Source organism: Canis lupus, chromosome 17, assembly GCF_003254725.2.
Source record: "Canis lupus dingo isolate Sandy chromosome 17, ASM325472v2, whole genome shotgun sequence".
In the NCBI taxonomy this organism is placed as follows: domain Eukaryota; kingdom Metazoa; phylum Chordata; class Mammalia; order Carnivora; family Canidae; genus Canis; species Canis lupus.
The window spans coordinates 26,158,492-26,702,731 of record NC_064259.1 but is presented as its reverse complement, the minus strand read 5'-3'; the positions used below and the strand labels follow the sequence as shown (position 1 = coordinate 26,702,731).

General features: G+C 39.9%; 2 protein-coding genes and 1 long non-coding RNA gene across 27 annotated transcripts; all 3 read right to left on the bottom strand.

Moving 5' to 3' along the window:
* Positions 1 to 13,335: 13,335 nt before the first annotated feature.
* On the bottom strand, positions 13,336 to 112,233 carry RASGRP3 (RAS guanyl releasing protein 3). 11 transcript variants are annotated; one of them, XM_025454199.3, is made up of 20 exons: positions 111,903 to 112,233; positions 103,573 to 103,639; positions 103,188 to 103,317; positions 52,767 to 52,899; positions 49,364 to 49,558; positions 48,089 to 48,191; positions 46,807 to 46,869; positions 46,101 to 46,232; positions 44,642 to 44,789; positions 43,007 to 43,180; positions 42,519 to 42,635; positions 40,044 to 40,319; positions 33,246 to 33,323; positions 29,589 to 29,702; positions 26,340 to 26,455; positions 23,685 to 23,832; positions 20,075 to 20,111; positions 17,570 to 17,695; positions 16,873 to 17,237; positions 13,336 to 15,258 (listed from the first exon to the last, which is right to left on the bottom strand). In XM_025454199.3, exons 5-20 carry the CDS (start codon positions 49,431 to 49,433, stop codon positions 15,250 to 15,252), a joined length of 2,076 nt encoding a protein of 691 aa, XP_025309984.1. In that variant the 5' UTR covers positions 49,434 to 49,558; positions 52,767 to 52,899; positions 103,188 to 103,317; positions 103,573 to 103,639; positions 111,903 to 112,233; the 3' UTR covers positions 13,336 to 15,249. The 11 variants fall into 11 exon arrangements, with proteins under 11 accessions (XP_025309984.1, XP_025309987.1, XP_025309986.1 ...); XM_025454202.3 differs by lacking the exon at positions 103,573 to 103,639 and having other exon boundaries at positions 103,188 to 103,340; XM_025454201.3 differs by lacking the exon at positions 103,573 to 103,639.
* Positions 112,234 to 151,284: 39,051 nt separating this feature from the next.
* On the bottom strand, positions 151,285 to 543,063 carry LTBP1 (latent transforming growth factor beta binding protein 1). Of its 15 annotated transcripts, none has more exons than XM_025454206.3 (34): positions 542,454 to 543,057; positions 541,297 to 541,367; positions 495,857 to 496,154; positions 403,601 to 403,770; positions 378,753 to 378,920; positions 337,175 to 337,399; positions 335,704 to 335,978; positions 315,383 to 315,485; positions 309,821 to 309,892; positions 289,665 to 289,787; positions 282,683 to 282,850; positions 279,747 to 279,974; positions 277,615 to 277,637; positions 274,854 to 274,953; positions 274,088 to 274,186; positions 264,358 to 264,483; positions 262,990 to 263,115; positions 262,469 to 262,591; positions 258,846 to 258,965; positions 247,486 to 247,608; positions 242,291 to 242,413; positions 239,539 to 239,661; positions 231,708 to 231,830; positions 226,713 to 226,838; positions 198,101 to 198,226; positions 194,585 to 194,728; positions 182,213 to 182,389; positions 181,390 to 181,476; positions 179,128 to 179,256; positions 178,321 to 178,461; positions 177,151 to 177,321; positions 157,622 to 157,744; positions 153,483 to 153,632; positions 151,285 to 152,300 (listed from the first exon to the last, which is right to left on the bottom strand). In XM_025454206.3, exons 1-34 carry the CDS (start codon positions 542,948 to 542,950, stop codon positions 152,119 to 152,121), a joined length of 5,163 nt encoding a protein of 1,720 aa, XP_025309991.1. In that variant the 5' UTR covers positions 542,951 to 543,057; the 3' UTR covers positions 151,285 to 152,118. The 15 variants fall into 15 exon arrangements, with proteins under 15 accessions (XP_025309991.1, XP_025309994.1, XP_048951945.1 ...); XM_025454209.3 differs by having other exon boundaries at positions 279,747 to 279,815; positions 542,454 to 543,056; XM_049095988.1 differs by having other exon boundaries at positions 542,754 to 543,053.
* Positions 531,450 to 538,752, bottom strand: LOC125752829 (uncharacterized). The gene is made up of 2 exons (XR_007403246.1): positions 535,462 to 538,752; positions 531,450 to 534,593 (listed from the first exon to the last, which is right to left on the bottom strand). It is a non-coding gene; the product is annotated as an uncharacterized LOC125752829 (long non-coding RNA).
* Positions 543,064 to 544,240: the final 1,177 nt, after the last annotated feature.

Genomic DNA, 544,240 nt, shown 5'->3' with positions numbered 1-544,240 from the left:
ACTTACTGGAGTAGGGAATGTGGGGATTTCTTGGAGAAACAGGAGAATAAAATTCTTACGGAATTTTTGATACGTGAAATTTTAAAATGCCATTACTTAAACAGATTGAGAAAGTTTCCTCTCTAAACCAGGATCTAAAACAATGTCAACATTCTCTGTGAAAATTATCAGAGATATGCCATTATCATTTTCATTTCTTGCTCTCAATCCAAACTGAGCTAGTGTCCAACTATGCTGGGCATAGAAAAGTTAAATTCTTGCTAAGGGAAAGCATTTTAAATAATTTCTATATACACTTACCTATTTTCCCACTGCCCAAATCACTTATATTCTTACACTTAGATTTTTTTAGGTTGTGCCCATTCTACCTTTCTGGTAGGTAAAATATTAAAGTATATTTACCTGTATTATATACTTTTGAAAATAGGTTTTAAATGCATGAATATCATTTGACTATCTTTTAAGTATTTTGAATGGTATTTGATTTTTTTTTAATTTTTTGATAGGGCCATTGGGTTTACTTAAAAAATACATCACAGGGTTATCAAATGTTATATATAAGAAGCCTTTTTTTCCCCTGCTAGTCTTGTTTCTCTCATTCCTCACTAACAATTATAATATTAGAAGTGCTCTTTCTGTTCAGTGTTCCATTTCCACATTTGGCTATGTTAATGTTTCCCCACAGTTCAAACCACTGATAGAAACAAGTATGCATGTCAGTGTTTGAACTGACTTTTTTACCTTGGGTACTTCTACTCACCCGTGGAAGTGTGTTGGTAAAGATGTTGCATAAACAGAACCATTGGCATGAGAACCTCCCCAATATATCATTTACTTCCCACTAAATGTAAATGAAGCTTGGGGTGGAACTAAAAACATTTTTTTAACATGTTCCCTGGGGATTTCAGGGAAAACCTTGAAAAAAATACAAAGGTCAATTAGAAAGTCCTGCCTTAGAAAATGTCCAGGGGAGACCCTGAAACATAATTAGAGCATAAAATAGTAAAAAATGAAAATTATGCCAGCGACCTAGGATAGCAGATTTAGTATTGCTCATACGAGATGGAAATTGACAGAAGTTGGAAAGGTGAGTAGAGGCCAATTAATAGAGGCTCTGTATATCTTCTTAACCTGGATCCTGTTTATGTCCCTTAGTATACTAGAGCAGGCAACATGGTCAGATTTGGATTCTATATAAATCACTGGCTAGAGTAGAGAATAGATTTAAGGAGGGGCAAGTAAGAATCAGAAGCATAGAGCTTACACTAGTGTATATAATAATAGGGATGGGCGGATTATTTCAATCTGAAACTTCGGAAAATGTCTAGAGGCAGATTGGGGAATGATCAGCATCCAGTGATTTTGCATTGGCATAGAATATTGATACTATATTAAGTCAGCCAAGAAAGCATTAGACCAAGGATAGAATCTTGGGGAATCACTTAAGGCTGATGCAGCATGGTCACAGAAGCAAGAGGAAAATGAGCAGTGTGGGAATCTAGGTTTAGTAGTAAGGGCATTAGTCTATTTCTCTTTATCAAGAGCATTGTGTTAACCCAGTTTCACATATAGAATGAAGCCCAGGATGGTTGAGTAGACTGTCCATATCCATGTAGCTAGTAAGTAGGGAGCTGAAATCAAACCTAGGTCATCTGGCTCCAGAGCTCAGTAACCAACAGTTCCAATTCCAGATGCTACAGAGATTCAGAGAACCAGAGCTTAAAATATCCATTACATGTTATGACCTTTACAGTAGAACTTTCAGAGTAAATAACTGAAGCCAGCTTACTGCAGTTTAAGAAAGACATGAAAGCAAGTTTAGACTTTCTAGAAGCTTCACAGAAGAGAAGGACAGAGTAAAATAATAATGTAAAACTTAATGGGGTGAAGTGTTATACTCAGAGGTTATAAAAAGTCAAGGAAATTTTCAACAATATATAAATGAATACAAGAAATCAAGAGGGCCAACTGCAGAATTCTCTAGGAATTCAAAGCAAACTGACTGTATCTTAATGCCATCTTTTTTGAATGAGGCATTTACAAGATGGCTGAGATAAATCAGGTTTTCTTGGGGAAAGGTGTGAAAAGTACAATTTCTTAGAACAGAGAGGCTTACTCCCAGTTACACATAGATTTCAGCACTTAACCACAGCCTCAGCCAGCACTGGAATCCTTTCTCTCTCAATGGAGACCAGTTGTGGGATATAGAAGACCAATCAGAAGTCAACCACATTCAGTGAAACTGTATAGAAATTTGTTCATTCTAACTATAATCTTCAATTACCAGAAATCAGTGAAAAATATTCTCATGAAACAAGTGGTAAGTAAATCCCAACCTAAAGGGATGAGGGAGGACTATTTGGTAATCTTACAATGATGATGAAATACAATAGTTTTAAATCTTGTAGTGCTGCTCACTACCTTCTTAGCCCTGCTATGTAAGTGCTTACCATGGAAAAACAAAAGTAATAGAAAGCATGTATCCCCTAAAGTCACTTATCTGTAACAAACTAGGACAATGAAATGTGTACCCGTATTAAATTAAAAAGCAATGTATAGATACAACAAATAACTTGCCTAACAATCCATTTAGAGCACCAAGAGACAGGTGATCTGGATCCAGATCAGAACTCTAGCACACGAGCCATTATCTCCCAATCTGTAAAATGAGGACAGTAATTCCCACCGTCTTAGAATAGCTGTGCAGATTGATCATCTGTATAAAATGCCCTCCGTGGTGTATGGTACATAATATGCACTCAGTGTTTTGTTACTATCAAAACTATCATAATTACTATGCAGGAACACCTGAAACAGAAACTAAGGGAGAATCTCTTCCCTTCCTGCTTCAAGTTTGTAATAAATGTTGCAAAGCAGTTCACAGCATTCAGTTCTCCTTATTATAACTTCAAAACAGCCTAAAATATCTTGATATCCCACATACAGAACCTATGATGGACAATCTTCAATGCATCCTTCTTGATTCTAGTTTTTGTCTAATAGAACTTTTCCAGTGCATTTGGGTGTGTGTGTGTGTGTGTGTGTGTGTGTGTGTGTAACAGCAGCTTTGCAACAGCATCATTAAAGACAACAAAGGAAAGATGTGAAGATTAGGAGATTTGTTTCTTTTAGATCACTGTCAAATAGTCCCTCTGGTTGGGCTCTTTTTTAAAAACAAAAGCAGGTAAAATAAGAATGTAGGATGATGCTTCCAATATAGCATAGAGTTTTCCAAAATTGAATTATCAAAGATATGCAGTCATTGCAAGGGGGTATGCTGCTTGAATGGATTGCTCTAAGCAAGGCAATAAATTCCCAATCCTTGTCTTCCAAAAATACTCTTTTCCAAAACTAGCTGAGAAAATCACTTTTCCCACTTTGCCAAAAAACAGACAAGCAAACACAAAACGTCCACAATACATCTCTGACATCTTCCTCTTGTGAATTATGCCAGGTGTAAAACCCTCTGGATACCAAACAGACCGTAAAAAAATACTGGTTGAAGGAAGCCTCCTTTAATATCTATACAAAGCATTCTAGCCCTTTAAATCTTTTACATTTATTTCCCTTAAGGATCAAATTGGCCTGTCTAGGGATATTCTGAATTCAGGGCAACCAAAACAGTATTGGTTAATTATATGGATTTTTAAAAATATAACCGGACCATTTTATAAAAACCAAATCTATTAAGATACATTGGATAAAACTTAAAGAAAAAAATGTTAAATGATTTCTTTCAGACTGAAAGATAAGATAGAACCTATTTTCTCAAATCATGTCATGAGCTCTTTATTCCCATCACAGTCAATGCTAATTTCATTTTACAGCAAACAGTAGACATTTATGATAAAACATTTTGAATATAAACTTAAAAATGTGCAGGTGAGCAGAAAGGCTTAAGGACCACTAACAGATAAATGTCTTCATATATGTATGAGGACTACTTCATTAATAATTCATTGTCCTAGACCAGGAATAGATGTCTGTATATTGTAACACTAGACAAGCCTCTTCTTGAGAATATAATCTCTACTATCATTTCATTCCAATCTTCTGAGGTTGTCTTAGCTATAGAAACAGTAAGAGTGATGGCATGTGGTACTGGAAAGAATGCTAAATTTGGGATTTTTCAAAAATGGTTTCTATTTTTTGAATAGCTGACACATGGCTCAATCAAAATGTAGAAAGAAGTTAATCAGTGAAGGCTCTTCAGTTTTGTCCCTGTGCCACACAGTCCTCCCCACCCCAAAACCTTAACAGACATCTCATTTGTTAGGAGTGTGTACGTATGTGTTCCTCTTTCAGACATTTTTTAAACATATAAAGAGAATAAATATATTCATTTTTGCCTTCCACTTGTACACAAATGATGGTATGCATTACATCCATACATAGTGTTTTTCACCTTGATTTTTACTTACAATTCATTTTGGAGAACTTTCCGTATCAGTTCATGAAGAGTGTTTGTTTTTTTTAATATCCAAAAGGTATTACATTGTATGGTTGTAACCATTTATTTATTTAACCAGGGCTTTATTAATGGATACTGGATTATTTCCAGTTGTTTCCTATCCTGAACGATAATACTGTTGTGAAAAACCAAGTTCACTTTTTACTTCTCTTGTGTCCAAATATATCTTGAGAGGCCACAAGCAACAGCCTGGATTCTAGACACATATGGCTGGGGTTTGAACCCTCCTTTCACCATTTACTGTGTCCTTGGGCCTGTTAAGTTCTCTGTACAAGTTTCTCATTGGTAAGAACTCAGGTTACTGCAGAGATTAGTGAATGGCTCTATATGGAAAGTTCGTAGAAGGATGCCTGGCATACAGTAAATGCTGGATTAGCTGTAGCTATGACTGCTACTGTTACTATCATCATCGTCTTTAGGACACATTCCCAGACACAGAATTACTAGGTCAAAAAGGAAATACACGTCAGATTTTGACAGATATTACCAAAGTGATTTTTTTTTTTTACCAAAGTGATCTTCATTAAGGTTCTACAAATTTACATTCCCAACAGTGATGTGTGAATTGAATGTCTACTTCCTCACATGCATGCCAAGAAAGTATTTAAACTTTTTGAGTCTGATGAATGAACTGTTACTACGGTGTAGTTTTAAGTTATATTTCTTTTTAGTGAGGAAGGTATTCTGTTCTCTGGATTTCTTTTGGTGTAAATTATCTGTTCAATTCCTTTGTCCATTTTATTTGAAACCTGGAACTTGAATTCGTCTGAATAAATTTGTAGCTCTGTGTACTGTGTCATACTTAGGCTTTCCCTATATAAGAGTTCAAAATATTTTATCTCATAGCTTATAATATGGTTTGATTTTTTTGTCCATTTAAATCATTCATTTGGAAATTATCATGGTGTAAGTTTTGAGCTATAAATCAATGGCTGCTACCCAGTTGTCTCAAATTATTTTACTGAATAATATCTATTTTCTGAAGTGATATGAGATGCCCAGTTCATCATATACTTAATTACCATATTGCCTCTTCTATTTCTGGAGTTGCTATTCTACATCTCTCAATTCGTACCCTTGTAATATTGTTTTACTTTATATTTCAGTATCTGATGGAGCTAATTTGTACTTACTCATTAGTCTTTTTCAGATATTGCCTAGTTGTTCATGTTTGGTTTAAAATGAACTTTAAAATTGATTTGATAATGTAAAAAAATGTTTTCCTCTTAGCATTTTTTTATGGATTGCAATAAGAAATTCAAAGGCTCACTGGAAGACCACTGAAATCTTCATGATGTTTTCTTCTTATCCAAAAATTTAGTGTCTTCTCATTCATTTCAATCTTATTTTGTGTCTCTCAGGAGCATTTTAAAGTTGAATTCTCTTGTTCCCTTTTTTTTATTATTAAAGATTTTATTTAGAGATGGGGTGAGTACACAGGGGAAGGGAGGGGCAGAGAGAGAGAGGAAAAGAGAGAATCTCAAGAAGATCCCAAATAGACTCTACACTGAGTGAGAGCCTGACTTGAGGCTCAGTCCCAGGACTCTGAGATCATGACCTGAGCCAAAATCAACAGTCAGATGCTTAACCAAGTGAGCCACCCAAGCACCCCTGCTTGTCTCTTATTCAGTTTATTCCTTGAAATCTTAACTTCTTTCTGTCACTCTTAGATGAGGTCTTTTCTTTTGTCTTTATATTGCAGTATTTATGAAAACTATTTGTCTTTAATAACCAACTACCTTATTGACTTTTCTATTTGTAATAAGTTTTCAGTTGATTCTCTTGGGATTCCAAAAATAGAGTCATATCATAGTAATTATTTTACCTACTTTTAAATATTGATACCCTTGCAGTGGCTGGGTGGCTCAGTGGGTTAAGCATCTACTTTCGGCTCAAGTCTTGATCCCAGCCACTTGTCAGGCTCCCTGCCTGCTTCTCCCTCTCCCTCTGCCTTTCCACCTGCTTGTACTCTCTCACTCTCTCTCTGTCAACTAAATAAATAAAATCTTTTTTAAAAAAGGCAAGTTTATTAAAAAGTAATAATAAAAAAAATATTGATACTCCTATCTTCTTTTATCTATTTGTTTTACATAATACTTCTCAAGGCAATGTTAGATAATAGTGAGGATAGGCCTTCTTCTTATCTTAGATAAGATTTTAGCATAAATGCTTGCAGTGTTTCCTCATTAGGAATCATGCTGGTTTGGGGGTTGAGACAGATGAATTTTAATCACATTCAGAAATTTGCATCTATTTTTATCTTTAATACTATTTGCATCAAAATGTGTGTTGAATTTTGTCAAATGTTTATTTAGCATGTATTAAGATGATCATATATTTTCATTCTTTAGATTTATTAACAGAATCACATATTCATAAATAAATGAATATGAGCCTTCTTTAAAACTCTAATATGAACCTTCATATGAAATTATTTTAGTTTTCTTATTTGGGGCAATTCTTACTGAGTTTGGTACTAGTACTATATTTCCTTTATTTAAAGGAGTTTAGAAATTTTTTTCTTCTGTTCTAGAACAATGTAAGTTATACTGAAACTGTCTATACTTTAAAAGTCTGATAAAATTTTCTAGTAGAACCATCTGATAACTTTGAACAGTAACTTCAACAATGCCGCTTTCTCATTGTCAGTTTTTGCAGATTATATTTTCCTAGAAAATTATCCATTTTAACTAGGTTTTTTCTTCTTTTTTTAGTCTAGATTTGCAAAGTAGCCATTTACTTTACACCTTTTTTTGTCTATTCATGCATTTAAGACTTTAACTTTCCCTCTGAATACTGCCTATGCTGAATCAAATAGGTAGTATGTACAATGTTTTTGTGATGTGTTATACATTCAACATGTTCAATTTCCTCTCTGAGTCAAGAATTGTTGGAATGATTTAAAGAGGTGGGCTTTGTTTACTTCTGTTTTGATTTTTGGATTTTAGAGACTCAATATTTTTGGTTTTGCCATTAAGTTCAAATTTTATAGTATTATGATACAGTTTTATCTGTATTTCCAAATTTTTGAAATTTACTGATATTTTTTTCCTTGTGACCTAACATATGGTCAATTTTTGTGAATGTTTCTGAAGAAGAAAGAGCAGGAAATAGATCTGTGTTTTCCAACTACAACCTTAGTATGTTAATGTATCAATTTTCAACATCATGACTTAAAGTACAGACTCTGAAGTCAGACTGTTAGGATCCAAGTCCCAGATTCACTATTGGGATCTTATGCAAATTACTTAATTTCTATGTTTCTTAATTTTCTCATCTGTAAAATGGCTGTAATGGGAACATCTACCTCTTGGGATAGCTGTTAGGCTAATATGTGCAAAGCATTTATTTCATTGTCTGGAATGAAATCACTATAAGTGTATTAGCTGTTACAATTATTTAGATTTACCTTGTTAATTATCTAGTTCATCTAGAGCATCACTGTCCAAATGAAATCTAACACAAATCATGTATGCTATTTATTTTTAAGATTTTAAGTTATCTCTACACCCAATGTGGAGCTCAAACGTACAACCCTGAGACCAAGAATCAAATGTTCTGCTGACTGAGCCAGCCAGGTGCCCTCATGTATGCACTTTTAAATCTTATGGTAGCCATGGTAAGAAAGTGGAAAAGGTAAAATTATTTTTAATGGTATATTTTATTCAACTCATTATATCAAAAATCTTATCACTGCAGCATGTAATCAATATTCAAAATTTCTTAAGTAACTTATTTTACCTTCTTTTTTGTGTACTGTCTTTGAAGTCTGGCATGTTTTATACCTATACCACATTTTAATTTAGACTAGCTACATTTCAAGTGCTTGACAGCCACACTGGGTAGTGCTTGGTGTTTTGGATACATAGGTCTAGAATTTATTTTTTGTGTACTCGGTACTTAGTATATCATAAGCTGAGAACATGAAAATAAATGTCATATATTATTAATATATTTCTGTGTTTTTCTTGCTGAATCTCCTATGCCTTTTGTTCTATAAATGTTTATGTTCTGTAATTTGATGAAAAAACAGTGGTAATTATTATATTTTCATTTTGAGCTTTTTTTTTTTTTAGCATTAAAATGGGCCTATCTCTCTTTGTGCCTTTTGCCTTGAATTTAATTTTGTGCAATACTATATTTATGAGTAATGTTATCTTTGTTTTCATTTACCTGCAATATCTTTGCCTGCTTTTTTAACTTCTCAAGCATCTGACTCACTTATGACAATCTCTCATACACAGCCTATAACTGGATTTTTCTTTACTAGTCTGTAGTTCAGTTTAGCCCATTTACACAAATATGACAGGTATATTTGAACTCAGTTCTGATTATTTTAGGATTTATTTTCCATTTTTATGACTTTTATGTATTTATTTTTAAGTATTTTATTTATTTATTCATGAGAGACACACAGAGAGAGGCAGAGACAGAAGCAGGTTCCTTGAGGGAAACCTGATGCAGGACTTGATCCCAGGACCCCGGGTTCAACTCTGAACCAAAGGCAGAGGCTCAACCGCTGAGCCACCCAGGCATCCCCATTTTTATGACTTTTAAATGTTATAAACTCTCTTTGCTTTGGTTTTTGAATTCTGGTATTTAGAAAGATTTAGAGTTTTATTCCAATGTTTACCTTTATAACTATGTGAAGTTGCCTTCACCATATGTTTCTCCAGAATTACTAAGAAAAGTCATTGGAAACCTGGAAATAAGGCCAAAGATGGCTTCACAGCCTTTGGGTCTCATTCTAAAGTACTAACAGTGTAACTAAGAGCCATCTGACTTTCTAGAGCAGTGATTTTCAAATGCAGTATCCAACTAGTAGCATCAGCACCAACATTATCTAAGCACTTGTTAGAAATGCAAGTTCTCAGGCCCTACTCCAGACCAGTAAAATCAAACTGTGGATAGAGCCCAGCTATGTGTTTGAGCAAGACCTGCAGAAAATTCTGATACATGAGTAGTGTTTCTCAAACAAGAGCAATTTTGCCCCATAGGGAACACTTTTGACTGTCAGAATTTAAGGGAGAAGAGAATGTGCTACTGGCATCTAGTGGCATACTCTGCAATGTACAGGAGAGCCCTCACCTCTTCCCAGCAAAAAATTATCTGGAAACAAATGTCAGTCAAGCAGAGTTTGAGAAACTCTCTTCTAGGGGAATATAACTTTATTTGCTACACTACTTATTATGGATTAGGATCCAGACGTTAACTTATAGAAAACTTCAAAAGATGCAAATGATTTTTGTCTGGTAGAGATTCAACTTATTTCTGTGCAGTAGAGAAGATCATCTAAATCTTAGGGTTGAATTGCCCTGCAGGATATTGTGTTAGCTCTCTATTATTATGTGACAAAATGCAGTAAAACTTAGTAGCTTAAAACAACACTAAGCATTTATTGTTATGGTTTCTGTGGATTGGGAATTTACTAAGTGGCTTTGATATGCAGAGAAACAATTTTCAGATGCTCTGTAACACTGTGGCTTGTTTTCATGTGAGAGGTCTTCTGACATCTGTTTATCCTTTTTTTCCCCTCTACTATGCGCCTGGGTTTTTGTTTTGTCTTAATTGTTTTTAATTTTGAGGTTTTATCCAAAATTTGTGGGAAGTTAATTTAGGGAAGGAACCAGAATAATGTTCAGGCCAGGTGAAATTTGTCATGATCCTGGGTTTTGCATGTAAGTTCAATTAGCAAAAGCTAATTGGCAGAGATTGGCAACTGTGGGGTTTTTTTGTTGTTTGTTTTGTTTTGGTTTTTTTGTTTTTTTTTTAACCCCAAGACTGAAGCACTCTGCTATGGTAAAGACAGATGGTTTTCTTGCAAATATTCCCTGTGTGCTCTGCTTCTTCGGCTTCTCAGAACCAAACCAGGTCCAGGAAGCTCCTGCCACTGGCTGGTACATGCATTCCTTTTGTTGTGAACAAAGGATTGAGGATACACACTTCAGAATGTACCTGTGTGTTGAGAGGGATACTTATATGGCCTGATGTTTGTTTATAATCTCTTTACTACAGCAACCTCTCCCCAGGTCCTCCTGCAACCTCTGATCAATCCCTCTGTTGCTTTGGGCATCTTTCCTGTTGGCCTAGGATTTCAGATCTCTCCTGGTTGCTCTGCATATGGAACTTGTTTCTTGTTTTTATTCTGGTTGTTGTTTTTTAGTGATTTTCAGTAAGATTAGATAATTTCTTTTTCCCAACTTTTTAAACTACAAAACTTCAGAAAAGCATAAGAAATAGCACCATGAGGGGATCCCTGGGTGGCTCAGCAGTTTGGCGCCTGCCTTCAGCCCAGGGCGTGATCCTGGAACCTGCTTGGAGCCTGCTTCTCCCTCTGCCTGTGTCTCTGCCTCTCTCTCAGTCTGTGTCTCTCATGAATAAATAAAAACTTAAAAAAAAAAGAAAAGAAATAGCACCATGAATATCTATAGACCCTTTAATAAGTTAACATATACAGTATTCCCTATCAGCGGGGAACGTGTTCCAAAACCCCCAGTGGATGCCTGAAACCGCAGATAGTACTGAACATGTGTTTTCTCTTCTCCAAATGTACCTCTGATAAATTTTAATTTATAAATTAGGCACAGTAAGACATTAACAACAAATAATAAGAGAACATAAAATACTATAATGAAAGTTATATAAAAGTGGTCTCTCTTCTCTCAAAATATCTTATTGTGCTGTACTCACCCTTAGTCATCTTGTGAGGATGTGATGATAAACTGCCTGCGTGTTGAGACAAAATGAGGTGAGTGAAGCCCACAATACTGAATCTTGTGGCGTCTGACATACCATTAGGCTACTACTGATCTTTGACCTTCTGACAATGGGTCAGAAGAAGCGCCTGCTTCCAATGGCTTTGACTCCAGGTAACTGGAACTGTGGAAATCTGAACTACAGAGAAGGGGACTGCTATCCATATTTAAATTTCCCTAATTGCTGCCTCCAAAGTGTCTGCTTTATTTGTTGATCCAGAATCCCATCAAGGTATACAATATTGTATGTGGCTGTTGTGTTTCATTTGGTTAATGCATTTCATTTGATCCAGAACTACTCAGTCTCTTATTTATTTACTTACTTACTTATTTATTTATGAGAGTGAGCACAAGCAGGGGGAGCAGCAAATGGAGAGGGAGAAGCAGACTCCCCGCTGAGCATGGAGCCTGACGTGGGGCTCAATCCCAGGACCCCGAGATCATGACCTGAGCTGAAGACAGACGCTTAACCAGCTGAGCCACCCAGGTGCCCCAGCCCTTCTATTTTTTTTAATGACGTTTTATTTTTGAAGTGTTCAGGCCACCTGCCTTAGAGAATGTCCCCAAGCAATGTTTTCCTTATGCTGTTTTGCATAAACCACAAGTCACTTAGTTTCTGAATAGATATGAATTCCAAGTGCTTGTTTTTAACATTTTAAAAAGAAAATAAAGTAGATACTTTTGTTTGAGGTCTGAGTACACTCTAGACTTCAGCAAGTTTTGGATGCAACTTGGAGGAAATGATTTCCTGATGAGCCTTAAATCCCAAGTAGTTTCCTATCATTACCACCTTCGCTAGATGTAAAATATATTCTGGTTATCAAATGAATGGTGTACTTTTTATTTTAAAAATAATTGTTTTCCTCTTGTATGTCTCTATTAAACTAAATTCCTTCAAGAGTCAACCTCTTAAACCTAAGCTAGACGTTGACCTATATTTCTCTTAACTCATTTGCATTTTACCCATTTGGTTTCTTAGTCTTGCCTACCTCTATTCAAACAGAGAGAGAATAGCCAATGTTAGGAAACTGACCAGAATTAACCCTACACACACATAATGCCAGAAATAAGAAAAACCCCTTAAATATTTTTCATTTATATTTCTCATTTAAATAATTGTTTTTGATACAGAAGTTAGTTAAATGTTGGATATAGAGCTTCCAAAGTACACAGCCGTGTAGACATAGAGTCTGGGATCCTGTAGACAATTTTAGAAAAGAACCCTGCTTAACTGCAAAGTATTATTGACTGACTTACTATGTCTTTCCAAAGTACTTTTACATATATGATTCGACTTGATCCTTACAAGAGCTCTGTGAGGTAGTTGAGGAAGGGGTGAAATCTCTCGTTTTGAAATGAGGAAACTGAGGTTCAAACAGAGTACATGACTTGCCCAGGGTCTCATAACTACAACTGGCAGAGATGGGATTTAAATCTGATTGCGGATTACATGCCAGAGCCATATGGCCATATGTTCTTTGAATTTATGTCCTCAAAAATCAATATGTTTATTTTAGGTATGCTAAGGTTTCTATCATCAAGAACAGTTTGGTGCTCCCTTCTGTAGGAGTCCTGCCTTCGTTGTGAAACAGCAAGCCCTTTGGACCTTTGGAGGGACTCTGTTACCATGGATATTTGGGAACGTTATTGCTTCAGGAGGCTGCCACTAATACCAATTAGGGCCACCCTCTAGCTAGGCAAATCTAAAGATCAATCCAATCAGTACATCCTTCAAGGAAGACTCAGTTGCAGCGCCTAAACTATTCTCTCCTGGGACTTGATAATAGTCACTGTTAAGAGTCTGATTTTGCTTTTGCCTTTCACCAAAAAGGTGGTGGTGACCATTAAACCTACAAAAGGGAGGCCTGGAGGGACCAAACATAACAGTTCTTTTTGCTTCACCATGGGTTTGCCTAATTTACTTATCTTACTGATAATGGGAAACTGACAGATTAGAACCATCAGAGTTACCACTTGTTGTGAGTAAATAATATAATCAAAATTATAAAGCAGCTTCATTATGGACACAGAGTCCTCTTCAAGAAAATTGTAATACTAGTGTGTGTGTGCATGTGTGTGTATGTATACCCATATACACACATATACATGTTTTGTTTTCTTTGTTTGTATTTATTTGTTTTTTATTTGAGGTACATTTCTTATCTTCATCATAGGAAGGCTGACAATATAAAATTCTTAGATATGAAAACTCAAAAATAACCCAAACTAAGTGATGAGTGAAATAATTGCTTTGAGAGGAAAAAGAACAATCCAAATTTTCTTCTTGAATTTTCTTAAAATTAAAAAAACACACATGTTTAAGGTACTTAAATGGTCATTTTCTATTTTTAATTTTGTTAACACATATTTCATTGCATTTGGGAAGAGGAATAGATACTATATATACATAAAGCCAACACTTGGGGATGGCTGCTTGCTTTCTGAGGTTCTTTGCAAATGGTGAGCAAGTTCTCTTATTACATAGCTTGTTCAAAGCACCCTCAACTAATAACTTCATTTAATTCGCAATATTTCTGCAAATCAATTTCTCAATCTGTTTGGCACAATGAAGTCTGTCCTAGCAAATCTGGAATTGTACTTTAAGGAACCATCTCTCCTTAAAGGGTAGATATTAAATATTGCTTGTCTTTGTGCATTTTAGCACAGGACCTGCCTAAAGCAGGTGGTCAAGTGTTTGCTGAGTAGAACTGTCCTTAATTTTATCTAATGGAAAAAGAGAAGAAAGGCATTTATTTACTGAAGTGACTGCCCCAAATATAAATAAATTCAATCTTGTATGGTTTATACATTTAAACTTCCAATGAAGACCAGTGCACTTCTGTGGGGCCATAATTTCACACTGGCCACATGGCAGCAGGTCACTCCCCTCGTCCACTGGCTCAATTCAATCTCTATTTGAACACCTTGAACTAAGTTCTCTCTCCTCTAATCATGTAAAAAACAGACCCACCTGTAGCTCTGTAGGTCAAAGGGAGACATTGAAAAATACTGATACCTTAAAAGCTAAATAAAATATTAATCAAAGGTTTCTGAGGATTTGATTTCTATGACTACTCTTTAATTATGGATGGCAATATCTTCGGAAGAGGACAAAAGTTCTCTTTTATAATCAAAACTTTTCTTTTTTTAACAAACAAAGTTCTTAAAACTGTTTTGAATTTTTAAAGATTGCTGGTTGTTTTTCATTTCACTAAGTGGTTTGCTTGTTGGTTTGCTTCTCTCCTAAATTTTATCCGCCCAAACTTTAATTGATTTTGTAATCACTATCCACATTTCTTACTGGCAGTCTTAACAGGAGTCTTAAGAAAAATGGCTAAACATAGTCAGCTGAGACAAGTATACTTAATTTTCCCCCACAGCAATTATAAATATCAGGAGATTTTCATGGCTGTGTCATAGCTTCCTTAGGATGCAGAATTGGTAAGACTTATATGAACATAAATGTATGACCTGTTACACATTGTGACAGCGACTGTAGGGTAAGAACAATGTAAACATCTCTTTACGTTAGAAGAACCACCTCATTCCAGGATCTGAAGAGCTTTCTTTGTCCCCTCAAGAAAATAAGTCCTGGTCCCATCCAAAAAGCACACAAAAAAAGACCTCTAAATTGACTCCTCCCCCACCAAAAGTTTATAAAAATACTGAAATAATATTCTCACAAAAAAGTAGAGTTCAGAGAATGAGTATCAAGTACATGCAGAAAAGCTTTCACTTCACTCATATATAAATGGCTCTAGAGAAAGATACAGGAGAAATCTACTAGCTACATCACCCAGTCTTGGTAGCACCTGACTAGGGCCTGGGAAGGAGGAAATAAATAGTTCATAGGGTAAATCCTCTGTCCCATAGTCCAATCAGGGAGACCCCATGGTGTCACCAAGCAGTAAAAGTCCCAGATATCTTTTCAGATAACTTCCTGAGTTGGAGTGTTCTTCAGAGTTTCTCATCTTGCTCCTTCCAAATGCTGACATCATTGCCTCCAGTGTCCTCAGCCTGAAGTCAGCCATCCTGCAACATGAATCAGAACCTGTTGTATGGCTGGGTCACACTTAATAAAACAAGAATATTCTTAGAAAGCAGTTTATCAGTTACATTTGAGGGAACATCTGAAATGATCACTTTGATCAAATGATCAAGCACTTTGTACTCTTAAGATTTAGAGGGAATTAAAAGATCATGTATTCTACACAGCACATGAAATCTTAAATCTTATTCAACAAGTTTGCTTACATTAATGTTTCCTAAGAGGGGCTCCACAAAACACTGGTCTATGAAATATTTCTTGTTGAGGTTTCTCTCTTAGAAAAACACAATGTAAACTTGGGTAAGAGCACTGAGAAAATTTGTATGAGAGAAAAGATACATATCTATATAGGTATATGTAGAGATATGCAGAGAGAGCTATACATAAACATATCAAAACTTACAATAAACTGCATAAGACTTAAGATAATTTCTGGCCTCCTTATTAATTGTCTTCAATGAGGAAAAAACTAGAGGAATTTGGGTTAAAGGTCACTGGAGTTTTTCTCATCACAGGAAACCAAGGGGACTGTGTATTTAGGTCTCCCTAAAGAACGGAATGTGAAGGACTACCCATAAGAATAAAGAGCACTGGCTTGATTCAATAGGTTCTCTGCCTAACCCAATAATTCTGTTTATGAGAACGACTCCATAGGGAGGCTATGGCTGCCCTCCATGGCATGGCTTGAAAGGTTAGGAATATGACACTGATTTCCCCAAATCTTTTTTCTTAATACACTACGGACTGTTGACTAATAAATTTATCTAAGTCTAACTTGAATCAATTTATATTTTCAGCTTATTCTAACAAATTCCACATGCTTCCAATCTGCTTTGGATGATGTGAATGTCATTTTTATGTGGAGCCAGGGCCTGGCTTATAGAACCTTCAGGCTCCTATGTCTCTGATTCTCACCACCCCTGCTTCTCCATGATGCTGTCAAAAGACTTTTTTTTGCAGGTGTTGGGGGTGGTAAGGGCAAAAGTTTCCAACTCTTCTTCTCTATCTGCAAGTCTTTTGCTTCCACTGCCCATCACCCTCCCTCCCCTACCCTGATTCTAGCTTGGAAAACTAAACTGATACAGGTACTGGCCTATTGGATACACACAGTGAGTCATGGATCCCTGGGACATCATATCAGTCCACAGAAATGACAGCCTCACTAAGCTTTGGAATCCATCTGGTTCAATTTTATATATTAGGGAATTGAGGTGCAAAGAGAAGAAATCATTTGCCTGGGATCATATAACAAGCCAAGAGTAAGATGAAAAGTGGTATGTGTTAATGTGCAACCACTCAGCTCTCAAAACTAGTAGGCTAGGGGTACCTGGGTGGCTCAGTGGATTGGGCGTCTGCTTTCAGTTTAGGTCATGATCGCAAGGTCTGGGGATCAAGCCGCATGTTGGACTCCCTGTTCAGTGAGAAGCCTGCTTCTCCCTCTCTCTCTCTTTCATTCTCTCTCAAATAAATAAATAAAATCTTAAAAAAAAAAAAAAAAGAAACCTACTAGGCTGTCTCCTGGACTCACTATAATGGTTGTCTCAGCCCCTTTTAGCCTCCTTCTTGTGATTTTACTTGTGCTTTGACCCAGAACTGACCTCACCATCCTGTCTGGTCTCACCCACGTCTGCTTCATCCTGGTCAGGCTCAAACTCGGTACCCCGGTCCACAACATCCACACCAGCCTGCACCCTGGGCTTCTCATTTTCCCACTTGGCAAAACCTTTGTCCTTTGCTGCTTTGTCATGGAACTTGGATTTCATTTTGGGGAAGGTATGCGACCCTGAGTCCCCCCAGCCAGCCTCTGACCATACAGGCTCGGTCTGAGTGGCCTGGCTGGTGGTAGCCCTCTGCAGCCTCACAGAGATCTTGCGAGAAGAGCCTGTAACCAGTGTGATGGCTCTGCTGTCCAGGTCTCGGTGTCCTGCAGCCACGCCTGGGAACTCGAACACCTCATCCTGCACTGGAAGAGGAGAGACTGTTGTGATTATTTGACATCTGATTGCTTTAGAGCAAACTGTCAAAGCTGGTGCAAATCACAGGAGTCTGATGAGCAAGGCCCTAGAAGGACAGACCAGAGGTGGACCCAAACTGCCTGCAGGTGAAATGCATAGATGTGAGACCTGAGAGCAGAGAGAAGCAGGTGGGAGTCAAGGGTATAGCCATAGCTACTCACCCTGAAGTAGGGTGTTTATAATGACTCTGACCAGGTTCAGATCCAGAACCCAATGAAAGGCCAATATGGAAAGATGAGCAGAAGGAAATTGAGGTAGAAAAGAAAGCAGAGGATCTTACCTGGGGGCAATGAGGGGCTTCCAGGCAGTGACCCATGACTACTGCCCAAGGAGGGAGCACGAGCAAATCTCCTACAGGCCAGAACCAGGAGGTCTTTGCACTGTTTGTGACAATTGGCTCCACAGTCTGAAAAATCACCAAGTATCACAAACGATTAGTGGCAACCATGTGCACCTGGTGCTGACTGGGCTGCCAGGGTGCCCCTGAGCTGTTGGCTGTGCCCTCCCCCTCCTCTGCTCCATGTTGACTCAGAGTCCAACTCAGGCCTGCAGAGTGTGTCTAGGGACCAGAGAAAGGCCAGTGGGACTTACTTGCCTCCCCGGGGTTCCTCTCACACTTGCTTAACTTCTTCCTCTACACAATTCATTGAGGCGCTGGGGAGCAAACCAGCAGGGCATAGACCTAGCAGGGAGTTGCCTTTGCCCCAAACTAAATGCCAATTCCATGGGACTGGGGTTGCCTCCCAGGCTCCACCAAGAGGCTCCTTGAGCCAGAATGAGGGAAAGAAACCCCAACTTCTAGTGTCTTCTAGGCCCAACAGCTGCCTCCGCTCATTTACAGTCAGGTATCCCTTTATTCGGTATCTGCCTGCATTTTATTATTCTTCTTCATTCCTCCAATTTTTTAAAAATATTTTTTTATTTATTCACGAGAGACACGGAGAGAGGCAGAGACAAAGGCAGAGGGAGAAGCAGGTTCCCTGCAGGGAGCCTGATGCAGGACTGGATCCCAGGACTCCAGGATCACGACCTGAGCCGAAGGCAGATGCTCAACCACCGAGCCACCAGGCATCCCCCTCTAAATCTTTTCTAGAACAAGGGATCTTATCTCCTGCTTCCTGTCTTTGCATAGAAACAGAAAACAAGATGGGCTTATGCCCAATAACATATTCTAGATTTGATTATGGCTTTGAAATGGCAGCAGACTCTGTAAAACTCCCATTAGAATGCTTTAGTTAAGAAAGTAGACTATAAATTGCTACTTAGAGTAGAAAACTTGGGCTGCTTTGCAAAAGAGAAACACAGTTATTTCCCATAGAGGGTTCTACATTTCTCTTAGAAATGAACAGATAGGATCATTTTAAAGAGCGTATTTCTCCCTATCAAAGAAGATCTTTCTAATTCTTTCCAATACTCGCTTTCCCCTCAAATGATCTTATTTCAAATACTCTTGTAATGACAGCATGGAAAGACTAAATTATAATGAAATGTTGTCTATTTTAATTAATTTTAACATTCTTTTGCCTTTAAGAGAAAATACTGTATATACACAGATGATCCAAGGGTTTAATTGATTTTCATCTTCATAAAAGTGTGTTTATATGTGTGTGTGTGTCTGTCTTTAGAGGATAAGGGTCAGAAACCAGAATAAAACTATAGCTAGGTGGTAAGATATCTTTGCTGTATCTTTGCTGCTTGAAAGTACAAATCCAAGTTACACTCAGACAACTAATACCAAGAACTAAAGGGAAGGTTTTTGAGATGAAAAGGTGGCTCCTATTGAGCTTCAGGAAACTCTGTTCATACAACACGAGGACCAAATCCTAAAAGATAGCTAGGGAAAAAAGGCACCAAAAGGCAATAGTATTAATCTGAAAGCATTCTGTAATGAAAATGTTTTCTTTTGTAGTGATATCTTTCAAGAGCATTGTCAGATTCTTAAAACCATCAGTAAACTATCCAGTAATTTCTTTATTTAAACACCAATAATATATGGCGGGTGGGGAGATGGGGTCACTGGGTGATAGGCATTAAGGAGGGCACATGATGTAATGAGCACTGGGTGTTATATGCAACTGATGAATCACTAAACTCTATCCCTGAAACTAATAAAAGAGTATATGCTAATTAATTGACTTTAAATAAAATTTAAAAATAAACATCAATAATATATAATGATCATATAGGCACTAGTGTCAAGAGTCCTAAGTGCCTATTAATATGCATGTATATTGCATTTATCAAGTTATATTTCTTTATTTGTTAATAAACTTCAATTAATTGGGGAACCATATGAACAAATTCATTGAAAGGGACAAAAATAAGTTTTAAGGAGAAACTTTAAATCTGTTTTTCATCCATCATCTGTGATTTAGTGGCAAAAGGAATAGCTAGCTGTATGTGAGAGCAGAAAGAAAGGCATATGTATTACAGGAATGAGTATGTGCTTATTCCCATGAAGGACAAAGTTCTTTTATATGGTATTTTAGTTAGGCCTTTTCCACTCCAAAATTCTCACCCTAACTGTGTGATGTTTCACAAGACATCCTAGTGAAGAGGCCACATGTCTGTGGGTTGATAAGGGTGGTTTGCTTGCTCTTGCAAGCAAGAATTGTGAAATTCTGATTGAGGCTATCCAGAACTGCAGGGATTTTTTCCCCTAGACACATTACCTTCTTCAGTTGCCAGTGGCCCAAAGACCTGAGTTCTCCAAGATGCCAAGAGTTTCTGTAGTTTTGTCAGACACACGGACATTTTAACATTTTACAACATAACATTTATTTACCTTTGCATTTGTATCCTTGCTTGATTATGCCCCAGAGCTGTAACAAAAGACAAAAGAATGTCAGAGAATCTGAATTAAAATCTGGAAAAAACAAAACAAGGCCAGAGAGAAGGAAGTCCTGGGAAGCATGATGGCTGGTAGAGCACAAACAGGATGTAACTGATCCTGACACCCTTCCTGTCAGATAGAAGAATGGTCTCCTAGCTCACTCCAGCTGGGGTGATAACAGTTGTGCTTCCCTTTTCTATCTGAAAGCCAAATGGGAGCCGGGATGGGAGACTGATATTGGTACATTTATTGGACCTTGGTATAATGCGTTCTCAGCAAAATTTACTGGGGAGACTGTCACTGTTCTTGGAAGCCCCCAGCTCCCTCTGCCTTCTTTTTAATCACTCCAGCTGCTCTTGGCGCCCCCTAACGAAATAAAGCAAACATGGTGCATATCCCACTAACGCGCTCGCGTGGTACTAGGCTCTTTTCTGAGTAGCATTTGTACCCTGAAAGAATACAGAGAAGGAAAAGATCTATTTGTTCACGTAGTCATTCTCTGATTGCTCAGTGTTTGGCCTGTGCCAGGGCTCAGGGAGATGCAGAAAGCTTTCAGATTGTGCCAACCCCAGAGGAAGTAGGATGTAGGAAGTGACAAGTGCCTCTGGAGAGATGTGAGGGCCTACAGTTTAAGGAGGGGTGTTTCCTTAGGGGGTTCAGGGGATCATCCTGGTGGTGGTGTGTTCTTCCCCATGCCTCCCACAGCATTGCTCATGGATCCCAGGGAAACAGAAACATAAATATTAATGAATTCAGTGGGCTTAGCTTTAAGCTGGAAAAACTCCATTTGTAACCTTTTAGTGGTTATGTTAGGTGACTGATACCTGGTTAATACAATGATTCTAAAAGAAACAGGACCGGTGGTATATGGGGACTGATGGGAGTGTCATTTACCTCTATGATAGGGGAACAATGCCCTGAGAGTGGTCATTATGACCCTCTCTATAAGAAGAATAAATAAATAAATAAATAAATGCCAGTAAATAAAATAAATGCCAATGTCAAGTGATTCGAGGGTGTCAGGAAGACCGATCCTTACCCTCTTTCTGACAAGGAAATTCCACCAGTGGTAAGTGATTCTTTTGAGTCTTAAAAGTTATCATGTCCTCCCAAGTACATTATTAAGTTGCAAATGTATGCTGGGAAGGTAGGATTATTAAGACAACTGATTGGAAGCAAGGCCTCAGTTACCTTGGATGACTGGAAGAGGATAAGGAACAGTCTATCCAGAAAGGGGAAGGGGCATCAGGGTAATCACATCATGCCAGAGCTACAGGGATCTTCAAGATAATCTAGTTTTCTTCTCTCCTATAACAAGTGAGTGGGATGACCCAGAAAATTAAATAATCTGCAAGGTCGCACATCTGGGAAACTTTGCAATGGTAAGAAATCCTTTGCTCACAGAGCCCTTGGTGACAGCAATAACAATAATAATGACAGCTAACATTTATTGAACTTTTGTTGTGTGAGAGGCACTGTTTTAAGCTTTTCTAGTTAATGTATGTTAACTCATTGCATGCTATGTATATTTAGACTGAGCTATAAACAGGTGATGTCACTTGGCAAGGTCTGTCTCATTGCTAGTGAGTAAGAAAAGAAGAATGTGTCACAGGAGGGAAAGACAGGAAGCCACTGCTCCTGGGTGTTTTGTGTGTGACCAAAAGCAACTGATCTAGGACAAGAGAAGTTAAGATTTGAGAAGAAGCATTCTAATATCCAGATATGGCACATTATCAGCATAGCTGCAGGAACTGCTAGAAAAGATAGAGTGAAGCCTGAGTCCTATCAGGAGGGAAACTCAGGGCATTGCTTGTTAACGTTCCTTAATAATGAAGAGACAACACAAGACAGGAAGAGGCTCTGGGTCACTGTCACTGCCAGCCAAGGACAGGAGATAGTGACCTCATGTGGATGGGTGTATAAGACTTATTTCCCCAGGCTTTGATGTGAGACTTCAGGTTGCTTTAAGATTTGAAGGGACTACAATGTAAGGAGCACTGGGAGTGCATATGAGTCATGGGCCTGCTGCTAATGCTCCCTGTGATCTTACAGAAATCACTAATCTTCTCCAGACCTCAAAACAAGGGAATTAGCAAAATTCTTTCAGTTCGGGAATTCTGAGATAAATGGATTTCAAATACTGTTTGTTTTGCTTACCCCTAAAATGGAATTTATTTCAAAGGCAGGTGGTCCAGGCACCAAAAAATAGTTCCTTGCTTTCCCCTACAATTCCTTTCAATGACACATCTAAACTTATAAATCCCTCTGAAAACCAATGGACTTTAAAAAAAAAAAATGTGTGTGAATAAAGATCAAATCAAATCTCATCCATTGAAATTAAATATATTTTGAAGAATAAAAAGGGCTATTAAAACATTAAATGACTTAATTTCAATTAACCTCGAAAATATTAAGGAGCACTTAAGAGGAGAAGTATTTATTCTGAGCTACATGACGTGCAACACGTCTGATGTCATTTAAGTATTGCAACAACATGGCAGGATGTGTGCTTGAACACAAACTCCTGTCCTTGGGGCCCCCTAAAGCCAATGCTTCAAGCTTGGGATGAGAAAAGTGTAATTTTTGCAGCAGTACATAATATCAGCTGTGAATTCAAAGGAGTCACCAGTGGACACAATGGCTGAATAAAGCTAACATAACTGAGCTCTGGCATTTGGACAAAGGAGCAGTAGCCATGCTGGCTGCTGGGCCATCCTCACCTACAGGATCACATTTTCATCTTCTACAATTTGGGTAACAACTAGAGTTTCAGGGCCCATGAGTCTTTGTTCAATATCAGGGCCAAAGCTGCTCTTAGTTGCAAAGAATTATCAAATGTGGGGAAACAAAGTGTAGGTAGCTGTGTAGGTAGAGTGCAGGATTTAGAGTCAGAACACCTGTGTTTGAGTCCCGGCTCTGGTGATTACTGACTGTATGATCCTGGAAACCTGACTTATCCTCTCTGGACCTCGCTGTCTTACTAGGCAGATGGGGAGAATAAAATGTCCACTTCATGAGTGAGTGATGAGGATTAATTACACTAACGTCTATGGAAGCACTTCATTACTGTCAAGTGCCAAGTAAATGTTATTTATTATTATAACCATCTTCCCTCCAAAAAGATTTTTTCCTTTTTGGGTTATGAATTATTGAGCCATGCCATGATGGATTTCTAGTGACTGACGTCACATGAAACAAGAACTGGGAAGAACTGGCTAAGATAAATACTCCCCTTAATTGCACCTGCTATGAGTATTAGCACTGAATGCCAAGGCTCATTGGGCAGAAACTTGCCTTGGCAGGGATTAACAGACAAACTGCTCTCTTGAGTTAACAAGCCTCACCCTCCTTCTCTGTCATCAGCCCTGCATTCCTAGAAAGAACATAGTGAAACCTGCAGATCTTGCTTTTGTTTTTAACTTAATTTTTAATTTCAGGGAGCCATCATATTTTACTTCTGATCTAAAGCAGACAATACCCTGTTGGTGTATCATTTTCCTACCTTCTCAGAATGAGGCACGGATAACTACCCACAAGAGAAAACAATAGAAAACAGACTTACAAATCCTGCACAGTGTTCACAGAAGGTTGGCTTGAGATAGGTCATCTCCTGAAAATTATGGACAAATCCTGGTCCCATCTTACAGTGTAATTGGGATTTCGCTCGTAGGAAGTAAGCCATCATTTCGTCTTTACTAATTAGGCCATCCCTGTGAAGAGAATCAGAAAAAGGAGGGGTCTTTGAAGATCATGTTGCTAAGTGGCTGACACACTTTAATCACCCAATGCTCCAAACCTTTGTGGCCAAAAGTGGGCGGGGAGTGATGTTCTTTCTGAAAGGAGAGAACCTCAAAGACAGCATTTAGTGTCAAAGGCTTTCTTAGTAAGGAGGAGATATGTACGTGTATCCTAGGCACTGTACTAAGGAAAGTCTCCTTCATTTCCAAATGGTAGTTTCCAGAAGGAAAACTCCTTTCTAGCCCGTACCTAGCAATAGGGTGTGTAAGAATCGGGTTGCTGGAGAAAGGCAGCAAACTGTAATAACTGGGTCACCATGCTCAAGTTCATTCAGCCTGATGTCATCCAGGCCACTATTATTAGTAATCTCTCATTCATATGTTACTGGCTTATAGACCATTTGCCAGCACAATTCCCCCAGATCTTTTTCACAAAGAACCCTCCAGACTTCTAGTTTACCAAGAGATCAAATCCACCTGAAGTAGGTGATCTTCACACGGCTTCTCTCCACATCAGAATGTACTGGAGGCCACACCCTTCTGTGCCAATTCAGAATCCCTTTTTATCTTCTTGGGTCCTCCCATCTCTGAGGAAATCAGGCTCCCATCTCCTACCCTGCAGCCTCCCAGGATGCGGCTCCTTCCAGGTTCTGCTCAGTTTCTTCACCCACTCCTTCCTCTGTATACAAATATGCTCACAACTCCCTTGCCTGGAAAATGTCTTTCCTCAGCCTTGCTTCCATCCCATGTACCTGTTTTTTCCCTTTCCCTTTTCTTACTCCCAAAGTATTAAAAAAGAATATTCATTAGAGATTATTCCCCCCTTCGTTTACTTTTCACTCCAAATAACCAGGCTTCTAGCCCTACGATTCTATTGAAACTGTCACAATGACATCCTCAGTGGCCTTCTCACCCCTTGAAGTTGTTGGCCTCCTGGGCTGCATGTGGCATGCGGACAAGCTTCTTCTTTGGTGATCCTCTCCTCCATGTAACCCTGTGATTCCACACAGCCCAGTTTCTCTCCTGCCTCCCATGCTCCTCTTTCTCTGGCTCTCTTATAGGATCAACTTATTCCTTTTAGCTTCATGGTATGGGGTAGAGGGTAAGAGTCCCCAAAGCTGCCCTCCTCAGGCCCCAAGCTCATGTTCTTCTCAACTTTCCCATCAGAATTTGCTCACATGCCTGGGACTCCAGCTTGCCTGGCTGGGCTGAAGACCCAGCAATGTATACCTCTGCAACTGTTCTGCTGAACCTTGGTATCATATCTACACCTTACTAGAATCTCCTGGATGTTCTACTTGCCTCTCAAAATTGACATATCTCAGCTTGTCTGACAAAAATCATGTAAGCTATGAATATTTCAAACCTTCATTTTTAGTAAAAAAAACATTTTTATATATCTTTGCTGGGACAGTGTTTGGTCCATCTAAAGAACTGGCAGAAAAAAAAGAGATGAAGAGTAGGAAGTGATTTTAAGTTCATGTCCTACCTACATGTTCCTGACAGAAACAAACTAAGGGAAGTAGATAGTAAGCAGGTAACTTAAATTTTACTTTGTAAAAGAAGTTTATATTTCTAACAATTTATTTCAAATTATTCTTTGTTCTAGATATGCAATGAAGATGAATTAAGGTTTTAAGGTGTTTGTGATAAAATACCAAGGCTTTCCTTGGTGTATTGAATTACTTACAGATTTAGTTTTTAAAAAATTCTCACACCAACAAAAATATTACAGGATGTTAAAGTGATATAATTTGGACATTTCACCAATATAAAATCTAGCATCTCATTACAGATGCTTTTGAAACAAGGAACTAATCTCACACAATTAAAAATTAAGCAATCAAATTACTAATGCCAGTGTTTCTCTGCAATATATATTTTTTATCATTATTTTCTAATGAGCTGGCTTTTAGCCTCTAAAGTCATCTAATTTTCAGGAATCATTTGAAGCTAAAGAGAAATATATTTTTACTTCATTTATCAGAACAACCTTTGTGCTAGCAAAGAGAAAAAGCAAGGACACTTCCTGGCTACCTATAGATATCATCTGCTCTTCTGCATACTATAAGTAATTTAAAATAATTTTACCTATTTGTGTGTTTTAGGATTGCCCTCAAGTCCTTTGATGCTGAGGACTTGACGAGCCTAGGTGTAACTATATTTCTCATCTACTCTTGTTCGATGGAGGTTTTGGGGTTGATGAAATAGCTAAGCAGAAGTAATGTGGAGAAAGGAAATTTGGGCTCATTTGCAAATGGGCACTCAGATTTAACACGGATGGTGTAGTCTGACCTGTGACTTTATCCAGTCATGTTTGTGGACACCAAGAAAAAAATCAGTGAAACATTGGACTTCTCTCATCAATGTGCTAGGATTAAAGCTGTCAGGATGTAAATTAAAGATATCCCTGTTCTCCTCTGACACTAATTTTCTACTTCAGTATAGTTGCATTACAATATAACAAAATTAAAACTTACTGATCTTTGTCCAGCACACAGAAGGAATCCAAAAAGGGAAAATTGGCAGCTATACTTTCAAAGTCCTCTTGGGAGATGTACCCATCATGGTCATGGTCATAGTTTCTAAACACAGACTGAAAAGGAAAGACAAATATTTATTGAATAGCTATATGAGTCAGGCTCTGAACTGATTATTGGGAAAGCAGTGATAATCAGAATATTGTTCTATCAAGGATCTTGGAACCCAGTGGGAGATAATGAAATCCAGAAGTCTTTATGGTATAACAAGATAAGTGTAATGCTGAGGATAAAAATAGTCTGTTAAGTGGGGAGAGTGGAACAGAAAATGAAGCTTTAAAATGTTAAATTATCTAAAAAATTCAAGTATGCTCTAAATGCAATTTCAATCAGAATTCCAGTGGGAATTTGTTTGAAATGAACACATTGATTCTAAAGTTCAAATAGAAGTGAACATGTTGAGAATAGCCTAAAATTGTTTAAGATGAAAAATAATGAGGGAGAATGTGTCCTATCAGAAATCAAATAATCTACAAAGTTATGTGAATCAAACAACATGGTACTGTAACTTACTACAGGGAGCAGAGTCTGGAAATAGACCTATGTATATACAGGAAATTAGAATATCAAAAACTATCTTTTCAAATCCACAGGGAAATTAAAGATCATCCAATGACTGCTTTGAGTTAAAATGCTAATACTCTTACAAAATCAATTGCCCCAAACTAAATTCTAGATGCATTAAATATTCTAATGTAAAAACTAAAGCTATAAAAATATGAAAGGTAAGTAGATAAAAATATTTTTTTGTTTTGTGTTGAGTGGGAAAGGCCTTTCTTACCATGACAGTGAAGTCAACAGCTATAAACGAAAACATTTTATTACATAAAATGCAAAATATCTGAATCAAAAAAGCTCAGCTGATAAATTTAAAGATAACTGACAGAGAAGATTATTTGCAAATATACATGAGAGCAAAGACACAAAAGGAAAATGGGAAATCACCAAAGTAAAAATACAAATGGCCAATACATTCATGGAAAATGATCGATTCTGCTAATAATTACAGAAACACAGAGAAAAAAAAATTTTTAACCTCTCAGATTGGAAAACATTAAGATAATTGGCAATTTCCTAGGGTGTGAGAAAATAGGCACTCTCCTATTAGTTGATAAAGTAAATAGCTACAATTTTTCTGGAGGATAGTCAGTGCTTACTCTCTGACCCAGCAGTTCCACTTAGGGGAATCTGTTCCAGGAAAACAGTTGAACAGTGTTACTTAGGGGCATACATGGGTGTATGTGTTTATGGGGAGCATAAAGTCATACAAGATAATTTACAAATTATCAGTGTTTATCCCTAGAGAGCAGAATCCCCAAGGCATAAAAGTAAGGCTTGTATTCTCTATATTTTATGACAAATTGCATATTTACAATGATTCTGACTTTCTTTATAACCAGAGAAAAATAAAAGTTTTCCATTGCCCTCTGCTAAATTGAATTTTCAAAAAGGTTTGTTAAGTTCTCCTCAAAAACACAATGTGATCTGATATATGCAAACAGATCATAATGAGTCTTTCTCCCTTTTCCCCATGGTTTCTGTTTATTCTCTTTTATCCATATTGCCCTATGTTGTAAGCTGCTTCAGGAGTATTTTGGAAGATGACAAAGGCATAAATGAACAAATTACTTAATTAAAAATTGACTGTTTAGCACTGTAAGTTTATTTTTAGATAGCTGAATTGTGCAAAATCATAAAGCATTACATTTTTTGCAAGTCTCAATATCAATATTTATCTACAAAGTTGCTTGAAATGAACTATTCTACAGTACCTACTATTTATAGTCTAATATCCATATTCATGTCAAAATACAATCTTTTTTGTAGAATAAAATTTAGTAGAAAAATTCATAATAAAGCCCAGTCTTTCCTTTGATTGAACCAAAAGTAGGCAACATATTCAAACTGAGCCACCCTTCCCCCATGAAATCGGAGAGAAAATAAGAGAGATGTCATAAGGGAAGAGAGAGACTCCCCATGTGGAGCAAAGAAAGTCCGTTTGCAGATAATGGAATGAGCACACAGCGAAAAGCAGAGAAGAGAGTAGGAGAATCATTCTGTCTTTTATTTCCTGGTTACAGACCTTCCTGAGCTGTAACTCCATCCTGCTTGGATCCCTTACCCCCCCTTCCTTGGCTCCAAGTTGGATCTGCTACCACAGCACCAACACATGGCTTCCACTGGAGCTTATGCTTCTCAGTGCCTTCCCTCATCCTTTCTGACCTTTCCTTGCTGCCTCATAGGCTCCACAGAACTTTCCTTTCAATGCATCACAGTTCCCTGAACGATCCAAGATGTAGAATGTTCTTTTTCTTTAAACATCCAACCTCAGCAAAAAGTTCATTTTATCCCAAAGATAAAAGATATGATCCTATTGCATCATATCCAGCCATGAAAGCAGATGTTTAATCAGGGATCACAGTTTTGTTTTGTTCTAAGATTTTATTTATTTATTCATGAGAGACACACATACACAGAAGGAGAGGGAGAGAGAGAGAGAGAGAGAGGCAGAGACACAGGTAGAGGGAGAAGCAGGCTCGACATGGGACTGACGCGGGACTCGATCCCGGGTCTCCAGGATCAGGCCCTGGGTCAAAGGTGGTGCTAAACTGCTGAGCCACCTGGGCTGCACAGGATCACAGTTTTTAGGGCCAGGTATGTTTCCATTTGCCCCACATTGGCACTTCTACTCTTCTTTCTCCATGGAAAACTCTGATAGAGATCTGTCCATCATTTAGTGATGTTTCAGACCTAAATGGCATTGTGCTGCTGTGTCACAGACTCCCAGTACATACAGCAAGAGAAACTATGCAACATACAGGATTTTTTCCTACCCTCAGGTTATTAATTTATTGGGCATTTTATTGTGATCCACATAGGTTTTCTAATGAGTAGATTCTAATTCCCAAAGAGTCCCTCAAGTTGCAAGGGCAACAGTGGCATCAAATGCTACAGAAAGAGAGTTGGAAGTAGCTGAGGGTATTTGGGCAAATGAGAACAGAAGGCCAGAAGGGGGAGGGGTCCTTTCTGGGAGTCTCCCCCAGAGGCCAATGCCAGTAGACCTAAGTATCTGCTAAATTGTTCCTACCTGCCAGAGGGCTGTTTCATTGACTTCAGCTGACTCTTGGGCAACTATAGAATATTCTGGAAAGAGAAAGGGGCCTTCTACTCTCTCCCTCAATCACTCACCTCAACTAATTTCCTTATGTGCTTGTTGATGACTGTGGGGTCTGGCTTTGGCATCACTCCTGATGCCCACTCCAGGGGCACCACAGGCTTGGTGGGCGTCGTAGGGGAGGTAGGCTGTGACAGAAAAAAACACATTTTTCAACTTTATCTGAGACCTTGAGCAATTAGGGGACAAAGAGAAAGACATATACATTTTATATATTAATAATACCAGGAAAAACTTATATATTAGCTCTTAAATGTTGTAAAAAACGAGCATCTTTTGTCAATGGGATCTACTCTGTGGCTAAATACACATTTGGATAGTGCATTTTCTGTAGCAGTAGCCTGGATTCCATTATTTTAAGTGGAAAAAGAGGTATTGCTCTTCCAACACACCAAAAAATCCTATCTTGTCTCCCCAAACATTACTAAAACATTCTCAAAACCTATATAATACTCCATACAGATTTTTGTATAATGTAAAATATACAAAACACCAGTTGTCTAATTCTTTAATATTTGGTGTTGGGGATAAATTAGTAGATGTGGGCAGTAAGTGAGCCCATGAGAATGGTCAAGTTTATGTCCTCAAACCAGTTTCCCTCTCAGTATGCTTAGTCACTTCTCACTGGCTCAATGGGTCTCCCTAGCCTCTTTGGTGAATTTACTTTATACGTTTTTCCACATTCTTGCAAGACATTTTCACTAAATGATGTGGAGAAGACGGTGGTGGTAACATATAACATGTTCACACAACACAAGGGAAAACACAATCCTGCCAGGAGACCAGCCAAGAGTGGTGTGTGCTTTATTCTTCTCCTTTGGACCCATATAATGTAAATATTTTTGCTAGTGCATGCATGCAAACCTGTACTGGCAGGTTTTTAGTTGATACTGAATTGGGAATAAACATGTTTGCAAGAGGAATCGAGAAGTAACTGTGCTAAATTTAAGCCTCTGGCAATGTTATGAGGTGGGTGTTGCTGATACCCTGCAGGCTACCAACTGAACCAAAAATTATCTGCTATCTGAATAGGATCATCGAGACATAGACTCACTCATACACACATCATATATATCACGGATCTTTTTTCCCTTTATTTAAATTCAATTTGCCAACATATAGTATAACACCCAGTGTTCATCCCATCATGTGCCCTCCTTAATGCCCATCACCCAGTTACCCCATCCTCCCACCCACCTCCCCTTCCTCAACCCTCAGTTTGTTTCCTAGAGTTGAGTCTCTCATGATTTGTCTTCCTCTCTATTTTTTTCCCCATTCAGTTTTCCCTCCTTCCCTTATGGTATCTTGCACTATTTCTTACATTCCACATATGAGTGAAACCATATCATGACTCTTTCTATCAAGCTTTTCATTTTGTTCATCTGATGAAGGATAAACCCATGGTTCCCAAACTGTATAACAAGGTACCCCATCCAGAACACTGCAGTGGACTTCAAACGTTTACTCAAAGATATTTCAAACTTCCAAGGGAAATACAGCAGTATTTGTCAGACATCATGTGAACTACCAGCTTGAAGTAGTTCACAGTTCACCCATTAGATAGATCATGCTACATTTTTTCAATGATATCATATCTTTCCAAAGCAAAAAAAAAATCAATGTGGGACAAGAAAAAAGGTAGCAGTATTCACTCTGATTCCAAGATTTAAGAAATTGTTCCATGCCCAACAGGCACACACATCCATTAGTAAGGAATTTTGGTTAGGAATGAAATTACAATATTATTTTTATTTCAACATGTATTATTTTCTCAAGTGGGTTCTAAGTCATTAGAACATTGATATATATTAAGTTGTTTGGACCTAACTATTTTATACATGGAATTGAACGGTATTTCTTTTGACCTAGAGGTGGTGTGAAAAAAACAAGATGCAAAGTAAGACACAAACTGGCAAGACACGAAGGGTGCACTGTGAGGAGCAAAGGTTCGCAGTGGGACTACGGTGAGGCCCACCAGCACCAACCATCAGCACACTGAGTGTCCTGACAGGAGCTTGTTCTCCAGTGTTAGCATATGTCACACCTAAGCACAAAACAGGATGATATTCCACTTAGACAAGAGACAGAAAGGGAATGGAGAAATGCATTTTCATAGGTTCATAGGATTTTAGCCCTTGGAAGGAGCCTTGAAAGCTTCTGCTTTTACAAAAGATAAAAAGACTTTTCTACATTGTTGGAAATGTCTTCTAAAATTGGCAAAATGTACCCTGAAAAGAAACTAAAACAAATCTAAAGAGTGCAAATCAGTCAAGTGTGCTAACACGGTCATTCCTAGCCTGTTCCTGATACAAGGGCAGGAAAAAGATGAGCAGCATCACGTGGTAGAAAAAGCACAGGCATTAAAGACAGGCCTGATGCATCCCATTTCTCCACCATACTGGCTATGTGCTCCGTGTGAGACATCTGTCCTCACCAGACTCCATTTCCTTAAAAGTTCATGAGATACTGTTGCCCCACCAGGTACCTAACAACCAACCGGTAACAATTCAGGTACCTAGTCACAGGTAAATAAGGTGTGGGGAGGTGGAAATGCATATATACAGCTTGCCACTCCACAATCAACTTCTTCACACCAAAACTAAGGAATGAGAGAAGAGTTCATAAATTCTTTTTTCTAATAACTTTACTGTTCTCTCCAGCTGTTTGTCATGCTAACTTTGCAGAATCTAACCCTCACTCATTCCTTTGACCTTCCCATGTGGGTCTGTTCTTCAGTGTCTCCAGGAGATGGTCCTCTGAGGGCTGGTGGTGAGGTGAACATAGTGATGGAACCACCACACTCACCATTCTGAGAACAGGTGCTTCTACTCAACTGACTCAGACTCAAATGCATGACCTCCGAGCACCAGAGAATGACCTTACTGTCATTCTGCCTCTTTGGGGCTGATGCTTCAGAAACAGAATAGATGGTCAGACCTAGGGTCCATGTCTCTGACAATATGCCACTGAATTCAACTGGTAAGGAGGTAGGGCATGAGGCCTTTATCATAAACCTGATCTCATCTAAGAAGCAAACATAGACAGTTTTTCCTTCAACATGCAAACCTCATCCTCACTGTAAATTTCAAATTCACTGAGGTATTTTTATTAGCATAAAACATATCTAAGATACAATCTACTCACTAAAACTAATGACCAGTGTACATTCAGTAATGCAATTTGCTCAATTGCAGCAGATAATGTTTCTTTACTAAGAGTCAGCTGTTAATTGAGACATGATCCAATGTGATACTGAAACTCTGAGCTGAGTTATTAGCAGAGAAATTTGTGCATTATGATTAGGGCATTCAAAATTTATTAAACCAAATTTTATGCTGAATGGGATTTTATATTGAAGAGTCTAGATGCTCTGTAACATTGAGTTCTTCTTTTGTTGGGAAGAGGGCCTATATGTATAACAAATTCTCACAGGACACAACACATAGAAGATAAACAATAAAACAGTAATTAGGAATATGTTCTTCTTTATTAGACTCTGCTGTGAAGAAATAATCCTCAAACTGTCAGGGCTCAGCTGTTCCATTGGCAAAATGGAAGATTTTTTAAATTCTTCAATCTTCAGATCACAAAGCATCACTGTAACAGGCACTTACTATAAATGACAAACAACAGTATTTGGCACTGATCCTTAGAGAGAAAACACCACCTACCGATTTAGAATTTCTAGGCTCTAGCACCAGTGACAGTTTATAGATATCATCTTCTGTGTGATATAGGTCCAGAGAAAGCTGCAAGAAATTAGAAGAGATAAATGATGATGTTGGCTCACATTTACTTATTTACACTGCTGAAATATTTTCCAAATTCAATGCTTAATGTCTAATAATTTGAGAGAATGCAGAACATTAATAAGATAGCATGTAGAGGTACAACATGAACTTTTAAAGAAACAGTTAAACCTAGTATGGTCATCATTATCCTATGATGTGTTTACAGCAGCAAAAGGCAACACTCTCAATGCTATAGGGATTGTTCAGGGAGATGGTTGTCTAGAGTCTGGTAGGCCTGAGTTCAAGTGCTGAATCTACCACTGGTTAGTCCTGTCACCCTGGGCCAGTTATATTAGAGAAGTCTGATACTCAGTTTCCACATCTGTAAAATGGAAAATTACCATAAAAGTCCCTAATGAATTGCATTTTGATCAGGATCAAATGGAATACTTCATGTGAAATACTACCCGTGAGCCCTGGTACACAGTAGAATGTCAAGAAAGGTTATTTGGTGTTGCTACTGTTACTATTGGTATTTCGTGTGGATGTCACCAAAGACAGAAATGATCAGGATGGAGTCACAGAAGAACTTGTGAAGTAGGACTTACCTGGGAGGTCTTGGGGAAAGAAAGAGGGAAAGATCAGGGCAGGCAAGGACAACAACTTGGATAAAAGATTGGAGAGGATGGATAAAATCAGTAAAACTTAAAATGCACAGTCTCATTCACCTAAAATAGAAGTCATGAGACTTCAAATAAGCCTGGATGAGTCCCACCCACACCCTTCAATGCTAAGCTACCTGATGAACCACATCACGTCATCAGTAGTGACTGTAATCAGGTGCCCTGTCCTTTCTTTGGCCATTTAGACATGAAAAGTTTCTTTTAACACATTTGAGTCTAAAGACTTGGTGTGTGTTGATATGGAATGAGGGAAAAGAGCAAGAAGGAGGAAGTGGGAGAAAACTCAAGCAAAGGATGTCTTTCAAGGATTTATCTTTTTGTTCTCATTTTTTTTAAAAAAGTTGACATTATACAATGTCATTTTTTAATTAATCCTTCATTCATTCAACAAATATTTATTGATCATCTAATATGAGCCCAGGACCATTTTAGTCACTACTCTAGCTCCTAAATTCAACATTTAAATTAAGGATTTTATATATCAGGTCATACGTGGCTTTGCCTAGATTTTGTCACCTAGAGACTTTTCTAAACATAATAAAATCGACTTTATTATAAAGTGGCTCCAGCATCACTTCAGATCTTGAAAATCTTGCTCACAAAGAATGTATCTACCTTTCCCTCAACAGCAGGCACTCCTGCCTCCAGGGGCTCTGCCTTTTTGTTGGCGTCCATCATGTATCACAAATGAATGCCTTTAAGGCCAGTCCATTATACAAAAGAATGAAGTGGGATGCAGGAAAGAGATCTTTTGATAGGAACATTGGTATAACAGTGTTTTATTTAGGAAAAAAAAATCTTTAGAAATGTAATTACCGGGATCCCTGGGTGGCGCAGCGGTTTGGCGCCTGCCTTTGGCCCAGGGCGCGATCCTGGAGACCCGGGATCGAATCCCACATCGGGCTCCCGGTGCATGGAGCCTGCTTCTCCCTTGGCCTATGTCTCTGCCTCTCTCTCTCTCTCTCTCTCTCTCTGTGACTATCATAAATAAATAAAAATTGAAAAAAAAATTAAAAGAAATGTAATTACCCTGGGGACCTTTCCTCTCAGCTGAATAATAAAAACTTGTGATAAGTGGAATCTGACACTGGATCTCCAGGTTAGGGAAGCAACAGGGAGAGCAGTGGTCCCTGACGAATGAGAGACAACCACTGCTCAGCTAAGGCAAATTGTTGTGAGCCTGACAAGTGCCATATCTTTTCATTTGTCAAAAGAAGCCAGAAATCTGGATATTTTATTAAATATCTCACTTTTTTTTTTACTATATGTGCTGCCAAAGTAACCACTCTCAATTTTTTTTTAAGATTTTATTTATTTATTCATGAGAGACACACAGAGAGAGGCAGAGACATAGGCAGAGGGAGAAGCAGACTCTCTGCTGGGAGCATGATGTGGGACTCGATCCTAGGACCCTGGGATCTTGCCCTGAGCCAAAGGCAGATGTTCAGCCATTGAGCCACCCAGGTGTCTCAAAATATCTCAATTTTTAAATACTGGCAACTAATAAAATCTTTATGATTCCATGTGGGCCAAAAAAAAACCTATCTGCCATGGGGAGTTGCCTGCCATTTTGTAAATTCCACAATGGAAAACTCTACTGGCTTCTAAGCTTCAAGAAAGCAGGCAGTGCATCCATCTTTTCTACCTCTATAATCCCAGCCACAGCTTGCAGCCTTACATTGTGAATACTACACAAATAGAAAATCAAATGACTTCTTCTAAATTCCTTGTTATAGGAGTTAATCTGGACTTTGACGAGTCTGTTCCTGTCCTCCTGATTAGGCCTCTAATGACTGGCATTGGCATCTGTTGGAGAAGGGATGACAACAGTGGTAGAACATCTCACCAGAAATCCAAGTAATCACACACTAAGTAGGGGAGATGTTCTTTTAAAAGACACAGAATATCTTTGGCTATTTTCATACATCACATGGACAAATACCAGATCCTTTGATGGAAATATCTTCTCCAAATGTTTGCTATCTATTAGCGGTGGTGTGAACTTAGGCAAGTCATTAACCTTGGGTCTGAGTCTGCTGGTCTATAAAATGGGAGGCATAAATAATAGCTCCCTCCCAGGACTGCTGTGAAGACTAGATGAACTGATGTGTATCCAGCAGGGGTTTGTTTACTGGACCACAGAGATGGGCGCTGTAGAGTATGGCTTCCAGTCAAATGCCACCATGTTCATTAGTGAATGTAAAGCTGCCCCTGCGTTACTCTTGCCATTGCTCTACTTTCCCAGCCATGACCTACCTACAAGCATTCTCTCATACCCTCTAGGTTTTATAGCCCTGTGTGGAGTAACCTGTTTTACTTCCTATATACCTATATTTTATAATTATAGGCAGTTTGTCAGTGGAATTTCAGGAATGTTTGCTTGTGTCTAACATATTTTGAGTTTGATTGTTTTTGAAAAAATATTCTTAGTCACTGTCTCAGGTTGCTGCATTTACATCCAAGCCTATCAGCAAAGATGGTTGTTTTGATTTACTCTGTACATTAAGACCACACTGCCATGACTGGAAAATTATAAAATAAAACACACTTGGTCATCAAACTATCTCCATTCACCATTTTTGCAATTCTTCTTCTTCTTCTTTTTTTTTTTTTTGAAACTGTAAAAATACAGGGGGCTTTCCAGTTATTTGCATATACTCAGAATGGTAAAAGTAACTGATAGATCTAAAAATACTATGAAAAGAATCAGACAATTTCGTATACCATGAAGCAAGAAGCATCAGCTTTCAAAGCTTCTGGTTCCAGGATTGGGATCACAATGGAAAATGCCTTCTCTAGATCTTCCCCGAAAAGGGGAACAACCCAAATCCCAACAGTTTAGTGCTGGGGTCCTCCTTCCTTTACAGCCCAGTGCTGTTCAGGGGGTAAGTTTACAATGATAAAAATGGCACAGAGTCCCTGATTCACAGATTTTGTTCTGTAATTAACTCCTTCTTTAGACATCCATGAAGAAAGAGAGATTTAGTTTTTACAGATGCAAAATAAAATAAATGTCAGCAATGTTCCCACATTACAGAGTAAATGTCCATCATTGAGAGAGAGAGGGAGGAAAATCTGAATCCCTCATCCCTCCAAACTGGGATTTAGATTTTTCGCCATTTGCAAGCCTGTTGTCCTATAGAAATTTGTTTCTTCCTTTGTAAAATACAGAGGAGCAGTGGTGATGTTACATGCTCTGCCCTGTCCAGGCTACCTCCTAGGGTGTCTGTGAGGATCTATCAAGAAAATACATGTGAAAGTTCTGTGAAAATGCAATCAATTATTACAGAAAGTTCAAACATTGCTATGCAGCTCACTGCATGGAGCAGACACTCAGTAGTTGTGGATTCATTTAAGAGTTCTTATTTTTACCTTCCAGGGCTCTCTATTGTGAATTGGCTGCCTTACCTGAGGCCATGTTTAGAAGCGAAAAATCACTTTGGGCAAAAACTTGACCTAGAGTCTTGGGGCAAAAGAATGGCCCCTTCAAATACTGCACTTATGGATGCCTTCACATACATTTGGGCAGCTTCTGTCAATCAAATGGTTCTAATCCCAATCCATATGTGCTCTGTGAAATGCCCATTGGGCTCTGGTGAACACCTGATGGGAGTCACCTCTACCTGCATTGAAGAGATGAATCCACCTGTGACCAGGAAGAATGAATGTATATTCCTGTGCACTGAACCTCTTCCTTGGTTGTGGGGAGGAAGGAGGGATGTTGTCTTTAAATAGAAACTGGCTTGATGATAGATGCTCATACGTGGGGCTATGCTATCCTGAGGAGCCACTGGGCTGGAACCACAGAATCAGATTGACACCAGGTTCCTCATTCTCAAGGCTCCACCAATCTTTCTATTTAGAATCATAGAAGTTTAGAGCTGGAAGAGATCTCACAAATGAGCACAAAACCCTTCATAAAAAGTCCAAAGTCCAAGCCCAGTTAGCAAGGAGACAAAACTAAGTAACTGCACACACAGGTAAAGGCTAGATCTCCCACCTAGGATTTCTGCTACTGCACTACACTAGATAACACTGCTGTTCCTAAATATGGTATTTGGTGGCTTCTATATTCTCCTTTATTACCAAAAGGAGGAGGAGAAGGAGGAGGAGAGAGGGAGAGAGAGAGAGAGAGAGAGAGAGAGAGACTGAGTGGGTATCCTCTTTTTTTTTTTCCCCAGAGCGAGAGATTGAGTTGATATCATCTTTTTTCTTTCCAGCAAAAAAAAAAAAAAAAAAAAAAAAAAATTTTCTTAGTCCTTATTTCTAGAGTTTAGAACTTCCATTTGCACCCAAAAAAATTTCCTTCAAAATCCTTTGATACTTCTCTAAATATCTGTCATTCTGTTGCTTGCTGCATTCACAACTCAAAATTAATTCCCCTACTCCACCATTATCTTTTGTCTGGATGAGAAAATGCCCGAGTACGGTGACCTGCTCTGTGATGTTCTCCCCCACATGGTGAAGCTGGCCTGGATGCAGGCTGTCTTAGGCTGGTCTGCAGACATCACCTGTGCCTGTGGCTTTGCAGTCTCATCAGGGCTGCAACTCTGGTCACTTATTCATGGAAACAGATTTACATGGCAAATGATCAATAAATGCAGGTGCCTAGATTGTTGTGAGGTTTTTTTCCCCCCCCCCAATAGAGAATGTCTGTGTGTTTACTGTTGTCAGACAAACTCAACCCCAAGAGATTCATGTTTCTGTGTTTTGGCCACTTCTGCTTTATACTAAGGTACAGCTAGCATTATTGCATGCACTTTAGGGGTTCTGTTCTTTCGTAAACAATTATGTGCTCTAGGAACAGTTTGTGAAAAAGTCTAGGAACCAACACTCTTATTCCAGTGTAGAGTCTTAGGGGGATTTAGGCTCTCAGAGCTTCAGAATGGTTATTCTTTTCATTTTCTATGGCCATTAAAGGAAAATAGTCAATTCAGTATTGCAGCCAAGTGTCAGATGCTTCAGTGTTATAAACCCAAACAGGGAAGTTGCTTCTCCATTTGTTAAACAAGGGTTAGAGAATTTGGTTATGCCTCTTCCTCCTGACAAAGCAGCCGCCAATGGGGAAGGTTCTCTTCTTACACCTGTGGAGTCTAAAAGCACTAGAGCAGCCTAAAAGCACTGGAGACCAGCCACAAATGACAAAAAAAAAAAAAAAATACATGAATGTTAAGTAGATGTCTTCTGTCCAACCCATTTCATTCCTAAATACAGCATTCAAGTCATCTGTTGAGCTCTAAACATGCCAGGTACCATGCTGGGGATATGGAATGTGTAAAGCAGGTAAACAGAAAAAAAAATTGAATACAAATGATGCCTCCTATGGTTATAAAAGAACAAAGGGCAAGAGCCACACATGTGACATATGTATTACTGCTCTGGAGAGGAACAGAGAATGATCCAGAAAGACAGAGGCTTTTGAATTGAGCTAGTCACAGGGGTGGGTAGGGAAGGGATTTTCCAAGAAAGTGCAAAGGTCAGGAAGCAGAAGGCAACTATTCATGGTGGAAAGTCCAATGTTTCTCAGAGGCAAGTGTGATGTGGGATCAGGTGATAACAAAACAGTTTGGATAGACAATGAGTCTGGAAGGGCCTCGAATGCCAGGTGGGTTTGCAGAGGTTGGTGGGGGGTGGGGCAGGGAGATTACAGAAGAGGTCTGGACATTACCCCAAGCTTCAGCTACAACTGCACAGGGAGGGCAAAGGGAAGGGGATGAGGTGAGGCCATGTAGAAAGAGGTGTGATGAAGGAGAGTGAGAAGGGCTGAGTGCAGGAGGGCCTAAGAGCTCTGGATGCAGGCAGAACTATAGGGGTGGTGACTAGGCTTCCCCAGACAACAGGAAATTTCTTTGCCCCAAGATTATAGTCTCAATTCATGCTGCTTATGGGAGTGGGTTCCCCTGCCCTCACCCACCCTTTCCGATTTCTTCCCACCTACCAGCCCTGCATGCAACCTGGTGAATGACTGGCCCAGATCATCCTGCACCCTCCTCCTGTCATGCAGTGAAGCCCAGAGGGAAGAGCCTTAGTGCAAACTCCTGTCCCTTGAACTCACTGTTAGCAGGTTGATCAGATCCATGTTGGGTTCTAAGTGGTGGGAGGCGTTCTGGAGGGACACCAGTTCACTCAGGGTCACGGAGAGCTGGTGCATTTTTACAATGTTCACTTTGTTGTCCTCTGTCCAGTCTGGGAAAATAACATGGACTGCTATCAAGTCCTTCAAGTGCACGCCAAGGATGGGGATCTTGAAGCCCTCACAGTCGGCGAAGGCTCTGCGGTAGCTGCAGTAATTGCCATTGGAGGAGACCAGCTCTGTCATTTCATGCCAGTTCTGGGAATGGATGGAAAAGGAGAAGTTTCAATCTTCCTTTCTGCCCACCCCCAGGCTCTGCTGCATGTGGCTAGGACATTCCTTGGCAGCTGAGAGAAGTATCAATTGCACCTACCCTGATGTAGGGGAAGTATTCACCTGGAAAAGGAAAATTAGAAAAGGTACTGGTTCTGGCTGTGAGTGGGAAAGACTGTCCTATTTGACTACAGAACAGAAATTGCCCTCACCTCTGCCTGCCTGCTAGGGATGTTGGCATGTTAAACAGCATCAAACACCTGCAAGAATGTCACACTTCATGGAGATATTATGATCCACAAATATAAGCATTATCATATTAAAATATATAGTATATGACAGTGTCCTCATTGTTCTAAGAAAGTTGTAGTCATGAGATTACTTGAAGGTTAATCTGGGACAGAATAGGGTAGGAAAAGCCACACTGGGGTGTGAGATAGCTACGGTTTGGGACTCTGTCATTAACTAGAAGGGTGACCTTGAAAAATTAACTTCAGGTCAAGAGGGCCTCAGTTTCCTTTTCTGTAAGAAAAAGGAGTTCAGATAATTTTCAAACAGACACTAGTGATTCCAAGCCTGTAAGAGCCTCTACTGAATACTTACTCTTCACAACATGTAAAATAGGTTTTGCTCTTTACTTGAAATTCAGTACAAAGCTAAAGGAAAATAAGACACTTGTATAGCAACCCCCCTTATACATAGAATGTGTGCCATGTTTTAGGTCAGACAGCAGCATATCTTGGCTTACATCCTGCTGTTTATTGTTAGTTGCCCAACAGCAACTAGATCTTCCAAATAGACCTCATTTTCTATCAGTCTGCACTTTCTCCAAGCAGCCCATGTGACTCAGATGGAGCTGCATCCATTCCCAGGTCCAAAGATGGGTTCTGATTTACCATCATCCTAATTCCATCACTCTGGTTTGTGATTAATTCAGGAACACAGAGGTAAGCCAATCAGCACATTATATTCCTATAGCAACTGTTATGGTCCAGGAGTGAGCATATGACTTGAGGTAGTTCAATCTGCCTAAAAAGAAGGTTTTTCATTCCAAGGGGGCAGAGCTGAAGAGAGTTTTCCCTATCTCCAACTTTCATGAGCAAGAAAGTATCATTTTCTTGCTGCTGCAGACAGTCCAACCAGGAGGGAAACCAGTCTAATGAAACAAACAAAAACCTAATCCTCCAAAAAAGAGAGAGCTACTGAGCCAGAGTTCTGATCAGACCACGCTTGGAGCTGGCCCTGTCTCTGGACTTCCAGGTATAGGAGATGGCTCATTCCCTTACTGTTTCAGCAATTTCAAGATTTTTAAAAAACTTATAGCTGAAAGTTTCCTTACTGATTACAGCATACTACATGGTTACAAGGAAATCTTTTCATAAGGATGAAATGTTCCTTTTTACTCAATAAGGGAAAATATTATTATTGTGATCTGGAAATAACTATGACAGAAAAAGCTGGGTTTAGGACAGGGTTATTATTATTATTTTTTTTATTATTATTTTTTAAAAAATATATTTTTGTTCCTGAAAACTCAGCTATAAGTCTGCAGGATTTCTAGATAATGTCGGCATCTCCCTTCACCTTTGTATTGTTCACTGCCCTGAACACAGTACTATGTGTTCAGTGACTTCATTTGAGGAGGGTAGGGTAGGAATGATTGGTCTTATTCTCCTTGTACCCCTGTGTGTGTCACAGTGCCTATCACATAGTAAGCACCAAACGCATATTTGGGGAGTACTCACAACTGCAATATGTTAATGGTTTTCAAGGCCTTCTTACTGGGACACTTGACACCACTTCCAACCTATTTTTCTAGGCAGTGTGGTTACTCTCTTCCTATTTAATTCCCCAAGTGTAACCAATCATTGCCTAAAAGGAAAACTTTCCCCCTGAGTGACATTTATTAGGAGCATCCTATCTCTCTTTTTTTTCCCCCCAAAGATTTTATTTATTTATTCATGAGAGACATAGAGAGAGGCAGAGACATAAGCAAAGGGAGGAGAAGCATGCTCCATGCAGGAGCCCAATGCGGGACTCGATCCTAGAACTCCAGGATCACATTCTGAGCCAAAGGACAGATGCTCAGCCATTAAGCCACCCAGGTGTCCCTAGGAGTATTCTATCCCTAAACAATTTATAAATGACTTTTTTTCCTTGGGATTAGGATCTAATCCACTGTACCTTTGTAACTTCTGAAGAAAGATGAGAATGAGTCTCCTTGAGGCGTGAAATGGAACTATGGCTAAGGCCTCCCACCACTGCCATCAGGGTGTTAAAATTTTTGAGCTGAAGGAGCTTCTGCAATGAAAAATGTTAACATCAATACTTTGTAACAATTTTTAAATTATTCTGGCCTTTCTGAATTACAGGTGAATGCATGCACAATTTCAACAAGGATCTAGGAAAAATATTATCAATTTAAAATGAAGTACAAATGCAATCAACCAGAGAAACATTATTTTATAGAAAAAATAGTTGTAATAAATGCTTCTAAGTATTGCCGATTAAAAGCAATCTTCTTTCATGACAGCATTATGAGTTGTTCAGTAGATATGAATACTTTTACTGTCCTTTATATTGTGAACCCCAAATTTCTTCAACTTTTCTCTAGAGTGAGTGAACATCTAGATTCGTTTAAGAATCCCATCTAATTCCCAAACATACCATACCTTGGCAACATTGATAAACTTTGTAATGACTTCTGCCCTTTGCTGGGGGGTTGGTTTGCTAAGGACCATCAACTGGACCCACTTAGAGATTCCATTAAATAAAGCAATAGATCTCTCCAAGGTTGGATTATTCTCCAGGCATCCATGGATGACATAGCTTTGGTAATCAGTGAACTAGTAAAGGAAGATCAGAGACTCTGAATTATAATGGAGTATTTGCAAAACCAAAAATTAGAATGCTGTATGGAAGATGTGAGCTACTATTTCATAACAACATGATTTATTTAACATTCATAATGGCATCTTACACATTTGAATATACATGTACCCTTAACATTATTTTGCTGTGTTTCACTTCCCCCATACACAGACACATACTTCCACATCACAGTGTTGGGGGTGTGGGTGGGAGTGGGGAAGGACAAGATTTGAAGTCACATTCCAATGAGTCCTAAATTTGCTGGTTCATAAGATCCACCTGGGGCATTTGTGTTATACGTAATGGTTTCTGGGAATACTCCAGACCGAAAGGATCAGTACCTCCAGAGGAAGAACCTAAGAATCTCCATTTTTCAGTCACTACTGATGATTCCAATGGTCAGGCAAGTTTGAAATATAGTGGCATACATTAAAGAAAAGGAAATGAATATAAACATAATGATTTCAAGTCAGGATAATTTTGTAACTTTTTTTTTTTCAAGAAAAAATAGAAAAAAACACTAGTTGAAGTAAGGTAGCTCCTAAGCAAAAAGAGACACCATTTCAGGAAGTCAGGATGGATGTCATCAGATACATATGAGCCTTCCATCATATAAAGAGTGCAGGGGGTTCCCTCTCATGGCCTGCTGATGGAGAACCATTAAGGTCCTCTCCAGGTAGGATTATTTATTGAAAAGAATCAGCCTTTCAGAAATCCATACTTTCAACTTCATGTTCTTCTTTGCAAGTAATAATGTAATTAACTCACTGGCATCTTAGAAAAGAAGGAGGAAGAATAACTACCCCAGAGTTTGCTAAGACAAAGGCTGATTGTGAGCCATTGTAAAAATATTATCCTAACAAGTGGATAGTGAGTAGGTGGCTAGGAAGAAACCGTAGCAGGAGGAAGAGAAAAGAGGTAGAGAAGGAATGCTATCAAGACAGAGTAGGAAAGAAAAGTATAATTCAGGATCTCCATTCCTGGGAAAGAAACAACCTGATAGGAGATTTTCATCAAAGCCTACAAGTCTTATTTTCAACCTACACCCATAATTAGGCATTTATACAAATCCTTACCTAAATAAAGATTTCTTCCCTCAAATGAAGGGGCTTGCAAAACATGTTCACTTGGGAGAAGTCAGTGGAGCTACATAAACCTTGAATGGTTAAATCTCCACTGAGTATTTAGAAAATCATGCTTTAATCCTATGAAAGGAGACATTGAAAATAGCGACAGATATATAGCTCCTAAGCCAGAAAATAAAGACAGGATAATATTTATCTTTGGTTAAAAGGGATTGTTCCTGTGAATTAAGGGCACTTTTCCAGTGGAGCACAATGACAGAGCTGCCAATACTTCAGAGTATGAAAATGCAGCTCTTGGGAAAGTTGGCATGGGGGTTGTTATCCTTGGAAGAATAAATGTCAGTTTCTTACTGAGATCCTTCTAAAAGATTTATGCTCCAGAAAAGTGAGGTGCTCAGCCAATTCAATGGGCTCCAGATGGTCAAACAGCAGACAGGCTTTTCCCTTCTTGGATACTTTTTTCCTCTGTGTGACTCTTCTCATCCAGTCATAGGAAGGACTATAAAAGAAACAGTGAGTCTGGTCAATGTGCTGAAAGGCCATTTCACTCAATGGAAGTTATTAACCTACTGACTCTGTAACTCTTGGCCTGCTTCCAGGAGCTTGTGCAAAATACACGCCCTGTCCTTCATATTTGAAGAGAAAGCCACTGACCCATTGCCAATAGAACATAAACTTTGAGCTGTTTTTCCAGACAGGGTGGGTTTGCACTGATCTATCCAGAATCTCTTGGCCGCTCTTTCTTGTGACCAGTTAGGTTGGGATCATAGGAGAGAGGTCAGGGTTAGGTATATAAATTTGGCAGATTATCAGTATATAGGATGGTGATTTAAGGCACCTGAAAACCACCAAAAGGTGGTTCTCACACTCCAGCAACATATGCATTATCTGAAAAGCTCGTTATAAAGACAGAAGTCAAAAAAAAAAAAAAAGTCAAAAAAAAAGTCAAAAAAAAAGTCAAAAAATAAAGACAGAAGTCTGACCTCACTGCCAAAGATTCTGATTTGCTAGGAATGAACTGAATAATCTGTTAACAACATCCCTAATGATTCCTAGATCACACACTGTTGATCAGGACTCTTGAAGAAGTATTCTAGGAAAATGGACTAGAATATGAATGCCGAGGACACAAAGGCATATCTTTGCAAGATGCATTAACCATATGTAAGGTCATTAAATAGTTTTCTAAGGTAACTAACGAAGCTAACTAGTAGATATAAAATGCTGGTCTAAGAAGTACTGAGTTCCTAATAACTGAGCTAACCAGTTCATGGCAAAATTATAGTCAATATTTGTACAGCCTCAGACTAACCTCAGAAGCACATGGTACAGGGCTTCTCAAACTTGAATGAGCATATGAATCACCTAGGGCTTTTACTAAAATGCACTTTCCAATTCAGCAGGTTTAGGGTGAGGCCTAAGAGTCTGCATTTCTATTGAGCTCCCAGGTGATGCCAATGTTACTCATCTACAGACCACACTGTGAGTGGCCAGGACATAGGAGACAGGAACTAGATTTAGTAACTAAATATTGAGCATTTATTATGTGCCAAATGCTATGTTACTATGTATTTGTTGGATGCTCATAATAGCTCCATGAGAAAGGTACTATCACCATTTTACAAACAAAGAAACTGAAGGTTGGAAAGAAGCATATCCAGTGGGGCTGTGCTTATTGCAGCAAGGTTTTCCTCAAAGCAGTACACCTTGATTCCGAAACAGTATGTACTGAGCTTAAGTGGAGTCATCACCACTCCCTCCCCCAAACAGTGGACTCATCATGTTTGAAAGAAGCTTGTGCCACTCTTACATGCTGGATATGTCGATGAGGCTGATGTGCTTTTCATACCCTAGTTGACTAGCTACTTCCCGGAACTCTTCGGTCATACGGATCAAACCAAGATCCAAATTAAACTCTGCAGGAAATTTGAGAATCCAGTACCTGAAAGGCATCAAGTATTTTTGACGATGAGATTTCAAGCTAGACCTTTATGGAAACTATTGTATCCTTTTACAGATTATATTTAACAATGAACCCAAAACCATATCCCAAATTAGCAATCTCCTATTCCCCACCCGTGACACGGGGTCTCACTCTTCCCTCCTTCGATCAAGGACTCTAGTCTATCACATCCACTCTGAGTCTCTCTCTCTGACCCTAAGTTCTGAGCAACTGCGCTCACATCTAAGTGTTGAACCACAGCTGAGAGGAAACACTTCTCCCGACTCATGACAAACTAGATAGGAAAGCATGTGTGTGGTGGGGGAATAGAGAAAAAATGAATTTAGTCTTTCCAAGAGCTAGTTTCATTCCCTAACCACATCTGCTACTGCTTGATCTCTAAGAGAAAGATAAATTCTACTCCCAGGAACAGAGAAAGGCCAACTTAAACAAAATGAGTATAAGGAGGAATCTGAGTCAATTCTATTGCCAAACCAGGTCTGCTGCCTGGGGCAAAAGAAATTGTCAACCATTCCAGAACCATATATTACAAGACAATTACATGTATATTTACCTCATGAAGTAGCAGATCTTTAACCGAACTTCATCACAGCTTTCTCCACTGGCATCTCGATACGTATACTAGTTAAAGAAAAAAAAACCTCTGCACGCTGTTTCCTTTGCCCACACCTTCAGCTGTTTGACCAGTTTAGATGAATTCCTAATAAGAAGGCCATACTGGGGACATGTGGGTTATGTGGATGTTCAGATAGGGGAGAGAATGGGCTCTGACGATGTCAGCACTGAATAGTTATAACCTACACACTACTCCTTAATATTGAGACCTGGGGACCCTCAGACCACTGGGGACTAGGATCTTGCTCCCTTTTAGGGACCTCTGCTCAGGGTGAATGTCCTCTTACCCCCTGACGTCCCCTTCTACCCTGTGACTGTGGGAAGGATGGAAAGAAGAAGTAGGAAGTGGAGGAAGCTTGCAATGAGTAGATGGATGCCCATGTGGCCCTAATAAATACTTGACAGACCTTTGGCCTTTCAGACTCCTCCTACCCTGTGAGGATTCCCAGTCATCTGCAAGCTGGGCTTGAAGCAGTGGGAGACTGTAGGAACCAACATTAGTGATGACATAATAAATATTAGATCTCCGGGAATAAAACCTCCCTGTAAATGTGAGACTGTTTTGTCATTTTGGGTCATTTGGCTTTCATCCACCTTTCAGGACTGTGTACAAAAGTGGTAGACTGCTAAAAGCCCTTATTATAGAATGAGGTTTCTGTATTTTGTTCTGTTTTTACTTTTATACCCAGAAGGAAATCTGAAATTAAGGTCAGCCAACAAATTGCAATAAACTTGCTAGAATGTTCTTTGTGTCTTGTCAGCAAGGGAAGATGTGAAAACTCAGGTGGTGTTTATGCCTGAGCCAGATCCCATTATTTTGGCTGGCATTTCCATATGTCTAAACTGTATCCTCCAAAATGTCCATCATTTTGCCATCCTAAAAAGAATAAATTAGTCCTGGGATCAGTGTTGGCTATTCTTTCATTGTACTGACAGCAGAAATGTTTAAGTCAAGTTAAAAGCCTTCAGCCTACAGCTTCTGTTTCATTTTATATCTAGTAATTATTTTCAAGTAGAGCCAAAACATCCAGATGGATAGTCAACTGTTTGGTCCATCATCCAGATGTCTTGTCTAGACATCTATATATATCCACAAAACAGCTGGATAACTGACTAAAGACTGTTTATTCATCTTAATTTACCGGCTTTTGTTAGATGCTCTATCTAAATACAGAACTTGATTTATGATGGTAAAAATTACACAGTAGTTGAAAAGATATATGCAGAGAAGTTTTTCTGCCAATTCAGTGGAAGATAAATACCATCGGTGCATCAGTAGAACTATTCTTGGCAAATAACTGTTATTCAGCTCTCCATTGTCATCTGTTAAAAAATAAAATAAAATGAGTGAGAAGACAACAGTACTACTCTTCTCTTTTTCTAATAACAGTAGAGAAACATTAGTGTCAAAAATTTTCTCATAGGCCCAATTATTGTTTTCCTCCTCCTTCCATTGGTACTTCCTTGCAAGTGGATAGGAAGGTTTCACCCTCCCTCTGGTGTTGGATAGCCAGATTTAGCAATTAGCACTATAAGACACTTAATAATCTGAATTAAGGTAAACCACAAATAATTTTTAGTATATGTATATCCTATGCATTACTTAGGACATGCTTACATGAAAAATATACTTTATCTGAAATTTAAATTTAACTGATCCTCCTGTATTTTATCTGGCCACCCTACTCTGGTCTAACTCTTCCTATAAAAATCAATTTTAAAAAATTAAAAAAAAAACCCACATGACTTTGTTTGTGCAAAGAATAATCTGAAACACTGAAGTAGATATGTAAACAACGTTAAAAAAGCGTATGGCTGGGCAGCCCCGGTGGCTCAGTGGTTTAGTGCCGCCTTTGGCCCGGGGTATGATCCTAGAGACCCAGGATTGAGTTCCATGTCAGGCTCCCTGCATGGAGCCTGCTTCTCCTTCTGCCTGTGTCCCTGCCTCTCTCTCTCTCTGTGTCTGTCATAAATAAATAAAATATTAAAAAAAAAAGCATATGGCTGTAAAGTCTGTAACCTAGTAGGAGATCTAAGACATATATGCAAATGTAGAATGGAGCAGATTGTGCTACTCACACTTGTCTGAGCCAAAAGATGGAGAGAGGATCACAGCACCCTAAGAAAGTCACAAAGGGCTGTGGAAGGAAGCAGTTAGCATTCCTGACAGGGGATTAGGAATGGTATTGTCAACATCTGAGACAGTATCTGAGATGAGCCCTGAAGCAGAATTTCAGTGAAGGCACAGAGGTAGAAAGATGCAGGGAATGTTCCAGAAACATTAAGTAGACAGAGTGGCTGGCATTTTAGCTATGGGCAGTAGAGGGAAGAAGGAAATGCAGAGGGCAGTGTTATTAGGGAGATAGATTGAGGTAAATGAAAAAGGACTGAAATACCAAAGATGGAGACTGAATTCTGTTCCACAGCAACACTTGCATCTGAAAAAAGGGGAAGTGAGAGTATCAAGGTATATCAAAGGGAGAAAAGGCTCATACCAAACATCTCAATGCAAGTGCTCAGCAGTTCATCTAACGTTGCTGCTTTTCCAAGTCCACTTGACCCCATGGTTATTTAGCCGTTGTCAAAAAACTAGACACATTTTCAACATCAGATAGACCATCTCCATAATCCTGTAACTTGGTAATGTTTGTGTTGGTACCAGTGTCTATTCTTAGTTATACTTCAAGATTCTAAAGAAACAAGAAAAGAAAGTTATCAGACCAGAGTGCAGACCACATTAGAGTATTACTTCCCTACCTAAAAAGATAAGGACTTCCAATGACTGTATCCTTTTACAAGGATCAGAGTGACAGAGATTATGTCAACCACGAGGGTGGCAAAATGCCTACAAAACTGTTCCTTGGTATGCAGGGTGCTCCAGGACCACAGAAATGTTCTGTTAGATACCATTCCATTTTGTAGCTGACATTTTTTTGATACAAGATCTTACACTTTCTTCATATTCTTAAGTGATAAGAGATACTTAAGAATATTACAAATGTTACATGGTTTAATATTATTACAAGTATATAGAAGGAGATAAATTTTAAAGTTCAAATATACTGATGAGCATCATCCACAATGATCATATATACATTCAACAATTGATTTAAAAAATCTTACTTGCCTATTTTTAATAGTAATAGTAACATTAGTAGAGTAGTAGTGGTAGTAGTAATAGTGAAAGTATTAACGATAAGCTATTGAACACTCACATTATATACCAGGTACCATACCAAATGCTTTATATATATTATCCAACTTGACCTTCATAATAATACCATTATGACCCACACAGTGATGCTTCATAGCAATGCTTCCTAACAATAGTAATTATTATTCCCAGTTTACAGATGAGATCATGAGATTTGCAGAGATTCTGCAACTGGTCTCAAACCAGACAATTTATTTAATAAGGCCTAGAATCAGGACTCTGTTGTAAAATAAAACTTTTAGTTTCCTGTTCCATCTTTCATTGCTCTCTCAAGTATGGATATCATAAACTGTTACAATTTGACCCCGTAATCTAGTAAAGAATATCACTCCTCCATACCGTATCAGAAGCTGGTCATAGCCCAATGATCTGTTGCATAGGTAGAAGAAAAATATGGATATAACAGAGGTCCCATTTTACAGCATCGTCATGGGAAGCATGGGATTAGAAATAACCTGTTAGAGTTCCTTACACTGGAAGTACTGCTGTTGGAAACACCATCATTTTACTTTACAGAATCCTTATGACAGCTTCCCTCTTAGAGAAGGTCAGAGATCATGATGTAAGACAGTTATCCACTTTGGTCAGTTTAATAGGCAAATGTGGCCACTGGGCATTAATCTCTTAAACTGTTTGAAGTCAGTGTCTATTTTACTTTCAAAATATATTTATTCAACTAGTAATCATTGACTACCCAACAAATGCCAGGCACTGAGCTAAGTACTGAGGCTGCCAAGATGAACAAATCATTGTCCCATCCTTGCCTTCAGTAGGCTCAAAGTCAACTTCAGAAGACAAACACATGAATGAATAGAAAAAGAAGCTAATGTGTTTGGTTGTGTTAGTTCAATCAGACCACCAAAGAGTGACATTTGAGTGGGTCTGTGCACTAGGCACATAAATCCAAAGAGAATTTTTTACCATGTATTATTTCTGTGTGAAAACCATATTCTTATACTGGAGGTGCCATGCTCAAAGAATAAAAAATAGAATTATTTCCCATGTGCTGTAAAAATAACAGAAACACTGGATCAGTGCTCTCCCACTTCTGCTGCTCAAATGATTTGTCAAAGGGAAATATTAAAGATGTCTGGAACCAACTCTTTTTATATCTCTTGACCAAGTTACCTTATCGGTGAGACCTTTCCTGACCACCCTATGTAGAACAACAAGACCTTTCTCCCCAAACTCACCTCCTATTTGGCATGTCTTTCCTCACCTCCTGAATTCTTTTTCTTCCTAACGATTAACCCCACATGACATATTATATATTTTACCTGTTTATTTGTTTTGAAATCTCTCTAGCACTATAAGCATAAGCTCTATGAATAAAGGGATTTTTGTGTTTTGCTCTCTTTTGGTGTGCTCAACTCCAAAAATTTTTGTCCCTCACAGAGAAGATAACAAGAAAAGCATTTGATGAATTAATGAATAAGTGGATGGATGAATAAACGAATAAAATAAAAAACTTGTTAAAGCCTTGTCTTTGAATATGTATATATTTGTATGAATGTGTACTACACCTTTGTTAGTTTTAGTAATTTAAATCAGCTTTTAGTAAACATCCTGGGACAGAAGTTCCTGCCAGCTTTCTAGACTTAATAGTATCTGTCTGTATTCATAACAAGAACTTTTTACCTCTTCCAGAACATTCTGGGGGCAACCCTTTTCTTATTTCCCTAATGTAAATTCTGTCAATCCCATTAAAGTCAAGATTGGACAAGTGACAAGTTTGATTACCCCTCTCATATATGTAGACATTTTTTATCTTGTTAACTTTTACTGAATAATAAAAATAAATTTAGATCCAAACAGCCTAGATTAACTAATAATCTAGTTAACTAGATTAACTAAATAATAAATAATAAATTTAGATCCAAACAGCCTAGATTAACTAAACTAGATTCTCAGATCAAAAGAAAAATTATTCAGTGGATCTACTTGAGGAATCCGGGGTTTCCCGATTCCTCTCTATAAGGAATACCTTATGGAGGGGTTTCCTGATACCTTTCCCTAAGGGGTTAGAAATAACCTTGTACCAAAGACCTGTCACCATGTTTGGAGTTATATTTATGATCTGCAATGAAGCCAGCACCTGAGAGCCAGGGGGGCTGGACTATCCAGTTACAATCTCTTTCTGAAATCAATAGTTATATCTATGTCCCTGCTTAGCATTCTGTCACCTGAATGTGTACCTGAGATTTCATTTTTATATGTGTGGATATTACTATGTCTACAACTGCTTCTCCAAAAGTAAAGCTTTTCTATTATAGAAGCAATATAGGGGCAGCCTGGGTGGCTCAGCGGTTTAGCGCCACCTTCGGCCCAGGGTATGATCTTGGGGACCCGGGATTGAGTCCCACATTGGGCTCCCTGCATGGAGCCTGCTTCTCCCTCTGTCTCTGCCTCTCTCTCTCTCTCCCTCTCTCTGTGTCTCAAATAAATAAATAAATAAATAAATAAATAAATAAATAAATAAATAAATATTTTTTAAAAAGCAGCAATATATATTCATCCTTCAATATAGGACAGTAAGGAAAAGGGAAGGAAAAATGTTATCCATAATCTCATCATCCAAAGATAACACTCATTAGTATCATAGCAATTTTCTTTTGTTTTTTTCTAGGCATATTTGTCTTGTCAAGTTTCTTACATAATCTACAGTAGTTTAAAGAAATACTTACTCACTGGTTTCATACTGAAAGATATCCAGGTCTGAACGAATTTTAAGGGCAGTTATCATCATTGGAAAATGCACAGGGGATGCAGTCTGCAGGACCAGCTTATCCACCTTGAATAATAAGTACTTTGGAGAACCTGATAGCAGAACATAAAGAAATCCCCAGGCAGAGTTAATTAATAAAAGCCCAAAAGAATCTGCATTGTTATAGTATTCCCAAAACCCTATAGGTAGTTTTGAAATTTTGTCTAAATTTCATCTACAAAGTCAATTAAAAAAAAAAGAAAATTATTCAAAATAGTTATTTGATGACTTTTTTAAAAATAAAGTAATTTAAAAAATCAGCCTATAAAAGCCCTGCAAATGTGGCAAAATCAAATTTATATCCATTGTGTAAACTACTATTTTGATCCAAATATACTTCTATCATTGGAGTACTCCTTAAGAATTTCCAAACACTGACTTTGGAATGTTAGTAAATCTCTAAAACAGTTTGTTGTGGTGATCATCAAACTAACTCTAAATCACTCCTGACTGTCACAACCTGAATGTCAATGTTATTTTAGTCCAGGTTGTTTAGTCTCCAAATGATTTGAGACTTGCTTTATAGTGTTGATAGGTACTCTTTGGCTGCAATGCAAATTACTGCTCTCCAGCATCCACATTTTCTCACAAGTTTGAAAAGGACATAATAAGCCAAAAATTTCCCCAGGGTTTGAATTACTTCTAAGAGAGAAGTTCTCACTTCAAAAGGGCAATAGAGTTCTGTTGGGTGTGATTTCCAAAGGCCATGATGTATTCATGCAGCAAAAAGGCTTTCATTAACATGAAAGCCTCTATCTTCAAAAAATCCTCATGAAATTTCCTAGGACAATAAGAACTATGCTCCCAATTTTAGAAATAGTAAAAAGGAGCCAATTCTACACAGCTGTCCATTAACAGACATAAATTAGCACCCAAGCCTCTTGACTCATAATCTTGGACTGGATTTCAACATTAGATAAGCAAATGGGGAAAGTTTTACTTACCTCTGAGTAAAATGCCATTAATGCTGCTTACTTTACTAAACTGTTGAAGGAGTTACAGAGGTAAAATCTACCCACTGCAGGTCCCATAGAACACTGGTTGCCCACACTACCTCTTCCCTTCCAATATATTTTTAAAGATTTTATTTATTTATTCATGAAAGACAGAGGTAGGAGAGGCAGTTTCCCTGTGGAGCAGGAGCCCAAAGCATGACTCGATCCCAGGACCCTGGGATCATGACCTGAGCTGAAGGCAGACACTTAGCCACCCAGGCGCCCAATCCTTCCAAAATGTAAGGGTTTCTAAAATGAGGCCTTAGGTGAAATAAAGGACCAATATGATTGAAGTGACAGGAAGAGAGGTGTTACATTAGAGAAGGAAAAAGGAAATCAGAGAAAAAATATTGTGACACTAGAGCTGCCAGGGGTAGGGCAGGTGGCCTCATCAGCAATGGAATTCCATTCCCAAAAGTTCTCCAGCCAAAGTAAAGTAATGACTGTCAGAGATGTTGTAGGCTTAATTCCCAGATGGTGTCTAGGAAGCATGCCAGAATGACAGCAAAGTTTGCTCCTGGTTCCAGGATTGTAGGATTTATAAGGTGAAATATTATATCTAGTAAGTATTCAACAAATAGTTTTGAAATGATGTTGGCCATATTAGAACTTCCAAAGATAGTCTCGTCTATAGCATTATCTCCATTGCAATAAAAAAAAAAATAACAAAAGCCTTTAAAGACTCTTCCCTCCTGATGGCAGATATTGTCTTTATTTATAAATGACCATAAATATGTCTTTGCTTTTATATGACCTTTGTATGGAGGTAAGGGGATTTCTCTAAATGCCTAAATCCTTAGTGAGAATGAATGCTAATTATTACAAACCTTTAAGCCTTAAGGATTAACAACTAATGTGTCATAGCATTTGTTGTTCTGGCCACATTCAAGCTTAATCTACTTTTCTCACCACAGACATAAGATTTGAAAGATGCTGTGATTATATTCTCTGAGACTCCATTGGAAAAACCAAGGCTATTAAGCTCAGTAAGAGAAATGATAACAAAACCCTAAAAACTAATGAATTTATTTGACAGATACTGAGGATCTGTTAGACACCAGATACTAAACAAGATACTAGAGTGGCTGGTAGAAGAGATTGGGTACAAACAGAGAAAAGGATAAATTGGTGAGCAAGAAAGACATAATTCTTATACTCTAGTAAAGAATTAAACAAGTAATTACAATAAAGAATCCCAGGAAGGGGAGGAACTCTAATTTTATTCCAGGAGCCAAAGGAGTTTTAGCTAGGCAAAGAGTGGATGGGAAGATGGCAATTATGAAAAGCTGAAAGACATTTAGAATGACTCAAGTATTGAATGTGGCAAGACATGAGACTAAAAAAATCCATAGGCGTAGCTCATGATCAGTATTGTAAGCTATATGAAGGAGTGTGGGCTTTATCTGAAAGGCAGTGGGAAACCATTGTTTTAAAGGGGAGTAAGAATGTGGCATGATCCTATGTAGGTTTTTTTAAAGATCCCTTCAGCTGCAGTATGGAAAAGAGATGTACCCTGATGCAGAAACCAGTTAGTAGTCGATTATAACAATCTAGGCAAGAGACAGATTGTTATCTAAACCAGCGTGTGGCAGTAGAGATGATAAGGAAGGCTGGCTACAGAATATAATTTGAAAATAGATGCAACAAGATTTGCTGATCCTATGGCTTTGGAGAATGAACAGAAAGGTTTCTGCTAATAACTTCCAAGTTTCTAGCTAGACATTTGGTTGGGTTATAGAGCCAATCCCTTGAGATTGAGAAACTGAGGGGAAGAGGAAGGAGAAGGAAGTTCATGGTAGACAATGATGAGTCCAGTTTTAGATGGGTTAAGTTAGAGATGTCTGAGACATCCAAAGGGAAATGTTGACTTAGCTTCTGGATACCTATTAAATTTCTGAATTGACCCTTGAGCATATTTAAGTGCTAAGAATCAGTGGAAAGGAAAATTTAAGGAACAGGACAAAAAGAATTTAATCTATATAACAAAGTCCCTGAGAGGATAGAAGTGATGGCCCCATGCCTAGGTGGAGGGATTTACCTTGGATATGGTAACAGGTCACCTTTTTCAATTCAACAGCAGGAAAAAGGGGGAAAATGAGTAGAGGTATAGATAGATTTGTCCTTTTGATAGCAGGAAGTCAAGGAAGTTTCTAATGAGTCATTAACTCTAAAAAGGAGATAAGGTCATCTGCTGGAAGATCCAAGGTTTATCAAGAGGAAAAAATATGCAACAGATGTAAAGCACAGAAGAAAGAAACCAGAATTACTGGGCTATTTTCCATTATTTCCATTGCAAGGGCTGATGTTTCTCTTTTGGAGTTTGTTTTGAGAGAAGTTTAGTGTTCCCTTTTCCCTGGGTGACATCACTCACTTGTGCCACGTTTCTGAAATTATTGAACTTTTCTGGAACAACTTATATGGCAAGTTTCTTCTTTATGGAACAGGCAATTCTGAGTTAATGCTATTATATAGTCCAGTCACATGTGGTTTCCATAATTCAGAGCTAAAGCATGGCTGCCATTTGCTAGGCAGTTCCCTCACAAGAGCATGCATCCCTCCCATTTCACCTAGCTTTGCTTCAAATGGTGCAGAAGACAGACCCTACTGGAAGTGAAATAATAAAGAAATCATTTGTCTCATTTGTCTTGATCCAGGATATTGCATTCAGGTATCTACAGCCTCAGCCACCATTGCCATGTCCTCTACAATCCCTGCTGGGATTCCTGTATCTCTGCTCCCTCACACACATTTATGAATAATGGAGCAATATCCCCAAATTGTTATTTAACAATGACATATGGAGTAGCTGCAGAAAATACTTTCTCAACTCTGAAAGTAATTTTTTTCATTCTTGTCTTGGATGGATTTATTTAACGTGATAATGAAGTTTTCCTGGGTTTTAAACTTTTGTTGTTGTTTGTTTTTCTCCTACAATGAGCTTTTCCTAAATCAATAGGGCATTAGTAATCAACATTGTTGTGGATTTAAGAAAACAAAGTAATATTAGCTCTCTCAAATACTACTTGCTGGTGGCATGTAATGTGATACACATAATGTTGGGAATATTATATTTAAATCTTGTAATATCCTGAGATCGAAATATTATTCTATTTCATAGATGATGAAATTGAGGCATATGGAGATTAAGTTATTTGTCCATATTATGTTACTAGTTTAGTGGCAAAGCCAGGTCTGTCTAAACCTGAAAATTTATATTTTATTTATATTTTTTCTACTACCCACACAAGTGTTAACTGTTCTTAAGACTTGCCTATTAGATCAATTTCTGGGCATTGTCTAGAACAAATGTGGACTATGCCCTCTGCTTAGATTCTAAGTATTCTATCACTGGCCCTATTGTCTGAAGATGAATAACCATCATTATTACAGCAAGCGTGGCATTTCAGGGACTCACTGGTACCAAATACTGAATGGAAGTCAAATAAGCAGCTCAAAGCTCATTCCAAAGGCCCCCTTGTTGTTTGGGTTAACAATTAAGTAACAAGGTTAAGCTGCATTATATTTATTTTCTTGGTTACTGATATTTATTATCGGCAACCAAGCAAACATATTTATAGCTATCTGACATGAGTTGAATGAGAAATGAGAATCTTAAAGAAACTATAGTAATAAATATGAAATTCCAAAGTCCAACCAAAGAGATATTTTCCTAGCATTTGGCTGAAGCCAAACACAGAAGAGAACCAATATATGCACATATTGGACATTTGCAATCAGATGGTTTCCAGATGGACACATTCAACTCCATGGAAAGGTTATGACCTCCTATGGCAACTCTAGTGTTCCGATTGTAAATAATATCCCAAAATAAGATTCAGAACTAGAAAACATTTAGCTTAGAAGTTACCATTTTAAGCTTTGGGAAAACAGTTTTTATGAAGATCGGATGTTTTCTTCAGCATTATATTTCTAAAAATTTTGTCTGTGGCACTAATGCTGGAGAAGGACCTGGTTCCAAATCCCCTGAAATGAAGTCACGTCCCCTTACCCTTTGATTGTTCATTTACTCAAGAGTGAACTAGATGATGATGATGCTGGTGGAGGAGAAGGAGGAAGAAGTCATCATTTTGAATGCTGTCAGTACCAACATGGTGCTGGAGTGCTTTACCCATTGCACTCTGGGAGGCCAGTATTCTCCCCAGAAATCTAGCAATAAATAAAACTCAGTTAAACCTTGTTAATTAATCCTTACAAAAAATTCAAGGAGACCATGTGGGATGAGCTCTGAGCTCAGCTTATTGACTTCTGTTCAGTACTCGGTACCAGCACTAACATGGTGATGCCTATGTGCCCACCAGGAGCAAGAAGACATTTTCAGCAACTGGCATGAGTGAATAAAACTCTTAGAGATCCACCCACTGGAGCCAAAGGACAATCTTAGGGGTTAGAATCTACATAAAGGGGATCTAAGAGAATGAAGATAAACAAAAGAATGTGAACAGAAAGCACAGCCTGCAGTATCATCTCTCTCTCTAACCTACCATCATTCTGTGCTGGGGTGGAAGCTGCCCATCTCTGAAAATCTTGGAAAGCATTTTAAAACCTGAGTTCTAAGTTCTTTCATAGGAATACAGCAAGAAGCACCAGACTTCAAAAGTATCACCATGCTCACAGAAAGACATTTGTTTGGTTGAACCAAAAAAAAGGGCCAATGATTATTAAATGTCTTTTAAACACTAGGTGCTATCATATGGCCTGGAGATGTAAAGAACCACTTAAAGGGCCTATATCCCCTTGTAGGATACAGATTATAAACCAATAATTATAAAACAATGAGTCTAGTAAGTCCAGTGTCACTGAAACATGCTCTGAGTGTTTATGAGAGCACAAAAGTGGGATCAAATTTAACCAAAAAGATATGGAAAGGCTTCCTGAAAGAGGAGACATCTGAGAATATTTATGGGTCACAGAACTAGAATAGGAAATACCAAACTCAGTGGTATCAGACAGCAAAACAGCCAGAAATATCTGAGCTTGATTCTGGAATTGGGCAGATTGATATCATCAATTTGTTATCAAGAAACTTTTACCCTCACAGAAAAAAAAGAACACATATGAGACAATACTTAGAATAAGAGCTGATGACAATAAAATGATTGGGATGCACTGAGTTCTGAACTGACATTGGATTTTTAAAAAAGCATAAGTAAATGGATGCACTGTGAAAAGCACTGGGATTATATAATGCTGCTTTATTAGTAGTATTAAATTTATTATCCAATTTTACTATTAACGGTGATGACTTTTTTTTTAAGATTTTACTTATTTATTCATGATAGACATAGAGAGAGAGAGAGAGGCAGAGACACAGGCAGAGGGAGAAGCAGGCTCCATGCAGGGAGCCTGACACGGGACTTGATTCCGGGACTCTAGGATCGCGCCCTGGACCAAAGGCAGGTGCCAAACCGCTGAGCCACCCAGGGATCCCCAACAGTGATGACCTTTAAAAGTTAAATTTCTTGCACTATTCTAATGCTACCTTTGGATACATATACAGACCCATTCAAGGATGTAATATTAATTTCTCCTTTTTAAGTAAAGCTGTGCTATCATCCAAATGAAAACTTTTGCTCCTATTTAGAAACCAGTATGTTCAGAGTATTCTTTGGTGGGATGGTAAAGTCTCAGTTTGCAAATACTTCTGAATCGAGGATTTGGGGCTAGACCTTTATTTTTTAAAAAGATTTTATTAATTTATTTGAGAGAGCGAGAGAGAGAGAGAGAGAACCATAAGCAGTGGGGAGAGGGAAAAGAAGGCTCCCTGCTGAGCTGGAAGCCTGATGTGGGAGCTCAATGTGGGACTCAATCCCAGGACCCCAGGATCATGACCTGAGCCAAAGGCAGACATCAAAGGCTTATTCAACTAAGCCACTCAGGCGCCCCCGGAGCTAGATCTTTTACTGAAACCAATTAAAAATAAAATATAGGAACCAAAAAAAGTGTTTTTAAAATTATTTCTGTATTCTCAATTAAATGTATACAGCCCAAAGGCCATAATTAGAAGACTCCAGTTAATGACTTTGTCATCTTTTCTGATTTCAGGTGTTTTTCCTACAGCAAATGTTTTTTCCTTTCTCTAAAAGGAAAACACATCTCAAGAGGTAGTGGTATCTTTTTTCTTCTCATTTACAGCATTAACTAATTTCACCTTATTCCTGAAAAGAAATCCCTGTACATACCAACATGAGAGAAAATATTAGTGACTAATATATGTCAGCAAAAGAGAAAATATTAGTGACTAATATATAAGTTAAGTGTCTTAGGTCCCACCTAACTTCTCTAATGCTTGCTTTCATCATCCCTAACACAGAGAAACAATATTACTCTGTCTTCCTCATTAGAGCAAAAAAAGTCCACTTAAAAAAGGTTTTAAGAGCCTAAAACACAATGAAAAAAAAGGAAGTCCTAAAATTATGAAATGTTCCCAACTATATTTGTAAAGTGGTTATTTAGAATTTAGAAGATATTTCCCCGCTAGAACAATATTATAAATGGGTTAATAGCATATTACAGACAGAGGATGAGGAAGTCAGTGGGCATCCATCACAATGCTGAAAAGAACTTTGGAATTCTCACAGAATTTAGAGGTTGACAGTACTAGTTTGTTAATATGCCAAATTACCCTTTGGAGATTGTGTAACAGCTAGAAACATGAATCAGATGGATATTTTTTTTCTCATTAGAGGATCTAGAGAGACACAGGAAGAAGAAAAACAGAGGGAGAGGAAGATTCCTTCTAAAAAGTAACTATTAAAGAGTTGGAGGAGACAAAGGACTGGAAATATGGCTTTGTTGATACAATTATAAAAAGGGAGAATGATTGGAGTGAAATTGTTAGCAGTTCAAGTAACCATGAGGTGTCTTTTCTGGCCAAACCTAGAAACAAACAAAAGACACCAGCTCCCTACTGGCCACCTTCCCTATCTCTCTCATCCTTTTACAACCATGTAGAATTTGCCGGATTGGTTGCATCTTCTCTTTAGTCCACCCAAATCAAACTCTGTCCAGTCCTCCCCTTTCTTCCCACCCCCACACTTCACTGAAACTACTCTGGTGAAGACACCACGTATATGCTAAGGCTCAGCAGCCTTGTGTTACCTCTTGACCACCCTCCCCCTGAAATTCTTCCCTCGGATGGTTTTCCTCCTGTGCCCTGGTCACACCTCCATCACACACAGACTTCTCCTATGGCTGGGGGTCTAAAGGTATTCGTGCCTGGACTTTTCTTGTCACCTCAGACTCTCCGTGATAAACTCATCCACAGCCACAGCTTCCACTACCACCTCCATGTCAGTGACTCCAAATCAAACTGAGGCCAGCTACATGCTGTACTCTATTGGAGCAGGAGTGGGGGCTGCAGACAGGCAGACCTGGGGTAGTGTCTCAGCTCTGTCACTTAATAGTGGGTACCTTTGAGAAAGTTTCACTTGTAGGTAGGCTTTCATGCCTTACCATCATACATTGCTACTAGAGATATGAAATGGTGCAGCCACTTGGGAAAACAATTTGGAAGTTTTTCAAAAACTTAAACGTAGAGTTACCATAACACTTCAGCAAATTCACTCCTAGGTAGATAGATACCTAAAAAAATTGAAAACTTACGTCCACATAAGTTCAGTAGTACTATTCATACAGCCCCAAAGTTGAAACAACCCAAATGTCCATGAACTGATAAGCAGATGGACAAAATGGTATATGTGTATAATGGAATTTGATTCAGCCATAAAAAAGAATATAGTACTGGTACATGCTGCAGGATGGGTACACCTTGAAAACATAATGCTAAGTTAAAAAGGCCAGACCAAAAAAAAAAAAAAGGCCACATATTGTATAATTCCATTTAAATGAAATGCTCAGAATAGCCAAAGACTCTACTCATGACTCTATACTCATAGAGACAGAAAGTAAATTAGTGGCTTCTAGGGGCTGAGGGAAGGGAGGCATAAGGAGTGACTACGAGTTCAGGGTTTCTTTTGGGAGTGATGAAAATGTTCTGAAGATTGATAGTGGCAGCTGGTGAACAACCGAGTGAAACGACTAAAATATCGCAAAGCTGTACACTCGAAAAGGACAGATTTTAATAGCATACAAATTATATTTCCACTACAATTGTTTATTTAAAAAATGTCCCCTTCACCCTCCTAAACTGCTGTACCTATATAGCCTTCCTTGATGCATGGTTCAGTCTGCCTCCCAGTATTCCATGCCAGAAATTTGGGACTCATCCTAGACTTCCCAGCATTTTCTTTAACCATCCTTCTATGCCCAAGTCTGAGCATCTACCTTCCAAATACTTCTCCCATGTGTCCACCCCTCTTTCTCTCCACTGCCACTCCTAAGTATTATGAGATGGAGCCTTTGGGAGATAATGAGGTTATGAAGTGGTTTGTTGCTTAAGTCACCCAGTCTATGGTATTTTTGTTGCAGCAGCCCCTAATGACCAGGACATCATGCTTTGTGCATACTGTTTCTTTTTTAGAATGTTTCCTTTCCCCTCAATATGTCTGTTTGGCAATCACATGCTTACTTCTTAAATGCTTACTTGAATTCTTTTCCCCCCTCCCAGCTCCTCCAGGCAGACTTGGCACTCAATGTCCTGACTTGTGTTAGGCTTTGTATGATTTATGTTGCCAATGGCTCTGTCTCCCCAGCAGTTTCTTAAGAATCAGACTGTGGGGCAGCCCGGGTGGCTCAGTGGCTTAGCGCTGCCTTCAGCCCAGGATGTGATCCTGGAGACCCGGGATCAAGTCCCATGTCGGGCTCCCTGTGTGGAGCCTGCTTCTCCCTCTGCCTGTATCTCTGCCTGCCTCTCTCTCTCTCTCTCTCTGTCTCTCATGCATAAATAAATAAAATCTTAAAAAAAAAAAAGAATCAGACTGTGTCTTTTGTCTTTCAAGCTCTCAACCCAGAAGTGTGTCTGATATCTGTATATGGCTATCTTGCTCTGCCATCTTATTCTTCCAACATCATCTGCAGACTTCAAAATTGTTTCTTTTCTACTTTTTTCCTCTCATCTTATTTTTGTCTTGAATATTTTCCTTTTATTGAATGAATTTACTCATCTTATATTAACATGCCCCTGATGGAATTTCAAGACATGCTTCCAGATTTTTATTACAGATTTATGTTACAGAGAATAAAATTACACTGAATATTTCTTCCAGTCATTTTATCATTTATTTAATAAACACTTATTTCTGTGCCAGGCGCTGTGATTAACACCATGGCAGAGGTACAAGATTATATCAGCCACAGATTGTGATCTCAGAGGCCTTAGAATCTAAAGAGAGGGGCACAAAATAAACAGAAATGATGATACAAGGCATTAGGAAAGAGTCACGAGAGAAGTAAAAATTTCTGACTAATAGAGTTGAGCTGGGCTTTAAAGCATGAGTGGGGTTGCTCTGAGTAGAGAAAAGAAGAAACCACATGCAAAGAAAATGACACTGAAAAAGGCAGAGAACTATGGAGAAGCAGGAATGCTAACAGAGTGGGGAGCTCTTACAACTGCAATTAAAGTATCTATGTGTTCATTCTTTCAGTCAACAAACATCGAGTGGGAGGAAAGGAACTACCACTCTATGCATTGGAACCAAAAGCCACTGTGAAGGCCCAGGCAATATAATCCAAATGCAGCAGCCCTTTCCTATGGGTTTGGGCAGGCTTCACACATTTAGTCATGTCATGAGTTCTGGGTACAGCTTAACTGATGGATAAGAGTCTGGACTCTAGAGCCAGACCAAATTTGACTCTTGTGCTTTCCAGTATGTGGTCTTGGGCAAGTTATGTAATCTTCCTATGTCTCTGTACCTTTACCTATATAGTTGGATAGTAAAAGGATCTATGTTGTAGGGTTGTTATGAGAATTAAATGAGTTAATATAAGCTAAGTGCTTATTAACTGGAACATAGTATATTCTTAGTAAGTGTTAGCTACTATTCTTTTCTTCCTAATAAATGAGTAAAAAGTACCCTCTACCTTTTGGAATAAAATGATTCCTATTTATAACATTTCTCTCAAAGTTATAAGCCCCATATATTTTATCTACATATACTCATTTTGTAAAAGAAAGAAGAGACAGAAACAAAGAAACCAGGGGGAAAGGCAGCATAGGCCAGAAATTTGAGTTATGAAGGGAGAACTAGTTTAAATCCCATTTTTTTATTATTATTTATTTATTTATTCACGAGGGACAAGGAGGGAGAGAGAGAGAGAGAGAGAGAGAGGCAGAGACATAGGCAGAGGGAGAAGCAGGCTCCCTCTGGGGAGCCCGATGTGAGACTTGATCCCAAGACCGTGGGATCACAACCTGAACCAAAGGCAAACACGCAGCCAATGAGCTACCCAGGTGCCTCTTAATCCCATTTCTACTAACTGTGCCTCATGCCTATATTTCCCTAAATAAAGATGCCATGATCAGCTTCTTACTATGTAGTATTCACTATTTTGGGAGGACAAAGTAACTGCCTTTAGACATACAGCCCAGCCTATTCATATTCACTTATTTATACTTAGGTTAATATTTGTAAATATTAACTTATTTTTAAAGAAATGTCTATCAAACATATAAATACTTAAGGGGATACAAAGACACATACATGGCCCCAAAGAAGTTAAAGAGCAGGAGATTTTAGTAGATTCATATAGAAATCCCAGTAATATTTCAGGTGTATCAAAGAGTCTTGAATAGGATTCAAGTCTTGACATTCCAATCATTCTTCTCCAGCATGGGAATAAATGCGTATCAGATTATTAATATCCATTAAAAGCAATTCTTTAAAGTAGAAATCACACAAAAACATTTCCACCTAAAGTTCTGCTGATGGATCCACTAGTCACAATAAGGATGTTGAAGAATTGAAATAGTAAGCGAAACCGAGCTGGGCACTAAAATTAGAATGAGAACCTCATCAGCTTCTGTGGTAATTTGTGGGGATTTCACAAGTTCCCATGTTCACACAGTTTTAAACCCTCACCAATCTTTATCTCACCACAATATCTCATTTTTAGTGACTTTTTTCAATACCTCTAATTTCTAGTCCAGGAGCCAGGGCATGTATTTATTTATTTAGCTATATTAGCACTAAAAGATTTACCAAGCATTGAGGTAAAAAGATACTTCCTCACTACTAAAAACAATGCCAATTATTTGTTGCATTCTTTAAAAAAAAAAAATTTATTCATGGGAAACAGAGAGAGAGAGAGGCAGAGACATAAGCAGAGGGAGAGGCAGGTTCCATGCAGGGAGCCTGGTGTGAGACTCAATCCTGGGACTCCAGGATCACACCCTGAGCCGAAGGCAAACGCTCAACTGCTGAGTCACCCAGGTGTCCCTATTCATTGCATTCTTAAAACAGAAAAATACAAATGAAAATGTTTAAACCTCTCATTAATTTATTACTATGCAGTAATACTTGGTTTGAGAGATAAAGGGGGGAAAAGCTATCATAAAACCATCAATGACTGCAGGGAAAAATACTGGACTATCTCAATAGGTGTTTATAATGAAAATGAAGGAAAACTCAAGACCCAAAATGTGTTTCCTTCAGGTATCTAAAGCAATGTGAATAGAGCCCAAGTTTTATAAAAGTGTTTTTGGTTCTTAGGCATACTAGTTTTTTTCCCCCCAAAAAATTTAATTTTGTTTTTTTGTTTGTTTGTTTTGTTTTGTTTTGTTTTTGTTTTTTTGTTTTTTTAGTTTTGTTTTGGATAAGGGAGTCTTGACTTCAATAATGCACTGTCTACAAGGTGCCAAAACAATTTTCTTAAAACTAAAAAATTGTTCATGTCATTTAGATATCTCCAAATCTCCACATTTTTGTTGTAAAATGGAGCGATCTGAATCATCCCAGTGAGTTTTTTATTGAGAACTGTGTTAACAGCAAGATGACTGAATAGATGTCATATGCTTGACATCAGCAACATCTTGCATAGGTATTCTTGTGGGTCTTAATACAAAATTCATACTTTCATACATATTTTTTGTTATTGTTGTTGTTGTTGTTGTTAGGCTCACACAGGATTGGCTCTCACAAAGTTTCAAAAATTCTGCATCATTTGCAACATGTACAAATCCAGACTTTCACTTTTTCACAAATCCAGTTTTCCAGATTCTTATGGTAAAATCAGATCTGCCTCATGAAGCAACATCCGGCTGAAGCTGAGTTGCAACTGCCTTCTAGTTCCTCAAAGTTCCCGCTGCTCTCTATTGTTTCTCCAGCTGAGGTCAAGGGTCATTGCCATTTATCATCCTACTATATGCCTTTTCTTTTTAGTAGATTTAGAAGGACAGTGAAATATCACTTGTCCCAAAAAGAGAATTTTTCTTACCCCGAATCTATCTCACTCATTATATTCCTCGTCCTGGAGACATTTGCATTTGTGAGCCCCTACCCCAGACACATCACACTGTCTATTGACATCACAGATGCTAAGTGAAAGCTAAAGAGGACTCTTCACTGGGCAGATCTTCAAATGTTACTATTTGTGGATTAAGCAAAGAAGAATCACAGCTACTATGCCTTCTGGCATATTTTCATTCACAAAGTAGGTTCAAATTGCAAGACAAACTATACCTCATGCCCAAGAAAGAATGTTTGAGGATTTCTATAGCATTTGTCAAGCTTGCTTTGGATAATAAATTATTATTTATTTCCATTTATAACATGTTTAAAATGTCTACATTATCTCCAAGTTTTGCAATTCCCTCAGATTTCTGTGCTTTCCTTTTGCAGAAAAGTTCTCATAACAAAATAGATGTCCACTAATGGTTCCCAAGGAGCATGTGACTTGGTACGAACTCCCTCTCAACACTTTACTTTGTAGATTCTGGTAATATTAAGGGAATATAGAATGTATACTGGGAAATTTATATAAAAAACATGTACCATTCCTGCTTAGAGGCAAATACATCTTTAGATTCCTCACATTATAGTGAGTATCTAGTTTCATTCTCTTCCACTTCCTCTCTACATTACTTTGGATCTGTTTACTACAGCTAGTAACAGCTGATCCTCCAGGTCAGATTTGAGTAACACACAGGTACTCATCACTGTGAGCTTTTCAGGCTAGCTTCCTGTGGATAATTCCCAGCACTTAGATCATGAGTCACTCAGGTAACTAGTGACTATACAAGTTGAGCTGGTATTCTTCCTTTGTTGTTGTTTATTGCTCTAAAAGGAGAAACCAGAAACCAGAGAAGGGTTATTTACTGGACAGTGCAGCTGCAAGGACTGGTCTCCAAACACCTGATTTCATCAGCTTGCTCATTCAAGTCTTCTGACAATACTTTGTTTTGTCTACTCAGAGAAACTCTGTAGTTCAATAGAGAAAGAGATTGTGGTACAGGAGGCACAGAGAACATTTGTACTTTTCAAGGGGACCCTTTTTTGGCCAGGTAAACTACCTCACTTTATAAAGGATGAGCCCCAGAACCAAAAGGATAACAATTCGTCCAAGTTTAAACAGTGAATTTAGGCAAGAAAGGGAAATACACCATCACAGTGAGTGTCCAGAGAATCCAGCCTCACAGTGAGGTCTCTGGACATAAAAAGTGCATGTATCAGAAAGCTGATTTTGAACTTAGACTTGGAGAAATAGAGCTGCTATATGCTATCTGTCACAGAATTTCTGCTCATCAGTCTAATTTTAAGGAAGTTTGGCTCTTTGACTTTGCAAATATGATTCCTATCCTATCATCTCCCTTTGTCAAAATATTTTTTGTATTCAGGGGTCTAAAATGGTAATGGAGGTTTGAGTAAGAGGGTTAAATCCCTGGTTGGTGGGTACTGAGCATCTGAAGCAGTTCTGGGTAATTTTGAGCTGGGCAAGGATGTGTTTGTTGGGAACAGTGAGCTTGAGAAGGTAGAACCTTGGAACTTAAAATGGTCCTGGCACCAATGACTGGTCTCTGGCTCTGACGCTTCCACACTAAACCCTGTCTTGTCATTTACTTCTGTCACATGAACCCCACATATTTTGTTGGTTAACTTTGGCCACTCAAACTTTGGCTTCTCATTTTAAGTCTTCCAGAAAAGACTTGCACATGCTCCCTTCCCCCAGTGTAAACTCACTCCTATGGCATCACTAGGCTTTGAGAATCTGCCTTTGCTCTCCCAGGTGTGAGACCAAAATGGTCTATAAATTACAGTTCCTATTGTCCTCACCTTCAACTTCTACCCACGCCAGTAGTGACAGCCTTTTCAAGAGGGATAAAGCTATATTTTTAAGGAGCAAAACACTTCCCACGTTCTCAGCTATTTGTCTCTCGAGTAGGTAGCTCTAATCTTAGTTGGAGAGAGACCTCTCTACTTTGCAAAGTGAGATTATTGTGTTCTGGAAGATACCTGCCTCTTACTAAATTCTTGGAAGAAATTCAAGGAGGCCCTGGGTTCAGAGGGACAACCTTGCCAGTGAAATGAAGGGGGTCTACAAAAGAGGTCCACATCCAGCTTGAGAACACATCATCCTACTGCATGACCTTCATACTTTGATCTGTCAGTGTAGACTCATGAAGCCTGGGGCAGAAAGAGAGAGCCAGGCATGGTGTTGCCAGCTGGGCCTGTCCCTGTTCTCCCAGGCTTCCATATACTCTCTCCCCCAAGGTGGTTCTTCCACATGTAGGAAAGTTGTTCAGTTGGGAGTGCCCCTTTCCCATACCCACGACTTCAAAGCACAACTACTTTAGGGGGCACAGCAGTTTCTAGTCTGCTCTGGCTGCTATAATAAGATATCACTGACTGGGTAGCATAAACAACAGAAATTTTTTAGAGTTGTAGAAGCTAGGAAGCTCAAGATCAAGGTGCTGGCCAATTTTGTTCCTGGTGAGACTCTTCCTGACTTGCACTCTTCTTGCTGTGTCCTCACATGGTGGAGAGATAAAGAGTGAACAAGTACTCTTTTGTCTTTTCCTCTTCTTTTTTTTTTATGATAGTCATACAGAGAGAGAGAGAGAGGCAGAGACACAGGCAGAGGGAGAAGCAGGCTCCATGCATCGGGAGCCCGACGTGGGATTTGATCCCGGGTCTCCAGGATCGCGCCCTGGGCCAAAGGCAGGCGCCAAATCGCTGCGCCACCCAGGGATCCCTGTCTTTTCCTCTTCTTAAATGGTTCCCAGCCCTATTGGATTAGAGTCTTACCTTTATGACCTCATATAACCTTAATTACTTCTGTATAGACCCTACTTCTAAATTCAGTTACATCGAGAGTTAGAGCTATGACTTATGAATTTGAGGAGGGACACAATTTAGCCCCACAGCATGACTCTTAACCAAAATCAGATTTGTAAGATCCCCAGCCCCCAATACCATATGTGGAATTGTGTTTGTGCCCACAATCTTCTTTCTGGGGGGAGGGCCCATAGCCTTCCTCATGGTCTCAAAGGGGTCTGTGATCAATAAAAGTTTAGAAACCACTATTTAAACCCACAAAGACTTATTGCCTCAGAGGATTTCAGAAGAAGACAAAAGAAAGTCAATATTCCTTGAGGTTCTACCATCTGATGTCATTTTTTAATGTCTTAGAATAGATGGACTTGCCCAATGCAAAGGACAGAAAAAACACATCATTCCCTGATTCCTACCAACAGCTGTTTAGAGTTACAAAAATCTGAGATACTGAAATGTTTACCCCCTCAAGAGTCCATGTACAACCTTAGATTGAATATCCCATTTAAGAACAACTTAAGTACAATGTAAGATTTCTCTCTCTCTCTCTCTCTCTCTCTCTCTTCAGAGATATCTATGATGCTGTCAAGGTCTAGAGAGACTACCCTCCTCCTCCTAGGAAAGTTGCTTTCTTCACCACTTCGTTCAGCACCTTGGCCAGACACCCTCAGGTGAGGCAGGGTGGACACTGTGTTGTGTGGTACACCGGCTTCTATGTCAGTTCCCACAGGGCAGAACAGCCAAGAGGAGGGCTCTAAGGGCACATAGACAATGATAGAAGACCAGCCACTTCATAAAAAACACTGTCAAATGGTGTCCTTTCAAATAGGGCTTATAACAAGCCCAATGACATTTTGTTGACCCATAAACCACAAGAGTTCAGACATTAGTGCAGTGCAGTTCTCAGACTAAGGAAATTGATAATACATGTAATCTCTGCATGATCTCAAATGGAGCTTTGTGCCTCTCTAATGTCTTTCTTCAAAAGACATTATAGGGCCATGATCTAACTTCACTCTACAAAACAATTCTGAAAAAGAGAGTTAATAGTATTATTTTTATGCTATAAATAAACAGGAATATAAAAAAATTAAGAGAATTTTCATTTAGCTACTCAACCAATTCATCAACCAACAAGCATTTATCAAAGATTAACTTTTTTCTTTTTTTGGGGGGGGGAGAAGAGCAGAGAGAGAGGAAGAAAAAGGATCTTAAGCAGACTCTACACCCACCATAGAGCCCAATGTGGGGCTCAGTCTCACAATTCTGAGATCATGACCTGAGCTGAAATCAAGAGTCAGATGCTTAACCAAAAAAGCCACCCAGGCACCCCTTTTCTCTTTTCTGAATGATGTTTAACTACTATCTTTTAATCTACTTAAGAGTATGATTCAAATAGCAAAATGATCTGATTCTTATCTCATCAGGAGAAAAAAAAAACTATCTCTTTAAGGCTTACAATCCAAATAGTCCTTTATTGGCTAAACAACTACTGACTGAACACAATACCTCTACCTTCCAGACAGTATGCCAAGGCCTGGGTACCCAGCAGTGAACAAAAAAGGCCAGAACCCTGCCTTGGACTGTACAATTAGTGAGGAAAACCAACATCAGACAAGTAGACAAGCTAATATACAATTACAAGTTGTTATAAGAGCAATGAATGAAAACCTTCACAGGATGTTAAGATAGAGAATGACAAGAGAGATTATTTTAGGTGAGTAGCAAGGAAAGAACTCTTTGAAGTGTTAAAATTTGGAGATTAATTTAGTGAAAGATGTGAGAGAATGAAAGGTCTGAAAAACTGTCGGGAATACAATTCTATTTACTAAGTTGGAGAAGGCTGACAGGACAGAAGGAGAGGTACAATGGAAGAAATCTAGAGCTGTACTTAAGATGTGCTAAGTTTGAGTTGCCTGCAAATTTCCGGTACAGGTCTCAAGAGGCAGTTATTTATCCAAACGTGGAAATATCTGAGATAGAATTTAATAGCAGCTAAAGCTACAAAAATGATACAGATCGCTTGGAAAGAAAGCCTAAAGAGAAAGGACAAGAGAGCCCACTCTTATGCCTTGGGCATTCCAACATCTAGAGGGCAGAGAAAGGAGGCAAAGCAGCAGAGTATTGTGAGGAGTTGTCAGAGAGGCAGAAGAAAAATGTCAAGCATAAGGCCAAGACAAGAACATGCTCATGGAAGCTGAAACTGTGTGTTGAATGCTACTGAGAGGTCAAACAAGAGAAGGATGGGAAGCTATCTGCTTTTTAAATTTTTTCTACAAGGAGGTCAATGGCAACCTTATAAGAGCAGCTTTAGTGGAGCTGTGGACTGAAGCCAAGTTGGTGTGAACTAAAGAATAAATGGGAGATAAAGAAACAGAGACAGCAAGTTTAATGACTTTGTCTAGAACTGAAGAGAAATTGGCAGAGGATGTGGGGATCAGGGGATATTTTTATAAGATGAGAGATGCTGAAACATCCCTTTATTCTGATGGGGATGATCTTGTAGGGAGGAAGAAGTTAAAGAAGGAGCAGGAAGGGGTAATAGAGGGGATGAGCACCTCTTGTAGCATGAATGAAGAAAGGAGAACATGGTTGCAAACACAGAGCATGTATAATTAGCAAGGGGAAGATTAAGGAGAACAGAAGTCAGAGATATAATCATCAGGTTGGCAGCAGGAGTTTATCTAATCCACCTGCTTCCGATACTCTCAGTTCTTCTTCCTGAGATTTTGAAGAGGAAAGAAGCAAGCAAATTAATGAGCTTCCCACGTCCTAAAGGAAGAAGTTCTAGAATGAACTGTCCTAGGACTTAGGATCTAATGATCCCTTCCCTTGCTCGGTATGGCGCGAATTCCCTTAAATATGTTCAAAGTAATTAAATATCTGTATTCTTGCCTCTGCCAACATTTGGTGCTCTCAGATACCAAATAATGCGGTCAACTTGTGCTGTAAAACACTCAGCTCTGCTTTCTGTGGACTTTATTCTGAAAGACTTGTCACTTTACATCTCGTTTTGGCCTGATGCCCATACAGTAGTGTTTCAGTAAGGGTATTGGCTCTTCAGTAGCAGCCATGAGGCGAAATGCACATGTAAATCAGCTAGTGTTTCTAAGGCACACTAGTGTAAGATTTGTGACTGACACATATTGATCAGGATTTCTCAACCTCAGTAGTGTAGATACTTGAGCTGGATAATTTTTCCTTGTGGGGGTCCATCCCATGTACTGCAGGATGTTTAGCAGCATCCTTGGCCTCTATCCACTAGGTGCTGGTAGTTCGCCATCTCCAACCCCAGAAGGAACAGCCAAAACTGTCACCAGACATTGCCAAATGTCCCCAGAGGGTAAAATTGCCCCTGGGTGAAAACCATTGAAATAGACTGATGTCCTAACATCAAAATGGAAACTGAAAAAGTCCATCAAACACCTAAATTTCTTTCTAGTATTAGAATGTCTGCTTTTTCATGTAAGCAAATGCCTGGCTATCTGACTGAATTTTTCAAATGAATCCTAGATATCTTCATCAGCAACAAGCATTTGAACAAATGCATCATCTAGACATCCTCTCAACTTGATTTTTTAATTCTTGAGCCAGTTTGTGGGTTTTAACATGGCAGAATTTTATTTCACTTACAACACTTCAAAGCTTTCTAAGTCTAAGCTTGTTCATCACTCCCCTAACTGACATACTTTGGCCTTTGTTTTATTCCTGTGCTAATCATTTTCTGTTTTAGTTTATTTTTTCTGTTTATCACAACCTGCATTTATTTATTATTTTTAAAATATTTTTATTAAGACTTATTTTATTTTAAAGACTTTATTTATTCATGCGAGACACACACACACACAGAGAGAGAGAGAGAGAGAGCGCAAGCAGAAGCAGGCTCCATGCAGGGAGCCCGATGTGGGACTCAATCCTGGGACTCCAGGATCACGCCCTGGGCCAAAGGCAGGCTCTAACCTGCTGAGCCATCCAGGGATCCCTCACAAGCTGCATTTAATCTTTCTGGAGAATGTCAGAGGATGTATGAACACAGGCATTTTTTTTCTTCATTTGTGGATAAAAAGTTCTCTTTTGTGAAAATAGTTTACCTTCTTTCCTCTTGCCCACATACTGGCTCCTCTTGACTAACCTCAGGATGACTTTGTATGGAATACATTGCCTGTACTACAGTTTTTACTTATAAACCATCCACTCTGTCACACTATTCTACAGAGTAGTTACAGGAGGGGACTGAAGCTCAGTGTGAAACTACTGGAGGAGATCTGTTCTCATACCTGCTCAATCACTTACTGGCAGAGAGCTTATGCTTTCTGGGTGCCAGTTTCTTCACATTCAAATTCAATTAACATTTACTAAGAAGCATTAGTTTTGCCAAGTCAATACTTGACATTGCCTCAGAGGCTGTTTTGCAGTAAGGTTATGGTTGCTCCATATGATAACTTTTGAGGATCAGGAAGTTCTCAAACGCTTCTCATTTTCATAAATAACCTAGCAGGAATCAGCCATGAATTGTGTTAATCCTTCTTGAATCACAGCCTTTCCTTATGGCAAAATAAATGTGTAAGTTTAATCTCTCTCTTGTAAAATACAAATTTTGCATAAACAAATATTGAACCCCCCAGTTACTAATATGTATGATGAAGTCTTTATAAATGAAGTGTAATGCTGTCTGCAACTTATTTTGGGAAAAAAAATGGATGAACCAGTGGATGGATAGAAGAATGGATAAGCAAATAGGTGTGAAAATGCAAACATGGTAAACTGTTAATGATAAAACTGAATTGGTGGTATATGGATATTCAATATACAAGTTTTTTTGTTTGAACATTTTCATCATAAAGTATGAAAAATTCCATTCCTTATTTTAAATTTACATCATTCAAACCTTTAGTGTTTTGCGGCCTTTGATGAATAAGTCATGTTCATTAGCCTTTATGATTTTATAGCTATTATCAGATGTAAACTAAAGAAGTCTCAGTCATCAGTCTGTCCAAGTGGCTCCTCTAACCCCTTGAAAATTTTAGATGTTACTTTGGATGTTTTCTAATTTTTGTTAATGACACTCTTAAGATGGAACAATCAAAATTACTTCAAATGTTCCAAGTCTGAAAGCTTTGAGGGTAATAGGAAGATATATTTTGGATTTGTTTCCAAATGCCTCTCATGTTAAAAACCTCTAAATTTTCCTTAACTCCCTTATCTCCTTTACCCCCATATCTAATTGCTCTCAAGAATTACCAATTTACTTTTTAAGTATTCTAAAAATTCTTCCATTTTCTCCATCACTACTGGCTTGATTCAAACCCACCTCTGGAGTCTTCTATCAGTTTGGTGTTGTTATATTCCCATCGTTGCCTCCAGAGTTTTCTTTCCAGATTACAAATATATTCATATCACTTATTTGAAAAGCTATAACAATAGTTATGAATTATTAATTATTTTAGATATGTTAATGATATTATAGATTTTTCAAAAGAGAGTACATCTTTTAGAAATACATACCAAAATATTTACAGGTGGAATGATTAAATGCCTGACATTTGTGTCAAAACTAATATTGGGGCAAGAGAACATTTGTGGGGATAGAAAGGAAACACAAGATTGGCCACTGAAAATTGTTAAAGTCAGGTAATGAATACATAGGGGCTCACTATATTATTCTGTCTACTTTTGTATATGTTGGAAATTTTCTAAAATAAAAAGACTTTCTAAACACTTTAAATGGTCCTCAAAAATATCTAAATGCTTCAGAAGGGCAAACACTACCCTTAGCCATCAGAACAAGTGATCTTTAGCCTTTTATACAATTCTTCCTCTAATGCATACTCTCTGATTCATCTCTACCAGATTACATGCTCCTCATGGAAAGAAGACCTTCAAAATATAGTTTTTTCTTCTTGAACAAGGACTAGTTCCTTGTCACCTTTTATACCTAGTTCAAGTGTCACCAACTCTAAGGAACCTTCCTTGACTCACTCAGATAGTTATCTCCTTTTTCCCAACTACCATAAAACTCCATACAAACCTCTTTTATAGGCAAAATATTGTATGTCATGATTATAATAATTTTTAAAAATATTGATATGCTTAAATAAGTGGTAATATCCTATAGGTTAAAGTCTGTGCCATGATTCATGTTAGTGTAATATGCAACACAAAGCATGTTTAAAAATACTTGCAAAATGAATTGTATGAAAATATATTTTGGGCTTTTTCCTTTTTTTTTTAAGATTTTATTTATTTATTCATGAGAGACAGAGAGAGAGGCAGAGACACAGGCAGAGGGAGAAGCAGGCTCCATGCAGGGAGCCTGATGTGGGACTCGATCCTGGGTCTCCAGGATCATGGCCTGAGCTAAAGGCAGATGCTCAACCACTGAGTCATTCAGGTGTCCCAGACTTTTTTTCCTTTTACTTTTATTATCTAAACATAAATTCTGGCTTCCACATAAGAAGTCCCATAAGCTAGACTGTACTTATTGAAGTTGATAACTTTGGTTGAATAAAATTTCCATATCTGAAGATTAAAACTCAAAATAATTTTTCAAGCATATTAGCCTCTCTTCCTCTGAAAACACTTTGTTTTCAGCTTGATATGAGAGAATATTCCAAATAGTTACAGAGTTTTATGTATACACATTTCTCAGTCATCCTTATAGCTAAAAAGATAAATCCTCAATTCTTACCCAATAAAACTACCATCACTGGCTTAAGTCAACCAAAGCTCCTGCAGCTTCCAAGAGATGGTAAAGAAGGTATTCTAAAACAGAATTAAAATAGCATGAGATATGTTCCACTGGTCCTGCTTCAAGGTCTGCTTCACCCTTTTATCTATTTGTAATCACGGCCCCAAGGAAAAAATGTATTAAGTGAGTACAATTGCCTCTTTCAATGCCAATATTATGTCACTTCTTATAAAAAACAAATATAATTTAAAGTAAACTGTCACTGCTGGTCAATCAGCCAGGTCCTCCAGTCATGATCTTTTTTATACCTGTCATCATCTGAGATAGTGTAATGATTTTTGAGTGTAGCCAGAGGCTTGCCTCTGCAAGACAACCCTGCCCAAGGTGCAGAGCACTACGGTTGAGAGAACACCTCAACGATAGGAACAGGATGAGTGCATTATGGGTAGAGGCTAAGAGGAGACTGCAGGATGCACTCATGCATCCACAGAGTCCTAGGAAGTTTTGTCCTATAGCGTCCCTCTAATGGAAATGGCTATGATGTAATGTTGGTTGCATGGCAAAGCAGGCAGATTCCAGACTCCACAGAATGGCTGCTTTTTCCACAGTGAGCAGTTTTTAGCATGAACACAGTGAGAGACAAGTGAAGTTCAACACAAAAGGCACACACTTTGTTTTCCTGACAGACTAGAACCAGAACCCTGGATTCATTACTTGCTGGCTTGTGACCTTACAGAGGATACTCAGCCTCTCTGAAACTTAGTTTTCTCTTCTGTAAGAGTGTCAGTGATAATATCTACATCTGGGAGTTGTGAAAATAAAGTCTCTTTTCTCTCCTAGTAGCAAATTATGTTTAAATGCCAACTACAGAAGGAAAAGAGACAGACTCATCTTAGAATTGAATGAGTGGGGAAAGAGACAACAGAGAAGTCCACAGCACTGCCATTCAGATGGAGCACTGTCCTTGCCATAAACAAACAATAATCTGCAAAACATCCTGTCAACTCATATGATTTTGAATGGCAGGCATTCCATGCATACATGAAATACTTTCTACTTTTAAAAAGCAGAACTGAAAGTAAAGCAGAATCTGAAGTTCAGTCAAATTGAAGCCAAGGTAGGATTTTTCCAGAGCCAAGTATGGAAATTATACTCAGCTCTTCTATTTTAAAATGGTTTTAAATTCTTGAGTAGTTTTTGAGCTTCAGAATTCTATGTTGAGAACATTCCTCCTTGATAGTCATAGGCAGGTTGATAGAGTATGGCTGAAGAAGGCATTTGTCCTTCCTAGCTCCTTGATTCTAGATCCAGAGAGTTTGGTCAAAACAGTGTGTGTCAATTCCTAAAAAGGAACCCCTTAGTGGTATCTTCCTAGAGTGAACGTAGGTAAATGTCTCTAAGGAAAACTGGTCAGCTCATTTTAAATTGTTAGATGAAAATAAAAATATTACTTTCTCAAAACAGGCAAGTGACTAAACAGCTTTTTTTTCATTTTTCTCTTTCTTTCTCTCCTTTTTTAAAAAAAAATTGATTCCATGGCAGATTGATGGCCCCTGCCTGAATTCCTCTTCAGCCCCTTGACTTCCTTTTGGCCAATTCATCAATTGCTAAGATCTCAACCACACTACAAAGACCTCAGAGGGGAAAAAGAGAAGCAATTAAAATCACACACATTCAAATGTAGTTAGTTGTCTGTGATTTTTGAAACAATGAAGCAGTGGCAAAGTAGTGACTAAAATGAAATTCTGGAATTAATGACGAAGTTTTTTCCATGTTACTTTCCCCATCACAAGTTCTCTGTCAAAGACTGTACCCCAGACACATTCATTTCTAACATTTACAATACAAAAGCAAATTAATGACAATGATCTAGGCAAGGGTCTTCGAATATTTTGTGGGCTATGCACAGGTTCTCCTAAAGCAGCACTAAGTTAAGCATAAAGATAGTGTAAAGGGCAGCAGTTGGAATACATGAGCCTTCAAAAACCAAAATGACTGATTTGATCACAGGGAAACTGATCAGATGTTGGGAAATCTGCAGCCATATAAATTATTCATATATTGAGTTGAATTCTCCACTTACAATAGCGGCATTTGAGTTTATATTACTTTCTATTCTACAGACTGGAATCCAAGGCACTAAGCTTTTATATATATATATATATATATATATATATATATATATATATATATATATATAATAGAGAAGGAGGGGGGAGGGGGAGGGGGAGAGGGAGAAACTCGAGCTAACTCTGCACTGAGCATAGGCTCCACTTCGGGCTCGATCCCATGACCCTGAGATCATGACCTGAGCTGAAACCAAGAGTTGGATGCTTAACCAACAGAGCCACCCAAGCATCCACAGAACACTAAGCCTTTAACCTATTTCATTTTCTTTCTTCTTTTTAAAAAATTTTCTATCCACTTTTATCCTCTTGAGAGGTACAAAATGTTCTGATTATTACAGTAGTTACTAAGAAAAACACTCTGAGTCAATTCATGAATCAAATGTTTTTCAGAATTTTTTAAATTCGAAAAGGCTACCTTTAACATACATACTAAAAAAAAGTGACTTTAGAAAGAAACACTGTCATATAGCTATTATTGTCAAAGAGCTGTTCCCTTGCTTCCCCCAACTCCACCTCTAAGTCATAGCCATTAAAATGTGCAGCTGCACTGTAAAATCATCAGGCATCGGGCACTGTCATTTTTATGACATCGCCAACACAAAGATAACTCTGTTATACAATGAATCTGGTGACCATAACAGAAAACTGACTAGTAGTGAAGATTCTCAACTATTCTAGTGAGCTAGGACTCTTGTAGATAACTTTGCAAAGGGAAATGGTCACAGTGGACTCTGTTCCTAGTAGTCAGAATAAACTATTTCCCATGAGAATAAGGGTATTGTAACCAGGCGGAGCTTCCAAGAATGCTGATGGTTTTGTGGGATAATGGAAGCGCATGCTGAACAACAGGCTACATTTTTTTCTAATACCTAAAACAAACAAACGAATGACCCAGATGCCTTATAAAAGTTGAACATTACATCATGCCACAGTTAGTAGGATGGCAGGGGAAGAAAAAGACCACTAAGTTCGTTTAGAAATACTACACAAATACTCTTGTGTCTGTCACTAAGGCTGATCCTGTTTCTAAAGACAAATATCCACAGGTTGTGGAAATAGCCTCACGGACAGGCACGAGATGGTACATCCTGAATCAGTCTCCCATTTACCTTTTGTTCATCAGAAGATAATGCAAATGACAGCACTTTTGATCACAGAGGACAATTCTCCAGGTATTCAGAATCAGAAGATGGAGGATTTAGCTGAGCTCTGCCAGTTACTGGTTCCATGACTCACTTTCCCTCATTCTCAGTTTCCTCACTAAACAGCAGTGATGATGTTCTCCTTTCACAGGATTGTGGCAAAGTGCAAGAAAGTGCCTTACACCAGAAAATACCAGTATAAATGCAGGACTTTATACTACAAATGGGCTCAAGATCAAACACTGTGAACCTATAGACTCCAGAGATGCCTCTGTGATCATTTGCAACTACAAAAACAACCCACCTGCTCCCCCCAACCCCTCAACTTTCAAATCCATAAAACAAAGGAAATGTGATTTGCAAGTAGCAGAACAACTCTAGGGATTGTAAATGAGCCATCAATACAAAGGGAAAGTGGGACCCAAGGGAGTTAACTCTTTGGGAATAGGTTCTTTGGAACACACAAGATAGAAAAAACAAAGGAACAAAGCCAGCCAACATGGGCATCACAAATTTTGTTTCCTCATCCTAAAAGGTCCCAAGAAGATAATCAAACACTTTATTTTGCTTTAAACCACCTCTGGAGGGGCACCTGGGTGGTTCAGTGATTGAGTGTCTGCCTTTGGCTCAGGATGTGATCCCAGGATTCTGGGATCGAGCCCGAATCGGGCTCCCCACAGGGAAAGCCTGCTTCTCCCTCGGTCTAGGTCTCTGCCTCAGTCTCTCTGTGTCTCTCATGAATAAATAAATAAATAAACAAATTACCCAACCAACCAGCTCTGGAGTATAACTTACGGACTCTGGTGATTTTGAATCTGTCTCATGTGTTTCTGCATAACCCACTGGACTGCACTGACTGCCATGGAAGGAAGCCATTTCCAGCAAGAACTGAAGGTCATTTCCAGTGGTTCTGGTTTAGCAAGACTGTCTTGCTGACTTCCCTGGAGTTGGACTTAGTTTTAGAAGCATCAGTAGGTGATGGGGAGATTAAAAATTCCTCTTTCTTCCCATAAATAGCTTGATCTTCAGAATAGTATAATCTTGCTATATAACAGCCTCGGAAAAACATTAATAACTTCCTCAAAGATATCCATGACTGGTCTCCATACTTAATTGTTCTCCTGATTAAGCAAAAGACCCCTCTGCTGTGTATCATGTATTAGACCCTATGTATTACTCAGTGTTCCTTCTCATCACCCACCTTAATTTTGACATTTAACTACATGGAAGAACCAAATGAAATTTTTAGAAGGTTCAAGAATGAAGTTTCTTTAAGGGCCTAGTCTCTGGCTGACAACCCAGAGAAGCTTAAGGTTCATGGCTCACAAGGAAGACAGCCAGTCTTTAGGTATGCGGCAGGTGCAGGAAGAAGTATGTACCTGGGCAAAGACTGGACCAGGCAGCAACCCAGTCAGCAGAGAAAAGCTCTCCTCTCTCACCTCAGTCTCCTGGCCTATAACCTCCCCCTCACAGCTCAGAACAAAGGACTGCATTGTTTCTCTTCGTGAAGAGCCACCACCTACTTGGACAACCAGCCTTCCAGGTTGAACAACAGTGAACAGGTCTGGTAATAGTTTTATCACCACCAAGTGAGCTCTTTGGGGTGGGGCAGGGGTGGAGTGGCTGTCCTCCAAAGGAAAGGAGGGACAGGAAAAGCTGAGGAAAGGGCCAGAAAGGGCAGTGACAGTGGTGTGCTCCACGGTAACGATAAAACTCAAACTTGCTGTTCTTACCAATGTGAGAGCCATCACTGAACCACTCTCAATGAGAAAAACATGCTGCAGGTCAGTGATCCTGTGCAACTTGGGCTTGGACTGTCACCAGGGGAAACCTCACCCTTCCTGCTGGGGAGCGTGCTAAAGAGCCCGAACACACATTGTGTATCTGTGTTGCACACAAAATATGCTCATTTGCATTCCATTGAGCATTCCATTAAGCACTCAGCTTTTAAGTTTAAATGTGTGGGATTAGCATAGGTGTTCCACGTTTATTATTTAACGTGTGCAGGTTCTGGAATCAGATCCAGGAGCCACTTCTGTGTGTGCCATATATTGCTCAGCAGATAAAGGGGTTTCTGAGCTTCAGTTTCTCCACCTATCAAATTGGTATAATGATATGTAGTACATAGACATATTGTGAAGATTATGTGAAAATAAATACACTTGCTTAGCACATCAATTGGCAGAGTAAGTGCACAATAAATTTAAGTTATAATTAGTAGTGCTAATGTTGTAACAATAACATAATAATAGTAGCAGAAGCCCAGGGCCCTCTCTTGTGGATCTGCAACTAACTAGCACTTTGACCTGAAAAAGAGGTCACAATTTTCTCAACTTTGAAATGAATGCACTAAATTGCACATTCTAGACTTCCTATCGAGACATGAAAGTCTGACTCTGTGAGTGTACTATCTGCATGTAAAATAACTATTTATTATTCTGTTGATATTTTGAAAGTCAAGATATCATTGGGTTTTTCAAAATCATCTGTGGGCCTCAAACATTCAGCACTTGAGTAATTCAAGAATACTACTACCGATGAGATTACCCCCCCCCCCCATTTTATTGTGGTTGTCTCTATTCTTTTGGAGACATAATGGCACCTCATAGTCCTTTTCCACTATGCCTGCAGTAAAAGTGAAACTATACCGTAAGCAAACTCCCTTAAAAAGTGGCCCCGTGGGCAGCTGGTGCCCTGTAGTCAAACAGGGAAGTCACTGAGCCATGTGGCCCTGGGCTATATCAAGGACTTCACACAAATGGTATAAAAACGAATGCAGGAATTAGAAATATTTTTTTTCCTCATTGAATATTCCAGGTCTTGTAGATTCTTCTATGTTTTAAGGAAAAGAAGGGGAGAAATTTCTCAGTGCCAGACTAGCCACTTTTTCAGATAGGCATCAGAGAGTGCTTCCAGCCCCGATCTTTGACTAGTGTGGTCCTCAGGACCAACCACTGAGGGGAGCTGCAGCAGGACCAGCGTGCTCTGGGTCATTTTCAGACCATCCTCTACATTCAAGGGGGGGGTGTGGTGTGGGGAGAGCAGAGCTCCCTCCAGGCAGGGGGCAGAAATTGCAAGGCAAACCCAGCAACCTGAGCATATCTGACAATCCCCTGGTCACCCCGGGGAAACACACTTCAGAATGCCCTGTGCTTGTCTCAAGCCAAATAACTGTTCGTTAAGAATTCAAGTCAAAACAACCTGTGCCCCCACCCTCGCTTCCTAATGTCCAGGCAATCCAGAAAAAGGAACTTGTTTGGTTATCTCCCCCAGGCTCTGATTCAGAGGCCTGTCACTTGCAGAGGGTTACCTCATCAATTCCGGTTCTGTCCTCTCCCTATCCCCTTTTCCTTTCTTAAACATTCTGGCTGGTGGCCTCTACAGGACAGATGTCCCTGACCAACAGCCCCATTCCAGCAGGGTGCCTGCACTGTTGCTCTCCTGAGAGCAAGCTCCAGGATGGCCGAGTGAGCCTGAGAAAGAACAGGTCTGTTCCTTGGAAGCCAGTTGTCAAGCCCCCAGAGTGGATAACCAGCTGCAGGCAACCCTTTTATATATAATTCAGGTCATCGACAAGGAAGGAGGACACCCAGCATCATCCAAACGCTAACTTCCTCTTATCTAAAGTAAGAAAGACCAAAGGCGACTAAAAACTTTAGCTTTAAAGTAATGAAGCTGAATTAGCTTGTTAAAGAAAAGAGCTACCAAATATATCTTCAAGGAGTTAGAAAGCTGACCCAAAATCTAGAAACACTTTCTCATCTAAACCTCAATATGACTTTGTTCGTTGTCTATATTGCAGGTTGTCACACACAGAAGGGATCGTTTCCAGAACTGGTCAAATCAGACATGCACGTTTCTCAAAACACTATTTTTCAAATTTCAATGGTAAAAATCGATTAAAAATCACATCTAGTCCATCAGTTCACGTTCACCGGCTCTTTACTTCGTAACCCGAATCTTGCCTTTAAGCCTCAACACCACAGATCATAGAAACCCCAGACACCAGGGAATCAACTTGCTGCTTCCTAGGTCGGAATGGAAAAATATGCCTCATTCACCCTTAAAGTTAGGACGTTGCTGCAAATGACAGAGTCCAAAAAAAATAAACAAATAAATAGGCAGGTTCAGTAAAAATACAAAAGGCTCTTAACAGATAACACAAATAAAATACCTCCTTGAGTGCCGTTGGAAACCAAAATCAAAGTTAAAAGTTGTCAGTGCCTTGCACACACACACACACACACACACACGCACACTCTGTCTCCCCCTCTCTCCAAAGCTCTGCAGTTGCTTACCGGGCGCTTCTGAGGCCGACCCCACATCAGCACCCTGCCTGTCCAGCTGCCAAGTGCCGGAGCACGCCGCGAGCAGCTGTTTCCTTCAAACCAGGGCGCTGTGTCTTAAGCAGTCACATGCGCCTCCTGATAAATACTGCTGCCGTGCCAGGAGGTCAGCACTGAAGATCATTATTCTCCTAATTCGCAAACCTCATAACCCCTGAGCTGGCTCAGCCGTTTCACTAGCACGCAGAGCAGTACCTTCCACAATTTGTTTTCTTTCAGCGGCAAACCCCAAACAGCTGATAAGTCACCCTGAAGGGCAGGTCACTGCAAGTGGAAAGTTGACGTGTGGTGGGGGTGGAGGGGAAAGGGGCTGGCAGGCCCTGTGCTCTCTGATCTCCCTCAGGTTTTCACTGGGGCTCTTGAACAGAGAGAAGAAGGAACCACAGGTCGGCGGCAGGTGGAAGCTGCTCTGCGTCCCAGGTGTGCAATCCACCCCCCCCCCCCCCAGTATATCAAAGTGCCGCCCCATCTCGGTTTCGTTTTCTCAGCATCCCAGGCTCCCATTTGTTGGAAGGGCCGTAAGATGGGGCAGCCTGTTCTGGGGAAGGTGGACTAGCAGTCTAAGGTTTAGGTTTAATTTCAAAGGCCGGGGCTGCTGTGCCAGGCAATGCTGAGGGGCAAATGTGTGAAGGGTTAATGAAGACCAAAACCCCTCAGATGCAACTTCGCCTAGAGAGCTCATGGAAATGACTCTCAGGTAGCTTAAGACCAAATTTAGGCAAACTGTAGTTATCTGTTGGATTGTATCAACATTTGGGGTGGGGAGGTGGGCACAGCAGAGCCACTGGGACTATCAGCTAGGGAATCAGAGTGGAAACAGAAATTATCACAAGATTTACAAGCCACTTTACAGATGTGCTGCTGCCTGCTTTGCTGCTAGGAAGTTGAACGAACCTGCTGTTTCCTGTGCTGCTCACAAAGGTGGCGGACCATCTGGGTGCATTGTTGGATTCAAACTTCTCACCTTAGCTGATTTTCTCACCCCATCCTCTTCATTCCCCTCTCCAAGGAGAGCCTGTGGATGCTCTGACTTTGGATAGCACCTGACTTCTTGGTATAGTAAGAGTGACACTTTCTAAAAGCAGAGCCCAAGCAGGGTAGAATGGAGATATGAGAGGCAGTCAGCTCATTTGGCAAACTGAACATCCAAAAAAGATTTTAAGAGGTTAAAATGCCCCAGGGGATTTCTGCACCAGCATGAGCCTGTTAAACTGTCAACCTTGATTTTTAATAAGTGAGATCTTACTCAACAGAGGAGCTTGTGTGGGCAATCTTTCATATCTGCGTTTTTGCCTCATAATTATTTACAGAATTAATCAAACCAGAAGTTTCCCTCCATACAGAGGAGAGAGTATTTTTCCAGAATAACAAAAAAAGAAAGAAAGAAAGAAAGAAAGAAAGAAAGAAAGAAAGAAAGAAGAAAGAAAGAAAGAAAATTAAAAAAAACAAAACCCCTTGGTCTTGCCATTCTTTCAAGGCACTAAATTTGTTACCAACATGTAAGTGCCCAAAACATAAATAGAAAATTGTTTTGCAAGCTTCAAAACATATCCCTTTTTAAGAGGTCAAAGTTAGTAATAGAAACTACAGATATCAAAATACAATGTGCTAAGATATGTCACCTTCATAAACCTTTTTTGTCGTGTGACAATCATTAATCAGAAACAGAAAAGGAGGTCCACTAAAGATCTGAAAAGTTATTTTGATTTATTTATACTTTACACTTACAGTAATGGAAACTTTTGTGATCTTATGGCATCCATTAATCACTTTATTTGTAACTGGTGGTGTTAATTATTCTGATGATTCCATTGCATGCCACATAGTTAGTGAGGCAGAGACTCCCAGAAACCCTTCACGACCAATTAAAAAAGCAGCCTCAGGAAAGACAAGCATAGAAATTCTTTGATTCTGTTGGGAGAGAGGAATCATACATCCCAAATCATACATATGGAGTGAACTGTCAACCCAGACCAAGACCCTGGACCCTTCTGACAGTGTCCAGGAGTGTCACTGAGGTTCCACAGAGACACTTTTCTAGCCTTGCAAGTAAATGGGGAGATCCCCCCTCTCTGGCCCAAACACCTATAGTTTCCAATCTCCTCCTTCAACTCAAAAAGAAGTGGCCTCCTCCTCCCGAAGGCCATTGACTCCCCCCGCCCCCCGGGGTTCTGTCTCACCCTGGGACCCCTACCTGTTCAGGACTCTTTGCCAACAATCATGCCTTCTCTCCCTGTCCACTCACCCTCCTCTTCATCTAAGTATGCTCACATTATTTTTACATCTTACAATCATTTTTTATCCTTTGCTCCTTTAATTCCTGTCCTAACAGGTCACAGGTCAGTTTAGGTGAGCTTCTAGAGATATAGCTCATTCCCTTCACAGGTCAGCTTCTAGAGATATAGCTCCTGTGTCCATCATCTTCACATCCTATTTAAGCTGAGGCCTGCTTCCAGTTTGGCTCTTCCCCTACTTCACTGAAATTGCTTTCCCCAAGTCACCAAAGACCAACGCTATTGGACACGTTTTTGCTTTTATCTTACTTAACCTCTTAGCTGCACTTGACCTAACTGACCAAGCATTAATGTGTTCTCTTTTGGCTTCCGTGAAATTCAATTCCTACCTCATTCAGCCTCCTATGTGGACTTTTCTAATACCTGCTGCTCTCACACGTGAAAATCCCCTCTGTTCTTCCTGTTTTCTAACAGCTCTCCTATGTCTTCTTTTATTACTGAATGACTGCAGTGGTTTCCTCATTAGTCGTCCTGCCTCCAAAAGTCTGTCTCTGATCTCAATTTCTTTTATTTTATTCTTACACTTATGTACTGAAAGCCTCTCAAAAACTGTGATAGAATCTTAGCATTTTTGTATTCCCAGAACCTAGGACAAGGCTTAAATCCCTTTTTTGTACATTCTGTTACTGTTTCATTTCTTACTCTGTGTTCTAATTAGGTCTTAATGTGTCTATGTCCCATCCAAACTTTGACAACCTTAAAGAAATCCTGTGACTTACTCATTTTATATCCTGAAATGCCTAATACGATGCCTGAAGTGTAAGAGACCTACAGCTGAAACAATGCTGAATGACTAAATGAATGATTAAAGAGAAAGATCTTCTGCTTATTCCTCCCAGAAAAGATATAATAAAGCTTTACAAAAACTGATTTTATATTAGGCCACCAAAAAGTCTTATGTCCCCCTCCCCCAAAGAAATTATTTTCAGCATATTCTACAACCACATTGTAATACAACTATAAAATAATTGCAAAAGTGTTAAGTCAAAAGAGAACTCTTTTTTGAGCTCTTGGAAAATTATTAGGACTCTTCTTTAAGAAAATCATTGATTGGAAAGAAATCAAGAAGGCAATTGCAGAATGCTTAGAAAGTCTTAGTAATGAGAATACCACATATCAAATACTGTAGGTAGAGCCAAAAGAGTTAATTAGAAGCAAACTGACCCAAGATGTTGAAAAATAACAGATCAATAATCATGGAAAAATGTAAAAGTTATTGAGAAATTGTTTCCAAGAAAGGTTTCTAGTCCAAATTACTTACACAATCAAGTTCTCCCTGAGTTTCAAACCACAGATAATTCCCAGGCTGTATAAAATGTTCAAATGGACAGAAGTAACAGAAAACTAGCATAATAGTCCTGGCATAAAAACAAACAAAAGCAGAATAATGGAAACCACAGACTAATCTCACATATAGTTTACCCGAGAAATGTAAAAAAAAAAAAAAAATTCCCAATATTAAGGAATACATTTGCATGATGATATGATGGGAAAAAAACCTTTGAATTAGCACAATAGGTACCCTTGAAAGTCTTTTGATAAAATTCAGTATCAATTTTTTAAAATTAATAAAATGGAGCTAAAGAATTTTTATTGGAATGATAAAGATTATCCTCAAACACAAGCATCATACCTAATGGTGTAGTAGTAGAGGTATTAACATTAAAATCAGAAACAGGGAAAGGGTGCTCATTGTCATTGCCATCACATAGCACCGTTCTGGACATTTGAGCCCTTGCAACCAGACAAGAGAAAAAGAAAAAGAAAAAACAACTGAAGAATGATAAGAAAGCAAGAGACAAAATTATCCAACTTGCCTATGTTATAATCATTTACTCAGTAGAATCAACTTTCAAAAATATTTTAATTAGAGATGTCAGTAAACAGCCACAAAATAAAATTAATTGGGTTTCCCACATCACAGCTTAAAACTGTTTAGAAAAATATAATGGAAAAATAAATCTCATTCAGAATGGCAACAGTAATAAAATTTCTGGGAAAAACAAGTAAAGTGAAGAAAATATAAAGAAATTTATAAAACTTGACTGAGAAAATAGGAAATATTTCAATAAATGGAATATTCTATGATTTTCCAGGACCAAAAGATTCAACATTGTCACGATGTTGACTCTCCTCTATTTAATTTTTAAATATAATTAAATTTTGATTAAAATGCTGGAGATTTAAAAAAATAGGTCAGAAAAGAAAACCTGAAGCTTATGTGAAAGAACAAAAAACTGAGAATGGTAAAGAAAATTTTAGAAAACAACAAGGTGGGTGGGGAGTACTAGGTGTTAAGTAGGCTGCAAACATCAAGAATTAAAAGTTTGAATCTGGTACCAAAAGAGGCAGAGCAATGGAGGAGAACAGAAAGCCAGAAATATAAATACAAGTACTATATTAAAATGTTTATTTGTTAAATATGATATTTAAACCTAATGGGAAAAGAATGGATTATTTAATAATTGGTTTAATAGTTAAGTATTAGGAAAAATTAAATAAATTATTACCAATTATTAAAATAAAATAAAAATCAATTATTACCTCACAAAAATAAATTATCTCACACCATACACAAAATAAATGCCTGTGGACAAAAGAGCTAAGTGTGAAAATAAGACAACACATGAACTTGAAGACAATAATGTGATTATTTTCATAAACTTAAAATTATTTTAATTTTAATTATTTTAATCATGATTAAATACTTTATCATAGAAATTACTTTGATTATGATCACAAAAGCAGAAATCATTTAAGAATGTCTTAAATATTTAAATAAATAAAATGTAGAATTTATGTATGTCTAAAATAACCCCACCATAAACAAAATTAAATCACAAATGACAGAATGAGATAAAAAAATGAAATCTATAAGATAAAGGGTTAACGGCCTTAATATATAGTCTCTATCATTAACAACTAGGCAAAGAATATATAAAGACTTTACAGAGAAAGAAATAGAAGTGACCCGAATACATACACATGAAAAAAAAAATCCAGCTTCTTAAAAAGGGAGTACAAATTAAATAATGATAAGATACCATTTATTATTTCTAAACTTGACAAAGATTAAAAAGTTGATAATCCCCAATGTTGATAGGAGGTTTCAGAAAATGGCACCTTTATATCTTGCTGGCAAGAATCTAGATTGGTACCACATGTAAGAAAGATAATTTTGTGATACATAGCAAAACCTTTTTAAAATATGTATACCCTTTAATTCATCAGATCCTGTCTTAGAAATGTATCCCAAGGAAATAATGTGGATTTTCATACGTGCAGGACTGTTTCTCACAGCACTGTTTATACTAGTGAAAAATTAAAAACAGTCTACGTACCAAAAGTTGAATAAATTATTATATATTCATAAGATTTAGCACTACACAATCATTATAATGTTGAAGTATATTAACATGGAAAAATATTCAGCATAGATTAAGTGGATAACTCAAGTTATAAAAGTTTATTCAGTATGATCTCATTTTTCTAAAAAGACGTGAACATGTGAAAAAGACAGAAACATGATGTAGTTGACACTTGAACCACACCAGGGTTAGGGGCTCTGACCTTCCACATATTGAAAATCCTCGTATAACTTTTGACTCCCCAAAACCTTAACTACTAATAGCCTACTCTTGGTCAGAATCCTTCCCAGTAACATAAACAGCTGGTTAACTCATATTTGTATGTTATATGTATTATATACTGTATTCTTAAAGTAAGCTACAGAAAAGAAAATGTTAAGAAAATAATAAAGGAAGTACATTTACAGTGCTGTATTTATTTAAAAAAAAATCCACATGTGAGTGGCCCTGTGCAGTTGAAACCCATGTTGATCAAGAGTCAACTGTGTATCAAATTTTTAATAGCAGTTATCTTTAGGAGTTGGGGTCAGTGTTCTACCCCCCTTTATACTTATTGCTTTTTTCCTACTGTTTTTATTACAAATATGTATCAGTTGTTCATTTGTAAATGAGATCTTTCTTATAATAAAGAGACATACCAGCATACTAGAGTGGTTTCATCATCTACACAAAGAGGAGAAAGCCATTGACAAGAAATGTGTTCAAGAAAAAGGACCCAAAGCAGCAAACCTCCCCGTCCATTAATAAGACCTGACACTTCTTCCCGAGTAAGTCTCGATTCTCTATCCTTCTGTATCCTTCTGTTCCTGGACCCCATACTGGATAGCAAGTCCCTGGAAGTATTGGAACGACCATGTTCAAAGGATGCAGGAAGAGGAGAGAAGTATGGTCTTGCTTGAGCACCTTGGATTCAGTTTCCCAGAGATGCCCTGATAGGCCTTTATGACTATCTGAAGTATTCCCTTAAAGTGGAAATTCCCAAATGGTTTCCATCCTGTGCACACTTGGTCAGAGAGCAGGAACCTCCTCTGCCAACTGCCCCCCCCCCCCCGTGAAGCCACCCATCTCTCATTCCACCTTGTGCCAAATTCCTGCTCCAAATTGGTGATACACCATCTGCTGGTCAATTTGAGGTACTAACGCCATACCGTACCCCGACCCCCACCTCCCTTTCCTTTCAGAGGACCTTTTACACATTACTATATTTCTACCAGGTCATCTCTTCCTCAGATACATATACTTTTTAGATTCCTTGTCTCCTCTTTTTCCTCCCAACATTTGTCTAAGTATTATGGAGAATTTTCTCTCTCACTCTTGTTCTTCCCCTTGAACCAAAATAAACACCTAGACAATCAGTGATCATAAGAGTTGTGCTAGCTACATGCCTTAAACCAACAGAAAAAAATTGTGAAAAAATCAGAGAGTGGAGTTTTTAATCTCTAAAGCCCTTGAACAGAGCAAACCATTGTCGACTAATGAAAAAATACACTGTCTGTGTTCAAAGTGCATTGCATTTGAGGATTCACCAAAGCGTGTGACATAAATCTTTGTTCTCAAAGCTTACAATCTCTCTTGGAGAAAATGGAACATGCAGAAAGCCATACAAAAGGAATTATAATTATCATATATCATAAAAATTAGTGTCTATTAATATTATAACATATTATACTAATACAGTATTAATAATATATAACAAGCTAACATCTGGGCAAAATACTCATTTAATTCTCACAACAATGCTCTAAGGAGATACTATTATTACTCTGATGATGACCCTTAATGAGATTAACTAGTCTGCCCATAGCTAGTAAGCAGCAGAGAAAGAAAGAGAGAAATATGGATTCAAACAAACCCAGGTCTCTCTGACTCTAAACCTTCCACATTTACAGTCCCCACCCAACCAAATGATTTAGTATCCATAAAAGTTTTCATAGACTTTCTCGTCCATTTTTAATTAAACCTGCTCACTCTCATGCACAACCAAGACAATTGCATTGCGCTTTGGGATCTAATAATTGGAGATGAGCTGTACAAAAACAAAAGGGGGACTGAATCAGGAGGATGGCCTTTATAAGAGGAAGCCTCTGCAGAAGTTGCTCCCACACCCTGTCTGGGTGCCCTGCCTCCTTTCAGCAGTATCTCTGGAGAAATCCTCAAATTGCTTGACAAATTGGTCCTGTTTAAAAATGGATTTCCTCTTTCGTTCTCTTTCTTTTTCCTATATTTTATTTTTTCTTTCTTCCTTTTTGTAAAATTTCATTTTTTAAAAAACCACGTTACATATTAGTATAGCTGCATTTACTTAATCTAATTCATTGAAATTTACCTTTATGGCAGATTTTTTTCCCTCCATCTAATCAGCTTCTTAGACTAGGCTGGCTTTCTAGCTGAAGCTGGGATCAGTAAACATGAGAAGGAGAAGTTAGCATCCACGACACAAATTACCTCACTTAGCATAACTACTTACATAATAAAATTTCCAGTAGTTTTACTACTAAACCCTGATTTGACAGCAATTTGCATTAATCTTTGAAGATCTTAACCCTATAAATCACCTTTTTAATCAACTAGTAGTCAATTTAATCTGAATCTAAATCTTCTAACATACCATTGTTCCTTCCAGAATTTAGTTCTTTTTTTATTTATTCATTTGAGAGAGATAGAGAGAGCACGTTAGGGGAGAGGCAAAGGGAGAGGGAGAGGGAGAATCTTAAGCAGACTCCCCCACTGAGCAGAGAGCCTGATGGTCTTGAGATCCCAAGATCCTGAGATCATGACCTGAGTTGAAATCAAGAGTTGGCTGCTCAACCCACTGAGCTACTCAGGCACGTCCCCACAAACACAGAATGATTTTAGTTCTTGAAGAAGTTGCTTAGAGGAAAAAAAATTTCCTAAGGCTGCCTCTGTGCATTTTTCTGAGAAATCATTTAGTGTGCAGAATATTAATAGAAGGGCAATTTCAGATTTATAATTTCCTTTCTAGTCAAGTTTCCGCATCATTGCTATTTCAAAGGAGAAAATACAAAGCTGATTCACAGCAAATAAAGCAAAGAAATATATTTTAAAATTTTGTTTTAAAATGTGTAATAGCTAAATACATGAAATGGGCATAGTTTGATCTTTGTAAGAATCATAGGCAAAGCACCGTTAGAAGCTGCAAGTCTTATTTTTCTCTTATGAGAACTCAAGGGCCCCCCTCCTCCTGCCTTCCTCTCTCACCTTCCCACTAGGGCTGCACTCACTGAGTCTGCTAAACTATACTATATGGTTCATATTATAGCCCACTAGGCTGAAGATGATGCTCAGTGTACACCTTCCGAAGGAAGGAAGGAATTTTTATACCATGGTTGTAATCATAAAATAGCCATATTATTTTGATACTAAATCCATCTGCTAAAACTGTGTCAAAAAGGTATGCCCCCACTTTTTGAAAGTTCAAGTTATGCTACTTCAAGTTATGCTAACCTGTTTATGCTACTTCACTTTTACAGTAAAAGAGCTACATTAGCACCTGTTTTTGCTAATAGAAATTTTAAAAAGGTGAAAAGCAAAAACAGTGTTCAGCATTTGGCCTTACAGAGACAAGGCACACCCCGGAGCCATGAGTGTGGCACCCCCGGGGCCAAGAGTATGGCTCCACCAAGCTCCTCCCCAGGAATTACACTCACCATCCATGTCTGTGAGCATCTGTGCTTTTTGTCGATTTATTTTGCGCTTCCATTAATAAGATGTGATATCAGAAAAGCCTAAGAGAGGTTATTTTTGGAGTGTGGGCACACTCAAAAACTTTTCCATATAAATTAGTGGCAATTGCTTCATTGCTTTACACAATTTTGGCTTACAAAAGGTATCACAGAAATGCTTTTTTTTTTAAGATTTAAAAATTTTTTTTATTTATTTGACAGAGAGAACATGCACACCCAAGGAGAGGGAGGGGCAGAGGGAGAAGGAGGGGCAGACTCCCCGCTGAGCAGGGAGCCATCACAGGGCTCTATCCCAGGACTCCCGGGACCATCACCTGACCCCAAAGCAGCCGCTTAACTCACTGAGGCTCACCCAGGAACCCAGGAATGCTCTACTTTTGAATAGCTGGGGGAAATGTGTCATTCTGAACAATGTCCATTAATTCTACATAATCACTTCCCCCCTTCACTCTATTACATTATCCAAAACCAGCTAGCTGCCTGCAAGTCCTGCTTTCCAGTCCTTTGTGCCAAACTACTTGCTCATGTTTTAATCCAACCATCACCACCTCTAGGTTATAAATCTGTGAGGATTGAGCTTCTAACTTTATTTCCATATCCTTAAAGTATCATTAACTTTATCACACACTTCAGTAAACATTGCCGTGATTTACCTTCACTGTTTGCTCAAACTTTTGGCTGCAATTTTGGGATTACTTACAGCCTTTGTGTACAGAAAGCCTTTGGATAAGATATTCTTCACCACGACTGGCAGGGAGAACACAAAGGCAACCACAGACAGAGCAGGAGCCCACTGAGTACTAAGGACCTAGTATTACTGCAACCGGATTTTCTGATTTGTAGGTCAGAGGGGGGTCAACTAAGAAAGCACTTATAAAAGCACATTAAAAAAAAGTGGTAGAAAATTTTCCAGTTTTCCTTCACGTTTTAATTAAACAGGAAGTTTTTGTTCTCAGGGCTCATCTTTGTGATTGCCATTCTTATTAGTGAAAAGCGGTGGAGTTTAATGTATGCTGTGCTCAAATTCTCAAATTGAGGGGCAAGTGGAGGGGAAGAGTCAGAACTGAGAGGTGGGTGTTGTTTCTTTAATATAACCATAGGAAGTAAGAACTCTGCAAAGCTTCTTGCTGCTGGAGATAAACACATGGAAGTGAGAAATCACTGCAGGGGAGCACAGGCTAAAACATCTGCAAAATACCAGCCTCCATGGTGAGGCTTTGATAGGGATTTTAATGCCTATAAATTCTTTTAAAATTTATATTCTAGTGGTCAGAATAACTACATTTTCACATGAAAGAATAGTCTTGTCTCCTTTTGCAAAATAGGAAAAGCAGGACTCCTATGTTTTTTACTTTATAAAATATTTAAGTTTAAAAAGCAATAATGTTCTGTAGCTAATCAAATGACACAGAGATACACACAAAGAAAAATGTAGTAACCTCTCTGTCCTATCCATTCGCATCTTGCCAAGACAATATACACCTGTGAAAAATGTACGGGGTTCTATTTTTTCATTAAAAAAATCTGTATTTGATTTTTCCCCTTGATGTATCATGGTCATGTATATTGGCTCCAAGGTCAATAATAGAGATTTAACTTCTACTTTTTAATAGCTGCATACTTCTCCTCAGTGTAGTTATAGCATACTTAATTCACCCTATTAATGAATATTCAAGATGCTCCCAGTTTTGTGCTTGTGTAAACAGTGTTGCACTAAACATACTTGTACATGTATCTCTAGCTTCCAGTGCTTTTAATTCCATAGTATAGATATCCAAAACTGGGATTATTGGGTCTGCAAAATTATTCATGTTACTATACATGCTCAGTTACTTCCCCAAAACTAGCTTAAAATCAATGCAAATGTCCATGGCCTTAAAAAGATTGATAAATATCAACGTAGAGGATCAAGAGTTTAATATGAGAAGCACTAAAAATTCCTTCTAGAATTCTGTACCATCAGGTATATTAACTAAACCATTTATATTGAAGATATTTGCTTGCTTTTCGCAAATAATAATGGTTTTTAAAACCAAAATGTTTTAATCCAATCAACTAAAATGTGTCAAAGTTAAAAGCTGGAGCCTATTTCCCTCCGGCTAGTCCTTGTGATCTTCCCACACCAAGAATTCCATAAACTCTAAAGGCCATTCCAGTTGTAGAATCAATTGCTGATTAATTTTTTTAAATTATGAGTGGATGTGAACTGATACATTATGAAGAACTAAAATGTTAATGTTGGACAAAAAATGTTTCACTGTATTTTCACAGAACTCAAAGAATGCAGTGGTGCTTGTAGGAAAAAGGGTCAGTCAAAAATTCACTTGTTTTGGTTTTATTCTCTGGACTGTGGCCTTAGTACCTGAAGAGCCAGCTCTTGCCCATGCCATCTCCGTGAGACAGGAATGGGGCTCACAATCCAAACACAAGGATAGGAATACCCAAGGTCGATAGCTCAACCAGGTTGCTGCCTGGTAAGGGTTGGTTTTCTAAAATCACCTCTTCAAAACTATATGGTTTTGCCATGTCATCTCATTTGGGACTTTGGAGTGAGAAGTTGGACTACATTTTTCTATACTTTTAACAATATATATATATTCCACATTATCATTAACTGACATGGCTATACCAGGCAACGCACTCTACGACACAAGCCACCATGCATAGGGTTCCCTGCCTTAAGAAATGTTAGATTCAACATAAATTTAGGAAATTTGTTCACATTACCAAAGCATTCTTTGTTTTAGAAAGCCAGTCATCAAAGGATTACAAGAAATGTGTGCACCCCTGGTGCATTAAAAATGGCATTCAACCACCCACCCAAAATTCAATTCATATTATTCAAGAACACATTTATTAAGTAACATAAACATGAGCCCGATTTTAGATCCAACTTACTGGCCCAGCTGGTCTGTGTCCTTTCCTTCGGCACAAAAAAGTGGGCAAGCAGTTCTTCACTGCCTGTGATGGACAGGCTATTTCACAACTACCCCGCCCCCCACCCCAACTCTGGGCTTAAAGTAACCTGCTAAAAATAGCCCCTCAGCACTCACATTAGTGTCCTTAGCTGCAGGGCCAGGTGAAAACATAAACTGCTTGAAATATGTCCTGCATTCTAATTCCACAGGACTACCATTAGCTGATGGTAATCCCCGCTAATCCTCCTGACAATTCCAACATTAATAAGCATTTTTCTTTTTTAACTGTTTTTCCAAACTAGTAGGAGAGGCAGTGTGTTGAGCATTGAGGATGTTGACACATTGGAACATTGGGAAGTTAGGATTCTCATTCCCTCATCAGCCACTCAGAAGCTGAGTAAGCCTAACCCTTTACATATAAAATTCCTCAATTGTAAACAAGAAATAATAATACCCAACTCAAAAGGTGGCTATATGGGCTGAGAATAATATGCTGTATTTCAGGATTTTATCCTATAAAAATATTCAATGAGTGCACAAAGATAAATGTTAAGACAAACTCAGTGAGACACATACATGTAATCACAACAAAAAAGGGAAAATAACCTAAAAAGAAAGGGAGGTTGATCAAAATAATCACAGTGCATTAATTCAGTGCTATATATGTCATGCAGCCAGGAAAAGGATGAAATGGGAAGATGGCTTTGTTGTAAGAAGTGAAAAAAGCAAATTGCAAAAATCACTGTATATAAATGATTATTGGAGAAAAAATGAGTGGGAAATATCAGAAAGGGAGACAGAACATGAGAGACTCCTAACTCTGGGAAACAAACAAGGGGTGGTAGAAAGGGAGGTGGGTGGGGGGTGGGGGTGACTGGGTGACAGGCACTGAGGGGGGGCACTTGATGGGATGAGCACTGGGTGTTATTCTATATGTTGGCAAATTGAACACCAATAAAGTTTTCCTTATTGAAAAAAATAAATGATTATTGTTTTAAGCCCAAAAAACCCCTCCCTTATATATTAAGGTCCATTTCTATCACAATCATGTATGCTTTCAAATGCATAGAAAATATCAATGATATTTTCAATGATAATGGGCAATAGACATATATCCACTCTGAAGAAAATAAGACTTGCAAGTGTTGCAAGTCTTTCTTTTTTCACACTATTAATTTTTTATATTGAATACATTTATTTATAATAAACCTCTGCTGTTTTTATAATTAAAAATTAAAGAGAATAAAGACTGCAACGAGAACTAATTTACTATAAAGCAGTTGGCACATGGCTAGTGGGCTTTGATGAATGATTATTATAGTTAATTCTGTCCAGAAACCACAGAACTTCTTAAGTAAAAAGGGGTAACAGAAAGCAGGCCTTGGTCACATGTTGCCAGTTACGCTTGAGTGTGAACCTGATCCGTTTTATTTTTTAAGTGACCGTTTATGATCTTGATTGTGGTGATGGATTCCTGGGTGTCTACATATATCAAGACATCAAACTATATACTTACAATATGCACCTTTTATTATATGTCAATTATACCTCAACAAAATTGTTTACAAGAGAAAAAAAGTAGAGCTAAAACTTTCAGCAGTGATAAGATGACAGATGGGAGAATGAGATTAGAATGAAAGGTTTCTAGGGCCTTTGTGTTATTCAGAAAAAGATGTCAAGATGAAGACATTAGCATTAGACTTTAGTTTTCTGTTTGTTTTTTTAGCATTAGACTTTGTTACATCAAAAAATGTCTTTTATGTGCAACCACTTACAAGAAAAGAAATAGAAGACGTAACTTCCAAAACACTAGAGGGGAGAAACTAGAATAAGGAAAATTTGAAAAGTCCAAAAGAATGAGGAGAAGAAAGGAAAAGAATATTAAATAGAAAATAATGCTATTAACTATTCATAGCATTATGGACTGCCTGAACTCACCAACAAAATGCAAAGACTATTATTAAATAACAAGCAAAAGGATGGATCCATTTTTAATCAGTTCAGCTCCACAGGTGTAGGGTGTGTGTGTGTGTGTGTGTGTGTGTACACAGAAAAGAGGATCAGGTGTCTTTCCTCAACTCAACCTTCTTTAACTGCTTTTCTGAAGCCTTGAAATTAATGGAAGGAAAGTTCTTTATACCAAAAATAACAAAGGGAACTGACTTGGTTGGGAGGGCTGAGGGTGGGGAAATGTAAGGGAGGCAAGGACAACTGGCAAATAGAAAGCATGTTTAGCTGCCAGAACCTTAGCAAAAGGTGAATGAAAAGTCCAGGGAGTTGTCTAGTGGATACCAAATGAGGCCACCCTTCCTACCTGTAGTGAGGCCCTCTGGCCAGCCTGGGGCTCACATCTGGGACCTCTAGCTCCTCTTCTCAGAAGGAGGTCTGAAGGTAAAGAGGCTTCCGCTGTCTGGCGGAGCCAGCACTCTTCTGAGAAATGTGAACTAAACATAGCCATGCCAGACGGGACAATTCATCCATTCTTTCATGGAATCTGCAAAACTGGGTAGATGGTTCTAATCAATCTTATCTGGAAAACAGATGAGAAATTCTTCCCAGAAGTTAATTCTTTAGTACTATTCCAAAAAGAGGCCACGTGGCTCCTCTGGCTGTGTGTGCTTGGCAGCGCTCTCCCAGCCTCTACTGATCTGACACATGTTGGGGTTGCTGCGTGGGCAGTGGTGGAGGAGACCCTAGGTGACTGGGAATGGTCAGTCCTACAGTCCACTGCCCATGAAAGGCACCTCTACATGCCCTTCCCTGCCCAGTTATCTAGGAATCTGATCACTGGGGTGCTAACATGGAAACTGAACCAGACTAGGAATCAAAAGACAGAAAAACCGTAAAAGACTATGACAGAGGGACACCTGGGTGGCTCAGCAGTTGAGCGTCTGCCTTCGACTCAGGGCATGATCCTGGGGTGCTGGAATCAAGTTCCACGTCGCACTCCCTGCGAGAAGCCCGCTTCTCCTTCTGCCTTGGTCTCTGCCTCTGTGTGTGTGTGTGTGTGTGTGTGTGTGTGTGTCTTGTGAATAAATAAATAAAATCCTTAAAAAGGAAAAAAAAAGACGATGACAGGGAACAAACAGGGTTGCATTTCTTACATTAGTAAAGCAGCTTTAAGCCTTCATAGTACCTCTGCCTACATAACACCATTGCCTACAGAGGAGGTTAAGGAGTTTCAGCTGACATCTCTGACACCACCTAACATGCCCACTCTTAGTGACAACCTCATCTGTCCCTCCTACCTTTGGAACTTCTTTGGTATTTTGGGCAAAGTTCATTGGTCCAGCGATGGGCACGGGCATGTGACCCAAAGTGGAGTAGTCCTAGTTCTTGTCTTACTTTGGCCACATTTGAGTGTTTCAGGGATGAACAACTGATTTGATTCAGGCAGATGATTCTCTACCCTATGAGTCACTGCCCCATGCTTTTCAGACACGGAGCCAGAACATTCTTCTTCTGTGGTCAAGGCTTAAGATACAAAACCTAGAACCTATTAGCAGTTACATTTTCTGCTTTGCCTACACCATTCTAGGAGGTGAGTGGGAGTAGAGGGCTGGTGTTCACTTTCAATTAAATCTCTAGTTTTAAGTATATAATGCCTGCCTTAGCTGGGTTCCATCCAAGGATCAGAGTCTCCAGTCTACACACCCCATGTTTTAACTTCTTGAGAGAATAAACCACCAGAATCCAGCAAAACAGTGAGAGAGGGGCAGTATCCCAACTGTGTGAAGTAGGGCAGGGATCTGGAAAGCTAACTGCTTTTTAAGATTTTGAACCACTCCTCCTCGTATTGGCCTCATCTTCACCTGCAGTTTCAGGGTGTCTGGGCTACTAATTCCTGGGTCTTTGAAGGGTTTGTCAGTGTAAATCGGATTCATTTTCTGATTTCTATTGTTGAATTAGTAGCCAAATGTCTGTTTTCCAGCTCTCAAAATATTGTCACTGTGTATTTGTGACTTTAAAAAAACACAGCAGGGTGCCTGAGTGGCTCAGTCCATTAAATGTCTGCCTTTGGCTCAGGTCATGATCCCAGAGTCCTGGGATAGAGTTCCACATCGGACTCCCTGCTTAGCAAGGAGCCTGCTTCTCCCTCTGCCCTTTCCACCTGCTTATGATTGCTCTCTCTCTCTCTCTCTCTCACTCTCTCTCTCAAATAAATAAAATAAAACCTTCAAAACAAAAACCAAACCCGAAATCTTTGACCTCATTTGAATGGGATCTCAGAAAGAAGAAGAGGAATTAAAGGTTTGTGTTACACCCTTCTTTAGCTGAACACTCAAGGTCTGTACAATATACTCATCACTCTTTATAATACTCAATCCTCTTTGGCAGTCCCTGTGGGCCAGGCCTATCCCAAGGCTCTCTACTTTGGCCACCCTTCCCAGTCTTGTGCTCCAGATTTCAAAACTATCTCTCTTCCCATACCACCATCCTAAGTCACAAGATTATTTAGAAAAGCTCAGCTAACCAAACTTTATGTCAAGGTATCAGGGATCCGCTCGTTCCTATTTGGAATGGTTATGGTTTCTGAAAAGTGAGTTGTGTTTCTTTGTATGCGTGTGATTTCAAAATTCATGTATGTTCACCACAAATGATCTGAAAAGTACAGAAAAGCACAAAGAAAAAAAAATCAACTCTAATCACACCATTCTTAAAATTTTATTTTCTTATGAATGTATGTGTGATAACCTGCAGATAGATGGTTCCAGTGATCCTCATATGGCTTATATCTCAGGGAATTTATAGCTAAGTTGATGAGAAACGAAAGTCCTGGAAAATGAACCATGCAGGCATCTAATGACTTGATAAGTGAAAGTAGTATCACCAAACATAATGTGATTAAATGTATTAGATAGATGGCGTGTTATAGTGTGTCTGAAGCGGGCAATGTCCTTGAAGACTGATGGTGTCTTCATCAAACAGGGCAGATATGTACAGGGTCTAGAAGCCTATAGGATTTAGACTGAGAGAAAGAAAGGGGAGTGGCGGAACCCCAGTCACCTAGATCAGCACAGGGAAATCCACATAGAGAGTGACATTTCAGGCAAAGTTAGGAGACCTGTTGGCTAGGGTCTGGTAGAGAGAAGTAAAAAAATAAAATAAAATGCTCTATTACACTGACGGCCAGGTGTGTAAGACATAGCTTTTATACAAGCACAAGGTTCTTTTCTAAAAACTGCCACCATCCTCAGGATGAGCACTGTGACTCTTCTGCCAAGCTCATAAATGACTAGGCAGGAAATTGACACCTGAGGCAAGTTTAAGCTGTTCTGATAGTGAGATTCTTTCTCGAGACTTTGGAATTGAAAGCAAGACATTTATCCATTTCTACCAGTACTTGAAAAAAATAAGACCATACTGAGGAGCTGATGGACATCCTCTGTCCTGCACTTGGTGAGGTAGAGGTAGGAAAGGCAACAGGGAAAGCAGGGGAGGTGAGCAGAGCCTCTGAAGAATGGAGGTAGAAACCATCATGGTCCAGCATTGATGGCTTCAGGCTCTGATCCCCTAGATTCTGGACGGAGGCCCTTGCAGTTCTCAGCTTTACTTCTTGTGCTTTCATGACAAACACTTTTTCTTATAACCGATATAACTACTTTGAATATATTTCCATTCACTGAAACTTGGCTAAGATCCCAGGTAGTGTGCAGCCTTGCATCATGGTGTTGCTGCCTCAGCATCCATTAGCCACTAGCCCCACTAGCCTCACACAAGGGCTTGCCTTAGATAACACCACAGCGTGACAGGTTAACGTGAGTTCCTTACAGGACTTCCCTAAAGCCTCCCCAGCCTCCCAGGGCCTTTCCTTATGCTACCCTTAGGTAAGACCCAGTGGAGCTTACCAAAAGCCATACTTTGTGGTTTGAATCAACTAATCTGGCCTGAGCCCAGGAACCCCAAAGCATTCCACCCACAGCCTCTAATAAAGGCATGTACCCGGGTCCATGCCTGTACCCTGTCTTGACCTCCCTGTGTAGCCCCTAAGGTGTGCAGTGAGCTTCATCCGGGACCTGTGAGTAGTAAATCTCTCTATTGTAGTGTCTGTTGTGGTCTTTTGTTTCGCTCGCCATCCAGCAACCCAGGGCTCTACTTAACAAATGTTAACAAAGTCATAACACCCTCCAAGACCGGATTATTCTCTCAAGAGTGTGGGGAGGTGAGTGTGAAGGGAGCAGAGAGCCTGCACGAGAGCCAGCCATCAGCTGGATGGCTTCTGACAGAGTCCTGGATTTAGGTAAAAATTTAGGATTAGGACTGAGAGTGGAAATACTAGTGACAGGAAGGGAGGAATGGAATGTGAGACACATTTAACAAGAAGGATGATCTACTGGGTTACCAGGAGGTGAAGAACAAGATGGAGGAAAGATGGCTCCAACCCAGATGGGATGATGTCATCATAAAAGGAAAGAACACAGGGAGGCTGAGTAGATAAGGGAAGAAGGGTAGGATTTTTATTTTGGACGGGCTAAGTTTGAAGTGATGATGGAACATCGAGTAGAAACATACGGACAGATGCTTGGTCCTAGAATGCAGGCTACAATTCCCTCAGCGCTAGATAAGCAAGCACAGGGTTCTTTACATATGGAAGCCATGAACAGACTCTCTGAGGGAGAAAGGATTTTTTTTTAAGATTTTATTTATTTATTCATGAAAGACACAGAGAGAGAGGCAGAGACACAGGCAGACGAGAAGCAGGCTCCTCACAGGGAGCCCGACATGGGACTCGATCCCGGGACTCCCTGAGGATCACGCCCTGAGACAAAGGCAGATGCTCAACCGCTGGGCCACCCAGGCGTCCTGGGAAAAAGGATTTAGAGAGAAATGGAAGACAAGGATGTCTGGTAAATGGCTGCAACTGAGGACAGAGGAAAAAAAAAAAAAAAACCACTTATCAAGACTGAAAGAAAACAGGAACAATGTGACACCTCAGATTTCAATAGAGGATGATTTTAGTTTATTAAGTGGTGCAGGGATCAAGAGGAATAAAAGTGGAAAGAGGTTATTTCCCGCATCATTTAGAAAGTTTCTGACATTGTATTTTCAGTGGGGTTGAGGACAGAGCAGCTGATTTCATGTGTTTAGAATCTTGAAAGAGAAATGAGAAAACAAATGTGTGAGGTTTCCAGAAGACACACTGAGAATTTCAGCAGTGGAATTAGAGAATTCAAATGGGTAACTAGTATGGGCAGCAGATTTTTTAGGCAGTCTGGGTTGTAGTTCCCACGGTGAAGGTTTTAAAGAAAATGTCCTAGAAGTAAAAGAAATTGAGAGAGAGGACCCTGAAGAAGGATGGGTTCATCGTGGGGGTGGGGGGGTAGAGGTTGTTTCAGATGCAGGAAACACAGACGTGCATGCTCCAGGTGCGGCACACCTCTTGGAGCAGCATGCGGCACCGCCGCCACCCTTGGCCTTGGTTGGTGGACCTCCATAACCAGAGAGACAGCCTCCCCGTTCCCAGCCAGAAGGAATTACAGGAAGGGCTTCCAGAAGAGGGAAGTCACGGGAACACATTATTCTCCCGGTCTAGACTCTTGTCCTTGAGCCACACACATAATTTCCACTCACCTAAATGTCCTTCAGTTCTCTTGCTGACGTGTGGAACCACCCAGTGCTCCTCGTGCCTGAAGGCTAGCCAGTGCCTAACTTGGCCACCTGCTCTTCATTTACTAGTGGTTACAAAAAGCCGTGGTCATACCTGCAAGATCCAAGAGCTCACAGCTCACAAAGATACAAAAAACTGAGTCAGAAAGTACCCTCTACATGCAGAGACCAGCTGCGCATGCCTGCCTCCTCGCCTTCCACCCCCCACTCCCATCCCCCCCTCCACCCCCCTGCCCCTGGAGGCTGCAGGGAATAACACAGACCTATAGCCAAGTCCCCGCCACTCTGCTTTTCTTCCCCCACTGGAGACCTGAGCAATTGTGCACAAACCTCTGCCTCATGTACTCACATATACTCCACCGCAACCTTTCTCTCCACCTTCCTCTCTGCCTACTGTTACTTAGGAAACACTCACCCTATTTGGGAACAAAAAAAGATCCTAATTATGGTTACACAGTAAGAGCAGTGTCAGATGTACTTCATCCTTAAGGAAAAGGCAAATCCAAAGTTCAGACATACAGATGCAAAGGTCTTCTCCACCGACCAGTCATGTAGGCAAGGGAGCCTCCTTAGAAAAGAATTCCATCTGTTTCCTCACTCTTTGGTGAATTTGCTTTCTTACCAATATTCAGGGACAAACTAGTATCTTTTATACTAGTTCCCATGCACAGTGCAACATCTGATGCTCGCTTAGCTCCTCTATCAGTGCTTGTTGCTTTGGACATAAGGTGATTTGTGCGTTGTGCATGTTCTTTTTTGTTTTAATTATTCATATATAATCAATGTGATTATTAACATATTATTAACGTAGGATATAATATGCTAATGGAGAAGTGATACATTAATAATTATACTTCATGATGACTGCATTGCAATAATGTAATCCATGTTCATGGATTAATAATTTAATCCATGTTCATAAAAAATAATCCTGATTTTTATATAAAGAATAACAATTTAATGTAATATACTGTGAATATAAATATATTGTAATAATTTCACTGGAAGTACACGGCACTTTAGGTGTGCATATCCAGTCACTTTGTGATTTTGTTTCTATGGGAGAAATGGAAAGTGAATTCAGAGGGCTGAGAAAATTCTTACAAGCAAGCTTTTGGTGCACTACCAATTTGCCACTCATGTGATGGGTGGTCATTACTTACATTGTGAATGTCTTTAACTTTTATTTTGATTTTAGAGTTTTCTGACTGCTTTAAATCTAGCTCTCATAAACAAACCCTTATGGAATAAGAAATGAACCCAAACTATGATCAGTCCAGGGGGCTGGGACTTATTGCCAGGACTTCGGGGCCCTTGTCTCCAGGACTCTGCCATTGGCGGAGCCACAAGAACCTACAGAGTCTTTTAGGTTTATCCACTTCCACCAGTTCTATTTTTGTATCCCCATATTTAGCACACAGAGCTATCTTTATCGCTCCAGCTGACTGGCATGAGAGTCCCCAGGGCATAGTAGTTATACAGGATTATTGAAGCATACTTCCTATTCTTCAAATAAGACAATGCAGAATGCAGAAAAGACATCAGCAAGGGATCACAATGTTAGAAAGTGTGTGTGTGTGTGTGTGTGTGTGTGTGTGTATGAATTACTAAAGATTTCTTTCTTTGTACTAAGTTTTATGCATTATTAGAAACAACGTTCATAATGCTTTCTGGAAGTTCGTTTTAGGCTATGTAATGAAATCCACTCTTATGCCTAAGTTCATGTGAAAACATCATTATGAAATAAAGTTTCTTACAACCCAGATTTCAAAAATTGGGAGTTTTTAAAAACTTCTATTACCCTATTCTCAAGTGAGGCATCCATTAGTTACACAGTCTAAATGAACAGTTGAACTGTTCTCATAGGCCAACACGGCCAATCTTTTGCTTGCTTTTCAGTTATTCAGTTTTCGTCGATACTTATAAGAGTGGCCGGCTGAATATATCACAGAGGAGAGGATTGAGTCCTGAATAGGTAGTAGGATCTCACAGCCCAAACTTCTGATGCTATTTATGTAACGATAGCTCTTCTGGTTTAGATTTGTCTAGTACAGGAGCCACCAGGCACCTGAATCCATTCAGCACATAAAATGAACCTTGTCAGAACTGAGATGTGTGCTAAGAGTAAAATACACACTGGATGTCAAAGACCTCTCCTTCCTCCAAAAGAAACGTAGACTATCTCACTAATTACATGTCAAAATGATAATGCTTTTATATACTGAGTTAAATAATTATACTTTAAAGACTAATTCTATGGGGGTGCTTGGGTGGCCCAGTCAACTAAGTGGCTTTCTTTTTATTTATTTCTTAATGTGGCAACTAGAAAATATAAAATGCCATTTGTGGCTCACATTTTGTTTCTCTTGGACAGCATTGGTCTAGAGGACTCCACAAAAATAGCATGACCTGTAAGAGTTCTTTAAGATTGGAAGCAAGAGCTGCTGCAGAATTTTACTCCAAATCAGGCTAATCAGAGGAGAATATGACTTGCAGTAAAGGTTAAAGCATGCCCTGCATGTTTAGTTCCCCCACCCAAAGAATTTTAATGGTACCCAACCTGACAATGGAGTGATGCTTATGAACACAAGCCACTAAGGGAAGAGAAATCCTAGTATGGTGTATTTACTACCTGCCTCACCTAGCTCTTTCCTAATTGATAACACAGCCTACATTTCAGCTCAGTGGTTGCTAATTGTGCTCATTCCACTGGAGAATGAACCATGAGTTTGAGTTTTTGTTGTTTGTCCCCCCAACCACATGCTGCTAAAATGAAGACCAAGGATCATTTCATGGAAAATAGAAATATGAATTTGATATTTTTACCTCAAATAGAAAATAAAACTACTAGGATTTTATGTATGGGCAGCCAATGGCTAGTTCATTATTCAAGGAGCATTAGTAGTGGACACACATGCACAAGGAGAAGTTCACACTGACCCTGAGTATTAATATACATAAAAAATTGAGCACCAAATCCTTGAATGTGCGATTACCAGATAACCGAACCAAAAACATATTGGGGAATCACTGCTGCCAGCAAAGAATTGTGTAACTGCTGGTAAAAACAACAGCAATTTCAGGAGTGGATTGAAAACAAAACAATACTATCTTTGTAATGTTCTGAAATCGTTGCATGAATAAAACTGAGACTGGCTCCTTTGCATTTCCCAGTCTGATCTGCTGACCATCTTGTCTGCCCATAATTGTTTTCTGCCATTCATTTCCTCCAATTGTCAATTATTACTAAAACAATTATGAAAAAAAATGTGTGTGTCTTTGTTTCCTGTTGCTGATGAATATAGTGAAGTCACAGACCAGGCTAGTGCATCATAATCTTTTCCATTACAATGAATTATGCTGTCATAAACAGGATACAGCTCTTTACTGGGCAAAGAGGCCGTAAATGGGGCTGAATTAGCACAGACATTATTGTCAGCCGTGACAGCCATGACAGCAAGAAATTAGAACACTGGGACTTAGCTCTCTGCTTCTTAAAGACATGCTGTTTTTGGCTCCCGACTATAAGGGTGGTACATGCTTGTCTTGGGGAACATGTTTATCCCAGAGACAAAGCAGAAAATAAAAATCCTTATTATCCCCCTAACTAAAGACTCCTATTGTTAATATATTTTTTAGGATTTTATGTATTTATTCATGAGAGACACAGAGACAGAGGCAGAGACACAGGCAGAAGGAGAAGCAGGCTCCCTGTGGGCAGCCTAATGCAGGACTTGATCCCAGAACCACAGGATCAAGACCTGAACTATTCAACTACTGAGCCACCCAGGTGCTCCCTATTGTTAATATTTTGATATGTAAATTTTAGTTAACTATTTTTCATTAAACATATATAATTTTTAAGAAAAGGAGATCACACCCTATATATAATTTTTTTTGCCTTCTCTTTTTCATTTAACATTCACTATAAACATTAAATATTTTAATGCAGTTTAATAGCTATATAAAATTCCACATTGTGGAACACTATTTGACAATTTCCTAATTCTGTATATTTGTGCAAAGTTTATCCGTTACAAATAGATAAACATTCTTTTACATACGTGTTGGTCTCAATCTATGAATATTTCCTCAGGATATATTCCTGAAAGTTAGATTATTTAACTTTTGACTAAAAACTATACTGTGTATCTTGCAGTAAATATTTAGAAGAAAAGGCCTAGGAAACATTCTTAACAATAAAAGCCCATATGCTCATTAAAAGCTTAATAAGCAAACTTGGTAATATGTGCCCCCTAACAAAATAAAGAAGGGCCATAGGACGCCTGGGTGGCTCAGTGGTTGATTGTCTGCTTTCGGCCCAGGGCGTAATCCTGGAGACCCGGGATCAAGTCCCACATTGGGCTTCCTGCATGGACCCTGCTTCTCTCTCTGCCTGTGTCTCTGCCTCTCTCTCTCTCTCTCTTTCATGAATAAATAAATAAATCTTTAAAAAAAAGGGGGGGGGACATATTTTTCATGGTTACAAAGTTTAAGAGAAATCTGAAACTGGCCTACTCAAACTGCCCTTCAGACCAACCAACCGTAAGGGGAGGGGTATGTAATTCCATGAAGTCATTTTCCAGAATCTCCTAGCACAGCAGCCCACACATGGTTCTGCAGTGGTTCTGTGAACTGGTTTCCTAAAGAGCTTGCTTCTAGCTGCTCCTGTACGGTCCCTGCCTGGCCGGGGCATCGTTACCTGGCACGGCCACGAGAGGGCAGCCAGGGACAAAGAAAGGGGTTTAACCTTCTAGACCCTGCTTTCAGCATACCCTTGAATTCACCAGATAAGCAAGGAAAAGTAACAAATGAGGCATTGAAGGGAGAACCAATTTCGGAAATAAATAAGCACGCAAATACATAAATGCAAGTACAAACTCGTCCCTTTGCCTCGGGGAGATGCACCAAAAGCTGCAGAATTCTGAGAGCTACCAGTTAGAAAAAATTAAAGACCAGGAATCCAGGTAAAAATCGGGTGACAGCTTGAAAGACTGGTGCCTTTTGACTTTTGCAGATGCAGAAAGGAAATTCAGAGCAGGTCCCTGACCTTCTCTCGGGGAATTAGCAGGGAACAGGGGGCCTGTCCCCCTCCCTACACACCTGCATTCCAATCTCTGCCCCCCTAGCTAGGGAGTCCTGGACAGATTGCTTAACCTCTCCTCTGTTTTCCCTTTTTTATAAAATGTGGCTAGCCATGCAGCCTGCCCACGGGCGGTTGTGAGCATGAAACAGGAGACTGGACATAGAAGGCTTGGCATGTAGGAAATGCCCCATCTGTGCTGGCTTCTGCAATCTCTTTTGCTTCTCATCTCCCTCCTAAGCTGTTCCCATTTCCAGCTGTTTGCTTGGGATTTCTACCTGACTGTCCCATCAGGGTATCAAAGTTAAAATGTCTAAAACCAAAATCCTCATCTCCCTAACTCCCTGACTGCTGCTACCTCTCGGATTGGCTATTCCTTAGAATAGACTATAAAACATAACATCCTCTCTAAGGCTTCCTCTCCTGCTGTAACCCTAGCCAATTAGTTTACAAAGCGTGTCGGTTTTTTCTCTCATGTGTCTCCATCTAGTTTCCTTCTTTCTCTTGTCACCAGAACCCAGGCCTTGGCAACCTGTTCTCTTTGCCCCACCAGGTCCTGCCTTGAATGGGCAAATTTTATTGATGTCATTTCCCTTTTCAAAGCCCCTCAGTGGCTTCCCAGTGGCTTTAAATTAGATTCTAGACTCCTCTGTCTGGCATTAAAGTCCCACCACACTCTGACCCCAACCCCCTCCAGACGCTTCTCTTGTCCCATGTGCTCACGGCCTCTGCCCCTGTCAAGCTGCTGACGCACAGCTCCGTGCTATGGTGGCCAGATTTAGGAAATTAAAACACAGGACATTCGGTTACATGTGAATTTCAGGCAAATAACAAATAATATTTTTGAATCGAATGTGTCCCGTGCAGTTGGCTTCATATACACCTGTGCAATAGGACATAGTTACATGAGAAAAAGTTCATTGTTTATCTGAAATCCACCTTTCACTGGGAATCCTGGTTTTCATCTGACATCCCTAATCCTAAGCACACCAAGAATATTCCTATCTCACAGGAATGTGCAGAGGCCCACATATACAGCTCCAGTCTTGTTTTGGATACCCTTATCTCCTGCTATCCCCATCAGATTTCTGCCCTGCAAAGTCAGCTCACCTTCATAACTCCATGGAGCCTGCCTGAATCAGGACTTCCTTATCTGGTACCCACTATCTACATCATTCATTTGGTTAATATTAATAATTAATTTCCTGTGGGATGCTTTGTGTCTTACAGAATTCCCTTTCTCTGAGTAAATGCTGAGTTATCAAAGGTAAAGACTGCGGGAAAACTTAATAAATATGCTTTGGTGGTGGGGTGCCTCTGTTAACCGGTTATATAGGGTGTAAGGGGATCAGGGCATTGGAGAAAGAAAACCTTCAGATGCCACTTATGTGGATTTAAGGTGCTCATAGAGACACTAAAACCAATATGCAATGCCTCCTGCCCCCATGATACCAGGCCAGGTGGGCACAGCTGCCTGACCTTGGCATGCTTCTCTCCACACTCCACTTCAACACATCCTACAGGTTGTGGTGACATTTCAATTTCTCACCACTTCATACCATCTCTTCAGTAATTTGATCTCACTGATATTTAAATGTGAGGGACAGAGGTGGGTCTATAATGTAACCTCTAAATACACAGCAATTACAAGAGTCATGCTGGAAACCCAGCAATAAATTTCTATTTAATTAATAGAAAAGTTTTAAAAATGACAATTTCTTTCCCTCATAATTAGCTAACTCTAACATAAAATGCTCTCAGGAGCTTAAAAGTACATCAAGAAACTTGCAAAGCTATTCAACAAACCCCCCAAAATCTATTTTAAATAACTGGTGTTTCATGAATACATTTATAAGCATCTGTGGGGCATCCAGAAAGCAGTGTCCAACCATAAGACTTCTAAAAGTGAAAAACAATACATTCTTAGAATAAAATGCCTAACTCCTAATTCTTTCTATTATTTAAACATTCAGTAGTATTTAAAACATTTTTATTCTCATAATGTAAATACACAAATGTGTCAAATGAGAAAGTTGTGTTGAAATCAGGATCACTGTCAACACCAAACCCACGTAGGGTGGGCAATTAATTAGGTTACCTTGGATTTCACTTTGTGTTAATAATAAGGCAGACTCAGAATTGACTTTGTAGCACTGGAATGTCTTGGAAATAAGTGGGAAGAGTTTATCTGTTTCTTCAGATCCATCATATTTATCCAACATAATTTTCTTTCCTTCTTCATGTGGATGGTTTAAGTTCAACTAAGAAACGTATTTTCTCTCTTCAAGCAATACTACATTTTACTACGGTTTCCAAGGAATGAATTATAATTTTTTAATCAGAAAAAATAACCCTTAAATCCTCCTAGGAAAGACAATGGCCAATGAACTCCACATGGAGACAAAACCAAGGCTTGGCCTCCTTGCACCAGCTGCAATCTGGCTGGCTCAGCTTTTCTGGCTTCCAGCTTTGCTATCTCCTTGCAACAGATTCTAAACATACCAATCTCAAACTGGGATAAGCCAAAATAACAGCAACACGTTTCCTTCTGCTCTTTCTTTTCAGTAGACCACTAGAAACTTACTCCTTTGTTGTCATTGTGACATCAATTGAGTGACTCCAGGATACAAATGTAGGTATTTTCAGGGGTGGATGCAAATATGGTGCATCATTTAAACAAACCTTGTTGTTTGATGGCAAGGAATGTTAAAAGAATTTGGAATGTCCCTAGAAGCTTTCCAAGTTTTTGTGGGCAGCATCAACTGTTCTTGGATTTAACCCATTCTATTTAGACCTTTCCACTTCCAAAGCCAGGGGCAATTTTCAGGTCACTCAGAAAACGTATACTACACGAATGTTTTGAAATCATAATTTAAATGTAAATAACTATTGTGAACAGTTTCTATCACTGGAGCTGTTCAAGGCTGTTTTGGGTGCTTCTGGAAGGTTCTCCTTTGTCTGAAAATGAATGTCCAGGAAAAGAAGCTTTGTATCAACAACAACTTTATCTTCACTTACTTTTCTACAAAATACTAACTTTTAGCTAAACAACAACTTTATCTTCACTTACTTTTCTACAAAATACTAACTTTTAGCTAAAGTAACTTTTCCAAAGTTGATGTTTTTTGCTTGAGAGCTGATTTCAATGGACTCTAAACCAGAAGTGACAAAAAAAAAATCAAAACAAAAATATAAATAAATAAGCCAGAAGTGATCAAAGAAACGGTACATGGATTATTTATCAGCAATTCGAGAGGATTGGACAGAAAAACTCAAATTATTTTCAAAAATGATCTTCAGTAAAGTTATTGATACTACTTAATCCCTTGGTGATGACAAAACAGAAGAAAACATACTGGGTAAAAAGCTATCTTAAGGAAACAATTACTATTTCCAAAAAAAAAAAATTATCATTGTTAAAAACTGAAGAAGTCAATGGCCAAGACTGACTTCTACATTTCTTCAGAAATAGAAACGAGCCTACGAGCTTTTCCTGAGGACCTGCCCTCACAGCACACACGCGTCCCTGGCGAACGCCCATTGCTCGCCATGTGCGTGTAGACACAACAATGGACAGTCTTAAAAATGACACTTACCTTAAGTCGCAGACGTGCAATCATTTCCAGCTCATCCCTCTGTTCAAATGTCTCTTTCTGCTTCGTCAACCCCTCACAAGTTTCTCCTCCACGTGTGCAACTACCTAGAGATTCCTGTCCTGTCTCCTAAAATGCTGCCATCACCTCCACTGCCCTGATGCCGGCCAAAGGGGGAAAGCATGAAAAAAATGTCAAATTTGCAAGCTGTTTACGCCTAAGGACGACAGTGAAGCTGCTAAGCTTTGAGCTCAATGAATTAAAGGTTGTTTGGCTAAATGGCAGGCACACTTCCTCCTATTCTTTCTGAACTTAGTTTTCCTGCCTCCAGTGGAGCTTTTTCCTTTCCCGGGCTATAAATAGGCTGGTCGTAAGAGCACTGAGGAAAGAAGAAGGCAGGAAATGTATTTGATTTCAAAAAGCAGTCAGAGGTGTGTGTGTGTGTGTGTTTGTGTGTGTGTGTGTGTGTGTGTTTCTTTCAAGTGAACACCGATAAACAAGCTAAGGGAAATTCAGCTTTGGTAATGGTACCAGAGTCAAAGTTTAATTTCCTATTATCTTGGTTTCACTAAAGTGACATTTCCCACAAGCAAAGCTTGGGCTTGGCGATGTACCATCTTCTGTATAAAATACCGTCAACAAACCTACATCATCTCCTTCATTTCCCACAGGAATGAGCCAGAAGGAGAATTTCCTGGGGGAAGTGAGGGAAGGGGGCAGGCCACGGGGGTCAGTCACTACTCTGATTTCTTTTCATTCAAAAGAAGCTGAAGTACTTTTGAGGCAAGGTTCAACAACAGGAAGATATTAACAGGTGAACGAGAAAAGCAGATACTTTGGCTTAAAAGAAATTACGAAGCTAAGTTTATAAACTGGTCGTCCATCTGCATTAAACTAAAGATTGTCCACAGTTTTGCTACTCAAAGATATTTAACTTCTCTCATAATTACAACAACAGAAAATAAAAATTAGACCTCATTTTTCACATATCAGATGGACAGATCCAAATGTTGACGTTGTCAGATATCATTCAAGTGTGGAGGAGTAAGAATTCTCAAAACAGTCCATGGGAGTACAAATTGGCATCAACTATGTTGAGAGTGATTCTCAATTTCTTGCAAAATATGAAGTTTACATACTCTAACAAAACACTTAAACATGGTTGATTTGGCAAAATGGGAGTACAGATCTTGAATGTGGGGACAGTCTGGTTTGTGATATACACATTTAGTGCTCTTCTATTTTTTTATACTGTGCATCCCATGCTTTAAAACTTACTAATTTGGGGGACGCCTGGGTGACTCAGCGGTTGAGCGTCTGCCTTTAACTCAGGGCATGATCCTGGTCCCAGGATCGAGTCCCACCTTGGGCTCCCTGCAAGGAGCCTGCTTCTCTCTGCCTGTGTCTTTGCCTCTCTCTCTGTAACTCTCATGAATAAATAAATAAAATCTTTATAAAAAAAAGAAACCTTACTAATTTTGAAGACACATTTTAGAAACTGTTATTACTTAAGGTCCTTCTTACGATTCTATTAGTTATCTATTGATTATCTATCATTTTCTGTTGGTCATTTGACACCTACCTCTGTCAACAGGCTGCTCTTTATATTGGGGGAACACTTTGAGAAGCAACACAGGGGAAGTCAGAGAATTCCCTTGATGGAGGGGCTGCTTGGTATGCTGTCTGCTGTCCTGGACCAGTAGCCTCAGTACCTCTTGGATCAGAATCTCAGAGTGGGGGAGGGGAGGAGCAATCTGTGTGATCTCCAGGTGACGCTGATGCTCCTTACAGTATGAAAAACAGTGGTCTACAAAATTATTTTGTTTATTAATATCCCACTTTAGAAAAAAGATTTGGGGACTATCATAAATAACACTGTAATGTGGGGCAGCCCCGGTGGCCCAGCGGTTTAGCGCTGCCTTCAGCCCGGTGTGACCCTGGAGACCCACGATCGAGTCCCACGTGAGGCTCCCTGCATGGAGCCTGCTTCTCCCTCTGCCTGTCTCTCTCTCTGTCTCTCTCTGTCTCTCTGTCTCTCTCATGAATAAATAAATAAAATCTTTAAAAAAATAACACTGTAATGTATATTTGAAAGTTGTTAAAGGAGTGGAACTTAGAAGTCCTTATCACAAGAAAAAAATGCTTGGTGGCAGATGTTGACTTACTGTGGTGATCATTTCATAATATATAGAAATATCAAATGATGATGTTGTATACCTGAAAGTTTACAATATTATATGTCCATTATACCTCAATTTAAAAAAATAAAATTGAACAAGATTTAAGGCAGTTGATTTTGTTTTATAGAAGAATAATGAAAATTTCTAAATGCTTTTTATGCTGGTGACTCCTATTTAGAAGACTAGAAGAGTCTATATATATATATATATAATATTAGGAAGACACACTAATCTCCCTGTTACTGTGAAGAAGTCACCTGGAGCAAAGCAATAGCAGCAGAAAGAACAAGCTGATGGTCTATAAGGGAGAGACAAAAGTTCTCTCTCATTTGGGGTAGTCATGATAAAAAGGGATAAAGTCAAAGCCAACTTTACTTATATGTATATCTGAAAATTATACATTGCCTAAAATTAGATGAAACCAAAGAAAACAAGAAGAAATTAAGTCTCTAGTTGGAAACAAAATGTCCTATTTCCCTACTTTTGTTTAGTGATTTGATTATTGTTTTCAGATCCAGCCATTTCTCATCATCCATTTGTAGCCTTCATGTAAAGACCTGATAATAGATAGAATAGGTCAAACAATGAGCTCAGCCAGAGCTGGTGAGGGAAAAGCAAGAGTATGTACATTCCCAGGCACAGATGGGGAGGAAAAGATTTCTTTAAAAGAGAGAGAGGGAGAGAAAGGAATGAATGACACTGTTGTAATAGCAGAAAGGAAAAAGGAAATCCATGGTGGTCAGGATATAACAGCTGCAGTGTACTGAAGTGGCTAAAAGGGACACGAGTTGACATTGGCAAGAAAATGGCCAGCCACAGGGTAGTATGTTTCTGGGGGCAAACCATGCTCCCATGTGTGAAGCATGAACTCTCCAAAGAAACTCCAAGTACATTAACCAGGCTTTCATTGTTCATTGGAAACGTTCCTTCTCCTTTCTTGAGGAAGTATTTTACTTCTCACAAAGAACAGTTTCACAGAGCTCCCCATATAGCCCATCTCTAGAAATGAAGCATTAAAACATTTATGGGAACAGAAAGGCTCTGTGCTCTTAATCTAAAATTAATGATAGACTCTCTCAAAAGGCATTAGGGGAAAAAGTCGAAAGGCCTCGTGGGGAAAGGTAATGTGCAACTTTCTTCCACTATTTTGGTTTTGCTAGTGGAGGAAAATACCTTTTTTTTATTGTAGTCACCTACAGTGAATTTCAATGTATACAATAGAAAGGAAATCCAAGCAAAAGTTGTTAGGGAAAACTACAAAAATAAAATTTGCATATTTTTGCTCAAGCTGAATGCACTGTACCTGAATGTCTTATAGATGCTTTTAATAAAATTCAATCTTTGTTCACAACATGCAGAAGTGCTAGGTGATTACACGTTGTAGGGAACTGTGTTCTTTTTCTTGAATTATATCATACTAATGAAAAGAAATCAGAACTCCTGAAAATTGAAACCATGCAGGCAGGTAAAGAATGGACCTCTAAATTGCAGTAGGAACGCTGAAAAGATAGTTGAATGTTAGGAAGGAGTTCTACCTTATAAAAATAAAATATAAATATGAAAAAATAAAATATGAAAGCTGACTCTTTGAAGGAATGAGAATACTTATTAGGGTAGTAATAAAACTTCTCCATTAATTTTATTAAAATTCAATTGTGTTCATCAGTAGTTTAGTTTTACTTAGTCTAATTGTCAGTAAACAACAATGTTAAAGTTACCTTGCAAAATTGCAATAATCCTGGCACATATGAAATAGATCAGAATATCTCACAGGGGAAGCCCAGCCTTGGTAAAGTTCAGTGGGAAAATCTAAACCAGACTGCCGGCCTTCACTGGATTTGGCTTTGGCCTCTATTGGTATTCCCCCACTGCCAAGCATCTAAAATAAAACAGCGCTAGTTTCCATGTAATGAAGAAGAAAAAAAAAGGATTCTGAGACTCTCCAATAATAGATGCCTAGAGCATTATCAATTTTGTCAAGACTAAAATCTGATGTCATAATAACTAAAGAGATTATAATTGGTGTGATGGTAAAAGTTTTTCAGGGACTTTCTTTTTGCTGTTTCTGCCAGTTGTGTGTCTCTTTGGGAAAAGCCTTTGGACTCTACCGTAAGGTAGTTTGTGAACTAATCACTGTTGGAAGCAGGGAGAAGCAAAGCTATCACTGGGAAGAAATATGCAGAAAAGAAAGCAGATCATTATAGGGACAGGGCATAACACATTTCTGAAGGCAGAGGGAGATTACCATCGGCTCCAAGAGCATTGGTGCCCAAATATTACCTTATCTTTGTTCAACATTTGGAAGGAAGACAGGAAGGAAGGAGGGGAAAGAACATGGCAGTGAAATTGATTTGCCGAGCAAAAATTAAAATTTATTGCTCTGAAAGTCACTCTGGTCTAGTAAAGGCCAAGTGGTAGGTTGGTTGCTAATTTAATAGTGTGTACAGTTTCCTTGCTTAAAAAATAGTACATTTGTTTGAATTCATAATAGAGTCAATATGCCCCATAATCCCCTGAACCATATAATTATAAACTAATGAAAAAAGTTCAAAATGGATTTAAGTTGATATTGTCAAGGTGAACATAATCACAAATTTTAGAACCTACATAACTTATGGGGTACAGGATCACCCCAAATAGATGCAGCAAGTTAAAATAAATGAGTCTTCTGATCATATCTCATATGACCAAGAGATAGATTCTCTCTTCCTTGTCGGCTTTGAAGGAGCAAGCTGCCATGTTGTGAACTGCCTCTGGAGACCACTACATGGCAAGGACCTGGGGGTAGCCTCCTTCCAACAGCCAGCAAGTAACTGAAGCCCTCAATCCAAAAGCATGCAAGGAACAGATGCTGCCAACAATCACATGAGCTTGGAAGCAGCTCCTTCCTCAGTTGAGCTTCGGATAAAAGCAAAGCTCTAACCAATGCCTTGATTGAAGTTTTATAAGACTCTTAAGAAGTGGACCCAGATAAGCCATCTGGCGAGGCAGGCTATAGAAGAGTCTCCCATCAAGATGGTTTACAGTCTTATACAAGGTAGTCACACACATATAACCATGTATTTCCCATCACCTTTGTGGCATTTTATTGGTTAAAAGCAAGTTACAGGTCCTGCCCATGCTGTGGGGAAGGAATCAAAGGGCACTGACTACCAAGAGGCAGGGGTCATGGTAGCTGCCCTAGAGTCTATCTGCCTCTATGGTAAAAGACTCAGAAAGGAGCAGCCCCGGTGGTGCAGTGGTTTGGTGCCGCCTGCAGCCTGGGGTGTGATCCTGGAGACCCGGGATCGAGTCCCACATCGGGCTCCCTGCGTGGAGCCTGCTTCTCCCTCTGCCTCTCTCTCTCTGTGTGTCTCTCATGAATAAATAAATAAAATCTTTAAAAAATAAATAAATAAATAAATAAATAAATAAATAAATAAATAAATAAAATCTTAAAAAAAAAAAAAGACTCAGAAAGAAGCAATGAATACATGTAACACCTAGTGGATGACTGAAGACTATTTAGGATGATGTTACCCAAAGACAGAATAGACAAACATTTCTTAATTGTTCCTCCTTCAAAGCAGAGGAAAATCCACTGCCTTGAGACAGAAATAGGACATCTCTTTACCACCATGCACTTTTAAGTAACTCTGTGACCTGAATGTCCTCAGGCTCCATTTCTGAGGTCCTTTCAGTTCTAAGCTTCTGTGACTTTGGACCTGACCTTCCAAGCCTCCGAAGATGTTTCAGAATGCCACAAATCCTGATTGTATTCATACCAAGCATTTGGTGACCTCTGGGTTACTGTCGATATCTTAATAAAACAATACTGGGGAGAAAAGAATATATAACACATTAGTCCCTTAGAAAAGTTAAGCCAAATCGACTGGCGTGTTACTATCTGATCCAACTTTTGATTTTCCATTTGAATGTTTATATTTCTACAGTATGATGTCATCTAAAAATACACGGAGATAAAACTATTATGAAATTCACTTTGCATAGGCAAATTTTGAGCTAAAAATTTTTGTTCTCTGGAGGGAACAAATTGCATTTCAAATTACATCCAAGTAATATTGAGTGCACCAAGAAATTATTCTGGCAGTGTAAATTTACAGACTCAGGGTTAGAAAGCCTTCACAGACCACCGCCCATCTGATGGGCAAAATTCCTCCAGAGCATGAAGAACAAATTATCTTATTAATTTCTAAGTAAAAAGCTGCCATTGTACATTTTTGTGATATCATAAATGCAAGTGATTCTAATAGAAACTAAATTATGAATAATCTAAATAAGGCAACTCCAAATTGCTTTGTTCACTAGATAAATGAACTTTTCTTTTTCTTCATGCAAAAAAATAAATTCTAAAGTACGTGGAACTTTAAACATATATTCACAGCTATTCTTGTGTGGACAGACTACACAATGAAATACGTCATAATACTGTCTAATATTTCATTAAGAACACAGGTTAAAAGTTATAAGATTGAAACTAGGAATGCTTCATTTCCATTTAAAGGTTGAAAAGGGATAAAAAGTTCAAGAAGGAAATGACTTTTTAGAGTTGTATGAGATCAGAGGATCTGAGAGCCTGGATTTCAAAACACTAAACACTAAAGCCACATATTTGGAGCTTGCATCACATTATAGCTCCTTATTATAGGGCTTGCTCAAATACCAAGTATTAATGCACAATTAATTCTGAAAGAAACCACATGCTACAGATTATATTTTATTTGGACAAGTCTAGCAAAATACTTTTTATACTGTATTCTTTTCAACCACATGTAAGTCCCTACTAAGGACAAAGCTCTGTGCTTGAGCCATGGAAGAAAAAATAAAATTAAACATTTGGCCTTTGCCCTAAAAGCAGTACACCTTCTAAAGCAGAATGTCTCAAATCATGGTTTAAAGACAGCCTTTATCAGTATAACATAGAGTTTACTGAACATGCAGATTGCTGGTCCTCAGCCTCAGATAACTTCTTTTTCAGTTAAGTCCAGGGTAAGCCTTGGAATATGCATTTATAAAAAAAAATAATAAAAATAAATTAAAAAAATTTAAAAAAGGAATATGCATTTATAGTAAGCCTGTGATTGTTATTATGCACTGAAGTTTGAGAACCAGTGATCCAGGGGTCAAATACATATTTTTTAAAAAAGATTTTATTTATTTATTTGAGAGAGAGAGTGAGAGAGAGAGCACAAGTGATGGGAGAGAAGGGACAGAAGGAATGGGAGAAGCAGATTCCCTGCTGAGCAGGGAGTCCAACGCAGGAACCCTGAGGAGGGGCTCTATCCCAGGACCCTGGGATCATGACCTGAGCCAAAAGCAAACTCTCCACTGACTGAGCCACCCAGGTGCCCTCTCAAAACATACATTTTTAATTAGTACAAGAGAGTGACCTAAGGGGAATAGGTTTTGCAAGTACTGAGTGAATTCTGATTGTAGCTATAGCCAACTGTTGGAACACATGTTAACATGTAAACTTCCTTTAAAGTCAGTTCTAATTTTGCGTAATGGTAGCATTACAGCATCAGTTTGTGGATCTTAGGAAAGATCTGGAGGGAGGGAACATTTTCCCCTGCGTACTAAAAAAATTTTTTGGTATTTTTTTTATTATGGTAAAAATACCTAACATAAAATTTATTATCTTCACAATTTTTAAGTGTACAGTGCAGTAATGTTAACTATATTCACATTGTTGTGAATCAGATCTTCAGAACTTTTTCTTACAAAACTGAAACTCTATACCCCTAAAACAGCAACTCTCCCTGTTCACCCTCCCCCAAACCCTTGGTAACCACCATTCTGCTTTCTGTTTCTATGCTAGGAAGACCATCTTAAAAACCTAATCCAAAAACAAAGTACCAGATCTGAATAAGGAGAATTGAGTCTAAGCATAAAATTCAAGGATTAGATTTAAGAAATGAGATCATAAAGCAGAAGGAAGGAGCAAAGCAAAGACAGTTTGACGTGGAAGCAGAGGCATTATCCAGAACTCAGTTGATCCAGTTTGGCCATCTGGCTATGGGTGTTGGGTGCCATGGAGACATGCTCTTTGAAGCCAGAATGTGAACTCTAAGTCACTGTCAGCTCTCAGATAACTCCCCATACATTTGGTGAATAAATGCCTATGACTAACGTAGATGGGAGGGAGGTCAGGGGATGAATTTTGGCGATTATAAGGAATATTTTCCACTCTCAAAATTTGCTGCAGACTTGGGAGATGAGTAGGTCTATGATAAAATCCATTGTAATGGTTTGCTAGGATTGGAGTGGTTGAGGTACTCCTTGGAGCATGTGTGTCTCTCTGATCCAGCACAGTTGTCATAAATATTATGTGTCAAAAGGCACCATTCCAAATGTAGAGCCACCAGAAGTTCTGGAGGGTTAATGCTTTGAATAGGCCATGAAGATCTAACACAGATGGAGAGATGGCCTGAGAGAAGTTAAGGATGGATTTATTTATTTATTTATTTATTTATTTATTTATTTATTTATTTATGATTTTATTTATTTGAGAGAGAGAGATAGCAAGAGAGAGCATGAGCAGTGAGGAGGAGCAGAGGCAGAGGGAGAAGCAGGCTCCCCACTGAGCAGAGAGCCCAATGCAGGGCTTTGGGCAGCTTGATCCCAGGACCCTGGAATTATGATCTGAGCCAAAGGCAGATGTTTAATCAGCCACCCAGGGACTCTGAGTCCAAGGATTTAGATGAAGGTGTCCCCCAAGGCATTAATCTGGGTGAATAGATTCACCAGATGGGTGCTGGGTGGTTCTAAATCTCATCCAAGTCCTACTATAGGAAAGGAAGCGTGGAAAAAGTAGAGAGAACCTATTCTTTAGAGTCAGATACACCTGGTTTTGAATTTGACTGCTTCTTCATATATGGATGACCTTTAAACTGTGTAATTATCAATTTCCTCACCTATACCTCAAATTGGAACAATACCTTTTAGGATTAAGGGTAATTATGCAACATATAGCAGAATACCTGGCCCAAGAGCAGACAATAAATGGTTGTAATGGTTATTGCTACTTAAAATAGTGACAAGTGGTGTCCTTGCTTTTGTTATCAGAAGAGCCTGCAACATGGTCCCTGCCACACCTTGTTATTCAAATGCGCAGGACAGGAGATTTTTCTTACCTCTTTTGGCTGTCTGGCCCATAATGTATATGGATTCAAATAAGAAAGAAAGGTGCAGCAGGCGTGCATTCAGGTGGTTCAGTCCATGAAGTATCTGCCTTCAGCTTGGGTCAAGATCCCAGGGTCTTGGGATCAAATGCCCTGCTCAGCAGGGAGCCTGTTTCTCCCTCTCTCTCTGCTGCTCTTTCTGCTTGTGCTCTCTCGCTCTGTCAAATAAATAAATAAATAAAATCTTAAAAAAAAAAAGAATGAATGAAAAGGAAGAAAGAGGGGGTAGAGTTAAGGAGGGAGAGGAAGAGGGAGAGATAGAAGGAAGGGAGGCAGGCTCATTTTTGCTTTGTCTTGAATGATGCAGACGCCAATGATCAGATTTATCATCACAGGGAGTATGGTCCTTTATGGTGACATATTCATACCTTAAACATAGTTTTTAAAGTATTAGAATATTGTATTAAACCTATTTTGTTATCTTTTGTGCCCTTGCAAAAGGGAAAAACAATCCAGGTGTGGCTTGGTATAGTGAGTCCAGTGATGAAATGCCTGGGGCCACCATCTGTGCCGAGGCGAGCCCTCACAGACATTTCCCATTTTGCAGCCAGTTTTGTACCCAGACTGGCCCATGTAGTTCTTATTATGATTACAAGGTACACCTTAGCAACGACCATTAGAGAACTCTGAAAAAGCAACGATGAGGTTTATTACCCACAAGTTCTGGAGGGTGAATGTCATACTTTGGGCCACAGAGAAAGGTTGTGGATAGAGAGCACACAAAGACCTGGGGTTCTGCTTTTTTGAGGATGAAGGCTCTAAAAAAAAGAAAACTTCACGGAGCGGGGTGGCCTGTCTCTTTATCCAGTTGCGTTGCTGGCAGTGTTTACTAGAGATGGCTCTTTGAAGTAGGTGCTTCTGCAATGAAAAGCCTAATAATGTCAGGCATGTATATTACATCAAAATTGTCAGACATCTACAATTCAAAGGGCCTTAGGATGCCTGGAAACCAACACTGGAATATCATCATGGCTTTTTCTCTGGCTAAAATCTACTTCAAACTCTCAGACTAGATTCTCCTTGAGACTAGAAATGTAGGACTCTGACACTCCAGGCTTGTATCTCCACAGTGACTAGAGAGCAAAGGGACTCCCTTCTCCCTCCTCCGTAAGAAAACTCCTGTGGCTGGACTCTGATCGGCTTGGGCAACATGTCCACTTCTTGTAAAAATCACTGTAGCCACAGATGAGGTCTGTGGACTGGCCCAGGCTGAGTCTCATGCCCAGGCTCAGAGTCAGAGAGGCTGACTGCTGGAGAGGAGGGTAGAACAATGGGGATCTAGAGCATGCCTCCCATTCCCACTCAGTACCAAGGGCACTGGCCCCAAGAATTAAGAAAATTCTAGATCAAGATAAGCCAAAATAAAGATGAAGAATTTGCAGTTCTCAGAATTCAGGCCTAGTGGCTGATATCTAAGCAAAGATAACTCTTCTTCTTGTGTTGGTTAACAGGACATGAAGAGTGGGAAAACTTAGGAATGAAGTTCTGGGCCTCAAAAAATCTCTGGGAATTAGCTGATGGTATGAACAGGGAGCTTCCACCAAGGCTAGAATCATAAACTGCATTAGCTGCCCAGAAATTAACTCAGGAATCCCATTTCTGATCTACTGAAATTCTAAGTCTTAGAATTAATTCTAAGTCTAGAGACTACTGCAGACTGGCTAGAGGGCACCAATACCCAGAGTTTGTATAATTCAGGATCAAACATTAGTATTTTCAAAAATGGAGTCTATGTGTAGATATCTACATTCTCTATAAAAATTATTTGATTTTTTTAAATTTTTTTATTTATTTATGATAGTCACACAGAGAGAGAGGGAGAGGCAGAGACACAGGCAGAGGGAGAAGCAGGCTCCAGGCACCGGGAGCCCGACATGGGATTCGATCCTGGGTCTCCAGGATCACGCCCTGGGCCAAAGGCAGGCGCCAAACCGCTGTGCCACCCAGGGATCCCAAATTATTTGATTTTAGTGTTAAATGATGCTAATCTTTAAAGAATATACAAATATTTTAAATCAACTGACACCACCTTTTATCTAAGTATTGCAGGGTGATATCAAAGAATTTACATAAATAAACAAGTAAAGGATACATTTGTACATAGAGAATAAATCAGAGGAGAGCTGTATGAACCAAAATTCATGATTGTTAGAAGAGAGAAAGGTGATGAAAGAAATAACTGGTAATACTGCCCAGACTTCGAAGCCAGACTTCAAAGAATGTACACCACAGCAGACAGTATAACTCCTATGAGTGAAAGACAATTTAATCTTAGAAAATGTCATTTGTCATATTAAATCAATACTATTAATTTTAAATATATTCATTTTACTGTTTTGTTGGCTTATAATTGGAAAATTTGTTTTGACTTTGTACTTGCAAAGGAGCTATAAGCACAGGGCGTCTATGTATTATATTTGAATATGTAAATAACATGATAAAAAGGAATTATTCAACATTGGGAAAGCTGTACATTCCATGAAGGAATTTGTAGGCTGTACATTTGAATTGAATCCATGTTCACCCAGAACTTCAGAATGAAAACTTATTTAGAAATAGGATCTTTGCAGATGTGCTTTTTGGTGATTTCAAGACAAAATCATCCTGGATTTAAGAATGGACCTAAATCCAATGATTTAGTGGTGTTCTTATATGAAGAGGAGAGGACGCATGAGACAAAGTCCCTATGAACACAAAGGGAGAGATTGGTGTGATGTGGCAACAAGTCAATGAACACCGAGGAAAGTCTGGAGAAGGTAGGAAGAGATAAAGGATTCTCCCATAGAAACTTCAGAGGGAGCATGCCCTCCTGGCACCTTGATTTCAGACATCTAGCCTCCAGAACTGAGAGAAGAAGCTTCTGTTGCATTCAGGTACCTCGGGTTTGTATGAGTTTGTTACCACTGGCCCAGCCCTTTGCCAGTTCCTACCAAGGGCACCAAGGACATCTTGTAGGCTATGAAGCAAGAGATGCCCTCGGCCCTCTGGACATCAGGACTGGGTGTGGTGCTGTTCATGCTAGGCCTCTTACACAATGTGATGTGCCCCAGCATGCATATCTGTGTGCCTACCTGGAGGTGCCAGCAGAGAATGCTGGCCATAACCAGCTGCCCCAGCTTGTACTCAGCCCCTGGAGCTATATGAGCTCCACAAGGAAATGGACTCTGCAGGCAGCCATTTTCAAAGCCCTTCCTGGGACCAGGCAGGAAGCACCGAGGATTCCACATCTGGTCCTAGGAGACTCTCCAGTGTCCAGACTGAATGCCTGTCCCTTCAATCCTTGCTTTATTCCGGTACAGGCAATGAAACACAGTATGGCCCACACAGTATGGTCAGAAATCTTACAGTTCACAAGATCTATTTCTAGATATGAGAAAAATAACTGTTTAACATTTCCCCTAAATCCCAAGATGGAAGTGCCTATTGAGGTTTTAGAAATAGTTGCAAATTCTTTGACATTCCTTCCACCAAATGGTAGAGTTTATGTTCCCTTCCCTTGAACCTGTGTGGGCTTTTAGGATTGCCTTTAGGAAACAAAACATGGCAGAAATGATAACGCATGACTTCCAAGGTGAAATTAGAAAAAGAAGACTTTCTGCTGGCTTCTTTTGGGGACATTTGCTCTGGGAACCATGAGCTACTACATAACAAATCTAGACATCCTGAGATCATCATGTGGAAGAAACCATGGAAACAGAGAGAAGGAGAGACAAAGAGACCTAAACAGCTCCAGGTGTTCCTGTCCCCAACTATTTGAATCTCTCCAGACCAGGTGCCAGAACCTTTCAAGATAATACCGGCCTCAGCCACCACCTGATGACAGTGTCATAAGAGATCTCAATCCAGAATGTTCAGCCAAGCTGCTTCCTATTTCCTAACCTACTAAAACCATAAAGGGCAATAAGTCCTTGTTATTTTTTCTTTTTTTCCTTTTTTTAAGAGACACAGGGGAAGAGAGAGACAAGGAGAGAAAGAGAGAGAGTGTGTGTGCACGTGAGGCGGTGGAGGGCGAGAGGAAGAGAGAGAATCCCAAGCAGACCCCATGCTTAGCACAGAGCTGGACACAAGGCTCCATCCTACAACCTGCTCAATTAATTGAGCCACCCAGGCTCCCCACAAGTGCTTGTGATTTTAAGCCTCTAAGTTTTGAGGTCATTTATTATACAGCATTTAATAACCAGACTAGAGCCTGAGAATAACAAACTGCTTTAAAAAACCCGAGTCTCCCTCTGCCTATGTCTCTGCCTCTGTGTGTGTGTGTATCTCTCATGAAAAGATAAATAAAATCTTAAAAAAAAAAAAAAGTCGAAGGAACTATATTGGGATCCCTGGTGGCTCAGTGCTTTAGCACCTGCCTTCGACCCAGGGCATGATCCTGGAGTCCCAGAATCGAGTCCCACATCGGGCTCCCTGCTTTGAGCCTGCTTCTCCCTCTGCCTGTGTCTCTGCCTCTCTCTCTCTCTCTCTCTCTGTCTCTCATGAATAAATAAATAAAATCTTAAAAAAAAAAAAAGAAACAGAGATCCCTGGAATAACCAAATTTCTCCAAAGAAAGGAGTGGAGGTGGGTAAAGGATCCAATAGCAGCCTGAGCCAGTGTCATCTGCGCTCGTAAAGCAGCTGGTCTGCCCCCATCATGCTGAAATGAGCAAGCCTGCTCCTACCTGGAGCCCGGAGCTACTCATGCAGCATCATGGAACCAGAGATGGGGGTGATGATGACAACTTGCTCATGACTGCCAGAGCAAGGGCAAGTGTCTCTGAGAACTGAGGCGGAAAATGTTCAAAAGGTCATTGTCACTGATGGGAGTGGTGGGGAGCGGTTAGTGGAGGAGGACCTGGCCAAGGGATCAGGGTCAGGATTAGGGCTGCAGTAAGAGTGAGACGGTGCCATTTGAAATTATTATCTTCCTATACCCTGCTTCGGGCTGCTGGTACCGAAACTGCACGAGGCATGGTCTTTCCAGCTGGATCTCTTTGAGGGTCTGTAGGGGGCGCTAAAGGGAGCCTGCAAACCTAGAAGTGATGACTTGCTTCTTCCTGCCCCTAGTCCTGTGATGTCACCTCAGCAAAGCTTCTCACCTCACCAGAGGTACCACCTTCCACAGCACTGAATCCACTTTTCAATTATGTGCCACTTACCTAACCAGTTCCTCGTACCCCTTCAGAGACACCAGCCAGCCAGTACCACCTCCTGAGACTATTACCGCTCTATAGGCTATTCTTTTTCTATTTTCTATTTTGAGTTTTTATTTTAATTTCAGTTACTTAACATAGTGTAATATTAGTAAGGTGTGCAGTATAGTGACTGACTACTTCCATACATCACCAGGTGCTGCTCACAACAAGTGCCTTCCTTAAACCCCATCACCTATGTCACCCATACCGCCTCCCCCAACAACCTCCCCTCTGGTGACCATCAGTTTGTTCTCCATAGTTAAGAATCTGTTTCTTAATTTCTCTCTCTCAATTTTTTCTTCTTTCCTCGTTTGTTTTCTTAAATTCCACATGAGTGAAATCATATGGTATTTGTCTTCCTCTGACTTATTTTTAAGTTACATTACAAAGCTGTAGTAATCAAAATAGCATGGTACAGGCTCAAAAACAGACAAATAGGGATTCCTGGGTAACTCAGTGGTTGAGCGTCTGCCTTTGGATCCGGGTGCGATCCCAGAATCCTGGGACAGAGTCCGGTATTGGGTTCCTAGGAGGAAGCCTGTTTCTCTCTCTGCCTGTCTCTGCTCCTCTCTGTGTGTCTTTCATAAATAAACTTAAAAATATTATAAAAAAAAAACAAATAAATCAACAGAACCGAATAGAAAGCCCAGAAATAAACCCACAACTATATGGTCAATTAATCTTCGATAAAGCAGGAGAGAATATCCAATGGGAAAAGACAGTCTCTTCAACAAATGGTGTTGGGAAAACTGGACAGCCACGTGCAGAAGAATGAAACTGGACCATTTTCTTACGCCATATACAAAAATAAATTCAAAGTGAATTAAAGACCTAAATGTGAGACTTGAAACCATAAATATCCTAGAAGAAAACACAGGCAGTAACATCTTTGACATCAGCCGCAGCAGCTTTATTCTAGATATGTTTCCTGAGGCAAGGGACACAAAAGCAAAAATAAACTTGGGACTACATCAAAATTAAAAACTTCAGCAAAGGAAATAAACAAAAATAAAAGGCAGCCTACAGAATAGGAGATGTTTGTAAATGTCATATCTGATAAAAGGCTAGCAACCAAAATATATAAAGAATTTATAAAACTCAACACCCAAAAAACAAATAATCCAATTAAAAATGGGCAGAAGACACGAACAGACATTTCTCCAAAGAAGGCATACAGATGGCTAACAGACACATGAAAAGATGTTCATCATCACTCATCATCAGGGAAATGAAAATCAAAGCCACAATGAGATATCACTTCACACCTGTCAGAATGCCTAAAATCAAAAACACAATAAACAACAGATGTTGGTAAGAATGTGGGGGAAAAAAAGAAACCTGTGCAATGTTGGTGGTACTACAAACTGGTATAGCCATTGTGGGAAACAGTATGGAGGCTTTTCAAGAAGTTAAAAATAGAACTATCCTACAATCCAGCAATTGCACTACTGGGTATTTGCCCACAGAATCTGAAAACACTAATTCAAAGGGATACATACACCTATATGGTTTTAGCAGGATCCTTCCCAATAGCCAAAGTATGGAAGCAGACAATTCTTTATATTAAAATTCCCTTTTTCATGTATCTGGTGTGGTTCCTCAATGGATCCTGATTGATACAAAACTGTTTCTTTCAAAAATAATCTGTAGTAGTACTATAACCGAGGTTTAAATACCAGGGAGACCAAGATCAAATACCAAATACCAGAGACAGGATTTGAAGGAGCAATCACAAAAATCAGAAGGTTGAAGCTGGGCAGAGACAAAATAAAAATAACAGTAGGGCAGGAACAAGGTAGAAGGTTTAGGGCAACTGCTATGAAGATGATTCATTACCAACTCACTCCACCCCCAAAGGGCAGGTGGAGTGGGTTGATAATGAACCCCTGCCCCTGCGTGATTCAGCACCCTGGGCTGGCTTAAAAATCCCAAGCAAAGTGGACATAAATTGTATAGATTTGGGATTGGTGACTTCCAAGGCAGCTTGCCAAATGGTTCTTATTGCGCAGCTGTCTATGGTCATAGCATCAGACAGAAATGGAAAATAGGCCTTTTTGCCTTACGGCTTTTCTGGTCCGTCATTTCTACTCCAAGGACCAAAACTGCCTTGAGACCAAAGTTGTGAGAGCACTTGCTCAATGTGTACTCAAAATTACTATCTGAACATTGTTGGCAATGTTCTTGTGATTCCCAGAGGCTTATAATTAGTTCTTATAATCCCAGAGGCTTCTCAGCTCCAGACTGGTCCAAACTATGGACATTCAGCATCTCCATGTGAACATCTCCAAGGCTTCTTAAACTTACCATGTTCAAGATCAGATTCAATATCTTTTTCATTCAATCTTCCCCATGGTAAGTAGGTATGAAGCAGTAGCTTCCCTCAATGTAGCCACCAAAACCAGAAATCCAGCATCCTCCTAGAACTTTCCTTCTTCCTTTTCTTTTACTGATTTCAGATCATTTGCCTACTTTGTTTGGCATTATCAGTGAAAAAGATGAAGTCTTTTTGCCTAGTTGGGGAAACAAAGAAAATCAGTAAAGGGTAAATGTGAGCAAGACCTTTTATTCAAATGTCTCTTATAAAAGGGAATCATGAGAAATTGACAAAATGGGGGCAGTGCTGGTGAGAAGGAACATGGGGAGGGAATTCTGAAGATCTGTAGCCCTGATCTGCAGGAGATATATGAGAACAAAGTGCTCTATGAGCTTTGACTCTAGCCTGATTTCTGAAATGCAGAAGTCCCCTGGCAGGAAAAACTGTGGAGACTACAGACTAACCCATCCTGCCATTGTCAGCCCCACTGGAGGGGCTGAGCAACTGGAGCAAAAGGAAGTTGTTTTATTGTTTTGTTTTGTTTTGTTTTTGTCTTAAAGAGATATCCTTCTTAAAATTTGTGTTAATGTCTTGAGTAAAGATGTAGGGGGTATGCAAACTTGAAAGAGACAGCAACCATATTGGATGACTGAATCAGAATCTCAAAAGATCCTGACAGGCTAAAGTAAAGGGACAAATGACAGTGGTGAAATTAATTAGAGCAAATGTAAAATTCTGCATCAGTTTCCAAAATAACCACTTGCACAAGTTCAGAATGGAACTTAACAGGAACTCATACTCTGGGGCACCTGGGTGGCCAGTGGTTGAGTGTCTGCCTTTGGTGCAGGTCGTGATCCTGGGACCCTGGGATCGAGTCCCACATCAGGCTCCCCACAAGGAGCATGCTTTTCCCTCTGCCTATGTCTCTGCCTCTCTCTGTGTGTCTCTCATGAATAAATAATAAAATCTTAAAAAAAAAAAAAAAGGAACTCCTACCCATCAAACTTGTTATTGATGTATGTCAGTCTGGATAAGCTAATTGCTATCATTACAATTCCTAACCCTCAGTGTTCTTAAAATATTCTATAGGGAAAAATTGCCAAAGGGATGTCCATGCTGGCTCAGCCGATTGATTACTTCTAGCACATCTTCAGACATTTCCATTAATGTATGCCCAGTAAGGGGATTTTAGATATTATCTCATTTTACCTAAGTTAAATTCAGATTAGGAAAAATGGTTTAAAAAGATTTCTGAAAAAAAAAAAAAAAGAAGCATGTGAAAGAAAGATAACAGCAAAATAAATGAAAAGAAAATGGCACAGCAAACCTTATTTGGAGTACAAACTCTTCATCAGCTGCATTATGGTTAACTAACTCCTCCAAATCTAAAATTATCAAGAAGACAATTTGAAATGTGGATCTACATCCACTGTCATTAATGGTAAAACTCTCCATTAACTGACTAGCATATTATGTCTTTAGATATTGAATAATAGTACAAAGTTCAGTAATTAGCAAGACATTTAAAAATGAAGCATCCAGAACAGGAAGATGAACTAATTTTTCAGAGATATTGAAAGTAATGCAGAATTCCAATTTATACAAATTTGCATATGTAGGCAGAGAAATCACTAAAGCATTTCACAGAATTGCAAAAGTAAAAAAGTGAAAAATAAATAGTGGAGCAAACCCAGGTCTTGACAAAGCTTAGGACACTTACAGATAATTGGTTAGAAGCATCTTTTGAGATTTTTCACTTTATAATGAAGGAACAAAAGCCACAAACCCTCAGGGGCTCTGGTTTATCACACCATTAGAAAAAAAGGGGGGGTGAACCAGCCTTGCATCCAGGGGATAAATCCCACTTGGTCGTGGTGAATAATCCTCTTAATGTACTCTTGGATCCTATTGGCTAGTATCTTGGTGAGAATTTTTGCATCCATATTCATCAGGGATATTGGACTATAATTCTTCTTTTTGGTGGGGTCTTTGGTTTGGGAATCAAGGCAATACTGGCATTGTAAAACAAGTTTGGAAGTATTCCCTCCCTTTCTATCTTTTGAAATAGCTTTAGTAGAATAGATATTATTTCTTCTTTAAACGTTTGATAATTCCCCTGGGAAGCCATCCGGCCCTGGACTTTTGTGTCTTGGGAAGTTTAAGACACCTTGGAATAAACCTAACCAAAGAAGTAAAGGATCTATACCCAAAAAACTACAGAACTTTTCTGAAAGAAACTGAGGAAGACACAAAGAGATGGAAAAACATTCCATGCTCATGGATTGGAAGGGTAAATATTGTGAAAATGTCTATGCTACCCAGGGCAATTTACATGTTCAATGCAATCCCTATCAAAATACCAAGACTTTCTTCACAGAGTTGGAACAAATAATCTTAATATTTGTATGGAATCAGAAAAGATCCCGAAGAGCCAGAGGAATATTGAAAAAGAAAACCGATGCCGGGGACATCACAATGCCGGATTTTAAGCTGTACTACAAAGCTGTGATCATCAACACAGTATGGTACTGGCACAAAAACAGACACATAGATCAATGGAACAGAATAGAGAACCCAGAAATGGGCCCTCAATTCTATGGTCAACTAATATTCGACAAAGCAGGAAAGACTATCCATTGGACAAAGGACAGTCTATTCAATAAGTGGTGCTGGGACAATTGGACAGCCACGTGCAGAAGAATGAAACTGGACCATTCTCTTACACCATACACAAAAGTTAACTCAAAATGGATGAAAGATCTAAATGTGAGACAAGAATCCATCAAAATACTAAAGGAGAACACAGGCAACGACCTTTTTGAACTTGGCCGCAGTAATTTCTTGCAAGATACATCTATGAAGGCAAAGGAAACAAAATCAAAAATGAATTATTGGGACTTAATCAGGATAAAAAGCTTCTACACAGCAAAAGAAACAGTCAACAAAACTAAAAGACAACCTACAGAATGGGAGAAGATATTTGCAAATGATCTATCAGATAAAGGGCTAGTATCCAAGATCTATAAGGAACTTATTAAGCTCAACACCCAAAAAAACAAACACTCCAATCATGAAATGGGCAAAAGACATGAACAGAAATCTCACAGAGGAAGACATAGACAAGGCCAACAAGCACATGAGAAAATGTTCCGCATCACTTGCTATCAGGGAAATACAAATCACAACCATAATAAGATACCACCTCACACCAGTGAGAATGGTGAAAATTAACAAGACAGGAAACAAATGTTGGAGAGGATGCGGAGAAGGGGAACCCTCTTGCACTGTTGGTGGGAACTGGTGCAGCCACTCAGAAAACAGTGTGGAGGTTCCTCAAAGAGTTAAAAATAGAGCTATCTTACGACCCAGCAATTGCACTACATTTACCCCAAAGATACTGAAGTAGTGAAACACCGGGACACCTGCACCCCAATATTCATAGCAGCAATATCCACAATAACCAAACTGTGGAAGGAGCCACAATGTCCTTTGACAGATGAATGGATAAAGAAGATGTGGTATATATATAAACAATGGAATATTACTCAGCCATCAGAAAGGACAAATACCCACCATTTGCTTTGATGTGGATGGAACTGGAGCATAATTCTGAGTGAAATAATCAGAGAAGGACAGTCATCATATGGTTTCACTCATATAGGGAATATAAGAAATAATAAAAGGGATTTTAAGGGAAAAGAGGGGAACCAAGTAGGGAAAATTAGAGAGGGAGACAAACCATGAGATATTCTTAACTCTGAGAAACAAAGGGTTACGGAAGGGGAGGTGGGCGGAAGGTTGGGGTAGCTGAGTGACAGGCACTGAGGAAGGCCTTGATGGGATGAGCACTGGGTGTTATATGTTGGCAAATCGAACTTAAATAAAAACAAATTAAAAAAAGAAAAAAAGGTGGAATAATTGTAAAACAAAAGACCAACAAACTAAAAGGCATTCCTTTGTCAGCAAAATTTTTGGAAAGTCGCATAGGAAACATTGCTGAAGATATGAAGAAACATATTAGAACAGATTACTCAGTATTGGCCACACATTTGGGTGAAAGTACAAATGTCTGTAACATGTCTCAGCTTATGGTATTTGTTAGCTTCTATTTCGATTGTTACATTCCTGAAGAACTGCTTTTTCCTGAGGCATTTTAAAGAAAAATCCTACTGAAGACTATCCCAATGATAAATGATCTCATAAATAAAAACAATATTTTCTGGGAAAACTGTTGAAGTGTAACCACTGAATTCAGAGGAATGAAAGGTATTCCTGGAGAGGAAATAAAGGAAGATTTCGGGAAACCTTGACAGGGATTCTTGTCTTCGTGGTGTTCATCAGATGCTTTCTTCTCCAGGAAGGCAGGGCAGCAAAGAAACCCATGTGGCAAGTATACATGAGGCCACCTGATGTCACTGATGTTAGCTTTAATGAAAACCTTTAAAAGCAGAACTTGACAAGATCATAATGACATAGTGAGTCTGTTGAAATTGCATCATGACTCTCTTCTTCGGCCCAGTACTGCTTCCTTCTCTTCCCTTCTACAGGCACTTTTCCTAAAAGCACTCCCCGATACAGTTTCTGTCTGCTGATCTCCATCTTGGAGTTGGCTTCCTGGGAAATTCAACTTGCAACATTGGCAGGTCCGAGAAGAGACACTCACACGTGATTCTGAATCCATCATCCATAGGCCAGCTCTCAGTAAGGATTCTGATCATCAGAAGGATGAGGGCTGTTGCTACGTGATGGGACAGAAAAGAATGTGATGTCATCCTGGTTTTCCACTGGGTTACCTATTGATATTTCCTTGCTCATCTTGATGATAAATGGACAACACAGCAGTCGTGCCTAAGAAGGGCACAAAGATCAGGAGCTCAGAGGCCTTAGCAACGAGGATCTGAATTAAGTCAACAGGTAAGCAAGCCATCTACTCAGCAAATATGGTGGCTGAGAATGAAGCGATCTACAATGGGTGGTAAATGATGAATATCAATTGTGGCCCCCAACAGCTTGGGTTCCCAACACTTGTATCTGGGGCTGCAATTTTCCCTGCTAACCTTATCTGTTTCTTTTAGGAAAAGACGCCCCACAGGATCCTGGAGGAAGTCTTTCCAGAATTGAAAGGGAGAGCTGGATCAGGGTAGCACAAACGGAAGATCACAGCAAAAGCTGTGATGTGCCACTCTGACTCCTTTATGACTGAAATACAGGGCTTATTTTTTTACATACTGAGGGTGTTATTGGCTGATGGTCCTCAGAAATTACCCTAGGTTGGAGAGCTCTGCCTTGAACAAAGACTTGCCTCCTTCCCTAGAGCAGCCTGGCTCCAGTAACAGGTCAATGTATGATATAAAGGGTCCCACCCCTCATCTTATCTCAGGACAACATTGAAAGCTCATCACAGCTTCAGGGTTCCACAAGAGTTGGCCTAGTCTTTTTTGAGAGTGCATCAATTTCTTCTTCTGTCCAATACTGACCGCCAGTCTCGATCATCAGAGCACAACTTGTAAAATTCCTGCACACTAATCTCCATCGCAGAGTCTGCTTCCTAGGCGTCCCATCATCCTTCAACAAGAATATTATTGGGGCATCTGATGAAATCTGAATATGAACTCTTGGTTAGGTTATAGGATTGTATCAAAGTTATATTTCCTGATCTTGGATTACATTATGTGTTTATATAAAATAATGTCCTTGCTGTTTGGAAACACGCTGAAGTAAGTAGGGGGTGAAGGCACAAGATGTCTGCAACTTAATTTGAAACTATCTAGAAAAAAGTGTACATGAAGAGGTGGAAGGTCAGAGAGAGAAAGATAACAGAAAATAGGGTAAAATGCAAACATTGGTAAATCTGGGTAGAAAAACAGGTTATGGGAAAGTCCCAAAGGAAGAAAGAGGGAGTTACCATCATGGAGTTAAAAGATGTTAAGGAGGGGTAACTGCCACCTGGAGATGGCATGAGATGAGCCTGAGGAGGTCAGCAGAGGACACATAGAAATTTAGCAGCAAGACCACAAGACCATGCCAGTCCACTGAATGGTTTTAGCAAGGGACTGACTTGATCAGGTTTATATATGTGATGCCTCTCTCTGGTGACTAGGTGAAGAATGATTGCAGAGTGGCAAGAGTAGTAGGCAGACCAGTTAGGATGGACTCTAGCAACAGGAAGATGGCTTAGGCCATCTTAAGACCAAGTTGGTCTTAGGCCGACTCCAAGATGGAATACAGCATATGAGAAAGATGCGATGTGGATGGAATCCAGACAGATGTAGGATGTAGAATCAATAATAATGGCTAATGGTTGGCTGTGGAAGATGGGGTGCGGGGAGGGAAGGGTGACTTTCAGATTATGGGTTGGGCAGCTGGAAAAGGCAGTGAACATCTAAGCTCTGTGGGAGCAGGGGCCTTGTCTATATTGGGTACTGTTACATTTCCAACACAGCCCTACTCTGAAGGTATTTAATAAATATTTGTTGAATAAATAAATAATTTTGAAAGTGAAGAAAATGAGTTCACTTTTGAAAACAGAATTTTGATACCTCTTTTGAGTAGTGAGTCCTCTTTTGATAGTAGACTTTGGGGACTATAAAACCTTTCATCTAATTCTGGAGGTAACCAGTGGAAAGATAATTCCTGTGTCCTTACGTTGAGACCAACATTCTCCCTGGTTTTAGAAGTCAGAAGTTCCCATGAGACTTTGTATAATCAATATCTCATCACTTTGGACCTAATTTGATTTTAAAATGACAGTTAACTAAATATTGACCTTAACTAATAGGGGAAATTGCCTGACTTTGTGGTCATTCAAATTTCTTTATCCTGTTTTGACCACAATACACACAATTGTTTTTCCCTTTTTTTTTTCTTCACTTTTGGAACATGAGCACAACATGTCATAGGCATTTCACATTAAGGTGTTCTTATAAAAATTAACTCTAAAAGCATGGCATTTTTAAATGGAAAAGCAGGACTAGGTAAATGACTGAAAGAAAAAAAAGGAAGAAAGAAAGAGAGAAGAAAGAAGAGAGAAAGAAAGAAAGAAAGAAAGAAAGAAAGAAAGAAAGAAAGAAAGAAAAGAGAAAGAAAGAAAGAAAGAAAAAGAAAGAAAGAAAGAAAGAAAGAAAGAAAGAAAGAAAGAAAGAAAGAAAGGGGGGCAATCCAAGGATTTTTACTGCCATCCAGTGGTGGTACTTTCAGACAAATATGGTACTAAACCCATGGTTAATCTCTTTTCCACAGTAAAATCCCAAATGCCATTCATTCAAGCATAGGGATTAACCTGTAGTGCTAACTTGCTATGAGAATTGTATTATGTTTTCCTGATTTTAAAGCATTAACTTCAGTTGGTCCTTTTGTAGTCTTGAAGGAGATCATAGGCTTTCTAACAACCTGTTTACTTTGAGAATACACTCAATGGGGGAGAATCCGGCTCATTAAAGTCCTTGTCTTGATGATACACCAAACCCCGGCTCTGTTCTCCCTAACCCACCCATATGCAGACCCTTAGGGAGAGTGATCATCACTGATTCACCTTTTAGTCCCTCCTGGATATGTCCAAGTCATTTTTAATCCTATGCTCTTGTAACTGTGATTGACTGAGTATTTAGAGCCCATGGAAACAAAAGAAGGTATTGGCCAAACTCCAACTCATTGATTTTAACTAAGCAAAAGCTTTTGCCAACCCACTGAGGAAAAAAAAGAATACTGTTATCATAAGATTTAGAATAGAAGAAAAAATTGGCTCTAACACATCATGTAAATTTTATATGAAACACACTTTTTGGCCTTGATACACACTACCCAGTTTACATGAAGCTCATAAAAGTGTTAATATTTCCTACTTTTATAACGTACATATAGTGTTCTCTGTGTGCTAATGATGTGGCCTGTTAACCAGAGTTTGACCTTTCTCTGCTGTAAATCCAAGCCCACCCACCAGCTTGTCCAATAATCTTGTCATAATCTCTGGCAGTGATGTCATTCCCTGACACTGAAAACAAACACTACCCAGATTTCTGTTTCCTTGCCTCTGCAGGTTTATTGTCCATTGTGGAGGTGCTGAAAGACCACAGGGTTTGGTTGTGCCCACTGGCTTGAGCAACTGGTTTCCAAGGACTGGCCGAACTAAAAAAAAAAAAAAAAAACAACTTCCAGAGAATGCTGTACAAGCTCTACTTATATAATTCATAAGGGTGTGAAGACCAAAGCACACAGTTGGTCTCCAATGAACTAAATCTCAATATATATGTTGTATTCATTCACTGGTAAATAGGATGCCAGTTTTACAAGGAAATTTGGGGGGCAGGATATGGAGGGAAAGAGAGAGGCAGAGACACAGGCAGAGGGAGAAGCAGGCTCCACGCAGGAGCCTGATGTGGGACTCGATCCCAGGACTCCAGGATCACGCTGTGGGCCAAAGGCAGGCACTAAACCACTGAGTCACCCAGGGATCCCCTCATCTCACTTGTTTTAAAGATATTTTTAAGTAGTTCTGTAAATAAAATATACTATATATAGCAGTCCAGGTGAATATCATTAGTTATGGTTATATAATAATATTCAACTACCTCTGAAAAAAAAACCAAAGTCATATTGTTAGAAAGATATATATTGATGACTTTTGGTACTGAAAAGGCTATAAAATAAAATAAATTTACTGGTAAATAAAATCCCACACCCCACATGGAATACTATATAAATAAGTATCAATACAATCTTCCAATGAATACTGGAAGCCAAAAGTAAATCACAATATGATATCATGCTGAAAAAGTCTCACAAAAATTAATGCAAGTCAACCAGCAAAACAAAATATGTAAGAACAATTTCCTATAGAGTAGCCAAAGGAGTCAGTAAAAACTTGGTACAGAACACAGCAAGAAAATAAATGTGAAAGAGTATGTACTTTACAGTCATACATACAGTAAAGTAACTATTTCACTGAATTTAGCATGCAGTAAACAACAGAAAGAAAATGCATGGATTCTTTTTTAAAAGTTTTATTTAAATTCAGTTAATTAAAATGTAATATATTATTGGTTTCAGAGGTAGGGATCAGTGATTCATTGGTCTTATACAATATCCAGTGTTCATTCCATCACGTGCCCTCCTTAATGCCCATCACCCAGTTACCCTGTCCTCCACATCATTGCAGATGGCAAGATTTCATTTTAAGTGCATGGATTCCAACATAAACAAGATGACCTTAGGATTATAGCGATGTCTCCACTGGCTCACAAATAGATAACATTCACTTTGCTCTGGTGTTTGGGGACACTGTGCTCTGCCACTAGGGGATCTCATTAATGCTACTGTCTTCCTGTATTCTATTCCTTCCTCACTCTCCACATTGTTGGTCTCTGTGTCTAATATGGGTATCCTAGTGGGTAGGAAAGGAGGGATATATGCTACCAGAGCAGACAAAATAACTGTGCTTCCTAGATTTGAGGGCACTGCATTTGGCTGTTCTATGCCTTTGAATTGAATATTTCCTAGACAAACCCCCTGCAAATACAATATACCTATGGTTTTAATTTTGTACCATGGTATGCACTTGATGTTGTATACTGTTAAGAGAAGTCAAGTTATGATTTCTAGGCATTGGCTAACATAATTGCCTTAATGCCTAAAGGGTGGAAAATAAAAGATTTTATCTCAATCAGTGAACTTTTATATTATTTACATATATAAAACCCAGGATTATATTATATAATATATTACATAATTAATATAATCATATTAAAATTATATTAAAATTATATTATATTATATTATATTATATTATATATTATATTATACAATCCTAAGTGACTTGGGTTTCTTGGGTGATGCACTGAATATTCCTCCCCACCAGAGGCCAGTTCAGGCATGTTTCAGCTTAGAGGTTATTCTTGAGTTGCATAAGGTTTCTATAAGCAACAAAACTAAGAGGAAACTTCTCTTTAGCTACAAATAATTCAATAACATGCAATATTTATTTTCATATTAAGTCAACTTGCAAATTAGGAATAGGAAGGAATATTCTTCACCAGAAAACAGCATACATAAAAACACTTAAGCATCATAAGTGTCATATTTAATAGGGCAATAAAAGTGAAGAGATTTTCCTTAAAATCAGGACAGCTGTTATCACTATTCAACAATTTGATACTTTTCTGGAAGTCTTCACTAGATCAGAAGACAAGAAAATTAAAAATATAAGGACTGGAAAGGCAGAAACAAAATTGTTGTTATTCATATAAGATTCAATAAAATCCCCAGATTATCTAAGTACCAATTATTTGAATTAAAAGACAGTTTAGCAAGCTTATGCTCAATATATAAAAGTCAATTGTATTTCTAGATATCAGAAACAATTTTATTTCTAGATATCAGAAACTTGATCTATGACAGAGCTGTCCCTGTAGATCAGTAGGGGAAAGGATGACTATCAAATAAAATAACCAGTTCCACCCAGAAGGATATACCCTGAAATAATACTTCCCAGTATTTTTTCAAATGATGGCAAAAAGCCAGTTTCACAGGATATTCATTTGGCATACTGGAGTAAAAGGGAGGGGATTTGAAACTTCTAGGTAGAGCTTGATGGAAAAAAATTGACCAAAATTTTTTCACATTATATAATCATAAGAAAAAGAAAATATGGGGACATCTGAGTGACTCAGTTGGTTAAGCAACTGACTCTGGATTTTTGGCTTGGGTCATGATGTCAGGGACCAAACCCCATGTCAGCTCCACACTCAGCTTGAGTCGGCTTGAAGATTTTCTCCTTCTGCCCCTCCCCCTACTCACACATATGCGTGCTCTCCCTCTCAAATAAGTAAATCTTTAAAAGGAAAAGAAAATATGAAGTAGCAGGAATATATTAAATATTGAAGAATTTTCCCAACACTTCCTAATAAAATATTTTTTAAAGTTTTACTAAGAAACCTGAGCTTGTAGCTGCAAACATTTTTATGTTGTAAGTGACCACTTGCAGTTCCTGATCAAGACTTTTAATTGGGGGGCACCCGGGTGGCCCAGTGGTTGAGCATCTGCCTTTGGCTTATTAGGTCATGATCCTGTGGTCCTGGGATGGAGTCTCGCATCAGGCTTCCTGCAGGGAGCCTGCTTCTCCCTCTGCCTATGTCTCTGCCTCTCTCTGTAACTCATGAATAAATAAAATATTTTTTTAAAAAAAGACTTTTAATTGGACCTCTCAGATTCTTACGTTACCATATGTGAAAAATTTGCACAAAAGATGTTAAAACTTTAAATCTTCTAAAAATCATCCAGAAATTTAGACATTTAAAAATTACATTACAAGCAGCTCTTCCTTCTTCACACTGGCAAATGTAATTGGAAATGTCTTGTCATAAACACCAATGTATTTAGGAACGCGTGGGTGGCTCAGCAGTTGACCCTCTGCCTTTGGTTCAGAGTGTGATCCTGGAGTCCCAGGATCGAGTCCCACACTGGGCTCCCTGCATGGAGCCTGCTTCTCCCTCTGCCTGTGTCTCTGCCCCTCTCTCTGTGTGTGTCTCACATGAATAAATAAAATATTTTTAAAAAATAAAAGATTTGTTTATTTTAGAGTGAGAGTGTGCATGAATGAGCAGGGGGAGGGACAGAGGGAGAAGGAAAGAATCCTCAGACTCCCTAAGTGCAGAGCCTTGCTGGGCTCTGATCCCAGAACCCTGAGATCATGACCTGAGCCAAAATCAAGAGTTGGATGCCTTATGGACTAAGCCACCCAGGTATCCTGAAAAATTAGACAATTTTGAGATAGTAGGGACCTCAGAGTTCACTTTACTGATGACAAAACAAAGTTACAGGAGAAAAAGATTGGCCATGGAAAAGCCAGGAATTAGGACCCAGGTAGGTGTTCTAAGACGCCAAGTCTAGGGCTCTTTCTGTAAGATCAGATGCAGGTTTTGTGACAAACAGGAGGGTCAAGTGAAGTGGTTGAGTTGTGGCTTTCTTTTCTGTTTCCTAGTAAAATATAAGACCCATAAAATTCTGTTTATCCCATCTTCTCTGGAAGGTTTCTATCTTAGCTTTTCTTCCACCTGCCACACACTCCAGCCAGGCAGAGTTAACTGGTTCCTCCTTGTTCCCATCACGCTGAGTCCTAGCTTCCTCTGCACTACTTACCTGATTGGAATTGGGTTGAGTGGGCTCATACCCATCTTCTGAGCTTGCTGTGACATCAAACACTGCCAGTGATTCTTCATATTCCCAGAGTCAAGAACAAGGCCTGGTACAGAATCAGCATTTAGCATTTAGCAAATAATCACTGAATAAACAAAATAACTCCCTTTGGCCATTAAAACCTTAGTGCAGGCTAATTAGTACCTATCCAGTTTTCTGAGGTGGGAAAGTGCTGAACAAACCATTTCCCCTTTCCAACAACTTTCCCTCTGCTCTCTGCCTACCCTTGGGAGCAGGTGCACTCTGATGAGGACACGGTGCCCCCAGGATTCCACCTACTAGAAACTTCTCCGTTTTCTAGAAAAGGAGCCAGAATGGGCATTTCTCAATGCCTGCCTCCACACTGTTTCTGTAGTAGGGTCTCATTATTCTTCTTGCTCTGGCTCTTTGGGCTTCCAAGTGGTGAGAGGAGAGAAGTGTTTCTCTTCCAGGAGCAGGACATTCCACCTGGGGCTGCAGAGCAACATACATCCTGTTTTGTCTGTGTCCAGGAGGCTCTGGGATTGTCAGAGTTCTGAATAACCGAGAGGGAACGATCAAAGCTGCCAGGGAAGGAAGCAGGGAGGATAATCCCTATGGAGAGGAAGAGAGAAGTTTGCTTACACACAGATTACTCGTCATTCAAGGACATTTGAGTCTGGGAATGGACTGAAAAGTTGAGATGCTTATGGGTTCAAAGAAAATTTTTCAACAATCTCAGGAGGTAGAAAAACTTTCTTACTCTGGCCAATAATCCTCACAGGATAGGGCTTCCCTTTGACTCTCTGAAGGCATCACGTATTCTCTCCCAGGTGTTGCATTCACTGCAGCCACACTGGTCTTCCTGGTCCTAAAAGTCAGATGCTCCCACCTCAGGGTCTTGGTACTTCCTCTACAACAGAGGAGCCCCTTCCCCAGATATCTGCAGGTCTTTCATACCCTCACTTTGCTTAGGCCTTTGCTCAAATACAATCCCCAAAGACGCCTTCCCTATGTCACATATGATAGCCTCCTTCCATCACCCTCCATCTATCTAAGGGTTTTATTAAAGTAACACTAGAGTTGCTATTATTGTCTCCTTCATTAGAATGGAAGGTCCATGAGGACAGGAAAGTTTATTTTATTTTATTTTATTTTATTTTAATATTTTATTTATTTATTGGAGACACAGAGAGAGAGAGAGAGAGAGAGGCAGAGACAGAGGCAGAGGGAGAAGCAGGCTCCATGCAGGGGAGCCCGACGTGGGACTCAATCCTGGGTCTCCAGAATCACGTCCTGGGCCGAAGGCAGTGCTAAACCGCTGAGCCACCAGGGCTGCCCAGGAATGTTGTTTATAGATCACTGCTGGGTCCTAGCATGGAGTGTGCTGTCTTCATTAAGTGAGCTGGGGAATGAAAGGGATAGGGTTCAGCACCTGAGCCTGACATTCTGCTCCAGCCTCTGTGACCTGGGACTCACTAACACTAACCAGGAGCCTGATAAAGCTTTTGCCCTAAGAGACTCTGCAGGAGAATCTCCTCTATACTCATTTTTATTTTCTTTTGTAAACGGAGAAGTGTGTGTGTTTTCTTCCTGAGAAATGGGAAATTCGGGCATAGTGGGTAGAAGTATGGGCTGGGAAATCAGTTGAAGCTCTGGGTACTACTTCTTGCAGAACCAAGAACAAGGTCCTTAACCTCCCAACCTCTGGAACACAAAGTGCAGTTCTTATGAGCTTGCCGCAGAAGTCCTCAATGAGTAGCAGCTTTAATGTTTGGAAAAGAAGACCAGAAAGAGATGGCACAGAAAGGAGTCGTTAATGTGGATGTGGTTGAAAGTACCCGGCTGGAGGCAGGGCCATGCAAATCCTAGTCCCAATACTGTGGGGCTCTGGCTAGGGTAGGTGATCAGCATTTTGTGGGAAAAGTTCTCACCTGTAAAATGAGGCCAGATCTCCAGGGCCTCTTACAAACACGTACATGCACCTAGCATTTCCCATAAACATGCCAGGAGAGCAAGGGGATGAAAGCTAAAGGGAAAGCTTACAATGGAGGAGGTGAATCAGCTTTCAGAATGGACAATGAGAGTGGGGAAAACAAGACAGTCTTCCAAGAGAATGCAGTGCTGTGTAGGTTGGCCTGGAGAAAACCATCTGGTATTGTTGAGTGGACAAAGTCCAAGAGGACAATGCAGGCCAGGTAATTAGGGTGATTCCAATGGGATTCCCAGGGGGAGACAGACAAGAGGAGAACTGAGGTGAGGCTGCATCTCTGGGTGCCCATCAGGGAAGAACTGAAGGGCAAAAAGCTCCAGAACCAAGTCACCTTGTGTAAGTGCCCAAAGGAAGTCCGGTCCACTGTCAGTTATAGTTGAGAGTGGGGGACTAAGAGACCTAGCAGGTGCCTTTGAGGCCTTGCCTGGTCCTTCCCAGGTCTCAGCTCTTGCCCTGGCTCCTGAGGACACTAGTGATGAGTGAGATTTGGCTGTTGGGATTGTACATCTAAGGTGAGTACATACCAACAAGAGAAAAGGTCTTAAAAAAAAATAAAAAAAATAAAAAGCTGGATGGACCTATAACACGTAAAGAGACTGAATTAATTATTAAAAGCTTTTCCTCAGAGAAAAGCCCATGACCAATTTCATGAATTCTGTCAAACATTTAAGGAAGAATTAAAAAACAATTCTTCACAAACTCTTAAAAATAAAAAAGGAAATACTTCCCAACTTATTCTGAAGTCCTGAAGCCAGGCCTCCTCTAATACCCAGAGCAGAGAAAGACATCAAAAGAAAACCACAGATCAGTATTTCTCATGAACACAGACACAAAAATCCTCAACAAAATACTAGCAAATTGTATCCAGCAAGATATAAAACAGGATTATATACTGTGATCAAGAGGAATTTATCTTAGGAATACAAGATTGGTTTAACATCTGAGAATCAATTAATGTAATAGTCCACATTAATGAAGACAAAAATCACACGATCATCTCAATAGATACAAAAGAAGCATTTCACAAAATTCAACAGGCCTTTATAATGAAAACCTTAACAAACTAGGAATAGAAGAGAACTTCTGCAACCTGATAAAAGACATCTATGAAAACCTTCCATTAAATCAGACTTAATGTTAAAAGACTGAATCCTTTTCCCCTGAGAATAAGGGATAGCACAAAGATGTCTGCTCTTAGCACTTCTACTTAACATTATAAAGGAGGTCCTAACCAGGGCAATCAAGGAAGAAAATGAAACACAAAATATTCAGATTGGAAAGGAAGAAGTAAAACTATTTTTGTAGATGGCATAATCTTGCATATACAAAATCCTGGGGTACCTGGCTGGCTTTGTTGATTGGGCAGCCAGTCTTGATTTCGGCTCAGGTCATGATTTCAGGGTCCTGGAATTGAGCCTCACACTGGGCTCAGTGCTCATCGGGAAGTCTGTTTGAGAATCCCTTCTCTCCTTCTCCCCTCACCCACTAAAATAAATAAATAAAATAAATCTTAAAAAAAAATTAAAAATGAAAAGAAATGCAGTTACATTGTTTTAAAAGAAAATTGTAAGGAATTGACTAAAAATTATTAGAACTTCTGAATTCAGCTAGATTGCACAAGATCAACATACAAAACACAATTGTATTTTTATACCTTAGCAACAAGTAAAGTGAAATTGAAATTAAGAAAACACTTCCATTTATAGTAGCATCAAAAAGAAGAAAATACTGATGAATAGTCATATCAAAGTAATGTAACATTTTTTTTTAATTTTTATTTATTTATGATAGTCACACAGAGAGAGAGAGAGAGAGAGAGAGAGAGGCAGAGACATAGGCAGAGGGAGAAGCAGGCTCCATGCACCGGGAGCCCGACGTGGGACTCGATCCTGGGTCTCCAGGATCACGCCCCGGGCCAAAGGCAGGCGCCAAACCGCTGCGCCACCCAGGGATCCCATAATGTAACATTTATATTCTGAAAACTATACTACATTGTTGAAAGAAATTGAAGGCCTAAAAAAAGGTAAAGACATCTCACATTCATGGGGTTAGTATTGTTAAAATGACATTGTTCTCTAAATTGATCTACATGTTCAACGCAATTCCTAAAAAAATCTCTGTCTGCACCTCAAGATCCTGGTCAGGGTGGGAGAGTAAATCCCCAGTTCAATTTGAGATATAAACTTGTGGGCCAGTGTGGCCAATTTTTCCAAGAAAGGAGCCAAGAGAACCTTAAACATGAAAGACTTTCTTAAAGAGGAATGATGTGAGAAATTGTTGAGCCTGTCCTGGAAGGTGTGGTTTTGTTATGAGAGATTAATACATCTCTCCTCATAGGGATTCCACCTAATCCTACCTGTTTGAAACTATAAAGTCTTCTCTGTTCTTTGAAGCCTGATGCCTTCTAGGCATGGCCTTTGTTTCTCCTGTTTAGATTCTGGATGCCTTCAGTTAACTCAAGGATTTCCAGGAGAGCCCTGTAACAAAAGCAGGCGGGAATTTACACGATCTGGGTCAAAATTCATACATATGCAATCTTGGCTAACTCAGCTTTCATTGATCCTGTTTCCTTCCCTTTATAAGAAAGGATGATTCAGTGGTACACTGGTAAATGTTTAATCATCACCCGTTTGCCAATTTCTGTGGTATAAATACTCTTACCATGGCAAATTTCCAGCCACCAAAGTGGCTGGGAGTAGATATGTACAGTTAGCTCTCGTGAGCTGGTAACAGCCAGCTCCAGCAATACTTCTCAATACTTAGGTTAAAGGTTGTTGGTTAAATGTGTGATGTACAAAAAATAATTAGTGTTGTGCTTTAGTAGACCTTCAGTTAATAGAAACACCTATTGGATAAGATGCTCAAGAAGTCAGTATTTATTTGGGGCCTACTAGAGGCATGAAACCTGGGTGGGCTAACTGAGGCTGGAGTAACAGGGGAAGGAATTAGAAAAAAGAGAATTAAACTGAGATCTTACATAAATACCTCTGTCTAGGAGGGCTCTGCGGAGATTGGGCATCCCTCAAAAAAGTATCGTGATTCCTGGAGCCCAGTGAGCACCTGTTGCCTAATGAATAGATGGTTATCTAGGGCAGCAAGCTCCAACTTTCTCATGTTAACAGGATCTTCTGGGGGGCTTACTAAACACAGATTGCTGTATGGCACCCACAGAGTTTCTAACCTGGTGGGTCTGGGGTAGAAGTGAGAATCTGTATTGCTAACAAGTTTCCAGGAGATGATGTTCCTGGTTGGTGACTGCACTTGGAGAAAACTGGAGTTACAGTAAAGAAGGCCAGAGGTGCCAAAGAGTTCTGTCTTGGTATCCATCTCTGGCCCTTTCTCAGAGTTCAGAGCTCCACGATCTTCCTCATGCCATTCTCTGCTACTGTGGCAAAACTCATATTTTGCAAAAAATCAAGTGTGTGGGCTATCTCTGAAGATGACACAAGATGAGTCATGTGATTTCATTTCTTGCTTTCCTTAAACACCGAGTGTGCATTTGCTTTGGAGGGCACTTGCAGCAATAAAGACATTGTTTTCTCTGCCACAAACAGCTTTCTGCCTAGTAATGCACTAGGGACCATAGGTTGGGAGAAGGGATTGGGAGAGAATGGGTCCTGGTAAAGGGCCAGTGAGAGGTCAAATCCCCAGGCTGTGCTGACCAATATGGTAGTCACCGGCCATACATGGCTATTTAAAGAAAAGTGAAATTAAAAACTCAGGTTCTTAGTTACATTAGCTACATTTCAAGTGCTCAGTATCTGCATGTGGCTACTGGCTATCACATTGGACAGTTCAGATACGGAACCTTTCCATCACCACGGAAAGTTGTATTGGACAGTGCTGATCCAGAATGCTAATGGAGGGAAGGCAGAGAAGGCTTTGATGTTAAGGGAAGCAGTGATATCCTGCAGGAAGTGAGTTTCAGCCCTATCCATATGAGGCTGGGGAGACTTTGGAGAATATTTAATTATTCTCCAATTTGTCGAAACCATAACATTTTTGACTCAATGTCCATAGATGCAAAGAGTCTGCAAGTTCCTATCACAGTCCCCAGCCCTTGCTTCCAGCCAAGTCATTTTGAAACTAGACACTGAAAATCATAAAGAGCGGTTGGACAGAAGGATTTGGCTGCTTTTATGGTCAATTCCTTACTTACCCTACAGTTAATTCATCTTCAAGTTAAATGTCATGGACTTTGCTAGGAAAAGCAGGTTGGGTGCTCCCAGACTGAGGCTACCACTCTGTCTAGGAACAGCCTGCCCGCCAGCTGATGGCCAGAGGGTGGTGGACAGGGTTCTGGCCTCTTCCCATTGAGTCATCAAGGTCAAACTACCCTGATGTCAGGGCCTCCTTTCTAGGTCTATCTGTGCCTCAGGATCCTGTTCGAGGTTGGAGAATAAAATCTCAGGTACGTTCCAGATTATGTGGGTCAGTGTGGCCATTTTTTTCTCCACAAATGAAAGGATCCAAGAAAACCTGGAGCATTGAAGGCTTAAACCGTGAATCTTGAGTGACACTACCTGGTGTAGGTGAGATCATTTTGTTCTCAGACCAATCTTCTCTCCCACCTACCTTCTATCGCATCTTACTCTGATTTTGTCTCCAAAATCCCCTGCCTTATTTTTCCCCACAAGGTTTAGATGACTCCTGAATTTACATACATATTTCCTAGACTGTCCCTCCAAAATCTTTTGTTTCTGATGCTCCATTGCAGCAACTTCCTCCAGAAAATTATTTCCACACACGGGCAAGAGTTGAGTCTCCAGATTGTGGGGATATAAAGAGTTTAAATCAAAGTGTATCCAAGGAAGCCTCAGGTTTGGAGGAAAGCAGCTGGGAAGGGAATCAAAAAGGAGTCCAGACTAATTCTTCATCGTGGCCAAAGGAGTATGTACAGGAGTCAAGGTTTTAAAGTGTGGTTAGTGGCACAGAGGAGTGAATAATCATTCCTCCTGTGTACACAATGAATCCTGGCTTTTAAATATGATCTTATTTTGATCCCTTCTACATTCCTCTGAGGTAGTAGGGGCAGGTGTCACTGTCCTATCTTAGGATAGATAAGGAACATTGCACAGAATGTAACAATTCACTAAGAATTTCTCTGCACCCTGAAAATTAAATCAGAATTTCTGGGGATAGGGTCATCAGTTTTTCAAGCTCCTCAAATAATATGCAGCCATATGAACCAATCTGCTTGTTTAGAAAAGTGTGTCTGGAAATTTAATAGGCACAGAAACCATCTGGAAAGTCTTGGTATGCTGGCCTGAGATTCTGCATTTTTTAATCTCTCTCAGGAAACATAACTGGTCTAAGGACCACACTCTGAGTGTGTCTGACTCCAGATTTTCTCCAGAAAAATCCAGATACTCAGGCTTCAGTGAATTCTTATGCATGTGTTGAGGGTGGAGCACATCAAGATTGATTATCAGTGTGCTATTAAATATTCTGTGTCTGGTCACAATATAGCAAAGCCTGCTCTAGTTATACTCAGAGTCATGATAAAAAGAAAAATCCTCTTCATAAATGACTTGGAAGAGAACTTCTTCCTCCAGTGATGGCCATCCTGCACTCTCAAAGAGAAGGGAAGGTTGGTTAGAAGAATCTCATATTCCTGTGATGATTATGAACGTTTTATCCAAAATCAAGGAACTCTTTTTCCTGAGAGGGCTTTTGTCTTATCAGACTGTGGTTTATTCCTGCACTTCGCAGATGATACCGCTCTTTATAGTCCTTAGTTTTGGGTCCCCATCCCTGTGACACTGATCAATGCTGCCATTGTTCTCTTCCTCTTACCAAAGATTTGAGCAGTACATCACAGATGCACAAATACGTCACCTTCTTAAGTCATTCCTTTGAAAATGTGAAGAGAGCGTTAGAATCAGTTATTTTAATGCTGATATTAGAACAATTGCTAAATCCATTGCTATGGTTTGTCTCCGCAAGGAGGGACATGGAACCCTGACATGCATGTTGTTTCCTCGCATAGTTGACTCAGATGAAATGTTCATGAAGCTCATTTTTAAGCATAATCAGATTTGTCATTTCTGCCAATACAAAGATGTTTAGATCTCCCAGGAAAATTCAAGTACATTTTAGAGTACTTTAGAAAGTCGTTCATGTGTGAAAATACTAAAGCTAAATTATGGTATTCTTTCAAATGTATAAGCATTTTTTAAAGAGGAAGGTGGATGAAAGTGTATAAAACACCTTTGATATGTTTAAAGGTTTGGTTTGCTAGGTTTGTATTTAGTGCTTATTGTGACTAACGTGGCAGATTTCAAGACTATAACTTTACATTACATAAGTTTAAATCAGATAGCCAGGTCTACTTTTCCTGGAGGAGAGTTTGATTTTTATGACAACAGAAGAGAATGTTTTTGTTGGTATTTTAAGGTATGCAGACTCATTTTGTGGATGGACTTCTGCTCAGGCAGCTGGAAAATACATGTATTAGCATAACAGATTATATAACCGATTTAATGATCAGAATGCACTGCACTACATGTCTGTCTCTTTATGGCCAACGAATTAGAACTATTGCCACAGAATCCCAAACCTGTGGTTTAGAGGACAATAGGCATTGAAAGTAAAATTGCAGTAACTACTGAAAGGAGCTAAAAGAATTTTTACATTATTACAAAAAAATGAAATGTTTCTTGGAGGATGTGTGCAAAACTAGGTAAAAATAAAGGGTAAACAGACATGGAAAGCTTTGTGGAAATGCATTCAAAACGAGCATGCCAGCTGGCTAGCAACATCCCAGCACACATCCACTTCGTTGATAGTCTGTGTGATTTTCAAACACCTGTGATGATTCCAACTATGCTAATATTTGAAATATAATTCAAGACTTGTGCCAGCAAGTCATTTTATTTATAATGCTTCTGCTGAGTTTGGGGGATATAAATTAAGTTTCTCCTATCTGGAAAAATTAGTTGAAAATGTTGAGGCGTCCATTTTATGATGCTTGGGTGTTGTTTTAGATTTCTGTCACTGCTGCAACAAATTATCGCAAGTTTAATTGCAGCAACACATATTTGTTATCTTACAGTTCCACAGGTTAGAAGTGGATCTGTGTTACTGGCTTGCAGTCGACTCAAGAGAGTTGCGCTTTCTGGAGGCTCTAGGGAAGAATGGCACCTTCCCTTTTCCAGCTACTAGAAGCTAGCCTTGGCTCATGCTTCCTCCCTGCCTCTTCTTCTGCCTTTAAAGCTGGCATGGCAGGGGAGTCTTTCTCACCTGCATCTCACATCGCCCCCAGACTCCCCTTTTCTATCTGCTTCCCCGCCCACCTCCTCCCCTCCACTCCCCAGTTCCTGTGATGACACTGGGCCTACTGGATCACCCTATTGAGGCTGATTAGCAACTGTAATTCCATCTGTAATCTTGATTTCCATTTGCCACACACAGTAACATATTCACAGGCTCCAGGGATGAGGATACAGACATCTTTGACATCCCATTACTCTTCTTATGATGGGTATTAAAAACCTAAATCCTGTATTTCAGGAAAAATTTTTAAAAAAATATTTTATTTATTCATGAGAGACACAGAGAGAGAGAGGCAGGGACACAGTCAAGAGAGAGAAGCAGGCCCCATGCAGAGAGCCCGAAGTGGGACTCGATCCCAGGTCTCCAGGATAATGCCCTGAGCTGAAGGCGGTGCTAAACCACTGAGCCACCCGAGTTACCCTCAGGAAAATGTTAAATGAGATTTTGCTGGGTATCCCTATACAAAGTTTCATTGTTTTTCTTTAAACTCAGATGTTTTACGCAGTAAAAAAATGGATTCTGAAACTCATTTTAACAATTGCTTAACTATAGCTGGGCATTAAACAGTGACTAGAACCCCGAAAGCTGTTTTCACTGTTCCTGTGATATCTGTGATCTGTATCTGTATCCTGTTTGCCAGGGCTGCTATAACAAAGTACCACAGATTGGGTGGCTTAAACAACAAATTCATTTTCTCTTAATTCTGGAGGTAAGAAGTTTGAGATCAAGGTACTGCAGGGTTGATTTCTTCTGAGGCCTCTTTCCTTGGCTTGGAGATGGTGATTTTCTCCCTGAATCTTCAAATGGCCTTTCTTCTGTGTTTGTCCCCATCCCATCTCCTCTTCTTAGAAGGACATCAGTCATATGGGGTTAGGGCCCACCCAAAGACCCCATTTAATCTTAATTACCTCTTTAAAGACCCAGTCTACAACTACAGTCACATTTGTAGGATGTCAACATAAGATTTTTGGGGGCGGACATGATTCAGTCCCTAACACTACCTAATAAATTTAATAATTCACCTGCAAAAGACTTTACTAGAGAACCATTTGCAAAACTAAACGGGGGAGGCATACAACGTGTACACAGATACTCATTGACAGTTACTCTCAGGTAGAATTTTTTTTCTAAAAAAATGGTGATTTATTTTGCTTTAACATACAATGGTAAATACGTTGGGATCATCAAGTTTTCAAAAAATTTTGCTGGGCTTCCTTTACACATTACAATACTAATTAATGTAAGCTCATTAATTCTTCCATTTCAACATAGGAAAGGATCCAATTGATGCCTACTAGCAGCTTGGCTAAGAATGGACATTAAAATCAGACAACACACTGTAAATAGAAAGTACTTTCCTCCAAATGCGTATAAAAGTTTTGAAACAAAAATCACTGCCTGCTCCACAGGACAGACAGTTTGGATTTTAAAAATGCTCCAGACCAGGAAAACATAACCCTGTGTAACAATACTTATAATACAGTTTAACAATATTTTATCAAAGACTTGTGCACTTGAGAATGAAAGAACAAATCTGAAGAAAAACAGTAGCCAAGGAACTGCACAACCAAAAAATGAAAATTATATAAAATATTTCCACCACTATTTAAATGCCAAATTTAATCAAGCAATAGTAAAAAAACAAAAACAAAACAAAAACATCATAATACAACCTTCTGTTTAAAATAACAGCACTGTTCCACCTCTTTTCCACTGAATTTTACATATGAACAGACTATATATACTGGTTTTTCAGAGAAATGTCCATTTGGTCTGTCACACCAGGCAGGCTCACACCGGATCCTCTCGTCTTCCTTCCGAGGACACACAGCTCCGTGATGTTTCCGTATTTCTGACATTCTAGGCTAGGTGCAATGTCTCAAGTATAATACATTTCTCTCTTTTCCTTTACACAGTGCAGAGTATATGGGCTTAGGTTATGTAGATTCTCTTTTACTCCAGGTCACCGTCTTTTTCTAAATTCAAGGCGGTATTCAATGGAGTGCAGTAGTTGGGCTTGTCAGAAGGTACATAGCCAGGCAGACATACACACTTGTAGGAGCCTTCGGTATTGATGCACTTGGCATTCTTGCAGAGAGACATCCGATTGTTCAACTCATCACATTCGTTTACATCTGCAATAAGCCAAACCACGCAGGTAAACAAGGTCTCGTATCACTCCAAGAGGAAATGTAACCTACAGCTTACCTAAGGCATCAAGGCATCATCTGGCTGGAACATACCTTGGCAGTTCTCTGCTCTCCCCCCAGAAAACTGGAGAGTCTTTCTCATTATTATTTGTCGCAATTACTTGCAAGATAAATACGACTCTGTAGACCTGAGAGGTTCCAGAATTTTCTTCCCTGTTATTTAACACACCATGAACATTTGGCCAGCTTGACGTTTTAGAGTCAAAACTCAAGAAAGCTGGAACAATTTTCCTACTTCTAAATTCCCTTCTGCAGGTACAGAAAAACTATTAAGATTTGTAGACAGGAATACACTGTAGTAAGAACCAAACAAGTGAGCAGAGCCCTCGAGGCAGCCTCTGTAAAGGCTCAAGTTACCTTCTTAGATTTCTTTCCACAGGAAAGAAATACACTCGAAACACCTGTAATAACCCAGGTTTACCTATTTTCCAGACCCACCACCGATGGAGACAAACAAAACTCAAGTGGGGAAGGGGGTTGCTGCTGGAGGGGGGAGGAGAGCCATAGAGAAAGGGAAGACCTATAATTCAAGGGTCAGGCTCTAGAAGGTGGCATGGATCACATGAGGAAGAATAAATGTACACTTATCAGTCTTTCAAAAACAGAAGGGATGGCAATATGAGAGACAGAGAGGGAGAGGGAATTTTAGGAAGAATGTTGTCTAAAATGATTACCATGACAGTTACATTTTTTCCAGACGTCTACACTCCCTTATGCTGGTGTCAGGTATTGGGAGAAAATATTACTTGCTGCAGAGTCAAAAGCTGAAGTTAGAAGAGTCAAACTAATTATCTAGAACATTCTGACATTTTTTCCCAATATACCACTGTATGAATTCTTCAATGAGGTATCAGTGTTATTTTAAATTGTGGTAAAATATACAAAACATAAAACTGGCCATTTTAACCACTTTTAAGTGGATAGTGCAGTGGCATTAAGTATATTCACACTGTTGTGCAACCATCACCATCGTCCACCTCCAGAACTTGTCTCATCTTCCCAAACCAAAACTGCAGACCTATCTTAAATGCACTCGATTATATGAGATCTGGCCACAGGGGATCTTAGGACAAGAATAATTTGCCATGGAACCCACATCATCCTTACCAACACAGGTCATCTTGGCCATGTCCAAGTGATAGCCATCGAAGCAGTCACAGGTGTAGCCTTCCTGCACCCTCACACAGCGCCCATTCTCACACCCATTCAGGATGCCACATTCTTCAGCCTGCAACTCCTCAAAACTATTTAAAAAACCTGAAAAGGAAACACCAGGAGCCAGGTTAGAAATCTGCAGTCTCTGGGCACTTGGGTGACCTCATCAGTGGGGTGGCCAGCTCTTGATTTTAGCTCAGGTCATGATCACAGGGTCAAGGAATCCAACCCTGCCTCGGGTTCCATGCTCGGCAGGGAGTCTGCTTGAAGATTCTCTCCCTCCCTCTTCCCCTCTCCCTGCTTGCCCTCTCTCTCTCAAATAAAATAAATAAATCTCTTTTTTTAAGAAAGGAATTTGCAGCTTCTTACACCATCTTTTAAAACTATATTTTTATTAAGGTTATGGTTCATCATATATATCTATTTTAGACACCTGTTTCAGATGCCTTAAAGTTAGCAGTAATATTTCATGCTGAATAGATCTGTATACAACATTAAGCATAAGATATTAAAAACTTTATACGTGTTCTACATTAATAGCCACACATCTTGAATTCTGATGTCCTATATTAAAATCACACACACACACACACAAAATAAAAATAAAATCACACACACAAAAAATGATGAAGTATTAAAAAAAATGATGAAGTATGGTTTTTGGTCTTGCCCTTATTAATAGAAGTGCTTATCTAAAATCACAAATTTCCTGAGTTCTCAGTAGGGCAAATGGCAGCACAACTTTCAGGATGGAACCAATGAAAGTCACAATCACAGTTCAGCAGACATTTGTTCAGAAGATCCATGAGAACTTCAGGCGGTGGTTTTTCACTTGGAGTTCCCCAAAAAGCAGTGAAAAGTCAAGCTGGCCTTGCCTTGTAAAGTCTGTTTGTTTGCCTAGCTTTGGAATGAGTCTTACAAAAGGGCTGTCAGGAGATCAAAGGATAAAGACAGTAAAAGGGACTCTGAAACATCCTGATAAATGAGAAAAGTACATCATACTTTTGTTGAGAAAGCCAAAAATCTTTTTTTTTTTTTTTTTTTTTTTTAGGGAAACAAAGAATTTTTTGTTTGGCTCTTTTTATAGCTTAGATATCTTTAAACGGATTTAGAGATACAGTGTAGTAATATAAAAACAGGCATCAAGAGCATTTTGGCTCTCTTTCTGGAGAGAGAAGTTGTAAATATAAACCCAGGGTGACACAAACACAGTGTTAATGTGGACTCTCACCTCCCCTCATCCCCATTTCTGAATCTCATCGTGTTTCAGCCTTAAAAAAGTTTTTTTTTTTTCCAAAATATGGCCTTAACTCTCTATCTGGCCTCTGAAGTAATTCTCCAGTGGAACTGCAGGGGGCAGCAAAATATCATTGCTTATGCAGGGCTATAAGGTGTAATTCAAGTGATTTTAAAAATTAACACATCCATGACAGGCCCTTTTAAAAATTTTGAAGGGGAGAAAAAAAAAATACCAGCCATCAAGAATATGTCATCAGGTCCCCAAAGCCAGTTTGAGAAATACTTAAGAAAATAAAGTCTTAATCTATGAAAATATTTTCAAATTCCAGGTACTCTGGCAAAATCATTTGGACTTTATAACTACTAAAATTTTTTATTATTAGAGAAATTAAAACATGAAACTAAATTTTGAAAACTCCTATACACACGCATCAAGGAGACTCTCAAAAATACTTCTAGAGGAGTAGGCAAAGTATAGCCTCTGCTCCAAAGGTGGCTGGCTGCCTTTGGTAAATAAAGTTTTCCTGAAACACAGATATACGCATTCATTGACATGCTGTCCATGGCTGCTTTCCTGATATCCTAGTAGAAGAGTAGATGCAACAGAGACCACGCCTGCAAAGCCTAAAAATTTTACTCTCTAGTCCTTAAGAGATAAAGCTGATTTCTGCTCTCGGAGGTTCTATTTTATTATTATTATTATTATTATTGATTGATTGATTCATGAGAGACACAGAGAGGCAGAAGGAGCAACAGGCTTCCTGTTGGGAGCCTGATGCGGGACTCAATTCCAGCACCCTGGGATCAGGACTTGAACCAAAGACAGACATGCTCAACCACTGAGCCACCTAGGCACCCTGGAGATTCTACTTTAAATTACTGCCTTGCCTTAACTGATACCCTCAGCTATCAGTTCAACTTTCTTAAATAACCAGAAGTCAGGAGATAAGAAGTGTCAGCCTTCCCTTTATGTTAACTCTCTACCCAATACGGTCATTTCTTTAGCAGGGCCAGAAAGTCCTTACTCCTTTCTGGGAAGGAGGAGCTATTTCTCAGAACTTGTAGTAAGTTTAAAGGCCACTGACACAGTCAAAGCTCAAGGTCTAAGAACTGCATCTCAGCTTTCTATGTTGCTAAATAGGAAATGGATGTGGCACCAACATGTTTATTTCTTAACATTTGTAGTGAATTCAAAGAGTTTTAAAGCAACGTCAGCATTAAAAAAAAGTACACAAGCCAGAACATTTCACTATGAAAATTCCTGGAATCTGGACTCTGTCTAAATGATAGAGGCTGCACATAGAAGCTACAGGATGGTGTCATAATTGCATATAGATTTAACCTGTTATTTCAGATTTATGGGACAGGCAAGCTGGGCTTTCTTTCAACCTTAATATTCCTCCTTCCTTTTCATTTTTTTAAAGGTAAATTGTTCTTTGACCTGTAATATATTCATAGGTCAGTACAGAAATTCTAAGTGCACAGTCTTATACCTGTCAGTGTATTTATTTAGTGTACCTGTCATTTATTTGTCATGAAGTAGTGCGTGGCTGTATGTTGTTGATTAAAATAAATAATCCAAGTTATTAGAAGTCAAGATAGTTGTTACCCTTGGGTCAGGGGCCTGGCTGGGAAAGGGCTTTCGGGGCCTTCTGGATGCTGGTAATGTTCTACACCTGTGTGTAGGTGTGTGTTAATCAACTTGGCTGGATGGATACCATGCTGTTTTCATGTAGAACTTGAAGCGCTCTTAATTCTGAATAATCGATATATGCATCCATCAAAAAACAAAAGGAAGGCAGGGGAAAGAAAGAGAAGGGAAGGGAAAAAGGAAACACTCTTTGACTCAGAATTGAAGTAGCTCCAAGTGTGGCCACAACGCTTGGGTTGCTCCTTGGGAACCATGCCGTGGTAGTTTGCTTTGTTCATGTATAACAGGAGCCAAAGAAAGAAGAGTTTCAGCGTAGTCTGTCATTCAGCATGTCTCCAAAGTCCTAATTCCAGCTCCCTGGCTTCAAGGGATTCCCTGCCTTGAAAATCTGGTGCAGCTTTGCACACTTCCAGAAAGGCCCATTGGGAAGATGCAGAGGAGGCAGCTGGAATCCGCATTTCCCCATCCCCACTCATGAAATGAGGCAACCTGTGCTTTACCAATACTGCATTTTGAATTTGAAAAGCTATGGCTTCCCCCCAGAGAAACCTTTAGCTCCTATGGCTTCCTTATTGAGGACACTCCCGTTAACCGTCAGACATTTTTTTCCTAAATGGGATCCGGGTTCACACGGCCACGCTCTACTTCTACAGAAGAAATTCTGCCCACAAATCCAGGAGGAGTCAGCCTGCCATCCTTTCTTAATAAATCCCCTCACCAGGATTCTAACAATTTCTGATCAGAAGAGCAATTTTTTGACCTTCCATCTAAAATACCTGTAAAGATCAACTTGGCACAGTTCACATGTCATTTCTTGTGTGAAAAAAGATGGCAATTATAATCAGGCTTTCAAGAAAACCTTGACCCTTAAGACTACCATGTAATGAGTCAAGAAATGATTTCGTAAAGGTTATTAGAAGATAATTTTTTTTCCTTTAAAGAAAGTAAACATAAGAGCATCCCCACCAGCTTGCCAATAATTTGATCCAATATTTCCCAAACTCAAGCATGCACAAGGCTTATGCAGCAGGTGAGTAACACTGACTGTTGGGTCTTACCCCAGAGTTTCCAATTTAGCAGGTCTAGAGTGAGCCCCAAAAGCTGAGGTTTCTGACAAATTCCCAGGAGCTACTTTTTTGCGAATCATTGACTAACCTTTAACCATAATTTATTTTCAACATAATTGAAAAATGGTGCTTACGGTCCTGAATAAAGTAGGGATCAGCTTCTGGAGCATACTGTTCGCTGAAGTCGACCAAAGCATCCCGTCCATATGGCCGCCGGTGTCCCGTGACAGGGATATTACACAGCTGGGCATAGTCGTCTAAGAAGGAAAGGACAACAACGTGAGACATCATCGCTGTTTGCTGGCACCCACATGCACCCACTCACCACTTGGTGCACCGTGAACGGGCCTGGGCCCTGTCCACCACATGCCCCCGACTCCTCCACACACGCACCAATGATCCTAGAACTCATCTCCATATTCTTTGTGGGAGCTGTGTTCAACCCCACACAATGAAATGCTATCTAGCGTAACTAAGATTCTACACTGAACATAAAAAATAGTAGCTGAGCGGTGGGGAGAATGTATTCCAAGAGAGTAAGGAACTGGAAAAAAAAAAAAAAAAAAAAGAGCCAGCATTGAGTGCTGCAGGCCTTCTGGAAGAACGATTTTACCTGAAACCAGCAGGTGGTATCATTTTAAGGGTATAGTCATTCTTACAGAGGTACATCTTCACTCAAGAGAGACAGAAAAGATGTTATCTCTGGTGATCCAGAAATGACACAACCAAGCAACGATGCCAGCAGGTACCCTTCTAACAGCAACTATTACAATTCTATATGCAAGGCCTGGTCTGTATGAATAGGGTATATTACGGTAACGACGAGGATGGTCATAAAGGGGTAGTAACAGCAGTAGTAATAATAGTAGCTAACAGTCGTATGATGCTTGCTCTATGCCAAGTACTGTTCGAAGCACTTACTACATATTAATGCCCTAAAACGCCCACAACACCCTATGAAGAAATACTATTATCAATCAACTCTGTTTTACCGATGAGGAAGCAGGAACAGTGGTTAAGTGACAGTTGGCATATGGTGTTGGCAAATTCGAACTCAGTAATGAAGGTCCAGTGAGCACACTGAATATTCTCTTACAACTATTTCAGCTCCTTTGAAATCCCTGCCTTTACCTCCTCCACACCCTAGATTGTTCTTCTGCAGTTACCACTTTCCAGAGGGCCTATTCTAAGCTGGGTCAGCCCCACAGCCACCTTTGTCTAAACTCTCCTGTAGTCCCCCTTCATGACCCGGCCAGCACAGCAGATCTTGGTTTTCCATATGTCCCAGGGCTACTGAGCTTTCAAGGCAGTTCCTGGTCCTAGGGTCTTGCTTGAGTTTCAGAGCAGAGTTATGTAGCAGGTCTAGAGAAGCAAGCTTTAGAAGGGGGGGATTCGCATTCTGAATACATGCTGTAGGAAATATGGTGCCCAAGGGTTTATCTAGCAGATGGTGAAAATCCTGGGGCTCCTTCCAGAACCGGGGATGCCAGTCTGGAGGCCCTAGGACCAGCTGGACACACTCAGGACAGCCGCCCAAGGCAACAGCCACACTTGGCTGGATTGCAGTTTATGGGGGTTTCCCTCTATTCTGTTTCCTCCTGTGACACATGAAACTAAAGCAAAGCACTAGGGCAAGAGTGTGACACTTACAAGAGTCAAAGGAGTAAGTGGGTGTGTGCAGAGCACATGTGTACGCCCATACACTCACACAATGCCTTCCTAGAATTGCAAAAAGGAAGCATAAGGCCAGAAAAGACCCTGAGTAGGTAGGATGATGGCTGCCCCTTCCTCAACTTCTCCTTGTGTGGAAGCATTTCAGGAACAACATACAGACCTCAGATACCCCAACACTTGTGCACAAAACCATTTCATAAGAAATATTAATTTCATTAAGGAAACAGCTGAACCTACCTCGACTCCTGCCCCCTACCCCCGCCAAAAAAATCCACACATAATTGAAAGCAAAGAGAATGCAAATGGTTGTCAATTCTGCTTCAAGTTTGAAAAAGAATTAAGGATTTCCCTGTGAGAGCAAGATTGCTGACATGTTTACAAGTTTCAAGAGCTGAGGTCATTTTCTCTCCTTTTTTCTATATATTCATTGTACATCTGAAAGGGAGACTGTTCAATATTTTATATCCAAGCAACGGTTGTGAACAAGAGGTAGATATTAAAAATAAAGTCATGCTCTTATTTTGGAAAACAAAATCCAGAGATAGCTAAGCATGGTCCTACCCAACATCTGCCCAGTGGGGAAGCCTCGATGAGACTCTAGGTCCTGGGGTTGTGGACTGACACAGGGCCGATCGGGGCTGTCTGGCCCTTGGGCTTGGTCTTCCCCTAGATCATCACCCCTTCCACCATGAAATGAGCTGGTCCCTACCCTCCAAGTTCTCATCACCTAGCACTGCAAAAGAAATGGTTCAAATGTGAGAGGAAGAGGAGAACAGCTTCTGAGAAAAGGTGGCATGTGGCCTGAAATGAAGATGAGTAGGATTTACTTTGCTGGAAAAGGTCTTTTGGATTTAAAGAGCTTGCTCAGGGGAGCCCCAGTGGCTCAGCGGTTTAGCGCCACCTGCAGCCCAGGGCGTGATCCTGGAGACCCTGGATCGAGTCCCACATCAGGCTCCCTGCATGGAGCCTGCTTCTCCCTCTGCCTGTGTCTCTGCCTCTCTCTCTCTCTCTCTCTCTCTGTGTCTCTATGAATAAATAAATAAAATCTTTAAAAAAAAAAAAAAGAGCTTGCCCAAAGGCAACAGGAAAGCTAGCTATAAGTTGTGTTTGGGGATCACCCAGTGGTTCCTAAGGAAGGCTTCTAAATTGGACCCAAGCTGATAAAAGGGAACAGAGGAGAGAAATGCAGGTGGCGCCCCAGGGACCTGCTGTATTTTCTTTCCCCTCCTTTCCTCCTCAGCCATGCATTTTTTAGATTCTAGAACTTACTGTCTTTTGCTGCTTTACCTTCTCTTACATATTAAACATTCAAAATTTCAAAACAATTTTGGTCCATTATCAAAGCATGATTTCTGCATTAAATGTACACTTCTTGTATTTCTGGATGTGTTACATTTCCATCATCACTGGGACATGCATTTTGAGTTATTTTTCTGGGAGCACGGATGGGCCTCCTCTAATCCATCCATGCTGCCCCTCCTGTCATGCACATCTGCTCTCATTCTTGGCCAGGGTCAAGGGTAAAGTGAGCCTGGGGTAATGGAAGGAACACGGGCTCTTCTGGAGGCTGAAGCTGGGCTCATGTCCTGATTGGACCACTCTACTTTCCAGCTTAGCAGTTTGGGGCAGGCCTCAGTTTCCATCTCTCTCACATGCGGGTTATCTCATTTGCCTACCTCTGCGTTACTGATGTATGAAAAAGAGATACGGTTATGGAACTGTTCATAAATTTTTAATCACCAAGAAAATGGAGGTGCCAATTTATCTCATAGGTAAAAATCACTAAGACGCTATTGAACATGTGCAAATAAGGATTTTCAAAGACAGTCAAAGAATAAGTTTCAGTGTTAGCAAAACATAAAGGTGATTGTCCGTGGGCAAAGAAGTATATAGTAAATGAAGAGCAATGAAGCATACTCTCTAGATGTTTTTAAATATTCTTTCAAGGTTATTTGGAATTTTATATATATGGAGGGAAACTCTTGCTCAGTAAACACAGGAAGATGTCTTCATAGACCCTGCCTCAAACAACCAGGGACAAAATCATTTACTGCCTTGATGAATTTAATTACTTGGTGAGGCAGTGAGAGTAACAGCACATTTTAACACTAGATCAACAAAACTCAAAGTAGAAGCAGGACTGACATTCACCAACTCTTAGTATATGCCTGAATTCTTTAGAGATGTCTCAGGTACACAGGCTTCTCATCACCTTCCAGGGGAGCAACTGGGATATCACAGAATTTTCTGAGTCCTCAGCAAGGCATCCTCTTCAGGAACTGGGCATGTGCATATTTCTAGCACCTGCTGGGCCTTTGTGCACCCCAAGCCACAACTAGAGCCCATTTTAGCTCAGAGGTGCATGACCTTGGTTATCCTTCCCTCCAGCTTGGGGACACAGTGAATTGTGGTCGGCAGAGGGTGCAGAACTCAGGAAAACCAGATCCCTGAACTATTTCCACAATTTCCCATGTGAGCACATGAGACTCCATTCCATGTAGCTCAACACGTGGGGATGAACACATACCGTCCCTTCTCCAAAACAACCTTTACTTAATCACATCAACAATGACTAAGTGCCTAGTTGCCTGGGGACTGCTGCAAAGGAATAGTTTTGCTTAGCAAAGCCTATACTTTATGAGGCAAATACCATTTCTGAGCCACCATACAATGTGTTCATCCAGGATCTCGCCCCACACGAATGTGAAATGAACAGGAAATGGAAATATTCACACCTCAAAGCCTCCCCCCTCAACACATTCTCCACTTCCCCAAGGACAAATGCTAAGCTCTTGATCAAAGCTATGAAAGACACACATGGGATGGTGTGGGACACCGTCACTAAGTGGTCTAAACAAGATCCAGGCCATTGATCACACTCCTTTCCCTGGCATGTCAGATTCATATGACAGATGGGCCTGCTTTGATTTTAATTTTAAATTGAAAAAATAAAACCTTAAAAATTACCCCCTGGAGCCACTGGGTCTGGGGCCTCTGCTGTCAGCAGCAGTGGGAAGCACATTACTACATCCTGGCAGGAAATCTCCCTTCCTGATGACAGACACATCTGCAGGGCTGGTCTGGACAGTCACATGTCACTATGCCACTCTGGCATGTGAGGAAACTGGGAGGTGAAGTTTTAGTCCTGCGACAGATTAAATTCAGCTGCTTTGAGAAATGAAGATGAGGCTGCATTTCACTGTTCTCACATCGAGGCTGAAAACTCACGGCTCTAAAGTTTGAAGCGCATTATTTTCAAATGCAGGAGACACAAGGACCAATTCTTAGGCATTAAGAAAAATGGGCCTCATTTTGCTCACATTTCTAGACCAGGTGTTTTTCTTAGAGTCTTCTACACACATGATTGATTGGTGATGGTATTTGGAAAACACATACCACCAGCAGGAAATGGAGGAAGACGACAGGGAGAATGGAATGACTGTTTGCCTCAGTGCAGGTGGAGCCAGCAGTAGAAATAGGTAGTTTTGACCAAAATTAGCAAAAACTCTGAGATTAGATAAAGAGTAACCACTGACAAAATATGCCCCCCAGCGCTGGTGATGAAGGTGAGAGGGCGTTCTAATGGCAATGCTGCACCCTGTGGAACCAGACACCTGTTTGGGTGGGTGTCTCTCTACTTACCCTCTTCTCAGAAAAAAAGCTTTAACCCGCAGTGCCTAAAGCCTGCTTCCAGGATATTAAAACTTACTGAGCTCTGAGAGAAAACAGGGGAGTCAAAGGTCTTGGGTCCTCATGCTGCTTCTCTGCTTTCCAGTTCCTTGGACTGGACCCTTTTCTTTTTTCTTTTTTTTTTTGGGGGGGGGGTTCACCTACTCAATGGATGAGGGGAACTGCCTTTGTGATACTAAAGGCAAGTCAGTGTTTCATTCAGTGACTGACTCATTCACTTATCCAACCAGACGCGGATAATCACTATGGGCAGGGTGGGATCTGGGAGAGAGGGACGGTTATCATGACACTGTGACATGTGCAACAGTTTACCGGGACCACAGAGAAGGTCATGACCAGAGCCAGCCGGGAAGAGTTGGGCAAGGCTTCACCTTGGAGGTGAGTGTCTCTCAGTCTCTATGAAGGAGCCAACTAGGTGAAGAGGAGGATGACTCAGAGTCACATATGTAATGGATAAGAAAGTTTTATAGAGAACCCAAAAAAGTACCATGTAAACACTGGCTACCATAGAGCCGTGCTAAAGAACAGTGGAAATAAAAGGAAAGTGAGCTAACACGTACCATTAAGTTCCCACATGTCAGGTGCTCTGGGCTTTTGCATGCACTTTTTCATTTAAATCTCAGAACACCCTATGAAATCATTGCAATTGACCCTTTTGTTTCTGATTTATAGTAGAACTTGTCCTAGTTTAGGCGAGAGATGCAAATCCAAGTTGGTCTATCTGCAAAATCATGTTCTATTCCACAGCTGCCCTTCGGAAACCCTACAGAAGAAAATTATTAAATACGCTCCCCAGACTGTAAGCACCAGGTAAGTACTTAGTTCAGCAATAAGCATTTGTGACTGAAATTCCAGGGAGAGTAATAACCATGAATGCTGATGAGCTCAGCCCCACCAGGGTCAGCTCTATCATTAGCAGGATTTATGTTTATTGAATTTGCTCGATTTATTAGGTGAAAGAGATCAAATTGCTTAATGTTCAATTAAATTGTACTTGTCGAGGACAGGGAAGTAATGAAGTCGAAAGTCTTGGCAGGGTTTATGTTCTGCGGGACTCCTGTAAATGTTAATGCTCTAAGGAAACTCGTGGACCACAGACCAATGGAGCTCCCCCACCCCAGCAGTCACCTAATGCTGCCCTTCCAAGTTAAGTCATTCCCTGCGTTTCCAACAGATTGCTGTTTATTTAGCCAGACTCTACTGGAGAGACAGATTTGTTGGGTATGAATGCCAAAAATATGGAGGCTCCCTCTGCTTTCTAAAACCTGGATCCAAAATTTATACACTTGTAATGGTATTAAATCATGCCACACACGAAAACTCTGAAATAATGACTGATAGCTTATGAATTTCTTATGAAGGACTGCATGAAAAGTTTTCCCCATTTCTAAGTATCCAGGGCTTTGGAAATACATCATTCAAGTCTTACATTCAGGCAATCGCAAGGGAAATGGGAATGAGGTAACCTCTAATGTGTGATAAGAGAAGACTGAACAGTACAATAAACAGGCAAACAAGAGGAAAGTTCAACATGTTGGTTTTCTCAATCCATCTACTTCATATCTTCTAACTGCAAGACATCTACACCATTTTGTTTTCTTCCTTCCTGCTCTTTAAATATTGCTCTGAAGTGACAACCCGAGAAGTCACAAGTAGGAAAAATCAGTAAGTATTATTTATCAGGAATACACTGGTTTCTCTTCTAAGTTTTTGCATTGACCAAGTAAGAATGACTTTAAAAAAGGAGCTAAGTGTGTGCTTAAGAATAAGGGGGAGATTGTACAACATGGTGAGTGTATTAAATGCCATTGAATCAGTCACTTGAAAATGCATAATTTTATGGGGTGCGTCCAACTCTTGATATGAGCTCAAGTCTTGATCTTAAAGTCACGAGTTCAAGACCCATGATGGGCTCCACACGGGGAGTGGAGCCTAATTAAAAAAAAAAAAACAACTGAAAATGCTTAATTTTAGGTTACATGAATCTCACCTCAAAAAAAGTCAAGAATAAAACAATGAAGGAGAAAATGTTTTTATATATTAAGTCTGGAGTTCATCTAATCTTTCTATTTTTAACTGGTAAAATGAGGAAACTAGTTGATCTCTGAGGTCCTTTCAAGTTTACATCTTCTATGATCCTGAACAGAAAATTTTTACTATTAGGCTGCAGAATCTAGGGAAGACAATTCGTCATGGAAATTTGTGGCTGGGATAGGAGGTAATAACCACTAGATGCCGCTATTGCTTCCAGCAAAGCTCATCTGGATGTTTTCAGAAGGATGGATAATCATGGAATTTAACACACTGTAAGCAGCCAGTGTAACCTATAAGGTTAGTCTCTCATTCACTTTTCTGCTGAGGAAACGGAGGCCAGAGAAATTTAATGATATTCCAAAGCCCATGTGACGACAAATTCTCAAAATATAACATTTTCTTTTACTAAAAACAAATTATTAAAATATAAGGGTAAAGGTAATTGGGTTCTAAAGTATATTTTTTTAACCTTGCTTACTTAAGCTTGGAAGCAAAGAAAGTTGTATTAATATTTGTTCAAAACTAGCTTGAGGGGAACTTGGGTGGCTCAGTCAGTTAAGCAGCTGCCTTGGACTCGGGTCGGGTTATGATCCTGGGGTCCTGCTCAACAGAGGCTTGCTTCTCTCTCCCTCTCCTTCTCCCCACCCTGCTTATTCTCAAATAAATAAAATCTTAAAAAAAAACCTAATTTAATATTCCGAAGTACAGATCCCAAGGTTATGGGATACTGTTAAATCTGTTATTTGAAGAGCAAATTCTAGATAGTTTATATAATATCAAAGTAACACTAAACATAATCAATATTACTATTATTCCATTCACTTATTACAAAGCAAAACTGAGCTTTTTTAAGATCCGTCAATTTCACGATTTTTCTATATATTGCCATTTATCTTAATCTGAAATGAGTCTCTTTTACCTTCCCCTCTGGATCTATTCAGAATTAGATATAGTCTTAGTAGCTCTTCTTCCTGGCAGTGATTTCTTCAGCTACATTTTGTAGGTGCTCACAGATTGGTATCCTCTAGGGTTGAGCAGTGTACAACTGGCACAACTGTTCACAACAGCTCTGCCTGCCACTGAAACTTGAATCTCAGAAGGAAGCATAAAGAAGGCAAGCTGTGTCCTAAGCTCCCCAGTGAGCTAATCTTTTGAAATTGCTTCTTTCTTAAGATACTGGCTAATAATATGGAGCAAAAACATGGCCCTCCCTAGCGTCTTCTCCTTGCAGATTTGTGTCAGCACAAAGACAAGAACATGATAGTTTTCTAATCACTTTCTAGATGCTTTTCTCCCAAACATCCAGAGGCACAATCTGTGTGCTGCATGAAGGGAAACCAGAGAAATTTTCCCTCACCTTCCCTCTGCCAGGCTTGCCTATTCCGGCCATGAGATCAGCATTTAAAGGCACCAGCGGCCAGCAGCTTTGTTCTAACCACAGCTGTCTCATAAGCCTAATTAAGAAAAGGTCCGAATAAGCACAATATTATTTGAATTCAAAACCTCAAACATAAAACTTGGCTTTAAATAATTACGTGCTGGGATTTTTGTCACAGCCTCACTCATCATAGTTCATTCTGCTCAGAGTACATTAAAACTCTTCTTATCACCAAAGAGGAAAAAAACTGTAACAGCAGCAAAGTGTCTTTAAAATATGTGAAAGTAAAATTTCCACTAAAGAGCAAATCACCTAATAAAAAATAACACTGAAAGGTGTTCCTAGAAACCGAATGCCTATTTGTAATCTCTAATTTCAAGGGAGAAAGTTGAAACTGCTAACCACTGTATTTTTGAGACAAATTAAAAACGTTTGTTAATTAAAAATAAAAGTGTTGCTTTTTGTCATCAGATTGCTCATTTTACATGTATGTCTCAATGTTCTACTTTGGCTCTAAATGAGAAAGATTCTAATAGGACATCGATGTGATTGCAATCATTATCAAATGAACGCTCTGTCCAGAATATTTTATATAAGAATGGAGCCAAATACTCTCTTAGCACTTGAGTGCAGTACAGCTTTTAAGAAAATAAGCACTGAATACAACTGACATCCCAAAGTCCAAGCTGTACACAAACTAAAGTATCAGAAGTCCTTGGGACACCACCTGGCAATCCTGTTCTCAAAGGCTGCTCACATTTAACTATTCTCGAGTTGTTCTGGGGCCCCTGCAACAATAGCTTCCACCAGTTCTCCCAAGAGTTAATACTCAGGTTTGCAGTCCAGCAAGGTCTCTGCAGCTGGCGTTCCAGACACTCACTGGCTCCCAACCCCAGGGAACTGGGTTTGGGAACTGCATCTCATTCCAAGACCAGCCTCCAGAGTGTGGTCTCCAGGAGTAGAGCAGGAAATGGAGTTAAGTTCTCCCATCAATTAGGGGTGGGCGGTTGTTATTGTTTTCTTTTTCCTTTTTAACCGTCCTTACTCTGAAACCATACCAGGTTTACTTTTCTCATAAAATGTCTTTAATCAGTGACTACAAAATATGATCCTAACCTGAATGGGACTGACTTGTCTGGTGCTTTCTCTTTGTCTAATGCACCCGCCAAAGGCAAGGTTTTTTGTTTTGTTTTGTTTTAGCTTTTTAGCTTCATCTCTAGTTTTCTTCCTCTGATGCGCTGATCCTCCTTTTTGGAATGGGCCTCTCTGTCCCTCACCCCTGCTTGCTTCTTTCCTCTCTTAAGTCCTGGATCTCCTGCACAGCTTGGTTACAAAGAGCCCCTGACCTGCCGTCTGTCTAGTTGGGGACCCCTGGCTAAGTGTTCAGTATCCTACCTTCTCCAGCATCTATCTGGGGAGGGGAAAGAACCGAAAATTAAGGTCCTTCCCTAAGTGTAATTTTAGTGGGCAGTGCAGAAGGCCCACAAAATGCAAATACTTCACTTTTTTTTTCAGTCCCACTCATGATAGCTAATTTCATGCGCCAACTTAGGGGTGGCCTGATGTAGTTGGTTAAATGTTCTTTTGGCATTTCTGTGAGAGTGTTTTGGGATGATACTAACATTTAAATTGGTGGACCTGTGTAAAGCAAACTGCCCTCCATCATATCATGTAGGTGGGCCTCACTCAGTTCTGAACTGCTGAATTGCTGAAAAGAACAGAGAATGACCTTCAAGTCAGAGAAAATCCTCCAGCCTCCAGGTACAAGGGAAGTTTATCTTCAGTCTGAGTCACTAGTGTGGTACGGAATCTCTCTGCAGAGTGAGCACATCCCTTTAGGAGCAGGTATCTGATTCTTAAGGGTGAGTCATATGTTGTTGGACAAAAGCTTTTATTAATTTTATCTACCCTATTATTCCCTTGAGAGTCCTTTTCAGTGGAAGATACTGATTATAAAAATAATACAGGAGAAACATTTGTGGTTCCCTGCTCACATGAAGTAATGAAATGTGCTCGGCATATCATGCATGGATGCTCAGACTCACACATGAGCATACACATTCCACACTCTAGTCTTAATTCTTTAATAATTGACAATCACAGTGGTATATTTTTTCACCCAGTAACCTGGGCTGACTTGAGGTGGAAATTCTGCTAGTAGTGATGTACATTAAATATAGAATAGTAATATTTTTCTGTTAGACATATTTTAGAATGAAATTTTTGTTATTTTCTATGTTTTTAATGTTTAGGAGTACCCTATAATACAGAATCGGACGGGTAGACTTTGTGATTTTAGTTTGAAATAAAGCTGACTTTAGATTAGGATTTGTGTTGAATGAAAATTAAGAGGATCTGATTAGATTGGCAAATAGTATTTATATTTATTAGAAAATTCAACTTATCATTTCAAGTTTGACTTATTAGATTTATAAGAGCTGCTTATGCACTTAAGAAGAAAATGCTTATTAGGATTGCGGGCTGCCCTTTTGGGTATATGAAGTGCTGAGGAGAAAATCAAATACATAAAGTTTATAAATGGAGACCAAAGTGTTAAGAGATTTAATTCACATAGTTTCGATATAGAAGTCAATCTTGAGGGAAGTTTTATTTCTTCCTTGATATACTTAAATATTCATCATGAAATAAAACTTGATATTATAAAAATATTGGACTTATAGAAGCAGCATGGCAAAATGTGTAAGTTGAACTTAAATTTTCAGGAAAATCTAGGTTTTAACATTTGTAAATAATACTATTTGTAAACATATTATTTTGCTTTTTTAATTAAAAAGTAAAAAAAAAAATTGAATTCACTGAATGTTCATTGCAAGGCAACATGAAGTGGTCCTTTTTAGCCATAAAGTCTCCCCTAGCTTAAACACTCAGAGCTTTGGAGCCTGGAGGGGAGTGGACAGAGTAGCTTCTCTCAGGGGTCACAGGGCTGTCTCTTAGTCCCCAAACACTCTTCCAAATTCTTCATTGTCTTTAATTCTTCCCTCCTTTCAAAGAGGACTCGTAGCACCAAATGACAAAGTAGCAGTCGGGAATAATCATTAGCTCAAACTCATTTCCTGGAACAGGATTTGATTTGCTAACACCTACAAAGCATTTACTGTAATCCAAGCATCTCACATGCATTTATATCACACTTAAGTCTCAAATGACTGCTTGTTGCTACTGTCATTTTACAAGCAAGGAAACTAATGTAATGATTACATCACAAAGCTGTATGTACAAAATTCATGACTAAACTTTATTTTGCACTAGTCCTTCTATAGTAAGAAAAGTATTTCTGCTCCTTTCTGGGAGGGGTAGGAAGAAGGAAACAAATTTTTTCAGTAAGAAACAACACAGGTTGCTTACTCGCCATTCCCTGTGGTATCCAATCCAATCTAGTTCTACGGATACCAAGAATTACGTCCCAAAGAACTGGATCACTTACTGCTCTGCATGCATACAGCATACATAATGTATGCATGGTAGCCAGACGATTCAGGAGGCCTTTTATATCTTTCCAGTGGGATTTTAATGTCCCACTATAATTTATTAACAGCTATACTTCCTTTAATCATACTATTCAGGCTCACTGATCAAAATGATAAATGCTTTCACACTCCGAGAGTATTAATTACCATATACCTTCACAAGAGTTCTCAACTTTGGATAAAGGAAACTAAAGGAACTTGTCCAGTGCAATCGACAGAAGCAGTGCCAGGAAGAGAATGAGATCCCTGGACTGCCTAACCCGAAGGCAGTGACCACTCACTGTGCCTCACATGGAGGATGTTCCAAAGTTATTATTAACATTCTTTGGAAACATATTTCTTGGAAAAGGCCTTAAACCATGACTGCTGAAAGGACTTTTGCAACCACTGCCCAGTTACAATATTGTTTCAAGTTCAGTCCATGAGTCAAATCCCTGTCTTCCTTCACACCTCCAAGGGTATTATGAAACTTCTTACATGGAGATATTTGGGAACATGTAAGAGCTCTGGATGGATATGGAAGAAATCACCAGCTCAGTTGTTCAAAAACAGATTCCACAGTCTTTCACTTTTGCAAAACCATACGAAAAAATTGGCAGTTGATCAGCTATTAGGAAGTATTAAAAAATCTGGTGTTGCAGCAGAGGGTGAATTTATTAATTAAGGGTATCACGTGTACATTCTGATGAGACAACATTTAGGAGAAAACTACTCTAATTTAGTAACATAATTGTATACTATGTTAGTTTTACAGAATTGAAATTTATACTTCATGTAAATACCAACTATACATCTGTTCCAAAATTTGTTGGCTAGTGCATAGCAGGTGTGCAGTAAATAATGAAATGATGGAAGGAGTATGTAAGTAATTTAATGAAAACTGAAAACAGGTAAACTATAAATAACTTGAGATTGCTTTTCAACCATGGTTCTTATTTCTAATTGCACCTTGCATAGAATAGTTTACAAATTCCCTAATGGCAGAATTGATTTCAAATTTTTGTAATGCTGGAATGATTACATTTTCCCCTCTGGCACTCAAGTACAAGCATGATCTGTATCCCCAGAACTAGAATTTCTGCATCAAGTGTGTGTGTGTGTGTGTGTGTGTGTGTGTGTGTGTGTGTGTGTGTGTATCTTCCAACTGTTCTCTAAGCAAAACTGAGAGGACAATTCCTCTGCATTTCGATTAATATTAGTGTTTTACAAAAATTGTTTTAACATTTGCCAATGTCTTTTGTGGCACAAGTTTCCTTAGAGGTTTTTTATTTTTTTTTAACAACTCTCACCTTTCTACACCTGACTTTCATTAAGAGTACTTCAGAGGGTCCAACATCTGTGGTGCAATACACTATACCACCCATAGGTGGCACTCTCCCAACACACTAAGGGTCCCATCAAATTTCTTCAAAGTTTTAGATCAAAGACTTTAAGTCTTTATGTTCAATTTACTTACAATATGTCTAATTACTTTAATAATTTACTTGATAGAAGTCTAATTATTTTAACAAGATAGCCACAGACACTGGGAACCCTGGGTATTTTATTATTATTACTATTACAAGATTTATTTATTAGAGAGAGAGCATGCATGTGCATGAACACACAGCATGAACAGGGGGAGGAGCTGAGGAAGAAGATTCTCAGACTCCCCGCTAGGCATGGAGAGCCTCTACAGGTCTCTATCCAAGGACCCTGAAATCATGACCTGAGTTAAAATCAAGATTCAGGGGATCCCTGGGTGGCGCAGCGGTTTAGCGCCTGCCTTTGGCCCAGGGCGCAATCCTGGAGACCCGGGATCGAATCCCGTATCGGGCTCCCGGTGCATGGAGCCTGCTTCTCCCTCTGCCTGTGTCTCTGCCTCTCTCTCTCTCTCTCTCTCTCTCTCTCTCACTGTGTGCCTATCATTAATAAGTAAAATTAAAAAAAAATTAAAAATCAAGATTCAGATGCTTAACCAACTGAGCCACTCAGGTGCCCCAACTCTGGGTAGTTTAGATTCCAGTACTGAAGTGTGCCTAATTTTCTTTCACATGCAGGTTAAGGGTTTTTATTTACAAGAGATAATGGCATCCCAAATATCTTGTAATTCATAGGTACTTTCTCCAGAAAATTGAAGTTGATACTTTTAAGAGTAGCAATAAAAACATTAAAAATTCATTTTGTATAAATGCAAGGCATTTTACATTTTACTTTTCAAGAATTACTGCCTTGCTGTAGTCCCTTAATTCATCAAACATAGATCATTCTGCCCACCAGTGTGCTAGACTCTGGTGCACAGCTGATGAGACACCACCTCCTGTTTTGCTCATTTTGGTACCTTATCACCTAGCTCTAAAGCTGTAGTTTCCCTAAGTCTTGCTTATGATATGGATAAAATGGCTTGTTTTCTCTGACTTGGTTTTCCAAACAGCTTTTCTCTCCCAGAGTCTGGAATGATATATTGATAATGAGCTCAAATCTCAGGATCCTCCCAAAGCAGTTCAGTCCCTCTCCCTCAAACATTTTTAAAGCAGGCAGCATCCAAGGGTACAGAGAGGGCAAGGAGAGGAGGAGGTGGGAGTGGGAATAAGGGAACTAAGGCCTCTAGGGTAGGCTGAGGATGGGAAGACTGTCAGCACACATGATGCCTTCAACAAACTGTGCACTGTCCCACCTGCTAGGTCTCCCTCAATTGTCTGGAACCTCTGCTAATGCGTGAGGTCTGGCCTCCATGACTTTCGCAGAGGATGAAGATGGGATCCTAAGCAGTCCCAGAAATGCACTGAATTATACATCTATATAATTCTCATGTAAAGTTGCCCTGCTATATCTGTCCCCCTCTACTCATTTCCCTAGCATGTGGTACCAATCCGCACGATGCCATCCAACTACAGAGAACACTACTGAACAAGCCACTCCCACCTCCTCCAACTACCAGGATTCTCAGATGTAGTTGCTGCCTTAGCAAGAATTAGTGCCCATGACCTATTGGACCAGAAGTGTGAAAGCCTGCTCCAGAGCCAAAGCTTTACTTTACACTGCACTTTAATGCTCAAAGCTGATGACAAGTGCTGCGATTTATTCCTCAAATTCCTCCAGCACTGTTTCCATCAGTAACTAATTGTTCCCCAAAGCAGCGCTGAGCTCTAGGGAAACTGGACGGTTCAGTGCCTGAGAGGCTGGGATTAATCCAGTGCTTATACTAACAGACAATGTGGTCCTTTTCAACTCTCAAGATATCCATGAACAGCATATTTAAAAGGTAAAATGACAGAAATTATGAATAAACACGTTTAAAGCTCACGTTCTTTGTTTCCTCTTAGCTACAGCATTAAAGTTGGTTTTTAACAAAATCACAGTGGATGCTCTTAGATGTCTTGAGGACAGCTTGCGAGTGTGGTCTGAGGACCAGCAGCATCCTCATCATCTTGAGACTTGCTAGGAACACAGAGTCCTGCCCACCCCTCTGCACCTAGAAACCAGAATCTGTTTTTGGTAAGATCTCCAGGTACAGGTAACGGACATGCCCACTGATATTTATGAAGCAGCAGTCTCGAAAAGCAAGTCTTAAAATTGAGTCACACAGAGACAAAGTAACAAGGTTGCATAGATAAGATGCCAGGGCAGGATTCACACTCAGGCGACCTGCTTCCAGAGCCCCTGTGTTGACATCCATGCTCTGGTTCCCCTCAGTGACCATATTCCAGCAGAAAATCTCAATGGGAGATGGTCTGCTGTAGGTACAACTAGAATGTCAGCTGCTGATCAAGGAGCATGGTCGGAGGAACTCTGGAAAACCTGCTTAACTGTGCTGTGGATCCTCTCTGTGGAGAATAAATGAGTCATTTATTCTGAATCCACAGAGTGTAGTGCAGGCCCATAATCTTAGGAGTATAACAGAAATACTCCTTCTGGGCTGCTTAACTGATTCCTATCCTCTGACGAAAACATTTAGAACAACAGTTTTCAACATGTGTTCTTTGGAGCCCTCGTGTCCTTCACAGATATCTCAAGAGCCTAAGTACTTCCTCCCCCAGGCAGCTCCTGCAGCATCTTTGAGATTAATCAATTTATATGTTGGAGGTTAAAATTACAATTCAGTTGACATAATGTTTAAAAAAAATAAAAGATCGAAAACCAATGAGTATCATTTCCTGATAATCGATATCCCCCTAAAAATATTATACACAGGATGTATTTGTTCACATATATTTCCTCAAATTTACATTTTAAAAATGTGTTAAGTCTCAGCTAAACATAATTGAGGCAATATTCTAAAATTAATTTCTAACAGCAATATGCTGGACTATTCTTCCAAAAACTAGGTCAATTAAATTTGATTTTCAAAGGAACTGGCTTGTCAGATTTACATGCAGTAAATACTTAATATCATAGGATCAGAACAGGGACAGAATAAAATGCAAATATGTGCAGAATCTCCATAAAGGAGTTTCCATAAAGACAAGCATATATACCATAAACCCAAATATTCGGGCTGTCAACAGAATATGTACAAAGCTCCTACAAATTAATAAGAAAAAGACATAAAGTCCAACAAAAAACGACCAAAGGATATGATAAACTCACTGACAAAGAAATACATATCACTTATAAACAGAGAAAAGATACTCTAATTCCCTAGAAATAAGGGAGATAACATGTTAAGATACCCTTCTCACTCACCTGATAAATGAACTTTTAAAGAAACTGAAAATAGCCAATGGTAGAAGGGTATGAAGAAAGAGTCATTTCCTATGCTGCTGAGTGCAAATTTGCACAATATGTTCAGAGTAATATAGTAAATGTAAAGTACAGGTACTTCCCAACTCAGCATTTTCAGCTGTAGGCATTTTGCAGGTATGTGTAGGATACAAACATGAAAGTACACTGCAGCAATGGTCATAGTAGGAAAATCAAGATCGAGCCAAGACATGGGAGGCACAAGCAACCCAAATGTCTAGGGCCAGAGGTGACTAAAGAAAACCTGGAACATCCATCAAGCAGTCTGTGCAGCCATTTAAAACTTACCATCTTTCATCAATTCTAAGATACCACAGATTGTAAAAAGCATTTTGACGTAATAGACACTATTAAAATGTGAAACAAAGGCTTGTGGCTGTTGTTTGATGCCATCAATTATAAGATACCCCCAATTTCAGAGATGCTGAAGAGTAAGACAAAAAAACAAAGTGTGTTTTATGGATGATAGGGAATTCAGTTTTAAATAATGCTCTTAAATATATGGGCGCTTAGCTGGCTCAGTGGGTTAAGCATCCAACTCCTCAGATCATGATCTCAGGGTCATGATCTAACGGGTGGTGAACTCTAGCTCCACATTGAGCCTCAGCAGGGAGTCTGCTTGAAGATTCCCTCTGTCCCTCTCCACTCTCTCCTCTCTCTCTCTCAAATAAATGTTTAAAAAATATAAATATATAACAATAACTAATACAAATGTAGCTATATAACAACATTTAATGTGTAGGAAAAAGGTTTGGATGATGTAAAAAAAAAACCACAGTTGTTAAGAATGAACATCTTTAAGGAGGAGGGGCGTGCAACTGTGATGCAGTAGGTAGAGACAGACAGAACATCTTGGATTCATTCTTTAGAAGGGGTATGTGTTATTTGAAAAAAATTAAACAACAAAAACCACTGGCTAAGTAAAATGATCTGAGGGATTAGAGCCCTGTGAGATGTCTCAAGCCCCAGGGTGCTCACTTCCTGTGGATTTCACTCCTGCCTTCCTGTGGCATCTGCCTCCTGGAACAGAGGCCACAGAAATGCTAATAATTATACCATTCCCTGTGTTCTGCTCTACCTACACCCTCCCTGTCCTCAACAACTCAACAAGATAGATATAAATGCCTCTGTTTTCCAAAGAGCTGTACTGGGTGAGGTTATTTTTCCCAATGAACATTTCTGGATTCCCAACCCAGCCTGTCTGACCCCAGAACGCATCCTCTTTCCACTTCCGGGCTGCTAACATCACCATCTATTTCTTTATGTATTTGCTCTTTATCCTTTGCAAATCCTTTTTCTTTTATGGCATTTCAAATCATTTTATTTTTTTATGCTACATTGGTTTTAAGTTATTGCTAATCTGAAAAAACTATAAAATAGCTTGAAAGTTGCATTCTAGTTAACTGGAAATAAATGCATTTGCTCTTTTTTGAGAAATTCTTCCCCTTGTGGCCATTCTGAGAATTTTTAAATTATAAACTCCTTTATTTTATACCCACCAGTATCTTTCTAGCTTTAGCAAATAGATTTCATAGCTTAAGACTAAATGGTACACCAAACCTTTCCAGGGCTTTCTTTTTTTTATGTATTTTTTTTATTGGATTTCGATTTGCCAACATATAGTATAACACCCAGTGCTCATCCCATCAAGTGCCTCCTCAGAGCCCGTCACCTAGTCACCCCATCCCCCTGCCCACCTCCTCCTCCACTACCCCTTGTTCGTTTCCCAGAGTTAGGAGTCTCTCATGTTTTGTCACTCTCTCTGGTTTTTCCCACTCAGTTCCCCTCCTTTCTCCTACAATCTCCAGGGCTTTCCTTTATTTATTTATTTATTTTTTCTTTTTTTTTTTTTTTCCACCCCCCGAAGCCCGGGACCCGTGCCCGCCCCCGCCCCCCCCCCCCCCGGGCACCCCCAGCCCCGGCTCCAGCAGGGCCACACCCCCTCCCCCCTCCAGGGCTTTCCTTTAAAGAGCAGTAAGTGGCTGCCGAGGTAAGAAGAGAAGCAGTCAAGGCACAAACCAGCAGTCACCCAACAGCCCAGAGTTAGCACCTTCCAGTCAGTCAGTCCTCCCCCACACAAGGAGAGGGGATAGATCCAAAGCCTAGCAGTTGCATTTGCAATTTGACCAAAGATTTATCCTCAGATCTAACCCTTAAAATGAAAGGACATTTGTTCAAATACATTTTCACTCACTTCCACCTCTCTTCCTTTATTGTCCTAACCCCTTTTTGATCTCTCTCACCAAGAGGCTGACACAAAAATCGGGGCTTTGACCTACAAAGATTTTCTACAGTCTCTAATACTTTTTGCTCTAAGTAGACACTGTTAGAAATGAGGAAGACTGTAGGAAAAAAGGAAGTATCAGGAAATATAAATTCTAAAGATCTTTGCCACCAATTGCAAAGTTGCATTATGTTTCTTTGTGTCATTTATCTTTTTTTTTTTTTTTTTTTGGTGAAATAGAATGAGGATTTCAAAAGTTAATGACAGGGTCTGGACTGGAGGTAAACCAAGAGCCAGATGTTTATGCGACCCTGCTCTTACACACACACACACACACACACCTCTGATGAAAGGAATCAGGAGTGAAGATGAAGACACACAGAAGGCTCCAAAGGAGGGGAGATGAACTGGTTCCCAAAGGCCTCCAGCAGAAGGAGCTGGATCAGGGCTCACCTGAATCCTTCATGGGGCACAGGGCACACTGCATACCCCAGGCCTCTCCATACAAACAACAGCACTCAGTGTAGGTTGTCTGCTTGCCAACAAGAGGCCGGCTACACACATACTCATCACTCAGATGTTCCCAGCACAGATCTTGGTAGACATCAGTTTCTTCTATTTGTTCTGAAAGGGAAAACATGGTTCCATGACAATCACACTGTTATTCCTATTTCATAAACAGTGTGGTAGAAGCCAATGAGTCTCAAAGTTTCCATCTCTATTTCTAAGACTGACTTCCAAGTACAAGTTTGAAGCCAGCCTGGTCTTTCCATGGATCAAACCTGTCATCTCCAACTGGGTGTCATTCCATCAGCTGAAATTCAACCTGCCCATCATGTTTCAATTAAATCCCTCCCTCTGCAGCTTCATTATAGACAGCACTGCATTGTCTTCCTTCTATACTCCATAATCCTAAAGCACTTCTGATTTCCCAATCTTTCCTTTTTTACATTTACTCTTCTGTCAAATCCTACCATTTCTTTCTACATAACACTTTGCAGATTCATGTTTTCTCACCCAATTCATCCACCAAAGCCCCAGACTAGTGGCACTCCATGCTAGATTTGATTCCAAACTTCTGCCTTTCAACTGACTCCATCCAAAGCAGTTCCTTACAGTGATGATGGATAGATTAATTATGCCAATTATGAGTAGCACATCATCTGATTGGGGATGAACAAGGATTCCAATCAATGGACACCAGGGGTCTCTATCACCTTGCTGGATTCCCCTGTCTGCTCTGCCCCGTCTCATCTGTATTCTCCAGTCCAGTCAAACAAGCCTGATTATCTTTCTCTCAACTCAGGTCCTCCTCAGTTGCCTTTGAGGGTGAAATGTGGCAAATGCTGGCCAGAGAAGAGCCCCGCTATCCGCTCAGCCAGTCCATATTTTGTTATCTGTTAAATAAGCACATGCAGGGTATGGATTCTCCTACATACTGAAGATATGCAGCTTATTGTTTCTCTTACAATTATTCTCTTTTATTATTCTTAGTATCTCCTTTTAATTACTCCAAAATACCCGAGGAGTCATTTTTCTATTTCCCAGTAGCTCATATTTCAGTCAAAAGGAAAACCTTGCCATTTCTTTAGACACAGACTTGCACCTCACATCCGAACATACCATGTGATTCAGTTGGCCGTATACATCTTTTCTCTGAAGCATCCAGGACCATGGGATGGGTACAGAAGCAGTTGTAAGAGCCTTCTGTATTAACGCACTGGCCATCAATACAACTGTTGGGGTCCTGACATTCATCCATATCTTAAGAGAAAAAAAATTATTAAAGAAAACCAGCAATCAGTTGTACCTCCTACACTTCCCACACTGCTAAATTTAGTCCAGATTCCAGGGGCTGCCACATTTTAATTAACTACACATCATCATCCAAGAAAGAACAGCTCTGACTCTAAAAATATTAAATTGTATTGATTGGAAAAAATAATAGTGTCCTGCTGCTGCTGACATTAAAGAAAGAAAACATTTAGGAACAGGATATGCTTAGAAATTGAAGATAAAATGCCTCTTTATGATAGTTTTAAAATTATTTCCTTTTGCTATGTTTTTCTGCCTAGTGTATATGGTTTTCTGCTTAAGCCTTAAAGTCTGGGTCAGTATTTAAAAATGACTCTCACTTGCATGGTATGAGTGATGAAACAGGAGGCTCCCCAGACCAAAAGAACACTTCAGTTAAACCAGTGACCTGAATTATAATTCCACATTGAATATTAACTCTTTGCTTGAAATCTGTTCAAATACTATGGAGGTTTTTTATTTTCTTAAATCTTACTCAAGAAAAGGATCCATAAAACATTTAAAGATCTTTTCGACACGTAACGTAGATGCAAAGGAATTGTTTTTACTACACAGTATTACTTATTTTTTCCATCTGTGTATTTTCACAGCACCATGTATCCTCTTAATACTTACCAAAGCACTGCAATTTGACGGGATCATAGTATGTCCCCTGCTTACAGTAGCATTCATAACCAGGCTGAGTGTTCAGACAGAAACCATTTTTGCAGATTTCTTGCCCAAAGAGCATGCATTCGTCTGCATCTATGGGGGAAAAATGGAGAAAGAGAACAGTTAGCTTTGGTCGTTCAGTTAAAAAGAAGAGTCTAACCAATATGGGGCTTCAAGTTAAATATTATAATATTCATATTATATTTCATTCCAAAGAATCTTCAGATACAACATCAGAAAATTCTTCAAGTTAGGCCTAACTCACAGATGTGGAAACAGAATCTGTGATATTTGGGGACTATGTTCAAAACATTATTGGAGAAGGTCTTTTTGTAAATATGATTTCTGGGTTGCTACCTCCTATTTAATGAAATACTCGATGGATTTCACAATACAACTGACAATATTTTTTTAAATTTTATTTGATCTAAATTCAACTGGTTAACATATAAACAAGATTGGCTTAATAGCATACCTTTTAAGAAACGTGCCTTTCTATAAATGTGTATTCTGGCCCATTAACTAGTTGAGATGAAAGAACACTTCCAAGAAGAGTTTGATGGAATTTGATGAATCTTCCTTTTTGGTGATAATGACCAGCTAATAAAAGCACAAATTTCTAAGGGTGTTGGCAGACCTATTCCTTCACAGAATTTAGAATGCTCACCATCTGCAAACCTCAGTTTACTCATTGGTAAGTTGGGGCAAGAGGAACACCTGTCTGATACAATTAAATGATATAAATCCATGTAGAAGATTCCATAGATGTTCAAAAACTTTTATCCCCTTTCTTTCATTGCTATTGCTATTGTTATATTTATTTATTTATTTATTTATTTTTTAAAATTTATGATAGTCACACAGAGAGAGAGAGAGAGGCAGAGACATAGGCAGAGGGAGAAGCAGGCTCCATGCACCGGGAACCCGACGTGGGATTCGATCCCGGGTCTCCAGGATCGCGCCCTGGGCCAAAGGCAGGCGCTAAACCGCTGTACCACCCAGGGATCCCGATTGCTATTGTTATTATCATTGGTTCTAGCATTTTAGAACAAATACCATGTCATTAAAAAAAAAAAAAATCACATGCTCCATAGATGAATCACTCAAAGTTACATAGCAAGTGGTAAAGTCAAATCCATAATACATAGCTGTTTGGATCTGCAACTAATATTCCAATCATTTACAGCACTGCTAAGACAGGGTGAAGAGGAACTTATTTTTATATGAAAAAGAAGGTCACTTTGTGGTGAAATTAAGGCTCTGTTCCATAACATGAAGTGAGATTCAACTATATCCCTTCAAAAACAAAGCAGAATATTTGTGAACTTAAAAACCATTAAACATATATTGCAAACCAAGTCTTGTTATTAATTGTACTAAATCACTGATATAAAATAAAAAACACGTATGGAATTTCTTATTCGGCTACTATCATTAAAACAGTAGTTCTGAAAAACGGATGGAAGATAAAAATGTTTAGTCTGTTTTCTAGGCAACTTAGCAGTTTTCAATTATTAAACCGTAAAGGAAAAAAAGCCACACATTGTCTATAAGAGGTCATAATATCTTCATCATGGAAATGTCAAAAGTGAGTGATTAACAAAGAAATATTCATACATGTGGTTTAAATTTCGTCAAAATAAAAAAGCTGCCCATTTATTTTAGAATTACGGACTAATAGCATTAAATATATAAAACACATCTACTTTAGTTTTCTTTTCCATTCCTTTTGAGGAATCTGCAGCCATTGGTAAAAGTATCTTAGCAACAGTAGAATGACTTCTAAAGAAGGCAAAATCTTAGCTTCATTGATGGTCATAAAGACCCACATAATGATGGTCAAAATTATACGGTCTTAATTTATATTATTTCTAATATACCTCCCGAATAAAAGAATTTATAAAGACAGAATTTTATGTTAAGTATTTTTAGTATGTTACCTTATTTAATTCTCATGATAACCTCTGAGACATTATTCCTATCTCAGAGATGAAGAGCTGGAAACTTGGGAGGTTAACATGATATCCCAAGACCACGCAGTCTTAAGTGTTCTAAGTCCCAAGATACAGCTCTGCCCAGAGTCCACAGGGGCCTTCCAATAGAAGAATTAAAGGCTTTCTAATCAGTTTCCATGATTAGAAGAACTCTAATTCTGTTGAACCCCAACCATGCTTAAACTGGAACACTGGTATGCGCACGTCTCAAATTCATTTGTTTGGTTCTGACCTTTATAGTTCTCACCACTCGTGTCGTAAGAAGATTCTCCAGTGGGGACAAAACCCTTCCCTCTAGGACACATTTCGGTGAATTCAGCTGAGTTCAGGGGAAACCAAAAAAAAAAGAAAGAAAGAAAAGAAAAAAGTTGAAGAAAGGGAAAAAAAGAACATCCTCTATTAACCTGTGTTTTAAATTCAGTTCTTCTTTCTCAGACTCAGTAACTTTAAGGCAAATCTTGTCATCTAATTTGGGCAAATAAATTCAGTAAATCTCCAAAATTACAGATTAGATACAAATAAATCTAATGACTTTCTAAGTTTACTTGTAATTTTTAAAAACTTTCCTAGTTCATGCACCTTTTATTTACCCATGTTTTAACTGATGTGATGACTTACTTCTCCATTACTGTGCTTTCTAGCATTTTAAAGGTTTGGTAAGACTCCATTCAAGCAAGATCTTAGCCTAAATATGCAAGTTCTCATAATGGATAATGTGGTGTCAGTTTTAGCAAAAGAGACTGATTTCAACTTAAAAATGGAATAAAACTGAATCATCTTTCTGCCAAAATTCATATGGAACCTCACTGTAACAGGCTATTCTGTGATAGACTGAAATTAACTTTAAATACATTTGGAGGTGGGATGAAGGGGATGCTTCTAGCCTACAGTGAAACATACCGTAAGGTATTCTCATCTTGATTCCACTACGGTAGGTCCCAGGCAATGCTATCATTATAAGGCTTCAATGCAGCGACCAAAATGAGGACATTTCAAGGCCCTGGACACCACAGGACCAAACCCAAGTATGCACACACCACTCCACTGGTCCTTACCAGTCCCCACGACAGGGCACGGGAAGATCTCACAGTTGTCTCCCCACCCGGCACCAGATGTACAGCAGCATTCTTGTTTGGTGACGTTGGGGGCCAGCACATTATCACAGAGGCTGGCGTCGTTTAGATTATAGTAGCATTCTTTCTTTTCTTCTTTGGGTTGATCTTCATCTAAATCTAAATAGAGTGGAGAAAGTCAAAAGAGGACCACCAGGACCAATGAGATCAGTATCACACCAGAGCAGAAGACACAGTGGTAAAAAGACGTGTGTGTGGGTGTGTGTGTGTGTGGGTGTGTCAGTGACATTTCACTTCCACAAAGCTGTCTTTTCCTTTTGGTGGTGGATTCTTCCACTGTGAGATAAAAAAAAAAATGCCCTGGAATCCTGAATTTTGATGGATTTCTAACACACCCCAAGAGTGTAAATCTGTCAAAATCATTTCCTTTTACGTTAACCAATTACTTTATTCTTGTACATTTGGCCGTGACAAGAGTTTCCATATCTGCTTTCTTGCCAAACGTAGAGCCGTCCTATATGAGCTATAACACCTACTTAAATCAATGAAAATTTTCCCCAACATTTGACCAGAAATGTGGGGCCGCACAAAGTATTTAACTCTTAGGTGGTTATTGGAATCAACCATGCCCCAATCTTTTCTGAATAGTACAAGGCAGCATAAGATAACCAGAAAAACACTGCAATAATCTAACGTCTATAAAAAAACCTTTTGTTACTGAAAGTCTACTCCAATTGCTGCAAAATAGGGCTTTGAATGAAATAATGAATGCCAGCTAAGCCTCGGGGTAGAATTTCAAGGCTAGGTTCTACTCCTGGCTCATGTGTGTTCTAGAGGAATATGTTTTCCAACAGACTCAGTTTAACCCTCTATGATAAAAGACAAAGGGACATGATAGTATACAGTGAGAACACAATCACCTAGCTTTCAGATAATACTACAAATAATTTAATCCCATCAGATCTGTAGTCTATGAACAAGTTTATACTTTTAAAAAATGGTCAATATTTTGAGACTAGGCTTGTAGTCTAATCTCTTCCCTACCATATGCCGTAGAGTTCAAATTACTGCCTCTGATCCAGTTAGAATTTATTAATAAGCTGACTACAGCCATTGCAATTACTGAGATTAATTTGAATGACATATTTTCATTAGAATGCTATTTCCTGATTCTTGGACACAAAGAAACTAGAGGGATAAAGGGAAAACATTTGCCAGTGAGGATAAGACTTTAATGTCAACACCAACCTTTGTTTTGCAGTTGGTAGATGATTGTATTATTAGGAAAGTTTAATGAGTTATTTTCACAATAATTTCCTATGTATTTATTTTGGCAGGGTCAGGTTGACTGTGAAAACTAGATTAATATGCCATATAGAAAGTCTTCTTAAAATATAAGTTCATAGACTTGTATCAGAAAAGCTACCACCTTTTCTTTCTTCCTGTGGCAGGGAAAACCAGCAAAATGGCAAACAAAACTAGTGTATACATATCTCTCAAAAAATAGAACATCAATGAGAATGTAAAAGATCCCTTTCACCCTTGATTCTGGTTACTTCTTAGATCATTCTGCCTTTGACATAATTCAGTCTGGACTCTCAGTGTTAATAGCTGATGACAAATTCCAACCTAGAATAAGTGTCCAGGAAAAAGCAGAAATGCTGATTTCTACAGCAGTTTATGAAGCGGTTTTAAATCATTTCCTTGTGTGTGAAATCAGATAGAACCTGCCAAAGCCCTCGTCCTTTTTAGCTTTCAAGTGTGCAGAAGACAGAAATGTGTCTTGTCCACATGGATGGAGAAGACCATCACTTCATTCTATGAACTCTTATCCACAGAATTCTTTGGGAAAAGTCAGGGCATTTTAAGTTATTAAAATCCATCATGAGCCCTGTACAACATTTTATAAATTTTCCCCCAACACTTGTGAATAAATTGACAGCCTATTACTAATTATTCTGCTCATTTTAATCACTTGATCTAAAAGTGCACCTAGCTATTAACGAACGCATTTAGAAATACAAGTCAAATCAGCAACACAAGCAATTTGTCAATGAAGATAAAAGAGGACTGAATAACTGTCTTCTTGTCTTCAAAGTTGTAAGTATGTCATGGTGTTTGTTATAAAATGGAATACTATATAGTAGGACACCATGAAGATTGCTATACTCATAGGTAATCAGACACCACAAGCTTCTACACTAGTCAGAAACTTTACATATATATAAAAATATAGACATATATGGTCTGTTTTCTACACTGTTTTACTTACAGCACAGAAACTGAGAAATAAAATTATCTTTGTTTTCCTTTTTCTTTGGAAGGAAACTCACAAGTTATTGCATAAGGGAGATAATCAATAAAATCATTGTATTATTCAGGTTTTACATTGGTTGTTACAAGTTTTATTTTTTTCTCCAAGCAGACTGAAAGTTCAATGTTTACACAGCTGAAATTGGGGGTCAGTCAGGCCCTCATTCGTGTTTGGAAAGAGATGCAAATTCTTTTAAAAAAAACTGGTCCACAAAGGTTGTTCTGTGAAAAACAGGCAATTTCTCTATCTTTCTAACCTTTAAACAATTAACTTCCTAGAGCATTTTTCCACTGGGGGAAAACACAATGCAATGTGATTTCTTTAGAGAATCTCTGTAGGAGTTTAAGTCATTGCTGCCTCAGGAAGAATGGTTCTATCACAAAATAGCTTTAAGAGATCTAATCAATAGACATAAAAGTGCCAAGCATGAAAAAGAATGAGTTTTATTTTTCTTAAAGATGTTATGAGTCAGATTAGCCACATCACATACCTCAGGTCACAGACTTTTTTTTTTTTTTTTTTTTTTAAACCACAGACTTCTAAGAAACTACCTCTCCTCTGGTATTTTCAGATGTTATTTGTCAATTTTATTAAGAGGCTGGCATAACATCTGTGTACAAACAGCAATTTGTGTAGCTTAATTCCAGGGTGTGGATGGTGATAAATGAGTTTTGGGATCTTTTATACATGTTTCTGAAGCAATTTTTACAAAGGCCCTTTCTTGTGATCCACAGAGTAACTCCATGAAGCAGATGGTGCAGGTTATAAGCCTCTAGAAGAAACCATTTAGGTTGGATCCAATGTGCCATGCCTACTGCTTTTCCCAAACCTCTTCTTTGGGGCTCAGCTTCTTAGCATTTGAACTGGCACAAATTTGCTTTGCTTTGCCTTTTTTTCATTTCTTTCTCCTCTTTGAGACAAATGGACAGTAGATAATCCCTGCTGGTGTAGAGTGTAGATTTAAAGTCACAGACGTGGCCATCATGGTTCCTTGCTCTCAATAGCAAGTTGTGGGTTCAATCATATGTGCTACTTATGAAGAGCATTTTCTAGAAACTTCTCTCTTGGTTTGTCAGAAAGAAGAGGATGTGGTGTTTATTTATAGGACTGTTTCCTTCTTTGGTCTTATCTTAGGTTTGCTGTTAGGCTGAGGAAATCTGGGACATTTTTCTAATTAAAGTGGACATGAGCATTTTAAATGGGCCCTTGCCTTTGCTTTCAATTTCCATTTGCAGTGTATTCTGAAGGTCTTTATGAGCTAATCCTCTTCATACCCTTCTGGGATGGACAAGATTATGACAATGACAAAAAGAGTAACATCACAAATACTCGTGAGTATACAATGCCCCCAAATAAAACACCTGCCATAGTCCTGATGTCCAGAAAAAGACATCAATGTATAAAACTCTAACTATGGTAATGTTCAGTCAATTACATTTTTAAATGACTTTATTCATGAGAGAGAGAGAGAGAGAGAGAGAGAGAGAGGCATAGGCAGAGGGAAAAGCAGACTTCCTGCAAGGAGCCCAATGCAAGAATTGATCCAGGATCCCAGGATCATGCCCTGAGCCAAAGGCAGACACTCAACTGCTGAGCCACCCAGGCGTCCCCAGTAAATTACTTTTAACACAATCATTCACGAAGCTTTAGTCCCTTTTATATATTTTAAAATCACCACAGGCATTAATGTTTTATACCAACTTGTATTTTTATAAGAAAACAATTTCTAGTGTAATATTCCAAAGAGAAATAAAAGAAAACTTGGAAATTCCTATCTTTTTTTCCTAGTTTTCTCAAAGACTGGCAGGACAAGAACTGTGTGTGTGTGTTTAAAGATTTTTTTAAAATTTTATTTATTTATTCATGAGAGACACAGAGAGAGAGGCAGAGACAGGCAGAGGGAGAAGCAGGCTTCCTGCAGGGGAGCCCAATGCCGGACTTGATCCCAGGACCCCAGGATCATGCTCTGAGCCAAAGGCAGACACTCAACCACTGAGCCACCCAAGCACCCCTAAGAAGTATGTGTGTTTTAAGTGGAGTTCAGGAGAGAACCATTGGTGAGTTTCAGAAAATAAGCACTGACAATAGGAAAGGGCTGGAAAGGAAGGGACGCAAGTGAAAAGGAAGACTGGAAATACGTGCTAATAACTTCGATGGTGAAGATGTGAAAGAAGTGAAAAAGAAGAAGAGAAAGCCAAGCGCAAGAGAATAAATATGTGCGAGAGGATTCCTCTACACAGTTTCTGTCCTGAAAGAAGTCAGGTAAATGGGGAGCCAGGACTTGACAGCGCTGGGAAGGTAGCTGCATAGGGCCAGGGCAGGCAAGGCTGCCACAGAAGACTTCCTGGAGGAGGTGACATTTGAGCCAACTTCTTTAAAAATAATTTCTGAAAAATAGGACAGGAAATAAGGAGAGACAGGGGTGAGGAGGTAAAAGGCACAACAGTACTGAAGGGTGAGGGGCTACGGGGCCTACAGAAGGAGTCAGGGAAGGTGACTTTGAGAGTCTGAGGACAGGGCAGGGATGCACTGTCATGGGAACATGGGAAAGCTATGTTCCTGACTTAGGTGTTGGGTAGAGGACAACACAACTGTCCGCTGGAAGAGGGTCACCTCGGGGCCTCAGGTTAGCAGGCAGGCAACAAATACTGGCCAGGGCGAGTGAAGGTTCTTTGTCTTTGTTTCTTTCTCTGGTGAAGGACTAGAAGAGAATGAGAGAAGCGAGCCTGAGACAGGAACAGGCTGGGGTGGGCAGGGTGGAGGGAAAGTGTATGATTCACGGGGCCAGGACTCGAAACCGGAAAAATCAGGGCAAGAAGACTCCCAGAAGCAGGATGAAGTCCCAAGGGAAAGAATAACGGGTGTGACTCACTGAAGCAGGTGAGTAGGTAGTAGGTGGAGAACAGAACAGACGGCTCAGCAGCAAAAGCCCGGTCCCCACATGGGCACGGGTGCATCGGGAGGACTTGTGAACATGATCGGGACAGTGAAGCCACATCTGACATGACAGGGTAACTACCTGGAAATATTTCAAAGGACATGCACAAACCCTTCCTCTTCAGACCATATTCATAGCAAATGCTAGGATCCCACATCATGATCTCTAGTGCAACACCGTGGGTGTCCCCTGTAGTGTCAAGAACGTGAAATGGCTCATTCACAGTCTGAGTCTGTCACTTGGACCAACTGCTATCAGTTCATTCAAACACAGACCAGTCTCTCTACTAAACACTCAGATATTATTTTGGAGACTAGAGAGAGAGCAAGTAAAGAAATTTCATAAAAATAAAAGCATGGTTTGGTAAATTATTCAATCCTCTCTGAATGTGGGAAGAAACTTGACCCAACCTTTCCCCCCCACAAACAAATGAGCATATTTTCCTTAGACTTACCTACATTTATGGTAGAGATCCATCACCAATACACAATAAGACCACAGGAGTTTCATGGCATTTTACAATGTTTGCATTTTACATATTGTGCTCTGTCTTTAATTTTTTTTTCCTACTGAAGGTCTTTTTTTCTAATCAGAAATTATTTTCAAAAAATTCTTTCAATGTTAATTTATTCTACAGGTTAACTAAACACATTAAAAAAAACCCCTACTCTGCCAAATATAACAGTTGAATGATAATATTTGTGGTTTCCTGCCTTTAAAAAAATATGTACATACGTAAAACCTATAGCGGACCTCTCTAGAAAGAGAACAGGAATGCTGTCTGAGTTCCTCTGTCAGAACCATGAGATTGATTTGCACAGCAGGGAGACTCTTTTTCTTCTGTTCTACTTGTTATTTAAGGGGGAACCATCGCCCCCTACAGAGAGGTATAAATAGATAATTCCTCATTCAAGTGTGGCCTCCACTGTTGTCTGACCAAATGGATAATTATTTTGATTCTACAGTACTAGCTGGGAATGAGACAGTGAGAGACTGAGGGGATATGCTCTTGAATGCCAAGAGGCAATTTGATTCAAGAGTTAGCGTCTGCCACAGGTCAGGCAGGCACTGGGTGTGCTAAGCAGTGAGCAAGGTTACAGGGGATGCAAAGAGGACTAAGACAGACTATCGGGGTCCTGCTGCCCTGCTAATGGATTTGGACTTCATGCTTAGGCAGTAGTAAGGAGTTGAAGCTTGCTGTGATAAGCACCGGGGGTTGTATGTGAGTGATGAATCACTAAATTCTATACCTGAAACTAGCGCTGCATCATATATTAACTAACTGGAATTTAAATAAAAACTTGGAAGGAAAAAAAATAAAGTCAGGCTCATGTTTTGCAAACATCAACTGTGGCAACTGCAAGGAGCAGGAAATTGATGGGAGAGGTTGGAGAGAAGTCAGGAGGGTACTGCCATGGTCCAGGTAAGAGATGCTGAAGGACTGGCCCAGAGTAGAGGTAACAGAGGAGCAAGGACAGCTCCGAAGGACACTGTGGAGGGAGAATTGGCAGGACATTACGATGGCTTGGATGAATGGTGAGTGAAATAAGATATGATGTCAGGATTTCCAGTGCTGATGTTTGGCAATTAATGAGTGAACACAGGTTGGAAAAGGAATGGTAATGAATTTGGTTTTGGATAATTTCGGGCAGACTTACAAGACAACCTGAGAGAAAGGCCTAAGAAGCAGCTGGAAACAGGAGTGCGGCCCTAAGGATGGAGGTGGAGGGACAAAAAGATATTTACTTGGCAGGGCATAGCATGTAAGTAATAGTTGACTCAGAGAAGAGGATTAAATATCCCCAGAGAAGAAGGGAGAGTAAAAAGAAGCCTGAACATGCAACTTCCTGGGTCATTATTATTTCAGGAATGGGCAACAGAAAAAGAGTCTGGGAATGAGAAAAAAAAAGACCAGAGCAAAAGGAAGGAGGATGCAGGGGAGAGGACTGTCCTGAAATCAATCAAAAGGAAAAGAAGGGGGAAGAAGAGGAGAGCTGACCTCTGACCCAAGGGGAAGGTGCTTTACAGACTAATGAGACTGAGGGCCCTGGACCAAATGGGAGACAGTCCTGCAGAGGCAGGTGGAGCATGGATGTCCTCTCCCAAGAATCTGGAGATTATCGCCACATGGTGCCACTGCAGGGGATTTTCATTTTTGATCTATTTTTGTATTTACCAATTTTCTGAGAAGAATGTGCATTATCTTAATAATGAAAACAAAACAAAGAAATAAAGTGAAAAGGAAGCCAACTTTTAGAAGAGTTTGCTATCATGGGGTCCTCAGCCCTGAGAAGTGGAATGGTGAATTGGAAAAGATCTCGGAGTTGGGTTTCCTGCACAGCATGAGCCATCGGACCCAAAGGAGAACATTTAGAACTTCTCTCTGGGTCTTGGCTTCCTTACACTCAAGTACAGGAGCTGGGCTGGGAAACCACGAAGGAGCTTCCTAGTTGTAGAAGCCTATGCCCCAGCTCATGATGTAAGAACAAGCTCTCAAATCCGTTAAAGAAAAATGGGTATTTAAGGCAACCCTGAAATACATTGTGTAAAGGAAAATTATTTTCTAATGCAAATTATCACTCCAATTTGTTTCATAATTTCTGATCTTATTTATTTGCTTTTCTTAAAGTGAGGAACACCTGCCTCGATGATAACATACCTTTTTGTGTTCTTTTCCTTATGCCTTCTGTTTTAAAAATAAAACTCAGTTTCTACCCCAGAGTCTCCTCTGTGCATCAATCAAGCAAGAGCAGCATTTTGTGGGTAAGGCTTGAAGGCTGAAGTTGCCAAGACTACTTATTTACTGCTTCCTTTAGAGTGCCCAAGGACATAAAGTTTTTATTGAGCAATTATCACAGGCACTGAGGAAATAAAAGCATCAGGCTATATTTTATATCCATACCCTCTTACATGTGATGAGTGGCGTGGATATTTTCTAGTTATTTCTGTTGCAGGTGCTTTTAGGCGATGTACAGCAATATAAATTAGTGGCCAAAGGCCCAGGCAGTGAAAACCATTACGCCAGACCTAAAAAAAAAAATCAAGTGGGAGCCAAGAAGTAGTCTAGAAACAAAAATCTTAGGACATTAAAATCCGAAAGTACCTTAAAGGTGACCTGGCACAATGTCCTGCTGGAAGTGGGTGCCTTTCTGCCAGCAGGTATCCCAGCTGTTCCAGGATACCTCTAGAGAAACACCCACATTTCATGAGTTACCTGCTATCTCTCTAGTTATCGGGAAAATCTGCAGAGTGATCTGAAATCTGCTTTCCTGACATCTGCCCCTTAGCTTCAGTTCTGTCCTCAGAACGATACCACTGGAGATTATTCTGCTATTGCTCACTGTTGGAATACCCTTTGTCCTGGGGAAATTTTACAGTTGAGTAAAAATGTTATAGCCTCTTTGCAAATTCATCTTTCCTTTCTGAATTACTTTTCAGGGAGGATGAGATCTGAGCTGTTGGTCTATCATATATATAAGTGGTATTAATCTGAATCCTTGTTAAAAACTTTCACTTGGTAAGCCAAGTTTGGTCCTATGTAACTGCAGATCCTTTGACTGAAGTAGGATACAAATGCTTTTAAGTGGCCTCCATTAAGCAACCTGTTGTATGAACCAGTGTTCTCTTGCCCTCTGAGAAGCACCCTGGCCAATGTCCACAGCAGGTGCTCACAGCCAGCAGGCTTCTCCCAGATAGGAGCACACCTTCTGCTCTTTCACGTTGAGCAGTAGGCTGACCAGGACTCAGTTGTGTTTATTCCCAAACATTCTGGCCAGTTTATTAATTACTGTAATTATATAACTAAACAGTATGGAAATCAGTAAAGTATGAGTTAAAAGGAGCTGTTTATAGAACAAGTTCAAGGTTTGGAAAGACTGAAGTTGATTCAGTAAAAACAACGCCATCAAATTAAGTGTGGATAAGACAACTATAAAAACCTAGAGGGATTTTACACTCATTAACTTTACAAAGGCCTTTAAAATCTTACTCAGTTTAAAGTAGGTGGTGTATGATGAGCACTGGGTGTTATACACAACTGACAAATTATTGAACACTACATATGAAACTAATTATGTTGGCTAATTGAACTTAACTAAAATTTTTTTTTAAAAAAAGTGGTGGCATAGGGATGCCTGGGTGGCTCAGTGGTTGAGCATCTGCCTTTGGCTCAGGGCATGATCCTGGGGTCCTGGGATCAAGTCCCGCATCAGGCCTGAGGAGCCTGTTTCTCCCTCTACCTGTTTCTCTGCCTCTCTCCCTGTGCGTCTCTCATGAATAAATAAATATATAATACCTTTTTTTAAAAAAAAGTGGGTGGCACAGATCATGCATAATACAGTATATGCAAGACAAGCCATGCAGGACTCTAAGAGTAGACTTCTACTTGAAGAAAGACCTTGGCCCTCCTTCAAAGTTTGGTGAATGAATGTACCTTTATGTGCTTTAAGTTAAAGTTTAAATATTTAAAAACTATATCATCTTCTTTAGGATTTCCAGCTTCAATTCTCTTTTTAAACAGCAGATCAATTCCTGGCCCTGATGAAGTCAGGGAGAGAAATCTCCTCCTGCAGTTTATAGTCAGCCTGTCTCTCAGGGTCCTGACAGAGAATTGCTCAGATGAAGATGTCATCATAGACAATCTTAAGACTGCATATAATCAGTTAAAGTTTGCCAAGAACTATGCAAATTGAGGTATGGTTGTCAGAGTTGCCAGGAACTATATAAATTAGTCAGATTATACTAACATGGACCAATAAAAACAACAGGGTATGTACAATATTTAGCAGAAGCCAGAGAACTATGAGGAAAATATGTATGAAACCATCATGGAAAGATTAGATACAAAGTTAAGAGGAAAAGAAACTATGCATCCACTGGCAGACAAGATTTATGAAGACGAGTATTCAAAATGAAGTTCTTTTATAAAGGCAGGATAGTACTTAGTGAACTCTGATTAGGACGCATTCCAGAACTTTTCAGAAAGTCAGTCACTGGGAGAGCCAAGGACACTAAGGGAGGAAAAAAGTAAAGCAAGTGTTTGGAACTTTGTTATAGAAAAACTTTATTTTTTTAAAATATTCTATTTATTTATTCATGAGAGACACAGAGAGAGGCAGAGACACAGGCAGAGGGAGAAGCAGGCTCCTCGCAGGGAGCCTGATGCAGGACTCAATTCCCAGACCCTGTACAGAAAAACTTTAAAATAGGAGATGAGGAACAACACTTACAAAAAAGGAATCACTGTTAAGTTTTAAGAGGCAGTTTATAATGAACTACTCCAGTTCCCCCAAAATGGTTCAGATGGTATTACAGTCCTATTATGGGGCCATTAATCTCTAAAAAAAGAAATGAGCAAGCTTTAGGATCTCAGACATGTACCTCATTTGAATCTATGTGAAGTGAATGAACTATTTTTTGATGTTGCTAAAACATTCTAGCAAAAAAAATCAAGAAAAAAAATAATTAAAAGGTCCACCATTTCAGAACAAATCCTAAAAAGATGAGAAATAGGTATCACTTAAGTGTTTGGATTATAGCTTACTTTGCCATTAACAAATGGCTTTTACATATAGGATTTAAAAAAAACTTCATAAAATGAGGTAAATATAACCTTTCTATTTTATAAGTGAGAAAATCAAAACTCATAAAAGGTAAATGATATGCCCAAGCTTGCACAGCTGGAAAATAGCAGACCACCATGGCCATTTCAATTTAAATATTACAAGAAGTTTGGAAAATAAAGGAAAAAGCTAAAATTTCCATTAATTCTAAGAATTATCTTTTTAAATGTGTTCTCGTCTTCCTTCCCCACCACTGGCATCTGTAATCACTGGAAGACCATGTTTTGTCACTTCACATTGTACCACTTATCTTGACTACCTAACCTTTGCATGACTCATTTAATACAATAGAACGATATGTGAATTATTTCAGTAAAAATAATACTGTGGGCGAGGTGCTACTCTATAGAAACAAAGACAAAGAAGAAAGAGATAGTTACCTAACCAATCCTAGTATGGGCCAGCCAGGTTTTTTAATTTTGTGTATGTCTTTGCTGTTACAGGAACCATTAAGATGAGAAGTCTTTTCTCTATGGCTCATGTGTCACAGTGGTAGTCACAAGAATGAAGAGCAACCCCTCCCTCTGACAATACTTCATCTCATCCCCTTCACATATTTTGGAATTACTGTGTTTTTGTGTAATTCTGCACCCCTCCTTTCTATATTTAATAATTAAGAAGGATATGTGTTGGTGAAAATATTTTTAATTTTTATTCCCTATCACTTCCAAAGACCGTTATTTCACACAGAACAAGTGTACCCTGTTGAGAAGTAGGGAGAGCTCTCATAGAAGCATGGATAAAATCAACTGAGATTGAGTAAGAAAGTCAAATGGCCAATGTTTCATTTTATTTGGCTCTCAAATGACCATTTTGGTCTTTTGCTTTCCTTAAAATACAACCAAACTATAGCTACATGGCACAAACTAAAAGACCGATCTGGAAGTTGATTAATTTATCTGGAAAACCATCAGCTCTCCATTTCAATTCGTGCCATGACGACACAGACTAAATCAAATTTTAAACGAATGCAAACACAGCCACTCTCTGGGCCAATTTCTGGAAAAAAAAATAATAACCCCAAAAAAACCAACAACAAAAAAACCACCATAACAATTCCAAGTGGAAGTCTTTGTAGATCCTGAGAGGCCTATATGTTGCTTTTAATTTAGAGAAGTGTCAAGATACGTTTCTCCTAGGGCCAAGAAAGAAAGATTATGCAACCTAATGAGATGATGCCATATTAAACCCTGAGCTGATGGCTGAGTTGTGAGCGATTCCCAGTGAATGTTCTCATCATTTTGGATTCTTTGCCCTACACATGGCGTCTCGGGGTCGGAAAGCACGACAGAGGCCATCTAGCTCAAATAGTCATCACTGACCACATCCTAATTCACTGATAAGGCAGGCTCAGAAAGAGCAGGGATGCTTCCAGAGACAGCAGTGTGCCAGAACATTTGGTTATTCCTTACCTCACTCCCAGACTGTTTGGCCCAAACCTGTGTAGGTACAAGTCTCCAAGAGGAGCCACTGTGACTTACCTCCCGAGGCCCGGGAGCGGCACTGCCCAGTCATGGGGCTGTACTCCTGGTTTTCATCAGCACACACACATAGGAAGGACCCTTCCACATTTTCACAGAAGGCTTCACCACACACCCCACTGAGCAGCTCACATTCGTTCACATCTGGAAAAGGGAGCACAGATCAAGTCAGATGTGTGCCTCATTCCTGACAGCTCTCTATTTTACCAGGTGTACCAGGGCTCATGGTGCCTGCTGGTCACAAATGCTCCCTAGTGAGCAATCAAACCCTTCTACTATTCTGGGGGAATAGTAGAAGCCTAAGCTTAAAGGCTGGGCTGCATAATTTGGTTTGTGTAAAAGGACCATGAAAACACCAAGCAGAGTTTCCAAATTCCAATTCCACTTTAAGGAGGGCCCTGGAACTGTACTGCAAGGATCATATGTATACTCTGACCATTTAATTTTCTCTTCCTTGACTTTTTAACATAATGAGGTCTTAAATAACATGACAATGCACTCTCACTTTTGAATTCAAGGAAAATTAGTAAAACTGACACTTCAGAAACAATAACATTTCTTAACATTCATTTAAAAAGTTGTTTTCAACCTGTTCACGTATCTGAAAATACAGTTCTCTAGTAGCCAAAATGCCCATACTTCAACAACCAGAAATCAGGGTGTGTATCCCTTTGGGAGATAAAGGAAAGACCCTTGTAAATACTCACCAGGTTACACTAATCATTCACAAGAAAAAAAAAATATTCCAGTAACATATAGTGATATGACTGGCTGTTCCTTGAAAAATTCTGTGGATGTTCCAGAGTGTCATTTCTATTTTGCTAAGTGTTTTTCATCTGTACTTTAGACTTAATTAAAACACAGTCCAGGAATCTACTAATGAGTAAATTTTATTTGATATTATGCAAGCACATAGCCCTAAAAAAGGTTAATCCTAATGTTCGGACTTGCCCAATACTACCTTTTACCTTGTCTCATCCACAGAAATTTCATTAACGAATGCCCAGTCCAACAAAGCACCTGACTTGACATCTGAAATGCTCATGTATTTTATGCATTAAACGTGTACAAACATCAACTCTCATGAGCACACTCTGAGACAGTTTATACAAAGTTAAATATTTGAGCAATTATCCAAATCATTCAGGGGAAAAAAAAATCTTATTTTCACCTGCTATACCCAGTTAATTGGACAAAAAGTTTATGTATCTTGACTTATTTGGATAATTACTTCAGTTTTCCGTTTCACTTTGTATATAAACAGATATAAACCTAATGAGCTGAGTTTTGCTTATGAAAAGGTATTATAACATGAAGGAAAGCAAAGAGTTGGCATATTTAATCAACTCAGACAGTCATAATTTAGACCAGAAAAATTGACTTTAGAAATTTGCCAGTTCACATTTATCAATTTGGTAAATGTCAAATGGAACTTTCTACTTTCTAACTTGCATTATTTACATGACTATTGGTATCTCTCCCATGAGAATGAATTCACTCAATCAAAAAAATACTTTCTAGTTTACTCCTGTGGGCCAGGCACTGGCAGAACAATGACGCAGGCAGGCCCAACTCCTGCCTTCACAGAGCTTATGGTCAAGCCAGGGAAATCAGCCAGATGATCTCACAGGCCATGCTAAGTGCTAAGAATGAAAAGTGCAAGGAAAGCATGGAGCAGTGGACCTTAAGTGGAGGGGTGGGTCACAGAAATGATACTGGAGCCAAGAAGTTGCATCTGAAGGATGAGTAGTAATATGAAACAGAGTTGCCAGAGAATAGGCAAGGGGTGAGGGGTGGGGAGGCACTGGCAGGGTCCAAGCAGAGGAGACAGCATGGTCTTAGTTTGGTCTCAGGGCTGTCTCAACCCTTAAATTCTATAAAACACCTCGCATGAAGTGCCCATAGTAGATGCTCAGTTAATATCTTTGAAAGAGTCAATGAACAGATAAAATGACACCTGTTGAGTTTGGCAAAATGATAAATATCCTTCCCCTAAGGGTGGTGTTTTGTGGGCTAAAAGAGAATGTCAAGATGGGTTCAGCGTGCTCATCTGCCTGGTTAGAAGTAAACATCACCAATTGGGACTCAGGAGTTGATGTGGAATCAGTGGCTTAACATCTGATATCTCAACAGGTAACAGTTAAAATTTACTGTGCATCTACAAATAGGCCAACCATTAGTCCCAACTAGGGCAGGGAGAGACGATGTTCTCAACCACAGGATCTGGAGGCCTCGGAGAAGGCAGCTGCAGGCAGTATGCCCAAATGACACCCCCCAAAGCGTGTAAGTACTGTAACTGAATCCGCTGAAGGTACTATGGAAGCAGGAGAGGGGTCAGCACTGAGCTGGAGAGAGAAAAATGGAGCAGGGACAGCATCTGGGAAGACAGAGACAGTATCCTGAGGAGTCAGTGCCACTCAGGCAAGGGGAAGCTGGGAAGATATCCCCAGCAGGAGGGGCACACGACAGCCAAATCACTGCACAGCTCTGTGAGAAACCACATGCAGTTGTATGTCACTGGGGTGCAGAAGGTGAAGAAGGAGGTGTGGAGGCTGAGAAGTGGGAGCCAGTCACGTAAGCTGTTTAGTCCAAATATTTAGACAATTTTTATTGCCTTTTAGTGCAAAGGAGACTAAAGCGGGATTTGGAACCAGCACTTATGACAGTGTTAGTTTAAAAGTGGTGACTGTTCAAGGGGGTGGGTTCATCATTAAACTTCCAAATCAATTTTGCTTTCCTTGTCTAATCTGGATATGAATTAATGCTTTGAATTGCATATGTTCAAACTCAGAAGTTACACAGCTGCCTCCTGAGACGTTGTCTGCTACAAAATGAACAGAGTCAGAGTAAAGAAAAAGCCTTGTTACCTGGGATGTTCTTAATTTAATAACCTTTCTTCTTTCTCATTTCATGGCTCTAATTGCAAATGTTCCATAATGAATTTGATTTAAAGAAATCACAGCTGATCAGAAAATGAAATATCAGATATATGGACTATGGGAGCATTTCCTGGACCCCTGTTCTAGGACATCTAATGATATTCAGGATGTCTTCCAGCTCCGTCAAGCCCAGACAGACTGAAGAAATACAGTTGCACAATTCAAAGCATCATTTTACAGGTGTCATTCCTGGAAAATGAAACTCTTGCCAACACTCTTCCTTAAGTGCACTGCCTAGGGAGGTACATCCTGAAGACAGACAAGCCATGCCACCCACCAGACTGTTTCCTGGGCAGGAGGGACTCTGCGCAAGGGCTCCATATGCACAGCTAGAGTTTAAACAGATGTTCTTTCTTAATATACATGAAATTCAAAGTTCTCCTTCTCTGTTTCTTAGGGCCCTTACAATTTCAGAAGCCATCTTTCTGTACACCCCCAAATTGTGTGACAAAATCAAATAAGGATAAAAGTCTATCCGAATTACCTTGCTTACAATCTCTCCTGCTGTTGATGATTTTGATGGCATTTCAGTAGGGGGAACGTGAAACATGTTGTGGAAAGAAATCTAAACACTCACCCACACACCCTTGCCCATCCTGTGGGGCCTGAAAGCCCTGATAACAGAGGCAGCGGAAGGAGCCAGCCGTATTGTCACAAAACCCGTGACTGTCACAAATAGTGTTGTTTACACATTCATCAATATCTGTAAAAAAGACATGTAACATCAGACACAAAACACAGACTGACAAACACCAGATATTAATGGATAGACAGAGGTGCTCAGCACACCTCGGTTAGCATGAGATGATCATGTTTACACAGAATGAACCTCTAAAACATTTTACATATAAATAAAATGTTTTGATGAAAAGGTCTTCATAGACAAATGCTAGGCTTTGTGAGAAAACATTTACTTTTCCTTAGGAAATGTTTTCAAACAGATATAGCTGCTATAATTGCCACGGTCCGTGTTTTCTGCTTGCTTCCAACCCTTTATGTCCAAGGAGGGTATATTCTCCTACAGGGGAAACACGTGAAAAGTATTGTCACCTTTCTGGATTGCTGTCAATGCTCACAGTTCTATCTGCAGAGGTGGGGGCTGCAAAAAGCCTTGGCCTCCTGGCAGTGGCTCACTCAACCCTATAGATAACCTTGGGCAAGTCTCAACAGCATTCCCAGGAAGGAAGGAGAGGAGGGGAGGAGGAAGAGGAGAGAGACAGAGAATCTCATGAGTTCAGCAGCGTAGCCAGTCAGTCTGACTGATTCACAAGATTTCCTGTCACCAAGTTATAGCCACTCAAGGTCTTAAATATCAATGCTCCCACTGATCAGCCAGTGGCTGATTTGTAAATTCATTGTGTTCTCTATAAACTTGATGACAGTGGTCCTATGCCTTTGTTTCCAAATTAAAAAAAAAAATGTTCTCATAAAAGTGATGTCTCAATTACAAAGTTGCAAACAGACCTTTAGATACACTTCTTTATCCTCACAGTGACTAATTTCCTTTGGGTTTTTGGTGCCCTTTTCCTTGCTTACTGCCACACCACACACTCCCATCTGTCAGGTTCTGCCTCTCTGTCTCTGGATCACATAGTCCCAAAACACAGGCTTTTTGAGATACAGTTAAGAAAATGCAGTTACTGTATCCAAATACATGGGAAGATAACAAATGATTTAAAAAAATGGTAAGTTGAGAAGCCCTTGACAGAATTTAGTTTGGAGGAGTCAATAGAACTGAGTTTTCCTCTTCCTCAATTTTTAAAAAAAGTTCTATTTATTTAAGCAATCCCTACACCCAACATGGGGCTCAAACTCAAAACCCCAAGGATCAATAGTTACATGCTCTTTCAAATGAGCCAGCCAGGAGTCCCTGCTCTTCCTAAGATTTTTTTTTAAAGATTTTGTTTATTCATTCATGAGAGACAAAGAGAAAGGGGCAGAGGCAGAGGGAGAAGCAGGCTCCATGCAGGGAGCCTGACGTGGGACTTGATCCCCGGTCTCCAGGATCACGCCCTGGGCTGAAGGCGACACCAAACCGCTGAGCCACCCAGGCTGCCCTCCTCCTAAATTTTTTAATGTCAAGAAACTTTCCAGTAGAAAAATAAGATGAATACAATGATTACTTGGTAGCTGTCTCCATTTCCCTTCCTAATGTTCCAACATAACCGAGCTTAAGTTCGGAGACTGTCTCACTGCTGAATTGGAAACTACGAAGGACTACCCACTTTTCTTAATTTTCTCAACTCAAACACAACTGTCCCTTCTCCTTTCGAGGCTGGGCTCTTTCTTTCCTCCCTATCAGTTTCTCCTCCCCCTACTGATACCTGCTCACCTTTTTCTAGCATCCTCAGCCACTCACCACCACCCCCTTCACTGACTTCAAACATATTAAAAATCTCAAAAAAAAGAAAAAAGGTTAAAATCTCCTGGAAAACCGTTCACTTCACTATGTCACCTACTGTCCTCTTCCACTCATTCTACTGCTACAGAACGTCTCAGAAGAACTATCTACTATCTACTGCCTTTGTTCCTCACGTACCTCATCAGTTAAAAGAAAATACTAGCAACCTCACGACTAGTAACATTGGTAGATTCCTAAATTTTAGATTCCTAAAATTACAGTGAACACTCACCAAAATAACATGTTATTAATTATTACTAGTATTCCTCTCCCTGTTCCTTCATGACCTACAAACTCACTCTCTCTTTACTCTACAAAGCTCCTCTGAGAAAGGCCACCAACGGCTGACCTGTGCGTAAATTTGATGATCATGTTCCAGTCAGCCATCATCATCCTTAACCTCCAAGGCTGCCAACACCCTCCTTGAACTCTCTCTCTCTATCCCACGATGGAGTATTATTCTTGTTTGACTTTTAACCGTGTTGGCTGGCCCTCGTCCTTTTGCAGCCTGAAGATGGGGTCTGCCAAGGCTCGGGCCTCCCTGGGACCTACGGCTTCCTTAGAGCTGCCCTGTTCCACCCTTTCCAGACAATCTGGATTTCAATTACCACGGTCATCAGAATGAATCCCAAAGCTTCATCTCCAGCCAGGATACTTCTGATTCTTAATCATTCCCATTTCATCTTCTGCTCCAATCTCAAGCTTATCGGGCCTGAAATCAAATTCACTGTATTCTTCCTAAACCACACTTCCTGAGCTTACTGACAAACCTCTCTTATTTTTGTCCTTTTTTGCCTCTCTCTCTTACCTCAACTTGAACCAAAAACTCAATGACATTATTTCACATCTAAATAACTGAATCTCCTCTGCAACAACTAACACAAAGATGACACACAGTGACTCTATTCTGATGGATTTCCAATGTTAGCCTAAGGCCACAATTTATTTACCGGTCACAACTGTGAGAGCAGTAACTATATACTATTATCAAATCACTTACCATGGGCTCCTACTAATTTTAGACTTCTGGAAATGGGTATTTGTCTAAGAGACTATTCATTGAGCCACAGGATTTAATGGCTGGAAAGAAACTCAGAAATGCTTCAAATTACCAATTATTATACTGATGATTTCCCAGTGTCTCTCAAAGGTTGATCTTTGTCCTTTGAAACCATTTATCTGATACTATGGGACATGTTCATGATAAATGAACTTACTATCACCCTCCTCCTCACCTCACTTACAGTTCTCCTATATTCTCTTCATCAGGGATTTCAACCAGCCCCCTTAGCTAGAAATCTTGGGGCATGCTTCTCTCTCTCCTCTGTCTTGTCCCTCCCTATCATACCCTCTTTTCTGTCTTCCCCACACTCCTCACACTCCTTTATCCCCAATCTGGCCACCCTCCCTCTAATCCATTGTCTACCAACTACAAATCTGTCAGTGACACTCCCTTGTTCAGAATATTCAGTATCTCTTCTTGGCTGGAGGACACCAACCACTCTCCTTGGCAGAGCAGAGAGCATCCTTCCTCCTTAGGCTCCTGGCTAAACAGTCCAGCCAGAGTTTTTAGCCAACATTTATTTCCCAATTTACATCCTAGCCCTCTCAGTATACCAGTTTCTTGAAAACCCTATAGTCTTTGATTTCTCACTGACTTGGAACCTTCCACAAACTCTTCCTGGCCCATCAGGAGTCAGCCCAAGGGACACATCCCAAGTATCAAACTTTAGGGTCCCTCCTCTCTGCTCCCAGGGCATTTTGTGCCATTGCCGTACCCATCAGGGCCACTTTTTGGGGTGGAGAACACCCAACTGAGTCTCACCAGCAACTTAGATCCCTACTAAAACAAGACGGCAAAGACGGAGGAAGGAAAACCAGTGCCGAAAATCTGGCGGCTTTTCAGTCCAGACTCTTATAGTAACATCTCTTTGCTTTCTTTTTTATTAATTCTGTGCGGTCACAGCTGATGATGACTTTGTGTTAATGACCACCAGCTCAGGAACTGAGAAACTGACCTTAAGGTGAACAAGTCCTGAGACGGTTATGAATTACTGGGCGTCTTGCAGTCTCAGACTTAATGTACCAGTGATTAACACAGAGAGTTTAGATGAGCAATATTTTGGATTTAAATGAATAGGAAAAAATAACGTGGAATGCCTGCTGGAGACTAGCTCTTCAACAACTCATATTTTATGAAAATGATATACTGTAACTCTCAGCAGTTTCATGTTTTCAACAATGAGGTAAAGTAATAGCTTAACAAAAGGACATTCGCTTTATTTCTCTAATGACCTGTATAAAACAACATTATTTCATTAGAATTGTCTTTGATGATGTGAGTGCTGAGATATTTTCCCATTGTTAGTCCTGTCTATAAAGTCCTAAGACCTGCTATAATTAAGATCAACTCTATAAAAATAAGACTAAATGCAAGAACATTTATTATTATTTGAGAATAAAAGCCCTTCCAAGATGCAAGTTTCATTAAATGGATAAGTGAAAGCCATCTTGTTTTGCTGAAGTTGATTTTGAATATGAAACTCAATTCTGAATGATGCTAATACAGCAGGATTTCTCTTTAATGAAGGGGTCACTCTACTAAATACTAAAACCAATTTTGTTTAGACATCTGGAAGAGCCACGCATGATATTATCACCAGTCATACTGTCTACTAGATGAGTGATGAAGAAATGAGTTCCCAGAGATCTCCAGAGTTGGCAACCCAGATGAATTAGTTATGCTCCGATAATACTGTTGATTTCTCAGGCAAGTTTTCTCTATTCATATTTCATAGAGTAAGGCAGATATAAATATTATAGGTATGTGAATATGAATTCAAGGAGGAATTACACAGATCAAGAACGGTAGATCGCTGATATGAATTCTCTAATAACAAGATTAATATAAATGTAAGAAAGAGAAACAGAGCATCCTTTTGGATAGCTGGAATTACCAGCGGCTCATTTTTAAAGTAGCAATGCTGTCAGTGACTAGATAGGTCCACATTTTGAAGGTCTTAACTTCTGACCCATTTGGTAGATCTTTTTTCCTTGCCTATATATGCTTTTTGCCTGGTACATTTTCTCAACAGACCAAGCTTTTCAAAACCTATTAATTAGTATCAGGGATTTTATATATAAGAGCAGAACTCCAACCACATTCCTAAAATTCTCAAATAAAGGCATAAGGCCAGATCCTTGGTGTCATCTCACTTAGGTAAAGTGAACTATGAAATGAGGTTAAAGTATGGAAAAGAGGCAGGATTTTCTAAAAGAGATTGGGGTCTAGGATAAGGCTTATTACTCACCAGAAAATTACAGCTATGTTCAAAGACCACAACAGTGAAATTCCTAATAAGATTCCTAATGATTCCATTAGGTATTCTGTACTATATACCAAAAAGTATGGGTATGGGGAGAAAAGACTATTTGTAAATACTTTGTCAATGAAATGAGCTGGTTTTCTTCCTCTTAGATACACCACTCAGTTCCTTGTTCTGCACTAAGAAAAAAGTGCTTCTTTTTCTTTCTTAACATGTCCTACCTTTGTGTTGATTTTCTTTTTACTTATTCTGAGTAAGATACATCTACCTGCTGGAAGAAAAAGCTCGCTTATGAGCCTTCTGCGGCCACCAGCTCACTCTAGGGAGCTGGATGGCAGAAACTGAGTCCCATTTTTGGTAATGGATCATTCTCAGGAAAATCTCCACAGCTGCATGGTTGAGAAGAAGACGACTTCCTGTCATCAAAACATTTTTTATATGAATGATAGGGTTCGTCTCAACTTGAAGGAACTTTGAAGATTATCCAGTTCAACCCTTTCATTCTAGGAATCAGAAAGCTGAGGCCTGGGGATGCAAAGTAACTTGCCTCAAAGTTACCCAACCAAAGCTGGCAAAGGAACAGAGGCTAGCAAAAGAGCAACCTTCTGAATCTAAGTTTGCGGCTCTACCTATCACAACCTCTTGCCTCCCATCATGGTGATGGTTCTAGAAGGCCAGTGCCAGAGGATGAATAGAAACAAATGTCTGTGAATCCAACAAGCATATTGGAGTGTTCTCACTACAAAGATGTACGTCAGAACACACACTGTTCAACTTATACTGACTTAAGAGTTTAATCAACTACCTTACTCTTATCCTTAAACAAGTCTTGAACATCAAGTATTATCATACTTGAAACCTAAATACCCAAGGTGCTGGACGTCCTTCAGAGGCTCTTTTTGGGGGACACCCTGGAAGAAAGGCCCAGCAAGCACCGAGGGTGTTCCAGCCACGGAAAATCCCAGCACCATGTATAGTACTGGTGCTCTCGGAATTTCTTCATATAAAGGAACGACCCACTATTTCAGCCCAGGGCTTCATGACCAACTTCAACTGGTTAAATATTTGGTGCCAGAATCTTAGGAAAATAAAGCCAAAAAAGTAGGGGTGGAGGAGGCTTACACTGGAAGGGATGTAGGGTTCCTGCTTCAGGGGAAATGCAGCCCTCATACTTCTTATTGAAAGGAACGGAAGCCGAGCAGGAGACAGTAAATCCCAGCCAAGAAGTGGGACTGAACAATGTTAAACCAGCTGAATAGCTGCCCAAAGGAATTTTAAAATGGCATGGCGGCTGGCCCAAAAGAGATTAAGGTCTCTCTCACAGCAGAGGAGAGAAGCCAGGATTAAACGGAAGAGGAGTGCAAGGCCTAAAGAAAAAAAATAAAATTTAGCCAATAGGAAATTAAAAACTGGATTTGGAGATGGTCCAGACAATACAATAGGATATGGAAAGAGCCTTGAAAAGAAAAAGGTCCACTGAGGTCTGGCAATATCAACAGGCTGAAGAATATGGGCCTTATGTGTTATGGAAAATAACTTTGTTCTGAGAAATGGGGATGAGCCAGAAAACAGCAAAACTACGTCCTTGTAAGGAGTTGACTGCCACGCCGTTGCCTGACAGAGAAGGATGGCGGGAAAACCTGGGGATCTTGACGGTCATAAGTATGTTCTGAAAGCTAGTAGCCTAAAATAAGTAAGCATCAAAAAGTGATAGAGGTAGCAAATTATATTTCAAATCCAACTTCCTAGTACATAAATTCTAGAAAACAAGGCTAGTCAATGAGAGATCGCTCATTTTCTTCCTCATCTTGAAACCCATTGCTTCAGAAAAGATTTACTTAAAATATTCTTCAAAAATTACCCAGAGCAGCCTACCATTTGATTTCTGGAAATAGCTAGAAGTTCCAGAGAAGGTAAACCAAATTTTTGCCCTGATTTTCATCAATCATTATGTGGATGATGTACATTCACCATCCATAGTTAAAGACATCCTAATGAAAACCACCCTAAAAACAAAAATATCATCTCAAGTCCCAAAGCATGGGACTAATCCTTGATTACCTCCCTACATCCAATCATTGCACTCTTCTGATTTTCTCCCTTGACTCTATCTTCATGCTCATGCTCTCCCCATCTCTCGACCTTATAGGGAGCTTTACTATCTCTAATCTGAATTCCCACAGTGGAATTCTAATGGGTTTTGTGCTTTCAGCCACTCCAAATCCATCTTCTAATGAGAAAATGATTAACCTACTGAAACAGTCCAACCAAGTAATTCTCTGCTTAGACCTCTTTGGGTTTTCTCATGGATCACAGTATAAAGGCCATTGACACATGTCCTCTGGAGCTCATCCACAGTTGGCTTCTCAAGATCTGTGCTTTTCTAACTGACTCTCTGCCCCTGCATCTTCTACTTCCCTTTTTCCCTCCCTACTGGTCATTTTCTATCAGGATCACAGAAGATGAAAAATCTCCAGCTATCATCTTAAAAATAACCTAGAGGCTCCTTGCATATGAGCCCTTTAGCTAGAATCATATTTTTCAGTCTAAATTCTAACAGCCAATGTTCTGCTGTGTCCACTCCACCAGTTTTTGTATGATCTTAGATGGTTCTCATATATACTAATCCACTGAAATGGCTGTTGATAAGGTCACCATTTTGTAAAATCCAAAGGACTCTTCTTGACTGGTATCTTTACAGATTGTTCAGTGGTATTTAATATAGCAGACTACTCTTTTTCTTAAAGTACCCTCTAACTTTTGATTCTATGGTCTTGTATGCTCCTGGGTTTCCTCTTAATCCTGTGGCCACTTCTACACAACCTTTTACTTTATTCCTAAATGTTGGTGTTTCTCAGGGCTTAGTCCTAGATCTTCTTTTCTTCTCATTCTATGATCTCTCTTGATGGCCCTACCCATTCTAATACCATCTGTATCTGACAAGTCCCAGGTTATATCTCCAGGCTAGACTCCTCTTCCAAGTACTAGATCTAAATTGATCCATCCAATTGCCTGCCTGATACACCCACATGAATATTTATTTCATGGTCAGCTCTAATCCCAAATCATAAATGTGATCTTTAAAAAAACCTGATTCATTTTTTTCCCCTGTGAGCAAATAATGCCAGCAAATATCTATTGCTAAATCCAGAACCAGAGATCTATTCTCAATATTCCTTCTCCTTCTTACCCTACATCCAACTCAACACTATATTCTAACCCAATACCAGGTTCCATTTTCAAAAGATTTCCTGAGTCATTCATTTTTTTTCATCACACTGTTACTACTCTAGCCTGAGTACCAATATGTCTGCCCTGAACAACATCCTGCAAGACTTCCCCTGACATTTTTCTTGCCCCTTTAATCCCATTTCTTTTTTTTTTTTTTCTAATCCCATTTCTAAACAGCATTCTGGGTGATGTGCATTTTAAAAATATACAGCACTGAGTAAAATCAAATATTAAGAGTAAAAACACTGGGATCCCTGGGTGGCGCAGCGGTTTGGCGCCTGCCTTTGGCCCAGGGCGCGATCCTGGAGACTCCGGATCGAATCCCACGTCAGGCTCCCGGTGCATGGAGCCTGCTTCTCCCTCTGCCTGTGTCTCTGCCTCTCTCTCTCTCTGTGACTATCATGAATAAATAAATAAAAAAAAAAAAAAAAAAAAGAGTAAAAACACTGAAAAGGACACAAATATTTTATGTGCCTCTAAGAAAGGGGGAAAAATTCTACAAGCTATTTTGTACTGCTTAAAAAAAACCCATCAACTATAAGAAGCATCCAACTATTAGAGTGTGAAAAAATATATATTTTCAAAATGATGACATACAGTATATCATGGTCCTTAAAATTAATCAATCTGTTTCTTTTACACTTAGAATGATATCCAAACCCATGGTGTTTTCTGGGAAGCTTTGCATCTTCCGCTCCTGACTCTCCAGCCCATGACTCACTGCCTCAAGTACTGAACATAGGTCTTTTTCATTTTCACTTCCCTGAATGCTACTACTTTCCCTGCCTCAGAGTCTCTGCCCTCACTAAAACTCTACCTGGGAATGCTCTATCCCACCTGCCATCCCCATCCCACTCTTCTAGCAGCTAACTCACTCTTTAGAGCTCAGCTCAAATGCCATTTCATAAGATAGTTTTCCCTCCTCCTCCTTCTCACTGACTCTTCTCTTTCCTTCATAGCAGCTGTAAAGGCTTGTGGTCACATGCTGTTTGGAAAGCTTATTTGTGTATTTACTGCTTGCCCTGTGTACACAGATATTTGTTTTGCTAATTACCACATGCCCACATGGAAACAAGCCTGGTGCATAGCAGGTGTGCAAAGGCAATATTCAGCATATTACTTGCTTAATACCAAAGCTAGCATAACTTCCACAATCCAGCCTTTGCCTACTTCTTTATCTATATCCTATATATCCCTTTTTCCTCTTTTACATGTTCAACTGAAACTAATTTACTTATGTTCCTAAACTTATCCAATCTTTCATGTCTCCAAATCTTAGCTTATGGCATTTATTCCAAGCCCATCCTCCAAGTCTCCATGCCCACCAATTCTTAACCGGAGCCTCTTGAAAGCTTTTCTGACCCAATTTTGCATTGAAAAAAATGTATCTAAACACACAGCCTCTTCCTGCCCCTCCCTAGCCACTTATGAGGACCTTAAAAAGATGGCACATCACATTATCACCAAAATCCAAGGCTGAGCACTCACAGTCATAGCAGGGGACAAAGAACCACTGAAGCAGTGGTGCTAGGCTAGAAGAACATCTGGTGACACAGCCTTTTTCCATCTGATCAAAAGCAAAGTACATTAAAGTTGCAATGGAGTTTAAAAAGTTGAATTTGTAACGCAGGAACTTGTATCTGAAATTTTCAAAGGCAACTTGAAAAAGAAAACTGAATGGAGGAAAATATTCACTTTTATACCCCAGAGTACAAAAAAAGTTAAATACAAAAACAACAGCACAGAGATAAAATACTCTAAGAAATAAAAGTATAAAATTGATCACAACAGAATACATAAAATGGCAAAGTAAAAAGATAGGAAAGAAAAAAACAGCATAATAAACTTAAAAGGCAAATTAAAGAATTAGAAGAAATATCTATAAAATATTGATAAATCATTATCCTTAATATACATAAATTGGTCAGAAAAACACAAACTCCACCTCATATAGGCAAAAAAATGTCACATAAGAAATAACTATAAAAGTTTATTGATAATAAAGCACATTAAAATGAGATATTACTTCTTATCAAATTAACACAAAAATGGAGCATTAGCTTCTTGAGAGTGTCAAGAGCTAGGTCTCATCGGGTGGTGGTAGAAACAGAAAGCAGCACATATTTCTGGCAAGCAATGTGGTCCCAGGTGTTGTTAAGCCAGTAAGGTTGCCAACATTCTTTGATCTTGTATTAAGTACCTTACAATCTAGTCTAGGGACATGATCACTGATGAAAATAAACGTGTACATACCAGTATATTCATAGAGGACTAAATAGCAACAATCACAAAGGAAACAGTCTGATCTCCATAACTCACAAGACACTTTTACAAATATATGGTATGATCATGTTATGGAATTATGTGGTCATCAAAAATTTATTTTCAAAGATCAGCAAAATACAAATAATATAATGCAAAGTGAAAAAGTAAAGATAAAAGGAATAAGATCTTATTGTAATAAATTAATGAAGACTCTAAAAAAAAAACACCAATCTATCTGGCTGATAGATAAATGACTTTATACTTGAGAGGATTTTCTAAGTTTATTTTTTTAAGATTATTTATTTATTCATGAGAGACACAGACTGAGAGAGGCAGAGACATAGGCAGAGGGAGAAGCAGGCTCCTCGCAGGGAGGCTGATGTGGGACTCGATCCTGGATCCCAAGATCACGACCTGAGCCAAAGGCAGGCGCCTAACTGCTGAGCCACCCAGGCGTCCCTGGATTTTTCTAAGTTTTCTACAATGAGCACACGTTACTCTTAAAATTAGAAAATTTATATATTTGTTAGAGGAGAACACAGGCAACACCCTTTTTGATCTCAGCCACAGTAACTTCTTGCAAGATACATCCACGAAGGCAAAAGAAACAAAAGCAAAAATGAACTATTGGGACCTCATCAAGATAAGAAGCTTCTGCACAGCAAAGGATACAGTCAACAAAACTCAAAGACAACCTACAGAATGGGAGAGGATATTTGCAAATGACCTATCAGATAAAGGGCTAGTTTCCAAGATCTATAAAGAACTTATTAAACTCAACACCAAAGAAACAAACAATCCAATCATGAAATGGGCAAAAGACATGAAGAGAAATCTCACAGAGGAAGACATAGACATGGCCAACACGCACATGAGAAAATGCTCCGCATCACTTGCCATCAGGGAAATACAAATCAAAACCACAATGAGATACCACCTCACACCAGTGAGAATGGGGAAAATTAACAAGGCAGGAAACCACAAATATTGGAGAGGATGCGGAGAAAAGGGAACCCTCCTGCACTGTTGGTGGGAATGTGAACTGGTGCAGCCACTCTGGAAAACTGTGTGGAGGTTCCTCAAAGAGTTAAAAATAGACCTGCCCTACGACCCAGCAATTGCACTGCTGGGGATTTACCCCAAAGATTCAGATGCAGTGAAACCCCGGGACACCTGCACCCCGATGTTTATAGCAGCAATGGCCACAATAGCCAAACTGTGGAAGGAGCCTCAGTGTCCTTCAAAAGATGAATGGATAAAGAAGATGTGGTCTATGTATACAATGGAATATTCCTCAGCCATTAGAAATGACAAATACCCACCATTTGCTTCGACGTGGATGGAACTGGAGGGTATTATGCTGAGTGAAGTAAGTCAATCAGAGAAGGACAAACAGTGTATGTTCTCATTCATTTGGGGAATATAAATAATAGTGAAAGGGAATATAAGGGAAGGGAGAAGAAATGTGGGGGAAATATCAGAAAGGGAGACAGAACATGAAGACTCCTAACTCTGGGAAACGAACTAGGGGTGGTGGAAGGGGAGGAGGGCGGGGGGTGGGGGTGAATGGGTGACGGGCACTGAGGGGGACACTTGACGGGATGAGCACTGGGTGTTATTCTGTATGTTGGTAAATTGAACACCAATAAAAATAAATTTATTAAAAAAAAAGGAAAATTTATATACTTGAAAACAATTATTTGAAGATATTGAAAGGAGAAAATTCTTTGACTTGAGTGTATACCAAGTATAGATGGCACCCTAACCAGAAAAAGCAAATGAGTAAAATAAAACTATATAAACAAAAGTAGAATATTCATAAATATTCTGAAAACAATTTAAAAACTGAACATATTTATTTTTTTAAGATTTATTTATTTATTTATTCATGATAGACACACACACAGAGAGAGAGAGAGGCAGAGACACAGGCAGAGGGAGAAGCAGGCTCCATGACAGGAGCCTGACACGGGACTCAATCCCGGGTCTCCAGGATCGCGCCCTGGGCCAAAGGCAAGCGCTAAACCGCTGAGCCACCCAGGGATCCCCTAAAAACTGAACATATTTAAATATGTCTTTCAACTAACAAAAAGGCATAGAATGTCTTTTAAATAAATGTATATTTAAACACTTAGCTTGAAGTGATAAAAAGTTACATGACGGGTGTGTGGGTGGCTCAGTCAGTTAAGTGTCTGACTTTGGCTCAGATACTTCTCTGGGTCATGATTTCTGAGTCCTGGGATCAAGCCCTTTGTCAAGCTTCCCACTTAGAGGGAATCTGCTTGCCACTCTCCCTCTGTACCTCCCCCTACTTGTGTTCAGCCCCCCCCCCATATAAATAAAATCTTTAAAAAATTACATGAGAAAAATGCTATTATTAATAGTACACATATACTTATAAAAAAAACACAGCAGTTCTCAATAATTACAACTAAAATTGAAAGCAAGCAAACAAAAAAAAATCTTAATGCTTTTTAATCTAGCCAAGTTTTTTTTTGTTTGTTGCATACAAAGCTGTATTTGTTTAGTTTCAAAACCTCTGGAGACTCTGCCCAAAAATAAAATCTTCTGGAACTTTAATTCAGAGAATGTTGAATGAAAAGTAAAAACACTTTAGACCTAATCTCTTCCTCTAATATAAATGGTAAATTCCCAGTTATATAGGTTTTCTACTGAAGAATTACCTTCCTACAGTATACGGTTAAGTACTGTATACAAATTTACTTTTTACTATGTGAAAATAGATCTTGGGCCAGTATGATCCCAAAGTTATTTTCCTTTTGCACAATGTTTCATTAAATATCATAGGGAAATGTTCTTCAAAAAATATGTATAAAGAAGCAGGGTAGGAAGGGATCAATATAATAATAAATACTCCAATAGGCAGCCAAAAAAAAAAAAGTCAAGGAAACAGATAAGACAAATAGAAAACAGAGTATAGATTTGAACCCCCTAATACCAGTATGTTAAATGTATATGACCTAAATTCTCCAATTAAAAGATGAAGACTGGCAATCTGGATTAGGAAAAAACTACTATATCCTCCTTACAAGAAAATGACACTTTCAAAATAAGAACATGGAGAACTGGGAAAAGAGAAACCATGCAAAATCTAATTGAAAGAGCCATATGTAATTATTCTGATAAACGACAGTAGATACATAGGTAGAGACAAAGTGGGACATTTCAAAGGGATAAAAGGGTCAAAACATGAAGATGACACAAAAAATTCAGTATTTAATTCCACGATCAGACAATATATAAAACAAAGCCCAGGAAACAAAAATTAGAAACAGATAAATTTCCATAATAATGGAAGATTATAAAACACCCCTTCAGTAAATTATATAATAAGCAGACAAAAACACAATGGGGATATATATGATTTAAACAATCTACACACTGGGCACTAATTAACATATATAGATCCAATGCAAAATATGTTGTTTTCAAGTATACAAGGAATATTTACCAAAATGGACTGTACTCTGCACCACAACAAATTCCAAAGATTGAAATCATTGAAATTTTGTTCTCTGGTTAGAGAGGTATTAAGATATAAATAACAAAAAGAAGGGTGCTTGGCTGGCTCAGTCTGTTAAGCATCTGCATTAGCTTGTCATGATCCCAGGGTCCTGTGATCAAGGCCCCACCTAGGCTCTCTACTCAGCAGGGAGTCTACTTCTTCTCTCACTGCCTCCCTCTCCCCCTGCCTGCCACTCCACCTACATATGCTCTCTGTCAAATAAATAAAATCTTAAAAAAAAAAAAAAGATAAAAATTCCCAACGTCTGTTTATTAAGCAAAACACCCTTAAATAATTCACTGGGTGAAGAAAAAAAACGACAATGCATTTGTATTACTTTAGTTTGAATAGCAAAAAACATATCAAAATTTGTGGTGCAGATAAAGCCATTCTTAGAAATATATAGCTATAAATATATATTAGAAAAGGATATATATATTATAGAAAAGAAGGTTGAAAACCCAATGATCTAAGGATCTATCTCAAGAAGTTATAAAGACAAATAAAGCCCAAAGAATACAAAAGCAGAAATTAACATAATGAAAACAAAGAGAAAAATCACCAAAATTGTTTCTTTGCAAGACTAACACCTGTGAAAGACTGATGATGAACAAAGCAAGCACAAATAAAAACAGAAAACCATCACTGACACATTCTACAGACACTAAGGATATAAGAAAAAGTATTATCAACAACTTGCTGGCAATGAATTGGAAATTTACCTAAAATTTTTACCTAAAATGGGTAAGTTCCTCGAAAAACAAAGTTACCAAAACTGTCACGAAAAGTCAAAGAACTGAGACCATTACTTTATCTTTTAAAGAAATCTTAACTGCAAATTTAAAACTTTCATAACACCCCCCCACCCCCAAAAGACACACAAAACAAAACAAAAAACTTCAGGTCCAAATGATTCTACTTGTGAATTCTTCAAGGAATTTGAGAAAGACTAACACCAATCTTACATATACTTTTCGAAAAAAAATTTTCGAAAAAAATACTTTCAAATTCAGTTTATGAAACCAGAGCAACTTTGAGTCTACAACTTCACAAAACATTAAAAGAAAGGAGGATTAAAGGTTAATCTCTCTAATAAACACAGATGCACATACTCTCAACAAAATGTTAGTCATCTGACTCCAGGGATATACTGTGTAAGAAGGATACTATATCATGACTGTTAGGTTTATTTTAAGAATGCAAAGGTTATTTTTCACTAAAAAGAAATCAATATGCCTTGAATGTGTATGTGATGGTAGACAGTGGAGCTACCACCTCCGACCATGATTTAGAACCACATGTCAAAGATAGCACAAGATAGGTGTCACCTGGGGTTCAGCACTATAAACCTAAATTCTTGGCCCTGGATTACTTATGCTCAAACAGAGAGAAACAAACTTTTATCTTGTTTAAAATAAGTAAATGGGAAAAAAAAACAGTCAATGTAATTCACTACAGTAACAGAATAAAGGAGAAAATACAATTAAAAAAAAAGAAAATAATACAATGATTTCAATAGATGCAGGAAAAGCCTCTGTAATAATTCAAGACCATTCATAATAAAGACTGTCATCAATCCATAGAGGGGAATTCCCCCTTATCTGATAGAGTGCATCCTATGGCAAACATCAAAGGTAAAGAAATTTTTTTTTAGTATTATTTATATTTATTGTTTTTGTAATTACAGCTAAAAGAAAGAATAAAAACCCACATACACATTTACAACATGCAATCAACTGTGTATATATATATATATATATATATACACACACACACATATTTTCTTTTGCTCTGGAGATATATATATATATATATATATATTGCTCTGGATAATTGAGGTATTTCTGTAGTTTTAATTTAATATATATATATTGCTCTGGATAATTGAGGTATTTCTGTAGTTTTAATTTTATCTTGTTAATTTTTTTCCTTTGGATCAAAATAAGAATTTTATTTTTAAAATATATATTTATATATTATATATTTTATTTATTTATATTTTATTATATATTTTATTTTATCATTTTGGTAAAGAAATATTTAATGCTTTTCCTGCTGAGATCAGCAATGGGGCAAGTAAGCTAGCTACCACCATTTCTATTGAAGTGGTGGTCCTAGATAATGTAATAAAAAAAAGTATAATAATTATTGAAAGAAAACAAAGAAACCTAGTACTACATTATTTGTAGACAACATAACTGTAGATTCAAAAGCATCTGCAGATAAACTAAGAGAAATAAATTTAGCAAGTTCATAGGTACAAGGTCAATGCACAAAAATCAAATTGTTACAAGGGGAGAATACACTTTACCCTCTACAACAATATAAAAACACTGAAAACCTCCGAATAATCCTAAAAATTCTGTTCAAGACTACACAAAAAACTACAACAAAACACCAAAACACATGAAAGAAACCTAAATAGAAGGATGTGTATTTGTGTATTGGAAGACTCAATATTGTAAGATATTACATTGATTGATCTGTTGATTCAATGCAATTCCAATCAAAATCCTGGGAGATTTTTTTTCCAGTATAAATTAATAAGCTGATTATAAAATTTATATAGAAATGCAAAGGGCCATGAATAACCCTGACAACCTTAAGAACTGCACAATTTAGAATTTAGAGCACATATATTAACGTTTATTATAAAGCCACTATGGTTAAGATAATATGCCACTGGTGCAAGGATAAACCAACCTGTGGATGGAATGAAAAAAGATTTAAAAAATCTTTTTTAAAAGATTTTATTTGATAGAGAGAGGATGTGCATAAGCAGAGGGAGTAGCAGGCAGAGGGAGAAGGAGAAGCAGGCTCCTCGCTGAGCAGGGAGCCAGATGCAGGGCTCGATCCCAGGGTCCTGGGATCGTCATGACCAGAATGGAAGGCAGACACTTAACCAATTGAGCCACCCAGGCACCCCAGCAAGGCTAACCATTAAAAGAAATGACAACATCAATGGTTGACAAAGATGTGGAATTAAAACATCAAAAGTAGTTCATCAGATTCTGAAAACTGGCTATCTCTATGAAACTGAGACATTCATATATTTTAGGACCTGGAGATTATACTTCCAAGTAATATCCAACAAGAAATTAGTGATTATGTCCACTAAAACCATGCTCAAGAATATTCGTAAAAGCTATATTCTCAATAGTCCCAAACTGGAAGTAACCCAAATGCCCATCACCAGTAGAATGGATACATAATTATAGTATATTTATACAATGAAATACCATACAGTAATGAAGATGAAATACTGCTATAAAGAACATAGATGAAGCTTGCAAATCTAAATGTTGGATGAAATAAGTCAGACACAAATGAATACTTCCTATACACCACCAAAAAAATATTCAAAAACAGGTAAAACAAAGCCACAGAAATGAAGACAAAGTAGTGATTACTGCTCTGTGTGGGTAATAGGGAGGAGAGTGGGTTAAAAATTAGGAAGAAGCTTAAGGGAGGGCTCAGAGGCTCATTACCAAATTCGCTCACTCTGTAAAAGTCCATCAAGCTGTACTCTTATGATTCATGTATTCCTTTTTATGCATTTTAAGCAATTAGAAAGTTCACCTAAAAAGAAAAGCCAATCCACACTACTGTATTTCCTGGTTAAAGACCACTTTAACCATTTCAAAAGTTCATTTTGTTTCCCTCTCTTTTTCCTATTGGTAAGATGTATATATCAAACTAAAATATTAAGGGACTCTGAATAGTAATCCTGATCACCATTTCCTATCTGTCCATAATAAGCCAATCAAAAACTGTGAAATTTAATTTCCTCCAAGTACAAAATAAAATCAAGCTATTTTTGTTTTTTGTTTTTTGTTTTTTTGTTTTTACATAGGAATACAGGTGGAAATAAGAGAGCACATGTGACATAATAATCCTCCTTAAAAATATAACTACATGGGATCCCTGGGTGGCGCAGCGGTTTGGCGCCTGCCTTTGGCCCAGGGCGCGATCCTGGAGACCCAGGATCGAATCCCACATCGGGCTCCCGGTGCCTGGAGCCTGCTTCTCCCTCTGCCTATGTCTCTGCCTCTGTGTGTGTGTGTGTGTGTGACTATCATAAATAAATTAAAAAATTAAAAAAAAAATAACTACAGTGTAGTCCCAGTGGCTCAGCGGTTTGGCGCCACCTTTGGCCCAGGGGCGGATCCTGGAGATGGGGGGATCAAGTCCCACATCGGGCTCCCTGCATGGAGCCTGCTTCTCCCTCTGCCTGTGTCTCTGCCTCTCTCTGTGTGTCTCTCATGAATAAATAAATAAATAAAATCTTTTTAAAAAATGTAACTACACTTTTATGTGACCTACTGCAAGTCAGGGGAGTTACCTGATTCTCTGTTCCAAATATGCTACTATTTTTTTGTCTCATAGAAGGTTATTTGTCTCATAGAAGGAGATTATTATGGGGTGAATTTTTAAATCATTTACTTAAGATTATAACAGCATTTCTATGTATTCAGAGCAGACTAGAATTCTAGTCTATCTAACTTAGGAATTATGAGCATTTACACATATAATAGAAAATGGAAGACACATCTAATGCTCAAAGGGGAGGTCATATTTGATTGTTAAGTATTCATGATGAGACATTAGATCTGGATCAGAGCCCCTGTCAGTTCTGCTCCCTTCCCAGAGTCCATCTGAACTGTTAAGCGTGGCTCCCAGTTCCCGTTTCTTTCCTCACTCCACATTGCCCTTGCATGCATACGTTTACAGATAAATACAGCTAGTAAAACATTCTTTTTACATGAGGGTAAAATATAAAATTAGTAAGTTTTAAGTTTTCTAATTCTGTTTGAGCACCCAAAAGAGTCCTAAGAATTTTTCAAGTATTTAAATTATGTCCTTAACTCTCATTCACATTAGGTTTTCAAAGACAATGCAATAGGGCAAATGGACAGAAGATGATTTATCATCTAAAATGAGGTCAAGAATGGAAATCCTCATGAATGAAGTCATTTTAGATTAACTGCTTTAAAAAAAATCCAAGAAGAGAATTTAACTGTTTATATTTCAAATTGCATTAACAAATTGATGCACTAAGACCAAGAAGATGGGGCAAAATGCACCGTGTCTCAGTGTTCCTCATGGAGGGAGCTTGCAAGGCTCAACTTCTGTAGCTGGAGAGGGCACATGTCACAAAACAGGTTCAAAAGCCTGCAGTTTGCCCTGGGCACCTATCCTCCCATTCAGTGAACCAGGACACAGGGTAGAGGCAAGGTGCTGTGTGGGAAAGCCACTGCATGTGCCAGATGTTTGTTCAATTACAATAAAAAAAAAAAAATCCCAGTATTATCAGTTAAAATCTAAAACTAAGTATCTGTGACACTTACAGGAAAAAATCTGAATCAAGTTGAAAAGCAGTATATTTTCAGTGAGACATAAAACATTTTTTCTTTTGACAGAAGCAAAACCTATAGACACAAGTTATTTATGCTTCTTTTGAGAAAAAGAGGATTGCAGTCTATTTCAGAATTTAAAAAACCATTTTTTTCCCATTACAGACCAACAGAATATTATATAAAAACTGGAAAAGTGAATAAGAAGGATTTAAATTGCTATAGAAAAGAAACATCTCTAAAAACGTGGAGGAAAGAAAAGGGAAGAAAGCTTTTTTTTTTTTTTTTTTAAAGGAAACCTCCTCTATTCCTGAAGATAAGAATAATCCTAATTTACTATTATATAATGGACTACCACAGTCCATTGTGAAGTGAAGTATTTGAATAAATTCTCCACAGTGAATAAATTCTATGCCATTCCGAAAAATTTCTTTAAATACTTAAGGAAAATAGCCTGAACTTAAGTTGCATATTTCTAACACAATTACTTGCAAAAGCTAATGTGTGAAATAGATTTTGTGTTTTTTTACACTCTCTAAAATTTCTAAAATGCACTATTTTCTCTGAATATATTTATTTCTAACCACTGGATTATCTTTGCATTAATTTAATAGTGTATATTTCTACAACCAAGATTTTCCAAGAAATAAACATCTTCTTCTAACTTTAGAGTCACACTGTACATTTTCTCTTTTCATATAGTCTTTCTTACACTAAGAGGTGCTGCCAACGAGGACCGGGAGAAAACTCTAAGCACAAGCCAAGCATATCAAACCCCAGATTCATCTTTTTGACACTTAGGCCCCAAAAGCAACATAAGATCAGCCAAAAAAAATTCCCATTTTTTTCACTATTCTAATTTTTCTCTTTCTATATTCAAATAGGAGGCCAAGAAAGATCAGTTATGAAGCCACAGAAAATAGACAGTGTATCTCTAGAAATAACATCTCCAATGTTTAAATGCAAATAAGTATCAGAATTAGCCATCAGTTTATTGGCAATTGATTCATGAAACATTTTAAACTTAGGGGGTGAAAAGGGAAAGTCAGTCATCTGGAACTCTTAGGGAAAACAAAGAGTGAGGAATTAGAGCAAATTATGTTTAAATAGGTATCCTATCCTATATTTTATATGATTTATAAATTATAATTTATATTAAATAAGATTGGGGTTTAAAAGTAGATAGACTATAATGCAGTACTTCATTTATATCCAGACCTGGACTTCAAACCAACAATTTAATTCACAAATACTTATGTAATCTGACTATATGTTGTCTATTTTGTAAGTACTGATCCAATACAAATTACTAGGTGTCACATGCTCCCTCCTTTCAGATGTCTATGTATTAAGAAAACAAATATGGCAAAATAACCAGGGTATCAAGTTAAAAAGTGCTAGCATACTCAACATAATTCACATTCATGGACCATGTTCTATGGGGGCAGTTTCCATTCTAAGCTGATACTTGCCAACACGCATCAACATGTTTAATTCTTACAATGACTCCATGACTTCATTATGCACATGGGGAACTGAGGCACGGAAGCCTTATGCAACTTTCTCCAGTTCACACAGCTTGGAAGTAGAGTAAGAGTTCAAGCCCACACACTTGGAATCCACACAGCCTAACTTCTTAACCACTTCTATACCCAATAATTATGCAGGGTGTGCTTTAGAGAATTTTTTCAAAAAACAGGAAAGGCTTCCCAAAAATACACAATGTACTCATTTTGGAATAATCTTATTGGATGTTTCATGATATTCCAGGATGTACACATCCGCTCTTCACCTTTTCATTCACTCACCATTTATTGTGCCCTAATTATTCTCAAAGCCATTGCTATCAGAACAAGATTGATAGCAATGTCTTATCAGCCTTATTATCTAGGAGTGGGATCTGACGATAAGCAACGAGAAAGAAGTAGAATAAGGTGGTTAAACAAAGCAAGGGGGCAAAAAGGAAATGTTAGGGGGCGAATGTGAGAAAGGGTGGCCAGAAAGGGTTCCCTGAGAAAGAGACACTTGAATAAAGCTTTATACTAGAGAAGAGGTGACCATCTTCTAAGCTTCTCAGTATAATAAATTTCCTTGTTTTAAGCTGTTCATTGCAGCCAAAAGCATTCCAACTAATACTCACCCTACCCATAGAGTTGTCATGAAGATTAAATGAAAAAATCAGTACAATGCACTTCACACAGTGAATGGCTCACAAGAAGAATTCAACAAATGCTTGCTATTATTATCATCGCTATTATTATAATAAAGTCCTGAAATCACCTATAGGAAGAATCTCCAGCCCACTCAGGTTGCCCACTCAAGACAACCATGTAACATTCCATCAGCTAGATGACTAACAAATAACCAATTCTGGAATCGATACATTAAACATTATAATTTAACCCTAAAATACAAAGATACTATTTACGATGACCTTCATGACCTGTTAGGTACTCTGGTGGCAGATGACATCAAAAGACTCACCAAAATAGATGCAGGAAGCCTGGCGCCCTGGACGTGCACTGGGTGGCAGAAGAAGGTGTGAGGAGCAGCTCACTACCTACAGACTTCACTTTCTGGCAGTCCCATATCTATCTTTTGGCTGCAAGGAAAGTGTTTACTTCTCTGTCTACGAACAGATGATTTTCCATAGCTCTGGGGTTTTAAAAGGTCAGCAGTGATAAAAGGCTTAGGAAGAGCTCTTGAATTTCTTTGCTACTATTATGAATTTCTTTATAAAAATGTTGATATACGGAAGACAATCAAGCAATGCATGGAAAATATGTATTCCAGATCCAAAAGCAGCTTATTCCAGCAAAATTTCCTCAGCTCTCTCCCTAATGATTTAAACATCCATTTTCACTCACTTCTGCAGAAGTAGATTCGCAGGAGGAGTGAGCATGAAGAACAGTAGCCTTTACAACAGGAAGCCATTTCCCTTCTTTACCTGGAATGTTGTATGATCCTTTTCCGTCTTACATGTGGGAGAAAAAGGATCTTATTGTTAATCTAAATTCCCATTCTTTAGAAGAGAAACACTAAGGTTGTATTCTCTTAGATTTTTTTTATTTCTGACCCTAAAGCTACTAAAACAAACTCCAAAACGTAAAACAAACAAAAAGCCATAAAAACTAAACAAACAAGCAAACAAACACCTTAAAAATCTTTGAGCCAAGGAGCCAGATGTAATACATTACTATGTGTTAGGGCACCTCAATGTCCTATTTGGCTAAATCATTTTAAAAAATATTTTCTCCTTGGTGACAGATAAAAAGTTCTATCTCCATGCCACAAAGCCACCAATTGCCTTGGCACACTGTCAACAATAGTTTTATACTCTCTTTCTATACTCTTCATAGAAAATGTACCTAAAAGTTTGAAAACAAAATCATGCTTGCTCCTGATTAATTTGATTTGGCAAAAGTTGCCTTTACCATATTTTCTGGTTCCAAAGAACACAACATTAGCCTCAGAGTATGAACCTAACTTCTTTCAAGTTTTCTTTCTTTTTTATTTTTATTTTATTTTATTTTTTAAAGTAATCTCTACATCCAACATGAGGCTTGAATTCACAACACTGAAATCAAGAGTCCCATGCTTTTCTGACTGAGCCAGCCAGGCACCCCTTTTAGTCTTTCTGATATCAAGTTCTCAGAAAAGTTTAAGAAGCTAGCCATCCTGACCACTTGGCCTTTGATTACATTCTCCCTTTCAAATGAATGCGTTAGCAAGAAGCAGTTTGTAGAAGATACCCTAAAAAGTTCCAGGATTAGAATCTCTAGAGCTACTTAACAACAGCACTGAATTCTTTGAATACTCTGGGATTCAAAGTTCAGGCTACATGTTGTAAGAAGTCTTCTTTCGGAGCACTTGGGTGTGGCTTATTAAGCGTCTGCCTTTGGCTCAAGTCATGATCCTAGGGTCCTGGGATCGAGCTCTGCATTGGCTCCCTGCTCCGAGGAGGAGAGCCTGCTTCTTCGCCTGCTTGTGCTCTCTGTCAAATAAATAAAATCTTTAAAAAAAAAAAAAAAAAAAAGAGTCCTCTTCCAATCTTTTCAGTTGTTAAATTCTGAATCAGTATTAGAATGGTTCTGAAAGTGGGAGCAGAAACTTCTGGTCACACAGTCCGTTTGAGGTATTATTTTGAAAAGTAAGAAATAACATTCAGGGGAGGAAAATATAGGATAATACAGGATGAAAATGAAAGGTTTTGATTTTTTCTTCCTGATGAAAAACAGGTAATTCCAGAAATGCCTGGCTTTCAAAAACAGAGGTTATTATTAAGAGCTGTTTTAGATTCACAGTAAAATTTCATGGCAAGTTCCCATATTTCCCTGTCTTCCCAACCCCCTGTCCTCTTCCCCAGGCTCCATCACTATGAACATCCCTGAACATTTGTTAGGACTGATGAACATACACTCGTACATCATTGTCAACCCAGGTCCATAGTTTACATGTAGGTTTGCTCTAGGTGATGAACTCTGATATTTACTCCACTGTCTAAACAGAATTCATGTTGGCAAGAGGTTAACGGCCCTCAGCAGACCATCTCATACCCTCTTGTCTATTTATTGACAAGCTATTGTCCCTCAGCCAGTGGATGATCAGTGTGAAAAAGGGCACCTAATATGGCTTCATTTGTTACCCAGACATAAAATTCCTACTATTTCTCTCAATACAGAGACAGAATGGCCAACTCAGACCATGCAAGTTAGTATGGTACCAGCTTTCCATTCTCTGCTCCAACCCTCAGATCTCCCTTATTCTCCTCTACTCGTTTTTCCCACAGGGTTTATGTCTCTGTCTAGCCTATCATGTATTTTACAAGAAAGCAGGAATTTTTGTTGTCGTTCACTGATACAGCCCTAGTGTTTAGAACAGTGGCTGGCCCATAGCATACACTTAATATTTGTCAAATGAATGAATAAAGATGCTTTCTAAAAGACAAGGCTTCAGGGAGTGATTCTGGTCATGGTATGGAGGCCTAGTAAGCCATGACTAACCAGGTTCTGTAAGCCATTGTTGCTGTGTTGCTGGGCTCCTCCAAGGTCCCTACTAGCTCAGTGTGGCCATTCTAAGGTATAAACAGGGCTGGAAAGCACAAGGGGCTCTAGACATGTCTGATGTCCCCAGCTCCACTTGTTGTATAAATTCTCATCCAACCTGGATGCCCAACTGGGAGAGCACCATAGCTCCTGGCCAAGAGCAATATGCAGAGAGACCCATGAATGGCATGATGCAAAGTAAGAGGTCAGGGACACCTCTTCACAGGGGTCAGGAGACAGGTGACAGGAATCTGTCACAAGTTTCCCCCATTTTCCCACTCTCACACATTCTGTTGTCAATGATGAAACCAAACCCTAGGTCAGCTTATAAATGGGATGATACATATTTTTTATGAGTTAAAGCTCTACAACAACAAAATGAAAAAAAAAAAAACCTAAAAAACCAAAATAATTGTAATTTTTTAAGACACATGAATAAGAAAGACTGGGATATAAAAAAAGTGACTTAGTGAAAGAGGTAAAAAAGTTTCTTTTGTAGTAAAGTTTCCTTTTCTTTTCTACACAAGATAAACATTCTGGCTAGAGGATGCAAAAGGTGATGGCAGGAGGAGATGAACCACACTTCTAAGAAGAAACAGAAATGGAGCAGAAAGTCCACAGAAGAGTCCAGGTACCCTGCACTTTTTTTTTTTTTCCTTAAAGATTTATTTATTTATTCATGAGAGACAGAGAGAGAGAGAATGACAGAGACTTAGGCAGAGGGAGAAGCAGTCTCCATGCGGGGAGCCCGATGCAGGACTCAATCCCAGAAATTGGGATCACGCCCTGCGCTGAAGGCAGACATTCAACCGCTGAGCCACTCAGGCATCCCTACCCTGCACTTTTCTGACCCCCATGTGTGGGATGGGAGGAAAACGAACTGCATAATATATACAGCATGTTGCAACCTGTACTTATTAATTTATTCTGGGGGGAAGTGGGAGGGAGAGAGAGAGAAAGAGTCTTAAGTAGGCTCCACATCCAGCACAGAGTCCAACATGTGGGGCTTAATCTCACAACCCTGAGATCATGACCTAAGCAGAAATCAAGAGTTGGACACTTAACTGACTGTGCCTCCCAGGCACCCCAACAACCTGTATTTACTTATATCCTGGCTATCTTATATTGTTTAAAGACAAGCACATAATTTTTTGTATCTACTGTTTACCCATTTATCCCAGATTCCCCTCCTGGAAGGTAGGCTCCAAGTGGACATGAACTGTGTGTTTTGCCCTCAGAACAGTAACAGTGCCTGGCACATGATAGCCACTCTGTAAGTGAATAAATGAATGAACAGATCACTCACTACATACTTCCCACTCCACTCCAGTGGAATTTCAAAGAACACTGCTGTTCTTCATGTCATGCAGGAGAATCAAGGTGTTCCTCCTTCTCTATCAGGTACATGCTCCCCAAACACCGCACACAGAGTGGAAAGGAAGGATCCAGTGATGCTGTTCCTATTTCTGTACAACCCGCCATGCTACCTGAGACTTGAGATAGTTTATGTTTACGGAGTATAGCTCTTCACTGTGGTACAGTAACTGGGACCAGATAGCAACTATGCCATGGGAAATCAAGTAAGGACGCTTCCCCTCCCTCAGCCGGGTGGGATTTGATTAGCCCAGCTTAGAGCAAGCTATGCCAGCCCTGTGTCCACAAGTCTCTGGCTACTTAACCCAGAAGTTCAGAAATAAGTTGGTGGATGGAGATGAAGTAAGAGAGCCAGCTTCTCAGTGTTAACTCAAGTACTATGCACATCAGTTCCACAGCTAAACCCGGATCACATGGGCTGGCTTCAGCCTACACCACAGCCAGGGGTAGAATCAGGACATTCTGCTACTGCCACAAGTTTCAGGCTAAGTCCAACAAAAGAAAATTTGGACCAGTTTAATGTAGTGGAGTAAGCCCATAAAAAAATGAAAGCTTTGCAAAGCTTATTCTAGAAAGAGAAATAACATGCCTAATAATTAGGGAGATTTCTAGCTGTACTGCCATATATCAGCACAGTATTCTAAATTACCTATTTTATTACTTATAAAATTGTCCAGTTTCTAGAATAAAAAAACATGGACCAAGCGTCAAAGAAAGTATACGCAAGTATAGTCATTTACAAAGTACTAGAAGTTTTCTAAAAACACATTTTAAAATTCAGGTCTTTGCCAAGTAAATGCCTAAGAAAATTAGAACTGCAAGTAAATTAGAGTGATTATATAACTCCAGAGTTGCAGAAATCAGTGTTTAAAAAGACAGAATTAAAAGAGAGTCGTTGAGTACAAAAGACAAAATGGATGTGAATGTATTCATATTGGTATATTCTTCTGGAACAATAACTTTGGCAAGTGAACATGTGAAAAAAACCTATGTTTTTTTTCCTGAACATAGTTTTTGCATGGCACAACCATCAGCGGTTATCATGTGGATCATTTTTCAGTGAAAGAAGCCCTTATGATCCAGGTTTCAGACCCAAATGAAGAACCAAGTCCGCATCTTTTTGGAATGCTAGGAAATGTGCATTCTGCACACCGGTGTCATCTGTGACTCCCAGAGGCTAGCACCATGACCCTCTGCCAGGGAGTGCCATGGTCTCTGCAGAACACGTGTATTCATGCAGGGTCTTTTGTAAGAACTCTAGGCCCAAGGTCTAAATATAAAATTAAGGTAACACTCAAATCACTGTTCCACGGAGTCCTTGCAAACCTCTCGTGGCCACCTTTAATGATGTTTTTCCCTGTTTCCCAACTTTTGATGGCTTCCAAACCCCTCAAAATCTGCTTGCTCAAACCGCACCCCGCACTATCTCTCTTTGACTTGAAGCCAAATCTGGCATCAATGTTTTGTCTACTCAGCAGGAGAGCAATTTCAACAATCTCCTGCTTTTTATAAGATCAGTTTATTCTTCCCAATAGAATAATTAGTTTCAGATGAACCTGGTCGCTGTTTCTCGGCTTGATTCCACTGTGGTACGAGCAAGGAGAGGAGGCACTTCCTGCTGCGCTATTTTTTAAACCAAAGCATTCGGGTACTATCACAGGCCCGAGACAAAAACTCTACAATTTACTTCTCTGAAACTTTTGATAAGCTAGATGAACAAAGAGATGGACTGAAATTATGATGATGGGATATTCCCATCAGTTTACTTTTTAAAAGGTTCGGCTGATTTATTTGGGCAGCCCGGGTGGCTCAGCAGTTTAGTGCTGTCTTCAGCCCAGGGCCTGATCTTGGAAACGACGCGGGATCAAGTCCCGCGTCGGGCTCCCTGCATGGAGCCTGCTTCTCCCTCTGCCTGTGTCTCTGCCTCTCTCTCTCTCTCTCTGTCTCTCATTAATAAATAAGTAAAATCTTTTAAATAAATAAGTAGTAGGTAGGTAGGTTCGGATGGATTATTCCTCAATTTATCAAACTACAATACATCATTAAGAACATAAATCTTATGAATATAAACAGTGCTGTATCCCTGCAAAATACACACGGGTTGCACAGAGAAAGCCAACGTTGTTCTCTTAATGCCTTACAACACAACGAACAACTTTTAAAGAGATTATAAATACCAATGGGCAAGAAAACAGACTAACCTACAGCTAAGGATGTTAGAGAAATAACTGGAAGATCTCTGCTGACAGCACAAAGAAGAATCACACGAGACACGTTAACAGTGATGACGATGATCTGTATGACCCCTCATCACAACTGGCAGAGCCTTGAGTTACATCAGGGAGGGAGCTACAGGTTTCCTCCGGGCCTCCCATGTGTACCTGAAATCATCATGTCCTGCAGGTTTCCAGTAATTAATTCAGTACCAGCAGTGGAATCACCTGTGAGTATTTTCATCCACATAACCTGAGGTTATCCTATTTGTAAATCCCAGCAATTCCTGAGCTGTGATTGCTGGCAGGAGTCGCCTTGATACATACACGCTTTGAGGCTTTAAATCATGAGTATCTCGGAGTGTCTTCCAGGCTTTGCCTGCTTAAACAGAAAGCAATCTCCTCTCTGCTTTATCATGAAATTAATTACAGGACTCCCGACGGTTTATCTTACCTTCACATGTATGGCCATCTGCAGAAATGGAGAAACCCTGTTCACAGACACAGTGAAAAGAACCATCTGTGTTTAGACACTCTCCGTGAGGACCACAGCGTCCGGGCCGTTCACATTCATTAATATCTGGAATTGAAAAGAGTTCCAAGTATGTGAATTTTTTTTTCCTTTGGTTTCATATGATAGCAGACATACAGCAAGCAAATCTATTACAAAATGGTTGGACACATATTTTGTGGCACAACTGTACTCTTTGTACATATACTAGACCACAACTTGGACTGTTTAAAGAGAGAAACTATTTCAGTTGAATCATATGAATTAGCCAATGTTCAACCATTTTCAGTCTACCAAAAAAGTATTTTCATTTTCATAGGTTCGACCTGAATATATATATATATATTTTTTTAAAGACACACTGGAAGCTTGAAGAACACGCTAACAACTCCTCTGAGAAACAGTCTTCATCTGTGAGTGTGCTATCTTCTTCTCTCCCACTGCCATGCACACAATTCTTGTAGCCCCTCAGCACCTCACTTTCATGTTGATCCACCCCTATGATGTGAACTTCTTAAGGGCCCAACTGGACAGGTCTTACCAATAGTGTTTGGTCCCTCAAGTGGCACTTCACAAATATCTGCTGAATATGTAAATAAAATAGCTTCCAAACACATCTCTTGCAGACCAGAGACGTCTATTATTTGCACAGCTTTGTGATGATGAAGTTAATGAATGAGGGTCAAGGGCTTAATGCAGCACCTATCACCCAACTAAGGGTCAGAGAGTAGTAGCTATGACTATTCACTCATGAACAAGTAACACTGGAAATTCGTGCTGACCATCTTAGGACAAATCTCGTGCTGACTTGTTTTCAATGAAGAGTGATTACACTCCCCACGGCCAGGGTCACGATGCACTCCTAAACACTTTGAATGCCTGAAGTGAAATGTTCTATCAAACCAGTCCTAATTATTGTGGTTACAGGTGCCCACACTGACAACATAAGGGATCCTGGAGAATGGTCACCTACTCACACCGATACTGACAAATGCAACCACCTATCTGCATTGTGTTTTAATCAATGTTCTACTCAGCTGTGTTCCTTATTACACTGATTGCTCCTTGAAGAGGGTAACATATTTGAATGGAGTCCCCAACTCCTAGTGCAGCACATTAATGGTGCATTAGGGATGTCTGCCCATCACAAAACCTGTTATATGCTCATTCTCTCTCAATTAAACCATGACTGTTCAAGGCACTCTTAGTTAGCTGGGGCCATGAAAACTATCACAGGTTCCTAGCACCATGCAGGTAGGAGCCCTACGAAGGCCATTTTCCTACCTTCCTGAAGTTTCCTTTACATCTTAGTAAACAGGACCTTGGTACATCTTAGAAGTCTATCTTTAATTCAGTTAAAAAACATTTACTAAATGCTTCCTATGAGAAGGCTGAACAGGCCGGGGCCCTTGCCATTATGAAGCTCATGGTACAACAGTGGAGGCAGGAGCCAACATGAATAGTTGCTATGCTGAGTGGGCACAGGGAAAAATGTATGGATTATGAGTCCTTCCCAGAGACCTCTAAAACATGCTTAGCCATCAACCTGCAGTTCTCTTCCATAAAGTCATCCCTTTCTCTGCACCCAGGATCTCCTGGTGCTCTTTTTGACCTGTTCACCTCATGATGTGATAGAAATTCTGGGAATATCATTGATTTATTCATCTGTGTCAATCCTTAACTCATTACCATTCTATCTGCCATATAATTTGGACTAAGTTGGCCTATCTACTGCTGAATCAAAGTAAGAAACCAAGCCGGAATTACTCCTATTTCTTAACAATCCCCCCACTCTTGCTATTGTCGTTAATTTAAGAGTATTTCAGGGAAGAGCAATGAATCATTTTCTACTTAACTACTTCTCAATGTGACTTCACTCTGAAATCCTTCAATTCTTGGACTGGTCATCTTTTTTCAACTCTGACCTTCTCCTGGCTTTTAGTTTCATTTTTTCTTTCCAGCCTGCTGCCCTGAGTTATCTCCATCTGGACTACAAGGTTCAATAAAGTTCCAATGGTGTGGGGGGTAAGTCCAAAGTCCATATCCACCTTGTGGAGCCCAATAGGTTATCAAAGAACTCATTTCATCCTATGCCTCACTGTGGCCCTTTAAAAGCTGCCAGCTTGCAATTTTGCATAGGGAATAATGTGCATGAAGTTCTTGCTTCAAGAGAAGCCACTGATTAACAAATAATTGTCTAAAAAGTTTGATGACAGGAACTGAAGACGAATTCCCAGACTTTTTTCCAGGAAACCGCTAAGAAAGAACAACATGAATATCTGGAACTAGAGAAACATATGCATTCAATTTGGGTTGTACTTACTGAGGCATTTCTAAACTATGCTGCTAGTAACTCAGCTGAAAGCCAGACTATATTTAAGTTGGGTTTCTTTCATGGGTCCGAGATTCCACAGAAATTCACAATTTGGCATGTGTAAGTCAAAACGCAAAACTGAAGTGTGTTCTAAATCTCAAATGTACGCTGTCACATTCCTAAAGAGACTATTAACATGGAATTTCCATGCTGTCTATATATCAGCCTTAATTTTGCTGAGGAAAGAGACTCCTATACTTTCAGTTGAAAATCCCTTACTGAAAAAGGAACTATCTTCAGATTATTAGGTAAACTTTAAAGCTTACATCTATCACACACTGTCATTCAAATATGTCCCATGGTTATTAGCAACGGCATCAATCACATTTTTAGCATTAAAATAGTCTATGCCTATGTACAGAATGTGAACTGGCTATGAGATTAGACAGAAGTAGGCTAGTAACTTCAGGCAGAGAGATCACCAGGCTGCCTCCAGTGACACAAAGGGGAGGATTTAAAACTAGATGAGTGTACATGCCATTATAAACAGCCTCTAATCAGAGAAGGTGGGTGATGGAGCAGATTCCTAGAGGATGCTCTTTAAACAGTACTAAAAGCTTTTTCAGGAATATTATTCATTTGTTTCATTTTTCAAGAAGACAATTTATTCTGGAAAACAGGAATCACCAATGTGACAGAGCATGAAGTCAATTTAATAAGTATTTACAGTCAATAAAATATGTTTGGAGCAGTGACATATTTGAGTTGATATCAAATCACAAATTTAACATCCTGAGAGAACACAGTAGTATAATTAATTAATCAGATGACTAAATTACTTCCTTATGATTTAACTCTGGAAGTTTATGAAATCTGCAATATGAAATCACTGTCCATTTATAGAAGACTTAGTTTGCCTCTATTTGGTCAAAAACTGGGAGGAGAGGAATGAGAAAAGAAAGTATTGCTTTTAAACTGAAATGTCTGTAATAAAAACAGGACACTCGGGCAACTCTTGGCATTTTTATATAAATCAAGATTAATTTTAAGATGTAAAAGTTCCAAAGTGGAAATATTCACACAGTACTTTTATAATTTGAGTATTTCTTCTCTATTGCATTAAATCCAAGTGCATTTACTTTCTGCATTGGAAATACTGAAAAATTTAAATTCACCTTACTGCATCACGATGGCAAATGAATATAGGACAACAAATGAAGTACATCACAGTACAGTTAAATCTCGGGATAAGTTAATTAATTTTAAAAGATCTTGAGACAAAGACCCATGTCTTTTGTCTACAGTGACATAGAGATAACAGTACGGACAGTGGGTATAGTATTATTCCAGTGCTATGTCTTAGAGAGTACACACCATCCTCCCTTTCACATACTATACATCTGGGATATGTGAGAGAAGACGCAAATGATGACAACCCAGAATTAAAAAGTTATTCATGTTCAGTAGCAGTGGATAAAAAAAAAAAAAAAGAACTCCAACAATCCTTACTTATATGTACTTTGTGATACACTTCAGTGTTCGTAATGGAAGGGGAGAACAATTAGAAAAAAAATTTATCCAAGTGGCAGAAATAAGGATAAAGGTAAATATAAGTGATAGTCTTCAGTGGAAAAAACCAGCATGCACCTATGAAGACCTATATGCACCTATAAAAAGGAAAAGTTGGAGGGCAGCCAGGTAGAACTAAAAATGTTGAGATGAAAGATCTAGACAATCTGATTTTTCAGTTCCAGCGTCACCAACAACTCAGTGTGCCACATGGGGAAAAACACTAAATCTCACAGTCTTCTTTCTTGTGGCTATAAATGTAGTAATAATTGGTAGGACAACATAGGAAAGAATAGCAGGAAAAGATCTTGGGTTCAAATCTCAGCTCTACTTACTAGGGAGGAGCATACTAATTAACTTTTCTGAGTCTCAGTTACTCATGCACAAAATGGATATAAGAAAAGCTGTCTCTTAAACTCTCCACAAATCTATGAGGTTTGTGGAGAGCAATTAGCAATTAGCACATACTAGGTTATTCAGTTAAAGCTCTTATGATTGGTGCTGTGTTCTTATTAGTACCTTGTATCCTCTTTATGTTTGCTTGGGAGATGTAATGTGATAATACTTTGAAGCAATAATAAAATCCTGTCCTCTATACCTGTATAATTTTGACCAAATTATTAAAGAGGTTCTTTTTTTTTTGGAAAAGGAAAAGCTAGATGTTGGATTAAAAAAACAGGGATCAAGGAAAGGATGGATAAATACCAGCTATGAAACAAAATGAAATATACCCACAAAGGACATCAAAAAGCCAGAAGATAGTTTATAATCTAGCACCAAGATTGGCCCATGGGAGGAACAGCACAGCACAGGTGATCTCAGTTACCACAGAAGCTTGCAAAGCCAGGACAGTTCCACAATGCATGAGTTTCAGTTGACATGGTGCAGTGCAGTGAGAACTTCCCACACTTGACACAGACCCAAGAAAGAGATTTTAAAACTACAAATTGGTGCAGTTCATTTACATATAGATGGATGAAGACACAGACTACTGTCAGGAAGCATTATAGAACTGAGCAACCACGTAAATTAGGACCTAAAAAGCAGAGAAGTACCTTGACATGCTTTATTGTCATTTAGCTGGAATCCATCTGGACAAGTACAATCATATGACCCTTCAGTGTTAATGCAGTCTCCTCCTTGGCAAACACTGTTGTCCTCCAAGCATTCATTGATATCTGTAAGTCAATTTTAAAAAATTTAAGAGATGGAATAAAGTATATTAAAAAATCAGGCATTAGTCTTACAAAAATCACATAAATGAACATTATATTACGTCTTTCACAATAACATAATTTTTAATGGAAGACAGCTTTTTAATGTTTAGAGTTTTTAAAAATGAAACATTTTGGAAGGATTTTGGCTTTGAACAATAAGTAAATTAACATTTTAACATCAAATGAAATTTGGAAGAGGAAACATCAAAGTCTTGTACTAACCAAGTTACTTGGCTACGTTCTTGCTGACAAGAGGAGATAAAAATATTCTTTAAATATGTATTAAGGGAGGTGCCTGAGTAGTTTAGTTAAGTATCTACCTTCAAATCAGGTGATGATCCTGGGGTCCTGGGATTGAGCCCCACTGAGCAGGGAGCCTGCTTAAGGGTACCTCGGTGGCTAAGTCGGGTAAGTATCCCACTCTTGATTTCAGCTCAGGTCATGATCTCAGGATCTGGAGACTGAACCCTGAGTCAGGCTCTGCACTGGGTGTGAAGCCTGCTTAAGACTCCTCCTCTCCCTCTGCTCCTCTGCAATCCCCTCCCCCCACTCCTTCTCTAAAAAATAAGTAATAAAGTGAGTGAGGGCTCCTGGGTGGCTCAGTTAAGTGTCAGTTAAGTCAGTTAAGTGACTCTTGATTTTGGCTCAGGTTATGATCTCAGGGTCATGATATCAGTCCTGCATGGGGCTCCACACCAGACATGGAACCTGCTTAAGATTCTCTCTCTCCTTCTCCCTTTGTCCTTCCCTCACCTCTCAAAAAAGGAAAAAAAAAATAAAAAAATACCTTGAGCATCTAGTTACATAAGATCCTGTCCTATGCATTACAAGAAAAATCTTAAAATATTTAGCATGATTCCTGCTCCCAGAGATGATTTAAATTATATTAATAAAAACACAAAATATTATATTGCTTTGTAGTCCCAAAGAAATTTAACCTAGGAGTTGTCAAAATATATAATTATTTGTCAAGAGAATAGTGCCAATTTCATGTGTCACATGGATTTAGAAAAGAGATATCATAAAGACCAAAGGTGGCTTCATGTACCAGAAGGGATTTACTTACAGCCCGGACAGGAAGGTACAAAGTGGAGGAGGGCAAGTAGGGGACTTGTGGCAGGAAAGGGAATCAGCAAGATCAAAAGCTTCATTGAAGTCCCTTACTCAGCAGCTATCACTGATAGGTTTGAGGTCGACTGGATTTTTAAATGCATATATTTATAGCATATGTGCAACTAAACATGGTTTACATAACCAGTAATGAGTTCTGACTGTGAGCATGTGAGACAATTAATGACCCCCCTCACTGCGTGAATGCTAGGCAGATCTCTCACAAGGGCTGTTTATTACCACATTTACTTCCAGTCAGAGCTCATTATTTCTAACATAGTCCATGACTCCCTCTTCTGTTGTCTGTGCAGGATTTCAATTATTAGCACTGAAGAAAGTAAGGAACAAAACCTTCTTTGTTTTCTCAGAATTTGGCATATGATGGCATTTCTTGCCAATAATTATGATTGCTGTGAAAATGCATGAGAAGTTCCAGGAAGTAGTGAACATGGAGACAGTTGCAGTCTCAGTCTCCTCACTGTCTCGTTCAAAACGCTGGCACACCAGATTAAATTTTCCTCATAGAACCCAATCCACTTATTAACTGGCTTCTGTACCGTTTATACGGAAAATAAAAGAGAAACAAGCAAGCACCTTATAATTTCATTCCACTAAAAAGAACAGAAGTCATGCTGTCCTCCTAGGTTAAAATGTTTCTGAATAATGATGCTAGTTCATAAAACATAGCTGATGTGACTTTGTCACAACTGAAGAGGGTTATCCCTTCTTCTCCAGTGTGTTTTTCCAACTTCACTCAAGTGTAATTCACATACAATACATGGATTTAATTTTAAGAGTCCAGTTCAATGAGTTTGAACAAATGTAGATACATTCTGGTAACTGCCATCACAATCAAGATACAGGCATTTCTTTATCCATTTACATCTGTTGGGATCACTGTTGGATTCTTCAATCATGGTAAATGCAATCATTTTTTGAAGGAATTAAGAGATATCTCTGTAAGAATGTTATTCTGTAGTTACAAACATAAAGCTTGGTGGTATTTCCCTTTGACTCTTTTTCCAGTCTGCCCTTAAATTTCCATTCCCAATTAATCTTATGCCACGAAAGAGACACTAAAGGAAAATTATGCACAAGACAGAGAAGACCATGCAGGAATGAGTGTCTCCCGTGAAGTGTGAAACCTTCAGGGTTCATTCCCATGCCAAAGAATGTTTTATTCACCAGCTAACTGACTCTTGGTACAGCAATATTTTTGAAAGTAGAAACACAGGTAATTGAGAATAGGCTTTTAGATATAAATTCCATGAAAATAATCCATCAGTTCCAACTCTGATTTATTTTCAGTAATGATTTGCCAAATGGGGATAAACGCTAGTCTACTGTGTATGAATCTCTGCCATAAGACATGTATTAAGTGAAAAAATTAGACCAACCATTAAAAAAAGGGCGTAGGCATGTCCATCACCCTAAAAGTTTCCTTGGGCTCTTTTTCTGTTTGGCTTCTTCTGATCAGCATAGTGTTTTCGAGATTGAACTAAGTTATTGTGTATACCAACACCTCTCTCCTCTTTATTGCCTAGTATAATTCTACCATATGAATGTGCCACAATTTGTTGCCCCATTCACCTTTGAGTATCTGGATTGTTTATAGTTTGGCTATTATGAATAGGGTTTTGATAAACATTCATGTGTAAGTCTTTGTGTAATCACAAGCTTCATTTTCCTTGAGTCAATTTCTAGGGGTGGAGTGGCTGGGTCACAAAGTAGGTTTAAACTGTGATAGAAGAGGCCCCTAAAGTGGCTACACCATTTTCTATTCCCAGAGGCCAGCATGAGCGCTCCAACGTTCCATATTTATGCTAAGAGCTCCACCGCTTTTCTGATGGGTGTTATGTAGGGTAGTCAGTTTTAGATTCACCTTTCTTTGTTCTCTGGAAACTGAGATAACAAGGAAAGGCGTATCTGATTGTTAGCGTTATGTGAAAAATCTCAATTCAAAAAAGATGAAGGAGGGATCCTTGGATGGCTCAGCAGTTTAGTGCCTGCCTTTCACCCTAGGGTGTGATCCTGGGGCCCCGGGATCGAGTCCCACATCAGGCTCCCTGCATGGAGCCTGCTTCTCCCTCTGCCTGTGTCTCTGCCTTTCTTTCTCTCTCTCTCTCTCTTTCTCTCTCCCTCCCTTCCTCTGTGTGTGTGACTCTCATGAATAAATAAATAAAATCTTAAAAAAAAAAAAACGATGAAGGAGAGTCCTGAGAAAATGAATTTCATTAACAAGAGAAATACTACATTACCTAGATGTTTGCCTTAGCATAATGGAAGCACACTGGCTTTGCACTACTTTAAAATCATTTGATTTTCATTTCTTTTTCAAAATCTAAAAGAACATATGTGAGGAAATGAAACACTATTCTGTTTATAAATAATTGTATAGATTTGAGAACTCAGTGCAATGTATTAGAGCTTGATTTATTCTAAATGCTTTTTGAAAGACCTCTATCTTCAAAAGCAAAAAAAAAAAAAAAATAGTAGATTGAACATTAAGTGAGCCCAACATGGGACTGTCTGCACCCCCACCTAGGGTGGTGTGAAAGATAGAGCCCTTCTAGGATTTGGACAATAGGCTTTAAAGAAACAATGTAAATCTTGGTAACCTCATCACTAAGAATGCACTGGCCAAAGTCATTCTTTTTAAATGACTTTTTAAAGTCATGCTTTTTAGTCACCCTATCTTGTTCAATCCCATGGTCAATTCTGGGCCTTATCTTCCTTGGCAGCAATGTTTGACATAGTTCATGACTCTCTCCTCTCTTGAATGTTTTCTTCTCTTGGATTTTGACTTTCTTCCTTCCTCTCTTGCCACCTGTTCTCAATCTGCTTTGCTTATTCCTATCCTCCTCCTCACTTATAAATGAGAGGCCAGGACTCCATCTTTTGACTCCCTTCTCTCAAGCTATACTCACTCCCATGGCGATGTCTTCCAATTTCACAGCTTAAACACCATCTACATGTTAATGACCCAGAGTCCGGGTCTCACTCCTGAATTCCATACACAAAGGTCCAACTACTTTTCAGATTTCTTCATTTGGATACTCATTACAGGCATCCTAAATTTAAAGTGCCCAAGTCAAACTCCTAATCTCTTCCACAAAGCCTATTTCTTGGCACCTTTGCACCTGCTATTCCTTTGAATGAATGGTCTTCCTATAAATAATCAAATGCCATGAACTCAAGGCAGCTTCTGTCTGCCTCTGTAATATCTGCTCCCTCCCCTCTCTCCTGTCCCCACATGCCCCCCTTTTATTTTCCTCCATAGCATTTACTGTCACTTAACAAACTTTATATTTTACTTATTTATCATGTATATCTCCCTCACTAGAATGTTAGCTCCACAAAAGGAGGAATTTTTGTCTGTTTGCTTTATTGCTGTGTATCTTATGCCTAGGACAATACCTGGTACATCCCTGGCACTCAAATATTTATTGAATAATGCATACATGAAAAGAACTAATGATTTTGACTTGGAAAGGAATATCCTAATTCCTTTAGGATATATGGTTTTATGTGCTAATAGAAAATACTAGCACTTCTTCTCACCTTTTTTTCATTTGGTCCACAAAGAAATGACCAAGAGAGAGGGGCCACAGAAAGGCAGGGTAAATAATAAATCTTCTTTTTCAAGCTTTGCAAGGGACTAGCATGGAGCAATCACAGTGAGGGGCTGGGAAGGTGGGAAGGTGGGAAGGTGGGCATGGAAGCAGAGACTGTATCTAGAAGGGGAATAAGTCAGAGGCAGAACCTCTGAACGTTGAGATGCCAAGGCCTCTAACAACCAAGACAACTGAGGCCACCCTTCACAGGCTGAGTGGCTACTGAGCATGCTGGAGCAAGTAACACACAGAAATTAGCACAATACTTGGGATTCTGACTCTGATTCTGACTCCCAGCAGGATTGTAGGATAACACTGCAAGAAAACAAGGCCTTTGCCAGAGTTGTTAGAGGAAAGTTACACATGTAAATATAAAAGCCAACAAGAAAGATGGTTCTTCCTCCCACAGCTGTGAGAGGCATGTGAACAGTAACAGTTCAGTTAATTTACGGCTAAATACCATTGGGGAGAGTCGGAAATACTACTAGTTGGGAATTAGCAGGCTGAAGTGCTATTATAGTTTCAAAGGGAGCACTGAGTTAGTTGAATGGACTCCAATTCTATTTATAACCTAGAACACTAGGGAAATTATCCCTGACTTTAAGAGAAAAAAGACCAATTATATACTCCAAAAGAAACCTTATTGAAAAAAAAATATAAACACTGATGAGCAAATTGGCTAAAAAGTTTTTGTTTGGCTTTTTATGTGGTTGATGTTGATAGAATAAAAATCCTGGGCTTCTGATGAGATGGGCAACACATTAAAACAGGCAAAACAGAGCAACATGTCCTCTACTGAGAAGCAGTCAATGGCCTGGTGACCCTCTGGGTCAGTCAGGGGTTAGGGCAGAAGAGATTTTGGTGATCAGGTTAGGTTTTCAGAGCCTTCGCAGGTGTCCTGTCACCTATTTGTTCCTAAAGAGGTTCTTCTGTGGCTGGCCCCCAGCTACATGCCTACCTCTTCCATTGGAAAGCCACTATGTTGAATCGTTAACAGTTACCCATGTGTGAAATACAAATCAAACCCACAATGAAATACCACCTCACACCAGTGAGAATGGGGAAAATTAACAAGGCAGGAAACCACAAATGTTGGAGAGGATGCGGAGAAAAGGGAACCCTCTTGCACTGTTGGTGGGAATGTGAACTGGTGCAGCCACTCTGGAAAACTGTGTGGAGGTTCCTCAAAGAGTTTAAAAATTGAGCTGCCCTACGACCAGCAATTGCACTGCTGGGGATTTACCCCAAAGATACAGATGCAATGAAACGCCGGGACACCTGTACCCCAATGTGTATAGAAGCAATGTCCACAATAGCCAAACTGTGGAAGGAGCCTCGGTGTCCATCGAGAGATGAATGGATAAAGAAGATGTGGTCTATGTATACAATGGAATATTACTCAGCCATTAGAATTGACAAATACCCACCATTTGCTTGGACATGGATGGAACTGGAGGGTATTAAACTGAGTGAAATAAGTCAATCAGAGAAGGACAAACATTATATGGTCTCATTCATTTGGGGAATATAAAAAATAGTGAAAGGGAATAAAGGGGAAAGGAGAAAAAATGAGTGGGAAATATCAGAAAGGGAGACAGAAGATGAGAGACTCCTAACTCTGGGAAACGAACAAGGGGTGGTGGAAAGGGAGGTGGGTGGGGGGTAGGGGTGACTGGGTGACGGGCACTGAGTGGGGCACTTGATGGGATGAGCACTGGGTGTTATTTTATATGTTGGCAGATTGAACTCCAATAAAAAAATTTTAAAAATAAAAACAAAACAAACAAAACAAAACAAAACAAAAAAAGTTACCCATGTGTTATAGAGTTCCCAATACACAATTTTTGAGTATTGGGAATATACAAAATAATGAAATCGAATTTCATTATTTTGATTCATCACTTCTTTGCCTATTTTTCAATAAAGGTATGTTGACTACAACTTTTCACTGGAGTCATTAGCCCTTGAAGAACATCATTACCTCAGGATCAAATCCTAGATGATCTACTTATCCATCGATAACGTACATTTTAAGGCCTCTGAAACTGCCCCAACTGCTATCTGGAAAGGCTGTCCCTCGTTGTGCCAAGTTCTTTGGTCAGTAAAGTAGGATGCTACAAAGTATAATGGATCTTTCCTGACCAAGAAGGCCTGACAAGTGAGAAAGTGTCATGGCCATTTTTTAATGTGTGCCACACTGTGGCACAAATGTGTCACAAAAACCACTCACTGAAAAGCTCATGTGCTTCTGTCCAAGGTAGGGTTCAGCCCCTCACTCACAGACTCTGACTCTCCATGTGAGGCACAATCCTGCCCTCCTCACATTTCTAGTTTCACAACTGACAGTTTATATACAGTATGCCAAGGGATGAACCAGAAAAACAAACAAACACAAAAAAACGGCGAGCTGGGTAGACAATGTGTACAAAGCATTCGCATGTGACCAGCTCAGGAGCCCTAACCACCCCAGAGGTGCTGAGGCACAGCAGGTAGTTGGGTGGTGGCTGGTTGACAATTACACCATGCTGTACACCTGGAGTATCTTTTAGAAATGCTTAGGCGAAAAGCTCAAAGCTGAATTGAGGTTTAGCTCTTAAAATTTTTCCAGTTATCTGGAAAATTAACTTGCTTTTACCTACTTGGATGCTAGTCCTACATAAATAAGGTGTTACCATTCAGAACTATATATCCAGGATAAACCATCCAAAGCTGAGAAAAGTGAAACTGATTTTTACTTGTTTAGATGGCATAATTCTAAAACACAGCTTTGAGCAGTGCAAAGAAAACCTGGATTCCATTGGCTTCTTTTCATTGTGTGATCATGGGGAAAATGTTTTTGCAGGAACCTCATGTCCTGACTGTGAAGTCAAAAGGTTGGACTCAAGGAAAGAAGCCAGGGTGATGTCCAGATTTCTCTGGGATTCCACAATCAAGACAATTCTCACCTTCACAGTGGTCCCCAAGGGCAGATGCTCTGTAACCTCGGTCACAGACACAGAGAAAAGAGCCCTCTGTGTTCCTGCATTGTCCATTACTGCAGAGATGGTGGTGCTGACATTCATCAATATCTACGAGCAAGAGAGTAAAAAGAAACTGTATAGGTTATACTTTAAGAATTTTTTTAACCGTATGTGTAAAGAAGTCTATAAACTATCTGGTTTATAATTAATGTAGACTCTTTGTTAGGTGAATTAAACCAATCTCTAGTAAAAGGTCATGAATCCAGGGCACCTGGATGGTTCAGTGGTTGAGCATCTGCCTTTGGCTCAGGACATGATCCTGGGGTCCCAGGATTGAGTCCCGCATCTGACTCCCCACAGGGAGCCTGCTTCTCCGTCTATATCTCTGCCTCTCTCTATGTGTCTCTCATGAATAAAGAAATTTTTTTAAAAAGGTCATGAATCCCCCAGTAGGAAAATCCAGATGAACTTAAAATCTTAACCAGTAAGCTAAGGATCTCTATATATTAATCCCAATATTCACTGTTGAGTGGCAAATACTGTGCTGTCACCTGTAAACCTCAACTTAGCTTCTTATATCTCTTTTGTAGGTTCAAAGACAACACTGAACAAAAGCATTAAGGCCTGTAACAAACTAAAGGAGAGGTTGGCAAACTACAGCCCATTGCCTACTACTGTAAACTAAGTTTTATTGGCAAATAGCACCAAAAATTCATGTACCATCTGGGCCTTTACAGGAGAAGTTTGCTGACCCTTGATTTAAAGTGTCAATGGCATAAACATCTTCATTTCCTTTTTGCGGATAAACCTCTCAAGCCTGCTAGCAATCAGGCTTCCATTTTTTTTTTTCCCTCTCTCCCAATGATTTTCCAGCCAAATCTAATGGCCTTTCCCTCCTCTCAGCCAATTTGCTATCTACTTTGTCACTGAATCTCTCTCTACCTTACCCACGTGTCCTCATCTTAGCGATGTTTTGTTTTGTAACCTCAGCCCTGAGCTCAGGCTCAAGCACACACACGTCATATCCGCACAACAGAAGGCACACTGATGTCTCGCATGTACTCAATTATTTCACGTTTACCATTAGATTTTAAGTTTCCTGAGGGCCGGACTATGTCTACTACATCCTTTATTACTTAGATGATCTAGTATTTTACAGTGAGCAGGCATTAATTCATGCTGTTTGTTGACAAACTTTGTTCTTCACATCTGAGTACATTGACCTACTTCTGGCAACATGTCTCTAGAAGAGTTAACACAAACGTCAGTTTCCACAGGGACCCTGCACAACTCTGCTCTCCCTCACTCTGCTGACAGCATCATTTTGATTATCATGGCATTTGGCACTTAAAATCAGTTTGCCCCTACTGATAATCTGTGGATGATTCTGCATGTATCTGACTTATTTTTGGTAGTGACATCACAGGCTCTTCAGAAGAAAGGATTATGAATATGATAGCCTTATTATATTACCTGTAGTCTTCTTCTATTATACATGCATTTGTAGTTGTCTAGGCCTGGTGGGCATTTAATAAATGCTTAGCTAATTAAGGTCAAGAGTTATAAAATAAAGTAAAAAACTTTGAGACAGACTTGTAGACTCTAGAACAAATTACTTAATTTACTTGTATATTATGAACATGCTTGCATGTGTTCTCAACTTCTGGATAAGGAATTGTAATGTCTTTCCACATTTAAGAAAGGGGAAACGGGGGCAAGTTATGATGACATTGGCAGATCTCTCTGTAGTGCCATCACTTACAATAGCATCTCAGAAGGCATCTGCACTCATTAAATATTCAAAGTTTACATAGAGACGTGGTTATGATTTGTTTCCTTACTGATCTTGTAGAGTGTGTATTCTGTTCTTAACTAAATGGCATTTAAATGACTTTTATTTTCAAGAACTCTAGATACTTGTACTGGTTGCCAGTGATACTGTGATATCTTCAAGCTCAGGAAGCACATATTTAGTGAGAAGTGAAGGAATTCTGTGTGAGGTTCGATGACATTTATTTTTCAAGTCTAAGGTCAACCCCAGCAAGCTCCAAAATACTATCATGTGTAGAACAGGACATATTTCACAAGCTTTATCTGTGACATGAGGGGGATGCTGTTTAATTCAGTCTTGATGAAAAGTCTTCTTCAGTAAAAATTTTTTAAAAAAGAAAAATTTTTGGATGCCTGGGGGGCTCAACAGTTGAATGTCTGGCTTTGGCTCAGGTCATGATCCTGGGGTCCTGGGATTGAGTCCAGCATCAGGCTCCCCACAGGGAACCTGCTTCTCCCTCTACCTATGTCTCTGCCTCTCTCTGTGTATCTCTCATCAATAAATAAAATCTTTAAAAAAGAAAAAAATTTTAAAGGGGAATATTACCCAATAACTAAGGTCATTAGCATTCCATAGCATAACGCTGGCCTGTTATAATAACCTTCCAACTGCTGAAATATGAGTAGGTAAAACTTTCAGATGAATTTAATTGAACTGAGAGAGCAGTACTTTTTCTTCCTAAGAAGAACACTCAGCCACTGATCACAAATACTGTATTTTTCCAATTTAACCCTAGTCCATCCTGTGTTATTGACTTTTCTGCCTTAGGCTGAGGTCCCTTGCTTTCTGGCACTATCATGCAACCATTCAGTTAGTTTCTGACAGACACTCCCTTTATCAAGGACAGTTTCTCAGGCCACGTGCCATAAATGCAAACCACAGTAGCTCACATAGCTACACTCCTACCTTCACACTGGTCTTTCGCTGCTGACAGCTGGTATCCCTGCCCACAGGTACACCTGAAGGAGCCCTCAGTGTTTTTGCATTGTCCATTTATGCACAGGTTCCCTTGCTGACACTCATCAATATCTGTAAAGAGAAACAAATGACACTTATTTTAAAATAGGCCTCTATCTAGAACATACCATCACCTCAATGCTAAGCCTATGAATCAAGCTATGAAACCATGTCCTAAAGATGAATGTCTAACAACTTTTTTCTTCTGAAAATGTATTGCTTGAAATGCATCTGAAACATTTTGCCCAGAGAACTTCATTTGTGGCACAGTCCTTCCCCACAAGTAACCTGACAATTATCCATTTCCTGAGCAAAGCTGTAATTCTTAGTCTCTCATGTAGCATTAAAATTTTGAATTTTATCCTGATATAAGCAAGGTGTCACATGATCCCATGTTTCCTGAAATGGTTCACATAAACTATTAATGTCACGGGAGCTCATGAATTCGTTTTTAAATTAAGTTTTCAGAGAAATTAATTTGGCTGATGAGAAACTTTTGTCTCACTGATTTGTAAATAAAACAAATCAATCACATAGTAAATTCTGGCTGCCAACTACTGACTGCCAATGGAGAAACTAAACAAGCGAGCTGTCATTTTAAGAACGATTTTACACCTTTCCAAGTGCTCTAAGTCTATTAGCTTTAGGAGTGGTCGACAGCAAAGAACAGCCTACACCATATTTTCTTTCAGCACATTCTATTAAATACTTGAGACGTCGCTTCAAGAACTTAAGACCAACAGCAGCTCATGGAGCTGGTTGGATCTCACGTAATGTCTGACAACATTTTTAGTGCCTTGGACTCTTTTTGACTTTCTCAAAGAAGATGACAAATTAAGCATTCCCATGTGAAGATGTCTGCAGCAAGAATATACCCTCTATTCCAAGTACTGTCAGGGTATGCCAGACAACTTACATAAGTTACTCATTTATGTCGGGAGTACTGTCAGAAGTAATTCATTATAAGTAATGACACACACATTTGGAACAACTTGAGGCAACCCAGTTATCTCGAATAGGTGATCTTTGGGTCTTTGAAATGATCAAGGGGACAGAGGCAGTGTAATTCTACAGATTAAAAAAGCCTTTTTCTTTTTGTGATGAGGGACAAAATTCCTATGACAAAAGAACACATTCTAATAAAACAGGCATGCGGGACACATGTCTTCTCTCTTTTGTGCCAGGATATACACAGAAAAAAATCATTATCCCTGAAAAGTATTTCTTTAAGGGACTTTCACATGTATCACTATGACAAACCCAGCTCAGAGTTAAAATAGAGACTATCTCTAGGTATCTATAAATTTTGGACATATAATGCTAAAATATACAAAGAGATACAAAATCATAGATACAGGGATCTCTGGGTGGCTCAGCGGTTTAGCGCCTGCCTTCGGTGTGATCCTGGAGTCCCAGGATTGAGTCTCACATCAGGCTCCCTGCGTGGAGCCTGCTTCTCCCTCTGCCTGTGTCTCTGCCTCTCTCTCTCTGTCTCCCATGAATAAATAAAATCTTTTTAAAAGGATACAAAAAAGATACAAAGAAACAAGTACTGAATTCATTTTTTGAACAAAAGCTGTCAATACATTTAGTGAGGTGGAAACAAAGTCAATATTTAGCACTAAAGTGAAATGGGCAGTTGCTGGAATATTGGAAAGGGGACAGATTTAAGATCTGGGAAAAATGTGACATCTGTGAGCTGATATTGTTGGGAAATATTATGAAATAATTAAAGAAAAAGGATGTTATATAATTTATGATTGTAAAAAGGGTGGGCTTTGATTGGGGAGTAAGGAAAAGAATCAGCAGAAATGTAGGTTTCTAGAGCAGAAGATGGGGACCTTGCCTAACCCTATCCCACACTGTAATGCAGACACCAGGAAAATCAGAGTAGGGGCCCAGGTTAACTGGCAAGTGGTCGTAACTGCCCTTTCCCGCCTCCAACCTTTGATGTGTGTTGCTTTTTCTGCCTCCTAAATTTTCCCCCCTCCGCATTCAAAATTTTAAGACCAAGGTCGAACAGCAGACCTTCTGGGAAACTCTCCCAGAAGCACACAAGCAGGATTAGCCACACTTCTTGGCTTTAACAGACCTTTGTATATGCCTATAATGTGGTGAAAAACAACATCAACCACGTGTCAGACCCTGTCCCTGCATTATCCCATCTTCTGCAATATTATCTCTGTTTTTGTATTTTTTCACACAATCCTCACATCGAGAGTAGGCACCATTACTGTTGCCTTCTCACAGATGAGCAAATAAGGCTTAGCAAAGGAAGAAAACTTATCCAAGCTTACACTTCTGAGTGTCCAAGCTAGGTTCTAATACACTACACTCCTTTTTAAACTAAATTCCAGACTTAATTTGGATTTCACCAGTGTTTTCATCCATGCACTTTTCTGTTCCAGGACCCAATCCAGGGTACCACATTGTATTTAGGGGTCTTGTCTCCACAGTCTTTCCTTGACCTTCACAACCTTAACAGTCTTGAGAATATGGGCCAGACACCTGTAGAATGTCTCCAATCTGGATTTGTCTGATATTTCCTCATGATTAGATGGGGGTTATGGGGTTTTGGAAGGAATAACACAGAGGTGAAATGCTCTGGCTCTCACATAACGTCAGGGGTACATGACATGCCCATGACATCACTGATACTGTTAACCTTTATTACTTGGTACTTTATTATCTATAATTATCTGCAGTAGGTTTCTATTTTTCCAACCAATTAAAGTTCTGTGAGAGATTAAAACCTCTCAGTAGCACCTGCATTTGAACACAGTGCCTGGAACATGTGGGTTTCTTGATACACCCAAAAGGAAGGGAAGTTATGAAGGGAAGTTTCTACTGTAGCTCAAAAGAGTGTCACATAGAGGGGGAAAAAGAGTATTCCTAAGGCTGGCATCAAATGATGGTGTGAATCTGGGGAGGCTGGGGAGCATTCTTAGAGAGGAGCAGGCTCAGCTGGGATGGCTGAGTAAGAAAGAGGTTATAAGTCATTCATCCAACATGTGTTTACTCAGAGCATTATCCCTCTAAAGAGTCTAATCCCTGGATTTTAGAGACGGCATGAGACCTGGAACTCTGAGTTTATTTATCCAAGGTTGCATGGCAAACCACTAGACGAGCTGGGTAGGAAGGTTGTGGATGTGGGCTGGCAGAAAAAGGACTCAGAGGGAAAGGAGATGCTCACTTTACCTGCTGAGCTGGGAGTGGCTGGCGTTCCACTGTACACAAGGAGTTGGGCCCCCCAGGCTGAGGTTAGTGAATTTGCTACTACTAGTGGGAGATGCTATAATTCTTAAAGACAGTAAGATATCTGCTTACTACTTATCTACTGTGGTGAGAAACTAATCTCCACCCTAAGGCCTTCACTTTCATTGAGACACTTCAGAAAGAAGACAAACTTCACTTATTTCCTCTCCTCCTCCCCTGCAAAGACCATGGTTTTAGGTATAAAGCATGAGGAGCAGAAAGGAAGCCATCCAGAGATTGGACCACAGAAAAATCTAAATTTAAAGAATTATGCAAAGAAAAATTAGAGAAGCCTTGGACAAATTACAATATACCTCCAAAAAATGTATTGTAATATACAGACACATGTACATAGGTTTACACATTATATAGAAAGCGTTCATATAGACTGATTAAAAAACCTGATAGGTGGTAACAGATATTAACATAACTTTTAGAAGGAAAAAAATACAAATGTTTAACAACCATACAAAATAAATGTAATAATTAGAAGTGCCCAGGGAATTAATATAAATAAGCATGAATAATAAATAATCTTTTAGAATTAAAAGAAACACATTTAAAAAATTATAAATTAGTGTTCTGTCAAAATAATAAAAAACATTACAAACATTTTACCCAATTATTCTACTTTCATAAATAAGGAAATGATCCTAGAATTCAGACCAAGTTTTATTTTATTTATTTATTTTTAATAAAGATTTTATTTATTTATTCATGACAGACGCACAGAGAGAGAGAGAGGCAGAGACATAGGCAGAGGGAGAAGCAGGCCCCATGCAGGGAGCCTGATGTGGGACTCGATCCCGGGTCTCCAGAATCATGCCCTGGATCCTGGGCTGAATGCAGGTACTAAACCGCTGAGCCACCTGGGGATCCCTAAGTTTTATTTATTTATTTTTTTTAAAAAAAAGCTTGTTAGGTTTGTTTTTTTCCTTTTTTTTTTTAACATAATAAGTTGGAAGAAAAATACGGTTGTTCAACACATGAACAGCAAGAAAATGCTGAAATAGTAATATTTTGGACTATACAACCTTTAAATGCATAGTAAAAGTAATATGGAGCTTTTAAAAATAATACTTGAGAAGAGTTATTCATGATGTGTATAATGCACGTGATATACTGTCAAGTGACTAAAAGCAAGATACAAAATTATACATATATTATCTTAGTGATAGAAAACATCCATGAGAAAGGAGTATTGAATGAGATTAAGAAATTATTTTTCTTACTTTTTTGTGTTTGCTAGATTTTCTACAATAATTTTTTTTTTTTTTTTTTTTACAAATTTTTATTTGAGAGAGAGCGAGAGCACTCGTGCGTACACACACACACTCACATACACAGGAGCAGGGGTGGGGCAGAGAGGCAGAGAGAGAAGCAGACACCCCACTAAGCAGGGAGCCCAACTCAGGGCTTTATCCCACGGCTCTGGAATCAAGCAGATGCTTAGCCAACTAAGCCACCCAGGCACTCCTACAATAAATGTTTTTTAATAGCAATTTTATTGAGATATAATTCACTACCACAATTCACCTAAAGTGTACAATTCAATGGTTTTTAGCATAGTCACAGAGTTGTGGAATTGGTGTATTGTTTTTATAAAGAGAAGAAATGAAATAAATAGATCTGTGGTTTACAGATGTTCTCTAAAAATATGCTGTTTTCCTTTTATGTAAACAGATACGGTCTGTATGTTACCACAGGGAGGAGTGACTTTCAAAGATGCCAACAAAAATATGCTCCAAGTAACTCAGTCAAAATAAATGACAGGTAGCAGGGTTCTTTTTTTTTTTTTTTCTTTTTGGTTCCCTTTTCTAAGCTAATTACTCTAACATATTCTTAAATGCAGTTCAAATAAAAATGAGAAATCTGATCACAGTATTTACCTTTGCAGTGCTTGTGGTCTGGTGTTGGGCTATAGCCCTTGTGGCAGGAGCACATGTAGGAACCTTCAAGGTTGGAGCAAGTACCATTTGTGCAGACCTGTGGTTCTAGGCATTCATCCACATCTTGAAGAGTATTGCATAAGGGGGGAAAAACCCATGAAGAGAGAAAAAATAAATAAAACATGAATAAAGTTGCATTTGGCTAAAAATAGAAATAGCACTTCTTCAAACAGGGACAGGTTTCTTTAAGATAAACTTTCAAATTAGCCCAAAGGAGAAACAGACGCTCTGGTGTGAACTGCATGTATGACAGTTCTATACCTTGATTTATTTTATGCAAAGTAACTCAAAAAAAGGAACCAAACATACTCTGTGGATAAATTCAATGGAAAGTTCATTGTAGAGGGGAGGGCAGAAGAGAGGGCAGTTTCAGAGCAGCACCCCTTACAAAATGAAGTATTCCAGAGAATCAAAGATACCTAAGTTAGGGAACTGACAAGTTTAGCAGGAAGAGATGGTTTGCCAAAGAAAAAGATAGGACTCAGGATCTGAAGAAACCCCCACCAGAGTTCTTAACAGAAATGTAAAAACAAAACAAAAAAAAAAAAACAAAACTCGGATCAAATGTTCAAAGATGACATTGAATCAGTAATAAGCCACTGGGCAGTTTGAAGGTAAAGAACAGGCTGCAGAGAGAGAGAAAACAATACTCATCTTCACCAAGCACTTACTGCATGGAAACTCTAAAGGCTGTACGTGTATTAGCTTATGTAATCCTAACAGAAGCCATATGTGCCAACCATTGTATAGAAAAAGGAACCAAGATTCGAAGAAGACAGATTACCCAAGGCCATATGGTTTGAAACTGGTGGCTCATAGGTGAATCTAGTCAGCCTAACTCCAAAGATCATCCTTTAGACCCGTTACTACTAACACAAGTCAGGTCTAGTGATAGGAACCACTGAAGAGAGAATTAAGAATGTTTGTTTTTATTATTTGCTAACATAGCATTAATAAATAAACAATCATCAAAATATTTATTGATTTCATTCAGGAATCATTAAGCTCTCACTAGAATATTGTTAATTCAGGGGTGCCTGGGTGGCTTAGTTGATTAAGCATCCAACTCTTGGTTTTGGCTCAAGTCATGATCCCAGAGTTGGGAGATCAAGCCCATCATTGAGCTCCAGTGGGGAGTCTGGCTGAGATTCTTTTCCTCGCCCTCGGCCCCTCCCCTGCTCACCCTTTTTCTCCCTCTTTCTTTCTAAAATAAATACATCTTTAAAAAAATAAATTGTAAAAAAGAAAAAAGAAAAAGGAGAAAAAATGAGTGGGAAATATCAGAAAGGGAGACAGAACATGAGAGACTCCTAACTCTGGGAAACAAACAAGGGGTAGTGGAAAGGGAGGTGGGCAGGGGTTGGGGGTGACTGGGTGACAGGCACTGAGGGGGGCACTTGATGGGATGAGCACTGGGTGTTATGCTAGATGTTGGCAAATTGAACTCCAATAAAAAATTTAAAAAAAGAAACAGGAAAAAGAATATATTGTTGATTGAAAAAGAAACATTTGCGTTCTATGCCCCATCTGAGTCCCTCTGGTAAGTCCACTATATGTTGCAGTGAAAAGGCAGACAGTGTAACATGAACAACCAAACCCTTAAGAGGAAAAATTTAAACCCCTACGTGTTAAACCTACACATAGCATCATGATTTAGGCTTAACTTTACAGCAGTCTGTGACTTAATCCAAGTATCTTAATCAGAACGCAGACAAACAATAAGGAGGAAAATGCTCTTGACTACATCCATTTCATTTTGCAATGCTCATCATGAAAGCAATAAAGCTTTCCACCCTCCTAATATTAACAGGCAGAGAGTCACGAACATATTAACATCAGAGATCTAGTTCTAACTCAGCCTTCCAGAGGTCAGACTGTACTCGTTTGCATGACATTTCATGAAAACTGTACGCTAGCTTTCTTACAATGCTATCTAGAAATAGAGGATTACCCAAATAGGGCAAAGGTGTGTGAGCACGCAAGTACACAGGCGCACGCTTCACATGCTAATTGAAAACAGCTAAGTCACTGGCATTGCCTGCGTGTTCTACTTTGCTTTCACAAAATCACTTGTTATGGTGAACTGACCCTACTCTACGACGGCAAAAATAGCACTTCCAGACTGACTCATTGTCCATCCTTTCTCTGGTTGTGGGAGTCCACTTTTATAAACACTGAACACAAACAACTTGAAAGAAGCAGCCAAACACTGAAGCCAAAGTAAATAATGGGACAAAATGAGCCTAGACTCCTGGCATGTAAATTCCAGACAGCAACATTAAAATGTCATGTCTAGTATGCGGATTGGTTTCAAAAATGTAAAAAAGTCAAAAAACGTATGGATTGTTCTCTTTAATTATTCACGTACCATGAAATGTGATTTATTGGGCTACAGAAAATAGCAACAAAATCAACTTCTAAGACCATATTTTCTCTAGCGAAAGCAAATTAACAGGCAGTACAGATTATCATTCATGAAATATTTTAAAAATACTAGATATTAGGGCGCCTAGGTGGCTCAGTCAGTTAAGTGTCCAACTCTTGGTTTTGGCTCAGGTCATGATCTCAGGGTTGTGGAACAGAACTCCACATTGGGCTCTGCACTCAGCATGGAGTCTGCTTGTCCCTTCTCCTCTACATCTCCCCCTGCTTGCACACTCTCTCTCTCTTTCAAATAAATAAATAAAATCTTTTAAAAAAAAACCACTTGATACTACAAGATACTTGAGTTAAGAGTACCACACTGCACACTGAAGAGTTGCTAAGAGAGTTCATCTTACAAGTCCTCATCATAAGGAAAAAAAAATTTAATTCTCTAACTATGGTAATAGACTTTCACTAGACTTACTGTGATCATTTTGTAACATATACAAGTATCAAATTATTGTGTTGTAAATCTGAAACTAATATAATGTTATAGATCCATTATACCTCAAAAAGAATATATAGTAGGAAGGTGCCTGGACTATGGGGCCTCACTTGATGGAGGTAAAAGGAGTGAAATAAACTCAGTTTTATCTTTCACCCAGACCTGTCTCTTAAGCTGCAGACCCCTACAACCTAGTTGGTCAGTGTACTGGACATCTCCAGTTGATATTCCATAGGCACCTCCAAGTCTTCACAGCCAAAACTGATCTTTCTTCCTCTACTTTATTCATGCTGACTTCCAGGTCAATATGCGATACCACTATCCACCTAGATGCCCAAGTCAGAAACTGGGAGATTCTTTATTCTCCCTCTTAACCCCCATTCATTTTATAATAGATCAATTCTAGATTCTTTATTCTCCCTCTTTCTAGATTCTTTATTCTCCCTCTTAACCCCCATTCAATTTATAATAGATCAATTCTATCTTCCCAGTATTTCTCAAATATACCTGCTTCATTTCATTCTTACTACCACCATTCTGTCTCACATGGATTACTGCCATAGTTTCTCTATTTCAAGTGTTGCTCTCTCTAATCCACTATCCAGCCAGTAGCCAGACTAATCTAAAATATAAACAAAATTGATGGTGTTGCTCTTTTAAAAACCGTCAATGGTTTCCAGTGTTCCTCCATTCAGTCAAAGATACAAACCTGTGGAGCTCTGAGTGTTATCAACAGAAAATGTATCCTCTCCTCCCAGTTCTTCAAACCCTTGGGAGGATCAAGGCTTTGGAAAACAAGATAGTCCCTATCTACCCCACCAGCCAACACCCATAGCCTCTTATCCTTCCTGCAGAGGGAAATGGCTAGGTCTTTGGTTTTCTATATTGGAGCTCAAATCGCATCTTACTCTAGAGTTATAGTCTTGTACAAGAGTCAGATTATCCAAATTCTTGTGTTACATACACATAATGAGTTCAAAAGCGAAACACCATAAAAAACACTGTGTTCACAGAAAAATGTGCTCCAAACTCCCAAAATACAATTTACCAATGGGCTTTTGGGACATAATTTGGCATCTGCTATCCAATGAATTAATTAAACCTCCCACAGTAAGGAAACTGCCAGGAGTTTATGAGGTCAGCACTTTGAGGATATAATCATTTAAAAGCTTATGAATCACCCTGGTATACTATTACCCAATCCAAATTGATCAATCTACAACACCCCGAGAGACTCTAACAGAGGCCTGTGGAAAACCAGATATGCCATGTCTATAGAATTTCATGATGTGCTCCTCTGAGAAGTCTATTAGAAGTCTATTAGAAGGGGCATTCTGGATAGTGGGCATGATTTGTCCTTAGTAAGCCCTGGCTGATTCTTATGATCGTCTTTTTCTTTTAAAATGTTTCACCTTGGGGCACCTGGGTGGCACAGTTGGTTAAGTGTCAGACTCTTGGGTTTCAGGCTCAGGTCCTGATCTCAGAGTTCTAAGATGGAGCCCTGCATCAGGCTCTGTGCTTGGCGAGGAGTCTGCTTAAGACACACACACTCTCTCTCTCTGTCTCTCTCAAATAAATAAATAAGTCTTAAAAATTTTTTTCACCTCATCATTTGAACCCTGCAGCCTACAGCTGTCAACATGAACATGAAATTCATGGTCATTAGTTCCTAAACTCCACCTTCTTTTTCCTTTGGGGAGAAAGGAGGACATTAATCTCTATCCAGCTCTCTGGCAACCTTCCATTCTCCATAATTTTTACAAAGATGGCTTTCGTCTGGCCACCAAATCCACTTGCAAATATTCTCATTGTCTTGGGATGGAATTCCTCTGGGTCAGGAACCCTTTTGAAATTTCCCTTCCTAATGTCCTGGGAACATATGAGACAGCCTGAAAGCCCCTCTCTGGTATGCATGACATCTGAGGTACAGAGGGTGTTCACTGGCTGACCTCACGCAAGTCAGACCCAGGCTATGCTGCCTGCTTCCACTTCACCTATCACTTCCTTGAGGTTGGTTAGAGTTGGATCCAGAGTGACAGCTTACCTACTTCCTGTACTTTCAAGGAAATGACTCTCCCAACACTTCAAATTAGAAATATTTCATAGGCCATCCCAACTCATTTAATTCCTTAGTGACCACCACAGACTTCGATGAGCAAGCACCATTTGATATTGCACAGTAAACATCTTATTCTGTCATTCTGTCTACATGAAAATACAGGACTACTCCCCACCCTCAACATGGCATTACTTCAGTTATCCCTCTTCTGTGTACATAGTCTTTGATGGTACAGATAATGGCAGAATGTATTTGACAGAAAAACAAGCATGGTAAGGTTAAGACACGAAAACTGGTTAGGCCAGAGTGATGAACAACCCGAATCCAAGGTGCAGTATATCCGCAGGATCTCAGGCACCCTCCATCAAGCCTGGCCGAGTTAAGCTGTGCAGTAGCAGTGCAGCCTACAAAAATATGTTACACATCCCTCAAAGACTCATCACTGTTTTTCAAAACTGGAAAACAGCCAATGCTATGTACATCCCAGTTAAAGAGCCAAAGATGATCTCAGAAAATCAATCCATTACTCCTACCAAATCACAGGCTTCCTACCTCCCCTATTCCAAAAGAACATTTTGTCTTTCAGCAAAACTCAACTGGGGCTATCTGTGGTGTAGGCTGCCATCTGCCATCTGAGAGTTCAAGAACCCCTCAGCCATTCTTATTGCTGCCTGCAAAGGATGATTCCCACACACAGATCTTCTATGAACTTCTCTTTCCCCATTATCTTAATCATATTACTTTGTTCTCTTATTTTCTTGGGTGTACAGGACAGATAGATGAGTTAGTGTAAAGGGCAGAACACGAGTTTTGGAGATAAGAGACCTGAGATCACGTCCTAGCTCTGCCATTTATTACCTATGACTTTAAGCAAGCATATCTGGGAATCAATTTCTACACCTGTACTACAGGGACTATTGCCCTGATAGCAAATGAAACAACAAAGACAAAGCCCTTTGTAGCAATGTAAGAGAAGTTTTTTGTTATAATAGTCTTCTCACACACGTACGTTTCCTGCTTTAAAAAGTAGTTTTTCTTTGCTTTTCTTATTGAGATATAATTGCAAATGACATTGGGTAAGTTCAAGTGATAATCGGATATGCTTATATATTGCAAAAATTATTAACACAGTTAGCTAACACCTCTCTTATGTCACATAATTATTTCCCTTTTTTGTGAACCTAATTATCATCTAGCCTCTTAGCAGCTTTGAAGTATATAACACAGCACCGTTGACTGTAATCAGTGTAATACAGCACAGTTGACTATAATCACTAATCTGTGCAAAAGATCTCCAGGGCTTATCTACCTGCCAGTTGCAAGTTCATACCCATAAACAACATCTCTCCAGTTCCCCCAGCTCCCAGCCCCTGATAACTACAATTCTATTTTGTTTTGCTTATTTACAACTTCAAGTCTTCTCTGGAATTAAGCATGTAATTAGGTATTTAATAATAACATAATGACTAGTGAAAAGACTTCTTTAGCTGTAGTGATTTAGGGATTAGACTGGTGTTTGCACATTTAATAATAACTGCAAAAGGTAGAGATGTTCAGTTCTGTTGCCATCTTGTATAAAGTAAGTAAATGTAGAATGAAGGTCTTTGATTTCAGGTTAAGTCTAAGAGTATCCATCTATTCCATAAAGGTTAACAATTCTTAAAATCTGAAGTAAATCCTAGTGTGAGAAGAACTAGAACAAGGAGCTTTCCATGTTTCCATGCAAGTTCTACGCACCTGGTTTTGGTTAAGACTGGCTAACCAGTTGTCAAGTGGATCAAATGACACTAAGTTCTTCAAATGCCTAAGACCCATTACATTTAGAAAACGTAAATCGGAGTCACAAAGTCACCATTAACTTAATTACGGTTTGACAGAGAAGGATTACTATGGTAAAAATTTCAGAAATTTGTGTTCCCAGGTCACATGGTCTTTCATAGACTCAATTATAAAGCAAGAAAATAAAGTAACTAATAAAGGGGTAGCTGCATACATCCACCAGGTGACAGATACTGTGTCTTATGCAGGTGAGCAAAGAATGAAGTTAAAGGATGGAGATGGCCAAGCTGCAGAAGGTAGAACATTTGTTAGAGATGATTGATGACCCTAAAGAAAAGCATTATGATTCTCAAGAAACAGATCCCAGCTAAACAAAATTGCTGAGAAGTTGAAAGGTAACTATAAAATTAAGATTACTTAGATTCATAAAAAGAAAACTCCTGTGATAGAGGGAGAGCTAAGAACTACAGGAAATGAACTTCTTAAAGAAAGTCAAAGACGGTTATAGATAGAAACTCGACATATAATTTACTTAAACAGGTACCAGTTATTACCACACTTCTTGTATTTCAGGTTTAGGGAGGTAAAAGAGAGGATAACAGAGTTGGGAGAAGAAGCATTATAATAACGTTCATTGGATCCTACCTTGTGTCACACACCTTACAGGTGCTTTATATTGCTTATTTAATCCTGACAGTAAATCCCATCAAGATTTCGTCTCCCATTTTAAAGATATTGAAACCAAGCTTCAGAGAAATCATATATAACCCCAAATCTGTCTAAATTCAGGGAAACAGGATCTTTATATCAGAGTTACTGAATGTACTTTCAGTACAAATTTAATATTTGAGAATCTCGTTTGGAGGATGGCTCCAGTAGGGTCTGAACCACGCTTGCTCATGAGTGAAGAGAAACCTGTTAATTGAGTACCTGACAGGCTAGCTTCCCTCAAGAAAGGTTCTAGTTGAAGCAGCCAGTTGGAACTGGCCAGAACCCAGGGTGATGAAATAGTCATTAGAGGCGGGGATCAAGAGGGCAGCAGCTCCAGGCTGAATGTGAGATCCAAGGATTACAATGGTGAATGATGAAAGCAGCTTTCAAGAGAGGACTGAAATCCACAACTTGAAAGAAGAAGCTACATTAACAGAGGAGCCAACAAGAGTTGCCAAAAGGCATCAAGGGATAGATATTTTGAAAGTGGACAATAAACTACTGAGAATGAAGGATCATATGCCCTGAACTCAACACTAGAAAACCAGCATGGTCTCCCAGACAACACCTGCTGACATCTGACCTGTTTCTGCTCCAAACAATTTCTGTTCTAATTCATAAATCAAGGAGAAGCATCAATCAGTGAGATCCAGCGTACATGGCATGAATACAAGGAGGCCATTAATGGTTTCACCAAGTTCACCTTTGAGTCAGTAAAAGAAGCATAAAGTATAACTGGCATCAAATCTCTGCAGAATATGAGGGTCAAAACAGCAATTCTCAACTTCTAATGAATCCATTTAACAGAAAAAAAAAAAAAAGAGCAACATATGGATCAATGGACTTTAGGAAAAACCATGAGCATAATGCCACACATTACATATAACACTGTACAACTTTAATTATAATAATTTAAAAATATTCATTCAGTGAGAGCAGAGTGATAGAAAAAGGAAGGTACCAAGACTTATGGAACAGAATCCCCTGTGATGTAGGGATTATCTTTTTCTACAGAAAATCTACAGAAGATAACAAATACCAAATCCAAGACTTTCTTCAAATGGTGAGCTTTGGAAAAATTTTAAGTCTAATATTCTCATATATTTAAAATTGGGGGGAAAATCTTATCAATGTACTCTAAATGATCTGGACTAAAAGGATATTAAAAAGCCACAAACTAGTCCCAAATAACCATTAGAGACAAAAACAAATAGAAAGGAACACCATATAAATAGCTTATCATTTGATGCTTTCTCTGATCCCCCACTGACTCTCTGATACCATCTCCCTTAAGCTGCTTCTTTTTTTCCTTTGTGGCACTTAACACACATCTGACATACCATATACTTCTACTGGTGAACTGTTTATTTGCAAGTACAATGTGAGTTCTAGAGCATAAGCGCAATGAGGAGAAGGCTTTTATTTTGTTCACTCTCTACTCCGGGGTCTTGAAAAAGGCCTAGCTCTTGGTAGACAACTGTTTAATAACTGAATGAATAAATATTTAATCAAGTTGTTGTCAATTAGCTCAACTCAGTGATGAGCTTAAGTAATGACTACACCTTCTGGAAGGTATTTTGGAGTACCAGAAGTATAAAGGTGAGAACTAAAACATAATATGGCTGGGTATTCAGTAGCCTTGTCGGAGTTTGTAGAAAAATCTTATTTGTTCATTGGTTCAATAAGAACAGAAAAGCATGTTGCAAAATCTACTTTTTGTCACACTCAACTTTTTAACATGGGAAAGCTCAACTACTGTAAAAAACTAAGATGGATCCATTTTGGTATAATCTGCAAAAGCCCCCCTGATAATTTTAGAGGAGCTGCATGTCCTGTATGAACAATGAATGGAAGTGAAAGTATTTCAGAGAGGAACTTCATCTGCAGATGATAGAGCCTAAAATTTCACCCAACACAGAAGGAAAAAAAAAAAAAACAAAACATGGCCTATTTTTCACAGGAAATGCGTGATCTTAGCAATGCAAAAACGAAAACTAGTGCTTGGAATAAGTGGCTAAATGTGTGACTTTGTTTGACTTCCACAGTGAACTAATATTTCTGCTTATGATTCTATTAATCTGTTGACAAACGGAAGTTACTTTTAACAGAGGTGGTGTGTTTCTGTCACTAATCTGGAGCAAAGTGGCTGTGCTTAGACTGGTTGCATACATATACGTATGATAACTCATTTAGTATTATTGCCCAGGCTAGATAAATCCATTTAAACAGCAATCATTTGCCTGTTTGGTCATATTTTATGAGTAAGTTTGTGAAACAAGGCTGTGTTTATACCACTATAACAGATTTTAGTTATTTAAGGTAAAACTCAGACTCTACTCTTGGATTATAATATGCATCAGTATGTAAAAATGAGAACAAGAATGGAATCTTGATAGGCAACCGCAAAATGTATGCCAAACAGGAAAATTAAAACCAAATGTATGTTCTGACCAGCGCTGATCACATAAACTAATGCATATCAAATAAGTAATTGATAAACAAAAATCTTCTCTTCTCCCAAAGATCAATATCTCACAATTCCAGTGGCAGACATGCATGGAGATGGGCATGAGGTCCAGGGCAGAGGTCCACCTGTACCATGTACAGAACCGAGCATATGCAACCTGGTGTTGAGTCCAAAGCTTTGAAATTGGTACTGTTTCTGCCAAGCCTACTTATCTCACCTGCTCTGCAACACCTAAACATCTTTCCCAGAGATGTAGGAGTGAAGGTGAATGTTTTAAACAGAACTGAGAGGGTCTAGCACCATCTGCCCCCTCATCCTGCAGCAAATCTCTTGTTCTCTGTCCTTTGGCTACACTTGCCTTTCAGCTTCTAGAACATAACTGCTTCCGCCTTCCCAAGCCTCCTGCATACACTGTTTCCTCTGCCCAAAACTGTCTCCCTCCCCACCCTTTCCCCAATTAAAACCTCAGGTAAACTTCAATCAAGAATTTCCCTGGAGGCAATTCGTTCTATCACACACTCTCACAGCATCATAGGACCCTCCTTCCCAGCACTGTCTCATTTGGGTTTTTCCATTTATTTATGAGATGCCTGGGTATCAGTTTCCCTCACCAGACAGTTCCATGAGGAAGGCCCTTTCTCTTCCCTCAACGTATCTCAGCAGTCAGCACAACTCTGGTATATGACAGTAAGTTCTTCAGCGTTTATGGATGAAAAGAAAGAATGTATGAATAAATGAGAAGTTTAACTCATGTCGTCAGAGTCTGGCGTTGAGTGTAAAAGATCTCAGCTACTAATGAAAAGATCACACAGAGACAGAAACACTGAAGAAAATCATTAAGGGGGAAAGCTAATTAGTGCACAGCTAATTGGAACTAAAGCAAATTTGTCATGTACTTTCCTCAGAGTCTAATGTCGGTATGCAGTTTCTTAAACACTTAAATGAATAAAATAAGAGGCTCGGCAGTCCATCAAGACTTCTCTTTCTACTTCTGCTGCATATTTGTGTTTGTATGTTCCTAATTCTACTAGTCTACGGTAGCTTCTTCTTAAGCTTTTTCTCTCTTTTTTAGCCTTTTGCTCTCCACCACTCTCCCCACTGTGGTGATTAGGATTTTACTCAGTCGTGGTTATTCATCACCTCAAGGAAAATTTGCTTTGATCAGAATTATTTCCCCTAGGTATAAATCTCACATTCTTCATGCCAATTTGCTTTCTTATTTTCTCCCTGGTTAAAAGTAACTTACAGCTTTTCTTAGAAACTTTCTCAGGAGGACACAAGTTTGCTATATTCCATTTTTTTTTCTTTTTCTTTTTTTAATTTTGAAAGAGGGCTCACTTGGCATTACACCACTCTGACAGAAAATGGATAAAACAGAAGAAACAAAACTATGATGAAGACACTTGAGCACCTACCAAGACATTGCCCATTCCAACCTCGGAACCCTTCTGTGCAGGGAACACACTGATAAGATCCAGGAGAATTCACACACTGCTCATCTGGACAAGTGCTTGGAGTCAAGCATTCATCAATATCTGAAAAATCAAAAAACTAGGTCACAAACATGTTATCACAATACTAAAGGAAAAAACTTACTTTCCTGATGAAGTTGGTGGGTGGGGAAGGTGTGTTACATCTACATTTTGGTGGAGAAAACTTTAAGTCAAACAGTAGGCCCACACTTACACACCACAGTGATAAAGCATGGCCAGGTATACCTGGATTAAAATAGTTACACACATTCAAAAGAACTTGGCCCCAAACAGTCCAACTGCCAGGATCAGACCTTTCCACCCCGGGAGCTGGCAGGTCCTTGGGGGCCACTTCCTGGACATCAAACCTTTGAAGTAATAGTGCAGCTTGCCAGAAGGAAATATAACGAAGAGGCATGAGAGTGACGAAGCCACATAGCCACCTGGCCAGACATGGATGGCCAGAGAGCTGCAGACAATGGATGCTCTAGGGAAATCCTTGCTTTGACTTCGTGGGCCCAAAAATATCCTAGGTTTGGATAATTTAGAACCTTTCATAGGATAGGAATTCCTTGGAGGTGGAAAAAAACATTAGGAGAGAATGAACTCATCAAATACTTCCAAGAGTTTCCAGAAAACATGGTGATATGATCATATGGTAATATTTTCTAATAAAAATATACCTTATTGTTCACATTCACAGTTAACTGAAGTTCTTCATTATTATTCTTTTCCATGTGAATTGAAAAAAAAAAACACCTTCAGTACAGTTGGGGCTATGACACAGGTTAGTACTACAACAGCTTTAGGCACTTTTAAGAATGGTAGAACAACAGAATGGGGGAGAAGCAGGGTACAGGAAATGGTTCAAGAATTTATCATGGGTGATAATACCATGGGTATCAGCCCCATTCAAAATGATCATTTTTCTGGAGTTGGATTCTGAATTCAAGTGAGTGGATTTAATGTCTACGTTCTCATTTAAACTGTATATAGGTCTTCTCATGCTTAAAATATAAACAGAATTTTCAGGACATAAGCTAAAAAGTGAAAGAAATATATAATGGGTACAGTCATTCATTCTGGTAAATTCTAAACAATTATCTCCGCTTATCACTAGACAAGTGTGAAAAGATGCTTAAAGCAAAAAAAAAAAAAAAAAAAAGATGCTCAAAGTAAAAAAGTTGAAGATGATATTAATAGAATAAGCACCAGGTCAGTGTGGTAATTTTTTTTCCTATCAGTGAAAAATCCTTGCCAATAGACAATGACACACAGTGTTGTTTTTTTTGTTTTTTTTTTTTAAGGTCAGATGTTCTGGGACTTCTTGTTCTACAAAAAGATGAGGCTTGCCAGTTTCATTTTCCAAACAGCATTACATTCTTCTTTGGAAGGAATTTTTTTTTTTTTTAATAGAACTACAACTGCTAAGTCAGAGAAGGTCATTGAGAAAGGCTGGTCCAATAGATAAGGTGCAATGCTGAGTAATATAAGACCACATCCCTGAATTCCCCACTGGTCTCACCTCTGCTTGCTTGTCCCCTCATTTAAAGACTAGGGACTACCTGCCTAGGAATACCTTAAGCGAACAAAGTAAGGATGCATGAGATAATGTCTGTGAACTACAAGAGACTCCTTGGAGACTGGCGCTGTTTGAAAGCAACTTTGTTAGTGGCAGCTGAGAAAATCTTCGGTGAGCCAGAAGCCTGGGGACCTTTGGTTCTGGTCCATGACGAAATTAGGAAACAGCCATGTTATTTAGCTCCTTTTTCTTTTCAAGCCATTTCATGGGGGTAGAATTATAGATCATCTACTCAGGGAACCCTGGTAGTATTTCTGTTAATTTCCATACACTGAATATTCCTGAACAGTCTCCTAACTGCTTCCCACTCGCTTACAGAACTTTCACATTTCTTTTCTATTCCTTCCTACTTTCTATACTTATGCTACTGTTCCTACTTAAGCATTTTTATTTTCCCATCCTGAAACTATATGCAGAACCTAACAATCAGCATTTGACGTTTTTGGGGGAGTGTTGCTGTGCACATAAATGCTTGTCAGGTAGACAAACCCATGCAATTTTTTTTAAAGAACACTTCCACAAATACAGATGGGTCTATGCAAAAACAAAGTCATCGGGGAAAATGGGGAGGTTCTTGAGAACTAGCAAGGTGATAGGCACCACACAAGATATCGCAACAGGCATTTATTCCTATGACAACCCAGAAAGTTAACTTTGCAGCTCCTGTTTCACAGCTTTCAGAAGGGCTCAGTCATTGGCTCCAAGCCAGAGAGTTACTAAACGTGGGAGTCAGGAGCCAATGCCATGGTCCTGCCCTCTCCCAGGGCCATGCTGCCTCTCAAGGGTGGAAGGAGGGTCCCCTGTAAGAGGAGAGGGGGATGCTTCACCCCTTGCTGACCCACGGCCCTCAGCTGCCAGGAGAGCCCCCTTAGAGCTCTGTTCTGATCTGAGTTGGTTAAAGATTCAGTCATGTAAAATGCTCCCACTTCTCTCCAGATCAGAATGCAAGGGGCTAAACAAGGGGCAAGGGGGAGCGGCAGGTGCAGGCTGCCAAAAAATATCTAATTAGCTTTCCCTTCAGGCCTGGGTCATTAGATCCATGAAGAAAACCAACACGGAGGAGCCAGGGACAGCTGAGAGCAGCCTGCACCAACTTGTCCATTCCTCCCTCAGCCTGGAAGCCCAGCCGTATTAGAAAACAGGCTGATCTCCAGGCAGCCAGGCAAAGAGCCCCATGGAACTGGCACCATCCACACAGCCTGGCTCCTCAGAAACGTGCTCAGAGACCCCTGCTCCTCTGCCGGCACACATCCATGGCAGCATCTAAGCAATGTATTTCTTCGTGAAAAGAATTGTTTAAAAAGTATCATGGGTGGTTTCAGATAGAACCATAACTGGGACACAAACATGAGCAGAAAAATTAAGTGGTTAATCATTCTGACCATGCTCCAAAAGCTTTTCAGAACTTTTTTTTTTTTTTTTTTAAATAACACTAGCAAACTCATTGCTGTGGTCACTAATAAAGAAATTTTATCTAGCATGGTTGGAATTTGACCTGGAGTTAGTCAAGCAGTGCTTCTGTGGAGGGTTTGTAAGCAAATCCCAGAATACAGATAAAAGAAAGAAGCTGATAGAGAAAGGAATGTAATAAGGCCAAAAGGTGGGAAACTAAAAATCAACAGTGGGTGAACCTGCACCATGTTCCCAGATGAATGATCCAGATGCTGTAATTAAGTCGGGTTTATGCTAAAATAATTTGCAACTAACTGTTCTATAGTAATTCACTACAAATTCCAGGGAAGGGCAGGTGTTGAAGTGGACAAGGAGAACATGAAGACGAAAAATAATCCAGACAAAGCCACTGAAACGAGGCAAAGAGGCTGTGACTCCAGAAGGCAGGAAGAGCTTGGATGAGCTGGTGTCAGTATACACATCGGCAGAGGAGAGAAAGTACCGGGCCAGGAGCTGAGTGGCCCCGGCTGTGGACTCAGCCCTGCATTTCAGGATCATGTGTATTCCACACTTGGAGGTGGTACAGACTCACCCTCGCAACGGCCTCCCCGGGTCATGCGGTACCCGCTGTCACAGTATTCGCACCGGAAGGCGCCCACGGTATTGATACAGTGCCCTTCCCCACACACATCTGGCCTCAGGCACTCGTCAACATCTACACGAAGCAGAAAGCAGAATTGTTGAGTTTTATTTCCCACAATATCATTTCAAACCTGTTCCATCTCCCAGGTCAGTTTGAAGTCAAGAATAAAATAACCGATTCCTGCCACCATCTCTTCGATTCATGTGACGTGTTTCAAAATTGAGTGGTTTTGATTTATGTGAGACCCAAAACATTTAACACCTCGGGCTCTGCACACATCTGACACTCTTCATCTTTTGGAGAAAAGATTCCATTTTGATATCCTCCAGTATCAAGCAGATGACTATGTCATAAAAGGTTCTCAATAATAAATTCTGGGTTGCCTGAATAAGCAGTAAGATTGATGGGATCTTAGGGAGCTAATAACCCAGATGGGGAAATTTATGCATCGGGAAGAACCCGGACATTACCTATGCAGTTAGTACCCTCCTCGCTGGCCATAAATCCTGCTGGGCAAATACACAAGAAACTTCCCTCAGTGTTTTCACAGCGTCCCTGGGAGCAGAGTTGTTGGACCTGAGTGCATTCATCAATATCTGTTAACAAAAATACAGATAAAAGGATTAGTGCAGTGTAGCATGAAATTCTGTCTCCTTGTTCATTAAATACTAGCATACTATTCCCTGTGCACCAAACCTTTATAACCGAGGAAAACAATAAAAGGAGACATGATCATACTTCCCAGATACCTGAAGGATGGTTATTGCAAACAGGAAATATGCTTAGGGTGTATTGTTTGAAAAGCTGAAACTACAACTATGATGTTGGTGTTTCTGAGAGACAGATTTGGGTCAACGCAGAAGGACCCACCAGATACATGGAGTCCTTAAAGCAATGAAATTCGCTGTGTGACTCCCAGGCCAGCTCAGCAGAGATGGCCAGAAATATTGTGAAAGGGACTCTTTCACTTACTGCACACATGGTTGAAGCTGGACCAGATAATCAACTGCCCCTTTCACCTTTTATATTCTAGGGTTCCAAATAGAATACATTACAGTGTACACGAATTCAAGACAAATAGCTATGGGATAGAGAGGTGGATACTCCTCTTGACCAACCCCACATATATGTACAAAACCAGAAAGCACAATTCACACATCTTGCATAATGGTTAAGGCATATTAAAGTTGTATTAATTGGAATATGCCTTTGTTGCTTTACATTTGCCTTATAACTCTTAGTGCTGAATCTCCTTTTTCTAAAAAAAAGAGAAGTTAAATATAATGTTAATGTAATTGCACTGAAATGATTTCCATAATGCTATCCATCACTGAGATACATTCTTTCCAAAGAACCATGTATGAGATTCTGTGTTTGTAAATTCATTAATAGCTTTGTGCCAGCTTATTTTCAGTTTAGAAGTTGCTTTTAGAAATCAAATTTTATGCACTTACATGAATATAAGCCTTTATTGCTACATATAAATATTATTTTGCTAAATATATGTTAGTAGGTAGCTATTTCTATTATTCTATTATTTTATTCTATGTTTTATTATAATATTTTATTATACATAGAAATCTTTGAAAATTGTTTCATCCTTTTTTTTTTTCACCTTTATCTAACTGTATTACATTTGGCCAGGTAGGTAGCATTGGACCAGGAGATAAGAGCATCTCAGGAGATTAGCTAACCTCTTTTTGGGCTCCCTTAGTTCAGGGACACAAATTTTTAAAAATTAAGCACAATAACAATTCCCATGATAATTACATAAAACATGTTCTTAATGTGTAAACAGTTGATATTTAATAATTTCACCTATCACAAGTATCTCTTACCAACACATTTCCTCTGTTGCTCACTGAACTTGTAGCCCTCGTAGCATATACAGGTATACCTCACAGGCAGGTTAATGCAGTGTCCGGCTCCACAGATATCAGGGTTCACAGTACATTCATTGATTTCTTAAAAATAAACAACAGAGGAAAAAACAGACGTCAACAAAGATTTCATCGCTTTCAAACCATTCCTGTGGATTTCCTGACTAGTGCATTGTCAGGTATGCAATCAGAAGACAAAAGTCATCTCTAATTTATCCAAAGAAAATAAAAACATTAATTCAAAAAGATACACATGGACAGCCTGGGTGGCTCAGCAGTTTGGCGCTGCCTTTGGCCCAGGGCATGATCCTGGAGACCTGGGATCGAGTCCACGTCGGGCTCCCTGCATGGAGCCTGCTTCTCCCTCTGCCTGTGTCTCTGCCTCTCTCTCTGTGTCTCTCATGAATAAATAAATAAAATCTTAAAAAAAAAAAAAGATACACGTACCCTTTTGTTTAGTGCAGCATCACTTACAAAAGCCAATTTCCAACAATTATGTCCAACCTCTTCCAAAATTTCTCATTAATTTTCAAGAAAGATTCACTTATAATCAAAGCCAAACTTCTCAGTGTAACTAACTCACTCTTAATCAGCCAATTTCAACATCACCATATTTATACTGATAGAGTAGAATCTTCTTCCCAATCTTCTCTGCTAAATTCCTCCCTTGTGCTCCTATTGATTCCTGCTTGAGACTTGCTTCTTCTATAAGGCCTGAGCAGATTGGCCCTGAGTCCTCACTTCATTCAGGTACACACCATGGTAGAGGCAGGGTCATAGGAGTCCATGATGGGTGAAGGACCTCAAAATGAGCTTAATTATCAAAAAGATGTAAGATGGCCTTAATTTCCTGAGGATTCAAAAATGGCCTTCTAAGAGGACTTACTCTACTTAGTCTGTTTTCTTTTTTTTTAAAGATTTATTTATTTATTTACCATAGACAGAGAGAGAGAGAGAGAGAGAGAGAGAGAGAGGCAGAGACACAGGCGGAGGGAGAAGCAGGCTTCATGCAGGGAGCCCGACATGGGACTCGATCCCGGGACTCCAGGATCGAGCCCGACATGGGACTCGATCCCGGGACTCCAGGATCGAGCCCTGGGCCAAAGGCAGGCACTAAACCACTGAGCCACCCAGGGATCCCCTACTTAGTCTGTTTTCAATGACTTTTGTAAGGAGTTATAAAGGCATCATGGTGGTAGGGCAGTCCTGCTGGTAGAAGCCCAGGTTTGCAGACAGTGCAAACACAAATCTTGCTGCCTTTTCTTAGCTCAAATATTCAATGTCTCATTTTTTCTGCATGTGAGATAAATGGGAATAATCAGAGCACCAACTTGAGTGTCAGGTTCAAAAAAGATAAACAACGTACACAGCTCAATGTCTAGCACACTATACACGCTCAATAAAAGTTAGCCATTAAAAACTTAAATGTGAGAGCTGAAATCCTGAAAACCCTAAAGGAGAGCACAAGCAATAATTACTCGGACATTAGGCATAGTAACATTTTTCTAGATATGTCCCATGAGGTAAGGAAAATAAAAGCACAAATAAACTATTGGGACTTTATCAAAATAAAAAGCTCCTGCACAGCAAAGGAAACAATCAACAAAACTAAAATACAACCTACTGAATAGTAGAAAATATTTGCAAATAATATACCTCAATAAGGGTTTAGTTTCCAAAATATATAAAGTGCTTATGTACCTCAACACCAAAAAAACAAATAATCTGCTTAAAAATGGGCAGAAGACACGAAAAGACATTGCTCCAAAGACCTACAGATGCCAACAGACACATGAAAAGATGTTTAACATCACTCCTTATTAGGGAAAATGCAAACCAAAACCACAATTAGATGTCACCTCATACCTACCAGAATGGATAAAATCAACAACACAAGAAACAAGTAGTTGGTGACGATATGGAGAAAAAGGAACCCTTGTGCACTAATGGTGGGAATGCAAACTGGTGCAGCCACTGGTAGAAAATAGTAAGGAGGTTCCTCAAAAAACTAAAAACAGAACTACCATATGATCTACTTATTCCACTACTTGTTATTCACCCAAAGAATCTAAAAACACAAATTCAAAGGGATATATGCACCCCTGTGTTTACTGCAGCATTATTTAAAACAGCCAAACTATGGAAGCAGCCCAAGTGTCGACCTACAGATGAATGGACAAAGAATACACACACACACACACACACACAGAAGAATATTATTCAGCTATAAAAAGAACAAAATCTTGCACCTAAAACAACATGGATGGATTCTAGAGAGTATAACACTAAGCAAAATAAGTCTATCAGAGAAAGACAAATATCATTTGATTTCACTTATGTGCAGAATTAAGGGAACAAATGAACAAAGGAAAAAAGGGACCAAGAAAGAGACTTAACTATAGAAAACTGATGGTTACCAAAGGGAAGTTGGATCAGGGGATGAGTAAAATAGGTCGAAAAGGATTGAACGTACACTTGTGATGAGCACTGAGTAATATACAGAATTGTTGAATCACTATAGTGTACACGTGAAACTAATATAATATGGTACAGGTTAATTATACTGGAATTTAAAAATTAAAGAAATTTTAAAAAGGAACTAATTCATCCATATGTTTTAATTTTTTTAATTTACTGATTTAACGGTGAATTATAAATAAATACAATGCCTTTCTGTGTGTACAAAACACCAGCTAGCCATTAACATCATGATTGTAAATGCTGTTCCTTTTGAAGTCATTTATTGCACATTTGTAACAGTGTTACCTTGGACTATTATCCCATGGCCATCACAAAATAAAGAATGTTTAAAAGGCGTGCTGCCATGGGTGAGCCCAAATGCCCAAAGACTGGAGCCTCAAGTACAACCAGTTACAGCAACAGCTTTGTTGGAGGGGTCTGTGGTTTGAGTGAGAAGAAAAACAGGTGTGCTACCATCACCAATAACCTACTATGCATTCTGCAGAAGGATGTGAAAAACAGTGCTTTATTAACAAAGACTCACTATGGAAATGACCTAAATTCGGGCTGAGGTTGTTTTCCAAAACCCAAACCACATTCTTCATCAAGTGTTATTCACTGTGCTGTGACTTTAAGACAACTGGTTCAAGTGATTTGCAAAGTCACTAGACTTTAAAAGCAAGCATAGGAATACAGAGCTGCAGTATCTACTTGAATTCACACATTTACAAACTGCTTATACCGTTAGGGAACCTACTTATGCAAATTTATTATCAGAAAAAGAAATTGGTTTAGTCTGTATAACGTAAAATCCTGGAAAAAATAAAATAACTCAAAAGAGTAAAAACATGGGTAATTAACATAACCGCTTAAACTTAAGTGACTGGCAGTAATGCAAAAAAATGAATTATGAAGCATATACAGCATAATTATATAATCATTGACAGGATAGGAAAATGCTTATTTGTTAAAAAATATAGCTGGTTACAAATACAGAATATAACCTAAATTACAATATACACAGAAAAAAAGACAAGAAAGAAAGCTCAATGTTATGATTATGGGAATTGGTATTTTCTGCTCTATATTTTTCTGCACTCTTTAGTGGAATAGTGTGAAAATCGTATCTCTAACCCTCTATTCCATATTGTAGGTAGATGCCTTCTCTGCAAATTATTGGTATTTACTTTTCTCAATTTTCTTTGTAATTACTGATCTTACTTTAAGAGTTTTCTCTGCCATTTTCTTACAACACAAGAGACATAATGATCAGATTTGCAAAAAGGGAAATTAGAAGATGAATTAATATAGTAGGGACAAGGATTCAAAACAACTTCAAAGGCTATAAGTCTGGAGTTTTCATGCAATGCTTGAGCAGGACTCACTGCCCCAATGCCAGTACATACCAATTTGTTGATTACCAAATATCTGTAACTTCTCAGGCATAGCTTTAGAATGGAAATTTTACATGTGTGAATAAAAACCTTCAAAAATATGTGATGTTTAATTCAAATATAATACATTCTGAGACCACAGTCTGCCAATATATTTAAATAGTTTCTTCTTACATCAGCTCTAAGACAGGAAAAATACTTAAGAATTGTACTCCTTTGTCTTGGGAAATGAAAAGAATATAATGCCCTTTCCTTCCATCCTAGAATCTTAAATAGAAGCTATGAGGGAATAAATATTTATGAGGTAAGTTTGAGGATCTTTAGCTGATTACCTCACAGATAAAGTACATGGAGATACAGCTTAAAAAATGTTGATCACAGTTGGCAGAACATTAACATATGTAAGAAAATGTTACTCTGACACCACTAGAGGGTACTAAGAGATACATCTGAGGAGTGGATTTTGCTAAAATATACTTGATTCCTACCTTGTTTGTCCCATTTTTTATACAAGTAATTAATTAAACTCATCAGTTTAGCCTCAGAGCTCCCACCCATCCCTGAGGTAGGACTCCACCCTTCTAAGTGGAAAGAAGAGTTGTAACACCTTCAAAACCCCCTTAGAATTTTTAAAACCAGTCTCCTAACCACCTCTTCCTGTGCTTTCCCCTCCTCTTCTATTAGATTTTCATTCGCTAGGAGGGTTTATTACACAGAAAGGTGAGTCCTGAGGGTATTGTCTTGAAGAAGAATTCAAAAAATTCTCTCATTTTTCCCTTTTTTTTAGGGAAAAAATATTGTATTTTTTATTTTTCTAAGAGGTCACTCATACATAGGGATGTTAACCTGCTCCCACATAATGGATCAATTTATGTTGAAACATTCATTTCCTTGAGCACTGTGTGGATATAAGCACAAAAATTATGGCAAAGCCTCACACAGGAAGCCTTAATTACTGGTCTCCAGGGGACTCTAGTTAATGAAAATGTCTTGTCTTCTTTAGCATGTTTGGTTTCCCAAAGAGATCATGAAGAGACTCTTCCCACCAGACTCACCCCTAATACCCATTACATGTCTCCCGGTCCTCAGGACCACCTGATCTTCTATTCTACATGCCCCTGAAACAATTTCACCTTCACCAGGTCAAGGACTATATTCTGTTTCTTTCACTAGAGTTCCATTTAAAACTTGGAAAAAGAGCCATGACCAAAAGCCAGTGGAAAACCAAATACTCTATTTATCCCAGCAACAAGGCCAACAGTGGATTTAAGAGTTTGGTATCTTTATTATATTTTTAAAAATGAAAAAGCTTTTGGCAAAATACAAAAATGAGTATGCTGACCTTTTGCTTTTTTCATCGGATGATTACTCAAAGTAAATAAATAAGTAAATAAATAAATAAAACCTGGAAATATTAAAGCTTGATAATTTTACATGTAGCAAGGAGCTCATTTTCCATCAGCATACATAGTTCACTGAAGCTGTAATGATGCCGGCAATATGCTTTAGAGACAAACTTTTTAAAGGGAAAAGCTCTGATGAGCAAATGGTTTTTATAATGTTTGGGCTATGATAACTACAAAGGTTTCCACAAGGTAGTCATGGAAGTCAAAGAATACTTTCTGGCTGGTATGCAAGGGCCATTGAGGAAGTTTGGGAAAAGGAGGAGGAAGGCATCAAATGTTAACTCATGGAAAGGTTTACAAACATACCCTGGCTTCCTAACTGCCCTACAATGAGCATAAATTGTCCCACAACAATTGAAGCAGATGTTTCCAGTTTGTAAATATTTGCCAGAGGTTTGATTTTCCAACCTATCCTTGAGCTATTAAGACACTATGCTAAATCAATTTATATGCTGAAATGTATAATCTATTTGGAAACAGTATGCCAATAATGTTGCAAGCCACCAAATCAGCTGCTAAGAGTGAAAAAAATCACACTTATTTCCTGCAAATATGTGGCTCACTTTATAATTAATACATGTCAAAGCGTATATGAAGAAATCTGAAAAGGTTGTATTTCCAACCTCACTACCATAAAGATATCATCCTTAAGCAATGTGGAGCTGATTTTATTTATTTTAGATAAGATTCCTATGTATTATTCTGCTCCTCTCTTCAATTTAGGAGACAAAGTAATAGTGACAAGTAAGATTTATCTCCTCTGTGTTTTAGGGAAAAAAACATTGTATAACATTCCTGACAGAGCCAATCAGATTGCTCCTTCAGTCTATATGTTTGGCTTTCATATCAAACCAATGGGAACATTTATAGCTTGATTTAGATTAACTTTGATACAAAACAGTCTTCTTGTTCTAGTGTAGATTACTGATTATTGTGTAGCTCTAAAGCTGCAACCATTCTAATTCAAAGACTATAATATTCTCCCCATGGATTGCTTCAGATTCTTCTACTATAAGAAGCAGGAACACCTACAAACGTTGGATAAAATTTTAATGTCACTTTGTTCCTGGAAGGAAATATTTGTGCTTCAAACATGTGATAGCAGATGTTAACCCTATATCTCTGCCAAACTCCAATTAAGCTGTCTTCTAACAACTTCATAGAGCACAGCTACCTTTTAAAAAAAAAAATCAGCTCTGTAGTTCAGTTGAAGCTAGGTAATTTCAATTTGCTATTCCTCACACAGCTGCATTTAAGTAGCAAAACTGCATTTATCTAGCCAAACTTAATTAACCTCTACAAAGCTAGTTTGCAAAACGTCTACCCACTGAAGTCAGCCATTATTAAAAAGGCACAAAACTGTATTTATACACTGGAAAGGAGAAATATAGAAATACAGTATTTAGACCTAGTAAATTACAATGTCATGCTGCTATTTTTCTTTTTAATAATGAGGTCAACAGTGAGAAGATCCTTGCCATCCAAGATGGTTTATTACATCTTTGTATATCATGTTGCAGCGCATAGCAAAGTCTCTTATAGAGACTTATAGAGTTCTCTCTATAAGAGGCTCTGCTTAATAAAGTGAGCAGATGCATAAATCACTCATAGGGAAGAACTGTTTTAGCCATGGTTATATAGAAAAAAAAAATTGTTTCATTGTATCACTCTAGAGGTACTCAGAAGATCTGATATTTCTCTATCACTTAACTCAGTGTTAAGAGTAAAACCAAAGAGCAATTGCCATGCAATTACTGGGGAAGGCTGTGGCTCTGGGTACAGGTGCCCTGAACTGAGTAAAAATGCATTGTGGTCCATGATGTGACTCAGCACTCGTTTGCAAGTTCATTTCATCTTGGAACATACAGATGCTTTTTTAAAAAAAAAAAAAAAAAAAAAGATTCTTTACTTATTTATTTGAGAGAGACAGCACAAGTAGGGTGGAAGGGTAGAGGAAGAGGGAAAAGCAGACACCCCGATGAGCAGGGAACCGGAAGCAGGACTACATCCCAGGACCCTGGGATTATGACTTGAGCCAAAAACAGAAGCTTAACCAACTGAGCCACTCAGGCACCCCAGGTGCTTTATAAACACTTTCCAGGGAACCTGGGTGGCTCAGGTGGTTAGACAGTCAACTCTTAATTTTGGCTCAAGTCATGGTCTTAGGGTCTTGAGATCAAGGCCCCCAACAGGCTCTGCACTGGTCATGGAGCCAGCCTGGGAGTCTCTCTCCCCCTCTCCCTCCCCACCCCACCACCAGCAAGCACCATACCACCCCCACCCCATCTGGCTTGCACATGCACTCTGTCTCTTTCTCTCTCAAAAAAAAAAAAACAAACACAAAAACAAAAAAAAAAACCAAAACAAAACACTTTCCAGTCTGACATCTCAATTCAAATATCTAAGAGAATTTACATCCACATTTTGGAGAAAATTGCAAAAGTTTTTAACATATAAAAATTATATATTTTAAAATATTTTATATTTTTATGTAATTTATGTAATTGTACTGTTTTATAACATAAAACATATATACATATTTAAGGTGTACAATTTGATGTTTCGATATATACACACGTTGTGAAATGATCACTATAATTCATCTAACTTACTAAGCACATTTTTATTTGAATAATTATACATATCATGTTTCTGAGGAAGGAATATTTTAAGAAAGGCTGCAAACTCCTCTATTAGCTCCTCTTGTTATATACTGCCAATCTCATCCTGACCTTAAGTTGGCATGATGCATCTTAGTGATCTTTTTCTGGCCATAAAAATATTTGTCCACTATACAGTATATGGAAAATAATCTACAAGATCCCCAAACCTCTTAGATCCTACTATAAAAAATAATCACTGCTAACATCTGGCATATTTTCTTCCAGTATTTTCTTAATGCATAAGTCTCTTTTATATAACTGGTATAGTTATAGTACAGTACAATCTACATTACAGTAATGTACAGTCTACATTCCTTCATTTTCATATGTTTCATCTTGTGTTCAACAGTATTTTCTGCTAGATTTAAAAAAAATTCTTCTAAAATACTGTATTTGATGGCAGTGTAATGTTTCAATGTATAGATGTAGCATAATGATCTACTTCCCTATAGTTAAATGTTTAGATTATTTCTACTTTTTCTCTATTACACCTGATGCCGTTGTAAGTATCCATTTATATAAATCATTATCTTAGTCTTCAAGGACATTATTTCCTCACACTAGATATTTTAATATAGGATCACTGAGTCAAAATTCTCAACATTTTTAAAACTCTTGATACATTATGCCAATTTGTGCTTCCCAGAAATGTTGAACCAGTTTACATTCTTTCACAGCAATGTGTTTGACCTCAATTTTACTCAAGTAAAAATTAAATGTTAATTTGATAATAATTTTTTAATCTGCATTTCTCTGATTACTGTTAGACATTTCCTATTATGTTTTTTCTATAAATTATCTGTTATATTATTTTAGTATTTCCTCATTTTTAAAAAAGGTTTTATTTATTTATTTGATAGAGCAAGAGAGCACAAGCAGGGGGAGTGGCAGGCAGAGGGAGAGGGAGAAGCAGGCTCCTCGCTGAGCCGGGAGTCCAATTCAGGGTTTCCTCCCAGGACCCTGGGACCATGACCTGAGCCAAAGGTAGACGCTCAACCAAATGAGTCACCCAGGTGCCCCTTCCCACTTTTCTGTTAGTATTTTTATTGCTAATTTATAAGAGCTCACTATATTTTAAGGATAGTAATTTTTATGCTGATTTGTTTCACATTATCATAAATGTTCATGTGTCACTGATTAAAATTATTATAAAGAATTTTGAAAATATATAAAAATACATCAAAGAACAAAGATTATGACCCTATTAACTGGTGATAGTTGAACACTTTGATGCACTGTATCTTTTTCTGTTTGTAAACATTAAAAAAAAAAAGTTGAAATCATATTGTGTTCTGCATCGCTTATTGTTTTCTTTTTTTAATATTTTATTTATTTACTCATCAGAGACACACAGAGAGAGAGGAAGAGACACGGACAGAGGGAGAAGCAGGCTCCATGCGGGGAGCCTGATGTGAGACTCAATCCCAGGACTCCAGGATCATGCCCTGGGCCAAAGGCGGTGCTAAACCACTGAGCCACCCAGGATACCCCGCATTGCTTATTGTGCCATAAGTATCTCCTCAAGATAGTAAATATTTTTTTACAACATTAATAGCTATGTGATATTTCACTGTATATGTACCATAATTTATTTAAACATTCCTCCTTTTTAACAGTATTTAGATTATTTCCAAATATTTGCTTTTATCACTAACCCTGCCATGAGCGCTATCTTATACATCTGATACAATTTTGATAGTCCATTCAAAAGGAAGCTCTCCCTCATGTCTCCTGCACAGGCTGTATAACATAATACCACACCCACCTGTTACTTGCGTAGGTGCAATCACTTGGCTGGCACTCGATGTAGAAGCTTCAGGAGCTATTTCTACAGGCACAGGAGGTGACGTTTTTTCAATAACTACTGTATGAGGAAGGAAAGGATGGAAAAATTAAAGTCTGTTAGATGTTTTAAGATCCCATCCCAAAATGCAAGCATAATTTAAGTCTAATAGCATATCACAATTGTACTCGGATAATTAAGGACTCTTATAGATCCCTGAAGCTCGTGGTATTCAACATTAGCAAGAATATATGAGAACAATTCAGAAGCCAAGAAAAATGACCCTTCATCAAATGATGACCCTCAAAAACATTCTAATAATATGTACCTACTCCTGGCCATAGAAAATGGTGAGAATCTTATCTTCCTTTTACCATTCTAAAACTTACATGACCAACCCCACACTAACATTATAAGTATATTAAGATACTTAAGTATATGTTTCATATGGCACTTCACTTACGCATTCTAATGATTTATTGAATTTTTTTTAAAAGATTTTTCTTTATTTATTTGGCACAGAGAGAAAGCACAAGCAGGGGGAGGGAGAAGCAGGCTCCCTGCAGAGGACTCGATCCCAGGACCCGGGAATCATGACCTAAACTGAAGGCAGACAGACGTTTAACCAACTGGGCCACCCAGGTGCTCCAATTTATCAAACTTTAAAATCAAAGACAAAAGAATCCTTATCTTAGTCTTTTATTTGTTCATAATACACTTGTGAATAGCACAGATCAAGAGAGGTTACCTGGAAACTGTGGATGTAGATGAATAGTTGAGATGCCTGGAGAGAGCTGAGGTTGACCAGGCTCAAGTTTGGTTTTCTCTTGATCCAATGAAGGTATTTCCTGGATTGGTTGTATTAATAAGAAAAAAGAGAGAGAGAGAACTGAAAGTAGGAATTATTTTTAGTTTTCACATTATTACTATCTTATTTAATTCTACTCTTAAGACGGCACCAACCATCACAGGACACTGAACAACAACCTGCGCAATCCTGTGCGAAAAAATACCTATTTGCAGTGTTGTTGTGCCACTGCTGTAGCAAGCCTTTGATTTCCACAGCAGTGCTGACCCATGTACACACCCTTATCCATTTCCCAGGGGCCCACAGGAAAAGGTCCTATCAGACACTTTAAACAAATGTGTTGGCTCAGGGGCCCACATCTGGTCTCAAATAAGGTAACATCAACCCCAAAGGAGAACTAGACTGTCATCTCCTTGACATGTGGCTCTGCCCTAGGAAGATGACCAGCCACAGTACGCATAGTAAATAATGGGTATAGCACATGTGTCATAACCAAAAACACATAGTACATTAAAATATTTTAAGCTAGGCAGTCATTAAGGCCTTTCTGAACCTCCCATCTAGTAACTTTGCACCTCCAGCTCTCAGCAGAGTGGTAGTCAAGCAGAGCGACAAAAAAAAAAAAAAAAAAAAGGGTGGGGGTGGGGGGACTCCAAGAATGCACCAGCGGCCTCCTCATGCATCCTGTTGCCCAATCCTGTCCTCGAGACCAGAGGTGAAGAAAGAGACTGGCACCTGTGGCTCAGCTTCCAGTTCCAGCCACCCAGGACTCCTGTAGGCTCTTTCATTTTTCCTTCCAAGCCCTACCCATCTGCACTGCTCTTTACATCTGTTGACCTTTCCATACCCACAGCCCCAGTCTGGACTCTCTCTCTTTCTCTCTCCTATTTATTCTAATCATCTAACTGGTCTCTTAAACTCCCTCTGCTCGCTGGTTCAGTTAATCCTGCTGTGATTTATCTTCCAGAAATACTGAGCACTTAACTACTTTTTCCCCTTCTTAAGAATACAGACTAGTCTTTTACTACCTATTAAAGTGATTTCAGTCTCAACTGCAGCCCATGGTCAAGGCCAGCAAGGAGCAGACCGTCATTAGATGTTTATGCACTCCTGGAACTCAGACAGAATTTCCCCCATCAGCATGGGGCAGCAGACTTTCCAATCAATGGGAAGTCTTCTCCACTTGACAAGTAGAGTCCAAGAGAGGAGCACAGTATTCCGCCACCGATGAAAACAGCAGTTTGGATCCCAACCCTTCCAAAGCAGGCCCAAGTTCTTTTCTAATCAAGCCTCTCATGCCCCTCTAAAGGACCTCTTGCTGTCTTCTCTGCTGCACCTATAATTTCCCACCCACGGGCTACCCTGCTTTCTCTTCATCAATATTTGTATCATGAGATCTTTGCAAGGAGTCAAGCCTGCAAAGACTATGAGTACATTCCTCCCGCTGCCTCATCTCCAAAAAATTTACAGTGTGAGTATACAAGAAAACGTTCAAGCCTTCTTTCAGATCCTAATGAGAGTTACCATAAACTCAATCATCGGCAGCGAAGAAGACAGAGGTTATTAAACAAGATGAGGTTATCAGGGACCTGGCAGGCCTGCTCATGCACTAATGATTCCTTCCACAGATCAAACAGAACTGAATTCAAAAATCGACAAAACTGCAAACTACTGCATACCACTGACCTTTAGAAACAGTATCCAGGAGCTGCACACGTGCATATAAAATATGCATATGTGCTGTACTTCTTTTGGGGTCAACATAACAACAGTCTTCTTTGTTGGGTGCTGTTACTCTAAAATCCTACTTCTTTGTTGTCTGGATTCTTTTCAGCACTTATGTTAGAACTCTGAAGTTATTCTAGCCTGTATTCATAAGCTAAATATTTTAAAAACTATTTATAATAATCTATATGTGTTCATGACATCTAAATTCTAACAATTATTCTTGTCTACTGAGTGACACATAAATGTATGAAGATTTAATGATCTAATTTTCATGCTATTAAAGAATCAAAGACTCAGATGGGGAACAATATTACACAAATAGGACTTAAATCCAGCCAATTTCTATCTTTCCTGTGAATAAATCTCACAACTCATGGTCCCATTTTATGCCCAAAAACCCAAGAGGCTGATTAAATTTCTCTCCGAAATTTCTAAGAACCAATATTCTAGTATTGGATTATAACTTCCAAGGGTAAGCTCTGTTCTTATTTTAATGTAATCAAACATGCATGTTAAATTTTAGTTGAATTAAGAAGTACTTTGCTCAATATATATGCACCCTAAGAATTTACAAGTGCAAACATACATCAGAACCTTTCTTTCCACCCACAATCAAGGCCATGAACTGACTCAAATTCTGTTTAAGCCCTGATTCTATTGGTCCCACCTTTTTCTCTTTCTAGAATTTAAGTTCCATGAGAACCAGGAGTTTGGTCTCATTTGATCACTATTATTTTCCTAGCACTCAGGATAGTGCCAGTTACATAGCAGGTGCTCAATAAATATCTCTTGAATGAATGCTGTATTTCCTCAAACCAAATAATGAATAATAGGCATGTTGCTGTACTTAAGTCTAAAAAATAAAATCCACATGTACTCTAAAAGAAAATCATTTTGACAGTAAAAAAAATTTTAAAAATTTTTAAAAAAGAGAGAGAGAGAGAGAGAGACTTGCAAATAATGAATAAATTACCTTTTCAGGGGGTGCAGTCGCCACTAAAGCCAAAAAAGAAAGGAGGACATTAGTACAATTTAGGTCAATCCACCACATAGTTAAATTTTTAAAAAGCAATAAAAGTCCACTATTACTCCAAAAGAATTAAGAGTCAAACAAAATCAAAGGCAGAATTATGGTCATCTACCATTTTGGAGAATTTTACACATGACCAACAGAAAACCTATCCATGCTGTATCATTCCTTAACTACAAAAGTTCAGTTAGATGTGATGAAATTCTTTCCAACTCCCTTATTAACTGAAAAGGTTAAAGGAAACAATACTTTCTGGTACATTATTTTATGCCTAATCTCAATTTCACAGAACTTTCCACATCAAAAAATTTTCATTAATTGGCCACGTACTTATTCTTAGCATAATATATAATGTTTGAAATACTTTCTGAGGATGTTAATATTAAAAAAGCAAGCCACTTATTTCAATAAAAGATCGAAGAATGGGTACTGTACTCCTAATCTTTATTGAAGCCCTGTGAGTATTGTCAGTAAGATAAGCTAACTAAATTAGAGGGAAAGAAATCACAAGCCCATAAAATTTAATTAGAGATTAGCATCAATATGATGAACAAATTACAAATTACACAATCATAATACTATTGTGAGGCAGTGGTAGTGGTTCTGCTTTTGTATTTAGGAAGACTTGCTTCTCATTCATCAGTCCTTAATGTTAGTCCTCAAGCCTATGGTGAACAATTAGTAGGATTTTCCTCATTAATCATTGTCTCCATAAACATGAGTGTACAGTTCTGGTAGGTGCTTAACTCCCAAAAACAATCAGAGCACAGATAGCTTATCACTGCTGCTATATTCTTGTGGTTGGAAAACCCAACTAAATCATCTGTCCTGCCTAACCCACCAAGAAAGTCTTGAGGCAGAACCTGGACCAAAGCCCATTTCCTCCTGCCTGTGCAGAGGATGAGTAGTTGCAAACATCTGGCCATTATAACCAAGTGTATAGGAACAAACTGGTCAATACCATCAATTCTACTTGAGGTCCTACTGGCTCTGCCTAACAGGAAGTGCAACAAGTGGGAGAGTGAAATAAAACAGGCTAGAACACAGAAAGATTCAGAGCCCTGAAAAAAGACCTCTCCAGAAGACAGCTTTGCCAAGCTCCTGCCTCTCCAGTAACCTAGATACTTTCTCTCCTCACAAAATCCATAAATGGGAACCCTCAATTCTGACCTAATAAACTGTGAGAAGCCAACAGGAGCTTCATTAAAGAAAATATATATTCCACACAAATCTAAAATTTTTATTCCTCCTATCTGGGGCAAAAACTTTTGTGATAATAATGATATTCAAGGAATTGAACATACTGGCTTATATAAAGACACAGTCAAGGTCAGTTCTTGGAATTGGCATAGCCACTTTCTTGGAAAAAATGTGCTCCTTGGCCCCAATACATACTCTTTATAAGACATCTGGCAAGCCATATCCCCTCTATAGGTCTCAGGTTTCTCAGAAAGTCAATGAAAGGACTGCATGAAGTGATTTCCAAGATCCTTTTGATGGACTCTCCTATTCTCCTTCATTTGCCACCCCCCACCCCCATTACCCCTGTCTGTTGTCCTCTATTTTATGGAAGCTCAATCAGTGCTTTAACTTAAGTCTCTGGATTCCACTTTGTAAAATACATAAATATTTATTAAATGATTCTCTAGGCAAAAAAATGAATTAAGGCTATTCCCTAAAGGATCTAAATTAACTCTTCAAGAATAAACAGCAAGAAAAAGTAGCCCCAAGCATGTCCTGAGATCACCATGGAATATCGTTACCTGCTGCAAACACATTACTCTACAGCAGTGGTTGCCAATCAGAGGTCATTTTGCCCCACGGGGACATTTGGCAGGGCTGGACACCTTTCTGGTTGTAACAACTGGGGGGTGGGGGCACTACTTGCATTTAAAAGTCAGAGGCCAAGGAGGTTACTAAACATCCTACCACATAGAAAGAAGCCCCTCACTAAGAATTATCCTGAAATATCAGTAGTGCTGAAATTAAAAATCTTATTCTAGAAAGATTATGAACAGGGAAACTAAAGACACATAAGACAGAGGGCTGGGGCCATGATCTATTTCCACTCTCACCTTCTGGCTCCGCCACTCCTGGCCCGTGTTCCCGGGAGAAGGTCAGGGCCTCCACTGGCTCTTCCTTGGCTGGGAGAGGTGGAGGATGAGTACTTTTAGCAACAGGTTGAGTGTTCTTTGGCTTGACAAATACAGGTCCTTTACCTACATGGTGATGGATTGGCCTGCGTCTATGAACGCCAGAAACCGTATAACCCATTCCACCAGGACAGATTTCCTTAAAAGCAGCTAGATTTGGGATGGGAAAATATTCCTTTTAAAAATCTAAAAGTGCAAACTTATACAGAGGAAAATATCATGATGAGTATTTCTTAATAAATCATCATTAATATAGTTACATTTGAAAACTTCAAAAACAGATGCATAATGCTTGAATTTGTTAAACTTGCACATTTACAGAAAAAAACAATTCTTTTTTTTACTCAACATTTCTCCATCTGTTAATTCCTTATCAGCATTATATATATAGCATATATAGCATAGAGAGAGCATATATTTATATAGATTATATATATTAGCAACCAATTAGGAAATATTATATATACATATTTTATATTTAATTTTCTCTATCATATATATCACATATATGAAATATATGTAATATATATTAGGAGGTTTTTATGTACAGAAGATACTATATATATTATATATATCTCATAGGGTGTAAGATCAGCAAACTCCAGACTTTCTTATTTTCCTCCTGCTTTGATGTAATTTTATTAGTTATTAACAAGGAACTCAGTAACATCTCTCTAAGCTAGATGACTAGCATGAAGGTTAAAAAAGAAAAATCCATCACTAGTCAGGGAAATGAGATGCCGAAATCTCCATAATTTGTTTCTAGTTGAGGAATCCAAAGGACTCAGCCAGAATGGAGTGTATCAGCTGATATGCTGAAGTTGGTTAAGAAAAGGAAGTGTTTTTCAAGACAGTCTCAGGATAGTGAGAACAAATCCAGCAAAGACATACTAAAGAGATGATGGATAAAAGTCAAGCACAACAGGACATGCCAAGTCAGGATGGAGTTATTTTCAAAAAACGGGATGAGTAGGCAACAGCCTGATCTTGACCAGCTGGCTTAATTATCCAGAGGACAAGGAGATGTTCTGTGCCCTGGGACTGTGATCCTCGCCAGGAAAGTGGTCTTGCCTGGGGTTTTTTTTTTTTTTTTTTTTTTTTTCCTTTTTAAAAAAAAGGTAGACTGGGCACATGGGATTTGCTAACCTCCACTGCATCATCTCCAGGAATAAGTCAAGGAGAAAGACAGGGGTGGCAAGGCAGTGTGTGGCCTAAGGAGGAAAATCCACCTAATGCCTTTGGTGTTGGTGTTGGAGGCAAGTTACCAAAAGCAGACACTAAGGAGCTTATGGTCAACTTTTTTATTTCTACTTTTCAAATTGAAAGTAAAATAAGTCATTTCTTACTCCTACTAAACAAGAGCTCTCCTATTGAATGTTCTGGACCTAAAATTAGTTCTCAATTGAAAGGAAACTAAAGTCCTCCTTGAAGCATGCTAAAATATTGTTTTTCTAAGGATCACACATTAAATGGTGGAACCTCATTCTTAAATTTAACTATGACATACAATTCTTACTGGAAAGAACAGATGTTTCCAGAATAAAACATGTTTTCCTATCAAATATTTGCAGTATTAATGAATTAAATGCTATGAAAATCACATATAACAAAAAATTGGTTAAGTACAAAAAGTCTGTCTTCAAAATTATTTTCAAATTTAGTTACTGTATGTTATGGAGAAGTAGCCCTCTGCTGGATTCACCATCTTGATTAATGCTTCATCTAAGAGTTTCAAAGCTATTAAAATTGAACTTGAAGAGGAATGGGCCTATCAATTATGAAGATCACTTATTTCATGGATTATTATCTTTTAATAACCAGTAGTTTAGATCTCACAGATGGATAGTAGGCCCTTTTTGAGGTGTCTAAAATTATCCAGTCTACCAAAATACTGTCAACATTAAACTATCCTCTACCTTACCAATTCTTTTCGATCCTCAGTACCAACAAAGGTGGATTGTGAGATTTAAGTTTATATTTAAGCCTTGTCTGCTGCCATGTAAGCTATAGCTTTGAGACATTCAGTAGTCCTGTGAGAGTTTGTGCACTTCCCTAAGTGGGAAGCATCTTATCAAATAAGCACCTGACTAGACTTTTTTTATGGCCACCACATGTTCATGAAATAGGGATCACTTCTCCTTTGATTATTATCAAAGTATTCATAGGGTGTGTTTCTTTCTCTTCCATTTGATTCTGTTTGATCTTGCTTGAGAAGTTGAGGATTTCTTGGGAGAAGTAAGGTACTGAGAGAAATATATTGACCCTTTTAGGGCATTAGGTAAATATGTACACCAAACTAAAGTATAAAGAATTGTCAACTTCCACAGAGATTCTGACTTGAAGTTTTTCAGTGCACTGGCAGGATCTGCCTGAGTTAGTAATCTTCATAGCACAAATTCAATCATGAAGATAATTCCCTCCATTTCCAAGTGGAAAAAGTGACAAGCTCATGTTCAACCAGTGAGTGAATGAGTCAACCCACGTAGGGGCTTGTTACCATGCACCTGACATGTGACCAGTATTTAGGACAGAGCCTGGCTCAGCAAGGGCCTCTGGTCTCTTTACACCTTTAAACACTAGACTTAGGGTCCTAGAAGATGAGGATACAAAGTAATGGCTTTTCATAACATTCAAGAGGAAGTCAATGTTACACAGAAACAGAAAAATCTCTGTATGTAGTATTTTCCATTGATTCAACCTTCCATGGTCACGTTTGTACAAAACTGTTAAAAAATACACTGTATTATCAACACAGAAATTAAAAGTTGGAAACTAAAAATAACGCATGCTGCCAAAGTCCTCCTGTGTCCTTATGTGGCTTAGGAAGGAATATGAGCATACAGCTGGTCATGTCTTACCTGTGCCTGGAAGGGGACATTTCTCACAGTGTGGGCCCCAGGCCTTCCCCACACTACAACAGCAGAGCTGCTTGGTGAGGTGAACAGACAGAGGGTGCATACACTGCCTTCCAGAACTGACAAGACGGTAACAGGGCCCCTTCTCTTCAGAGATCACGGGGGTATCCGCTGAAGCAGAGAGATAAGGCCTGATGTCACCCAAGAAACAACAAAAGGCTAGATCGACTTTTCCTGTTATAGTAAAACGAACCTTAAAATCTGGATGAGACACCATACTTTGGAATAACTTTGTATAGATTTAGGGCATCACCTTTCCTGATTCAGTCAGTTTACCAAATTAGTTTTAGAATCAGGGCCCCAAATGTCTCTTCCCTGTCTGGTCCCTTCTTCCATTCTAGCAAGCATTAGATCAGGTATGGGTGCATGAAATTAAAAAAAAAAAAAAAAATTTCAACCAAAATCAGCTGCCTGACTAAACCTAGGTACCTATTATCAAAATCATGATCTCATTTTCTTGTATTTAGCCATAATAGAGGTATTTCTAGGGCAGAGTTTAGTGAATAATCAGGCATGGTGAAAATCAGGAACTCAACATAGTTGATGCTGAAAGCCAGCTGTTGCCCTTCTCACTTTAAGGACAATGAGAGGTTGCAGGGCATTGCTGTAGGCCCATCAACAGTGGATGAGACGCAGGGAACAGCTTCTGACCTGCCATGCCACATAAGACAGTACACCAGAAAGGCAATGGTATGTTCAGTCCCTTAGAAAACATGCAAAAGCACACCAGTCCATAAGCATCCAATACCTAAATCCTATTCCTGATTTTTCCAAGTATAGTAGATAAGACTTTGTTAATCTAACAGCCAGACACTCTACTGAGCACATAAAGCAAATAGGATAAGACACAATCCTGCTTGTGAGAAGTTCATTTTCTAATGTAAATGAGGGTGGAGTATATTCTTCAGGGCCGACTCTAGGCCAAGCCAAAATGCTGGATAGACCAGGCTTGATGGGCCCCTCTACGTCTCTTCTCCCATTCCAACCAAAATTCTTCTCTACTCTATCACTATTCAGATGAGAGTTTTCCAATTTGCCTTTCCCTTAACTAATTATTCTAGCTCCTGCTGCTTCCAAAATCACCTTCCCTTCCTGTTCAGATCTCAATTTTAATCATACTAACTGACATCTTAATTAGACACTATAAGAAAAAAACTGATAAAATTATAATATGCTCTGAATTATGAAGTTGAGTTTTTTTTACCCACAGATTGGAAGGCTATTCATAAGGGGTAATTCATTACACACTACATTGATTATTTTAAAATATGGCACACATCATCATATAGTCTCTTGAGTCCTAAGGTTTTATGCTACACTAAAAGAAACCAGTATTGCCAAAAGATTTATAAAGAATAAGTAGAAATGGGTATGGGATAGAGTACTGAGGAGCAATAACAAAGGTACTGACAAGTTCCTATATGTAGACACATTGAAAGAGTGGTTTTTGCAGATTCTATTTTTGCAAGATGCAAAGCTAAGATTTAGGTGGAAAGATTCAGGCACTCTCCATAGATGGAAACACATTTCGGGAGTGTAAAACCTACTGGAAATGCCACATAAGGCAGTCAGGAACATAAATCTTTCTTTTCTTAGCTAGAGGTATAGAAATCCTCCAACATAATAAACATAAAGCTCCCTACTCTCGTCTTGAATCATCACTATATAGCCACTGTTGATGGTGCCCCCACTTACAAAACCACTGTATGAAGGAAAGATGCTATGGTTCTCTTATTTGGGCTCCCCAGTGGTGTATCAAGGAACTTAATTATAGGGCTATACTATAAATCCAGATCATGCCTTCAAAGACATGCTTCCACACACAAATGATAAATATCAATAAGCAGATACAAATTAATCTGGCACTTAGAGGAAGATGAAAGATATAAGATTTGAGAAGATGGCATATAGCTAGCCTGTTTTCAGCTCCCCTGCCCCGATACCCCCAATATCCTCACTCATCTTTTGGATGAATTCCATATCAGAGTTTCATCCCTTTAGGCTTAATATCCCTATGGGAGGAGTGTTGGGAAGGCAGGTGAAGTGTTATAAGGAGTCTGAGAGATGAATTTACTGAAAGAAGAGTCACCAGGCACTCTTTCTGGGAAACGGGCTATTAAATTCTGGGAGAACCAAAATAAAAGAAACCATGACTCTAGAGCCAGGACAGCACTACACCACCTACTCTATTGTGTGGTGAGTATAACTAAATAATAGCTCTCCTTAAGTAAAGGACTCGCTCCCATCAAACCAGACTAGTTCCTTCTTCCTAAGTCAAGGCTCAGCTTGTGGAGTCAGATCCAGCTTTAAACATGGGCTCTACCACGTAAAGTCTGTGTAACTTTGGGCAAGATCCTTACTAACCCCTCCAAGCCTCCATTTCTTTATTTCTAAAATAGAAAGAGAGAAACATAAACCTCATGGACGTCTTAGAAGTATTTTATCTGAAAAAAAAAAAAAAAGAAAGAAAAAAAAAAGTATTTTATCTGGTAATGCATACCAAGTGCTTAGCACATTGCCTGGCACTTATCAAGTGCACAACAAAGATGCTGACATCACTGCCCTGGTTTCTGCTGTTACTGTTATAGGGGGCAACCACTTTGCACAGACGTGTCTGTCTAATCCCCTGGCCACGATGCTACAAGACTAGTGAGCGAGGGAAGTGAAAGACCTAAGTTAGATGGCCATGGGGGAGGTGGAAAGACAAGAGAATGGGTAAGGCAGATTACAAGATTTAACCAGTTTCTTGGAGACCAAAGGAGAGGACAGAGTCAAAAAGGGGAAGAGGAGTTCCCAGCCTGACTGCCTAGAAAATGCTGTCACATGCAGAGAACCACTAAGTCAGGAAGGAAAACCCATTTTGGGGGGAAGGGAGGAGGCCACGCAGTCGTTTACCCCATCAGTTTGTGTAAAATGATGATCTAGAACTGTGCTGTCCAACACAGTAATGCCTAGCCAGGTGTTGCTACTTCGACAAAATTTCAGGGAAATACAATTGAGGAAACTCAAATTCCTCAGTCACAGTCCCCACATGTGACTAGCTTCTGCTACATCACACAGCACAGACACAGAAGATACAGACGGTGATTCCCGTCACCATAGAGAGCTCTACTGGACAGTGCTGATGCAGCTCAAGATTAAGCAAACTCTTTCTGCAAAAGGCAAAATAATAAATAGCTATTTTGGACCTTGTGGCCTTACAGTCTCTGCTACAACTTCCCAACTCTGCCATTGTGGCATTAAAGCAACATTAGAATATGTAAAGGAAGGGACATGGCTGTGTTCCAATAAAACTTTATTTACCAAAATAGACAGTGGAACAGATTTGGCCCATAGCTTGCCCACCCCTGATCTAAGACCCTAAACATGGAGGCACAAAACCCAGTTTTAAATGTCAAGAGTCCGTGGGGTGCCTGGGTGGAGTAGTCAGTTAAGCTTCTGACTCTTGGTTTTGGCTCAGGTTCTGATCTCAGGGTCACTGGGATGGAGCCCCCTGTCGGGCTCCACCCTCAGCACAGAGTCTGCTTGAGAGTCTGTCCCTCTCTCCTTCTGCCCCTTCCCAGTTGTGCTTGTGCGCGCGCTCTCTCTCAAAAATAAATATTTAAATCTCAATAGTCCCTTTACTAGTTGTCTGATTTTAAGAAGAGGTGTAAAAAAAAATAATAATAATAAGATGTGTAAACTCTCCAGGCTCCAGTTACCTAATGTATAAACTGAAAGTAAAATATATCTCATTAAGATGTTAGGGAGATAAAAAGATATGATGGGCCTACCAGGACTAGCTTTTAGAAGAAACATGTCCTTCATCTGATGATTTCTAGGTTCTCAGCAGAAACTGCTGAGCACATCTCTCCAATCCTCTTTCTAAATTAGCATCAAGGCCATGGGGCAAAAAAGCTATCACACAGCAAACATCCAGACTCAGAGTTTTTCCACCTGGGCATTTTTCTACTAAATCTATGGACACACCCACTCCAGCTCTCATCCTGGTGCTCCTAAATACTGCAGCTCAGAAAGTCAGAAAATTTCCCTATTCCAACTGCAAAGGTTATTATACTCTCCTTGGACATGCTCTGACAAATCCTAAAATTTGACAAATCCCCCGAGAGCGGGGGAGGAGGTCTGAAGAACTCAGCCGCAGCACCCAAAGGCAGAGACACAGAGGTCCTGGGCAGCTGATGCCGGAGCCCTCCGAGCTTCCCTTCCTATAGCTCTGCTCAGTCAAGGACAGAGAGCGCACAAGGAGAGAAAGCGAAATGGCTGCAACCTTTGGCCAGAGTCAAGGAATTCGGAGGGTGTTCACTTCAGTGCATTTGAGAACAGGGAGAGCTTCCCGTTGCTCCTCGGCCATTGCCAAGTGGCTTTCTTTGCGTTCGCAGAGTCAGCCACACCTTTTATGGCCTGGATATGCCCTCAATTCATGCTGCCTGAATAAATGTGGTCAACCTCTTCCAATTGCTTGCATGCTCTACTGTGGTTGTGTTTAAACCTCTCAAAAATAGATACTCCAAGCATTACCAAGCACCAACTCTCCTCTGTGCCTCTGTGTGTCTGGGTGCGTGGGTCTATGTGTGGGCGTGCATGCATGTGTATGTGTGACCCTCAGTCTCCTTCTGCTACTTCTATTAAGGATACCACCATCTTGCCAATATTTTTTTCCCTGACTGTAAGCATCACCTTCTTGCCTGATTTCTTCCCAACTGTCTTCAGACTTCCACACCTCTTCCACCCCCAATATTGATTTCTTCAAAATATAGTTCACAAACAAATCAGGCTGGACTGAACCAAGTCACAAATCCTGAAGGAACTCCACATATCTGTGATGTTACATGTGGTAAATTCACGGAAAGAGAAATAAATCTGCCACTTAACGCTGGTAAAGAGCCCAGGTTTTAACTCAAAGTCTAAACTGGAACATTTAACTAGCAACAAACCTCTCTTAATACTTATCATTTCAGCTGTTGTAGCTGAACCATAAAATTGAATTATTTATTTTTCAAATAAGAACGGATGGTTGTTTAATAAGTTCAGTATTATTTGAGTAATGACAGGGAAAATAAATGCTAAGGAAATGTGTGTTTCAAAAATCTTATTGGCAGATTTCTACAATCTTATTAAAACCTGGATGTCTGCCCTTAACTCTAGACATCAGATCTAGTCAAAGTTCAATAAAACATTTTGTGACCAGTCCTCCAACTTTACCTAATCTTCAATCTTCAATGTGGTAATTCTAACCAGACTACAAGTCAAATTAAGAGAAGAAAAACCAAATAAATATTCAAAGCAAATTCTATATCCAAACGTTATAAAATCTTTTACACTTAGAATTAAGAAACTATTTAGAATATTTACTCGTGTAATTCTAATCAGCCAGAAACAACTCCTGAATTATCTGGATATTGTCAACAATGTGATTTTTGGCCTGAACTTTCCAAATCCTTGCATTAGTTTTCAAACGTACCTTGTATGCAAACATCATTTCACAGTCTAATTTTACCACGTGTCAAAAAACAAAACAAAACAAAACAAAAAAACCTATAACTAGTTGCCTGTCTGCTTCTGATCAGAACTGTGAAAGAACATGAATAAAAGGAACTTACGTGCAAAAATTCCTAATCTGCATTTGACAGTTTTTAAAAGAAAACAATAATAATTAGTAACAATTTTCCAGAAGACTCAGTGTACTCTTAGAATTTTAAAAGTAATGAATGAGACTGTAATTTTTATTTTACTACATTTGCCCATACTTCATTGTGTCTATGCATCTCAGGGAGAGTTGCACAATTAAAAATAGATTATCATCCATCAAGAACGTGTCTTGACCAAATACCAAATTTAAAAATGGAGGCCAAAAGGATACAGCTTAACATATACCACATTAAAAAATAGGTAATAATAACAAAAACCTATCAGGATAGAAATACAGAATTGCTTTTAAAATTAGCCCAACAACAAGAAATAAATAAATAAAAAATAAATAAATAAAATTAGCCCAACAGTTTTCTGCCATACATTAATTTTCAATGTTTAAACTTTAATTGTATATGGCTTTTAATAACCTGCAGTGTTTACTTGCTTTGTAATTATGAACACAATTTCTTTAAAAAGGAGGGTAACCTTATAAAAAATATCTGCATGTGAGAACTTTATATCTAAATGCATCTTTCTCTGGTCTTTGAGTGATCTTTAGTGATTACAGTGGGTTAGGTTTTGTGACTAGAGAGTTTCTTTGGAGAGACTATATTTTCTGTATCAATATTAGAACATGGGGTTTAATGAAGGATTTTTACCCTTACCAGGTACAAGAGAAAAACTTAGAGACAACATTTGTAAGGCAAAACAGCCTAACTCTGGGGACACATTTTGGTGGTTTTTGAGGACAACAGAGAAGAATCTTAGAAATTAGACCTGAATAGAAAATCTGAAATGCAGGGCATTTATAACTATTTCCCAGACTCTACCAACTAAGCAAGTACAGTGAAACCTCTTAAATCAGACACCAGTGACTCAGATTTTGGACTAATTAAAGACAGAGGCTAGGACAAGTTTAACTCCGCCTAAATAATGTTAAAATGCTCATGAGGGAAAAAACGGTTTTCATTTTTCAGGTGTGAAAATTTTAAATAACTCTTCATGGGAGTTTATTTTCTCGGTGTGCTTCTTCCCTACCTTGAGTTACAGCTATTATGTTATTCTGATTGTAATAAAAATTTATTTTGGAGAAAGATCCCAAACAGATTTTAGTATATCGCAGGTCTGCCTCCTCCCAGTTGTCCTTTTAATGAGATTTCCCTGAACATTTACAAGATTCAGTTGACCACACTGAGTATTTATCTTCTTTTGGATATAAAAAAATAAATAAATAAACTGATCAAATAAAAAAAAAACTGATCCAAAATAGGAATAAAAAGTAATCATTACTTACGAACACAACTTGAAAAGGTGGGATCCGGCCCAAATCCCATTTTGCAGGTACATCTATAGCTGCCCATGGTATTCAAACACTCACCATTAGGGCACACGCCTTGTAGCTGGCATTCATTAATGTCTGCAGGAAAACACAATCCTTTTAGAAGTAGTCAAGCCCAGTTGAACACATTCTGGCTGTAAACAGCATTCATTTTCTTTTTCATTACAATAATCTCTTAGTAAATAAGAAATGTTAGCTTTTAATGCAGCAGATACAAGTGACCTGAAAATCAAACCAAGCATTCACTGAACATCCACAATTTACATAACAACCATTTATTATGCACCTATGATGTACCTGGTTCTGTTCTAGATACTAGAACTTTACTAGCAAGCAAAACTGAGAAGATTCCAGCCCTCACGGTGCTTACATGTTACTAGGTGTTAGGTTTTCGAGATCATATGGATAAGGCAGAGACTTTCACCCTGAAGACAATGGCAACCTAGCTGGACATACACCTACTTACAAACTAAAGAAGTGAAAAGAAAATAAACTTAGCACAATTAGAAGAAAGGTCATCAACTTGAAAAAGTCAAATTATGAAACTGCCCATATAGACAGGAAGAGCTGGACGAATTGGGTGAAGGTAGGGGACTCTAGAGCCCTGAGGTGGTGTTAAGATTTCATCAGCATTGAAGTGAGGGAGAAGGTGGATAGATGGATGGATGCATGGGAAGAAAGGGGTCGGTGACCTACAGGACTGACCCCAGAACATGGGCATAGAGGTTGCAGAAGGGAGATCAGGAAACCCTGAGTTAAACTGTTGGCTGGAAAAGTAGTTTCAGGAAGGTAAATAGTTGGAAAAAGAGCCAGTTAGAGCCAGGCTGGGTTTGGGTTCACTTTTACTGAGGACAGGGAGCAATCCTAAAGGTTTCTGAGTGCAAGGAAGATATAACCAAAGGCAGACTTCAGGGTTATTCATCTGGCCAACACATGGCTTAGTGAAAAGAGACCAGAAGTTGATGACTGAAGGAGTAATGCAAGTAGGAGACGGGACAAGCCAGGTTGGGATGGTGAGAATAATCTGGAAGGAATTTTTCTTTTGAGAAGAACAATGGGCAATGCAGAGTGTTTGACTGGCCAGCACAACAGTGGAAAGAAACAGAAAGAAAGGAGTAGAAGATGCCTGGAAGGCATCTAATCTGGGAAATGAGGAGAAGACATTGTTGGTTTTGTGGAAAGGTCTGAGGAAAAAAAGAGGCAAATGAAGAGATGAGTTTTACACTTGAAGGTCACATAAGGATACCCAAGAATAAAATCCAGCAGCAATGGCAGATTTAGGAATAAAGAGTTAGAATGGCTAAAAATAGAGATTTGAGGTCACCCACAGAGGGTGATTGCTATGGTCTAAACATTGGTGTCCTCCCAAAATTCAAGTGTTGAAATTGTAACCCCCAAAAGGTAATGGTAATAGTAGGGGTGCCTTTGGAAAGTGCGTATGCCATGAGGAAGATCCCTAGTACCTTCCATCATTTGAGGACACGACAGAGAAACCTGCAACCAGAAGAGGGCCCTCACTAAAAGGCGATCGTGCTGGCACCTGGATCTTGGACTTCCCAGCCTTCAGAAATGGAAGCAACAAACATCTGCTGTTTATGAGCTACCCAGTCTGCGGCATTCTATTATGGCAGCTAGGACAGTGATCCAAAGGGAAATCAAAATGATTTGGAAGAGGAGAGATAAACATATGTGCTTTTAAAAAAGATTAGAGAGTCTTTTGTAAAGGTAATTAATTAAAAATGAAAAAGAATAGGACAAGTTAAAAGTGAAAACTTAATAGTAATTTTTATTTTTATTCAGGGTGGCTTATGAAGCTTAACGGTTAACAGACATGGTTATTAGCATTTCTGTTTCCAATAATGTTTGCTTCCTTCAATCATCAGTTCTAATAAACCTCTTACTAATGATTTTAAAATTAGTTTTCTAAGTTAAAATTGAACACAACTGGTAACAAAATATTACTAGCAAATTTATCACGTAAAAAGGCAAATACAGCCCCCAATACATCATTATTTGCTTGTATTTCATATTCTAAGTTGCTATGGATTTCTATAATGGATCTATTTTATCAAACACATGCAGTTTTTACTTTCAATGATACAACTCACTCTCGATGACATCTAAACAAATTAACACATCTATTTGTTGTATAAATTTTATAGCATTCTAACTTGGATCCAGCTGAAAGCTGGCACCACTCGATTATACCTGGCACAACATATGGTCCAGCACCTGATCATCTTATTCCTTCTCAGAGTGTACACTGTGCTGTAATATGCAAATAACATTTATGCACAGCATGTAAGTAAAAATATCCCCCTATCACTCACTTTTCTTATGAAAACCACCATGAAGAACCAGGAAGAATGCCAAGTCCAGTTGGGGCTACACGGTGCAAGTAAAGCCCTTATCATATGTCCCAACTTAAACCCCAAATTTGGGGAACCAGCCAGTTGTGGTCAAAAAGGCTGGACAAAGTCTGTAGTCTTCTGTTTTCCCTCATGTCCCTGCTTGGGTGTGACTTATTCACTTTCTTTTTCCTGTGAGTGGCCTGTACTCTTGCTCATCGATTACACCACTATATATTCCATGCTCACCTCTTGGGATGCAAATTGTCCCTAGACTAGAGTTTTCCATGAAGTAGTGTAGCAGCCTTGCGGCTGGCTGTCAGGTTAAAATGGAGGCTTTCTCCTCCAATGCATAAGCATCTGATGTACAACCACTTGCTTTTGCCCTCTTGCAATGTCCCCTCTTTGACTCTCCTCAACATGGCCCACTGCTTCAACCATGATGCCATGGGAATGGAGGATAGGAATTAAGACTTACCAAAAAACCCACTATGGCTAGAGACAGGAATAGGAAAATTCAAGAGGAAAGGAAATCATGCATTTCCTACTAACTCTATCCTGATCAGCTTGCCCTATCAGCATTAGCAACTCTACCTCCCCTAATTTTGGTCCCAGAAGCATGCAACTTTCTACATTACCCACTTTCTTGGCTTCCAGAAAAATTTCTACTTCCATTAACTGCCTCAATTTATTTTTTACCTTTTCTCCAAAATATCATAAATCAGAGATTAAATTTCCAAGTTCCTTCTTAATTTTTTTTTTTAAGATTTTTATTGAGGCAGAAACACAGGCAGAGGGAGAAGCAGGCTCCATGCAGGGAGCCTGACATGGGACTTGATCCCTAATTCTCCAGGATCATGCCCTGGGCTGAAGGTGGCGCTAAACCGCTGAGCCACCCGAGCTGCCCAGTTCCTTCTTAATTTATATACAGCAAAGTATATCAATCTTAAATATACAGTTACATGAATTTTTATACATACATATGTATATGTATATCCATGTGTGCACATGTATGTAACTGCGTAACCACCATCCAGACTGTGATTTAGAACATTTCCACTGCCTCAGAAGCCTCCTTAACTCTCCTTTTCCAGGTAACACCTCTGCCCCTATAGGTAACTATTATCATCCATTAGTCTGGCCTGTTCTTCTACTTCATATAAAGGGAATCCGATTGTATATGCTCTTTTGTCTGATTTTTATTCATTATTATGCCTGTGAGATTCATCACTGTTGCATGCAGCAATCTACTCTATTACTGCTGTTATATTTTATTGTGTGAGGATATCAAAATTAATTTACCCATTCAACTGTTGACTGACATTTGGGTTAAGTCCAACTTTTTGGCTATCAGTAACAATGCGTCCGTGAACATTCTTAAATAGATGTCTTTTGGTAGGCCCAGTTCTCATTACTCTCCTGTATGTATCTAGGAGTATTTCTGACTCACTAGTGAAGACTCATGATTACTTTAAATAAATAATCTCATAGTTGTCTAAGGTGGTTACGCCAATTTCCATCCTGGTACCAACTGTTTCACATCCTCACCAAATTATTGTCAGTCTTTTTCATTTTAGCCATTCTGGCGGGAGTGTAGTGTTGTTTCACTGTGGTTTTATTTTTTTTATTAAAGATTTATTTATTCGTGAGAGATTCCTTCCTTCCTTCCTTCCTTCCTTCCTTCCTTCCTTCCTTCCTTCCTTCCTTCCTCCCTCCCTCCCTCCCTCCCTCCCTCCCTCCCTCCCTTCCTTCCTTCCTTGTAGCCAGGGAGATTAGCTGAGGAGTCTCAAAGGGGTAAGGGTGTGTACTTACCTACAGGACATTTTGGGTTGTCCCAAGGACTGGAGAACACAGAGGGCAGATAGTAGAGAGTTCAGCATTCTACAAGTGTGGGTAGTCCCCCTTGATAAAGAATTGCTCAGCCAAAACTGTCCACAATGTCCTCGTGGAGAAATTTACACAGAGATGATGAAACCATGAGTTTGTAAGTACAGAAGGGATTATTTTGAAGTGAGGCTCTCTAAGGAATGATGGGGTGAAAGTGGGTGCTAGCTACATGAGAGGACTTGACAGGTTTTATCCGCTTGACTCAGCATCTATATGTTGTCCATCTGACAATCTCCTGTTGTCACTGAGAATATGCTATGGTCTTAGCTAAAGGCACAAGAGACTGGGGTCCCTCAAATCCCTAAGTTTTGGCCTGTGTGGTTTGTGACCTACAAGGCTACAATCCTAGCACTACCAAGTCTGATCAGGTCTCTAACATGATTCATCAGACTTTACTGTCACCTACTAAGCTGTCCCTACAGCTTAGGGTACCTGGTACAGCTGTTTTAAGCAAGGCAGTTCTCTTGCATTTGCTTCAAATATTGAGCATTTATAATAAGACAACACCTCTCAAAATTTTTAAAAGTTTTGAATCCTGACTTATTTCTGTGACAAATCATATTGCAGGTTTCAAGAACTCACCCACTAATAAAACCTCCAAAAGCATTCCTATCATAAATTAATTCCTATTATATAAAATTTTACATCTAAAACCTAGATATAGGGGATCCCTGGGTGGCTCAGATGTTTAGCGCCTGCCATTCGCCCAGAACGCGATCCTGGAGTCCCGGGATCGAGTCCCACATCGGGCTTCCGGCATGGAGCCTGCTTCTCCCTCCTCCTGTGTCTCTGCCTCTCTCTCTCTCTCTATCATAAATAAATAATAATCAATCAATCAATCAATCAATCAATCAAATAATAAAGCCTAGATATAAAAGAGGTTTTTTGTTGTTGTTTTCTGGGTGGTTTTTTGGGGTTTTTTTGCACTTCCTTCTTCAATCCCCTACTTCACTCCTGAGAAGACTGTAGGTGGTTAGGTAGTTATATGTTCTGTGTTTAAAAAAAACAAAAACAAAAACAAAAAAACAAGAGGTGCCTGGGTGGCTCAGTCGGTTAAGCATCTGCCTTTGGTTCAAGTCATGATCCCAGGGTCCTAGGATCAGCAAGGTGGGGGGAGGGGGGCACCCCTGCTCAGAGGGGAGTCTGCTTAGACCTCTGCCCCTTTCACTCATGCTTTCTCTCTAATATAAATAAAATATTTAAAAACAAAATAAGACAAAACCAAAATAAAGAGGTAAAAAACAGATTTCCCATGGTTTTTAATTTAGAACCTTAGAAATTAATAAGAAACATGAATAGTTATCCAAATGACTTTCTCATGTAGCCAAACTCTTTAAGATCTTTCTAAATAAACTGAAGGAAACTAGAGATTCAATATGCTTTAAGAACAAAACATGTATTAACATGTTATATCTGGACATGAGAGGATTAAGAAGTACACTAACAGATGTTATCAGGCAAGAGTTTAACAATTACATGAAACATGATGGGCAAATCATGAATTATAATTCTATTTAGACTTCAACTCCTACGGCTATTTTTAAAATCAAATAAAAGCTTCTAACTGGATTATCATTTTTTCTAAATAACTTATATTTGACTGATATAACTGTGTTTCAGAAGTCTCATATTTTAGAAGATCAGCCAATCTCCTTTAGTGTACTCTGATTAAACTGGAAATAGTTCAGTGTTTCACACAAATAGATAAACAAATGAACTTGGTCATTGTTCTCCCTCTGCCGAGTCCCAGATTTTTCTGGCCAACTGTGGAAATCTATCTTTCCAAGGAATGGTATAACCTCATAGTTTATGGAGTTCAAGAATAAAGATCCAAGTGAATGGCTGGAGGTGCTGGCTCTCTTGAATAAGCCAATCCCTACACCTCCCAACCCGAGCTGCTCTGTTAAGTCTAGAAATTGACAGAAGCAGGGGCACCTGGGTAGCTCAGTGGTTGAGCGTCTGCCTTCAGCTCATGGCATGATCCTGGGATGGAGTTCTACATCAGGCTCCCTGTAGGGAACCTGCTTCTCTCTCTGTGTCTCTCATGAATAAATAAATAAAATCTTTAAAAAAAAATAAAAGAAATTGAGAGAAGCCGAAAGAAGGAAAGAAACTCATATAGCCCCATGTGCTCCTTTCCAGTAGGTAAAAATCTATAAGGCTATGGGGGAAAATGAAGGAGACTAACATACTTCTCAACTCCCTTAAAACATTTATAGAGTTTCTCTGCCCACAAGAGCCCACCACGTGCTTCTGGCCATAACAAGTTTAATAATACAAAGCTGCTCTTCCTGTTAAGTCTACAATGGTTGAATATTAGCAGCATCACATGGCTCAACCTATTATCATCAAAATTGAAGGGTGGGCATCTATTGCCCAGATTGCAAAAAAATACAGAGTAGCTGGACAATATGCTTAACAAGAGACTCTCTAACCTCTTTAAACTCTTTAAACAACCTAATGTAACAAAGCTTTAGTATTTCAATGGTAGGGAATGGTACAACAATCTAGTAGAGACAAGGTCTCTACTAGATTAGGTCATTCTTTGGTCACTCTTTCTTTACGTCTGTATGGCATACCTCCTCTTACTGGAACTTCGTAACAATTCTGGATGGTGAGCACACAATGGTTATTCTCATTTTATAAGCTTTGTCCAAGTTTTTTTTTAAGATTTTATTTATTTATTTCAGAGAGAGCCAGAGAGAACATGCCCATGCACATGTGAGCTGAAGGGAGGGGCAGAAAGGGAAGGAGAGGAAGAAGGGAAGAATTTCAAGTGGACTTCACACTAAGCGCCAAGCCCTATGCAGAGCTCAATCTCAGAACTCTGAGATCACAACCGGAGCCAGATGCTTAACCTATTGAGCCACCCAGGAACTCAAGACGTTATCTTTAAAAAGGGTTAAGGAGGGCTGTGAAAATCTAAAGAGAAGTATATCCCATTAAGACCTATTTTTGGTGTAACTAAGATGCTAACTTATGTTACCTAGGGAAGTCACTTAGTTTCTCTTGCTCTCGCTTCCTTTCCTGTAACACAAAGGGGCTGAGTCAGATAATTCCAAAAGTTACTTCCAGCTTAAATATTCAGACTTCACAACAACCTGCCAGGGTTGAAAATGCCAAGGAATAAAGTATGACAGTTAATGCATAATCTATTATGAATAGCTTAAATGTTCTTATGGGAAATAAACACATTTTTATGTATCCATTCTCCTAAAGGAAACTATGTATGTTTAACAAAGTAATAATTTACTGCCTTTTTAGTGACGCAAGTTTATACAGGAAATGAGGCATGTCCAGTAACTGAAAGGAATTAAGTACAAGGTGAGAAGAGTACATGAAGATCTTGGTACTGTGTGAAAACATGAAGCATTCTACACATTGTGCTATGTATATTCAGTTTTTGCTGATGGATAGAAATTCTAGCATATAATTTAGCAAAATGATTTCCACTTGAAAGCAGGAAAAAAATACCTTTGAGGGAAATATTTTCCTAGCCAGACAGATAATTTGTCTACTTATTAGAGATCTCTTGTTTTTTTTTTTTTTTTTTTTTTTTTAGAGATCTCTTGTTTTAGACAGAATGCATTCTCTCAGAGGACATATGTATCCCTTAAACTCTCACAGAAGCAGATGTGTGCTGGGCACATCTATCCCTACAGGCATATGACAATATGTCCCAGGGTACACACAGGCTTGGATATTTTTATTTTAGGGTATCAATTTCTAGATCTTAGCCTTCATGTGTTTCCTTCTCTAAAGGAATCTAAGAACACATGTGTCAATCTTCCTTTCCTGTCCCTCCTTCCCTCGGTGTCTTTGTTCCTCTTTACAAAGTCAAGGCACACCTTTTGCTCATCCAGAACATTTCCTTTGCTAAGTACCCTGCCCTACACAATATAAATTCTCAAAGGCACCAAACATATGAACATTTCATAAATATATGCCTCCTGAGGATGAGTCATAGGAAAAGTGTTAAGTCTGGTTTGTTCAAGAAGGTCCAGCTTTTGCCAGTTAGGTTAGATGGTAACATTATTCATAAACTGAATGAGCCATCTCTGAAGCTCTAAGATTTTGATGAAAATATGTTTAAAGTACAAATCTAACACAACTGTTCCAGAAATTACTCTACCGCATCCACTTAATTTTAATGAGAAAAAATGTAGATGTCAGCTTAAATATGCGTGAACTCACAGTTTTTCCAAATTATTTTAAGAGATAAGTGAACCAAAAAAAAAAAGTTTGGAGGTCAATGTTCTAGAGCAACTTCACCCAAGTTATGTTATGTAAAACAAGCTTTATGAGCTTATAAAGGGGTTCTATGGCCAAATATGTTCAAGAAACACCGCATGTTCTACAAACATGAGCACATTACAGACCTCGAGAAGTCCTTTGGCAAGGACTCTTGGTTTTCTTTAACTTGGTGTTTTTCACACCTTCGCCATGGGGCCCTTTTGCACACACGGTCTATTAATATCCTTCTGAACTGGTGGTCTGTAGAACACATTTTATGAAATGCTCTCTGGGGATGGCTCCGAAAAATATTGTACTGTAGGTCTCTTTGCAGTCATCTTTGTTTCAACCTAGAGCTCACCACTGCTGTAGCCTCCTCTCCTGACCTGTAAGTGTCTCACCTTTGTAAATTGATAATATAGCACAAGATAGATTTGATCACTAGACTCACTGAGAGAAGGCAAACCACTGTGCGAGCAACTCTCTTCCTTCCAATTCTTCTGTCTTCAGGGTAACATGATAAAAGATTATCAGAGCCCTGAGAACAGCTTGTATTTATTTCTTGATACATGTGTGCTACACATGGAAGATGCTAATAACATGCACATACATCTCTGTCGGTCTTGGATTTCTAACTCTAGTCTACAGACGCAACATTAATTTCTCCTTGAAACATTCACAGTCACATGAATCCATCACGGGCTTTCCTCATCCCTTGTGATACAACAGGCATCTTCCCACTTGATTTTATAGCCCCAAAGATTAAGGTCAAAGAGCTATTGAAAAATACAATGTGCTAATGACTCACTTCACCACTGTCTTTCCGAAGAAAAGTGAATAAAATAAACAGACATTTCCTTTTTGAATCTTATCCCAGTGATATAAGCATAGCAAGAAGACACACTAGAAAAAGACTCAAATGGATCAGAATGGGTCCCAAATTGATTTTTAAATGCTGAAATATGATGTCCAGGTTCAGACTAAAAACTATTTAAATTCTTAAAGAAAATTTTGTGCCTATTTAAACTAGAAACTGCAGTTAGAGATCCAGGACAGTAAAATCACCTCTTCAGATCAGTAACACATCAATTCCCTCTTAGTCATTGACCATCGTAAAACTTGATTCACAATCACACTAAGTACCCCATAGTTTATGAGATTAAATCACTAGATAGAGCAGAGCATTGTGATGAATTTCTGGCAGGCTAAATAAAAAGAATTTTAAACATCCTTCAGTGTTTTGAAGAGCTGATTTATCAAATCTGGTGGATTCCAGCCTTAACCTCTACCTACTGATTTTTCTCCTGTAACTTTCCAAATACATGGTAAGAACAATGGATTCTAAATTTCATATCTATACCCATGTTACTCTCATATACATATTCCCTACCTCTAAACATCACAACAATCAATTCCCTTCTGATAACGGAACTGAAACCAACTTTAGAGAATACTGCATAGATGGAGACATCACAGAAGAAAATGTCAAAGGAAGGGAAAGAAGTATTGAAAAGACTTTAAAAAGAAAACATCGATGGATATTATCACTTCACTAGCCAGAATTCTGAATATTAGGAAGTGGTACTGGCCACATGCTGTTGAGTGAAAGAAGTCAGACACAAAAGAACACAAATTGGGTAATTTGAAAGTCATCAAAAACCAAAACTGACCTATTCTTGTAAGAGTCAGGCCAGTGATTACTTCCAAAAGAGAGTACACTCTACACATAGGTCATACATAGATACAAAGTTTATTTAAAAATATACAAACTGCAGTTTCTATATAATCACCAGAATAGTGTTTTTTCACCAATACTTTGTCAATATGGCTCTATATGTAGATGTAAAGTGACCTCCCACTAATACAAGTAAATATCTTCATTTCCTTTTTTCCTAGGCAAACACACTTATACATGCAGAATCAGGATAAACCATCAGGGTGTTATGGATTAACTTTCAAAATGACCCCAATTCTCCATCTCTCCACCTATCCATGCCTTTCACTATGTGATTTCAAAGCTCCTCCCATGAAGAAGTGGAGTCTAGTCGTCCCCCCCACCCTCTCGCGTGGGCTGGTCTTATGACTTCTGACTTGCAGCCATCAGGATACATTTGAAGTGACAATGTGTCAATTCCAAGAGTAGGCCTGAAAAGCTTTGTGTGCTTTCACTCTCTCTTGGAACCCTGCCGTCATGATGAGAACAGCCCATGTCAGCTGCCCAGAAGATGAGAGGCTATGGAAGGCGGTGAAGTCATCCCGGCCAAGACCATCTAAGAGCCCTGGCACTCAGCAGCAGATCACAGATGCATGACCAAGCCTGGTTGAGATCATCCACACCTGGTGTGGGTCAGCAAAACTACTCCATTGCACTGAGAAGTGAGAGAAATACCCAACTGTTTTATTAAGGCATAGGGAAGGGGGAAAGAAAGGATACCAGAAAAGGAGTGCCTCAGAATCCAAAAAGAATCCAAATAAAAACAAAAGCATTTAGAAGCATAAATATTCTGCTTATTAAAGACTTCTTGATAAAACTGAGGAGGTACAATAACTTACTAATAATATGATTCAAAAAAATTTTTTTTTTACTGCACAGCAGACACATTTACAAGGCAACTTGCTATAAAAACAAATGGTGAGGTTTGGAGAACTTTTAGTATCTAAATCAAACCAGTAAAGGAGCTTAAGAGTTAAACAGAGACTGTGAAAGTATCAGTGAGCATTTAATATCACTTTCAGAGTTGCCATTCATTGAGCAAGGTTTTATGTCATGGTTTCCCCCTATAACAAGTAGACGTGGTCACTGTTGAGAATTAAGAGAAGAAAAATGTGTTAAAAGTACTTTTTAGGGCACCAGGGTAGCTCAGTCGGTTGACCATCTGACTCTTGATTTTGGCTCAGGTCATGATCTCAGGGTCATGAAATCCAGTCCTGAGTCAAGCTCTACGTTGGGCTCTGTACTGGGCATGGAGTCTGCTTGGGATTCTCTCTCTCCTTGTCCCTCTGCGCCTCCTCTACACCCTGCCACTCTCTCTAAAATATATAAATGTATTTTTTAAAGTACTTTTATAAGCTATAAACTGCTATATAAATGCTAGTAGAATGCGGGGGGAGCTCAGGCTGCAGAAGTATGTGACTTTCTATCACTTAATTTCTTTGAGCCTCACGACTCAGTTTCATCATCAGTTAAAAAAAATAAAACTACTTATTTTACAGGGTTGTTCATGATATACCTGAAGCATCCAACACAATGGCTCCACTAAATAGGCACTCAATAAATGATAGCAAGATATATAAATGGGCAGACAAAAATACATAAACAATAATGACCAAAAAGGAAATTGACTATATTAGAAAAAAAAGAGAACTATCAAGTTATTCTTATGCCAATAATACAATGAGAAAAGCCTCACATCAATAAAATCAACAGTAAACAGAAATGGAGCAGCAGGGGCACCTGGGTGGCTCAGTCCATTAAGCACCCAACTCATGATAGCGGCTCAGGTCATAATATTGTGAGTGTGAGAAGGAGCCCTGCGACAGGTTCCCTCTGCTTGAAGATTCTCCCCCTCAGCCCCATAAATAAACAAACCTTAAAAGAGAGAGAGAGAGAAGAAATGGAGCAGCAACTGGTGTTGCTAACTGCAAAAAGTTCAGTCAGAACAAAAGCGTATTAGAGGAAGAACTTAGATTTTGTACAAAAGGATCATTACACGGGGCCTGCATGCTGGAGAACATGGGAACACAGACCATCAAGTCACCTGCTGTGTTACAATTACTGTCACTGATAACATCTTTATGTCTATCAATTGTCATTATCTCCCTCGCACCTTGTTTCCATCACTGCAAGAAGGCACCCTGAGCAGGGTGGTGGGTGTACCGGGAGAGAGAGAGAGGGAGTGCACAAAGCGCTCACTACTGAGTTAAAGACATTTATTTCTATTCTATGCAAACTTGCACATAGCTTTTGAGGAAAACCGGAAATGTCAATGGCATAACATAATGAACAAGATACATCAATGCTCCATCCATTTAAACATAAACTTAAAAGAAGCTTACAGTCATTAGCCACTATGCCAAACAAATTTTGCATTCAGCGTACACTTCCTCCATCCCTTAAAAATTGACTCATCCACCTTCACTTCCACCTGTGGGATTCAGCAGGCACAAGCATGACACACGCTCTCCTATGCCCGCATCTTCATTTCTTCCACTCCTCATAACTTTCCCAACTCCATCACAGCTTTCCTAGATTACAACTACTTGTAGGTAAAATCATTCCTATGTAGAAAACTCAGAAGAAATTAATAAAACTGACAAGCATTCCAGTAAAACAATAAATAATAAATTACAATCCTGCTCACAGCCATATTCAATATAAAATATCTGGGATGGTGCACTTGGGCGGCTCAGTCGATTGAGTGACCAGTTCTTGGTTTCAGCTCAGGTCATCATCTCCAGGTTCTGTGATCAAGCCCCTTGTTGCATTGGGCTCTGTGCTCAGCAGGGAGTCAGCCTGAGGATTTTCTCCCTCTACTCCTCCTTCCCTCTAAAATAAATAAGTAAATCTTAAAAAAAAAAAGAAAAAAAAAACCTGGGGAGGGCCTAAATAGAAATGTACAGGGCCTATGTGAAGAAAAAGATAGTATTTCACTGCCCTTTGTATGTTTTCAAATTTATAAAAGAAAGAAGTAGGAGAGGAGGGGAGCAACATGGTGAATGAACTCTCTATCGCGAATGAGAAGGGAAAATGTACATCCTCTTTGAGATGTAATGTGCACAGGATGAATCACAGCTTGGAACCAGTAATTTCTCTTGTCAATATAACCAGGATTCAAGTTTTATGTTCAAGTATGCTGGTAACAATACATATATTAAAAAAAAAATAAAAATTAATCTGAAAATAGAACTTCAGGGGGATGGCTAAATGAATTATCATATATCCATTAACTGGGATACCTAGGTCAGCATTAAAATAATCTTTACAAGATTTAATAACATCAGAAAGTATTATCTATTAAGTGAAAAACGGTTTCACACTCACTTATCCACGAAATATTTTCTCAAAATATACATGATTGGTAAGAACTCTAACAAAATCCATCAGTTTGGAAGGAGATTAAGGTAATTTATATTTTTTATACATTTCTTAGTTTCTAAATTTTGAACAGTAAGTATGAATTATTTTATAAACAGCAAAGACAATGTGCTTATTTTAAAGAACAGGTTTTTAAATGGGAACTTTCTTTTTTCTTTTTCTTAAAGATTTTATTTATTTATTCATGAGAGACACACAGAGAGAGGCAGAGCCAGAGGCAGAAGGAGCAGCAGGCTCCCTGTGGGGAGCCTGATGCAAGACTCATCCTAGGACCCCAGATCATGCCCTGGGCTGAAGGCAGGCACTCAACCACTGAACCACCCAAGTGTCCCGGGAACTTTCTTCTGAAACTGCAGTATTTGGTTCATCTCTTGAGCGTGCAACCTTGATGTTTTAATTATGCGTGAGAACAGGGATCCTCATAAGGGCAGTAATTGAGTCTTACTCTAATATTTCTCAGAGTACCCCCATTTAAATCATCTGTAAAATGGATGAGTTAATGAATAGCAGATGGTCAATATATTGATATTGTGGCTGCTCAATTACAAGAAGAAAATGACTATCTTTGAATAACATTTAATTTATATAATCTGAAGTTTGTCAGTGCTTTTCAACATCCTCAAAGAAAATGTATAATATATATATTAAATACCACATTTGAATATTGGTATTTTAAATTTTTAAAAGCTCAATCCTGATATTGATAAATGTTAAAGAAATGTAACACAGTAAGTTCGTGCTTTGGCATTCTCTCCTGTTCCAAAGACATAGCAATTGTAGATAAATTATAAAAGAAGATTAAAAAAAAAAAGCAAGACAAATATCCTAGTAAATCTGAAATGGCATAGAAATACATGGTAGTGGATGAAGCCCCTGAATTTCTGGGCCTACTCTCTAGGAAGAAACACGAGCCAAGGATCCAGCAACTGAAGGTAAGAATCTGAAAGTATCTGTGCAGAATTGTTCTTCCTCACAACTGAAATCCAGCTAAAAAATTATTAAAAACCTTTGAAATGTAAAAGTCTTAAAATTAAAAGTAATCAATAGAGCTCAGATGGGAATAAAGCAAGAATTAGAAAACTCTAAGATGGAACTGAAGTATTCATTCAAAATGCAGCCTCCCCCCACCAAAAAAGACAAAAGAATACAAGCATGAAAAAGACTTGTTCAGGGGCATAAATATTAGAGAAAACCCCTAAGTAGGCAATAAGAGTTTCAGCTGAGAAGAAGCATGGTGGAAAAACAATATTTGAAGAGTGCATAGCTGATCATTTTTCAAATTTGAGGAGAGACATGACTGGATGGATGGACAATACAAAAAAAGAAAAAATACAGAATACAGAAAAAAGAAAAAATCCAAAGAGGATCTCAAAAAGAGAGAGAGAGAGAGAGAGATTATTTACAAAGGAGAAAAAGCACCAAAAAGAAGTCAGAAGACATCAGTATAATGTGGTCAAATGGGTTGCTAGTAAACAACCTAGAATTGTACGCCTGACCAGTCTCCTTATAGAATGAGCTCAATAGAAAAATATTCTCAGACATATAAAGTATATCCTTCTCAGTGACCCTCATTGAAAGAACTGTTAAAGAATATCATCTTAAAATGCAGGTTGGCAAATAAAAATATAGGACACACAGTTAAATCTGAATTTCAGATAAACAAATACTTTTTAGTATATATGTCCCAACCGAATTATTTATTGTTTATCTGAGATTCAAATTTAACTGAGTGTCCTGTATTTTAGCCGGCAAACCTACCAAAACAAAAACAACAAACCCAGAAAGTAAGCACAGAATCCAAGAAGCAATGCTAAATGCAAAACCTGACAAAATAGTTTCAATTCATTTAACTATTAACTGTATGGAAAAAAACCTTCTCAATTTCTATTAACTATACCTTTGCAAATAACTGTAAAATGATGACTCTTCTTCTGAGTGAACCAAGCACTATGCCACAGGCCACATTCTTTTCTCCAGCCAAGCAGGTTTTCTTAAAACCTGCCCTTTTTAGATTTCTCAAAGCAACCAAAGGCCATCTTCTTCTAGATGCTACCACCACCACAATTTTTTGTAATGATTAAGAGATCTAAAATAGAAGCTATAGTCTAGCCAAGCTCTTCATAACCCCCAAATCCCATGTATGGCTCACTGATGTGCAGTGAGTTGGGAGTTTCATTTAGTAACAGCTGTGCCCCTGAAAAAAAAAAATGTCCACTATCCTTTCTATGTTCCAAACAAAATTTGGTTTCGAATGCACTTTGGGGCACCATCTTAAAGGAGTTCTATGGTGAAAGTTTGGTATGGGTATGATGATGCCCTAATGTATCTGTTTTGTAAATTTATTTTATTAAAGCAGAAAAACTAGTGTCATAAAATGACGCCAAAAGAAAGTTATGTGGACAGCTCTTTCATATTTGCTTTTTAACGGGCTCCTCTGGAGTCAGCTAAAATTTAGCTAGTTGGGAGAGTGAACAAAGCAAATTGTGTCCTGCTGATTCCAACTGATTTAATTACACTAAGTCCAAGGTCAAGAAGGATGTCTTATTCATCATTTATCCTCAGTCCATAGCTCAGGAGAGCCCTGCCAATTAATGTTTGTGGATCATTGAATATTTTTTTAATGCTTTCAAGATTATCTATGAAAAAGGAAAATATATATACACTGGATTATGAAAGTGTAGATGTCTCTATCCCATATATTTTGGGATTGCCCTCAGCACCGCAGGACATGCTAAAAAAATGTACAAAGTAATACTAGGTTGATTTTATACCTTATAAGCTCATGAAATGGTTGATTTCAGTGTATCAAAGAGGGTATTTGCTTTTAATAAAAGATTTCACTAAATAGATTGGTCCCCAGGTAATTTCAGAACCCAATGCATTTTTAAAACTTGGATTTATGCCTAATTTTTAAGAGCTCATTTATCTCATGACAAAGTTACGGGCAAGTGAGAGTACTCAATGCCAGAAAGAACTGAGCTCTAGAGTCAAGTAGTATGAGAGCAGACATCCCTATTATCATATTCATGAGGTATCACTCCATTTAATTCTAGCTCTCCATCAAACTTTCACACAATAACCAAATGATGAATGCAGCTCTAGATCCACCAGGAAATATGCTTGTATTGTTTGTTATGATAAATGAAGCAAATTATAACAATTCCATAATGTTAAGGGAAGTGAGGGCAGGTTTTAGAGCTCCGTGTGTGTATATGTAATAAATCATTCCTTTGAAAAGATAATTGCAAGACCACTAGAGAGGAGGAAAAACCCAACTTTGAGGGCAATTACTTGAAAGCTCCTCGAATTAACTTGTGCACAGTTGGCTCTTTGTTACTGAGCCCACATTACTAAACGTTGTTTCAGGACATTAGTTCGCTTAGGTGAAGGAACTAATGTAATTCTAGTTATTAATCACTTTAATTTTAAATGTGCTTTGTAAACCGAGAAGACATTAAACTCTAAGAACAATGCGGAACGCACAAGTAATTAGTGGTTAAAGGGCTCTTTTTGAAAAACTCTAGGATAACAAAATCAAAGGCTTCAAGGCTCTAGGAAAAAGGAGTGTATGTATGTAATGTGAGAAAGTTCTATTTAATTTTGCTGACCAATAGTGTCACAAAGGGAGTGAAATTAAGCCCTTCTCTCAAAGGTAATTTTAATAGATTATGATGAATGAAATCATATTATTTTATGAGTCAATCTTCTCTGTAGTGTAATTTAGCAGTGCCTTTTTGAGGCACCATGAAATAGAATTTTCTGTGATACTTCACTCCAGAATCCATGCCAAAAAGTATAGAGCTGTTTTGCAAATATCCTCCCGAGACAAATGTAAGCCAGGATTTGGTGTTAACTGACCATCAGTGCAAAGAAGGAGGTGCAACCATTAGATATGTTTACTATGAACAAAATTTGCAAAAGGTCACTCCATACCAGCCATACCAGAAGAGGAAAATATGAAAATAACAACAACAAACATCTAGCAATTATTTAAAGGATTCTTCATTCTATTTTGCTAAGTGAGATAGCAAGTCCAATAGTTGACATTTTTGCTTTCACTTCCACCATGGTATTTTTAAAAATACTGGCAGAACCTTAAGCCAGCTAGAAGAAGGAATATATTAGATAACCATCTTTTCTTATTACACAAAACCAGATTAATATTAATTGCTTTGACTTCTATTGGCCTATCTTCTGTTCTAATGAGCTAGTATCTACATTAGTAATACTTCACAGATGTATATAAAATCAGTAAAGGAGGCCATGTAGCACACAGAAACAGAGGTGGTTTGGGAGGTTAAGCCTGGATGGGCCTCTTATTATCTGTGTGATCTTGGTAAAGTTACTTTCTGTGTCGCAGTTTTAACTCGGATTAATAATGTCCAAATCCCACCCACCCCCAATCCCAACCACAGAAACATGTTCATTCCTCATCATTTGATGTTAGGACATGATGACATTCTGGAGAGTCACACAGGCTTACAATGGGGAAAGATAAATAAGGCTCTGCCTCTGTCAATAGTCTAAGGAGCAAGCAGATACACAGGGCACACCTCAGAAACCTTCCTACCTAGGGGTTAGAATATGGGGGAAAGACCAAGATGTCATTTCTTTCTTCTCATCCACAACCTCTATCCCAGGCAACAGAGCAATGATAATATCAGACAACTGGAACATGCCTACAAAGTCACTCAACTTCATGTACTGCACAGGACAGAAACTCCCCATGGCATCCCTGCCTAGCTGTTACCATTGGATCGCCTCGGTGCACAGGAAACTCAGTACTTCCAAAGGCATTTCAGTACAATGTTGGGGAACGCTATTCCACACACAAAGTTTGGTTGTAGTTGTAAATATGCTTCCTTCTAACCCCAACCTATTGATAGGTTTTTGAAGCAATTCATCAAAGACTTGTTTTGTAAGACAGTTTATCAAACATTTAAAAGCGTGTTGTTAAAAACATTCTATTTCTCTTTAGTCTGCACTTCTCCAGGGCTAAACGCTCAGGTTTCCAGGCCCTTTCCAAGCTTTGTTGACCTTATCAGCCTAGAGACAATGAACACCCAAACCTCAAATCCAGTCTGACTGGCAGAGGACGAGATTATTCCTTCCAACACCCTGCTCATTCTGCTTCTACCAGTACATTCTAAAAATGGGCTAGGGCTTGTCATACAGATTGTTATCCAACCCTGTGAAGCAATCACTTCATTTACTCTGTAGAATACACATTCATTCATTTGATATATTTATTCTTCCATCCATTTAACTCACTCTTCCATCCATTTAATAGGACCTTTTAAGGATGTCTTAAATTCTACTGATTCCTACATAATACTGATTAACCCATTACTCCCATGTAACATGAACATGTACAGAGGTTTCTCAAAAAGTGTCTTAAGTGTCCACTCCTTGAGCTCCTTGAGAAAGTTAAACCTAACTTTCCCAATACTCTTTCACATGAGGGCTTATCATATTTTAAGACAAAACTTTTTTAAACACATGGTACACCTAAGTGCATTTCAGAAGGAAATTCTTTATTTGCTAAAGCTCTATACATCATAAAAGTTAGATAGATACAATATGGAACAACTTGAGAAAATTCTCAGGGAATTAAGACAGTCCAGTGAAATGAGCCCTTTTAATAGGAATTGATCGATATTTTCTAACATTACCTTAATCTACTCTGTCCTATAAACACGTACTGGTCAAATATACAGAGCCCCAGACAAGTTGGAACACATGTGCTGTGTTCTTGACATGGATTTTGGTTCACTAAGACTCTTTCAATGTACACATATTTCCAAATTAATAATAACACCTTTATCCTGTAGATGTAAAAGGAAATTAGGAGCATTCATTGGACATTCCACAAAGTTAAGTGACACAAAATTTGATATCATATAAGGGTAGTAAACTAAACCACTAGTAAATGTGAGTTCTAACCTCTGCTCCAGTTAGCCTAAGAAAAGTCACTTAGCCAGGCTGGGTTTGAATGACCTCATTATTAAGGTACAAACACTGGGCTAAATGATCTCTGAAGATCCCCCTGCTTGTTCGACTGCTACGTGGTTCAAAATAAACTGAGCAAAAGTACTCATGACATTTCATATTTAGTTACACAGCTTGAACTATCGCCTAAGAAATGTTTATTTACCCTGATATTTAATACTCTAATACTTCAAGGTGGCTAGCAATATTCTGATGAGAGGAAAAAAAGGGACTTCACTACCCAATCATGTGTCAGCAAGGAAGCAATACTGCTCGGTACACATGTGTACTCATCTGCACACATGCATCCATCCATGCAAACATAGGTAGTGACTTACAAATTAAAATAAGGGGAAAAAAAGTTCCGTGAAGTTTAACTGTTACTAATTCTGGTAACCAGACACTAGAACTCTTTCTTTCTTTCTTAAACTGAGTGTGCAGGCAGTTGGTCACTACTGTGACCTTTGCACACCGGGCTAATGAGCAAAACGTGGTCAAACAACTCACATTCCTAAAAAGCCCAAACAATGAAGTCTACACCAAAGAATAGTTAACCTTACCTTGACAAAAGGTGTTGTTAACCCGTTTGTAACCTTGTAGACATTCCATCATTTGGTTATATCCATGATAAGCTGTAAGGAAGAAATAATTCTGTTACATGCTTAAATTTATACAGTCCCAAACTACCATATGTGATAACCTAAACCAATGAAGTCATCAGTGGTCTATCTTATTTATTTCTAAGATACCCAACTCAATATGTGGCAGTTTTTTTTCCACATTATCCCTGTTTTTTCAGTATGCTTCCTATTCTGCAATAGATGCAGTCCCACATAGTTGTCATCTAGATTATGTTAATCCAAAGAATCGTAAGACTATTTTATATTTTCTTCCATTTAATGATTATTTTTATCACAAAGGATCCATTCCTCCCCAATGATGTGCTACAGGCATTTGAATTTTCTTATAAGTAAGGTGAACATACATCCTGGCCTACCTGGGACAGCCCTGGGTTAAGCCAGTTGTTCTAGCAAAGTTCATTAATAACAGCACTCCATTTCACTCTCAGAAGTGTCCCAGTTTTGACAATAAACTATGTGCTAACTTAAATACTGGTTCACACATGCTAATAAAGAGAGACTCTTATTGCTATGAACCCAAGAAGAATGGGAGATGACAAGAGGAAGTCAGGAGATGAGAAGGACTACCAGGATCATTGGTATTGTTCATCACCCAGAATTTTCATCAACAATACAATGTTGTCACTACCAAATTATCAACAAAACCCTATTCACTACGAAATTATCAACAAAACCCTATTCACTGATTCTGACACTCTTAAGTGAGACCCAAGAGATTTCTTGGCATAATGGATACAGCATAAGTTCAGGCACCAAGCAGACCTAAGTTCAAATCATGGCTCTGCCTATCAATAGCTCTGTGACTTTGGGACACAAGCTTTCTGGGTTTCGAACGAGGATTCCATACAATGGGAGTATTCACATCTCCTGAGCAGGTCAGGACTGTTGTGGATTTTAGATATAATTTATGCAAAATGCCTACCGCAGTGCCTCACAAAACCACTCATGAGATGACAGATGTCATTATTTCCTGCCATAAGGTATTCTTTCATTAAGAAGATCATGAGCAATAGAAAATGGGCAATAATCAAAACAGGATGGATGGTTAGACCACTACAAAGACTTAAACAAGGAGTAAAGAGGGAAAATTCAAAATAAAAAAGGAAATTTTCTTTTGGAAAATAAAATTATTTTGCCCCTAACACATGCTCTTTATTCTCACCACTAATGGAACAGGATGAATATGTACTAGTGGTATTTCTCTCTCCTCCTTCACTTCCTTTCTTTGCCATATGTCCCATCTCTTCAGATCCTTCTGAATTAGAAGTGGTTAGAGTGAGGAGTCCTGGAATAGTGACTTTTAAGGAGGGAGCAACTGGCATGTGGAGAGTTTCATTCAAGCTCCATTTAAGCTCCTTGGCCACATAACTAGTCTTCCATAGAATGAAGACCCTGTGGAGCAGGGTGCTTGCAGAGATTTGGGGATCTCTCTCTGTGAACCACTCAAAGGCAAAAGAAATGCTATCTTGTTTAAAAAGGAGAAAAAATGAGTGGGAAATGTCAGAGAGGGAGACAGAACATGAGAGACTCCTAACTCTGGGAAACAAACTAGGGGTAGTGGAAGGGAAGGTGGGTGGGGGTTGGGGGTGACTGACGGGCACTGAGGGGGGCACTTGATGGGATGAGCACTTGATGGGTGTTATTCTATATGTTGGCAAATTGAACACCAATAAAAAATAAATTTATAAAATTTATAAATTTATATATTATATAAATTTATATATATTTATATTTATATAAATTTATATATATAAATATATAATTTATATATAATATATATAAATTATATATATTATATAAATTTATAAATTATATAAAATTTATAAAAGAAAAAAAAAGTGGGAAAAAAAAAAAGTTTCAACAGGGCAGCCTGGGTGGCTCAGTGGTTTAGTGCCACCTTCACTCCAGGGTGTGATCCTGGAGACCCGGGATCGAGTCCTACATCAGACTACCTGTATGGAGCCTGCTTCTTCCTCTACCTGTGTCTCTGTCTCTCTCTCTGTCCCTCATGAATAAATAATTTTTAAAAAAATACATAAATAAAAAATAAAAAGTTTCAACAGTCATCTACCTCAAAGCAAAGAGCCAGACCAGCTGATCTCTTCAGATCCTCCTCAGCTTAGGATTCCATGTTCATTTTCTTCTACAAACTTTTAAAGGACAAGTGACTTGTTCAAGCTAAGTACATTTTTATTAGATTACAGAGTATTTAACGAAATCATTTGCAGATTTAAAATTAAGTTTTCACAGTAAAAACTGATCAACAGTGAAAGGTCTTTCTGTACGTGGCTAAACAAAAACTTCAAACATTAAATAAAAGTCATTTGAAACTGCAGTTTGAACTCCTTTAAGTGAAAAAAAAAATTTTTTTAAAGGCATGGAACACAAAACCAGAGCACATAAAGCCAAGGAAAGTCTGCTCTCTTCCAAAATGAATATGATTTAGAGAGTAGTACCAACCAAGGAAAGGAAAGTTTCTAAATGACACAGGAAGAATGTGACCCTGCGTGTGTTTCTTGGGAGTGAGTCACTTAGGACAGCACAAACAAAGTAAATGTCAAGATGTTAATAGTTTATTTCAGTCATAATCCACATTGCCCTTCCTGAAATGAAATCAATCTCTTCAATTTTATACATTGCATGAGACAACATGAATTTATTTTCATCAGCACTTGGTCAGAAGTGATAGAAGCTTTATACTTTAACTTCCTCCTTAAATTATTACTAGCACTAAAATAGAGAATTAACAAAAAAAAAACATTTAAAGCAGTGGATTTATTTATGCTCACACAATTCGAAATAAAAACAAGAGAAGGTCAGGAGTAGAGATGACGCATTAAAAAACAATCAGGAGAATCTAAGATTCTCTGTATCCCTAACTTCTGTCCCTTTCTTGTTATTCTGAGATTGAGACGATGGAGCAAAGGGAAGCGGTTCAGCAAAAGAGAGAGAAAAAGAGGGATAAGAAAAAGGCATGAAGATAATGGAGAAGATGGAACAAGTATTAGAGAACATGAACTTGGCCCCAGAATAAAGTTGGAAGAATTGGACTTCTCCTTCTTCAGGCCTTAGACCTAGAGGCGGGAAATCCATCGCTCACTCTACAATATTCCTACAGACAAACTTACATAGTATATGAGGGATAGGCTGAGAAAAGAAAAAAAAGAAAGAAAGAAAGAAAGAAGGAAGGAAGGAAGGAAGGAAGGAAGGAAGGAAGGAAGGAAGGAAGGAAGGAAGGAAGGAAGGGGAAAGAAAGAAAAGAAACGAAAGACAGAAAAAGAAAGAAAAGAAAAGAAAGAAAGAAAAGAAAGAAAAGAAAAGAACGAACGAAGAAATAAGAAAGAAGATAAAAAGAAAGAAAGAAAGAAGAGAAGAGAATAGATGAAAGAGAAGAAGAGAAAGAAGAGAGAAGAGAAGAGAAGCGCAGAGAAAAGAAAAGAAAAGAAAAGAAAAAAAAGAAAAAGAAAAGAAAAGTAAAGAAAAGAAAAGAAAAGAAGCCAATGCTTTTCAACATTTTAGATACAGACTCTTGTTTCATGATCCATAAGACTCAATAGCAAATTACCAAGCTGAGAGTCAAACTCGAGTCTACTTAGCTCCAAATCCCTTGCTCTTTAAATCATACCAAATCTCCCTTAGATCTCGCTTTGGTCAGGCTGCCAGAATAGTTTTAGGCACACAAATCTCTCAGTGAGGAGGGACAAGCATACTCAACCCACTTACTGGAAATCCACACTACCAGTCATTATTGAATCACCATAAAAAGTCCACAGGGGACATCCTCAGTAATGAAGGTCTTCATTTACGTGACTCTCTCTCTAAATGAAGAATTCACTAGTTACTGGAAACTTCAGTGGGTGTTTTCACAAATTAGACCTCTAAAAAAAATAGAAGCAGTACCAACAAAATAAATGAAATTTGGGGCATCAAAAGATTTAGAGAACAAGGAAGTTTGAGAGACAAGGAGGTCCAAATGAGAGGCAATAAGAAATTATTAATAACAAGTCACTATGATGACTGAGCAAGAGTACAGAAGACAGAGCTCTGGAGCACTGATCCCAAGATGGCAGTTCTAGGCTGAACAGTGGCGTGAAAGGCAATTAAAAATATCAAATCGATAAGTGCATAAGAATAATAATTAAAAATTATCCAACTGAAGCAAATGAGAAATTCCTTGTAACACCAAGTGTAAAAACCTCCTACAAAAATCTTCAGTTATACAAAGCAAAGAAAGATGATTGAGGGAAATATCACTTGCTTTCTTGGGAAAAATGTGATGAATGAATGTAAAAAAAAAAAAAATCAAGTTACCCCTGTCTTTCTAAAAAATCTCTATTAGGAATCAGCCAGAGTTAATGCTGCATTCAAAAACTAAAAATAGTAACTATAATTGGGGAAAAAGGGAACAGAGAGACCTAAATCTGGATTTATTCAAATCAATAGGTTCTAAAACCCAGAATTTATAGACCAAACAAAACATGTGGGTATCAATACAGATTCATGTCACTGAGAACTGTGATGGTATCACAAAAGTGGTGCCTGGGGTGCCCGGGTGGCTCAGTCAGTTGAGCCTCCGACTCTTGTTGATGTTTTTTTTTTTAAAGATCTATTTATTTACTCATGAGAGACAGAGAGAGAGGCAGAGACATAGGGGAAGAAGCAGGCTCCCTGCGGGGAGCCCGATGCGGGGACTCTAGCCCCAGACCCCCAGGAACATGACCTGAGCCAGACAGACACTCAACCGCTGAGCTACCCAGGCGTCCCCCAACTCTTGGTTTTAGCTCAGGTCATGAGCTCAGGTCATGAGATCAGCCCCACGCTAAATGGGGTGGGGGGGGTCTGCTTCTCTGCCTCTTCCTCTGTCCCTCCCCCAACACAAGCGCATTGTGTTTGTGCACACTCTCTAATAAATAAATAAATCTTTTAAAAAAATAAAAGTGGTAACTAAGAAGAGAAAAGTACTGTGTCCTAGTAACTGTACCTTTATCTTTTACAGATTAGCAACCAAGCATTTCTCCATTTTTGCCTTTTTTTAGTGACATCTGAAAATTGACAGTACAACTTCTGTTGTGGCTATTAATAAAAATGTCATTTAAGCAACTGAAACTAAGAAATAACAGCTTCGCTGACATTTTATCGGTTTTTGAAACATTTACAATTTTTAAAGACCTCTTATTTTCTCTTCACCTGAGGGGGATAAAAACCACTCTAGTTTGGCTTACTGCCTTCTTAAAAGACTTTTTAAAATTAAGTAATCTAGCTGGAGAAGGCAACTGAAAACCGCTTATTCAAACACGGAATCAACAGGAAAGCTTTCTTACACCTGCAGCAATGTTTCTGGAAATCCACATTACACCAATATATTCTAGAATTCAGTAAGATTTCTTTCAAAGTCTAATGCTGTCTCACCCCCCAAACAGTAATCGTAAGGAAACAGATATGCTACATTAAGATTCAAAGGAATGATGAAACGTCACTTACACGGCTTCTTGGGGCATTTCTGGCATTTGTTAAAGCCCCAGGAGGTACCCACAGTTCCACAGCAGTCCTCCTGCTTTGAAAGGCCAGGGAGCGCCTTGCCACACTGCAGTGATGAGATGGGAAATATGAAGGTTAATTGAGTGCAAGATGCCCAGCTCTAGAGCACTGCTGTGCTTCCCAGTCACATTATAAAACAGTTCCCTTGTTATCGACACAATTAGAGGGGGGGAAAAAACCCTCAAACTTTGAAATGAAACATCAGAATAAAATCAATACAACACTAATGAACAAGCATATTTCTAAGAGCTTCCTGGCATTTTGAGAGTCTTAAGAAAATCTGTCACTGCTCAGAGCACTTCATAAAACGTATGTTTCCAATGCCCGCCTTCCTTTTATTTTTTTTTTCCTTAAGAACCGCAACTCAAAAGTTCAACATAAACTTTTAAAATTTAGTTTAACTGTCTGTTGGAATCTCTGCTGTGGATCATCAGAGAACAGAGCTGTAAGGGTGTAGGGCATGTGTGTAAACCTTGAGAATGTGGCACAGGTCCCATCTGCAAGAGGCTTTGGTTTTCCTACAACACCAAGGCCTTGGCAGGAACAGGGCAGCATAGGACGGTACAAGAAATGATCACGGACTGTGCCAGATCAGCTCTGGCAGAGATGAAAGCTCCACACAACCGAGTGGCCTGACCCAGGGAGGTCAGCCAAGTTAGGAAGGTGCTGGCAGGTTTAAGCGAGGCTCGCAGGCAGAAGAGCAGAGCTGACAGTTGTCAAATATAAAGACCCATCTCATCTCCCCTGGTAAAATCACAGGAGGTCTGATGAGGCTGAGAGGAAGGGGCCTTAAATCAGACTAACCCAGTGGGGTCAGGCAAACAGATTCTTCTCTGTGTACCCATCCCGAGGCCACTTGTGCAAAAAAGGCCACATGGCTTTCCACTGACACTCAGCAGACTAAGCCCAGACCCCACATCCGAGGGGTCACTCTGCCTTCCTCTGCCTCAACCTCTAAAAAGTTCTCCAAACAGCTGCCAGTGTCATCCACAGTCTGAAGACTGCAAACTCCGTGGGATGATACACAAGATCCTCGCTACCCTGCCGTAGAGCGTATCATTTTTTTTCTAGCCCCTCCACCTGTATACATCTAGCCTTTGGGCACTCTAAAAAGCTGTTTATTTTCTAAACAAATGTCTTTCCAAGAGGTGTCTCCTTTGGTATACCCTATGCCCTTCCTTTTCCCTTTGTCTAGAGACACTTTACCCCAGGAATCCCAGCTCTGAAGAAGTGTCACTATGAAGCCTCCTATCTCCTCAGCATCAGTGAGCTCCTTTCTCTTTACCCCACAGCACACTCCACATAGCTCCACCGCCTCTGCTGTGCTAATTAAATGCAGATGTATCTTATGTATCTTTATATCCCAAGACACAGTGCACATGCTCAATGAATTCTGAATGGAAGAAGGAGCAAAGAATATAAGCAACTAAGAAATGACCCAGGTACAGTCCATCCAGGCAAGCAGTGGCTCTGTGAAAACCAGGAAAAGGTAGCAAGTGCTATCCAGGCTAGTAAGCGCAACGTGGTGACAGATGACAGAGAGTCTGGACAGGTGGTGACCCTTAGAAGGGCAGCAGACACCAATCACCTGGTGGGCCTCTCCATTCGGATGGAGGCTCTAAGTAACCACATGTTCAAATTGTAAAATAAAACCAGGGAAGACCCGCACAGTTCATGAAGGTTTAGTGCCATCATAGTTTTGAGGTCCTTAGGTGTTTGTGGTTTTTAATGGTTTCGACAGGATGTTGTTGTGTGCTCTAAAAACCAGTCAATGATGAGGTTTGCTGGGGATGCGGAGGGCAGAAAGGCAGGAAGGAAAGTGAACACGCCAACAAATGAGAACCTGACAGAAGCAAAGCATACAGTGGCTGGAGGCAGGTGGTTCCCAAATTCCTTCAGCACAGTCACAGAAGTCTGAAACAGGAAGCTCATGAGGAAGGAAGAGGCAACTGACTACAGGCATCAGACTGGGAGCCAGTGATGATGTGGAGAACATGGAGGTCTGTCTCCACCATCGGTTCTGCTGCCAGTGTGCCTCATGTTTCCAGGTTTATCAAGCAGGTTGATGTGAGACACCAGTATACCTCAGACGTACATCATTCGTGTACCAGATTCTTCAGGTTCTTCTCTTAATCAAGCAAAACTTTCAACACTTGCTGATTTTATATGCTCAAAATTTTAGTAGCAGTTAAAATCCAATTTTCACCTCAGATTCCTAGAATGTTTTATTTGGTAGGGTAAAAATAAATCATTTCTCTCTACCAGGCCTCAGAAAAGGTACAAGGTTTTCATTACAGGATCCGGGCTGCTTTATCCCATGGCTTTGTTTTTGCAGGTCCACAGCCAAGAGCAGCACAAACCATCCAAATCGATTAAATAAATGACGGTGTAGGTGGTACCACCAAACTGTGTGTTCTTCTCAAACTTGGGCCTGCACAAGATAATAATAGGCTGCAAAGGATGAAGTCAGGCTTATAACAAGGCACAGTCTCACACATGCCCCCTGAGGTAGTTAATTATGAAGAGGCTTCAGTGTGAGCCAGAAAAGGCCTGAGAGATCTGTGGCCATAGGCAGGGCTCTCACACAAGAGACTACCCACCACTATGAGGTCTTACTTGGACGTAGGACATATCCAGAAGAAAAGGCGGAAGAGGATCTTCTCTCCTCCACACTAAAGGTCACACTGGAGAGATTCAAGAAGAATAGGAGGAGTTGGCATTCAGATTGCCCTTCTCTCAGAGTAGTGGATTTCACTTCTTCGTGGGACATCATCACAAGGCCCCATGACTGGCTCTAACTGCATTTTTATGCCCAGATTGGGGTGACTTTTTACAAGTTAAAAACACAAATGGAATTTCTCCTATGTGATTCATTCACCGCATTTTCAGAGAAAGCCTGTCTCTCGCTTCAAGAAATATCTTATGCATAAGTGATTCAGAAGAAATGTGCTAAAAAATTTACAACCGATATTTTGCTATTTCAAGCCAGAAAGAAAAATCTATCCCATCAAATGAGCATTGTGCTGTAGCTCCTCAAAAAGCTCACCCAACCTTAGGCTGCACACCAGGGACACTGTCATTCCACACATCTGTGCTCTAGGGTTTGCAGATGCACAACCCACCTAGAGCAGAAAGCAGAACAGGGCTGACTCTGGCAACCAGGTCCTGTGAGCGTCAAGTGAAGAAAGGAGAGGGGGCAGTGTGTGTGACCAAGATGACAGAGTTCAGACACGTGAAACAAGCTTGTGGCCTGCAGCCAGCTGCGTGAGAACATATTAGCAGGACTAAAGGTCATAAGTCACAAGAAGACAGGATTTATGTCATCCAGCAGGCAGCCTTTTCCACAGCGAATGCTCCTCAATGATGGAAGGTGCGGACTTCTTCACTGGGAGTGGACGCTGGAGGACCACCTGTCAGGAATGTCCAGGGCATGAAGCAGATTGACTTCTAGGTTCCCTGCCAGGTCTGAGGTTCTGTGTTCAATACCTCCTGCCAGGTCACATTACTCGGTGTAGGAAAGGTGGATTACCAGAGGTTCCATCGCTCTCGTGTCTGCATTCAGGACTGTGCATGTCTAGATGCATCCTAACCACCTTCTCTAAAGTCTTCCTTCCTTCCTCACACCAGCCTCTCCAGGGCTGCTCACCCCAGGCTGAGCTTCCCCCTACGGGACTTACGTAAACTAGACAGGAGAAAAACAAACAGAGCTAGTCCCAGCCCCAATTCACCAATGCCCTGGCCATGCATGATTCTTGGAAGACTGAGCACAAAAAAATAATTCAGTGACCTTTCTTCCCTTCCCATGTTGGCACCATGCCTCAGAAGGTAAAGCTATTCAAGGGTTATCACAATTGCTCCATGAAGAGCTGTGTTTTAACTTCTACAATGCAAAATTATCGCGCGTGCACAATGGTGTAAAAACCTTTCGTTTTTAAAGCAGCTGTCAAGAATAAACAGATTGTAGGATAACATACTTTTCTAAATCTTGACTTAGTTGGGAACACTTCACACTTCAACCTCAGTTTTGAGGTACTACCTACCAGGGAGCATTCCTGATCCTCAAAGGTAAGGTGTGATTGCATTTGTTTTTAGATCTCCCTATAAATGTATGAGTAGGAATGACAGTTCAAAACTTACCATTTGGCAACCAAGGCCTGTCATTTTTGTCAATTAAAAACTCACCACTGGAGATGTTTCAGAGATGAGCAGTAATTTGAGGAAGCTGTAATAAATATTGGAGCATGGTTTCATAAGATTTAATTTTCATACCTTAAAATTACTAGTACTTACAGTATCCTCATTTTAAGAGTGTTTGCTGTATTGTGCCAGGTGCTGGGGAAGGAAGATCTAGTTGTGGGTAAAAGAAGAGGGTGCTGGATTGCAATTAGTAAACCTGGATCTAAATTCCCACTCTTTCTCATGAGCAATGAGATATTCACCACACTGTCCAGCCTCTCCCAGCTAAGAATGGGACAATGGGACAATAATCCCAACGGTAAAGAACTGTAGTGAGATTAAATGAAGCATATCCAGGAAGGGCTGCCCTATCCCTTCAGCACCTGTGCAAGGACTAAAAAGAAGTGACCCGTAAGCTGTATTCAGCATCAGAACACAGCATTCAGGAAACAGAGCATGGGCTGGATCCCTGTCTGCCCTCTCAGCTGGTGTCCCATGTGAGTACAACCTATAAAATGTTCAAGTGCTGGCCATCTGTTAGCCTCCTAGCATCCTTTTCTGAAAACAGCTCAAATATTTCACTAGTAAAAGGGCTGCTCGATAGTGACAGCCACCATGTCAAGGACATACTACTTAGTTTTCCTACTAAAGACATTTAAAAACAATAATACCAAAATACTCTTACAAATCACCTTTATCACCCATACAGAACTCATTTTACTCTGTGATCAGGAACCATTCAGCAATGAGGCATAAAATACTGAGTTTAAATAAAGAAGGTTTTCTCAAAGAGAGTAAGGCACTGGAGCCAAAGAAACAAATACGACTGAAAATGGAAAAGTAGCACAGATTTTTTTAAATGCACTAAAGTAAAACATGAAAGAACAGAGAAGGCTGACTCACTGCAACTCTTGCAAGAGTGTGCAGGACTGTGTTTAGGCAAGAGCTGAAACAAGGCAGTGACTCAACTGCTGGACTGGAGAGAAAGATTCCAAAGAGATGGAGCAGCTCGAGCTAAGCCCAAGGCTGACCACCAACTGGGAGAGGACCCAGGGGCAGGTGGGTGGGAGGGGAAGGGCAGAGGAAGGCAGGCCAAAGACAGAGGAACAGAGAGAGTGGGTGGGAGAAAGGCAGAGAATGAGCTAGAACTAAGCCATAGAGAATTTTCCAAATTTGGGATTCAGTTTGTTTAAGTACCAAAATTAATCAGGAGATAGTTCCTTTTCCCAAATCAAGAAGTTTGGGATTGCTTCCAGTGAGGTATCTGGCATCTTTGAAGTAATGGCAAACACAGAAATATTGATAAAAAGGAGGAGGGGAAAATTTTTTCATATGACTATAGTTTTGTACATCTGATACTTCCCCTCAAGAGTAAAAAAGAATTATCAGCACAGAGTATATCATTCATGGGGGGGAGGGAGGGCAGGGCGGTGGTCAACAGAGGGGAAGAAATGACATTGAAGGTCAACATGAACAGTTATGAGAGAACAAAAAAAACACCCAAAATCGGATAATTATTAAATTGGCGATACTTTTCCTCAAAGAAAAAAGCACAAGGGAAGTTTTACATTCAGCCCAAAATGAGCTTTTTTCCCCCAACAAATGCTTTCCCCAATAAGAGATGTCCTATCACAAAGCAAACCCCCAGACACCTCTGTGTGCATTAGAATTGGTGCTCTCTGAAGGTGAAATAGACCTTTCCACACCTTCACAGTCCCTGTGGACCAAAGGAGAAGTAGTGTAAAGATTACCCATAACAGAGTAAATGCTAAGAGCTTAGCTTTTGAGGTTGGACCAAGATGGGTCCAATTTCTCACTTCACCAACTACCACATATATTACCACCATGGGCAAAACCCTCAACCTCTCACTGCCTATATCCTCCTCTGCAAAACATAACTAAAAATGCCCATTTTCACAGAGCTCTCAAGAGACCAAGATAATACATATGAGATAGTCAGATGGCCACCATGCAGTAGGCTCACAACCAATGTTAGATCCCTTTCCCCAGGCTCCTCGCCTAGAAACCAGGGTTTATTTAACAAAGAACTAAGTAACCTAACAGTTACTCAGTATACAATGTCCCAGATTCAATTTATCAAGAAAGGAGATGCAAAAAATAATATAGAAATATGAAAATAAAAAGATTATGATTATGATTTTGCTACAAATGTTTAGGTTTTCACAAAAGTGTTCTGGCTAGTGAAAAAATGTTTGGAGAATAAATGCTGTGGAATATTTATAATTGTATGGACTTCATTTTAATTCTCCTCAAGAAACACAACATGATGTCATTGAATTTCAGTAATTCAACCAGTTAATGTCAATGTTCAAGCAGTAAGTTTCACTTTGGGGACATCCAGATCCTTCTGGTCACGTACCATGTCTTGGTGCCAAAAGATCAAGACCACGAAGCCAAAATAGCAGAGCCCACTCACACCTCTTGCCCACAATCATCCATGGTTTAGTCATAAACCACTGCAGAATGTGGAACTCACTAAGACAGGTCCCAGAAAATATATGTCCTTTTAGGTTCAACTAGTGTTATAGACTGAATGTGTGTCTCATCCCCTAAAACCCTATGTTGAAGCCCTGACCTCTAATGTGACAGCATAGGCAGGTGGGGCTTTTGGGAAGTAATTAGGTTTATTTTTTTCCATATTCACATAGCTTTTATTACAGTCTGTTATTATAATTGTTCTACTTTATTATTGTTGTTGTTAATCTCTTACTATGCCTAATTTATTTATTTTTAATTTTTTTCAAATTTTTATTTAAATTCTTAGTTTAGTAAGAATTAAGTATTGCACTATATGTTAACTAACATAGGTTAGTTTCAGGAGTAGAATTTAGTGATTCATCACTTACATACAATACCCATTGCTCATCAAACAAGTGCCCTCCTTAATAACCATCACCCACATAGACCATCCCCTGCCCATCTCCCCTCTATCAACCTTCAGTTTGTTCTCTATAGGTGAAGTAATTAGGTTTAGATGAAATCATGAGAATAGGGCTGCCATGATGGGGTTAGTGTCCTTGCAAGGCGGGGAATAAAGACCAGGGCACAGCCTGCCCCCCTTTCCCCCATCTCTGCCATGTGAGCACATCAACAAGGTTGGTGTCTACAAACTAGGAAAACAGCCCCACCAGGCACTGAAGCTGCAAGCATCTCAATATCAGTCTCCAATCTCCCAAACTTGTTGTTTAAGCTACCCAAACTATGGTATTTTGTTACGACAGCCAAGCTGACTTATATAGATAGCAATGGTTTCTTGTGAATACTCCACGTCCAAAAGAGATGGCCTAAGAGCCAGGGTGGTATAGGACAAAGAACTCTGGAACAGGAACCAAAGAGCCTCAGTTCTAGTCCTCACCAACTGCAAAGTCAATACAAGATGCAAAGCAAATTAACTTACTTCTATGGGCTTCAGCTTCCTCAACAATAAGTTCTGGGTATAGACTAATTACTAATACTCATTGATGTGCTTAAGTTCTGTGATTTCATAAAGGCTCCAGTGCAGGGGTAGAGAATAACAGGGAGCTATAAGTGGAATGCTTTGCTGTGCCAGGGAAATCCTATGAAGGTCAGTGCTCAAATGTTTCCTACCTGCCAGACTGATACAGTACATTTCATGATGCCATGTGTTTGCTAGTCCTAACATCACACCCTGTCGTAGACCAGGGTGACCAGTGATAACCAGGATGGGCCTCCACTTCTTGACATTACTTTATGCTCACCCTTTTCCTGCTAGCCAGTACTCACAAAAAAGGCAGCTATGTCTTCCTGAAAACAGTCATGGCTTTTACATAGCTATTTTCTTTCTTTTTTTTCTTTTAAATATTTTTTATTTATTCATTTGAGACAGGGGAAATAGAGAGAAAGAGAGAGAGAGAGAATGAGCAGAGGGACAGGCAGAGAGGCAGAAGGAGCAGCAGACTCCTCGCTGAGCAAGGAGCCCAATCGGGGCTGGATCCCAGGCCCGGAGATCATGACCTGAGCTGAAGGCAGACGCTTAATCAACTGTGCCACCCAAATGCCCCTAAACAACTATTTTCTAGAGTATAGTAATTATAATGAATTGTATTATGATTATCAATAGGCAAAATATCAGAAATTATTCAAGATGGTCATGGAGATGCAGATTTTGCATCTCTTGAGCTGTGACCTACTATAAAGTCACATTGTGATTGATCAACCCACCCTGAATGGGTGTCCCATAAATTAGTCCACCTGTGCAGTTGAGATATTCATCTCACCACCCCACCTCCCAACAACCGAGCTAGAAAATCTTATTCCAACATTCTGGCACAAAACCGAGGTTTTCTGGCAAACAGAAGCTATACCCTCAGTACTCTAAATTTGGTTGAGGAATGTAAATCCCTTTTTTGGAAATCTTGGGCTTCTTTTCATAAGAACCAGGATGAGGTCCCTTATGGGAAAAGTTCTAACTGTATATAATGGGGTGGATGAATCCAAACTTCTGTCACAGCTCTTCTTTATTCCTATCATCAATCTTTTCACTATGATATAAACACATCCCCACTCCGGCAAAGTGACTTCTGCGCATCCTCTGAGCAAAATGGTGCTCTTATAGCCTCTGGGCCAACCATGGCTCCAAACTAAACTGGAAAATCTCAGGAGAGCTCTTCAATGTCCATGCACTAGACCATTAAATATGTTTATTTCTATGTGCCAGTAAGAAAGAAGGTCCAAATATTTAAGTCTATCATTAATGCAACTAGAGCAACATACTTGATCAACTTGTCCTAAAGGCCTGTTGTCATAAAGGAGAATACTGTATGGTAGAGCACTGGCGGGGTAACAGGCATTGTCTCATAAGAAGAGGAAAACGCTTAAATACTTCCAGATTTTCTAAAAGAACTTGTAAAAAATTTGCTTTGGCTTGAGTAGAACATTCTTTATAGGCAAGGTTTTTTTCTTTTTTTTTTTAAATCCACCCAGCTTTCTTTTATTAGAGTAATTAAAACAATGTTAGGCATTTGGGGTATCTGATATAACCATAATCCTCTGATATTTCAGGCTATTGATTTTACAAAATATCTACTGTGACTAGGGCATTAACTGCTGGAAATGTATCCACATTGATTTCTGACAGTGTATTTGTTTAAAGCCTGCCGAAGCCAAACCATGGGCTTCAAGGAATTCCAGACAACTACTTTAGTTTATAAAACGGTATTTTAAAAGTTACACTAAGGCAAAAATGGTTTTAAAAAGTAACATACAAAGGGGAAAAAAATTCTTAAGCATGAAACTTGTGATTCTGCTTGACATCTCTTCTAAAGAAACAATTAAACTTGGGCTATTTTCTCCATCTCTACAACAATTTAAGCATTTCAACAGTTGTGATATATGTGTCTTGCTATTCTTACATTGTGAAAAGAATAAGTATTGTCATGATTATATTCTGACATCATAATTCCCATTAGCCTATCCTTGCAACAAAACAACACAAATCACACCATAAATCCTAACATTAGATGGTGAGAACATGAAATTTATTCAAAGTTCCATTACCAAGAATGTGGCTAAAAAGACAGACTCGTGTTGAGGAGGAAATAAAGATAGGCAGACAGACATGGTTGTTACTATGCAACCAGATCACTCCCAAAATGATGAGCATCAAGTCCTCCTTTCCCCAGTGCTTATTTCTACAACTGCATTGAAGGAAATTTTCTATATTAAGCTTCAGTGCTTCTCGGGTTCTTTTTGTCTATGTGGAGATACTGAAAGAAATGAAAATCATTTTGGGTCTCATATCACTGTGTAAATTTTAACACGTGCCTCATCTGGTTAAGTTCTGTTTTTCTGTGTCTTATCCAAGTACACAGAACTCAAAACTAATAATTACCTGTGGTTTGGTTGCAAATAGTGTAGAAAAACTGAATGCCACAAATCATATTAATAGGTTTCTTTAGTTCCCTGGGAGCAGGAAACCAGGTCTGTCTTGACCACACTCTGCCACTTGTGGCAGGATGTTCTCTGTTCACCAAAGAACCACTTGTCCCAGCTTCCCGGTGTGTGCCGCTTCCTAACTACCATGGGTTAGCTAGACTACTCTAACAAAATATCATAGACTGGGGGATTTAAGTGACAGACATCCATTTTCTCACAGCTCTGCAGGCTTAAGGTGCAAGATGTAAGAGCATGGTCAACTCTGGTGAGGTCTTTCTTTCTGGCTTGTAGGAGCTGCCATCCTGCCGTGTCCAGATATGGCAAAGGGAGTGAGTTCTCAGGTATCACTTCTTAAAAGGACACTGATTCTATCATATCAAGGCCCTACTCTTACAATCTCATTTAATCTTAATTACCCCTTATTGACTCTATCTCCAAATATAGTCATGTTGGAGGTTAAGATTTCAACATATGTTTTGGGAGGGCCACAAGTGAGTCCACAGTCCTGACAGGCAGGGCCAAGTGACTCACTGTGAACAAGAACTGTAGGAAAAGTAGTGTCCCTTGCAGCATCTCTCTCTCACTCCATTGTAGGAATTAAGGAAGCCACATATTCCAGAGAGTACGGCGTTAATATAGTGGAAGCCCATCAGCCTGACACTCAGAGATATAGCACAGAGCTCTCTGCTCACCCCTTACACATCTAGCACTAGCAAAATGCAAGCTTCTGTCATGTTGATTTATGATCACAGCACAACCTAGCTGAACCTAATAATCCATTTTCTGACTATTCCTCTGCACCCAGCACTGAGCTGAATTCCTAAATGGCCATGCCCTCATGGAAAGGACAATCTCATGGGGCAAAGAGGATCAAAATCAACAATTTTTAGATAATTCAAAATGGCCTGATTGGATTCCAAACCCAGTGAGAGTTCAGGGAGGAGAGAGCAGATGTGGTCTGAAGGACTGGAAGGCTTTCTGGAAGCGCCAAGACTGGAGAGGAGGCTCTCGGGTCAGCCTAGATTTCTGAGACCACAGTAGGTCTTGATGTAGTTGATGTTTGGGCAGTTTGCTCTGTCCACAGATCCTGTGCATATGTCACTATCAGTGGCACATAAGACGGTGGGAAAGATGATGTCAAAATTATCACAGTCACAGGACTGCAGGGCTGAAAGAGACTGTGTTGGTTTTCTCAGCCAAAGCAGTTATTTGAAAAATGAAAAAACTAAGGGCCAGAGACATGGCAAGTTTGCAAAAATGGAGAAAGATCTATGGACATGGAAACACCAACAGGGCTAGTCCCCACTTCTGAACCTCGGGTTTCACATAAGTAAATGGGAGACAAAAATACCAATTTTCCTTGTGTTTTAAAGGTCAAGTAAGGTCATACATGTCAAAGTTCTCTATCAGCCATCAATTCTATAAAAATGCATTGTCTTACTAAGATGCCTGTCCCTAAGCCACAGAATGTTCATACCATTTTCTTAACAACTCCATTAAAGCCTGCACATTCTAAACCAGACCTCTTCAAAGTGTCATCTTGAAAGCTTTGCTGTTTGTGTTCAAAATATTTAGAGCTCCTCTGTCTGGATTTCAGAATTCTCTTCAGGGCTGAAGACATACTATTTTAAATATCCTCAATGGTACAAATCCTCGCTTGCTGAAGGCTGAATCGACGTTGAAAGCCTTCGATCCATTGAGACTACAGAAAATGAGTGAGCAGCAGATCAAAGACATACTAATTTTCTTATGAGCTCATAAACCGATTCTGAAACAATTGCTTCAAAAAAACAAGTTGCAAGTCTATTTGCACAACATCACTAGAATAAAGGCACAGCCTTGTAAACAGATCTCAATGAAAGAGAATACTCTATTTTATACACAAATTCTCTGATACATAAAAGGAGACAATAGGAGAAAAAAACGGAAGGATAGGAAAGAAAAAGAAATCTGTACTATAACTGTCGTGGGAGAAGGGGCAGGGCAGCATGGGGGAGTCACTCTGTCAGCTCTCAACACAGGGCAATGTTGCTTTTTTTTCCTCCACAAATCTATGGGTCAGATTCCGGACGACTGGGGTTTATTTTGATTTTTTTTTAAAGTAAACAGATGATTCCACTTTGTGTTAGCAAATCTCAATTCTAAGGGATCATGTAGACAAAGCCAAGAAACAACAACAGACCCTAGAATACCAGCTGCGACTCTTTAAACATTTTTGTCATGGACAGAGTTCATTTTGTCATGAGGATCAACCGTTGACTCAAGCCTTGGTCCCTTAAAACTACTCCCAACGTACTCAGAATTATCATCTTCAAATTTAATAATCACAAAACCGTGCCACTTTGCCAGCATCCGAAGTGACATAACATGCTTTCACTCTCAAGTGCCCCATAATTAATTTCAATGCCTGTTCCTCAACAAAAACAGGAGTCTAATTATTAATAGGTGTATTATTTTAGTGAGCCCTAGAGATATAGCACATGGAAATTTGATATTGCATGTCATGATAAAGGAATTTTCATTGCCAATTAAATGAAAAACATCTGAGAGGAGGGGTTTGAGGAGGACCAAGGAAGCATAAACTTGTCTATGAAACAGGTCAGGGTGAGTGAGCACTCAAAGCAGATACTCACAGGTGCCCAGAAGACACTGGTCTGGGGAAAGACTGGTATTAGGGGGTAGAAAGGGTAATGTATGGGTCATCGTCCAGTCTCCGAAGTACTCTACCTCAGTTCTAAGAATCTATGTTTTGATTATCCTAATGTCTCAGTGCCACATTCAATCCAAGTAAAACCAGCAGTTCTCCCTGCCAGTGGCAGAAGCCCAATGACATGCAGACATGTTCTCTTTCACATGCAGTTCTTTCTCCCTTTGGATCTTATCCCTGTCTTTACTGATCTTTTCAGCTCAGAGGGAGAGGGGACCTGCAGGAAGTATGTCTAGTAAATCTGCTGGAGCAAGACCAGCCTACATTGTAGAGCCTTGGGCATTCATCACTGACATATGTGTGACACCGTCAGTGCTACCTCTGCTGTTGACACAGGTAAGATCTAGCAAGGGTGGCCATTTGGGAGCCACTGGAGACAACCAGACTCATCAACATTTGATTACATATTTCTTAGATTATGCTAAAGGAGTATTTGAGTGGGACACTGAAGAAAAACCCTGATGTCCTACGAAATGCCTGGTGTTAATGACTTACTTCAACTGAAGGAGGCCAAACTTCAGTAAATGCAATTGGCACACCTCAGTGGGGCTCTCTGCTCACAGAAAGGGCAGAGGGCTGGTAGCCCTGACTTAGCCTTTCCCAGTCACTGCCCAGCAGTACACCTGCAAGAAGATGAAGGCCAAGTTCACCTGGGATGGCCCTGCCTCTAAAAGCACATGGCTGGGGAAATGGGGAAGGGGTGAGGACCACAGGCACGCCTGTACCCACTGCTGGCCCAGCCTGACTGTCTCCATTCCCCTTCCCACCAAAGGGATAATACATCAGTGAGAGGCCAAGCATCTTCACTAAAATGTCGTTTACTTACTCCTTCTTTAGAAGGCTCAGCTACTTATGCCGCTTGGGGACTTAGTTTAGGGAAATAACCAACATGAAAAGTGTTACAATGGGCAGCCCAGGTGGCTCAGCAGTTTAGTGCCGCCTTCAGCCCAGGGCATGATCCTGGAGACCCGGGATCGAGTCCCACGTCGGGCTCCCTGCATGAAGCCTGCTTCTCCCTCTGCCTGTGTCTCTGCCTCTCTCTCTGTGTGTGTCTCTCATGAATAAATAAACAAAATCTTTAAAAAAAAAAAAAAAGTAAAGTGTTACAATGATTCCAGCATCATCCCCATCAGAATATCCTCAACTAGTTATTCCATCTTAGCTTTACGCCTCATTCTGGCAGTGTGGAAACTAAAGAAAAAGGTTTCTAAGCAGAGCTTAATGTTCCAGCCCCTGTAATTGAGGACCTAATCCATTTTCCATCACTGGAAGAGATTTTCATGGTCTACAGTCTGTCTCTATATGTACATCGGTAACAATTCACACAGGTATCTATCCATCTATCTGTATTTTCTTCTTCCACATGGAACTGACAGCCCTGGCATCTGTTTCCCTACTTTCTCACTGGCTTCTGTGTGGTAGAAACCAAAAAATATTTTTCTTCAAAGTCCTGTCACTGAAGAATTGAGTTTTTAAAAAGTACTTTCAGCCATAATTAGGATAGTTTTCCACTTTTATAAGCTCACACTTTCCTGCTAATTTCTCCATGACGCTTACTTTAAAAAAATTGTTTTTAAACAAAAGTGCATCTGTTTGGCCCTTCAAAAATTGTGTGTGTGTGTGTGTGTGTGTGTTAGTACCTAGGTTTAGAGATGGAGGATGTTATTGAATTTATCTGCCAAAAGAGATCTATCTCCAGTTATATCCAATTATTTCTCCAAAGGCCCATTCTGTTTCCACTTTCTCCTGTCTAAAGAGAACTGTTATAACAATTCTGGAACCTCTAAGAGGATCTCCCAAATAATTCTTGGGTTGCTTTAACTCAGTTTTGCCCCAGTTCTGATTATTTGTATGACCAGAAATTAAAGGAAAGAAAGGCTTTTCCAATAATTTCAGGATTTCACAGCAACTACTGCTGCTTTTTCTTCCTAATCTACATTAGGATTATTTTTTCTACAAAGAATTTCTATCTCTAATTTTAATAGAGAATTTAATCTTAGAGTTTGTTTCTTATGGGGTTTTTTTTGAACTTATGGACACTTTATAAGTTGCAAACTACAAAAAGTGGGTTTGCGTGTTGATCATCTTTATCTGTGCTAAAGCACTGTACTAAAAATATCTTTTTTGTTTACACCTACTTCAGGTTTTCCAGTACTTCTGTTCTTAGTTAACTCAGGTGTTTATATGTGGAATTTTCTGCTCTCTTGGCATTTGCAATAGGAAGGTCTTGAAGCACTTGACTTTTTTGTCTCGTCTTGTAATGTCTGTGTCTAATTAAGGGGCATGTTCCCGTGTTTAACAAAGAACACATGATTGCGCAACTGGGCAATGGCAGACCCAAGTGTGGACGCTGGACCCCAAGCCCTACATCATGATTCTAAACACTTCTCAGACAAGGTTTTTTATACCATCTGGCATCATTAGGTCACTGCAAATGTTTGTTTCCAGCAACTGGGCAACAAATAAAACATGCTTAAAACAACCAAAAACTCAAATGCCAAGTAAGTTTCAAATTTAGGTCACTGCTAAGAGAACCATTTTAAAACAAAGGAAACCCTTGTACAATGGGAAAGGTATATGTATTCAATGTCCCTGTGATGCAAAAAGAAATTGGAGGGGTATTTCCTGAAATTTGGCCTCTCCTTAGAAATGAAAACTAGCATGGAAATGTTCAACTTTTAAGCATGTGAAATAACATGAGATTTTCCTAAAAGTAGCTGGTAATTGTAATCATTGGAGATGTAATTCTACCTCAATCTATGCCATAAACAAACCTGCCAAAATGTTTTCAAACTTACACAGAGTACCATGATTTTCTTCAGGTAGCACACAGATATGTAAATGCCAAATCATGACTTGCTAACTACTTCAAATTTGATTTACATTCAAGAAACCCATTCCTCTTAGCCACACCATTCATTCTATTAGTTTCTGTCCTTTTTTGTCTGTACCTGTACCCAGCCCAATTCATGCAGAAACCAATACTTTATGATCTAAAAAATAAGACATTATTTTTAGGACTCAAAAAATGGAACACTTTGTACAACAGTAAAACAAGAGGACCAATTCCTCCCTCCACCCCACCCCTCAAACTCGTATCTTGACACAGTCTGTCAAGGTAAAAAAAAAAAAATTATAAATTTCCAATCCCATTATTCCTGCTCTTTTCTCTTCATAATACAACCCAAAGAAATGTCCTCTATTCTCATGAATTTATCACCACTAGATCTTTTTGCTGCCCACTGAACTTTCTCCATTCATCTACTCTTACTCCATCTCTGAAACAGTACTAGATTTCCTGATTGATACTCAAGAATACACCACTCTTGATGTCAGCCAAGGATGGGGCTGCTTAAAACAAAGATGTAGCTACTCATCTGCACCTTACAATCCTCCCCCAGGGTCAGTTAATCAATGAGAGTCAGGATTTATCCGCTTTCTCAAGCAGGTTAGTTCAGAATGGTCCAACTCATCACCATCCTTTTCTTTGCAACAGCCCATAATCAAATCCTGATGCTTGATTCTTCACAAAAGCTCAGACATTCATCTTTATTTTCAACTTCACTTCTTAGACTGGACCCTGGTCAATTCAAAATGGACCAAGGCCAACTTTTCTTCCCGGGCCTCCTCACATCTACCATTCCCACATCCACCCACCCCATTCTTTCCTAAGTTGAAACTTTAAAAATTACTTTCTTAAAATTCATAAAATGTATCAAAGTTACAGCTTTTAAGTTCAGTTTAAAATTCGATTATTCTACATTGAGAAATTTAGCATTTTTCTTTTCCTCAAGAATTTTTCAGATACTCTGACATATTCAAAGAATAATACAATGATCACTTGAATACCCACCCCTCAGAGTCTGCAATAGTTAAAATTTTGCCTTATTTCTGTGTAAAATGTATTTGAAAATAAATTATAAACATGGTATTTTACCCCTCAAACTTTCAACATTCATCTCTCAAGAATAAGGACACGGTCCTACATAACCACAACATCATTATCATACCTAAATAACAGTAATTCAAAAATATCATTTAATATCCAGTCCTATTTAGATTCCTCAATTATTCCTGAAATGCCCTTTAGAGCTAGGTGTCGTATGTGTTTCTAGCCAGGATTTGATTAAGGCTCATATGTTACATTTGTTGTTCTGTCTCTTTGCCTCTTTCTAGAAAAGTTACCTTGCTTTTTTCCATAAGAAGGTTTTTTGCAAAAACCAGGCAATAATATCCTACATTATAAATCTGTCTGATAGAGGAGATATGTGTGCAATATTTTTAGTTGACTTCTTCACTCCCTACGAACTGGATAGGTTAAGGTGTAAGGGCTTGATCGGATTCAGATGAACCATTTTTGAGAAGACTACTTCAAGGATGATGTGTAAACTCCATACTGTAGCACATTGGGAGGCACATAATATCAGTTGTCACACTTCTAATGATTCTGACTTTGCCTGGTCAAGGAGGCTTCATGACATTGTTCCCTTGATGTAAGTAGTTTATATTGCATTATGCCTCAGGTGTAATGAGCTTCATGTATCTATGCCAATGCATGCCAGGAATACCAAGATATTTCACTTCTCTGGTCTTTCCTGACACTTGCTTCTCTATTTCTTGCATTGTTCTCTTCCCTTTAATTATTCTCCCTGTTTTCTGTAGGAGCTGGCTTCCCTAGCCAGTCATCCATTTTCCTCTACCATCCAAGTAATTCCCGAAATTCTACTGTACAAAGATCCCCTGAATTTAAGTACATGATCACAGCTCATGTGGGGTTTTCAACTCCAAATTTACTAATTATTAGAATGTGTCATAGAAACAAGGGCAATTTATGCCAAATTTGTTCTGTGTATGACTTCTCATGGCATAAACACAGGTGCTTATTGGTAACTCTAACACATTCAAAGTCTCAACAGCCAAAATCTGCAGCTAACAAGTGTTCCCAACTGAGCAAAGCAATGTGCAATGAGTGAGCATTTATGCAGTTGTTTCTGGAATTCATTCAAAATCTACCTACACCTCCTCCTGAAGTTTTGTTTGCAAACTAATCACAGCAAAAAAGTACACATATTTTCCAACACTCTTGTAGTATATATCTTATATATTATTGACTATTTACCAGTAGTGTGTATTTTTATTTTTTAAATATATTATTTATTTGAGAAAGAGGGAGGGAGGGAGGGAGGGAGGGAGGGAGGGAGGGAGGGAGGGAGGCGGAGAGGGAGAGGGAATGTACAAGTTGGGAGAGAGGCAGAAGAAGAGGGAGAAGCTCCCTGTGTCATCAGGGAGCCAGACACAGGGCTCAAACCCAGGACCCTGAGAGATCATGACCCAAGCGGAAGGCAGATGCTTAACTAACTGAGCCACCCAGGGTGCCCCAGTAGTGTATATTTTTAAATGCCTAGATCATCCTAATCACACAAATTAATTGAGCAACCACAGGCACCCAGCAGCATTTCTCAGTAACAAGAAGACAAATATACACCGAGAATGTTTTCTGAAAACAGGTCTTATTTTGAAGCTGTGTATTAGCGACTACACATGCAAAATAAATTAAGAACTGAGATCACTGTCTGGATCATTCTGACCAAAAGGCAGAAAAGTATCCAGATAAGGCAAAAGTATTCCATGGAGTTTGGATTATTTGGGTAACTCCACCAATTATCTAATTCACTTTGACTATATTGTCCAGCTTAGGCTTAAAAGTAAATAGTTTTTTATCCTTTCTAGTTAGCAATCATCTCCCTAACATTATACAAAAATTATAAGTTTGTTAATGCCTCGTTTTCTTGCTTTTTAGGCTCTACATTCCAACTTGGAAATTAGGGAGAAAGATATTGGGCACATAGTTTTAAAAAGACCTGCTTTTTCCTTTCTCATGACCAGCCCAAACTGGAATGACTAAACAACGCAAATGGCATGAAAATTATCCTCTCTCTCCAAAGCTAACCCAGGGCAACATTGCCAAGTTATGAAGTTTATCTTCAGCCCTCTATCCCTATTGAAACCTGCACTTAGCACAATAATCCAGTCTTTACTTCTAAGCTAAATTTAAATTGATGATGTTCCTTTTCCATAAAGCATTTGCTTAAGCCTGGTCTTCAACTGAGTAATGAAAAGGTACCCTTCAGTGGGCATTCCGGGTATCTGCAGGCAGGTGACAAAGGTTGTGTTTGGGGGATCAAGCCTTCCTTGCTCTAGTGAAATTACAAGACATAACCAATAATCTGCTCTATTTTTAAGTTTGACTCTATCTGCATAGAGGAGTAACCTCTAAGCCAATAACTACAGAGTTCTACAACATTCGCAAAGCAGTGCTCACATTACCTTGTCTCATCTTGACAAATCTCCATATTATTCTTTCTACCTTACAGATAAAGAAGCTGATTTCCTAGCACAGACCCTTAACTCTATCCACATGGGTGCTCTTTTCTATTAGGGTCTATAAACCAATTTTGTCTTACTGCCCTGGAAGAAAAATTATAGCCTTACCATGGACTGGTCCAGTACCTAAAAAGTGTTTTCTAGGTTCCTAAAGCAGTAACAATTGATTCTATTATCTATAATTACTTCACACACACAATATATTCTTTTTAATATTCAGGCAACAACAGTTAAGTAATAATACAGTTACCTCATCTACTCTTCTCATGGGGGATCCAAAACATATATGACAAGATGAGAACTGGAGGACAAATCAACATCATTATCATGTGGTCCCAAAGCAAGTTCACAAAGTAGTTTGGATAGAAGAACCAATGTTTTTATATTGCCTTTGCTATGTACATTTAACGATGAGTTTTAAAGAAAACTCAGCCTTTGTCCCATTTTATGATGTAAATATAGGCGTGAAGTGACATGTAAATTCAATATTAAAATGCACTTCAAACAACTCCTGCATTGTCATTCTAGTTATGAATTTTTATTAGGAGAGAAAAGATGCCAAGTTATTAGTGCACACAGGGGTTAAATTTCCTCTGTATAACCTGCAAGCTACTGTAAAAAGGCATAAAAGTTTTCAAATGTCTTTGCAGAATACATCTCACATATCATCTTTCACGCCCAACACATGTTTTATACACAGATCACCTTAATTGAAAAACTATATAAATAGCCAATCATGGACTTCCAGCAACAATTATGAAAGATCACTATTTAATATTCTAGACTGAGATGAGCAAACTTTTTCTGTAAAGGGCTTTGCAGACCATATTTTAGGATTTAGCTATCACATAAACTCACTGACACTACATAATTTTATCATCAATAGCATGTCAGCAAGGATAGACAATACATAAATGAATGGATGTGTCTGTGTTTCAGGAAAAGTTTATTTACAAAAAACAGGCCTGTGGTCAGTTTGCCAACCCCTTCTACAGAAAATCATTTTACCAGGTCTGGCTTTCCTACTAATGAGACCACGCCTAGAATGCATTACTAACATGGGCTAGACAATATTGCTTACCTGTGACCCAATGGTTTCCTGGAAGCATCGGCCAAGCTGCGTCTTAGCAGCAACAGGATAGACATGGGGGATGACTTGTTGGTGAGAGTATGTGGAATGTACTGTCTGGGTCTTCTGGACGGGAAGCCCTTGATAAGAGATTTGGGATTGGCTCGGTTGAGCTTCTTTTGTTTTCTGGCCTGTTGGGCCATCAATTCTTGAAACCTGATGTATCTGGACTGAAGCCTCAGGAGGGTGCTTCACATGGATATTGACTATGTTGGGAGGAAATTTCACTAAAAAGAGATTGACAGGAAAACTCAGTCATGAATACTTAACATGCAAATCAGCATTAAAGCAAATATTATATACATACTTTTGTGTTTATTTGCATATATACTATCCCTGGAACAAAATATATATATAGCGTGTATGTATTTTTGCTGCTCAGCCATCAATTCTGGAGAATAAGAGGGTACGTCCAAAATACTAATTAAACTCGAATTTACATATTTTTAAAGAATAAAACTCAAAGTATAAAGAGAAATTAAAACATCTCACAGTGACACATTCATGAGACAAAAATATTTCTTTCAGAGTCAGAAAACTATGAAATCCATGCTGCTTATGGCCATAGGTGGGTACATTTTATCAAAAAATAGTAGTAAAGACTAAAGAGTTTGACTACTTCTGCATCTCTCAAAGTTTTCATTGCCAAACTTTCTACATCAAAAGAGGAAATACAATTTCACAGAGCATAATTCTCTTACCCTGAACATCATAGTATAGACATACTCATGTGCTTTATGAGCCACACAAAATACCTATATGTGATATTTTATATCTGTATTTACTTGCTGCAGCTTTCAAATAAAATTTCATCTTCTGATGCTAACATTCAAGTTTTAAAGAGTAAGGCCAGTAACACTTCTCTGACCCCTTTTCAAAAACTGTGCATGTATACATGCCAGGTTTAAAAAAATGAATTAGTCATAGAATTTCTGAGCTCCAAGTGACCTAGTTTACCTTCCTCTATAGATGAATAAATTGAAGTCCAGTGAGGTTAACTGACTGTTTATAACTAAAACTAAGCACTCTTCGACTAAAAAATAAACAAAGTATTCACCAGCAGGTAGTATGTGATCCACTAGCATATTACTGTATGGGCCTGAACACTGCCTTGCTCATCCTTCTGCTTCCTAGGCCCTGCCAGACATATGTGTGTGTAACAGCTCCTGGGGCTAAGAGCCAGCAGAAAAGGATAGACTCCTATTTTATTTTATTTCCTAGATACCAAATCTCTATGGCCTAGAAAGTACTGTAGCCACATACATGGGCCCATATTCTGTCCCCTGCTGCCACTTTTTAGGGCCACAGATCACATACTTCTTTCTGTTTCAATACCAGCCCTGCCATCTGCCAGCACTTGCTTCCGTATGGCTTTGGCAGGTTAACAGAAGTCTGATGAATGGGCAAAAAGAAAAAAGCTTACCTTTGACTCCTTGTTGGCTAGTCATGGTCAGAGGCAAGGTGTGTGTAGAGTGGACTACATGCGTTCCCAATGCCTTGCCTGACTGCTGGGAATGCTGATACAGTTTAGGCACACTGGCACCATGGACTGGGATCTGACAAAGCTTCCCTGTGAAATTTGGAGGGCACTGGCATTTGTCCCTTGAACTGCACTGGCCGCCATTCATACATGGAAGATGGCAAATTACTAAAAGGGAAAAGAGAAAACGTGGAGAGTTGGTTAGTTTCTCAAATGCTAAGTAACAACTAACCAAGAAAACTCCCAAAACACACAGCCCATTATAACCATCATATTCCTGACTTTAGAAACATTCAACAAAGAAGTCTCTACATAAAAAAAAAAACAACAGTCTCTATTACTATCTTCTTTACATCTATGTCATTTAACTTTCCAATTGCTTATGGTTGTTCCCCCCAACAATGGAAAGAATTCAGGGAGAAGAATATATACATATTTGCTCAGAATTATTATCTGTTACATTCTATAATTACTTTGCTTCTTTTGTACTTTATTACTTGTTTATTAGCTGTCTCCCTAAATTATAAAATCCTTGGGAAAAAGAGATACGTCTGGCTTAGTGATTTTTATATCCTTAGCATCTAGAATAATTCCTGGCACATAGAAGTTAGTTCCTCAAAAAATAAAGAAACAAATGAGAGTGCTCAAAGTAGCTGTTGAGGGTTTTCTCTAAGACAGGGAATGACATGCTAACCAGAATCAGGGAGAAGAACAGTTTGGATCCTGCTTTACAGGAATTTGCAATCTCACAGGGATAATAAGACCCCAGTGAAACTCAGAAGTAGCAGAGTGATCAGCAGTATGGACTTTACTCGATTTAGAATAAAGAAAGATAAAAGGACATGGAGGGCAAAGAATTGTAAGGGAAGTTTTAAATTCTGGCTAAATTAAGCTTATAGCCAACTTCTTTATCACTAACAAATTCTTCCTATTTCCTATCAGCCTTTTAACCTGATCAGATTCCTACCAGCTTGAACGGTAAAAGTCCCTCAACTCCTCTTCCTTCTAGCTTCTACCTTCTTTAAACCTTCTCCTCCACGACCAACCTTTCAAAAGAATTGTCTGTTCACTTCTCCACACACTACCATCTACCTTGGACCCGGTTTTGTTTCCCTCTCTCCACCTCTCTTCTACATGACACTACTCTTACCAAGGTCACTCATGGGCTCCATGTTGCTAAACCCAATGGACAGATTTCATTCTTCCCTTGGTTTCCATCACATCTCACTCACCTATTGTGCTCCTTCCCCTTTGTCCATTGCAACTTAATATTCTCCGCAGGCTCCACTTTCTATGCCTTTTAATTATTGGTATGATTTAAGGTTTGGTCTTAACTTCCTCATCCTTCCTAACTCTATACACTCTTCCTCGATGATTTTACCATGTCTGAAGCTGATGTCACCCAAATTTTATTTCCTAACCAAAGCTTTCAATTGCTGAGCTCCAATCTATCTACTACAATATATCTTCACACAGATACCCCACAGGCAACTCAAACTGTAAATGTCCAAAATCAAACTCATCATCTTCCCCCCAATACTTCCATTCACCAAGTGGTCCTTAACAGAAACCTAACTGCTGGATGGAGACTAATATATGCTTTCTCCAGTGCCCACTCTACTCTGAGGTGTTAGGTAAAAGAGAGGAGTCAAAGCACTCCCAACCCATGGTCGGGTCAAACACTTCATAACTCCCAGTTCACTTCTCTCTCTCTCTCTCTCTCTTTTTTTTTTTTTTAAGATTTTATTTATTTATTCATGAGAGACAGAGAGAGGTAGACATAGGCAGAGGGAGAAGTAGGCTCCATGCAGGGACCCCGATGTGGGACTCAATCTAGGGACTCCAGGATCACACTCTGAGCCAAAGGCAGACGCTCAACTGTTGAGCCACCCAGACCTCCCCCCAGTTCACTTCTCAATTCAATTTTTAAATCACTTGGCTACAGTAGATGCACTCGGTCTAACAGGCAAGGGGAGCCAGGCCAAGATTTAAATGTACTACAAACAATTTACTACCAGAATGAGGTACTCTTCACTTTGCATGGTTCCAATGGGCTTGAATTTCAGTGACCACAGTTTGGTCACATAACACCAGTACCCCTGACAGCATGGTTCCAACTTCAGTTGTCACAGTATACTAATGCTGAATTACAGAAAGCACAAAATTCACTGCTAGCTTTTTGGTCCACAAATCTCTGTGTGAATAACAGATGTGTATCATGATTACTAATCAATCGTGTCACTTCCACGACTGTGCAGGACAACCAGTCCCTGCACATCCGTTGTTCAATTCACGCACAGATAGATAGTAAACAGGTGGTTGTGTTGCCCCCTTAGTCTTGTGGTAAGAAACTCCCAGGGCACTTTGCAAAAGTGCATAATTGAAAGAGGATGTGGGGCCAGCACAAAAAGAAAGTGTAGCAAAGAAATAAAAAGTGGTAACACTGAACGCGAAATTGGAAAGTGGTTGTAGGAAGAGGATGGAGATGTCCCACAGGAAGCTATATTGAAAGAACACTCAGTTCACAGCTGTGGAAGCACCAAGGATAACAAGCTGGAAGCAGATCCAAACTTGGGAAGGAACAGGACAATTCACCGCCACAGAGAAGAGACAGCCCACATTGCAAGTTACACAGTGAGAAGAAAGCAAACATGTTCCAACTACTCTTGATAAGTTCTACTCAAAGAAATAAAACACGTTCTCAGTGTTCTAACATTTTAAATTATAGGGCATTAAATTAATATTAGCTTCACTTTTTTTTTTTTTTTGCATTGCCCTATACATTTATAACCTACAGTAAGAAAGCTTTAATGTTCTGACAAAAAATTTTAAAGGTCATGACACTGGTCATTTTCCCATTGATTATTAAGGTCATTTTGCATGGTTTCAGTTTGCAGATCATTTACTTGGTCCTCCAGTACCATGTAGACTGCCTACAATCTATACTAAAATAACTTCATATATGTTACCATCTTTTCTCTTCAAAGAAAGGTTAACCAATTCACTTTTGTGAGATGTTTCTGGTGTCAACCCATTGTGAATCTAATATCAATTTAATTAGTTTTATTTAAATCTACCCTTAAACTGCTGAGGCAGCACAAGTGTTTCAAGGATGCACTAGTCTAAGTGGAAACAGCAATGTCCCAGCATAGAGCTCTAGTAACCTTGTGTCTCTCTTGTTCATAAAGGAAATAGTTTCTGCCTGACTTCCTCTAACCAATAAGTGGGTACTATTTATAACTATTTATGATTGAGACGTAAAATATCTACTCGCTTATTCCAGCATTTCCTAAAATCTAAATTACAATATCAAGTTCTTTGCCTCAACTCAATAACTACACGTTGAGTCCTTTGTGGCAGGCACTCTTTTTATAGCTCAATAATCTTTTATATCAAAAAAACAAAAATCAACCTACAAACTTAAGGATTTAACTATGAACGGTTCCTTTCTGTTTCTAGAGATCACACAGCTCTCAAAACAATCATCTAGTGATATACAGTCTGTGCTGTCAGTGTTCTATAAAACCTTCTCAACACATGAAGAGTTAAAAGAATAAGTTATCTTTAAGGCTGACTTGAGAAGCTTGCAGTACGCTGGTTGTAAGTCTACCTATGGCACATATATTTTATTTGATTTTTTAAAAGATTTTATTTTATTCATGAGAGACACAGAGAGAGAGAGAGGCAGAGACAGAGGGAGAAGCAGGCTCCATGCAGGGAGCCCGATGTGGGACTCGATCCCAGAACTCCAGGATCATGCCCTGGGCCGAGGGCAGTGCTAAACTGCTGAGCCACCCGGGCTGCCCTGGCACATAAATTTTAGAACATGCAACTAGGAGGTGTAACATAGAACACTGGCTGAGAAATTCCATCTCCTCGGCAGCCTGACATTTGGCTGGCCACCACCATAATTAACTAATTCACTATATTGCATCACATGGTCACCTGGGACCTACTGCAAATAACGAGAGATATATGGGTCCTTAGCCTGTTATTCCAGAAAGTGTAATTTCATGACAACCACTCCGAATATCTCATACCACTACTATGTGAGGTCAAAATGTAGTAGTGATCAAAATGAGGGGAAAAAAAAAAAAGCAAAGGGGCCCAGGTTGGAAGAACAGTAAGTTGGAGGTCTTAAATATGTCCAAGTGTTTCAGTGTGTTCCACCCTTCACTCTAGAAACAACTAGAGTGACAACCGAGTTGTCTAGAAAACAACTCGGCATTACTCGAGAAATCGGGCCAATACAACAGTCACATTTTACGTCACAAGCTAGGAGTTAAACGAATAGATATTCATTATTTGTATACAAATATGAGCCAACTGAATTTTCTCAAGATACATACTATAAAAAGCCATATTCTTTCTTTCCTGTTATCTCAGTTGACTATAAAAATGCTTCAGCTGCTTGTCCCCAAAAGGCGCCCTAGGAATGTACTCGACTTTCCTGCAGCAACATCCTGGCCCCTCCACCCACCCCCTGGATTTTCGTGCCAGCAGACAGACCGTTTCAAGTTATTGTGGCTAAGGCAGAACAGGGAAAACAAACCTCCATCTGAAGAAAAACCTACATCTGTCATTTCACAGAACAGACACACACATGATTTTGATTTGAAGAGCTACTTAAAGTTTCCCACTTGTCTCTGATTAGAAGAATAATGTTCCCTGAAAGGGTTGCAGCATTTTTGTTGATATGCCTTGGAATATGAAAAAAAAAAAGTGGTAATATTTTTAGAAAGTCAAAGTTATCACTTTATTTCTTCCCCTAAATATCTCTACGCTGCCCTCTTTTCAAGGGTATCCTTAAAGTCTATTCAGCCAGAAAGTGGCTTAATACTATCTACCAGATTCAAGTTAAATTCCAGAAGGTTTAATTTAAAAATCATTAAATAGGGAACCGTGGGTGGCGCAGCAGTTTGGCGCCTGCCTTTGGCCCAGGGCGGGATCCTGGAGACCCAGGATCGAATCCCACGTCGGGCTCCCGGTACATGGAGCCTGCTTCTCCCTCTGCCTGTGTCTCTGCCTCTCTCTCTCTCTCTCTCTCTCTCTCTCTCTGTGTGTGTGTGACTATCATAAATTTAAAAAAAAATCATTAAATACAGGATCATTCCATTGGTAAGAGGATTTTTTTTTAATGTGTGGAGAACAGATTCATATTTTCTTTTTTTTCTGTGTTCTTGATAATACAAGCAAAAGGCAAAAAAAATAAAAAATAGATAAAAAGTCCTAAGAAATATTGAGGCAAAGGGAGAAAACTTTCATAGGAGTTAAAATGGCACCCACCACCCTCTCCCTGCCAGAGGGAATCTCTCTGTTTTACCTGCTTTGGTAATTAGGAACACCATGTTCATCCCATTCCCACTTATCAAATCCTGAAGTTTATTATTGGGCTCGAGTTAAAGGGATTGCAGATTTCAACAAATGCAAAATATCAACCTTAATACAAACAAGAATTCCAAGAATGTCACTAGTTTTTAATGTTGGGTGCATTAGCAAATGCTTCAATACCATGTTCTGTTTACAATCCAGGAGATATGAAGCCCTGCCACACACATGCACACGAGAGCTTCCAACTTGGGATGAAGCCATTCATCATCTCAGCTTTGTTTATGGCTTTCTGTTGCTGTAGCATCAACCTCACCATAGCACTGAGCTATCTAATTTGATCTAGTTTAATCCTTTGCATAACCCAAGGAGCTCCATTTATCAATGCTATCACAAAATTCTACTTATTACCCTTCATCCACAGAAACTGTCAGAGTAGCTATCTCTTAAAAATTCCTGAACACCAGGATTTTTTTTACCCTTAGGGGGGAAAAAAAAACAGAAGCATTTGCAGGCTGCAGAGTAAACACAAGAATTCCAGACACCTTAGGATGGGAGTACCCTCTAGAAAGAATCTTTGAAAACTGAAGCAGATGTTTTCATTTTGTGCATATAGTGTCCCCATCTGCTAAAAGGGGTGGCTCCAAGATACAATCTACAGGTTCTTTTCCACCCCTGAAATTCTGGTTTTCAAAAGTCTAACCAAGTTAGTCAATATAGTGATGTCCTGATTTCCCCATCTCATCTAATGGGAATGGCAGGATTTAAATTTTAAAATGGGGAAGGATGTATATCCAGACCCTTGCAATTTTTTAAATTATTTATTTATTTATTCATGAGAGACACAAAGAGAGAGAGAGAGACAGAGACACAGGCAGAGGGAGAAGCAGGCCTCCCGCAAGGGGCCTGATGTGGGACTTGATCCTGGATCCCAGGATAACGCCCTAAGCTGAAGGCAGGCGCTCAACCACTGAGCCACCCAGGCATCCCAGATCCTTACAATTTCTGTAAAAGTAACTGGAGCTACTTTGTTAGGTGGTATGTTTCACTGAATTATATGTATAATCAGACACTCATTCAAATTTAAGTTTCATTCTTACTGACAAAGCAGTTAATAAAATGCTCATGGAGTTATGGAAAGAGCACTTTATTTGGGTAAACTATATAAGCATATCACGGGGGGAGATGGTAATGCTGCACTTAACAGTTTCATAAAAATGATGACATGCTTCATCCTCAGACCCTACTTTCTACAGTGGTACCACTGCAAAAATCTGCATAGACATATGCCATTTTAGTTACTGCAGCCTAGCATTTTCTTTAATATTACTGCAAAAATGCTTTCTCAAAACAAGTAATATCATTTATGCCTAGTACCAAGTGATATCACTTATCACTTATGCTACCAAGTATTATAAATAAAGGTTAAAAACCTTTTTGTATGTATTATAATTTGCAAACTCTGTGGTGTCTCCCAAGACCAAGTTTATACTCCTACTAAGTAATACCTGCTTGTTATTTGTTTATTCCTGAGCCTCAAGAAAGGACTTAAATGCTGATTTAGAATTTTAAAATATCTGCAAAGTTGAAACCGCTACAATACACATCTGACCTAAGAACACAAAATTGCACTAAAACCTTCTGACATCACAGCCACTCCAAATTCTGGCAGCCCTTTAAAGACTGGTCCAGAGGTACCTGGGTGGCTCAATGGTTGAGTATCTGATCTGTCTTTGGCTCAGGTCATGATCCCAGGGTCCTGAGATCGAGTCCTGCATCAGGCTCCCCACAGGGAGCCTGCTTCCCCTTGCCTGTCTCTCATGAATAAGTAAAATCTTAAAAAAAAAAAAAAAGTCTGGTCCAAATATGGCCCCCCAAAAGGGAATGTTCCTCCAAAGAAAGAGGCATGCTTCATCAGAAACAATCCTAGTGCCATTTGCTAATTTGAGGTGGGCACCTAAAAAACTTGTATCATTTATCGATCTGCCTCCTGTTTTAATTATTTTTTGATTTTCCTTCTACTTGATTTGGAACATGGTAGGAAAGAAGCCATGGTGTTCTCATCTTTGTATCCCCTGTATTTCATAGCACAGTATGAATCTTACAGATAAGAACTCAACAAAAAATTCCCAACAATCTCCTAAAAATTCCAAATGGAAAAGAACCCAGCAAGTAACTATACCTCTTTTAACACTCCTTGTTTTTCTGGCATATGATAACTTGAGCATATACTGGAGTAGTTTTCTAACTACTAACTTTCTAACTAGGTTCCAGAGAGCACTAAAGTTCCACACAAGTGCTAGAAAATATCCATAAAATAAGTTAATTCAACCACCTTATTCTATAGATAGTGAGCTACAGACATTGTGTGTGCTTAGGACATCAAGGCTGTGTAGTCATAGTCACAGATATGGGACCAGAACACAGGTGTCCTAAATTCTAGTCCAGTGCTCTTGCTCACACAGCCCTTATGATGGAAGAACCAAGAGGTGTCCCTCAAGTATCACCACAGAATCTTGTCCCAAATCCTTTTAAGTTCTTCTTCCAGTGGCACATTTTTCATAATTGGTCATAGTAGGGTTTGCTAACAGAGCCCTAATTCAGATGGGTGGGTTTAGCTTATTGCAAATCAGGTAGACTAAATAAATAAGTTGCATCACACCAGAGCTTCTCGATCTTTTTTTTTTTTAAGATTTTATTTTTATTCATGATTTTATTTATTTACTCATGAGAGACACCTAAAGAGAGGCAGAGATATAGGCAGAGGGAGAAGCAGGCTTCCCCATGGAGGAGCCCAATGAGGGACTCGATCCTGGGGTCATGCCCTGAGCCGAAGGCAGACACTCAACCCCTGGGCCACCCAGGCATCCCCTTCTTGGTCTTTTAACAGAAAGACACATAGGTTTGCTGGGCCATAGACATCAGTGGAAGAGTAGAGATACAGATTCAAGAACAATGAAATGAAAAAGGAAATGAATAGCATTTGTTGGATGGCATAGATTAGACCATTTCTGTCACTGAGAAAGTTCTATTGCACACTGCTGGTCTATCACTTGTCCCCTTGATTTCCAGTGAGGTCAGAAGTGACGGCTAGAAGCTCAAAAAGTGATGCTTGCTCATTTAATGAAGGCTTATTGTAGATCTACCAATGGCCATGTCCTATTCCAAGCATGAGGCATATATCAGTCAATGAAACAGACAAAATTCCCTGGCCCTCCTGGCACTATGCTTCTGTCATCTACAGCCCCTGTGAGAATCTGGGCATAAGGAGAATTGCTTCAGGGCCCAGGAGTCAATCGACAGGACACAGTTGGAGAAAGAGCTATTCTCCCAGTTATGCAGGCTACTACTACCAATCCCGCTCTTTCAAAGAGTGTCAAGAGGCATCAGGCAGGGCAGAGAGCTGAGAATTCTGGAGAGGGGCCTTCCCTGGGATAGGAAAAGGGCTCTCTCCTGGGACTCCATCTGCAGTGGCCCTGGAAGGATCTAGACAGGAAGACCTGGGCAGATGCTATGTGATGACTGCAAGTGACCAGCACTAGGAGGGGAACAGGATACCCTTGGGGATCCTCAGATACCCTCACAGGAAGGGTGGGGGTAGAAGGGATAAAGGTTCTGTGTAAGAAGGTAAGGGTTTTGGGCTAGCATACTCTGGTTATTTCATTATCACTATATTATCTATCCCCACAAGCTGCCGAGGCCTACAGGGACATCCAGGTTACAGTCATGATCACTATAGTTCACATTTGCATTCTTGTTACCACACAGCCATACTGTTTCATGTTATATATTGCTACAGAGTCCTAACATTTTTAGGAAGTACATACTAGTCTAGTAAGTTGACACCTGATAAATTACATAGCCATTCCTCTGCTTGTTTAGATTGCATTTCTTTTTAACTATTGCAGATAAAGCTGCAAGGAACATTGTCAAGTATATAGTTTTATCTTAGTAATTATTTGCTCATGCATTAAACTAATATTTATTGATTGTTTAGTATGCAAAAAGCAATGTGCTAGGTGACAGAGTGAACAAGTAAGACACTGATGAGTCAATTATACCTGCCTCATCATGAGGAGGACAGATGAGCACAGGCATTAAGACCAAGGGCCTGGAGCCAGACCTTCAGGGGGTGCGAATCCCAGTTTCATCATCATCAGTGGTATGATGTTGGGTAATTTACTGAACACTTCTCTGTCCCCCATTTCTTCACCTATGAAATGGCAATAAAACCATACCCAGCTTGGCTGGATTTTTGGCTTGAATGAGGTCATATATTCAAAGCACTCAGAACTCAGCACACAGCAAGTACTCAGCAAATGGGAGGCTCAGCAAATCAGCATCAACTTCATGAATAGGGTGCAATGGAATCATACTAAAGGGGAAACCAAACTAGCATTGTGATAAAGAAAGAGATATGCTAGCAACTAGTCAGGTCATGGACTCAACTGTATTATTTCAGTTGCTACTCTGTTCATAGAATCTATTGAGGAGTTGTTGAATTGCTGAGTACATCAATGGATGAATCTTCCAGAAAGAACTCATTAACATCAAGAGCATCTATCATTGACATATCAAATTCACATCTATCTTGTCAAAATTGGATTTTATTTTTAAATATTTCTACTAGTTTAATAGTTCCAAAATGTTAACTTTAGAGTTTTAACATTTCACCTATGATCAGATTATACTATCACAATGCTAATTTTGCATGTCTTTAGTTAGGAAGGAATTTTGACACTTCCCCCACATATTTGTTCACTTTTTATTTCCTCTTGTTTGACCTTTATGTATTTTACATATCCCTTCGAGTCTTAATGATTTTAATTACTTTCCTGACATTTTATGGACAATAGATTTCAAGATCTTGTTTGTCCTTTGATGAAATAATCTTTGCAAATATATTTCCTGTTCCTTTTAGTTTGTTTTGGATACATGCATTTTATTGTTTTCACATAATTAAGTTTGTAAGTTCTTTTCTCTATAGTATGTTCCCAGTTTCATTCCTTTAAAAGCTACTATATCTCCAAGTATCTGATAAATAACCTATTTCATGCTAGCTTTCTAGATTATTTTCACCTCTTTTTTGCTAAATTGTGTAACTAATTCCATCTGGCATTTTTACCCAGGGGATAAATATGAATTATAACTAATATTCTTCAAATTGCAATTTAAATATCTTAATATTTGTTATTACTTAAAACTTGCTTTCCCACTAAGCAGCTATTTTGACGGGAAGGCCTCAAAATCAGGAAAACATAATGTTTTGGGGGAAAAAAAAGAAAAAGAAATGTGGCAGTTGAGGGTGGAGCTGGGGCTGGGGCTGGGGCTGGGAGCATGGGGAAGAATGCAGGGTAAACAGGAGTCGAGTCAAGGCATAGAGCTAACACAAGAGTGGAGAAACATTCCCTGTGAGACATGAAAGAAGAAACATATTGGGTAATAAAATGAAATGGGGTCTGTAAAATCCAGGCAGATGCCAAAAGGGATAAATTCTGGGTAGACAATGTTTGGGAACCACTACTATAAACACGAATCTGCATGGGCCGTCTACGGCTTCCTTTTCCCCCACCCTCCATGGATCATTACTTTCCCATGGCTCCCATACCTCACTACACAGCTACAGCAAGGCCCATTTCTCTATCGTTGCCCTGTTCCTTTCACAGGGCAGGTAACTCTCTCAGCCTTCTCTTCCTGGGTAGTATGCTGTCACCGACAAGCATCAAAGCAGAGGACATGTTGCTATAGAACCAAGAGTCAAAACCACCAGCAATCAAGAAATTTTCCATTCCCAAGAGAGCGGGGTAGGCTGTGTAGCTGCTGAAGGGACAGATATGTGAGAAGCTGAGATCTCAGATCTTTCTAGATACCTGACTGGAAGACCCTGAAGGTGAAACCACAGGCTCCCAATGCCTTCTTTACATACTGAGGAGCCCAGATAGATTGTGTGCCTCTCAGGCTCCCTATAACACAAAAATGCCCAAGGAAAACCAGTGTAGAGGCCTCTCTAGACTGCTGGGTAAGCTATCCCCAACACTGATGGTTCCAGACTCTTATAGACAGGTCACAGGACATACAAAGAGGTATGGAGAGAGGTTACCCACACTCAGAGTTGAAATGGGCTGAATAACCATCTGACCACTGCTGTCATGATTACACAGCAGTTGCTGTTTCTGTTAGTAAGAAAAAAAACCCTGCTTTTTCACTTCTTTGACTCTTAGACCTACAGGCCTTACTAGAAGGGACTGAAATTACAGATAAAAGAATGGATTTTTACAAATACTAAATATTTTTTTAAAGATTTATTTGAAAGAGTGGGGGAGAGGCAGAGGGAGAGAATCTTCAAACAGATTCCCTACTGAGCTCAGAGCCAGAGGCAGGGCTCGATCTCATGAAGTGTGTGTGAGATTCTTACCTTGTTTTTTGTTTGCTTTTTCATTTGTTTTTATTGAAGTTCAATTTGCCAACATACAGTATAATATCCAGTGCTCATCTCATCAAGTGCCCTCCTCAGTGCTCATCACCCAGTTACTCCAACCCCCTGCCCACCTCCCCTTCCACAACTCTTTGCTCATTTCCAGAGTTAAGAGTCTCTCATAGCTTGTCTCCCTCTCTAATTTTTCCTACTCAGTTCCCCATCTTCCTCTTAAAGACCCTTTCACTATTATATTCCCCGTATGAGTGAAACCATATGATGATTGTCCTTCTCCAACTGACTTATTTCACTCAGCATAATACCCTCCAGTTTCACCCATGTCGAAGCAAATGGTGGGTATTTGTTCTTTCTGATGGCTGAGTAATACTCCATTGTAATACATTCCACATCTTCTTCTGTGAGATTCTGATCTGAGAATATCAGAATTTCTGAGGTGAAACCAAGAATCAGACACTTAACCGACTGAGCCACTCAGCCACCCCTAATACTAAAAATTTCTAAGACCACATTCCAAGTTTCAACTTTACAGCCTGTTAGATTTTTAAAAAATTTTTAACCCAGATTTCTCATCTTACACAGCATCCCATTTTTCATTTTGTCCCTGCGCATTGAGAGGGATGAGAACGTGTAACAGGAACTAGAACGTGATCTATGGACATTACCATTAACATGGATAGTATACAAAAGGTTCTCAAGTAGTTTCTCCTGGATCATTCCTTCTAAGATACAGACTCATCTGAGCTCAAGGCTGAACACAGCAATATCCTGCCTATCTATTTCAGACATTCTGTGTATCCCTTGCAGAAGACATCAAAACCCAATCATGGCAGAAGGCTCTTCTTGATCTAGCTCTTGCTACCTGTCTACTGTTTTCCCACTGTTGCCATCATGTTCTCTTCAGTTCCATTTATATCCGACCATTGGTCTGTTCCAAGTGTGCCATGCTCCGTCTCACATATGTGGTTCCATATGGTCTCTTTACTCTCTTCTTCCCAACTTACCAGCCCAACCCTACTACCTCAAACCAAGCCTTTAAGTCTTACTACATCATGAAGGCCTTTCTGATAATGGAAGAGGACAGCTGGTAGATTCCACTCTGTGCCACACAGTATGAGCAATGAATATATGTGTATGACAGCCTGGCACAGATAGCAATGAACTTTAACTATGGATGTGTGTCTGATTTCTCCAAAAGGTCACAAGCACCTGGAGGGAAGAAATCTTGATCACGATCTTGCCTCTTTCAGTGGCCCAACCTTAGAGTTTAGCAAAATGCTAGTCACATGGTCAATAACTGATATTTTTTTAATGAGTAAAGGAGCAAATGGAACTTTTTACAGAACATTTTCTTTTTACAGAACATTTTTTGATTGTGAAGCCAACTGAATGCCAAATTCTAGATTTTTTTATAGTTTGCTTTCCAACTTCTTAATCTTGTCTTACCTGACCCTAAATTTACCATTAAAATTAGTCATTTGCTTTTATTGTCTTGCCAAACATTTGACTTAATTTTCATTTGAAAAGAAAACTCTTTTTTGCACTCATTTTTGACTGGCTTACATAAAACTTCATTTAGTGATGTAATTTCTGGTCAGAAACAAAAGAATTGACCCTTTTGTAGCCATTTAGCTCAGACTTGGGAAGTATAATGTATATGAGGTTAAGTATCAGGTAGGAAGATTCAGTATGTCATGGGCATCAGTTAGTATATTTTTTAAAAAGAGTGGAGGGGGTTGGTTAATTTGAAAAGTTAGAGATAGCTTTAGAGAGCTTCTACCACTGATGACTTAAAAAAAAAATTACATAGCAGAACTTTCCAGAGTCAAATGCTAAAGCTATTCAAAGCCACGTGATTCATTACTGACTGATGAGATGAGCCAAGATGTCTCCTTCTATTTAACTTAAATAACTTGATATGTCAAGTTCAGGTTATTAAAATATGCCTATTCATTCCTCCGGGCTCCATATATACTTCCTGGATCTGGAACATTCCATTAAATCAAGACAATATGTATCAAAACTGACTTCCTGAAGATAATTCTTTCTAATCCCCAGTATTGGCCCATGGGTATGTTTCTAATTAACTCTCTTGAGATGTAGCTCAGCCTCAGACTAAGTTAACTTTTGAAACATCTTCGTGTACACACTAATACTCAGTTACCACAATAAAACAATTGGAGGTCTAGATTTTGAACAGGATAAGAATCAGAGACATGGAAGAAAAGTAAATTAAAACTACCATCATTAATCAGGACTAGAAAAATTTCCAAATCCTTCTGGCAACTTTCCTAAATAAACCAAGTATCATCAGGGAAACTACTCGGGTATACGAAGAAGAATTTCAGAAACTTTTCCCTGATATTCCTCCTGTTTCTTCTTTCCTTTTATGGCCTGTCAGACACTGAACTTAAGGCAACTATATAAAGCTGTTTTAATTCAGAATTAAAACGCACCATACACTGATTTTACTGATATAAAATGAAAGACTTCCACAAACTATAATCATTTCTCCATAATTCTCACAAACTAAACAAACTGCCAAAGTGATTTCAACATGAAGTTCTATAGTATATAACAGATCTGATCCAAACAATAAGAAAAAGCCCACACGTTATTCTTAGATGTGTATCTACTTCTAGAATTATTCTCTTCCAGTAGAGGTGATTTCCACAACTGAGCTGGTAACTTGAAAAAGCTAATGGGGAAAGAGGGAAGCATTTCACACCTTTTATACCTATTAATAGGTTCAAACCACTGAGACCTATCAAATGCCATGCCAAAGACGTATATTCACAAGCAAAGCTATTTGAAGCAAAATGTTTTCACCTTTAAAATTCTACTAATTCTCTACCTGGAACTGATTTAAGCACTTTACACGGGATGCACTTTTTCGGATCTGTAACTTTTATCAGGAAATAGATCCAGATGATAATGATAACAATAATACTTCCTGGATATAATAAAATCATCTTCACCATAGAAACTTTTTCTGTTCAAGGTGAAAGTATAGCGTATTAGAAGGTCTCTCTTTTGGGAGCCAAGAGACCAAGTTCCAGTCACTGGTCTCCATTACACAGCTAAATGATCTTCAGCAATTCAATCTGGCTCTCTGGAACTTGATTTTCTAGTCAGTAAAATAACAGATCGAACGGAAGTATACATTTCCTTCTTGGTGCTCAACTTTTATGACTCCTATAATGTACAAAATGTTAAAGAATACTGCTTCCAAGCCACCAACCCTGGAGCCACTTCCTTCTCTGTCCAATAACCTGTGCACTGTGACCAAGTCCTACTACTCCTCTCTCTTCAGCTTCAGTAACCCTCCTGTTTATTTTTCTCCCTCCATTCCCTGATGCCTTTGTCCAAGTTCAGGCTACTGTATCTTGCGTAGACTACAGCAAAGCCTTCTTGATTTTTCTTACCTCTCTCCATACCATGTCCAGAATGTACTTTCTGACATATATATTTAGTTAGCTCATTACCCTACATGGTTTTTCTGTGGCTCTCTGTCGCCCAGAAGAAAAAAATGTTTTCTCAATGGAATTTGGTCAAAGACCCCAGGGGGGGTAACTGCTTTATGGGGTTTGTGGTAAGAATTCATGGCTCTACTCCTGGTAATAGTGCATGAAATATCAAGTGCTGCTGTTTTTTTCCACCAGGTCCTGCTTGGGGCATTTTTGACCACGCAATCAATCTACTTGTGATTTCCTGGAACATACCACTCTCTCTCTTTCATTCATGCCAATGCACCTGGCTAGATTCTGGAAGAATTCATATCTTTCCTTCTTCAGTTGTTGGGCCCCCCACCATTCCAAGTCCTCTCTTTCCATGAAGTCTCCCTTGATCATCCCCTGCAGACCAAAAAGCTCCTGCCTGTGCATCTTGAATGTCTAAGTAGATGCCCCAATAAATGCCAGTGGTTTGAATGGACCTCAGTGGAGCCAGCTTGCCAGCCCTCTGACAGAGGCCAGAGAATCCAGAGTTAAACTCTCTCTGGATTTAGGCATAGACCAATTAAAAATTTTTCCCAGTACAGCTTTTTCTGTTTCTTTTTATTCCAAATGACACCAAAATAAGTAGAGTAATATGCTTGAAGTGAAGGGGTAGTTTCCGCCAGCATTCCATGATATTTTAGATTGCTTCCAACGCTTTTTCCACGACTTAGATAGCAGCAATCCTGGAAAGATTGAACACTTCTGCTACCTTGGTCACAAGCCTCAAATTGTGTTAGAACTTTTAACATTATATCCAGAATATTTTTAAACCGTATTTTGTATTCTTTCCATAATTTTTAACATACTGAAATATTTCCAGGGTTAAGCGATGATTCAAATCTCTTAAAGCTTCCTATTTCCTAGGTCTAAAAGGAACACTCCCTCACACTCTTTCCCAGAACCCTTTGCCTTTGCATACACATACACATGTGTGCCACGTCTGTGAATCATGGGCTGGACAACAATAGTCCTCTTCTGTATCTGGCAGGTCTCTTCTGAATGCCTCCTACAAAATTTGACTAATTGCTCACTTACACTATTCTCCTTACAGAAAGCTTCTACTACCATTGGAAGAGAAATGCTATACATGTGGATAAACTTACAGCTTGTTCCTAATCTTCATGAGTGATTTATGGTGAGATATCTTCCAGCTTCCAAGAAGCTGATCAACAGCCATGCAGAGGAATGACAGTGAATCTTATTTGTCAACTATATGTATAACTAGTATGGTCCGAATTAGGAAAGCTTGCACTTGACTTGAGAACAAGAACAAAATTTCTGTTTTTGCCATTTGCACAGAACTGCAGACTTCCTATAATTAAAATGGAAAATTCTAGTTTTCATAGCTCAATACTCCACAGAAAACACAAAAAACAGGGATTGATGGAATTTGCCAATTATTATATATATGATCATGACATCCAGTCAGAATTCCTAGAGCCAACAAGAAAAATAATGTTTAAGGTCTCATTTTTAAGATGCTGTTTGACCGCCATCTTGATATGCTCTTGTGCACAAATCCATGGACACACATATGAATGAATACAAACCTACTGAATAAACATTCAGGACTGATAAACTTCACCCTTTATTCTGGCACCTTAAATTCAACACCTAAGCCACAAAAGGTAGGGAGGAATAATACTACTGTCTCCTTCCAAATTTCCTCTTCTGAGCCTGACCAAACAAATTATTTATCTGCGGCGGTCACTCTATTCTCAAATTGATGAGTATCAAATAAGTTCTTCCACGCGTGTTTTTCTCAGATGCCTGTGGAACTATCAAGGACTGCTAGCAAACATGTTCACTGGTACCAAGTCACTTCATTTCCACTTGAAAGTAGTGTTTCAAAAGGCCTGGAAAGAGTTGAATGAGTGCTGTCTAGAAGTACAGAAGAGATTATTTAGTAACTAATCAAATGACCTAAAATTTCTCAGACTGAGCAGTAAAAGTAATCATAGGTATGTTTAGTCTAAGATCCAAATTCTTCAATATGCCCAACATAAACCTGTTGAAAGGTCTCTCCTTCATTAATAAATTAAAATATATTAACCTGGGGCACCTGAGTGGTTCAGTCAGTTAAGCGTTCAGTCAGTTCAGCTCAGGTCATGATCCCAGGATGGTGGGACAGTGCCACACTGGGCATCGTGCTCTGCAGGGAGCCTACTTCTCCCTCTCCCTCTGCTGCTCCCCCTGCTTGTGCTCCCTCACTGTCAAATAAATAAAATCTTTTTAAAAAAATAAATAAAATAGAGTAACCCTTTTCAGCTAATACATCTAGTATTAAGTGATGGAGATAACTTACCTTAAAATGCTTTTATGCCAATATTGACATTATCTAAGCAACCATGTGAAAATGTTTGCAGAAGGCAAGGACAATCGGTTTCAATAAGGAAATGGCTATTTGTCCTCTGTGTAAGGGAAAGGTACTAATAATTGCTGGACTTCTACTCTTTCTAGGGTACTATACTCACTGTTTCATTTATTCCTTATAGCAACCCTGTGAATGACAGTTTCACATCAAACCATAAAAGAGATAACAGAGATTCTAAGACCACTAATTTCCTTCCCAAGGCACACCATCAATAAATGGCAGTCAATATTTACAGTCTACCATGCTATCTCCAAAATGTGCATGTTGTCCTGTCCTGAAAGATTCTGGAGAGTTCAGGAGGTGATAGCAAGGCCTGGTCGTCATGGCTATGAGTAGGGGCTGTGGCAAACACCCACAGAAGCAGCAGCCATAGGGCAAGGGCTACAGTCTCCCCTCCTAATGAAAATTACTAACCTCTCATAGCTCTTACTGGACCTAGAAGTAGACTAAATCCTTCTCAACACACTGTGAGGATTGGCTACAGGTAAAGTCGTTAGATAAAAACCCCTTTCCATCCCTAAGTACTGCAATCACCAATAACAATGAGGGAGAAATAGCATTTGTTACAAACCACAAGGGCCCAACATCTAGTTACCAGTGTCCTTGTCTATCATATGTAGTTATTCTCAGCAGAGCTGAAAAAGCCTATTTCTATTGTATGTCAACCCACTGTACTGAATTCTCATACTTTTCCATTTCTTATATGAATTATTATTAAAAGAACAAATGAAGATGTGGTGCCTCATCTGTAAAAGCTTAGAGGCCAGCAAGAGGAAACCAAACTTACACAGCATTCAAGCTCTTGGGAGGGCCACCCAAGGACGCTGACATAATCAATCAAAATATCCCCTTGGAAGCAGCGCTGCCCAAACCACATGAATGACCCGCTCTAAGGAATTCCAAGGCACTTGGATCCCATTAAGTTCAAGTTTTGCTATTCAACTACCAACAATTAAAAGGGGCAGGTCTCTTCAAGACCCTAATAAATTTTCTCCATGTGGCTATAGAAATGGAAATTGTCCACAACAGTTATTTTTACAGTTGGATTAAATATTGTAATTCTCTGGGTTGAGTACTTGGACTTGCTAGGCCTCACTCTTCTCACCAGTGAATGGGAATAATACACCTCTTGTTCTCAGGAAGAAGAGAAAAAGTATGTGAGAAATGCTGACAACTGTGCTGTGTGCACAGAAGGGACTCAATAGACATTAGTGTTCTCCTTTTCCTGCAACTCCAGACCAGATCTTTCCCTAGGGTTCTAAAAGGAATTTTTATTCTCTAGAAAGCCACTGAATTATCACACATGGAGGTAATGCAGCCCAAATTGGACCTACCCATAGATCCAAGAGGCAGAGTCAGTATGTGGCTTCAGTAGAGACCTTCAAACAGAAGCACAAATACCGGAGTTCCTGTCTTTCTGTTATTTAAACATATTATTTAACGAGTTAAATCCTCAGAGAGCTTAACAAATAGAAGAGATGAGGAGCAGAATTCTTTGTGTGGCGAAAGAACCAGGCAAGGTGTCTTTAAAAGGGTGGGGGGGATCTGGGTGGCGAGCACTGAGGTGGACACTTGACGGGATGGGCACTGTTATTCTGTATGTTGGCAAATTGAACACCAATAAAAAATAAATTTAATTAAAAAAAAAAGGGTGGAGGGGGGTGCGGCAGTGGTACCTTTTTGTTAGCTCAAACTCAACAGCTTGGTTAAGTAGCTGCTGAACCAGCTGAGCCCTGACTTGACAGCTAAGGACAGGGTTCAGAGGAACTATTGCCATCCTTTAGCTGCAGCTTAGAGGGACCCATATTTTTCCACTACTTGTTTTAGGAAGACCCTTGAGTTTGCAGGGCACACAGCAGTAGGAGGCTGCTCCTCACTGTGAAGACTAGCAGGGCTCAGTTAAGGCCAAGGGGAGGAAGCCAAGCTAAATGCAGCTGTTGCTATACGGTCACAGCTCACCAGGCTGCAGCTTTGTTCCCTCACTCAAAGAGGCACACTCAGGGCTGGGATTAAGCAGACCCAAGCCCCCCACATTCCCATCTCATTGCATTCTGTCTGGCCATGAGACAAAGAAGCACAAGAGACATTTCATCTTACCTTAACTGAGCACTCCAAAGAAATGTGTTTCCTGCCTCATTTACATGATGTGCTAGACTAAGCCTGTGTCACCAGTTTCACAGAATAAAATGTAAACTCCGCGTTTCTACCATTTTGAAGACCAAGAAGACTTTGATCTTCACAGCTAGGTCCAGTCCAGTTCATTTGAAATATCAGGGTTACAGGGGAGGGGGAGAATAGGAGAAAGGGGTGGGGGAAGGAGGGGTAGAGAGGGGTAGAGAAGGATTAGCATTATAGGAGAAGGGGAGAAAGTGATGGGGTAAGGAGGGATAAGGAGGGGAGAGGAGACAGAATGGGGGAAATTCACTGATTTGTGTTACTTAAAAGTTATTATACTAAGAGATTTTAGTTTATATTTTAAGTTCCAGGAAGCCAAAATATTCTGGGTAATACATGTGAATCACTGGAAAGAAATCTCACATTTTCTGGCTAAAAGGTGACTCCTTTGATAACCACAAAGTCAATGAATCATAAGTACTTTATTACTCGACTTCCTTTCAATGAGCTAAGAAAAAGTTACTCAGGACCCCCTCAAGGAATTAGCCAAGGAAAGTGAGTCTCCCAGACTTGCACTCATGTGGAACATCCATCTCTCTGGATTCATTTCAGAAAATGGCATATGAGTGTGGCATCCAGTCTTTACCATGCCCTGCAAAACGTACGTGGGCAGTAAGTTGCCTTCAGTGGCTGGGACAGGAAGGCCTGTCTGCCAATGCCCTGGTCTACTTCTTCAGCATAACTGCTTGCATTTTTAATTCTTATTCCCTGGATATCTAGGTTTGGTATTCCACACATCAATCTCTATCTGAAGTTCACACAGTGTTACCTACTCACTGTTCAGTTGAGCAAAGTTTACACAATGACTGGGGAATATTCTGTTCTACATATATATTCTTTTTGGAGTATGGTAATCCTGGTTTCCCCCCAATGACTCTCATCTTGTTTCGGTGGGAATGGAGTCAGTAGGGAAGGCTAGAGCAGAATCCACCTCTAATAATCCCTTCTTCACATATACAAACCACCTTAGAAATCACCACACAGTGGCATCCTCTGACAGAAAGCCGCTTCAAGAAATCTCCAGAGGGGCAGCCTGGGTGGCTCAGCGGTTTAGCGCTGCCTTCGGCCCAGGGTGTGATCCTGGAGACCCGGGATCGAGTCCCACGTCGGGCTCCCTGCATGGAGCCTGCTTCTCCCTCTGCCTGTGTCTCTGCCTCTCTCTGGGTCTCTCATGAATAAATAAAAAAATTAAAAAAAAAAAAAGAAATCTCCAGAGACAGAACCTTAAACCTCAAGACCCCATTTGGTAATGCAAGAAAAGTTGTAAGTCCAAGTCTGAACCAGAGCTCTGCTGCCAGCTGTGATCATGAGGTAGTCCCCTTCTGTCTCTGGGCTTCAGTGTTCTGATGTATGAAATGAAAATGGTGAATGAGACATTCTCAGCTCTAAGGATCTCCCACTCACAGTGATGATCACTGGTGATCAACTCTTCAGAAACACATGAATGACCACAGAGAAGCCTCTTCTGGAATGCCATTTTCCTTCCCTCATTGCTTACTGTCCTCATAGTGATTCATTCCCATATGTGTATTAACCACATTTTAATGCTTTCTGCAGTAACAACTTCTTAAATAAACTGAAACCATAACAAGTCTCTGGAATCCAAACACCTTTGATGTTTGGCTTATCAATTTTTCAGCATCTCTAATTTTAAGGTTAAATTATATATTAAATTTCAAAGGCCAAATGCTTCAGAAGCAGGGGAAGGAGGGAGAGATTCCGTGTACTCTCCATGCTCGCCTTGACTCCAAATGAAAAATCTGTTCTTTAGTCACCAATGGAGCAACTACCAACTGTATAAAATCTGTCACTTGTGAAACTGTGAAATGCTTACATTCTTTATGAAAACTCCAAATAGCAAATTCAACTGAATCAAAGTTCTTTGGATGTTCCTAAAATTTATTAAAGCTATGTAGAGAAGATAATTTTTTCATATCAGACAGAGAACCACAGCTAAATGACATAAAAACCTAGACGTCCTAGGCAATGCCATCATTTATGTTTCATAAGTTTACCATACACAAGAAATTAAACATAAACTGGTTACATTTGTGAATGCCAAGCTTCTATCTTACAGTATGTTAAAATATGCTTGGCGTTACGGTTAATGGACTGCATTCTGATGTAATCAAGTATATGCTGTATGGTAATCAAGCAATTAATAATAATACTGAACATATGGACACTGCTCTGATCAGAAAGCATTCTGAGAAACCACGCTTCATTTAACTCTCTGAACAACTTTATGAGGTAGGTATCATCTTTCCTACTCTACAAATGGGGAAAGAGGTTCACACACACATGTGACAGAGCTTCCACCAAGATGCAAGATCCAGCAAACAGCTTGAGTCAGATGCAATGGATGAAAGGAGTGTGTGGGTCTGTCGGAGCCCAGCAGAAAAAAGAGGGATCAGACACATCAAATGCATTCTTTTCCTCTGAGACTTCACGCCAATGCTGGCACAGACGGGCCTATGAGACACCACCATGCACAGGGCAGGGTATGGCCCTGGCTTCTGAGGAAAGCCTAAGCAAGTGTGCTTACTCACATGCTCTGTGGCCTTGGGCAAGTTATTTACCTTGTCCGGACCTTATTTTCCTCATCTATAAACTGAGAACAATGATCTGATCCTTCAGGACTACTGTAAGGTGAAGACAGAATGCAGATAAAATGTCTAACACCGCGCTGGGCATACAGAAGGCACTCAATACTGGCATTCTGAAATTTCTGATCCACTTCAATATATGTATATGCCTACCCTGATCAACAAAATTCAGGCTTTCCTCTGGCATACCCCTCAGAGTTTGTTGTGTTGTATTGGAAAGGGGTCATAGCTGATCAAAGGACACAGAATTCGGTATCTTGATGTAATTAACAAAATTTTATCAAAAACAAATTTGTCTATCAATTGTATGTAAGGAAGAAGAAGCATACTGGTAACCCTGACTACATTAAAAAAAATCGCAAGTCTCTTCATGACAAAAAAAAAAAAAAAAACACTACCATAAGTAAAGTTAAAATACCAATAATCCAGTGGAAAAGAAAAGCAGCAAAGGAAAAAATGTTTGGACCACTAGGTTCTCAACTATGAGTGATTTTTGCCTCCAGGGACATTCGGAAATGACTGGAGACATTTTTAGTTGCCACATTTGTGAGGGAGAGGGTGTGGGGAGGGAGAGAGACTATTACTTGAATCTAGTGGGTAGATAATGGACATACTGTTAAACATACTACAACGCACAGAACAGGCCCTGGAAACAAAGAACTGTCCAGCCCAAATGTGAAGGTTGAGAAATCCTACTGCAGATACATGAAAAGACTCACGGTTCAAAATGCTTAATAATCTGTATTGGAAAGAATATGGTCAAACAATCTCTCCATTGGGAGATGCAAATTGGGGTTCTAAATTCAAATGCAAATTCTCTGTACTGGGAGTGTAAGAGAGTTCAACTAAATTATAGATAATTTGGTAAATATCCATTCAAATTAAGCTGGCAATACCCTCCAATGCAATTTCACTTCTAAGAATTGATAATTCTTAAGATCTGGGTGGCTCAACGGTGAAGTGGACGCCTTCAGCTCAGGGTGTGATCCCAGGGTCCTGGGATCCTGGGATGGAGTCCCACCTCAGGCTCCCTATGGGGAGCCTGCTTCTATCTCTTCCCCTCTCTCTGTGCCTCTCATGAATATAAATAAAATCTTTAAAAAAAAAAAAGTTCTTAAGATACACACATATACTAAGAATTCATCATTTGCTACAGTTCAGATGACAATGGCAAAAGTTGAGAAGGCAAATATGGAACACCACAGTCAAGATAACTCTGTTACAGTATATGCCAGGATAAAATATTATGCAGCCTTTAAAAAAAAACAGGGCAGATTCGTTTGTGCTGATATTAACTGTTAAGCAAACTAACGAGACTTTCACTCTAGAGTAAGCCCTGCTGTGTTTTTTAAATCTGTGTCATATGTTATATCATCCAAAAAGTACATCATTTTTAAAAAAAAGAAGAAGAGAATCCCTGGGTGGCTCAGCGGTTTAGTGCCTGCCTTCGGCCCAGGGCGTGGTCCTGGAGTCCTGGGATCAAGTCCCATGTCAGGCTCCCTGCATGGAGCCTGCTTCTCCCTCTGCCTTTGTCTCTGCATCTCTCTCTCCCTTTGTGTCTCTCATGAATAAATAAACAAAATCTTTAAAAAAAAAAAAAAGAAGAAGAAGAAAGAAGAAGGAAGGAAGAAGGAAGGAAGGAAGAAGGAAGAAGGAAGAAGGAAGAAGGAAGAAGGAAGAAGGAAGAAGGAAGAAGAAGAAGAAGAAGAAGAAGAAGAAGAAGAAGAAGAAGGATGAAGATCCCATGCAATCAACTGTGTTAAAAAATCTACTCTGGTCTTTAACTGTAATTTTGGTATCCATCAAGGTGCAGTCAGCACATGGTAAAACTGAACACAGTCTAATAAAGAGACACTTGATGGAGGTATATAGGAGCTTGACTGAGTTCTTGGAAAACCACAGTAAGAAGGGGATCCTGAAACTGCAGAAGAAACTGGCAAAGAGAGCTCCTCAAGACAGAGGCTGTAGCCTCAGATGTGAAAACAACAGAAACTCCCAGGGAGCCTGCAGACAGTGGCTGAGAATAAATACCCCAATCTCTCTCCCCTTCTGCCCTCCAGTCTCCTACTGAAGGGAGCCCACTGGTGCCTCCAGGGACACAGAGCTGGGCGGGGAATTTGGGCAAAAGCATTATTAAACTCGTATTTTGGCTGTTGAAGAATGCTCACTCATCTGGCCTTTTCTTTAAGTCCACACAAAGAAAAAATTCAAGGAGCTGTTAATCCAAGTAAATTAAGATAACCAGGCGAATTGGCAAGAGATAAATGAAGCCAAACATGGATCGGATGGAAAAAACGACCTCTTCAATTACTATAAAAACCATGCTCCTTAAGTTTAAAATGAGCTTTTGACTTTATCCCCCCCAGTAAGGTGATTTAAATCCTTGCAGCTCAGATTTTTAATCCTAAACCATACATCTGTTACAGTTTGTAGAAGGGTCCCAGCATACTCTAAAGCTTGTAAGCTTTCATTTCAGTTTTCTGGAAAGAAGGAAGGAAAGGAAGGAAAGGAAGGAAAGGAAGGAAAGGAAGGAAGAAAGAAAGGAAGAAAGAAAGGAAGAAAGAAAGAAAGAAAGGAAGAAAGGAAGAAAGAAAGAAAGAAAGAGAGAGAGAGAGAGAGAGAGAGAGAGAGAGAGAGAGAGAAGAAAGAAAGAAAGAAAGAAAGAAAGAAAGAAAGAAAGAAAGAAAGAAAGAAGAAAGAAAGGAAGGAAGGAAGGAAGGAAGGAAGGAAGGAAGGAAGGAAGGAAGGAAGGAAGGAAGGAAGGAAGGAAAAGGAAGGAAGGAAGGAAAAGGAAGGAAGGAAAAGGAAGGAAGGAGGGAAGGAAAAGGGAGGAGGAAAAGAAAAGGGAGGGAGGGAAGGGGAAAAAAATGACCCCTCTACAACCTGACTGACCCAGCCCAAATCCACATCCTCTCATTTCACTCTGCAAGAGCTGTGTGTTCCTCAAGCCACCATTGGAGTCATTCTGTTTCTGGCCAAACTCTTCTGAGCACTTTGATTTAAAAAACTAAGCAAAACAAAAACAAAACAAAACAAAACAAAAAAAAACAGTCATTTGTAAGATTGTCAAATGTTTCAGGCCTCCCATTTTCTTTTTTTTTTTTTTAAGAGTTTTATGTATTTATTCATGAGAGACACACACAGAGAGGCAGAGACGTAGTAGGCAGAAGGAGAAGCAAGCTCCATGCAGGAAGCCTGATGTGGGACTTGATCCCAGGACCCCAGGATCATATCTTGAGCCAAAGGCAGACACTCAACTGCTGAGCCACCCAGGTATCCCAAGCCTCCCATTTTCTGTTAAAACCTGTCAAGGGCAACGACATATCACTGTACAATACATCACTGGACTTATATAAATTCGCCCATTAACTTCCAGTGCAAAACACAGCCAGACAATACAAAAGGGAACACACTACATATACTAGGAAAGAACAGTAAATATTTTCAGAATAAAACATACTAAAGAAAGCCTAATCCTATTTCTATCTTTTTTTTTTTCATAACACGGGCTTTATATTAGATCAGATATCATTTTCAGGCTACAAAGGATTTTGCATATCTACTCCCTAATCTCCTCCTTTTGCAGATGAAAAAATTAAGACTTTAAAATGAATATTGTTAAAGTGGCAGGACCAGGACTAGAATTTGGGTCTTGCAAAAGATTTGCAATCAGTATTGGCTATTGATTACACTGTAATTAAGTGCTTAGCCTAGTGGAAATCTTCATTTTTAAAATATCACCTACAACAAAGCAATTCAAAACTGGACAAAGAACTTGAATAGATATTTCTCCAAAGAAGATATTCAAATAGGTAATAAGCCCATGAAAAGAGACTCATCATCATTAATAATTAGAAAAATGCAAATCAAAACCACTTCGTATCTATTAGGACGGTTATCCCCAAAGAATGGGGGTAAAGGAGAGTAATAAGCATTAGCAAGGATGCTGTGAAGTTGGAACCTAGCATGCCATTGGTGGGAATGCAAAATGGTACAGCCACTGTGGAAAACTGTATGACAATTCCTCTTAAATTAAACGGAATTACTACATGATCCAGTAATTCCACTTCTCTGTATATTCCCCAAAGAAATGAAAGCAGGGTTCCCAACAAATACTTGTCTACCAATATTCACGGCAGCCTTATTCACAGTAGATGGAAACCTAAATGTCCATCAACAGATGAATAAATAAACAAAAGGTGGCCTATGCATACAATGGAATACTATTCAGTCTTAAAAGGGAAGGAAATTCTGGCACCTGCTGCAACAGGAACGAACCCTGAAAACATCAGGCTAAATGACAGAAGCCAGACACAAAAGGACAAATACTGTATGATTCCACTTATATGAAGTACCACAAATAGGCAAATTCACAGAGAAAGTGGAACGAAGGTTGCCAGGGGCTGTGTGGGGGAAGAGGGGACTGGGAAATTATTGTTCAATGTGTATGGAGTTAGTTTGAAATGACGACAGGTTCTGGAAATGGTTAGTGGTCAGGGCCGTACATCACTGTGAATATACTCAATGCCACTAAAGTATATACTTAGAAATGGTTAAAACGGTAAATTTTGTGTTATGTATATTTTACCAAAACTGAAAACAAAATTGAAAAAAATCAGCCATGTGAATTATGGGCTGAGGGTCTCATGAAAAGCAGCAAGAAAATATTGCCGTACTGTTGGAATTAAGAACAGGCATTTTGTTCAAGGGAAAAAAGCACAAAATGACTGAAAATCCCAAGTTCCCTGGGTAAGATGACCAAAACCTAAGGGAAAGCTGTGTAAGAGGTTATGTGCAGGTGAGGGTGAGGTCTTACTTGCTCTCTAGGGCTGTTTCTGAGGCCAAAAGCAAATGATTTAAAAACATGATATACCTCGTTGTCCAGCGAACCTGGAGTGTTTGGCCACAAAGAAGCTTTTCTTTTTTCAACCAGTTAAATAATATGTCAGACTCTCAATGCTTGGATAGTTTTTTCTTTTAAACTTGGCAAAATGACCCTTCAAAAGGCATGTGTCAAGACATGTGGGTTAGAAATAACAAACCTGTAACCCTCCCAAGGTGCTGTGTTTATTTGAACATGTGATGATGCTATTGCTCAAATAAACACACTCAGCTTTCTCTCCCTTTCCAAGAGCCGTAGCGCAGACACTTTGCAAATGAATGTCCATGGTAGCAATGCTTAGTGTTGAAAAGTGGTTTCTATTATACAATCACTTCTGAGATGTGCAAAAAACGTCTCCCATGCTAAGCATTTTCCCACTGTTATTTCTTCAGTTTCCAAAGAATCCCCATAAAGGCCAATCAAGCCCATGTGAGTCATCCAGAGACACCGCAAATCATCCCAATCTTTGCACCCTCTGAAATCCAACATGATCATCAGGTATAAATTATCAAATGCAAATCTGGCTTCTGGGAGGCTGGGTCCTATCTACTAGTTAATACATGTGCAAGAAGGCCTGAACAAACTAGTTGTCAGTTTGAGCCCCAAGCACCATCACCAAAAAAGTGCACTGTGGGGGAAAATAATGCATTGTGACAAAATACTGAAGGTTTTATCTAGAAAACAATCTTGAGGTTTAAGAGGATGGGTTTCTTAGGAACTTGGACAAAATATCCAAGAAGGTCAGAGATATTGCCCAATAGGGAAAAGTAGCAATCCCTAGAGCAGCACTTCTCAGCTTTGCCACTGTTGATAAGCTGGACCAAATAATTCTTTGTGGTAGGGGCAGTCCTGTGCTTTGTAGGATGTCTAGTGGCATCCCTGACATCTGCCCACTAGATACCAGGAGTAGTCCCCGGTACGGACAACTAATAAATGTCTGACACTGCCAAGTGCCTCTTGGTGGGAAGCGGGGAACAAGACTTCCCCACGTTGAGAACCATTACACAAGCTTGGCTTTCCCCTTCCCATCAGCATTATGGGTGTGAGCCAGAGACTGCAGAGTAACTAACTGAGAGAACAGAGCATGTGCCACCTAGGATGTGCCTGGTAGATGCAGGTGGAGAAAAAGGAAGAGGCCAGAGTGAAGAGAAGGAAATACAATGAGATTGTGGTGGCAAAAACAAGAGAGAGTTTTAGCTTTGCTATCCCAGCTAATGAATTCATTTCCCATTAAGTCAACTTCTCTAGTATGCTGTAACTGCTCTCAAATGTCACATTCATTAGTCAAAATCTAGGCACTGTAGGTATCTAGGGAGGCTTGGGTATAAAAAAGTTCAGGACAGAGATTATGTTATCAAAGAGCCAAGATGATGGTTTCGTGAAGGGTTTAGACAACTCAGTATCATTTGAATAAATCTTATCATGAAGACTGTATTCTCAAGTCCTTTCAAAATACTTAATATTAATCACAAGTAAAATTTAATTGGAATAAGGATGGATCTGTGCAAATATATCTCCCATTTCACTTCATCTAGAAAAACAATTCAAATTTATATCCTAGTACCAGGAGGCAAAGTACTGTTTTTGCATCTATTTGTGCAGACTATGGAATGGAACTTATTTTAAGATTTTTATTTTTATTTATTTGCGAGAGAGAGAAAGCACAGTGGGGAGGGGCAGAGGAAGAGAGAGTCTGAAGCAGTACCATGCTGAGCACAGAGCCCGACTCAGGGCTTGATCTCACAACTGTGAGATTAGGGCCTGAGCCGAAACCAAGGGTCAGATGCTTAACTTCTGTTATGGGATTTGAACTACATCTGAAAGCTGACAGAAGTAATAGTCATCTCACTGCCTGGGGTGCTGGCTGCACTGCAGAAACCAGCTTGCTGCCCTAAGGCAGAGAAGGTGACAATTGTCTGGAGAGCCTAACACATATCCCTTGAAATTCAGGGGACAAGGTGAACAAAGAGGCTATCTGACTGCCCCCTGGAAATTCTGAAGGCAAAGAGACCGGCCACAGCAGGCTGAAACAGTAGGGTCAAGAGAGAGGGCAGCCTGCACACCAGCATTTGATGCTATCCTTTGTGATCGTGCCCAAGAGACTATCTGGCAGGTAACCTCAGCTTAATAGAGAAAGAAAATGAGGTAGGAAAGTTGCAAAGGGTTAACATATTTTGATTATATAGCATTTATAAACCACTTCCCAACATAGTGTCAGATTCCTAAGAACCTGATCATTAATTAATGATAATGTATCTTTTCAAAACAATTTTTATGAATTAATAATACCTTAGATCTTTGCTACTGTGTGGGTGATCCATGGCCTGCCTGGTGGGATCCCTTTCCCAAGAGCTTGTACGGAATGCTGAATCTCAGGCCCCATCCCAGACCTACTGAATCAGAACCTGCATTTTGTCAAGATTCATAGTGATTCCTGAGCCTGGAAGGGTGACGAGCACTGGCTTAGACCACAGGTTCTCTATCAGAGCCACAGCTAACGATTGCCAACATTGTCCATTTTCAAAACACACCCAGGCATTATGATCCAGGAGGCCAGCAGTGTGGGTTGGGCATCTGTATCTTTTAAGTAATTCATAGGACATTCTGCTGTGGAACCAGGACTGAGAACCACCGATTTAGGGGTTGGAAAAGGCAGGCATCTGAAGTCAGGTTTCAGCCAGAGCTCCTAACTACTATCTTACCTCCCTCACCCCATGAACATTTTTATACAGGTGAATCCACTTCTCCTTCTAGAGGCTTCATTAAGTCACCACCAGCCTCTAACAATTAGCTACCATTTTGTCTCAGGATTGATGAGGAATCCCACTCAAAATGAGTAAACAGGACAAAAATGGCACACCCAATGGAGACACACAAAGCAAGACAGGTTGAAAAGAGACTGGACTCCTCCAACTTGAACCCTGTCCATGGCTGCCTGGGATGCGTCAGTTTGACTCGGCACTGACTTGTCAGGAGGGCTTGTTATTTGTGAATGAAGATGAAAGGAACCATTCAACAGCCACCAGCAAATTGTTAGGTTTTCTTGTCTAGATTTTGTCTTGAGGGAAGAGAGAACAGGACCTGATTTAAATCAGACCCTGATTTAGCTGCTGTTATTGCTGCATACCCAAATATTCAAACTCAGCCACCACTGGAGCAGATCGGATTTCAAAAAACCAGCTAAAAGAGAGCCCCAGCTCTTGAGTCCCACCCTAATTTCTAGGATAGACCATTAGGCAAATTGGACACTATTAGTCCCTCGTGCAGTATGTTTCTAAGAGTTAATTTCCTTAAACGAGATCCCTCAGAATTCTAAAGTTTTCAAGTAACTGCCAGGTAAAAAGAAGAAATACTTCTGGCAGAAAACGGTCTATAATATGATGGAGTTTGACAGAAGGGAAATGATAATTACTGTATGAACAGCACAGTCAGAAGGTCTTTTACCAAATAAGGTTACGATTTCTGCAGCGAAAGTGTTTCAATAAGAGGGTATTTTCAGCCAGAAGAGTTAGCTTCTTTTTCAAAACGGGTATAATACAGAGTAAATTCTGTTTAATGCTAATTCATCTATTTACCAAGTACACAACTTTGGCATGAATGTTATTTTTTTTTTCTTTTCCATACAACATCATGGTTTTCTGGGCACATTACAGGACTCTCAGATGTTTCTAATTACCCTCTGTGTACACCCAATAAAACAGCTGGCTCAAAATGTTATTAATACCACAAGAAGATCCAGAGGACTCATAAATCACCCTTTCTTCAGAAAGGGACAATGAAGTGGCAAAAAGTGACATATTCTAATCCTGCTAAATAAGACTAGTTAAAAATGTTCCAGTGTACTTCCTAATTTGCCAGAGAAAGGGCAGTGGTCTGCTTTCCTCACTGTAAAAATCTTAATGTCAAGTTTCCCTTTTACCTCTTCTAAGGAAAATTTGATGAAAATCAGGTTGAGGTTTTACACGAGGAAAGCTTAGAAACTCTTCATAATCCAGAACAAGTTTTTATTGAATCTGATGGGCATCCTAAGTTTGGTCTCAGAGTGAAGAAACCTTTCATTACTGCCGAAAGTTTTCTTTTTCCCACCAAATCTTACAAAAGCCAATACTGCAGCCATGCCAGTTTTTTGGTAATTATTGCATGAATCTAAATTCAAGATAATGGTGTCAAGCAGGAAACCATTCTCTATAACTATATTCCAACTAAATAGAAAATCTAGTTGTTGGTTTTTTTTTTTTTAAATCAAGTTTCAATAAGTGTATCAATGACAGCATTACATTAAATTGGCAAAGGAAGGGCATCTGGCTCTTCTCATTTTATTTGTGATATAACTTTGGAGAATAAATCTCAAACTTCCTAACTAACTTTATCCTTCCCCATTTGGTAGTTATTTTATTTTCCTGGACTGCGTAACATGAAGATGACTGTGTGGCTGCCCTCAAAAACATTTTCATATCATCTGTGATGTTAGTTCCAGGACGTTTTTCCAACAATACACAAATGCGTTATTCCTCTTCCACTTGGAAGAAATATATATACCTTGATACTAAAAGCCGATATAAATGTTTGACTCTTATACTACAGATGCAAAATTGAGCCCAACTTGTATGCCAATAAATGCTGCAGATATACACCATATCTCATAAATGTGAGTTCAGTATTTATGTTAAGTCCAACTTCCTTAAATTTACTATAACCAAGGAACCCAGAGGTAAATTACACAACCGACAGCCAAGTGAGGAGCACAAAGCAGGATCAAATGTTACAATCGTACATCACTAGAGATGCCCCCATCTATGCATGATTACTTTTCCTCCTGACCACAGCTTTCAGTTCCAGAATGTGCTACACTATTTAAATGCTTTCACTCTTGCCAGCAGGCTTGGAAACAGGCAAGAGCTTCTTGGGTAAGCAAGTGAACCCCTCAAGGAGGAGCAGATCCAAGGCAGAGGGAACATGGTGCTACTACATTGTCTCCGCCATATGATAACGATACCTAATACTACTTTGTATGTACTCTAATCTGCCCAGAGCTAGCCTAAATGTGAGCAAGTACAGAGCCTTCTGTGCACTAGGATCAAAGGACCACAGTGAAGGAGTAATGGAAACATCCTTCTGTGTCTTTTTTTTTTTTTTTTTTTTAAGAAAGAGGAAGTGGGGAGGGGCAGAAGGAGACAGATAATCTTAAGCAGGCTCCACGCCCAGTGCAGAGGCTGATGTGGGGCTCTGTCTCACGAGCCTGAAATCATGACCTGAACTGAAAACAAGAGTTGGACACTTAGCCAACTGAGCCACCTAGGTGCCCCATGTCTTTTTTGAAGCTAAGGTGCCATTAGGATCAGTAAATGAAGGAACCATGGTCTCTGTAGTATGAAGGGGACATACCCTATCCAAACTCCAGGAGCTCTAAATGCACTGCCCCATATAACAGGACACAGAAGTTGTGAATTAAGAGAAGGATTGGTCATGTTTGGGATAAAGGCCTTCTTGAAATCGATCTAAGGAACCCATCCATACACACCCTCAGCCTGCTCCTTCTCATAAGCCTCAGAAAGGTACTACAAGAAGGTCGGGTCATTACAGGCTTCATTTTACTACTTCAATCACTAGCCTGGGCTTCCAGATCCATCAATAGTACAACTGAGCTAGATCACCAGTGCCAACTGACAGAGTAATCACTAGAAGGAGAACAGGAAAGAGAAAAAGCAGCACAGACAGAAACATATGAAATAGAGCTTGAAATTGTTCCTAAAGAGACTGTGGGTATTTAGACAGATGTAAGAGTGGGAGTGGGAAGTCCATGTAGCAGGAGCAGCTCAATATATAGGAATCTAACTGCACTTTGCCATGAGTAGAAAGTACACTACAGTCAGTGTTTAAAATGCCAAATCCAAACTCCATACGAGGTACTACAAATGTGTCCTTTTTCATGCATCCTGCAGCCCCTGGCATATGCTCTCCTATCTTGTGTCCCCAAACTCTATATAAAGACGGCTCAGATGGTTATTTTGCTCATGTGATTTCAGTTGCCTGAGGATTCATGATGAAGCTTTATCAGGAAAAATCTCTGTGCCACTATTACGGGCACCTGCATAGACAAACTGCTCTGTCAACCAAGATGCAATAACCATTTCTAAAATAATGCACTATGCTGGCACCAGGGAGACCAACAAAAAGCAGATAGGTCCCTGTCCCCAAGCAGTTTAGAATTTAGTGAAATACAGGTATGACAACAAATTAAGGAAAGGAGGCTTTGTCACGTGAGCAGCGCTTGGCTGACTCTTGACAGAGCAGCGGGTGACTGCCCAGGCACACTGGGTGGGGAAATGCACCTGCCAGGCACAGCAGTGCAGAAGGCCTGGCGTGTCTGGGGACCTTTGGAAACCTGAAGAAGCAGAGATTAAGGCTGAGTTAAGGCCAGGGAACCAGGCAGCAGCTTATTCTGGAAGAACCAGCATGCTAAGGAGTCTGGTTTTCCAAAGTTCATCCCATGTGCTCACGCTGAGTGACTAGGAAAGAATACACACTTCGAGACAGTGTGTTACAGACTCCAAGGAATTCTGAAAGATCATTTATTCTAGGTTAGCCAGCACATCCCCGTTAAGGAGTCCCAGCCACCCTCATGATATAGGCCAGGCATGGCTTACAAAGAACAATAGATCACTCATGCCTTTCTCACAGAGCTAGCAAACTGCTGAACTCTTTTACCTACAGTTATTTCGTTTCTTTTCATTCTTTCCCTCTTTCTTTAACTGTCCTGACTATAGACCTCCTTTCTTATATAACCACTCTGATGCCCCTCACCTTCTCATCTTCAAAGATCTTCCTTTTCAACCAAAAGGACCTCATTCACTCCTGATTTTGGTTCTTAGAGTCAATTTATTGCCTCTCCTTTGTCCAACTAACCCCTGAAATCACCTTTCCATGCAGTCTTCCTCCATGATGGACCCTTTCCCTAAATACAGACACTCAAATGCACACACATACACATTTGCCCTCACAACCAGTTTTAATTTCCATTCAAAGCAAGCTCCATACCAAAATCACGGGATCTGTCTTATATAAAATACTGGAGAAAGAGGCAAAACAGCTTCTTTGGTAATTCTTTTCTACATTAAACACTGTATACTTTTCATTATAAATAATCAAGATTCCTTCTGCAATTATTCCAGGAACATTTTTACACCAGGAAAAAGGCTTGCCTCCATCCTCTTTGTATGAGGCTCTTTATTTACAGATGTTATTAACAGGATTCCCTGATAGACTATGTGTGTGTGTATAAATGCACCTATTCTATTCACAGATCGATAAAACCTAATCCAAGACAACATATAGGACAAATTTGCCTGAAAGCTCCAAACACCAGCCCTCTGGTGATGAACCACAGTTTAAATAAAACAATAAACACAGTGATAGATTATAAAGTTTATGATGTTCTCTTCCACAGCTCACTATTCTCTCCATTCAGGTCCCTGCTAAAAAGTCCTTTCAACAGACAGCCCTTTGGGTGGATTAAAAATAGCAATCCAGGGGAATCTGGGTGGCTTGGTGGTTGAGCAGCTGCCTTCATTGTGATCCCAGTGGGATCAAGTCCCACGTCCAGCTCCCCACAGCGAGCTCGCTTCTACCTTTGCCTATGTCTCTGCCCCTCTCACTGTGTCTCTCATTAATAAATAAAATCTTTTTTAAAAGGGGCGCCTAAAAAAAAGGAGGGGGGGGACGCCTGGGTGGCTCAGCAGTTGAGCATCTGCCTTTGGCTCAGGGCATGATCCCAGAGTTCCGGGATCAAGTCCCACATTGGGCTCCCTGCAGGGGGCCTGCTCCTCCCTCTGCCTGTGTCTCTGCCCCTTTCTCTCTCTCTCTCTCTCTCTCTGTCTCATGAATAAATAAAATCTTTATTAAAAAATCTTTTAAAAATAATAAAAATAAAATATCATTCCATACCTTCCACCAACACTCCCATCTCTATCCCCCTCCCAAGTTTCTATTTCTTCATAGCAGTTATCAATATCTGGCATTATGTCAAATTTTTCATACATGTAATAAATTTTGGTAGTATACATTTGACAGTAGTGTACGCTCACACTACAGCTTAGGTTTTTAAAATTTTTTAATTGTGGTAAAATACATGCAAAATAACATTTACTCTCTTAACTATTTCTAACTGTACAGGTCTTTAGTGTTAGGTACATTCATACTGTTGAGTATTCAATCTCCAGGACTTCTTCATCTTGCAAAACTGAAACTCTCTAGCCATTAAACAGTAGTTCCCTACACCCCATCCCTCTTCCAACAGCCCCTGGTAACCACCACTCTCTCTCCCTCTATGAATCCGACTACCTAGGTAACTCATACATGTAGAATCATATACCATTTGGCACTTTGTCACTGGCTGATTTCACTTAGCATAGTATCATCAAGGTTCACCCACATTATTCAGCCACACTGTATTTTTTCAGTGTTGCAGGGTCAAGAATCTATTTTGTTCAGTGCTGTATTCCAATGTGATACCCATCCTTGGCCCACAACAGGTGCTCGATAAATATGTTAAATACATTCATGTTCCTATACCACCTCCACAACTCAATAAAATAAACAAGAAAATGCCTTACATTATGACATTTATTCAGTATCTGAAAATATTTTGAGAAGGTTAAATATATCTGGAGCAGTTTCTCTGATGAGTTCTTAAGCATTCCAAATTGCCCAACTGAAAAGCCACCACTTTTTTTTAATGTAGTATTTGATTATGTTTAAAAACATAAACCTATATAATGCATCAAGGGGAAAATATATGCCCCAGTGAATCGGAGAGTGATATGTTGGCATTTCATTGGTTTTTGTGTTGGATAAACATCAAGAGATCCATACAAAAACTGGCAGAGGACGAAAGACTCAGCATCTGAACTAAGTTGCTGGAAAAAAAAAAAATCTAAATGCTTCCTCCTCCTTGAGCAGTTATTGGTTTACTGAGTGCCTCAGTGAGCGGGAACTGTTGTTCTTCCCTCCTCACAAAGAGATCCTATGGAAAGCGTGTAACAAAATGAACTGCTTCTATTCCTCAAGAACACTCAGGACTAAGTTGGTTCTGTGAGGTGTGTGGGGAAGACTCCCAGTGCAAAGCAGCAAGCCCACCTCAAAACCATTAAAAGGGGCTAGAGGTCATCCTCTATCAGGAGCTGTTCAAAAGCTAAATTCTGCTATTACAACACTAGTTTCCTCCCTTTAAAAACTGAGAAAACTGCCCTCTTTTTTCAAAATGATCAATAGTTATGTCCCCTTTTTGGAGACTGTTAGCAAGTTCTGAAAAAGTCCAAATTCCTAAGCTGGGAATTCAAGGTACTCCTCCAGTCTTGCCCCAACCTACCGTCCTGGACTTGTCATGTCTCTGAGCACTACCTCCCAGGCTCTCTACCTTTAAGTGAAACTCTTCCCACTCTGCAGAAACAACCTGAGCCTTCTGGCCCCCCATGCCTCCTTCTAACAGGTGAAGTCATTCCTCCCCCATCAGCTTTATATCCCTTCTCACTCCTTCCCATCCCCTCTGTGTTTTGAAACCTAACTAATCTTTCAAGTTTCACTGCCCCCATCCATCTACAATCAGGCAACGTGCATTTCCCCAGCTCCCACCATGAGCCAACGGGGATAGCAGCTGGGGTAGCACAGTGAGCTCAACAGAAAAGTCACACACCATCCTCCTTCTCTCAAAGTATTCCTCCCTCAGCTAGACAGGGTATCTCCTTCTCTGAGCTCCTGCGAAAATGTGCTACGTTGCTTTCCATTTATTTACACATACTGCTCATCTCCGCAAAGCACGAGCTCTCAGGAGACAGCTTGACGATATGTCTTGGAAAATCTAGTACAGGGTTAAATACATACTCACTTGGCAACATGGAAAGCAGGAGGTATCTGGACTCTGGGACAGAAAACCCAACTGAAAGTCATCTTTAATCAAACCACCAGGGCCTTGATACTCACACCCACAAAATAGGAGAAGCAAGCATCAAATGAAATAACATATGGGAACATACTTTTTAAATTATCGAATAATTTTTGTAATTATTCAATTGATGTTGATGGTAACTATGTCCCCTGTAACTCCTCAGTGAAAGAAGCATCATATAAACCAAATGTGTTATTTTAGCAATCATGATTGCTTTTCACTGGTTCTACAAATAAGCTATGCTACGGAGAGTATTATTTTATTTCAAATAGTCAAGTTGTGACAACATGAATTCCTGTGTTCTTCTTAATAGGAGAACTTACGACTCTATAAACAACTTTAAAAATACCAGAAGGTCATCTTCGTTATATCCCTATGAATGGAAAGAATCCATTAAAACAACAGTGGTTAACCTGCTGGCCCACCCAACTGGGACTATGTTCCCATTTTTTAAAAAGGCAAAGGTGGGGAGAGCAAAGAGACAAAGCTCAGAATGTCACAAAAAAACTTATTAGAAATCTGCTTTAAAGGAAATGCCATTTAATGTAAATATTCTGTTATATCATATTAATATCATGTTCATAAAAATAAGTTTATTCTAGAATCTCAGAGTACTTCCCTCGGATATCATCGTCATTAAGGCCTCACAGTAAGTGGAAGTTATACTTAAGATGGGCGGCCCGGGTTGCTCAGTGGTTTAGTGCTGCCTTCAGCCCAGGGCATGATCCTGGAGACCTGGGATCAAGTCCCACATCAGGCTCCCTGTGTGGAGCCTGCTTCTCCCTCAGCCTGTGTCTCTGCCTCTCTCTCTCTCTCTCTCATGAATAAATAAATGGAATCTTAAAAAAAAAAAAAAAAAAAAAGATTTCTCCAACTGGGGGTCCCTGCCTGGCTCAGTTGAGGGGTTGATCTTGAGGTTGTAAGTTTGAGCCCCACTGGTTAAGTATGGAGATTACTTAAAAATAAAGTCTTAAAAAAATTTTCCCCAACTGAATATTCAAGAATAGAGACTATATGCTTAATAGTCATGAAAAATACATCTGTCTCTCACATCTGAACAGTCCAGACTCACCATCACCATAAACCAGAAAGACTAATGTAGAAGCAGCATTAAAAAAGGAAGAAACAAATATTACCCCTGTGGCTGCCACAGAACTACCCTCTGTGTATCTATTATTACTTGTTTTTTGTGGTCAGTGACCTGAGTCCATGAGGACCTAAAGCCGGAATATTTCCAATGGCCATGATGAAGCCAGGACGCCAACCCAGAGCAGGTGTTGTCTCAGCCGCCTATGTTCTATCAGATCACTCATCCTTCCCACAAAACCCAGCTCCATGAGGTCCTTCACCTGTGTCCCTCCTACACATTGTGGTCAGACCCCAGGAAATTAAATAAACAGATGACTTAAGGAGATCTAAGTTTTGGTCCTAGCTAACAGACTTGCTGTGTAACTAAGTCAAGTTCACTTATACCACCCACCTAAGTTTCCTTATCAAAAAAATGTTAACAATACTATGTGTCTAGCTTCCTCAAAAAAAAAAAAAAAAAAACTATAAATCACCCTGGAAATGTTCAAAATTATTTCTGTATTCTGATTCTCAAAATAGATTATTTAATTAAGCTGCCTTGACCTTGAAGTCCATATGGTTTTCCCCGTATTATGTTGACTCCTTGGAGCAGGGGTCAGCAAACTATGCCCACCCAAGATTTTGTAATGCAGTCACACCCATTCTTATACATATTGTCTATGGTTGCGTGCAAGGGCACTTAGAGTTGAGTAGTTGCACGCCGCACAGTTTATGTTGCAAAGTCTCAAGTATTTACCATCTGACCCTTTACAGAAGTTAGCCAGCCTCCACACCTTACATACCAGAGGCCAAAGAGAGCAACAAGTTACAACGAATTTTGAATTTTTCCCAAGCTATTGTATTTTCCATACGTATATCTTATTTGTCAAAAGATTTAATATATTGTAATATTAATATATTGTTAATATATTGTAATATTGTAATATATTGTATAGAGAGAAAACCCACTAAGTTAGAAAGCCACTTTTTTGTAAGTAATAAAACTATATTAAACCATCTAAGCCCACAAAGATACAGGGCTGAAAAATGAATTTCTAAAATTTTCTGTACTTCTGACTAATCATCTCTGAGTTCTAGAAAATAACCATTCTTCAATTTAAAAAAAATGTAAAACTTCTCTTTGAAACTTTCCAATATTTGAATTAAAATAAAGGGAAGAGGAAAATAGCTCTGGATATAAATGAAATACTTCCCAGGATTTCCAGGGTGAAACTTTATTACCATGCCCTCTCTGTCTCTCTCTTTTCAAGTAGTATGCCAATCCTTTTGTGGCACAGTAGAGTTCTGGTTTTGAAATTTTTTTGTGTGTAAATAAGTTTGCTCCGTTTCATACTGTGAATAGGCTACGTGTATCCTGTTCCTAAACATCTGCTTAAATGCCAGACAGGAAAGTGTGCAGCATGTTTTAACAAGTAGACTTCCTCTGTTTCTCAAAGCCTTCAAATATTTAGTTTCAAAATGAATACACTGTAAGCCAAAAAATTACCACCCATCCGATTACTTTGTCATTCCTACTGTAAAGATTTATGAAAAATGCGAGGAGGAGGAGGAGCAGACGCTGTCGATGATGTTGGAGCTGGGAAAGTAATGAGAGTAACGAAGGCAATCAAGAAAAGTAAAAGTGGGAAAAAGCCATTAAAGCCCATAACGACCTACTGGGAAATACCTTTTCTTTTCCCCTCATTGTCTGTAACCCTCCAAAAAAAATTATTACTTGTTACCCATAAAAAGTCCTAAGATTTTAAAAACACACTGAATTTCAGAGGTCGCTAAACATAAGCCATTTATTTTGTGGATGAGACAAAACTGAGGTCCAGAAACACTAATTGTCACACCCTGTGGATTAGGGAGTTAGTGGCAGGACCAGGACCAGAATCTAGTTTCCTGATCCTCAGTTCAACACACTTCCCATTAGACTCGGTTCTCTGCCCTGCAAACCATAATGTGCCCCTTGGCACCTACCAGCTAAATTCTTTTTAAAATATGCCCAAACACCCCTATCAGAGCCCGGACATTCACAATACTCTTTTAAATAGTATCTGTGGGCACATGTTTTTTCCAAGCACAGACTATCTATCTAGAACACTGCTTTGACCTCATAAGACTAGGAGTCACAATAAAGCAGGAGAATAATCAAAGAGCTAATAAGGACTTCAGGCTGTCCCCTTGTATTTTGTCTTGATGATAATCAGTTTGAAAGAAACACCCTCTCTCCTACCCCCCAGACACACACACTCAAGACTAAACAGCAATATTCCATAAAAAGACCAGATCTAGCCAGTGTTATTATCTGTCTGACATTTGGGTTATTCTTGTGAGTAACTCATAAAGCAATGTGGGTGTCTGTGATTATTTGAGTACACATGGCAAACCATAATTGGTCAAAAAATAATAAAAGACATTTTTCCGTGACAAAAATACTGTATTGCATGACAACATGGCTGTGTGACAGCATTCAGTGGACCGCAATACTTTCTCCCTTTACAAAAAAGTAAAAACACCACAAAAATTTTAAAAGTGAAAAGCTTTCTTTTCAATAACCCCCATAGTTCGTATTTAAATTAGTTATAAAAGATTAAAAGGTTTTGAGTGCTGACAGCATGCCACTAGCATTTTTCCCCTAAATCCATGTCATATATCAATTTATAATCCAACCTTTTGATACAGAGCCGAAATGTGGCAAAAGATGCAAGTCCGTACTCCTCTATACAGCCGAAATTCAGTTTTTGACAATTTTTAGAATTTTTCTAGAACGTGACTCTTCATAAAGGAGAAATTCTAACTTAATCACCACTATCCAAATTTTGCAACAGGAGTCAGATCCAATGCAAATTCTCCCTGCTACTGAGCAGACAAAAATCTCAAGCTGATCCATGCAAGTCATGCACGAGGGTCTTCCTCTGACACCTATTCCCTTCTGTCCTCTTGATATCTCCTATCACCACAGGCTGCGTAAAGGATAAGCCATGAGGGGCAATATCCTGCTTGCCATTTCTCTGAGAAGCCAAAAAAGCAGAGTAAAAAAGTATTCGGCAAGCTATTTAAAAGATCTCACGAAAGCAGCAGAATATTCGCACTGAGATACAGAAGCCCATTCAAGCAGGGAGCCGGGTGAGTGGAGGAGTCGGTCTAAACGCTCCGATCTCATAAAACTCTATTCGGGAAGGACAGTTAGGGACCGTGGAGGAACTCACCCACTCGGAAGTTCGTGGCCGTCAGGGTGTCGGCAGCATGACCATTCTCACTAATGAGAGTGGTGGTGTTCCCCTTCTCACAGCTGTTCTGACAGCTGCCCTTGGTGCAGGTCACTTTACAGATGCTCGGAGTAAAGACCACCTTGATGCGGCCAGTGTGGTTACTCACTAGGAGCGGAGGCAGGGAGAAAAAGAACAACAAACACATCAGCTTAGTATCCATGAACGTGCCTTGGAAGGTTTTTGTTTTTTTTTTTCTCTCTTAAAAAAAAGGGGGGAAAAAGGAAAGGAAAGGAGAGGGGGAACGAGAGAGAGCCCACAACCCGACAGGTTTAAGGGAAGAGGGAAGCCTTTAGTGCTCGCTGCTCTGTATCCAGTGGTGTCTCTGAAACAGGAGTAGGAAGCTTAGCAAACAGAACTCTGGGATGCACTCCAAAACCACATTTGAAGTCGAGTCACTGGAGTGGGATTACTAACCACAATGCTGCACTTTATTCACGGGCAGACGAAGAGCAATACGGAGGGCACGACATGAAAGAGCCAACCCTGACAGGCAGATGGAATGCAAAGAGGTTGGCCATGCACCTCGTGGTGAATAAACGCTTGTGTCCTCAACTTGCATACTTTCCCTGTTTCTCCGCTTATTAAGTCACTATTTGCAGTCCGACCCCTGGAAATGTTTTAGGCATGCGGCATGTCTGAAAACATCTGTCTCAAATCTCCTGGCACTCTCAGCTGAAGTGATCAAATCCTGTGACGCAGCTGTGGGAGCCCATTTCTTTTTCACAACTCTGGGGCATTATTTCTCCATATTAATTTATGCAACCTGTATTTTGTTTTACTGTCAACAGGGTCCATCTAAAAAAAGGGAGGGCAGGTCACGAGGCTAAAGGGTTGCCCCTGTCAAACTGCCATCCTGGAGCCCTCGGCTGTTGCTATTCACAGGCCACCTCAGGCAGGTATTTCCTGCATTCACATGACCCTCCCCTTAAAACCAGATGCTATAACCAGACTGCACAGCAGAGGCACCAGAGACTCACAAAATGGGCACTGATCTCAAAGTCAGATTCTGGTTTATAATCCTGGCTCAACCATGGTGTGACTCTGGACAGGTCATCTCACCATTTCTCCGAAACATGAGAGAATTGCAACTGATGTTTTCTAGCTAGATATGACTTCCAGTATCTCTTATCAGGGGTCAGCAAACTGTGGGCTGGGGATCAAATCTGAACCACTCCCTGTTTTTGTAAATAAAGTTTTATTGGAACACAGCCACACTTCCTCCTTTACATATTATCTATGGCTGCTTTTGTGCTGCAATAGTAGAGTTGCACAGAGGGTGTATGAGCTCACCCAGAACTGCCATTCATGGCCAAGTCTCAATATAGATTCTATGGCAGAGCACAAGACAGAAACTCTAGTCTGACTTCTATGTCTGTGATATGCTCCTACTCCTCCATCCAGGCCCTTCCTCTTTCCAGCATCCAAGGCAGAAAGCAAAGTGGTAGCAGCAGCTGGACCCAAACAGTTCATCTCTGAGACTAAGGACGGTAGGAAGTAGTACCCTTCCTATCACCACTGTGTTACTTTAGTGGCCAAAGAGACTAGCACTAGGCCAGGCTTTCTGTGGCTATCCCCTGCCTACCAGAAGCAACTCTGCCTTGGTCTGACCAAGATTATATTTTCAGGAAGTCATCCAAGAGGCCTCTATAGGCCCTCAACAAAATAAACTGTGGTCAAATCTGAGCTTTGGCGAAACAAAAAAACCTTAACAAAAAAACAAACAAACAAAAAAAAACACCGCACACACACACATTAGAATTTCAAAGATAGAATGGGACCTCAAAGGTCCTCTGACACAACCTGTATTTAAACATCTCTAGTGATAGGGAGCTCATTATCCACTAGGATAGCACATTCTAGTTATAAGCTGTTCCTAGCAACTGTTCTTCCTTTTTGAGCTCAAGTGTGTCAGTTGCACCCCTTAATCCCCACCCTGGTCCCTCCCCATGGTCTCACAATCTAATAATGCTTCTTCCACAAGACAGTCTTCAACTACTCAAAATTAACTACACCAAGTAAGCAAAGAATGCACAAGTTAGCAGGAACCTGAAGAGATCAGCTTGGGTTGGCCCTCTCACTTAACATGGAGTCTTCCAGAAAAAAAATAGCCTCAGTTCTTTCCAAATGTTTTTCCAAGAATATTACCCATTCTCATTCAGTGGTTCTAAGACAAGAGAAAGGACACATAGTGTGAAGTGGGGAGATATCCTAGGAGCTGACCAGATCTTCCAGCACCTTGCAAAATGGCATCCAGAAACTTTTTCTATAATGGGCCAAATAATGAATATTTTAAGGCTACAGGCCTAATGGACTCTTTGGGCAACTATTTAACTCCGCTGTGATAACAGAAAAGCAGACTGTCAAAAACAGTATGTCAATGAATGGTTGTGGCTATATTCCAATAAAACTTTATTTAAAGAAACAGTTGGCAACCACTGCTTTGAATGCTTACACGACATTTAAAATGTTTGGGTGCACCCAGAAATTTAAAAAACTACAATAGAATGTTGATTCCAGAGTCAGGCGAAATTCATATAGCTCGGCTTTTTTTTTGTTTTGTTTTGTTTTGTTTTTACAGTAGCATACATACACCCACACAAACAAACCAGCTCACACTCTAAATTGTCAGACCATGCTTACAAATATCTTGAGAATACTTTGTGTATCTAAGTGTGTGAAGCCATTTAAAAAAGAGAGAGAGACAGTATCGTGCCACTTCAAAAGAATATAAACTTCTATTTTTTCTGGCTCTTGGTACAATAATGAAATTAGAAATGGTGTGCCAACTATTTTGTCTTCTCTGGCATTAACTCGTGGCACCAGCAGCTGCCATGCAGATGCTCATACCGTCACCTAAATTATGCTCACTTAGGCGAAGAGAGACATCCAAAGAAAGCAAGCACTTAATCATTATTCCCATTTCACCTCTCAGCTACAGTAGTCACTTTATAGGCACTTGAGATTCTCCGGGCCTATTGTTTTTAAAACTTATTCTATTTCTTTGCCAAAAAAATTTTTTTGGCCTGGAATCATTTGGGTTTTCAAAAGGCAGAGACAGTTTCATATGACTTAATTCTGATTTTTACAATGCTCACATCTTCTTGGAAGAAGACACATTTTATTTCATATTTCCCTTTGTGTTTTACTAACATCTGCTATAAAGTAGTCTAATTCTAAAGCAGACACAAAATCCTAGCAGGTCCTCTTGTCTTCACAAAGAATTGATTTCTTCATTACACTAGCTCTTGTCTTCTACAACAATCTCAAAATCAGTACTGAAAAGCTCACAGCTTCTTTTGACGCTAGATGGTCATTTGTAGCTCTAATAGGATCTCCATAAATATTAAATGGATTAGAAAATACACTCTTCCATCCCCTTGTAAAATCATTTCTATGCATTCTATATATCATTTCTAGGGTATCATGTACAGTTTAAGTTTCAAAGTACCCAAGAGTAAGGTAAACTGCTCTGAGTTTCAAATTCCTCACATGTGACAAGCTCAAGACAATACCACTTATCTGTTAAGAGTTTGTGGGAATTTAGCGACAGTGGCAGTGAACTTTCCTCCAGAGACCCCTTTGCAAGAGGCACCTTCCTCAAATGCTTTGAGTAAACATATACTCAAGAACCCCACATGCTTGCATCTAGGAAGTACCTAGTAAATATAGAATACATGAAGTGACCCCAGGGAAGACTGTCAAACCCCATGGAGATCACGGATTCCACTGTGGTCTAATAAGGCCTTGCTTCACCGGCAAGGAGACTAAAGTCCATGATGAAATCAGTAGTCTAAGACTGTCCCTGGAGCACTAACACTGATTAAGAATTACAAATTTGGGAAGCAAAAGTCAGGCCAATCGGAAGTTAATAGGGAAAACTGCTTGGCACGGCTTTCATGCTTGGTCCCTCTGGTGAAAAAATGTCATTTTTAGATCCCCATAGTCAAATCAGTCCCCAAAATCCTAAGCAAGCACTTTCAAACCTTGCATTTTGAGGTGTTGGCCAGGACCACAGATTGCCTGGAGCCATGCAGCACCTCCATTGGGCCTCCTAGTCAGCCAGTCAGTCAAGACACTCAAGAGTCAACATCCTGTCTGCAGGTTGTGCCAGACCCCATGCAGATTTCAACCTCCAGGAAGAGGTACTGGTACGTGGTTTAGAACAAACCACAGACATTCAGAGTGTATGGTGAATGGGATGGAAGGGAAGACAATATCTTCCCAGTATGAAAAGCTTTCACTTCTGCTTCCAAATCATTAACAGAGAAAAACTCAAAAATTTGAAAATTGTCACCGACCAATGGACTTCAGTCTAGAAAAGAGCCCAGCTGCCACCTTTCAATCACTAGCCTATGATGGAACCGAAAGCAAAGGCAGCCAAAGAAATGAACAGAACAAGTTCAAGACTCACATCAGATGTCATGCATAAATACAGCCTCCCCTCATGCTGTGACTGCACATGACCATTCATCCCATTTTAAAAACAGGGACCAAGTAGCATAGGCTCTGGGAAGGAGAAGCACCTTCTCTGTGTTTAAAAGACATTGCCCTGCATTAACTGAGGCTCTTGAAAGAGACTTTGGAGGTGATTCAATACACAGGACACATGTGAGAGACGGAGCAAAGGGCTTGTTCTCCTGCTGCAGTCCATGGCTGCCCGAAGGCCAAGAATTCTTTGAAGGACAAATCATAAAAGTATTAAATAATGCTAAGAATAACAGGGCTTCATTGTTCTGCTCTCCAGGCTTGCTTAACTCCTCACAGACTACTAAAATAATTCCTGGAGAAAACTCTGTGTTCCTCGAGAAAGGTGCAATGCAAACAAACTTGTATCACCATCTGTGACTTCATCAGGTGGCTCTAGTCCTGGAACATGCGCCAAGAGGGAAACATCCTCCAAGAGGGAAACTCAGAGGAGATTTCTAGGTATGATTGAGCACCTCCTCAGATAAGAATCTAGGAGTTACATTCCAGTAGCATCTCTTGAGGTTTTTGCCAGGTACATGTAACTAGGTGAAGAAGCAGAGGAAGAACTGGTTGCTACCCAGATGATACACATTTAAAGGAAAGTCCATGTGAGTTTCCTCTCCTGTTCAACCCTCCATTAATATCCACTCAAGGAAATTATATCAGTTACTTTTCTCTCTCACACATCTATACAAGATTTCCTCTCCTTTTTTATACATTAAAGGAAATAAATTCTTCTTCTTTGCCTTTCTATATGTCCGTTAAATCACTTAATGTAAGAGTAAATTTCTGGATATATTCTGAGCTCCTTACAGAATTGCCTACTGCTCATCAAAAAGCAGGCATCAAATGTATACCATGCTTGAAAATGTGACCACAGTCCCTAAAATATCCACCTGGGCAGAAACACAGCAGCAACCTAGTCACGTACTCTCTTATATGACCTCACTCCCTGAATCACTGAGAAAATAAAAGCTATAAAGACCCAGGCCTACCAACTTACCTGTATCTGTAGCTGTCCTGCCTTCCCCTTGATGAAAGAAGAGGTTCTAGCTAAAGCCAGCTCCCCTTCACCTAACCCCTTGCTAAACCAGTGGATCCCTTCCTCTTTTACAGACTCAAAGACTTGCTTTCTTCCCATCTGCTCGCATGCAAACACGTTGTGCTCTTGCCCAAAATATCAAGAATATTGTCTCCATGCCTCTCTACTGCAGGTAATGCTCTATTTCTCTGCTCTCCTTACAGCAAAACTTCTCCAAAGAGCTGCTCTACTGGCTATCTCCACTGCCGCCCCAACCTTTCTCTTTTGAACTTTGCTGCAGTTAAGCTGTTGCTGTCCATACTTCACCAAAATTGCCCTTGTCAAGGCCATTGGGGTCTCCTCATTGCCAAATTCACTGGTAAACCTTCTGGGTCTTTCTTCCTTGAACATTCAGCCTGACACACAAGGACATTCTGCTTCGTAACACACTTTCTCCACTGGCCTTCTGAGTTATTCTAACTCCTTCATGGGTCTACCTTGCTGTCCACTGCTCCTCATGACCCTATCCAGGGAAGGGCCCCAGAGCTCAGCCTCTGTAGCCTTCTCTTTTCCCTACTGACTTCCTAGATGATATCATCCTGTTCTAGCTCATGGATTTAAAGATGACCTATAAACTTACATATAGAAAATGTTTAATTCTAGGCTGGACTGCCTCTACCTTGTATGTGTGTGCACCCAACCAACCAATGATCTTTCTATACTATTTGATTATCATCATGAGAATATAATCTCCATGACAACAGGAATGTATCTGGTCACTATTATATGCCCAACATGTTTCTCATAGTAAGTGCTCCAGAACAGTAACTGAATGAACAAACTTCACTGAAAGAAACTAAATAAGTAACATTTATCTATGAGTTAATTGCCAGTAGAGTTAAAATAGTAAATAATAATCCTATTAAACCTTTAGCCTCAAAACATACCTGTTGTATGCTGTATGTTTTGCTGTATGTCAAAGAGTAATGTTTTAGCCATAAAAGTTTCAGATCAAGCAAAAACACAATTGTTATTCAGGAAACCCTGCAATCATTACAAAACACATTCTTCCCAAAATCATTAAAACATTACCCCAAAATGGCCAATGACAAAAAAAAACTGAAATTTTTCAATTAAACATGCCAATGAGAGAATAACTGAATAAACAGGAAACGGAAATTTCTCAAACACTTTTTCAAAAGAAAAACAATTATCTGCTCCCAGTTTCACAACAACTAATGCACAAATCAAACTGACGCATGATAGAAACTTCCTTTAATTTTGTAAATAAGAGTTATAATTATGTATAAGGAGCTTTTAAACCTATTTTTTGTTGTTGTTTACTAAGTATCCACACCCTTTGTCAGGCAAAGAACTAGGAAATCAAAAACATTATTATTGAGATTCTACAAGCCTGATATGAATTGCCACTGGGCCATAAAACCCACCCTATATACCAACCATGTTTGAGGGGCACATGGTTTGAGGGGCTCAGTGGGTTAAGTGCCAGACTCCTGGTTTCACCTCAGGTCATAATCTTAGTCAGGACTCAGTGCCAAGTCAGCTTAAGAGTCTTCCTCTCTTTCCCTGTCTTTCCTTCCCCCTGCTAATGTGCCTTCTCTCTCTGTCTCAAATAAATAAATAAATAAATACATACATACATACATACATACAATTTTATGAAACACATGTTGGTTCCCAGCTCAGGGAGACTGGTCAAGAGACTAGTCAGAGATCCACAACAAAGATGGTAGATTTCATCCCAAAATTCCACATATTTCAGGAATCTGGTCTAATTTCCTATTTCATTCAGTCTTTGTTTTACCTTGACTCCAGACATAAAATCTCAGACTGTCACCTAGAATCACATTTTCTCGGCCTTCAATCTTGCCTTGCCAACCAGACACCCACTGCACCAGGAGGACTCTAAGCAACACACCTTGAGACCATGGGATTGGTTTTCATCTTTCCTTTTTCTCCTCAGGATTTCTACTCTTTTAACACCAACCATAAGTTCCCTTCTCTAAAAATATTTTTTAAAAGATCCTATTTTTATCTCTGGAACAAAATCAAGTATGTTTAAAGGTGTAATATATTTTACAGTCAAAAGACTAACTTTTACCCAACAAATTGCTCACCCAGCAGGATCGGATCCAGTGTTTGGGGAAAAAAATAAAGTCATACTAAAAGTGGAAAACTAACACAACAAACCAATGCTTTTTGACATTTTCATATTCTGATCTTTTTTTTGTAAAATAATTTCTTTAACATTCCCCAAGGGGACTCAACTGTTCAGGCAGGCATATATCAGCTATCAGATAAGGAATACCCAGCAAAGTTCAGGGCAGGCTCTGGACTGCAGTCCAGGAAAAGAGATGACCACACTCTGAGGAACCTCAGTCATGGCATCCTGCAACTGCAGTAGGCTATTTCACAGTGGTTCCTTTGACAAGACTTTAAAAATTCTCCTGTCTAGAACATATCTGGAAATCTCTGCTCCTAATCTTGAATACCAGGAAATCTACTATTGCCAATCTATCCAGAAAGGATGGTGGCATCTGAAATGCTGTGGCACATTCCCAGGGCTCAGTCAGCTAAGCATTCCAGGTGGCTCAGTCAGTTAAGCATTCAACTCTTGGTTTTGACTCAGGTCACCATCTCATGGGTCAAGAGATCAAGCCCCAGGTTGGGCTCAGTGAGGAGTCTGCTTGGAGATTTTCTCCCTCCACCCCTCCCCACACTCATGCTCTTACACTCTCTCTCTCTCAAATAAATAAATAAATCTTTAAAAAGAGAGAGAGAGGGACGCCTGGGTGGCTCAGCAGTTCAGTGTCTACCTTTGGCTCAAGGCGTGATCCTCGGTATGGTCTGGGGATCAAGTCCCACATCAGGCTCCCCACAGGGAGCCTACTTCTTGCTCTGCCTGTGTCTCTGCCTCTCTGTGTCTCTCATGAATAAATAAAATCTTGGAAAAGAAAGAGATTGAGAGAAACATCCCCAAGGTGACAAGACTTAACTCAGTTCATAACATAAAATGAAGCAAAAAAGAAAGAGCAGAGGGGGGAATACTCACTGTATCTATGTTCTCAATACTGAATTGAGAATGTAGTCCACCACCTGGATCTAGAATCCTCACAATTATGGGAACCATACTTGGGAAGGGTTGTGTGAGTTTGTCCAGGGAGGTTTTCTTTTTTTTTCTTTTTTGGCATCAACATTCAAGATGCTACTCCCTCTCAGAGTTTGTCTCCCAAGAGAGAAATACCATTTAGAAGATGCATTTTTTTTTTCAAGTGAATATCTCTACCTTTCTTTAAAAACCCATTCTGGTCTTTGCAGCAACACAGTTAAAGATCACACACACAGCCATGGGAGGACAGGCTTTCTACAACTGACAAGAGAGGATTGCACTGCTGTCCATGAGCCCAGAGAACAAGGTGCAGAGCAGTGAACACTTATATGTCTTGTACTCATACAATCTGGCTAGCTTGCATGGTCTCCTTACAGAAAGCAGGGATTAGATATGCTTCACATGATTCAAATTTTCTGTGCATTAATTTTGGAACAGAATTAGGTTTTATTTATCCCCACATTTGTTGTTTTTCCAAACAGAAGTAAATGGAGGCATTTGTTATCAGTCTATCACTCACCATTTCCATAAATAACATCTGTTTATTTGTGTGTGTGGAGAAGCAAGTCTGACTCAAAAGGCGGATCACCTACTAGGCTATTTGTTTACCAAAGAAAAAATTTCATGAATTATCACAGCTCCATTAAGTGGGGGCCACTTCTCATAAGGGTACCAGATTATATCTACTATACACTTTGAGAATTAGGATTCCGTATTATTTACATACTGGTTTTGACAAATCTTCTTGACACATATTTCTGACAAAAACAAACTCCTTCAAAGAAAGTTGAGACCCCTTCCCATCAAGAGCAAATCTAGCCTCACATCCTCAGCATTCCACACAGAGCCTGGGCATTAGTTGAACCAAAATGCCCAAAAGTCCTCTCTCACATGCCTACTTCCTTCATGTACAGTTTTCTGCCCTTAGAAAACATTTCTTCCTTTTTCTCCAACTTTTATCCTTTTGAACCAACCCACTTATCCCTTCTCTATACAGCTTTCAGCAAGCTAGACATGCCAGTTTGGACAGTGCATCTCTCCATCTTCCCTTGGCTTTTAGCACATAATTCAATTTACACATATTTTCCTACTTTACCAATCTTCCTTTGGCCTCAATCAAGCCCAAGAAAACAATTTGTATCCTTACCCTCCTTCTCTATTTGTAATGAACATCCCACTGGGTGGTTCTCCCTCTTTGAGACAAAAAACGCTTAGGTGGTGAGAGGGGAGCACCATGGGAAAGAATGCAGGGTTAGGAAATGAAGAGAAGTTGAATCAAAGGTAGTATGAATCCAGGTGAGGAATACACAGGCATTCCACTGTCTACCAAAAGGGCAAAGAAGCAACTTTTACTCCAACTAATAACTGGAAGTCACAAAACTTTAAAGGAGTTGAGAGCCATTGGGGTTCTATCATCTCCATAAGGAGGTTTAGGAACTTCCCTCTCATGCTCAAGGCAGACACAAAGAAGAAAATGGTCTAGCATACTTTACAAAATTTAAATTCTGCCTGAAAGAAGAAAAAAGAACTCAAAAGACAGGGCAGACTTTGAAGATCCAAACTTCCTATACCCTGTGCAAGTATTCTGAATCACTGGAGCTGCCAAGCTGGAAACAATACCTTGATGTGCCTCTCAGAAATTCCAATTCTGTCACAGAGGCAGTTTAAGTCCAGAGCAAAGAGATATAATTTGAAAGCATTTCATTGTAAGAAACCCTAAGGAAGGTGAAGATATGAACGATTTTGTAACTGCCAAAACAACTCTTCAGTTTGATGGGTTCTGTTGAAAGAAAAAAATCCGCTGAAGCAATTGGCTATATGGAAGAAAAGTGGCATTTTTAATCGCTGAATTTAGAAGTACAGAATCAGAGGAATCCAAGCTTGCAGAATACAGATTCTGTCATTTACTTTTTGTTCTCCTCCCCACAGCACGAAATTCTCTCTGGCTCAGTTTTCTAAATGACTCCATCAAATGGCCCCAATGATGCTCTCTAAGGGATTAATGCCAAATTCAATAGAACTCATCATTAGAAAAGATTTCAGCCTAAACATCCCTTTTCTCAAAGTTGTGTTAGATCGAGCTTGTATTTATCATGTGATAAATAAGATTGAAAAATGAAAAAAAAAAAAAAAAAAAAAAAGAAAAATTATTAACTGCCAATAAAAAAATGAATTGATGTGTAATCGCACATTGTAACTTCTCCAGCTTTCAGGTTAATTCTTTTTAGGTCACTCATTCTCCACTTTCCCCCTCCTCAAGATAGTGCCTCTCCTGTTGAACGCTGTGATGGTTTTAAAATCTATCCACAAATTCTTTTGAAATCCAATTCTGCTCCCCTTGAGCATGGGGCTAGTCTTAGGAACTCTTGTCTAAAGAATAGAATAAAACAGAAGTGATGGCTTCAACTTCAGAGACCAGATCACAAAAGGCACTGCAGCTTCTGTCTTGGGCTCTCTCTCTCTCTCTCTCCAATCACTCCCTCTGGGGGGAAGCCAGCTCCCAGGCCATGAGAATACTTACAGAGCCCAGGAAAAGGTCCACATGGCAAAGAACCAAAGTCTCCTGCCAAATACCATGTGAGTGAGCCACCCTGAGAGTAAATCTTCCAGCCCCAGGCAAGCCTTCAGATGACAGCAGCCCCTGCTGATACCCTGATGGCAACTTCATGACAGAATTTGAGCCAAAACCAATCAGCTAAGGTATTTCTGAATTTCTGAGGCACAGAAACTGTAAAATAACATTTGTTGCTTTAAACCACTAAGGTTTAGGAGCGCTGGGGTAACTCAGTCAGTGAAGTGTCTGCCTTTGGCTCAGGTCCTAATCCCAGAATCCTGGGATCGAGCCCCACATCAGGATTCCTGCTCAGCGGCAAGTCTGCTTCTTCCTCCTCCTCTGTGATCTCTCTGGCTCTCATTCTCTCTCAAATAAATAAAATCTTTAAAAAAAAAAAAAACACTAAGGTTTGGATTAATTTGTTACACAGTAAAATATAAACACACACACACTTCTCTGCTTCTTTTTCCCTAGATTCTGAGAACACAGAAACTGAATTTATAGATCTTTCTAAATGTACAGAGCACTGTCTACATAAATGATGGACTCGTGTGCTGAGCACCTAAATTAAGCTATGGAGCTCACAGGTACACCACTATCATTTAGATGATACTCACACCCCTTCACAGACTACGAAACTAAGAGATATTCGTCAGAAACCTAACCAAGGTCGTTTTGTCAGGAAATGGTAGAGCTGGCATTTCAGTGTGAGCCTTCCCTCTTTCCTCACTGCCCAATGCTTCTCCTACACTTCGAAAGAGCATTTACTATGAAAACTACAGGATACTAAGCACCTGGGAAGGTTGGAGCAAGGGAAGGAAACAGACTGAGCACATACTATATGTTTGGCAGTACGTTAGGTTTCACTCACCTCATTTCACTCTTACAACAGACCTACAGAATAACTGCTAAGATTTTTATTTGACAGAGAAACTAATATTCAGAGGTTCAATGGAAAAGAATACAGTGAAACGAGTCACAGGCTCCACCCTCCAGGATCTTGCAAACTAGAGTGGAAAAAAAGACACAGATTAATGCCACCCAACCCATCTACCTCGTGAGACCGTGGCAGGGGCCATATGAAATAATTTGTATGGGTATAATTCATAAGCTGTTAAATACTATGCAAACCCAAGAGGATATCATTACATGTGGTCAGTTCTTAGTGGAGCAACTGTGAGGGAAAGCTCAAACTAGTGGTGACATTTACCCCATGATATATTAGATAGCAAAACCCACAAGAGCTTCTAAGTATGGAAAATTTCGTCTCAAGATGTTTGCTTTATGGTCATAATTATTATTTAAGACTCTAGAATCAAGTAAAGTTCCACTGTGGACTTTGATTCCTACATAATTTCCAGATAAGATCTGATTGCTTGACTTGGTTTGAAAGGTATCAAAATGGATTTCAACAAATTGAAACCCACTGATTAGAATGGCTTATTCTGTAATTAAGTTAAACAATTCTTGCCAGAAACTCTAAGTTTAGATAATTTTTAAGAGTTACTATCATTAAAGCCCTGCATATAACAATAAAGTTGACAGCTTTGTTTTAATGTCATCAAATTTAGGGTTGCACTCACTTAAAAATAACACATAAAGAGCTAAGTAGCACTCCTGTTTTCCACCTTTATTACGGAAGTATAGTTGAAACACAGTGTTACATTCATTTCAAGTGTACAACACAGTGAATCAACAACTATACAGGTTATACTATGCTCATCACAAGTGTAGCTACCATCTGCCACCGTATCAGATAAAGTAGCACTCTTCCCAATGAATAGATTGGTTTTGGTAATTTTAAACTCATTATATTTTTGGTTCCTAACAAACTCACATGAATATACATGTAGGGTAAATTTAAAATGATTAATATACTAATGTTATAATGTAACACACTGACTTAATGCATATCCGTCTCTTTATACAGTGGCTAGCATACAGTAAGTACTACACAGATGAGGAAAAAGAGAAAGATGGAATCTACATAGTGCCATTGGTGGGAACAAATGAGTTTATGTCCAAATTTCCTAATTATCTGATGCTCAGAGACAAGAATATAATTTCCAATACCTTCAGCAGGTCTTTAAAAATACGTATTATATGTTCTCGAGGTATATTAAGGTGTGGTTTGGAAACTGGGATCTCTGACAAGAAACATTATGAATCACTTTCTCCACTAAGAGTCTTTTTAAAACTTTAAAAAGAGGCATCTAATTTTACTCTATTTCCATGTTCAAGACATGGAAGAGCATGTCTGACAGGTATTTGCACACATACCCCACTGTGGTTGCCTGAAAACCCATACCAGAAAAAGATGCATAGGAAGCATGATGGGATTTCAGGGGTCTTACTGGAAAGGTTCCTGTCCATACTCCTTTAATGAACTGAAGCTAGACATTCTCCATTCGGTGTGAGCAAGAATCCAAGAGCTGAAAACATTTCTATTAAAAACCCAAATGGGTACTGAGATATAAATTTGGTAATACTGCAGGCTTTATGAAAGCCCAGGCCAGGCAGAGCAATTCTGAGTGCTCAATGTTCCCTGGATAGAATTGACCCCACCCACCTGCCTGTGGATCTATCAACACCCCGAGCTTTCTCAGGAAGAATAGGGTATAGACAGGAGAAAGGGAGTGAAGAAAAAAAAAAGCACCTGGGGTTTCTTCTCTAAAAGACAGCCTTTGGTGCTCTGACACATCAAGACACGCAGCTGTTAAAGGGAAGGGTTCAAACAGACTGTGTGCTAGCTGGGGTCTCTGCCTACAGTACAATGGCAGGGTGGGGGAGCACTGCACATGCTCTCTAGTGATGAGATTGTACGTTAAAGCTGTGTGTAGTAATATGGGAGATGCACATCTCAAGACAACACAGGAATGACCAGCCACATAAAGCCAGACCTTATGGAGACTAGAATATATACCTAAATAACTGGGAAGACATTAAAAATACATAGTACTTTCAGCAACTCATTATATATTGCCCTGTATCCAGAAAATGCTGTTGAACTTCATTCTTGGATCCAACATTAACATGAAAGCCTCTCTCGGCTTTTCCTCTTCTACTTGGTGTTCTCTTTTCTGTTCCAGTTGCTTATTGTTCAACTCTAACTTACAAATTCTTGAAATATTCTAATTAATCTTACTTCATCAGTATCATCCCTCTGAGGGAATGTTTTTTTGTCAGTCCACCTTAGGGCAGCTGGCCAACTCAGACCGGTTTTCCTAGGTCAAGTGCTTACCCATCTTCTAAGTCCACAGTGGCAAGAAGGAGAGGTCACCCAGAGTAGCATTTTTACTATCCTATGGATAGTAGGATACTGTGTAACCTATCAGATTAAAACGGTATCATTTGCTCTGAGACTGACAATTGTCCAGATTGTCTTAAAAAGTAAATCCTCTGCCCTAAATTAATCTAAGAAATCAGAAGCCAAAGGAACTGGCATGTCAGCAGACCAGAGAAAAATGCGGTTTTCATAGTATAAGGAAGAGTGGAACCATCCAATTTAGAGCTGAGAGCTGGCACACTGTCATTCCACCCACACGCCATTAGTAAAAGCAAGTCACATAGCCAAGCTCAAAATCAATGGGTGGGAAAGTCCAGTATACCCACGAGGAAGCCACGGCAAGGAGGAGGCAGGAAGAAAGAATTACATGTAAATAAGATCTACATTTTTATTATTTATTCCAGGATAAAAAAAAAAAAAAGGTCATGAAAAAAGTTCAACAGGTCAGGGAAATACTAACAAAATATATGTGCCTCCCTCTCTCCCTGGAAAAACAAATTAAAGCACATTTAAACAGTGTTTTGTTTTTGTTAAATATCCACAGTTACAAAAACAAAGAAAAAGACCTTTGGACTAGATAGCATCTACCTAACTGAATCATCAAAGGCACCATGATATTTCTGAATGATGAGTAAAAGGGGAAAAAATATCAAAAGATTTTGTTTGGAGAGTATTACTCTGTAGCCCTCTGAAGTCAAGCAGAGCCTGCTTCAGCGGCTCTGCAAGGAAGGGAAATGAATGTGTGGGAGGAAGAGCTGGGGCTTCTGCTGGATCTGAGGCAGGCAACGGCCATCAGGAGATGCACCTGTAGCCATGAAGGGGCATTCATTCAAACAAGACGCACAGCTGCCTGGTGCACACGGTTCCAGACATCCTTAGCAGAGAGCACTCAATCCCACACAAGCAGCCTTAGGGGCCATCGACCAAAGGGAGCCACAACCACCGCCCTCCCACCTGCCGTCCAGATTCTTTTTTTTCCCCAAAGCTTTCTATGTCTGTTCCTAGGATACAAGGTTTTTTTTTAAAAACCATGATGTTTTTCACAAGAGCAACCACTGCCTGTTGCAAGTTTTCATCTAGTTAAAAAGCTGGGACCTTGGAAGAGCAAATGTGTGAAGCACTGATAGGGCTACACGCAATTTTTTTTTTAAATGGATAGTCATCAGATGGATAATGGCAGGCAGCTGCAAAAAAAGTAATTCTTTAAATAACACACATTTATATGTGTGATTGAATATACATGCCTATCTATGCATATACATACACATACATATACATCCTTACATACACATACACATTTCCTGGTTTAATGTTTTCCTGCCAGGAGTACTCCAATATAACTATACTGCAATTACCTCTTAGGGAAGAAGGGTTTCCCTCCCATTCCAGCCATGTGTGAACTTGCACGGGAACACAGAACGTGGGCAGCTGGGTTTCAGTAAAGATACATTTCAATGTCACAAGCGGCTAATACTAAGTAAATATCAAAAAATCATGCAGAACTAAAATTGTAGAAAATTACAACACAAATTCTAAAGTCATAAAATGTTAAGGGAGGTCTCTATCTCAGAGTGAGGAAGGCAGACTCACCGCAAGACAGTCATTATCAACGCTAAGAGGAGCCCTCCTCCTTCAGGGGACTACCCTGAGCTGATACAAACTCTACTTCAATTCCCTTCAGAATATCTCATTAGCAATATTTTTTTGTGTGTGGAATCAAAACTACCATTTTTTGTGATATTTATGTTGAATTTATGTTGAATAAATGCATGTTGAATCAAAACTATCACTTCAACTCTAACAATGGTGATTCCCTGGAAACTATTTTCTTATTCAGAAATAAAACCAAAATAAAGCCCTCAGTTTCTGGCAGAGAAATCCACAGACTGAGGAGGCAGCAACTTTTCTTTTTCAAACAGGAGGTTTCCTCCTCCCAAAATGCTGCTTTGTACTTTCCAGGCATCCTGTAAATTCATTCGTGGTATTTTCCCCCACCAATACCACAGTTTGATCACAGAATATTCCGGAACCACGCTATCTATTTCTCAATATCTTAAACTTGGTCTCAACACCCAGAAATATCCTTGGATTACTTTATTTATTATGAAATCTTGGGCCCTTGGGATTGAAACCTCCTTCTCTGGCACGAAAGGCTGCCCATTGGAGAGTTGAGATTACATAACCCTTCACTCTAGGTTTTCCTCCACTGTTGTTTTTAATATTGCTGGATAAGCTTCTTGGAAGTGTTTATGATCAGTCTATGTCTGCCATTTCCCAGCGATCGTCCACTGTGTGTAAGCAATCAAGAGGCAAAGAGAACTGTCATGTTCACCTACTTTCCTGGACTGGGATGTGATCAAACAACCCCTGGATAAAATACCCCCTTCCCTCACCCCCTTCCCTCACCACCCTCAACTGAGGCACAGCAGCCATGGCAAGACTACACATAGAACCTTCTCTTCAGCAGGTAATACCCTGCCTTTCAATGGAATATAGATTCTTAAGGGCATGAGCTCAGCGAAACCCTGGTCCTTCACCAACATTCACAGGAACATTTTCTTGAGCATCAGTTTGTACCAAGTAATACTGTTGCTTTGCCATCTAGGCTTATAAGCCAACAAGCACTTTGCCAGAAACTACTGAAGAACAGGTGATTTTCTTCCAGCCATCTATAGTGCTAACATCCATCCTGACATAATGGCTAGAAACTGGATCAAGGGTCCTTATTCCCACAGTAAGTGGTGGGACCAAACAGACCAATCAGGAATTTGATTTCATGAGGAAAAAAGCATAGAGCTTTACCAGAATTCCTTCTATAAAGCAGTTTTTTTTTTTCCACGCCTGGTATTTTAAATGCTAAATTGTTAGTTTCCAACAGCTTCTTATAAGATCTAGTTCCTGCAAAAATCTTACCCTTACCTTTTAGCCTCTCTTTCTCTCACATCTTACATCCAATTCATGAACAAATCTTACTGGTTCTACTGTTAGCATATGTCTGGAATGCATCCCCTTCTTACCACCTCATCTACCACTATCCTAATCTAAAAATACCATGACTGTCTCTCATTTGAATCCAATTCAGTAGTCTCCTGATTGTTCTCCATGCTTCTTGCCTTGCCTCATCTCCACACAGCTCCAGAATGATCCTTTTAAAAGTGAGGACATATCCTTCCTCTGCTCAAAACTCTCCCATGGCTCCCATATCATTCAGAATAAAAGCCGGGGTCCTTCACCAGTAATAAATCATGTGGATATCATATTATCACCTGATAGGAAGTGATGACAAGGACACCCCACCTCTGTGGTTTTCTTCCCCAAACTTATGACCCTAGGCTAAAGATGAAGAAAGTATCAGAGAAATCCATATTGGAGGACAATCTACAAAATACCTCATCAGTAATCATTAAAATGGTAAACACGAGAAAGGATTGAGAAATTGTCACAGAGTGGAAGACACTAAAAATACATGTCTACATGCATTGTGGGTTACTGGATGGCATCCTGGAACAGAAAAAAAAACACATCACTGGGAAGACTGGTAACATCTGAATAAAGTCTAGAGTTTAATGAAAAAAAAAAAAAGATCTAGTTCCTGGCTGGTCCCACTTTCACTGCCACCTTGTACCAACTGGATCAGTTATGGGGCCAATCCCAAAGACATTCATTTGCACCTGACCAAACCAAAGGTGGTCTCCATGCAGGGAAGGCCATCAGTGCTGCAGAATTCTCCTTCCCCTGAAATGCACACTCTGCCCATGTGCAGAGCTTTGATCCAGAGGGGCTCCCATCAATCAGTAACTTCTGTTTCTTTTCTCTCTTCAAACTCCTATCCTAAAGTGAGGCCCGGGTGGTTCTCAGGACCAGACTGTTCCTCGTGTGTATTTTCTAACTGTTCCTGCTCTGAAGATCTCCCTATCACAATTTATCCCATGCAGAAATATCTGGCTCTGATTTCCTTATCTCTACTGATTACATCTACATTTGTCTTTCTCCAATGGCCAGTCCAGGGTTTCTCTTGTCTTTTTTGTGAAGGGCCAATAGGTGGAAGATGAATTTGGCCTTTCTCCCTCAAACCACCTTCTATCCCATGTTGGGTGCTCTGAACTATACCACAGACCCTCTCTCCCTGGGATAACTCAAACTGGCACTGGGCATCCAGAGTCTTCAAGCAGTGCTCTTGTCTACCTCCTTAAAGTGGCTGGGATAAGCAGAAGAACTGTCCCAGCCAAATACCACCTGCCTCCTAACCTTCAGATTTGTTTTGTCAAAGAAAAAAAAAAAAAAAAAACCTTGTCAGCTCTGAGTCTTTGCAGAAGCACTGCCTTCTCACAGTGAGGACAACCAGGAAACACACGGTTTTCCTGGTAACCTCTTTGTTGTACCAGTCTGCAGTCATACACGATCTTCACTCCAAACATAGGAACAGACTTTCTCAAGGGGGATCATGTAACTCTCAAACCCTGAGATGCCAGAACTGGAATGCAGGGGCTCAGACAGCAAGGATGCTGCTCTGAGAAAACAGAGTCTTTGCCTCCCCCTCTGAGGGCTGAGACCTGAGTGGCTGCTGTATCTTCAAGTGGGGGAGCCAGGAATTCCAGGTTGCCTGTGACCAACTGCTGGGCAGCTGCTGAGCTGGCTGGTCTATAGCAAGGACTCCAAGGAGCAGACAGAGACTACAGGATCCAGGGCTAAGGTGGCCCCAACACAGGCAGGATTACATTTTCTGCTGTCAGAAGGGGCCCAAGAGGGGCTGTGTACCTGCTTCCTACACCACAGCGGCTGCTTAGTCAAGCAGCAAGGCTATGTTTAACACTGAAAATAGTGGGCTTGTCCGAACTTCTTTTATAAGTGTCTGAAAGGCCAATAATCAATCTCTCCCCCATATTCTGGCACATCAGAGGATAACTGGCAATTCTTTTAAGAGTCTGATGTGTATCTGCTTTTCAAACTTTAAGAAGGTAGTATGTAAACTAAGACATGTGTCTATCCTGAAATTTAAATGAAAAATTTAAGTGAAGTTAAAATGAAGTTAAAGACAATTTGAATTAAATTAAACTAAAATTTTAGGTGACTAAAATGTAAATAGCCTGTTTAAAAGCTAAGTCTGGAGATCCCTGGGTGGCTCAGCAGTTTAGCGCCTGCCTTCGGCCCAGGGCATAATCCTGGAGTCTCGGGATTGAGTCCCAGTTGGGTTCCCTGAATGGAGCCTGCTTGTCCCTCTGCCTGTGTCTCTGTCTCTCTGCCTCTCTCTCTCTCAAATAAATAAATAAAATCTTTAAAAAATCAAGTAAAATAAAAGCTAAGTCCATCTTGATAGGAAAACAACTGGAACTGGCAATGGAAAATTTGATTTAGAGGAAGTTTAAATTTCTAAATATTTCCAAATACTAAAATATAATAGGAAAGGAGAATAAGCAGCTGCATATTTAAACCAGAGATTGCCCAGTCTCTTAGCTCATAGGACTCTTTGCATAACCTGCAAACCATTTCATTTACATGAATATTTCTGCTCCTCCTAAATATCTGCTTTTCAAGTAAGTCTACCAAATTTCTTAGTAAGCTCTCCTACTTATAATGTCCTTCCACCATAGACTATAATAAAAATATTCTCTGCTTCTAACATTATCAAGCATCCCATAGTGTTTTCACTACAACAGCAGATAGTCTGGTGTGGATATTCATTACCTTCAAGGTCTCTTTTCAAGGGAGTTACACCAAACTAATCTCTTTTTGCATGAATTATTTGGGTTTGCTCCTGAGCACAAACTATACTAATAGTCAAGACTGTTTTTATAAGATGGTCTTTCAAATGTTATCAAGTCATTTTAACTTTTCTTCCTCTGGGTTGTAAATACTAAAATAAACACAAGAGAATTTGGTTTACATATTCCATTTTTTTCCTAGAAGTCACCAAGGAAAATACTGGATAAAGCAGATCCCTCAGTTCATACCATCCATCTTTAGAGAGAGCCCAAAGAGCTGCATTCCTGGGAGTTCATGCTAAGTATTTTATAACTATCTATATGGTGAAAAAAAAAACTTATAAGTACTTTAATTTTTGTTTAACATAACATGGTTTTTAATATATTCACAGGTCACACAATCACCATAACCATCTATTTCTACGATACTTATCAACCCAAAAGAAACTCCTTAACTATAAACAATCACTCCCCATCCCCCACACTCCTCAACCCCTAGCAATCGCTAATATACTCTATGTCTGTAGAGATTTGCCTATTCTGGACATTCCGTATAATGGAATTATATGTGACCTGAATCCTTTTGTGTCTGGATTCCTTCACTCCACATCCTTACAAGGTTCATTCACATTGTGGTATGTACCAGTAGTCCATTCCTTCTTTATGGCTGAACAAGGCATTTAAGACACACCACATTTTGTTTATACATTCATCAGATGATAGACATTTTGGTTGTTCTCACTTTTTGGTTGTTATGAATAATGCTGCTATGAACATTTGTATACAAGTTTTTGTGTGAACATATGTTTTCAGTTCTCTTGGGTCTATACCTAGAAGTGGAAACACAGGGTCATATAGCAACTATGTTTAACTTTTGGAGGACTTCAGGTGATAGCTTAATGTGATTCAGTCTAGCCAGATGGCAGTTACCGGTTCATCCAAGGAAAATGTTATTTCTGTCAATATTAAAAGGCTTTCTTTAAACAACCAGGAGTAACATCCATTATTTTCCCAATTGCTGTGTGGCCTGTCACTCTAACATTAAAGGAAACTAGACTTATTGGATAAGAGTGGTCTCCTGGTAGTTCATACTCTTCCAGCTGCCTTCCAACTAGTGGAGATTTATCGGAGAACATTATGGTGTGAAGTTGCCAGGGCAGTGACAATAAAGGACAGTTGGATATAGACAGGGCCTCCTAGACAGCTTTTGATTCAAGGCTATGACCTAGGTACCTACAGATTCAAAGTCTAGATGTTTTTTGTACACTGAGAGACTGAGCCACTAAATCAGCACCTGGCAAACTTTACAGACCATGAGACTAATCTAGCCAGCTACTCGATTTTTTTTTTTTTACAACCTGCCAGCTAAGAATGATTTTCACATTTTTAAATGGTCATATTTTTAAAGGTTATGTAAGAACCTATATGTAATGTCCTCAATTATATATCTTGGCTCACCAAGCCTGAGGTATTTACTATCAGATCCTTTAAGAGAAAGTTTACAGAACCCTGCTGTAGCTGACACTCATGTAAATTAAATTCTCTTAAGACCAATGAATAAAGCGTAGCACCATTATTAATTTGTCACCAGAGATATCCAGTAAGCAGCGAATGCCCAACACAGGATGTCAAGTGACCTGGGAAGTGACTCAGGAGGGTAAAGCACAGAACCCAAATAGGAAAGGCAGTATGTATACAGTGGTTAAGGATGGCACATTAGGTGATCAAAACTCGGAAAATTCTAACAAAATGTTCATTCTTCACAGCAGAGTACATCTCCCTAGCAGCTTGATAGTTTGGTTCTCCCTATCTACTTTGTTCTATCTAGAGAGTGCTAGACATATTAACACACTTGGCTTTACTGAACCCATCACTCCCCGTGCCCTCCCCCTCACTCCCCTACCATCACCCTTTTCCTGCTTATTCTGACCATTTCTCTCTTGTCCCACTGGGTGTCAAGAGCAAATCCTTATTCACTTGGGTTTGGCAGGGCTATGGCCTCCTCTATTATCATGTGATTAATTTACACAATGCTTAGAGCTCTAGTTAAACATCATCATTGCTACTTGCATGATACTATTAAACCTACATTCATTATGACAGACCACCTTTTTCAATCCCAATTAAACAGGGAAAACACCACTTGCCTTTTGCCAATCTCAACATTTGCTCCAGTCCCAAAACTTCCCAAAAGTAACAGCAGTGGCCTGTTACGAGGCTCCTCAGTCTCTTCCCCAGATACATTATCTCTACCTGCTGGTCATATCTTCTGTTGTTCTCATGAGCTCAAATGATCTCCTCCTAAACCTGGACCTTAAAATTCTTTGGCAAAATGAGAGATTCATCTGTTTACATTTGATCTCTTTTATAAAGATGAAGTTAGACACTAAAAGCTCCTGCTTTTCCTCAGACTTCCCTTACTTTCTCTTTTCTGTTACATGTAAGGTTTTCTTGGGGGATCCTTTCACCTAATATGAAGCTGAATATGGGAAGACATTACTTTTAGGTTCTTAGTATTACTCATTCCTCCTTTCTAGTTTTAATCTTTCTATTGTTGTTCTTACTCAATTTTGCTATTTCCGTAACTTCATGGTCCTGCCAAATTACCTCTTTTTAAAACTTTCCCATTAGCCTTCCAGCTCTCAAAAGAGTTTTGGTCTCAGCAAAAAATAGCCACATCTCCTTTCCTGGCCTTTCTATATGCCTATTTCAGTTAGTTCCTGGACTTTTTTTTTTTTTTTTTTTTTTTTGAAAAGCCACTAACTCCTGGGGAGTATGAGCAGAGAATCCCATCAATGTGATTATATGTTAATCTGAATTATTCTCCTAGCTCCCAGCTATGGAAGAACTACATTTAAACAGAATGGGTGGGAAATTGATGGACAATATAGATAAACTTATCTTCCTGTTTTTCTAAAATATAATTTCATCTTCCAGAAGACCCTTGGACAAAGGTTTGAGAGTTTAAAATACACATAGTGGGACCAGTCATTCCAATAATGAATCATCGACAGATCAAAACCAGTCTCATTCCTAGTCTTAATACCAGCGATTCTCAGACCACCTTTTCCTGATACTTCCATGTAGTTCAAAATTCTCTTCTCTTTCAGCTTTCAAAAACTCTCCTCCCATCACATTCTAATTCTGGAAGGCTTCTAAGAAATTTCTATCTATGGTAGAAGGGGAGGAGGGCGGGGGATGGGAGTGAATGGGTGACGGCACTGGGGGTTATTCTGTATGTTAGTAAATTGAACACCAATAAAAAATAAATTTAAAAAAAAAAGAAATTTCTATCTATATAAAAATCCAAAGAAATAAATAAGTACCTCTTTGGAGTTATTTTTTAAATTAAGATTAGAAAAATACTACATACTCCGGGATATTCACACAGAACAGGTTATGAAGCACTTAACCCAAAGGATCTTTAAACACAAGACAAACACTTGTATTGTTTTACAAATGCCTTGGAAGCGTCTTGCCTAAAGGACCAGGAGATGCTCTATAGGATTTCTCCATTCTTCCCTCTTGAAAATCCTCAGGACTTGCTGTCCTCATCAGCCCTACCAACCTCACCAAATTACTGCTCTGGGGTTCCTGCCTCAGGTCACCGAGCATAATTTTCTCAAAAGATGAAAAATGCAAACCTTATATTAGATAGTCTTTTTGTTAAGTGACCAATTCTAAGGGAAGAGTCAATCACTCTAGGATGGTGACCAACTCAGGAGGTGCACGTGGGCCCAGGGAACCAAACCCACACATATACAGACTTCTGAAGGGCCACATGGTTGTAAAACCTCTAGCTCAGCTATGGGCACTCCTTTTGGTGGTGAAAGATAGTCCTTTTCAACCTAACAACTGGCATCCTCTTTCATTACTTGTGGCGCAGGCAATCAGTCAACGTGAGACAGAGCAGGAAGCTGCTGGAATGGGCGCGTGTGTCTAGCTCTCGGCTCTGAATGGTCTGCGCCTCACTCCAGAACGTTTCCTCCAGATGCTGCCAGCAGACACTCTGTAATACCTAAACCACAAATCATCACATTCCCCACCCTTTGAGCCAGGGCTTGTCCTTGAGCTTCCCACATACTGAGATATTAACCAAGCTGGCCACTGATACAATAGCTCCTTACAAATTCAGAGTAAAACCTGCCACGCCATCTGCTCGATATACTAAAAAGTGGACCTCCTACCATAAAAACAACCACTGTAGGTGAACCTCAGAGAGTAATGCAGGACATTTCAGGCATTTCACAAGTCATGAATCCTGGCTAGCTTACTAAAGAAAATATTTTATCAATGTAAACATGTCAGGCATACAACTTATCTAAAATGAGAACAAGTATCTCTCAGAAATGGAGCCATCTTGGAGAAACAGAATTACAGGCAGCCCACTTCAGTCTTTGCCAACATCCAAGGAAACTGCTTTCCTCAAAATAAAGAAACTGAATTGCTGTCTGGTTGTTTGGGAACCAGGGTGGGTTTGTTGTGTTTCTGGGTTTTGTTTTGTTTTTTTTAAACAACTCTTAAGTTTTATCTGCTATGACACATTAAAGACATCTAAACCAAACAAAGTGTTTCCAAACTGTAATACTGTAACTTAGAAAAATCATTGACTGGACTATACTCACACTGAAAAGGTGCCGTAACTTGACCCTGCCCGTATCTCAAAGGGAACGAACCTTCAGTGGACTGCTCTCCTGATATCACCTTCTGGGCTGCAAAGTACTTGGGCTTCAGTACATATTCCTGGGTCTGGCCATGATGAATCATCACATTCTGTGAGGAAAGGGGTGTCACTCTGGGAAGAAACAAAGTGGGGATAGGGATATTAATTACAGATTTTTTAAAACTAAGAAGGGAAAAATAAATTAAACTTAGAAAGGAAATAGACTCCACACAAGGCTCAATTTTTCCTTCAAATACTGTAGTTGCCCATTTATAACACAAGGGACTAACTGCTTACACTTAGAAACCTTAACATATGGGCACCTGGGTGGTTCAGTCAGTGAAGTATCTGATTTTGACTCAAGTCGGGATCCAGGACAGTGAGATGGAACCCCACATTGGGCTCCACACTCAGCACAGAGTTGGCCTGTCTCCCTCTCCCCACACTGGCATGTGCTCTCTATTGGAAAGAAGGAAGGAAGGAAGGAAGGAAGGAAGGAAGGAAGGAAGGAAGGAAGGAAGGAAGGGAGGGAGGGAGGGAGGGAGGGAGGGAGGGAGGGAGGGAGGGAGGGAGGGAGGGAAAGAGGAAGAGAGGAAGAGAAGAAAGAAAAGAAAAGAAAGAAAAGAAAAGAAAAGAAAAGAAAAGAAAAGAAAAGAAAAGAAAAGAAAAGAAAAGACCTTAACATCAAAGGGACTCTGCCTATCTAATCAAGAAGTGTAGGCTAAAGAGGCCACCACAAGTGGATTCTATCAGGGGATTCAGAGCACAGTTACCATAGCCCATATGCAGAACACAAGACATTTATATGTAAGAAAGACATATGTGAACAGGTACATATATTTAAAAAGTGCATTTTATATATGCTGATAAGTAGGCAGTACTGGAAATGCAAAGAGGGGGAAAGGAAGAAGAAAAAACAGAAAGGAGATTATGCAAGAGATCCCCAGCTTGATCAGTTATGCAAAATTAACTCTCAACGATCAGAGCCTGAACAGTAAACAGTGGGACGTCCCTAATGATAGAAAGCTCAAAAATTGGAAAAAAGAATTCTTAATTACCTTTTGAAACATAATTACGATAAGGAAGAAACATATTCAACTTTTTCTAGTTCACATTTAAATATTTTATGCTGTATCTCATAACATTAAAACTATTATGGTTAAATGTTTTATAATTACTAGCTCCTAAGAATAATAACAATGGTAATAATAACTAATCACAATCTCATTTCTTCAATACCACAAGTCAAGACCTCTGGGGACTCCTGAACACAATTACTCTGTATTAACCCTCTGGCCCAATCGTTTTCTAGGACAGTTCTCTTTTGTTGCATGTAATGGAAACTATTCTCTTTTTAAGTAATTTTTTAAATTTTAATTCTAGTATGGTTAACATATAGTGTTACATTAGTTCTGATATTTCATCCAAACAATACAAAAACACTAATTCAAAAGGATACATGCACTCCTATATTTATAGCAGCATTATTTACAATAGCCAAGATATGGAAACTGCCCAAGTGTCCATCAATAGATGAACAGATAAAGAACATGTGGTAATATATACACAATGGAATATTATTCAGCATGTAAACTTTAAAATAATAAGCCTTTGCCCAGATTTAATAATTCCCTGGGGAACAGAACTAACATCATTAGCTAAGCAAGACTAATAAATAAACAATGTGAAGAAGATAGACCAACTAATTCCAGAAAATGCTTTAAAAATGCTTAATTGCTAGTAAAACTGCTGGGACAGAGTTTTTTTTTTTTTTTTTTTTAAGATTTTATTTATTCATTAATGAGAGACAGACAGAGAGAGAGAGAGAGAGAAGCAGAGACACAGGCAGAGGGAGAAACAGGCTCCATGCAGGGAGTCCAACGTGGGACTCAACCCCGGGACTCCAGGATCATGCCCTGGACCGAAGGCAGGCGCTAAACCACTAAGCCACCCAGGGACCCCTGGGACAGAATATTTTAGCAGCAAACTGAGCCTATGGAAGGAGACCTCTCCAGAGTAACCCTGAATTTTACCGACCGTGGCATAATTAAAGCCATCTAAACCAATCAAAATATTCCCAAATTATGATACTTTAACATAGGAAATAGATGACTGGGATATAATCACACTGATAAGTAGTCCAAAGCCCCAAAGATTCTCCCAAATGAGGGGCTCTAAATAAGAAGAAATGACACTATGACGGGTGAGTATGAAAGATCAATTGCCAAGCCACAAAAACCACCACCACATAGTGTCTCATCAAAAGCAGTAACAGTCCTGAATAAAGGCAGTCTACCCAACTGATCCTCAACTGGAGTTGATGGATAAGCTCTTCTGTAGGACAAGGCATCCGTGAGAAATGAAGGAAGAGGCTAGGATGAAGAGTACCTCCCCCTTAGCCAGTCAGTGATCTCGATCCACCACTTTACAGCTTAGAGTTGCAGGAAAACCTAGGAAAATCCACCCTGGGCCTGACTTTTCCCAGACACAATTCTATGGAAGGGCACTCCCTCTATCACTAGAATAATAACTTAAATTACTAAAAGCCTAAGTAAGGCTTAATGTTGTAAACACTTTTGTTTTGATGATGTAAGTGTTGGTTTGAACTTTAAGTATGTTTGGTTGGGATTGAGTAGAAAGTGTAACAGCTGGACACATCTGGTGGTGAATGATAAGAACCACAAGTCTACTCCATCAGCCTCCTGAAAACAGGAAGCTCTTCTTCCCATCTCCAGAGCAACTCACTCCCCAACTATGCTGTCATCCTGTCACTATGCTGTTGGCACCTGCTGGTAGAAGTATTCCTGTTCACAAAGGAACACCATTCCAGCTCTGATCACTGCCAGGTAGGATGAGCTCAGGGCTGGGGGGAGAGAGAAGGTCCTGCCTCCTACTTGAGATCCTCCCTACTCTCCCCTCTGAATCAAGGAAGTGAGAGGCACCAAGAAATGAGCTGAAAGCTAATATATGGGCTCTTTTTCCCTACACCTAACTGGAAAGTAATGAATAAACAAATAAGATGAGCTTACCAGGTCTAGAACTTGAGTGACAACCCCAGCCATCGCGGACTTAAGGAAATGAGCAGTGAGTAAATGCCAGCACAATGATACTTAAGTCTGACTACAGTAGAAGCACTCTCCAAGTCACAAACACAGTGCAGACATGGAGCTACACCTGGACTGCACTTCCCCTTTCTCCACCACCTTTCCTCTTCTCCAGTGCAAGCATATAAATGCACAGGAACAGACTGAAGCCACTCTGAGTGACGGCCCCACAGATTAGGAAGCAAAGCCATGAATGGTGGCAGCACATGGGACAGATGGAGGAAACTGTTCACTCATTTCACAAATACATGATTTGGATCCTCTTCAGTCTTCCTCCCTTTATGGTGGGTGTCCACTCTTCCCTCTAATTTCATCGTTCTGTTATTTCCACTCAGGACAACCTCTCAGTCTCACAAATATAAATCCTCTTTAACTCTTCTTTCTCTTTTACCCAAATATTTCAGGAATAATCCCTCTCCTTTCATTTCAACTGGGGTTTTCTCCATTCTTCCCTCCTCCTGGGTGTGGGAACGTAATTTAATTATCACTAGTGAACATCAGATTTGTCAGAGCATTAGTTTTTTTTGAGAGAACTAAAATACTAGGGAAAATTAAGCTAAGAATGAAAACTGTAGGACCACTGGTTCAAAATGATTTTTTTTAAGGTACCTATATATCTCAGTTTCCTCCAAAGATGTCCTTAAAATTATAAAAAATAAAAAAAGATTTAAATCCAGAGTTGACATGTGGCTGTTACACAACAGTATAGCCACACTAGTCATTACAAGATGGGAAATATTCTGTTCTGATAAACAGCTGTTATCCCAAAGCCCTTAGTGGCCCCGCCTCCCTCTACTGGGCCTCCCAAGACATACATCCCTTCAATCCTATAAATAAGGAGTTGACATGTGGCAGAGCTGGATCTCTGGATCTCTGAATCTCTGTTCAGCATCCCTTCTGATTAGTCAATACCTGTGCCACACAGGGTAATAAATATGGTTCATTTTGGCCATTAATAAACACACAAGAGAGATTTCAACAAATCTGTAAGACTCAAAGTAGATTGAGAAATGCTGACTGTTGTAGCAGCATGGAGGAAGCCATGGCCTGAGAAATATTTTAACTTCTTCTAGGTAAACCTGCAGTAAGAAGTCCATCATGCTTGGGAGACCCAATACATGTGTACATATGGGGTCTGTGTTTTCATATAACTCAAACAAGTTTTATACAACAATATTTACCCTTACCATGAGGAGGGCACTTTGATGTTTTGTCCTCTCATCTATTTTTTAAGTGACAGTCTTGAACCACTACATTGATTTCATGACTTCATGACTCCCTAATGGGTTGCAACCAGTAGGTTTAAGGGCACTGGTCAAGAATCATTCTGTGAGGGCACAGCCACAAAGAAAGCAATCTTCTTGGGGAAACACAGAGGCATTTTGGACCTTAAACCAAGTAAAGCAAAGGGTGATGAAAAGTAGGGCTAAACACTGGTGTCTTAACTAAAAAATCTATCTATAAAGGCAGCTATCCTCCCCAACTCTAACACACAGAGCATCCATTAAGTCAGACTTCTATCCTTCTCGGGGGGGGGGGGGGGGGGGGGGGGGGGACTAGTATTCTTCCCTAAAAGAATAGAACTGTATTGTATAAGTTAAAAAACTTACTGCTCCCCACTCCCAGAATAAGGCCTTCTCATTCTGGATTCTGGGTTCCCCTAGATCAAAGACTGCTCTCCCATTTTTCCCCTAAAAAGAAGCTTGCCAGGAAATCAGGAAGACCGCAGGCTCCAAGAGAGTAATGCTAGGGGGAAAAGGAGTCATGAAAATGAAAAATATGATTGCGATTTTGAAGACACTTGACTATATGGTATAAATACAACTGTTAGAAAGAAAAATGGGAGAATACATTCAAATTTGAGCTAAGAACACTTCTTCAAGAAGCATGCATGAGAGTGAAGGACACATAAAGAAAGAAAGTCAAGCATTGAGTGGTACATCCATGAACAAAATATTACAAATGCTGTAATGATCAGAAACAACCAGGTTACCAACTTTGGTGACATCAATGTACAAAATTAGCAAGAGAAGTTGGGAAATTTCTTTTTTTTTTTTTTTTAGGATTTTATTTATTTAGTCATGAAAGACTCAGAGAAAGAGAGAGAGACATAGGCAGAGGGAGAAGCAGGCTCTCTATGGGGAGCCTGATGTGGAACTTGATCCCAGGACCCTGGGATCATGACCTGAGCCAAAGGCAGACACTCAACCACTGAGCCACCCAAGCGCCCTGAAGTTTGGAAAATTCTTGGAGAAGAAAAGGAAGGAAGACTGGGAGAGCCACCACCTTCACCTTATAAAATGCAAAGTCATTAGATACTAGTCATGACCTTGATAGATGACATTGACTTAAGAAGAAACAGAAGCATAAATGTGCTGTTGGGGTGTACACAAGCTATGAAAATGAAATAATGATTGTGAGAGAAAGGGTGGGAAGTAAGAGGGAAAGCAAATAAGTTAAATCTTCACCTTCTATGGCAAGAAGTGTTTAGAGACATCTAAAAGGAATACATGAAGAAAAGGCTGGATGGAACTTACTATCAGAAGGACCAATATGACTTGAGGATTAAATGCTAGATGGCTGGGGACTAAACAGAAAAGGACTCAAGTGATAATGAAGGTTTCAAGCCTGGTTAACTGGACAGGTACTTTTGTTCAAGGTCACGGGAAAAAGAAAGAGCAAAGAAACATGCTGAGTTACGGCAGTCGGAAGAAAGGGTCAGTCTGCAAGGACGGTAATTATGTTAGAGACAGAACATGGAGTCTCTAAGGGCCCATTAGGGAAAGCCTCCAAGATGAAGAAAAGTGATGTTCTAAGCGGAGCCAATTTCTTCAAAGGCAAAAATGTTTCAGAAAAAAAGAACACAGAACTACATGATCTGGAGGATATTCACACTTAAGGGTAGGGACATAAAGAGAAAATGGGGGGAAAATTTGGAGAAAAACAAGAATAATGCAGATCTAAAAAGGACAAATGGAAGAATGTTTCCAGGGAAACTTTCTAGGACAAATAGGTGGCTCAGTGGTTGGGTGTCTGCCTTTGGCTCAGGTTGCGATCCTGGAGTCCTAGGATTGAGTCCCACATTGGGCTCCCCACAGAGAGCCTGCTTCTCCCTCTGCCTGTGTCTCTGCCTCTCTCCGTGTATCTCTCTCATAAATAAATAAAACCTTTATTGAAAAAAAAAAAAAAAGAAGAAGGTTTCTAGGAGGAAAAGAGAGAGGACCACCTGCCAATTGCAGCATAAGAAGCAGGGAAAGAGATTCAGGAAGGCCATGCCTGGGTTAGGGAGGCCACTGGCACCATCCACAGCGTGGTTTCAGTAGTGAGAGGAGTGTGGCTGCAGCAGGCAATACACTTGATAGGTGACATGCTGCGACACAAGGACAAGACAGACGAGGAAACATGGGCCAGAGCTGAGGGGTATGGCTGGCCATCTGGAGACCCGCATCTGTAGACACCTCTGTATCTTTGGAAGCGGAGGGGAAACAATCGCATACAACTTCTTTCCTTAAAAGAAAGGATTAGTCACACACTGTTTACACTGCTGCCTTCCTAGTGGCAATTTTTGGCACACATATGGACTAAACTTTTCCACATTTCTACTAGATTCATTATTTGACCTGTGGAACGGGTGGGAGGATCTGGCAAAACACAAGCCCCTTTCCACTTAAGAAAAGAGCTCTGGACCTCACAGAAGGAAACCCCCATCAGGCCATAAAATGTTTCCCACAGAAGGCCCGTTTAACGCGATCCAAACCTTTCCCCTATGGTTAGAGCCCTCAGGTTCATAATCCAGATGAAGAAAAATCAGAAGAGGAAGAAAACAGAACGACAGAAGGAAGCCACCAAGGGTCACCCCCCGGCTTTCAAGGCCAGTTTGTCCTTACAAAATTCAAGGGATCAGATGTGCCTTGCATGGGTTCCACGTTGTTCAAAAGCATGGGCACATGCCCCTCGAGGAAACGGCAGTGCGCCCAAGTATATGAGATGTCAGCTGCAGTGTGATGGGGGAAACAGAGTTCTTGAGGATGATACGCACAGAGGGGAAGGACCAAGGAAAAACACACGGCAAAGAGGTCCCCAGGCAGCGTAACACACATGGAAAGGGAGACTACCTTCTGTGATGACCCCATTCACACAGAATGATCCCTCAGACCAAAAAAAAGATTAATAGGTAAAAGGCTGCTGATGACGAGATCAAAGGGTAGCACAGACTGCCAGTAACCGGATAAGGAGAGCTGGAGGAAGCCAGAACACACACAGTGAAAGTAAAGTGAAACAAGCAAACACAAAGTCTTGAGAACAGAAAGAAAGAAAAGAGACTATGAAAAATCTAAGTGTAGCGGATAGACCAGTAGAGGATTGAGGAAATGAAAATGGGACAGTAGATATTGCAAGGGGAGAGGGAACACATGGAGATTAAGTAAACTTTGGTGGTCATTGTCAATAAATAGGGAAAACACAACCAAGTAGTTCGTGAACCAATTTTCATTTGTAAGTGGTTCTTTCCTGGGAGTGATTTTGCCCCCCAGAGGGGCTACTGAGTGTCCTATATTGTACAGGGCAGTCCTCCACAAGAATGAGTTATTTGGCCCCAAATGTTAACAGTTCCAAAGATGAAAGACCCTGTTCTCAACATGTGCTATTATCACCAAATGATTTTAATAAACATACGTAAAGAGCAAATGGCCTGTGACTAGGGACATAGCCCTGTACTCATACTCAAGTTGCCTGAGTGGCAAACTGCAAGGGAAGCTAGCTTATCACTGAAAATGTTATGGAATAGCAATTTTTAAAAAAAGTCATTCACAGAAGCCCTTGTAGGAACAGTACAACATAGAGTTGGGAAGAACTTTTTGTTCAACTGCTTGGCATGGGAGAGTGCTATGAAGAGATGGTGGGCAAATAGTCGCCAAACTGCTTTCTAAGGTAGGCAAGTCCAATCTACCGTACATGTTTAGTTATGCTAAGAAGGTCACCCACGTTTGGAGCTTGGTGCCAATTGTTGGGGTAACAAAGGTGAGTGCTGCATCTACAACTTCCCACATCTGCCCTTCCTTCAAATGGTCTTCCAAATCATCCCTAAAGAAATGTCTGATCTAAGGCGTCTCACAATTGGCCCCCCAAGAGGGAACCTGTGTCTCCACACAGCCCTGGTTAGGCGATATTCTTCTGAAAATGACTGCTACATGAAAACATCCCAGGAATTCTCAACTCATCTCATCCCAAGTTCCTAGAGGAGGGGAAAATATAATCAATGGGTTATAACGAAGAGGAAACTTTAAAAAGCAGCAGGGAAAAGTCCTCCTCTTGGAAAGTTTAACAAAATAATCCCCACAGTTCGGAAATAAAAAATGAAGTTGGCTGAAATTAGTGCTTGGAAAAAAATGTAAATGGTCTAAACAACTCCATTAAAAGTCAGGGGTTGTCAGAATGGTTAGCAAGCAAGACCCAACGACACGCTGCCTACAACAAACCCACTTTAACTATAAAGACAAACATGTTAAAAGCAAAAGAATGAGAAAAGAGTTCACATGTTCACATGAATCATAAAGCTGGAGTGGCTATGACTACTATGTTAATAACATGCAGAGTAGATTTCAGAGCAAAGAATATTACTATGGATAAAAAGGATCATTTCATAAGGATAAAGGGTCAATTCATCAAGAGGACACAAGAATCCTAAACAGCTGTGCACTTGATAACAGAGCTTCAAAATATGTGAAGCAAAAACTGTTTTTTTTTTAAAAAGCCATGAGAAACATAATTTTGTTGTTTTAGTTCCTGTTTCAATATCCGTTTAAAAAATTAACAGAACAAGTACATGGAAAATCAGTAAGGATATAAAAGACTTAACACTATCAACCAACTTAACCTAATTGACATTCATAGAACACCCCACCCAACAACAGCCTAACACATGTTTTCCAAGTACATACAGAGTATTTACCAAGATAGACCATAATTTGGGTATATAAAAAGTGTCAGTAATTTTTAAAGGATTTGAGTCATACAAACTATGTTCTCTGGCCATCATGAAATTAAATCAGAAATCAGTAACAGAAAGATCTCTGGAAAATCCTCTAAATATGTGTAAACTAATAAACCAAACCAGATTTGTGAACTTCAAAACAACCAAATGATTCACAGAACTAGAACAATCTAAAATTTGAATGGAAACACGAAAGATCCCAAATAACCAAAGCAATTTTGAAAAAGAAAAGCAAAGCTGGAGGCATCACAATTCCGGACTTCAAGTTAGGAAGTATATAGTATATAAAACTTCAAGTTATATCACAAGCTGTAGTGATAAAGACAGTATGGTACTGGCACAAAAACAGACACACAGATCAATAGAACAGAATAGAAAGCCCAGAAATAAACCCACAACTGTATGGCCAAATACTCTTTGATAAAGAAGGAGAGAATATCCAATGGAAAAAAGACGGTCTCTTCAACAAATGGTGTTGGGAAAACTGGAGAGCCACATGCAGAAGAATGAAACCAAAACCAGACCACTTTCTTACACGATACACAAAAATAAATTCAAAATGGATAAAAGACCTAAATGTGAGACAGGAAATCATCAAAATCCTAGAGGAGAACACAGGCTGTAACCTCTTTGACATTAGCCATAGCAACTTCTTATGAGATAGGTCTCCTGAGGCAAAGGAAATAAAAACAAAAATAAACAATTGGGACTTTATCAAAATAAAAAACTTCTGCACAGCGAAGGAAACAATCAACAAAACTAAAAGGCATCCTACAGAATGGGAGAAGATATCTGCAAATAACATATCTGATAAAAGCTAGTATCCCAAATAAAGAATTTATCAGGGATCCCTGGGTGGCGCAGCGGTTTGGCGCCTGCCTTTGGCCCAGGGCGCGATCCTGGAGACCCGGGATCAGATCCCACGTCGGGCTCCCAGTGCATGGAGCCTGCTTCTCCCTCTGCCTGTGTCTCTGCCTCTCTCTCTCTCTGTGTGACTATCATAAATAAATAAAAATTAAAAAAAAAAAAAAGAATTTATCAAACTCAACACCCAAAAAACAAATAATCTAGTTGAAAAATGGGCAGAAGACATGAATAGACATTTTTCAATGAAGATATACACATAGCCAGCAAAATGTGAAAAGATGCTCAACATCACTGATCATCAGGGAAATACAAATCAAAACTACAATGACGGATCACCTCATACCTGTCAGAATGGCCAAAATTAACAACACAAGAAACAACAGGTGCTGGCGAAGCTGTGGAGAAAGAAGAATCCTCTTACACTATTGGTGGCGATACAAACTGGTGCAGCCACCCTGGAAAACAGCATGGAAAAAAAATTTTTTTAATTAAAAAAAAAAAAAAAAAACAGCATGGAGGTTCCTCAAAAAGTTAAAAATAGGACTACCCTAAGACCAGCAATTGCACTACTAGGTATTTACCTAAGGAATACAAAAAATAGTAATTTTTGCACCCCAGTGTTTATAGATTATCTACGATAGCTAAATTATGGAAAGAGCCCAAGTGTCCATCGACTGATGAATGGATAAAGAAGATGTGGGGGCTGTGTGTGTGTGTGTGTGTGTGTGTGTGTGTGTGTGTGTAAAATGGAATATTACCCAGTCACAGAAAAGAGAGAACTCTAGTCATTTGCAACAACTGGAATGGAGCTAGAGAGTATCATGCTAAGTGAAATAAGTCTATAAGAGAAAGACAAATACCATATGGTTTCACTCGTATATAGAGTTTAAACAAAACAAATGGGCATGGCGGGGGGGCGGGGGGAGAGAAGCAAAACAAGAAACAGACTCTTTACTATACAGAACAAATGGATGGTTACCAGAGGGGAGGTGAGTGGGGGAATGGGTGACATAGGTGATGGGGATGAAAGAAGGCACTTGGTGATAGAATCCCCAAGTGTTATACAGAAGTATCTAATCACTATGCTGCACACCTGAAACCAATATTACACTGTATGTTAACTAACTGGAATTTAAATAAAAACTAAAAAAAAAAAAAAAAGTCAAGTCCTGGGAAATCTAATACACACTATACATATAGCATGGTGCCTACAGTTAATATTATAGTACTTAATAGTTTAAATTTCCTAAGAAGATATATTGCAAATGTTCTCACCACAATAAAAGGTAATTTGTGAAGTAATAAATGTTAATCACCTTGACTGTGTAATTATTTCACAACACGTACGCATATCAAACCATCACATTATAGACCTTACAATATGTACAATTTTTGTCAATTATTAAAAAAAGAAGGATCAAAGAAGAAATCAAAAGGAAAATTTTAAATTATTTTGAACTGAAAAATGAAAACACAACCTACCTAAATCTATGGGATACTGCTTAACCCCTATCGAGGAGCAAACATGTGGGGCTAAATATCTGTATTAGAAATGAAGGTCTCACTCAAATCAATGACCTCAGCTTCCACAAAGAGAAACTAGAAAAAAAAAATTGAAGCCCAAAATGGAGAGGAAATAATGGTCAGGGCAGAAATTGATGAAATAAAGAAATAGAAAAAAAAATCACTAAACCCAAAAGCTGGCTTAAGATTAGTGAAACAAAAAAAGACACAAATTGTTACTATCAGAAATGGGAAGGGTGATACCACCACAGACTCAAAAGTTTTAATGGAACAATTTGAAGAAGCCCTCATTAGCCAAAGATGAAACAATTTTAGCACTGGTAAGAAAAAGTGATCATTTGAAATATTTCATATATAAATACACCCATTAATTTAAGAAAATAAGCCGGGGGGTACCTGGTGGCTCAGTCAGTTAATGTCTGACTCTTGATCTCAGGGTCATGAATTCAAATCTAGAGTTGGTTTTTGTTTTGTTTAAAGAAGAAGAAGAAAAGAAGAAAAGAAGAAAAGAAGAAAGGAAGAAAGGAAGGAAGAAGAAGGAGGAGGAGGAGGAGGAAAGAAAAAAGTTCTAACTCATCTTTGGAAAATGCTAGATAATCAACTCATTTCAAAACTGGTCAATGAAAGAACAGAACCAAGCATATTATACTCTCATGTGATGGCTATTTTTACGTCAACTTGGAGGGTATTTTTGAATGAGATTAACACTTAAGTCACTGCACTAGGTAAACAGATGGCCCTTCATAATGTGAGTTGAAGGCCTCCCTGGCTAACAGCAAATTCTTAGCAGCAGACTGCCTTTGAACTTTACCTCTACCACTGGTTCTCCTGGGTCTTCACCTGCTGACCCAAACCAAAAATTTGAACTTACCAGCCCCCACATCACATAAGCTAATTCCTCATCAATAAATCTCTTTATACATACACACATACTTACTGGTTCTGTTTCTCTGGAGATGCCTAATGTGCCCACTACCTTCCTTATATAAACTGAACTCCAGCCAAATAATTGAGGAAAGGAAATAAAAAAGGAACAGAATTAAAACACCATGGTTTGCAAGCCATTAGAAAATGGAGGTGCTGATCATCAATGGCTGCTAGCATCACAAAGACAGACAACATGTGCCCCTTAATGGAAGAGCAGGACCCAACTTATGAAGCAGTCCAATCAAAAATCAAATTCGAATCTGATCAAGCCTCTAGATCTATACACATTTATAGGAAACTCAGTGGAACAGAGTACATGTTAGTATCACAGGGGTATAACTAGCATACAATCCATGGTTGCTGCAAGAAATTTCAAGTAAAAAGAGAGGAGATTAAAAGATTCAAGAATATGAATCTGTGGCAATGGATGAACACTGTTTTGATCCTGATGTGAACAAGTAGGAAGCATTTGTGAAACATTTTGAGAAATTTAGATACCTGAGTTTTTAAGAACCCATGGCTTTTACAGATACATGCTGACACATTCACAGATTGATTTCAAAATAATCAGAGGGAGGCACAGAAACAGACTGAGTATAAACAAAGCAAGTGACTTTAAGTTATTAAGCATGAAAAGCTGGTGCATAGATATTTTGAGGGGTTTTATACTATTTTCTTTGTTGTTTTTGTGTTTAAATAATCTATGAGTTTACAAAATATGCCCTACAACAATTATCTTTCCTGATTTTTTAAATCTGTATCAAATTACATATTTACAAGCACTCTCTGGGTAAGGTAAGAATATTACTGATTCACAAAAAGAAAAATGGAGATCAATGAACAGCAGGAGGGAAAAAAGGATGAAATAGAAAATGCCAGCAATTCATATCCTCTCTTTCCTTCTATTGTTAATTATCATAGCTATGTGCTAATGAGACAGATATCGTGTCTGCCAAGAGTGAAGTAACTATTCAACAGCCCTGAAAAAACCAGAAGACTAAAATCATCAAAACTTTGAACTGGATTAAGTTATTTAGCAAGTAACCATGGAAGGAAATAATGTTAATAGCTAAAGTCCTTAGTTTTGTCAAAAAATGAGCTGCTACATTTGGTTACTTGGGACAATGTCCCTGAACACAAACTAAAAAGGAACTGTAGTCATCTATTTATCTAAACCAAGAAAAGCCAGAGGAAACCCAATTTAATGCAATCCAAAAAAATTCCAAAATGTAAACAATAAGGCCTCTACCCTATTGGGGAACTGCCAAACACAAGGCTTTTAAATCAAATCTTAGAAACCAAATCCTGACTCAACTACTTACCATGGGAAGGAAGGGGAGAATTGCCTCAATTTCCTCATTGTAATCTAAGGAGAATAACAACCACTTCATAAAGTTAACATGAAGACAAATACAAAATGTGATTTTTTTTCTGAAATGTGTGGAAATACCTAGCACACATGTGATTCACAAACAAGAGTGTTCGATTCTTTCTCTTCTACCAGGTATGGAGGACATCACAAAAAGAGAATTTCACCCCTCTGATTATATTAGATTTCATATTCAGAAATCACCCAAATGGATAGTTAAGAGAGAAAAGCAGAATTTGTTTCAAAGTTTTATAAGTAATTTCAGATTTTTTTTTTTTTAAGACCGTGAGTTTGGAACGTATAGTCCCATTCAGCAACCTTAAGGTCAGTTGCTCATAATGATACACTTACAAAGGAAAGCTCTCCATGAGTTTGCAAGAGTCCAGGAACTCAGTACCACAGCTGCTATGGAATACAGTTTGGCAGTGTATCAAAAACACTAAATATAGTATTTCTGTATGATCCAGCAATTCCGCTCCCAGGTATAAACCCAACTGAAGGCAAAGAGTCAAACAGATAAGCGTATATCAATGTTCATTGCAGCATCATTCATAATAGTCAAAAGGGTAGAAACAACCCAAGATATACCCTTTGCAGATGAATGGATAAACAAATTGTGATACATACATACAATGGAATATTATCCAACTCTACAAAGGAATGAAGTTCTGACACATGCTATAATGTGGATGAACCTGAAAAATGTTATGCCAAGTGAAATAAGCCAGATTAAAAAGGACAAATTTTGTATGATTCCATTTTTAGGAGTTACCTGGAATAGGCAAATTTATAGACACAAAGTAGAATGAACAGGGGTAAGGGATGAGGGTTTTGCTTAATAGGCACAAAGTTTCTGGTTTGAGGTGAGGACAGTTTTGAAAACAGACACTGGTGATGGTTGTACAACACTGTGGATGTAATTAATGCTAATGCATTATATACTTAAAATGGGTGAAATGGCAAATTTTGTTATCTATGTTTTACCACAATTGGAAAAAAAAAAAAAAAAGCCTACATAATGAAGATCTCAGATCCATTTAAAAAAAAATAGCACTATAGTCAGAGAGGAAAGGAGAAGGTAGGTTTCTCAGCCCCTGAGCTCCCTAGGACCCAGAATTTCTGGATAATACAGCATAAGACTTGTTCATCTCAGCAAAATCCAAGTATGTTCTTGTCCCCTTTTAGCCAACTGTTTCAGATGCCAATTCTATAGTAATGACCAGGTATATGGTTGCCTCCCCCATACTATATCATCTCAATCTTTTTTTCCTTCTGCTCTCTGACACTCTTCACTTGAGTAAGCCACTCCTTGAATCCACTGAGACTTTGGCCTCTATAGCTCTAATACCTTACGTTCTCCAATAATCCTCCTCTTACAGCAATGAAGGAATTAACATTCTGTTTGCCAGACATGAGAAATAACCTCTACCCACTTTCCTGGGAAGGCTTTCATACTGATTGTGCTCATTCTCCAAATTCTTCCTCACCCTCCTCGCCCTCCCACCCAGCCCAGCATTATTGTGTCTGTTACATTTACATGATTTTTTTAGTCAACTCTCCATCATGGACCCTAGTAGCAGCAAGAAGAGACACTCATGACTTTTGGTTTTGGATGCTACCTTCATATACTTCCTCTCATTACCTGTAAACCTAGAAAAGTGGAACAAATAGTGGGAACATGTCAAACAAAACCATTCTTTCACTATTTCCCCCTTCCTAATTACCAATATCTTCCTTATACTTAGTTCTTTGATAGGCATCTAGAGAGTGTCAAGGACAGATACAATGGGTATAAAGATCCAAGAGCTCAGTTCTCCAGGGCAAGGCATTCGCAGAGTTCAAGACAAAGGGAGGATCAACAGCACTGAATCAGATCTGGCCAATTAAAATCCCACTTTCTGTGCCACTGAATCTGTGAGCCAAGGGTCAGAGTCCTACCTCAGTCTCCTCACCCATAAAGCAGAGGGATCTATAAGACAACTTCTCAAGTACTCCAGCTCTGAAATTGTTATAAACACACCAACAACCCTAACTCCAAAACTGTTCTCTAGTCACATTAATAAATGTTTCATAAGTGACGTATTTGTTTTTAATGTAATATACATTTAGGTATCTGTTCAAGTAGAAAAGGGATCTCTCAACGTTTTATTTCCCCACATTCAAGCTACATAAAAAATAAAATTCTTTCAATTTTTAAGGTGAATGCAATAAACTCTGTTTTCCCCAAATGGTCTTGTTTTTTTCTATTACAATTGCTGCTAAACTAGGTCACCTAAGTAATAAATATTGAAAGCATTTAACCAAATTCAAACATCTGTTCCAATACTCTTCTAGTGCTTGATCCAGCTGAAACAAAATACCCACTGCCCTACAGGACCTGCAAGATCCACACTGCTGGAAATGTTGGGGTTTTTCCTAAAACCAATATACCTGGTGAAAAAAATATGGCTATTTCAATATGTCTGGAGAACAATGAGTACAAAAGTACATAGGAAGCCGCAAAATCTAACCAAGTAAATCATGCCACACTGGATCTTCCTGTGCTAAAACAAAAGAACTCACAAACTTTGGCTGGTAGGTATCCAAGTGAAGGCTGGCTTGGTAGGTCTATTCAGAGACTGATGAAGGAAGTGCCTCTCTAGCTCCCATATACACTAGAAGAGCTTTGCTCTGAGAAGAGCTACCCCATTTTCCACTGGAATTTCTAAGCCAATAACTCAAATTTGACTTTGGGGAAAATTATATTGAGTTTAAGAAATAAAAATGGTTTTCATATAAAAAGACACTTTTTTAAAAGTTATTAATATAAAATTAGAAAAAAGTATCTGCAAGGCACATAAAAAATAAGGGTATTAGATAAGAGATCTCTTGTTAATTAATGACAAATTGGTAATCCAACAGGAACAAAACAAAACCTGGTAAGAAAATGGACAAAGGATATGAATGGGCAATTTACTGAAGAGTAAATCTTTTTTTTTTTTTAAGCTAGAAAGAGGTGACAGGGAGGAGCAGAAGGAGAGTGAGAGAATCTTAAGCAGGCTCTATGTCCAGCACAGAGCCTGACAAGGGGCTCAATCCCATGATCCTGAGATCATAACCTGAGCCGAAATCAAGAGTTGGACCTTCACCAACTGAGCTACTCCGGCACCCTGAAGAGTAAATCTAAAATACTGTGGCATCCCAACCACAACAGTGATACAAACTTAAAATTGCTTTTGACATCTACTATGCTAATTTTTTCAAATCAGAACATTTATAACATGGAATATTATAACCGTTAAAAGGAATTATATACATATTATACAAGTTTCTATGATCTCTTAAGTGAGAAGATCATGATTCAGGAACATTTATGTATTTTGTCCCTATGGTTTATTATGCAATTTAAAAAAGATACACATGACTATATGGGCATAAGAAATACAGAAGGTTGTTTTCCATATTATTATTAGTTATTTGTGGAAGAGAAGTGGTACTGTTAAGGCGGGGCTAAGTTTTAACATCAAAATTCCATCAGGCAGGTTTTATTCACCTAGTTACTTACAGATTCTACAGAATTACGAATCTGTAGAATCTATAAACATATAAACTATCTCTGGCTGTTGCTTCCCCTAGATCAGGTTATCAGCAATTTCCTCTCCCCTTCTACCCTCTTGGAGTCACCAAATTAAAAAAAGATAACTCTCACTGGGGTGCCTGAGTGGCTCAGTTAAGCATTTGATTTTTGGTTTCAGCTCAAGACATGATCAGGGGCATGAGATTGAGCCCCATGTTGTGCTCCCAGCTGGATACAGAGTCTGCTCAGGATTCTTTCCCTCTTCTTCTCCCTGGCTCTCTGCACACACACAACCCCCTCCAGGCTCCTGCATGCACATTCTTTCTCAAATAAATAAAATCCTAAAGCATGCACATGCATGCACTCTTTCTTTCTCTCAAATAAGTAAAATCTTTAAAAAAAGTAACTCAGAAGTTAAAATTTTTTGACTTTTTATTTAAATTTTAGTTACTTACCATATACATAATATTAGTTTCACGTGTACAAAACAGAGATTCAACACCTCCATACAACACCTGGTGCTCATCACAAGTGCAATCAGATCAATGAAACAAGGAGCTAGTTCCCTGAAAAAATTAAAATTTATTTTAATCCGCTCTGCAACTACATCCTGTCCTTTTAATATGTGACCAATCTATACCACTATCACCACTTCCTTATCTTTCTTAATCCGAATTTCATATCATCTTCTAAACGCCTGCTCCCAATCCCGTGAACACGATTCTATGAATACATGACACATTAAAAACCTCTGAAAACTAAAAGCACCATAAAATTGCCATTGATAACTCTCTCATCCTTGCAAGAATAGGTTTCATGGATCTCACTACCTTTGAAATCACTACGGCACTTGTAATATATATAAAAATGTTAGACCTTAACATCTGCATATGTAATAAATTCCCACGCCATTATATTCAGTTCCTATCTGATGTCATTTCCCTTCAGCCAGAACTTCCTTCAGAATTTTTTGATGTACCAATCTATGGCAAATGGTCTCCATTTTCATTTCTCTGAAAATACCTTTATTTCACCTTCATTTGTGAAGGATTTTTCTTTGAACACAAAATTCCAAGTAGATAACTGGACTTCTCAGCATTTGAAAAAGTTTCAGCATTTTATAATCTCCGTTATTTCTGATGAAGTGTGACTCATCATTTATATCATTGTTCCATAGTATATATCTTTTTACTTTGGCTGCTTTCCAGATTTGTCTTTTTTTTTTTTTTTAAGATTTTATTTATTCACAAGAGATACAGAGAGAGAGAGGCAGAGACACAGGCAGAGGAAGAAGCAGGCTCCATGCAGGGAGCCCGATGTGGGACTCGATCCCAGGACTCCAGGATCATGCCCTGAGCGTGAAGGCAGGCTCTAAACCGCTGAGCCACCCAGGGATCCCCCTAGATTTGTCTTTAATCTTTGATTTTCAGCTGTTTCACGCCTAAGTGCCTTAGATATGGGTTTCTTTGTATTCACCTTGCTTGAGCCCTTAGTTCTTCAAACTTTCTTGCCACATGCTCTCTCTTCTTGCCTTCTGAGATTACAAATATATATTAATTTATTTTACCCCAACAGTATGGAGACTTTCCATTTTTCTTTTATCATTTTTCTCTTTTCTCCAGATGGAGTAGTTTCCTTTCATCATTGATCTTTATCCTACTTTCACCATTTATGTTTTCTATTTTGCTATTAAAATTCCCCATCTGTTGCTTCATTATGACATTTGAAGTTGAGAATATTTACAATAGCTGCTTTGAAAGTTCTATTGCATATATTCCAATACCCCAGTTCATCTTGGGGTTGTTTTCTACTGACTGCTTCTTCTCTTGACTGAGTCATATTTCCTTTTTTTTCTCATGATTGGTATTATGGAAAGAATATTATGAATATTATGGTGCAGAGACTATCTTGTTCTGAAGAATTCTGGCTAGACAATTACTTAGCTAGATTTAAACTCCAAATTCCATTTTCCTATGGTGTGCAGTGGCTGGCACTACTCAGTTCTTTCAGCTTTCCAGCTTTTGCATTTCAATGGAAACTGTAGTCTCCCCCTGGATCAGCCAGGAATTTGGGCAGAGTTTACATACAAATGTTGGGCTTCCCCTGCTGTGGCTCCCTCCTTTCCTGGATGTGTCTCACTTTCCAGTCACTCTGGCAGTCACAAATGCATTCATCTCCTGACTCACGTCACTAACTGCCACTTTCTGCTCGAGGTCCAGCCACCCTATCCTGCACAGACCAGGGAATGCCATCAGGCAAAAACAACACATATCAATGTCACATTCACCCAAATGCAATTCACTGCTTTCAAGAGCCAACTCCTCTCCAATTTGTCTACTTTCAATTGCTCTCTGATATCTTCAAGTAATAGATTTTATATTTTACCAAGAGTTTATAAATGGTAGCTGCAGGAAGTCTAGTCTGATAAAAAGTCTACCATGGGCAGCCCGGATGGCTCAGTGGTTTAGCACTGCCTTCAGTCTAGGGCATGATCCTGGAGTCCCAGGATGGGGTCCCACGTCAGGCTCCCTGTGTGGAGCCTGCTTCTCTCTCTGCCTATGTCTCTGCCTCTCTCTCTGTGTCTCTCATGAATAAATATATTTCTTTTAAAGTCTATCACTATCAGCATCACCAAAATAAAAAACTTCCTCATTTATTGTTTAAAAACGTTTCTTTCCATCAAGATCACTAATATTTTGCATGGAGATGTTTAGTTTCCTTAAAAAGAAAAGGCATAAAATAGAAATATTTCCTGTTAATTTTTAAGTAATCAGATTACCTAAGGAATAAAGATCTGCATTTTCAGTTTCATGGCAACTCTCTGCTTACATTAGACAAAGGCATAGGGTATAAGCTTGGAAATGATCACATGCATATTTGGTAATGGAATTATTTCTAAAATGGGGGGAAAATATGTTCTCTTTAGAAAGAGGGACAGATGTAGTTTTTCCCATTTAGAAGATAGCATTACCTGGGGCATCTGGGTAGCTCAGCGGTTGAACATCTGCCTTTGGCTCAGGGCATGATTCCAGGGTCCTGGGATCAAGTCCCACATCAGGTTCCCCGTGGGGGAGCCTGCTTCTCCTTCTGCCTATGTCTCCACCTCTTTGTGTCTCTCATAAATAAATAAACTATATCTTTATTTTTTTTTTAAAAAAGGAGAAGATAGCTTTACCTCGCACATTAGCTCAGAAAGCCATGAGGTTTATTATCATGTCCAACGCAACTAAGGAAAGCAGTGTTTGCTAAGGCCAACAGGATTCATCAGATTTCTGGCACCTAGGGAATTTATAAAATCTAACTCACTGAACAACAAAATAACATCATTATGTGGTGCTCACTGAGCACTACAAGCCAATTACAGTGAATGGCTTTATATAATTCCCCAGACTGAATCTGTAATTCATGTGATAATGGTCTGGTATTCTACATCCTGCAAGAAGGCCAGTTATAACTTCATTGATGAAAAGCAGTATTCAGACAGGTAAAAGAGACTTGGATATCATCTAGTCCAATCATGTCATTCTAAAGATGGGGAAACTGAGGGCAAGAATTAAGTAGCTTACTCAAAAATCAAAAAATTAACTCTCAACAATGTCAGAAACAAGTCTAGAGCCAAATGCTTGTTCCAGTATCTTCCAGTATTTGTCCTAGATCCAGAAAAAGAAAAGGAATAATTTTTTAATATGAAAGATACAGATGTAAAAAGTTTTGAGGGAAGAACAAACAAAACCTCCAAATTTTTACTCTCTCACTCTTTGTCAAGATTAGGTATTTAACTTTTTTATGCCTTTTAAGAATTGAAACAGCATAACAAGCTTATCCCAAAAGAGCTGTCTTACAAATATCAATAAAAATAACTGCAAGTAGCTTCTAAATATGAGTAACTGTTAAAACTGCTTTGCCCATTGTTGGTTATTAACTTACATCACTCGCCCACTACCTTTTTTTTTTTTTAAGATTTTATTTATTTATTCATGAGAGAGAGAGAGAGAGGCAGAGACACAGAGAGGAGAGGAGAAGCAGGCCCCTCCTCCCAGGGAGCCTGATGTGGGACTAGATCCCAGGACCCTGGGGTCATGACCTGAGCCAAAAGCAGATGCTCAATCACTGAGCCACCCAAGCATCCCTCACTCCTATCTTTGATCGCCAGGACCCATTCATCCCATTGATATCTCTTTCTACATCCTTCAGTTCCACATTCAATTACCCATGTAGGGCCTGGGAGATGCTAAGTTCAACGTCCTCATTTCCACAAACGCCAAGTGCTATGAGATCGTGGTCATCCTCACTTCTGTAACAAGGCTCATCCAGGGAGTTCCATTAGCTGCCTTCTAATAACTGCAGTTTTGCAATTGTTTCTCAACAGAAATAACTGCACTTTTAAAACCAAAAGAACAAGAGTAATCTGTGTGTGTGTGTGTGTGTGTGTGTGTATTACACCAGTTCCCTGTTCTTAAGAAAGAAATCAAGAGAACAATTTGGAAACATTTACACTGGCAAATGCGGAGCCCATGAAGGTAAAACATTTTTAAAAAAATATTTTGAGCAGGCCTATCTTCGCTGCCAAAAAAAAAAAAAAAAAACCTGCCAAGAAACTGTTTCAAAATGCTTGGATTGTTCTGCCTTTTTTTTCCCCCTCCCAACTGTTTCCACCAGGCAGTAAATAAAATCCCAGAGTCCTTGGGCAACAGTCTATCTCCCTGAATAGAAGGGAGAGCAGGAGCAGAAGAATATGGAGGGGAAAGAGGGGCAAGCCAAAAACGTTTGCATTTAACCATCTTAACTGCTGTAAACCAAATATTTGATTTTGCTCACTTATTTCCCTTTGAAAATACATGCACATGAAACAAAGGTTTGATTCAAATATATGAGGGACTGGTGAGAACGTTATGAGCAAAATGCTAGTTTGTTGAAAGGTATGTTCCACTTTAGAGAATGTCTGCTGGAATGAGTGAAGGGACCACGTGGTCTTCTGGTGCTCTGGATGCCCAGTGGGGTGGTCTCTCTCTTACTCCTTAGATTTCCTACCCTCCACCTGTGACAGGAATCAAGGAAATATGGGACGCCTGGGTGGCTCAGTGTCTGAGCGTCTACCTTCAGCTCATGTCATGATCCCAGGGTCCTGGGATTGAGTTCCGCATCAGGCTCCCTGCAGGGAACCTGCTTCTCCCTCTGCCTCTCTCTGCCTCTTCCTCTTCCTCTGTGTCTCCTAAATAAATAAATAAAATCTTTAAAAAAAAAAAAAAAGGAATCAAGGAAATATAAAATTAGAAGTGACTGAAATCTTCCTACTAAGGAACAGCAGCCCAGGTCTCTAAAGCAGCCCCATGAAGTGGGTAGGATTTATACTAGAAAGAACAGAGTACTCTAGCAGCAAATGGGCTCACAAAGGGGGAGATAAGTGGAAAGAATTTCAGAGTTTAGGACCGTGGGAACCGTGGCTTTTCAGGGGTAATTCCTGTGTGCAGAGAGCAAGAGTCACGGCAAAAGAAGATTTGAAACTTTTCTGTGGCACCCAGGAGCTCCTCAAATACTTGATCGAATATTTAAACAAAAACTAAACCTGTATTACTTCTGTTTCCCTATCGTTAAAACTCCACTCCATGAAATCTTTCTCTACTATTTATTCCTCTAAGGAAAACACATTTATCCCATTGTTTGTATGTAATATAGATGATAAGAGCATGGAGTAAAAAGTCAGAAGGAATAATCCAGAAGTCTTAAGTCCAGAGTTGTCAACATCTATTTGATAGGAGCCGACACTATAACTCTAAGTCTTTTTTTTTTTTTTTTTTGGCACTTCAAAACATAGGCTGCAAGGTTTATGAATTTCACAAGTTCAAATTCTATTTTTTTAGGAGATAGAAGTTTATTGAACTTATTGTTATTATTAATATAACACAAGGGAGCAGCAGGACAGGAAGCAGAGGAGAGGCTGTCTGCCTACAAGTTCAAGTTCTAATAGATAAGACTATCTTTTCCATAAATTTGCTTAAAACATCAACAACAACACATTATCCTGGCATGCCATACACTGTGAGAGACAGAACCCAATAAAGACTTGATCCTTTTCAGGGGATAACTGGCAGGTGGATGGGCTTTGGATAAGAGGAATCTGAGTCTCACAGAATTGTACAACTAATTATGTATGTATGTATTTTTAGGTTTCTGGCAATTTAAGAGGTCAATAATTTCAAACACACACACGCGCGCGCGCACCCACACCTGGTATTACTTCTACTGCAGATAACCTGCGGCTTCAAGTCCTTTATTTACAGATGAGAAACGTGCGGTGCACCAAAAATGACCTCTCTCCAGAGTGACACACACAGCTTGAGGTGCCTCATCCCTGAGCACTGTGGTTTTAGGGAGCTATGGGTGACATGAGGACTTCCTTCTCATGGCAACCGGGGAAGCCCAATCAAGGCATGTCTGAATTAAGAATCACACTGCAAGTCAACATCCAAACAGCATCAAGGAAAGTATGGCAAGCTTTCCCTGCCAGGGCTCTGGAAGCAGATTCAAAAGCTAGACTGGAGATTGAAAAATCCAGGCCTATGGAGACACAGGGCGGAGACTCAGAACACTGAGCTTCCTTCTAGTGCCAGTCAGGCTCCCAGTACTAGGGGCTCTTGCCACTTACTCCTATTCGTTTTCCTACTCTGCTTTATACCTGGGCAAGCACGATGGTTAGCTTCCTCCCAGAAGCATCCATGGGCATTATTCATTCATTCAACATTTATTAAGTATCATGTGCCTGAAATGCAAAGATTTAAAAAAAGGCAGAAAAAAAGATTAAGATGCAAGGGAAGTGGTGACGAGTGCAGAGATGTTCGCATCAGACGGCCCCGTGTAAGAATCCTAGCTCTTCCACGCACTGGCTGGGTAATCTCAGGCAGTTCTTTCTGCCTCTGAGACTCCACTTCCTCATCAGTAAAACCAAGAGGGCCTAGAACACAAATGGGCTCTGTTCCTACTAATAGCACACGGTATCCCTGTCCTGAAGGGGCTCACAGACCAGAGATGAGGAGGAGAATTAACCAATTGCCATCCCAAAGGACCAGCATTCTACCATCAAGCGCCGAAGGGGGAGTCCACACCTTCCCCATCACTGCCAACTGGAGTCACGTATGATACACACGCATGTACACACACATACGGTACAAACCTGGCTTCATATGGCTTCTGGGACAAGGAGGCTCTGTAAAAGGGCTGCTACCCAGAGGTGCAGCAATCCCAGCTACTGGGCACACCTAGAGCCCCATGTGGCATGCAGAGGTCTGTCCAGACTGAAGACAGCAAGCGTGACTCTAGCAGGCTTCTCCTCACATCACACGTGTTAATCCCAGTCTAGACAGCCACATTCTGCCCCAATGGCAAACAATAGGGACCAAATTGACTTAACAAGGTAATCCTCTTTGAACCCCACCTTCTACCAATAAGCATCTTCTCTGTCCTTGCAGAGCTGTAAGAAATGGTACGGAGTTATACTTCACTGATGTTTTGTTATTGTGCAATTGAGCATTCAGGTCAGATTTCTCTCTAATGCTCCCCTGGAAGTACCACCACCACCTCGATGCTTCCTTTCAAGACATCAAAGATCATTAGCAGTATAGCTTGGCCTATTCTGGCCCCACCACACTCTCGTTATACAACTATGAACAAGTCACTTAACCCTGCCTCAGTTTCCTTCTCTTAAATTGGGAATCATAATAGTACCTACCTAATGGCATTGCAATGAGGACAAAACAGTCATAGGTGAGGAGCATTTTGCACTGTACCTGGTACAAACTACGTTCTTGGTAAGTGTCACCATTTTCACAACAAGCTATGGTTGATATAGCACTCAAGAGCTGAACACAATGTTACAAGCATGAAACAGATTCATCATACATCAGAACCCCTTTTGGGGAAACATCAGACCACCCAAGGACAATGCCTGTTACCCTACCAAGTAAGTAACTCATGTGTCATGAAACATCCAGGAAAAAGGGTCAACTTTGAAGACGATGACAATAAATAAAGAATATCTTCAAAGTCTTTTTCCCTCCATACAATTCCTCAAACATGATACATTGACAACATCTAAATAAGAAAACAAATGAAACAATGGAATTGGGGATCCCTGGGTGGCGCAGCGATTTGGCGCCTGCCTTTGGCCCAGGGCGCGATCCTGGAGACCCGGGATCGAGTCCCGCGTCGGGCTCCCGGTGCATGGAGCCTGCTTCTCCCTCTGCCTGTGTCTCTGCCTCTCTCTCTCTCTCTCTCTCTCTCTCTCTCTCTATCAGAAATAAATAAAAATTTAAAAAAAAAAAAAAGAAACAATGGAATTACGTAGTGTCCAACTTTCTTCTCTTACCTTGGAAATTCACAATATTCTTCCACCAGAAAAAAATATTTTTTACATTAAAAATGCAAAATGCATTAAATGTTTTTAATGTAAAAATTTTTTTTCAAATTTAAAATGCAAGTTTTTAAGTATACATTAAGCACATAAGATCAATCAAGTTTAGCTCAATCAATATCATCAAGTTGATCAAATGCATTTTTTTAAAGATTTTATTTATTTATTCGTGAGACACACACACACACACACACACAAAGGCAGAGACAGGCAGAGGGAGAAGCAGGTTCCATGCAGGGAGCCTGACATGGGACTTGATCCCAGGTCTCCAGGATCAGGCCCTGGGCTGAAGGTGGCGCTAAACCGCTGAGCCGCTGAGCCACCCGGGCTGCCTGCAAATAACTTTTTAAGATACGTAAGTATATTGATGAAAAAAATCCAATACAAAGGAAACTACTTTAGGTCTGGAATCAAAGTATCACAAATTGAAAAAGTTCTTTTACTTGCTACATATTAACAGATTTTTTTAAAGATTTTATTTATTTATTCATGAGAGGCACAGAAAGAGAGAGACAGAGAGAGGCAGAGACACAGGCAGAGGGAGAAGTAGGCTCCATGCAGGGAGCCTGATGTGGGACTCGATCCCGGATCTCCAGGATCATGCCCTGGGCCGAACGAAGGCAGGCGCTAAACCGCTGAGCCACCCAGGGATCCCCATATTAACAGATTTTAGTTGGTAAGTAATACCTAGTCCAACACAGGATACATACAGTGACACACACTTTTTATTTTGCTCAATATTTTAATATCATACTTTCATGACTGACCAGGACAGGACCTTGCTTGGCACTGCTTTCATGACATACTTTCTTGGCACTGCTTTCATGACATACTTTCATGACTGACCAGGACAGGACCTTGCTTGGCACTGCTTTGTGCCAGACAATTCTTTTTTCTTTTTTTTTTTTTTAAGTAGGTTCCACAGCCAGCATGGAGGTAAAAGTAGAGCTTCTACTCATGACCCTGAGATCAAGACCTGAGCTGAAATCAAGAGTTGGACTCTTACCCAACTAAGCCACCCAGATGCCTCTTTTGCAGATAATTCTTTGCTGTGGGGGCCTGTCTTACGCACTGTAGAGTAGTTAGCAGCATCCTGAGCCTCTGGCCACAGAAGCCCATAGTACCCTCCCTCAAATCATGACAATCAGCCGTTTCTCCAGACATTGCCAGATGTCCCTTTGGGGGACAAGACTGCCATTGTAGGAAACCACTGACTTAAGACATGACTGTTTCCTTTCCAGTTTTAACTGAAAAACATGCATGAGATCAAGAAACAATCATTCTATGCTATTATCCGGTAACATGTTCTACATACATCATCTCTAATCTCACAATCCCATTTTGTCCCCATTAAAGAAAGATCCAGCCAAAGTAGTCTACCAAGTCTTGAAGCCCAAAATTTGCCCATTTTTTTCATTCATTTATAGTACAGTTATTTTTCAATGAGGTACTGTTTTAAATGATATATTCAAAGCATCATGATTACCATTAAGTAGCATACAGAGCTCTTTTAATTTCACTTGTCACTAATAAAAATCTATTTTTATTTTGTTTCTTGCCCCCTTTATATATCTATTCAAAAAATCACTCAACCAATACACATGAAGTTCCTACTTTGCACTATCTGAGGCCAAGGAATTTAGCAATGAAAAAAGTGACAGAGTCCTTACCCTCATGGAGCTCAGTCTAGTGAGCAGAATGTAAAACATGAAGGCACTGGCTCAGGTAAATCAAAAATCTGCCTTAGCATCTCTAATCCCAATCTCCAGGAATTAATGAAAGATTTCTATTATATTATTCTGTAGAATGAATGTAACTGCCTTAGCTATCCTATTTGTAAAAGCTTTTATGCTTTATATGACTGATATTATCTAGGAATTTTATCAAAGTGAATGCCTAAAGACTGAAATTTACTATTTTTTAGAAGATTTTATTTATTTGAGAGAGAGAGAGAGAGAGAGAAAACATGAGCAGGAGGAGGGACAGAGGGAGAAGCAGACTCCCCGCTGAGCGAGGCTCGATCCCGGGACCCAAGATCATGACCTGAGTAGAAGGCAGATGCTTAACCAACTAAGCTACCTAAGGTGCCCCTGAAATTTACTATTTTCACAACAAAAAAAAATTTAATTCATTTTGACTGTACTTAATAAAATTTTCTACATACCAGATAAAAATCACTCCAAGTCCTAAATCTACACCCCTGCACCATCCAGCCTACCCACTAATCACATTCAGTTTTTTAAGTTCTCTAACTTCTTTAGGTAGTAATCGGAACTTTCTAGTACAGCTTATAAAGTCAACTCATTCCAATTCCTGCAAATTTATGAAAACTACTTGAATTATTAAGGCAAAGAAAATTCTGTTTGGATAAATTGCACTGACAGTTCAAAAACAAAGTAACTTGTTTCTGTGGCCGGCTTTCTGAAAGATGACCTCAGACACTGTTATCATTTACATTCTACTTTCTTCCATGCTTGAATTTGGGGTCAGGGTGGCAGATGGAGGTGGTAACTGATGTGCAGAAAGAAAAGGAGAAATTTCTGACCTGAGATAGAATATTAATTTACTGTTACATTATCTCCATTCCCTCATTTAGAAAACATAGGCTAATCCTTAGGACTACCCTGGAGGAGCAAATGAAACCATCATTTTGGGTAGCCTTTGAAAATGGAAAAGTCAAATACCAGGGTAAAGGCAAAGAAATATCACATAAGTGAGATTGCCCCAAATCCAACATGACAGCAAATAATTGGAGACCACAGAACGATCTCTAGGATCAAGTACCCAGACAGGTGAGTTTCTACACAAATAAATAACCATAAGATGGGGACAGACTCCCATTAAAAAAAAAAAACAAAAACAAAACAAAACAAAAACTGTTACTCCTTTTTCCTTTCCCACAAGTTAAAGATGGAATGGGGCCCAATGAGACAAGAAGTAAAAAATTATTCTGATCGCTGAGTCAACCAAAACTGTTCTTAATGCTTCTGATGATAAAAGACATTAACAAGACATTTACTGTCTTCGTAAAGATAATTTTACTAAAAATAAAAGTTTAAAGATTATATCATAAAGTTCACAGAAAGCCAGAAGTAGGCAGCCGAACCCTCTGTTCCCTAATTATACTGGAAACATAAATGAGAATAAGCCATAGTGCTATCAAGGGTTGATGCAAAGTTTCAGGCCTAATGTAGGTCCCCATCAAATCATAATTCTGGGGTCTCAACTTCAAGGTCTACCTATCTCCCATCATCAGCCTGCTGCTACCACACACCCCACAGTGAGTGCCACCTACTGGACCTGGGATCACTCATTTCTGGTGAACTGGACCTCTGGCTATGGGCCCCAGTCCCATCTCTCCGGACATAGGCATCCCTTAACTGGATACCCAGTTTACAGTCTAAGCCGACAGCTCCTTCTTAGTAACCTATTTGGTACCTCAGTTCCTCAAGACTAATGTCCTGCTTACTCCTGCCACCCTGTCACTGAGGAGCTTCTCTGTACCCGAACTCCAAGCAGTTGCTGATAGGTTGTGCCCTGCCGTGCTAACACAGGATCTGTTTCATAGCGGACTAGCACATGCAAAGCACTTAGAGCGTAGCCTGGTACATCATAAGAACTAATGAGAACCTCAAGTCTATCATTGCCTACATTTTCACTCCACCTGCTGGGACCTCCTACTCCCAACACATGGTGCTGTTTCAGACTCTCATTCCTGGTGGATCCCACCTTCTACCTGTCAGACTAGACCCTTTCCCAGGGACAGCTGAGCCTGTCACCATCCAGAACCCACCACACCCAGTGGCCAGGCCATGTCCACACAACATGGCACCCAGACATTTAAAATGTGGTTCCTACTCTCAATTAAGTATCATGGGTTTGGAGTTAAGTAAGAGGTTGGTTTGAATCCTGGCCTCAATTCCTAATTATACATGATCGTGTGCAACTGTCTTTGATACTCTAAACTTCACTTTGCCATCTGTAAAATGAGGATTCTAATCAATATTTGATAGGGTTGTTATAAGAGTAACAGTGTAGGTACAATGCTTGACACACAATGAGTGCTCAGCACCCAGTAGTTGCTGTAGCTATTCCCGTCACTCCTAAGACAAGGATGCATTATTATCAGGACTGAGGACCAGAATTCCATTTGTGGAAACTCAGATGAGTTTGAGCAAGTGTGTATAGATGAATCTGGAGAGGGTTCAGGAGATGAGTGTATTAAGTTCCTAGGACTGCCTAATAAATCACCACAAATTAGAGGGGGTTAAAACAATAGCAATGCATTCCCTCACAGTCACCGAGTCCAAAACCCAGGTGCTGACTGGGCTGCTCTCCCTCCAAGTGCTCTCAGGGAGAAGCCCTCCCTGTCTCTTGCTTCTGAGGGCTGGAGGCCTTTGGATCTGGTTGTGCCACTCCATCTCTGCCTCCATCTCTGCCTCCCTCTCCACACATGGCCTTCTCTTCCTCTCCCAGGCCTTCCTTCTCTTCTGTTCTAAGGACGTGTGATTAAATTAGAGCCTAACCACTTGACCCAGGATGATCTCATCTTAAGTTTCTTAACTTAATACATTTTAAGATGTATTAAGTTAAATACATCTGCAAAGACTCTTTCCAAATAAGGTCACAATCACAGGTTCCAGGGATGAAGATGTGGACTTTCCATTCAGAGGGCGACCATTCCACACGGTAAAGGCTAGAAGGCAGGAACAGCAGAGGTGCTCACCACAGAGACCTGGATGAACCAGTAGAGGAACGCAGTAGAATATTCCCAGCTGCGGGAGGTGCTAGCAGGACTGATCCGCACAAGGCACCTGCAGGCACCCTCAGCAATGGTGTACAGTAGAGTATTTGAAAAATGAGAGGAGAGAAAAAAATAATATAAATAAATAAATAAATAAATAGAAAAAGAAAAAGAAAAAGAAAAAGAAAAAGAAAAAGAAAAAGAAAAAAGAAAAAAGAAAAAAGAAAAAAGAAAAAAGAAAGAAAAATGAGAGGAGGGACGCCTGGGTGGCTCAGCGGTTGAGTGTCTGCCTTCGGCTCAGGGCGTGATCTCAGAGTCCGGGATCAAGTCCCACATCCGACTCCTGGCAGGGAGCCTGCTTCTCCTTCTGCCTATGTCTCTGCCTCTCTCTCTCTCCTCTCTCTCTCTCTCTCTTTCTTTCTATCTCTCTCTCATAAATAAATAAATACATAAATACATAAATAATTTAAAAAAAAAGAAAAATAAGAGGAAAAATGTTTTTTTAAAAAAAGTATAAAAAAAAAGTATGCCTGTTTGTGCATAGGGAATTTTTGTGTTTGTTTTTTTACAGGAATGAACAGGAAACTTCGGTGGCCACTTCTAGAGAGTGGGATGCAGTGAGGAGGGAGGCTGCCAGGGATGGTGACCCTTTTTTTACGTTACATTCTTCTGAACAGTTTGAGGTTCTATCCTGCTTGCCTGTAGGTTATCCAGATTTCCTAAATCCAGGATATTACTATTGCCCAGGATCCACAAGGAGCCCCTGCATGAATAGGCGTGGAAACAATGAGGATGCAGACAGGAGCCTCGGGAGACAGCCCTGCTTGCAGCACCTTCCCAGCTCCCAGACTTCTGTCTGCTCTGCAGTTCCCTGCACAACTTTAAAGCCTCTTTCTTCTTGTCTTCCCCTGAAGAGGCCTATCTGAATGACTCAGGTAATCCAACTCAGCTACAAATTTAAACACCTATATCCCTACCTGGGTGCGTGCACACACACATACATACCAGGCTCTAATACATTTATGTGCTACAGTTTTAGGTTCATCAAGTTTCACCAAGAAATTTTCTATCTTCATCCTACAAAAGCCTTCTTTGTCTATTTTCTCAAGAGTCACAAAGAGCCTCGGAGATCCTCAGCTCACCCCTCTTTGAATGGAATGAGAAAGCATTTTCAGACCTCAGATCCCTTCACCTGTAATGCAAATTTAATTAACACTCAGCAAGGTCTCCCCAGGTTAATGAACTATTTACCCATCAAGGGAGCCCCCCAAGTACAAGTAGCTTCCTCTGTTTGAGTATCAAATCCCCTTCCTTTCAGGTCAAGAAGCACATTAGGAATTTTGGCTTCCTCCATCTTGCAGTGCATCAGAAGGTCAGGACAATGTTTCCCTTCAACAATGACCTTCTAGAACTTCCTTTTTCAGTGACTGTTTCTTGACCTCTCAAGTTCCCCATTCGAATGGTAACATTCTGCACTCCAACAGCCCTGCCTCAAGATCACACACAGAGAGGAGTTAATTCACCCCTTTTGGAGAGAAATCCAGGAACTAAAACCTCAGCGGAGGCCCCCCAGGACCTCAGCTGTGCTATCAGGGAAACTCAATGAAATGACAACCATGTCACCTGCTAGAGAGCCCAGACTCCACAATGTGCCTGAATACCCAGACCCTTCCCTCGCCCATTTGCTTACACTGTTGTCAGATGAATCTTCCTAAAGCACACCCCTGATCCTGTGTCACTTGGGCTTATTACCTCCCCAGGGGAATCTAGGCTCCTGTAGATTTCTAAGACTCTCCTTAATACTGAGACCCATCCTACTGGGGGAAAGGGGGGGGGGGGGGCAATTAATATTTTATGACCTGAACCAGTTTTTCTCCTGGTATATTCCCCTTTTCTCCCCAAACTAGGTTCTTATGTTCATCATCTTGGGAGAGACATGGGGCTAATGAAAAAGCAGAACTCGCCTGCAAAGATTCCTGACATTTATGTCCAAAAGCCTAAAAGCCCACAGACGGAAAGATGGCTCTCACCATAGAGCACATAACCTGGCCAGAACTACCAAAAAGGGTATTTCCAGAAACTAGGAAGAGACTTCATCAGGCAGGATTGAGAAGAAAAAAAAAAAAAAATCAACCAATAGGTTGATTTCCAGATTCAGAAGCAGAGCTTCTAGGAAGGGAACAAGACTCCAACAAAGAAAGAGCATGGTGGTAGGTCTCAGCCATCTGCAGCCTCACAAGGATTCCCATGCAAAAGAGAACTGGAGGGTCATAAAGACCAGGATGTTTTAGGTTTCCACAGTAAATTATGTGAGCCAACAGGAGTATATGCCCACATTCACTTGGCAAATCTAAGATTCCAGAACCATGATATAGGATAGGGAGGCCCAAAATGGACTAAGGAGATGCTTCCCACAACACAGTCAGATATGAGCTTGAAAAGTAAGTGGCATTACAATCAAAAATACTTCCGCAGGGGCAGCCCAGGTGACTTAGCGGTTTAGCGCCGCCTTCGGCCCAGGGCCTGATCCTGGAGATCCAGAATCGAGTCCTACATTGGGCTCCCTGCATGGGGCCTGCTTCTCCCTCTGCCTGTGTCTCTGCCCCCCTCTCTCTCTTTTTCTGTGTCTCTCATGAATAAATAAAATCTTTAAAAAAAAATACTTCCGCAGGTAACTTTATGAACTGAGATGCATTCCTACTGTGCTACCTTTCTCGCTATTTCCTTGTTTAGAATCCGTGTGACAACAATTCCAAATCCTTTTGACATGATGCACCCTGAGATGCCCTACCCAGCATATCTATGAGCATGATATTCCTCCTACTTTGAATTCCCTACTCATATTTTTATCCATTTACTCTTACTCATCCTTCAATTCCTAGCTCAATATCACTGTACATGCATAGGTGTATAACATGCGTTAAGTGTGTATGTTAAGCATGCCAAGTACATGTGTGTGTGTATGCACCATGTGGAAGCTTTAACCCAGGACAAAATCTGTAAGGGCACAGAGCATATCCTTTTCAGCTGAAAGACCAAGTGCTGTAGACCAGGTACAGTACCTCAACAACTATTCATCAAGGAAAGAAAGAAAGGAAGAAAGGAAATGGATAAAGAAAAAGAACTGATTGCTTTCAAGGGTTAATTCCTGTCAGTTAACTGAAACAAAATACTCTTAAAAAGTGTGTTATATATAATACACAATATAAAATATTGTAAATGTATGGTCTTTTAAAGATCTTAAATTAAAATAGAAATTATTTAGAATCTGTGTCCTGAACACAGATACTATAAAAGGATGAACTTAGATTTAAGTAGATGACAATTAGATAAAGACATGAAGCTTTTCAATATAACTTTTGGTATTCTTCAAGGGCTTTTCCAAATGTGGACATAGGTTCTATTTTAAAACTTGGACTATCTTCACTCTAATGCAGCAATATGATTTTTTAAATTAGTATTGCTAGTCATGATGAGGACAACTTCTTTTTCTTTTAAGATTTATTTATTTATTTTAGAGAGAGAGTGTGCATGAGCCAGCGAGCAGGGAGTGGGGCAGAGGGAGCACGGAGCCCAACCAGGGCGATCTCACAATCCTGAGATCATAACCTGAGCTGAAACCAAGAGTTGGATGCTCAATTGACTGAGCCACCCAGTTGCCTCCATGATTAGGGCTTCTTTGGTCTATATTCACAACATAAAGTTAGGGTAGCACGTCAAAAAGAAAAAGTAACCGCTTATGGATTTAAAAGAACAAATGAACAAAAAAAAAGCTGTCTGTTGGAAAATTAACTGCACTGTGAGTAGTCAAAGCAAAACAAAAAACAAAATCAAGTTTTCTAAGGAGCAAGAGAAGAATTCACAGGGGAGGTCACACATGATGCAATCCCTGTGACAGGCCCAAGGTGGCGCCAGCGGTTTAGGACAGCCTCGTTGCCCATAGAGGGACCTGGGAGGGGTGGGCTCTTCAGAACAATCCCGAGTGCACATGGGCATTTCAAAAACAAAACAGGATCTTTCTTAGGTCACATATTCACATAGGACATATTTCTATGGCTATCACAAGCTTTATTCTCAAGATTCAGATTTTTATCCACCTGGTAGAAACGGAAAAGCTTCTCAATGACCACCATTCATCTCACATATATCCTTTCCATTAACACTGGATTTCTTTGAGCTTTGTTGTTTTTAAATAAAACTTGGAAGTAAAAATATTGCTTCCCCAAAAGCAAATAAACAAATGGAGGAAGGCCTAAAACACCCTTAGTAACTCTTTGGAGTATAAATTCAGCTCAAGAAAAGAACTTTAATCTAGCAACACAACAACTTTCCAAGCGGGTAAAAGAACTGTGGCCTGGCCATTGGTTTACAAAGTGTATATGGGACATCACTTAGCCATGTGATCTTTAGTCATGGCTGCGTCCTCTTAAAATTCACAGCTTACCCACCTTCAGTAATGGTAGTGGTATCACCTCCCTCCCTAACTCTACCAGTTTACCTCCACTAGCAGAGAAGTACAAACACAAATCTGTCACAAACCACTCATGCTCAAAATACCAACAATCACAACGAGATACTCTTTTTTCACTTGTTGGCACACTGGCATAGAGGACCAGCCATGAATCATTTCAACAACTCAAAGAGGTTTAATTAATTAGTAGGAAATTGGAAAGTTTTGGTCATTTAACTCTAATACTTCAATAGCTGAACAACATATATAATAAACTGGAAAAAAGGCCCAATGTCTAAAAAAAAAAACAGGCAAGCAAATTTTTATTAATTAGGAAAAATGACCCTTTGAAGGATGTTTTTGCTAAAGCATTTCACTTTGAAGCACTTGGAAATTACTTTTTATCAGAATACCATCATATTCTAAGCAATATGGATTAAATCACTTGCTTAGAGTATTAAATTTAATAACCCCCCCTTGAAAAAAAAATAACACCCAGTAAAACAGGTAAATTGGTAACAGGCAGCTGGGTAACTTCAAAGTCAGATGTTGGTTCAAAGACACCTAAAGCCATTATGAAGGTACAATTTTACAGTCCATCATTCTTGCATCTTGCCAAGAAGGTTGGAAGGAATTTTTCATGAACATAGTTCCAAGATAACTCTCATAGTTGAATACTGTCAAGCCCTTTGACAGGACAAACAAATACATGTTTTTTGCAGATTTCTCAAGATAATCATTTAAAATTATACTAGTAACTTTAATGCATTTCAAGTCCTGAAGTTTAAAAATCACAATGCCAAGTTAGTAAGAAGTCAAAACACAGACCTAATGCTTGCTAGGAAGTTTTATCCCCCAAATATTTTCTAATCATTCACATATCAAATCTCAATTATCCACAGGCCACTGAAAATCTGCCTTAATATTTGACAGCTTAACCCATTTGTATAAGGGCAGCCTCCTAAGGAAATAGAATTGTGGTGTCTCAGAGATTTTAGGGATGCTTCCAAGTGTACTCTCACCAGCCTCCTCCTCTTACTTCAAATTCTACTTCTTGATTCCTGAGTGCAGACTTATTCCTCTCTCTCTCTGCACCTTCTGCAGAGCTGAGAAGTCAGCAAATCAACAGAAGCTGCTGAGAAAGAAGTGTCATGAATAGAAATGGAAACTAGTGACAGTGCTCGCTTCGGCAGCACATATACCAAAATTGGAAACTAGTGACAAGTCGTGGAGGGGGGGAGGGAGGGAAAGGGAGGGAGAGGAAGAAAGGGGAGGAGAGGAAGGAAAAGAGAGAGAGAAAGGGAGGAAAAAGGAAAGAAAAAGAAAAGAAAAAAGAAATCACAGCGGCACTTGGGCTAATCACACCTGGTTTGCAGCCAGGTCTATTCTCTCAACTCGTATGTTGATCAAGTACCAACTTATCTAAATATTTAGTTCAGAACAACATATTGTATGTTAAATCTACTTTTTAAAATTATGTGAGATCAAATACAACTGACCTCTCGGTTATCAGTCGGCCGCCTCTTGAGTGCAGCTCACAACAGGAAAATATGCACTGTTACTCCTTGACCACCAAAAATTAATGGAATTGGTGGCAACAACAACTTGCGTCTATATCACTCTGTAAGTTACGGAGTACTTTCATATATCCTGCTTGAAATACTGAACTCAGCTAAAATGGAAAACTGATGTTTGGGAGCAAATTTGGAGATTGTATCAAATTTTATTATAACCAAACTTCCAAAAGCAGTTAATAATAATAAAAAAGGGCAGTATCAAGAACAACAAAAGTAAAGTTTCTTCAAACAGCTTGGCAGTCCTCATAATACCCCAATTTTGCCCCAATAGGAAAACTATAAAAAGGAGCAATTTCTTGTTTAAATGCAATACTGAAAGGGCACACAGAATTCAGTCAACTCCCACTGGTCATTTCTGAGATTATCTTCAAAGCCTGAGTGCAGAGCAGCACACTGCAGTTTAGAAGAATCTGCTGACATGTATCTGATAGACAACACAAAAACCCACCATGGTACCAGTCAATGATTAATGAAAAAGAAGGCAGAAAGAGCTTCTTTCTGCCTGAGAAAGCAGTTTCTACAATTTCTTCCAGCTAGCTCTCTCCACTTTCTCATCTCCTATTCAATCCTCAGCCCTCTACAATTAGGGTATGCCTCAGCTCTCCACAACACAAACAACGGTGACATCACTGCCAATCCCAATACCATGTCCAGTCATGCTGCCCTTTCTGAGAAGTGTGACACTCATGACTCTTCCCTCCAGGGCTGTCATTGGAGCAGATGACCAAATGTTTCCGGACCCCCCACTGTCTAAATAAATCATAGGAGGTAAGGCAGGCCATGGGACCAAATTTAGCCAGTGAGATATGAAAGGAGTAACAGGGGTTCAAGTCCTGAGAGCGAACACATGGTTCTCCCTAACTTTCCCTCTCCGCCATGGCAACCAGCAACATTGCAGGCAGTGGCAATTTCCTAAATCTAGCTCTGTCAGTTTAGGGCCCATAGTAAAAAAATGACAAGAAGAATCCCTAAGTGACTTTAATGGACATGTTCCGGGGATGATTATGTGGGCACAGAGCCCAAAGCAATCTGCAAAGAATATCTGCATAAACAAGAAACAAATTTTTGTTATTAAGCCTGAGATTATGAATTCTTTAACTAAATTGTAACATAGCCTGCACTTGAATTCTTTCCTCCTACTCCCTCGTGAGACCACATCCTCCTTATTCTTAACTTGCTTTTCCCATTGTTACTGCTGCTTCTCCACTATGCACTCATCAGCTCACCTCTTGGCTGCTGGGCCAGGGAGCCTCTAAGATGGTTCCCACCTCCTGGGATTCAGGCTTGAGTGTGAGGCAGACTGAATCATTTCTAGTGAATATGGCAAAGTGAGGTCACTTGTGACTCTGAGATCAGGTTATGATAAAGACCATAGCTTCCATCTCACCCATACTCCTGCTCACTCTGAGGGAAGCTAGCCACCTGCCATGTTGTGAGATGCTGTTCCGAGGGGCCCAAATGGTGAGACACAAATAAGCTTAACCCAACAGCCAGCAAGGAACCAAGACCTACCCAAAAATCACTTGAGTGACCTTCGAAGTATATCTTTTCTCAAGTCAATCCTTCAGATAAGATCACAGCTTCAAACAACAACTTGACTACAGCCTTGATCTGTAAAGATCTTGAAAGAGAGACTCCCATGTAGGCTGCACCTGGAATCCTGACCTACAAAAATTGTGAGATAATATATGGTTTTAAGTCATGAGTTGGGATAATTGTGTTACGCAGCAATAGCTAACTAATGCAGATTTGGGTGTTTCTTGGTTTCCCCTACTTTCATATGTAGGAGAATTTTATTATTTTCCGTGGTATTGACTTTACATTGATCACTCCTAAATCTATTTTGAGCACAGACCCTTCTCAAATGCCCACCAGATATTTTTGCCTAAACGTCCACACATCTCTTCAACCTCTAAACCAATACCTCTGATTTCCACCCTATGTAATGCATATGTCAAATGGTGTCAAGACCTTCCATTTATCACGCAAGCCAATATCCTAAGAATCAGCCTTGATTTCCTCTCCCTATTCCCCCACATTCAATCACCAAGATTTACCAATGTGACTTTAGCTGGCCACTGTCTACTTAACCAGTAGATTGACCTCTCTAAACAGCAGACCTAATTATGTCCCTATCTCACAATATTTCAAAAATCTAGTATACAAAACTCAAATCCCCAAGTCTGGAACCCAGAGCCCTTAAAGATGAGCCTGGTTTTCTAATGCTCCCTCCACTTCACAGATAAGTAACATCTATAGTCCTTGGGGTTCAGCGTGTTATGCCATGCTGCTGCACGTGTGTGTACCTCCACCTTGTTTTCTCTACCTTACACATCCACCTGTCCCAGGATGCCAAGTCAACTCCTGTCCAGCCTTCAAAACTACTCGGACATCACTTCTGTGAAGCCCTCTCTGATTGATCACTTCACATTTCCCAAGAGTAAATTATTCCCCTATACTCACAAATGACTGTGCTTAGCAAATTGTATTTTACTTACTTTTTCATAAACCTGTCTCCATCTTTTCAGCTTCTCATCTTCTGAGAACCTCCAGCATCTAGCACAGAATCCATTCCATTGTAAGATATAACATATTATATTAAACAGAATTTTATTAGATTGCATGGGAACACCCCTCAGTGTCTAACTCAGAGATGAAAAAATGAAAAGTGTAAAAACCACTCTTCAGTCTTTGTAAAAAAACAGAAATTCCAACCCTGTGCTCAGGCACCCATCTGCATCTCTTTTGCTATTGTCCCTAAGCTATAGTCCCAACTTCCCTGTGACCTAGCCTCAGAGTTTCCATTTTATTCAGAATGGGATGTTCCACATGTCAGAGCACAAAACAATCCTGAGGTTTCTATTAAGGGGGGAAAAGTGTCCTATTTCACCTCACTCCATTTTCAGTATTTTTAAAACCCACCCAAAGGTCCTACTTAAGACATGTTAACATATCTCATTTGAAATATCTTTAGTCAGTCTTTGCTCCTATTACCTATCTACTTAGTTTTTTAATTTATTCATAATGGACAGATGTGACATAGGTAGTGGTCCTCAAACCTGGCCATAAAGAATTCCAGAAAAATACTCATTCCTCAGGCTCTACCCAGACCTGCTAAACCAATCTAGGAGATGACCTCAATCATGTATATTTGCAGACTAGAGAGTCTACAGTGTTTCTAATGGATAGCAAGGATAAGAACCAGTGCATTAGACAATCTCTCACTCAACCTAGTAAATGAATAACAACAAGGAGATACCCAGAGAACTGATGTATCTTATGGTGACTGACCAACCTGGAATTCTGATCTGGATCCCCTATACCACACTGCCTTCCCTACTGGGGTCTGCTGTGACCTAACACTATGGGCAAACACAGGAGCAAGACCCCTGCCATCCAAGGGGCTGCTTGCATAGGATCAATAAATTAGAAGTGAAAGAGCCTATTAGAACATGCCTCTTCCAGCTGTAAGAATAAAGAAGTAAGAGCTCCTTTTCTTGTAAATTAGGCGTGGTCCCTTGGGTTTCTGGGAAGTTCCCACTGTGGGTTGGGAAGTTCTCAGTGCAGGCTAGCAAGTTTAGGCATTCTCTTGGCACAAAACTACTCAACAGTGAGGAAGTATCCACTTTGGTGAGCAACTGGGCAGGCATCACTTAAAGGGCTTCTCTGAGCGAATCCCAGCCACACTTGAAGTGAGGACCCGTGGCCAGCAGCCATGGCTAGCCACCCACCGCCTAACAACAGCTCTGAGGTTTCACCTTCCCAGACAGGCACGCTGCCCCAGTTTGTTTTACCCTCCACTTAGGGCCACAGTCACCTTGCCATGGCCCTAAGCAAACCATTGTTGGCAGAGCAACAACAAACAACTCCAGATGGAGAAATGACAAACTATTCCAACAAACTTTTCAAAGGGAAAAAAAAAAAAAAAAAAGATATTTCTGAGTTTGTTTTTTGTGGGCAGCTGGAAAAAAAATAATAAATCTACCAAATACCAACACCTCTCCAAGAGGTTTCTTGCCAGGACCATGATGACTGGTGCTAAGAATGTGAGTTTCCGGCAGAGAGAATGTGACACATCACTTAGTCAAAGGCAAGCCCAGCCCTGGCTGCAAATCTTTGTCAGAACTAGGTTATGCTTTCCCTGTAAGAAGTTTAAAATGAGGGCAATGGTGAAGTCACAGCAATGAGTCATTTTCCCACATGCTATGCTCACTTTCGACATGATCAATAGACCAAGTTCTCCAAGAACTTCCTTTGGTCTGAGGGCTATATCCAGCACCTTGAAGGAGGGTCTGGCATTCTCCAGCAGTCAGAAGCACTCTACCCACCCCCACCCCCATAAATTACCCAGATAAATTAAAAGTGCACAGAAGAGTAATAACAACGCACATTTGTGGACAAGAAAGAGGAAAAGAAGAAACTGATAGGCAAACACTGAAACTGCACCATGGTCACTCCTTGATCTAGTTGTTTTGTGAGCAAAAAACTGGTCTGTGAGCGGATGCCCCTGCCATCTAAGTCTGTAAACTTGCAAATAATCCTGACCTACGACTTACAGACTGTGGGCATGTGTCTGTACACACACATGCACACTCACCAGGGGTGTCAAGGCACCAGGGTCACTGTTACCTGGCTTCCTTTTCCCTCTTCTTTCCAGGAAAGCTTTAGGAAATAGTGGCAACTCTAGGGTAGGCGACTCCAACTCATCTAAGGCCTTCAAGGAAATAACACCATCTTCCATACCAAAAGGGATTGTCCAGAGGGAAAGGCAAGGATGTGTGCTGAATCTCTAACAGACTGGAGATGTGTTTCCTTGAACAAAAGGAGACAGAGAGGCAGACAGGGGTGGGGGCCAGGGAGGCTGGCAGGGAGGAAACAGTGCACGGAGCCAGCAGGCCATCCTCCTCCTCCTCCTCAGTCCAAGTAGGCCTGGAGGGGGATATTTCTCAGAGTAGAAGGATACCTAACAGGTACAGGGAGAGAGAATTCATGCCTTGTTTTGTGTTCTGTCCTCTCCTGGACAGTATTACGTTAAGAACAAGAAGAAAGTTTAAGTGAGCTTCACTCCTAGAACAAAAGAAACTCAGCCTCAAACAAAATTTCCCTTACCACTATTGGTTTTCTGACGTTGATCTTTATAAGAACACAAAAGCATTCATTCCCTGAGTTTGGATATAGAATTTTAAAAAACACATATTAATGAGAGTTTAGCAGATTTTTTCAGTTTAGGGCCATAGAGTATAAGTTTTAGTCTTTGTGGGCCAAGAGGAATATCAAGGATATTTTAGGTGTATGTAAAAAAATAAAAAAATAAAAAGCTTCCCACAAATTTTATACTGAAAAAATTTAAAACATAATAAAATACAATTATTTGTAATACAAGCCTCCTAAGATTGGGAGATGATGAGTTGCTTATTTGGGGTTCAAAGTTAACATTCTCTATAATCAAAATCAACTGCAAACGTTTACCTGTTAAAACAGAATCTATAGTGTGACTTTATGTATTTCACCTTTGAAATTTCTTTTCACGCATATATGCAATACTGATCCATGAGAATGATTTTAATTATTCAGCACATGGATGGCATTTAAGAAATTCTATTAGATTCTTCCCCTGATATTTTCCTTTTAGCATATCATATTACAGATTCCAACTGAAATTAGGTGGAAGCTTCTCATTTGCACAGTTAAATGGATTTTGACATAGGGAAATATCTTTTGTACTTGGACTAAGGTCTGAAAAGCACTGCTGGTATTTCATTTGAGCTAAGAAAAAAAATTTTTTTTAAGATTTTATCTATTTTATCTATTTAAGATTTTTATCTATTATCTATTATCTATTTATTCATGAGAGACACACAGAGAGAGGCAGAGACACAGGCAGAGGGAGAAGCAGGCTCCCTGCGAGGAGCCCGAGGCAGGCCGTGATCTCAGGACCCCAATGCGGGACACAATCTCGGGATCCTGGGATCTCAACCTGAGCCATAAGGCAGATGCTCAACTCCTGAGCCACCCAGGTGCCCCTGAGCTAAGAGAAATTAACCACTGCAAACTGGTTTGAGAACAGAGATCTCATTTCTTATTTTAACTTGACAACATAGGAAGTACATAAAGCAGACTGACATTGCTAGTGATTCAAACATTATTAACTAAATAACATTCTAAATAACTAAATAACTTCAGTATTAAGTTTCACATATAAGCAATGTTTTGAGTTGTAGTTTTGTGTTAGCTCATTACCACATCTGCAACAAAAGCTAATTTTCAGAGCCATTCAGTGTTCAGTATTAGTGGCTAAAGGCAGTTCTTCGTGTTCAGAAGAACTTTCATCTTGGCCCTAAATTTTAAAAATTCACAAAACACAAATACACTTTTACCAGTGCTAAGCCGTCCAAATGCTGTGTGGTAGGGCAAATGAGGATATTCAGCTTCTATTCCTGGCAAAAATTCACAGAAGTTACTGACTTAAAAGAACAAATGAAGTCTACCATTGGCACCACTTGTTCACTGACAGAAGACAAATTCAAGGATCTCCAAAATAATAAGTAATAAAAACAATAATCATAGACATTCAACACCCTATATCTTCACAAGCTCTGTAAATTTATCCAACTAAGCCTTTTTCTGATCTATGCATTTTTTTTTACGATTTTATGTTTAAGTTATTTACATACCCAACGTGGGGCTCAAACTCACAACCCCAAGATCGAGTCACATGCTCTACTGACTGAGCCAGCCATGTGCCCTTGAGTCATACTGTATCACCAGTCATAAACCATCTTGAATTCAGTACAGTTAGAAGTAGAATCTATGTTTTGTTTGAGGATATTCCCTCTAGTATGTAGCTGTTCTGTCCAGACTGTTCATAGATGCTAACTTTCCTCACTTCAAACTGTACATTGATCCAAGTAAGCAAACAACTGAGCAGAATTAGTATCTGTGGACTCATCAAGAACCAAGGAAAACCATTTGCCTTGTTAGTTGACTACTGACATCAAGCCCAATATTCTCAATTCCTAAAAAACTGTTCTTGTCTAAAGAATACTAATAGTTTGAACAATTTTGTTCTCTCTCAACATATTTCTTCAACTGCTGCCATGAAACATGATTGCATTAATTCACCATCAATAACTGGCTTTTCTGACTGGGCTAACAAGCCACTTGAAAACTTACTTTGGTTGAAGCCTCATTTAATTTGGGGAGTCAGGGAGAGAAACTACCATAATGAAATTTGGTTTTAAATTCTCATTTTTCACTGCTGCTTTCTTGTGAGTAGGGCATACTGTGTTGAGTGCTTAGTCTCCTGAAGGAGATGCCTACAGCATATTCTTTCATCGTGGTCTCATCATATAACAAACACAGTGCTTTGCCATCTCCTTGAGTAACAAAGGGATATTGAGGCTGTAAAGGGATACACATGGCACTCAAAACACTGTCAAGTTACAGCTGCATCATGATTTGTAGCACACCAAATGGCAGCACAAAGTGACGAGGGAGCTCTATACAGCCTCTGTCACAACTCCTCAGTCTTGCTATTGCATTGAGAAAGCAGCTGTAGACAATACGTAAACAAATGAGCAGGGTTGTATTCCAATAAAACTTGACTTATGACACTGAAATTTGAATTTCATACATTCACGAGTCGCAAATTATTCTTCTTTTGATTTGTTTCAATCATCTAAAAATGTAAAAAAGGTTCTTCACTTATGAGCCAAACAAAGGCAGCAGGCCATTGATTGCCAACATCTGATTTACATGAGTTATGGTTCCATCAGCACAGTTATACCACTATCAGACTTTTATCTTTTCCATTTGAGGAAGGCAATCAGAAAGTAGAATGCCACTGGGTCCATGAAGGAGGAAAGGAGAGGTCAACAGAGAATAAGAGGAATTAGAAATGCCATGGATAAACTTTATCCATTTCATAGTGTTGCCTGAGTCAAGTCCATTTACCTTTAGGGAAGTCTCAGATAACCAATTTCCTGATGCCTGATTACAGGAGTGATTATTATTATGGTAACCACCACAATCTATGGACTGAAGCTTTATATTGAATCCTCTCTATACCACAAAACAGGTAGGTATTATTCCTCAATCAGAAAACTGAAGTTCAGGGGTGCATGGGTGGCTCAGTCAGTTAAGCATCCGCCTTTGGCTTAGGTCATAATGCCGCGGTACTGGTATCGAGCCCTGTGTCGGGCTCCCTGCTTCTCCCTTTCCCTGTGCCCCACCCCCAACTCCTGTTCTCTCTTGCTCGTGCGCTCTCTCAAATAAATAGATAAATAAAATATTTTTAAAAAAAGAAAAAGATACTGAAGTTCAAACAGGTTATGTGATTGCCCATCAGTCCTACTACTGGTAAAGAGTGGAGCAAGAATCGGAACTCAAGTCTGTCCAATCCTTAACTACTGCTCTAACAGTTCAAGGTAAGGTACCTGGGCCATCAGAGAAGTGAGCTCCTGAAAACAGCAAATGAGGCCAGAAAAAAAATAGCTCCTTTAGCAAAGCACAGCCCCTGTCCCTAGGAATGTCATTCTCTCTCACCGAGACTAAGGCTTACTATGGGCACACGTGGTTTAGAGAGGAGAGAAATCAGATTCTCAAGGCAGCCACAGCTTCTAAAAGCAGGAACAGCACAGCACAGCCTAATCACCTTTTCCTGTAAGAATGGCAAGTGTGGACCCCACGCAGAGACACCTGGCTTTGGATAAGCATGATTTCCATCCTTCCTGTGTGCCTGCTCTGGGCCTACAGGAAGTAGGAAGAGGGAGGGGAAAGCATTTATCTGATTTGATTCCTATCCCATCCCACTCCTGGGCCCTTCCATCCTCTGAACAGGCTGACCTTATTCAAAGGTGGCCTTGGAGCCTGCCAGTAAGGTAAGGTTTTATAGTACACAAATCTCTTCATTAGTTTCACCAAAATGAAGAAAGTCCTGATTAGAATGCTAGAACAGGAATATATCATAAGCCATTGTCATCCATTAATATATTGTTAGTCTTCCAATATATTGTTATTTCTGGCCTCCTAAAAAGTAAAAACTTTACAAAGAGCCTCCTTTTCCATGTCTACTCACAAGCCCCTCCAAAAACTTCACCACATTTTCCAGATGACCGAAGAATCCATGAATACATCCATTAATTTTTAAGAGCAGTCCATATTCCAACATGCTTCCTAGCCCAGTATTTTCCCAATCCTTATTAAGGGTGTTTATACCTTTGGGAAGTAGACAGAACGTTGTTATTCATATTTTACTAGAGGTAAAAGTAGGTAGGCAAACTGACTTCCCTCAAGTAACATACAGTTAGCAATAAAGCTAAAAAGAATAGAATTAAAATATTAGAGCTCAAATTCATTTTTTAATTTCCTGTTCTTTTGCTCTCCCTCAAAAGCATGCTGACTGCTGGCAACATACGAATTTTGGTCATTTTGTAATGTATAAATATTGAACTACCATGTTGTATACCTGAAACTAATATTGCATGACAACTATTCAATTAAAAATTTTCAAATTTTAGAACTTTTTATATACCCTATAGGTCAAATCACATTCCCCATATAGCTAATTAAGTTTCAGAAACCATTCTTGAAGTTAAAATATAAAGACTTTACAAATATTTAGTTGCCAAATTCATGACTAAAGCATCTACCAAGTTCTCAACACTATGATGAGCACTGAACAACACAATAAAACATAAACATCAATCCACACATTTTTGGGAGAACAAAATCAGCATAAGCAGAGAGCTATACCAGTATTGTCAAATGAAGGAAACACAAAATGGTTAACCTCTGCCTTTTTCTAGAACAGTGATATTCTCTCATTCTATAATTAAGTAACTACAACTGACTAGGTATGTATTAACTGATGTATAGCTGCTAAATCATGCCCTAGGTATTTAGAAAAGAAAGATTAATGGTTATGGGGAAAGTGAACAGGTTGAGGAAGTATTTAATAGAACTGGGGTTTGATTTATGTCTTGAAAACGAGGTAGTGTTTGGAGAAGCAGAAGGAACACAACATGCCAGGGAAGAGAACTGCCCTCAAGAAAAGTCTCAGAGTAAAAGTAAGCATCAGGATCACTGATGGAAGTATGAGAAGTAAGACCAGATAACAATGCAGGTCTAAGGCATCAGAGGACCATAAACTCAAGACTACAGAACTAAGCCCCCAACTTAAGGAGTGAAATGATATTTCAAAACAAGGTCTGAGAAGCTAGTAGATTGAGAGTCTATACAAAAGATAAAGTGAAGGGGTAGAATCAGGAAAATCAGAAGGAAAAAAAAATTAACTACAGTGGTAATCAAAAGGAGAAACACTGTTGTGTTTCTTCAGCTCTTGTACCAGCTTTTCATCTGGATAACCTTTTCAAGGATGTTTTGGAAAGCACACAAGAGAAAGCATCTCCATCTGAGCAAAATAGATTTGTTTGCTGTCCAGGAAAATGAAAAGAACAGGTCTCTCTGGGGCAAAGGTTAGGCAAAATCTGTTAGCAGCTTCTTGTTGATAATGGAGTTTCCTAAGCTCAGGGTTCTGCCTACGACACAAACCCAAAAAGTCAGTAGCCCTATGGGACTTAGGAGCTATGGCAATGAATGTGAACATGGAGTTTGTGCCATCAGTAATAAAGTCCTTTATCTCTAGGAATTCTCGTATCTTCCATCAGCATCCACAAAACTGTAGGAGGCTGAATTGTTGCTCGCAATCAGGAAAAAAGCTCAAACTCTTCACAATTCTTGAAATGTGACTTACCAGACTGAGGTCTGAATTTCACAAATTCGCAGGATATAAGGTCATCCAGTATAAATCAAATGTATTTGAATACATTAGCAAGCCATTGGAAAATTTACATGGCATCAGAAAGAATATAACATTTATCAAAAGGTTTTTGTTTTCTTAAAAGGTTGAGAGAGGACACGAGTGCATGCATGAGCAGGGGGGCAGGGGGTGGGTAGGGCAGAAGGAGAGAAATCTCAGACTCCCCATTGAGCATGATCCCTAGCAGGGCACTGGATCCCAGCACCCTGAGATCATGATCCAAGCTGAAATCAAGACCTGAATGCTCAACCAACTGAGTCACTCAAGCACCCCTCAAAAGATATTTTTGAACATCTATACTGAAAACTACAAAATATAAATAAATGTGGAGATATACCATGTTCATGAATTTTAAGAATGAATCCTATTAAGATAAGTCAGTTATCCCAAATTCAATCTATAGCAGCAATTTCCAAATTTTCTCAGGATTCCTTGACATTCTTAAAAATAATGGGGGGATCCAAAAAGCTTTAATTTATGTAAATGATATCTATCAAATTTACCAAGGGAAATTTAAAATAATGTTGCAATTCATTTAAAATTAATATTCATTAAACATTAACATTTTTATGAAAATTTTTCCTAAAATAGTAAAATTGAAAATATTGGCATTGTTTTAGCATAATATTATATTTATATTTTGTATAATATATTTAGAATATAAGGCAGCTGGATTTTCCTATCTGCTTCTATTTCAAGATCACACATTATAGACTCTGAAAGACAATTGTACACTCTAAAGAAAATAAGAGTGTGAAAGCATGTAATGTCTTAGTATTATTTTTTTAAAGGTTTTTTTTTTATTTATTTATTCATGAGACACAGAGAAAGAGAGGCAGAGACATAGGCAGAGGGAGAAGCAGACTCCCCGCAGGAAGCCCCATAATTGCAGGATTCAATCCCAGGACCCCGGGATCATGACCTGAGCCAAAGGCAGACAGATGCTCAATCACTGAGCCAACCCAGGTGCCCCAATGTGTTAGTATTATTATGAAAATAGTTTGATCTGGTAAACATCAAGGATCCCAGCTTCATGACAATGCAAATCATAGTCCCACCATAATTCCTATTTTGTTTAAAAAAAAAAAAAAGTTAAAAAAAGTAACAAGCTGATTCTATAATTTACATGGAAACACAAAGGCTCTGCAAATATCAAAAAGCAGTTTTGAAAATGATGAACAAAATTGGAAGACTTACACAGGGTAGCCCCAGTGGCTCAGCGGTTTAACACCACCTTTGGCCTGGGGTGTGACCCTGGAGACCTGGGATCGAGTCCCACATCAGGCTCCCTGCATGGAGCCTGCTTCTCCCTCTGCCTGTATCTCTGCCTCTCTCTCTGTGTTTCTCATAAATAAAATCTTAAAAAAAAAAAAAAAAAAAAAGATGACTTCTGCAACTTTGTTTGAAGACTTACTTTTGAAGCCACAGTATTCAAGACAGTATGGTTCTACATTAAGGATCAACACACAGATCATTAAAATAGACTAGAAACTACCCAACAGACTCATACAGATATAGTTAATTGATTTTTGACAGAAGGCACCCCAAAGGAGAGAAAACACTTTTCAAAAATGACAGAAACTTTTCAAAAACCTTTCAAAAACTTTTCCATATCAGTATGGAAAAAAAATTAACCTAGATCCTTACACACAAATACTAACTCTAAGCTAACCACAGACTTAATCTTAAATATTAAAACTATAATGCTTCTAAAGAAATCATAGGAAAGCATATACCTTGGGAATAGGCAAAGACTTCTTAAATGGCACACAAATCAATCATGTGAAAAGAGACAAATCAGACGTCAAAATTATTATCTTCTTCTCATCAACAAACATTAAGGAAGTTAGCAGGCTAGCCACAGACTGGGAGAAAAAATGCATTGTGTGTGTAACAAAACAGACTGGTGTCCAGGGTAAAGAATTCCAACTCAGAGAAAAAATAATTAGTAGGTGTGCAAAAGATTGAACAGACATTTCAGAAGGAAAAATATACAGATGGCCAAAGTGTACCTTAAAAGCCATTCACTGTTATTAGTCATCGGGGAAATGCAAATTAAAAATATAATGAGATACCACTACACACTAGAAAAATTAATATTAAAGCAACTGACAATACCATATGTTGGTGTATGTATATACAGAGCAAACAGAACTCTCATTCTTTCTCTGCAGGAGAGTAAAATAATAAAACCACATCGGAAAAAGATCGTAACAGTTTCTTATAAAACTAAGCATATGCCTACCTTCCAACACAGAAATTGTACGCCTAGGTATTTACCCAACAGAATTGAAAGCATATGTGCACAAAAAGACTAACACAATGATGTTCATAGCAGCTTTATTCATAAAAGCCACAAACGAGAAACATCTTCAATATTCATCAATAGATGAATGGCTAAACAAATTGTGGTTTATTTATACAGTGGAATACTATGCAACAATAAAAAAGGCATGAACTACTTCTTCAGATGGCAACATGAGTGAATTTCCAAAAAAGTACAGTGAGTTAAAGAAGCCATACACTACAGCACACACTATATAAATTCATTTATACGAAGTTTGCAAACAGGGAAAACTAACTTATGGTGAAAAGATGAGAACAGTCAAGGTCTCTCAGACAGAGGGTAAGACTGAGTGGGAAAAGGCTGACAGAGGTCTTTGGCAGGCTTAAGTTCTCTATCTCAATTGAGTTTGGGTTTCACAAGTATATCCATTTCTCAAAGTTCAAGGGTACACATGTAAGAATTCTTCATTTCAGTGCATGTAAACCGGATACCAAAAAAACCTATAAGCAAATACTGACCTTTAGTTAATAAAATGCATCTGAGGTGCTGATGGGTAAAATACAGCACTAATATCTGCACCTCAGTCTGAAAACAATAAATCAACAAAATGGATTTATGAACACACAATGAAGTACACCATGAGATGCTCAGTTAGGAAAATGAAAGCTTTCATAAATAGAGATTAAATTATCTTCCATAACCACTTTGATGATCTTACCCCTCATTATCTCCCTAAGTGAAAGGAACATTCCCTACTAACCTGCTTTTCCATGTCAGAAGCAGGCAAAACACCGATACTGTTTTATGATCTGATATGACATAATCAAGTACAAGGCAACAGCTAATTTTGGCCAAATGTGTACCAGAGCCATTTCACAAAACATTTAAAGTAATGTCACTTTTTGTTTAAAAAAAAAAAAAAAAAAAAAAACTGCCAAACAAGAAAATTCCAAGAGTTATAAAACCTGAGTCTTAAAAAATATAAACATTGTACTTTCCATTTCAAAACCAGAAGCCTCTCTGACCCCTCAATTTTCTTTTGAATATGAAAATAATCCATTGTCTCTGACCTCCTTTTTTTTAAAGACCACAAATATTTCAATTTAACCATCATAAATGTATTTCTAAAAAATGTATTTCTAAGAAAAACAAAAACAAAAATCAAAAAAACACATAAAATTTTAAATTCAGTGCAGCCAATGGCATTAAGACCAACTCCCCACCCAGGCCCACCACTCCCACCCGTGGAATACATACATGTGCCACATTTTTTTTTTTAAAGATTTATCTGTTTATGAGAGATACAGAGAGAGAGAGAGGCAGAGACACAGGCAGAGGGAGAAGGAGGCTCCATGCAGGAAGCCTGATGTGGCACTTGATCCCAGAACTCCTGTGCTGAATCACGTCCTGGGCTGAAGGCAAGCACTCAACTGCTGAGCCACCCAGGAGTCCCATATACATGTGCCCCTTAAGATGATTTACACACAGCCCAAATTAAAATAAAAACCTTTATTACAAAATAATTGTACATTACACCTTGGATTTAAATGATTCCCAGTAATAATAAAAAATAACACGTCACTAAAATCTATAGAAAACTATCCTGTATGCAAATAACTTCCTACAGCTTTCAGAATCAAGTACCTTTGTGTCTTCTAGGACTCCAGTGAGTTTTCAAGGGGGAAAATTAAACAAGAAAGGATCCCTATCACATGGTCTTTTCCTCTCAGTCCACTTCTAACACCACTTCACAATCCTAAATTCTCATCCCATCATGCAGCGGCATGTAGACTTTAAATAACCCCTGGTGTCAGCACTTGACCAGCATAAGGGTGAAGTATGTGGGAGTAAAATGGAGTCTGCTGTCTAAAATAGGCCTATGTGTACAGTCCAAAGTCAGCTTGCAAGAGAGGAGCTAAGAATTTGACACTGCCTGAACCAACAACATCTACAGACCTTGGATCTCTTACTCCAAACATCTTTGCCTATTTTCTTTCTGTTTTTAAGAACAAAGTTAAAGGCCAGTCTCCCCGCCAGAAGCCCAGAAATAGCTTGCCTTCGTATTTGCCACAGATGTACCTGAAGTCTGGAAGGCATTTCTCTGTTCTTTTAGGGAGGTGTCCAATTTATTCACTAAAGCTCCCACTCCTTCCCTCTGTCTCACCTGAAGTTTCAGAAGCCCACTATAATTATATACTGAAAGGAAAATACTCTACCCTCTTGCAGTCGTCTTGGGTTTTCTCAGATAACCTATGTTTGGTTATCATGAACACCAATACTGAATACTCTTCCACCTCTAAAGGCCCAGACTTCCCAACCACAAGCCTGTCCAATCCATGAAGGGTAAGCGTGAGAGTGTATGGCTCAGCTGCTTCAGTCCTAGAGAAGTTCTCTGTTTTGTACCTAGATTTTTCAGCTCAGCCATTACCCTGGGCACCATCGTCCTAGAATGTCTGAACCCAAGAAAAGGAGTCCCTTTACGGTGTTTGAAATTAGATCCCAAGGCTCCCTGAAGTTTCCATGTTCATTCCATTGATTTATGGGTCTCATTAGTGGGGAAGGCTGGAATAGCCCTCTTCTTTTCTCTGCTAGTGGCTTCAAAGCACTGTACGCTTGGTTACCCAAGTACATTAAAACTAATTTAAATCATCATCTTAAGCACCAGTGTGCTCAACAAACCAGAAAAGACCCTGGAATCCAAAATATATGGTCACATTTTATACTTAATAGGACACAAAGTAGCAAATCCATCAACATAATGGTATAGCTTTTTACCGGCATAGACAAAACACTTCTTTAATGTTGTTCTAGCTAACGCTGCCTTTTAAAAATGAAATTCACATCATCTGTCCCCTCCTGTATGACCAAGTTAATTTAATGGTCATCACTTGTAAGGATAACACCAACTGGGAGTCAATGTGTATGGCTGTGAAAATAAGATAAACACCTACATTTGTATAAGCCACAGGTAAAATTAACAGGTCGGTACCACACATTTTCTATCCTCTCCTTGTAGCACTGTCATTTCAATTGCACACATGCCATGTCACTTTCTGAGCATAAAAGGAAATGCTTTCTATCATGCTACATTTATACTAAAGCTGACATTTTCAAAATAAAATAGGAGCAATTGAATTAGTACCAGTTAAACAGAACTTCTGAATCAAAGTAATCCAAAAAACCTGAAACATCGGTTTTCTGTGCTGAAAAATAGGAAATTCAATAAATTGTTTTTAATGTGCTCTTAATAACAAGCTATCAACTTCAAATGTGAATGTCAAACAAGCAAAATTCATCCTCTAGCATATTTATCATTCATAGCACCTATGATTCTGTATCTGCAAAATGTTCCAGAGTATTCAGTTTTGAAAACGTAAAAAGAACAAGAGGAAGATTAACTGCTTGACTCCGTGGAAAGAACTAGGCTTATAAGTCACTGGACTGAATGTTAGACCTGGCCTTGTACAGGCAAATCACTTAAACTTTGGAAGCTTTCATTTCTCATCTATAAAATAAAGGAGGTAGGGTGGTTATTTCTAATTTCCTCTAAGCCCCTAAGAATCTATGATCAATGGTCTTTTGCAGAAATTAATCTCTTTGAGACAGCTTTTAATGCTAATGATACTGCTAAATGCTTATTACTTTCATCAACATTGGCAAATTTCTATATACTTCCTTATAGATAGTTATTATTGGTCTAGAAAGATCATAAAATGCTTCTCATGTAACAGTTACCACTTTGAAGAAGTGGAGAAGTCCCAATTTATCCAAGCTAAAATAACTGGAAACATTGAGGTTTCTTCTTACTCAAGAGGCAACTGGAAAGAGCTCTCAACAGCCAAAGGTGAAATAACTTGAACAATTATTATTATATAATCTAAAGAATAAAACAAGTATCCAGCTAACCTAATATAAATAAGGGACTGAATAATAAAATGAGAAGGGACAAGTCCTCCTTACAAAAGAATTCCAAATAAAATACAAAGATATGCCACCCCCACAAACACCCCCAGAGGTAAATTCCCTACCCCTTGTGTGTGGATGGTACTTAGCGACTTGTAAGAAAGGATGGAACAGGAAAATAGTAATTTTCCAGTAGAAAAACATGGGAGACACAACCTTAGCAAGTGGTCAAGATTATTATCACCAGTGAAATCATGTTCCTGTCATATACCTCCTCATTTGACATGATAAGAAAGGCATTGCACCATTGCAGTATTTTTCTCCCAAAACCATAATCCCAATCTCATCATGAAAAAACACTGATAAACCCAAGTTGAGTGATCTACTTCAAAATACTTTCAGAACTGTCAAGGTTTATAAAAAAAAGAAAGAAAAGAAGAGAAAAGAAAGAAAAGAAAAGAAAAGAAAAGAAAAGAAAAGAAAAGAAAAGAAGAAGAAAGAATGACAAATTAATATATTATGGGGTTTATTGAGAAGACAGGATGACCAAGTACAAAGTGGTACCCTAGACCAGACTTGGAACAGAAAAAGTACATTCATGGAAAAACTGGTGAAATCAGAATAAAATCTATAGTTTAGTTCATAGCACTATACCATGTTAATTTCTTAGGTTTGACTAATTTACCATGGTTGTACTCTTAATGAGTACATTAAAATTAATTCAAATCATCACCTTAAGCACCAGTGTGAAAGGTATATGAGAAGTCCCTGTATTATCCTTGCAATTTCTCTGTAAATCTAAAGTTATTCCAAAATAAAGCTTGTATAATATTAATAAATCAAACACTTGAGTCAAATTTACTACCTGGTGACTCATACTCCATATTAACTCACTGAAATAAAATATGCCAATACTACAAGGAATTTTGAAATATACTGAATAAACATTTTAGCACCTTGTGGGTATTCCCAGAAGAAAAATCATTTTAAGAGATTCAGAATTTTTAACTGTTTCTATGGTAACTCATGATTTTGTGGAATTATAAAGAAAATCCTCTCATTTTCCATAAAAGAAATGCCCTCCCCTCCCATATGCAAGAGGTATCTATTAGGGACTTGGATGCCCCCCACCCTGTAACTCCAAACCCAAACTATAAAGAAGAGGACTGAGAAAAGAATACAGAAGAGAGGAATCAAGTCAATAATCTTGTGGGTTACTGAGTCTTTCTGTCAAGCAAGGAAAGATAGTCTAATTGAACCTCTTGTAAAATTTGGGATTTCCCACCGCACAGAGAGGCTGGCAATTGTTCCCCAGCCAGGCATCTGCTTAGGCAGTGCACTGGGGGATCTACACCCCTATCCTCATGCCTGTCCAAACAGAATAGAAGAAAACAAGCAACTGGAAAGGATGGAGCTGGAGACTCTAAGGCATCATTGTGAGCCAAGGCAGAGTGAGCTTCCCCTGAGTCAAGGGATGTCACAGAAACGTAGTGGAGCAGTGACAACATATTGTGTTTGCCAATTGTTTTGTTTTGTTTTTTTCCTTCCTGGGCCCATAGAGGGACCCTATTTCCCTGCCTTCCTTGAATTTAGGTTAGGACCACTAAGTTCTCCATGGGAATGTGAGTGACAGGCAAGTAATTGTAGGTATTTTAGATCTCAAAAAACATAAAACAGGGATCCCTGGGTGGCGCAGCGGTTTGGCGCCTGCCTTTGGCCCAGGGCGTGATCCTGGAGACCCGGGATCGAATCCCACATCAGGCTCCCGGTGCATGGAGCCTGCTTCTCCCTCTGCCTGTGTCTCTGCGCCTCTCTCTCTCTCTGTGACTATCATAAATTAAAAAAAAAAAAAAAAACAAAAACAAAAAACAAAAAACAAAAAAAAAACAGAACAAAACCTGTCATAAAGGGGGAAAAAAAGAGTATGTGTGAATCTCCAAGAGCTCTCTCTCCTTCTCTCTCCCTCCCTCTCCCCTCTCTCTCCTGAACTCAGAGGTGGAAATGAAGAACCACAAGATGAGGAATTACAAAATGGAATCCACTGGGCCTCTGATTCACTCCTGGAGAAGAGCTGGCATAGTGAGTGAGTCATGTATGCCACACTGGACTGTGACATAAATGCATTAAGTTACTGAAATTGTTACCATGGCATAACTTAGTCTACCCCTAAAGATAATTAAGAATTAAATCCTAGGGATGCCTGGGTGGCTCAGCGGCTGAGCGTCTGCCTTCAGCCCAGGGTGTGATCCGGGGGTCCCGGGATCGAGCCTGCTTCTCCTTCTGCCTGTGTCTATCATGAATAAATAAATAAAATCGTAAAAAAAAAAAAAAAAAAGAATTAAATCCTAAAGATTATAGATAGCTTGAGCTTTCTTGTGAGTATCCTACCAAAAGGGTTGTCCATTGACATCACCAATGGACAACCGTATCTTACACATCCCTCCTCCCTACCCCAGCCTCGGAAGAGTAGACCATGTACTAGTTCCTTCTTCCAGTCCTTCTAGCCCAACTGTAAGGGGGGGAAAGTGGGAGGGGTATTATTGAATAGTGAAAGTAACTCAATAAGTGGAAGCAACCCAAAAATCATGGAATCCATGACAACAGATTTTAACAAAGCCATGTTCTAAAACAACACTTCAGGGGAAAAAACATTTATTATTAATATCTCTTCAATAAACTAAATTCCTTTAGCATCTCAGTTTCTGCTTGGTCCTGTATCTTGGTCTTTCTCTTCCAGACAGCCTCAGTTTATTGTCAAAAATATCTACCAAATAGCAAATCAGATTCTTAACTACCTCACATATTAGACATTAACTATTTGGGATTTTTTAAATCCATTCTCCCAGAATACGGTCTAACAACACAGCCTTCCACTGCACATCCAGAAAGCCCTGTTCCTGGTTCAAGTTTCATGGCTCTTGACAGAAAAGTCAAGAAGTCCTCATCAGCCTGTTCACCTGACACATAGGCAGAAGACCAGGCTGCAACCCTCAAAAGCACTTCAGTAAAACTGGAATGAGATGTGCAAAGCCAACCCCGAGCATTGCACACACATGGCCTCTGCTGCACAACACAGGCCGAGTCGGCCACCCCCACCTCACCCCCACAGCTCTACACACGTCACACAACTTAGCAACACAAGCTTTGGGAACCCAGGAGCAGCCTGGCAGGCAACTGAGTCATCACAAATGCAGCCCTAAATGGTATAGATATTTCAGAGGCCCTTCTAGAGAATTCCCTATCTTAGCGAGGGCAGGGTCACCCCAGTCCACAGAAGGCAGCTACTGGACATTTCCCGGTTCTCAGTCTTCACTCAGCAGCTCTGCAGAGCACTCTGCAGTTTTTCACAGAACTTTTTACAGCACTCCCCCTGCCTTAAGTCAGACTTGACTCTAACACCATGACCGACCACAGTGTTCATTTTCTAGCTTAGGAAACTTCACTGGGGGGTCCACAGATTTGCCCAAATGATAAAGCTGCTATGGAACAAAACAGAAACCTGAAGCAGCATGTTCTTTCCAAATCTAGGCTCGTTCCCCCCATATCTAAGCTCTTCCACATCACTCTAAGCACATTCAGGTGACAAAATAGGTTCAGAGACATTTACGTGACCTTCCTTGGAGAGTAACCTCTCTTCATTGAGTCACAAAGATAAAAAGTAGCAACTCTGTCTCTGTCTGGAAAAAAAAAATTGAGATTCCAGAAACAGTACGCAAGTCTCCAGTAAGCTGGCTACCAAAAAAAGTGTTCAAATCAGTTAACTATTCTGTATTCTTTATGAACATAGGGGACCCTGAAGTCCCTGGCTCAGTTGATTGAGTACCTGACTCTTGGTTTCAGTGTAGATCATGGTCTCAGCGTCATGAGATCGAGCCCCATGTCAGGCTCTGTGCTTTGGCAGGGAGTCTGCTTGAGATTCTCCCTCTACCTCTGCCCCTATCACATGCTCTAGCTCATGCACACTCCCTCTCTCAAAGCAATAAATAAATCCATAAAAAAAAAAATACACAGGGCTTCAACTTTTTTAAAATGGGGGTAGGAGGGGCGCCTGGCTGTCTCAATTGGTAGAGCATGCTACTCTCGATCTCAGGGTTGTGAGTTCAAGCCCCACGGTGAGCATAGAGCTTACTTAAAAAATATATGGTGAGTAGGAGAAGATCCTTAAGCCAGCCAGGCCTCCTAACCCACAAGCTAGATGATCTCCAGGTTTCTTCTAACTTTGCTCTTTCTTTTCTTTTTTTTTTTTTAAGATTTTATTCATTTATTCATGAGAGACACACAAAGAGAGGCAGAGATACAGGCAGAGGGAGAAGCAGGCTCCATGCAGGGAGCCCAACACAAGACTCGATCCCGGGTCTCCAGGATCACACTCTGGGCCGAAGGCGGCGCTAAACCACTGAGCTAATGGGGCTGCCCTGCTCTAACTTTCTGATCGATGTTCTAAAGCCGCACCGAGCACTGGCTAACGAGCACAAAAACCATGGCTAATCCCAATTGAGGAGTTGTAAGTGTCAACTATTCATTGGTTTTAAAAACTTAGAATGGGGGGACCCCCAAAATCTCATTACTATTTTATACTGATTACATGATAAAATGATATTCTGGGTATTTGGGGTTAAACAATGTTATTGAATAATTTCATCTGTTTTACCTTTTAGTACAGCTAATAGAAAATTTAAAATTACACATGTGGCTCACATTATATTGCTATTGGACAGTGCTGTCCTAAAGACAGAATTCAGGATCAAAACCATTGCTGCCAGAGATGGAAACCAAAACAGGCCAGGAAGAACCTCAGCAAGGCATTTCCTCCCGTCCTCCCACATGCCAGGTCCTCACCAGCAGGACAGAGTCCTGTCTCCTTCAGAAACCCCCCTCCCCACAGCCTGGCCCAGGCAGTGCCTTCCAGCCTGCAAATGAGCAGGGCCCCCCTCAATCTTCCAGGAAGGCTGCTAGCTCTTCTTTCTCCTCTACCCCTGGTGCTACCATTCCAGGGTGGGAGAGACTCAAATCCCCAAAACACCCCCCGATCCCTCAGAGACTAGGATGGATTTTGTAGGAAAGTTCCTAGCAGCTTTCCTTCTGTTGACCAACAGCCTCCCATCTTTTAGAGTTGTGTGCTGTATTGGGGGGGGGGGGGGGGGGTAGGGGAACAACTTTACTATAACTCCCAATACACACATGTTCTACTGGGTTAACATCTCATATATAACCATACTCAAAAACATCAATTTAGAAGGCTGAAATAAAGATGAAATTAAGAATTTCAATACTAATTCTGCTTTTCTTAATCCTTTTATTTTCATTAAAAATATTTCTTCCCAGCGGTTCTGCCACCGAATGTGCTTCGGTATTTTTCTAAATCTTGGTTTAACATCTTGTGATGGAATCAGATCTTTGAAATACCCCTAAGTACAGTGTATTTCAATATTTAGCTTCAGTATCTGGTCTAGCTTAAAAATAACACCTGACACAGACACATAGATCCAAACAGCAGAACTGTTCTTAAAGTCTTCATTCTCCAATTTCAGTCTCCTACATTAATTACTCAAAGGCTTCTTGACTAAAATTAGTAACTTTCCATTTTCCTTGTCAGTCCGTTGGTCTTGCAAACTAATTGGAAAATGTTCCATTTTGACAAAAATCTTCACTGGGTTTGAAATCCTCTGCAAGGTTTTAGTTTAAGGTTTTCGAGTATAAAGGAATGAGTTTACATAACACACAACCACTGCTTTTCACAATGAAAACCATTTAATAACTGAAGTGTGTCCATACACTTAATTTATAGATGTTCACTGTGTAGCACAAGATGGTTAAAAGAAAAAGCTCACTTGCTTCCTTTTTTTTTTTTTTTTTTTTTTTTAAGATTTATTTATTTGAGAGAGAGAGAGAGCACAGAGGGAGAGTGAGAAACAGACTCCTCCGCTGAGCAGGGAGCCCAACAGAGGACTCGATCCCAGGATCCTGGGATCATGACCTGAGCTGAAGGCAGATGCTTAACAACTGAGCCACCCAGGAGCTCCAAAATCCCACTTTCTTATTCATTAACTTATCGTCTCTACTTTGAAACTAGGTTATGTCTATTAGCTTTTAAAATATCTGTGGGTAACAATACTTCAGCCAAATATCATTTAAACGGCCAAAAGTCTGGAAATGACTGCCTTTGCAAGAAAAATTCCTAATCCACATTCAACAACTCCTTTAGGTAATCTGCTCCTATTAGCTTCTCTGGTACCAAAGATTATAAGGATCACTCTCCTTGCCATTATGATGTGCTGTAAGATTTTTCTGGCTCCTTGAGATCTTGTAATCTGTCAATCTATGTAACTGGGGAGAAATGAACCTCTGTCTACAGAGCCAGCCTCCCTCGTCAGCAGAATGCACACCCTTCCCCTAAAATGCCTGGGGCTCCAAACCCTGCTCCTGACCTTTGTGCACTGAAGGCAGCAGAGGGCAATCTGTAGATTGACTATCAGTAAAGCCCAATTCCTATCTCCAGACAAAAATAAATATAAGCAGCATATCTCCTGTTTTGTTTTCTTGCATCCCAGTGGATGTCTTATAGTCTTACACAGGTCTGGAGTGTGAGTACCTACCTTCCTTTGGGAAGTGCTGCTGTAGACATGAATGTGCCAGGTCAAGATTTTCACTGTAACAACCACTTCTTAACCCGGTTAACTTGTCTTCTTCCGCTAGTAGAACCAACAATATTGTTCTCCTCCAGGAGGAATCTGGAGGATCAGTACTGCACTCCAAAATCTTTTCCTAGTTCTGGTTCTGTCATTCCTGCCAACACTTGGCTGTACTCTAAGGAATGGGTTCAATTACGGTCATACACCTCCTTGTACTAAATAAATGCTCTTCATCTCTTTCCACCAAGACCATTGGCCACCTGAAATCCTCAGCTGCTTCCGAGTCCCTCTCTGCTTTTCTGTTCTCTTTACGCACCTCTCCGAATCCACCACTCCCAAATGGTGCCTGGTAACAACACTATGGCTCTCAACTTATTCAGGGTTCATCCATTGTCATCTTTTTAAATTGTCTTTTCCTTTAAAAACTCTACTGAATAAGAGGTCCAAACAGTTCTCTTTCTGAACATTTGGAAAACTGTTTTTGTAATCAAACAGAAATCTATACTTTGAACCCAGAGTTCTACGTGTCAGTAGAATTTTCTGGTCCTCGCCCCCTTTCCTGCTCTACAAAACACCTGCCTCTACCACCAGATACATTCTCCAAACTAGCATTTGGCCTATGTTGCATTTTCACACCCACTTGCATCTATTCCCATGTATAGGAATACTACAAGTGAAGCACGTTCAGCCCAATCTCTCCTTATATTGCCTCTCCTTTTGGCCTATCAGCTACTACCCATCCATCCATAGCTAATACTTGCCACACCCCAGCCTGAGCTGCTCTCCCCTTCTACTGCTCTCATGCTCTGCTTAGAGAGCCCTTAACTTCTCAATAATGTTTTACCCTGTTCTGTCTTCTCTAGTGCAGAGCATGGTACAGTACATAAATTCAGCCCACCCTAGAAGCTGGGTTTATTTTTTATTAGACACTATAGATTTTTTTTATAATTATAGCTATATAATCAGGAACACACATTATCTGGGGTACTTTTAATAAGTGAAAAAGTTTTGTCTTGGCCAATTATTAATTATGTCAGGAAGAAAATCAAAGCTGCTCTACAAAACCAGAAAAGACTCTGGGCTCAATCCCACTACTTTAATGTATACCTAATTTCATCTGACACAGGACTTCCTGCTGTAATGTTTTCAAGCTGAGACATGGAGTGTTTACAATGCCATCACCACAGCCAATTTGCCAAGCACACCCTCTAGATCAGAGATTCACTGGTTTCGGGGATTATAAGCTCTTGTAGAACCTCAATGAGGCCGTGTCACCATTGCCCCTAAAAATACTCATATGCACAACCGTTTATAGACAATGCCCTGGTCTTTCCAATGTCACAGCGCCTGCAAGTCAGGTGACAGGCAGGGAGAGCTTCAGCCTTATAGATCCCTTCCCAGAAGTTCACATATAAGCCAAACAGTATTTTTAAAGAAAAAAAAAATTAATGTACCAGTATAAATGTTGAAAATATGTACCTATTGTCAATATCTAGGCATAAATTAAAGCATTCTTACCCTTCCTTAAAGTATTCGATATCCACTCACTCTAGGTTACAAAATAATTTGACGTCACTGCCCAGTGGTAGCAACCTCCCACTGGTCCAGCCTCACCCATTTCTGGACAGGAAAGGATGGACAGTTCTTCCTTCTTGTTGTTCAACTGCTTTTCTCAGAGTAAACCATCACTTTGGCATTTCTAATGCTCCCAGCTTCCATTGGCAACCAAACAAATCCTGTTTTCCTTTTTAGACTGAAGATCAAAGTCCCTCCTGTGCTTTCTGGCTCTTTTCTCTTTCTCCCTTTTTTCTGTCCTCCTGTTTCAAAACCACACTGAGGAAAGCACATCCTCACCACTCCTGCCCCAGTCAAAACCAAAGTCCATCTTAGTTTTCCTTGGCAACCACTCCCAGAGCATCTTCTTTGAAGCACTTTATAAACTGTTTATATCAAATGCACTGAAAAACCTAATTAACAAATCCCTGAAAAGGAGGTTCTGTTAAGGAAAAAAAGAAGTCATAACAAGAAAGCAAACAGCCCAATTAAAAATATGGGCAATAGAACCAAACAGACCCCTCAAAGAAAATATACACATGGCAAATAAACACTGAAAAAAAAATGTTCACCATTCTGAATCTAGAAAAATTCACATTAAAACCACAGTGAGCTACTGCTATACACCTATTAGAATGGCACAAAGAAAATGTGACACTACTAAGTGCTGGCAAGGATGTAAAGCTACTAGAACTTTCACGCACTACTTCAAAGAATACAAAATGGTGTGGTCACTGTGGATAACAGTTTGGCAGCTTCTTATAAAGTAAAATATATACATGTCAAATGATCCTTGGCCAGCTACCATCAGAGAGCCATCTAGCTAGAGAAACAGGCTAGACCCAGAGGAAATGATAAACATGAGACTCCGAATGACTACCTACCAGCTATGTGAAGTGGGATGGTGGTAACACGTTCATGATCATTTTTGAAGGTCAGAATGACTGGGGTTCAAGGTCTGATCCTCGCTTACTAGTTGTCACTTTGGCAGGTCACATTTCTAAAACTAGTTTTCCTGATCTATCAAAAGAGGGTATTAATCATGGGGCTGTTGCAAGGCAGCGTGACAGTCAACTGGTAGGTACCACAGGACAGTGTTACCATGATAAAACTGCTGGTCTTCTTACAGAGCAGACAGCAAACAGCCCTTAGTGCAGCTCCGCCCAGTAACCTCCTCCAGCTCTCCCTACAAAACAATGCTAAAACAATAACCTAAAAAAAAAAAAAAAAAAAAGAAGACAAGAACCTCCAGGGCAGTGGGAAGCCTTGTCCCGCACTACAGCTGGCTGTCTACTCTGCTCCGTGTCTCGACTATACAGTCATGATTTGAACAACGCCCCTGTTACCAGAGCACGTATGCACAACACCCAACATGTTGTGAACCTTGTATGTTCTCAGTAAATGCTGGCTGTCATCAGAGTTCTTGGGAAGCTCTGGGAACAATAAATCATATCTCACAATTCAAGGAAGGATTTGACAGATGGAGGTGAGAGAAAGTAAGCGTGGAGCTTTGAAAGACCACGGCAGAAGTCAGGGGATAAAGAGTCAGGAAACTGGCCCACATGGTGCAGGAGGCATCAGTTAGAGAACAGCGAAGAACAGCACTGAGCAAGTGGTAGATGGACCTATATCATGGAGGCTCTTAAAGAGTTTAGGTCTGGGCAGCCTAGGTAGCTCAGTGGTTTTGGGCCGCCTTCAGCCCAGGGCCTGATCCTGGAGACCTGAGATCAAGTCCCATGTCAAGCTCCCTGCATAGAGCCGGCTTCTCCCTCTGCCTGTGTCTCTGCATCTCTGTGTGTGTGTGTGTGTGTGTGTGTGTCTGTGTCTGTGTCTATCACGAATAAATAAATAAAATCTTAAAAAAAAGAGTTTAGGTCTGACAGAGAAGGAAATGGTAAACCATGTTTCTTTCAACTCCCAGAGCACCTGCTGCAAAACCTCTCCCATGATCTTTAGCACAAGTATTCTGTGCATGTGTGTGCATATGAATGTACATACGCCTTCTACAGAACCGTGAGCTCCTCAGTAGCAAGTAAAGACTCTATTCCCAACACACATAATGAGGAAGCACTCTCTGCAGCTGCAGTTCACAATACCCACCCCAAATCTCAGTCCACACCCATCCTCCAATCCCCTGTGAATCTCCTGCTTGCAGATCCTTGGGCACCACTGATCATAGCCTCCAGTAACCAGTACTCATGATCGCAAACCCAGGCTTTGCCCTCGAGTAACCCAGGCTCATCTTCTTCTGTGCCAAGAGATGAAAACTCTGTAGATTGCTGTTTTCTGATCTACTTGGACTTTACCCACCCCTTCTGGACTGCAAAACCTGTCCTGTTGGGTCTCTCCTCTGATCTTTCTTTGAGAATGGAACAGAATAGAAAAGAAGAGAGAATCAAAGAATAGAGCATTTCATAACTAAAACCTCAACTTGAAGCAACCACAGTCAGCCTGCCCTCACCCCAGGACCTGCCTTTCCAAACTTATCATCCCAGGTTTGATACTGACAGGCTAAACTGAGGGTTATCAAATTCCAACCCGGATTCCTGAAAAAGAAATAATAAGGGACCAAAAAAAAAAAGTAATTTCATTCACTCCCTCAATTCAATTTAATTGCCTATTATTATATTATTATACCCCCCCCCCAGAAACATAACATGTAATTTCTCAATGACTTAGACAAGTCTGGGATTAGAATTGGTCAGCCAAAGATATACTTGATCTCAATTTCGGTTAGAAAAGATGTTTTACTTGGTGTCCTGATATTTTTGGCAATGCTCTACAGGCTGCCAAGTTTACAGGTGGTCACTGTAAGGGAAGACTCTAGAACATCTAAATCTAAATTAAAGGATTATCATTTAAACCCAAGAAAAGAACACGGTCGAAATAGATAAACTATTTCCATTACTATGCGGGTATACTAATTCAGAAGTATTAATGGCTTAAGAAAATAGGTATCAACGGGGCTTCTACTCTCCCTTGTCACAGCAGTTAGTTTTTCTTTCTGCCACAGGAGTAGAAGGAGCAAGTATCTGTCTGTCCTCCTACCCCAAATCACTATCCCTCTCCACCTCCCTTAAAATGAACAGAACTTCAACTTTCTCTCAAACTCTAAATAAGAAAAGTGGGACTGGAGCACACAAAAGCCAATTTAACCTCTGCATATACTAATAGGTTCTCTCCTGTTACATGTTTGTGAAAGCTGAAGAATCCGCCCCCCCACCCCCCACCCCGGCCATGAAACCACTGAGCACAATGAAGCAATAGGAGACAAGGTTTAGCTAGTTGTATGGGCACAAAAAGACAAGGGGCAAGAGGTAGAGTCACAGCCCAGAACACAGGCATCCCAGGCAGGGTGCCAAAGAACAGATATGGAGAAAAGCTGCCCCGGAGTATTCCCTCAGGCTCACTGGCCATTTGGCTGAAAGAGCCCCCCCAAAATGAGGTTTTCATAAGATTTCTCATGCTATAAATGACAAGGAAAAGAATGCATGAATCTCTCCAACAACCTGGAGTCTAGTTATTCAATTGTGATATGAGCTCCTCGCAGCACAAGGAACTTTATGGCTTATCCTCCAAATATTAGGTTTCTAATTTCTCAGAATGAAAACTCTTTAAAATAAATTACTCCTGGCAAAACAAAGGGTTAGATGTCCAGAGAAAATGTGCCAGTATCAAACAACTAAAATTGCTGGACAAAATATCAAACTATGGTTGAGCTGGCACGAGAGTAAGAGAAACTCTCAGAGAGGCCAGAAACAACCAGAGACCATGAATCCAGGGAAATGAGTTGGCATCAGAATAGGAATTTGCCTGGAGGGGCATCTGCCATTTCTGGATGCCTCGATTACAGGTTTTAATGTGCTGCATGGGGCACAGGGACAAACCTGGTAACTGTACAAGGTAACCGATTCCACGTAAGACCAAACAGAAATACTTGTAGTAAGTGAACCAAAGAAAACCACCCTACACTGGGAACATGAGGATATGTGGCTGTCTCAGCTAGGGCTTTGGCTGAACATGAAAAATTATGGTATAACAACAAAAATAATCTCAGGTGAGAATTCCTAATGACAGGTCTACCCTTATGCAAGTTTGGCAGTCAACTGAAAAATACCCAAGTGACCAAAACAAGAGCAACTCCAATTTAGTAAAATGTTGGCCTGAATGGGTAGCACCTCTAGGAACTTCTGAAAAGCAAACACAAGTGCCCTCTGTAGGGACATATACACACATACACACATACACACAAATCAAATCATAGGCTCAGTCCAGTAACAACTGCCAATTATTCAACTGGGATTTTAAGATACAGGATATAAGTATATTTAATATGCATCAGGAAGATGCTGAAATTATAACTGAATATAAAAGATTACTATAGACTACAGAGGTTTGAAAAATGAATAGATCTTTTAGACAAAAAAAAAATAAATAAATAACATTTGAAATGGAGAACCAGAAGGACAACAGCAGGTACAGCAGAGCTCCATAGATAATTAGTGAACTGCAAGAAATGAACCTCTATGCAGCACAGAGACAGGGAAACAGAGAGATTAAAACACAGGGAATAAAAGGAGATGGTATAATAGCTGTCTAATTACACTTGTAAAAGGAGGAAACTGGAAAGAGGCAAGATTCAAAGAAAAAAAACTAAAAATTTCCCAGAAGTATAAACACGAATCCTTACATGCAATTCTAATAAATTTCAAGCAAGACAAATTTTTAAGATCTAAACAGAGGGCCACCTGGGTGGCTCAGTGGGTTAAGCATCTGCCTTCAGCTCAGGTCATGATCCCAGGGTCCTAAGATGAAGCCTTGCATCAGGCTCCCTGTTCAGCGGGGAGCCTGCTCCTCCCTCTCCCTCTGCTGCTCCCCTTGCTTGTGTTATTGTCTCTCTCTTAAATAAACCTTTTGAAAAAATAAAATAAAATAAAATCTAAACAGAAAAGTGCCCATAAAGAAACAAGAGTCAGATGGACCACCAGCAGCCACAGCTTGTGGCAAAATGGCTTCCAAATCCTGAGAAAAAAATAACTGACCAGCTTCCACTGCACACCCAGAAGGATTTGATAGAATAAAAAGACCCTCACCATAGAAATCTATAAAAGGGGCACTTTCAGAAAAACTGTCCCAGAGAGAATGTATGAAATGCAAGTCCAAATGGAGAACAACAAAAGGGGCAAACACGTGCAACAATCTAAAATAAGCCATGACTGGTATCTAGATGTTAAATTTCCTGATTTTGATAACTGTACTGTGATTGTGTAAGCAAATGCCCTTGTTTCTAGAACAAAATGCACATGATGTACTTAGGAACAAAGAGGTATGATATCTGCAACTTAATTTCGAACAGTCCAGAAAAGACATGTATCCACATACAGAGAGAATGATAAAGCCAGTGGGGCAAATGTCAGGCTCACCACTGAATCTGGGGAAAGAGTATACAGGAGTGCTTTGTAGGATTCTTGCAAATGTATAGCAAAGTTGCAATTATAAGAAAATTAAAAGTTACCAAATTAAAAATAAAGTAAGCATTGACTATATAAAGCTATGATAGATTATCTAATTTGTAGAATTAAAGCTTTTGGTTTGGGTTTTTTTTCCTGGAAAGTTTGAAAGGTACTAGCACAGGGGCACCTGAGTAGCTCAGTTGGTTAAGCATTTGCCTTTGGCTCAGGTCATGATCTCATGGGATTGAGCCCCACATCAGGCTCCCTGCTCAGCAGCAAATCTCCTTCACCCTCTTCCCCTGTGCGCTTGTTTGTTTGCTCATTAAAAAAAAAAAAAAAAAAAAATCTTTTTTTAAAAAAATGAAACATAATAGCACAGACCTCTGGAGGAAAAAAATCAAAGTTTAAGTATCCAAAGGCCTTATGTTGTTTGATAGTAGATAAAAATACTAAATACATTTGCCTTGGTTAATTTAAATAGATGTTGATTTGAGGTAATGTCTGTGATAACCAGTTAGAACTGAAAGAGAGTATATAATCCAAAGCAGTTTGTGGGGAGGGAGCAAGGAGGAAAAGACTAAATCTAAGAGAACGGTATACTCCCCTCCCCCCAAAAAAGGAAAAATAAAAATTTTAATACAAATAAAAAGTACTAAATGACACAATAAAAATTAGATCGCCCTACATGGAAAATACCCAAGCAGTTTTACAAGCAAGTTCTACCAAACATCCAATCTTACACAAAATTTTCAAGAACAGACGAGGAAAGATTACTCCCCAGCTCATTCTATCATGCTAACATAACCTTAACACCATACTCTTATCAAAGCAACATGAGAAAGCAGAATTATATGCCGGTCTCACTCATGGCTACAGATGCAAAGTGAAAGCAACGACAGATTTAAACGAGACATCAGTGAAGTTTATTCTACAAATGCAAGGTTGTTCCAACACCAGCGAGTCTCTTAATCTCCACATTAAAGATAAAAGGAAACCGTATGATCAAACCAACAGATCAAATTCAACACCTGTAACAGATACTCTCAGCAATCTAGCAATGAAGGGGCTGTCTTTAACTCGATAAGGGTATCTACAAAAAGCCTCCTGCAAATGTGGTCTCCAATAATGAACTAATGGAACGCTCTTTAAGTAAGGGACCACACCCACTCCCGCTGCTTCTGTTTCACAAGGAACTGAAGGCCCCGGACAGTGCCACAGGCACAAAAATGACAGATGTAAAGATCAGAAAAAGAAAGTCATCATATGTGATGTAATTCTCTGTAGAAAACTCAGACTATCAGACAATGTACTAGAGTAAGTTCAGCAGTTTCAGTGCACAGAAAAACACAAAACCTCATTTCTACAGGAAAGCATGTTTGAAGATGAAATTTTAGAAAAGACTGCATTACAATAACAACCAGGAATACTATTCTGAGCAATAGAGCAATAGATCTCACAAAAGATGTGTAAGATCTTATCAGAGAGTATTCAAAAAACATGAAAGATGACCTAAATAAAATGGAGAGAGCTTACATTTACAGATAGGGAGACTATCAGAAAGATGAATATTCATGTCAAAATTATATACTGGTTCAAAAAAAAACAAAAAAAAATTATATATTGGTTCAATGCAATTTCAGTCAAAAAGGTATCCAGGTTTTTGGAGGCAGGGTTTGTTTTAAGTGACAAGCCAATTCTATAATTATGTGGAAACCTAGCTTAAAAACGAAGAGGGAGGGGATCCCTGGGTGGCTCAGTGGTTTAGCACCTGCCTTCAGCCCAGCACGTGATCCTGGAGACCCGGGATCGAGTTCCACATCAGGCTCCCTGCATGGAGCCTGCTTCTCCCTCTGCCTGTGTGTGTCTCTGCCTCTCTCTCTCTCTCTCTCTCTCTCTCTCTCTCTTTCTCTCTCTCTCGTCAATAAATAAATAAAATCTTAAAAAAAAAAAACAAAAACAAAAACAAAAAAAAAACAAAGAGGGACTATTTGCCTACCAAGATCTGTTATACAGTTAGAGTATTTAACATGTTGGCTCAACGTCAGAGACCAATGTACCAGGACAGAGAATCCAGGAAAAGATTTGCATTTATTTAGAAGTTTGCACATGACAGTGCTTGCTTCGCAGCCCATACACTAGAAGTCTGCATGTGATAGCTATGGTATTCGTCTTTGGGCAGAGGGGAATTAGTCAATAGATAGACAATAAGTTACCCATATGGAAAATAAAACCACACCACACTCAATTCCAAGTGCATTAAACAAATGTGAAAGGAAAATTAGCACAGAAAACTACATCAGTGATCCTCTTAATGTTCATCAGAGATACTAGTCTGTAACTCTCCCCTGTTGTGGCGTCTTTGGTTTTGGGATCAAGGTAATGCTGGGGTCTTAGAACGAGTTTCAGAGTATCCTCTCCATTTCTATCCTTTGAAACAGATATAGTAGAATAGGTATTATTTCTTCTTTAAATGTTGGGTAGAGGGGATCCCTGGGTGGCTCAGTGGTTTAGCGCCGCCTTCGGCCCAGGGCGTGATCCTGGAGTTCTGGGATCAAGTCCCGTATCAGGCTCCCTGTGTGGAGCCTGCTTCTCCCTCTGCCTGTGTCTCTGCCTCGCTCTCTGTGTGTCTCTCATGAATAAATAAATAAAATCTTTTAAGAAAATAAAAAAATAAAAAAATAAAAATAAAATAAATGTTGGGTAGAATTTCCCCAGGAAGCCATCTGGCCCTGGCCTTTTGTTTCTGGGGAAGTTTTTGATGACTGCTTCAATTTCCTTGCTATTGGCTGTTCAGGTTTACTATTTCTTCCTGTTTCAGTTTTGGTAATTTATAGGTTTCCAGGAATGCATCCATTTCTTCTAGATTGCCTAATTTGTTGGCATACAGTTGCTCATAATACGTTATTAAAATCATTTGCACTGTTGGTGGGAATGCAAGCTGGTGCAGTGTGGAATGCACCCTGGAAAACAGTGTGGAGGTTCCTTAAGAAGTTAAAAAAACAGAGCTACCCTATGACCCATCAGTTACACTACTGAGTGTCCCAAAGATACAGAGATAGTGAAAATATGGGACACCTGCACGTCAATGTTCACAGCACCAATGTCCACAATAACCAAACTATGGAAGGAGCCACGATGTCCTTCGACTAATGAACGTTTAAAGAAGATGTGTTCTATATATACAATGGAATATTACTCAGCCATCAAAAAGGATGAATACCTACCATTTACAGTGACATGGATGGAACTGGAGGGTATTATGCTGAGTGAAATAAGGCAATTGGAGAAGGACAGTCATCGTATGGTTTCACTCACATGTGGGATATAAAAAATAGTGAAAGGGACCATAAGGGGAGGGGGAAAACTGGCAAAAAAAAAAAAAAGAGAGAGAGAGAGAGAGAGAGAGAGGAAGACAAACCATGAGAGACTCCTAATTCTGGGAAACAAAGAATTGCAGAAGGGGAGATGGGGGTATGAGGTAACTGGGTGATGGGCATTAAGGAGAGCATGTAATGAGATGAGCATTGGGTGTTATTTGTTGGCAAACTGAATTGAAATAAAATTTTTTAAAAACTATGTTAAGAACAGTGTATTAGGGAAAGATTTTTTTTTCTTTTAGAAAGAGGGAGAAGGGGTGTGGGGAGGTGTAGGGGTGGGGGAGAGAATCCTAAGCAGGCTCCAGGCTTAGGGCAGAGCCTGACACAGGGCTGGATCTCACAACCCTGAGATCAAGACCTGAGCCAAAATCACAAGTCATATGTTTAACAGACTGAGCCAACCAGGCACCCTAGGGAAGGATTTAAAAAAACAAACACAAATAACACAATAAAAGAAAAACATTGATCAATATACCCAAGACAAGTGGTTTTAAACTTTGGCAAGAGCTCACAATAAAAAAGTTATTATGTCGCCTCTCTCTTCCAGCCATCCAAGATGCCGAAAGGAAAGAAGGCTAAGGGGAAGAAGGTGGCCCCAGCTCCTGTTGTCGTCAAGAAGCAGGAGGACAAAAAGGTGGTCATCCCTTGTTTGAGAAAAGGCCCAAGGATTATCATCAGACAGGACATCCAGCCCAAAAGAGACCTCACCTGCTTCGTCAAATGACTGCAGCAGCAAAAGGCTATTCTCTAAAATGTCTAAAAGTGCCTCCCACAAATAAGCAGTTCACCCAGGCCTTGTTCCACCGAACAAACCAGAGACAAAGAGAAGCATCGGAGACTGTTGGCCCAGGCTGAGAAGAAAGCTGCCGGCAGACAATGTCCCCACCTAGAGGCTGCCTGTCCTGCAAGCTGGGGTTACTACTGTCATCACCTTCATGGAAAACAAGGATTGTGCACGATGTGGATCCCACTAAGCTGGCTGAACTCCTGCCTGCCCTGTGCTGTAAGATGGGAGTTACCCTGCCTTAGCAAGGAGAAGCCCAGGCAGGGGTGTCTGGTCCACTGTCACCTTCCCACAGGTTAACTTGGAAGACCAAGGAGCTCTGGCTAAGCCGGTGGAAGCCATCGGGACCAATTGCAATGACAGGAGGAGATTCGCTGTTACTAGACAGGCAATGTCCTACGTCCAAAGTCAGTGGCTCATGCTGCCAAGCTGGGAAAGGCAAAGGCTGAAGAACTGGCCACCAAACTGGACTAAGTGGACATAAATTTTCTGTACATAAAAGTAATAAAAAGTTCTCTCAGCCAATGTCAAAAAAAGAGCCATTTCACATAGACTGTGTCTCGAAAATATCAGTCTCATGAAACAAAACTTATCTTTAATACTGATTTTTATTCCATTGTGTAAAAACTCTTAAAAATGTTTAACAGAGGACTTATACAAAAATGCTCATCACAACACTGTTGGTATAGCAAAAACTCAAATGCCCTTCATCAGGAAAATGGATATATAAATTGTGGTATATTCATTCATATAATGGGACACCAAAAGAGGGAAAAGAATGAAGCCCCTCTATAAACTCTCAGAATTATCCTTGGTTCTCCAAGTGTGGTCCCAAGAACAACAGCAGTAGCATCACCTACAAGTTTGTTAACTGAGCGAACCCTCCTCCTCAGACCTACTGAATTGGAAACTAAGTAGTTGGGGGCAGGGGCTGGGACAGCAAGTCAGGTTTTAAAAGTCCTCGAGGTGGGGGCACCTGGGTGGCTAAGTTGGTTCATCTCAGGGTCATGAGTTCAAGCCCCACATTAGGCTCCATTAAAAAAAAAAAAAAAATGTCCTCCAGATGAATCAGACAGACTCGAGTCTGAGAGCTGCTATTATGAATGAAGGTCAGTAACACCTGGGCAAGAAAAGCTAATCTCAGAAGAATATAAATAGGTTTACTGAAAAACGAAAAACTGGCTAACCAAAATAAGTGTTCAGAAGTACCGAGAAATATAATAAAGCTATTTTCAAAAAACTGAAAATGATTAATACAAGTTACTTTGTGGAAGAGGGTAAGTATGGAGAAGGGTCACACCAAGAACCTCTAAGAGTGACAGTGTTTTATTTCTTCAGTTAGACAGTGGGTATGAGAAATCTGGTTTATTAGTATTATCCTTGATGCATGTGTTGTAAATTATAGTTTTTTTGTACATGGTACTTTCTAAAAAAATTTTTTGAAGTATCACTGGAAAAGACGAGAGCCTGAGAACATATTGAAAAAAACAAACTATGAACATAAAGTAGGCTAGCCCATATGAACTCATTTCTAACAAAAGGCACAGGAAAAAAAAAAAAAGAATGCACAGCAGGTGTTGCATATTTTTGTAGACTACTCAATGTTAAATATTTACAATGATTCACATGCTTCTTCAGTCTTCTGTTCCCTTCAATTTTTCCACAATGCCTAACTACCCAAAAAACAAGTTTTATATAGGGAGTATAACAGTTGACAAAATAATTCAGTGCCCACCCTACTATCACTCTCACCTTTGACTGAGTCTCTTTACCAGACTGGGATCCAAATCCTGACTAAACACAGAGTACAGCCTAAGGGAAGGCAATGGTTTTCAATCCTGGGCTCAAAAGTATTTTTCTTCTCTAATTTTCCAAAAATTCTTTCATAGAACTCCATTAAGTTCTGTTTATTTGTGATAAGGTTTCTAGTCAGTTAAAAGTGATCTTTTTTTAAGTGGAAGCAAAATAAGTTATGTGTGTGTGTGTGTGTGTGTGTGTTAGCATTAAGACTGTACAACAAAACCTCTTACAAACCATACCCAGATTGCCTCAAAAAACTCATTTGTTTTTAATTTATTTTCTCCCCTACAATGTGTTACTAAAATCATCAGAGAATAAAGCGTTGCTCATATGAATTAATTCCCCCAACAAGGGGAACCGAAGGATCAGCTTCAGCATCCAAAGAAAGGCAATTATGCACAATGAGCAAAGGAGGTGGTTCGAGGTTGCACTGCCAAGAAATGACATATTCCAGTGGATTCAAACCACCCTCTTCAAATTTTGGCATTCTATGGTACAAAAATAAAACTGGAGTTCATTGAAAAGCAAAGCTTGCCACCTGCTGCCCAATGGCATAATCGTAAAAGTTCAAATTATGTTCACATTTCTCAGCTGACATCCTTTTATGAATTGATCTGTGTTGATGTTTGCATTTTCTAGATTCATTAGTTCCAAGTCTTTTTTAAGATAAGAATATCAGCCCCAAAGTTTTTAAACCAGACACTATTTCAAACCCTTTACATAATCAACTCTAACCAATGCATGTAAAAGCAAAATAAACCAAAAAACAAAAACCCAACTTCCAAACTATTACACATGTTGTGTATATAATAAATCAACCAAACTGCAGTTGTGTCTATGATGGTATCCAGACCAGGGAAGAATGCCTTTGAAAATGTGCCAGCACTGTCCTATACTTCCATGGCCTGTCATCATTCTAGAGGATATGAAATACTAACTCCATTTTCTGATCCATGCAGACTTTAAAATGCAAACGTTAATAGTTTAACTGAGGTTTATACACACTTACACTACACAATCTTAAGTAGCAGTCCAGCTAACCAAAAAGAAAAAACTCGCCAACATGTCACCACTGCTATGTCAACTCCAAACACTTAAGCTTTTAAAAATCTTCATTAATATTGATCAGCATTTGTATTGTTTAAATGTTTCTAGCATTCTTCTTCATTTGAATTTATTCCAAGAAAATCTGAGAATTAAAACTATTCTTAGCCTTTTTTTTAAGAAGCAAACCTTCAGGTTTTGTCTCATTTTCCAACTCTGTGGATATGTGTATTCATGTCACCATCCCCTCAAAAAGAAACTCCAAACGCTGAGAGGAAAACGTCAAATTCTGATTTCGGGGGGAAATTACCATCTTGAGAGGAAGAGGTCTTGGAAACCCATCACAGGCTGAATCAGGAGAGAGAAGGTGCACAGGCTGTGCCATAGATTCTTCTTTCACCCACGAACCTGGACAGGTGTGTAGTTCTTGGGAGCTTTGTGGCAAGCAGCCTCATCACACCACAGTGAGAACTCCCAATGTGATTCCCCTTTGAAATAAAGCTTTCAAGGCTCTTGCCTGAAGGAACTTGTCCATACGCAAAACAGCACCCACCCTCATTGAAGTTTTCTAATTGTCTGGAAACTACTCTGAAGGAGACTATAAAAAATAATTCACTTTCAAGACAGATGGCACCCTAATGTCACAGTAGTTCTTCAGATAGGTTTTCTCCCTTAACACTAGAGGCAGCATCTCCGTACAAAAGGAAGCCTGTCCAGCTGCACCCAGTTAAGCTCTTAGACACTGCTGTTTCTGCGAAATATCTCTCACACACATACAATGCCCTTTTTTCCTGTGGCTGGCCTCGCCCTTTCTTCCAAACCCTACAGGAACTATGAATTCACACACTATTATTGCTGCGTGTTTCTGACCAAGCAAAAATCTCTTTCCCAGCTCTCATTTAAATACCCCAACTAAACTGGTTTGAATTTGTAAGGTTGGTTAGGGTTGGGTTTGATCTTCCAGAGCACTATGTCTACAAGTCGGAAATGGTGCCTGGTGTGATGATACAGCAAGCTAATCATTTGATTAATTAATTTCAGGACTGTTAATGCTAGAACTGGATTTTGATGAAACAAGTCAAATATCTGACTTAGTGCCAGAAAATGAAACAGCACTACATATACTTTGTCCTATAAAAATACAACACTCTACTAAAAACACCAAAGTAACTATTCATCCTACAAACAGAAAAGAAACACAACAGGTACAGGTTGTTTGCTGAAATTAAAGAATATTTACTTGAACCCCTAGCACAGTATCTGACCCATAGTAAGTATTCAATAAATACATGTGAGATTGGAGGGGAGGTCCCAAATCATTTCTTTTGGTTTCCTGCCAAAGACTTCCTAGTAAAGCTTAACCAAAAAGCCTTACGGGTTTTTTTTTTTCCAAGTCTCTATTTAAATTCTAGTTAACATACAGTGTAGTATTAGTTGCAAGAATAGAATTTAATGGTTCATCACTTATATACAACACCTGGTGCTCATCACAAGTGCACACCTTAATCCTCATCACCCATTTAGCCCATCCCCCTACCCACCTCCCCTCCAGCAACCATCAGTGTGTTCCCTATAGTGAAGAGCCTGTGTCTGGGTTTGCCTCTCTTTTTCCCCTATGTTCATTCATTTTATTTCCTAAATTCCACATGAGTGAAATCATATGGTATTTGTCTTTCTCTAACTTATTTCACTTAGCATTATACTCTCCAGCTCCAACCACATTATTGCAAAAGGCAAGATTTCATTCTTTTTTATGGCTGAGTAATATTCCTGTGTGTATGCATGTGTGTACCCACATCTCCTTTATCCATCCATCAGTCGATGGACATTTGGGGTTCCTTCCATAATTTGGCTATTGTTCATAATGCTGCTACAAACATGGGGTGTATGTATCCTTCAAATTAGGAAAAAATCCTTATGTTCTATGAACATCCCAAATTAATTTGAATATAAAGGTGATATATGGAAGTTTTTTTAAGAGAAGCACAATATTTACTCACTAGCTTTGGAAAATATTTCTGATTTTGTAATCCTAGCATTATTATCAAGTAGCCTGGGGCTGGACTGATTACCTTACAGAGCAAATCACAAAAACTTTCCTAGGAACCCCTAGGCCTCAAGAGCTAAGTTAAACAAGTCTGAAACAAAATCGATAATTTGATATTACACAATAAACAATAAAATTTGTTTCAGATTTTAATTACTATTATTTCTTTTTATTACATGGCTTTCAACAACTAATGAGAATACAATCCAACTAGAAGCCAGATAATGCAATCCAACTAGAACAATATCTAGAGCTGATCAACATGTAGGTTGCTACACACCTGTGTGTGCACATGCACCCAAGTACCCAAGACTCACTTTCAGCGATCGGTAATAACATCATGAACAACGTGGAATTTCAGTCACCTACTAAAGGAGAAGTATAGGTGAGCTGAACATTCCTAGTAGAGCACAAAAACCAGAGTGGATGCAATGAGATTTATACTGGAAAGGATAAGATAACACACTACAGCAAAAGCTGCAAAGTCAACAAAGATAAAAGGTAGAAAATTGGGAGTCTGATAACTGAAAAAGAAAAAAAAGACCTTGATTTTTCTACAGAGTATGATGAATGATCACCAAATGCATTTTGAAGAGTGTTAGTTTGATTAACACAGAAGGAAATAGAATCTGCTTCTGATTACAGGTCAGTGAACTTGAATCCAGGAACACAGTGGAAGACGGAAAAAGAAAGCTTTCAAAGACACCGCCCATTTTCCATTCCTCAAGTGGCTAAGATGACAGATCCTTTGACTTAACATCTAGAGACAATCATTAGACTCTACATAACTCCTTAGCCTGCATCCAAAGGAAAGGTTTTCTAGACTACTAGTCTGCATCCCTTCTATTTTTAATGAAAATTAGATCTCCTTTCCAGAAGTTACTGTGAGAAGCAGGTGGGCTACAAGGCCAGCTCCTTCAGGAACCTTTTTCTCATCTGCACGTCAACCTGGGCTCTCCTAGCATTTCCCCAGCACTGGCCTGACCTGGCTCCCCACAGGTAATAAATCTTATTCTTCTTCAGGCACATCTCTCCATTTCTCACAGGCCCACTCAAAGTCACACTCCCCAAATGTCAAGGCCTTCCATAATCTGGATCTTGCCACTCAATCTCACTTCCTACTGTCCTTTAATTCCCCCAAAAGAGATCAATCTCCCACCTGTCTGGTGGAACTAGGAGATGTGTTCCTGACTTATCTTCCATCCTGTCATTTCCTTTACATAAAGGCCAGCCTCTCCTTCACGAAGTCCTCCAGATTCTGGCAACCCTTCCTTATTCTCCACTAGAATCTGTAACAGGTACCCCCTAATCTATCAATCAATAAGGTATTATCCCATATTAAGGACTATCTTTCTAAGCACATTAGCCTGATCCTCCAAATGGAATGCCTAGAATGTACTTGCCATATGGTTAGCACTATTTGTTGATAGACTAAATCAAACAATTACAGTAAATTAAATTTTGTTTTGCAGAAGTGGGGAGAACAGAGCTTCTATTTCATTATGGTGAACCTGGGATAAGGCAACTGGGTTAGAAATACACTAAGAGCTATTCAAGCTTAGAAGATTAAGATGGTTCAATAGTACCACAAGATTTATGTTTTTGTCAACCAACAAGCCTCTCAAAAGACTGAAGAATTCTGAAATACATTACTCAAGTCGTTGATTATATTCTTGTCCTCCCAGATGAGGAGAATTTTTGAATTTTCAAAAATTCAATGTAAGAAATTTCTTCTAAATTAGGGATAAAAAAAATTCAGTAGGTACTAATAACATTCCTTGCATAAAGGGTCCTCCAACCAACCTTGAGAGTTCTTGAAATGTTTCACAAAAAGGGAGGTTCCTGGGTGGCTTAGTTGGTTAAGTGTCTGCCTTCCATTCAGGTCATGATTCCAGGGTCCTGGGATTGAGCCCTGTGTTGGGCTCCAAGCTCAGTAGGGAGTCTGCTTCTCCCACTGTCCTTCCCCCCACTCATGCTTGTTCATGCGTATTCTCTCTCAAATAAAATCTTTAAAAAAAAGTTTCACAGAAAGATATTTAATATGAAAAAAGCTCTTACAAATAAGAAAAAGAACATTTATAGAAATTATATGTAAATAGAAATTTAAATAAAGAATGTTAATAGAGAGACACTTGAGTGGCTCAGTAGTTGAGCATCTTCCTTTGGCTTAGGGTGTGATTCTGGGATCCAGTTCCGCATCGGGCTTCCTGCATGGAGCTGCTTCTCACTCTGCCTGTGTCTCTGCCTCTCTCTCTCTCTCTCTCTCTCTCTCTCTCTCTGTCTCTCATGAACAAATAAATAAATCTTTTAAAAAAAAAAAAAAAAGAATGTAAATAGAGGGACTCCTGGGTGGCTCAGTGGTTGAGCATCTACCTTTGGCTCAGGTCATGATCCTGGGGTCCTGGGATCAAGTCCTACATCAGGCTCCCTGCAGGGAGCCTGCTTCTCCCTCTGCCCATGTCTCTGACTCCCTCTGTATGTCTCTCATGAAATAAATAAATATTTTTTAAAAAAATTCTAATAGATTATTCATATAAAAATACAAAGGGCTAACATTTAGAAACTGTTCAATAAAAAAAATTTAAAAAAACAAAATGAAATTAATCTCTGAGCAACGGATAAAAACCACACTCCATAGGAATATTCAAAACTACTAAGGCTTTATAGACTATAATTCATTTGATTTATCAAAGTCTTATTTGACAGTGACCACATGTACTCTGTTCAAAATATTAAGGATCTGAAATGATCTAATACACACATCACTAACCTCTTTATTTTCACATAAAAATCACTACATTCAAGTAATACAAAGCAGCATGGCAACAAAAATTAAGAAGATTGCAAAGTGGCTCAACCTCACATAAAGTATTTCCAATACTCTAAATTCCACAACTATTTAAATTCACAAGTCACCTTTCAAGACATGAAGGCAATTATGCTGTGAAATACTTGCCTCATTTGTGGAAATGGGTCTTTTTTAGGAATTTTTTTTTTCTCCTTCAAAATAGCTTCATTAAGCCAGAAGATAAAGAGGAGCTACAGCCATGCAAGAGGAAAAGAAAGAGAAGACTTTTGTGAAGGGCCTAGAAGGTGAATTGTTATACTCCCTGAGTGAGGTAGGGGAAACAGAAAGCACTTCTTGCAAATTCCTTTTCTCAGAATGAACTGCATCCTAATCATCTCAAAATGTCTATGTCGCCTTCCTGTTGGAGTTAAGAACATCCTTCCTAGAAATATAATTAGGAAGGATTAGCTGCTGTGTAAAGAGGCTATGAACAAATTAAGGAAGAATGATGCCTCACTTTAGACTCTGTCCATCAAATCTCCAAATACCAGCAGTTGGCAAAACACCAACATCCGGCAAAGAATAAAGGCAGCATGCTTCACAAGCAATAAAAGTGATGCCTATGTCAAGAAAGCCCTAAGATGAGGGGCACCTGGGTGGCTCCGTCAGTTAAGTGTCCAACTCTTGACTTCAGCTGAGGGTCGTGGGATCGAGCCCTGCGTTGGGCTTCCTACTCAAGTGCAGAGTCTGCTTCTCCCTCCCCCTCTGCTCCTGCCCTTGCCGGTGCTCTATCTCTAAAATGAAAAAATAAAATCTTTAAAAATAAAAAAAAAGGCTCTAAGATGAGAATTTTTAAAAAATAAGTTCTATATCTATGGCAGACAGTCCAATTACTTTTTAAGGATTGGAAAACAGCTTCTACATTGGTAACATACAATAAAGAAGTAACTATCAAATTTTCCCTGGAGATGGGACACATTTTGGTAAGTGAATCTTGATCGTTTTGAAAATAAACTTCTGGCAAACAGTGTTTTGCTTGAAAATTCATGAAACAACTCAAAATTTTTCCATCGTTCCTCTATCTTTTATAGGTTTTGGGCTTCAAACACATTGTGCAAATTTTTTTCATAACTTTTGATAGTAAAGAATCAGACAACAGCATATAAAAAACTGCAAGGAGTATGTAGAATAAGAAGAGGTAAGGTTCAAGTCCCAGCTCTGCTACTACCCACTCATGTGACTCTGGGTAAGACATTCATCCTTTTAAGTTATAAAATTTTATGATCTGTGCTGGATGAAAGATGTTGGAAGATGGAAAAAAGATTGTACCTAATACATTCTTGTTCCATTTCCCATTACACTCAAGTAACTCTCAAAAGGGACAAATACCCAGGATTAATTCTTTTCAAAGACACTGATATCGATAAAATATTTGTGTTTTGGTGAGAGCTAACTCCATGAATCACCTAACTCTGGAACGATATGAGCTCGAAGTGAAAAATGATTTCACCCTTAGTAAAAAATAACTCTAAATGAAAAATAATTAAAGTTTGCCTGCCCCTCCCTGTTTGCTTCTGAGAACTGAGCCAAATCTTGCATCAAGGTGCAAATCAATTAATATTTGATTAAATACTCATGAAGACTAGGAAGTTCAAGCTCATAAAATGGATTTTCAGTGTCCATCTCAGTCATTTTCCCAAGAGGCTGGCTGCCTGGGCTTAGCTGTCACTTTGCTGCTTGCTAATGTGCCTCACAGCTGTCACTGGCGTTCGAGGAAGTGCAAGAAGAGGGAAGACCTGGCATGGCAAAGGTCAAGAAGAGAAGACCCAGAGAACTAAATATAGTCCAAACAATGAAAAATCCTTGTAACAGTCAGAGATACACAGCAAGTAGGTCCTAACTATCACCTGGAAGCACCATAAAAGACTGAACTGCTGCCCCAGAATGGGGTGGGGTATGACTGAGTCAGGTTTTGCTTACTCTCATCAATGACTCATTAAACTGATTTCTTCTGATTACTTTGGAGAAACTGAGGCAGCTTAGCTGATGGGTTACTATTTGCATTTCTGCCTGGTCAGAACTCTGGACTCAAAGCAGCCAGAGTATCACCTACACTTACTCATTCACCGAGGAAGCACTGTGCCAAGAAGAGTAAATCACACAAGCGGAAATGAATGCTATGAAGAGAGGGATGGGGAAATGGTGCCATGAGATCATCCCTGAGGGAGTAACAGAGGTGTCAGGGAATTCTTCCCTGAGGAAACTGAAATCAGTAAAATGAGCAGGTGTTAATAGGGAAGAGGAGCACGTGCAAGGGTAGACTGTAGACAAAGTGTGTCAGGAAGGAGCTGGACAGAGTGAAGGAGGTGCCTGGGACATGGTGACAGGCTGCTGCCTGGGGATGATGACAACCAGGGGATAGGGTACAAGGTGAGATCAGGGAGTCTGTCTCCCAGGAGGGGAGAACTCATCTTTCCCTCAGAGCGTGGAGAAGCCACGGAAGGCTGTTACATAGAGGAGGGCAAAAGGAGACTGACATTTTGAAAGGATCCCTCCAGTTGTGACTTCACACTTGATAAAACCCCAAGCACTGGGTTATAGTCAGAGCCTTTCCACCCCACTCATGGGAAAATCCACCTAACTCTAGTGGGTACAGGAACATTCTTCAGTCCACTATTTAATTTCATCCAGTCTTCCTGGTTCCTCCTGCTATTCTGCATAAACACATAAACATCTCAACCAGAAATAGCAGTCCTGAAAAATGACAGACATTTTCTGCTGGATTAGAAAAATCTAGGGTTTCTTTTCTACACAGTGTTTACGTAGAACATTCTTTCCCTTTAGAAGTTCCTGACTCTGGGACCAGAGGATCAGCTCTTTCTGCTAGGTCATCTCTAACACATTCAAGGAACAGATAAAAAGGTAAAAAAAATACTCAACCCTGAGAACCACGGTGAAAACATACTAACTAAGCATGTTTACCATAGACATTAACTTGTTTTTTTTTTTTATTTCCTTCTCACGCATATTTTGTATAATGTGCACTGTACTTGTTGTCTCCCTCACGTAGGACTTACATCTTATAGGTTCTTTATTCTGATCCCAGACAGCTCTGGGGCAGAGAAATGCTATAAAAGTTTAGTCTTAAAATTTAGTCTACACTTTGCTTGAACATAAACAAACTGTTAAGCCAAGGAAAACAAGGAAAGAGGATTTAGTGCAACCCTAGGGGCACCTTGGAAGGATTCATGGGCAGTATCTACGGAATACCAAACATATCCAAGTGTAAAGAAGAATTTTTACTGTAATCTATACAACATCCAAAGTCAGACTCTAAAAATTATTCTCGGGTTTGGGATCAGCCGTCCAGGCCAAGGGTAAAGCCCATGGGTCCCACGTGTCCACCACGTTGCATTCCATTCTTACTGCTTATCAGTGGATTCATGTGTGTTTCCATCCCAGTTCCATCGTCAGTGTGCAGCAAATCCTCTGACAACTAATTCATTTCCGGTGCACAAATTTAATTTCAACACAGGATAATCATATGGGAAATACATTATCAGGCTCAAGGACCCCAGTCTAATTGTTGAAGGAAGGGACATTCCTAGCCCTCTCCCCACTCCTCTCCATGTCTGCCCACCCCTTCCCAATTCCTCCCAAGAGCGCTGCACTCAGAGCCCCCAAACCACATGTCTAGTGCTTGGGACTGTTATATGTCAAAAAGTACTTATGAGTGGTGTTGACTTTTCAATCCCTCGCTCCACAGGGCTAAGGGCATAAGGAGAGTCAGGGCCCCTGCTGCTGCCTGGACATCTTGAGGCTCTCGATTTTTCCCTCTTCTAGCCGCCAAAAGTATCTGAGAGTGCTGGTCCCAAGATTTCAGAGAACAGTGGGGACCACAAATAGGCCTTAAATCTATGTGAAGTGCTGACATCTAACTTTCATCAAAGTCATAAGGGCCAGCTATGCTATTAATTGAAGGCTACTTTGATGACTATTTACTATCCCTTGAGATTATGTTTTGCTCTTGAGTATCAGGGAAGATCACCAAAACAAGACTGGGTCTTTGGTAAAATACTCTGGAAGCCAGAACAATGGCTTTAGCATCATTACCAAAAAATTTTACCAAGCTCCTCAAAGATATCCACATCCAGGCCTGTGAATATGTTAGGGTACCTGGCAAAGGGAAATTAAAGGTGCAGATAAAATTAAGGCTGCTAATCAGTTGACCCGGAGATGGGCAAAGTTATCCTGAATTATCCAGATAAGCCCAATATAACTACAAGTGTCCTTAAAAGGAGGAGGAGGAGGAAGAGTTAGATGAAAGAACTGGCACAGAATAAATACTCAGTAAATATTAGTTATAATTATGAGTATACAACACCAAAACAGCATCCTGACTTCTAGCAATGAAACTGGAGAGCACACTCTATCCCAGCACTTGCCCTTTTTATTGCACACTCTGAGTTTCCAATTCCTTACATACCTTTCACCAGAATTTAAACCCAGTCAATTGCTGGTTGAATCTCAAAACTGCTCTTGGTCAAGTCTTCCTCATGGGACCTAGCAGGGTGCAGGCAGAGCAATGCACAAGTGACTTCCCCTACCCTTCCCCTGCCTCCTGCACCCCCATCCCACAGTTCACTCTTCCTGCCAAGCCCCAATCAGAAGAAAAGGTGCTTTGCTTCCAGTTCCTCAAACACCATCTCACCCAACCATGTTCCCTATGCACTGACAAACAAAATAGCGCTGGCCCACACATACTAATATGATCACACTTTATACAATGGATTATGAAGTCCTTCTCAAACATTGATGTGGCTGTGTCCAGCTGGGCTTGGTTTTCTGATGAATTCACAAAGGTCTTCTTCTGGAATTCCCACACATACCAACCTACACAACATTATTCCTAAGAACCAAAAACTAAAAAATTCCAAACATCCATCAAGAGCAGAATAAATCATAAATTGTGGTATATTCACATGATGAAATAATCTCCAGCAATGTAAACGTGAACTACAGCCACACACAACTACACAGATGAATCTCAGACATACCAATGAGCGAAAAAATAGGCACTATATGATTCGTTTATACATACGTTATTAAAAAACTGGATTTCTGGTGTCAAAAGTCAAGCCAGCATCTCCTTTTGGGAAGGAGGGAGAGGGCAGATCTATGAACAAGGGGGCTTTGTGGTGCGGGCTATGTTCTACCCTTTGGAGTGTATGGTACTTACAGGTGTTGCCACTTTGGGATAATCACTAGGCTTAATGCACTTTTGATTTGTGGACTCTTTTTTATGTAATTTCAATTTAACTTCAATTTTTTAAGTTTAAAATATGCATATAAAATGAGAAAATCAGGGATCCCTGGGTGGCGCAGCTGTTTGGCGCCTGCCTTTGGCCCAGGGCGCGATCCTGGAGACCCGGGATCGAATCCCACATCGGGCTCCCGGTGCATGGAGCCTGCTTCTCCCTCTGCCTGTGTCTCTGCCTCTCTCTCTCTCTCTCTCTCTGTGAGTATCATAAATAAATAAAAAAAATTTTTAAAAAATGAGAAAATCAATCATTAGTTCAAATTAATGAGTTCTCACCCCATCCCTATGGTGTCATAAGATGTACACTCAATCCTCAGGTTGAGTTCCTTTTCTTCAACTTTCTGCCACTTTGCCCTTTTTTCCCACATCATAAAGTAGGATCAAAACCTCATTGCATAGACATGTTTGGTAGATCAGACACCACAGGAATGCAAAGTACTCTGCAAAACGTCCAAGGCTTTACAAAGGGAAACAGTATTATTCCAAGAGAAAAAGGTAACTCCTTGCAATATACATAAGTATTCATGAAACAGTACTCAGACAAGGATTTAGACCTTATTTTTTTTCTCTAGAAAAAGAACTCAAAAAATGTATTAAACATTTATCGAGGCCCTTTGGTGTACCTATGTTAATAAACAGATGGAAGACCGTGGAGAGTGAGTGTTATGATAATGGAGAGTAGAGGAAGCACAGAAGATAGTCCCGAGGGATGGTAAGTAGAGTGGGGACTGGGGATCAAGACTGAGCAAGGATCCCCCTCTAGCTGGAGAGATCATTTGGGGAAACTGCCCATTCAAGTACTGACCACTTCCTTGGCTTCTTTAATAAGTTCAGGTTAAGGGATCCCTGGGTGGCGCAGCGGTTTGGCGCCTGCCTTTGGCCCAGGGCATGATCCTGGAGACCTGGGATCGAATTCCACGTCGGGCTCCCGGTGCATGGAGCCTGCTTCTCCCTCTGCCTGTGTCTCTGCCTCTCCCTCTCTGTGTGACTATCATAAATAAATTTTAAAAAAAAAATTAAAAAAAAATAAATAAGTTCAGGTTAAGATCCCAATCTCAATTCTTATTCGACAAAAAGCTTAAAACTTCTCCCCAGAGTTTTAACTGTTGGTGCAGTTTTAGAATTAGGCTTTTCTTTTCCCCTCTTGCAGGGTAGTAGGAGAAAGTCCAAATAAAGTGAATGAGCTTACATTGCATTGTTGCTGCTGTTAACTAGGAGAGAGTACTTGAGGGAATGTTACACGAGCCTCCTGTCCTTGTAGGTATCACAGCATATGGTTTTTGTTTCTGTTCTTTTAAAGACTCACAACCACAATGACAGGAAGCTAAGAATGAGGCAGAGATAAAAGACAGTGTAGCACCCTCTTCTCCATCTCATTCAACGCTGCTTCCTATCAACTAACCCATGGTAAATGCAAAGCATTCAGTTCTCAAGAACTTTGAAAGTGGAACCCATCATCTCCATGTGGATTCTAAAGGGCCTTGCCTATATTTAGAAAATATCTGGCATACTATGAGCTCACTTGATAAATATAGAATGCATTTGAATTACTCCTGTCTTTTAAAAGAACATTTGCTCATTTGCTTCTTCTCTTGACCACATCCCTGGGAAGAAGATAATGAAAAGGGATAGTGCCATTAGATAAATGCAGTCCCCTCACCTGGATTGAGACTGGACAGGATTTTTCCAGGGAAACTATCATCCTTTCTAACATCAGGACACCATAAGATGATGAAAATAGCCATCACCAGGGAAGAAAAAAGATGGGACACATGTGAACTCCCTAGATAGATTTGACATCCATATCCTGAGTAAAACCAGACTTCCTTCTCAAGCTCATAGAGAGGAGACTGGGTACAATGCCTCCCATGAAAGTGCTTCCGCCTTATATGGTAAGATAACAGCTCCCATTTGGCACAGCAGTGGTCATTCGTACCAACCCTCTCTCATGACCAAAAGACATCAGCAGCTAAAGAATGCCCCTCACGACCTCCACTTTGTGGTTTCACAGTCAATGCCTATAACATTCATCTTGATTAACAAGGATAAAGACAGACATTTTACCAACTCAAAACAGTCTCAGTGAGCAACACAGAGAACTAACAACAAACTTTGATGGGAAACTTCAATATACATGTGAATAACGATACTGACAGGTGATGAAAAAGCTCTGGAGAGCTGAATAGTTTTGAATTTTGCTCCTTTGTGGACTCTCCCAGCCATAACTTATAAGCATTAACACCTTTTTTACATAGAGGACTAAAGACGGACACTGGAGAAGCATCTGCGACCTAACGGTGACAATTCCTCAGCAAATGCATTAACAGCTGCATGCCAATAACAGTTACGGGATACAGTGTGAGAGTAACCTGAAGTGTTAATATGGACTTCCTAAGGACAACAGTATTATAAAGTGAAGCAGAAGTTCAAAGAATCGGAAATCGCTGCCAAAATTTGCACACAGGATGATGAAGCATCATTTGGTCTTCTGTTTAGCTCACGGAGTAGCTGTGATGTGGTCCACAAAACTGGATAAAGGAACACCATAATAATGAACACCTTCCATGAAGAGCAGGAATAAAACTACCATCTACAGCAGGGATTACTGCCAGAATGCACTGGCAGGGGATCTTTCCAAACCAATACCCGATCAAGTGTCCAGCCGTGAACCACTGATATCCACTTGCTTTTAGCCCCTGGCGGGGTACAGAGAATGATCCTCACCATCATCCATAAAGCTCTACCAGAGACCATCCATTCACCAAGTATCAACCACTTCAAAGACCTTGGAGATCCATGATATCACCAAAGAAACCTTCAAAAACAACAGGATGGCAATACCTCCACATCTCCCCTTCGTCTCACATTCCCAAACCTGGTTCCTACCCAATCCTCTTTATCTTTGCCTCTCACATTTCATGATGTGCCAAGGTTTTTCATTTATGGTCACTCCTGATTCACTTCCTTCCTCCAATGATTTCTAGGGCTAATTTACTGCAGACACTACAGCCAGATAAATCCTCCAAGGCAGAAAAAAATCATAGGATTCCTTCCACTTGAAATTTTCTTTTGGTTTGTTCTACTGTTATTGTCAATCTTCATTGTGGAAGATGTCAAAGATAAGAGTTCTGTGAGAAACCTCCATGTACCCATCATCCACCTTCAGTAATAATCCCTTTATGGCCAATCTCATTACCTCTATACCTCAACATACTGAGTAATTTCAATGAGAGCTCAGACATGATTTCATGTGCAAATAGTTTCATATCATTCTCCTTACATAATTATAACACCTTCATCACGGCCCCCAAATCAACATTCTTTTCTACCATTAAATTTCTAATTAATGTCAGCATTTTTATGATTCGTCTATACATCATCATCTTTTTCTTTTCTTTATGGTTTGTTTGAATCAGAATAGATATAGTCCAAACATTATGATTAGTTAGCATGTTTCTTAAGCCTCTTTTAAACTATAGTTTCCCAAATAAATAAATTATAATTTCCCTCTCTATTCCTTTTTTTATTCTAGTTTGCTACGTTGTATATCTTTTTAGAATTGTTATGTTGAAATCTTAAATGTTTCATCTGATTTTTTTAACCAATCCTTAAAACCTTTTATTGCTACTAGCCTGCATCTATATCAAGTTCCAAACAAATCATATCCTCAATGTGGTCTTTTTTCGATACATCCAAAACTTCTTTGATATCTGTCCCTTCTAGCAGAGCAGCTTAATTTCACTCTCTTTGAGGGTCCATTCAACTTAATGACTCACTTCTAATGAGTAGAATAAGGCGGAAGTGAAGGTGTGTATTTTCAAGGCTGAAAACTACAAAGGCTCGGTGGCTTTCTTTTCACTCTCTTCTGTATAGGATCACTGGCCTTGGAGGAAGCCAGGGGCCATGTGGTGAGGACTCTCAAGTAGTTCAGTAGAGAGGTGCATGTTGAGAGGAAGTGAAGTTTCCTGCCAACAGCCATGGGAGTGAGTGAACTTGACAGTGAATTCTCCTGCCCTAGTTGAGCCATGCTTGCTGACTGCAACCTCCTGACTAATGCTGAGCCACAACTCCCAGCTAAGAACCTCCTGGGTTCCCCACCTCCAGAGACTGTCAGACAATCAATGTTTATTGCTTTAGGCTGTGGAGTTTTGGGGTGATCTGTTACACAGCCATGGTTACTAATACGCCATGCTTTCTGATGTCACATCAATGTCATTCCTGGAAATGCCCTTCTTATCCAGCTCTTTGTGTCCAGATTTAGCCATCTTTCCAAGCTCACCTTCTTCAGAGCCATTCCTGGACCTCCACTTCACCAACACTCCAAAATCTGGAAACAATTGCTCCTTCTCTTTGATTTCCTAAAGAACTCTATCTGGTTCTAAATCAAGCTGTCTAAAACCAATCTGGAGAAAGGTAAAACCAATTCACCTACTGCTCACACACCTAAAATGTGTAGTTTTAACTTTTTCAGTTTTACTAAAGTAACTATTACCTCAAACATGCCAGGCACACACCCATATAAAGGGTTCATGCTCTCACTTCCTTTAGGCTTTTGCTTAAATGTCACCTTCTCAGTTGAGTCTTCCCTGACAGCCTATTAAAATCACCAGAGCCCTCTTGCTTTCCCACCCTGCACCAGTCCATAACTGCAATTTTCACCACAGCACTTATCACAACGGTTTAATTATGCCACTTTCAGTGGCCTCCCACTTTGCAGCCTGTAAGTCCCAAAAGGCAGATATTTTGTGTATACATTCATTCTATACCCTGAGCCCTTATGATGGTGAATGCATGGCACGCAGAATGTGCTCAACAACAACTTGGTGGATGACTGATCAAGACCATAGGGCTTCATATGCCACATAACGAATATAATACTAAATACACACTTTGATATTGTAGCTATCTTTATGTCTACAAGCACTTTAAGGGAGCTTAATCAATCTCCTCCTTCAGTAGATAAAAATAAAACAAAACCCTGAAACTCCCCTAAAGTAGGCAATCTTAAAAAAAAATAATTTAAGGATTGCTACATCTCCCCCAAAGTCGCCAAAAATGGTCCTATCACATTTGTTCTTTGGTGGTCTGATTAAATAGGATTTCAGGTGATTAGGTCATTACCTAAAATCATCTGTGGGCCAACTGCACCCCTGCCTTTGCATACCTCGTGAGTTATCGTTCATCGATCATTTCAAAACCTTAAGAGGTGAACTGGACCTTTAAAAAAAAAAGATTTTACCTATTCATTCATAAGAGACACAGAGAGAAAGGCAGAGACATAGGCAGAGGGAGAAGTAGGCTCCCCATGGGGAACCCAATGTGGAACTTGATCCCAGGACTCAAGGACCATGACCCAAGCCAAAGGCAGATGCTCAAACACTGAGCCACCCAGGTACGCTGAACTAGATCTTGTACATCTTAGTGTTCCCTGCAATGCCCACATAATAGGACAACCTATAAAACTTTATTAAGAAATTGTCAGAATTAAAAAAAATAAATAAAATTAATTAATTAATTAAATAAAAAAGAAATTGTCAGAATTGTTATCTCCTCTCCTTACCCAAAAGCATGCCACAGGCACAGCCACACACATACACATGTCCTGTAACAATGCCAGGGTAAAAGTGTCTTCATTCAGCAGATGAAGCCTCTGAAGCAAATTTATCTACTGATTTATTTTTCTAAAGCCATGTTAAAGCTGAAACCTTAGCCACCACCTTTTTGAGTCACAACATTCTTGTCTAAATTATACTCCTGCTACCAAAAAAAGAAAAAATTGCTCCTTTATCTGACTTCTGACATATGGTTCTTACTAACAATCTATATATATACACACATCACAGAGGGTCAAATTGTAACAGTAGATGGTGATATTCAAGATAAATGATATTGCTTGTAAATAACTTCACAGTTTATGTAAGTAGTAATGCAAGAAAAAAATAATTGCAATGCACAGTAACCTGACTCTTGATTGCCAAGGCACAGTTCAACACAGAATTGTTCTTTGTTTTTAAGATCCAGAATAATGCTGGAGGAGAGAGGTCTAGTAGGATATAAATCAAAGCTTTGTATCATTTCAAGGACACACAGTTACATTCATGTTCTGGCCCCAAAAGGCACCACTATATTTTAGAGAAAGGGTCAGAAAATCACAGCTCATAGGCCAAAGCTGTCCCACAGCCTGTTTTGGTATGACCCACAAGCTAATAATTCTCATATTCTTACATTTTTTAATGGTTGAGGGAAAAAAAAGAAGAATATTGGGTGACACGTTAAGTTTACACAAAATTCAAATTTCTGTGTCCATCAATAAAGTTTTATTGGCTCAGTCACACACATTCATTTATGCGTCATCTATGGCTGCTTTTGTTCTACAATGGCAGAGTTGAGAAGTTGCAACAGAAACCATATGTCCCACAAAGCTGAAAATATTTATTACCCAGCCCTTTACAGAAAAAGTTGCTACCCTCTACTTCAGGGAATGGATGCTGCTTCTATTTAAAGCCTGACATTTGTTGATATTATTCACTTATTTACTGTGTGACTAAATCACATAACCACTCTGCCTCAGTTTCCAGATTTGTAAAATGGGGTTAATAATAGGCGCCACCTTATGGGGTCCCTGTCAGTTGTAAGCTAAGAATACAGGCAAAGCACTTGAAACAGTCCTTGGCATACAGTAAGCCATAACTAAGGATTAGCTGGAACTACCAACCCTTCTCGTTGAGGACGGCAGGATGTGTTTTCCAACTGAAATGTTAGCAAAGGAGTTAGATTTCAAACTAGCCCCCCAAATCTCTTTACCATGGCAGAATGACAGGACATGAAGAAATGAAAGAAAAACAGAAAGAAGAGGGGTGAAGAGCGAAGAAGAAGAGAGAGGAAAAAGTTGAGGACCCCACTCAGCAGGGACAGTAGGTGGCCTACTCAAAGGAGAAGTATAAATTAGGATAATTTCATCTATACTAGCAGATTAAATAGCTTCTGTGGGCTGCCTGGATACTAATCACCATGTGGAAGCTGTCTCTAGGGGGGGAAAGTATTCCAAATTCCCAGCAAGTGACTTACAAATGAACTGCTGGGTCAAGCCCATTTTCAAGGGGAGAACTTCCTGTATTTTACATTCCTAGACAAATGACAAGTGAGAGCTGCAGTACCTTCTGCATCTTGTTATCCATGTCGAGTAGCTAATTAAGAGGAAACAATGGGCATTAAAGACCCTGTGCAGCGAGGAGCTGTTCCTCAGGCCGCTGAGAGGAGGGCAGGGATAAGCAATCTTATCCAGGAGTCCTCATTGTGTTCCGAATGGCACTTACCTCCAAATGCTAAGGGAAAACAAACAAAAAAAACAAACCACATTCCCATAAATAGAACACAAGCTCATTCACCAAAAATGGACCTGGCTGGCAACTGGGAGGTACACACGGTGCTAATGGAAGAGACAACCTGCTACAGAGGTTGAGAAAGGTTTTCCCAGCACTCGCGCTCACTTGAATACCTTCTCTGTGCAGAGCAGAGTTCCTGCCATCTCTTCTTAAATTATTTCAAAACTCTAGACATTCCCCTCCCCCTCCGCCAAAAGAAGAATTTTTTAACTCACAAGTGGACCACAAACAACTATCTTTCTAATGTCCATCCTGCCTTGATTCCCCTAGTCCTCTCTAATGCTCCAGTTTATGTTTATGGTCAATCTTCCCTGCAGAGGCTAAGCATGCATACCAAATACTTTTAAGAGACCTGATGTAGGAACTTAGAATGTAAAACTTTAAGGAAAAACAAGACATCATTATCCAAGTGATTTCAGCAAATTGTGCAGGAAAAGTGGATTGAAAGCAATGCATCCCGGACAATAATTAAGGTGCGCCTGAGTAGAAGCAAGTTGAAACTACTCACTGAGAATGAATCTGCTGGGAGAGTCCTACTGAAGGCTTCGGCTTCAGGGTCAAGGTCATCTGGGCCACAGGGCTGATTCTTGGGAGACTGTCTGCCTTCTTCAATGAAGTGTGCTTTGCTGCTTGCTCAGGGGGGACCCAGGAGGAAGCAGCCCCAGGACTCTGCCCTCCAAAGCCTGGTGATGAGGTGTCCTGGGCAGCTGTGCTCTCACAGGCTTTGCCCTTGGTCCCCGGTTTACACACACAGAGCTGAGGCCGGAGACACATCCCTCCATTCTGGCACGGTGGAACACAGCTTGCTGCAGAAAGGCAACAGAAGACACGACTTTGAAGAAAAACATTGTAGACTTCACAAATTCTTCCAAAGCCTTCACAGTAGCACCAGGATTCCCTCCACCAAAAACTAAAACTATCTAAAAACATGATGGAGGGGCGCCTGGGGGGCTCAGTCACTTAAGCATCTGATGACTCTTGATTTTAGCTCAGGTCATGATCTCCACACTGGGTGGAACCTACTCAAGGTTCTCAGGCTCTCCCTCTGCCCCTCCCCCCCACCCACCCACACTCTCTAGAAAATAAATTTAAAATAATTTTTAAAAAAACATGATGGCAGAGCACCTGGTGGCTTAGTCGGTTAAGCATCTGCCTTTATCTCAGGTCATGATCCCGGGGTTCTGGGATCGAGCCCCACATGGGACCCCCTACTCAGTGCGGAGTCCGCTTCTCCCTCTCCCTCTGCCACACCCTCTGCTTGTGCTTTCTCTGTCAAATAAATAAATAATCTTTAAAAAATAAATAAAAATAGGGCAGCCCAGGTGGCTCAGTGGTTTGGCCCTGCCTTCGGCCCAGGGTGTAATCCTGGGGACCCGGGATTGAGTCCCACGTCGGGCTCCCTGCATGGAGCCTGCTTCTCCCTCTGCCTGTGTCTCTGCCTCTCTCTGTCTCTCTCTCATGAATGAATAAATAAAATATTTAAAAATAATAAATAAATAAAAATATAACATCATGGCAATGACAACAATGAGGACAATGACAGCTAATATTTATTAACAGGTTCTTATGTTCCAGGCACTATTCTAATAAGGTATCAACAAATTTAATCCCCCAGCAATCACTGTAAGTAGACATTTTATTTTACCTATTTTACTGATGAAGAAACAGACCAGGGTTACGTAATTTGCCAAAGGTCACACAATTATGAGTAAATAGAAGAGCTAGGAATTGAATCCAAGTGAACTGGCCGCAACACCATCATTCTTAACCACTTTATTAGGGTACCTCTCAGAAATACATCAGAAACAAAGGAAAAACTTAAGAAAATGCTTTGCCCTTCTTTTTAAACTGTGCTCTGTGGCTCAAGTTTACATTTTAGGTATCCAAATAAGACTTGGGAGAAAAAAAAAAGCCCAAGTCCCATCCCTAACCCCAAAAAGCGTGACAGACTTCACCTAGCACAAGCTATCAGAGTTTGTTTCAGAAATGTAGTTCAACCCACTATTTTGTTTTTACAGGACAGAAGGCTGCACGGATTAGAATCATCCAATATATACTTTTTTACTTTTGTTTTTTTTTAAGATTTTATTTTATTTTATTTTTAAATTTTTATTTATTTATGATAGTCACAGAGAGAGAGAGAGAGAGAGAGGCAGAGACATAGGCAGAGGGAGAAGCAGGCTCCATGCACCGGGAGCCCGACGTGGGATTCGATCCCGGGTCTCCAGGATCGCGCCCTGGGCCAAAGGCAGGCGCCAAACCGCTGCGCCACCCAGGGATCCCTTAAGATTTTATTTATTCATTCATGAGAGACACAGGGAGAGAGAGAGGCAGAGACACAGGCAGAGGGAGAAGCAGGCTCCCTGCAGGGAGCCCGATGTGGGACTCGATCCCCCGGTCTCCAGGATCACACCCTGGGCTGAAGGCGGCACTAAACCGCTGAGCCACCCAGGCTGCCCTCTACTTTTGTTTTTAAAAGCCAGTGCCCCCCCTCCCCCGATGTTTATAGCAGCAATGTCCACAATAGCCAAACTGTGGAAGGAGCCTCGGTGTCCATCGAAAGATGAATGGATAAAGAAGATGTGGTTTATGTACACAATGGAATATTACTCAGCCATTAGAAATGACAAATACCCACCATTTGCTTCGACGTAGAGGGACCTGGAGGGTATTATGCTGAGTGAAGTAAGTCAATCGGAGAAGGACAAATATTATATGGTCTCATTCATTTGGGGAATATAAAAAATAGTGAAAGGGAATAAAGGGGAAAGGAGAAAAAATGAGTGGGAAATATCAGAAAGGGAGACAGAACATGAGAGACTCCTAACTCTGGGAAACGAACTAGGTAGGGGTGGTAGAAAGGGAGGTGAGAGGGGGGTACGGGTGACTGGGTGATGGGCACTGAGGGGAGCACTTGATGGGATGAGCACTGGGTGTTATTCTATATGTTGGCAAATTGAACACCAATAAAAAATAAATTTATTAAAATAAATAAATAAATAAATAAATAAATAAATAAATAAATACCAGTGCCCTGTACACCATTCCTAATGTTACAATGAAAGGCAACCAAAAAAAAATGAGCTCTTTATTTCCTATCCAATAGGATACATGTACTCTGAATCACCAGATTTGTGGCCAGAGTTTTAATGTCAGTAGGGCTATGGGCCGTGGGTAAGGTAAGTAGACTTCATCACAGGGAAGGTACAATAGGAGTTTAGATTTCAGACTTAAATTTTATTGGGTTGATGTTATAGGCCGATGGATGGGATTCCTTAAGTTTCTTCTTTATTTGTCCAAATGCATTGATTTATGCCAATTGATTTTGTTATCAGTTCACTTTTGACTTAAACTCTTGGTCCTTAGGCAGATCTTACTATTAAATCTCCCATAAAATTCAATGCCAGATAGTCCATAAATATTTACAAAATAGATGAGGTACGATATGAACCAGAGAAGCCTCAGTTATGGATGAGCCAAATGACCAAGATCTTTTTTTTTTTTTTAAGATTTATTTATTTATTCATGAAAGACAGAGAGAGAGAGAGGCAGAGACATAGGCAGAGGGAGAAGCAGGCTCCCTACAGGGAGCTTGACATGGGACTTGATCCCAGAACCCCGGGATCACCCTCTGAGCCAAAGGCAGACGCTCAACCACTGAGCCACCATGCATCCCCAAATAACCAAGACCTAAAAGCTCTTCACCCTCCTGATTTTCTATAAAAGAGAGAAGATACTTTTCCCATCTTCCTACAATCTCATTCCTATTAGTTATAGAAAATAATGGTAAGAAATGACTGTCAAGTGTCAGAATACTAGGCTAACAAATCTTGCAAAAGTAAAAGGATTCTTAAAAAGCAAAGAAAAATGCAGCCAGCTCCTTGGTGACTTTGGGGTAAATTATTTAATCTTGGCCTCTGCACCTGTACATGTTTGGGGGCAGAAAGAGGGCAGTGACTGCTTTTTCTAAAATGGTCCCCAAGAGCTCTTACCAAATTAGGCTTCTAGAATTCAAAGCCCAAAGCTATGCACTTCCAGGGTTCAGGATTCTAATTTATCAGCATTTTCTTGGCCAACTGATGACCACTGAGTCCCTACTCAGCCGTGGTTATTTATGGAATGTCACAGGAATGGAAATGGGCTCCACCCAGAGAGAACAGAAGTGGCCACGAGGGAGGACAGGACTGGGCTTTCAAAGCTGAGCCTCTGCCAGAGATCACCCCCCAGGCACTTTCATGTATACATTCTCTTCATGCTTTCAATTAGAAGCATGTTTCATTTTAACATCTGAGACTGATTTCCGCTTCTCCTCCCTCCCAAGGTGTACTGCAAACGTCCCCTAATCTACCAGGAAGACTGCTCAGAGCAGCTTACAAAAGTTGGTACCTAGATAGGGGCCAATCATGAAATCTTCCAAAATGCCACTGAGACCATATAAGAATGTGGGTTTAGGAGAACATGGATGGATTAGAAATGAAAAAGGGTATAAGTATTGGGGTTGGGGTTTTTTTTTTTTTTTTAACTCTTCAAATTTGGTAGGCTGTGGGAGGCAGGGAAAGAATTTTTTAAAAACTCACAAAAATTTTCTACTATGAGAAAGAACATGTTATATAACAGTATGACTGCATACAGTATCACCCTTTTGCAGTAACTGTTGAAAGAATATAAGGAGAATGACTAGATAATTTGCTCTTCTACCTAAAGTAGTAAGGCTCAGGCAGCAGCTCCCTGGAGCAGCTTGACCTGGGGCTGGAGGTGACAGGGACAGAGTCCCTAACTGCCAAGATCAGCCCCTCACCCAACATGAAAAGTAAAGCAAAATTCTAGTCCTGCAACCACATTTTATCAAGCCATTCTTCCTAGGAAACTGGGACCTCACGTAGTCGTGGTTCTCATGTAGCAGTCCCCAAAGTGTGGTGCCTGGACCAGGAAGCACCTCAGAAGTACACATTCTGGGCGGTCCCAGGCCTGCTAAATCTGAAACTAGAGTCCAACAATCTGACTGCTCTCTAGATGAGTCAGATACATACTCAACTTTGAAAACCACTGACATATAGTGTTTGGAAACCAGCACTCTTCCACCAGCAAGTTTTTGATTTTTTTTTTTCTAATTCCACTATAATTAACATACCGTGTTGTATTAGTTTCAGGTGTACGATATAGTGAATCAGCACTTCCATACATTAGGATTTATATTTTTATACTTGTGAATTTGGTGTTTTCACACTACAATTGCATTTATTTTATTGAATTCTTGCTGTGATAAATGTGTTTTATGTTGTTGCCCTTTTATTTTTAATGCAAAAAGATTTTAAAACTTTCCATGTGGCCAAATTCCCAAGATTATTATGAGTGCTTTCCAAAAGTTTGTCACCATCTACTTCCAATGTAAAAATTGGTGGGCACTTATGAGAAAACGGTTATTCTAACCGAGGCACCAAACTATGTGGAATATTATAAATAAATGTTACAGAAGCACTTTAAAAATACTTTTTCCACCAGTTGATTCTGCATTTTCCCAGCCAGAAGTGGTTCAACACAATGAGTAAACACTACATCAAGATCTTATCAGCGGGTTGGGCCCCGGTTCTCAGGCTTTGCCACACATTAGAATCACCTGGGGAGCTTTTAAAACTCTCAAAACCCCCGGCTAACTCCAGGCTCTGAATCAGAATCTCTGGGGAAGGGGCTCAGACACCAGTTTTGGGTTTTGCTTTTTGTTTTTTTAAAGCCTCCAGATGATTGCAATGTGCAGCCAAACTCGAACAAAATCCTAATCCAGACTTGCTGACAGACTCGGTTTGGTAAAATGCAGCTCTGTGGATTTTTTCTCCTTCATTCAAAAACTTTCAACCCATGTTAGCTGCCCATGAGATACACTCAAGACCCTTTATACCTAACTCGGGGAAACGAACTAGGGGTGGTGGAAGGGGAGGGGGAGGGTGGGGGTGAATTGGTGACAGGCACTGAGGGGGGCACTTGACGGGATGAGCACTGGGTGTTATTCTGTATGTTAGTAAATTGAACACCAATAAAAAATCAATTTATTAAAAAAAAAGACCCTTTATACCTACCCCAACCCCCTTTCCACCCTCACTGCCCATGGCTCATCCTGCAGAAGCCTGCCACTCCTCATCTCTGTACATGGTGCCCTGTTGTGAAACACAGCCCCCCCACCAAGCTCTTGCTCATGTGAAATCTTCTCTATGAAGTCCTTCCCAAATGCCTGCCCGCTGCACCACAATCTGTTCATCACCCAAATGCCCATCCCCTTTCATCAAGTTCTTTTATTTCCCAAACTACATTATCATCAACCGTGAGGTCAGTTAATTGGCTTATGTAGAACTTTCTGTAGCCTAGGACAGGAGCTTTAATTTCATCTTGGTCAACTAACTAGTATGAAAGCAGAGCCACTCCTTTCCAAAGGATCTGTAAAGGGAATATAATCAGAAGGCTCCTAATCTGTTACGTCATAACGTGTACACCTCCAGACTTCATTTGCATCCTGCCTCTTCAATCAAATCTCCAATCCAACAAAAATCAGTATTAAAATATACTCTGCTAATGTGTAAGCTCTGTAGTGGCACTTAAACAATATGCTGTTGGGATGCCTGGGTGGCTCAGTGGTTAGGTGTCTGCCTTTGGCTGAGGGTGTGATCCTGGAGTCCCGGGATCGAGTCCCACATCAGGCTCCTGCATGGAGCCTGCATCTCCCTCTGCCTATGTCTCTGCCTCTCTGTCTCTCATGAATAAATATTTGTTTATTTTTAAAGATTTTATTTAAACAATACGCTGAAAAAATAAAATAAAAAATAAAATAAAATAAAATAAAATAAACAATACGCTGTTAGGGACACCTGGGTGGCTCAGTCAGTTAAGCATCTGCCTTAGGCTCAGGTCGTGATCTCAAGGTCCTGGGATTGAGCCCCACATCAGGCTCCCTGCTCAGCAGGGAGTCTGCTTCTCCCGCTCTCTCTGCCCCTCCCCTCTGCTTATACACATGTTCACACTCGCTCTCTCTCAAATAAATAAAATCTTAAAAATAAACAAACAATATGCTGTTAAAGAAACCATTTCAGAAGCCCAGACCCAATGTGTTCCAGAAGAACTCTGAAGGGATGTGACACTCAAACAAGCTGGTCAAGGACTATCAGAAAAGAACATCACAATACACTCATAGGAGAGGTGGTAAGTTACTAAGCTTCCAGTGGAAAAGCACGTTCCAGTGGAAAAGGGAATTACCTAAGAAGTTCAGATGCAGTAGAAGCAAAAAGTGCTCCTGTGAGGTACTACATGCACAGAGTAGTTCAGAGATCTGCAGACTCTCCCGAGCCTTCTTCACCTGATCCTAAGCTCCACAAGCATGGGGTAGAACACCATGAGGCCAAACTACCTAGGACCTGCCCCTACCAGAGTCAGGAGAGTCAGCAGATCCCCAGTATTAAACTCCTTTAAGGAGAGGGAGGTGGGTGGGGGATGGGCTAGATAGAGGATGGATACTACAGAGGACACTTAACCCCATGAGCTCTGGGTGTTGTGTGCAAGTGATGGATCACGGAATTCTACTCCAGAAACCAACACTGCACTGTGGTTTAACTAAGATTTACGTTAAAAAAAATAAGAGAGTAGCAAGACCTCAATGTCAAAATCAGGCAAGAACAGTAATACTTGAAAGAAAACTAACACAAACCAATTAAAAACACAGATACAAATACCTAAATAAAATCTCAGTATTTCAAACACAGAAAAGCAAGCAGAATTCCAGAAATACAGGATGGCTTTAATGTCAGCAAACCTATCTATGGAATTCCCCATGTAAAAAAATTAAATGAGAACTTATCTCAATCAGTGCAGAAAATCTTCCAATAAAAGTCATCACTTACTCCTGATAACAAACAGAAACTGTTAACCAATCAGGAATACAAGGGGATTTCCTTGGTCTGGTAAACAGTATCTACACCAAATCCCACAATAAACGGCATACCAAAACCTACAGCAAATGCTCTGAGACAAAGGCAGAAGCATTCCTATCAAAGTTGGAAACTAGTATAAATACCTACAATAACCTCTAATAATCAATGCTATATTGCAGTTTCCAGCCAACAGGACAAAACAAGAAAATGAAAAGGTCTAAAAACTGGAAGGAAGAAACAAATTTATCATCATCTTCAATTTAAGTAAATGTCTATGTAAATAATCGAAAAGACTCTACAAACTATTTTATGTGATAATGCAGAATTGGTTCAGACAAAAAGATCAATACAATGTAATATAAAGCTTAGACTAAAGCATGGAGTCTTGCTACATGAAGAAGATACAACAAACCTGTACAGAAACAATGGACTATTTAAAGGTGTTGGAACAGACATTAATCTAAAAGAATTAAAATCTGAGGGCTGCCCGGGTGGCTCAGCGGTTTAGCGCTGCCTTCAACCCAGGGCATGATCCTGGAGACCCGGGATGAGTCCCACATCGGGCTCCCTGCATGGAGCCTGCTTCTCCCTCTGCCTGTGTCTCTGCCTCTATCTCTCTCTCTCTCTCTCTCTCTCTCTCTCTCTCTCTCTCTCTCTCTGTGTTGCTCATGAATGAATAAATAAAATCTTTAAAAAAAAAAAATCCGAGCCCTACCCATTCTAGATCTTTAAAAACTTAAAATGTGACAGCATCTCTTCATGATTTGGGGCAAGGAAGAATTTCTGAAATCTGTAACAGTTAAGTAAAAAATCAAAAAAGCATTGATGAACTTGACTATATCAAGACTCTTAAGCAGTCTCCACACCCAGTCGAGAGCCCGATGTGGGGATCAGTCTCAAAACCCCGAGGTCATAATCTGAGCCAAAATCAAGAGTCAGATGCTTAACCAACTGAGCCACCCAGGTGCCCCCCAAACTTGACTAGATCATAATTTAAAAAACACCATACACAAAATTGGAAGACAAATGACAGACACTTGAAATAGATTTAACAAAGGATTATAACCAGATATATCAAGAATTCCTAAAAATCAAAATACAAAAAAAAAAAAAGGTATGAATTGGTTATTCATAGATGATGAAACGAGAGGGGAAATGAATGTGAAAAGGTATTCAACTTCTCCAATTGTCTGAAAACTGAAAATCAAAACAACATTGAGATGCAATTCTACAGTAAAGAGACTGGCAGTAAGGCTGTTACCACCAAGTGTTAACAGAGATATAAGGAGATGGGAACTCTTATATGCTGCTCGCAGGATATTTTATACTCACCTCTCTGAAAAGCAATTTGGCAATATTTAGTAAGGTTCTAATACGAAAACCTTAAGACCCAGCAACTTCACTTCTAGGCTGTCATGTACTCAAAGAGACACAGACAGGACTGTTCATACAATGAAATACAGCAGTTAAAACCATGATCCATCTATACCTAGCCACATGGAGGGATCTTGAAAATAACACACTGAGAAAGTAAATTATATGATCCTACTTTATGATACCGTTCTTTATATGATTATAACTGTCCATGCAATTTTTTAAACATATTAAATACTAGTTATTTTTATAGACATGAAGTCAACAAAAGCATAAAAATATGTACTGGATTCACACTAAATTCATGACAGTGATCACCTCTTAGAAAGAAGCAGAATAATACCAGAGAAGAAAATAAATCACTTTACTGAAATTTTTTTTCTTATAAGAAAGATGGGTAGCAAATATGGCAATGAGCCTACCTATAACAGCTGTGCATAGTATATAAATAGGGATTTACTACTGTACCCCTTTGTACTACTCTGCATATTTTCCTATTTTTCAAAATCAAAATAACTTTTTAAAAAAATGCCACAAAAAGAAACTAAGAACTGAAGGCAGTTAAAAATTGTTCCTTAGTCTGAGGGTGAAAAGGTGCTAACCAAGATAAGGCAGGCCAGTGTCAGAAATTGCCCCCTGGACAAAGCAAATTCTGGATTTGCAGAAAGCCAACATCAAGATGTGGGTGAACAAGATATGCAAAAAAATCTTCCTCCATCCTGAAGGCCAGATCAGTCTTCTGAAAACAGCTTTTCATCATTTGAAACAAATTCTCAAATTTTACTCCAAACGAATACTCTCCCATTTCTTCCATATTTGATTCCGACTCCAGTTGACAAGCTGATCCTAATGTTTTTTTAAAAATTCAGTGACTGTATTTTTAGGAAGCAACCCATGCCTGAAGCTCAGCCTCTACTGCTTTTAATTCTAAAAAAGTAACTCTGAGTTCTATTTAAAACTCGTCCCAACCCACACAGGGCCAACAGTGGGACTCTCTGCCCCTTGCTTTTCTCTCCAAACAAGCTGTAGCATGTCTACTGCATGTGTCCCGCAGAGAAATGTGAGTCTAACTGTGTCTTCTGTGATCAGAGACAGCAGGTGAGAAATGGCTTTGCTGTGTGTGTCTTCACAGTAATTCCCAGCTGCCCTTTGAAGTTATTCAATAACACTGAGTGATATCAGATCACAAGAAACATAGCATGAGGTCACACATTTTAGTCTAACTGTCTGCTCCGTGTACCAAACCCAAATAAATGCTGGGCTTGCCTTGCAAATGTCCCCGGGTCAGCTTCCTCCAAATCCCTCAAGAGCAAAAAATATTAGCATAACATCCCACTGCCTTTCTATCCAGCCTTAAGGAATAATGAAGAATTCCACATCACTGGATTTTCTACATAGGGGAAACCAAGCACCAAAACATAGACTAATCCTTTTGGGTTTTGATCATTATGAACACCCACGTGAACTACCTAAGGGGTGTGTGGGTCTCATGTCCTCTTTCCAAGTCAGGTTGTCAAGTAGCATGGGCTTTCTCCCACTCTTTCCTACTTTGCTTGCTCTTGTAATCTACTCAATCTCAAGTGACAACTTAACCAAGCAGACAGTCAGCACAAATTACATAGAATACAAGTCACAAAGGTCGTGGGCAGAATTTCATGGCTTTTTTTTTCAGGAGTTGAAGGCCTTGATGTTAAGTACTGAGCCGCCATCTGCCTAATTCCCCAGGAGCTGTGTTCTGGAAGGTTGAGGTTCTGGAAGCCTGCACTCAGCAGGAGTAGCCTGTTACTCTGTGATTTAATTTAAAATAGGTGGTCAGCTGAGGCCAAACACACTCCTCCCAATGCCATCAATAACTGTGAAATCACTCATGGAATATAACGTAATTAAGTCGTAAGTCATGTAATGAAAAACCACCAGCGGTTTTTTCTGGGTTCTGTTTCTGGTCTTATTACTGCCATTTTATTAACGTTTCTTAGCTTTTTTTTTTTTTTCTTAAAGTCAGTGAGAAAAGAAAAGAAAGCAAAGTTAAAGATATACCATTTAGATAATGTAAACGTTTGATTAAAAATAGCAAAAGGAAGAGAGAAGCCAGAAAAAAAGTTTCAGAAAATGCTCTTATATATATTTTTTAAAAAGTGTCTTTAACAAATTAAAGACAAAATTGAAAAAAAAAAAAAAAGAAAAGGAGGACAAAGAAAATTAAGACCAAAGAAAATAGAATTAGTAAATAAACTTATAGGGTAATGTCCAAATTAAGTCATCAAAAAATACAAACAAAACTGAGGAGATAGAATATTTGGCTAGCTTTTTCAAAGTCATGTAAAAGTATTACTATAAAGTGCCACAAAGGTGGTAGAATAGTATAAGCCTTTTTTAGAAAGTTTAACAACAGGTTTCAAATATTTCAGTTGGCTTATTTCTAGAAATATATTCTAATAGTCAAAAAAGGAAATAATGCACATAAGTCAGCTGCCCACAGCCACGTTATTTATATCAATGAAAAATCCAAAAGAAGCATATATGTGGAATCAAGCATGGTATTACAACCATTCAAAATGAGAATCTTAATGTCATACTGTTGAGTTTTTTAAATGTTGATACTGTTAATGTGACTAAAAGCCCAATGTTATTTTGTTAGCTATTAACCACCTCCTCTAACAGCAGTTTTATTTTGTGCACTAGTGCTAGTACACATGTATGATAAATACAGGTTTGTGACTAATCTTGAGTTTTACAGACTGTAAAATATTATGCACGTATGATTATAATTGACATCTTTATAGTTCATTAGAAGAAAGGCCATTTATTTCCAAGTAATAAACCTGTAATGTGTTTTAATCCCATCATATTATCTTTCTTCACTCATTCACACATTAAGACCCTCCCCCTTATATGGTAGCACTGTGCCAAGCATTGGATAAAGACAGAGGAGAAAAAATCTTCTGCTCTCAAGCAGATCAGAGTCCAGTTAGGAAAGACAAGTATTAAAAAATCACTGATTAGTTATGTGCGGGAACAAAAGGTATAGAAGGAATGAGAAAGGAGGGGCCCTCGCTGGGTAAATGACAAATATTTTGATTTATTGTATCCAGGGGATCACGAAAGATACAAAGAATTGGTAGAATGGCTTGTTTCCTAGAGAAGCGAGAAAATCCCCGCCCCAGGCTCACCTACTGATGAAAGCAGAGGAAGCTGGGCTCTGGAGTCACACCACCGCTGAGTCTGCATCACCCCAACTCCACACCCTTGCTCTGTGCCCCAGGGCCAGTTGCCAAGTTCGACCTGTGCCTTCCTTGGTCCTTCACTGAACCAAAAACTGAGTGGCAATTCTGCATTCCATTTTGCACCAGGCACAGTCATATAGAACCACAAGCAAGAAAATGTCATCTCTACCTCGAGAAACTCATGGCCCTAGCAGGAGACTGACTGGAATAGTCATTATCACTATTATAAGCATTTCAAAAAGAGCATGGTACATAGTGGGGGCTCACCCATATGGGATTTAGGGTATTAGGAAAGACCTCCCTGAGATCATGAACTAAGGACTGGATCTTCTGAAAGCTGAGAGAAGTAAGTAACACATAGGCCTGGCCCTGGAGTATGAGGCCAAATGTTAGAGAAATCTACCACAAAGCCATTAAGTAGCAAAATGCAAGGGGGCCTGGGTGGCTCAGTCAGTTAGGCATCTACTATTGATTTCAGCTCAGGTCATGATCTCAGGGTCCTCGGATCCAGACCCACACTGGGCTCTGCACTCGGCAGGTGTCTGCTTGAGGATTCTCTCTGCCTCACCCTCTGCCCGTTTGGTGTGTGTTCTGCTATTCCTAACCTAGGAAATCTGATACCCAAATATGTTCACTGCAGTATTACAATCAATACAGTAGTACAAAATAGAAACCTCTTACCCATAAAACAAGTGGATAAAAACCATGGAATGTGAGAAGTCATTAAAAATAATGTTTCCAAGACATTTTTAATGGCCTGATTAATAGTAATGATGTAAAGCCAAATTAAAAAATAAATACATAAAGAGTTCGTACTCGGGGATCCCTGGGTGGCTCAGCGGTTTGGCGCCTGCCTTTGGCCCAGGGCGTGATCCTGGAGTCCCGGGATCGAGTCCCATGTCGGGCTCCCTGCATGGAGCCTGCTTCTCCCTCTGCCTGTGTCTCTGCCTGTCTCTGTCTCTGTCTCTCTCTCTCTCATGAATAAATAAATACTTCAAAAAAAAAAGTTTGTACTCGCTCTAGAACTCTCTCCCCTCAACTCTACACCTCTACCCACTCACTAAGCCAGATCTTAATAGAGTTGCCTATGACCTCCATGCTGCCCATCTAGTGGGCTTTCTTCCTTCTTGGCCAAGAGCAGCACTGGCCAGAGTGGATCAGTCCCTCCTTCCTCACTACTGTCTTCCCTTAGCTGAGAGGTCACAGGCTGACAGCCCCTCTCTCTGTCTCCCTCTTGCGCTTCCTTCCTTTCCTGACCTCTGCTGAAATTTCCCAAAGCTTGTTTCGTCCTTGGACCCGTCTCCTGGTGACCTCCTCCAGTCCCACGGCTTATGGAGACTGTGCCCGCAGTCAAATCTAGGCCTTGTCCTCCTATCCGAACTCCAGATTTCTACGTTCCACTGCCTCATAGATAGCTCCATATGGAGACCTAACAGACTTCCTCAAATGGAGCCTAGCCCCTCCCCAGCCCAATCTCCACCACAGGCTCCTCCTCAGCATTCATTTCCTTAGAAGGCACTGCCATTCACCAAGCTGCTCACCAACTGCATTTGTCTACGGGGGCTGCTGTCAGGAAATACACTGGATGGCCTGAATGACAGCAAGTCACCATCTCACTGTTCTGGAGACAGGAAGGTGGAAATCAAGGTGTTGGAGGGGTTGCTTTCTTCTGAGGGGTGTAAGAGAACCTGTACCACTTCTTTCCCCTGGCTCCTGGTAATCTCAGGTGTCTCCTGGCTTGTGGAAGCTGCCATCCCTCCCTATGGCTCCCCTCTTTGAGGATCTGTGTGTCCAGCTACCCTTTTCACAAGGACACCAGTTATATTGGATGAGCCACCCCCTCCACTCCAGTAGGGCCTCTTCTAACTAATTACATCTCCAATGACAATTCTCTCAAAGAAAGTCACATTCCCAGAAACTGGAGGTTAAGACTTCCACAAAGGAATTAGAGCAGGGTAATATTTCAACGCATAACACCCAATTGTCATATTTGACTCTTTATCTCATACCACCCATCCAATCCATCTCAAACCTTTTAGCCCTACCTTTCAATACATTCTGACTTTAACTATTTCTCTCCACCTTCCCTCAAACCCTTCCTCTGGCTACCTTGTCCCTTGCAGTCTGTGCTCACTCGGACAGGCAGAGGGATCCTGTTAGAACCAAAGCCAGACCACATCACCCCTCTCCTCCAAATCCTCCAGGGCTTCCCTCTCACACATGCTAGACCCTTCTGTCTATGGCTGCAAGTCTCCACCACTTGTCCCACATCATCTCCTAGCATTCCTAGAGTGCCATACTCCCCTCATACCTGCTTCCACCGTAAGGCCCTTTTACTGGGAGCACTCCACCTGTAATGTTCTTCCCTAGATGTTATATGTCACATCACTCAGCCTCCTGTGACCAGCTGCTCCAAAGCAGCAGCCTCTGAGTCTCTATTCCCTTACTCTGCCTATTTCTTCAGAGCATTTATCCCTACATGACATTTATCTATTCAATGTCTGTTCTCTCACTAAGACATCAGCTCCACAGTGAGAAAGACTATTTTGGTCACTACTTTTTTCCCTTGGGCCTAGAATAAAGTCTGGTTCATAGAAAATAATAAATAGTTGTTGAATGAATGAACACATGACTGAAGGCTGGAAGAAAAATACACCTAAATGCGAACATGAATTGTTTACCTATGAGTGGTGAAATTACATGTTATTAATTTTGTTTATACCATATTATACTTTCCAGATTTTCTAAAATAGCCTGTTATTTTATAGGATGGCAAAAAATCAACAATACTTTTTTGAAAAGTAATATTAATTCACTTAAGGGCTTGTGTAAACATGCTTAAATTTTTAAGGGCTGTAATTTCTACAATCTAAACAATATGTGAGACAGAGTACCATACACTAGACTTTATGGTAACTGTACTATATTGGAACTTACATTTTTACTTTGAAACTTATTAACATACTATGATTGGGTAATATGTCTCGTACTATTATTAACATGTTTAATCTGCTTCAAGAGCTGACTTCTTTTATTTTCATCAACCAAAAATGTTATATAGGAGAAGCTTTTTTGAATATAAGAGCAATAAAAAATAAGTTTTATAAGGCTAAAATGACTGCCAACTTGAGAACTGAGTATCTGAAACTTGAATTAAAATAAAAGGAAAAAAGACTAAGACAGAAATCATTACTTTGATTATGGAGTGTCACCTAGTGGTAAAGAACCCACTGAAGCCAGGAAGCCCAAACCAAGTCCCCTCTCAGATGGTGACTAGCTGTGTGCCTTTGAGTAAGTTTCTATGACCTTCTTTTCATCTCAGTTTTCCCATCTGTAAAAAGAGAATTTTTTAAAAAAGCATTTCTATATTGATTAACTATATTCAAGCCACTTAAAACAGTGCCTGGTTCAGAGCAGCACTAGACAGGTGTCAGCTATTATTATTATTACTCTATGTACCAAATTCATCCCACGTGTGCCCCAAAATAGCCTTTAACGAAGGTTTTAAGAAATAGATCATATCTATATCTGGAATATAATTTTATTTCCACCATTAGATTTTTTACATTTACCTAAAACAAAGCAGCCTTTCACACTGAATTAAAAATAAGCAACTATCTTTTTTTCTTTCTTTCCCATACTTAATCATCCAGAGTAAAACTGTGCTGGCAACAGACAGACAGCATCATTAAGCTAAAATGTAATTATTCTCATATTTACAAACTAATTGTCTTAAGTGAATAAAGAATAATAGCTACATGAGTGAGCAGAGCCTTTGAAAATTACCATTTATTTTGACAGCATTCCTTAAGGTAAATTAAGAGTATTATGTGACCAAGGACACACCACCCTGGAAGACACACACACTCCAAGCCATGCCAGAGCCTTTCCTCACTAAAATAAAAACACTTGCAAATGTCACTGATGCCTGAGCGTCACTGCAGAACACAAACATCTGACAGCCTGTGGACATGGCCCCTGCTGCAGAGGCCACAATAATTAGGTTCTTACACCCTGAAGAGAATAGTTGAATCCTCCTTGTGAAATAGAAGGCCATTCCTCTAATGAAGGAAGCTGCACAGCAGATGATGTTATTTGTCAACAATTAGTCCCCTGGCTGCTAACTCTTATTGTGAAATGTGATAGAAGTATTTTCAGAATTGAAGCTGAAAAAGAACCATGGACTATGAGGGCTCATCAGCAAGCAGCTGAAAGGAACAAGCAAAGCTCCCTTTCCAAAACCTTAATATATAAAATTGTTGAAAGAGGATTCTCATTTACAACATCCTTATGAAGGTCAAATTAGTCTAACGGCTCCTTTTTTACAGTGGGCCTACCCTTCCATCTGTATCTCAATTACCTTTCAATTTAAGCGATCTCTAATATCTCTTCAACAATCTGTAACCTCTGATCAGGTCAGAAGTAAAAACCGTGTCATCAGTAAACAGAAATTTAAATAACTATTAAAAGCTAGGATTATCTTTCTGTTAGAAATTGTCAACTTTAATTATTTCCTTCGAAAACTGTATGCAAACTTATTAAGTGGATGATGATAATTGAGTGTTACTCTTCCCAAAATCTTAATGCTTTTTTCAGGGAAGTAAATAGTCACAGAAATTTTTAAAGACTTAATCCAAATAATTCTTTGTATTGTTCAAAATATGCCATGAATAACCAACTTACATTACTAGTAGTTTTGTTTGCCTCTGTTTTCTTACAAAGTGGAACTAAGTTTTCTAATCAATTCTGGAAAAATATAATAAAGAGAAGGAAAATAAGGAAATTTTATACAAAATTCTGGAAGCAGAGATTTTAATAAAGTTGTGAAAAATACAATCATCATGAATTTCTTACAACTGCCTGTTTAACAGACCATGAAGTCATTTATTCCTAAGCCATAATCCCCTAAAAATAGTGTATTCCTGGTACCCATTTTTTTTTTATTTTTCTTAGATTTCTACCCACTGGTCATCACTAGCTCATACTGTGATTAGCAGCAGGGTTCTGTGGAGTGGGAATGAGAAAGAAAAAGAAAAGAAGGCTATTATGGTTCTTTGCGGTAGCCAGTTTCTAAAGAGGGCCCCAAATAATTCCACCACCCCACCCCTTAGCGGCAAACACCATTCCTCCCATCAAAAGATGGAGCTTATGTTCCCTTCCCTTAAATCTGAGCTGGGTGTATAACTGTTCTACCAAGGAAATGCAGAAGCACCATTTTGAGACCTTAGAGCCCAAACATTAAAGACACCAGGAACCAATACTTCTTACATCTTGGACCCCAGCCACCATGTTATAGGGAAGCCCAAGCAACCATATGGAGAGACCCATATGGAAGAGAACTGAGACCCCCAACCAACAGCCCCTGCTGAGCTCCCGACCACAACAGCCAGAATCCAGCATCATCTTGCCAGCCATGTGAGTATTCTTTCTTGGAAGTAAAGCCACTCGTAAGCTACCCAAGCTGATGTCACATGGTACCAAAAGGAGCTGTCCCTATTGAGCCCTGCCAAATTGCAAAATTACAATTAAATCAATGTTTGTTTTAGGCCACTAAGTAGTAGGATAATTTGTCTTGCAACAATGCATTACAGAAACAGTCTCAAAGAAGAATCATCGATCTCATTCCAGGCCTTCTACTAACTCTACCATGCTCAATTACCCTGTATGAACACTTAAAGCTGTGGCCGTGTGATCAAGTCCTCTAACTGAAAACTAGCACAGACGTGATTAATAACCTCACGAATCCTGTAAAGCAGGGAGAAAACCCAACACAGGCTTCTGTTTCTATGCATGCTCAAGCACTGAACTGATCAAATACGAGGCCAGATTTCCAAAGAGTGCCTGCCTGACCAAGATACCAGGTACAGAAAGAAATACTCACCTTTGATAATAATTGCCACAACTGAATACAAATTTTGTTATATATATTTATTACCGTTTTATAATATGTAGAAACAAAACTAAAAAAAAAAAAAAAAAACCACTTTAAATGGGTGAATTACATGGTATACGTATTATATCTCAATTAAGTTGTATAAAACAAAATCACCATGCCCGTATAAAGCAATTCCACCAAACAGCTTATAAAACTCAAGGAAATCTAGGACAACAGATAAATTGGCCCAGCTGTGGCCAAAGCTTAAGTCAGAGACTCTCAGACTAAGCAGGACCTCATCCAAGCATTAAAATTCCCCTACAATCTAAGTCAAGTACCTCCAGTAAGGATCTTCACCTACCAATAGCTCAGGTCATCTCTGAACAGTTGATCTTAAAAAGATTTTTCCTTGGGGTGCCTGAGTGGCGCAGTTGGCTCAGTATCCAACTCTTGGTTTCAGCTGGGGTCGTTATCCAGGGTCGTGAGATCAAGCCCTGCATTGGGCTCCATGCTCAGGACAGAGTTGGCTTGGGTTTTCTCTCTCCCGCTGCCCCTCCCACTCATGCTGTCTCTCTCCCCCTCCAAAACGGATAAATCTTAAAAATAAATAAACTGACTTATATTGAGTTAAAACCCATCTACCCATAGCTTCCATTCATTAACTCCTTTTTCCCCAGTATTTAAAGAAAGCTCTACCACACTGCCTGTGGCTTCTTTCCTCCTGACTCCATGTATACTCATTCTTGCAGCTACTCCTCCTGTGGGCACTGTTTCAAGTTCCTCCATCACCTAGTTGCACAGCTCTGAATATATGTACTCTGTCTCAGTGTCCAAGAGTATGAGGGTTGGAGTCAGAATCTTTACCCTCTTAAGCTTCAAGTTCAACATTATAAAATGGGGATAGAAAGAAGTCTCATCTTTTGGGGAGGAAGCAGGATGGGACTAAGTAGAGATGAAAATCACACATAGAATGACCCCTGGCCCTTGTGTGTGTATTTAGGAGGGCCAAGGTACAGTCTCTCAAAAGGTCTTTCTGCTTTTGAACAGGTCCCCATTTCTTCAGTTAAACACAATCTCCCTCAGCTAAACACATACACATACTTCAAGCTTATTAAGCACATAAATGATACAACTTCCCTAAAAAGAACCTACCTCAATGTTCAACAACTAGCACAGTGTCTGGAACCCAAGAAGCCCACTCAAATTTTTAGGTTTTATTATTCCATCCATTGTGATTCTAGGAGGGAAGGACAAAATTCTAATCTGATGTTTCCAAAGTGGGCAGCCCAGTGCAGAACAGGGCAGACCTACAAGTGGGACATTTTTTCCTAATGTCATACCCAGGACTTTCTTCTACTTCCTTCAGCAGGCAAGATAAAGAGAGCTAGAAAACCTATGAGAGCACCCTGGAGAAGAGACCCTGATGCTACCCTCCCCAGGGTACCCCCTCTAAGTGCCTACCAGCAGCTGTGTTCGTACTCATCTGGAAGCACTCATCCTAATTCCCAGACAGCACTGACCCATACACACCAGCACAAAAGGAGAAGGTGGTTTTGCTAACTCCACCCCACTGAACGTTAAACACACACATTTTCTATTCACCACCCCACAGATGCCTGCCCTATCACCTGCACAAATGTAATTACCTTATTAACTAAAGCTTTGTGTTTGTTCAAGACTAGTTAGTGGAGTCATCCAGGTGCACTGTTGAAAACTAAAATTAAATATATTTCACCATAGAGCTGAACCACTACCCAATCAAGAAGCTTGAGGGCTTTTTTTTTTTTTTTATGTAACAACAATTATAGCCATTTGCCTGATCAAACCATTCAACAGCCACAGGGGATTTTCCACCAGTGACTGGTGACAACCTGTGACCTGATGGCAGGGACCACGACCCTGTGTCTGCCTGGCCACTGGGAGGCCACCCCTCTCTGCCATACCACCACACCCAGCTCTGCCCAGAAGTCTGAGGCTGTAAAGGGGGACACTCCTTAAAAAGGAGCCATTAATCATACTTTTTCCTTTCACTACTTGTTTCAGGGAGGAGAAAATATTTGCATTTCTAATAACCTGTGTTCAGTGACAGTTTGTCACACTCTCACTTGACCAAGCCCTAGGCAATGCAAAGCAATTGTCAGATCCTTGTCACTGTCACAACCACTTCTGGCAGGGTCTGTGTTATGAGTGGCAAGGGAACCCACTGTGCAATGCACTTTCCTGCAGAAACCATGTAGTAGACTGTTGTCAGCTTGGCAACCTTATGAGTACATTCGGGACTGAGCCATAATCCTCCCCTACACGGAGTTCTTCATTCTACTTACTGGTTACTCTTCAGGCGAGACCTTTCCTCTTCTCGCATATTTTAACACCAAAAGAGGACTGCCCAATGAAAGAAACACATGTAGTAGGAGAAACAGGCTCCACCGATATCAACACTATTTAATCTTAAGGCAGGGGCTGTAAGGATGGTCCATGGACTAGCAGCATGCATCACCTGGTATCTTACTGGCAATGCAAGTTCTCGTGCCCTACCTCAGACATATGGAACCCAGCAATCTGCTTTATCAAGCACTCCAGGTGATTGATGTATGGAAAATTAAGTCATAGTCCTGTTTGAGAGTCACTTGTCTTAAGGTACCATGAGCTGTGCAGTTGGGATCTCTGGGGTGACCAGCATTGCACTAGTGGCAAAGTAGCATGATACCTGGGGCACGAGGCAGAGTCTGGCAATTCCATGATAGGAGTAGGGTCATGGTCATTCAGCACAGTCAGCACCACAGGACAAGGACAAGGCAGCTCAGAGACTGAAGGTCAAGGGACAGGAAGGATGGGTGGTCATAATGCAGATGCTGTTCTCAACTGTAGCTTGAAAGGTCATTGAGCTAACAAATTCAGAGTGGTCTGAATCCATGGGCAGCTAGGACTCACTCTCAACACTTAATAAAAGGCTAAATCCTCTCTTTAGATGCAATTCTACACTGAAGCCTAATATATGAAACAAAGCAGGGGTGTTTGAGGGCCCCCCCACACACACACCTTACTTCTCCTCTCACCTCTCCCCCTGGGTAGCCCCTGATAGATTTCAGTGGATACCTGAGGGTTTCTGAGAGAATCTGAAAGGCAGAGGCTGCTTATTAAACATAAGGATTCCTGGGATACCTGGGTGGCTCAGTGGTTGAGCCTCTGCCTTCAGCTCAGTTGATCCCCGGGTCCTGGGATCGAGTGCCGAATGAGGCTCCCCACAGGGAGTCTGCTTCTCCCTCTGCCTCTCTGGGTCTCTCATGAATGAATAAATAAAATCTTAAAAAAAAAAAAAATACGGATTCCAGAGCCCTGCCAGTCCCGCTGAACTAAAAGAGCTGGGGATGAGCCCTGAAGACCTGTATTTTTCAGTTTCTCCAGGTAATCCCCATGACCAAAGAGAAACTTTAAGCAGTGTAAGTCTCAGAGGAGGGCACTGAAATTTTATACCAGAATCACTTGGAGGATGTTAACCCTGCCAATTCCTGGGCCCTTCCCAAGCCCTAAGGAAACTGGCTCTCAGGGCCCAAGAATCTGCACTGTTAGGGTGGTTCTCGGGTGCATCAGGAGTGAGAAGCCCTGTGGCCTGAGGCTACGGAAGAGACTCCATCCCTCTCATTTCCACACCTGGTACCAAAATGTGTTATCTATCCATCTCCTCCACCCCAATCTCCTTCAATCTCTCAAACTCTTCCCTGAAACTATCAAGCGAACTTATCCTTCCTGATCTCTTTGGGCAGGGAGTCCTCCTGACCAGTCCCTGAGCCTTCATCTCCAGAGCCTGGGTGTCCAGTCACATTCTGGGAGCAGGAAGGAGGAATGTCTTGGAGCCCTGACTCCTTCTCAGTCTTACCCCATCCGTTAAGTATGAGAACAGGACTGCAGACAACTAGGCACCAGTGAACTGCTTTGACCAGTGGACCATGGTTTGCTCCATGAGAATCACCTGAGAAATTTTACAAACTAGATGGCTAGGCCCCACTCAACCTCACAGATTTTGCTTTAACTGCCTTGGGTGGTGGGGGAGATAGTGCACTGGTATTTTTTTTAAGGCCTCTTGGATTATAATGCACAATCAGGGCACCTGGGTGGCTCAGTCAGTTGAGCATCTATCACTTGGTTTCAGCTCAGGTCATGATCTCATGGGTCGTAGGATCGAGCCCTGCATTGGGCTCCCCACCAAGTGCAGAGTGTATTGGAAGATTCTTTCCCTCTGCCCCTCCCCCCTCAAATCTTTAACAATGCACAATTAGTTAAGAAAGAAAATCACTGTCTAGAGCAGGGCTCTCAAATGTGGCTATGCAGAGACCTCATCAAAATGAAGATTTTTGACTCGGTAGAGGTGAAGCTGGAGGTCTTGCATTTCCAACAGACTCACAGGTAATGCTGGTCCACAATTTGGAGGAGCAAGGATCTCATGTTCTCAAACTTTAGAATCACCTGGAGGGCTTGTTAAAACAGACTACTAGACCCAGCCCTATAATTTCTTATTCAATTTGTCTGGGGTGGGGCCTCAAATTTTGCATTTCTAACATGTCCTCAGGTGATGTTTATGCTGATAGTCCAGAAACCACATCTGGAGAACCATGAAGACCATGGTTTTAAATATTTGGTTACATCAAAACAGTCTGGGGAACTTTCAAATACAGGTCACCAGGCCTAATCCACATAAGTCCTGGGAAGGAGCCCAACGATCACAGTTCAACAAGCTTCACAAGGGAATAGTGTGGTCCACTAGGCCAGAGACCACACTTGGGTCTAGACTTTGCATCTTGCAAATACAATAAGCATTTCTGAGACCGATAGCAAACTTTACTGGAAACAGTCTGAATATCACAAATGTACTTCATAATGAAGTGCCACCACTGCACACCTGAGATACTCTCATAAGCCACTACTAGGTCCACCATAAGGAAAAGAGAACAAGGCCACTGGGAACCAGAAAAGTTCCTAATAACTACTGAGTTCCCTGGGAGCCTTTTCTCTAGGGTTGCAAACCTAACCCATGGGGTCAGAAAAGACAATGCCATACAAGTTCTTCTTGGGAACAGTACCTACACGGATAAGGGAAAGCAACATAGCATAGCAGTTAATCACACACGTGTTAGACTCAGAAGACTCAGGCTAGGATTCTGGCTAAACTCAAGAGACTTCAATTTCCTCATCTTGGAAATGGGGAGAATGGTATCTCCTTTGGATGTTGCTGAGAAGACCAGAAATCATGTCTGTAATGTACGTAGCAGAGGGCTGACAGTCGGTAAGATCACAAAGGCATGGTAGTTCTGACGGCAGAGCCATAAAATCTTAAAATCTTAGAGCTGGAAGGGATCTTGATGATTAGTCTTCAGCCAATAAAGGAAACTTAAAGAGCAATAACACCGCATCACCTGTGTAAAAAATGCCGTATCTCAGACCCACTCCAGACCTTCTAGGTCACAATGTGCAGTTTAATACGACCTCCAGGGGCAGCCTGGGTGGCTCAGCGGTTTAGCACCACCTTCGGCCCGGGGCCTGATGTGGGAGACCCGGGATCAAGTCCCGCATCAGGCTCCCTGCATGGAGCCTGCTTCTCCCTCTGCCTGTGTCTCTGCCTCTCTCTGTCTCTCATGAATAAATAAATAAAATCTTAAAAAAAAAAACAAAAACAAAAACAAAACAACAACCTCCAAGAGACTTCTGTGCCCATGAGTTTGAAAAGCACTGCCCTAAGGGCGCCTGAGTGGCTCAGTGGTCAAGCGCCTGCCTTCAGCCCAGGGTCTGATCCTGGAGATCCAGGATCGAGTCCCGAGTCAGGCTCCCTGCATGGAGCCTGCTTCTCCCTCTTCCTGTGTCTCTGCCCCTCTCTCTGTCTCTCATGAATAAATAAAATCTTTTAAATATATATATATATTTTTTAATAAGAAAGGAAGAAAGCAAGCCATGCTAGCTCTTCTAACAATCATGAGGGCATAGCAATAATCATTCACGTCAGCCCTCTGTCCTTTCCCACAGTCCAGCTATCAAGCACTGGAGCTGCATGGTCCCTGAATAACCCCGCCCACCACACATGCACACATACACACATTCCTCGTTGAAGACCCTGGGGTCTGGGCCACCCACCTGGGAATGCAGCCCAAAGGTCCTGGTCTGGGAAGAATGGGTTACTTCAAGAAGCAGGAACGCTTAGCATCAGGCTGCAGGCTCTGTCTCTAATGAGCTGTGTGACCCTGGACCAGTCACAATGCTCTGGGCCTCAGTTTCCTCTCTATTATACAAGGGGTTTTCTGTGGTCCCTGCCAGTGTCACCCTTCTTGGGTTCCCTGGGGTCACAAAGGACCAGTCACATTTTTTGCTTCATGGGCTTCAATAGCACAAAAAAGGCAGCTTTCTACCCACTGCCGTGTGTAATTTACATTTCTACAGTCTCTTGGTGCTTAGCCCATAAACGAAAATGTAACAATAGGCTTTCTCTAAAAGTCTTCTAAATATAGACACATTCTCTGGGAGAGCAGAGGATTTCCTGAAGGGTTTTTCTGAGGAAACTAACAGACCTAAATAATAGATGGTGTTTGGATTGAACTTGTGTGTGAGTGTGTGTGTGAGTGTGTGTGTGTGAGTAAAAACAATGTGATGATTGTATTGGGTTTTCCCTGAGAACTCTTAAGACACCAGGAATCATCTGTCAGACTGTCTCCGCCAATTTTGCTTTCACTGGGTCTCTTGAATTCATTCCTTCCTCTGCTTTTTTAAATGAGCCCCTTTGAGGTTCTGGCTCCCCGGGTGCCAGCCTGGACGGAGTCTCCCCACCGCCGCTCACCCCTCACGTTCAGCCTCCCTCTCCACCGCAGCAGGCCCCACGCCCAACACTGCCTTCTGGCCCACCGTCCTTCCCTCGTGAAAACCCGAAGCGACTTCTCTCCCCTCTTTCCCCTGCCCAACACATGAAATCTGACTCTTCCTCCTTAATCCATGTCGGTGCCTCCTCTCTGCTCATTTACACCTTCCTTCCTAACCTGGGGCACTGCCTCTGAAGTGGTTTTCCCCTGCAACCACCCTGCACCCCACTGCAGCTCTGTCCATGTCACCCCCCAGCTTCTCAAAGCCTGTCAAATTCAGAAATCCTAACAGCTCCTGTTTACCAAGACTCTGCTACGTACCAGGCAGGGTACTGAATTCTTCACTTACATTTTGTATGATCCCCCTTACAATGGACACAGATCTCCATTTTGGGATCCACAGTCAGGACAATACCTGGACTCGAATCCACGCCTGTGCTCTTGCGATGGAATCATGGTGCTGCTGGATGAACAAGTGAGGTGGGGAATCCAGCTTTTCCCAGCCCTTGGCTCAACCTACCACCTTCACCCAGTCACCTTCCCTTCCTCTCCAAGCATCCTACTGTCTGAGCAAACAAAAACACTCCCCCACTCCTGGACACAACTTATGGTTCGCACCCCTGGACTTTGGTTCACACTGGTCTCTCTGCCTGGAATGCCCTACTCCCAGACTCAGCCTTCAAAAACACCCTGCACCTATCTCCATTCCCTCTGGATCCTGCACTGGCACTTTTCTAACAGAGCTGAGTTTAGGATCAATCTCTCTCCTTTGAACCCCAGTGGCACTTGGCTTCTCTCTTATCGATCCATGGGCTTTTCTGATCCATTTCACACTGTAGCATACTCTTCAATGGCAGGACCCATTGTCTTTGTGTCCCCACAGAGGTCTGCCACCCTAGCACCCATTGAGGATAGTGCTTCCCATACAGCTGGTACTCAGCAAATATTTGCTTTATGGAGATGTTTTAAGATGCCATCAAGGAGAAACAAACTGAGAATATTCAAGAGTCATAAACCATATGTAATTATCTTACCTCTTCCAATATTTTGAAGAATTCCTATCCATGTGGGACTCTTTTTATCATCTACAAGTAAAAGCTAGCAAATGAATGGAAGTTATAAGGAAGCATGTTTCAGCTCCAGAAAATCAATTTTATTTTTCACAGTTAAAGTTGTCTGTAAAGTGGGATCCCTGGGTGGCACAGCGGTTTGGCGCCTGCCTTTGGCCCAGGGCGCGATCCTGGAGACCCGGGATCGAATCCCACGTCGGGCTCCCGGTGCATGGAGCCTGCTTCTCCCTCTGCCTGTGTCTCTGCCTCTCTCTCTCTCTCTCTGTGACTATCCTAAATAAATAAATAAAATATTAAAAAAAAAGTTGTCTGTAAAGTAAAAGAGGTGGTCATAAGGAGTAAGGTTCTTGTCTCTAGGAGGATTCAAGTATGAGCTAAGTGGTCTGTGCTAAAAGTGCCTGGAAGATTCCTGGGTTAGAACGGGGATGGGGCAGCTGAATTAGATGTCTGACTTCCTAGATCATTTCCAAATAGGAGTCTAAGCCACCCCCTTCCCATTGTCAGGACGCCCACTGAAGATGACGAGCACGTACTGTCATGTTGTAACAACTGAAACCTTACCCCATGTCACTCAGCCAAGCATCAATGTCACTTAACCCTGGAGTTGTGCAACAATGAAAAGTCAAAGAAGCCAATGAGTTCATCCTCTGATCCCAAACCCTTGTTTTTCTCATTTTCCTTTTACGTGTGATTTTAAAACATTTTCCAGATCCACCAAAAACCAGCTTAATATGTAGACAGTTCAGGTGGCGACTGCTTTGCAAACTAATGCAGTTAAGTAACACAACTGTAAGTCACGAAAGATTATTTAGGTCATTAGAATCATAAAGGTTTGTCTGCAAGTAATAATGATGCTGTGCAACAAACCCAAAGGTACGATTCCTGCAATTCTGGACACCCGAGGTCCATCTAGAAAATGTATGGGCTCAAATTCTCTGTGGTTGCAGGTACTGATGGGGACAAATGTTTAAAGAGACGCTAATATGAGGTCATCTTTTGTAACTTTCAGCAACAAGTTCTACGATAGGAGATAAGAAGTGAAATGAGTAACAATTTCAAGCAAAAGAAAATAAACATTTTCTTCTTCCCGAGTCAAAATTTTGTCATCACACTTTCAAAAATCTGCTACGGCTATCTTTATTAACTGAGTAATCCCACTTTGAGCCAGGGGGAGTAGCTATTATAATCTCTGAAAATAAACTGTCTCTCTGTGAGGGATGAACTGTCTGCTGTGAAGAATGAACAAAGGCCACCGCTTCTTGAGAGAAAGGACAGCACCCAACAGCCTTCCACAGTTCCATGGCCACTGGCTTCCTTACATGCATCTGGATGTGTGACCCAAAAGCTTAATTTGTGTCCCCCTGCACATGAAAATGCTGCACAGACAGGTAGGACCCTAACACCAAAATGAGTCATAACCTTTACTAAGGAAACACAACTTGACCCACACAACTGCTCTGCAATGCTGTGCTATGAATCAGACCAGGTAACCTGTGGATCGCTCCCAACACACCTCCATTTATGTAACAGTTTATAAAACAGTTCTCAAAAAGGGTGTTCAAGAAACCTGTATGAAAAGCATCCACGGGGCAGCCCGGGTGGCTCAGCAGTTTAGTGCCTGCTTTCGGTCCAAGGCGGGATCCTGGAGACCAGGGATCGAGTCCCACATCGGGCTCCCTGGATGGAGCCTGCTTCTCTCTCTGCTTGTGTCTCTGCCTCTCTCTCTCTGTCTCATGAATAAATAAATAAAATCTTAAAAAAAAAAAAAAAAAGAAAAGAAAAGCATCCAGGGGGGATGCCTGGGTGGCTCAGAGGTTGAGCATCTGCCTTTGGCTCAGGGCGTAATCCTGGAGTCCGAGAATTGAGTCCCACATCAGGCTCCCTGCATGGAGCCTACTTCTTCCCTCTGCCTGTGCTTCTGCCTCTCTCTCTCTCTGTGTCTCTCATGAATAAATAATAAATATTTTTAAAAAAAGAAAAGAAAAGAAAAGCAAAGCAAAGCAAAGCATCCGGGGTGCCTGGGTGGTTCATTCAGTTGAGCCTTTGGTTCAAGTGATGATCTCAGGGTCCTGGGATCAACCCCACATCAGGCTCCCTGCTCAGCAGGGAGTCAGCTTCTCCCTCCCCATGCTCATCTGCTCCCCCTCTCTCTCCCTCTCACAAATAAAATCTTTAATAAAAAAAAAAAAATGAGAAGCATCCAAATCCATGAAAATGTGGTTAATGACCCACATGTAAACATGTAAGTAAATAGTAAAGGAGAAGATCACTCCAGCCCAATGGTATTAAGCTTTGGGAAACTCACTCCATCTGTTTCTAAGTGACATTTTTTAAATGGAACTCTATTAGAACTTTATTGAAAGGTTCCCAAAACTAAAACCACAATAAAAAAAAATGTATTTTTATGTACCCTACACTTTGTCCCATATGATGTGATAGAAATATTGATCCCTGTGTTAAAATTTGAAAATTAAATTTGAAAATTTGAGCTCTAGAAGCAGTCTGGTCCCACAGAATGCTCAGAGATCATCACACCCATTAGACAAAGAGACTGTGAGTTAACTGGCCCGACCTCTGCCGGCTGCATATGAACAGAGTATTGGTGAGCACAATAACTATCAGATCAATACAGAAGCTCCCAAACGGTAAAATACAGGACTTAAACTTGGTTATTATTATTATTATTGCTTGGAAACCAGCAATAAGTAACACTTAACCTAATGCTATTTTTTTTTTAAAAAAAAAACAAAGGTTCCCACATTTCCATTTCGCACTGGGCCCTGTAAACGATGTAGCTGCTTTGGTCCTGATTTGATTATTCGAACCCTGAATCCAGGGAGGCCTGAAGCCAGTATAAATCTTAGGATGTCTATTTGGCAATAAACAGCCTCTTTCCCTTTAGCCACTCTGTGTATCTTTCACTTAGAGCCATAAGGTCCTGCCTCAATGATCTCCTATCTACCATGTCTCCTGTCACATCCTACAGACACCCACCACACCACTCGGCTCGGGCTGCCTCTACACTAGCCTCCAGTCAACCTGTTGCCTCTCCAACACCATCCTAAAAGCCTCAGCTGATCCTCTGCCCTGGCTGCTGAGAGTCTGGATTTCCCTCAGAAATACAGATGAATTAATTGACTCCATTGTCCCTGTTTACAAAACTCACCTAATTAGCCCAACAGGGTCAGAAAGATGGCTAAGATTCACTCATTAATTAATTTAAAAAGTATTTCTTGAGTGCCTACCATGTACTAGGCAGAGGAGATTAAAAAAAAAAAAAACCTTTTTGCACCTGCAACTAATAGTAGAAAACACCCTCAGAAAGCCTTAAATTAGCTGTGGCCTTCCTTCAGAAACAGGTGGAGGAGCTTAAAGGTGTGAGGAGGAGAAAAGAAACCAATCAGAAGGTAGGTATGGGAGGGCTGGAAAAGAGAACACCTAGGTTTTCCCTGAGATTTCCAGAGAAGAAACAAGAAGTGTCCCTGGAGGGTGATACAGTGCACCACTCACCCCTGAGTGTCCCTGTGTCTACCCCACAATATCTCCCGACCCATCTGCAGGACCCCTGCCACCCCACGGGGGCCTGGAACCTAAGAGAGAAAGAGGGGTTCCCTGGGGCATTAGACCACGAACAAGAATGCCAGCTCCTACAAAAGTTCTTCATGTTTCTGGGGACAACTACACATGTATGCTTAAAAGAAAGAAGTCTTGCTCCACTCCATGAGGATGGAAGGACATGTAACCCTATAATCCCAGGGAAAACCTGAAGCGTACTTCCCATAGAAACATCTCTAGGTAGGTTGCCTCTAAACTAGGCTGAGCACCATCCTTGGTCTTTAGACTGAATTCCTCCCGGTGAAGCACTGGAATGCAGAGATGAAGAGGAGCTGGATCTGGCTTTGAGACCTGCTACAAGAATTTAACCCTTCTAAACCTGTGTTCTCATCTATAGAATTGAGGTGCCAAATGGTAGCTCATCATTAGCTTGTTGCGAGGATTACTTGAAGTAATCCATGAAGAAGTCAGCCTTGTGAGGCATATCTAGGCTTCAGTACAAGGCCCTGTGTCACCTGGGAATGGAAGACCCACACTCAAACCACCAATTTATAAAGATCCTTTGGGGACACCATTTGTAGAAAAGCAGGGCTACTCTGAGGTCCAGCTGAAAACAGCTTTGTTTTTATTTTTTTACTTTTTTAAAGATTTATTTATTCATGAGAGACACAGAAAGAGAGAAAGGCAAAGACACAGGCAGAGAGAGAAGCAGACTCCATGCAGGGAGCTTGATGGGGGACTTGATCCTGGGTCTCCAGGATCACACCCTGGGCCAAAGGCAGGCACTAAACCGCTGAGCCACCCAGGGATCCCCAACAGCTTTGTTTTTAATATTAATACTATATCAATGCAGTTTAGCAACATTAAAGTGAGATACCTTCTCCAAAATACATGACTAATTATAGTCAATATTTACATTTCTTTCAAGTAAGTTTAAGATGTGCCTTACACATTATTATCAAACCCTATGGAATACTAGGCAGACTCTTTTAAAGCCCTTTCTGTAAAGAGAGGCCATCCAAGTCCACAGAGCCTGGGAAGTCACTGGCCCTTACCACCCTCCTACAAAATGGAAGGCTCCGAAAACATGACAACATGCCCACAGAAGAAGACCCTTCTGTCCTCCCATTCTGGCCCCACATTTCCACAGGTCAGGCCCACAGCGACAGGTGAAGCTGAGCCACGTGCCAGAGTCTGCTCTCTTGTTCCAAAAAAACCATCAAGAGAAGATTCCACATGATCACAACATCAGATGGCCCTTCAAAGCCATGTTTTCTACTACCAAGCTGAGCGATGAGAAATGTCAGGAGAGATGAAAGGAGAAAGTGACAAAACAAGAGACTTGACCAAAACCACTTGTAGTATATCAGCATAGTGAGATGATCGTTAGCAGCAGCAGCACAGAAGCAGACAGTACTATGTCTGTCCAGGTACACAGGACACAAGATGCACACCAGTTCCCTTTGGACTGCCATGTTTAGGACCTCATGGCTATGTGTGGGGCCACCCTGTCACTGACACCACCCTGTAACATGGTTAGGTACTTGCTGTAAATGGCATCCTTGCTGAGGGTCCCTGATGGACCTCCCTTGAGCACCCTCAACTAAAGGTTAAAAATACAACATTCATTACCCTCAGATCCTTAATATGAGAAAACACCATAAAACAAATGTCTTAGAAGAAAATTATTCAGGACTATGTTTACAATCTGGTTTTATGATCCAATGATTCAATTTAGGACTTCAATTAAGGGGAAGAATAATCAGAGGATGCCTCAGAGCCTTTATGATTAGTAATTTTATTGTTCTTAAAAGTTAATGTTGTCTACTTTGGCCATAAGAGCTCACCACTTTAACCCATGACTGTACCTTATTATTCTACTACAATGGTATTCTTCTATCCTCAATAAAGACTTGTGGTTAAAGCAAATCCAAGCCCTTCAAACTGTAACTGAAGAGCATCTTTTCTAACCACACTATAACATCAGCACCACCCATTACCTGAATGGCCTTCCCATGAGATTTCCTCTATCCTCAAAACCCATTTCAAACAATTCCTACTCTAATTTTTCCCCAAGGGAGAGCAATGTCCGTCCCTTGAAACCCAACTACTTCAAACTGGGAGCTACCTGAAGATACAACCACGTTTTGTTCATATTTTGTATTTCCAGGGCTGGGAAAGGGGCTAGCACATAGAATCGGCTCATTAGGTGCTTATTGGCTGGATGGATGAGGCTCCAGTCTGAGACACTCTTCTGGAACCTATACATTCTTCCTTGTATTAGTTTCCTCTTACTAAGAAGTAATCACCATCTTCATGGCCTAAAACAATACACATTTATTATCTCAGATTCTAGGAGACGGTAGTCTGGGCACAGAATAAGTGAGTCCTTTGCTTCAGGGTCTCAAGGGGTTACAATCAAGGTGTCGGCTGGGCTGCAGTCTCATCTGAGGCTCAACTGAGTAAGACTCTACTTCCAAGATCATCTAGGTTGTTGGAAGAATTCATCTCCTTGTGGCTGGAGGATTGAGGGCTCCAGCTTCATCCTGCCTACCAGTGAGACACTGCCTGCAGTTTCCTGCCACGTGGCTCTCTCTACAGGCAAGCCACAAGCACAAGTCAGCTTACTTTTTCCAAGCCAGCAAGAAGTCTCTCACTCCAGTCAGCCAAAAAGGAGTCCTATACAACATAACATAACCAAGGAGGTGACATCCCATCACCTTTGCCAAATTCTACTGACTAGAAGCAAGTTATAGGTTCTGCCCACACTCGAGGGGAGGCAATTATACAGAGGTGCATCTGCCATAGTCCTAGGGCTGTGGTCATCCTGGCCTTCCACTGGCTGTGAGCTCCACAGAGCAGTGTCCTCACTGTATTCTTAGCCCCTGGCACACTGCCTTCTACAAAGCAGGCACTTCAGACAAAGTTAGTGAGTTGAAATGAAAGGTTGAGGCAGAGGTAAGAAATAGACTTCAAAGGACATATAGAGAGAGATAAATCAGTTATAGAAACATTAGCAGTTGTTTAAAACAAAAAAGAGATTATCCACACAGAGACCAAAAGTGTGAGAATTAAGGATTTTTAGGAGTGCCTGGGTGGCTCGGTTAGTTAAGCGGCTGCCTTCAATTCAGGTCATGATCCCAGAGTCCTGGGATCGAGCCCCATGTTGGGCTCCCTACTCAGTGGGGAGTCTGCTCCTCCCTCTCTGCTCCTCCCCCTGCTTCTCCCCTTGCTCATGCTCTCTCTCTCTCTCACTCCCTCAAATAAGTTAATAAATAAAATCTTTTTTAAAAAAAAAAAGAACTAAAGATTTTTAAAATCCAGCAATTCCTCAAATTTGTTTTTTTCAAAAATCTGAATACTATTTTCTAAGATTGTGGCCTTGTCTACAGGATAAACATTTGGGTGTATTATCAAAAGTAACATGTAGAAAATTTGCTCACACTGGGAAAAGAAAATAAAATATTTACTTTTAACCAAGTAGAACTATTACCACAAAAACTGATAATTTAACTAGAAGCCTTGCCCTGCCCCCCAAATCTTTCTACTTGGAAAGAAAATAGATATTTTTAGACCTAATTTTTCTTCAATATCCAGGTAAAGTATCTTTGCATTCATTTATTTTGCAGAAAGGAGATACATAATGGGGGGGGGAGGGACTCCCTATTTCACAGGACAAGCAAAGCAACTCCTTCTTCAGCTCTTTCTACAAAGGTTCCCAGTCTCATAACAGGCAATTCCTTTCCTAAAAGCACATCTAATAAAAGTGTAGATCATTGCTGAAATTCTTCACTGGGCTGTTTCCAAACATCTGATGCATTCCTTCAGCAACGTGCAGGCCTGAATCAGCAGGACCCCAAGGAATGGCCAAGCAACACCGCCTCATCCCTTCTCCGTCTCAACTTCCTCATCCTCATATGAGAAAGCTTTGTCCCTGCCAATGCTGAGGGCATGTTCTGGACAAGAGCTTGGTCTTCATTTCACTTCTGAAGTATTTTGGAAACCAGTAATGGCACCTTCCTCCAAAACAAAATGTCACATTCACTCCTGTTACTTTTATTAATTTTGTAATACCTTTCTCCTCCCTTCCTGGCCCTTAACATCTTTCATTCCAGTATACTCACTTTAAACCTGGCATCCTCAGGCCTCAGTGTGGCTCAGCTGCTCAGCGCTTATGAAAACCAGGGTCACGGGGTCACCCCTGAGGGTTCCAGTTTGGTAAGGCTGGTGGGAGGGGGGCCACAACCTGCTTCTGCTATCCATTCCATGGGGGACTACAATGCACAAGGGAGCCAAGCAGCATACCTTGCTACACGCAGCTAGGAAGAATACGAAGAAGTATGATTTAAGCATTTTCCATATTAAAGAACAGAAGAGAACTAGAAAGTCCTGAAGGTACAAAACTCACATTCCCCGAATGGCAAAATGGCTGCCCAGGGCCCCTCCGTGAGCGTGCAAATAGAATGTGTGGTGACGTGTGTGGCTCAGATTACCAGGTGGCCCACCTGAGACTAGGGAACTGCTCCATGCCCGGGAAGGAGGAAAAGACAAGCTTCTAGTCCCCAAGGCCTGGAACCAAAGGGAACCAATTTCCCTGAACCCCTCCTCTGTCTACACATGATGAAAAAGAGGAGGAGTTGGGTGTAGCTAGAGCAGTGGTCCTCAAACCACAGCTGCGACAGCACTGCCTAGAAGGCCCATTAAAACAGAGTGCTGGGGTCATGATCTCGAGGTCCTGGGATCCGGCCCTGAGTTGTCAGGCTTCCTGCCCAGTGGGGGTCTGCTTCTCCTTCTCCCTCTCCCTCTGTCCCTTACCCCCAATCACGTTCTCTCTTGTTCTCTTCTGTCTGAAATAAATAAAATCTTTAAAACACACACAGAGTGCTGGGCCCCATGCCTAGTTTCTGATTCAGCAGGTCTAAGACAGGGACTAAGAATCTGCATTTCCAGCAAGTCCCCAAATGCTGCTGCTGCCCCTGATTTAGGGACCATACTTTGAGAACCACTAGGTTTGTGAAGTGCCAGTCAAGCAGTCTATACTTTTGGACAGAATGGGGCAATTTTACCAAAGAAAGAGCCTTGAAGGCTTAAAACTCAGCATTAAAAATGGTTACGCAAAAAAAAAAAAAAAAAAAAAATGGTTACGCAGGAAGATTTGCTGTAATATACATTCTCTCATGCTTAATAATATAATCTCAGTAGCCACTGATTTAAATGAATTTCAGCTGGTCTTGCCCTCAGAAACAAATGTGACTTGTAATGCTTATTAATCAAGAAACCTTACTGAGGGTCTATTGTGCACACAGAACTGCTATGTAGTCCAACTTCCTAATGGATAAAAAGTAAAACAAAAACAGGGTCCCTGCCTTTAATTTACTTATCGTCTGTATTATTTCACCTCCAATTACTAAGAAGTTTTGGACTAACTTAACATAACCATTCACTATCACAGTAAAGAAAGAAAGAAACAGCTCTCTTGAAAGGATTCTTGTCTTTCCTTACCCTCTACTTTAAGGAAGACACAGCAAGTCACTTGACGATGGGAAGGGGGGCATAAAAGTGGGGAGTTAGGTATTTTTGTTTATTTTCAAACCAACTTCCAGCCTATTCCCCAGAGACCATAAACCTTCAGTAAATGGCACCATCAACATAAAAACATGAGACACAGACCTGTAATCCTCAAACACCCACTGTAATACGTTAAGACTTCTATTTTTCCAGACAAGAAAATATACCAACACGATAGAAAAAAAAATTCACAAACTGAAAACTTTTCACAAATAGCCAGAAAAGCCTTATTAATATCACCACATGTTTTCAGAGCTCTTTTGTGAAACATTTTCACAAACCCCATTTTACTTGCTATTTTCTACAAAACGGGGGGTGTGTAGCCAACGGGTGCTATGAACCCCATTTAGAAACAGAATAAAATTGCCCAGGGACAGTGAGTGACCACCCAAAAGGCCCAGCAGAGGTAGCCTTTGCACCGACCTCAGGTTTGCCTCACAATTTGTGAAATTTAGATGGGTGGGGGAGTCCTGTAATGTAGAAAACCTCAGAACAGCATTCAAGTGTATTCCAAAAATTTTATATTCTGCATCTAACACATCCTAACTGCTCTCTGAATTTTCCATGGTGGCTAGATTGGGATTCTTAGCTTTTGTTCTTAAAGGATATAACATCTTATTTTTTATTTAGAACCATATGCAGATCCCCACTAATTTCCTTTTAACATAGCAGTGACCAGAGACTTTATTTTTTTTTTTAAACCCTCAAACTTTCATCCTAAATGTTGGCCAGTGGCTCTGGTGAAAGTGTCACCTTTTGTCTGTCAGAGCTCAGCAGAGGCCTGAGGCTGCCATTAGCATAGGGCCAGTCTGGTGATCTGGGCACAATGCAGGTGGTCAGGCTATGATAATAATTTGTGTTGCTGGCTTTGGGTACTTCACTGTTCTATATGCAGTTTTTGTCATCAATTAAAAAAAATAGCATCAGTAAAAAAAAAATGAGCTTTCAATTTAAAGCATTCTTTGTCCATACCTTCAAAGAAGTGCTGTAAAAAAATCAGATCCTGTCTTGTGTTTTATTTCTTAACAGTAAAATCCACTTGCATTTACAAGTCCCCTGTGTTATTTATGGCCTTACGCAGCCTACAAGACCTAATAGGGATCCAGATCTAGCTCCAGATCACTCTGGCCCTCACTGTGACAACCCAGCAAACCCACTTCTAGGTCCCTACACTGGGCCAGATATATTCCCTACCAGGGCCTTTGTACTAGCTGTTCTCACCTCTGCACAACTATCTCCTCTGTAAAGGTTCTCTCTTAATTCATCACCAAAATACAGCCAGCATCTATTTCTCCCCTATGAAGAACGGATCCCATTAGTTCAGTAAAGTGGACCACGTCAATTCCAGATGAGCAACACCTTCGTCAAATTCATCTTCCCACCCACCAACCAAACTCATCTTTTCCTCCGGTCCAGCAGAACCAACAGTGCGTATTCAAAAACCAGCCCATCCATCTCCTAATTTACAAAACACGACATTTCGCAAACTGTTTACTTACGTCTGTGCCAACAATATTACTCAAATGCGGTGCAGTGAAAGAGCCACAGGGAATAGAGAAGCTGGCCAAGAGCAGTATTCAGGGATCTAAGATTACAGGGAAAATCATACAACATTCATTTTACTTGGTCCCAAATCTCTATCAGATGATGTTGAACAGAAAGATTCTAAAATTGGCAGGGAGAAAGGAAAAGTTGTCTTAAAGTTTGGGCCATGCCAGGGCAGCCTTCAGAAAGAAAGCTGAAGGAAACAGAATAAGGTGGTGTGCCCTTGAAAAGCTGTCATAATAAGCAGTGTCTGTAGGGCAAGGATAAGCACGAGGGGAAAGAACACCAAATGGAAAGGATTGCTAAAAAGGTGAGAGTACACAAAGAAAGGAAGGAGAATTCTCTAGATAGCATTTAGAGGACAGTATTTTCAACACAACATCAGAGATGCTGGTTCAGTTCATCTCTATTCAATTCGGCTAGCATCTGTACTGTGGCAAAGAAGGGAGCCTGGGTGCTTAACACAACACAGAGTAAATCCTGCTCCACACGGATGGGGAGAGAGATGCCTCTCCCACGCCAGGTCCACCTACACCCAAAGTCAAGAAAGAGTGAAATCACAGTGCTCTGGGAGAGGGGAGGAGGGAGCCATGGTGTTCACCAGGGAACCTGAAAAACAGAGACAGGGGTGTGTAAAAGGCTGGGGCGCTCAGGAGGGGGCAGGCCTAAGCAGAATGGAAGCCCCTGAGAACTTGAATACGGTTGGACAGGAGTCCTGTTCTGCATGCACTTTTTATATATTACTTCATGTGGTTCCCCAACAAGCTTCTGAATGGTGAGTCAGACCATTATTGTATCTGTAACCTAGCCGTCCCCCCCTCATCTCCCCAGTCTCACAGTGAGGAGGTGTTAACATCCAGACAGGAGCCCTGTATCCTCCAAAGAATGAACTTTTTTTTTTTTTAAGAGAGGGATGGGGGAAAGAAGCAAAGGGAGAGGGAGAGCGAGAATTTTAGCAGGCTCCCCACTCAGTGTGGAACCCAACATGGGCTCAATCCCATGACCCTGAGATCATGACCTGAGCCAAAATCAAGAGTCAGATGCTCATCCGACTGAGCCATCCAGGTGCCCCCAAAGACTGAACTTCTAACCACTGACCTACACTGCCTTCTAGCTTAGGACAAGAAAATATAGAGCCACTAAGGGGAGAAAGAAGAGGAAGGCAAGAAAGGCACAGGGGAGACCAGTAACAGGCAGCATTTCCTTCTTGCAGCCACACTGTGTTAGGCGCACAGATTCCTGGCTACCAAGGCACTGTGCCTACATGAAATGTTCAATCCTTAATAAGTAAAGCAAATTAATTGGTACACATGAGCATATACAAATACTTTCAGCTCTGATGTGTTTTTCCATAAGTACCGAAACACCTAATTTGTGTTACTTTCATATACTTTTTTCTCTCTACTAACAAGATAGGAAACATTAGTAAAACATGCATTTAGAACAAGATAAGACCATAGTCTCTTCCTTATCTATAAATCATTGTGTTTAAATATCACATCATGGAGTCTTTAAAAATATGACCCTGATGAGTAGCTACTGGATGCATTTTCTATGTTTTTATGTATTTAAAATATTTTATAATTAAAAATTGAATATTTTCAATTTCAATTGGGGAAAAAACACCCAATGAGTTCCAATGTGTTTTAAACCTTTTTTAGAAACACTTTAAGTATACCTACTATTTACAAGTTTGCATATTTCCAACTCTTATAACAATGTATATATATTTATCAAACTTCCAACTAACTAATGAAAAAAACTGGATGAAATAACCCCATATGCAGCAGACTCTGTATGTACTATTCAAAATTGACCTAAACCAATATTCAGAGGGCTTTTGCCTTGAGAAATTTCTAAATTGTTAAGTGCTGGGCTTGGTCTTTAAAGTCCTACACAAAGAATCACAAATAATGCCCAGAAGAGGGTTCCTTCTGGACAACTGCTTCTCAAAATCTGGACTTCCTTCATCAGCATCATTTGCGGTGCTTGTTAAAAACCCAAGAGATGTTGATTCAATAAAGCAGTTTAACAAATTCCTCTTGGGATGAGTTGCACATTGACATTTAGGAGCCATCAATCTTGAATTTTTTTCACTAACGTTTTTTTAAAGATCTATTTATTGGGATCCCTGGGTGGCTCAGCAGTTGAGCATCTGCCTTCAGTTCAGAGCATAATCCCAGAGTTCCAGGATCGAGTCCCACGTCGGGCTCCCTGCATGGAGCCTGCTTCTCCCTCTGTCTGTGTCTCTGTCTTCTGTGTCTCTCATGAATAAATAGAATCTTTAAAAAACAAAACAAAAATCTATTTATTTATTTGAAAGAGCAGGAGAGGCAGAGGGAGAAAGAGACAGAATCTCAAGCAGACTCCACACTGAGCATGGAACCCAACACGGGCTTGATCTAAGCACCCTGAGACCATGACTTGAGCCAGAATCAAGAGTAGGACACTTAACCACTGTGCCATCCAGGCACCCAGATCTAGAATCTTTTAAAAAAGACCACATAGAATGGCCAGTCATAAACAAAATCAACAGTGGCCAGTTCCTTACCTCTCCCACTCCCTGGCACAGCCAGAGCTCCTGCATTAAGAAGACTAGAGAGATCCACAGTCACAGATGCATGGGAGAGGCCCAACTCCACTTCTGCCCACCCATCCTTGCATCTTTGGGTCATTGCTAAGGATACCCCAAGTCCCTAGGTAGGGGTGGCCCAACTCTTGAGAAGCCCCCCTCTCAAGCCCATGTGCCCAGCATCTTCAGCCTTACTTTATGAGTTGAGTATATCCTCCCAACCCTCCCACCCAAAAAATGTGTTGGAGTCTTGACCCAGTACCTGAGTACACGACCTTATTTGGACCCCACTTGGAGTCTGAGTCTTTACAGAGGTAATCCAGTTTAAATGAGGTCATTAGGGGAGGCTGGGTGCCCTGACAAAAAGGGAGAATTTGACACAAAGACAGAAGGACCATGATATAAAGGGACACCGGGAGAAGTAGGCCTTCTAGAAGTCAAGGAGAGAGGTCTGGAACAGACCTTCCCTCATAGCCCCTGAAGGAACCAACCCTATCCACAACTTGATTTTGGAATTCCAGTCTCCAGAACTCTGTGACAAGAAAGTTCTGTTGTTCTAAGCCACCAGTTCATGATACCTTGTTATGGCAGCCCGAGCAAAGTGACTTGAGGCAGTACAAGCCAATCCCTCTGCAGGCTGTCAGGAGGGGTCACAGCACCGATGTCCAGGCATCCCAGACCCGTAGAAAGAACAAGGGATCAGGAACCGCAAGATCTGGGGGGGGGGGGGGGGGGTGTCCAAGCAGTGCCCCCTCACCCCCGGCCTGTAAAACACGTAGTAAATCATGCCTGCCTCTCCCACCCGCAGAGTGTGTGAAGATCAAGAAAATGCTCCCCGCCTGCAAGAAAGCACTATGCAGGTTGTCCTCATCGCTCAGCAGCTCTTCCGCGTAGGCTCCGATCCTGGTCAGCACTGGAGTGGCGACACAGCCCCAGCACTCCAACTCCCCCTGTTAATCACTAGGAAGGACTTGGAAACAAAATCTGCATTTCAGGAAAATTCAGTTCGAGCTCCCAAACATGTTTGAGTATGTTTGGAATATCCAAGACAACAAATAACAGCGTCAGAGACAGCAAACTCTCGAGGCTGCCAAAGGTCCTTTCAACAAGTCAGGCTTCCTAAGGGCCAAGGGTTCACCGGGCAGAGAAGCACTTCAATAAACCAGGCCAGGCAGGAGCAGGCGGTGTGTCCAGGCCAGGCCATGGGCCGGAGGAGGGCTGCACAATGAAGGTTTAAGTACTATCACAACAGAGAATTTATGGTTTCTCAATGTTTGTTTTAACTAGTGTTGAGAACACATATTTGACCCAGTGTGAACTTGACCTCCAGGTCCCTCTCCCTTTGCCAGGCTGTCTGTGCCACATGACAAGATTTTCCAGCCGACCCTTCCACCCCTGCTCCCAGCAGCTGCCATGGTAAACCTCACTGCAGATCTATTGGCAAAGCAGCTGTCAATGGCCATAGCAGGCATACGAAAAATGTGTAATCATTCTGGGCCTGACTCCCAAGCTTGGCTAGCCAAAAGGGAAGGGAGACAGCCTGAAAAGTCCTCTTGGTCATCTGAACTCCAGCCACATCACTCCCTCCTGGATGATGCCATCTACTGCATCCGTGAACACCAAGGGTATATATGTAGCTGTCTCCTCTGCATCTAATTACGGAACATTTCTACGTTTGGTGGTAGTGTTTTGGGGTTGTTTTTTTTTTCCAAAGCAGTGTGGGCTGAATGCCAATGGAAAAGCAATGGAATATCGATTTTTCTGTTTCTTGCTAAGGAGAGAACAAGTCATTTGATGTGCCATGAGTTAAGTGAGTAAAAACAGACCCTGTACTCCCTACAGCTGGCTGCATTTCTCCTCTATTCATAGAACCTGGCACATGGTAAAAGCTAAACAGATATCCGTTAAATAAATGAAAGAACCATCCATGCATTTATGGAGAGCCTGCAATGTGCCAGGCACCCGCGCGGGACTCTTACCTGCCATCTCTCCTCTTCCGTCCTCCTCACTCTGCCAACCTGGCCTCACCCTCATCTCGCCTTTACTCTTTTATGTCATCTGCTCCCAATCCAGCCTCCTCTTTCAAGCTGAGCCCACTGGCTGTGTCTCTCTCTAGGCTGCACTTACCCCACAGGGGCGGGGGGGGCGGGGGCAGCAGAGGGGGTGGGCAGTGTGGACACAGAGCGAAGAACCAATAAGGCGCAGATTCAGTATGGACAGAGGAAAAACAGGCAAAAATGAAGAAAGGCACAAATGGGGCACATTAGGGATTTAATGCCCCAAGTGGAAGACAAAGTCTCAAAGCTACAAAGACTCTCCTATAAATGTCTCGTCTTTGGAAAGAGAAAAAAATGCGGTGCCATCACTTTTGCCCAAAACAGATGATTGCCATCAACAGTCCCTCAGTATTAATAGCTAAAATGACATATCTCGCACTAACCTCTTAGCTTCTAGAGATCCACACACAAAGGATGTCTAGTAGAGCAGCATTAGCATGCAACTGGGCATCCCTACAGAGACTAGATGACTGGAGCGCCTAAGACCACCTCTGTGGAGACACACACACATTCCCCGCCACGGTGTGGGTCTGTGCCTGCCTGTTTCCCATCTGATCTGCAATGCAAGGCTCCCTTAATCTTTAGTCTTCAGAGCATTTGCCTGTGGCACAATATTTAAATTAAGTTTCACTAAAAACAACAGAGTCTGGCTCCAAGAGCATCTTATTTTTCTTCACTGAAGTAAGCAAATGGAACAACATAAATACGACCCATCTCTCACAGAAACATTTTTTGCATCAATTGGACAGGACCTATATAAACTGAAATTATTCAGCTAACCCCTTTCAATTATCCTCAAAATAGAATGACAATTAGGAGGCACCCTGGGTGGTACGTTTAAATGCGCATTCACATTTTATGATGACTAGGAAGGAGGGAACTTCCGAGGTTTTGTATTAAGTATAAAAAAGCATACCCAAGCGCAATTGTTCAATTCAGCAAAATAAGGAAATGAGACACCAATTCCTTTTTTTTTTTTTTTTTAGTTTTTTTTTTTTTTTTCAATTTTCACTTATTTATGATAGAGAGAGAGAGAGAGGCAGAGACACAGGCAGAGGGATAAGCAGGCTCCATGCACCGGGATGCCCGATGTGGGATTCGATCCGGGGTCTCCAGGATCGCGCCCTGGGCCAAAGGCAGGCGCCAAACCGCTGCGCCACCCAGGGATCCCGAGACACCAATTTAAAATCAATTTCTTTTACAATCCAAAGTTCACTGGTACTTACTGACACAGTTACCGTCACAAAAACGGTGTCAGGATTTTTTTCAATTTAATTTACATATACTTTAGGAGAGTATTTCTACCTCTGAACAGCAAGCTTTATCCAAAAAGAACTAGAGACACACAAATAGTCTAATATTTAGTCATTTTAAAGTTCTACTAAAATGAATCATTCAGAACAAACTGCTTTCTTTTTTCTTGGAAATCGAAGCCAGGACAGCATGGGAGTGACTGGCCTTTTCATTTATTCTCTGCCTCTCCCCCCCACCCCAATAATCTCTATTAAGGAATAATTGACAAATAAAAATTGTATATATTTACGATATATGATGTTTTGATATACACATACACTGTGAAATAATCACCACAATCAAGCTAATTAACATACCTATCACCTTATATAGTTAACATTGTTTAGGGAGTAGAACACTTTAAGATCTATTCTCTGAGCAAATTTCAAGTAGACAACCTCACATTGTTAACTATAGTCACACTGCTGTACATTTGATCCCCAGAACTTACTCATCTTGTGTGATGAAACTTTGTACCCCTTGACCATCATCTCCCCATTACCCCATCCCCCAACCCTAAACTACTTCAAAGCTATAATACAAAAAGCGATCCATATCAATATTACTTAAAAAGAAGACGATGATGACACCAGCTGGGGAGACACGCATAGGAAAGAAAAGAAAACCAAGTAATAAAGAAATGAGTCGGGATTTGCTTGGCTTGATCCAATAATAAACTAGGAATCTTTCTGGTCTCATCAAGGCTTTTTTATACCCTTTCTTTTTCATCTTGATACCTGGAATGATCCAACAAAGGGAGCGAGGTTTATCACAATCATTTCTGGATGAGAAGATACAGGGTCAGAAAGGTTGAGTGAATTCCTCAAGGCCACACAGCTAGCAAAGGCTCCGGGATCTGAACTCAGGGCCAAGGGCTCTTCTAGTAGCACACTGCTGGGCCGTGGACACAAGTTTCACAGCATGAGTTATAACCCCGTCATCCCATCCAAAAGCAGACGCTCCTTCATCTCTCTGGCTCTCCCACATATACAAAACAAGTCTCCCATTGAAACATGACTACCTAGTAACTATATTACTTTAGGTTGGGCACTGGCCTACCCCAGCATCACTTTTAAAATTATGCCTGAAAGGAGTTGGGTTGTAAGTTTCTACCACTTGGGCCTGAATTAATTTGTCAGATTGGGCAGCAGAGGAAGGCCAATTTTCTGAATGCTAAAAATCATCAAAAAAGCAAGTGATGTTGCATGGCTTAGACCCTGTGCTGTCCAAGGGCTAACTTCTAGGAATCAGAAAGAGAACGTGAACCAAAGGCGAGAGATATTTCTTGTAGGTATTGTGAGACTAAATCAGTGTAGCAACTTCCTCTGAGACCCTGCAAGTGCCTGTTCCCCCAGAGCCTTCTGCAGCTTCTCTCTTTCTGGATCACCAAAGGACAAACCTGGTCAAACCTAGGCACCACTATACCCTTGACTTCCTCGCCTGGAGAAGCAGGAACCCATGAAGTGGTGCCTCAAGATCCAGCTGCTCTCCTTTCTAAGGCATCTTTGGGTCTTCTGAAACATCTTTGGATCCTCAAATCTTCAGACAGCCTTTTTCAGAGAAGGCACTCAACTGCACCATTTGCCAAGTAAATGTCTCCAAGTCTTGATGCATTCTAACAGGCATCAAAGAAGAGAACCCACCCACTGTCTCTAACACCCTGCTCTGTATCTCCAGCCTTCACACAGCGGCATCCCACTGCAATGGTGCCTTTATGGGTGGGTTAGCTCCATGTTCTAGGGAAACTACAGCATGGCAGGTTTTGAGCAGGAGATACTGAAGGGGAAAGGGTGTGTAATTTGACCTGATTTCATCATAAATTCAGGAAAATGCTGGTCCACTATTGTCAAGTATAATCTAAGAAGAAGTGAAAAATTATGACAGTCTAAATGCCTACAACCCTAAGCATTTCTGATCTAGTGGTTTGAGTTCCATAATCAGGAGGCTGACAGTGAATTCGTATCTGCCATTACTCCTTGACCACAGTTAAATCATAACCCATCCAGACACTCCTTTCTACAAAACCCAGGCCACTATGCTAAAGCCCTCCTGTTTCTTTCAAGGAGTGAAGGTTTTTTTTTTTTTTTAACAAGTAGTTCACCAGAATGACTGTACTAGAAATTTTTGCCATTATTTTAAAATCCAAACTATATTTTAAATATATTTAAAATATTAAATCAGTATTTAAAAACCCAAACTACATACAAGACAAATTGCTAAATGTGTGACTTAGTATGCTGAATACCAATAAACACCTCAATTTTGGATTCTGATTCACGATATTTATGGCTCAAGCTCCACGCAAAGAAGACCTAAGAATGCTGAACTTTGAGTGAAAGATTTTTTTAATTTCCAATTAGCGACAAAGTCAACTTGTCCAGAGGAGCCTCAAAACACGTTTTAACTAAATCCTTCACTTTACAATAATCGGGGAAAAGTTTTCTGGTGTTCTCAAACCTTTATGTCCCAATAACACATTCTTCTAAAATGCTGCTAAGATGTGTACGAATTGGAGAAGCACTGAAGGAAACCCCACTTGTAAGTTTTGAAGAACATGAAGTGCTCACCTCCTGGGAAATAATCAGGCCCCAAGGATGGAGGATTCTTGTGGCTGTGTTCAGAAAGCTTTAAAAACTGCTGATATTTTATTTCAGGACAGGGCCACCTACTACCCATTCCCCTCCCGCCATCAACTTAAAGGTTTTGCATTTGTCAATATCTGTGTTTGAGTTCACTGTACTGGTTTGGCATAGGGTACATTCTCCAATGGGAAGTTTCTCCAGGTGTGACAATGGCTCATACTGGGTTGGGGGCAGGGAAACCCCTGAATGCATGGCACGGTTCTGTACAATAAATTGCTGTCCTGATACCATCATCACTGTGACCCAACCCTCCACGGCTGGTAATGAAGGCTGTCGATAACGGGGTACACTGCATTGCAGACATTAATTTCCCCAGGACAGCATTAGCCCCTTCATGGGACTCCCGTGAAGCCCCCCTCCCCCATGTGGACAGTCCCACTATTGCCCACCGTGCAGGGCCACAGTGAACATGGAAACTTACGTTTGGTGCACCTCTGGGAGCCGGGGGCCTTACTCCAGCCATGGCAGCACTGGCCTCCACAGACATTAACCCTAAAACAAAGCAAGACCTCTGAGTCCAGCAGTAGCAACCTTCTGTCCCAGAAAGCCCAATTTCTGAGGGTCCCTGCAAAGCCAGGCTCCCGCTTCCACATTCCTCTGGCTTCCAGAGAGTGCCAAGCCATACAGAGGATGCCCGAGCCGAAGCTGCCCGGGTAGAAGGATAAAGACCAGGTACGGGGGAAAGCCCGGAGAACCAAAACGCCTGCATAACCTAGAGCTACACAGGAGGGAAGAAGCAGGTCCACAGAAGTGATTTTCGTAACGACCCCCCCCCCCACCCACGCGCCCCAGGTGGAGCCTAGTGTCCTCTGCACGTTATCTCACCCACCGTTTAAACCGAATCAGAGTTTGGGACAGAAGTGTCCAAACGGGTGAGATCACAGTGCCTGGAACCATCCATGAAGAAAAGAACCAAAGAGGCAACGAAACAAGTTATTCGCCCCCCTGCCCGCAACCTGGGATGGATGGGGAGGAGGGCAGGAAGGATGTTTCTGAGCGCCCAGCGACAGGAGCTTCCCAACCGAAACTTCTGCCAAAGCGGAGACGCCCCCCGGCCCCCGGCCCCCGGCCCCCGGCCCGGGCCCCCGCCCCGGGGAAGCAGCCCCCGCAGGTGCACGGAAGCTCCAGCCCAGCGTCTCTGGGATGCTGAGAGGTTCTAGGGCACCGACCACGGGCTGATCGCTACAGCCAGCCCTCCCAAAACTTTTTTTTTTTTTTCCTCCCCCACTAGCTAGGGAAAAAAAAAAAAAATTATGACCGAGTTGCAGAGTTTAATTGATGCTGAGGGAGTGAGCTGCAGTGACTTCATGCGTCCGCCCATCTGCTAGGAGCGGCTGGGGTCGCGCTCAGGAGGTTACGCCCCAGGCAGAAATGCCTTTTGTGTTTACCCGCAGCGGAGAGACAATGCGCTGGGGCTCGTCCTGCGGCCCCCGGCGGCCCGCACCCGGCGCTCCCGGCCCGGCCCGGCCCGGCCCGCGCGGCGCGGGGAGGGGAGGGGGGGAGGGGGGCGCCCGCCGCCCGGCTCCGAGGGGCCCCGAGCCCGCGGGGGGCTGCGCGCGGGGGCGGGGGTGCGCTTACCCCTGCAGCTGCGGCTTCTGCGGACCCTGCGGCCGCGAGCCCCCGCCGCCCCGGCTCTCGGGCTGCGCTGCTGCGCGCACGGCTTGCCGGCCCTGCTGGGCGCGCGGGGCGGCCGCCGGGGCACCGCCGGGCCGGGGGGCGCGCTGCCCGCCGGGGGCCCCGGGCCGCGCCGGCTCGCGCGGCGGCTCCTGCGGCGGGGGCGGCGGCGGGGGCGGCCGGAGCCCCTGCAGGGCGGCGCCGCCGGGCGGGCTGGTGCGGCGCGTCCGCTCCGAGGGCGCCCCCGGGGAGGCGCGGCTGTACCTGGCGTCGAGCGCGACGTTGAAGGTCCGCGGGCGCGGGCGCGGGCGCGGGGGCGGGGGCCCGAGGGGCAAGGCGGCCGCCGCCAGCCCGGGGCCCGGGCGCACCACGTACGTGATCCTCCGCACCCGGCCGTGGGCCGACGACGCGAGCAGCCCTGCCCAGAGCAGCAGCCCCCACCTGAGCCAGGGCCCCGCCATCGCGGGCCGAGCGGCGCCCCCGGCGCCCGCCCCCGGCCGTGCGGCTCGCCCGGTGCGGCTGCCCGAGCGCGCGGAGGCGGGACGAGGCGGCCCGGGTCGCAGGAGAGGAAGTGGTGCGGGCGGCCGAGCGGCCCCAGACCCCAGCCGAAAGCGGCGGGGAGGAGGGGGCGGGCGGGGGTGGGGAGCGGAGGGGAGGGGCGGGGCGGGGCGGGGGAGCGGGCGGTGCAAGGTGAGGTCGCGGGCGCGGGGCGCGGGGCAGAGCGGGCGAGGGCGGGCGAGGGCGGGCGAGGGCGGGCGTGAGCGCGCGGGACGCTCGGAGGCAGCCCCGGCTGCAAACTCTTTAAAAAGTTGCTCTCGCCGTGGAGCCGAGGGTCAGGTCTGAACAGCCAATCTCCGGCAGACGTGACGTCAGGCAGTAAGTCCTAATTGGGGAAAGCGTGAGATGAGCCCGAGGACGCGCCGCCACCCTCCACATCCACATAGATGGTCCCTGCGGGGCGGCGAGGCGCAGGTCCCCGGCCCCCGGCCCCGCGTCCCGGGAGGCACCAAGGGAAAGGGCTCGGCGAGAGCCGCTGCCCGCCCTCCGCTCCCAGGAGCCCCACGGGCTTCGCTCGATACCGTTTGGAAGGGCCTTTTCTTATCCGTGTTTGTTCGGGTACGACGCTAGGTGTTGGATTAAGATACCAGACCGGGCCCCAGCCGCGCCTGCTCCGGATGCCGAGCTGCCCACCGCAGGGCGTCTAGATGGTTCCCCCTGAGGCTGAAAGCCCCGCGGGGCTGCGTCTCGGGCTGCAGCCTCTGGTACCCGGCTCGCTCCTAGCTTGGCGCGGACGGGAGTGCAGGGTGGGCAGCAGGGGGCGCCCGCCTGGACCGGGAAAGCCCAGGCCAGAGTTGACCCCCAGAGCAGCCTTGCTTTTGGAGAAAAGGCCTCCGGGATAGGCATACAGACTTTAGGATCCGTGACAACCCCGAGCCATTTAGTATTCCAAAAAAACGAACAAACAAAAACAAACCAAAAAAAGCTCAGTTCCTTGGGCCCCCCGACCTTCCCCTCCCATCTGAAAGGGAAGGATCACTCACTCATTTGGGGAGAAATGACCCAAAATCACATTAGGGAAGATGCAGGATGTCCTGGGGATAGTCCCTGGAGTTCATTGGGCTCTTTGGGGAAAACTGTGAAATCCTGTACTCTAGCATTTGAATTTAAAACAACGTCTGCAGCAGAGTGCGCAATTTTATTATATGAACGCAATAGAAAACCCATAGTCATAGCAGTCCAGTTTTGTTTTG

Bases quoted from the DNA above. Each gene is read 5' to 3' on its own strand.
- RASGRP3 (XM_025454199.3), bottom strand. From the start codon at position 49,433: ATGGGGTCAAGTGGACTTGGAAAAGCAGCAACGTTAGATGAACTGCTG. The intron at 40,320-42,518 runs GTACAGTGGATT...ATCCATTCCCAG, and splicing joins TTTCTTCAGAAGTTACAAAG to AACTGGCATGAAATGACAGA. The intron at 17,238-17,569 runs GTAAGATCCTCT...CTCCTCTTCCAG, and splicing joins AAGCCCCTCATTGCCCCCAG to TGCAGGATGAGGTGTTCGAG.
- LTBP1 (XM_025454206.3), bottom strand. From the start codon at position 542,950: ATGGCGGGGCCCTGGCTCAGGTGGGGGCTGCTGCTCTGGGCAGGGCTG. The intron at 496,155-541,296 runs GTAAGTTTCCAT...GCCTTTCTGCAG, and splicing joins CTCCCAGAGGTGCACCAAAC to CAAGCTGTGTTCCACCGTGC. The intron at 152,301-153,482 runs GTAAGGATGATG...GGCTTATTGCAG, and splicing joins GGCCAAGATGACCTGTGTTG to ATGTAAACGAATGTGATGAG.